Source organism: Coloeus monedula, assembly GCF_965178545.1.
Source record: "Coloeus monedula genome assembly, chromosome: 20".
In the NCBI taxonomy this organism is placed as follows: Eukaryota; Metazoa; Chordata; class Aves; order Passeriformes; family Corvidae; genus Coloeus; species Coloeus monedula.
The window spans coordinates 5,986,205-6,477,080 of NC_138800.1; the positions used below are offsets into that span (position 1 = coordinate 5,986,205).

The following is a 490,876-nucleotide window of genomic DNA, read 5'->3' on the forward strand; positions in this document are numbered from 1 at the left end:
GAAACTTTGAAGCACCTCCTCAACGACACCACAACTCCAGAAAGCACCGTGACCAGCGGGCAGGCCAGGTCTTCCACACAGTCCCCACAGGCCCTCGAGGACTCCGGTCCCATCAACATCTCTGTCACCATCACGCTGACCCTGGACCCTCTGAGACCTTTTGGGGGATACTCTCGCAATGTCACACACCTAAGCTCCACAATTTTTGGGCACCAGATTGGACTTTCAGGTAGGCAAGGATGGACCTTTTTAAAATTTAGGTTACAGTTGGCTTTTAGAGGTTTTTTTTCTAACCTTTCTCAGGGGGATTGGCTTCAAACTGAAACTAAGTAGGTTTAGATTAAATATTAGGAAGAAATTCTTTATTGTGAAGCTGTGACTGTCCCATCCCTGACAGTGTCCAAGGCCAGGTTGGACAGGGCTTGGAAAAACCTGGGATAGTGGAAGGTGTTCTTGCCCATGGCAGAGGGTGAAACAAGTCCCCTCCAACCCAAACCATTCTATGATTCTAAATAATTCTGTGATTTATATAACTGTATGATCAAATAAAAATTCACCATCTTCTTATGGGTGAGATGAATCTTATGCACAGAACACAGATGTGTTCCCAGATTTATTGTGAGTTTATTCCTGTATGGAGCCCTTCACTTGTTTGTTAGAGGAACTTTTCCCTGCATTCAGAATGGAAAAGAACCTGCAGGTGTGCCAAGATCAGGCTTGGCAGTTTGAAATGATTAACCTAATGACAATGGAAGGTCATTTTTAAGCCAGCAAAATTCCAAACGGTGACTCTCTTCAGTTTTGCCTTGATCCATCAGGTCCTCAACTGACATTTCAAATGTGACGTAGATGCAGTAGAGAGTATTATGTTGTCTAAAAAATTCTAGTTTATCTAAAATGCATAAGTGAATCAGCTTTAATATCACAAAGAGCACCAGATAAGATGATTATGGTTTCTGTGGTGTGCAGAGACTAATCTGCTCTCTGGCTGCCTGCCAGGAAGTTTTGACAGGAGTTCATAGAGAATTAATAGAAATTGATACTAGAACCTCACTTTTATTTTAGCTTTCAGCCAGAATTGCGTTTTGTAATAATGTTGGATGTCTTGAACCTGTGGAGAGCTGCAAATGTGCGTTGCTGTATTTTCTGTTGTTATTTTGTTACTGCTTTAAGAGCTACCAAATACAAGTTCCATTTGCAGCAGCCTGGATTTATTTTCAGCCTGAAATTCTCCACATGGAGTTATCATACATGACTTAGTGTGCAGTTCAGTATCTGCTCACACCTTTTTCTCTATACAAATATCTCCAGTTTGAAAAGGGAGCATCAGAAAAAACAAACGCAGAACAAAGTTCTTAGGAGGAGGAAGATTTTTCTAATAAATATCTCTGAACACACATGAATTCACTTATAAACAGTTTTTAATTTCTGAAAGCAGCCTGATGACACCAGTTCTAGGCTGGGAGAGATTAGAAAGAGCAGCAGCTGGGGGATTTTGTAGTTTGTTTTGGGTTTTACCTTTCTTTTTGCTTGCTTTGTTGCCTGTAAAGATCCTGGATGATTCAAAGGTGATACTTCCTGCCTTAGTCATTTGTGTGTTCTCCTTATCCCAGTGATCGTTGCTCAGATACTTTTGTGAACCAAAACCCAGCTTTCCTTTTCTGTTTCTCAAAGGCAGAGAATCCCACGAGGAAATAAACATCACCTTCACCCTGCCAGCTGCCTGGAACTCCGATGACTGTGTCCTGCACGGCCACTGCGAGCAGGTTGTGTTCACTACCTGCATGACTGTGACAGCAGCCAGCAATGTATTCCCAGTCACAGTGTAAGTGCATTGGGAACTCTGCTCCATGGGCTGCTTCCTGGCTCATTAATTCCTCTGAGTTGTTAGTTCCCTGTGAAAATTCCTGTCGATCGTGGAAATTGTGTCCTTGCACTCCTTCCCCCATGGTAAAACATTTGTCTCGAAACCTCTGCTGTCTTTGAGATCTTTCTGAGGATGTTTTAAACTCCTGCCTTTCAACTGTGATTTAAAATTCACCGGGAGCAAGAGAGTCCATGGAAATTTAAGGAATTTACCCCATAACTGAGTTTCAGAGATGAGATTTGACACTAAGGTTCTTACCCCCTTCCCTGCTGAGAGATCAGCACAAGGCAAATGCTGCTTTGCCTTCACCAGAATATCTTCCCTTTGTCTTGTCTGGATTCCCTGACACTGTTCCATCCAACCTGTGAAGCCTTAGGAAAAGCAGTGTTTTTCCAGTTAAGCTGTGGGATGTTGGCTCAGTGCAACAACATGCAGTTAAATTCTAATTTCAGTGTAGCAATCATGTGGCTTTTAATAGACCCTTTTGGTTAAACTTTGGGGTTTTGTTGTTGCTTTGGAAGACCCAAACTAAACCCATGTTTTGAGAAGAAGAGTTGTCCTGGTTGAACGTGGCAAATGCAATTCAGGGTACTGATGATTTCTGTTTTGTTGCAGTCAGCCACCACATTGTGTTCCTGAAACCTACAGCAATGCTACTCTGTGGTACAAGATCTTCACCACGGCGAGGGACTCGAACACGAAATACGCCCAGGATTACAACCCCTTCTGGTGTTACAAAGGAGCAATTGGGAAAGTCTACCATGCTTTAAATCCCAAACTAACTGTTATCGTTCCAGATGTAAGTGCTGGGCTGTTCCTCTGGTATTTTCAGTAAATGCTCTGCTTTCATTCAGTATGGTTCCTAAAATTGTCATTTTTGCTGCTGGTTTATTGTGTGGTGCAAGGGCTGAGAATGCTCCACCCCAGTGGGTTTGATGGTCTTCATCCATGTGCCTCACAGCTCTTAATAACCACCATTTATACTTTGAAATCATTTCTCAAAAGCCTCTGCCAGTATTTGGAAAAATATCTATAACAGATTTTTAAGACCAGAAACATTTTGTGCCACGATTAGGAATCACTTCCATTGCTGTGTAAAGGGGAGGAAGTTGATTCCTGAAGTAATTTCTGGGTTGAGCTGGTAATTATTGCTTTGATATCACGTCCCAAGTCAATAAATGGTTTTAATTTGCTTTTCTGTGTGCAGGATGATCGCTCCCTAATAAACCTGCATCTCATGCACACCAGTTACTTCCTCTTCGTGATGGTGATTACAATGTTCTGCTATGCAGTCATTAAAGGCAGACCAAGCAAGCTGAGGCAAAGCAACACAGAGTTCTGCTCTGAAAAGGTGAGTGTGTGGTAACAAAATATTGACTCTGATAAGAAAACAGAGCAAAGCTCCTTTTGGACACAGGACAGACTGGTTTTTCTTGTCTCTGGAGATGGGGATTGAATTGCCTTTCAAAGAGACATGGGTGCTTCATTATGGACATTGCAGGTGGGGGCTACAAAATCCACACAAGTGCTTTGGAGATCCTCCAAATGAGATTTCTCTTCTCCAGAAGTGAATTATTGCAGCTCAGGAAGTGCTGGGCTGGGACTCTTCTGCCATAATGCTGGCGCTACTTGAACTGTTTTGTGTGAAACAGTGAATAGGTGGCATCAAATAGTTTTATTTCTCTTTTATTACAACAGACTGAAAACTTTGAGTAAAACATGATACATAATTCTAAGGGTTGTTCATCAGAATTAAGTTAAAAACAAAGCTGTTGAAAGAGTTATTGGTTGTTAATCAGAATTAAGTTAATAACAAAGCTGTTCAAAGAGTCATTGTTAAATACTGCCTTGGGGACCTGTAGTTTGCCTGAAGGATTAAATATGAATATATTTAATTGAGAAGTAGGAAGCCAGTGTTGACACCTTTTGATCTTGATGATATTTTGTGGTGTAAGCTGGTTTGGGATGGTTTGTATAGGTGTTTTTTGTTTGGGGTTTTTTTTTTTGGTTTTGAGTGGTTTGGGACTTTTATTCTATTGATTTTTGCCAAGTACAAAAGACCTTCAGACTCGCTTTGATTTCCTTTCCAAGTCAGACTTTCCAAGCTGCTTTGAAAAGTCAAGGACAGCTCTGCCAGCTGCACAGAGATAAGTCATATCACTGTTACAGGATTAAGAATTTGCCTTTATTTAAATATTTTCTGTTTTTTTTTTTCCAGGTTGCTTTGTCAGAAGCATAAAAATCCCCCCTCTCCTTCTCCCAAGAACAACCAAAACCATTGCCTGCTGAACCCAGCCTGGGTCTTAACACTCTGTGAATCCATTACCTTGCAATGTTGGTTTATTCCAACCAAAGACATTTCAAAGTGCCTGTAATTGATTTGTACATATTTATAAAAGCAGAATATCCAGAGCAGGTCTGAGGAGATGCGCTCGTCCCGCGGCGCGGCCGGAACGCTCCGGCCCTTCCCTGGGGACACCCCCAGTGTTGGTGTAGATAACTCCAGTGAAAAGGCTCCACAGAGGCAGAGCCAGAGATTTTTGTCTCGCTGCACCTGGGCAGGTGAAGATGCCTTTGCAAGTGTCTCAAAGCAACCAAGAGATGTTTGGTTTTTTGCCCAATCTGTACAGTGTGTTTGAACCAAGTATGCACCTTTGATATAATCCTGCATTTCCAAAGCCACCAATCTACGACATAAATTCAATGTGTGTTTGTGTGGCCTCATACTTTATTCCATTTGCTCCTTGCTTGCAAGAAAAGATATCAACATTTTAGATTATTTTTTTTTCTTTTGGAAGAAAAAAAAAATACATATTCACATTTTAATAGTGCTGTATTTAGGACAAACTTGTGCTTTTATTCGTAGTAAAAAAATTAAGAAGTGAAGTCCCATTTTAAACTCTTACTTACTGAAAAGAACTGTTTGATTTTTTTTGTTTTGTTTTGGTTGGTTTTTTTGGTTTTTCATTTGGCTTGCTGAATGCCAGAGAACCAGTCAGCACAGAGACTTATCTGGAAGACTTTTCCACTTGGCCTCCCACCCCCAGCCCTCCAGCCAGGATTGTGTGTCTCTGCTGCAGAGCAGCTTTCTGTAAACTTTTTTTTCTTCTTTTTTCTTTCTAGAAAGTGAAAATTAATAAAAAGCTGTATTGTATTAACAGCCTGCTGGGGCTCTGCACAGCCTTGGGCAAGTGCAAATAGTGAAAGGAAAAGAAATCCCAGAGTTTGTTACAGAGCTTCACTCTGGGACTGTGCATGCAGCTCTGGGGGCAGCTGACAATGGCACTGCTGAGCTCTGTCCCACTAAATTGCCATTTAATGCTGTGCACTCAGGGGAAAATGGCCACAAGAGTGGGGCTGTTGTGAGGAAGGTCAAAGAAAACCACCCAGTGAAACCCTTTCTGTTCTCTGTGTCCATTCTTCAGTCAGAGATTTTATTCTGTGCATTTCTCCCTTCCCCATTCTGCCTTTTGCTGGTTTTTCTTCCTGGCTCCTTGTTGAGCAGCCTCCTTAATTTCAGGAGTCAGGCTCTTCCTGCAGACATTTCCACCACTGCTTTTAAAATCTCACTGGTTGCCTTAATTGACTTTTCATCTTTTCTCCCAGATTTCTCACCAGGTGGTGTGACAGCTCTGCATCCATCCATTCATTTATTCACACAGGCTTTTTTTTTTTTTTTCTTCTTCCTTTTTGCTCCAAACTCCACAGAAGAAGAAAGCCAAGTGAGAATCTCATAGTCTCAGTGATGCTGGCATACAATTCCCAGTTTATTCCCTCCAGACACCGCTCCTGGTCTGTGTGTGTTGGGACTTCAGTAAGTTCACAAGTCTTAAGAGTGTTTGAACAGTCACAGTTTCCTTCAGAACACGTTTCCTCCTAGAATTTCAGTTCCTTAAGTGGGATTAACTGACATGTTTTCCTCCAGGGAATGTTAAGGCAAAGCTTTAGAGGTGGCCTGGTTTGAAGTTTAGGGATAAAAAGAAGCTTCCAGTTTTCTCCTGATGCTGCTGTGGGCTGATGCTGCTTCCCCTGGGGTGAGGCAGGGAAGTGAAACAGGCCGAGAGCTTCTTCTGAGCTGGTCCTAAACCCCAGCCTGAGCTGGTCCTAAATCACACAAGCCCAGCCTTCTGTGTTAATCCTCACTCCAAGAGTTGCCTCTGAGGGTGGCTTGATCTGGGGACCACAGGCAGGAACAGGAGATGGATTGGGAGAGAGGTGGTGCAAATCCTGGAAATACGCAAAAACCACCCAACAACACCTGACTCCTTCAGCAAAGCAGAGCAAATCCTTTCTCCTTCAACAAATTCCAACTCCAAATATCCCAACTGGATCTTGGGCTGTTGGGGAAAACTTTTGGGAATGAAAGGAGTCTGCTTGAAAACTTCTCCCCCACTTTCTGCACCCCACCCCCCCCAGGAATATTAAAGATTGTGACCCACAAATGCAAAAGGGAAAACGTTGGAGAGTTGGATTTTTTGGCCTCAGTCCATCTTTGCCCCCCCTGGATTGCAGCAGGGAGGTGCAGGGTGTCCCAGCAGGCCAACATGCTGGAATACTGAGGAATATTGGATTGTTCCCAGGCAATGTACAAAGTTAAATGCAGCCAAACAGAAGAGTTAAAACTTAATGTTAAAGTTCAGATCATATTGATCTTTCCTTTTTTTGTTTTCTTTTTTCTTTTTAACTATGACTTGAATCAGTTTTGATTCTATTTGTACGTGTTTTCTTGTTCTTAGAAAGCTGCCATTTTCTTTTTTTTTTTTTTTTTTTTTTTGCATTTCCTTTGGCATTACATAGAAAATCTGAGCCTTGGTTTCAACCCTCTGCAGGTGATTGTAGGGTTCAAGATGGTTTTTTGGTTTTGTTTTGTTCTTACATTTCACTTGTCTTGTTGCATGATGGTTAATAGCTGATTTGGAAATGACATTTCTCTCCTAGATTAATTTTTGTGTTTGTAAGATGTGCATATTGCTTTGCAGAATAAAAACTATGAAGTTTATCCTTGTCTTTATTTTCACAGCCCGCTGGCTGCAGAGCTTCTTAAAACATCCAAACTTATGAGGAAATCTGGGAAAAATCTGCAGTAAAATGTAATTTGAACCTTTTTGTGTGCCCAGGCTGTAGTGAGCACTTTACGTAGATTTTTTCTTCCTTTGGTTTGGGGTGTAGGGAACGAGAAACGGAAAAATTGTGATCCAAACCCACCTCTCCTGTTGCCTTTCCTTGTTAACAGAACACTTCAAAGCATGCAAATGGTGCCTGTTCAAACCTGGTGAGAATGAGAGCATCCCTTAAAAGCAAATTTGTGGCATCATTTTATTGTTTTTACTGAGAATTAAGAGACGAAAGTGAGTTTAATTCAATTTTTTTTTTTACCCATCCCTTTGGTATGGCTCTGAAATGCCTGCCTGGAATGGGGAGTGAGGCTGCTGCTACTCCAGGTTGCAAAGAAATCGTTTATGGCCTGAATTCTGTCCCTCAGCCAGCAGAGAGGGAGAGAAAGGCAGCAGAACATATCCTTTTATTAAACCATCTCCCTTCCATAACCAGCAGCAGTTGTTTGACAAGGCTTTGTTCAAAGAGTTTCACACGAAATTCCTTGGAGAAAATCCTGGTTTCAGGGAGTTACACTTGAATAAACTGGGGAGAAAACCCTGAGCAAATCTATCTGTGATTGAATTTGGTTGGTTATTAATAAAAGGTGAACAATCCTGCCTGGACCCCTTCCCAAGCCTTTTCCGCAGGGAAGGTTGCTGTAATTTCATGCCACAGCCTTGAGTGAGGTTTTTCCAAAGCTTCCTCCTGGCTCTGGCTGTAAAAGCAGCTGAAAGTTGGTGTTTTAAGGGGGGTTTGTTAACAAACTGCAAATAAGGGCAAGGAAAAATGAAATAAAGGTTGCTCATCCGGCAAAAACCCACACGTGCCGTGTTGGAAATCAGATTCCAGCCAACCTCAGCAGCCTGCTGCAGATTGGGATGGGAGCTGCCATCTGCCAGCAAGGAAGGGAATTCCTTTCATCAGCTGCTTTGTGCCAAATATTTGGGTTTTACAGCAAAGCAGCGCTGAAAATCAGCACCAGCAGGGAAATTGCTGCAGCTTTTCTATGGGAAATAAAAGAGTTTCCATGAAATGTTGCTCTCCAAAGTTTCCTCTGAATGAGTGTGACAGCAGCTGCTGGAATTTGGGTTGTAAATTCTCCTTTTCCCTCCAGCACTCATCAAAACTTTGCCGGTGATGAATTGCCTGGCAGGGAGAAAATCAATCTGGAGGTGGAACCTCATGTTTCTGTTTAACTCCTGTGACTCGTTTGTCTGCTGACACCAAAATTTGGATTCCAGCACTGTCCTGGAAGATCCTCAGGAGCTGCACACACAAAGGATCCACTGTGGATCCTTTCTGGAAGATTTTCCAACTTTTTGGGCGCAGTCTGTGGCCTGACCTTGAGGTGTCTGTGACCCCTGGGCTGGAAACAGCTCAGCTCCCAAAACAAGGAGCCAGCTGGGAGCTGGCTGGGTTTGGATCTTCCTTCAGCACCATTCCTGAGTTATCCCTGTCCCTCAGAGCCCTGCAGAGGCTCTCTGCAGATCCAGCTCCTTTGCTGTGCCTTTTCCTGGGTTACTGGGACAGCTTGGTTTGTGTTTCTCCTTTCTGAAGAGCTTTTGCAGCTCTGCTGTCACCTTCAAACTGCATCCCGTGGGCCATCCCAGCTGCTCCAGGCTCTGTCCTGCCCTGCAAGGCTTCCTGGCAGAACCAATATTCCCTTCTGAAGGTGTTTCTTTACAGGATGTTAAAGAAACTGTTGGCATCTAAGCACGGATTTCCCTTGGCTGCCTCTTTTTTAGCTTCTTGCAACAGGATTTGTACACCTCGATGGGATAAATAATAAGATTCAATCTGTAGTGATAAAAAGGAAAGGCAGAGAGCAGCTTTTTTTAATGTTTGTGAATAAAAAATGTCACAATTCCATGGCATTTGTCCTTTGAAAGGATCCCTGCTGGCAATATTCCAGCAAGAAGGGGTTTTATAGTGAGGAGTGGGGCAAAATACTCCCTTTGGTCATGGAATAATCACACCACGGAGTTGTTTTGTCGGTGGGGAAAGGATGAGAGCCCAGGAGTAGCTCAGGTGGAGGTGAGGGACTGAAAAACAGGGGTATCCTTGGCCAAAATTGTCACCTAGAAGGCACAACTGGCAAAAAAAAAAAGGTGATTATGGGGGGCGAGGGCTCGCTGTGGCTCAGAGCAATGGATGTGCCCCTGAATTTGATCCTCACCCTCCTGAAAACATGGATTTGTTCCTTAAGGCTCAGGGAATGGGGAAAAACAGCTTAAAAATGCACATTTCCAAAAGGAAACCCTCCGTGAGATCCCAGGAAATGCAGATGACCTGAACGTGCCTGGATACGAGGAGACACCGAAAGAGGATCTGGGTCAGGGGAGAGAAGCCTGGAATTCCAGCAGGGAAAGGATTTGTAGCGCTGGGGCAAACTGAGGAAGGAGCTGTGCCCTGAGGGGGCTCGGGGCAGCTGGAGGGGGATCCCAAAGGATGGAGGGGGATGGAGGAGAAGCCCAGAGGGGCTTCAGAGGGTGTGGAGCGGGGAGGATGGAGGGGCTGGAGTGGGAATCCCTGAGTGGGGATCCTTGAGGACAATGGAGGAGCAGGAGAGGGGGATCCCTGAGGAGGACAGAAGGGCATGGAGCAGGAATCCCTGAGTGGGGATCCCTGAGGACAGAGGGGCTGGAACGAGGATCCCTGAGCGGGGATTCCTGCCGAGGGAGAGGCTCGAGGAGGATTTCTGAGCAGGGATCCTTGCGGACAGAGAGTCTGCGGGAGAATTCCTGTGGATAGAGGGTTTGGAGTGGGGAATCCCCGCAGATAGAGAGGCTGTAGGAAGATCCTGGAGCGGGGATCCCTGAGGATGGAGGGGCTGGAAAGGGAATCCCTGGGGGCAGAGGGTCTGGAGGGGGATCCCTGAGAGAGGATCTCTAAGGACTGAGGGTCTGGAGGGGAAATCCCGGGGCGGGGATTCCTGAGAATGGAGGGGCTTCCCTGGGGACGGAGGGGCTGGAGGGGGATCTCGGAGCAGGGATTCCTGAGGGGGGATCCCTGCGGACTGACAGGGGTCCCTAATCGGGTGTTCCTGTGCAGGTGCTCCTGTCCGGGGTGTCCCCGTGTCCCCTGTCCCTGTCCGGGATGTCCCCGCCGGGCACCGCTGGATGGCGGCACGAGCCCGTCCTTTGCCCCGAGCGGGTCCGGATTCGCTGTGGAAGGGATGAAAAATTCCTTGAACGGCAGCGGTTTCCATCCCGGTGTTCCCGAGGGGTCTCTCACTTCGGGTGATGTTCGGGTTTGGCAGCGCCCCGGTTCTGTGCACTGAGGGCAGGTGCGGGATGAAAGCGGGGATTTTTCAGCGAGCTTGGCTTTACCCACAGCTTCCTCTTGAGGTGCCCATGGGGCTGGGAGAGCCGGGAGGTCTCCCAGTGGGAGAGGCACTCCCAGCACACAGAGACCTGCGGGTTCAGGGTTCAGGAGCGTGGCCGTGCTGCTCCTCCCGCATTCCTGCTCCCCACCATGTCCCCACAGCCTCCGAGCACCAAAACACCTCCCTGACAAAATTCCTTGTCCTTTCATCCCCATCTGTATTCCCAATAAACAACAAACCCAGCTCAGCACTCCGCAGCAGGCACGAGGTGTCCCCTAAGCAGCATCCCAGGCCATGGATGAACTCTGAATTACAAACATCCCACATCAGCAGCTGCTTGGGGAAAGTCTGGCGAGTGAGTCTGTTTTTCCCAGGTCTTCCCTCCAGGCAGGGAAAGGGAAGAGCAGGAGATTTTTAAGGAATAAATTTGGTTTGTGGGTCCCCCCTCCATGGAAGCCCAGCCTGGTGAGAACAAGGCTGAGTGAGCAAAGGTCAGAGCAATCGGACAAACCTTTTCCTGCTATCGATTAGAGGAGGAATTCCAGAGGATTTGCTTCTCTCTGTTGTGACAACCGTAAAGCTCAGCCCCGCCCCGGGTCTGATGCTGGTTCTGTACCAAGCACAGGGTCTGCCTTAATTCAGAATTAATATCAACAGCGATATTTGGGGTAGAAAGGTGCTCTTTCCAGAAAAATGCCTCAGATCCACTTCACCATTTCCTGCCCAGGACCCAGCTCCTGAGCCTAACTTTGCCCTGAAGGCAATGGGAATTAGGCAGCCAATTGTTCTTTGGAAGATTTGAGCTTCCCCACGCCTCCTTTATTTAAAGCCACAATCCCCGAGTTTCCCTGCCATGATGGGTGCGGGAACTCCTCTCCTTCCACCCTTGGCTTTGAACGAAGCTGCTGCTGTCGGGCAGCGAGGCGAGCTCCTGGCTCCTGTAATGATTCATGGCACTCCATCGTGCATGGATAAAATGGTTTGTAGGAAACCTTCCTGGATCACGGGAGAGCTCCCGGCAGCGCCTGGCCCGGGAATGCCTCTCCCACAAGGATGCTCTGCCATCACCAGGGTGACACCACCCGCATTCTGTGTGCAGGACGGATGCAGACTGTCACAGAGAGGTTTTCCAGAGGAAAACCCCTCCCCTCAGGCATTTCCCGGGAGGGACTGGAGGCGTGTGGAGCAAACAAGAGGCTGTGGGGTGAGGAGAGCCCACACGCGGTGCCCGGCATCTCCTCACAGCCTGGCACAGGCTGGCAGGGACCCTGGTGACAGTGAGCTGAAAGGCGCTGTGCTGCAGCTGAGTGGCAGCAGGAAAGAGCCCCCGGCATCCAGGGATGGCAGCAGGAAGGAGCCCCCGGCATCCAGGGATGGCAGCAGGAAGGAGCCCCCGGCATCCAGGGATGGCAGCAGGAAGGAGCCCCCGGCATCCAGGGATGGCAGCAGGAAGGAGCCCCCGGCATCCAGGGATTGCCGGAGCTCAGCCCGCCGGGACTCGCCTGCTTTTGTTTGCCTGGGCTCACAATGGACCCCTTGGAATGGTTGCCCTGACAAAGCCGCGATCCTTTGGGAAGCACTTCCACGTGGCTGAGAACCGGGATCTGGGCAAATCAGTGGAAAAGGGGAGGGCTGGGAGTGCATAAATAACACAGCCTGGGGTGGAGGTGCTGCTGCTGCTGCAGCAACAGCCTCGAGTCGTTTGTGGCATTGCGGCTGCAGAAAGAGAGAAATTTGAGCTGAACTTTAGAGCTACCCCAAAAATGAAGCCCAGGCCACCATTCCTGGTGGGATGGGATGGAGAGGACGTGGCAGGAGCTCCCTGGTGCAGGGTGCTGGCACCGAGGGGCTGCTCCCCTTCCCTGCCATCTGCAGCAGGCACCTCCCCTGAGTCCCTCGAGTCCTGTTGGTGCTGTGCTGATCTGGGAATATTTCAATCATCAGATCAGAGCTCCCAGGCGAGGGGAGCATTGTCCTTTGGGGGCTGACTGGGATGGGGACAGGCTGGGTGAGGCTCTGCTGAGTGGGGTGAGCTGCTGCCTCTGAACAGGATCAGGGCTTGAGATCAAAATCTCACTGAAACCAGCATTTCTGGAGGGGTTGAATCTCTCTTTTTGTGGTTTATACCCTCCTTTGAGCAGGAGGTGTGTGATGCTCCCAGTGCTCTCCGTGCGAGTCCCACGGTGTGACCTCGGTGGGGTCAGAAGTTCGTGGCCCTCGAGGACAGCACATCTCTGCTATTTTTGGCCAGATTGTCCTGAGAGCAGCTTGCAGATGTTGATGTTGTTGGAAGCACAGGGTTTCCAGGAGCTGGCTGGGACAGCCCAGGAGAGGCAGCAGGGTCCTGCTGGAGAGATTTCTCTGCTAGGGGCTGTGTCCTCTGGGGCTTTAATAATGCTGCCTCCTCCTCCTCCTCCTCCTCCTCCTCCTCCTCCTCCTCCTCCTCCTTCTCCTTCTCCTTCTCCTTCTCCTTCTCCTTCTCCTTCTCCTTCTCCTTCTCCTTCTCCTTCTCCTTCTCCTTCTCCTTCTCCTTCTCCTTCTCCTTCTCCTTCTCCTCCTCCTCCTCCTCCTCCTCCTCCTCCCCCTCCCAGCCTCCTTTCCTGTGACACAGCCTTGCTGATAATTTTGCCATTGATTGCAAATCCAGATGTGACCTTGCTGCCAAGAGATTTTTGGGAATCATCCCTCCCTGCTGCTCTCTCTGCAGGGGGAGGCTGCTCTGGGCCTCATTCTGCTCATTTCCCCAAAATCAGCCACTTCCAGCCACGAGCCTGGGGGGTTTCAGCTGTTGCACAGAGCTGCCAGGAAAGCTGCAACCTTCGGCATTCCTGGAAATGGGAAATCTTCCCGTGTCCAGCCAGCTCCTCATCCAAACTTCTCCGTGCCATTAGGAGGCGTTGCTTTTCCTCCTGGCAAGGGGAAGGGTTGGGATTTGTTTGGTTGAACCTCCTGGGAGATGCCAAGAACGCGTTAGAGGCGTTTAATTTAATTTCTTGGGCTTCCAGAGGTGCTGGAAGCAGAGGGTGACTCATTAATCTGTCCCATGTGGGAATGCTGGAATCTGCATCGTGCCAGGGGGGAGGTCTGGAAGTGGCAGGGGGGCATTTTTGAGGCTGATGTAAAGCAATTTATTTGTTTTATTTGTAAAGAAAAAAAAAACTACTTGTAAAATCAAAAACAAAAACAAAAAAAGGTTTATTTGATTTATTTGTAAAGAGATGTAAAGGGAAGGCAAAGTGATTGATTTGCTTCCAAAGCTACAAGAGAGAAGAACCCTCTCAGCAGAGCCAGAAAAATCATTTAAACCAGAAGCTCCATGGATTTCATGGACATGGACACCAGTTCTACCAGCCAGAGAAGGGGCTGGAGGTGCCTGAGAGAGGAGATCTCCTGGTGCTTCCAGGAGTTCTCCCTCCTTTTTATGGCCAGGGCATTCCCACATGGCAGCACAGCTGTGGCTGTGACCTTCCAGTGCCAGGTGTGCAGCTGGGCTGACGTGTCCAAGGACAAATTCCCACCTGGTTTCCTGTGATCTGGGAATCCAGATGCCAAATCCCTGCAAATCATGGAATGTTTTGGGTTGGAAGAGGCCTTAAAGCTCCTCTCATCCCACTGCCTGCCACAGGCAGGGATATTTTCAACCAAACCAACCCATCCAACCTGGCCTCGGACACTTCCAGGGATGAGGAATCCACACATTCTCTGGGCAGAGTGAGAAATCACCCTCAGGGTGATCCAAAGGGACAATTCCCCCATGGATTTATTACTCCAGCACTTGGCTCTGGTGTAACCCCACAAACCTGGCTCTAAAACGTCTGAAAACGTGAACTCACCTTGGCAAAACTATTTTGGGCGCCACAACCAACTGAAATTACTTGGAGGAGCTTTGGCTCTTCCTTCCTGAGGGGCCCATAGGTTATCCCAGGTGAAAAGAAGGGAGAAATTGGGAATATTCTGGGCAATAAATGAACCAGTTGGGTCTTGGGAATCCTCACCCCCTTCTCAAAATAGCAACGCTCCCCCTGCTCTCTACATTTTAACACCCTCATCTTCTTACTGTGCAAAATAAGCTCTTAGCCCAAGAGGAGAGGGCTTTTATCTAGATTAAGGCTAAGACCAAGCAGGGGAGAGGCCTCTGAGTTGCTCAGGACTGTCACCATCTGCTGCTTGATGAGCTTTCTCTTCTCTTTGCTGACCCTTTTTGTGGCTTTGGGTTAATTTGTGCTGGGGAATAAAAAACCAGTCCCAGAGTGCCTGGCTGTGCCAGGGTGAGGTTCTGCTGGTAAAAGAGGCTGTGGGGCGTGGAAAAGCTGTGAAAGGATCATTGTGATGATGAGGGAGACCCCAAAACGCTGCTCTGAAAAAGGGTTTTGCAAAGCCAAAGACCTGAGCCGTGGCTGGATGCTTGCTGGGTTTTTAATGTCAATTTTGCTAAGTGCTGGTGGCTGTTGCTTTTAATGCCTCAAAATTGAAGTGCAGTGACTGCATTTTAAACAGTGGTGCCTCCAATTCCGGGATATTTTCGTGTCCTGAGTGTCCCTGAGGTGCTGAGCAACTCCATGAAAGGGAAAGGGGAAGTAGAGCCACACTTCTCAGCACTGGTTTTATGTTTCCCTCTGATTTTAGGTCTCAGTTCTGGGTTGTGGCTCACCTGCACTACTCATCTTTTCTTTCTGAATTTTGGATGCTCCAAATTCCATTTGGATGCTCTCCACCTACATCCTCTCCCTCCTAATCCCATTTTTCTTCTTCCTTAAACTGAATTTTTCCCTCCTATTTCCCTCCTCTGCGTTTGTGCTGTTATTTTCTTGTGCCTCTGCCTGTCATGACAAGAGAAAAACAACCCTGGCTGTGCTGAAAAAATTCAATAACTCAGTTGTGAGGAGCAGATTTTGGCTTTTATGGGATCACCTGCACTTGTGTTGTCCTGGTTTCCCTCCCATTCCTGCCTGTCTGCATCTCCTCACTTTTTATTCCACATCCTCCTTTTAGGAGCACATTTTCCATCTGGGCTGGATTATTTAGGAAGGTTTGGAGATGCCTCCCTCCCTCTCTTGCCAAGGAAGGATGATTTGATGCAAAAGGCTTCGCCTACCCCTTGTTTGGGGCAGGTTAATTAATTTTCTCCTAGGGAATGGGGCTCTTGGATGTGGAAAAGCCACAAAGCTGGAGCTGAACAAATTCCAGTGATGGAGAACTCGGCTCTGGGCTGGAAAAGGGAACAAAATCCTTGATTCCATCAACTTTCTGCCCAGAGGAAGAAGAGGAGAACTTGCCAGGAGGTTAAAGTGAGCTGACTGATGAATTTGGGAATTGGGGCTGCTCACCTGGGGATCTGCTGAGGAATTAGGGAACATCAGGATCTTCAAGCCTGATAAAATCCCTTTGATAAAACCACAAATCAGGCTCAGTTTTGGGCTGTGGTGGGAGGGGATGGGCAGCCCTGACCCTGCCAGTCCTTGGGATTGTGAGGCAAACTCCCTGGAAAATTCTCTGCCAGGGAAATGCTGAGTGAGCTGTCCCTGTGTTTGATTATTCCAGTGAAATTAATTTGAATTCATTAATTTGACACAGGTTTGGGGTTTTTTTCCTGCTGATTTTATCCCCTGGATGAGGCTTCCTGGAAAACTCTACCCCAGAACCAGCAGGTGCCTTGTTAGGTCTGCCTGGAGAGAGGGATCAGCCTGGGATACTCCTGAGGGAGAGGAAAAAGGCAGGGAAAAAATGGATTATTAAAGAAAAATGTTGATTCCAGCTGCCTCCATCCACTCATTTCATCCCAGAAAACTGATAAGGAATTTGGTGCTTCCAAAATCTGAAAATTTCCCTTGCAAACTTTGATTTATAATGATTATTTTGAAATGCCAACTTTTTTTTGTTGTTAACTCCATGTTGGAAAGAAATGGGATTTAAGCCTCTCCGTGGACAGGAGGTCTTGGATTTTGGTCGGTTTTACCCCATGCTTGAGAGACTTGAAGTGAAAACACAAAAGATTTTACTGATTTCTTCTCAGAATAAGGGTTTTTAAGCTTTATGAATGAAGTGCCTGGACTGGGTCAAAGCATCACTTTGGGATAGTCCAGATTTTACTGTAGCAGGGATTTTATTCCTGCTTGGAAAATCCTGCCATGCCACTCTTCCCTCTAAGATATTTTATTCTCTTAATGAATGAATTCATCTTTAACAAAATTAAAACGAGGAGGGTAAAAATTCTGTCCTTAAACCAAGACTGGGTTGTTAGGCTGGACATGGTGGAGCTAGTTTAAGCCTAAACCTTGTGCTTTTTGGAATGCCCTGAAAACATCCCCTGGATAAATCCAGTCCATGAACATCCCCAATCCAAACTCCACTGTCCAAAATCCAGCTGGAACAACAAGGATTTATCTGCTGCCCTCCCCCCTCCCACCTTTATTTCCCTTTCCCAGTGAGCAGCAGGTGACAGGGCGTAAAATTTATTATTTATTATGATTTATTTCTTATTTTACTCCTGGGGAGCTGCACCTTCCCCTCCAGCTGGGAGTTCAGCTTCCAGGTGCAGAGGATGAAGGAAAACCCAGGTTTTAAACTCCTTTTTTTCCCTCCCCAGCCTCGTCAGCAAACAAGGAAAAGGCTGAACAGGAGGGTTTAAGCAGCTTTGCACAAATAGGATTTGAAGCAGTTCCTGACGAATAATCCCAAAGTTCAGCTCCTCCTGCTCAGCCCCGGGGTGGGGAGAGGTGATTTGGGGATTTTGTTCCCCCTCTGACATTTTTTTGTCGTTTGGGCTGTGCCTCCTTGGAATGGGATCCGGGCTGGCACGGCTCTTCCTGGGATTTGCTGGCTCGGGAGCTGCCGAGGAGCTGCGATTTGATCCCCGGGGCTGGATTAGGAACAGGAACGGGACTGGGATGGAGGAGCCGCAGGGTTGGAGGTGCTGGAGCTGCTTTTGAAGGCGCCCATTCCAACCGGGAATGGCTGGAAAGGCGGGGAATGGAGCGGCGAGCTTGGCTCGTGTCCTTTTGTCCCCAAAAGCCACCTCGGGCTGAGCTGGCAACAGCACATCCATCCCCAGAGGGGCGGGAATCCCAAAGGGAAATTAGGGAGCACAAACCCGGAGTGTGCAATGCCAGGAAATGTGGAAAACGGGCTGGATAAACCAACCCCCCACCAGGAACAGATCCATCCTCTTCCCAAGGGAAAACACGCTGGGATGTGGGATGAGGAGCGATGGATGGGGCCAGCCCATGGAAGGGATCCTGGGAAAGGGATCTTGGGAAAGGGATCATGGAAAGGGATCCTGGAAAAAAGGTCCTGGAAAAGGGATCCTGGGAAAGGGATCTTGGGGAAGGGTCCTGGGAAAGAGATCCTGGGAAAGGGACCACGGAAAAGGGATCTTGGAGAAACGATTCTGGAAAGGGATCCTGGGAAAGAGGTCTTGGGAAGGGGATCTTGGGAAAGGGATCTTGGGGAAGGGTCCTGGAAAAGGGATCCTGGAAAAGGGATCTTGGAGAAGGGATCCTGGGAAAGAGGTCCTGGGAAAGGGATCTTGGGAAAGGGTCTTGGAAAAGGGATCCTGGGAAAGTGACCATGGCAAATGGATCCTGGCAAAGAGATCGTGGCAAAAGGACCCTGGAAAAGGGATCCTGGGAAAGGGGTCCTGGAAAAGAGATCCTGGGAAAGGGACCCTGGGAAAGCACTTCCCAAGAGCAGGGTTGGTCCTTCCCAGTGATCCTGAGCTGCAGGGTGCTCACATGCCATTATGGATCTGGTGCTGGATCCCAGCAGGGGATGCACAAAAATCCAGGAAAAATCCAAGAACGCGCTTCCCAAAGTTTTGATTCCCAAATCCACGCTGCACAAAGCCACAACTCCCCACACCAACGCTCCCTGCCCATTTTCCCTGCAATGCCGTTCCCTGCAGCCCAAAGGGCAGAAAATTCCCCAAGGAATTTCCGATCCTGCTGGAAGGGAAGCAAAGGGTGGCTTTTCCAGACGACTCCAGAAAATGCCTGACAGCTTTAACCTCGTGCTAAACAACTTTTGGCCAGCGTGTAAACAGAGTTTGGGTTTTATAAACACGGGATCCAGGCCTTGGAGCGGGAAAAAAGCCGGAGCCGTCGCGTGAGGGGAGGAGGAATCGCTTCCGGCAGCCTGAGGGATTTTTATTTTTCCTCAGGGCTCAGGGTTTGAGTTCGGCTGGGAATATTTTGCACAGGAAGTCTGGGTAGAGAGAGACGGGGAAAGCACCTGGATTTGGGAAAAGCTGAGGTTGGAGAAGTGTTTCTGGTGGATTTGGTACCGGAGGGTGGGGAGGCCACGCTGCTGAGGGATCTGCTGGGATGCACATTCTGGGATCCATCCTCCCATGGGGATCCTTTTCCAGGGTCCCTTTTCCAGGATCCCTTTGGCACGATCCCTTTCCTGGCATCCCTTTCCCAGGATCACAGGCAAACCCCTCCCCAGCCCATCCCTTTGGACTGAAGGAATCCTTTTGGAATCTAACAAATACTTTTCCACTCTTCTGATTGGATTAAACAATTAAACACTCGTCAGAGGGGGAAAAAAAACCCAAACAAACTACCACCACTCCAAATCCTAAATCAAGAAATCCCCCAATGTTCCCCTCAGGAATCCTCTGGGAAATCCGTAAAACTTTTGCTGGAATTTCAGTTTTTAAAGTTAAAAGCTTCATGAGGGAGCATTGGGGGGATCTGGAGCAGAGGAGAAGCAGGAGCTGCTGGTGGGATAAGGGGATGGTGGCACTTTTTGGGAATTAAAATGGTTTTATTTTAAAATCCCAGTTTCTGTTTGTGACAGCAAAATTGCTCGGAACGGGACTTGGAATGATAATTCTTTTCTTCTGAAAATGCTTGTGCTGGTAGAGTTATTTTAGTGCCATGAAAGGTGCAGCAAATTAATAATTAAGAAGGAAATTTTCCTTGCTGTGGTTTGGGGATTTTGGCAGCTCTGTCCCCTTGCTTGTGGTCACTTTTTCCCCCCATGGGCAGCAGTTTCTTTTCCTCCTCCCTGGCCCCTCTGTGACCCCAGGCCGTGCTGAAATCAGATGCCAGAGCTCAGGGCAGATTTCAGGACTCTGTTGCAGCAATATTTGCCTGGCTGCTCAGGTTGCCCCTTGCTTTGGGGGATAAAACCAGGGATATTTTTCTAATTCTTTTCCCTTTGTGCAGCTGAATTAATTCAAAGGTGAATACAGGAAGATTTCATCCACTGCCAGGAGGAAACCTTAATGCTTCTACCCGAGATTCTTTCAGTTCTCCTCTGAAACCCCTCTCATGTGATGTTTCTCATCATTTTATTGCCCCCTTCAACCTGGAGTTGGGTTCATCTGCAATTCCATCTCGCAGCATTTCAGCCCTGTCTCACTGCCAGAGCCCAATTGAATCAAGCTTAGAATGAGGATGGCTTTTTGTCCTTTTAAAATCGCATTTTCCAATCTGGCCTCCTTCCCCAGGGATTGTTTGCTGAGGCTCACTGCTCTCCCCTTGCTGCGTTTGGTGGGGTCTTACAGAAAAGCTGATTTTTTAAAATTTCTTTTTGAAGGAAGAGCCAAAAATCCCATTAACTCCAGTGATGCCTTAGGTTTTAACTTTTATATTTTTCAAACCCTGCACTGCCCGGTGTGTAACTCTGAAGTTCCTTGTGGCCTGTTCACTTCTGCTCTCTCATGCTGGGTAGACATAACAAAGCCTCTCCAGGCTTTGTCTTCAAGGACACCCAGACTCTCCTAGGCCCAAAAAGTATAAACCAAAAGCCTTCCAGACAGGGGCAAGCTGAGGGAAAATGACATCATTAACTGAAGCTTTAATTGGAGAATTAACCCTGCTATGCAAATGAACCAAACCTAGAAAAGTGTGAAGAACTTGTGACCCAGGGTCCATCTTGGGATCCGTCTTGGCAGTGGCCTCTGGCCCCCAGGGGTACCTTTGAAGGCCCTTTAAATAAACACCTCCCTTTATTCCCTTACTCCTGTCCAGTCTCTGTTTTTAGGTGGCCTCTCAAGGCATCACCAGGATTCCTTTAAATGCCATACTGAAAGCAATATTTCCCTTAGTCTTTTTCATACCAGCCTGAATCTGATGCTGGTATTTAGAATTAATTCTAATTATTCCATCCCTATCAAGGGAATATTGGGAAATCCTGTGCTGCCCTTCCAGGTTTGATAAGGAGCAGGGCTTGGGCCCAGCTCAGTGTCTGGTTTGAATGACTGAGCTGCCAGAAACATCCCTCAAAACCTGTCAGGTGAGGAAGAATCCCTGAATTCCAAGGGGGATTTGTGCTTGGGTGTCTCAGGTGCAGCGTGAGAGCTCCCAAATACAGAAGTGATGGTGGGGACCTCATAAAATTCCCCCTTAGGGAGGGCTCCAAGGGTAGCTTCTCTTTGGAATATCCCACCTTGGATCATCCAAAGTGGATTTTCCAGTTCAGGATGGGAGTCCTGGGCAAAACCTGGGATCAGGAAGGGGTTTTCTATCTCAGGAAAATGATGGAATTAATCTTTCTGGAGTACCTGGATAAAGGGGTGAGCTGCAGGACTTCCAAAACACAGGTGGGCTGGAAAGAGATTGGGATCTTCCAGCAAAACCAGTCAGTCCTTCCTGGAAGTGGGAATGGGTTTCATCTGAAAAATATATTTTTTACAGGTGTGCCAAGAGCTTTGGAGGATACCCCCAGCAGGGACTGAGAGCAAAGGTCTCTGTTTCCGGAGATTTGCTGTTGGAATTCCAGCAGGTTATTTGGGATGGTCCCTGGCTTCTGCATAACGCACTGAAGAGCTTTAATTTCTTTTTGATGGAGAAGTGAGGACATCCTTAAATCTCAGTTTTGTGGGAGAGGAGAAGCTGTTGTCTTTCATGACCTCATGATCTAAATTTATTTCCCTTCAAGGACTTTTCTAACTCAGTATCAGATACCATAAAGAGCACGAAAGGAGTGGGTAAAAAAGAAGAAACCCCCTCAGACAAACACCCATTAATTTGCAGTTTGCACCCATCTCCACCAAGGGGAAAATTTAGTTTAGCAGAATATTTCAGTGCTCAGAGCTGCTGAGTGAGCCCAGCCCTGCAGCTCTGTGGGACAGCCATAATTCCCAGCACACCAGGGCTGGGGTCAGATTTTCCAGCACTGGATGGACTTGTTTTGGATGTCCTGAGCATGGAAAATCGTGTGTGTGCAGGGAAGTTTGGGTCTGCAGCTGGAGGAGACCCTTGTGAGGGTGTAGAAGGAAATAATGGTCCAGGATGGAGATTCCTGAGGGATCTGCACGTCTTCCATCACCAGTGCTGAGCCTGGGGCTCACTCTCCTGCTGCCCTGGATGGTCCTGGTGCCTTTGGATCCCTCAGGGAGTGTAAATCCAGCTCCTCCAACCCAGTGTTTGCTTTGCACTGGGAACAAGAGCACTCCCCACACTCCTGCCTTCTTATTTTTTAATTTCTTTTTCCCCTGGCGTTGTCCTGTGTGCACTGAACAAGCTCAGGAGCAGTGGGTGAACTCCATGCCCTGCTGCCAGCAGTGTCAGGAGGACAAAGGTTGGGGTTTATTTATTTACTCAGGGCCGTGGTTGCCGTGCAGAGCCCCCTCCTCAGCCAGGGCTGAGCTCCCCCTGCTCTGGGGAAGAGATTTGTGGCTTTAGGAAGGTGTGGTCTTTCCACTGGGATCCCGAGGGGATGGGAATGGTGTATCCCACAATGGATGGGCCTGGAGAGGTTCCTGCAGCCTGTGCTGACCAAGCTGCCCATCCCACAGGGCTGGGCACGAACAGCCTGTTTGAAAGTGGTTAAAAATGCACAAACAGCCTTTTTTAAAGTGGTGGCAAGTCAGAGACGGGCTGGATTTGGTTCCTTACATGCCTCAGGACCTGAGGGCCCTTCTCCCTCCATCCTGGATGGGATGCTCTGGTTTTATGGCCATGTCACTCTGGAAGAGGCCTCAAATTCTGGAGGAGTGAGGGGAGCGGAGGATCTCAGCCCTGGCAGGGAGTTCCCTTTCTGCTCCTTTTCCATTCTTTAATATTTTTGTTGGAGGGGTAAGCTGACCTTGCTGGCTTCTTGCTGTACCACAGACTCACAGATGTGAGGAAAGAACAGGCTCTGGGATGAAAGTCGGGGACAGGCAGAGGATTTTAGGGCTGGGAGCACCTTCCCTGCCAGCTCCTGTGGGGCAGGAGGGTCGTGTGTATCAGCAGCACTAAGGGTGTGGTTGCTGCTCAGGATCCCAAGGGTTTTGGGGCACAGTGTCAGGCTCCAGGTCTGAAACGTTGCTCCATCCGTTGGATTTTTGGACACAGAGGGTCCCAGCAGCTCTTTCTTGCCATCCTGTGTCAGATCCCCGCTGCCAGCAGAGAGGAGTGGTCCTTCCAAAGGGAAGGGCTGATGTCTGCAGGGGGAAATGCTGCTGGAGGGGTGTCACCACCACTTCCCAGTGCCTCCTGTTGACATTGGCTGCCTCTCCCTGCCTCCTCCGGGAGATTTACTGCCAGGTGAGGCCTCTGGTGAGCACACTCATGGTTTCTGCAAACCCTTTGGCTGCCTGTTTCCTCATCTGACTTGATTTGATATGGCTGAGGCACTGAAATGGAGTTTTTAGCCCACGAGCTGTCTTTTTGGGGGAAGACACCCGGGTCTGGTGGTGTTTTGGCTCATGTACAGCACGGCAGAGCCAAACCCTGGTGAAGTCACTGGGGCTCTGTGCTGTTCTCGTGGTCTGTGGGTAAGAATGAGTTGAGTTTTAGGAACAATTGCAGGGGCCTCCAGCTCGTTGGTGATGGAGCAGAGCTGCCTTTTATCCATCAACATAACATGGAATTTGTGTGTTTGTGGATGTGCAGCTGCACGGGATGCAGAGGAGGCAAAAACATCTCCCTGGTTGCTTTGGGATTCTTTTTAAAACAGTTGCAAAGCCTTTCTGTGTTGAAAAACATCCTCTCATCACATCAGGAGAGGGTCTGAGGCCACTGCTGGGGCCTCATCATTGCAAAGCTGATCCCTCCCAGGTTCTTCTGGAGCAATCTGCGTCCTGCAGCAGGTGAGCGGAGCCTGGCTGGAGGAGTTGTTCCCCGTGACCTTTATCCAAGAGCTTTAATCCGTGCCCTGAGCCCTGCAAGATAAGGAGAGATGGAACATTGGCTGGGGAGCTGCTGGAAGGAGCAGCACGTGCAAGGGAGGGTTGGAAGCGCTGGATGTGGATGGGGACGGGGAGGGGGCTTTGGGCTCGGCACAGGTGGTGACTTCCAGCCGGGCACAGGGCTGGAGGTGAGGGAGGTGAGCAGGTGCACGAGCAGCCAGGCTCGGTGTGGCAGGATGGAGCGCCAGCATCACCCGCAGGGGACAGCGGGGGGACCCCCCCTGCTCAAAACACACCCCCGAGGGACGCGGGCACAGCCAAACGCCTGCAAATCCCCCGGGGCGATGAGGCTCCAGCGGGAATCCCTCCGTGCTCCTCCCCGGGAACCCCCGGCGGGGATGCCCCCGGCCGCCTCGGGGGAGCCGCCGCAGCCCGGCCCCGCTCCCTGCCCGGTCCCATCCCCGCTCCCCCCGCCCGGAGCATCCCCTGCGGGGCGTGCAGAGCCCCCAACCCGCGGGGAAGGAAGGACGAGCCCCGTCCGGCTGCGGCTTCCTCCGCAAGCCCTGCCTCGGTGCACGGTGCCCGCCCCCGGCCCTCCCCCGGCTCTCCCCGCTCTGAGCACCCCGAGCCGGCCGGGCCGAGCCGAGCAGCGCCGCGCCGCCTCCGGGGGAGCCCCCCGAGCGCAACAGTTGCCCCCAAGCCGTGGCCACCGCCCCCCGCACCCGGGGGAGCCCCCGGGGGACCCCTTCGGCACCGGGAGGAGGCTGCGCGGAAGAGCCGCCGCCGCTTCGCCGAGGCACCGCCGCTCGCAGCGCCCGGAGCTGCCCGGATCCGGCGGTTCTGCCTCTCCCGGCGATGGAGCGGAGCCGAGGGGCCGAGCCGCGGCTCCTCCCGGCCGGGCGCAGCCGCCCCATCCTCCGCCTGCGGGAGCGGAGCCGCCCCGCCGCCTGGCAGCGACCCCTCTGCTGAACCCCCCCGGCCCCATCCCGCACCCCCCCGGAGCTCCCGGGCATCCTCGGGACCTCCCGCGCATCCCAACCCTTTGTGCATCCCCCAGACCCCTTTGTGCGCTCCTAACCCCTCGTGCGTCCCCTCCACGCCCCTGTGCCCCCCTTGTGCCCCCCCAGCCTCGCCGCCCTCCCTTTGCATGCAGCCGCCGGGCTGCGGGAGCCGCTGGCCATGGGCACGAAGCAGACCAAGGGCTGCCAGCCGGGCAGCGCCGGGGAGAGCCCCCCGGGCCACCACCGCAAGAAGGCGGCCCCCAGGGAAAGGGGCGATTTCCTCGCTTCCCTCGTGGTGAAGTCCGGCGAGAAGTTCGGGAAGGGAGCTGGCGGCAGCTTGCCCCCGTACCACCGGCGGATCTGCATGATCCAGGACATGCTGCTGCTGGTCAAGCAGGGCAAGCAGGAGGAGGCCACCGAGCTGCTGAAGAACCTGCGGCAGGTGAGGATGGGCGGGTTCCTCCAGAGGGAGGGCGGCTGCGGTGAGGGGAAAAAGTGTGGGAGCGACCTATCCTGCTTTGTGGGAAGCCCAAGCAGGGGCCACGCTCCGCTTTTGCGGGTCTGACTCTCGTGGAGTCATTTTGGGGAAGTGGCAGAGGAGCTGCGGGGTGGTCACGGTGTCAGAGAGGGGGAAATACCCCCGGGGAGGTGCTGCGCGTTGTCTGCAGCGAGGAAACCCTGCCGGGTGCATTTTTCCCTCCTTGCCTTCCTCGCTGGCGCCGATAGCTCTGGGATTTCTAGCTTACTCGAGGTGGTTCCCACTCAACTTTCCAAAAGTTTGGTGTTTCGAGCAGCTCCGTAAAAGCGCCGAGGCAGTTTGGAGCTGGCAGCTTTTGAGAATCAGCTCTTTTCCTCCTGGCTCAGAAGCAGCCAGAGTTGGCAGCGTTGCTTTTTTATCTCGTTCTTTTTGACGCCAACAATCGCGTGGTGGAGTTTTGCTGGTGTTGACTGGGAGAAACGAGACGCTCTGGGGGCGTGGGGAATTAATTGTAGGGAGCCCGAGACCTTTTGCCTTGAGAAGTCTGTTTGAGCTGGGCATTAGCTGGGAAGCAACAGGACGGAAAGTTGCTGTGAGCAAACAGAAAAGGCAAATTAGCATTTAATCTTTTCTGCTGATAAAAACCACCCGAGTGCTGGGCGTTTTCAAGGCTCTGGGGTGCGCAGGGCTTTGGGGAACAGCGAGTTTCCCATGCAAACCCAAAGCAGATCCATCTTCCAGCTCGGTGTAACCAGTTCTGCCAGCTGGGGAAAAGTTGCTCAGGTCTCTGCTGGGCATCGGGAGCTGCTTTCTTGCCCTACAGTCTGGCCATGGAAAAGCACAGCTGATCCAGTCTGGTTTTCTTTTGGGATTTTGTGTTTGGGATTTGTTGTTAGCATTTTTTCCTCCCCCATCTTTTGGCCCAGGTAACTTTTTAGCGAGTGGATGCGTAGTTTGGGGCATGTCCCTGATCCATTCAGCCCACTTCCATTTATCCCTATGCCCAGCAGGTTTAGGATGATCTTTAGAGCAACCCAGCTGAGAAATCTGAACTGTTTCACATGATTTGTGGTGGGTTTTTTATGGAAAACTCTCACCACTTTCAACTTTGGGATAAAATACTTTTCCTGAGGTGAACGTGCTGCCTCTCTGGGAATTGGGGGCACAATTCCTTGGGACAAAGACCTCATTTGGGATCTGTGTGGCCGTGGGGGTAGAGTTGGGCAGCAGATCAGAGCCCAAATGTTGCACCCTCTCAGCCATGCCAAATCTTTACCGCTGCCGCAGCCCATTGGAGCTGGCAGAAGGACAGGTGCTAATTTTAGAGGGTGTTTATCTCAAACACCTCCCCAAAAAATAAACCTTGGGGCCTGGGAAATGCCACAAATCACTCTCAAGTTCTCCCTGGCTCCAGGCTGGTTTTTCTCAGGTCTGTCCTCACCCTCTGATAGTGCAGAGTGAGGGAGCTGGGCTGGGTCACTGTGGATGCCCTAATGACAAACCTGACCACGGGGGAGCCCTGGTTGCTGGAGAGGGGAAGAAAAAGCTAAAAATTCATCTTAAACTGCTGGGGGAAGCAAGGAACCTGTTAGAGTCAGGTACATCTCTGGCAGTGAGTGTCTCTGAAGAGCTTGCTCTGATAAAATAAATCTTAGAGTGTCAAAATAGAGAACGCTTTGTCCCAGATACTATAATAGACTCCAGGCAGGTTTTTAATGAGGTGGTTTTATTCCCTGCCTCCAGGGAGGGAATGTGGGATGCCCACTGAACAAATCCTGCCTGCTGGGTGGTTTTCCAGCAGCTGGATTTGGGGAGGGGATGTTTTAGAGGGGCATTGGTGGCTCCAAGGGGCCACTTGGGTTGTTCCCACTCTGGCAGGAGCTTTCCAGAGCTGAGTATCTCAGCCTGAAAGTGGGGGTTTGGGGGGAAGGATGAGCTTCCCCCTTTGGAAAGGGGTGGATGGATGAGCCTGGTGGGGCAGAGATTTTTTTTCCCTGAGCCATTTTTAGGGTGTCTGTGGCCCCTCCGTGTAGTTGCTACTGTAAAACCAAGGGTTTTCCAGCAAAACTGGGGTATTCCTGGCAAACCCAGTGACCTGGTGCCCAGCTCTCAGCTGAGATTTTTTTTAATCCCAAGCATTTAGGTCACTGGGAGCCTTTCCACTGACTTCAGCAGGCTTTGAGGCCAGCCCAGCGTGCTGCTGAGGAGTGGGGGACAGCATCCCTGCCTGTGGAGGGGCTCCATCATTTTTTTTGGAGCAGGATGAGCACATGGCAGAGGAGAAAATCTCTGTCTTTTCAGGTCTCCATGCCATGACCCTGCAAGACAAGGTTTGGGGGGCTTTTCCTGCCTGCTCCCACAAAAGCTGTGTGTGATAATCAGGACAAGGCTGCAATCCCGAATTTTAAACCCTAACCCAGCCCCTCCACTGACACCAATGTCCACTGTGGCCTTTAGGATTTCTCCAAATTTATCCATCCTTCTCCCTCCCCTGAGGTTGGAGCAATGCTGTTTTCCTTCTAGGCTCTTGTAAGGATTAATTTGTGTTCCTGGGAACGCCTGAGGGTTGCAAACACCTCTAAAATACTGAGATACAAAGTGATTTTTTTTTGTTTAAAACGATAAAAAGCATGAACAGCAGACAGACTTTGCTTCTCACAGAGGTCAGCAGTGGTCTCTGGTGTGGAGGCAATTTGATCCCACTGCCTGCCCTCAAAATAACACTCCTGTTATTCCTGCTGCCAGCAGCCATTCCAAAGGGTTTGTACTCCTCTGGCACAGCCAGGCTGATTTAACATCGAGCTCCTGGGACACAGATACTCATTTCTTTTTCCTTCTTTCTGCTCTGGAGTCCAAACCCCACACTGCAAAATCCAAATCCCAACAAGTGCCCGCTGCTCTCCTTGGCTGAGGTGTTTTCCCCTGAGCCATCCCCACGGTGCTGCAGAGGGAAGATGCTTTTGGCACTTAAATGCAGTGGAAAGACACTGAAAGAATTAAAATTTGATTGAGGCTGGAGTTCAGGCTTGCTGGTCACCTGGAGGGAGCCGCTGGCCTTCCATGGAAGTAATTCCTGCATGGAATAACTTGGAATTTATCTGTATGAAGTGACTTCCCAGGTTTCCTACCTGGCAGCATCTTCTCTGCTACAAAACGAATTCATTCAGCATGTCCAGCACTTGAGCCATGGGAATCCATTCCAGACCCTTCACTCGATCCAGGTGGGAGAATTCCAGCCCCACTATTCCCAGTACCACCAGCTGCAGAGCAGGATAGGTTTTTTAATGTTACAGAGCGTGGCACTTTTATTTTTACTCTTCTTTTCTTCCCCCTCCATACTCTTGAGTTTCAGTGCTTGAGGCAGCCAAGCAGTGTCAGTATATTAAATTCTGGGAGTGTCTCTCCTGCTGGGGAGAGGATTTGTAAAACAAAGCGTGTTTTCCTCCTCCCTGCTGCCAAACGGGATCGCTTTTCCCAAGTGAAACGGGGAAGCGCTTCCCAGCACATTACGTTGCGCTCCAGGAATTTGCCATTGGTTATGGCTCGACGTGGAGCTTTTGCTGCTGCTCTGGGGGCTGGTGGGAGAGGGGAGGAGGAGGAATCCAGCAAATCTGAGCATCCTCTGCACAGGGCAGGTGAGCAGCAGTTCCAGGGATTAAATGGGGAAAAGGAAGCGAAGTGTGGCAATAAATCCCTGGGTGCTGAGGCCAAATGAGAAGGTCCAAGGTGTGGCAGAGCTGCAGCACTTGGAACGTGGATTCTCTGCTGTGCCAGCCTGGGGTGGGCACTGCTGGGGTGTGGAGGACAGGGGAGAGGGGTCAGGGCCCCAAATGGGCAAAAACACCACCAAAAAATCCCATTTGCAGGAAAGGGCTGGGAGCAAATGAGCTCTGTGCCCACCAAGCCGTGCAGAGCCTGTGGCAGCGCCCTCCTGGCTGTGATCCAGCCCGTGATCCCTGTGGTTTATCCCACAAACATCCCACAAACTGCTGTGGGTGCAGGTGTCCCCCTGCCCCACCTGAGGCTGAGCCCTGGATTCTCCAGCCAGAAGCTGTGGGGAACAAGGCACAGCCTGAGCTGGGCCTGGGAACTGTGTGGCACAGGGATGTTTAATTAATTAATGATGGATATCTTCGTTTTAAGAGGGGACTTGGCCAGTGGGAATGGTAAAACACCAAAAAAAATTAAAAATACTGATGGAGAGAGCTCACTTGGGGCTCCTGTGACTCCTTTGAGACACAAGAGCTGCGTGGAAACATTAAAAAGACTCGTGGCTGGACTCTGCCACCACTGTGTGCTTGCTCCTGGCCCTGGAGCAGCATTCCCATGGAACCCATCCTGTGTTCCAGGAATGCTGGAGGAGCTCAGCACTGTTGTGTTTGCCCCACAAGTGAATTCCTGGTCCCTTCTCCTGCCTGCTCAGACCAGCTGATGTACCAGAGGTGATCCAGCCTGGGGTCTCTGGGCTCCTCCCAGCCAGCAGAAGACAGGGATGAGGAGTTTTGCAGGATTGGGATTGTTTTTCCTCAAGTGGGGCTGGGCAGAGGGAGGGAGCTGCCCTGGCTGCAGCGCCGGGCACCGCAGGGTGGAAGTTGGGTAACCCTGCTCTGAGAGGGGTGGCTTTGGGGTGAACACTCATTTCCTCTGCTTCAAGCTGCTGATGAAACCCCACCAGCGCTCCCCACAATTCTTTTTAACCCTTAGACTGCTGGAGGTATTAACAACAAACGCTCCTGGCAGTGGTGGGGTGTCTCCTGCTCCAAACAGGGTCTCTGCTGTTCCCTCCGTGCTCCCAAACCCTGCCCTGCTGCTCCCTTGCAGCATCTTTGCCTTCTTCCCATCCTGCTGTTCCCTTCCCATCCCCAGTGGGATGTGTCCTGTGCCTGCTTGTCCAGGCAGCCTTGGATGTCATGAACCCCCGGGAAGGTGGTGGCTGCTGCTGCTGCTCCTGGGGGAAATGTGTCTTGGTGGGGAGAGGGGGGATAATCATAAAGTGGGGGCTGGGTTAGGCTGGGTTAGGCTGGGCTGTGTGCTGTGGGCATCTGGAAGAGAGAATGAGCTCCTGCCTGTGCCCTCACTGCAGGCAGAAATCTCAGAGCTGGCAGAAGTTCATGGTTGTTGTTACACTCAGCCCTGCTCAGCACTTTCTCTCTTTATATAATTGCAGGAATGTGTCTTTTTCCCCCCCCAGGCTCTGCTGTTTTCACACCTGAAGTGAAATGCAGCAGCTTGGGGCTCCAGCCCTGCAGCCAGCCTGGCATGCACCTTTTTTAAATTTTATTTTTCCTCTTTTCCTTTTTATCTTGCTTCAGACTGTGAAAGCCCAGAGTGTGAGGATGTCTCCTCTCCCTGCCAGCGTGTGGGTGTGACGGCTGTGTGGGCAGAGCCCTCCCTGCACATCCCAGCCCTGGCATCTGGGCTGTGCTGCTGTGCAGGGGACTTGGGGGGCAGGAGTGGGGGATGATGCACCTGAAATTCAGAGTATTGGAGCTTTAGGGTTTGATGTGTTGGGGGATTTGTGGCTGTGGCCTGCTCTTAGCTAAGGGAGGTGGTTCTATATTAATATTCATTTCGTTCTCCTACAAGGGATGTGGAATTTCTTTAGTATTCAACATCTTCAGGTCCTGGCCAAAAGCCTAATATGATTTAATGCCTGATTCCATTTCTCTTTCTGCGTGTGTGTCTCAGCCTCCTTCTCTTTCAAATTTTGGAGGAAAGATCACTGCATGGTGAATTTAATCTTGCCTCTAAAAGGAAAAGCAAATTGTCTTTTCCATTCCTCTCCAAGCCGAAGGTTTTAGCTCCAATTATTCCCAGCTCTGACCTTGCTGCTTGGAGAGCAGGAACTGCTTGGAGCTTTCCAGAGTTCTCAGATCTTTTCAAGACTCTTTATCTTTCAGACTTCGTGTCTTTCAAAGTCAGAGGCACTTCCTTTGTGCGAGGAGGCTTTGAGCTTCGCCAGCTCTGGAGAGAGCCAAGGGGTGGGAGCTGCCTTCCTCCTCGTGCCTTTGGGTATCTCAGTGGATATCTCATTCCTTAGGGCCTCTTTATACCCCAATAATCTTCCCAGAGTTCTGGCTGTCCTGCTTTGCAGAGCAGGGCTCAGGTTTGATATTGCTGGGGGAATTTCTTTACGAGATATTTCTGTGTTTTCCAGTGGTTCCAAAATCCTTGCTGGCCCATGGAGGTTTTCCTCGAGGTCTGCTCCTCCCCAGCACTGGATCCTGCTGCTGGCTGCTGATCTCAGTCCCTTAATGTCCCCTCTGCCTGTGGGATTTGTTTCTGAGCAGCTTTCCAGGCCTTTCCCTGCTCCTGCTGGCGCTGCCCATTCCAGTGCAGAGTGCTCAGGGATTGCATTTGGAGGAGATTTCAGTGGGGCACTGGAATATTAATTCCAATTCTAACAGCACTTGTGTTGGAATGAAGGTTGGTTAATGAGAGGCCAGCCTGGAGCAGGAGCCTGGAGCAGGAGCCTGGAGTGTGTGGGTTTTTTTGGAGGATGGGGATTTGTGTCCTGGGTTTTTCAGCTCCTTGCTTTCTGTTTAGCCACAGAAAATGAGGAAATGGATGTGAGGGACAGGACCTGCAGCTCTGTGGGAGGCAAAGTTCTGTTTTCGAACTCCCAGCATGCAAAACACACCGAGGTGAGCGAGCTCTACCTCTCCCTTCCTCCCACTCCAAGGACGAGCTTGGAAAACACGATACTGAAACCTCCTTGAGTGGTTCCTGTGCCACCTTCTCTCTTAGTGCAGAGATTCCCTGGATTTTCATGATGGAAAGGCACAAGGCTTTGAGCCAATCTGTGCCTGGGAGCCCCAATCCCATGGCTGGGAAATTCCCAGAGCTGCCTCTTCCCCTGTCCCAGGAGATGCTTAAACTGAGCCCACTCTGGAGCTGGGAATATTTAATTCCCGCCTTGTTCTGCAGGGCTGTTCCTTCACCCCCACCCTCCCCAAGGCCGGGATCTTGGCACAGGAATGAAATCCCAGCAGGGGAAAGCGAAGGCTGCTGAGGAAGGAGAGCAGCCTGCAGTGGGAAATGGTTGTTTTGGCCAGGGATGTGCTGAGGGCTTTTCCTGGGACACCTCTGTCCCCGTTCCCACGGAGCACAGAGCTCCTTGTGGGGACTGCTTTGGGATTTGGGGCATCCCCACCTCCAGTGGGAATTAGAATACAGGAGGTGTGGGGCTTTGGACCTCGATAAAAGAGCCCCAGTTCCCTGCACGAGGGATGAATCAAAGCTGCTGCAGCCTCTAGCCCAGGTTTGGTTGGTGTTGAACAAACCCCAAGCCCTGGTTCAGCCTGAGCTCCCCAAAATCAGGGTAGTGGAGCCCAGATCTCTGCAGAAATAGGACTGGAACCTGCCCAAAGAGCCCCAAAGCCTTGGTTCATCCTGGAATCCTGCCATGTATTTCCATTCAGCCATCAATTTGGATACAGTTCTCTCTGTTCCAGCACTGGAAGAAGAAGGGATTTGGGGGAAATCTTGCTCCCAAATGTCTCTGTGGCCTTGCTGGGCTTGCAGAGAAGCAATTTGGGATGAGAGTGTGAATGACCTACACCCATGATTTACATCCAGCCAAAATCATCCAGGATTGGATTAAATCTCCATTTAAGCAGCCATTTTTTTGTGGGTAGGATTTTTTGGGGGGGTTTATTCTGTAAGAAAGAGGATGTTTTCCTGTTTGGTTGTAAAAAGCTGCTCCTGCTCAGTGTAATTGGATACTTCCTTTCCTGAGGAGGGAGCCTGGTGTATCTGGGGACATTTATTTAGGCAGCTGTGTGGCTGGGTGAGAAAATTTGTGTGTTTTTATTCTGGTGGGAAATGGTGAATTTGGGGTTTACAGGAATAATTGATCCTTTTGTATCTCTGGCTCGAGTTACACAGAAATGAAAGAAACTGAAAGAGCAGAATAGTGGTTTTGAATGGTCTTTGATCAGTTAATAAACTCAAAATATGCTGGATAAGACAGCAGACAAAGCAAATGTCTCAAAACACATTTGGCATTTAAAACTGGTTGATTCATTAAGTGGAGAATTAATCGTGCATCATGAATTACACTTCTGGTCACCATAATTACAGATCTTGCTCTCTCAGGTTGCAGTTTTACTTGCAGATTGGAAAATGTGCATTTCTCCTTTGTACTCCTGATTTTTTCATTGCTGGAATTCAGTGTTAAACTGGACTAAGTGAATTAGAATCATTCAGGTTGGAAAAGATCATGGAGTGCAACCTTTGAATTAACTGAAATGAAGATGTTTTCTTTGTCCATGTGAGAGAACCAGACCCTCCCAAAAGCTGTGTTTGCACTTCACTCTTTTCTGGTTGTGTTTTTAGCAGTGACTTCCCTAAAATCATTGGCAGCTGTGTCCTGCCTACCTGGGCTAACAGGAGCTCTTTAAAATGAAATAAATCATAAAATTTTAGTATTAAAGCCTGACCAGAGGTTGGCGTCACCCTAAATTGTTGGTTTGAAATCTGGGTGGTTTAAAGTGAGTGTATTTTAATGTTTAAAGCTATTTTATAGAGCAGCATGAATTGAATTTTAATGTCACTGAACTGAATCCTTGGGCAGCCCATTCCTTAATTCTTCCTCAGCAAGTTTGGGCATTTCCTGGTCACTCTGATGAGCCCAAACCCTTTACTTTTGGGTTGCTCTGGAGAGACCGAGCCAGCTGGGAGGATCCCACCTCACATCCCTCCAGTTTGGAGGCACATGCCAAGGTGGATCCTCAAAGGAGCATCCAAATCCCCTGGGGCCAGACAGGGAAGTCACTATGAAAACTTTCACAAAGATTTTATTTTCCAACCAAAATACCGAATACCAGATCTAAAAATCTGATGCTGCAAATCAAAACACACATGGCATAAAACATGGGAAAGGCTTCATTTCTTCCTTTAATCCCCAAAACTGACTTTCCTTTGTTGATATAAATCAGGGACAAGGTTCCCAGTTCCCTCTGATGTAGAGCACAGCACTGACTGAGTCTCAGGATGGGAAATGGGAGGCTTTTGAGCCACCCTGAAAAATTTGGGATAATTTCCCCAGGCTGATGGTCTCATCCATTCCCTTCCCCATTTTTCTGTGGGTGTTTTGAGAGGAAAACCTCATCCCAGCAGTTTCCTTCCTCGGGCCACCTGGCAGCCTCTCCTCCAGAGGTCAAAGTCGAGGTTTTATTGCGTGTGTGCCGTTCCCAAGCTGTCAGGCTGTTTAATGGGATTACAGAGTGCCTGCCCAGGGAGCAGGGATGGGATGGATACAGCTGGACTGCATGGGGTGCCTTTGGAGGGGAATTCAGAGCATTCAGCAGGACCCTGGTGGTTGCAGGTGTGGAGCTGTTCCTGCTGTCCCTGCTGAGTTTGAGATTCTGCTTATCATCCTCTCTTTGGGTTAGAGGTGGAACTCTTCACCAGGTACCCCAAAACCACAAAGTATCACCAGGCTGCGTGATGCAAACAGGCTGCCATGGCTTCAGGCCGACAGAGGGGAGATTTAAATGGGATATTGGGAAGGAATTCCTCCCTCTGAGGGTGGGGAGGCGCTGGCACAGGGTGCCCAGAGAAGCTGTGGCTGCCCCATCCCTGGAAGTGTCCAAGGCTAGGTTGGAGCACCCTGTTCTGTGGAAGGTGTCCCTGCCCACGGCAGGGGGTGGAATGAGATGAATTTTTAGGTCCCTTCCAAGCCAAGCCAGTCTTTGCAAGATTTGTGGATTTGGGAAGGGATAGAGGTGTCTCAGCTGGATGTGCACAACATCTGCTCTCCCACATCTCCTTTTCAGTATAAAAATCCAGTCCTTTCCATGGCATTCTTCTCTCTTGCCTCATTGCTGTAGAACAAAGGTGTCAGCAGCTCCAAGAGCTGCCAGGCCTCCAGGTTTTCCTGGATTTTAGGATGTCTGCATCCCTGTAAAGGCCCTGAGTGCCTTGTAAACAACACGGGCGCGGGTGTGCGGCATCCAGCACATCCTGGCCCTGCTCCCACGTGGGGACCAGCTGCTGGAACTGTACCACTTCCAGGCAGGAATTCCTGGCATTTCTTGGCAGGGGAGGAACGTCCCAAAGCTGCCTTTCCAATCCATGGCACTGGTCATCCAGTGGGAAGGCTGAACTGCAATACAGGAGCAGCTTCGGTGCTTTTCCTGAACTCCTGCTTGGTTTTCCCTCTGTTTTCCTTCCCACCCTGGTGCTGTCCAGAGGAGGAGGATGGAGAAGCTGGCACGGTGCAGGTGACAGGGTCAGCCTTGCACCTTGCAATGCGAGTTTTGGCTCTGAGAAACTCCTCCATCCTTTTTTAGATGTGGAGCATCTCAGGATGAAATTCTCAGGAATCTCTGCTTGGGGTGCTTTCATCTCTTGCCTGTCAGCTGTTGTTCTCCACCAACACAATGAAAATAAATCAGCCAAACTCCTCTCCTGAAAGAAAATAAATCAGCCAAACTCCTCTTCTGAAAGGTCTTTTTTAAAAAAAAGACCTCTTGTTGTTGCCACATCGTGTAAATCAAACTTTATTTTCCTCAAGGACTCGTGTTTGCTTGTGTGCCCTCCCTTTGGAGGAGGGCAAAAATACAGGAGTCTGGAATATTCCCAAAGGCAGGAATACAGTGCCATTCCCACAGGCTGAGATCATTCCATTGATTGCAGGAGGATGGGAATGACGCATGCGAAATCCTGGTGGGACCCAGCGCTGACCGAGCTCCATCTCTGGATGTTTCAGCTCTGACTGACCCATCCCAGAGCCAGCAGGATGCTGGTTATCCCACCAGAGAAATGCTGGAATCCCCATCCCTGGAGGGATTTAAGGGATGTGTGGATGTGGGGTTTAGAGGTGAGATCGTGGTTGGACTCAAGCTTTTCCACCCTAAATGATTCCAAGATTCTTTACTGGGAAAAGCTTCTGTACTGCTCGTTTTGCAGAGGGAATGGAGGAGCAGAAAGGCTGAGCATCCCCTTGGCAAAGGGCAAGAGAAGCAGGGAATTCCCAGGAACAGGAATGAAGTGCACAGAAGTGGCAAAACCATAAGCAGGGCTCCGAGCAGCTGCTCTTTATCTCTTCCTGAGCAGGCACATCAGGGAAGATAAAGTAAAAAGGGAAAAGATAACACAGATTGAGTCTGCCTGGCAGCCTGGCTCTCAGAGAGAGCTTTTCCCAACCTATTTACTTGTCAGAGGTGATTTTGGATGAGCCTGGGGGATCTTCAGAGAAAACCAAGGTTTTTTCTTCCTGTTTCGTGCCTTGCAAAAAGGGAATCTTCCTTCCTGGCATGAATTTTTGGCATTTCTTGGCTCGGGGTTGGTCCCGAGGCTGGATTGGTGTCACTGAGTGCTAAATGCCACCCCGTGGCTCACCCACATCTCTGATTCCCCACACACCAGTGGCTCCTCCACTTTAAAACCAGCTCAAAACCAGTCATGTTTTAATGATATTGAAATCAGCTGCTCGTGGCCATTTGAGGAATTCCAGCCCGGGGTTGTGGATGTCTCAGTGGGACTGGAGCAGGGAAGGGAAGGCTCAGCACAATGAGGTCATCCTGGCTTTTCTTCTTGCTCAGCTCATCATCCCGCATCAGCTTTCAGGGATTATTCAGCCCCGTGGTTGGATCTGAGCAATGAAATTAAGGAGTTTCTGGGTCCTGAAAGCTTCTGGGGTTCTCCTTCCTCTGCTGTTCACTTCAGGAGGAGCTGCTGGTGTAAAAAATATCAGTGGTGGCTATTTTGGAGTTGGAAAAGAAATATTCTGGGCTTGCAGTGCCGGAGCTGGGAGTAGGAGCTGCAGGCCACAAGGCTTTGTTCCGGCACCTGTGGGAATATCCTGTGGCCACAGCATTCCATAGGACCCAGATTGGTGCTCCCAGGAAGGCTCAGCCACCCACGGGGAAGCACGAGGGATTAGCAGGGTGCTCTGTTACCAGTGGCATTCCAGGCTTCTCTCTGGGGACACTTCCTGGGGTGGTGTCACATTGTGAGGAATTAAGGGAATAGCCCAGGGCATGGAGACATGGATGCTCTGCTGATATTCCCACTCTGGAGCTGCTCTCTGCCTTGTTCCTGGGTGTCTTTTGGTCCTCACCCCGACAGTGAGGGCTGGCTGGAAGCCACTGGTGGCAGGAAACTCCTACTCCAGGCTGGGAGCAGTGAGAAGGAAAAGCCTGCACTGAACTCTGCGCAGCAGCTGTGACTCAGCAGTGGGAGCAGCAGGTTTTCCATGGAGTCCTCTCCTGCAAAGTGAGCTCCAGGCGTGGTTTTCATCACCCAGAGTGGCAGCTCACGGCTCCCTCTCATCCCTCAGGCCACAGATCCATCACAGGCTGGATTTCCCTGGCACAGCTCCCCTGGGCCAAGGTGTGTTTTGTGTCTCATCCTCCCGAGATCCTCTGGCATCCCCGCTGGGAAATGGGATATCAGCAACAGCAATTTAATGGCCCTGGCTGTCAAACAAAGCAGAAATACTCGATTTTAGTTGGGGGGTGGGTGGTGGGTTGACACCTTTTATTGCTGAAAACTGGATGTGATCCTGCCTGTCCCAGCAGGAGGGATGCTCCTGCTTCTCCTTGCCTGGTGTGGGGGTCCTGTGGGTTTGGGGGTGCTGAAAGCACCCCTTCCCCTCGGAGAGGACCCAGACCCTACAAACAGGGCAGGAGGGACAGGGCACAGCAGCAAAGCTGTTTATTGCCTGTGTCTGTTCAGCACCCCCGGGGAAACCTGGGGTGGATTTCTCTTGTCAGCCAAGCACGGGGGCTCTCAGGCCATTTTTGGGTTAATCTGTCCCATCGCTGAGGCTCAGGACCAGCAGCCACCACCCTCTGGCCTTTCTGGAGCCTGGAGTGTGGTGAAATGAAGAGGAGGATCTTAATGGCACTTACTGGAAAGGTTGGCTGGCTCTGGGCTAGCTCTCGAGGGCACAGCTTGTGTTCCCCGGGATCTCATTCCCTGATTTTGTGCAAAATGCTTCTTCCAGTGCTCACTTGAGCTGCATCTCACTCTGGGGTGTCCCAGTCCTTCCCTGTGCTGCTGTGAAGGGAATTGGGTGGAGGAAAAAGAAGTTTTGCTTAACAAATTCTGTTTTAAGTGCTCTGCTAATCCAACCCCCTTGGCCCCGGTGGGATTTAAACATGTGCTTGTAGTTAATCAGGTATTTAAGTGGTTTTCTGACTTGGCAAGCCTGAGAGGAGATATCCCAGAGGAGAAGGAGGAGAGCAGAGTTGTGGCCTCCTGGCTGAAGGTGTTTGGAAATGGGGATGGTGAGGGCAGCAGTGTGAGTTTGGGGATGGGGGTTTAACCCGCTGTGACCCAGTTTCTCCTTTTGTTCAAGGGGGAGACATCAGAGATGACAAGAAAGGCAGTGGTTTGGTGAAACAGGGCAAGCTGGGATCAGTGTTTGTCAATAAATACATCCCAGCTGGCAGTGGAGGGCACAGGAGAGGTCCTGCCAGGGGCTGCTGAATTCCAGGACTGGCACCTCCTGGAGAGGAGGGCCCTGCCAGGCACCCAGGGTGAGACCAGAGGGGTTGAGAAAGGATTTTGAGGGAGATCACCTCCCCTCACTCTTTGAACAGCTACTTGGGGAACTCCCAGCTGTTTGTGGGGCTGCCCAGGAGAGGTTCCATGGAGTGTGAGGAAGATTTTCCCTTGGCTCATGGATTTCACCCCAGAGCCCCTGAGCAGGGTGGTTTTCCCACCTCAGTCTGATTTTCTTGCTGGGTATTTCTGCTGGGATTGCTCAGGAGGGGCTGCTCTGGGATTTGTCTCCACATAACCAGGCAGCATCACACAGCACTGGTGTTATTATGCAAAGTGTGGATTATTTAATCACACAAGTTTTTTTCTGCATTGATTTGCCATTGCTTTGAATCCCATTACAGGAATCTGCTTCATTAATGGACTTTGTCCATGCTCGAGATTAACTGGAGATGCTGGATTTGCAAATGAAAGAATTGAAATTCATGTTGTCCATGTTAATTACTTGAGTGATGCTGGCTTCCTTGGGGAAACCTTTATTTTTATTCCACTCCTGTTGCTTTGTCTTAATTCAGAAAACGAGTTTGGTGCTGTGGGATTGGGTTGGTTTTTCTCCTTTGCTGGAATTCCCTTTTAACCGTTGGGAAGGTACAAAGTGGTTTCATGGAATAGGCTGTTCCTGAGGATAAATTTTAATGCAAAAAAGGGTCAGGGAGCTTTTATTTCAATGTTTAGTTCAGCCCTACTTCCTCCTCTTTTGCTTTGAGCTAAAATCTCTCTGTAACTTGTTCCCTCTACGTTTTTACCTTGCAAAATCTCTTAATTCCTGCTGTCATACTCAGCCAGATTCCTGTGCTGAGTGAAGCAAGGCAGCTGTAAGGAGTAATTCCACTATTTTTGCTGGTGAAAAAACAGGGATATACCTGGATTTTGATATATCCAGGTATTGCTATTGATCCAAACCCATTTTTTCCCTCTGCTCCTGCAATGGTGTAAATGGCCCAAAGAAAGAAAAAAAGAAAAAAAAAAAGGCTTGGCATAATTTTGTGGGAGTCAGCTGCAATTTGTTCACTTAAATTATCTTTTTGTCATGCTCACATTATTCCACAGCAGCCAGCTTGGAGAGTTAATTGAATATTTGTGCCTCTCATAGATGCCTTCAATTACTTCCCTTGAATAACTCTGGCAGAGGGCTGTGATGAGGAATCACTGATGCTCATTTTCCGTATCAGAAATATCTGAGGTTTTATTCCAGCACCTATTAAAGGATCCCAAAGCATTCCTCCAGTCTCCCACCCTGAAATTCCATCCCTTTCAAGCAAAGTTTAGCATCCATTGAGTGTTAACAATGCATCTCTTCGTGGCTAATACAATAATAATCAGCTCAGGGCTTGGAAACGGAAGCAGGTTTTGGACAGCAGTTCTTGGGTTGCAGCCTCTCATTGTGTGTGCAGGAATGGATTGATTTCTTCTGGCTGCTGTGGGCGTGCCAGGAGGCTTCCAGGTGAGACAGGAACATCATTATTGATGCTGCAGGTTCTCTGGGAATTTCAGTGCCTTGGGATGGTGTGGGAATGTTTCCCAGGGCTGGGCAGAGCTGTGCCTCAAAACAGCCCCCCCCGATAAGTGTGGGCAATCCCCACCTCAGAATTTTTGGCTGCACCTATCAATCCCCTGAAATTATCAAGTTTCTTTCTCCATCGTTGGATTGCAACAGCTCTGCTGGCTCAGGAGGGCAAAGGGGGGCCATCAAAAGCAGCGTTTTTGAGTGGTTAAAAAAGCAAATGTGTTGTTTCACTTGGCTGTTCTGGGATTGCCTGCTCCTGGGAGCAGCAGATCAGGATGGGCTCAGAGAGGGCTTTTCACCCTTTGTACATCAGGAGACGCACGCTGGCCTCCTCCTGAAGTCTCTTGTGGTCACAGCTGCTGGGCCAGGACAACAAATCCTGATTCCCTCCTAAGCAGAGCCTGGCAGCTCATGCAGTGTTGTGTTAATTGTGAAGGGAGAGTGATTTGGAGAAGGTGGCTGGGTTAGAGCAGGGAGGAGTGAGAAGTGAGGACTCCCAGTCTCTCATTTGCTCTGTTAGACCAGAGCCAGGTGAGGCTGATCTTTCCTGCATCCTCCATCCCATCAGCCAGACCTCAGCTCTGGGAGGATCCCATGTCCTCTTGCTGTCCCAGGCAGAGGCTGCCTGACAGCAGCTGGGGACCATCTGGCCCAGCTCAGAGCATCTGTTCTGCTGCCATGCAGGGCTTTCCACAGCCAAATCCTGCTCCTTCCCCTGCCTCTTCCTTCTTCCCTTCCAGTTCCCTGAACTTCCAGAACCCGAATTACCCGTGAGACTCGTGCCCCTTTCCCACGGCTTAACGAGAGTGGCTGGCACACGGAGTCACCCGGGGGAGGACAGAGGGGTGGGAGGATGGACTGGCAGCACCAGCCTTGCTGCCTGTTTGATTCATTGCTGAGGCTGGGCCATCCGAGGGAGGGTTTTTGGACTCTTCCCAGCAGAAAAGGGGTGTCTGGCTCGTGGAATGCTGTAGGTGCAGGTGGGGATGAGGTGCAGATTGCACCAAGTGCTTGTGGGCTCAGTGTTGATCCAACAGCTCCCATCAGCTGGAGTGGGTGTGGGGAGCCTGGTCTGGGATTCCAAGCAGGGAATTGTGTGATTGGAATGCTGCTCTTGTACCAGGAGCCGTTCACTTGCTGCAAGCCCAGACACCGAGGCGGTCTCTCACAGGCAGTGGAAATTATGAGGGCGATTGATTCCTCCCCGTCTGACAGTGCCATCCTCTGCTTGGGAATCTCTTCCCCTTTCCTGCAAGGACCCCAGTTCTGCTTCTCTCTTTTGTTCCTGTAAATACTTATTTCAGAGATCTGTGTGTGTTTACTGCTTGTGAGCACAAGAGCTGCATGCGCAAATAAAAGTCTTTAGTGGCCATCGGGCATCTCCTGTCACCTTCCAAGGACAAGAATTGTCTGAGCCCTGGGTTACCTCCAAAAAAACCATGGGGGCCTGAAGCAAATCATAAAAATGTGACTGATATTGATGGGTGATCAGCTGCACAACAGATGGGGCTGGTTTTGGCTGGGAGAGCGGGCACAGAAACCACGCAGAGCTCTGCGCTTGCTGTGCTGGAAAACAAAGGTGAGAGCAGCATGAGTGGGATTCTCCTGCTCCAGTTGCCTCAACATTGAATGTCTAGGATCAGCTAATTGGAGGGGCTTTTCTTGGCAGGTAACTGAGAGAGACAACCTCATCCAGGGACTGAGTCAGCCCAGCTATCTTAGGGTAGGATGAATCACTATCATCATATGAATGACAGTAGACTGAGCTTAGGTGACAGCTCTGGCTCCTTCCCTGACAGGAGATAATAGGCAGCCTGTCCTCCAAGTCCATTTTCCAGCAGAGATCTAGAAGGCTTTTGCAAGTGAAAATAAGTTGGTTTTTTTTTTTTGCAGTTGGGAGCTGGCAGCACAGTGTGGTCGAGGCTGGGACTGATCCTGGGAATCAGCCCCGTGCTGGGGCAGGAGTTCTCTCTGCAGCCCTGAGAGCTACAGGTCACAGGGCAAAAGGGATGATAAATTTGAAGTTCTGCTCCTGAGCTGTGGTTTGGATACTCCAGGCAGCATCTGGGATGCTCTAGGAAGTTCTTTGGGCAGACACAGGAGGATGGAAATGGAGATTTGCTTCAATTGGTTATATTTTCTTTTAATGCTTCACTGCAGAGCTGTGAATGGGAGGCTGGAGTTAACGGGGTGGGTGTCGTGCAGGGGCGATGCATGAACCGTTTTCTTTGGGTTTTAGCCAGGGAATGTGGGGGGCTCTGGGTGGAACTGGCTCCTGGGAACTGAAGGGATGCAAGAGTGACCCCTCAGTTGTGCTTTGCTCAAACCCTCCTTAGACCTGTAGCTTTTTCTGCCTCTTCCCTTTGCAGGAGGAAAACTTGGTGGGATCACTCTCCTTGGGAGGGTTCTAAGGAGACTCTGGTGCCTCTGGGCAGAGCCTGCTGGCGGGCTGGGCTGTCACCCATCTGTCTGGGAGCAGCAGGAGGAAGTGACAAGTCCCACCAGGAGCCATCTGGTGCAGGCTCTGTGTGGCCAGCAGGATCCTGGCTTGGGGCTGGAGCCCCAGCTGGAGCCACAGCCCCTGGCTTGGATGGAAAACCAGGATGTGGGCAGCTCCTGTTGCTTGAGGAGGGATGAGTGGATCATATTTGGTGAGCTCAATGCAAAGAGTTGTGTTAAAGGCAGTGGTGGATAGGAATTGTTTGAGTTATTCACAGCAAATCCTGGAGTCACCTTACCCAAACAGCATTTCCAGGCTTTTCCTGGGATCCCACTGGCTCTGTAAACCAGGAAAGCTGAGGCTACATCCACTCTGTTGAAGAAGTTTTAACTGTGGTCTGGCCAAACTCCAGTTGGAGTCCCTGCCTTTGCCTGGCAGCGTGAAATAAAAGAGCATTTTTCTGCAATTCTCCTTGGTTGTTTATTATCTGCATGGCGGCGTCACATCTCTGCCCATTAATCCAGCTCTCCAAGTCCCTCCAATTCCAGCCTCCTGGAGGGAGTTCAAGCTGCCACCATTTATTATTTGAGTCAGTCTGCCAGGGAAGTGTGTGCTCCTTCCCTGAAGCATCGACTCCCTGCTCTCACTGCACACTTGCTCAGGGCTGGAATGAGCAATTTGTGGCTCCCAAACCAATCTTAACTCTGTGAAACAGAAAATACCCCACATATTTAAACTCTGGTTTTACTCCAGCCTGGTGGGTTGGACACCAGAAGCGGTTGCTGGTTTGTGTGGAGGCTCCCAGGGTGGTTTTGTGATGCTCCATCCAGATATGCTGGTCCCATCACAGCTGCCCAGTTGCAGCTGAGCTCCCAAATGCTGCCTGCCCTCCTCAAAGGTGCAAATTCGGGCATCTTTGTGTGGCTGAGGGCTGCTTTTTCCCAAAATGTGTTGGAACATCATTACCTTTGGGGTGCTTTGCTCTTCTCTCAACCAGAAATTGATTCCTGCCTCAAAAATCTTTTTGGGGAAGAGTAGAAGGAAGTGGTGAGACTTTTCCTCATAAAGGGTCGAGCAGAAGGATGTGTCCTCCATCCAGAAAAATGGGATTGAGTGGGGTTGAGTCACATCCCACCCCTCTCTCCGAGCTGACCTCCTCCCTCCCTACACTGATCTCACCTCATGGAATCATTTTTCCCACATAACTTGGAGCAGGTGATGGATGCAACACTGCGTTAATCCTTCCCTTGTTTACAACACCGACCTCCCTGCTTGGAAATTCAGGATGCTGCCCTGAATTTAGTGGAGATAAAGGAGTTGGAGAAGAGGTGCTGGCCAAAACAGCAGCTCTTGGGATATTTGGGAGCAGCTGTGATGAGGTGTTTTGCACAGGAACCTCATTTGGGCAGCAATAACTCCGTGTTGGTGAAAACAACAACAGCAGAGGCTGCTTTCTCAATGACTCCTCACATGGACCTGCTGCATTTTCCCCTAATTACAGCTCCATTTGCAGTGATAAATGGTTTAATAAGCAAAAATGGGCTTGGCTGGGGTTGGTTATGGCTCTGTGTGGCTTGGGGGATGTTGGTCTCATGGAAACACAACTTGGAGCTTCCAAAGCCTGGGAGCTGCAGTTTTTGACAGCAGAAAGGAATAAAAGTTGTTTTACCTGACATGAGGGAAATGTAAGCTGGGGGTGCAGCTTCCAGATGTTTTGCTTGGGTGGTGTTGGTCTGGATCTGTTGGAGAGTGGATGGTGAGCTCTGAATTTTGGGGGAAAAGGGCTGTTTTGGTGGTTGTGCTGCAAACAACAGGTTGGGGCACAGCATCCCTTCTGCAGAGTAGCAGGGCTGACCCTGCCTCTCACTTGGCTTGGGGTTTTCTTTTCAAGAATAGTTGGGTTTTCTTACACCTCTCATGGCTGTGGCTGGGGAATTTCTGTTGTTGGCTGCTGGAGGAAGACTTTACATTTTTGTGCTGGATTTTTTGATATAAAGTTCAAATTCAGGGTGGGGTAGGTGGTTGGATTTTTTTGTGGGTTTTTGTTTTTTGTTTTTTGGTTTTTTTTAATCTAATAGCTTTACACTGCTTGATTTACCGAAGACTCCTCCTGTGGGAGCTCAGCTGGTTGGTGGCAGGAAGCTCTCCCTGCAGTGGATAAGGATGGATGAATGGTTTGGCTTCCAGCTTCCTAAAGCTGGAAACAAGTGGGATAAACTGCAGAGAAGTTATGGGTGATTCCTGTTTGAAAATTCCCCTTTTTCCTGTCACCACCTGCAGAGACATTCCCATTTTCCTGTCACACGTGGACAAAACACCCCAGCAGAGTGCAGGGGTTTGGATCCACTCCTGAACACCCCTCTGATCTATCCTGAGACAGCCATGCCTGGCTCATAAATCCTATCACTTTAAACCCTTATTTATTTGCAATCTGCACTTGCTGTCCAGGTAAAACCCCCTGGGAAAAGGGAATGTGCTGAAAAAAAGTGACTGGAGCCAGATGCTGGGCGTTTTCTGCAAAGCCAGTGATTGGTGATTTGCTGCTGACAGCATGAACTGGTGTTAAGTTATTAAATTGCAGATGAGCTCATCACTTGGCCTCGAACAAGTTTCAGCCTTGAGAGGCTTTAAAATATTGCATGTGGTGGAAAAGAGACAATGCTGGTGTGGCAGAGAGGTTGGGGGAGCAGCTGAGAAAGGCATCTGTGCATAAAAAATGTGGGACCAGCAGGGAGGAAGGAAGGCGCCATGTGAAAAACGTAATGTTCTCCCAGGAGAGAGGAGGAGAAATTCTCTGATTTATGAGCTGGACGTTTTAATTTTAGCTGAGGAGAAGATGGTGAAGAGTTTTGAGATGCTTGCAGAGAAGGGGTGAGATGCTGAGCCTGGTTCAATCCTGAGAGGTCCCAGTGTGAGCGGGATTAGTTGTCCCAAATCCCCAGCCTGGCCCTTCGGTAGTGCCTGGTGTTTGCCATAATGACCATGCACCAAATCCAGCTTTTATCTGATGTTTGCTTAATCCTAAAGCTGAGCTTTACCAAACTGGGAAGGTGACATCCACGCTGCTGTTTGGAAGAGTAGGAGTTTCCTTCGGGCACTTCCCTGCCCAATTTCTATTTCTTACTTTCTTGCAAAGGAGCCCAAGCTCTCTCCACGCTGAGATTAATTCATTTTCTTTTTGAAGTACAGCTTGGCAGAGGCCATAAATCCATCTGGCCACTTGATTTTTCCAACTGGGCAACTCAGTGGCTGGGTTGGGTTTTGGGCCGCTTGGATTTGTCATTCTGAGGCTTTTTTGGTGCTCCCAAGGCAGAGCAGCCTCACAAATGTGTGGTTTTTAACTGCCTCGGCTCTTTTTTGACTAAAAAACCAGTTTGCAGTCAAAGAGTTGGGGTTAACTCAGGCAGTGCTGCGGGGCTGATCCTAAAAATACCAAGGAAACCAGTGGGATAAACACTTGTCACCTCGTTTGTGGCCTGAGCTGTAATTGCTGTAATGTGAGATCCCTCGGGCTGCTGTGTCAGAAGGCACAATGGAATTTTTTTAAGTGTAGATGTTTGTTTTCAGCCTGTCTGAAATCACAAAGCATCAACACCTACAAGCAATGCGCTTTCCCGTGGGTTTTTTGGGGCTGGAGCATCTCTGAGCTCAGCACAAGCTTTAATTTATTGCAATTGATTTAATTTATTTATTGGCTTGTGTTTGCCATGAGGAAAATCTTTGAGCCGGGTGCCACCAGCTCCATGGGAAGTAAAAAGAGTTCAAAAAGAAAGAAAAAGAGTATTTGGGTATTCTAGACACAAATTTGGATTTATTTGAGGTAAAAGGAATACACTGGATATAATCCTTCCCCTCTCTATTCATACAGTGATGAGTTTGCTGCCAAAATCCCTCAAATTATTATGTCTAAGAATTACAAAGCATAGAAAGCAGCTTTGGAGGGGACCTCGGGAGGTCTGGCCCATCCCTAGGGCAGGATCAGCTCCATCTGAACTGCTCCTGACACCACCTTGTCCAGTCCCCACTGGCAGAGCTTCCACCCCTTCCCAGTCAGTCTAATCCAGCAATTGGCTTTTCCCCCCACTCCAATCCATCCTCCTGCTGCAGTTTTAGGCTCGTTCTTCCCTCCCTGTGCCCCAGAGCACATCCATGCTGCACTTACTCTCCAGTTGCAGTTTTGTGTGGTGTTCCCGGGGGTCATCTTGGATTTTATCCTGTTGCAAGGGTGTTGTGAACTCAGTGGGTTGATGAGGGTGATCCTGCAGCCCTGAAGCCTCTTTGCTGGGCAACTGAAGGCCAGGAGTGCAGCTTCCCTCAAGGTGACCCAAGGTGTCCCTTCCTTCTCTCTATCACCAAAACTGAGGGAAAAACAAAAACTCTCCAACACCATTTTTAGTGGGAGCTGCTGGGGATCGTTTTTCCCCTTGGCTCCTCCACCAGTGAGAGCTGATTTTAAGATCTGCTGGCTTTTACATCCCAGCTAACCTTGCTCCTTTGTCCTGTTCCCTGCAGGATTTAGGGATGGAGTCGACCTCTCTGGATGATGTCCTCTATCGATACGCCAGCTTCCGAAACCTGGTGGATCCCATCACTCACGACCTGATCATCAGCCTGGCAAGATACATCCACTGCCCCAAACCAGTAGGTGCCACGGTCTCCTCACGCTCTGGGATTGAGCTGGCTTGGGAAACTGGGAATGTGGAGCTTCTCCTTGAGTGCCAGGCAAAAATCCTCCCAGCTTTTGGTGGGTTTGGACCAAGAGGATTTTGCAGCTGAACAAGTGATATTTGCTAATATTGGTACTCCTTTTGGTTTGTGTGTGGCATTTTTAAGCTCTTCCTGGCAAGGGATCATCCATGGGTGGATGCCTGGACCTGCAGGCATCACTCTCCTGTATTTGCTGCTCATATCAGGTCTTTAATTTCCTGTGAGAGTGTCTGAAGGGATGGAGTCATTCACTGCTGCTTCTTGTGGATGTTTTACTCAGTTATAGCCTCCACCAGTGTTTAAAAAAGAAGGAAATTGCTGTTTTTTGGAAGCATTGACAGATTTCTTTCATGTCACGAGGCAAAGCCCCAAAGGTGCTGCTCGGGCTGTGTGTCTTCCTGGGCTGTGGTGTGAGTCTGACTCTGAAGGGCTTCATAAAACTCTGTGCACTCAGTAAAATGTGGTGGGAAGGGTGGAGTTGCTGCAGCAGCGTGCAGGGGACACCAGGGACCCACATCTCATCTCCAGACACCAAGGATGGCTGTCCCATGTCCTACAGTGTGACATCAAGATGGAGACACACCCCTGTGCTGTGCAGGGATAGCCATAGATCCCATTCCCTGTGGAGAGTAAGATCTTTTCCTTTCTCCTCCCCCATGAGCTGGGAAAGTGGAGAAACCTCTCGTGCCGGGCGTGTTTCCAGGCGGAGAGGCCCCATTCCCCTGCTGAGGTTGCCCTTTGCCAGAGCACTGTGACTAAGCTGGTTTCTCCTTCTGAGGGTGAGCCATGGCCAAGGAGAGCTCTGTATTCCCTATAAAAACACCCCGAGGCCACTCCTGAGCGTGGAGCTGCTCCACTGCCAAGCTCTGTCTCTCCCTTGTCCCCCTGCAGGTTTCTTTTGCCACCAAAGGCTGTGGAGGAGGCAGAGCCAGGGTAAGCAGAGAGATGCAAAGTCCTTATTCTTCTGCTCAGCCCTGGCAGGCACATCTGGTGACAGTTCTGGGCTCCTCAGGACAAGAAGGGCTCCTGGAGTGGGGCCAGAGTGGGGGGGACACAGAGGGTGAAGGGCCTTGAGCATCTCTGACAAGGAAAGGCTGAGGGAGCTGGGGCTCTTCAGCCTGGAGAGGAGATGCTGAGAGGGGACCTCATCCCTGCCTGTCCCTGTCTGCAGGGACACAGCAATGGGACAAGAGGGATGGGCAGGAACTGATGCCCAGGAAGCTCCACCTGAAATTGAGGAAGAATTTCTTCCCTGGGCAGGTGAGAGCTGGAACAGAGACCAGGGAGGGTGTGGAGCTTCCTTTCCCTGGAGATACCCCAGAGCTGTCTGGACACAATCCTGAGCCATGTGCTGTGGGATGACCCTGCTGGAGCAGGAAATTTGGGCCTTCCAGCCTGACCATTCTGGGATTCTGTGGTGGCAAAACCCCAAATAAATCAGCCTGTGCAGCACTGAGGCTCTTACTCCGCATGAGATGATTTTTGGATGCCCTTGGTGCTCTCCCCATCCTTTGTACAGCTCAAAGCACCACACCAGGCATGGATGGATGGATGGATGGATGGATGGATGGATGGATGGATGGGTGTTGCCTTGGAGAGGGAAGCAGGATTGTGCAGGTGACAGAGAACAACTCCAGCAGCAGCAGCAGGGTTGTGCTGCAGCTCCTCATTGGTGGCTTTGCCTTGCTCAGGTTTGGGTGCCACCGGCTGTGCTTTAAACCCTTCTTTTTTTTGGCAGCTGAGTGAAAATTAATTTCATCCCAGTGTTTCGTGGTGGTTTCCTGAGATACTGATGTTCTCTAAGTCCCCAGAAACTTGCAGGTTTTAGTCACCAGTGTTATTTTCCAGTTTCCAGCCCTCTCTTCCCCCAGACCTATTTCACTTTGACAGAGCCTTGGCACGATGTGTGAGAACAGGAGAATGCTCAGGGCCAGGAGTGCTGCAGAAATGTTGGCTTTTGCTCTGCATCCTGTGGCACAAATATACATAAATACATAGGCTGAGGCAGCTGGGAGCTTGTCCTTATCCATCCAGAGGTGGATGGGCCTGACCTGGACCCTGGTCCCTGTTAACCTTCTCTTTTAAATATGTCCCTGCTCAGGGTTATTGAGTCTTCCCTCCTCCCTCCTGGAGAGGCTTTCCTGACTCTCTGTACATTGCTTTTTTCACTCAGCTTCTATTTATACCACCCTCAGCTTAAAGGTGACCCCTTGGTCTCTCCTCTGAGCTAAAATAAAAATTGAATCGTTTTTCCGAGCCCTGGATAAACACGGCCTGATCTGTATGGCCAGGAAAGAGTTGGCCTGGGCTCTCCAGTGTGGCTGGGGCATTCAGGGGATGCTTATTCCAGCCAGCAAATCCAAACCAGCAGCAAGGCAAGAACTGTAACTTGTGCTGGAGGGGGCTGGAGTGCTGTGAAGGAGGAATTTGGGATGTGGAAATCATTGGGGATGAGTTTTGTTTGGTGGTGTATGGCTGGATTGCGTCTCCCAGGCCCTGCTGAGATCCCAGCCTGGCCCAAGTGCTGGGGTGCAAAAGGAGCCAAGGAAAAGCTCTTTCCCAGATCATTGGAAATCAGGGGTTGGATTTGGTCCCATCCCTGCTTATGAATGTGTGTGATGCAGTTCAAGCAAACCTTGGTGCTTGAGTGCAACTCTTGTCAACCTTTGGCCTCCTGAGGCCTCGCGAGGGGCAGATTTGCTGTTCAGGAAACTCAGATTGTGCAGGAAGTTTTCCAGCAAGGAAAGGGGGTGATCAAAGACATCTGAACAGGTGTTTTCTCTCCCATGCCCAGTCTTTTATCCTCCTGCCTCTCTTCAGTGCCAGCCTCATGGAAAAGGTTCCTTAGAGAGCAGCTCAGCTCCAAAGCCACTTCCCAAAACCCAGTGCCAGGGTAAGGAATCAGTGGGTGCTGCTGGTGCCCTCAGCCCTCAGGATGACGTCTGCCTGTCCCCATGGCCAGGAAAAGGGGACAAAATACGTGGCAGAGCCACGTGGTGTGGGATGGAGCAGCCAGGGCACCCCAAATCTCCTGCAGCTTCTCCGGTTTCAAGCAGGAAGGAGCTGAAAACACAAACTGCGTAAGAAGCGAAGGGCCCCCGTGAAAAATTCACAGCTCTCTGTGCCAGAAGGGATATCTGGCCTTGAACTCTTGGAAAATTAAAGCAATTCCCTTTTTTCCACAGAGCAAAGCCACGTGTGTGGATGACTGATGGCTGTGATAGCGAGTGAGTCAGGCTTCCCTCCAGCGTGAGGACTCGTTGGATTTGGGATAAGCTCTGGGGGAATGGGGAGCCTTGGGCAAGGCTGGTTTGGGGCTTGTGACCTTGTGCTGTTTCACTGCATCCCCTAGGATGTACCTGGAAGCTCCTCCAAGCCCTGAAGGCTGCCCAGAGTGAGATTTTGGCTTTGCTGATCCCCATCCTGCTGCTTTCTGCCAAGGAAGGCTTTCCTGCCAGGGAAAGGCTGGCACAGCAGCTTAGCAAAGCCCCATCCCAAAATCCAGCTTGGCCTGGCCATTCTCCTCCTGGTGCCTGCACCTCTTGGGCAGCAGCTCCTCCAGGACATCAGGTGGAAGATGTGATCCTGTTTTAACACAGGAGGGTGGCTTTGGGTAAATAGCTCAGCTTGGAAGCTGTGTGCAACAGGGAACATCATCCTCACCTTCCCCACTGAAATTCAAGATACAGGGGGACAGGGAGAGTTTTTAAAAGCTCTTTTAAGCAGCTGGAGAGTGGAAGCAAAGTGGATTTTGCCCTGGGTGGATGGAAGATCTGTTTTCCTGTGTTATTTGAGCAATTTTTGTGTGGCCACATCCCTGGCTCTGATGTCTTTTCCTGCCTGAGCTCTAAATTGATCAAGTTTTCAGGATGGCTTTGATGCCATGAATTGTCACCCATGAAAACAAGAAAGCATGGAAAGGAAAAGTGGGTATTGTGACCTGGATTGAATAATCCATTTCTAACCCTCCTTCAGCCCTGTGGGATGAGGACTTAACTTACAAATGATACTGAGATTTTTATACCCTGCATTTTGAAAATGTGTTATTTCTGTCGGAGCTAAAATGAGCATTTTTCTTCTTATTTACTATCCCTCTGTGCTGTGCCATGTGGCTAAAACTGTATTAATAGCCTCAGTTTGTGCAGGATGAAGATAATCAGGGCACCACAACCACCAGCTCAGGGCCTTTATCCCCAAACCAAACCCATAATACAGCTCCTCTGCCACATGTGTTATTATTTGAGCTGGAATTCAAATTATCATTCCACATTCCTGACATCAAATTTGTTTTTCATCAATATGAGCTGAAATGATGGGTATGAAGTGGTGACAGTTTGAGGGACGCTCCAGCACAGGGTGATCTTGTCAACCCCAGTGAGATTTTTACCTCTCCCTTTTCCTCTGAGGTGTGCAAGGAAAATCTCACCCAGCTCTCAGATTCCAAAGTGCTCCGAGAACACTGAGTATTATTTGCTTTCTGCTTTAAGAAACATCATAAAAGGAGCTGATGTATGACCAAAACCCCTCTGAACCCCCAAATATATGATATAAAAGCAAAGGGGATGATGAGGATTCAACTTAATTCTGTATTAATGGCTCGCTCTGGTTTTGCTGGTCTTGCTCCAAGTGTGACAATCCCTCTTTGTGGGTATTAAGGACATCTGCAATATGTGGAGATGTCCTGGAGTAGGGAAAAAGGCTGGAAAGCTCAGACCCCACAGAGGGCAGTGAGTTCTTTGCAGATTTGATGTTGTGCTCTCTGCTCTGCAAAAAACAGTGATGTTCCTTCCCTGAAGCTTTTGTGTGAGAGCTGAAGCTGAGCTGAGTGCCTGGGAAATGGGGGGAAATTGCACTTTGCAGGGGTTTTAAGCATTAAATCTAAAAAGGAATAATGGCAAGGTCTGGATGGGCTGTGATGGTTCCATGACTGGGAACTCGCTGGTTTTTTGTGTAAAATGGGACCTGAGCCCTGCCTGATCCAAACCCTGTGGGATGCAAGGAGGCCCCTGGATCCTTTTCCCTCTCAGCCTGAGGAATGTGCTCCCAGCATCCCAATTTCCACATGAAATTGGAAATGTGACCAGTTAATCACACTCTGATTATAAAATCCTTTCGGTTGGAAAAGTCTGAAGCTCATCAAGTCCAACCCTTAACAAGCCCAGCATGGCCAAGGTGACTTTTATCAAACTTGTCATCATTTTGGGTTGCTTAAGCCCAAAATCTCACCGCCAGCTGGCAGAATTGCCAGGCCCCTTTTTTTTCTCAGCTCCCATAATACCAGGACGACCTTTCCCAACCATCTGCAAAGCCCTGGAAATGCCACAGGGTGGATTTTTATCGGCTTGGAGATGGATTTTTGCAGTGCCTCCCAAATGTCAGCTGCGAGGGATGTGCTCAGCTGCCCATCTTTCTTCCCCCAGAGCATCTTGGTGACAGCAGTTGTAGGTGATGGGCATCATCACATGGGTTGGATGATGAAATGATTAAAAAGAGGATTTAAAAAAAGTGGAAAAGATATTTCAGTTACCTGTGGGTGAGGCTGTAGTTCCCCAGTTTAACTTTGAGTCTTTCCTAAGGACCTTTTCACCTTTCCATCTCTGAGTGTCCCCAAGGGAAGTGACAGATGAAGAACCAGCCACCTCATTAAACAGTACCAACACATTTTATTGATGTTTTCTGCTGGTAATTGGCGCTTGAGTTCAGCTCATTTAGGTTTTAATCAGAACATCATTTCCCTCCGAGGAAGGGAGGGGATTGAGTCCCTGCCCCTGGCAGGAGGGTGATTTATTTACGTGGTGGGGAGCTGTCCTGGGGGATGGCTGGAGGGGAGAGCTGGCACTTGGAGGGGGTTTTGAGATCTATTTCTAGCCCAGCTCACAGCTGTGGGAACACCGAGCAGGAAAATGTTCTGCTGGCAGTGTGGATTGGCAGAAATAAGCAGCTTAATAAGGAAACTTTGAGGGGTTTCATGGTGTCCTCTCTGTTGCTAAACCTCTGCTGGTGAGTGAGGGATTGATTGTGGCCACATCTGAACTGGTTCAGGCAGCAAAGGCTGCTCACTATCTGCCCAGGGGGGTGAGAGAAGCTTTAATAAATATTATGACCCAATCTGAGCACTTTTGGGGCTACAGTCAACTCGTTTTTCAACCCTGACCACTGAAAGCTGGCAGTGCTCAGGGTACATTTTGATTCTGCTGCTCTCCTGCAGCATTTGGGGAAGGGATGGAGCTGGTGCCATGTTCCAGAGGCTCTGCCCCAAATCCTGCCTTTGCCCCATGCCATGGGCTTGAAGAAAAATCCAAAACCCCCCCAAATTTCAGCTTCTTTGCTGGGTCAGGCTTTGCAGGGGGGTTCCTGGTGCTGCAGGATGAGCTGAAAGCAGGGAGGATAAACCACTGGGACTTCCAGCAGCCCTTTCCTGGCTGCTCCCTGCAGCCCTGAGTGAGGAATGAAGAGCACTGTCAGCATTTCCCAGCCGGGAGAAGCAAAGCCTGGATTTGGGAAGGGCTGTGCACAACGCTGCACTCCAAACACCTCTGGAGCTTGGAAGCACTCCCATTTCTAGGGCTAATCCTGAAATTGGAAGAGTTCCTGGCATTTACCCTGTCTGCAGCATCCCAGCTGCCTTGCCAGGTTATTTCTTGGAGCAAGGAGAAGTTTGTCCCTTTGCTGCTGAGCTCCAAGCTTTCCTTGACTGCTCCCAGCACAGTCACCTTGCTGGGACAGCTCTGCAGCCCTTGGTTTGGCTGTGCCACAGGTCTGAGGTGCTTTCACCCAGATTTGGGGTGGCTCAGGACCCTGTGGGGTGCTGATGAAGCCAGAGGAGCCCCTCTGGTTCACCCCACGGGTGCCCTCCTTTCCCTGGGGATCACCAGGGGAGTGCTCCTTCCAGAGGAAGGAAGGATTTGAAGAAAAATAAGAAATAAATAAAAGCCAAGAGCTGAGTTTTTGTAAATAGGGAAGGTGCCAGGAGGTTTTCCAGCGATTGCTCTTCCTCGGTGGCAGGGACTGTGATTCCTGGCCAAAGCCCAGCAAGTGATTATCTCGAGTTTGGGGTATTTGGGGATTTGGGTAAGAGCTTTATCCCACCCTTCCCATCTTCAAAGAGTTTTGCAGTCATTGGGTAATTTGCTAAATCCTGCTGCTTTCTCTGTCACTTTCCTTTTTCTCTTGCCATCCGTCTTTCCAGGAAATCCCCAGCACTGCTCCTGGGTCTGCATCCCTAGTTTCCCATCTGCTTGGAGCACTTGGAAGTGACCCCACTCCCTCCAGCCTCATCTCATCCCGGAGCTGCTGCTGTGAGAGCTTGGATACACTCGACTGCTGCTTCCTTAGCTCTTTTTTCCTTAAAAAAATTAGGAAAATCCCCAGTTCTGCTGTGCCTCCGAGGGCCCCACGGTGGTTAACGAGCTGGAGATGAGCGTTGTGCCCTTTCCCTGGGATTCACATTTGCAGGGAACAACAGGGACTGGATGTGAGGGGGTCCTGCCACCCCTCCCCAGGCTCCCAGGGCTGAGAACACCCAGGGAATGATAAAAATATCCCAGGGATGCTCCAGCAGCGATGAGGGACTGGACTGGCCTGCGCTTCCCGTGGGATCCGATGTGCTGCGGCTGATCCAGGCTGGGAAAGTCTCTCCATGATGTCCCAAATGTGGGACATAAATAACCCAATAATCCACATCTGGTTTCACCCTGGGAGCAGAGGGGGGACAGAGGAGGGTGAGTGGTGCCTGCATTCAGCAGCAGAGGCAGGTGCTGGGCTCACACCTGCGCTTCCAAGGGGGATTTTCCTGGAGAAATGTCAGTTTTCCTCTGAAATTCATCCTCCCTGTGCCATCCATCGAGTGGCTTTGAGCACTCTGATTCCAGCAGCAGCACCTCAGGGGTTTTTCTCTTGGCTGTAATGATTAACCTGTTGTTTGCTGAGATGTTTCCAGAGCGATGAGGGGCCCTCCTGGATTTTTAGCTGCTCCCTTTGTTTTCTGGCAGCTCTATCAGCAGGATACTGATGGATTTGGCATTAAAATGCTGCTCCAGTGACCTTTCCAGTGGCATCTGAGTGGCCTTCCCATAATGGCTTTGTTTGTAGCACTCAGGTGGCTCCAATTTCTCAGGAGTGGGGATGCTCCAAGGCCTCCTCCCCACATCTCAGTCAGGATTTTGAGGCCTCACAGACAGCGCCAGGAAATGCAGCACACACCTCCCTGCCATTCCCCACACTGCTCCCATTCCTCCTTTTCCGTGGAAGCTGAGCTGGGTACCCTCCAACAGCTCTTAGGGAAGATTTTTTTTTTTTTTTTTTTTGCAATTTCCCTTTATCTTCCATGTTCCCCTCCGGGCTGTCCATCACCTCGGATTTTATTGCCTGCTCTAATTGCTTCTCTGAAGTCCAAATGCAATATTACTCCGGGATCCGTTGGAATAACTTCCTGAGCTGCTGCAATCCCGTTCATCTCCTATTTCTGCCTCTCTTGATAAGCCCTATTGTACATTGCTTTTCATTTTGGTGTGTCAACACCAAGGCTGAGGCTCTGCACTTTGGCCTTTCAGCAAAGCAGGTTGGGGAGTGCTGCCTGCAGCGGGAAAAATGTGCAAAAATTGGGTTTTATTACATTCCTTTGTTTCTACAGATTTTGCCTTTCAGTGTTCTGCCACTGCTGCAGCTCCATCAGCTCCTAATTTGGGCTAATTCAGGGTTTAATTGTCTTTGGTGCTTTGTGGTTGTCCTAAGTGAGCACTCAGTGCTGGTGGGATGCCCATGGGTTTGTGGGGTCAGAGCTGGACCGGTCTGGCTGGAATTTTTAAGAGTTGAAGAGCAACAAATCCTTTCCTGAGGGCAAAAGAATGACCCTGGCTGGTGCTCAGTCCATCTTGGGAAGGTGACCACCCACTCCCATCTCTGCAGCCAGGGTGAGCTGTGACAATCCCACAAATTTGAGGTTTCCAGCTTTGGCAGATTTGCCTGGAATCAGAGGATTTGGGGGTTTTTTTGAATCATGAAGTTAAAACATGCTCAGTGTTGGGTTCATTGGGTGAAAGCCAAGGACCAAGGAGTTAACGGGACCTTCTGGAGATGGGCCAGGCAGGTCCCCTCAACCAGGTCCTCCCTGGTTGTCCCTGCAGGCCCCTCCTGCCCACAAGTGAAGCCCACTCCCATTTTGCACCAGTTGCTGCCTTTCCCCCTCATTGAGTTTTATGCTGCTGTCAAGCAGGACTCCACAAAATGTTCATTTTCCCCTGGCATGGAGCCCCTGCCATCTGCTGCAGGCCACCTTCAGCTGCCAGCGTGTCAGGTTGCTCCAAAAAGGTGGTGAAGGGCCAGAAGTGCTGCTCAAGGTCTGTATTCTCACCCTGGTTTGCAGCTAATTACAGCCACAACCTTTAATTATTCTTAGGCAAAAGCATTTTCGGTCTGGGGGCACCGACCTGATCTCTGTCAGTGTGGGCACAGGGTTTGGAATCTGGAATTCCACGGGATGGTTTTGTAGCTGGCTTTGGGGTTTGCCAGCTGATGGGGTGAGTTTTCTGATCAGCACCTCCCAAATTCTCCTTCCTGTGCTAAAAGGTTGCTGCTGGATGGGAAATTTTGTGGGATTTCTAATAAGGTATTATCAAACTCTGATTTTTCCTTGGTAGAAGATTGGTTTGAAAAGCCTTAAAAAAAACACCCTTTTTCTTTAGCTTTTATTTATGTTACTTCAGACTTTTACCTCTTTTTCCTCTTCTACCTTCTTGAAGAAGGAATTTTTGGTGGTAAAACCTCTATCCAAGCAACACAGAAGGAAAAGAGTGAGGTTTCCACTATGAACAACATTCCCTATCCAAACATCTGGAGCTGTTTGCTGGCTTTGCATTGTTTCTGTGCAGCTTTTCTGTCTTTTATTTTTGTTTCTGTGCATCTTTTCACATTCTCTCAGCAGGATGTCCCACAAACCACTAGCAATTCCTAATATTTGGGGTAGTTTGATAGGAAAACCCCCCTGCATTCAGGGATGTAGGACCTGATTTGATGCTGGGCTCTGACTGTGTGGAAGCCCTGTGGATCCACAGAGATCATTGCAAAATACAACAAAAAAACCCCCTAATTCTTATTAAAAGGGTTTTCATTAACTTGGTTCCATTCCTCCTCTAATTTGAATTAAACCAGGCAGGATTTATTTTCAAAAGGATTTCTGCTCTGTGCTACGGGGTGGTCAAATTGATCAGCCTAAAGCCACGATGGCACTTGATTTGGGATTTATTTTTGGGATCTGTCGCTCCACTGTGCCAACATCTGCTTCCCTTTGGGCATCACCCCACCTCCTCTCTTCCCAGAGGAGCCTGAAAGGAGGGAAGGGGAATTGCAACACCCTCGTGGGGATATTTGAAGGACGCCTCCCTGGAGAGCTCTTCCAGGGGCATTTTTCATGCCTTGCCCAAGGAACTCAGCCATGCAGGAGGAGGGATTTGGGATTTGGGGTGCACCCCTGGATGTGGCTGCAGGTAGGAAGAGTCACCAATCCCTGCATTCACCTCCTGGCTGATGGGATGTTTTGACCTTTGGGGAATGGTGGATTGAAATCTTTTCCTACCTCCTGATCTCCCAGGATTTGCTGGAGAAAACTCCATTGGGGCTTCCAAAGGCAAATCTGGGACTGGCTGCAGCACAGATGTCTGCAAGCAACAATAGGCTGAGCTGAGCCCCACGCTGTGAAAGCAAAGGGGGGAGGGAGGAAGAAGAAGAAAGGGAAGGGAAAAAGCAAAGCAGAAAATCATTAGAGATGACTTCAGCCCCTCGTGGCAACATCAAAAGGGAAGAGTCGTAAATTCGGATCCCATTAAACACCGGGGGGAGCAGGAAAAGCCGTTTTGGGGCCACAGCTGCAGGTTTGGGGTGGGCAGAGCTCTGTCCTGGGTTTGTGGCGTACACTGGGGGTGGCTGACATGGCTTTGACTCCCTGATTCCCTGAGATCAGGGGATCCCAGGAGTGTTTGGAGTCTCCATTGCCACTTTAGGGATCTCACAGGGTGTGAATCCCTCTCACATGGGTTCATTTTCACGTTTCCTCTCCGTTTTGCTGTCATCCTTTCCAAAGCCCAAGGTCTGTCCCTACCCCAGCACGAGTCCCTGGGGATTTGCTCTCTTTGCTTCCCGCTAATTTGGGATAACTGATTGGATACACATTAAAGCCATTGAGGATTTTCTCTCCTGGGGCTTCCCAGGGCATGTCTCACTGGTTTATGCCTTTGTTTAACTGGATAATAATTCCATTTATCATTGTGAACATGGGGGTTTTTTGTCTTTCAGCTGTTTGAGGTTTTTTGCTTAATAATGCAAACTATTATCCCATTGTCTTAGCTGATCATTCGAGACAAAAAAAAACCCAAGGATGAGGATTTGGAAGGAAATCTCTCATTGTCTTTATTTTTCAGGTGTGAAATAGGTCCTGTTTTAAGGTTCATTGTCTGCTGAACTGTATGGAAAGCAAAAAATCTTGGCTGAGGGGTTTTTCTGTGCAGGGAATGGTGTTCCCGGGATGAGTGTGCTTTGTGCCTGGACAGAGCTTCTCGTGCCTCACAGCTGCAAATCCTGCGGCATGCAGAAAGGGATGTTGCAAGTTTGGAAAGTCTTCTAAAAGAACCACAAAAAGGGGGGGGGGGGGGGGGGAACCAACTCAATTTTTAATTTTCTCGGGTGTTAAGACTTGCAGGACAGCACTTTTTTTTTTTTTTAAAGATCGATTGTGAGTGACAGAAAAGTGGGAACTGTGTTACAACACCAAGAAAAATGCTGTTGCTTCCTCGCAGCCTCCAGACAATGGTTAATTGTTCTAATTTGGGTCGCTCCCCTGCTGGGCTGCGGCAGGAATTCTTCACACGGGCTCTTTAATCATTAACGTTGGCCTCTTTTCCACGGGGTTTGGCCCCGGTGCAGCCCCCCAGGGCTCTGCCCATCCCCAGGGGTTCTGCTGCTGGAGGAGAAGCGGGGGAGATGAATTTTTTAATGAACAAATTAATTTGCTGTAACATCTTTATCACCAGGTTTTGTGTCCTGCTCTGAGCTCTCTCCTTTTGGAGAAATCGAGTTGGGGGACCCAAATCTTGCCCATGTGGTGATGCGAGGAGGGCAGGCAGTGACTCCAGGGTTATTTATGCCCGGTGGAACCACGGCCCTGCTTATCCCGAGCTTGTTTTTCCATGGTGAAATCGCTCCGCTTCCAATTATCCCGACACAGAGAAACGAGGAAAACACCCAGGTGTCCTGGGGTGATGTTGTGAAGCCGCTTTATTCCTTAACCATCCGCTCAGTGCCCAAGGACGCCGTGCCTTTAACACGGACCCGGGCGGGAGTGGAACGGTTCAGCCCAAGGGCTCTGGGGGGATCGGGAGGGAATGCGCCGGGAGCACCCTGCTGCTTTTCTGGGTTTCCTTTGTGTCCCAGCTAGCTGGGAAAAGGTTCTGTTGGGTTGTTTTTTTGGTTTTTTTTTTTCTTGTTCTTTTTTCCCTTCTTTTTTTCCCCTTGCCTCACTGCCTCCCTTCCCTCCTCGCCAGTCCGGGGAGCCCGCGGGGTGGCCCCAGCTGGTCCGAGCCCGGGTGTCTGTTCCCACTCCGGGAATTTGTTGTATTTTGAGGGGTTTTTTTTAATCCTGTTCTACCCTGTTTTGTTGGTGTGTTAATAAACAGTTTGGTTTCTTTTTCCCACTTTCACTCCTCGTGACCCGTTTGTCTCATTGACGGAGGAAAAGGGGAGGAACGCTCATTCCAGAGTGTTTCCTCCTGAAGTTTTGTCTCAAAAACCGAGACACCAGGGATAGCTCATTTGGGGTTAAAGGTGTTGTGCGCATGCTGGGTGATGCCTCACCCACGGGATCGGGGCTCCCTGCAGCTGTGGCAGGACACAGATCCCGACTCCCAGCCTCTTCCTGCTCCCATTTCTCCCTGGGGTTTGACCAATTCCCATTCCTTCATCCAGAGCAGCAGGATCCTGGTGGTCCCCAGCATATGCCGGGGGCACCCCATCCTTTGTGGGACAGACAGGGCTTGGCTGGTGCCTCTTTCCTTGTTTTCCAGCTGAACAAATCCCGATGGAGCAGGGCTGGCTGTGGATTGCACAGTGCCACGAATCCCATTCCCAGCTGAAATCTGTTAAAGGATTAAATCCCGTCAATCTCCAGGCTCCTCCCAGCAGCCCTCTCCTTCTCCAGAGGGCTGGAGCAGAGCAGGAACGATGGGGAAGGAGGCCCTTTTCAGGGAAATCCTCTGCTCCCAGCTCTCCCTGCATCCCTCCTGTGCTCCACACCACGTCTGAAGGCCGGGAATTGTGCTGGGGCTCTGCCAGCTTGGAGAGGACATGATCCTGTGGAAGCCAAGGCATTGCCCAATACCTGCTCCCAAAAACTGCTCCCCTGAGCTGAGCCTTGCAGCAGCTGGGCTTTGCGTGCTCCCTGAGTCATCCTGGAATTGCTCTGCAGGGCACAACTTCTCAGAGCTTTCCAGCCAGCATGGATGGAAGGGGAAGAGGGAGCTGTGCAGCATTCCTGCTCCTTCCAGGAGCTGATTCAGGTGCTGCCCACAGCAGTTTCGCAGTGTGTGACCCAGGATTCTGTCCCAGATGCAAGATCACGGCACTGGGAGCAAATTCATGGATATTTCCAGCTGTGTGGCTGATGGATCTGTAGGAGCTCAGCATTTGTCAGCTGGTTGGGAGCACAGTGCTCAAGAAAAGGGCACATCCCAGCCTTTTTCCTGTCAGCAGCATCAGCTGGGAGAGCCAAGCTCTGTGTGTGGTCTGTCCCATCTCCCCAGCCCTGGGATGGATGCAGTTTTCCTCCCAGAGTCTGGGAACCAGATAACAAATGCACATTCACACTCCCTGCGTGATGTTGGAGGGGCCACATCTTTTGTGCTGCCTTTCCTGTGTGTTATTTCAGGAGCATGTGCTGCTGGAATTGGGCTCTGGTGGGGAGAAAATGCAATTCTTGTGCTTGGTGATTGTCCTTTTCATGGAAAGGGCACTCAGGGTTTCCCAAACTGCAGTGCTGTGGGATTCAGGCTCTGCAGGTTGAGGTTTCTCTGCCCTCTGACCGCAAAAAATCAGCTTTATATCGACCTTCCATGAGTGATGTGATGCAGACTGATGGAGATGTGGCAGGAAAAACCTTTTGGCCATCGGTTTGGATGTTGTGGGATGCGGTTCATCCCTGGAAGCAGCAGGGGAGGACAGCAGGATCTGCCCAGAGGGGTTTGTGGCTTCTTTCCCATCATTCCTGAGGATGCTGATGGTGCAGAGCAGAGGGGAGAGGGCTGGATGGGGAGCAGGGATGTTATCCCAAGCCAGAGGGAGCATTCCACAGGAACAGTGCTTGGCATCATCCCTCCTCCAGGCTAATCCACTCACCCCGGGGCTCTCCCCATTCCCCAGCGAGGATCAAACCTTGCCAACACGAGCTGGGCTGGTTTTTAAGCCGATTTTTAAGCTGATTTTCAAGCTGATTTTCAAGCTGATTCCCTTTCCGAACGAGCTCTTGGGCTCAGTCCCACCAGGGTGTGCGTCAGCTCCAATTATTGCCTGATAGACTTGGATGAGGAACAGGGAAAGCTTTTGTTTGGGCTGTGAGAGGAGTCCTTGGCATGGCACCAGAAAAGTCCCTCCTCTTGCACACGAGTTTTGGGGCTGCTCTGGGGAGGAATTGCAGAGGTTTGGGTAAAACCCTCAAAAATGGGGGTTCTTGAAGCACAGAGTTTGTGTCTCACCCATGGGAATGAGATGTGCAAAAGGAAGGAGCCCATCCTATGCCTTAGGAGGGCTCTGAAATGGGAATTTTATTTATCCCAGTGCTAAACTGGGGGTTTTATCTACAGAGTTGATGTGTGCAGGAATCACTTGCTCTAAATCATCTTTGAAACCCCCCAAAAATCAAAGTATCCCAGGACCTGCAGGGCTCGGGAGTTGAGCTGGTGTGGAAAAAGGGCTGAAAGAGTCAGGATGGGCATGGAAGGAGGAGCTGGATGTGGAGAGAGGATTAAAATATTCCTTGTCCTGCTCCTGCCTCTTTCCTCGGGGCCCTCAGCGTGCTCTGTCAGCAGGGCTGGGCTGGGTTCTGCTGAGCTGAACTCCTTTAGGCTGAATTACCCAGGAATTGGTTTGATGGGAGGTTCAGGCTTGAGCTTCCCTCAGCCATCTGGAGCTCTGGGAACTGCTTGAGGATAGAAACCTCATATTGGAGAAGCAAGATGACCATGGCACATCTGACCCAGCAAAAACTTCGGGTGTTTTTTTTTACTTTCTCAGCTTCTCCTCCACGTTCCTCTTATGAATCATTTCACTTCCCCAACAGTTTAGCTGGAATAACACTGGAGACAGCTTTAATTGTCTCTTCCAGGGTTATATTAGAGGCAATTTGCAGCACAAAATGCCGGCCCCGTGCCCTTCCCCCTCACGATTTTAGCACATTGTTTCCTTTTCAACACCGCTTTTTCCAGGGAGCCCTCAGAGCTGGAAACCCCCACTCATCACCGAGGGTGGATTCTGCTCTTTCAGGGACTGCTTAAAAATAAAAAAAAGCGGATGAAATGAAAGCTGCTGGCACCTGGCAGCTTGCTGTGGGTAAAAAAAAAAAATATAGGGAGGTGTTAAAATCCGTGGTGTTTTCTTCTCACCTTGGGGCTGGTGCTTCCACAGCCAGGAAGGTGTTGTTGGCAGTGCTGCCTTCCCAAAATGTTCTGAGGCTCTAATTAAGGAATTGCCTGAGTTTCCAGGCCTTCCAGTGGGAAATATGAAATAAAACCTTGTCTTTCTTAATTTTCTCAGTGTTAATTCTGCAGGCTGAGCCTTCCAGTGTTCATCCACCCCCAGGGCTGGGGCTGGTTTCTTGCCTCAGGGCCTCCAGTGGGAGAGGAGCTGTGGGAATGAAATTTGTGGGATTAAAACCCTGATTTTGAGTTCAGCATGATGGTGAATGAGGTGTTGAAAAGTAAGGGTTTAAATGTGTTTAAAAGTAAGGGTTTTATCTGTGGTATAAACCCAGATTTCCTGGGAATCAAAGGCTCAGGTGGGAAATGGCTCCTGGCTCACGCTGTTCCCAGGGTTTTCCATACCCAGGGTTTTCCATACCCCGTGTCCTGCTGGGATCCCTGGATCTGGGGTTTCTACCTGAAATCCACTGGCACTGCCTGCCTTCAGTGCAGATGGAGCTGGGCAAGCATCACCCTGCAAGTATCAGGGGAAAATCAGCTGGAAAATCAGCTTGTGATTAATGAGGTACCTGGATATGTCTGGGAATAAACCCCTCCAATTTATGTCAAGGCTTTGTTCTTAGAGTGCAGTTAAATCCCACAAATCCTGAGGTGATATTTCTGCTCCAGCCATCTGCAGAGATGTCCTGGTTCTGTGGTTGTTGTGGGTTTTTTTTTACCCTGCTGTAATTGTTTCCCTGTATACCCCCAAGTGATTTGTCAAAATCCCAGTTGCTCCCTGGTAATTCAATATTTATGATGTCTTTATAGGGGCGGTCCCGCTCCACTGACTCGGAGGTGAGGGGGGTAGAAAATTGCATAAATTGCATAAATGAGGCTGCAAAACCTGAGCTCTCAGGGAGGATGTGAAGGCAGCAGTAATTGGCTGTCCAGGCAGAGGAGATGCAGCATTCCTTCCTCAGCATTCCTGCCTGGATTTTCCCAAAAAATCCTTGTGGATGAACAGCCCAGGGTGACTGTTTATTGTAGGGTTTCATATTTAATTCCTGTGTCTTCCCTAATGATGCAGCAGTTTGATAAAACCAGGCAGGCAGCACAAATTGTCACATCTTGGATCTTTTTTTTTTGTCAGCATTGATCTTTCAGTCAGGTTCATCTCTGCCTGTGACCTTTCAGAGAGCAGGAGAGGCACAGCAGGATGGGTGGTTTGAATTATTGGATGTCGTATTATGTGTATGAAAATCCTGAAATGAAACATGATTGAACGGTCTGGATACTGATGATTATGTTTCATTTTATTTTGATTTTAAAATAATTAAATTAAACTTATACATTCTTAAAAAATAGATATATCATAATATATAAAATTAGAAATTAAATATAAAATATTTCTGGTTTAGGACCCAACCTCTCTACACCCAAATCCTTAGAAACTTGCAGAGTTCAAGTTTTCCAAGCCAGTATCCCTTGGGCTGGAAATTTGAGTCAAAATTGAGCAGAGAGTTTTTCTTCAAGCTTTTATTTTTTCTAACAATTAAATATTGTGAGATTTTCTCTTCCCAAGACTCCACCAGCTCACTATACCTCTGGGAAGCAGTTTTTGGTGGTAATGGGTGGGTATTTAATCAAATTTAATCAATCTCTGTCGAATTTTAGTGCTGGAAGCTGTTGTATGGTGTCAAATGATAAGGGAGGAATAAAAAAAATAAAAATTAAAAAAAAATTCATATACCTGCAGTATCTGAGCAATCAGAGGGGTTTTTTCCCCCCTTCTTAGACAGTTTTGAGGGTGCTCCTTTCAGGCTTCCCAGCTCCCAGCTGGAGCCACTCCATGGTTGGAGCATCTCCTGGGTGTGGTGGCAATGCTGCAGAGCCCTCACCCGGTGTTCATTCCATGTTTTTTCAGGAAGGGGACTCCCTGGGAGCCATGGAGAAGCTCTGCAGGCAGCTCACCTACCACCTGAGCCCCCACTCGCAGTGGAGACGCCAGGGCATCATGAAGAGGAAGCCGCAGTCCTGGTGAGTCCCCGCTCAGTCACTGTCCCCAAGCTGCCCTTGCCACCTCTCAGGGGCAACAAGGGCTGGGGGCAGTGGGAAGAGGGGTTTTCCATGATGGTTTTGGCAAATGTGGGAGCTGCCTGCTGCTCCTTGCACGACAGGAGGAACAAATCCAGTGGGATGAAGGGAAGTGCTCAAAGCTGGGAGGGAGCTGGGGTGTCACAACCTCTCAGCTTGGCATGACCTCCAAAATCCTCCTTCCTCTCCAATCTCACCAGCATTTTCCCCACTTCTGGTTCCTTCATGGCCCTCCAGAGGTGTTTTCCTCTATTCCCATCTTCTTTTCCCTGTTGCAGAGGAGAGCAGCACTTCAGTGCCCAGGGAGGAGGAATGGTCTGGAAAACCTTGAGCCATCCATCCTCCAAACATCCCTTGTCTCCCAAACTGCTCCAAGAGCTCCTAATTAGCTGGTAATTAATGTCCAGGCACGTGTCACCAGGCATACCGTGGCTTGCAGTTTGCACAGAAGGAATTTTGTTGTTAAAAATAGGGGGAAAAGAACCCCAAATCCCCTCCTCATCCAGCTCCTCAGCAAAGCATTCCCAGCTGGTGTCATCCTGGATCCACAGAGGTGAGAAACCTGTGGATGAGGCTGATGGGAATGGAAAGGACTGCTTGTTTTCCTGATATTAGGCATTATATATTTATTATTTTTGCTTAAGGAAGTGAGAAATAGAAAGGGAGCTGCAGTCTGGGAGAGTCAGGATTTGGATCCAGATGCTGGCTCGTGGTCCCAGGAGAGTTTTGGTTGTAATGGAGTTGTAGTGGGAATTAATCCATTGAAAAAAAACTGGAATAGAGAAGGAGAGGGGAGGAAGGTGGTCACAGGAGGGGAAAAGACACAAGGAAATAAAGGATTGCGTGGCCAAATAGGATTAGGAGCATATTTTCCAGGGCTCTGGCTCAGCATCCTTACAAAGTGCTGTCCTGAGAGACCAAAACATGGAGAAATGTATTTCATTATCAATGATAACCACATTTTGGGTGGTTTTTAAGGTGGATTATGGCCAAAATTTGCAGTTTCCAATAAAGCAGCAGAAACTGGGGGAGTGCTGGAGCTCCTGGGCTGTGTCCCAGGGCACACGGAGCTGGTAATGACCCAGCAGCTCATTACCCTCCAGGGGTTTCCTCTTAACTAGAACAGGAAATGCTCATCCCTTATCACCCCATCAGGGCATTGTTAAAGTCACGCTGCTGCTGCATCGGGGAGCTCTCTTCAGCCCCGAAAACCGCACGAAATCCTTGAAAATGGAAAGAATTCCGTGCCCTGCTTCCTGCCCCTCTGTCTTTAGTTACCAATCGCTGTCCTTAATCCCCGGCCTGGGATGAGCAGCGGTGTGAGCACAGCCTCGTGCCCGAGATTTGCAAGGCTTTATCTGCAGCCTTTCCTTGGAGCAGCCGGGAAATAGCTGAGGTTTTCCAAGGCTTTAAGAGCAGGGATGAGCTTTCGGGATGAGCTTTCGGGATGAGGTTTCAGGATGAGGTTTCGGCTGTCAACGAGCCCTGACCACATGGAAGTGACCTCAGGGCTGCCAACGTGGGACGCTGGCTGCTGGTTCTGCCCCAGCCAGGCTTTGGAGGGTGGGATTTTCCTGGATTTCTGGTTTGGATGCTCTTTTAGGAGGTGGCCGTGAGCTGAACCCTTTGCTGGAAGTTGAAGTCAGCCTTTTGCTAAGGTCTAAATGCCTCAATACAGGGATTTTATAGTTGGGGTTGGGGTTTTCAAGTGCCCTGTGCTGCTCCCAAGGGAATCATGAGCTCCCATTCCCATGTGTTGGCATTGCCCTGACTCGGCCCTGCTGCCAGATGTTGCAGGAACTCCCCAGTATTGGGGATCCACCCTTTTTTGTGTATCTCCTCCAGGGAAAATCGCTTCCCTTCATCCCACACCCACCATATCCATTGCAGGGGATAATGGGAAGCAGAGCAGCAGCAGGAGGAGAAGGAGGATGGGGACAGAGGACGGAGCTGATTTTTTGGCTGGACAGCCAAAGGGGGAGGCTGTGCTTCCCAATCCCATCTCCTCCCAGGAATCCCGTCCAGCCTGGGTGTGCTAAATCCAGGCAGACACTCCTAGGGCTCTGCTCTGCTGCCTGGCATCAGAGCCCCCAAACCTCTGCCAAATGACCTTATTTTTTTGGCACATTATAAATCTGTCTGGCTCTCCCTCACTGTCTCCGCGCCTCCCTCGGAATACATTAAACATCCAGGGATGAAAATCAGGGAAAGCCAGCAGCAGCAGGATGAAGCCAGCCTGCTAAAGTCATTTCCCTGCGCCTGGCTCTGCCTAGGGACACGATTCCAGGGTGGAATTAGCTCCTGGAATCTCTCCGCTCCTGGAATCTCCCTGCTCCTGTTGCCGTCAGCAGCACAAGAACGAAGCCGGGAATCAAAGCTCCCGGAATTGCTGAGAGCACGGGCTGGGAGGGAGGAGGTGTTTCCCTGGGGAAACGCCCTCCGTGGCGTTCCCATCCTGCGGGGATATTCCTTTCCCGGCTGCGGTAGGAATGAGCCAGGAATGCACCAGGGAGGATGGAGCAGCGGGCACCAGCTGAAGGAATATCAAATATTCACGTTGTAATTCCAAATTTACGTCAGATAAGCCCCTTTTTTTTTTTTTTTTTTTTTTTTTTTTTTCACACAATTCCTGGCCGTGCCCCCGCACGAAGCGGGGAAGGATTTAAGGTGAAGCAGCTCAGTTTAAATGGAATTAAATGGGGTCAATCTGGACTAAATTCGTGGATTTTTGAACTCTCTTGCTGCTGTGCAATAAGCAGAGAAACCCCCAAATGTCCACACCAGGGTGAGCCAACGTGGCACTTTCTAACCCCGTTTTTTGTTTCACAGCTCCCAGCCCTCGCTCATGCAAACCCCCCAGTGCTGGCATATGGGAAGATCCTTTTCCCACTTCTCATGGGTTTCCCAGGTGGTTTTCCTTAGCTCCAGCCCACTCTCTTTTCTTTGCCACTTGTTCTCTCTGCTGGTGACACCTGGGACTCAGCCTGAACTCCCTGTGGCTCTCTCAACACTCTCTGATGTGAAATCATTAGAAATCACCTCAAAAATAGCAGGAAAATTAATAATTTGGGACAGCTTTTGGAAATGTCAAGGCTCCATGAGGCTGTGGCAGATTTAACCCCTGGTTGGGGTTTAACCCCAGATTTAACCTGAGGGTTGGATGTTCTCCATGGCATTTGGCATCCAGGTACAAAGACCTGTTAGAACAGAAGTTGTTTGGATTTAGTGATGAATTTAGAGGCAGAACCGCCTCGTTTTGATGGCAGGAATGATCTTTTACCATCCCACTCCTGATTTCATCGGGGGCACAAAATATTGAAGGAATGCTGGGTGCTGGGTTTTCACGTTGGCAGTGCCTGCTTGCATTGCTTTACAAAGGAAAAAATCTTTATTTAAAAAAGAGTTTTCGTGGTGGGAGAAGCCCTTTGGAAAACAGAAAGGGAATGTTTGTGGCTAGGAATCCTCCTCTGCTGTGGCAGCTGGTGGGCGAGCAAGAGGAGAAGTCGGAGCTCCTGCAACAAATGGTTCCTTCAGAGCATCCAGCACGAATCCAGGCGGTGGGAGGAGGCTGGAGCAGGGTCTCCTGGTCATTAAAATCCCATTTCTGTGTGTGCTGGGAGCTGCTGCAGGAGAGCAGGGAATGTGGGAGCTGGAGCCTTTGGGATGAGTGTGTGGGTGATCCCTTCTCCCTGTGTCCATGGAATGTCATTGTCCCCACGTTCCATGGAGCAGAGGGGACAGAGGATGCTACAAATGCTGCAGAACTCAGGCTGGCTGCTGTGATTTGGGGTGCTGGTGCAGCTTTCCACCTTTTGCAATGGAAAACGGGCGATTCCCAAACTTCCCTGCTCTTTCCAGCGTGGCCTGAAACTCTGGGCATGGAGAAGAGCAAAGCTCTGGCTCCTGGTGGCTTTTCAGGTTGGGAAGCAGTGGGATGCTCAGCCCTGGCTTAGAGGTGGGTCCTGCATCCCACAGGAGGAGGTGGGTGAGGGTCAAGAGCTGCTTCTGGCCAGGATGGACCAGCTGATTTTGGCTGGGTCACATCACCACGGCTGAGGGCTGCAGCCTGTGTGGTCACTGAGCCCATAAATCCTCGTCCTCAGAAGATAAATTCCTGGCTTGGTGGCTCAATTCATTCCCAGGATGGACACTAAATTCCAGCCCCTGTCTGCCCGTGCCGGGGTGGAGCAGAGCTTTCCCCTCGGTGTTCCTGCAGCACAGAAAGATTTGTGCTTAACAGGTTATTCCTGTTAATTACCCTGACAGCACATGAGAGGCCACCTCTGAGCATGTCCTACCCTCCTTGTGGGATTGAGGGCTGGAAATTAGGATTTAATCTGTTTACTCTTGAAATTCAGCATTTAAATCCCAGCGATAACTGGGAATGGGGAGGGTTAACCACAGGCACTGAGTAATCCTCTCTAATAAATGACTTAATGCGATGGGAAGACCTGGAGTGACCCAGAAGGGAGCTAAGATTTTTGGGAGAGAGAGAATGGAAAACCTTTGGGAGACATCTTTGGCTTGGGCTGCTTCACACAGGGCTCAGCCAGTTTAATAAATTGGGAATATTTTCTCTGCTTTGGCAGAAATATTTGGAAATTTGTGGTGCTGAACAGCAGGAGGGGGCTGGTCCCAGCAGGGCTGTGGGGTTTGGCTGTTCCCCACACACCCCACACAGTAAATGAGGAGCTTTGATGGGGTTCAGGGCACACAAAGAGGAGGGAAAAAGGAACTTTTTGAGGTATCAACAAGGAGAAATAGTTGGACGTGGGTAATTTTATCCCAGGAATGCCCTTTTCATCACCTCTGTCCTCCTCACCTCGCCCTCCTCCATGGCCGTGGGGCACTTCCTCCATCTGCCAGTCCGGGACTCTCTGGACTTTTTATAGCTACTCAAGATGTGACTTTTCTCTTTCTCTTATGGCTGGGATGGGAACAGACCCTAATTTGCCCTGTCAGTTGTTCTCTTCCCAGTGCTCCTCCACATGATGCTGCTCCTTGGATTTATTCCCTTTGGCACGTGCCTGGCAGGGAGCACAGTGCCTGCTGTGTTTGTGCTCTCTGATGGTCTGTGGGACTCCCAAACTGCTCCTTTGCTTTGTGGAAAATCCATTTTCCAACATATCTGAACGGGAGCAATGTTTTGGGCTGGTCTTTTGCATGCACCAAGGTGCCTGGCTGGGATTTGGGATTTTTTGTGGAACCCCAGCAGATGGGTTTGAGTGGGGTGGGCAGGTTGCTTCCCAGAAAAAAGGGAAAATCCCAACCATCTGAAGCTGGGTTTCAGCTGCCTGGAGCCAGGCGTGCATCACCACACTCGCTCCTCCTTGCTGTGTAGAAATCCCAATGCATCTCTTCTCCAAAAATGCTGTTTAATGTGCAAACATCCCCTCTGGCAGCTCCAGGGGTTTGTGACCATTCAAAAACCACGGTGAAATGTTTCATCCTGGTGGGAATGGGGTGTGGTGCTGGAGGGGAGAGGAGGAACAGGCCAGCAATCAGCCAGGACAGGCTGAGTGGGAAGAAGGGAAGGATTTCATCCAGCTGGAGATGGATGCTCCTGAATGAGAGAGGAATCAAAAAAAAAAAAAAAAAAAAAAAAAAAAAAAAAAGAAATCTCTGTCATTTTAAAGTCAAGGTACAGCACTAAGAGGCTTTAGAGTTAAATAATTCTCTTTTCAGGCTCGTGGGGTATAAATCCAGGGTGTCAGGGTGCCCCTGGTTTGCACTTTATCCCTGGATTGGGGAGGGGGTGTCAGGCAGGGAGGGATGGACCTGGCAGTGCATGGGGATGTCCTGAGCTGCTCCCAGTGTGCTGATGTTACAGCAAAATAGAGGCTGGAAACAAACCCAAGGAATTCCTTTTCCACCCGGTTCTCCCTCCTGGGTGATGCTGAAGGGTCCAAAAGCAGGGAGAATTCAGGACAGGCCATGAAACAGCACAGTTCAGGCTCCAGAGGCTGGGAAGGAAAATGCTTCTTGTTGAATTTAAAGAGGCAGAGACCTTTGGCACGAGGAAAACAAGGCTAAGCTGTGAACAAATGAAATGCCTGGTGTGGAGGGAAAGGTGGAATGGTGCAAATCCAGGGGAGGAAAGATTTGTGAGGGCTGTGGTTGAGAAATAATCCTGCAACGTGTGGCTGGTGGCAATGAAAGGAGCTGCCACTATAGTGGGATCATTAAGGTTGGAAAAACCTTCTGACATCAAGTCCACCACTAAGCCTAGTGCACATCTCCACATCTTTTAAATGCCTCCAGATATCCTTTAAATCATTCCAGTGTCAGGAGAATTAATCCACCAACACCAGAGGTTTATGTCCAAAAAGGAGACAGAGGAGTGCTGTTACTTTATTCAAATAAAGGGAGAGGCCATGGGGTGTTTCCCCTGGGGTCTCTCAGATTTTTAGAGGGCGCAGCCTCCTTTTTATCCCAATTTCCCAGCTGCATTTCCCTCTCTTTCCCCATTGGCTGAGGTACTCCAGAGGTACAGGCTTCCCAGAACACCTAATACCTAAGGTTCCCTTCTCATGTATAACCCCCCCCCCTTTATTGTTAACTCTTATTGAATTTTATGATTTTCCCATTGTTTCTTTCATCTCTCAATATCCCATTTCATTTATCAGCAGACCTACAGTCCATTTGTAGAGACAAATCCCCTTCCATTCATCAATCAGTGGAACTCTTCTCATTGTTTCTTTTATCTCTCAGTGCTAATTTCATCAACCAGCAGGCCCAGAGCTTGTTTGTAAAGACAAGTCCCTCATTCCTTTCACCAGGGAGTTATTGTTGATGATATTCTGGCGAAATCTGATTTTTCCTGTGCCTGTTGGAGCAGGAACTCTGGGATCTGCCCCCTGTTTCCTGGAAAACCTGAGCAAACCACACCAAGCAGGGAGGGTGAGCAGGTGCTGAAATCTCTCCTTGCCACTGAGAGCTATTTGGCCACCGGACCAGCAGGTCTGGGGTGGAAATGAGTTCTTTTTCCAGCTGAGTTTGGCTGGAGAGGTTATCCCTGAGCATGGAGATGCTGCAGCTCCTGGCACACCTTGCCCAGCCAGGAGCTGGCATTAACCAAGACCTACTTCTGAAGCTGAACTGTAAATAATTCATGGGCACTGAAATGCCACCCGGGTAGTGGCACAGGGCTGTCACATCGAAGGGACTCAACGTGTAAAACGAGCCCTTCCCCTGCTTCTTGTCTGGGTTTGCCCCAGAACTGAAAACAATTGACCCAAACTGCAAAGCCCCATTTCCCCCTACACTGATGAACATTGACCCTGACAAAGGCTTGGATTGCTTTTGCTGTTCCTGACAGCCAGAAATGCTGGAAAATAAAGCAGGAAGGACCTGAGGGTGGGATGAGGTGATTTGGAGCAGCAGGACACCCCTCCCCACTGACTTTTCCTTCACACTTTTGCTGTAGCCTTAAAAGCTTCGGGTGGTCGCAGGCACTACCTGGGATTTAAAACCTCGTTTTCAGGCCACCCTTCTTCTCCTCTTTCCTCTCCCGTCCTGCAGCTGAACCAAGGGATAACGTGGTGGTTTTCCTCCCCTCAGAGGGAACATCCATCCTGCTGCCATTGCTCCCCTCCCACCTCCTTGCACTTGGGTGCTGGTGCTCCCTTAAACGTGTTTTTTGGTCTTGTGCCTGATCAGAAAAGGCCTTTGAGTGTGAAGAGTGTGGACTTTTAAATTTCTTTTTTTGCAATAATTACTCCTCTGCTTCTGGGCAGAGTGGAAATGAGATTTTCTATTGACACATGGCGGGGATTATTTAAATCCATCCCTGCTACTCGGGCTGCGGAGCGGGGAATCAACCCGTAGAAATTGTTATTAAACGAGGGAATCAGCTGCTAAAAGAATTCATCTCCCCACCTTGGAAGTCGTCCAGACACTCTGTGATGATTTGTCTTGTCTCAAACAGCCACTGACTCCTTTTTTTAGGTGGTGAGGGACAATTTGGTGCCTTGCCTGGGGCCTGGATGCTGCTCCATGGGGGAAAGGCATCGCTCCCCCAGCAGCGGTGCCCATTTAATCCCAGCCAGCCCAGCCTGGCTGTCACCCCGGGCTATATTTCCCAATTAAGACAATCAAGCTCGATGATGAAGCTTTGAACGGTGCTCTTTACATTTATTTTCTTTTCCAAGGCCTTTCAGGCAGGGAGGGCTGGTGAATGAAGGTGTTTAGTGAGCTCATCCATCACTTGGACTCGGGGGTGAATTCCCACCTCCCACTGCTGCTGCTGCTGCTCTCTTGGAATGGAAATAACGCTTTAAAATAACAAATTTTATTTTTGCTGCAAATGGGGACGGCGACAGCGGCGGGGGAGGGGGGGTTGTGGCATAACCAGGGATTTCTGTGTGTGCCCTCAGAGTCCCTATGGGTGACATGGACTGGGCTCATCCCCTTCCACTCCGACCCTTCATCCTCACACACCCCTTGGCTCCTGGGAGGTGGGCTGGAGAAAAAATACCCCTCTAGAGCATTTGAAGCACAGAAGGTTCTTTTGCATCTCAAAAGGGGCTCCAGGAAAAAGTGCAAAGCCCCTGCCCAGCTCCCAGTTTTTCCAGGCCTTGCCAGCCTGTGTTTTGACACATCCCAGTGCCTGACAAACGAGTCATTCAGCCCCAAGGCTGATGCCTTTTGTCCAGCAATATGTTCTTCCAGGTGTTTTACTCTCCCTTTGTCCAGGATTAAGGCCAGACTGGGGAGCTGGGGGAGTGGTTTTTTGGGATGAATCCACCCTCCTGTGCTGAAGGTCACTCCTCTAGGGAATGAGGATTATTCCTTGGCAGCTCCTGGCCTGGCAGAAATGCCCATCTGGAGCCACCTCTCCTGCATTCCCTTCTTTAATTAGCTGCTGGGTCACCCTGAGTGTTCAAATGGGGCTCCTTATCCCAAAGATGATGAGCTGGAGACTTGAGGGGGGGAAAAATGTGTGTGTTGACATAATACGGACAAATAACTCGGGAAGATTTGTTGTTGGGCTGATCTTTCTGAACAGCTGAAGAGCCAGCTCGGAGCACAGTGACACAAACCCTCATCGCTGATGGGTGCAGAGAGCAGAGAAAAAGGCAAAATATTTGCATTTGGAGGGCCTGTGTTGGAGCAGAGGAGCCAAACAGGGAAAATCCAGGGAAGGTTTTTGTGGTTTTCCTGCTTGTCCAGCAGAATTTGCCGTGCCGTGGGGACTGGGGGTGCTGGGCAGGGTTCGGCTGTGAGGAGCAGAGGATCACATTCCTGCTCTGTTATACCCACTTGGCAGCTCTGCTCTCAGCTCTGTTTTCATCTTTGGGGGGAGCTGGAGGCTGAAATCCCCCCCATTAGCAGGGAATAACCTGCCAAGAGCAATGGAGTGCTGGGGGGAGTTTGCTTTGGGCAGCTCAAGCTGTTCCTTGTTCCCTGTTTTTTTCCCTTTGTTTGCCTTTGCAAGAATGGCCGCAGCCTCTTTCTGCTGCCCCTGAGCTCAGGGAAGGGGCTCTCAGAATGAAATAACTGCCCCAAAAACTCTGCCCAGCAGGAAAAGGAACCCACAGGATGCCAAAAAATCAGGTTCAACCCCTGCTGCAGCGACAGAGGAGGAGAGGGGTGCTGAGAAATCCTCTCGTTGGGACAGAATACGAAAAAGCCACACAAAAATCCTTTTCTTTTGGAGACAGGAGCAGGGAAGTGGCAGTGGGTCAGGTTGGATCCTGTTATTCCTCACTGGAGGAGAGCTGAGGGTACAATGGTGGCTCTGTTCTGGGCTGAGGGAGACCCAATTTTGTGTTAATGTGAAGCAGATGCATCCCAGGGTTGGAATTCCCAACACCAGGGCCGGGAGGGTGTGAGGGAGCTGCCCCACACTGCTCAGGGCTCGTTATCCCAAGGCTGCCTGATCCCAAGGATCCCATCCCTCCCTCTGAGAGCACCGTGGGGCCCTGCAGGGAGGCAGGATGGCTGCAGGAGCAGGATTTTCCTGGCCAACATTACATCTGTGCATCGAAAACCAGGCGAAACAGGGCTTTTTTGGCTTGATAGATGTGGAAATTGTGATTAAAAACTGGCCAAACATCAGGTGAGAGACTCTTGGCTGCCTCACTGTGTCCATCTCCTCTTCCTTTGGCTGCTGCAGCCCAGACCTTCTGTCTGTGCAGGGCCTCCAGCACAAATCCTTGGATGTTCTTTGGGATGTTCTGTGCTCTGGGGGGGCTTCCTGACCCCCTGGATGTGGTTGGAGGCCACCAGCCCCACATGGGACATCACAAATCCATCCCATGGGTCCCTGTCCCACACAAAACCAGCTGTGCCCACACTCAGGCTGGAGCAGGAGCTGGAGTTTTCCCTCTGATCCATCCCTGAGCGTGGCAGGATCCATGCTGGGCTTCACTTTGGACACCAGAGCTGTTGGGATTTTGGTGGGAATTGCAGGATTTGGCTTGGAATAGGGACCTGCCAAGGATCAGAGGGGGAAAAGGGAAAAATTTGGGGCGATGGCAGCTCCTGGCTCTGGAAAAAAATCTCTTCCCAAGGAGTGAGAGGGACAAGCAGGACCCTGGGAGCCGGGCTGGCGGCTGCCTCTGTGCTCTGGCTCTCATCAGAGCAGGAGGGGACCTCAGCCTGCCTAAACTCTTCCAAATGTGATCTGTGCTCCAATAAAATAAACAGTTTAGGGAAAGCCGAACCTCAGGCACACATTTTGGCAGCTGATCACTCTCTAATTGCAGGAAGAGCAGTTGGGAGAGGGTTTTTTTGGTTTTTTTTTTTTCATTTCTTCGGGCTGCTTTCTGATGAGAAAACTGGGCTGGAGGATCAGGGTTGAAGCTTCTCTCCTAACACGTCCCCACCCCCAAAAATCCTGGGGTTTTCCCCTTTGTATTAATGGAATTCAAGTTATTTCAAGGAGCAGGAAACACAGACAGCCTCTGCTAAGTGTGAACCTCAAACCTTCAGCGAGGGCCTGGAGCTCTCCACAATTTTTCCCTGATTTTTTTGTTGTTTGACGACACCAGGGGCAGACTTGAGGGCTGGGAGAGGATTTTGGTGGGCAGAGGGGAATCAGAGGCGTTGTCTCTCAAGCCTGGCTGTTGTCTGGGTGTTTCCCCCATCCCAAAACTCCCCGGGCTCTGGAATGGGATGGAGATAATTAACACCAGCCCCATTCATCTGCAAATAGACAAAACTCATTTTTCTCTGCAATTTGCGGTGAGGGGACAGAGCAGGAGCAGCCACACTCTCCCCCTCACTTTTTGGGGTCACATTCACTCCCATTAACGAGGTCATTCCTTCCAAAAATCAAACAAAGCAGCAACAAAACCAAAGGGAGAGGCTGGAATGAAGGATTTTAGGGAAAACTCCATCCTGCTTTTCCAGAAAAAGGCTGGAGCCCTGGCCAGCACTGCTGTTCCCCATCCCATCCCTCTCCCTTTTCCTTTTCCTCCTCTTCTTTCGCTTTTTTAAACACATTGGCAGCCTGTTGTGTGTTTTTAAGAGCAAATTATTAGGAATTTCTTTTCCTGTGGCCTCTTCCCTTTGGACAGTGAGGGCTGCAAATGGATTTAAAGGTCCTTTTCCCAACCAGCCCAGCTTCCTCTCTCCCTAGTGGCAAGTTGCTCATCTAAATCCAATATGATTTGGGTATTTTTGTACCTATCCAGTCATAAAAATCCCTTTCCAAGAGTCTTTCCAGCTTTTTTTCCTTCCCTCCTGTGTTAGAATTTGAGGAAAATGCTGCTTGTTTTATGGCAAACTCATTTATTACAACACAAATCCTTTTTTTGGGCCAATTCTTTTCCAGGGAGTCATTTCCAGAAGAAATGAGCCCAGCACTGTTTGCCTTTAAATTCCTGATTGTTTTTCTCTGGGCATTTGTGCAAATTGCCTCTCCTGCAAATGCAGGTTCCTAACAGGGTGTCAGCTGCAGCTTCTTATTCCACTGGAGTAGAGTTTGTTGGAAAAATTCCAGCAGTTTCTATATAAAAACAGATGTTTGGGAGCAAATTGTATAGTAGGGAGGATGACATAAATACATTTTATTTTGGGGGTATGGGATAGGAAAAAGGAGTTCTCCAGCAGCAAGATATTTACTTTTCTTTTGCACTAAATGAAATAGAATTACAATTATAGCAGAGCATTTTGACGGCTCCCAGGTGCTTATTTTTAGCATTTTGTTTAGCAGGAAATTAAAAACAAGCTGGGGGGAGTGGGAAATGATGGTTCTGAAACAGAGCAAGAACCTTTCCCTTCCCTGCACATCCCAATCCAGGCTCCTGGAGCTGGATGTGCTGCATGCAAATGAGCTGCTTAATTGGCCCTGCTGGAGATATTGATCAAGGGGATAACAGAAATCCATTTAATCCATTTCCTCAGGAGCTCGTGGTGTTTAAAGGTTTAATTGGGTCCTTTTGCTGAATGCCACGGGGACACTGAGGGGCTGTGGCACAGCTGGGGATGGGGGGTGCAGGGGACAATGGGATGGGGATGGAGCAGTGGGATGGGGATGGGGATGGAGCAGTGGGATGGGGATGGGGATGGGGATGGGATGGAGCAGTGGGATGGGGATGGGGATGGAGCAGTGGGATGGGGATGGGTGGCATTTCTTTGGGGTCATCCAAGCAGCACAGATGGAAAACCCTCTCAGGTGAGTGAGTCCAGCCATGAACCCAGCACGGGGGTGACAGGGTGGCTTCAGGCAGCAAGGGCTGGGTGACACTGTGTGTTGGGGTGACACTGTGTGTTGGGGTGACACTGCTCTGTGGGGTGACACTCCATTTGGGTGAACTGCAGAATTCTGATTGCTCCTCACATTCACTTCCTCCCCAGCCAATTTAAAATTATTTAAAAAAAAATCTTACCATGACTTCGGATGTTCTCAACGACAGCAGTGCCCTGTCCACTTGGGACCTCCCACAAAGCCCTTGATCTCAGGGATATCCCATGGCTGGAGGTTAATTTGAGCTCCTTTTATCCCCTGGGAATTCAGTCTTTCAGCATCAGGAGGTGTTCTCAGATCCTGCATTAAGAGGGATGAAAAAAGAGCATTTCATTCTCATCTCCTCTGTTTTATTCATCCTCATTATATGGATATATTTCATATATGTATAAAATAATACAGGATATTCAATATACAGTATATTCTTATCTATCTCAGTCACAGTCCCTCTTTAAGCTAAATAATTGTAATTTTTTCTCTTGATTCCTCCTCTGAGGGTGGGGATTCTCAACCCTTTACTCACCACTGTTACTGAATTCACATTTGTTTGTATTCCTTCCTTTCCTAAATCTCTATTCCAGTGTTTGACTGCCATCATTTGGAGCAGGGATTTTGAAAAAGCTCTTTAACACTTACCCTTGCTACCACCATTATTTCAGAACAAATCTTTTATCTCAGGATTTTACCTTTTTTTGGGGTTTTTTTTTGGGTGACTCATTATGTCCAACAATGTTTCGTTGACATTTTCGTAAATAGTTTTCTCACCAGGTGTCTTCATAAATTTCTGGCTGTAATTCCTCACTCTCTGGGGCTGCCTCTTCATTGTCCCTGAGCTATTCCCTGCAAGGAATTGGGCTGAACATCCCAATTTCCCTTCAGTACACGACACATCAGTGCCTCCTGTCACGATTTGTGCAGTGCTTGAGAGCAGTGCCATGAACTGAAACCAGGAGGAAACCCCTTTCTTTTCATTCCCTTTGATCTAAACATCAATATTCCTGTTTATGACAACATTTTCTGATCTGATTCCACAGGAGAGAGCTTTTAGCTCAGCGTGAGCGTGGATAAATCAGCATCCTGCCAATGTGTGAGCAGGAGCTTAGTGAAGGGCTCTATTCCCAATCCTGGTGTTACATTGGGCAAAATCCCAGCTGGGGGGGAAAAAAATCAGTGTTTTCCCCTATGGAACAGCCTTATAAAATGTGAGGATGAAACCCAGTGGGTGTAACTGATCCCCCACTAAAGCCCAGAGGGATTTGTGTAATGGTTAAAATTTTCCTCCTGAGATTTGGGGCCGTTCTGTTGCCAACTTTTATGGCAGGGCTCGGAGTTTTTCCAGCTGTTTGTTAACATAAATCCCCCCCTTATTTCCACGGGCTGGCTCAGAATAGCCACAGGAATATTTGGATGAAATCCTCTTTGGGGTTTGTTTGCTTGGTTCCCCAGGGACAGGAGAGCAAAGCCTCCCCCAGAACAAGCCCAGGGCCACCCTGACCCAGAGATTCAGGAGATTTTTTGGCTCATCAGCAGGGTGAAAAGGCACTTTGTACAAGAGAATCAATCTGTTCCAGGGGGTACCAGCTAAATCCCTCTCAGGGGGGAAAGGATAGAACCCCAGTGAGAAATTCCCTTTTCCTGCCTGGCAGAAATCCTGTGCACGCTCCAAGGGAATAAAACTAATGTGGAGCAATACTGAAAGCAGCTCAAAATTAGAAAAACCCAGCTGTCCTGAAGTTGTCCCCATTCCCCCTTTATCTCCTTAACTTTGCTTATTTAAAGCCACAGCAGAAATCCCACAAGAAGTTACGGGAATAAATGGATGAAGTCAGGATCAACCCCTGGCTCCTTTTTAGCCGTGCTGTTAAATGGTTGTCACTCATTCACAGGGGTACTCTGGGCTTTATTTGACACTGAGATGCTGCTTTGGTGCTCAAAGGCTGCAAGACAGGAGTAATTTGGGGTTTTTTAGGTGGGTAAAGCTTGTTACTGAGGCATCACCTTGGTCCCAGACAGGGCTGCTTCCAAAAAATGCTGTGGCTGTACAAACGCAAGAGAAGCGGCTGCCAACACCAAATGACAGCTCTGGATTTGGGGTAGCTCTGGATTTAACTGGCACACGACTCACAGGCATGGATTTTTGGAGGAAAGCTCCCATTTTCCCCCCTTCTTTGGAATCTCTGGGCAGTCATTCCTCATGGGCAGCTTGGAATAAACACTCCCAGAGGAGACAGAGCAGCAGCTTGGCCCTGAGTCCTCCACAGCATCATATTCCTTGGGCAACTTAGGAGACACCTGAGGCCACCAAGCTGACACAGCAATCACAGGGCTCCTTCTACCTCCTCAGGTATCCAGGATAATTCATTAACAAAACACCCTCAGCACCCAGTCTGTTGTCAGGGCCTTGCTGGAGATAAATTGAGCTGTGAAACTCCAGCCTAGCTCGTGCTAATAAACCTCTGTAGGGCCATTGTGGGAATTAATCTGAGGGTTTCTTGTAGGGCTCATCTCCTCTGTGGTGAGACTGAAGAGACAATAGGTCTAACGCACTGACTGTGAGATCAAACCACCCTGGAGGTGTCTGTCCTTCATTTGCTACACTTGGGGTCTCAGTTTCCCTCCTGTGCAACTGAGAGGACAAAAAATGTGTCCTTCCCCTCAAAGAGCTTCCTAATGAGCAGTGTGAGCAATGTCCCACCAGCAATCCCTGTCTATCTAATCAGAGGCTTCCTCACCCTTCTTTTGCACCTTTAAAAGCAGCAGGATAGGCTCTGAAGAGCCAGGATAACCTCTTTATTCCAGGGGTTGCAAAAATGAACTCTGCACTCCTGAATGATGGCGTTTGAACGTGGGCTCTTGGTGAAACAGCCTTGAAATGTCCCTGTGACCCCCAGCAGCACAGACACCCTCTAGAGAAGAGCTGCTCAGTCCCAGTTGGAATCCTCCATGAAATCTCTCCATAATTCCTGTTCTTCCCCTCTCAGGAGCGCTGCCCCCAAACAGAGACATTAACCCCCCTGTCCTTGCCTCCTCCCACAGCCTGAAGGCCGTGCTGATGGGGAAGCCCCAGGACAACACCGTGGACTTGTCGGGGATCCCGCTGACCCTGAAGGACCTGGAGAGGGTCACGTCCTACCTGGAGCACAGCTCGGAGCACATCGACACGGTGGAGCTGTGCTTCACCGAGCTGACGGACGAGATGCTGCTGCAGCTGCTGCCCGCGCTCTGCGGCCTCCCCCGCCTCACCACCCTGGCCCTCAACGGCAACCGCCTCACCAAGGCCATCCTGAGGGACCTCACCGAGACCCTCAAGGACCCCAAGAAGTTCCCCAGCGTCACCTGGATCGACCTGGGCAACAACGTGGACATTTTCTCCCTGCCCCAGCCCTTCCTGGTCAGCCTGAAGAGGCGCTGCCCCAAGCAGGGCAATTTGCCGACCATCCTGGAGTTTGGGGAGGGCCAGGTCAGCGATTTGGAGGGGCAGGAGGGCCTGGGGGACAGCCAGGAGGAGCTGAGGGCTGGGCCAGGCCAGGCTGGCAGCACGGACTCGGAGCAGACGGACAGAACAGACGAGGTTGGGGAGCTCCCTGGCTCAGCCCAAGGTGCTGCCACACCACAGACATGATGTCCAGCGCTTGGGTGGGCACCTTGAGCAAGGATGACTTAAAACCTCAGTGTTGGGGGGGGTCTGTTCCCACTCCTGGATGCTCCAGGAGTCCCAACTGCTGCCTTCCCCCTGTGCCATGAATGTCAGTGATTTTCTTCTCGAAGAACACGTAAAAGTGATCTCGTGGAGTATTTGTATTTTCTAAAAGCTGGCCAGGTGTTTTGAAGCATTAGTGGTGTGCTGTGCTTTTGGCTCTCTCCGAAATGTGTCCCCAAGGGGCTGCAAAACCTTAGAAGGGCAGGAAAAGGGAGCGGGGAGGTGCCCAGGCTGTGCAGGGCAGGGCTCCCTTCCCTCAGTGCTGGATCTCAGCTGCTCTCCACGTGTGATGGACAGACAGCAAACCCCAAAGGGACCTGCCTGGGATAAACCTTCAATCCTTCCCACTCCTGATGAGAGGCGTGGCTGCTGAGACGGAACAAAAACCTGCTCACACACTAACCAGGCGTGTTCCTGTCAATGTTGTGAGCCCAGTGTGGAGGGAGAGCTTTGCTTTCTTGGGGCAGGGCTAAATCCCAGCCTGCAGCGTGCCTGGACACCACCCTCACCCTCCAGCCTTACCGAAAGCAGGCTGGCACCTGTGCCTGCCCAGGATTTATTCAGTAAAACCCAGTTTCCCACCAGCTGTAAAAACTCCTGAGGTTTTAATGGGAGCATCTGATCCATTCTGGGAGGGACACACAAATGCTGGAGTCAGGGCTCAGGAGCATTGCTGACAAAAAGACACCATGATACTGAAGGGTTATAAAAGGAAAAACAACCCTGGGGTTCATCCCTCTCTCACTGCCACCACGGGCTGGACTCAGCTAGCTGGGATTTAAAGCCTCAGAAAGCCTCTGGGTCACTTGGCTGTGGCTGTTGCCCCCTGGACCAGAAGTGCTTTGTTTCCACTCTTTTTCTAAGGCAGGGGTTTGGTTTTACTGTCTTTTCGATGGGAAATGGATCCCCCCAGAGCAGCAGCACTGGAATGTGCACTTTGGCTTTTTGGAACCAGAATTTCATTGGATCCCAAACCTGGGGGAGGGCAGGAAAGTGGGAGAAACTTCCTTTCCTTTGTGTTCCAAGGACCAGACCAGACTCACTTTGCAGGGAGTTCCAAGCCCTTCCCCTGACCAGCTCCCACCAGTGACTCCAGCCTGGCTTTTTTTTGGGTGCAAACAGACTTTTGGCTCTGTCCATTTTTCCAGAGGGGCTTTCAGGCTGCCAGTGGTTGTTTGTCCTCCATCTGCAAGAAGGTAACTTAGAAAAAACTCTGCTACTTTTAATCCATTTGGCAACACTCAGTATGATTTGCATGTATCCAAGCCTTTTTTCCTTATTGTTTTTTTTTTTTTTTTAATTCTAACTCTTTCCAGCAGGCATGAAAAAAAAACCAAAACTTTCCAGTGAATATGGAATATTTCTGTTTGAAATAAAGGAGCTATCCATAAACAAAATAAATGATAATGTTTAATAAAGGTCCAGCTTTGTATTTTTTCTCTGTCCTGGTTGAATGCCCAGGAAAAAACAGAGGACAAAGCAGTGCTAAAAGCTGCTGGGCTGGGTTCTTCAGGGGGCTGGAGAAATAAAGAGCTCAGTTTATGGGCTGGATTCTTCAGGGTGGACACAAGGTAGACACAGAAGCACCATAAAAGAATCTGTTAAATTTTAAATATTGCCAGTGTGTAAAATAATGTGGGAGAAAGGAATGCTGAGAGTGGGGTAGTGCTCCACGGGGTGTTTCTCTCCAACATCAGTGCACTGAAGGGAAAAAGGCTGTTTATCTGCAACAAAGGCTCTGTCCCAGCAACAAACCACGGCAGGGGACAGGACATGGGAGCCAAGGAGCTGGGGGGAACATGGGGGGATTTAATCAAGAACAGGATTTATCTTTGCAGAAAAAAAGAAACTGCAGCAATTTATTTCTTCTACCCAGGTACCTCAGCACTGGGCTCCCCTCCTCCTCAAGCACAGCTCAAGCCCCTCTGTCTGTTTCAATTATTTAAATCACAAGCTCCTTGCTGCAAGTTTTTTATTCCCTGCTAAGTGTTTGCACAGGACCCAGGGCCTGAGGAGCTGCCTGGACCCCCCCAGTTCACAAATTCACAAACCAGAGGCGCTTTGCATTTAAAGTGAGCTCTGCATCCTCCATTCCTGCTTTGCTCCATTCCCTCACGGACAAAAACCACCCAGGAGGCTGCTCCTGCCACATTTTCCCTCCAGCTCAGTTTCCACCTGCTGGGAAACACATCAGGCAACTGGGAGATCATTTCAATATCTCCAGAGGGAGATCCCCCAGCCTTTGCCCTGTGCAGGTGTTGCACCACTCGAGCCACCTCTGCTCCACTGGTACTGACGATATCCCTGTGCCCAGTGAGGATTTAGCCCTTCTGAGACAGAGAAAGAGCTAGAAAGGGCTTTTTATCAATATATGTGTGCATGCTGGAGGATGCACCAAATTACTTTCATGGCAAAAGGGAAAAAAAAAAGCAGAGCTGTAGTAGAGAGAGTTGGTTATAAAAGCTTTGGCTCATCAGTGCCTTCCTCAGAGTGTGGATTAGTTCAATTATCCACTTAGTGCACTTCAGGATAATGATGATCCTGTGGGCTCAGTAAAGAGTGGGGTTTGGTTGTTTTTTTTTTTTTTTTTTAAGAAAGCAGAGTGAGACACTTCCCTTCCCAGCTCATCAACATTAAAACAAGCTCAGGGCTCACTCCACATATAATCAACGTTCCCTGGGCTACACTGGGCTGCTGCTTCGGGTCCAAAGCTTTCAACTGGCCCTAGATGGAGGATTCAAGGACTGAAAATCGCTGCTGTTAGAATATTAAAGCAGAATGAGGTCATTTCTTGTCAAGGAGGGGAGGAAAGGGCCACCATAAAATAAATAAAGCATAAAATGCCTCAGCCTGGCTTGGTTGGTTCTCTCTCCACCAGCACCACAGCTCTGCCTGGGCACGACACAAACCAGTCCGGGGAGGAGATTTATGCCCTCAGCAACAAAAATGTAATTGGAAATCATTCTGTGCAGATTGAGGAGCCCACAGCGAGGGGAATGGAAACAGCAGGCAGGGAATGAGAGAAGGATGAGAGAGGAATGAGAGGAATGAGAGAGGGGTGAGAGAGGCATGAAAGGGCTGGTGCCACGCTCCAGAGAGCTCCTTCCAGCTGCGTTATCTGTGAGGAGTTTGCACAAAGCCTGTTTGTGTTTTGAAGGTGGTTATTCATTTAAAATGAGGGTTACATTCCCAGAGGATGGTTGGGAACAGGAAAGAGGGCTGGGAAGGGTCACCCCCAAGCACAGAGTGTGTGGGAGAGCAAAGGGAGCCACAAAAATGCTGCTGGGGATGTCCAGAAGCTCCAACATACTTGGACCAAAAGCATTGCTGCTGCTCAGGGGCAGAAGACAGAAAATGTCAACCCAGAATTGCCCAAACACCAACCTTTCCCAGAGAAAAAGCCAAAAAGTGACCTAAAGGATTAAGGGGACACCGTGGGAGGCAGCAGTGGCCAGGGGCTGCCCCAGGCAGTGCCACCATGCTGGGTTATCCCACTAAAACTGCCTTTGGAGGGGGCCAAAAACCTTTCAGGGCTCTCCTGTGGTTCATCACCCCTCGTTTCAGCAGGAGGAGGTTTGCGAGCTCATGCTCAGGAGCCCTCATGTCCTGGAAACACAAAGACTCCCCTGCTCCATTAGCTGGGATCTGCTATTGCCAAGGAAACGAATTGACCTTATTAGCAGAATTCACGTATCAAAGCTTAGGAGAAAGGGGTAAAAACAACTGACCCAGCCTCTGCAGTGAAATGTTCCTCGGTGAGCAACAGATGAAATCTCCTCCTGACCTCTCTGGTACAGGGATGTCATCCTGTGGTCCCACTTTTCCTGCCCTCCAGGGGCAGTGGAGTTTTTCTCTGCCCGGGGGATGATTTCCACCAGCAGGGTGTGCAGAGCAAGAGGAGAGGAGCTTTCCAGCTCTATGAAATGTCTTTAACTTGAAATTCTGAAGGGCAGATCCATCCCTCACAGTGCTCTGACTGCCTCCAGCTATGCTCCTCTTCCTAGGGCGGGCCCCAGCTCCAGGAACATTATCATTAATAAATGGATGGATTTAAGCTGGACGGGGCTTGGAACAACCTGGACTAGTGGGAGAATGTTGGAATGAAATGGGCTTGAAGGTCTCCTCCAACCCAAACCATTCTGGGATCTGTGTTTCCACAAAATGTTAGCACAGGGTTTGTTCACAAGGATGAACACAAGAGCTGTGCTCACTGGAAAGGCCAGGAGGAATCCTGCATCCCAAGCTGGCACTGCAGGAAAGGCATTTAGGAATTAGGTGTCATCTTTTTCTGTGACAGCTCAGTAAGCCCGTGGCTCAATCACCCCTGATGGATGGGGAAGTGGAGGTGCTTTGTTTTCAGTCCCTTCTGGCAATTCTGGGTGTGCATTTTTTATCTCCCCCATTGTAAATATGCACAGACACAGCTGGTTTTATCTTCAGCTCAGTTTATGGTTTTACATAAAACTGAAGACCTGATTTAATAGAGACAGGAAAGATGCAACCTGTTCACCACAGCCTTTAATTATGTGTGCAGTTTGCTGAGTTTTCTTGTCTCCTAATAAGTTATTGATCCTGTGGCTTCTGGGCCATCTTTCTTCTTTGCTGTTTTATTAACTCACTCTGAGGAGAAAATAAACCTGTGGGGCCTCTTTCAGGGAGGGGTGGTTTGCATCCAGCAGGTTGGGATGAGCAATTCCAGCCTTCAGTGAGCCTGGTGCACGTGGCAGCTCTCAGGGAGCTGTTATTGGAAGGACAAATAGATTTGAGGTTTACAAAAGAGGAGAGAAATATCAATATGTAACACACTGAAGGTTTGGCCTGGGTATTTATCACTGAATTTTCAAGGTGTGTGCTGTAAAACCACTTTATTCCTGGCTCTCCCTGGGCTACCTGTCAGCTCTGTCCTTCCCCAGGGAAAAGCAGGGTTCCTCTGGGTCTGGGCAAGGCTTTGGGGAGGTGCTTTGTGATCAGGATTTTGCAAGCAGCAGTCACAGCCATCCTAAACACAATCTATGTATTTAAAACCTCAAAGCATCTTTTTACAGGCCCAAATTCCTGGAATAGACATAGAGAGACTCGGGGATTTATGGAAAACTGTGGGATATTGGGCTACAACAGATGTGGAAAATCCAGCTGCAACACCACAGGAATGAGCTTCCCTTTGGCAGCTGCTCCTTGTCTTGTAACTCACTCCAGGTAAGACCTGCAATGCCAGCTTTTCTATAAATGAAAAATTAGGCAGTAAAGAATCAATCTCTGTGCATCATGCTCTGCTACCTGCTGCCCCAGGGCTCTGACTGCTGCTCCTACAGGATTCCACTCCTGGGGAATTCTGCATGTGGAGAAACAGGCAAAAAATCCCAGAGGTGGACAGGCTTCAAACATACAAAATAAAAGGCCTCTGGCTTGGGGCTGTGTGCCTTTCCCCATCGCTTTCCAAGAGGAGAATGTCACCATTCCTTCCTTTGTGTCGTTTTATCTTCACTGTGCCCGCCTGCTTGGGAAATTATGAATTCTAAGGCTCAGTATTTTCCCAAGCACTCTGGGGGAAGCTGAGCTTTCCTGCAGGCTCAGAGCTCCCCTCCACCACAGGCTCTGAAACAGCAGAGCTGGGGGCTGAAATGCAAATATTATCCTTTTTCTGTGCCAACCCCCAAAATGGGCTGACTTCACCAAGAGCCACCCAAGGCTGGGGCAGCCATCAGATCAGAGCTGTCCTCTCACCCTGGTATCACATCCATTCTTCAAACAATTTTGGTGTTGGTGATTCCTCAGCCCTGTTCTCCTCCCTGAAACCCTTCTTTTTCCCCAGCTTTAGCCCCTGACCTGTTACCAAGTGACACCACGTTGTTGCTGTCATCTCCAAAGACCTTTTTGAAGCATGAAAGCAGCACCTTTGAAATCCCTCACCCTTGATGCAGCTCCTGTTTTGCATTTCCAAACAGCCTGGCCTTGACACTGGAGCTTAATTTCACCTCCTGCAAGCACAGAGCATCATCTTCCAAAGCACAGCAGCAAACAGGCTGGTGGGGAGGTGCCTGGATGCAGATTAGATTAAATTAAATCAAATTCAATTCAAAGTGCAGGTACCTTGGTGCAGGGGCTTCCCATCACTGTGCATTTCAAAGCTCCCACCTCACTCCCTGCTTTGAAACAATTCCCATCATCTTGCCAGCAGGTATCCCCTGGATTTCACTCAGCACAAAGAGTTTGTTATTTACTGCCATGGTTGAAAGGAATAAAATACCTGATTTGAGACAATTCAGGAAAATTGCTTTCTCCAATGGCTGACCAAATCCTCTCCCTGCTCCCAGCACGGCTCCAAGCTCCAGTTTCTTATCTGTAATGAGGTGATGTGGAACACTGCAGGCTGCTCCAGGATTATCAGATGGAGGCACAGATGTAAAACATTTATAGTGGATATTTCAGCTGCTGCTGTTGTTGTGAGCTGCATTAAACAGCTCACAGATCACCACTGAGCACCAGCACTGCACTTGCTGTCTGATAAGGGCTCTGATAATCAAATTACCATTGGTACCACTATTATCTTGACTCAGGTGTTTATTAATAAAGTTTAAGCTGTCCAGGAAAATTTATTATTTTTTATTATGGCTGATAACCTCAGGCTTAGCTGAAGGTTTGTCTTTAATGTGCTGTTAAACCTCAAACCTATCCCTCTGTTCAGTGATAACAGCACCCAACAAACCCACAGCCAACACTAACAAATCATCAGGTGCAGTTTGCAGGTGCACAGAATACAAGAAAACCGAAGAAAATCAAAGCTAGAGTAACTACCCAACAGAATCTGGGAAAGCACAAGCAGGAAAGCAATTTAAAAATCTGGAAAATAAATCGAATTGATAAAGAAAACCAAGGAGAGTCCAGCAGAAAGCCATAGGCAGCTTCAGAAATATCAATCATTATTTGTTTGGAGCTCATGTTACAGCTGTGCTGTGCAATTATTTTACCACAATCCATTAGAAACAAACAACAAAAAAGACAACATTATGAAAATAAAAGTCTAAGTATTGACTTGCAAAAAGTAACACGAGTATAACAAACAAAAGTCTTTATTATTGGAGATTAAATTTTTAACATCTCTGACTAAAACAGCAGGGATTTTAAATCAGTCTCCACTAGGTGATTTTTCCATTTGCATTTTGTTCAGGTTTTAGTTCCCCACAGGTGCTGGGCTGGGGGGTGTTTATTGACTCAAAACCCACCTGGAGGAGGCACAGCCTGGCAGGTCCTGAGCTGCAAGGGAGGGAAAGGTAATGAAGGGCAAATCATCCTTCATGTGGCACTTTTATTTTTATTACATAAAAATAAGTTTTAACTCCTTTGGCTCCTCATCACATTCAGACCAGGAACACTTTAGGGCTGCAGAGTTTGTACAGCATCAAAAACGGAGCCTTTGCTGGTCCAACACTAAGAAACATTAATTAGCAGCTAATTAAAGAGTGACATTTTCACCGTGTGGGGGATTCTCTACATCGTAATGGAAGTTGCAAATCTTATTACACAGCAGGGAGGGAACCAACAGTAAAACCAAGTTTCCCCAAAGAAGCGTCCTCAAGGCTGCAAAAATCTCTTTATGATGAATACTCTGAGCTTGGTCACTGCCCCATCTTGTGGGCTCAAGTGTCAGGAGGTAAAGCAGGCCCAGATGTTACTCTTTGAATTAAGAGCACAGGAGCATAAAATGCTTAAATAAGTCCTCCTTGCATGCCCTAAATCAAATCCCACCTGTTCAATCCTTACTACATTAAGCAGTTTTAGGATCGGTTCATAAAGGCTGGGCTGAAACTGATTTCAAGCGTAAAATGAAGGCACTAAATTACATGAAGTGACAAAGAAGGAGAATGTTTGTCCTAGCAGACCATTAAATGACGCATTAACCTTGTCCTTCTTTACAGGAACACGTGAAATGTGCTCAGGCTCTGGCAGCACAAGGTCAATGGGGTGCCAGAAACATCCAGAGCCTGAGAAAGGCCAAAGACCCCCCTGGCTATTTTGAGATTTTGCTCTGAGCAGCTCAAGAGTTACGGCCTGGGGCCTCTGAGCAATTATGACAAAGCATTTGCCATTCTTTAGCTGGGAGAAAACCAACCTGTGACACTTTGCTTGCATGACACCAATGCAATCTCTGTTATTCCTTGCTGGAAAACAGCAGCTCCTTTGTGCCTCGCTTCTCTGAAATGAAGGAGAGTTGTAAAGTTCACTGCTCTTCCTCCTGCTCTGAGGGGAAAAGGAGGGAAGTGTCAATATTTAGGATTTACTGCATTCTGAAAAGCTCAGATTCACAGGATATCCCTTCCTCCCTTCTAATTAAGCAGATACAGCTCAAACTGAAGCAGCAGCCACAAGCCAAGACAGAGCTCCTCTTCACGTTTCCACTAATAACTAGGATGTATTAATTATAGTAATTTATGGCTCTGCATGAGTGATTATTCTAATGCTGATGTAGATATGATTGCTTTACAATACTAATCAAGAAATAAGGGTGATAACCAGCATTTATGTGAAATGTGAAGCTTGTGATTTACAGTGAGGGAGCAGCAAGGCAGCTCTGCCCCTGTCGATCCCTCTCCTCCTCCTCCTCCACAATTCCAGCTCCTCTCTCTCAGCTTCACGGCCATAGCAGATATTTTGGGGATAATCTCCATGTTTTCTCTCAAATCACTACATGGCACTGCCATTTCTCTTATTGCTCAAAGCTGGCACTCGGCCATTCTTTGCTTTGCTGCAAATTTTCTTTCTGCTTTAATCTTTTCATCTATTTTAGATTTATCCGTGGTTGTTGGCTGCTGCTGAGTGCCAAGGGATTCCTGCCAACTGTTCTTTATAAACCTTTCAAAAATCCAAAATAATTGTGTTTTGAAACCAGATTTTTGTCTGTTGTTTATTCCCCAACACTAAGTTTAAAGTGCTCCAAATGTAATCAAAACAGAACGGTTTTATTTCCCTCCCCTCTAGCACCATGAAATTATCTGTGCTCCCCTATAAGATTACAGTAAAACATTGAGGACACTTGTTTTGTTTGAAAGGCACCATTTTCTAACAGAAATAACACTTTTCCATTCATTAATCTTAACAAAAATCCAACCTGTTAAGAGGATCCCTGCCGAGGAACTTTGGTTTTGATTAGAACAGTCAACAAGTGATGCTAAAATGAAACTCATCAATGGTTAACTCCAACAGATACCACAAAATGTACCCTCACATAAACTGTTTTAAGTTTTCCCAAATCAACTTTGCTGTTTAATTCTAACACTAGAAAGCAAGAATTATAAAACAAATTGCAGCAAACCTTCCTGGAGCAAATTAAAACAGCTCATTAAACAATTTGCTGATTATTTCTGTTTGCTGAGGGCATGTGGCTGCTTTTACCTCCACGGTCTGCAGAGTCACATTTAGTAAAAGGTGGATTCCATGTGCTGAGAGTTTCAAAACCATTTTTATTCCCAGTGCCCGTTACAAGAAATGTCAACATTTTCTAATAACAAGCTCTTAAAACCAGACAAAAATAGTTTTATTTCATTAAACACTGGGAACAGAATGTAATGTTAAATTTTTAATTAAACAGTGGAGTAACCTGTTCTTCATACTGCTCAAATCCTTTCAGATAAAAAGCAACTAATTCATTTCAAACATGTTTTACCTACTCCATTGCCCAGGCTGAATGTTCTTATTAAACCCTGGATGTATGACAATAATGATTCCGGGAAAAAAAATCCAGATTAATTTACCTGCACATTTTAGCACCAGGACATCTCTGAAAAACACCAAGCCTGCTTTTCTGAACGTTAACTACCAGAGAAATTCCTGAAATTCTACATTTCACGCAATTTATACCTCAAATCTAAATCCGAGCACAGCCACCTTTTGGAGGGACAGGGACACTGCCCTGTGATGCCACATGAGCAGCACCAAGTGACAGCATCTTCTTTCAGTCAGGAAATAACGTTTAGGAGCACTGAAGTGTTATAACCTGCAGTTATACTGACATAATTAAGCTAATTGGGCTTTTTGGCCTCAAAATGCTGGTTTTTAACTCATTTAAGCATCTCTAAGTTGCCCAGATCCCCCCCAAACTCCTCGACTTTGACTCTGCAGCAGACTAAATTCAAGTTTGAGATCAAAATGACAAATCTCAAGCCTGGGAACAAGCTACAGATGCAGTTGCATTTGTTGCTGTGGCTGTCAGAATATTTAAGGGCTCATCTCTGCAGTAATTGCACTCTTAGTGTCTTGTTTAAACTGTAATTACCACACTAAACCCCACTGACATTATCTGCAGTGAACACACTGCAATCTGTGTACATCTTCTTCACCATTTTACAGCAAATTATAGGAGTGCCCAGTGTGTTTATTAAACTGTTGCAGGATGCAAAGTCATTCCTTAATGCAGTAAAGTGACACAACACAGTATTTAAAAAAAAATTGTTTTAATGTCCATGTAATAAAACACTCTAACTGTTACCATTTTGTAACAGGCAGAAAAATGTTGTGTCTACACAAAATCCTCAAGCTCTGGTGTTTCGTTGGATTCCTTCTGCCTCAGAGATGTTTCCAGCAGCGTCACCTGGAACACAGGAGCAGGGTAAGGTAACCAGCCTTAATCATCATTAATGGATTTGTTAATGAGTGAGATATCATCAGAAAACCTTTTGCTCACCACCAGTCAATCTGCCGGTAATTCCAGCAATTTTGGGTTAGTTTCATCACATGATATCACAGGGAAATTGATACATTTGTGGCAGAAGCAAGACCTTTATCTCTTTGTCCACAGTGCAGAAACAGCTCTCTTACACATTTACTGCCTGTATTTTAATCTAAGTGGGGTTTTTTCGGCCTAGAACTTCATTAATTATATATTTAGAGCAGAAACACTTTTGAGACTGCAGCCAAAAACCACCACGTTCAGCTAAGAGCACAATAAATATTAAAACTCACCCAGCACTCTCCTGCTCTGCTGCCTCAGTGCCTTCCACAGGACTTGTGAAGAGCTGTCACATCAATGGGTGGACATCAACAACCAGCACATGGTAGCACAGACCTGCAGCCTCTACCTAAATATATCAGAAAACAAGTAGCCAGCTTAAAATTCTAAGGAAAACAGATTAAGTGAAAGCACAGATCTCAAACTCCTTATATCCTATAAGGATATCCTCATTCTAAATTTACATTTCACCTGGTATAAAATTCTATACAGTGCACTGAAACCCATCACTAACCTTTCACATAAGGGCCACCTCCCCACCTGCTCCCAGTCCAGTTGTGTCACATCCATCTGGAAAGCCCAGGCTCTGCAGAGAAGTGGAACAGATGGACACAGAGGTTAGATGTTTTCATGGAGAGCAAGTTGCCTGGCGAGTTCTAGGGGATGAATTCCTAGGTTTAAGCTCATGTGTGTAGCTGCATTTCAGACCAGAACCAGGGTATCGTCAGTTCTCGCATCTGACGGCACTTCCTATTCAGGGTTATCATCATCAACAGCCATTAATTAACTCCTCTAAGTAATCACTTAAAACACTGTAGCTTGTATCTCAAACAGTTGTACAATCTCCCCTTTATGTATGAGGCATGAACTCTTAACTTTTGTGTACACAAAATCAGTTTTAGTGAGTTTTTATTCAACTTAAGACGTAACTTTTACAGGTTATTTTTGACTCATCAGTCCTGCATTACATCATCAGCATAAAGTAAAGGCCTGGAACCTTTATAACAACTTTGCACACCTTAGCACATAGAAAAAAAAAAACTTTAACTTACTCTTTACTTCAAGATGTCTTTCTGCTGTGGGAATAAAAGCAAGAGGAAGTGTTACTAGAATACTCTTCAGCAGTATAAAGTTGGCTTATACAGGGAAAAACATGAACAAAACCAGACCCGCATGACCCACTCTCTGCTTGTAATTCCACCCTGTTTATGGTGACATGAATCACTGAAATACTAGTATCATACAGCTTATACTAGTCCACCGTCTTCTCCAGATAATTTTTAACCAGAACATTTAGAACTATCTAAATTTAGAGTAGTGTAAGAAGCTTGTAAGACTGCATTTACCAACAGGGCAAATTTCAAATTGAAATCGCAAACACTCCAATGCTGTGGCTGTAATTTTTATTACACGGAAAGGGTCTGGCCCATCGAAAAATAAAAAAAAAAGAGAGACCTAGTTACTGAAAAAGCGCTATAAAAATCGATGGACGGCGCTGGATGCCGAGCACTCCACACAGCAGCGTTACCTGCACGGCCCTCATGGAGCCCCGCGCAGGGCTGTGCCCCAGCCGCGTGTGATCCCGCACCCACAGCAGCGATGCCCGGCGGTGCCTCACACACACAGCCCCGGCCCGGCCGAGCCCCTCCCGACTTACCGGAGAGGCGTCTCCGCAGCCCTGGCGGGGTCCCGGCGCTGCCGGCGGGGTCGCGGTGCCGCTGCCGCCTCCATGGCCGCCTGAGGGACAAGGGCCGTCAGCCGCCACACGCCGCGAGGCCGCGCCTCCCCCGCCCCCCCAATGGTACGGCCCAGCTCGCGCGGCCCAGGCAGGCCCGGCGGCCGCTACCATTGCCGAGCTGGGGGAGTGAGCCCTCGCTTCAGCCCCCTCAATGGTAGGGGTACCTCGAAGGACAAGCCAGGCCTGAGCCCTCCCGCTGCCCGCCCTGCAGGCCCCGATCCCAGCCCTGAGCCCGGCTCCGCCCACCCTCACCTGAACACCTCCAAGGGCACAAAACGAAAGGGCGCGCGGAGTTTCGGCGGCCGCTTATAAAGGCTCGGGCCGTACCACCCCGCAGCGGGGGTGGGTTGTGCCATTGCTCCACAGGCGGGGGTGCGCTGAGGCTTCCATTTCCTCCCGCGTGGGCCAGGACGGAGCGCGGCCAGCGGAGCCTCGGGGGTCCCTCAAACCCCGGCCCCAAAAGCCCGACCTGAAACCCCGGGTTTAGGCACCACCTCAAGGCAGGGACAGGCGACAGCCCGGGGCAGGGACCCTCGTGTCGCACCCGGCCGGGTACAGCCCCAGGGAGCACCGGCCCTGCCCTGGGTTCTGCGTTTTCCAGGAAAACTGGAGAGGTCGGAGTGATTTCAGGCCACTTTTATTTAGAACAGAACAGCTGGTTTTAAATAAAAGTTCCATTCTTTTCACACTGTGTCATCTTGAACTGAAAATAGGGGTGTTTTGGTTTCCTTTTCTCTGTTAAATGCACCAGCCGTTGTTTTCAAAAGAAACACAAAACCACCTCTGCTTTAAAATCTCCCCCTCAACACCACGTGTTTAGTCAGCCTAAAGAACTATTTATCAAAAATACACCTTTTCCAAACAGCAAAAACTTCCTACAAGAAGGACTAGTGTGGTCCTTCAACAAGTCACCTAAAATTCAGTTTTTCCTCCGAGGCACACATCCTCCAGCAAGAGCCAAAGCCAACATTCTCCTTGCAATTTTTAACATAAACACATTTCAGTGAAATACACGGGTCCTGTGTCTCCCTATCAAACATTAATTTCTGCATCAAATTCTTGTAGGTGATGGTATCTGGGAGGTCAGTAAAAAAATCAAGAACACACAAGCTAAGGACTAAACAGCTGAGCACAAAGAGATGGGGACTTGGAACAAAATTCTCTTCACAATCTCTCTCCATGAAATAGATGGGAGTTAAAATGCTGAGAAAAAAGCATTCACTTAAAATTCAGTGCTCATTTTTAACTACCAAATCCCAGCAGTTCTTGCTCAGGTAACTACAGAAGCCCAAAGCTGGAAAGAATTCCTGATACCAGCACTCTTCAAGGCTTCTCTGTGCATCATAAAAAAGCAAAACCAGACAAACACTCAATTACAAAACCCTCTCCCCAAAGGTCCCTTCAACAATAAACCTCTATTTTTCTTGCAGCTAAGCTACTGTGGGCTCACTATCACACATAATCCCCCCCAAATCCACAAAAACCACAGCCCTGACCAGTGTGGGGGCATTTTTAAGGTGTATTCATGACAACCTAGAAGGCAGAACCAGAGTTACGGGTGCCTTTTCCTGAAACACAGGATTGATTTCACACATCCATCAGCTCAGATCTTTTAGATCAGTTGAAGAGATCCTCTGTTCCCATTAGTTTATCCTTCACCAGGCTTAAATTAGGAATATTGACATGGAAACACCATGCAAGGGTCCCCAATAATCCAGGAGCTTTTGTGGATGAGGTGATTGATTCCCATCTACCAAATCCTTTCAGGAAAAGGAAAGGTCACAATGGATTCAAAGCAGTAACACAACACAAAGGTTTACTGGCAAAAAGACACTGGTTAAATAAATTTTATCAGGATCTGGAGAGATGGTTTGGTACGGGTATGATTCTCTGGGAAAGCTTGGGGAGGGGATATTAATGAAAGCACACGTTTAAAATGAGTTATTACAGTGATCAGACATTGCAGTCGTTTCTCTCAACAGTACTTTTATGAGACATTTATATATTCAATAATTAAATAGAAAATCAAGGATGAATGTCACAAAACAAGGAAATAGTAAGGCTTGAAGCCTGGTCAGCCCCCAGATTGCCCCTCCAGTCACTGTGCCTGTCATTTGACCTTTCATTTTACATGCTGCTATTCTCACACATCATAAAGCAGTAAGAAAAGTTAAGTGCAGATTCCTTGCTGAAACCTCAAACCTATTTCAACTTAGTACAAAAATGGGGGGGGGGGCAAAAAAAAAGGAAACATTTGCTTGTTAAAAAGCAGAAATGGAAAGAGAGGTTCATAAACATTTTGGACTGACAGAACCAAGGAACAGGGACAATGCAAACAAATTTCAGACTGTTAAAATGGTTTTGCTACCTGTTGTTTACCTGAACGTAATGTGCTGCATTATTCCTCACTCAGAATTACTGGCAACCAAAAGAAATGCCACAGGCAACATGAAAAAAAAATAGCAGTTGCACACTGATCAAACCCTTTTACTACCTAGGGAGGGGTGAAAATGTGCAGGTAAAAAAGCTGAATGTAACAAGTCACCCATGTCCACATCCACTACACAGGAAGAACATCCAAAATATTGACAGCAGACAGTGATCCTAAAGTTTTCCTTTTCTCTTTCACTTATATATAGATAGGTAACAACAGCACAGAGGAGAACACCACTAGAGCTTTCACCGTGGCCAACAGGAAGATTCTCACAAATATAAAAATGTTTTCCAGCTGTTGGATTGCTTCAGAACATAATCCAGGTGGAATGAAAGGAATATAATCTCTCCTCATGGAACAACAGCAAAAAAAACCCGCAAACCCTCAGGGATTTACAGAGTTCTCAAACATCCAACTTGGCAGTCTTGAACATCTCAATCCCTGCTACAGCAGAATGTGGCATCACCAAAATAAATGAGTGGATTCCTTGGATTCTGGTGGTGCCACTGGGGTAACTATATGGAAGTGAACTGTATTAAAATGTGTAACTTGGATTTACATTCAGTGTGTTGGAGGAAGGGAATGTGGTAATCAATCCCTTCATGCTTTATCCTTGCTGGCTGCCCACCCAGGAAGCTTTATTGTTATTACTTCAAGAGGAAAGGAAAAGTGCTGGTAAGAGCCAGAAGGGCAAGGCAATGATCTGGATCATGAAATGCCCTGTTCTTTGGATGAAGTGTGTAAAACATTTTGTTAAAAGCCTCCATGATGAAAATACTAAGAACAGAAAAGGTCTCCTTAAAAATACAGAGCATTTCTGCCTCATCTTTTAAGTTCAAAGCTCAGGGGTGAAAATGTTTTGCTACAATTCACTACAGGTTTGCTGTCATAAACATAGATGACAATGCCCTGCACAGCACAGGGCCAGCCACAGACTCCAGACAAATGTCATTGCTTTATGTTTCAAGTGGTTTATGCCTCTCTTTTTGTAGAAAAGGAACAGAGACACTTCTGGAACTTTCACTGCAGAGTCTTTGCCAGCGTCCAGCTTTTGGGCAAAGGGAATCCTGCCACGCTGCAGAGTCACCACCTCGAGCATCAGGCTGTGAAACCAGTCATGATTCAGAGTCTGAGCCAGAGCTGCTTTCCCGGCTGATCTCGATTTGTAGGGAGGGTAAATGATCCAAGCGACTCTTTTTTTGCCTGGACTGTTCTTTTTCCTTAATGAGAGCACCCCAAACCCTCTGCAGCTCTGAGTCATCTTCCTCTGGAGATGCCACAGAGTTTTCAGGTTTCTCTGAAGTCTTTTCCTGTGTCTTCGGAGCAGATCCCAATCTGGTCCATAAATTACCTAAGCAGATGAAAAACAAACATCTGTTTTTAATAAACCAGACAGGACTGAGAGGAAGTCAAGGAACCAGTTCTTAAATTCACTGCATCTCTTCAAACCCTTCATATTCCTCCCACCTTAATATTTGGCATGGAACTGATTATGCTTTGAAGAGCAGTTGAAATTAAGCTACAGGAGGCTCAGGGAAATCTGGTTCACTGTTCCCCCTTTCCAGAGGATGCCTAATTCACACCTGAAGTGCCCCAGCATTCCTGACAGTTGTTTTGGTGCCCACAGTTTTGAAGCAGTCCTTGATTTTCAACACACCTCCATAAAAATACTGCTCACAAAACCCCCCAGCTCCTCCCTACATGTATTTAGATTTCAAAGCTCTGAACAAACATTTGCTAATTTATCCTGAATTTCATTCAGCTTCACTCCCCTCATGGCTTTCTGCTGGAATTTCTCTTAGGCTCCAAAGCCAAAGGAATTGCAGAACATTTTCTGCACAGAACTAACCTGATTTCTTCTCTCTGGTGTCAGAGTAGAGGCCTTTTACATCTTGCTTGGGGATTCCCAGCCTGCTGTGCACATCTGAGATTGGTTCGCGACGAGGAGCACAGGTACTGCTTGGAGGTTTGATTTCTGGAGAGTGTGGCCTTTTTCCCAGTCTTTGCCTCACATCTGAGGATATTTTCAATGATTAAAATGACAAAAAAAAAAAAAGTTGCATTTACTCTACCTCTGCCAGCTCAGTTTATGCTCATCCACTATTAAAATTAGAGAGATTCTCTCTTTTTATCTTTTTAGTCTTTTCATTTAAGTCTTTCATACTCAGATTTCCTGGCAATTTCTGCAATACAATTTATCCAGATTTCATTTCATTTTTGGCAATAAATCTGACATTTAACTTTTTCAAGTTGTGTTCTTTCCAAAAGATAAAAACCTAAGTTATCCCATGGCTTGCTGCATTTCTGGTGTAGCAGCTCAGTGCGTAAATATCCAGCAGGAGGTAAAATTCCATGAAAATTGGTCTGCCTTAAACAATGCCTTTCAGATAACAGATACCTTGATTTAGAATTCTAACACTGCTTGGTATTTGGCAGAATAAAATAGAAAGAATCTTAAACATATTGATACTTAACCCTTGATGTGAATTTTGTATTCTGAAGTTTGCCTGGCTTAGCTGGATGGTCCCAATCTTACAGGGGGGGTCCAGAAAAAATGTGAAGGCAAAGGGAATTTTAGGACCATGTGGCAATTTGTCAGAGGTCCAAAATGTAAAATATACAAACATAATTGATATTTCATTGATACAAAAAGGTATTTTTCACTTATCAGTCAGGTAATATTACCTATGTCAGAAGCAGCTGAAATTATACACATTTAAGTCAAAGAAAAAAGTAATTTCAGCTCAGAAATAAACCCTGCCAATTGCAAAAACATCTATATTCATTTAATACATTCTTTTATGGAAGTGTAGTCAGTGTTTCACATTTGATTTTGTGCATGACCTTCCCTGTGTGCTGTTTTGGAGTTGCAGAGAATCTCTGCCTCAAGGAGGGAGCAAATCAAAAAGGACAAAGGGGGGGGGGGGGAAATAGGCACAGGCAAAGAAAATGGATAGAAATAAACATCACTAAAAAAGCTTTTGCTAAAATGTGCTTGATTTTTTTTCCCCAAAGCAATTCCCAACTCAATCTCTTCCTGTGGAAAAGCTGTGTGAATGCAGAGTTTATCTGCAGTGGAGCACAGATGTGAAAGAAATGTATTTTAGTGACAATTCTGCCCAACAATGAGTGATGAAATTACCTGATTTGACAGTGCTGTTTGGCTGCCGTGGCCCAGTGCTATTCTGACGTTTCTCTTCCAACAAAAGCCTCACATCTGCAACTTTCTCCAAGGATCCTTTGCTGCCAATCCTGTTTTTGATGTTGCTGGTGGCTATGCTATCTGCTCGCATGGAATTCCTAAAAGAAATAATAGATTTGATGTCTCCTAAATAAAATTAAATCTAGTACAGCTCTTAAGCCTTCTTGTATAGAAAATTACATGACAGAAAATAATAATAGCAGGATTTCTCTCCTGAGAAACAGAGGTAAAAATATTGCTTAGAAGCTGTTCAAGCCAGAATCTTAAATTTAATAATAATCCCATTAATACTTCAGTATCCATTTCAAGGCAAGTTTGCCTCCCTTAAGGCTGTGCCCTCTGGGTCAAAACTCAAAGCAGGTAAGTAGCCTCAAAACTGGTAACATTATAAGGAGTATAACCACCCTACTGAAGGCACACATGGTAAAGTTATTGTATTAATCTCCAATATATATAATTTTGGTTAGTAAGCCCATAATGAACATAAATTCCTTTTTGTCATCAACACTTAAGGGTTATTTTTCTTTCTGAGAAAAAGAGCAAAGGGCAAAGAGGAAACAGAAGGAGAAGCTGTTTCTCCCTGACCTAGCTATGAAATGCAAGAAGTTAATTGTGGTTGTTTGCATAAATTTCTGTTGATTCTACTTCGAGTTTCATTATTATTAATAAGCAAGGATAGAGAGATCTGCATAAAGGCTGTATTTAAAAAATGTTAATTCTATTAAAAGCCTGGTTTCTGTATTTATTGTTAGACTATCTACTACAAAATTATATTAAGAAGCGAAAAACAGTTTCAAGTTTGTCTTCAAGCTTTGACAGCTCTGTCACTAAAACCAGGAATGCCTTTTCACCGCTTCTTTTAAAGACTAAGAAACTTTTACCTAATATTTTTCAGCTGTGACTCCACCTCATCTGCATACATGGTCATCTTCATGCTTTTTTTGGGCGAGGGGGTGGATATCATTTTCAGTTCCAGGTCATAGTCCATCTCATCAGAGTCAGAGGTGCTGGCACTGGATCTCCTTGCGGCGCTGCGCTCCCGGGACTGCTTGAAAGCCTGCAGCTCATCCCGGTACTCCACCACCACTCGGTCATCTTCATCCATATCCTGATCTTCCTCCTCCTCCTCTTCCTCCTCAATGGGCTCTTCAGGAACATTTACCAAGCCTGCAGCAAAACAAACTCATTCTGATCAACCGAATTCTAGCTTGAAAACCAAGACACACACCCTCCCCCCCACCTCGCTGTAATTAATGATCTCAGTCTGTAGTTCTTTAAGTAGTTCTCTCTTCTTAGAGAGAATATTTTGCCAAATATTTTAAGTGGAATCAATAAGTGTCATAAAACTGGCACAGGACAAAGCATCCCTGGTGTTCACTACCTCAAGAGGCCTGGCCAAGCACAAAGCTGGACAGTCACTGAAGTACAACTGCCTCTTGTAGAAGGTGCAGTTCTTCCTTCCTGAGCTAAGCACAATTCCTAGGATGGATTTTACAGGGCTTCATGTGCCAGCTGCTGGCTCTGCAAAAATCCTTTCAAGTGCTGCAAGCAGCAATGCCAAAAAGGACACAGGTGTCATTATTATGAATTCATCACAGACACTGATTTAAATAGAAACAACTTCAATTTAGTCATCACCAGCACTCAGACATCTCTGCAGACAGCACTACATGACCAACATGGAAAATTTTCCATGAGATTTGAAACATCCAGGCTGTATTTTTAACAGACCAATCACACTTTACTTATGTCAGATTTTTACAGCCATTATTTTTCTACTTTAGGCAGTAGATGAAGATATTCGAGCCTAATTAATAGAATTTTCTAATCTCTGTTGTTCTACATCTAGGGATCGCTTTCCATAGACTGCAAGAATTGACTTAGCAAGTATGACAAATTGCCAAGAAGTCTGAAGAAGTCATTCAGCCCTTCTTTTGGCCTTTGATGCTACAGTCCCCATGCCCTAAATTTGTACAAGAAAAATGTCACATAAAATGCAGCAGCTATTTTGGGAAGCAAGGAGCAGCATGGAGTTTCTGCCTCAGGAACTTCCTGTAAACTTTCAGATTTATTGATTTCTTTAAGAAAACTTCCACACATCCCAGGGGATTGGTGAAGCACTGCTCAAACTCCTGCCCAGCCCTCCATGTCCCAGTGTCCCCACAGGGCTGTCCCAGTGCCACCAGTTACCTGAATGCCGATGTTTATAGGGAGGAGTCAGGCCAACATCGTCCCCAATCAGCGTCCTCTTCTTGATCACATCCCGATGGATTCGACGGGAATGGTACCTTCTTTTCCTGGAAGACCAGAGAGGGGATGACATTCCTGTCATGGGAATTCTGGTTCATTCATTAAGCCCTAAATCCTGGATTAAGGAAATGCAATTATCACCTACTTTAACAGCAGACATACATTTATGTCAGAGACCTGGTCTGAATGTTTTGAAACTTTATTTTCATGAGAAAATTCTCTCCTTGTAAATTCACACTCACACTGCAAAAACATTATTTACACTGAAGCATCTACACAAACCAAATAGAAAGAAAATCCACAAATTAGAACAGTTTCAGATTAGCTTGTCCAATTACCTGCAGTGTTCCAATTCCTCTGTCCAACACTCACCAAGAATTGCTAAGAATTCCTTTCATGCCTCCATAATTTGGATTGCCATATTTCATGTAATACTGGCTTCTCCTTGCAGCTCCCAGCTCCTTTTTGTCATCTGCAAAAAACAAAAATTATAGGAATTTTTCCCTCTCAGAATGTAACTTACATCACAGCATAAAAATAAATAACCAAAGACACAGAGAGTGAGACTGAGTATGCCTTAAAATAAGCATTAATTCACCCTCCTCCACAAAGGATTCAATTTTGCTGACACCTCTGGAATTTCTCCTACCACCACAGTTTTATTTGTGTCTAGAAACTGAATTCCAGGAGACTGGGTTTCTACAGATAAGCTTAACAGAGCATTACATCCCCCTGTCACTGCTGGAGGCTCCACTCACCTTCCTCATCACCTTTCTTCTCTTTATGAATGTGCCACTTCCTGCATGGTCCACAAATTATATGGTTTTTCATTTTACTCACAAATAAAATGAGTATTTAGCAACAATTTCTACTAATCCCTCGTTGGCATCTCAAGTTACATCCATATTTATAAAATGTGGAATTTACTTCTGGAAAAAGGCATCATAAAACCTATTCCATGGAATTGGGAGGAATGCCCTGAGCCCAAGATACGATTCTCAGGTACAGTAACTGTCATACAACTCCAAGGGGATTTAACTGACACACAAAACGTGGATTTATGGCAAAATCTTAACACCTAACAATTAGCAAAAAAATAACTCTTTTAAATAAGAAGTAGGCACTTTGAGTCATTAATTAATCAACAGATAAAACTACAACAAGCAATTAATTCAGTGTGCTTGTTAAGGTGGTCATTTACCTTTAGTAGCAAATCTCATGAATAGCTTGTTTCCTTTAGCCAGTTTATTGGCAGGGCGAAGGTCATTACGCAGGAGAGAATCCTCTTCTACTTGGGAGAGGGCATCCAACTTTGGGGGCAAAAAAGGTATTTTGGACTCAAAAATAAAACGACTGTTGAACAAAAATGGATTGCTTACAGAGAAGCAATCAAGTGGTTATTAAGAAAGTCACTTTTCAAATGATGTTCAAATGAGCTCTGGTTTTTTTTCTTGACAAGCCAAAGTTAATTTTTAATGTAAATTGTCCTGAAAATTTAAACTATTTCCTTCTCTTGCTCTATAACATTAACTCAGCTTATTAAATCCAGTAGTTGTCAAATGACTCTATATTACTGACTGAAATGCAGAAAATAAATAGCACACAACTTGGACACAGAAAAAAATTATTTTTTTTCCGTTTCATATCTAAATGATTTTATTAACAGGTTCTCATGCCCTCACACAATGATTAAAAACCTTTCTTTTTCATTTATAGCTGCTTTATAGAAACTAAAATTCAGACTCACATGATGTAGGAGTGTTCACTGAGCCATTCCTAAAGGAAATCCTAATCACACCTATTATACACTCAGCCAGTGAAGATTAAATTGCTCCCAGGACATCAATGTGTGTGCTGATTCCCACAGATCCATGGGCAGCCTAAATCCCATTGGTCTCTAAGCACTTTCCCTGCTGAAAGGTCATTGCTTTCCATTTTTGTTCTTTCACTGCCTCCTCTCAGCAGAAAAAAGAGAAGCCAGGCTCACTCTTAAAACTCCCCAAAATCTATTTTCACAAAGCACTTTACATTGGGATTATCACCACCAGCACACCCTCTCACTCCCCTAATTTATTTTGATAATTAAATCGTGAATTGCAAGTATCAACCTAAAATGCTGTGAAAACTTCACACCAGCCAGAGCAAAACTTCCATAGCAGAGTTTCCACTTTCCCTCTGTACTGACCTCCACATCACTGGGATTGTCATCCTCAACCTCGCCTTCTTCTGTCTCATCATCAGAGCTTTCCTCCTGTTTTTCTAAGGAAAATAATTGGGGAACAAAAAAAACCAAAAACAAGCTCCATTTTAGTGTGTCAGTCTCATTTGATTTATGATTACCTACATTGTCTGAGATCAGCCTGAAGGTGTTTTCCTTTCTCCTGTGCAGCCTAGGGAATAATCAAAGCAGTGAATGCCTATGGAAAAGTGGAGCACACAGAGCACAGTGAAATTCAGAGCCCTGTGCCTGCAGCAGCACGTGTGCATCATTAACTGAATTCTTTGAAAGCAAATGCAACTGCACTGCCTGTCAGAGATCAGCAAGGCCAAGACACTGAAGGCACATAAAAGCCTTCCCTTTTAAAGTGCCTACAAATATCCAATACTAACAGTGTAAAACAGGTTATTAATCAAAAGCTTAGAGAGAGAGAGCAGTAGAAAGGGAAAGAAACAACCTTAGTGACTTAATTTTACTGTGAAATAACTAATAAAGAAGTGAATGCTTCCAGAACTGCTAAAATTGTGAGCTGCTTTGATTTTTCAGCTTCTGATTTGATTTTTCAGAGTTCTTTTTAGCTCAGTGTAAGAAAATTCATGCTGATTTTTTTTCTGAAGTCCCCAGGAAATAAAATATTGTAAAAAAGTAATGACTGTGGACAGCTATAAAGTGTGATACGCCAATTTCATTTGCAAAGATCTCAAAGTATTTCATAGGCCTGAGATTAAAAAACCCTCTTTTATATTTCAGAGTTCCTTATCTTAGATCTCATCCAACAATAAATTTAAAAACTTAAAATAAAGAGTGGCAGCTGTTCAAAAGATCCTGAAAATATTCCTAAGTGAAAACAATACAGCACAATTAACCAAACTGAAACCAAAGAGAGAATTTAAGTAAACAAATTACGCAGGTTCAAACCTGAATAATTAAGTTCTATCAGGGAGAGTATTCATGCATTTTTCTCCCTCACAAATTGGAAGCTTCTCATAGCCAAGACCAATCTTTTGCATCCCTAAATGTCTAAATAGCCCTGAAATTCCTGTCTAAAAAAAGGAATGTAACCAAGCCAGATGACTCCAGGGTATCTGTATGCATCTCACACCTTAAGATGTAATTGAACAGTCTGTACTTTATCTACTATCCCACTTTTCCAGACGAACAGGAGTAATTCAGATGACAGTTCTTATTTTCAGATGTGGTGTAATGATAATATAAAATGCAATTCATAGCAAGCAGGATTAAATACATATATTTATGCTCCATTTAAGCAATGTCCCTAATCTACAAAAACTTCATAACAAGTCTTACTTGAAGCTTTATCAACATTTGGCAAAAACTAAAGTCATGTGGATGGTTGAGGAGCCACTGCTTTGTGGAGAAAAGCAACTTGAAAAGGGGGTGAATTAGAAGACTCCGTAAGTTTAACAAAGCCTTAAACACCAAATTTCCCAGAAAGGCTTTTGGAAGCACTGCAGATATCTAACAGAGAGATTAACAAGAATGCTACTTGCATTTAGGTCATAAATAGCATTTTTAGGGAAAATCTATGGAAAAGCTAATAAATGTAACATCTTTTTGTGTATCATGTGATAGAGCACCTGCAACCACAGCACTCACAGCAGCCTAAGAGCAAAACAGTCCTCAGGTAGCAAACTGCAGTTTTAAACTTCCACACATAAAAGGAAAATAAATTTACAATCAAGGCAGTCAGGTACCAGACTTATCACGACACTGAGATGTACTTTTGCTGCTCTGCTCTTTTATACCCAACCTTTTAATAACTTCTTTCTTAAAAGGATAACAGCCAAATTTAGAGCTGATACACACCCTGGTGAAGTGATGCACTGTCACGCTGGTGTGAGGGATGTACTTGAAGGATGGTGGTGCATCAGAAAGGGAATTAGCTGTGGCATTTCAAAAATAGGCCGTTTTCTCACACCTGCTTTTTGCCCACTTTGCCTGCCTTTGTAGGCACATCACACAGAGCTATTTCTGTGCACCGTGTCCCACTATAAATACCAGCTCTCAGTATCACCCTCATCTAACACGTTTAGTATCGACTGAATTACTGCTTTTGGTCTAGCTCCAACCCACCTTTTAAGAAGCAGCTTCTTCAAAAGGTTTCCAAGATGAAAGCCTTTTTTAAAGTGGCAGAATACATTTACCTGAAACTATATGATAGAAGCTCCTTCAGTAATTTAGGTTATGCAATACCCCAGCACAAGTTTAAAGTTTCATTGATTTAATGAGATGATGTCTGTATTTGTGTATCTCAATCTACCTTTCTTGGTTTTTTCAGCTGTCTTCTCTTCATTGTTTTCTCTGCTCTTTGCTTTCTCCTGATCAGGCAGGGAACTCATATTTATTAGAGCCCGTGTTGCTGTCACTTCATCAAGCCAGACCACATTACCTGTGACAGATAGAAACACACACAAAACCCAAATGTAGTTTGTGTCATTGAGCAGTCACATCTCCCCTGCCTTGCTGGAGGGAAATGAGTAGCAAAAATTCAGGAATGACAGAAAAGCCATTAGATCTCTTGCAGGGTAAGTTATATTCTTCAACACACCTGATAAGCTGGAGGACACGCCATTTTCAGCTTGTTAAAAAACACAAGAGCTGATCAGAACCCCAAAAATCACTAAAGTGCACAACTGTAGATTTTAGAGGCTTCCTAAGCACAGCAAAGCAGGGCATTGGATCGGGGTCAGTGTATCCATGTGTTCCCACACAAATGTGATTATGGGAGCAGCAGGGGGCAGGAATGAAGCCTGGATTTTTTTTCCCCCTTTGGCAACTTAACAGAACCTTGGACTTCACTGCAGAGTTCAGTTCATCTTTTCCAAAAAGTGGGAAAATACGGGGAAATAGGAGACTGCTCAAGCCCTCTGCACAGATTATAGAGTACACAGGTTAGCAGTATCATTCAGGATGTACCTCAATTATCAGCAGATGGTACTAAAATATAACTTATTAGGCCAATTAAAAGCGTTTCACAGATGTTGAAAGAGCTAAAACTGCTTAGAAACAAGATTTGAACAAAAGCTTTCTGCACTTAGTGCAAATACAGCAGCAAATGTGTCTGTTCTGCTGTTAAGCAGAGTGGATTCAGAGATCAAGAAAACTGTACAGTGACCCAAAGTAAGAGATTCTCTCTTAAATTACTCAAACAGACAAGAATGACAAGGTGAAGAACACCCAGATATTAACTTCAATGACTGGTTAATAAATTTACTTCTTTTTCCAGTCTACCATCTCAAAATTTTCAAAACCTTTATCATTTCATTGTTCATCAGTTTGAAGCACAGAACACTAAATTCACCCTTGCACTAAGTCACCTTAAGATGTCATTCAGTTGGGAACACTGAAGTTTTTGCCATGGTGCAAAGCTGTGCTGAAAAGAAAAAGCTTTTTCTTGCTATTTTCACCAAGTGTAGCTGACATGGTAACTCAGACACAGCATGAAAATTCACCATTAAAAAATATGTGTAATAACTATAACTGGGTATTATTACAACCCTGAAGCCTTAATTTCCACATTAATTTACTCGTGTAGCATATAAGAAAAAAGAAACAGACAATCTTAGAAATGAAGCCTCAGATACAGAGTTAAGCTGTGCATTTCCAAGCTCATGCATCAGCACAGGTCCATCCAGCAGCTCTGTACTGCAATTACCCACCCAGGGCTCATTGGGTTTCAAATTTTCTATCAGCTTGTGCCAGTACTTCAAGCTGTCACATACAGTGACTTCAAGGTTACCAGTATTTTGTAGAACACCATCTATCTTGTCTTGCATAATTTCTTCAGGGTCACTCCAGAGAATGAAGCTACTGATTCTCAGCTTTTAGCCATGCTTGTCAGTAAGTTTCCAGCAATTTGGAAAACCTGCACTGGCTCCTATTTCTTTTTCTATTATTTCAGGCACAAGGTTTGTAACCACGTGACAATCTCAGAGTATTCCAGTTCCACGATCCATCACCCAGCTGGAACAAAAAGCTCTTCTACAGCCTTCAGTATCAGTGAGGAAACTCTCAACCACCTTTGATCTTGCTGGCAATCTCACTCCCCAAAACAGCCCTTGCCATGTGCACCTACATTCCTTCTCCAATCTATGGAAATCACATCCCGCTGCCACCTCCTTCCGCCCACCCATTTCTCCTGGAGGATGCACTACACAAATATGGCAACAGGTCTCCTCCTCCTCCACCACATAAAACCATGCCAACCTGCCCAACTGCAGGGCTCAATCACCTTCTCTCAGATAAACTATGTCAAGGTGGAAGCAGCACATAATTTTAGACTTTTTTCTTTTTCCACTTAGAGGTACAGCTATGACCAGTATTTTAAAAATAGAATAAGAATTACAAACACTCTGTTTACTTACATGAGGTGTCATCTAGCCACTCGATATGAGCAGGAGGATACTCTTTGAAATAGGCAAAGATGTCCTGGGTACTCATCTCATCCACTCCACAAATGTAAATGGTGTCCAGTCTTACTTTGGGAATTGCTATAAAGAGGAAAAGACACAAAACTGGTACTTATTCCAAGCTATCAGATTAGTAACATATGGGTTTATAACCTTTAAATAAACTAAAGAGGAACTAATTGAAGTGAAGCATGACACAGACCATAACTTAATTTATTCTTCCACAATGCAAAACTTCAATAAATTGAAAATTAAAAGAGGATACAAGCACTGGTAGATACAGAGACTGCACAGCAACCAAACAGCTTGAAAAACACTCTTTTTCTCTTTGAACACTGCCAAAGTGCTATCATTAAGTACTAAAGAGCCAGAACAAAACAAGGTCCTGTACAAAGCACTTCTACTTCTATCACCTGATGGGGAGCTGTTACAAGCCACAGCTTAGCAGATCCAAGCTGCCAGTTGGAAAAAAAAGCCTTGAGAACTAACTGGGTGCCAAAAGCACCAATCTGTTGTGCACACATCTCCTGGCTTCTGTTCCAGCTTGCCATCAGTGCAGCTTCACTGTGTGTACAGCACAGAGTCTGATCTCCCTGTGCACAGGACACAGAGTCCCTCCACGTGTACCCACACAGTGCTCCAGGGCTTTCACAAAGCATTTAAGGATTCTTGAAGCAGCACTGATCCACAAGATGAATCCTGGGCATGTAGCACTAGTAAATAAGGCACACAGAAAGTGTTTTCTTTATCCTGGGGTTGGTAGAACAAGGAGCGAACTGGTAAGTGTCAAATAGGTTAAAAAGTAATGACGAACAAATGAAAAGGTGGAAAAACCCCAAAGTGATTCCTTTTGGCAGTAATCTGGAAAAACCTCTGGGAATGCAGAACATATTGCAAGATAAATCAAGTCAAGACACTGTGAGGAAGTAAACAAAGGGATCTTTTACCTTTCTTCATCATGTCCCGATCCAGGGCCACGTTCCTCTGGGCGAGATTCACCTCGGCCCGAAAATGAAAGCGTTTGGCTCTTTGTTCCTTCTTCTCAATTGCTTCCTGCAAAATGCAAAACAATCCACTCAAAACAGGAATCAGGAGCACCCTCAACAAGCTGCACTGAGGATACTTAAAATCTACCAGACAGCAGCAATTTATATTAATAATTTTATTAATTCTGAAGAGACCTGTAAGTTTCAGAATGTAGAAGTAGTTCACCAAAATATTTCTGTGCCACAGAACAGTTTTTGTGCAGGTCCAGGAATGGGAATCAGGATGCATGGAAAACAAGGTGTCTTGGACAACACAGATTCCATGATGGAATGGGAACACTATCTATTCCTTACTAACAATTAAAAAAAAAAACTCTTTTAAAAGAAGTATTTCTACCACAGGCAAAATTCATTTTTTAATATTATAGAGATTTTTCCCTATGTGTTTTTTAAATATATACAAAAGTGTGAATTTGTTTCTCTGAGCAGGAATTTAACACTGAAGAGCTGGCTCTAGAGAACTTTTTAGACTGGCAATTCAGGCTCCTCTTATACAGCTCATGAGCAACAGCCTGCCTGGAACTTGTGCAATTTTGGAAACTGACTGAGAAGCTCCTTGTTCTCCAGATTTTATTAGGAAGCATTATAGGTTTTTGGATCTTTGGAACACACACTGTGATTCATGCCAGCTGTCTGAACAGCAGGCTAAGCCTTTGTGCATGTTGGGGAAAAAAGAAATGAAATGGTTCCACCTCTCAGTGGTAAAAATGACAAAATGTTGAAGAGCCATAGCACAAAAATTACCTTGGAGGTTACATCTATTCCAGTAATGAAACTTCCAGCTTTGTTCTCATATCTCCTACTGGTGTCCTGAAACAAAGCAAAATGGGGATGAAATCTCAATGAGCACTGAAAGCAACACACTTGTTACACTGAAAAAAACACCTGATCATTTCTATAAGAAACAGATCCCCTTTTCCTTGATTCCTACATCCCCAGACTGACAGGCACACAAGCAATAACTTTCTCTGATGTCAGTGCAAGTAAAAGCACATGAACTGAACCAAACTTCCCTTACTGTAGGGATTCTTTCCTTTGACAGAATTTAGTTTCCGTGTCAGCTGCTGCCAAGCTTTTTACTCTCTCAGCAATACAGGGAAAGTCATCAGGTATTTTACCCAAGTAAGACTTCCACAATTCTGGGTTTGGGTATGATTTCCTTGTAAAACATGAGCAGATTTAACAGTGATACCTGACTGCTGGAATGTCAGTTTGCAGCTTTTAATCTCAAAAAGTGAGAACACCAAGCCAGATCCACAATGAAACAAGTAACTTTTTATTCCTTTCATTATTTCAACCCCAAATTCCAAATACCAAGGTGAAACACTACTGTTTTAATACTGATAGAGGGCAAAAATGGAGAATGATGGGGGGAAAAAATTACAAGTTTCCTGTCCATCAACCAGGACTGCTGAATTCAGAGAGGGACTAAACACCACAGCCCCTGGACCAATTCTGTGCCCTCTATTGTTTGCAACTGTAAAATGGCACCTCTTCATTCTGACACCCTCAGCTGGCAAAAGCTTGGAGCTGGAAGAACACCTCTTGCTTTCTTTAGGAGTAAACATGTTCTTTACACTTGGGCTGCAATAATTACTTTGGCTAAAGGACCATTTCTAGAAGTAGGTTAGTCTCAGTTTAGAAAGACGGAGGAACACACACAATCCAACCGCTTTTCTTAGTAACAGCATCAAAGTTCCTCTAATGCTGCCAAATGTTCCGAGTTACTAGAAAAAGAAAAGCAAAATAAACATGATTTTTAAAGTTGAAAACCCCCACTGTCTGAGGTTGACTCACGGAGCACAAGGAAGTACAGCACGGTGCTGTCTCTCAGGCCACATGTTGGGTAGAAGCACAAGCACTTTGGGAGACCAGCTAATTAAAGATTAGCTTCCAAAGCAATTTTCACCCAAGTTTTGAGAGCAAAAGATTACTTAGGATTTTAGAACTCTGACCCATTTTTAGTTGTTAAATCTAATCCTACTAAAACTTGTACAGAAACAATCAGCGAGAGTGAAAAAGGGCAGAAAAACATCGGGAAGAAAACCCTCAAACCCTGCTCATGAGAGCCCAGACTCCCAGTTCTGCTATCCCGCTGTCAGCCCCTGTTCCCTGCTCCCACAGGTATTCCCTGTACACTCTCCTACCCACAACCTCCTCTACACCCCAACACTGCACCCCAAATCCTGTTCTCCACCGCCTCCTTTATTCATTTCCTTCGCAAGCACATCCTGCCCGCTTCCTTAGGACTCGCCCCCGAGTCCCCTCTTGTCCCCGCTCCCACATCCCCGCTTTTTCCCAAGAATCCCCCCCCAAAGCCCTCACACAGCGCTCGGACACCTCCAACCGCCGGACCCAGCCCTCCTAGCCCACACCTCTCGGCCCTCACCGGGATGAGCTCCCGCAGCGAGCGCCTCACAGGGATGGTCTCCAGCTCGCCCTCTTCCACCTCCATGGGCTCGGGCTCGGTGCCGCGCGGCTCCGCCGTGGTCGCGGTCGCCTCCGCCTTCACCGAGATCCGCAGGCCCCGCACGGCCGCCATGGCTCCGCCAGGCCCGCCCAGCGCGGCCAGCGAGACGAGCGCGGCGCGGCACAGAGCGGTGGGGCGGCACCGAGCGCGGAGAGCGGCCAGGAGCGCCGGGCGGGCGGAGCGCAGTGGCCCCGAGCGCCGCCCGCAGCTGCGCCCAGCCCGGGGCAGCCCGAATGCAACGCACCCCCGAGACCGAGCGAACCCGCTGAGCCCGGCACACCCTGCATCAAACGCACCCCGAGCCCAGTGCACCCCCTGAGCCCAACGCATCTCGAGCGCGGTGAACCCCCGGAGCCCAGCGCAACGCGAATCCAACGCACCCCGAATATAATGCACCCCCAAGACCCAGCGCACCCTGAGCCCAGCATCCCCGAGACCCAGCGCACCCCAAATCGGACGTCCACCGAGCCCAGGACACCCCCAAGCCCAACACACCCGAGCCCGGTGCACCCCCGAACCTCCCCGAGCCTCTGCACACCCCTGCGCCCGCTGTTCACCGAGCCCAGCGCACCCCCGAGCCCGGCACATCCCGGGCCGGACGGAGCCGATTGAGGGCCCAGGGGCTCAGGGTGGAGAATGGCCCCAGGGACGGGGCCGAGCGCGGCTACAGCGGGCGGGAGGGCGGCCCCGCCGTGTCCCCGCGTACCCCCACCCGGGGAAAGGCACACGGTGAGCGGCAAACACAGAACCTAAGTCGCTAGAAAGAGTTTTTTTAAAAAAACTATCTGAACTCTAATGTTCCATTTCCCCCTCCCCTCCTTACGAGCGGAATGTTACACCTTTGATAAAATCAAATTAATTCTCAGCTCGAAGTTCTCTGCAGTGTTGTGTCCCATTGTTCTGTGGCTCAGTTATTCTCTTTGTTGCCCTGTCCCAAGATGTTCAGGCTGTTCCAGGAGAGCAGCCCTGGTTCCTCTTGGCCTAAATAAACCACATGGTTTTACCCATTCCCATGAGACAAGTTCTTCATTCCCCTAATTACACTAATCAGTTCCATTCCTGCACACAGAGCAGACCAGAGCCCTGTGTAGCTGAGGAGTTGCTTCTGTTTTGGCATCATTATTTCACACCACAACTGCCAGGCTACACAGCCATATCCCATTGTCATTGGGTGTTATCATCACACCATTAAGAATTCCTACTGTTTCTCCAGCTCAGGCTACTCCACGCCTTATTTCTGCACATTTTACAAATAAACCCCCTCAAGTCCATCCCCTGTGGTACGTCACTTTCCCTCTGAGTTGATGGTACTTCCCAGGAAAATTCAAATTTAGACTTTGTCACGAAGACATTTCTCAGCTGGCAGCATAAAGGCTCCTCCTCTTACACAAAATCCAGCGGGATCAAATGATCATTCTACCCATCACTCACCCCAAGATTATTTATTCTCAAGTGTTCACACAGAGCTCATTACACAATAGCTCACGTCACCTTGCTTCACCGAAAGTGCTGCATTTGGTGCTGACATCCCACAGCAGCACCTGGCAGGAACTTCAGACACGTGTGACACTTCCAAGCCAGGTGTGAACAGTTCTGGCAGAAGCCACGCACGAAGTGAAGAAAAGGAATAAACAGGACACAGGCACCTCCTGCGAGCAGCAGAGTCTGAACTAATTGCAAGAGGAAACATTTCTGTGGCAGAAATGCTATTTCTTCAGGTCACAGGGAAAAGAAAGCAAGAGACGGAACTTCTCCTCCTTTAGTTTTAATTTTCTAAGTAGGACACAGAGTATTGCCATGTGATCTAGACCAGACTGACAAAGCCAAACCCTTCAAGGAACCACTGGGACAGGGTTATGTGACACCAGGTCACCTTGCACTGCTGTCAGCAGAGAGCAGATGAACCTTTGGCTAACCCAGGTGTTTCCTTATTTTGTTTTAACATCCCTGAATGTCACCTTGTACAGAACATTGCTGTATTACAGCCCTCGATGCCTGGCACCTTTTCAAGACTCACTCATTGAACTCAGCAAGAAACTTTCTACTGATTAATAACTGTGGTTTTAGACTCGTTGCCAAAATTTTAGAGCTTCTTAAGAAAAAACAATCTCTGGCCAGCTGGTAGGGACAATAAAATCAGGAGAGGGAAACCAAACCTGGGTACCAGTGGGGCTTTTACTGCCAGGTGGGTGAATAGAATGTTTTCACAGTATTTTACTACTTTCAGAATCTTGTTATTAACAGTGAATTCTTCAGCATTACAAGCTGATTTAGTTTTGTTTTTCTGAGACTTTGTCCCAGAGCTTTGGTTTTCTTTCGCATTCCTCTCTGCAACCCCTCTGCCTGTGAAAGATCACCTGAACTCTCAAAATGTTAATTGTTTCCAAACCTGTAGGAAGCAGGTTTGGGCAGGACTCTGCCTTGTTGTAGCCTTTGTGCAGCAATGATGGGTCAAGGGTAATAAACTACTGAGGGGTTCAGTGTTTAAATAGGGGAGGAAAAAGAAATTTGGGAAAATCTACCAGTTATTATCAGAAACACTAAGTAAGGAAAGGCTTTTACAAGTAGTGAAGGTGAGAAGGTCACTGTAGAAGAGAAGCTGTGGATAACCCATCTCTGGAAGTGATCAAGGCCAGGCTGGGTGGAGCTCTCAGCAACCTGGTCTAGTGGAAGGTGTCCCTGTCCATGGCTGGGGGTTGGAACTGGATGATCTACTAGGTCCGTTCCAACCCAAACCATTCCATGATCCTATGAAATCATTCCAGCATAAAAACATCCCCAGGAGCGATTTAGGGCAGGAGCGTTATTCGTTTCCCGATTTTGACCACCAGAGGGAGCTCGTGCAACAGAATTCCCAACGTGAGCGAAAACCGAAACCAAAACCTGATGGAAAACACCAATTCCTGCAGTTTTGGGTTCGGCTGAAAACGGGAGATGGCGACTGGGAAGGGAGGGGAAAAAAGAACAGTCTGTGGGCTCTCAGTGAAATGGAGAATTTTTTGCAGTGGTCTGGCAGGAGTCAGAAAAATGGTGAATTTTGCCCTAATAAAGCCTTGGTTGATTTGTTTGTTTATTTGTGGTCTGTGAACACTGAACAGAACGGACACGTGTTCCTGTGGATATGATTTAACTCTCCTGCCGTCCTGGGCTCTCAGCAAGGATCTGCAGCTTTTCAAACCTGTGAAAAACCCATGGCAGTGTGTGTGCTATTCCTGCAGCTGGCCAGCAAACCCCACACATCACCACGGAAACTGGGACTGGCTTCCAAATGGATTATGGCTCACTCCTACCTCCAGTCCATCTGGAGAGAGAACGGGATCAGCAGAGGAAGGATGTTAATTTGTGAAGCCATTGGATGAGCTGAAATCAAGCACCTGGTGTTTTCTGATGGATTTGATGAACCACAGGCTCTCCACCTGTAAGACAGAACATTTTCTCACTGGGATATTGTGAAGGTTAATACAACCCTAGTTATCTGACACAATGCCAGAGTCCCATCCAGGAGACAGCTACAGGGCCCTACAAAAAAGCAGGATATTGGGAGGCAGGGAAGAGCACAGCACCCTCACAGTCAGGGACAGCTGTGCTCTAACACTGTTTATGCAAGTGCTGCCACAGGGAGACCACACAGTTGAAAAAGCACATTCCTTTCTGGAAGAAAGCTCACAGAACTGAGCAGAGCTGGAGCAGAATTCTATACACACTGACATATTACTCTGGGATTTAAGAGATCTTGGAGAACAATCTAAAAGTGGTAAATATTGCTTTGTTCTCACAAATATAATTCTTAATTTGTGCATGCCCCCACATGGTTCCTCTGTGGCACCAGTGAAACTTAAGCTGTTCCCTGTTGCAGACCTCTGCAGTAATGCAGTCAGTGAACTGCCCTGAATAAAATGAAACTTTTTCTTTTGCAGGGCTATTTTTAACCCAGAACAGCTCGTTGGCCCAATTCAGTGTGTAGTCCCATGAAAAGCAGCGTGCTTTCATTCCCACAGTGGGGTGGGAATATGTGGCTGGCAGGGAGGATGAGGACAGAAACAGCTGGCACAGCCCTGAAGGAAAACACACAGTGAGCTGCAGCCTTTAATGTGCAGAATCACAGAATATCCCGAGTGGAAGGGATTCACAAGGATCATCCATTCCAACTCCTGGCCCTGCACAGACACCCCAATAATCCCACCTCTGTGCATCCCTGGGAGGGTTGTCCAAACACTTCTGGAGCTCTGCAGCCTCAGGGCCGTGCCCATTCCCTGGGGAGCCTGGGCAGTGCCCCAGCACTCTCTGGGGGAAGAACCTTTTCCTAATATCCAACCTAAACCTCCCCTGGCACAGCTCCAGCTGCTCCCTCAGGTCCTGTCCCTGGTCACAGAGAGCAGAGGTTGGTGCTGCCCCTCAGGAGGATGTTGACGACCACAATGAGGTCTGACCGCAGTCTCTCTTCTACAGGCTGAACAAACCAAGTGACCTCAGTCCCTTCTTATAAGACTCTCTCCAGATCATTCACCATCTTTGTAGCCTCCTCAGACAAGGAATGGTGTGGCAGCAGGGCCAGGGAAGGGATTGTCCCCCTATGCTGGGCACTGGTTAGGAGCACTGTGTCCAGTTCTGGGTCCCTCAATTCAGGAAGGACATCGAGGGGCCGGAGCATGTCCAGAGAACAGAGCTGGGGAAGGGTCAGGAGCACCAGGAGCGCATGAGGGAGCTGAGGGGGGGCACTGAATCTGGAGAAAAGGAGGCTCAGGGGGAACCTTCTCACTCTCTACAACTGCTGGACAGGAGGTTGGAGCCAGGTGGGGGTCGGGCTCTGCTCCCAGAGAACAAGGGACAGGACAAGGGAAACGGCCTCAAGCTGTGCCAGGGGAGGTTTAGGCTGGACATCAGGAGAAATTTCTTCACAGTAAAGGTCATTAAACATTGGAACGGGCTGCCCAGGGATGTGGCAGAGACACCGTGCTTGGAGGTGTCCAAGAAACGACCGGACGCGAAATTCTGATCTGGTTAACGAGGCGATATTCGGTTACGGGTCGGACTCGATGATCTCAGCGGTGTTTTCCAGCCCGATCGATCCCGGGATTCGCTCGCCGTTTCCGCCGTTCCGAATTCCCAGAACGCGTTCCCGCCTCCCCCTCACAGCCCTCCCTCACACCACCCCCCCGCCCCGCCCGCGCGGGGAGATGACGTCACGCCTCCCGCGTGCGGTCACGTCCGGTAGGTGAGGTCAGGGCCGGGCCGCCATTTTGAGCGGCTCCGCGGGCGGCGGCGGCCGCGGGCGGGGGAGGAGCGCGGCCCCCATGGCCGGGCAGTTCGACTCCGAGGACCGGGCGAGCTGGTACTGGGGGCGGCTGAGCCGCGCCGAGGCCGTGTCGCTGCTGCAGGGGCAGCGCCACGGTACCTTCCTGGTGCGCGACTCGGGCACCATCCCCGGCGACTTCGTGCTGTCGGTGTCCGAGAGCTCCCGCGTCTCGCACTACATCGTCAACAGCCTGGGGCCGGCGGGAGCCCGGCGGGCCGGCGGCGAGGGCCCCGGGGCCCCGGGTGAGTGACCCCCAGGGCTGGCGGTGCCCGCAGCCCCGGGCAGGGCAGCCGGGGCGGCTCCGCTCGGCGCCCGGGCGGTGTTTGCAGGCGTGGAGCGCTTTGTGGTGGAATTAAGCCGTGTTTCGGAGCTGGGGCCGCTGCCCGCGCCGAGCTGTCTGTCCGCACCTGCCGTCCTGTGCCACATGAAATTCAACATCCTGGAGCTGGGCAGCCCGCAGCTCCAGCCTCGCACCTCTTTGTTTTCCTAAACCCCTTAGCGATAATTCAGAGATTTTTCGTGTCGTCTCAGCCGGGAGGTGGTTCTGTGGAAGTGTCATCCCCGAAGTCTGACTTCTGACAAGGCAGCTTTGCATTATCAGGGAGACTGAGTTCGAGTGGGGAGTTTGAGTAGTGGGAACTCTTCAGGATGTAAAGGCAATGGTTTCTTTAAATCAGTTGTTAAGTTCAGTTTCCTTCCCCTTGAAAGGAGAAGTTTGATATTATTTCTCATTGACTGAACGTGTAATATGACAACAACACGTTTAAGTGTAACACTTCAAGAGCAGAAGGTGCTGACTGTGCCAGAGAGAAAAGCACTGTGAGAAGCAGCAGTTTTGCTGTTCAGTCCAACTAAACCCCAGCAGTGCAGAACCCTTGGATGTGTCAGAAAGTACAATTCAAAGGCAGTGGTGTCCCTCCTGTGGGAATCAGTGGAGTTGGTGCTGGAACTGCTTAAGTTTGGATATTAATCCTTGCAAAATGATGTGGATGTGTGGTTGGCATCCCAGCAAGGAGCTACTAGATAATTTTAAAGTAAAATAGTAAGCCTGTGTAGTAAGAGATTTGATGAACTTATTTGGCAGAAAGTAAATTGTGTGAATTGCTACAGAGACACTCTGGTGTAGGTCTATGGGTGGAATAACACCAGGATTGGAAAGATGTAACAAGAGTTGTTTTATTTTTCAGTCTCTGCACAGAGTAGTTGACTAAGAAGGAGATAATCTGAGAGAAGCCAAAATTGCTTCCAGTAGGTTTGCACTGTAATACAGGGGAAGCATTTCAGATTGAAAAAACTGGGAAAGTCTTAACTCATCCTGTTTATCCCAGAAACCTCCTAGAGCTGCAAAGTGCACTCAAGTCACAAAGCTCCACAGGTAGAAGTTACAGGTGGCTGAATTCAGCTGGAACTGGAAGTCATTGCTGCTGTGGGGAGTCAGAATGTGGCAGGTGCCCTGTTGTTTCATGTGTGTGCAGACAGGTTTGGTGCAGTAACTGCTGACAAGGATGGCTGGTGTGTAGAGCAGAGTCAGTCACCAGGATAGTTTGTTGTGGAATCTAATCTAATAGGATTTTAAAGACAGTAAAAAACACTGGGTCATGAGTGTCTGTCACTTCTGGGCAGTTGCTTTGGGGAGCAACTTGTCTCTGCAAAAACATCACTTCAGTACAGCCATCCTGGTTTTTTTCTTGTGTTACATCCTTAAGCTCAGTAACATTTTGTGGCATTCTGGGGGCTGGCTTAGGTTAAAATCACGAAGTACCTTGTAATTCTCTTCTGTTTTAAATTATTATCGTGTTTTAAAAGAGTAGCTGTGTAAGCTGGTGGCACAGTAGGCTTAATATAGCTGAAAAAGTATAATTATGTTTTGGTTGGTCTCCTTTTTATTTGTCCTCTGGATGCTCTGGGGAGGGGTGATGCATCACTCCTGCACTACAGACACTCCCACGCTGATTTTAGTAATTTTAATTAAATCATGCCTCTGCTGATACTGCTGTCTTCATGTTCCAGCCAAAGAAGGTGCTGGGGAGGTGTATATTAAATTGCACTTCAAGTGTAATTAAGGTGCTCTTTCAGAAAAAAATAGGTGGGAGGTTGTTCTGCAGTGGAAGGGAGGTGAAAACATTGGTAGAAGATTGAAGATGATTTCGTGTTTGGGTAGGGAAGGTAATGCAGTAAAAAGAGTTAAGTGTTTGCAAATTGTCCTGCTTGTTTATTGTGGCCAAGTTAAAACTTTAGGAAAACCAAAATCACTATGTTTTAGTATGGTACAGTTTTTTTAGCAATTTATTATTGGCAAATGAACAGGTCTCGCTGGGAAATCTGAATATTCCAGGTGGGGTTCTTGGGTTGGGTTTTGTTGGTCTCAATGTTTGTGAAATTCCTGACTGGTCTAACACTGCTCTCAGCACCGTATGAATGAAATGAGGAGCTTTGGCTTCCCTAAAAATCAGAATGTCACAAAACCATGATACTTTATTTGATTTCTAAAGTAAACTTGCAGACTCTTTGTTAAATTGGTCTTTTGTCTGATGCTGCCCTCTCTAACTTCTTGCAGGTGATTTTTCAGCATAACAGAGAAAAAAGAATTGAACAGAACTTTTTATGTCTTCCTGGAATGTTTTAAGGAAGTTTAAAAAATAGGATAAATCACTGAATTATGGGAAAGAAAAACATTATGTTTTCAGTGTAAATGGATCAGAATTAGGGTATCATTTGTGATGAAGTATCACAGTTATGGCTAAAGAAATCCCAAACAAGACAAAGTGCTCCATGCATGGTGATGGACAGCAGAGGAAATAGTAAATAAATCATGTGTTTGCAATTTGACATGGGGGGTTGGGGTAAAAATGTGTGATATGCACTAAAAAATGCCTGAAATACCTAAAGATAGAAATGCTCTCTGTTGAGAGTGCAGCATTACAAAACCAGAAGCCTTATAGTGTTACTAAATTTGTCTGTCTGAAGTAGGGAAGTGTGACAGATAAAATGCAGAAATTGATGTTTTCACCATTGATGAGTTTTAGGAACATGATTCTGAATTTAATGCTTCTAAATCGCTTCCATTGTGACTGAACTTCCTGGAATCATGGAATCCTTACAGAATGATATCCACACTCAGCTCTGGATGAAGTGGCTTTAGGGATGTGTGAGCAGTGTGGTTTAACTCTGTTGTTTGGGGGTTTGGTTTGAGTTTTGTTGGGTTTTTTTCATTTTTATATTGAGATCAAAATATATTTAAATGCAAAATAACTGCAACTTTAGAAGGTGCCTGTATTAGACATCTGCTCTTCTTGTCCTCTGCAGAAATGACAGTCTGTAACGCCTGAGTGAATGTTTTCCTGATGTGCTCAGAGCTCTTCCAGTCAATGGAGTTTTATGTTTTTATAGGGCGTTTATGGGACTTACTTGTTCTTCTCAGCATGAGTAGGAAGGGCCTGAGAACAAGGAAAAAAGGTGTCCCTGTGGGGGTGGGGGAAGCACAGGGCTGGAATGTGATGCCTTCAGAGCCCAGCTCCCATATGCTCCAGGAGGAACTGGCTTACATCACTGGAATATCTTACTGTGCCCTGTGTGATAAGAACAGCTTTTCTGGCCCTAAACACACTCTAAATTGGGAAAGGGAACCACCCTTACAGACTAAAACTAGATGCAAAATTTAAAACCTGTATTCCTATGAAAGAAAAGCTTTCCAAAGCTTGGAAATAAAGAGAAAACTCCCAAATGACACTAACAGTTGGAGTGAAGAGAGAAATGCAAACCCCTTGAGATGTCTGAGGGAGTGAGAAGTTGCTCTGTGGTTTCACCACCTGCCCAGTCAGTAGAATATTGGGTGGTTTATAGCCCTAATTCCCCAGTATCTGTACAATATTTAAAACATACATAAGCAATCTTTCCCAGACTGACACAAAGCCAACGGAGTGTCAGGGGGTTGTGTCAGGAGGGAATGTTCATCATAAACAGAGAGCTGACATGAGCCAGGTTTGAAACTTTCTTCAATTCTGGGACCCTTTGGATTTTAACTCTTTCCTTACCTTTCTGAGAGCAGGGGTTTTGTGGCATCCTGAGATGGCTGGAGTCAGGTTAGTGGAGATGGAGTAAGGAAGAAGGATGATACTCAGCCCTTCATGCTTCTCATTCAAAGAGTAACCTGACTCAGCTGAGCAGTGCTGGTGGTGGAGGTACTCCCTGAGCAGCTCTTCTGCTTCAGCTGTGCCAGGCTGCAGAGGAGGGAAGATAATTTCCAGTACTCAAGTGTCCAACTTTCATAGGGAGTAACTAAAGTTCCTCCAGGAGCTGGACTCACCTTTACATTCTTGTTCTCTTCCTGGGAGCCCTCAGAAGATGTGCACGCTGTGCTGCTCAGACTTGTGCCTTCAAGAAAAATCCCAGGATCGTGAGGGAAAACTGCTCTTACTCTCAAAAAAACCCCACTTACCTTGTTGCTGTAACTTTTTGTTGTGTTAGATCTTGCCTGAATTATTCCATTGGTCTGAAGGTATGAGCAGTGTTGCACTTCAAACAAGAGGCTGAAGAATTCCACTGAGCTGGAAATCTGTTAGTCTTTGAATTTCATTATACCAGGGAATGACAAAACTTGGGAGCCTGTAGTGAGTGGAGTAATTTCCCCACTACATGTGAGCATCATTTAGCTCATTGTAGCTGAACAAGAGGAGCTGCAAAAGACTTAAACTGATGGAAAGTTTTCCACTTGCTTGGGAAGGTGGAGTTGTATTTTATTTCCAACCTGCATTTCACCAACTGTGACTTTGAACTATACTGTCCTTTTAATGCCTATTTTAGCTAAATTTTAGGAGTCTTCTAGTCTGCAGACAATGATGAGGTCGCTGCCTTTATATTAATTGGTGATTAATTTGGATTAGGCTTGTAGATTTTTTATTCTAGGTCTTCTCAGATTTCTGTAGCTGCCTTTCTTTTTCTAAAGAAAAGCATCAGGAGTGCATGTGGTTTTCTTGCAGTGTGGTCTTTGTGAGGGTAACATCTCTCCTTTCTAATGCTTTTCTCTCTGTCCCTTCAAGGAGTGTGTGGATCTTTCTGATCCCAGAATTTGGAGGGTCTGTGTCCTCTGGCTGTTGTTTAGCCGTGCAAAATGCGTTTTAGGATCTGATTATCCAGGATACAGTACAGTGATTTCTGTCACTCCTTCCCTGTACATAATGTTCCAGAGGGCTTTCTTCTTAAAGTCCAACTTGTATTCAGGTACACTTGACAGCTCTCTCAGGCTGTTGTGCATTAATTCAAGAAGGTGAACCTGTTCCAAAGGAAAAATAAAAGAATGCCTTGTTCATCCTGGTGAAGATTGACCAGGCTGACGAATGTTACTGATGAACTGTTCATTCCCTGTGACCTGTTAAATTTTTTCTGTGAATCCTTACATTGCTGAGACACAGCTCAGCCTTCTGGCTGAGTCAGCTTGTAGCAGGTTTTACTGAGGTAAATTGGCGTTTCAGCCTCTGTATTTCTGTCATGTGAAATAAGTTCCATGTCAGTGAACTTTCCTGAGACTGTCTTCTCCATATGGCTGCAAAGAGCTTTGCTGCCCTGCTCTTGAAGTTCCTGTGACTTTTTCTTTTGACTCAAGTTTCAAGCCTTGATCCTTAAAGGTTCACAACTAAAATAGTGGTAGATATTTGCTCGTGTTTCTGTCACCAGGTTGGTCTGAAACCTGGTGTCTTTCCCACTTGGTTTCCCACTTCCCGTGGTAGTGGAAGTGCGGCATTCCCAGATCCCATTATCCACCGAGTAGTGAACGTCAGCTGTTCTGATGTGGTGTAGGGATGCTGCCTGTCCAGGCAGAATTCATCTCCTGTGAGCCCACAGAGCTGACAGTGCCACTGGGGTGAAATTCCAGGGTTCTGGCCAAGCCTAGAGCTGGAAGTTACATCTTCGCAACAAAAGTTGAGGGGGTTTTGCATCTTCTGAGCACTAGACTTTGGAAGAATAAGATGGAATCTTAATTGTCTTCCTGTGCTGGGCTCGTCTTTCTTACTGATAATTACATTAACTTCCTTATCTCTTGGTGATGCCAGTTTGTGTTTTGTTTTTTGCAGTTTTTTGAAGGTATTTGGTTTGGGTTTTGGCTCACTGTGTTTGTATTCATTTCTTTTGAGAGCCTTTCAATGCTGTTAATGCATGCAAACGTGCATTTTCCAATGACTTAGTTCTGCTTCTTTGAATTTCCTTTAACCAGCCCCACTAATGCTCATGTTCCTTCAGGATACTTCAGAACTCATTTCTCGGGTGTTTGTCTGTTTTGATCTTATTGAATCTGCCCTTTTCTCTGTTAGAACCCCTTTTTGCTCTCCTGAAAGAACTTGTTGTAACATTAGCTTTCCATGCTGACAGTGCTACTTTGCAGGGAGTTTTGGATCAGTGACAGCTTGAAGGATTCTGCTAGCTTTGTACTCCAGAGCTAAGTCTTGGGACTGTTAGATATTCCCTGCAGAGAAAACAGACTTGCAAAGTAAGCATCTCTTTCTTGCTAAAAGAGTTACTCATTAAAGCATAAATCTTTTCATCTGCACTCCCTTCCCCCAGTCTTCCCCAGTTCTTCCCATAACTGATTGCAGGGGGCATGGTGGAAATAGAACATCATGTGTGTTTTTTTCCCCAGCTGAGCCTGAAGAACATAAAATGGAAAAAAAAAGCACAGCACACAGATTGGAAATGGGTATTCTGCACTTTGATGCTTGTAATGGCTTGAATGTGAACATCATCTGTATTCCAGTGTATTTGAGGTTTGGATTTATAGCTTGGGCTCCATCTGACAAACGTGGCAAAGAAGCGACAAGACTTGAGCATAAAAGGCTGAGTCATACCTGCTATGAAAATATACATTGTTGCTTTGCATTGCATAGAATGTAGATAATTTTCTTTAGTGGTACCTTTTATCAAAATGAAAAATAACTCCATTTGTTCTTTGACATCACTTGTTTGCTGCCATACAAAGCAGTTTTCTGTAGTGTCCATGCTTTTAACCCAAGATGTTACAACAGGTAAATAACCATTATTGCAGCGTTGTTCTTTGGAAATAGATCTGGACAGCAGAAGAGAATTTAAAAAAATAATTTCCTTGAAATGGTACCAAAATTTAATTTGCTTCCTATATTTAGAGTATAAAGCAGGAAAATGGTACAGGCTCCTGAGAAACCCTGATGTACTGAACATTTTCATCTGTCGAATCCATATAACATTGAAAGAAACAAAGATATTTTTATCCTAATTCGGGAAGTTTGGCAGTGCCAAAGAATTTCTCTTTTCCTTTCTTGACAAAATCTTTTTAGAAAAACCTGTATTTATTATCATGATAGTGCTGTCTTTGATAGAAAATACTCAGAAAAGCTGAATATGATGTAAAGATGATCAAATTTGGTGTTGAAATACTTCTCTGTAAATGTATTTGTCTTCTCAGATGCTTTGTTTACAGTTTTAATGCTCTCTTTGACATGTTGCCTTCTCTTTTCAGGGTCGAATCCCACCAGATTTCGAATAGGTGACCAAGAGTTTGATTCTTTGCCATCTTTACTGGAATTCTACAAAATACACTATTTGGACACTACAACCTTGATAGAGCCCGTTTCCCGCTCGAGGCAGAATAGCGGGGTTATCCTCAGGCAGGAGGAGGCAGAGTATGTGCGAGCTCTCTTTGACTTTAATGGCAATGATGAGGAAGACCTTCCCTTTAAGAAAGGAGACATACTGAGAATCCGGGATAAACCTGAAGAGCAGTGGTGGAACGCAGAAGACAGCGCAGGGAAGAGGGGAATGATTCCCGTTCCTTACGTCGAGAAGTATAGACCTTCCTCTGCTTCAGTCCCTACTCTGATTGGAGGTAACCAGGATAGTTCCCACCCACAACCACTGGGTGGGCCGGAGCCAGGGCCCTATGCCCAGCCCAGCATCAACACTCCGCTCCCTAACCTTCAGAATGGCCCTATTTATGCCCGGGTTGTCCAGAAGCGAGTCCCTAATGCCTACGACAAGACAGCCTTGGCTTTGGAGGTACATAATGGGCAAAACTTAGAAGGAAGAGATCTGTTCAAGGGATTTCCCTTTCAATCACGTGGTAGTTTTGGAGGAATGAGAAAGGGAAAAACTTTATAATACTGGTTTTACGTTGTGATTAATAAGTTATGGATAAAACGAGTGACTTGAGTCACTTGTACATTAGATTATTGTTGATTATTATTAGGTTACTGAACCAGTATCATGTCTGTTGTCAACCATCACTAACATAAGTGTTTCCCCATCCATGTTTTCTGTTCCTGAAGTGTTTATTTTGTGGGGGAGGGAGAGGGAACAGTTCATAAATTGTGTGTCTGAACATGTGTTTGCTGTTGTGTGCCTCACCACAACCTGTATAAGGTGTACTGGGTTGTTTGTTGGTTTGTGTTGGGGTTTTTTTTCTCTCCAGTCTGTCAGCAGTTTTAAAGCAATCAGTGGAAACATTGGTACACTTTGAAATTACCTGGACTGAGATGATGATGATGGTCACACATAGAATTTAATTGTAGCAACATCAACTCAAGCAGATTACTTTGGGCTTAGGTTTGGAGCAGGAGCATTTTATAATTTACACTACAATTTGTTAGGGAGGTCTGGTATAAAGCAGTGATTGATGGAGTAGGGTTTGTAGGAAGGCACTGAGCTTCCCTCAGGTTGATTCACTTCCTGACAGGATTAAGTACTTGTACAGGGCCTTTTTGATTTGTCTTTTTTCCTCTTAAAAAGGTGAGTGGAGTGCTCTATCCGCATCACATAATTCTCCCCCAAATTACATTTGAGGAAATCGAGACTAAGGTATTCCCTGTGGCAGACCTTTGCCTTAGGATATGTAAATTGAATCCTTTAATCTAGGCTTTCTTTGAGCTAGAGGCTCTGGAATTTCCTGATACCTAATTGACTTCCTGTTTATATAACATTTTAAGCACTTGGGAAAAAACAGTTTCTGTGCTGAGTCAGAGCATCTCCTTTCCACTCTGAAATACTTTGTGAAATTGTGCATAGCACAAAAGGCACTCCAGGACTTCAGTGATCTGGCAGCTGTAGGTGTGTGTCTGGTGCAGAACTGGGAAATGCAGATGCACAGCCTGGCAGATGTGAAATCTTTTCCCACGCAGGTAGTAAATATACTCTTGAGTTGCTACATGTTCTGTTATATATCTGAATATTTTTGGGTTGAGAAGCAGGAATAGAAATTTATGTAAACTTATCAGATTTTGGGGAAATGTGAGGATTTTTACCCTTCAAACTTTTATAAAGGCTAAAATGCTGTCTCTTTCCTTCTTCTCACTCTTTCCACCCAGTTAGCTCCTGGAGCTTGGGAATATTCCTGAATGCAGACTGTTGTAATTACCAGATGTTAGATTGGTTTTGAGCCTCTGGATATTTTGTGGCATATTTAGCAAGATCTTTTGGTTTTATTTCTGAATTTTGCATTCCCTTAAGCCTTAACTTTACACTTCATTTCATTAAAGAACCTCACATTGCTGCCCAGTGCAGGATTTGGGAGCATGGAGTGAAATAGGGAGAGTGAGGAAATGCTGCTAATCCGGGCCATAAGCAACTTAGAGTGAAAGGAAATGCCTTCCACACTGGAGAACAGCTTGTGAGTGCCAGGGCTGATCTTAGGTTAGTTCAATCCTCTTCACCAAAACTCACATGATCTGTCAAGAGTGCTATGCTGAGGGAGGAGCAGTTTTGTGGGTAACACCTCTCTTTTCTGAGCTACCTTACACCTCTGGTGTCTTTTACTAACTGATGGTAAAGGCTGAGTAGCTGAAGTGTTTGGGAGGGGCAGCTGAGAAGTGTCAGCTCAGCTCGGCTGTGTAACCACGTGAGATTTCTGGTGTCCAGAAATGGCCTTTGTGGGCCTCTTAAAACTGCTTAAATATTTATCAGTTGACATCTTGGCCCTCTTGGTTAGGGTGTTATATTCCTGTCTTGCTCTCCATTTAAGAAATGCAATAGCAGTGGTGGTTCTTTATTCTGTATGTAATATTGCACAAATGTAATTTTAAAAAGTGAGCCATTTATCACTGCTTCTAGTGGCCCTCAAAGCTTTGCAGCTTTTATCACTTCCGATCACAATGTTACTGAGTTGCTTTCAATGTCTGTACAGGAAAAAAAAGCAATATGCACTTCATTTTCTCCCAAGTTTTTCTCCATCCTGTCTATCAAAGTGCTGTTTCTTGTTGTCTCCTTTTTCCACGTTCCCTTTCACTTCATGGTGTTCTTTCTCTGTTTATTTAGAGATCTCTTTCTTAGATAACTTAGTAGAGAGCATTATGTAAATCTTATCAGCCCATTTTTGCCCAGACCTCTTTATAAATACAGAAAGTGGGATTCTTTCCAAATGAAAACTCTTATCCTTAAATCTGGCAATATTCATGGGAGGGGGTGGATCCCACTGTTTCTCTTAGAAAAATAGATTCTTAACATCAAACAGTTTTTGCCCAAACTGCAAACAGAGTATCTGTGCTGTTCTGTTATTTTAAGCCTGACATGCTTTTGAAGAGCTCAAGGAAGGAGGATCAGAGCAGGCGATGTTCTAATAAAGTCTGTGCTCTATTATGGAAAAAAAGATTCAGCAGGAGAAGTTAACATTTATTTTGCATGTAACTGGATCTATGCAAGGAGTTTTCAGTCTATTTTATGAGAAAATAGAGGAGAAAAAGGGAAGATCTGTGTGGTGAATGACTCTGAGATCGATCGATTTATTTTTTTTCTTTGTAACAGTAGCAGAGCTCTGCCACCTTGACCTCACCAAAGAGGAGTACTTGGAATAAAACCACAGCATACAGAAGTCTTCACTTGAACCTTCAGTTTTGCTTTGAAGCATATGGGGTATATTTAGTTTTAAAACTTCTGATGAAGACTGAGACAAACCTGGCTTTCTAGCAGGGTACAGTGTTGTTCCTGAGGTGCTGTGCTTGCTGGGATGATGCACTATGGACTAATGTTGCCATAAGTCAATGCTAAAAGTGAGGAGAATTCAGAGAAAACATCCACTCCTAGCCTAAAGGTTTTAAAACTTCAGCATTTGTAATAATAAGTAACTTTTGGAAAGGTTCTCTGTATTGTCTTCAGGAGAGTGGTTGAACTATAGATTAGTAGGCAGAGGTTTGAATCAGATCTAGAAAGATCTGCCAGTTATTCAGGATCAAGTGGAGCCATTTTATTAAGCCATCATTTGTAAAATGGTCCATGCTTGCTTAAAGTTAGTCCTGCTTTGGCAGGTGTAAAGATATAGATATATAAATACAAATATATATATAGATATATATATATATGAATGAAATGAGAAGGTTTATATATATAAATGAAATGGGAATGAAAAAATGTATCAGTGTGCCTGCTAAATGAAATTAGTGTACTGGTAAAAAGGAGTATTTAATCTCAGAGGTCTCTCCTCATTTAACAATTACTGAAATGCAGCTTTCAAGTGTAGCTCCTTCTAGTAAGGGGATTTCATAAATGAGTGTCCCTTGGCTGCAATGGCCCTGAAACCCAAAAACCAACTACAGGATGCTCTGGGAGTGAGGGAGTGTCACAAATATCCCATATTGTAACTCACTGTAATTGCTCTGTTAAACCCACCTTTTTCAGGTGAGTTTATTGTAAGGCATCCAAGATAAACCCTAATGAACACTAATTAGTGTGTGAGGAGCAGAGCAGAGGCCAACAGTCTAAGAAAAATCTCTTGCAGACAGCAAACTTCAGTGCAAGTCATGCTTTCCCTTCCCAGTGGGTTGGAGGTTAAACTGTTCTCTTGAAGACTGATATGTAGATTCTATCCAGGTTTGAAGCAGTTTAAATTTATCTGGGACATTGTTCTGGTAATGGCTGTGATTAGGAAATCAGATTTTCCACTTCCAGTATTGTCACATTGAATCTTATCCTTGTTAAATTATAGCTGATGTATTGTTTCGGTCAGCAGAGTATTTTTGTTGGTACAACCCCCCAGTGGTTATTAGCAGTAGCAAAATTATACAAACTGCATTATTAAATTCCTGAAGAGCTGAAGCTTGCATTCAGTACTGGAAGAAGGCTTCCTTTTTGCCTCTAGCAAATACATAAAGAGGATTTTCTTCAAAATATGATTCATTAAAATGTCTATACTAATGACTACAAAAGGAAAAAATAAAGCTACAACAAGAGTCCCAATGGGCCTCTCATTACCAGATAAGTAATCATGAGAGGTATGGGAAGCTTAATTAAATGTCCATGAAAGGGGTTGAATTTATGAACTGTTAAAAGCTGTTCTGGCAAAAGATTGGAAGTGATTAAAACCTGTAAAGTTATGGAGATTGGTAACATCTGAAATTGTTTTCCTTGTTCTTCCTTGGCTGCCTGGACAGTGCAAATAATGAGGTGGTGTTCTGGATGGATTTGGAACACAGTGATGAGCATCTGTGTAAACTTTACATTCAGTGAATTTCTGGATGAAATGCAGTGAGGTCTTTGGCCACACCTTCAGAGTTTATTTACAGTATTAGTGAAAGAAAATAGAGCATATCTGTCCCAAAAGCATCCTCCATCTGTGATGTGGGAAGAATTTAAAAACTGTTGTACGTTACTTGTAAATCAGATTATTGATAAAATTCTACAGAGGGGTAGAAATGGGTAGACAGCTTTTCAGTGGTGCATTCATTAACTCTCCAGTGTCTTTACAATGTAAATTGTGCTTCCTCAGGTCGTGTAAGTGCCACTTAATTAAAGTACCCTTCAATATGAAACAGAGTTGGGGACTGATCTGACCTAACTTGTGTCCTGATTTGAACTACCTGCACAGCCCTGGGGACGTGCCTGCTGTGCAGTTTGTGCCTTTGTCACAGGGAGATGATGCCTTTGGAATTGGTGCTGGGAATATTAGGGTGGAGATTAGAATTGGAGATGTATTCCTGGGCAAGAGGGAGAGGGCATCAGTTGTCTTTACTATTCCCATGAGTGCTGGACTTGGCAGTGCTGAGTTAATGGTTGGACTCGATTACCCTAAAGATCTTTTCCAACCCAAACAATTCTGTGATTCAATGGGATTTATTTCTGGAAGAAATCCATGCTGGGCAAGACTGAAATGCCATCTGGCTTTGCCTTTGGTAGTGGCTGGTTGTGGGTGCCCAAAGTAAGAACAGAGCAGCCTTATGGCACTTCTTACCCACCTGTTATAATCTGGAGAGAGAGAGAGAGAGATCCTTTACTTTCCAGACCTTGAAAAGTGGAATTTCAAAACTAAGGAGCAGTTGAGCTTGCAGATTAGTGTCCACTTGGTACAGGTACAAGCCTTCCTTGCTTTATGAGGCTCCTGATGGAGTCCCAGCAGTGTGCAGGCCTCTGTCAGCCCAACAAGGCACATTTATCAGGATAGCACTGATGGCAGGTCCCAAGAGCACTTGGAAAGATAGGTATTGGATTGCTGGCTCTTCAGTTCATGTAGTTGTCACCTGATCTAGGCACATTTCTTCATATACTTTCTTGGAGTGAATGCCATTGGGGACAGGCTGGTGTCTCAGAAACTGTCAGGACGAAAGCTGCTTTTTATAGATGTGTATCTGGTGCACTTGGGTGGCAGCACACCGAGGGAGGGGTGGCAGCTCATCCTGCCTGTGTTTCTGGATTGTAACGTGTGTATTTCTTATCCCACAGGTCGGTGAGCTGGTAAAGGTCACAAAGATTAACGTGAGTGGTCAGTGGGAAGGAGAATGTAACGGCAGACGTGGTCACTTTCCATTCACACACGTCCGTCTGCTGGATCAACAGAATCCTGACGAGGACTTCAGCTGAGTGTGGCTCAACAGTTGCTCTTACAGATGGGAACAATCTCAACTTGTTTTTATTGCAGATGCCATCAAGACTATGCTTGGACCGATGCTGAAAGCGGTATTGCTTGGATAAGCGTTCTGATAACCTGCAAACCCCTGGGACTCAACACCACCATTCCTTAAGCAAGGGTCATGTAATTCAGGGTACGACAGCAGATAACTCGTGTGTCAAGTGGCAGAACTAGGCCATGATTATAGGTTGTAATGCCTGCTTATGTCCACGTGCACGGCAGCCTGGACCTTGCCAGCAGCAGCAGCTGGAGGAAGCAGTGCTGTAGATGTTCAGATAACATTTATAGCTCTCTCCAGGCCCATTGCTTATGTTGCTTCTTCCTCAGGCAATGAACATCAACCGTAGACAATTCAATACCTAGATAGAAATTTCACAGATTTATCCTGGAGCTCTCTCCCATGTTTTTTTCCATCCTGGATTCTCTGTCCTAGAAAGGCTACACAGTGCTCTGCATGGTCAGTTAACTGTGCACAGCACAGACTGATGTAGGGCCCGTTGGGGACAGCCTTATGATTTACAGATCCTTACCATTTTCATGGTAAATGTCAGATCCAATCAACCTCAGAATTCTAGAAGCTTGTGGACACTAGATTGATTTCTTCAGTACTGTTGATGCTTCAAACATAGCAGCTGATTTTAATTTAAGATTTTTATTAACACACAGTATCTCTTTCTATCCACAAATACAAGGCTTATGGAAGTGTAAACCTCCATATCAGAGCTGAAAAATATGTGCATAGCACTTTAATACGTAGCTTTAAAGCAGTGTTTGATTCACTAAATATACTAAAATATTGACACTGCTTTCCAATAAAATTAAATTGTGTAGGGCTAGTTTAATTTTCCTAGAATTCTTCAATATTTGTACAATACTGTTACAGTACAAATCAGTGTCAAACACAGTGAACTGACAAACCAAATATTACTTTTATTTTAAAGACACTCTGGGGACTCTTCTGGTTTAATTCCCATCTGTAAAATATTTGATAGTGAATTCATGAGGATTTTATTTTTAATAAACTAATGGAAAATAATTGTGTGCTTCTGGATTGATTCTCAAAAGGCATAATAGAGTAAATATGGCTTCCTAGCTCATGATGAAAATCAGTGCATTGAGTAGGCAGTATTATGCACTGCCTTGATGGTTGTTTTTTAGTCTGTTCTTCTAATGATCTAATATAAATCAGAATGGATTTAGTAAGTTTTGTAAACTGAAATTAAACACTGAAGTAACTCTCCCTTGCCTGTACCCTGGGTTGTTTTCCAAGCACAGCACTCTGGTGACCAAACTAAATTTTGTAACTTGACTACAGTATAATCCATGCAGAAGGGTTTTTCTAAATAGTATCAAACTGAAACTGTTGGGTTTGGTTGCTTCAAACCTGTGTGACTCCAGTGGCTCATGGGTTGCCTGTGCTGCAAAGGCCTTTGCTGCAAGGCACCGACCCTAAAACAATACTGGTAACACTTTACCTCAGAACTCTGTAACATGCTGGAAATTATAATATTTCTGTTCTATTTAAGTACTAGTTGTTCTACTTCAAAACTAATCCATCAGCAAGTCTGAGTAATGTTCAGGTTATGGGCACTCATTAATTTCTGTGGACTAATGTTAATCACACCTGTCCATCACCAGTCTCATGAGCACTACTGAGGATTATTATCAGAAAACTGACAGCAGGGACAGTGGTGTAAGAATGGAAACAAGGAATTGCAGCTCCGTTCTACCTTGGATTGCTATTCTGGTTGGGGTGACGTGCCAGTGATTGCGGGAGCTCTTCTAGCTTAGTACAAAATTTACTTGGAGGGGAAAAAAAATTGAGAAACTAACTCTAGATTCTGTAACTCATCAGGTTCTTTAAGGCTAATTTGTATTTTTTCTCTGATCTTGATATTTACTGTAGCTGTTTGGGGGGGTTTTTGTTCAATAGCTGCACTCTAAATAAACAGACTTAATACTGAGTTTTTCAGTTGCCCATATATGCTTATATATTTCTTCAGATATTGCAAAAGAAACCTACTAAACAATATGTCTTTAGAGTAACACTGTTCTGAAGTATTTTTGCCAACTGCAGTTAATGAAAGCCCATATATTTGTACCTTTCCAATCAGGAATTAAGATACCAAAATAACATTTTTCTGGGAGTTTTATTATGCAAACCTTGCCTTTTTAATATGAAAGACATGAATTGAATTAACTAGCAAATACCCTGCGAACTTTGTAGATGTGGTTTTGTTAAGACTGTATAAATTGTGAATATTTGTACACTTTGAAAGAGCAAAATAAAGAAACTAGAGGAGTCTTAATAGCTGCTGTTACACTAGAATCCCAAGTTCTTGTCGAGCAGTTTTTTTAGCTGGCTGATACATTAATGCAACTGTTTTCCACTCTTCGGTTCTAAGCTGAAATGTGATTTTGTTTCATAGGTGATAGAAAGGAGTATCTTTGCATTTGGACAAAATAGACATTTCAACTTGTCAGGCTCTTAAAGGCAAATAGATAGAAACTATGTTCCTGAACATGTAGATGAAATCCTTTTGTGGCCTTTGTTTATCCTCTTCTCTTTGTTCCCTCCCTTCTCCCTGATGCGTGAAAAAAAATCATTGCTCAGAATGTTGGTCACAATCTTTTGTCTCTCCTTGGCTGTGGTTTTGATCTCTTGTGCATAGGCAGGTGTTAGAACTAGAATAATCATTTCTAGAAATACACCATGAAAGCAGAACGTTCAATTACACTGTGTTCTTCTGGTGCATTTACACGTTATATCACACTAAAAAAGTACAACTGGCTGCTATGGTTTTTTAATATCTATTTCATTTTGGTAAGCCCCAGCCTTTTTACTAATATATGACCTGGTTAAATCTTGTTAATCTGTTTGAATTGTATTTGTTAATAATGCAAATATTTCTAATCATCTTTGAGAGTAAAACACTTCCTTTTCGTTAATGGTTTTGGGCAAGGATTCTAACCAAACCTGTTTGAAGAAAAATATGAACATGTGCCATTGTATTATAACACTATCCACTTTCTTGACAGTTAAAGTCCTTTTTTATTTTTTTGTAGCATGTAATGTATATGTTCATAGTACGTGAAGTAAATAAAAGTATAGCCTAAACTTTGACTCAGAGTCATTCTCAATCAGTTCTTGGAGTACTTGGATTTAATAATTAAAAATAGAGGGGTTATGGCCATTTTTAATTTGCCATATTTGTATGAAAACAGTTAAACACAGTACTTAGAGAAGTAAGACAAACCAGGGTAACTAAGTTAACTTAGTCAACCAATAAAATATGGCTTATTTATATAAGGTGACTTTCTGTAATTAAATGAGTCAAGGGGTTGGGGAAAAAGTATATTCTCCTTTAAAAAAAAAACCAAAAAACAACAAACTTGTGAGGAATGTTAAGATGAGATTTTGTAGCTCTTTGTCTCAATTCTACCTGCACAAGTGTGTGAGGGAGTAGTCTTGGGATTCTTTGGATGGGGTGTGTATGTTTGGGAAGATAAAAAGCTGTTTCTATGTTCTTAGAAATATCAGTGAAAACAAAGTTACACACATGAATACCAGCAACAATCTCCTGCAGGAGGCTACAAATGTGTGGCGGTGTGAGGGCACTATTGCAGTGAAAGGCCAAGGTGTGCAGGTGCTGTCAAGGGCTGAAGGACAGAAAATCAGGACCAGAATCCCATGGGGAGCAATGTTTGTAAAATCAATCTGCATTAATCCTACTTTTGCCACTGTACTCCTTAAAAACTGCAAGGGGACAGCAGCCTCTAGGCCCCAAGGATAAGAATCTTGATTTGTCTTCACACAGTAAAGATTATTCTATCAGCTCTGGATGGCAAAAAAACTTAAATTTTCATAGGTAGAAGCCCCCAGCTTTGCTCCAGTGCTCACCCACTGCAGAGCTGCAATCCAAGAGTGCCTTTTAATGGGATTAGCTGAGATAATTTCAGAGCTCCCTGCAGCCAAAAGGAAGAGGCTGGGTCTGCCCTTCTTCAGGGCCCTGCCAGCCATCCCCTCATGCTTCACCTCGCCCTGGTGTTTGCAGAGCTCCCCTGAGCTGATGGAACACAGGACTCATGGAGAATCCTGGAGAATTCCTTTTCCATTCCTTCTCCTTCCAGCCATGGGGTTTGGCTGCAGCAGTGGTTGAATCAATTCATGTGAAAGTTAAGGGGGCAAGGGGCAAGCAAGGATTGCATCAGCAAATTGTGCTGTATTTCCCTGGATTAGGCTGTTTATTCTTCATGCTTTGCCAAATCTCTGACCAATTTCCAAATATCTGAATGCCATCTGTAATGAGTGCATTCAAAAGAATTTAAAGTATTTAGACAATATGCTATTATTCAGCAAGGGTACTGAGAATGCACCTCATTTCTGGCAATTGAATCTGCCTGAAGTGTCCTGATTTATTTATATTATTGAACTCTCTGCAAGCTGAGTGGCTGCTAAACATGAGGATCACAGAAGAATTCCTAAATTGATCCAAATCTAATTTATTGTGCACAGCTCCCTAAGTCTCTGCTGAAAAATAGACTTTTGTGGTCAATAAAGTGCAGAAGTGATTTGCAAGTCTTAAAAAATTACACAGAGATAGTATAGTAACTGTGCATTGCTGCTTTTGAGTGCCTAATTCGGTATCATGTATTTACCAACAATTCAGAAGGTTTGCAATGATTCCCAATTTCAGCAAAATCATCATTTTCTAATCATATTTCAAATAAACTGAAAAAAGCAATTTTTTTTGTGGACTTGACACCTAATATTCACCTTCATCAAGACATGCTGTTGTCTTTGTGTTTATGAAATCCTGATTAGATGATCGGGATCTGTGAAAAAGAGGGCCTAAATGTCCCATGAAAACAGACCACTGATTTTCTGAGCAGGCAAACAGTGATATAAAAATAATTCTGTCAAATTTTTAGATTTATTTGTAAGAAACCCGTAAGGTTATGTTAATTTTGCAGACCCTAAAACTCTTGTTCATCAACTGAAAAAAAAATAAGTCGGGCCAACAATAAACTATGGAAAAAATGTGCTTTAAATGGTGTTTAAGGTGTGTGCCCTCAGTCACCCCCATCAGGAGCCCATTTCACTGGGCACAATACAGTAAATGGGGATACCTGATGTCGTGTCCAGAGGTGCCAGGGCCAAATCTATCTCTGCTGACAAAACCTGCAAAGGTCTCTGCATTTCTCCCATCAGGAGGGCTGAGCGTCCTTATCCTGCACTTCCAAGGAGACACTGGGAAAAGAGACAAAGACTTCATTCACAGCCACCCTGAGCAAATCAGAGAATCGTGGAATGGTTTGGGTTGGAAGGGATCTTAAAGCTCATCTCATTCCAATTCCTCTGCCATGGGCAGGGACACCTTCCACTGGACCAGGCTGCTCCAAGCCCCTTCCAACCTGGCCTTGGACACTTCCAGGGATGGGGGATCTTTGGAGATCATGCCAGCCATGCATAATCCCTTTTAGTTTTCCAAACCCGTTCTGATTTCAGAAATCAAGGCATTATCTCAGTTAAGTGTATGCTCCTTTTGTTTTTCAGAAGTACTCTGTGAGGAACTCATGAAACATTCAATTTTAATTTCTAGTTTTTCTAGCCTCTTGAAACTGTGAAATTACCACGTGCTACCCACTGGAGGTGATACTTTGAGCAAACACCCTGGAGAGGCTGCAGAAACCGGTATCTGACCGTGTGCCTTTCGGTCACAGATCCACCCTTCTGTGTGGAGCACACCCGGTGATTTGTACCAAAATACAGAGAGAGGGTAATTCAAACAGTGCTGTCAGCGTTTGAAAGCATCACAAACACGGAGAGAACGAGCCGCACCAAGGGAAACACCACCGGCGGCCGGGCCCGCTGCCCCTTCCGCTCGCCCAGAGCCATGTCTCGGTCATGGCCCCGCCAGAACCGGGCGGGGGAGCGGCGGATCCATCCCCGCCATTGCCGGGCCGCCTCATCCCTCATCACGCTTTATTCCTCATCCCGCCTCACACCGCTTCATCCATCCTGCCTCTTCTCTCACACCGCCTCACCTCTCCTCAGCCCTCACACCGCCTCACCCCTCACACCGGCTCATTCCGCTTTATTCCTCATCCCGCCTCACCCCTCACGCCGCCTCACCCCGCCCCCCGCCCGTTGCCAGGGAGCCGCCGTTGCCATGGGAGGCGGCGGAGCGCATGCGCGCGCCGGCGGGAGTGCCCGGATGCAGCGGGAGGAGGCGCTGCCGCCATATTTGCCCTGAGAGCAGCGAGCTGGTAGCTGCCGAGCCCCCCGGACCCATCGGCTGCCATCCGCCCCGCGCAGTCCCCGCCGCCGCCCCGCCCGCAGGACATGGACGATCGGGAGGACCTCGTCTATCAGGCCAAGTTGGCTGAGCAGGCTGAGCGCTACGATGGTGAGCGCGGGCTCGGAAGGCCGTGCACGGCCAAGGGGAGAGGGAGGGAGGGAGGGAGCGGCCACAAAATGGCGGCTGGGCGGGGGAGGGGGGCAGGGGCGGAGGAGGGGGCGCACACAAAATGGCGACGGGGAGCGCCCTGAGGGGCCGCTGGAAGCGGGGATGGGGGACCCGGGCGAGGGGGTGTCTCGGGCCGGGGCGGGGCCCGGGGCGGGGGGCGGTGGCGGCAGGAGCCGGGAATAAAATGGCGGCCGCGAAGGGCGAGTCCTGGGGGGGGGCAGGGGAGCCGCCCCCGCCTCGGGGGGCCCCACAAAGAGACCCCGCTGCCCCTCACGGCGCCGCTGGGTCCGGCCGGCTCCGCGCTCCCCCGGCCGGGCGGCGCGGGGCGAGGGCGGCTCGCCGCAGACAACGCCCATGCCGAGCGCTCCGGAGGGGGGGCCCGGCCCTCGGCCCCTCGCCGGCCGTGCTCGTGGGGGGTCCCCGGGGATGGGGCTGCGCTTTTTTCTCTGCCTCTACCCCCGGCTGGAGATCCTGCTGCCTGTGGCAAACCCAGAGAGAGCGAGTTCTCGCCGTGCAGGGAGCGAGTACATGATTCACTGCCTAAAGAAAACGCGTATGCTTTCATTATGTGGTAGAAATTATTACATATCGTTTTACTTTCCCAGCGTCTTCTTTTCATCCTTTTTCCTCTTTTAAGTTTGTGCGCTGTCCCTGATCATTTAATATCCGTGATGATTTAATACCTGGGGGAAAAGTGGTAGAGGGGAGGAACTGGCAACCCTGGGTGGTGTCTCTTGCCCCAAAAATGTCTGTCTTGCAACTGTTCCTTTTAAACATGGTTCCCCTGCACATAATAGAAAGGGCCTTTAATTTTCTCGACTCTTCTGAGACTGTTACTTTGCCCTGAGAGCTGTGATTATTCATTTGAAGTGAAATAAATACATGTATGTAGAATGTGTGAATGCAGTTACCATTCATTTAGAGGTAAGAAGACACTCCAGATACTTTCTGTTCATAAATTGTCATAGACAACATGACCAAGTTCTCACCAAATGACATATTTTTACTGAGTTGTGCTTAAAAACCATCTGATGGCACCATTGCAGAACATCTGAAAAATGCACGTTTTGGGGAGGAAAATAGAAACTAAAACAAAAAGAAGGCCTACATAAGAATCCATTCAGTTAGATTTCTGATAGGAAAATGATTTGGAATTAAGAGTATCACTGAAGGAAAGCAGTCAGGCAGTTTCCACTGAAGGTTTTACAGAAAAAAACAGCCCCCAAAAAGCAGGTATTAGGATACAATAATTGACTTGGGCAGAGGGACATATTATTCCACAATAAGGGTGCAGCTCCTGCTGAGGAGGGAAGGCTTCTCCACCTGGTATGGATGAGTCAGTGCCACTGAAAGTGTTGGCTTTGGTTTGAGTGGAAACCCAACATTCTGGGGGAATCATCATCCTTGGGAGCTCTTGAGGCATGACTCTCTTTCTGGGGTTTTCTGAAATCAGCAGTAAATCACTTCATTAGAAGGTAATAGGACTCTACCCTGTGACACAGATCTGCAATGCAAACTTCCTGTCAACTAATAAAAATTGATTAGGAGGGATTATTGCCTTGGTGCAGCATTTCCCTGGGTGGACTTTTGGTTCTCCCAGTACCATGAATATTTGCTAAACAAGCTGCCCAGAGCAAAATGTAAAAGACTTGTCTTGCTTCTGAATGGGCGTGAGACTTGTTACAATTTAGGAGGGAGCACTGAACTGAAAGCTGTCTTTTTAAAATCAGTGCTGTGGGTTTTAGCCTTCCAGAGTTTTTAGGACTCAAGTTGGGTGAACATATTTAAGATGCACCCTGTAATTCTGCCAGCTGCTCTAAATTTGTCTTCACATTTCTTGTGTCCATGGCCTGGAAGAAAATGTACTGTAGATACTGTTTTTATCATTTAATTCTGTGTTCTTGTTCAGCTGAAACAATTAAAAATGATTGGCATAATTTGTTCTTGTTTATGTGAAATAATGCAGTTCTGCCAAGATCATAGCTGAGACTGCTGAATAATTCTGTGAACAAAGTGATTTGAGAAGCAATATGAGGAAAGTGTAAGCTACTCCTAATTTTGGTCCTCAGTTTGATCTTTGAGGTGCACAATTACGAGGCCACGGTTATTAATTAGCATTATATTAAACGGAGTGATGGTAAGTACTGGCTACAGATACATTGGAATATGAGTCCCTTGGGTAATTTGAATATGAGTTTGACAATTTTTTGTGTGTTTTAACATTAGGATAAGCGTAAAGTTCTATCTCATCTTTCTCCTGGAGACTGAAAGAATGGTGGGTTGCTATTTATGTATGGCTCATGGCATTTATAGCAGCACTTATGGTGGGCATCCAACTGTCGTTTCTTTGGTGTTACTTACCTGACCCACTTAGGGAATTTATGAAGTCTTGGGAGCTGTATTTGTGAACAGTTGGGAATCTAGTCCTGTGTCTGTACTGTCCTCAGGATGCTGGCCCAGATTAAGAGGACAACTTTCTAGGTACTTTTGCAGTGTAAGTAGCACTTAAACCCTGATCTCCTGAGATATTAAGAGATTTGGGTGTCTGACTATCTTCACAGATCTGCTTAGGCATGTTATGGCAAATCACAAAATGCCAGGAAGCTTACTGGTAGTACAGGAAGCTTTGTGAGAAATCTCACTTACTGCTATTCCTTATTGGTAGAATAATGTATAACTAAATGGATTCCTTTTTTTGGAAAACAATTGGAGTAAGTGATACTGTGGAGCTCCTTATATCAAGAGGATGTAGAGGATTCCTGTAGACTGCTGCTGAATATTGAAACCAATTCCTGTTTCTGGAGGCTGGGAACATCTTTGTTTTAGGTGAGAAAAATGCTATGGCTCAAGGTAGACTGTGAGCAGATACTTCGTACAGCTGCTTTGTACTACAAGTCTTCAAGTACATGACTTGGGTGAGGTGAAATAAGTGGGGTTTTCCCCCCTCAAAACCAGATGATAGGTCAGGGTACGGTTAAGGGAAAAACCCAAGCCACCCATGACAGGTCTCCTGCCTCCCAGCACAGCAAGCTAACAGCTGCCTCCCTTTGTCTTTAGAAATTGTCTATCAGGGAAATGGGTCTTTATCACAAAGGCAGGAACGTGTGCAGCAGTGGATTCAGTTCAAGATTTGAACCCTTTTTAGAAAAAACTGTCTCCTAGTAACAGGTCTTCAGCTTAGAGCGTAATGAAGAATCAATAAGTCACAAATTAGAATTCAAGTTGCATATTAATTTTGGTTTGCAGAGGATTAGTCTCTTTCAAGCAGATGTCAAACACACTTCAGTTTTTTGGGTTCCTTCCCCCATTAATGGTTACCACTTACCCTGTGTGTTAAAGGTCTTACTGGTGTATTGATGATGTGGGGTGTGACTGCTGTCTCTGAGCTAAAAGGCAGAAAAATCTCAGCATATCCCTAAGAATTGTAGGAATCTTAAAGTATGGGCGAGACAGTGCTAAAGGAATAAGCCTGTACATTTTTTAAGTGGGAGTTGTACATACTGGGACATAAATTGACTTGTGATTATGAGGAGTTGTGTGAGAGAGGGCCTTTGTCTGTAATGGCCTTCTTGAATTTCCTGAGGTACCAGCAGCAAACAAAGGAGACAAAATTCTACAATTGGCTGGTGTGGTCCTCTGCAAAGAGCCCAGAAGCTGAACTGGTGTCCAGCTCTTGTATTAGAGGATTGCTCAGTAGCAGATCTCAGTCAAAGGGAGAGATGTATGATGTGGCCCACACTTGAGATGTTTGCTTTCAAACTGAAACGTTTATTAGAAATAGTGGGGATATCCTCTTGATTTAGAAAAGTAAATGTCCACAGCTTGAAGAGATTACAGGGACAATTTAAAAAATGTGCTTCTTGCAAGAAGGGCTTGTGGTAGACCATACAATTGATAATGCAGAAAATCCCACTGTTGCTTGGACAACTTGGGCGTAACCTATTTCTCCAAGTAAAGGTGCAGGACTGTTTATTGCAGAGTCATGCAGTCAGGTTTTGGAAGGGTTTTGACTGCACCAGCTGTTACAAACCTTGCACACGGAATAGCATTATAACCCTCTGCTTTGTCCACAAAATCATCATCAAGCCACTGTGCAGGTTGGCTATTACTTCGGTTTTTTTTACTCCTCTGCCTGTTGGTTGTCTTAACCTAACAGGTGGATTCCCAGTTTTCTTAGGCTCATTTGTGTAAAACTTTTACATTGTGATAAGTATGGAATGCTTCTCATGTGTGCTTGGGTTGTGGTCTGACCCTTAGAGCCAGTTCAGTTCTCTAAATTAGAAGCAAGATTAATTTTTTCTTTCCCTCTTGAGTAGTTGTCTGAGCTGGTGACCTGAATGAGCCAGTTGAGAGATCAGAGGGGTGTTGAGCTGGCAGGAGGGAATTGATAGGCATGGGTTCAGCCATCTCTGGAGCCCTCCTTGCCAAACACAGGATTTCCTAAGAGAACAGAAAATCCTAATGCAGGCAGTATAATAGTGTGTCTAGAAGAGTTCCTAATGGATGGAAAGAGGAGCTGAACTTCCACTTGGTTGAATTTGGAGCTCATCATTGTAGTGAGTAGGATGGTGCCCACTGATGCCAGGTGGAGGTCTGTATCTTTGGGAAGTGCAGTTTGTGGACATTGATCCATTTATATTCATCTCTTACTGAAGAATACACTGGTCCCTATTTCTTCAGTTCTTCTTGTATTTGTTCCTAGCACTTTGCTGCTACTAAGTTAGTACTTAACTACTTGCTTCTGTTTTGTGGCTCACTCAGAAGTGCCAGCCTGCTTCCCAGCAGAGATACCTTGTGATTCCACTGGTGGGCTTTCTCTGTTCTTGAGAACTTGACTCTCATATTCATACCCTGTTTCCTGTCTTTCAGCCAAGTGTTTATCCATGTGAGGACTTTCCTGCCTATCCCGTGGCAGTTGAGTTCCTTAAAGAACCTTGGGTGAGGGACCTTGTCAAATGCCTTTGGGAAATCCAGGTAGACTATACCAATTACGTCTTCTTTGTCCATGTGCTTCACTTGTTCAAAGCATTCCAGTAGATTTGTGAGGCATAATGGAATGCCATGCTCTACAATGTAATGTTTATTCATATACCCGCTCATTCCAGGGTTTTTTTTAATGTAATTCCCATTAACTTGACCCCTAGTGAGTATTAGGTTCATGGTTTTGTAGGTCCCCCTGAGTGTGTGCTGGAACCCTTCTCAGCTGAACAGTGTAAACCACTTTGTGTTTGCTGCTGTTACTAAAGCCCTAACTGAGAGGTTACACACAAGACTGTAGGGTCATAGAAACTTAAGGTTCTTGGGACTCATTCCTGATAATCTTCTGTTCATTGCAAGAATGAACAGGTACAAGACTAGCACTTTTACTGAGTCTTTGAATACTGTTTATGGCGTGTGATCATCTGTGGTGGACACGAGGGAAGACTTGGTTTTTTTGCTGTGTCCTTCACCTCCTTACAGCTCACAGGATGCTCCTTTGCGGCTTTCAGCTCCTGAAATGCTGAAGTAGGTATTGGGCAGCAGCTTAGAAGCTTGAAGAGCTTGGTTTGTTTTATTGCCCTTAGATAAGGGCAATAGAAAAGACTAAACTTAAAACGCAGCTTCAGTTTTCTGATGTTCTTCTGCTACTAAATTGAGAGTTAAGATGGTGCTTCTGCTGCTCTTCATTACATAATATATAAGAATTGTACTTCGTGAGTTCTCTTAAGGTTTATTTTGAGTATGATGACCATTAATTACATCATCTCCATCCCACCTCTACTCAACAAGTTCTTTTTCTCTTCTTATTCTAAGAAGCTTTCTCACTTAAGTAGTTCCTCTTTTGGAAGGGAAGCACACCACTAAGAGATTTTCTAGCTCTTGTTTTTTCCTGTGGTAATGTTGAGCCAGTGTGTGTGGAGGCAAGGGGGAGTTAGTTCAGCAGTAAGGTTGAAGTAGATTCTGTGTATTGTTTAAAGTCACAAGGAGTGCCTTGGTTGGAAACAAAAAACCCCGACCCTGTAGCATCCTGGTTAGTGAGACTCAGGCACTGAATTAGAAGTTGCAAACTCTGTAGATTTGCCCTAACAAGTTTGCTTTAGTGCACCAGCCTTTGTTTAGGCCAAATGATTTCTGTTACAAGCACAGATTTTGATAGAACTGCCAGATGCTGGGTATTCCTTTGTTAGGGTCTGCTGTTTCTTGGTTTGTGTCCTGCACTGGGAAGGTTTTTAGTCTTCCCACTAAATTGGCTGTACATCACCCATTTCCATATTTCCTTACCTAGGGATATTGCAGTTCCCCTGGGTTTTCTGGATTTCTGGAGTTAAGGAAGCAACAAATACCTAGTTTCTCATTCATCTCTGGTCAAGAGGCAGTCATTATTTTGTGGCCTAGTATGAGTCCTTATCAGCTGTGCCCTTTGTTCTGTGGCTGGCCCCTAATGATGGTTATCAAACATGTCCTTCTCAACACTTGTAAACTTCCCCACTTTTAGCTTAGACTGAGGCTTATTGTTTGTATTTCATATTAAACCCCAATCCCAAGCCATGCACTTGCTGTTCCACAAACCCTTTGTAGGTGGCCACCGCTGTCCCAACCCTTTGTGCTTTCCAGGCTGCGATTCTGTGTCCCTCCTGGTGGCTGGAGGTGAGTCAGCAGGGTTTGCAATGGGGAGCCAGCATTTTAATCATAGTAGTAGAATATAGGAACCTAAAAAATGGCCTGGGCACCATTACAGTTTTTGCCTGTGTATTGTGGTATTTCTTAACCAACAGCAGGTGCTTGGGGAAAGATGCAAATCTAGGGCAAGCATGTCATTCTCCAGAATATTCCCCTCTCCTTCCACAATTCATGTTTTTGGGATTTCCTGCCCTGACAGTGGCATGATCTGACAGTAGCATAATAAGGTGACAGCCACAATCACCTGAGAGGCTGGAACTTAACCGCTTACATACAGCCTCTGTCTCTCTGAATCTGCATAACGCTGCTTTTTCCATAATGCAGTGTAAGCATCTCTGGATTTTGTATGCAATGAGTTGTCATTACTGCAATAATCCTTTTTAATGAAATGTCATCTCAGACTTGTATTTTGTCTTGAGTGGTCTCTGACTGAGCTTTCCACCTCCTTGTGGAAACTTCCAGATTGGTAAAATGGCACTTAGAATAAAAAAATATTTGTTTTGTTGGCAGATAGAGATGGCTTTATTTTTGTTTTCTGTTGGAGGAGATAACAGGTATGTTGTCCCCTTGCTTTTGTACTGCCTGTGTTCTTAAGATTTTTCATCAGGCTTAAATTTTCAGGGCTGGATTATGGGTTTACCATGGAAGACCAAGGTATGTGCATAATATTTTGTCTTCTTGAAATATCAGCCCAGATTTTTGTATTGTAAGTAAAAGTGGGCTCTTTACTAAACTAAAATCCTTTTTCTCCAACAGCTTTGTGTGTAGACTGATAAACGTTTTCTCTTTGGGTGAAACAGTTGCTTATGGGTGGGATTCTAATCTGTGGTTGTGTGGTTACCTAGTAACAAGATGAAGATTTCGAAGAGGAGACCTTTCAGTTCCTGTTGTCAGGGTGTTGGGAGGTTGTGTACCCAGTGTGAGGGGTGGTGAAGGTGGAGGGTTTTGTGCTTCAGAACAAATGGAGGAACCTCAGGTGCTCCCCCATCCCCCAGCATCCTGTTCCCAGTGGCTGTCACTTGTCAGGGAGTCTGTAACAACTCAATCATAAATGCTGGGGTGATAAGGGCTATTTACTGATAGTAGTAGTTCAGAGCAGGTGCCTGTTTTCCTTTGGCTCTGTTGTTTCCGTGGTTGTGGTGACTGCAGGAGGGTGGTTAATGACCTCCTTTGCCAACAGTTGAAGAGATGCAACAGGGCTCAAATACTGACAGAGGAGCTCCTTGTAGGGTGGGGTCTTGGGTTTGGCTTTGTACCAGCTGTTGCACAGCTTAAATTGGGTTTATCCTCCAGTGCACGGAGGTGTTCAGACCTCTGTTTCAAGGGCTTGTAGATGTTCAGACTGGTAATAGATAAAATCCTGTAGAAGCCAAGCAGTTAATTAAATTCATAATGATGTGTTTGAATGTACTATGAAAGCTAGATACGAACAGCAAGTCTTGTGTATAGTTTATTTTAAATTTTCCCTCTAGACAAATTTGCTTCTGGGGAAGAGATTGTGAAGGAAACCTGTAGAACAGTTGATAAAATGTGCCCTTTTTCCCCAGTTGTTGCAATTTCCTGACACAGGGCAGAAGATCTTGGAAGATGTTGCTGTACATGTTCCTCAACCTCCACACTTCAGGACTAATTATTCCATATATATCATTGTTATATGAGATAAGTGTGGATAGATTTTTGTTGTCATTAAGAAGCAGGTTTTCTATAAAAGCATTGTCATCCAGGAGTATGACTGAAGTGCACTGTAATTAATCCCAGTGGATAAAGTACAATAATAGAAACTGTTTTAAAAAAAGGCAGATCTTCTGTAACCTGTGTGTTTCTTGTCTGAAGGCAGTCAAATATTAGGCTTAAAAACAAGACCTGCGTTTTTTGCTGGAGCTTGACGAAGATACCCAGGTCATGGAGACTGCAAGTCTCAATTCCTGATGGTCATTTTTGTCCACAAGAACTGTCAGGCATCTTGAATGTGGCTCCACTGTTTCAAGAAACTTCCAAATACAAGGCGGCTTAATTTGCATAATTTAAAAAATGTACAGCTTTGAAGTAGATTTTTCGTATGAATGGGATGGTAGGGTCATGCTTCAGGAAATAAATCATAGTGCTTGCTTTATTTAAGTAGCAAATTGTAGCTATATCATATTGCTCGCAACTTAGCTGGCTTAAAATACCTAATTATGTTTATGTTAATACTAACTGTGAATGTGGAGTGTTTTAGGGCAGCTCTCAAATTCTTCAGTAAAACCACCATTTTGCAGTTGCAGGGTGGTGTTTTCAAAAAGTTTTATCAAATGCTTGGTGGATTTTCCATTACTTTCTGTGATTTGGGGGAAGCAAAATCTACTGATAAAAATAGAGCCACCATAAAATTTTGTCCTCCACATATGGAGACCTGTTGGAGACTGATAACATTGTTCCTGCCAGGGAGCCTACAGTCTCCATTGCTGAAGTAGCTTGTGCCTGTTTAGGTTGTGATTTTGACATCTGAGGGGGAAAAATTATAGTTAAGCTTCATTTGTATATTTAACACTATTTTTCTAATGTGGCCTGAACAATTGCAGTGTCGTTAGATAATTAAAGGGTTATAAACTCCCTTAAGTAGTTTAGTCTTGGTTCCACTGGAGCATAGGAAAGCTGTGTTTGGTAATAATTGTTTTAACCTCAGGTTTAGAAGTACTTTTCAACGGGCATAAAATAGAAATATACATTCATTCATATCTTGTTTGTTACTTTTCACTGTAAGAGGCTGCTTGGCATGGGTAGATATGGTTGCTCTGGGTACACTCAGGATGACTTTTTTGTTACCACTCCAAGCACCAAATTTTTCTTTTGGAGGTTCATCTTGCAGCTTTGACTCATTTTCCTAGTAACAGTACTCATACATCTCTACATGTATTCAAATCTGGATTTTATGTTTTTGTTAATTACCACATGACACTGTGTTCCAGTTGACAAATCAGTGGAGCATTCTGTAATTCCTCAGTTTTATCCTGACTGTGCCAAGAGCCAGATCACATTTGTTCAGCTTTTCTCACTGTTCTCTGCCTTCTCCAAAGCACTCTGAAGAACACACACTCCTGTAGGATTGTACTGATAACTCTTACCCACTGTGGAAGAATGTTCTTGCTGCTACATCCTTTTTGTCTGTCTGTTAAAAAAGGCAAACAAACAAAAAAAAAACCCACTCAAACCAAAGACCAGAAAAATAAAAACCAAAAGTGAAAACTACCTTTAAAGAATTTTTGGAACCCTTGTAAAATACCAGATGAACATCAGATACTTCCTTTGTGTATGTGCTGATTGATTTGTTTGGAACACTCCAGTGTAAAAGTGAGGAGTAACCGGATGAAAGGAGGAGGGAGCTTAATTTCCTAAGCTCTCATTAATGTACAGCTTGTATTGAATGATTTGAAAGATGCTTCATTTGTGAGAATAATTGCCTGACCTTTTCCTCCTAGAAATGGTTGAATCAATGAAGAAAGTGGCTGGAATGGATGTGGAGTTGACAGTGGAAGAAAGAAACCTGCTTTCTGTTGCATATAAAAACGTGATTGGAGCCAGGAGAGCTTCCTGGAGAATAATCAGCAGCATTGAACAGAAAGAAGAAAACAAAGGTGGAGAAGACAAATTAAAAATGATTCGGGAATATCGGCAAATGGTAAGCTGGAGTTGGTCTTACAGCAAAATGTCATTTAGTTCTGGTCCCCTTGCCATAAACTGCCCTGGTGTTTGAGATTGCCTGTGGTGTGCTGACCTGGAATAGGGTCCTTGGAAGGCTGGAGCTTGTTCCTTATCTGGAGAATAAATCTCCGTGGTGAAAGGGAGAGCTTGGGTGTTTCTGGGTAAACACTCAGAAGGGCAGCAGCCTCAGGAGAGGGAGGGATTTTCCCTCAGTCATCAACAGCTCTGCCAAGCATTTGGACTGTGCTTGCACTTTGTCTTCCCTGCTTACTCAGATGTGAGGCTGCACCTGCTCAGGAGGCCTCATTCTTTCCCCTCCAACCTGACTTAACCCAAGCAACTTCTTTTTTTAATTAACCCTGTCAAAGGAGATGTTTGGCTGTTAAGTTTCTCCTTCCTATAAAAATTGCTTTGGATCATACAGTGACACTTCCAGTGATTCCAGTTCTCTGTCCTAGAGAGTTCAAAACATTAACACTTGAAATGTCCCTGAGGGAGGCTCTTCAGTGCTCTTCTTGGCTCCTTGTCTTTGTCACTCAATGTTCTGGGATGTCGTGGTTGTCCCAGCTGTGAAACTTGGGTGTGTAGCAACCTCCAGGGCCTTGCTCTTTTCTCTCTCTGGAGAGAGAGGGAGAAATCGATCCACATAACTTCATGCTGACTTAGTCAGTGTGTGCAGCTTTACCTAAAATGGAGAACTTGCGGCAAGCTCTGGCTTTCATTGGTAAGGGCTAATGAAACCTTCAGCTCTTAGTGAGTAGTTGTTCCCCCTTCCTCCCTGCCCTAAATGATGGTTTAGCACGGAGCAGGCGTGCTCCCGTACTATTTAAATCCCACACATTTCTGCAGAGGCTTCATCTCCATTATTTGAGGACAAGTGCCTCCACATGGTTCACATCTTCATTTCCAGAGAAACAGTGGAGTCTGTTATATCACCTGGCACTGATTCATATACCAGCAATGGAAATGATGTTGGCTTGGAAATCTTCTCTCAGGAATGGCTCTGGACTACTTTCTGTTGACTCACAGGGTTTCTTTTGCTCCATGGAATTGTTAAAGTTGTGAGTTTCTAATTTTATGCTGGCATACTGATGGGATGAGGCGCTGCCAGTTACATACAGTCCCAAATAGCCTTTTCTTGATGAGTGTCTGCAATCTCCTAACAGAACATAGGAAACAAGACAACAGCTATCTAGTGATTGTTTAAACTTGTTTTACACTGTGTGCTTCCAGGTTCTTTTGCACAGGGTTTTGTGGATGGTTACCATCTTCTGCCAGAGATTCTTTAATGGTGAAAAGACTTTTTTCCTCATTTTGAAAGGACTCTAGAAATAACCATTATTCTGCATCCCTCTTTGTAAAGGACATGTGCCATTCTGGATGGACTGGGGTGCAAGAAGTCCATGTTTGTAGGTGCTTGAGGTTCTGAAGAGAGAGAGAGGCCACATGAAGTACAGTGTCATGCCAACAGTGTGTTCAGCTGTTAAATCCTGAGAGAGAACAGCTTTCACAGCTGCACTGGGAGGAGGAGTGCACTGAGCACTGTCGTTGGTTCTGTACTGGAGCAGGGGTGGCTGTGTCTGCCCAGCTCCAGAGGGAGTTTTCCCAAGAGGCTTCTGAGCATCATCTGTAGCTGAAGGCCAGTTCCTGTTAATAGTTGCTGGGAGACTTCATATGGGTTGGCATCTGCTCTTGAGTGTGTGAATGGGTTTGGCGGGATGGCCTGGGAGCAGGAAGGGCCTGAGGAATGCTGCAGGTTTGGGTGCTGCTGCTCACTGTCGCTGCTGAGCAGTAGCACTCCTGCCCTGTTGTGCTCAGTGCTTCCGTGAAGAAACAGCTTCCAGCAGAATTCTCATCATTATGATTCCCTTGTCAACAAATACTGACTTTGTAGCATTTTCCAGAGTAAGTTCAGTGTTGGGAAAACCTTTCCCAGACTTGAAAGGCTCTGAAGAAGGAAAACAAATTCCCACCCCCAACCCCAAACCATGTCTGGGAGCCAACAGGCCACGTTTAAATCACTGGGGAGTTGGAGAGAGCCAGCATCTCTAAAAGACACATCTCTCACCTACCACCAGAAGCAGCTGTGACCTTGCTCAGCTGCAGAGTGCTACTCCAGTAGAAAGGGAAAGTTTCTGTAGTAGTTTCTGTGAAAGTAATTATTTGTTGGGTTTGGTGTATGTCAAAATTTACTATAATTCAGCTCATGGCTCATGTTGGGAGTTTTTTTAAGCTAGTAGCCAGCATGACTTGGGGTAGAACTCAAGGGATGGTGGTGTTGGGAGGGCAGGGCCAGGCTGGCTTTGTCTGAAGTGTGCACTGGGCAATAGTGAGAGATGAAAGACACCAGGCTGTGAGTCTTCCCAAACCACTTCAGCTGAATGGAGCCAAACACATCCATAGCCATGAGGGAAAATGCCACTTACTTGCTTTCTTTGTAGACAGGCTGCTCTCCTGGCTCCTGTGGCCATTTGGATACACAAAAGCCCCTGAATTTCTCATCTGGCTGCATCTCTGATGAGAACACGCTGAGGCTTGTGCTCTTCATCCTTGAGAGGCTGAAGTGGCTGCACACAGTGCAGTTCCCTCCCTCGCAGTCAAACCAGATCCATTCCCACACCATAACACAGATACTGACCTTCCCCTTCCTGCTCTGGAGATGTGGCACATGGAATGTGTGTTTCCAGTGCCCTGACTTCTAACCTGTGCTGTATTTTGGGGCAGTTGCCAGTCTGTCCTGTATCGATACTCCTCTCTTAGAGCTCACTGAGCTACTCATTCTGGAACAGATCCTTTTTGTACAAAGCTTTTAGTTTTGTTGTGGGTATTTTGTTTGTTTGTTTGTTTGTTTTACCCTTAATTAATTTGATTTGTATTAAATCTTTTTAAACTAAGCTTGGCCAGGACATTTACCTTGCCCCGGACAGCAGCTGATCTCTAACTGTGACTGATCCTTTAAGCAAAGCTGGAAAAGGTCTGTCTGAGATGAAATAGAAGTGTGTACATGTATGGTTATTTAACTAAAGAGGATTAGAAACTGATTTAATTCTTTGCAGTTTTGCTGAAGATCTCTCTGCAAAAGAAGTCATTGAAAAAGAGGATCAAGAGGAAAGAAGTTTGCAGGAACTGACTGCTGGCCAAAGGTTTTATAGCTTTTGTAGCCCAAGAATATATGAAGTAGATTCTTCTCAAGTGACCATATTTCAGCACCTTTCTTAAGCATTTGTCACATAATTAAGTACAGCATCTGATTCTTCCTGTGAATGTCAGGGCATTCTGACATTTGTACATGAAATTTGCTGTAAATTAATTTCTCTAAAGGAACTTTTGCAAGTCTTTTACTTTGTGCAAATCAGTATGTGTTTATATGTGCCAGTTTATCATTTATTTTGGATCTGTAATTTTAACACCTTTTGGGTATAACTGCTGTGGTTGCAAACCCTGATAGTTTGGGAGCTGTGTGGTGATAAAAGGATTACATGGCAAGGAAAATGCTTAAAGAAAGAAGGAAAGCAAATGCTTGGGTGGGAGGGTAGGAAGGGATGATGGACTGAGTGGGGCTGCTCCTGTGATCCAAGACTTGCAGTTCCTGGTAGTTTCTTTAATGCCTTTGCTTGAAATCTCTCCTTTATATGAAATTAGCTTGAGCCAGAGTTCTCTTCAGCTGTAGCTGTGAAAGTTACTGTGAAATCATGAAGAAGCAGCAATGGATGGGTGACTGTGTGCACTTCACCAACCACTCCTACTGGAATGACCTGGGAGGCTCAGAGCCAGTCTGGTTTGGGCAGTGCTGATGTCAGAGGAGGGGTTTCATCTTTTCTGGGTGTGCTCAGTTTCTTTGCTTGTAGGAGTGAAACTCTCTGTGGTAAACCCTGACCTCATAGACCTTGCTTTATGTTTGGAACTGGAAAAAATTAAGGTTGATGTGACTGTTTTCAGTTCAGACTATTCAAATCCAGTATCTGTTTTTAAATAAGGTGTTACATATTGTATGTTTGGCCACAGATTTCACTGTCAGTGTTGATGATTTCTGCTTTTTTGCTGAGTTGCTGCGCTTTGTGTTTTTCACCTGCTTCTGGAGCTTGTTTTCATCTTGTACCTGACCTTCGTTTGTGTGGCACGTCTTGATTCTGTTCTGATACTCCATGAATTTTGTCTTAAGGCTCTTCTGTTAGAGCTTTGCCTCCAAGGATTCACTAGAAATTGGTCTGAAGGTGCCATTTAACTGGGGTATAATGGAGTTCAGCTGATTTGTGTTAATTACCTTCAGATTGTCCTGTTACTGTTGACACTTTCAAGGCAGCCTTCCAGGATCAGAAATGTGAGGAACTGAGTTGTGTAAGCCTGAAATTCTTGCAGAATTACATCCTGAGACAAACTTAATGCAATGGTCTAGCAAGATGTCTTCCAAGGAATTTACAATTCCACTGTTGAGTTCCACATTTCATCATCCATCAGTCCCTGCCTCTTGTGTGTGCCAGCTAAATGTGCAGAACTGTTTTGCTTAATGCACCTATGGAACATCTGAATTTTATTTATTTTTCTTCTGTCCTATCCCTCTTTGGAATTTCATGATGTTACCTGTTTGATATTTGGGTACTTTTGGAACAGCTTTTAGTCTTAAGTGCTCACCTCACCCCCTCTTCTAATTTTGGTGTGGTTTTTTTTTTTTTTTTTTCCTAGGTTGAGACTGAACTGAAGTTAATCTGTTGTGACATTCTGGATGTACTGGACAAACACCTCATTCCAGCAGCTAACACTGGCGAGTCCAAGGTTTTCTATTACAAAATGTAAGTACCTCCTTGAGAGGAAAGGCCTGAAATAGGGGCAGAAATTAAGTAGCTGTAATGAGAACTTAAAGTGAACTGTTGTGCAGCTCTTAGATGTAAGAAACAGCAATTTTAATTGAGCTGCTGATGTAGAAATCACATTCCTGCTTGGGTATTTTTTTTTTTTTTGCATGAGCTGAACACTACTTGTAAAGAGAAGAAAATAAGGTATGTCATGTAGTGATGGTTTAAAATTCCCTCAGCTCTTGGTGCAGTCTTGGTAGTAACTGAGCAGATATCTAAACACAGTTTAATTTAAGCTGTTCATTCAGTGGCTGGTGGGGAAATGAGGATTGCTGACTTCCTCCTGTTTCTGTTTTCAGGAAGGGGGACTACCATAGGTATCTGGCTGAGTTTGCCACAGGAAATGACAGGAAGGAGGCTGCAGAGAACAGCTTGGTGGCTTACAAAGCTGCTAGTGATATTGCAATGACAGAACTCCCACCAACACATCCCATCCGCTTAGGACTTGCGCTCAACTTCTCTGTATTCTACTATGAAATTCTTAATTCTCCTGATCGTGCCTGCAGGTAGGTGGTGGCTGGGAAGATGGGAAGATGGGAATGTTGTGTGAATATCAAACAAGCCAGAAGTGGTTGCTCCTTGGGTAATTGCTTTTCCTGCTTTCTTCCTGCTGTTGTTTGCTCTGGTTGACCTCGATTCACTGGGAAGATTTTCAGCATCACCATTTTCTTTGGAGTCCAGAGCCACGTGCTTGTGTGGGAGTAATGGTGTATGAGAAGCAGAACAGTGATAACCTTGAATTGATCAGCTAATGGCAGTTGAGCACTTGCCAGGTTAACTCCGTGCGTGCCCTTAAAGTGCCCAAGGTGTGAGGTGATTTATCTTCTCACATGCTGGGAAGGATGGTGGTACTGATTTCTGTGACCTGTGAGCATGTACAGAGTGGCAGTGATCGAGGCAAACACCATTTGTCTTCTGTCACTGCAGGTTATACTAAGTTTTTAGCAGACCTTAATCAGTTGTACTGCAAGATGTAGACATGTTTAATAAAACCAGTATTCTTGAGTAAAAAGTTTCTTAAAGCACACAAATGACTGGTGTTAACCTGTGCTTCTGGACTGTGTTCAGCAATATTTGTTAAATCTTTGTTCTGTCATTGCAGGTTGGCAAAAGCAGCTTTCGATGATGCTATTGCAGAACTGGATACACTGAGTGAAGAAAGCTATAAGGACTCTACACTTATCATGCAGTTGTTACGTGATAACCTGACACTATGGACTTCAGACATGCAGGGTGATGGTAAGTGAGTCCTGCTGGAAGAGCTGCATCCCTGACCCAGGAAACAGAGCGTGGAAATGGAGAGGGCTTGGATGGTTTACATCTGTCTCTCCTAATAATGACCCTCCTGCACTCTTATCCTACCTTAACACTGGATGAGGTGATAGGAGTGACACTGGAATCTTTTGAGCAGCTTCTCAGCTCTCACTTGAAGGAAGGAGGTGTGGAATTAGCACCATTCTCCTCACATGGCACCTGTGATTATTGTAAAAGCAGTGACCTTCTTTATTTAATCTTTTCTTTCTTTCTGCTTGTCATGCTCATCTCTGACTGTCACTCCAACCAGATGTGCACCTCCAGTGCAGGAGGAAGCACTGCAGATGCTTTAGTTCCCCTTTATTCCAGGTCACTCCATATTCTCATTGCCAGAGCAAATGCCAAATGTGTCCCCTGGCAGTACCAGAGGGTGGGACATGGATTGCTTCTGTTCACTAGCAAAGGATAGTACAAATTTTTGAAGTGGCTTTGGCACACTAAATGGATCTTTCCAACCCCTTAACTTTCACATACAATGCTTAGTATAAATCTACTCATTTTTGGGTTTCTCTCTTGGAGACAAGTGAAAAGAGCTGACTTTCTTTTTACTTTTAACTTGGAGGAGAAGAATTAAGTCCTATTAAGACTATTTTGGGTACCTACAAATGCCCAGAGCTTAGAAACACCACTGCTGAACTTCACATAAGTATGTCAGTGTCTTAAATTTTTGGTAAGCTGTTCCTTGTAGCCACACAGCATTCCTGGGGGTGCTTCTTTGGTGGAGTGTCCATTTGAAAGCAAATGCAGAATCTTCTACATTTTCCTGACTCCCTGTTTTTATGTAGGGTCATGGGTTCTGAAGTGTTGTTGCTCAAAAGCTTCTCATTCTGCTCTTTGGGCTGCTGAGAGAATTCTGTAAATGTGTGGGGTCTTGGCTCCTGGTTTACTCCACATCCCAGTGTTTAAGGCTCTTGCACCTCCCTTTTCAAGGATGTAAGATTATCTCATTGTGCAGGATGGATCTGTGGACTCTTTTAAACACTGCAGGTATTTGATGCCTTCCTTGCCCATGGGTAGGCATTGGAGAAAAGAAATGTGTTTCAAATTCCCACAATTAAGATACAACCTTTACTTTTTTAATTGGAGCCAAATAACCTGGTGCTCTGTGGAAGCCATTTCAGTGCAGTAACCAGGCTGGATCAGTGTGGGATAGTACCAATATCTTCCAGAGTATCTTCCAAATGCTCTTGATTTGGCCAGGGCTGGTGTGTCTTGTGGATCTTGGATATTGTAGAAGTTCCACAAGATCACTTACAGGCTCTTCAGATTTTGCAAAAAGAAACAGATTTGAATTTCTTGCTCCATGGCATGGAAAACAGACATTTTGGTTCTTCCTGAAGTGTTTCAGATTATCCTGGTTACTGATGCCAGAAATATAATGATTACAGAATTAAAAATACTGTAGGACTACTTAAAATCGTGGTGCAGTTCTTCAGATCCAGAAAAAAAAAGTGTTTATGTAGAATATTTAGACACAGGTGCAAAGTTAAGTTTCCTCATACTTTGCCAACACTCTGAGTGCATTTCCAGCTGATGCTTCCAGAGCTCCATATTCCCAAATGAGCAGAACCTTTGTTAATAAGTTAATAGTGGCACAGTTACCAGTTTCCAAGGAGTGACAGAGACTTGGAAAGGGCTTGTTCCTTTGTGTTAAGCTTTTCCCTGTTTCCATTTCAGCTGTGCAGGGTGTAGAGATGTAAAGCCAGGCATTCCCCAGCTGCTGCACTCCCATCCCAATCCCTGTAGCTTTCCCATGGCCTAGAGCAGTGTTGAGTTTATTTCCATACTTGTAATGTCATCTCCATATGATTCCTGTTCTCCCCTTCTTTCCTGCTGTATAGATTCCTAAAGGAAAGTCCAACTGTTCATTTCCTAAAAACTCTACTTTGTAAGTCTCTTGTCATGGCTCACTGGAGTTTTCAGTGTCAGTTTTCCTGTCACTAACAGTGCCTGCCTCTGTCACGCGCTGCTGACAAATGCTTGTGTCCCTGCTGCCACTCAGGGCTGAGCCCTGTGGCACCTGTCCCCCTGCCCAGGGATGATGTGCTTGACTAAGATCCAGAGTAACTCACATGTTTGGGAATTGAGCTGCAAACCTGGATGGATATAAGAATATTTGGGCATGAAAAGTACTTCACAGTGGCCTGGTAGAGGAGTATTTGCCTAAGTATGTTGGTTAGAGCATGCTCAGATCTTCTAATCTGGGTTAGGGCCTCTGCTTTCCTCTCTTAAATGATCTGATATGGAATTCTATCTATAAACTTCGTTGTTGAATGTCCTGTGTTCCTAGGCCCCCTCTTCCAAAATCTACCTCCTGTTGTACCTGGTGGTAATCCTGAATCTGGACACGCTCTGAGCAGACATTCTGGTTATCTGCTGGAAGTCATCAGTCTCATTTGATTGGGTTTTATTGCAATCAAGTTTTTAATTACTACTTTCTGTTTATTGCCCTTAAGAGAGTACCATCTTAAGTGGTTACAGATAATTGTAAGCACTTTTTCAGTCTCCCTTACCAATTAAGTGAATTGTGCATGTGTGATGGCACCAGCTGAGGTACCTGGAACTTTCCCAGTTGCAGCAGAACTTTGGCAAAGCCCTGCAGAAGGTGTTGCATGGGGCTCCCTGGGGCAGCTGGAATGTAACCAAACTACAGGAGTCTCATGGACAGACCCTGTTCCTCTGCATGGTACAGCCTGGCTGAACAGAGAAATTAATTTCCACAAGATGTTTTTCTCTAATAACCTCAAGCCCAGGGTTTCTTGTTGGGTTGGACTTGCAGTAGGGTGTTTTTCATACCTTTGGTAATTCCTGCCATCAGTGTTACTGTATAAAATTTCCTAAGTACTTTGCTGTTGTTGAGACTTGAGTGGGCTTGGGCAGATAAAAGTAGAGATGAGGGTTTGGGGAAGGTATTTCCTGATCCAAGGATGCTGATCCACAGCTCTTCCAATGGTTTCTGCCTTGGCTGCCCAGCCCTGGCTCAGCAGGACTGCTCACCTGCGTGGTGTCAGTTTTCAGGGCTGGGTTTGTTTGTCCTCATGTGTTCTGATGGCCTGGCTGCAGTTGTGTGTGAGGGTGCAGGAGATTCCAAGGCTTAATTTCCATGGGAATGCTTCACTCCGGAACTGGCAGTGTGGAGTGAGAGAGTGAGCGTGTATTGCATGAAACTATTAATCTCTAGGTGCCTGTTAAGCCTTTCTGCAGCTCTCAGTTTTAAATGGTAACATCTTCCTTCCTTCTTCCCACTTCCACAGGTGAAGAACAGAATAAAGAAGCGCTGCAGGATGTGGAAGATGAAAACCAGTGAGACACAAAGGCCAACAAGAGAACCCATCTCTGACCACCCTCCCCCTTCCCCACAAAAACCCTCAGTGTCACTCTGAGAACCACCAAATCTGACTTTTACATTGGGTCTCAGAATTTAGGTTCCTGCCCTGTTGGGTTTCTTTATTTTTATTTTTTTTACACAGTTTAAAAGTTCTTAAAGGCAAGAGTGAATTTCTGTGGATTTTACTGGTGCCAGCTTTTAGGTTCTTTAAGACACTAACAGGACTGCGTAAAGGCTCTTTCAGCATTACTGTATTGTCTCTGCCAGCTGTGGTGACGTTGCCATCAGACCTGGATGTGACACCTGAAGGCCGTGTAGGGAGAGATTGGTCCTGGCCAGGTAGTGCTCATGTGGTGGCATCTTTCTTTTTTTTATAACTGTTCAAACTGAATTTTATACCAATGTTTCAACTTAATTGGGTGTTTAGCTTGAAGTTGCGAGGTTGCATTTGGGACATTTATTGTAGTGGTTTTACTGTATAAAAACAAAAAGTTTCCAAACTGCTGAAATGTTGCTGAAAATCATGGTGCTGGTAACAGTTCAACAATCCGTGGCTGCTCATTCTTGCCTGTTCTTTACTTTCCCTCCAAGCAGGTTAGCATTGAAGGTGGCATTGATAAGCCTGCATGCGTGTTCAATATTTTTTCTTTTCTCCCTCCCCTCTCCCCATCTCCCTTCGCTCGCTCAACCTCTTTTGTTCAGTATGTGTAACTTGAAGCTAATTTGTACTACTGGATATCTGACTGGAGCCACAGATACAGAATCTGTATTGTTCTTACTGAAACACAGCATGGAATTAACATTAAACTTAAATAAAACAAACCTAAATTAAAAATGCCAAACATCACTATGACTTTCTTTTAGAGGAATAACTTTCCTTTGTTGCTTGTACTAGGAACAGTTGGAAGGGGAGAGAGCAGCAGGAACAGCCTTGTTCTTCAGACAGGAGATAAGGAGGATTTGGTCTGAAGCGTGAGTTGTGCTGCTGGGAGCAGCCCTTTTATCCAGTCTTTCCCTATATAAAACCCTGGGAAATGGTTGGTGAGTTCCTCTCACCTGCTCTTGCAGCATTTCTCATCCACTCCAGTTCCATGGATGGAGAGAAGGGACACAGGTTACGTGCTCGGTGGGGAATGACCTGCTCCTTGTAATGGACACAGAGATGGGGCTGGGGCTCAGCCTCACCTGAAACATGTAAGGAAACTGCACCAAAGACAAGGGGGGGGTGGGTTTTTTGTAAAAATTTATTCAGCGTAGTCTGGCAGAGGTTATACACCAACATCTGCAGCGTGCTCTGCACACACTGCAGCACATCTGGGGGGGATGGCCTGCAGTGTATATCCCACATTGCAGCCTGGAGCAGGGCTGAACAATGGCATCATGTCAGGAACCAGAGGAGATGGAGCTGAAGGTGCGAGAGAGGCAGCGTTGGGTGAGATTCATTCAGGGCTGGCTGTGGCTGCACCAGGAGGGAGGGGATGGATGTCTAAGGCAAGCAGAGCAGGATGCCTGGCTGTGGAGCTGTGCCATGGATGCAGCAGGAATTCCCCATGGAGCCCCGCACCCTGCAGCTGTTGGGTTAAAGGAAGGTGCTGAGGAGGAACCTGTGCTGCAGCCAGCAGCCAACCCCTGTGTCCCTGGAGCTGTGGGCAGCAGCAGTGCCCAGCCCTCCCTCGTAAGGCAGTACTGAGGCACTGATACAAATAGTGGGAATCAGACTTCCAGTTATTGCTGGGAACAAGAGGAAAAGCCATTTTTTCTGAAGGTGCTGCTCTGAGCCTGCGGAGCTGTGTGGGGAAGGGGCAGTGGTGACTTCCAGACAGGGTAAGGCAAGAGGGGAAGCTCATGTTCATCCCATGGCCAGCCCAGAGCAGTGGTAACCTCTGCAGTTTGTATTACATTGTGTTTGTGTGGATATGAAAAATTCCTAAGGTATAAAAATAGAGAGCAAGAAATGGGACAGCTGACTTCAAAAAAAGGTAAAAGTCTCTGGATCCTGATCAGTGAAGTAGTTACATGATGGGTTTTTCAGGTTATACCTTGTAACCATAAACTAAAAACAACAAAAATTCCAAATCTAAAACATAAAAGTTTCCACATCATCTCTCGTAGTGCATCTTATCCTTGGCTATAAAGTATTTACAGGTTTTACTCATTTACACAATATGGCTTTGCTATATTTGTAACACAAAGCATTAAAACATCTCGGAGCAAAATTCTTCATAAAACATTCTGAATAGAAAGTTTGGCATTTCATTGATTTGGCTGAGAAAGCAGCAGAGTTACTTGTTTTCTGATTGTGCTTTTTTTTGGTGATGACAAGCACAAATTTTGGTCATTTCCATCAGGGCTTAAACTCTCCGTCAAAGCCCAGCTGAAGGTCTCGAGCTGTGGTTGCAGGAGCTGTGCTGGACCCCACGTTCAGTCGGGTAAGGAAGAGAGGAGAAGGCCTTGGTTTGGGACTTTGAGAATAAGACAAGAGAGCAAGGATGTATTTTGTGGTTGTTCTGAAAGTGCAGGTCTTTGGTAATAACAGAGAGAGCAAAGCGAGGAAGGGGGGGGGTTTGCTGGGAACAATGTTCAGCCAATTCCGTGGAGGGAAATTTTTCATCATCGGGAATTCAACCGAGGAGCGACCTGCAGGAGAAGGACAGGTTTGAAAGTGTGTTCAAAATGCTGCAAAAGGTTTAATTCCTGAACATGCTGAGGCTGTTCTGAGGCTGGGCAGCCTGTGGTCCTAATGGGAGCTCTCAGCTCTGCTGGAAGGGGAATCAGTGCAGTCTGGATTTGTTCTGGATTTAGTTCTGAATAAGCTGGGATCAGACAGTGCATAAATCAGCTGTGGGGCTGATCGGACTGCCAGGATCACCATAAACAAGCTGAGAAGGGGAGAGCATTTTGTTTGGGTTTTTAAATGTATTTAAAACTTGATTTGCTGGGGAGTTAATGAATGTTGGGGGCAGGGGGAATAAAAAGTGAGTGCTAGGACAGTCCCTTGCTGAGTGTGAGTGAGCTTGGCAGCCCCTCAGGGCTGCAGGAGCCTTGTACCCAGCTCCAACTGTGGGAAAGGCTGGGATGGCAGGGCACTGCCATTGGCAGGAACATCCCATGGCACATGTCCCGTGTCAGAATGCTGGTTTGGATCCAGGGAAAGTGATCCCCAGCCCACACTCACCACTGTTAGATGCCCGTTCTTGGCTTTGGCTATGAGCAGTTCTGATCCCGAGATGAAGTCAATGATCCCTTCTTTGCCTTGTCCTACTGTGAACTTTATGCTGTGAAGAGCAAAAGGTGAGAACAGCTCTGGTGAGCGTGGGGGATTCTCCAGGAGCTGGGTGTTTGTAACAGAGCTGCAACAGATCTGCTCTGGAGCCTTGGTTGAGGTGGGTTGGGTACATTTGGATGAGGTATAGGAATGTTTAATGCTGAAGCAGTGCCACTCACCTGCCCTGGTTGATGTTGACGTTGTTGATTTTGTTGGCCAGAATGGCTGTTTTTGTCAGTGTCTCGATCACGTGGTCACTCTGCAGGACAACGTCTCCCTGGTAGGAGAGTCCATGCTTTAGGATCATGGCTTTGGTGTCACTGTACCAAAACTACCCTGCTGTAAGGGACAGGGAACAGCAACAGCACCAGAGCAAGCACTGCTGAGCCCCAGCTGAGAGCACAGGGAAATACCAGTGAAAGGCCCCTTAGAGGTGGCACAAAGTCACATCCCTGTCACCTTGTGTGCTCCCCTGTGCCTTTCACCCTTTCTCCAGTGGGGGCTGGAGGAGGGAGGGATGAGCCCCCAGTACCTTCTGCTTGTTGTCCTCGCAGTGCACGTGCAACACAAACAAGTTGTCGCTCAGGCTGCTGACGGAGATGCCTGGGGAAGAGAGGGGAGTGTCAGCAGGGGAGCACTCCACAGCCTCTCCCAGAAATGCAGCAACTGTTCCCACACAGCACAGCTGAGAGGCTGCGGGGGGGCTGAGGGGACAGGCTTCAGCCAAAGGCTGCAGTGACCACTGTAGCAGGCTCGGCAGTTTCCCCAAAGAATCCGGTCCCTGTCAGATATTCCGAGGGCCAAAAGCTGTAGCAGTGGCCCAGGCAGCTGCTGGGCAGGAATGGTGCAACTATCCCTGTGCCAGGGCCCTGCAATTGGGAACTCACTCGGAGGAGGGTTGAGGGAGATGGATTGAGTCATTTTTATGACATTTTATGGAACCTCATTTTAGAAAAACTCAGTTACAAGATACTAAAACGCCAGGATCAGCTCATCCCATTCTTGTCCAGGATAAAGACAAGTTAGGGTTTGTATGGGTGCATTAAGAAGTGCAGCTGAGGTGCAGGGTCAGGAGAATGCCCAGCCCCTTCCCTATGCCATTCCCACCTGTCAGGTTGGAGTAGTTGATGCGCTGCTTGATCCTGGACTCCTCCACGACGATGGCTGAGCTCTGGGTGAGCAGCAGCTGCCGTGCCCTCGCCTTGTAGCCCCTCCTGTCGTACTTCACCACGGGCACTGCATACTGAAACACGAGTTAGCTGGGCCACATCGTCCCTGGGGCACTGCCAGCCCCCAGCAGGCACCGACCAGGGCTTGGGAAACCGGGAATGCAGAAAATCTCTGTGCCAGAACTTCCTCGCTGCCCCAGAGCAGCTCTGGACACACTGTGGTGGCTGCACTGCTTGGGGCTTGGGAAACCCAGGTTTGGTGTCACTCTGGGGGTTTCCCCCTTCCTCTCCAGCTGTAAGCCATTCAGTTCTTAACTGATGTCATTAAACTGCCCAAATTTCCACTTTCTAATCCATCAGCTCTTCCCAGACTGTCTTCTAAAGTATTATAAGCTTAATACAATGTAAAATTCTTGCTGTACTTTCTCCAGAAATCTCATCTGCCCCTCTGCTGAATAACTCTGGAAGCTTGACAAAAGTATTGGGAAACATCTCTCACCTTAAGTGCTTCATTTTCCAATGCCTGAAGGACTTTAGTATTTATTTCTTCTCTACCTGTATTAAAACCAAAGAGGTGGGGGGTCAGAAAGGAATTTCCAGCAAGAGAAGAGTAGATTAATCCCCCCTTTCCTTCCTCCTGTTAAGCTTGGCAACCCCTACTCACCCAGTCGAGTGTTGATGAAGAGCCTGGGAACACTCTGAGGATAATTGTCTTTTTTACCCTTGAAAATCTCACTGGCAATTACTTTTTGTTCCAACTGCAAGGACAAAAGAAGTGTTCTTGTTTAGTATAAAATTTCTCCTCATTGAAAAGATACATGGTGTTAGATGTTCCCTTTGTGGTTTTATTAGCAGCCATAATTTAGTTCCTGTTTGGATGAAGAGTCACCCTAAACCTTCAGTCCCTCGGAGGTGGCAGAGTTCCAGCCCCTGCCACTCTAGCTTTGGGCTCCTTAGCTCCAAGAACAAACCAGGGACTGGGAGAGTGGGAAATCCCCACTGCTGTACTTGGGGCCAGGGCTGTGATACGGACAAGGCACCTGAGATGATTTACAGGGAAAAATGGGGATAAAAGAGGCTCCTTAGCAGTGAGTCTGCTTTACTGGGGGAAAGCAGCACTGAGCTGAGTTAATCCCATGTCCTTAATCACAGGCTCAGCCCCAGCCTTTCATTCCAGGTGTCCATGCACTGCAGAAGGTGAGAGATTGTGCAGTGAAAAACCTTCACAGCAGTTAGTCAACATCTCTTATTATGTCTCTTTACTGAGCTTTTTTTTATATATAAAAATTCCCTCCCTCTACCTTTCCATGAGATGACTCAAATCTCAGTATCATTTTTATTTCTTTTAGCTTCAAGAGCAGCTGAAACTGTTCCTGTAACGTCTCTGTTTGAAAAATGACTGGGTTTGTGTCTGCAGGATTCTTACTCTCTACTTTACATGGTACAGGCAGAATAATGCAGCTTCTTATATTTTTAGCTTCCATGGGCAGAGTAACGGGGCCTTTCAATAGAGAAATTATGTGGGGGCTTGGCTCCACAGACTTCTTAAATAGTACCTATTCAAATATGTATAGAATGGGGTCTCTTCTATGCACATTCCAGTCTTTTAGTGTTTTGTCTCTAACCTAAACCTAAATCAATGACCCTGTTCCCGTGGTGCCCCAGAATGCAGCAATTCACAACCCTCCAGCTCCCCACTGCTGCCCTGAGCCCCAGTGCAGGGCCCTGGCCCTCCCATCCAGCTGCTCCTCTCCTCCATTTCCTACAGGCTCTTGGGAATGTCAGGGAAACCCTGCAACGGTGCTCGTACCTGCTGCTTCCACTCAGGGCTGATCCTCTTGCAGTAGGTCCAGACCATGTTCTGCATGCAGAGGCTGCGCAGGAGCTGCGACGCCTGCGGGGAGCCCATGGGAAAGGGGATGGATCAGAACCCAAAAGGAACACATCCAGCCCAGAACCACTGACAAACCCAACAGAGCAGCTGCAACTGCAGAAAATGCACTGCTGGGTTAAAAAGCTGTTTCCTGACCAAGAATTAAATAATAAGTAGTTGATTTTTTGCCTTTCTATACGAGGGTTTGCCCTGTGACTTCTCCAGCTGCTTTAGAACGGGGAATAAACACCAGGATCCCTCCTCCGTGCACTGCTGCGCCCTTCGTGTCTTCCAGCTGTACCTTCAATCCAAACAATCCTTTGGATTTTCTGCAATATTTTGTTTTGAGCAGATAAACCAATTCAAGCAGATGCACAATAATAATAGCAGCAGAGGGAACTGAATTTGTTAAGAGAAGAATGGATGGGAATTTCAGAAATGGATGAGAAACCCAGGAGAAAATGGTGTTGCAACAGCACCACACCCCAAGAAGCTGCAATCCTCTAGCCCTGGATTCCCCTCCCACATCCCAGGTCTCATTCCCACCTCACAGAGCGATGGGGGAGGAGTTGGCCACGATTTGTCCAAGACATTTTTTGGTAAGTTCCTCTTGAGGTTCATCAGGAAGGAGAATCGGATGTAATCCAGGAAATACTCGTTCTCTGGGCACCGCGGGTGGTTCCGGTAAATGAAGCCTTTAATGAACCTGTGGGTGGGAAAAATATTGTTAGAAAATTGAAGAAGTCATCAAAATTAGTGGTATTTAAATGTTTTATTTCCTGGGCTTTATTTAACAGTTATAACTAATTTTAAAAAACTCTGTAGTGACAATAAAGTTTATTTTTAGCATCTTATTGTTAAGGAATGTGATGTTTGAGGGCTTGGGCTGTTCCTCACACACCTCCTGATGGTCTCCACTGCCCATTTCCTCTTGGCAGCTTTTCGGCGTCCCAGGGTTCCCCTCCACCAGGACTGGATGGTGATGGCTAAAAATAACACAAAAGATTCTGCATTAAGGGAGCTCCTTCATCCCCAAACTGACTCCACACAAAACTGGCACCAAAAATGCTCAGGAAAACCCCCCCTGGAAATAAACAGCTTTCAGTGGGCCATAAGGAATACGAGTTTTTAATGATATGATACATTGGGTAAATGTCAGTAAAAAGATGGGAATTGCTGTGGGAGCTGCTGGGGGAACATCTCTCTCTCTCTCTGTGTCTCTCATACCTGAGCGTTTCATGGTCAGGAATTTCTTCCGGCGGTAGAAACCTCTCCACGTCGCCTGCATTTTTGTGGCTGAAATTGCAAGAAAAGCAGCAATTTGCAACTGTGACCAAGCAGATTTTGGTAGAAAAAGACTCAGCATTTTAAACAGAAATCCACTGCAAGTGTGAGTGCCTCACCCAGACTCTGCTTCCTCACTTCCAGAGCATCTTCTGTCGCAAACAACGTCTTGGGAAAGCGGATAAAAATCTTTGTTCTAGAAATAGAAATGCAGAATTTCATTTAACATGCTGGAGAAAGTTACTTTTGGCATCCCCTTTGGGCTCTGTAATCTTTCCCTCCCCCATTATCTAGAGAAGCTTTATTTCAAAGGGACAACACGGACATGCAGTGATTCATAACCTCAAATTCAGACACAGAACTGACCGTCCCATTTTGTATTCTTCTGGTTTGTAGCCAAGATGCTTCACCAGCACAGCCACTCCATCATAGGGCCGCCCATCCCACGTGGGCCACGTTTCTGGACACAAGGATTTGTACCTGGAATTGGCAGGAGAAGAAATCTTAGGGAGAGAAGTGCAGTTCAAGGAGGGAGAGAGGCCATGGGAAGGGGAGAGGCCACAGCGAGGGAGAGAGCCCAAGCTTCCCAGCCCTCTGTGTGGTAGAGCTGCTGTTCAAAACAGCTGCCCACCCATCAATGGGATGAAGCCCAGGGAGAGGGAGCAGCAAAGGAAAGAATTCCAAAGCAGCTTTACCTCTGCAGGAACACCTCGTATTTTCTCCGATAGGCGAAGCCGGCTCTGCGCACCCGGAGGTTTTCCATCAGCCCCAGGTATTTCACCTGGTGTCGGATCAGGACTTCATCAAATCGATCTTGGCAGGGCATGGAAACGGAAAAACACAATCAGTGCACAGCTGCCCCTTTGCCTGGAGAAGGGGAATGTTCAGCTCTTGTTGTGCCTTACACAATTACCTTTAACCTCCAGTGAATCCTCCCAGCCCAAGTCCCACAAAACTTTGTGTCTCCTGCCTTCCCCCCCCAGCCCAGCCCTTTTTAATTATTTATATTTAGTTCCAAAATAAAGTTTTCCTTGGGATGTTTTATGCATAGAGGAACCAAAAATGAGCGAGAGTAAGGTCATTATAATGGATTTACATAGGCCAATAATTCCTTACTTTAACCACGACCCTCCTCCACCAGCAACCAGTGCTCCCATTCCCATTCCTGGCTGCTGGCACTGCCACCCCCTCCCTACAGAGGCTCAGGCAGACCCAAGATGAACCCAAAATCGTGCAGGGTTTCATTTCTGCTCCTTTCTGTGCCTCCCTGACTGGGATCCCGTGCTGTCTCTGACCCCAGGGCCATACCAGCCTGTTTGGCATCGTTGGGTTTCATGCAGCGAATGTAGGAGGGTTCTTTGGACATCAGGATTTCCATGAGTTTGGAGAGGCTGTTTTTGAACTGAGTTGCTGCCTAGGAGAAAAGGAAGAAAACCACACATGAAGGGATGACTTGGAACTGGTTACAAACCAGAAGAACATGAGGGATTTGCATTCAGATCATGTCAGAAGAGTTCATGGTTTAAAAAGAAGGAGCAGCCACAGCTCCCTCCAGCTCTTGAGTTCTCACCGTTTCAGGTCTCTTTTTGTCTGTCAGCTCTGTCCTATCAAAGCACTGGTTTATGATGGGATTCTCTGAGTTGCACATGGTCTGCAGAGAGAGATGTTTTCAGAGATGAAGTACAGAGAACTACCAAAGAAACCTGGGGACAAAACTGTTTATAATAACAAAATGAACACTGGGATCTCAATCACTCTTTTCAGAGTGCAGCCCTATGGACACACAGCCTCCAGGTGGAGTCCAGAAGAATCCTTTCCCTCAGCTGCCACCCCATTTGAAACCCAGCTCCTCATTCTGTTCTGGAAACCTCCTCTCTCCACACTCACCTCCTTCAGGTTCCGGAAGAGAAGGTCGTTGTTTTTATCTAGAAAACCTGGAAGAAAAACAAACCGCTCAGGCTGTTCCATGGGAACTTCAAGGCAGGGACTGAGATGTGAAATTAATCTGGTTGATCAGGTGATGTGAGGATGTATTTTAGGCCCAGAGTTTTGCTTTTTCTGCGTTACCTGCAACACTGTAGGTGACATCCCCGGCGTAGTGCGAGAGCCGGAACTCCTCCCGCCCCAGCGACTTGCGCGTCTTTTGGTCAGCGAGTTTGTGCCTGGGGAGGGAGCAAACACCTTCAGCTGAAACAAAATCCTGCAGGATTCACTTCAAAAAGCACCAGGACATTCAATCCTGGAGCAGGCCCATGCAAAGGTGGGCAGGGAATGTAAATTAGACTTGGTGATTTTCAAGTAAATAAAGTTATCAACCAGCACATCACAGAAGTGCCATTAAATGTATTTATGTTTATTGAAAAGGGGAATTTCAGTGTTCCTTGCAGAGTGGTTCTGTGTGCACATAAGATGTGGACATCCTACGCTGAGCATTCAGAATAAAAGCAGAACCTTCAGAATAAACAGACATTTGGAGCTCCAAAACTGAAGTAAATCATCTGCAAGGTGAGAGGTGAGTCAGTAACGAGAGTTTTGTTGCCCCTATTACATTCTGAAGCTCAGTCAGGCATTTAGTGTTGACAACCTATTTTATATTGTCTTAAATATCAATCAAATCTCTTTGTAAAAGAAAATGATCATCTCTTATGTGGGACCCAGCACAGTGAGGATGTTATTCCCACCCTGGGATCCACCACTGCCCTCGGCTGTGGGAACACTCACGTGAGAAAATGAGGGTGGTTCTTCACAGTCTCCTCCAGTTTCTCCAAGAATGTCGTGTCTGTGGCATCCCCAGGTCTCAGACACTCCTCATCCTACAAACACACAAATTCCAGGGATTCCTGACTGGGCTCTGCCTCTCTGAAACACTGCCCCAGACTGGCCCTTTGGCCTTTCCACAGGCAACCAACTTTTAACTCAATAAATAAAGAATTGTTGAGAGCTGAAAAGGAAAACATTTCCCTCCTTCCAGACTGCCTGGACTGGGAGCTGCTTTCCCCAGAGCCCATGGAGGTGATAAAAATGACTTTTAATGGTGTCACTGTTCAGTGATTTATTGCTCTTCCCACCTACTCAAACAGTTCCAACATAAACTGATTTTTTTCCATGTTCTCCCTCTTGTTTTCCATTACAGTGCCCCAAATTTTTCATTCAAAAAGATGTTTTCAACTCACCAAAATCGAAATGATGCCTTTGAATTTCTCTTCCACCAAATCACAGATTATTTTGTTATTGAAATACTGAACTGGTTCCCACTGTGAAGACAAGAAATCACACTTAAGTGAAAACAACTCTAGACTTGGAAAAAAACCAGGTAAATTTCAGAACATTTCAGAGAGCACCTGACTTGGACAATCTTTCTGTCAAAGCTTTTTCACTCATCACGTTTATTTTCCTAACATTGCCTTCATTAAAATCAGGGTAAAAGCTTGGGGACGCCATTACTCACTTCCAGCTGTCTCACACAGTTACCAGGGTTTCAAAAAGAAGGGAAAAAAGAAAGTTCTTTAATTTTTTATTTGGAAATCATAGCAGCAGCTCCTTTTGCAGCCTCTGGAAGGAGAGGGAAGGGAGGAGCTGGGCTCTTACCGCGATGCCCTCGGACTCGTACTCCTCTTGCTCTGATTTCAGTGTGAGTTCTATGAAGAGCTGCTGCAACTTTTCATTGCAATAATTAATACAAAACTGCTCAAAGCTGCAAAGAAAAATCAGGAAAACAATCATTAAGGCTGGGGCACGAGTAATTAAGCTACAAACAGTGGGAGCACAGGAATACAGTAAAGCAGGAGAAACAGATTTTTGTGAAGTGTTTTTTTGCTGACTGTAAGTTTATTATTTAGGGAAACTCAGAGAGTTCCAGTAGGAGGGAAAAATGAACATGAAGGATGGAACATGGAGGAACACAAAAACTTTGAATCAAGGCCCAATAACACTGCAAATTTGAGAGTCTTGGTTCAGTGCTACCTGCCAGAGAGGTTCCAGCCTCTGTCAGTCCCATCCCCTGATTTATCACTGCCATGGGAAGCTGCCACAACAGCCACCCCTGGGCTGGAGAGCTGGACAATGGCACAGCTCAAGCTAAGGCATGAATACACCCCAAAAACCAACAGTTTATTTAAAATACCAGCACCATTAATAGCTGTAAATACTAATTATTAGCTGGCTGTCCCAAGTGTTAGAAGCCCTGTAATTGTCCGTTTTTAACCTGAATTCCTGACTTTTAAATGCCACCTCTTTTACTAAGAAATGGAATAATGCCTTGTTTCCCACAGGAGAGAAAACACTGTAACAGAATAAAGTCATTCAAAATTTATTAAAACAAACCTGTTGTGCTGGAAAACCTCAAACCCATAGATGTCCAGCAATCCTAGAACTGTTGTACTTCTCCAGCCTGGAAACTTCTCTTCCTGCAACAGAGCAGAAAGCAAATGTAGGTATTTACTCACAGCTATGATCCACGCCTGGATCTCAATCATTTAATTCCAGCGCTTACTGCGCAGTTTGGAAAACAAATTAATTTAGAAATTACTAAAAGCATGGAACTTGCTTTGCAGCTGAAACATTTGGAAATTGCTTACCCATTTGGCTGGGTATCAACAAACAGAGGGTCACTTGCCTTGTAAGCCAGGGATTTGTTGACCTTGTTGACCAGCCAGGAGAAGGTGCGGCCATAGATGGCCTTGGCCAGGGCGTCCCTGGCGTAGGCAGCCTGCTCCAGGTTCAGGGGACTGACCAGCTGCAGGCAGGAGCAGAAAAAAGCCACTCAGCAGCCCCCCAAACCAAGGGATCCCCTTTTCCTGCTTCATCATTACTAAAGAGCCACTCCCACCCATCCTGCTCATGGCTGAACAGTCACCAGTGGGACCCACCCTCCTGGGAGAGGTGACAAAGGAACTGCTGGCAGAGCTGATTCATTTAATCCCATTTGCCTCCCAAATTCCCAGGGCCTGTTCTTACCTCCTCCCCTTTTGCTATGATCTTCTTGTGGATCAATGCATCCCGAAGAACAGAGCCATCCACTGCCAGGAGCTGCAAGAAGGATATTCAATTAATTTATGGAGCTGTACATTCCATTTTCCTCAAATCCCAGCCCAGTGAAACAACTCTTTATTTCCCACTCTCACTGCAAGACCTCTGCAGGACCAATCCCTGCCTTCCCTCCTTTCTGGCAGGGCTATGAGCTAACAAATGAATTGGCTGGAAGGAAGTGACCAAGCAAAGGCACAAAGGTGGTTCTTTCTTTAAAACTCTTTCTTTAAAACTCTTCTCCAACCTCACTGCCCAAAGGTGAAAAGCTCAAGGCAGTGGTGGGTCAAGTGGTAAATAGAGAAGTTGCCAATTAAAGGGGTTTGATGGTAATATTTGCATTTTATTTAGGTCAAATAAAATTCCTGAGAACCTCTAAATCACAGTCTAAAATTATATGATGCTATCAAGCTCAAAGTAAGGAATCCTCTACAATTCACCTTTCCTGTAATATCTCCCTCACTGGGGGATACTCACCCTGGCCAGGTATTTAATCTGATTCTCTGTAGTGACCTGAGCATTCCCCTGCTCATCAGCAGCAAACTGGACATTCCCCAGGTGCAGGACACTGGCCACAATGCTCAGCAAATCCTGGGGTGGAAGCAACAGGCAAAAATCAGGGCGATGGAATGAACACAGCGAGGTTTTCGTATTAATTCACATTTTAGGAGAACATTCGGTATCTTTTTCAGGATTTTTGTAGAGAATACATTCATGCTGAATTGATTCACTGCTTTCAATCAGAAATCCTAAATCAAAGCAGAAAAAATCCTTAAAAGGAGGAAAACCTGTGCTGCTAAAGATCCTCACCTCCACCTCACTGTCATTGAAGCTGATAACAGACAGGGCTCTCCTCATAATCTTCCACTCGTTTTTGTCATTTATGGAACTGACCCTTGCACAGTGACCCTAAAAAGACACAGTTTGATATAGATAAGTAAATAATCATCAAAGATAAATTATCCATGCTCAATGCATTGTGTATTTCTTTTTATAGCAGTCACCTCGGAGTTATTTCTGAAGTGATGGAAGGAACTTACAAAGTCAATTGAAAATATCCCAGTCCTATAATATAGTATTTTAAGAGTTACTAGTTAATGTTCACCTTTACTAAATAGTGATACTGCTGTGGGTTCTTCTCGAGGCCCAGCCTCCTCAGCAGGTCCTCCTCCCCTCCTTCCAGCAGCTGGTAGAAGATGTGGAAGTTTCTCTCACCGTGGTTCTGGTGCACAACTCGGGATTTCTCCAGGAGGTAGTTCAAGATGTGGCCCCCGACAGGAGCCCCCTAAACCAAAGCAGACATGTGGAAAGAGTTCATCAACACAGAGGAAAATATTTCTGCTTCTTGGTTGTCTGTTCAAAGACAAGATCTGAAGCAAAAGCCTACAAAATCACAAAAAATTATCTGTCACTGTGTGCCACGAGCTCTATTTCACCTCCAGCACGGTGGTGATTTGAGTGCTGAAATTCCTTCTAGGAATTCACCACAAAGGGAAAGCACCAAAACCGAGTGTGGAGGAATTAAAGGAGACTTAAAGGACTGGACGATGGCAAAACTGAGCTCCTCAGCTCCTGCCCTGTGTCCACCTTCCTGGTTGGTGTGGGGCAGTTGGGATCAGAGTGGACACGAACACTGTGCAAAGTTACACAGGACAGGGATTATCTTCAGGTCACAGCTGGTTTATGTGGATTTACTTTGGGAGTATCCATTGGCACAGTGCACTAGAAATGAAATACCCTAGAAATAAAAGGATTTGAGTTCAGTGTTCCCTTGTAGAGAGAAATAAGGGAGGAATGAAAGGACAGTGAGTGCCATAAAACCCTCTGGAAACAAACTTTGCTTATGCTGCCACCAAGGCTCTGCTTATGCTGCCACCAAGGAAATGCAAAGCACTCACTACACACACAGAGCAGCACAGAGGACTCCTGTAACAGGGACCAGTTCTTAATTATAAACCAGATTCCAAGTTACCCTGTAATCAAACTGCACATCCATGTACTTCCCAAACCGACTGGAGTTGTCATTTCGAAGGGTTTTTGCATTTCCAAAAGCCTGAAATGAAAATGATCAGAGAAAAGTAAGTGAGTACCAAGTCAGATTATTTATAAACACTTGGGTGAAGCTGCCATTTATTTATTTACAGCCTAGGATTTTCCTTCCTGGAAACCCAGAAGGAAACAGATTGCTCCCTGAATTCTAACGCTGATCTTTACACCCAGTACAGATGGAACATCCTCTGAAAACACTTCCATCCCCCCTGCAAGCTGATTTTAATGCCAGTCCACTGCTGACAACATATGTCATGTCTGACAGCCTTATCCAAGCTTCCTCCATCATCACGGCCGCTTGTCACAGCTCGCTGCCAGAGGGGCTGCCGGGCTCTCCCTGCTGCTGGGAGCTCACCTTTCCCGGGATACAGGACACAGGGATAGCTCAGGGCCCTGCAGACAGCCGCGGCTGGACACTAGAGGACACCACAGCACCAGAAAATGAACCCACAAACGCCTTTCTGAGCTGCCCACCAGGATGTGCCCGTTTGCAGTGACCCAGAGCTCTTCCCACGCCAAATCCCCTCTTTCCCTGCACCCCATCCATGCCACAACTGCTGCTGGTGGACTGGAAAGGGCCAAGCAAGCTGGGCAGGATTGCTTTGGCTGGGAATCAGAGCGGGATTCCCCAGTGCTGTGCCCACACAGCATTCCCTGGACACGCTGTCACCGCCCCGTGGGGTCCCGCTGTCAGGAAACGGGATCATTCCTGGTGACTCAGGGCCAGGACTGCACGGGAGGTACCTCCAGGACGGGGTTGGACTGCAGCAGCCGGTCCTTGACGGTCTCGACCTGCTGGCTGGCGGGGCAGGTGACAGCGTAGTACTGCAGGATCTTCTTGGTGGCCTCGGTTTTGCCGGCGCCGCTCTCGCCGGAGATGAGGATGCACTGATCCTTCCTCTCGGTGCGCAGCGAGCGGTAGGAATTGTCTGCGATGGCGTAGCTGGGAGGGGACAGCCGGGAGGGGACAGCCGGGATTAAGGGGATTGCCTGTGAAATCCCGGCTGACACATCCCCCAAAAGAGCCCCAGGCCATAGGCTGGGTGAGATCACACGGCTCCGCACGCTGGTGCCAACACAGGACAGCACTGACACCTCAACCATAGAGCCAAGGCTCTGCAGGGTGATGACACAAATTGTCAAGTTCTTTTAAACTGTTCTTTTGATTTTTTTTTCTGACAAGAAAAGGTAGAAGTTGACTAAACCGTGCAGATCAACTGCCTTTGCTAAATATAAATGATCTCTCAACACTGGTCCCATGGGACAAAAGTTTTACATTCAGGAAACACCTTGTTCTCCACTGGTATTTTTTTCTTGCTTATCTTCTAAGTGATGACACACTCAGAAGGTCACAACTGTATTTTGCTATCTGGGTGGCTCCAGAGCTTCTCTTGGATGGTGGGAAGAGCTGGATAAGCCCCCACAGACTCAAGGAGCATCCTGCAGGCTCCCTCTGCCACCCTCCACTGCCCCAAACACCAGTTCAGCTCCCCCTGCCTGCGCACACAGCCTGGCCCTGCCCCTCTGCTTCCTCCTTTGCTGCTTTTTCTTCCGTTTCTGTATTGCTGCCCATGACAGAGCAGACAGGATCTCACACCCAGAGTCTCACACACTCCTACAACACCAGAGAGCAGCAGGGGATGAGTGACAATGGTGACAACTGCTCAGAGGGAGAGGAAAAGGACAGCACACTCACATCAGACAACATTTTCAGCTCTGACACGTGGCGATCAAGCAGATATCCTGTCTTCATACACCTTACAACCTTTCAGTAGCTTGGCTTTTTTTAATTTGCATTTTCCTTTTTTTTAAACTCTCCTGCTGTGCTATTAATTAGAAATAATCACACCAAAATAACAGCTGTGGCCTTCTCAAGTCTATTAATACTTGGTGCTAAGGCAACACCAATGAGCTCCCTTGGCAACACAATTCCACACTCACCCCACAAAACACATCGTGCCCCTCTCTTCCCATCCAGATTCTGCCTCTGGAGTATTTTGGAAACAGCTGAATAAATGCAAATTTAATTCAGATTTGAAGCAGTGCCTCTGGCCCCTGTGCCTTTATTGGGCTGTTTACTGGAGCCCCACGAGCTCCAGTCACGCATGGCACAGACAGAATCACCTCAAGGAAAGATGTTTGTGGTTCCACTTGCAGGCCACAACCAGGACAGGATGTGACAGATCTCTGGGAATATGCTGTGTTCCAAGCCCATAGGGATAACTTTCCTCTTCTGAATGGGATGCACTTCCCAGAAAACTCAGCGCTCAGGCCTAGACTTGAACTATCTGACACTGGAATCTTGAAGTGTTTGGGCTTTCTAGAATCAGTTTAGAAGAGGAAAAAGAGCAAAAAACACACCTGAGTCACTGGAAAAGGAGAAGCCCTGAGTACTACACTGCAGATGGAGCATTTTGATGCTTCTCAGAGGATTTTTCAATGCATATATAATCAAATAATGCAATAAAATAATCAAATAATGGAATGGAACAGCAAAAACAGTTAACAAAAAACTCTGTTTTCCCAGTGAGAGCAGCAGCATCCAAGATCACAGTTCTCCAGGGTTCACTTATGAGCTGCACATTTTACAGCTTCTGATGGGACTTGTTAAAAGGAGAAAGAAAGCCTAAGAAATAATTAGCTACACTGTGATTTAAGTGGAATTAAAGCACATCTGCTCAGTGCTTTTGCTATCCATGAGCATTGTCATCATCCTGTACCTACTGCACACTTAAAAACAGAGCCACAATCCCAAGGATTTTCCAGAGAGTCCCAAAATTCACATCCAAGGGCACAGAAGCCCTTCCCTGACCACAGGCAAAGTGGCTCATGTAGAACCGAGCAGGTTTGAATGCAGGGTTCTTCAGGTTTAATTCTCCCCCATATGGGATTAACAGTAAAAATCACATTTTTGTCCTAACAAATCCAACTTCAAGGCTGAGACTTTCCCAAGTAATGGTGTTTCTCCCCCTCTCTGTGCTTGCAGCACATTCTGGTTTGTTTACTCTCCTGGGCTATGTGCCAGCAATAAGAAACAACCCAAATAGTTTGCTCAAAAATGATATCATTTACTCTTCCAAGATGTCTTTAAAAAAACCCAACAAAACACAACACAACATAAAAAACCCTCCAAGAGGTGCTCAGAATTTGGCCCTTAGTCCTGAAAAAAACCCATTTTGAAGCCACGTGGCCTCAGCTCTCAGTCATCTTTTTTCTTTCAGTCTGACAGAAAAATTCAAATGCTTTCAAAAATAACTTTAAACCTCAAACTTTTTTTTTTTTTTTTAAATGGGAAATTGGGAATGCTCACCAGGCCAGACCATGTAAATAAATACATTCCTTGTTCCAGCAGGCTGAGGGTATCTTAGCAACAAGGGAAATACCAGATAAATATTGGTCAGGCAGTAACAGCAGAGGTAGGAAAGAAACCCCCACACACCAGAAACTCTTTTCCCTACTTAGCCCCGTGCTGGGGAAACTCAGAGCCCGGACACAGAGACCCCAAATAACCCTGGAACAATGAACTCCTGTCCTGCCAGGGCTGGGTAAGCAACTCTGTTCCTGCAGCCAGGAAGGAACCAACTCCCTTTCCAAATACTGCTCTTGCAAAGGCAACTCATCCTCTTTGGAGAGAGGAACAGGAATAGAAAGAGCCCTACACCACACCCTCTGGAGGATCCTCTCTATCCCTTTCTATCCCTAGGATTTTCAGGGCTGCAGCTGGGACAGGGAAAAGTCCTGTTTGCCTGTTTTCACATGTCCCAGCTGTGTGGGGATGACACAACCTTGCACTGGCACCCACTCACAGGTGAGGAGAAACTTCATAGAAGCTGACGCCGCGGTAGCGCTCCATGTTCTGTTTGGTGTAGATTTCCAGTTCCTTGTAGGGGTTCACAGACACCAGCACAGAGCCAATGTAGGTCTGAAAAAGAGAACAAAAAGCAGGGAGGTTACAGGGGGTCTGGAGGCAGAGCTCAGGCATCTCTGGAGGCTGGACACCCGTTCTGGTGTGCTGGGGATGCTGCTGAGGGCTCCCAAACAGGCCAAGGGTGTGAGGAAGGGACCTCTTAGCTCTGGGAGAGAGACACTGCTGGAGTTGTGCCAGCCATGTTACCCTTGCTGGGTAAACAGCACCTGCAAATGGTTTTAGGGCTTCTAACAAGCCACAACACTGGGTTATTTCTGGTACACATTTAGGATTGAGTTCAGGTCTGGGGTTGGTGGAAGTGAGTGAATTCAAGAGAGGGAAGAATGTGGTGAGAGTTGGATTTTCAGTACTGTAAATGCCACCAGATCTCAACGGGAGCACTGCAGTGAGTCCCTACACCCATCAAATGACAGCATCCCAGACTAGTCCAGGCACAAGCACCCATGGCCTGTGGAATCTGACACCACCATCTCCAAACTCCACTGCAGAGCAAAGCTGGCTTTGTCCCGTGCAGCAAACACTGTCCAGGTCACTGACGGGCACCCTGGTGACTGTCCCTGTGCTACTCACATAGATCAGGTTCTCCTTGAAGCGTTTCCTCAGGTTCTCAATGAATGCAGCTTCGCTGGTGAAGTTTTCCAGCAGGACAAAGTCCTGCACCCCGACCCGGTCCCGGGCCGTCAGAGCGCTCTCCATGGTCAGCCGGATGCCGTTGGCTCCCAATCCCTGCAGCCAAAAGCACAGGGAAGTTGGGAGAGCTGAGGCTTTGCAGGCAGTTCCCCAAGTCCACAAGAACCACAATTACCCATGGATAACCATGGATATTAAAATAATCCCACTGCTGCTGCTGAAAACAGTGATTACCAACACTTCATCAGCTGGCTGCTCTAATTGCTTTGAGGGAAGACAAGTCAGCATTAGGGAAACATTACTGCTAAATTTCCAAAAACTTCAAATCAATCAATCAAACAAACCTTTGATAAAGAGAATAAAACTTGGATTTCCTTTCCCAGGCATCCTTTAGCAGGAGGGAGACTGAAATGTGTTCTCTCTCTGATTTCACAACGGGAAGCTGTTTCGAGGTAAGGAATCTTTTATGACTAATAATGATTCATCTCAGAAGCAAACAGCTTCACATTGCTGACCAATTCAAAAGCTTTAGCAAGGCACCCAATGGGAAAGTTCTGAGAAAATTGAGAAGAAATGAGAAATGGGCATTTCTGCATCCCACGCCACTGAATTTAGACTGTGACACCGATGTGGATCAAGAAACTCCTACCCCTGACCCTCTTTTAAAGGTTACATTTTCAACGTGGTGTAGCTGAGACACAACCATTTGTTGAAAGCACTCATCTGCTGACTCCTGACTTCACTATAAAGCAGGGAGGGGAAATGAGCACCCAGGGGTGACTCAGTTGCTGCTTGCTGGGGAAATCTCTACTCAAGGGACAGAGATGGAGAAGATGAGAGGCACCACAGAAACCAGACAGGAGATACAACGTGTGAAGCCATCTGCCTCACACCTGCCTGCATTTCCTTATCTTCTTGAACCCTCCTTACTTTGCAAACTGCTCACAGCAAGCACCCTTCTCCTAAATCATTTCCCTAAAGCACTAAGTGATATTTTGGGACGTTGCACAAACACCAGAGGTGTCTGTTCTAAGCAGGCTCATGCACTAAGAGCAATCCCAGACACCCATCACAAACTGGGAATGTCAAACCCTGCATCCAGACCCAAAACCCTGCACAATGATGTAAATGGTTTTTACTGACTCACAGAGTTCCTTCCTGCTCCTTCCCAAGATACAAAAGTGGTCAGAGCACAGGGACTGATGGTGTGCAAGGAAAAAAAATAAACCCTGCTTTGGTCAGGAAGAAAATTTACCTTTAGTTTTGTTAAACAGTAATAAGGGCAAGACTCACTGAAGTATCAGTCTGGGTCCAAACAGATGCAAATCCCCTCAGTCTGCAGTTATTTTGACTCACCAGTTTCTTGGTAAATGCTTTTTTGATTTGGTAAATGATTAGTAAATGCAGTTTTGCCTATTTCTGCAAGTTCTAATTGGCATCCTCCCTGTGAGCCTGGACAGAAGTGACTGCCTGAAACCTGCAGTTTTCAGATAGGAAAATCAATTCCTTCTGGAAATCTCAACTCCAGACCCACTCTAATGGCTCAAACACCACAAAGAAACATCATTTGATTTCCTGTTTTATTTTTTCCAATTAGTCTCATGGTCTGGAAGGCCTGAGTTCTAAGCTTGGAAAGACCCAGTCTGGGAGGAACTTTGCAGACACTGTCATTATAAAATGGCCCAAATTTTCCAAGCCAAGTCCTTCACAGCTTCAGCAAAATGCTCTGTTGTCTTCCACCCTCTTTGCCAAGGTGAGGAGAAAAGGGATAACCCTTGGAGAAGGAAGGTGGTGAGATAAGGAAAGGAAAATAGAGATAAATCACATGCAAACAAACTCTGCCTAGAAATTGGAATCCTTCTATCAGAGCAGTGCAGTCCTGGAGCAGGTTTTGGACAAGGTGATGAGAACTAAGGTAAAACCAAAAGAAAGGAACTACTTTTCAAGTGGGTAAGTTTACAGCTACAGTCCTAAAACACAGCTGCCTCAACAATGACTGAGGAGAAACTTCCAGCCTCGAACAGTTAATCCAAGTTTATATAATCCTGAAGACTTTCACAGAAAACGTCACTTAGCAGCTTCAGCAGCTCTTTCATCAGCCCCTCCCTGCAGGCCAGGACAAAGTGATCCCAGCTGTGCACATCCAGGAGAGGGAAGAGCCAATCCATCCCCCTTACAACAGAGAAAATTGCACTCAACCGCCTCCTCTGGGACAGGCATTTAAGGCCAAGAACTTTTGGTCTCCTCCAGTTTTTGTCTCCTCATTCAACTCCAACCTCTCACCGTGAGAACAAAATAACGACCTCAAGTTTGCAGTCAGCTTGAAACAAAACAAAAGCCAAACCAACGCACTGAAAGCAGCTTTTTGGCGATAATTAAATGTGACCGGGGGATGTGACGCAGTCAGAGCCTCCAGAATATAAACTTTACTCAGTCTTGCACCCTCCCAAGCCCAAGTTCAGTACAAATATAAGCCAGAGCTGAGCAATAGGCACTTCTCCATGCCAGCATTTGCTCATTTGCTTTATTGCATATGGCCAAGTCTACCACCAGCCTCAAATGTCAGCGTTAACTGTTTCACTGCCACTGACATCAACAGATGGACCATAAAAGGAGGTGAAAATAAGCCCTTTTTGCAAAAAGGAAACAGAAGAGTCATGCAGAAGGAAGGAAGTGGGGAGGGAAGACAGTACTTAAGAAAAAATAACCATAGTGATGACCATATGTTCCTACTGAATGATGAGTGTGGCAGTAAGGCACTGAATAAATGAAAGTAACGAAAATGTTGGTGATTTTCTGTTAGCAGGCAGACACCAGATCTGGTGGCTGTAAATTAATGCTAAAAAAACCAGTAGGGGTGGGGGGGGGGGAGTTAAATGTGGTATAGTGGTGCTAATTAACCATTAAAGCAGTTTGCCTATGGCCCAGGATCTGTGCAATAAACCAGACTGGAAATCTGACAGGGATTAAAATGAACTCAGATTCTTTCATTGTTTTAATCCAGGTTGTTTTCCCCACACTGGTCCCCCCACATGTAATGACAATGGCCAAGGATCCAGTGATGGGGAACCACAGCAGGCTCAGGGAGGAGCAAGGATTCAGCAGCAGGGCCAGCTCCACCTGCCTTTAAGTGCTTGGGAAACCACCACCTGTGAGAGGCAGGTCAGGTTTAGCCTAAAGCTCACCACCAAATCCCTCCTCCAGGCTTTGCTGCCTCCCTGACACTGGGTAACACCTCTAAACCAAAGCAGTGCAACTCAGTCAGCAAAACAAAGACCAGGAAAAAAGAATCTGGTGGTTTTCTCTGCAGGTTTTGAGCGAAATCCCCTCCCTGTGGGATCGGGAGAGTGTCAGGCCCAGGAAAGGAAGAAAGGGAACACAGGTGCCCACTGACAATGCATTATTTGGGTCAGCTGCACCATGTCCACCTTATAGGTCCCCTATAGGGATCAAAAGGAGGACCCAGCTGAGGACCCTGACCTCTGTAGGATGGAGACACCTAATGCCACACCCAGCACAGCCTGCAAACAGGGAATTGCAAAAATCTGAGCAATCTCCATGTGATCTCTGTGCCTGTGGGCTCAGGAGTGCCTGTGCCTCCTCTCGATCTCCCCTTTCATCCCGTGCTGAACCCACTGTTCTGAGGGTCACTCCCACTCCAGAGTGCACAAACTGACTTCTGCCACCACGTTTCCCAAAGCCACCCCACAGCACAGTTTCCAAGGACTCATTCCCACACTGTTTAACCCACTCTTTGCTTTTAATGTCATCTCCAGAGCCGTGAGCACAACAGTGGCTCAAGGCCAGAAAGGGAAAAGGCACTCCGGAATGGTGGGGACCAGTGCAATCACCACCGCAGCACTGCTTTCACATGGCTTTTTCTTCCCTGGGATTAAATTTTGGGAAAGACTTTCCACTGGTGTAAATTGGTTGCTGAATGCAGCCTGCAGAGCCAGGTTTACATTGGCTGGGGTTCCAGCTTTTCTTTGTGTTCATACAAGAGTCAACAAGACCAGAAAATACCTCCAAGCTCCTGGGAGTACAAAACCACTCAAGACTGCACCATGGAGTTTCCTAAACTGAACTGGGAAATCGCTGACATGGTATTGTGAAGGTGTAAACACATTTTTCCTTTAAACTCTGCTTAATGCCAAAGCATGATAAAGTTTTTCCTCTGCTTAGGACACGGAGAAATAATCCACCTCAGAAATGAAAAACAGGACCTTTTGCTCTGTGCGGCGAAATCCAAAGGATTTCAGTCAGCCAGGCTGAACACATTGGGGGAGTTTGTGCTGGAAGATGGGAGGGCAAGTCTGCCATGAGCACAGGGCTTTGGGGCTGATGTGAGCAGAGCAAGAAACTCCCCTGGCTTTGTCCACCAGCTGCTCCATGGCCATGGAATACCCAACATGGAGCAAGGACTCATTCCCAGGTGGGTACTGGAATGGTCGGTGCCAGCACAGCAAATCCAGACACACTGAGGGAACAGGCAGCACCAGCAACTCCCACTCCTTCCTGGAGCATCCATGAGAAAACACCTGGAGTTCTCAAAGTGAATGGTCTTGCACGGAGCAGGGAAAATCCAGAACTGATTTAGAAAGTCACAACATAAACAGAATTTCTGCTTCACCATCTAAGAAACGTGTATTTCAATATTTTCTCCTGGCAATGTATTTTTACAGATTGGGTCGTATCCACTCAGGAGACTCTCACTAGAACAACCCCAGGAAGTGGTTCCATCTGGGAAGAGGCAGGCACCTTTATCTTGGTATCAAGTGTAAGATGATTGATCTGCAGGCTCCAGGAATAGTTACAAAGCCGGGAACGGAAGAACAGGCCAGAACCAAATGTGAGTGGGAAGGGAAATTCAGATTAGATTCTGGAAGACAATGCAAGCCTGAACCAAGAAGGAACTTCTCGTGGGGAGGTGGCAGCTAAAAAACATTTGTCTCGTGGACATTCTTCACTGTCATGCCAAAGCTGCAGGAAGGAGAAAAAATTCCTTTGATTTCTAGTCCGCTCTACAGCCTGGGAAAGGGCTTGGACACAACGTGGGATAGACAGCAGAGCAGACAAAAATCAGCTCTTGTATCCAGAGCCTCAATTCCCAAGGTGCAGAATGGGAAAGCTCCTCTTGCCTTTTACATGGAGAAAAAAATAATGATGACAGAGGTGGACCAGAATCAGGGATTCTGCCAGCAAATCCCTGACAGACTGAAGTGCAGCCACTCAGGATCCTCCTCCCTCCTGCCACACTGAAAATCAGCTGCACATTTTGGACACAACTCTGTTGGTCAACAGCTGGGTTGGAAAGAAGGTTCCCCGAGAGGCAGCTCCGTGTTTTCCATAAAAATCCCCTGCATCCAACCATGTGGATTTGTCTGAAGCCACCTGAGCTGAGCTAATAATTGATAACACACATATTTGGCTTGTTTAGTTAAAAAAAAATAAATAACAAAAGGAAATGTTTTCTTTTGCTTTGAATTATGTAAGACCAATGAAGTGATTTCCCAAAAGACAACTTGGGAAAATCAGAGCTGTCAGGTGGATGGGGATCAAAACCAGGTAACAACTCTGGTGACCCAGACCAGCAGAGTTGGAAGGAAAAACTTGAACTTGCAGCTGCCTCTCAAGGACCATTTCTTAGAATTACTTTTTATTCTTGCTTCTTTTAGACCAATACATCACCAACAATGGAATGTCTGGAGTCAGGGAACTCAGAACTTGGTTCTCCCTCTGATACTTCCCATCCTAAACCATATGGAAGGATGGGACTCCAGAATACACTATTCAAAAAAATCCCATTAAAGAGATAGAAATGCTACATCCTTGACTAATTCTTGTAAAGTAATTATTTTGAAGTTTTCCATATTTTGAGTAGGGACAAATTGACATACAGGTAATAAGCAGATAATATTATTTGTTCAATGTTTATAATATAATTATACCTTCTAAATTTTACTTTGTGGGGGGATGAGTAAGGAAATAAGCAATTAGCACTGATTTGAAGGACAGGAAAAATGTTTACCCTTAAGAGGAGTAATGATATTTCAATCACCAGGCTAAATATAAAAGGGCAGTAAGAAAAATGAACTAGGCAAACCAGAAAGATCACCAGGGCTGGAAAAGTAAATACACAGAATTTCTATATTTAGGGAGCTGACATTTTTGCTCCTGAACAGATGGCACAAGCTGCTGCTGGTTAAAAGATGTTGCTGGTGGCAGTTTGCTCAGGAGACCTGTGCCCACAGGCCTGGGCCTCCCACAGCAGTTTCAGAGGACAAACAGATTGGAAAAAGGCATTAAAAAAAGGCAAAACCTCAGCTTGCTGCCCCTTCAAGTGAGTTTTGATGCTGATTTCCAGATCAGACTGAGCAGCTGAAGGGTGGCAGAAACTCAAACATTAAGAGCCAGGGCCTGCATGTGCCCCCCATGCCCCATTCCCTGCTGCACTGCCCTGGGAATGCCCAGCCCTGCTGGTGTCCCATTGCCAACCCCACTCCCAGCCCTTCCCCACTGCATTCCACACCCCCCACACAACCCTCTCAGGCCACGATGTCTCTCTGAGAGTCAAACTTTCCAAACAGAACTCCAGAGCATTCCCGGGGCATGCGAAGGGCACTTCCACACCCACAGTTCCCTCAGAGAACACCACCCCAGACACCACCTCTGCCTGTCACACTCTCATTACCACCTCTGACAACCTTTCTCCAGGCCCACAGCTGTGCAAAGGTGCTGGCCCTAGCACCCCACATGCCAGCAGAAACATCCTCTCGAACCCTGTCACCTCCACTTCCACAGGGATGGACTCAGCAGGTCATCCAAAGGCTCTGCCCTTCCCTTCATCACTCTCTCAGTGGTCAACACCAGAATATTTGTGAAAATATGCAAGGATGTCTGGACTGAGCAGGTATGGGACACACAGCCCCATGCTAACTCTTCTTCCACAGAGAATTGCTCAAATCTACAAACATGACGTTTTCAGTCCTTCTCTTCCTAAATTTGGTCACTTTACCAATTAAAGCCTTGAGCATTCTTATCCAGTCAAAATCCCACACACTTTTTTATAACACTCCCTCATTCTTGATCTCAGCATCTTCCAGAGTCAGTGAATTCCATGGCCCAATTATTCATTGTATGAAAATAATCTTTGCATCTCTTTGGCAACTTTTAGCTTAACTCAGTGTCCCTGCTCCTGTGCTACAACACAGAAGAAGGAGCTCTGTGTTCTCTGTTGTTAGTTTTTTTTATCCTCCTCTCCTACTCATCTGTTTTTCCAGGTAACAATCCCACTCCTCTCAATTTTTTGCCACAAACTCCTTCTCCCAAGTTTCGGGGTTGTCCTGCCGTGCAGGTCACAGGGCCAGGCGTTCTGGCTGCTGCTAAAACATGGACAACGTTTTCCTACACTAAAATAGAGCCTGGAGGAACTGAGGGGCAATGAATCCCTAAGAGGGTACTTCCTGCCATTCCCTAGGCTGGCAGGAATGGAGACACAAGCCCTGGGAAGGACAGCAGCAAAGCCCAGCTCCAGGAGGGTCCCTCCACATCCTTGTGCCCAAGTGAAAGCTCCACCCTTTCTTCCCTCCTAAAGCAGAGCACAGCTTTCCCCCCTCTCTTCCCACTTTCTCAACTCCCACCTTGGCTTCCTCCTCCAAACAGGTATTCCCTGGCTTTTTATCCAATTTCACCCCTTCTCACATAGCTTCCCAACGAAGGGATCTTTCTCAAAGCATTTCACTTTCCTGCTGAAACCCGGAAAATGTTTCTCCTCTCTTCTTCTGAGACCAGACACACATCTGAAAGCTGCAAAGCCACCAAAGGAGTTCAATAAACCTTACCCCGCCTCTGAACTTCATCTCTGCCTCCCGCCAGCTCCCGCAGCCCTTGCAGAGCCTTCGTTTACGCCGCTGCAAAAAGCGGCAATCTGAGGGCAAGTTCTCTCTTCTGTCAGTTGCCTTATTTTTTTATTTTTTTTTCATGGCATTTTCAGCGCAGTCAGAACTCCCTCCCTCCCACCAGCTCCTACTGGAGCATCTGGAGAGGGCGTTTTCCAAGGAGAAGGAGAACTCCCCTCCCAGCGAGGAGAGTCCGCCGTGCGCAGCCCAGGAGAGGCAGTCCCGGGGAAGTCAGCTGCGCTGCCTGCGGAGTTCCCGCTGCCCAATGACAGGGAAAAACGGAAAGAAAAGTAATCCCAGGCGCTGGAAAACCTGGGGCCGAGCCCAGCACACAAACCACAGCCAGCAGACAGGAAGAGATGAGCTTTGGAACAGCAAGTTATTGTCCTGGAGCAGCAACATGGACAGGGCTCCCCAAAGCCTCTCCCAGCTCACCCCAAACACAGCAAACACCCAGCCCCAATCCTGGGACTGACATTACACTTGGAATCACCTCCTCGGAAAATCAAAGGGCCACAAAGCGTCCAGGGTTGGATGCAGTTTGCTTTCACCAGGATTTAGAATCACAGAATGGTCTGGATTAGAAGGGACCTTAAAGTTCACCTATTTCCCATTCCATCAGACCAGGCTGCCCTGTCCAACCTGGCTCAGCAGTATTTTATTCCAGATTCCTTTGGAGACATCCAGCACCAAAACACCTGGAAGTTCTGAGGTCCTCATTACAAAATCACCTGCACTACCAAGTAAGAGCCTTCTACAGGACACAGTGAAGGCACTGCTGCCCTCAGTCCCCAGCCCTCACAAACAGAAGTTGCACACTTTGCTGTCTCTGAGCTCATCAGTGTTCTGGTAAAATTATTTCCGTTCACATAAAATTATTTATGACCAAGAGTGTGAAAACCTCCCCTCATCTCCCACCCACCTCCCCGAGATAAGAGCATTCTGACAAAAATACTGTACAGCCTTCACTAGCATTAGGGGGGAAGTGAAAGAACAAGAGACAATGGACACAAGCTGGAAGAAGGGAAATTCCAGTGGGTTATTGGGAAATTTTTTTCCCAGTGAGTGCTGTCAAATACTGGAACAGAGGGCCCAAGAAATTGTGAAACTCCATCCTTGGAGATATTTAAAACTCAACCAGACAATTCCTGAGCGACGTGATCTTAATTGGTCCTGCCTGGAAGTGAGGTTGGACCGGAGATCTCCACAAGTACTTTCCAATCTAAAATTATTCTATGATTTTATTAATTATTTTGTTCCTCAATGGACTAAGCTGTGCATCCATCCTCAAAGGAGTGCAAATAAAGATGTAAATCTGTTACAGAGGATGCCATCCCTCAGGTATCTCAGATAATTCCCAGTATGGGCTGTCAGGAAGGTTCTGTAACCATTGAACATGCAGAGCCATGGAATGATTCCCAAGCTCAGCTGCTGATGTTTCATGACTGGCACCTTCTGCACTCAGCTCTGCTTAAAGGGTTTTTTGTTTTGTTTTTTTCCTCCTTATCAAAACGCATCCACCACAAATTCTGTTACAGGAAGGGTAAAGTCAAGCTCTGAAGCAGAAAGATTTAGAGCAAAAAGCTGAAAAGCTTCAACCTACTCACAGAGGAGGCTATTTAAAAGCAAACACACGTAGCAGATGTTGTCAGTGGTTGGGTGCAGCACTCCCCTCTAATTAGCTCTGGCCCAAGGCAGCGATCCCAGAGATCCCGGCCGCGCTGGATGTCACTCGGCACGGGCAGAATGTGCCAAGGATTTGGGATGGAGCTTGACTGCTGAGAGCACTGCAGTGCCACAGCTCCTCTGCCCTCTCAGCCTCCATTTTGAACATTATTTGTGGTTCTTGCACAACTCTGCTTGGCAGGACTTTCATTCATTTCTTATCTCAGTTGGGTGAATTTTTAACGGCAGCGGCTTTAGGATGTGGCTCAGAGGAGGGTTTAGCTTTGGGCTGGCACTGAAGGAAATGGACACTACTCCAAGCCCCTCTCCTGTGCACAGGTAAGATCAAAGGTAATGTAAACTCCATTTCCCAAACTGAGCCACATTAGCCATTACTGAAACACAACAGTGAGCCCTGAGCCAGTTTTCCAAGCATAATTAAAGCTGTGGCCTGGCAGCTCTAATTCTTCAGGAGGAGAATGTCAGTGCTCCACCAGCACTCCTCAAATCAGTCTAATTGTAACCAAACAGATTCAGTAAAACTCCTATGACAATTTTAAGTACTAGCAGAGTTATCTTCACATAAGCAATCTCACCTTTCCCCTAGTTTACACCTCCTAACACTTCTCAGATCACATCTCATCACTGAAAATGCCACATAAGAAAAGAGTATACAACAGCCCAACACTTAGAAGTAAATTTTTTACACATTTCCCTTGGGTTTTTTTCCATGCAGGAGAACCCTTTTATTTATTTATTCACTGGAAAGACCTTTACTCAAACTGCTTTTTTTCTGCAGCCAAACTACTGCCCAACTTTTGCTGGCAAGGAAAACACTCCTACATGTGGGTTAGCCTAAATTAGGAGGGGGAAAAAAAAAAAGTTGGAAAGCAGAGATAATTTTACTTTGTAAGATCTTGATCCTGGATTATTATTAAGGTGATAAAACCAGACTCTTCCTTTCCAGCAGCAGAGCCCAGCCCTTGTCTGTGATTTCTGCTGAGGATGGCTGGCAAGATCTGGCTCACTACAACAGGCAACTACAGGCCGAGGGATGAATCAAGTTTTCCAGGCCTCACCAGTTAGAAGTGACTCATATAAACCCTGGATTAGAGCACTGGGATTGCTCTGCTCGTTGCAGATAAGCAGCTGATTCCCTGCATAAAATTTCACATTCAAAGCAAGGGGACTGGAAACCTTTCCTGTCAGCCCTGCTCCGACAGGCTGGCAGAGCTGAGCGTGACTTGCTAAGCTACACCCGCAAGCAGTGGCTCTGCTGAAAAAATAAAGAGTTTGGCCCCATGAAAACACCATCAGTGCTCCCCTCTGCTGTGCAGATTCTACTGCAAAATATAAATCTGGAGGTACAAGATGCTGCCTTGGGTTCATGCTATTCAAAAATCAACGTGGGTCACATCTGTGTTATTCCAAAAGGTGTCAAGTACATCTATCAGTGCGTGTCTTCCTTCTGGATTTTTATAATACTCCTTATTTCTGCCTTGCAAAAGAACTACAGAATAAGACACATTCCATAATTAGAAAGCACTTGGCAAAAATACCATGGGAAAGAAACCACCCTAAACAGGCCAGGAATTTGAGAGCCCTTCCTCTTGCAGGTCAGAGGAACATCTTAATCAAAAAATAGAAATGTCTTTAACCTGTCACGTGTCCTGCTGTACAGATTATCCTGATCTGAAACTGATTAAAATGCCTCACATTCCTAAAACACCCTATAGCAGAAACTGAGGATTCTGAGGGACATTTGTCCCACTGCTTAGGAAAAACACCCTGTGTCCAGAAGAGGATGAACATTCAACTGCAGGGTAACAATAAATCAACGCTCTGCCAAAGAGCCAAAGCTAAATATTGTAACAGGTTTGATAACAAGGCAGAACCTCCTCCCCTCATCATTCGTTCTGCTAAGAATTGTCTCTTTTCTACCGAGTTTTTGGATTAATTAATCTCCTCTTCCCCTTGCAAGAGTGCTCCAAACAAGTAGTCAGGAACAGAGGTTTGAACACAGGATATCGGCCCCTGGAGACACAACATTCCTGCACAGTCATGAAACTTCACACCTAGAAAGGTTAAACCAAAAGCTCATTATACTCACTCAAAAGGTGCCTCAAGATGATGAAAGTTCCTTCATTTTACTGCAAACTTCATGACATCACAAGTTGACTGAATTCCTCGATTCTGTGTGAAGGTGTTTGCACGGTTACAGACAAAACCGTAAAAATAGTGAGGTGTGGCCAAAAGGGTTCAAAAACCAGAAGACAAAGAATATTTAGATTATTATTTTGGATTCTAATTTATGCTTTGTAATTCCTAAAACTGTCAATACTGGTTTTGTCTGTTCCAAGAAAGCTTCGTCAGTGAGAACACCGAACTCCTTCTCTTCCCAAGCTCACTCTTTCACAAATAAATGGGGAAAAAAAAGGAATATTACAAAAAATGGAGATGCACACGTCTCCTTGGATTCCTACACTTTCTCTGCCAGTGCTGTTCCCTGTTTTGATGCCCCTGGTGATGGATTAAAAAGCACATATGACGGGCTTGTATTTAGTTATGGCTCCCGCACACACACAATAATTCTGGGTCTGTGACGTGAGCGAAAACAGAAACTGGGTTAATCTAACAAATTACGATAAATTTTCCTTGTTGTTGCTTTCTGCTGAGCCAGTGAAACAGAAATGGCTGGCTGGCTTTGACAGTGGCCGTCAGAACAAAGTCCCACTTTATAATTACCAGATGCCCTTAATGTGATGCCAGTTTGTCTCATCCCCGTGGCTGCTCCCGCTCACGGGCGCTGCGGCCCTGTCAGGGTTTCCCTGATTTTACAAACACACTCCGATCCCAACAGCAATTGTTGCACTGACTCCAACAACAAAGTTTAAACCCAACAGTTAATTCCCTGTGATTGCTCTGGCTCTGCTCTGACACAATCATTTTAAGAAGCTCCCTGTGGCAGAGACAGGGTTTGGAGGGAGCTGGTAATACAAACAGCCTGACTTAGTTCAGCTGATGTGCATTCCTCCCGACTGACTTTCCAAACAGTCACTCCCAGTGGCAGGACCTACATCTTCCTTTTAAGGGGAAAAAATGTTTTCACAGGAAAAATTAAGTGTTCAAAGCCTGTGCATATCTCCGTGCTTTCAGTCACCAGTCTCGCCTTTAAAAACACGTTCTTGTCGCACGCAGAACAAAAACTTCTCCTTCCTTAATTTAAAGTTGTTCCTCTTTTTTAGCACAGCCATTGGCTGCCTGCCCATCCCTGGCACTCTCAGGTGAAACATCCTAGCACACTACTTTTCACACAACCCAGCATGAAAGAGAGAGTTGGTTTTTCAAAGGAAGGACTGAATCTGAGTGAGGAAAACACGATGAAAAAGAACAGGGAATGCACAGGCTGCAGACAAAACCTTACAGCTCACACTGCTGACTGACAATTCCTATTCCTTCCCATTTCTTTTCCTGCATTTCTGAAAAGAGGCTCAGTGTTAGAAAGGGCTTAAGGCTGGAAAGCATATCACAACAAAAACTTCTTGTTCCATCCACATGAGATAAGGAAAGAGTGAGCACTGGTGCTTTGCCTGCAAGTTAGATGAAGGAAACAGGATTTCCCTCTGCTACTCCCTGAGCAAGATCCCAAGGAAATGTTTCTAATAATAGGAAATTACTATATAAGGCCAGATCAGCACTAAACTGTTTGCAGTCTGGAGGAGAAGGATGTACAGGAATACTGAGGAGGGACACACCAGGCTGCTCGCACATCAGGGGAAACGAGCACATCCCGGGCTCCCCTCCATACACAGGGACAGAATTTCACCTGTGACTCCTCTGCTGAGCAGGGTCCTCTCCTACAGCCCAAAATAGCAACTAAATGGACAAATCAGAGCTGCTCTGTCCTTCTATCATGCCCTTGCTTTTCACCATGGCAGGAAAAAGACAGAATAGATTTTTAAATCTGTAAAATAACACCTGCAAAGCAAAGCTGAGCACGTCTCTGATTGGGAAAGGGCAGGAAAAGACACAACCACATCCTAAAGCACGACACAGGCAGTGCTGATGCAGAGGGCAGGCTGAGAGCTCCCCTTCCTGCCCTTCAGATCCACGGAGCACAAGTTTGCTGCTGTGTTTTATGAACTGGACAGTTCTCTTTCTCATCTTGGTTTAAACAGTAAAGACATTGGGAACCATTTAAGTTCATTTTTGCAGGGTTCCCACAAAATTGCAGGAATTAATGTCTCCTAGGCCAAGAGTTTTGGCAGCTACAGGCAGCTGTGCACGTCCCAGCAGAGCTGTCAGAGGCACTGGTGTGGAGCTGTAGCTCCAACACACACTTTTCCCCATCCCTTCAGCAGACACCAAAACTGCAAGCTCAGTTAAAGGACAGATTTTCCTCCTTCTTATACAAATGAAAGGGAGTTCCTACAACAATGCTCACAAAGGCCTTGTTTGGGTAAAGTGATAAAACTGGAACGTTTCCCCGTGATTCCCAGTGAGGGGTATCTTTCCATCTCTGCTTTGTCTTTGGATAAGGCCAGTAGCTCCCAGCTCCCACTGCAGGGCAGCTTGCTGAGCAAACACAGTCTGACACAGCCACGGAAATGAGCACAATATAAATTGCTAAACAGATTTATCACCCAGAGTTTTGGGTTGGTTTGGTTTTTTTTTTTTCTCCCTGACAGCAAGAGATGTTTGTGACAAAATGTACAAATAATTCTGTATCTGTAGCCCTGCCACATCCTATGTGTCTTCCCCCAGCCCCTGCAGAATGACACAGCTTCCAGGGGAACATGAGGCCAAATCCCAGCCAACATTTTCCTGTCAGCTGGTGAGACCTCCTTGAGTTGCAAGGGTCAGTTTGCCACAGCAAGTTTAGGGTGAGAGCCTTAAAAAAAAAAAAACAAACAACCAACCCAGGCCACCCTTGTGAAAGAGTCATTGATGGTAAAGTTTGACAGTAGAGCTCTCTCTACATCACAGCATCAGGAGCTTCACAAGCCCATGAAAACACAGCTGAGATTCCCAATTATTCCCAAATCCCTGCACTGTTCCACAGGATTCCTCCAGTGTCACCAGGATCTCAGCAGCTGCTTGTACCTGGTCCTTGTCCCCACAACACCTGGCCAGAAAAGGGTGTGCACTCAAAGCTTTCCAGGACATGCAGCACTTCTGTGCCAAGAGGATGTCTCATGTTGGACTTTATCTTTAGGGACATCTTGATTACTGAGGATTTTTAGACTGACCTTTAATTTTTGTCCTGTCAAATACTTCATATCCTTGAGTGCACAGCAAGGGGGAAAATGAGTGCAGGCAACAGGCAGGTTTTTCAGAGCTGGGAAACACAAGTGGTTATGACTCAGAGAAAAACAGCTACAAGACAGCTCTTATTTTAAATGCTCTTGTGCCTCTTTTCTCGTGTAATACTTGCTCCGTAACAATTATAAAGCAATTCAGCAAGATGGCCTCTGCTGGTATGGCTTGTGGTCAGTGGTATCTGGAAGTTAAATTTGGAAAAAACATTTTTGGGAGTGAGTTCCCTGGGGATTTAAGCCAGTACAAAGTCTCAGCTGTAAGCCTGGACCCTAACACTGTTGTATTCCCTGTTTATTTTTCATACCAGCTCCAAGGATGCAGTCACTAAGTTGTTTGCTCAGTTTCAAAGTCAGGTACAGGAGAAATAAGATATTTGTCTTGGCTGTAAAAAGTTGAGAAGAATCACAGGTATAAGACTGAGAGTCTGAAAGCAGAGTTCAACCACCCCTATTATTGCTGTATTGACAGGATCCCAAGCCTTGCCTGTGCCCCCAGTGATTGCAAAATTCTTCTCTAAATACAGGAATTGTCCATTTAGAACTGCCAGCACTAAACCAGAATGTTTAAGTTGCTTTACTTTCTTTAATTGGTTAAATCTGAAACCTAAGGAAGGCTGAAACCTGAAAGACATCGTTCTTAACTGTGCCAACACACATAATTTTACAGAAATCCAGTTACCAAATCCTATATCAGACTGCTTTATAGGAAACAATTAAACTTGACTGACCTCTCCTGTCCTTTTCTCTTTTAATTGACATCTTTCATCGATGTAGCTTTGCATTAAAATAAACCACACCCAAAACCAGATCATTGGTACTGTGAAAAACAATTTAAAAAGGAAATACCTCCCTCCAAAACAGCCAAATGAAATTGTTTCTTTTAAGGCAGCACGGAGCTTTTCATAAAGCTTTTCATAAAGCCATCGTGGAATTCCTAATTTGTTTTCAAAGCCATGAACTTTTCTGTTACGTGGAGACTGGAGCATAGGTAATATCTAGATTTTATGAGTATATTCAAGCTTCCAAAGTCAGAAGAATAAAGGTCAAATATCTAAAACTTGCCTGAAAAGCACAGGAGAGAAGCTCACACATGGAACATACTTCCTTAAATTTGAATTTTTTTATAAACTAGTTTGTACACGAGTGATGCCCCAACACATAACTAACCCTACTCCTCTCTAGTGTTACTGTAACAGCAAAATCCCTTAGGATGGGCAGTTTATAGTAGGATAAAGATGTTTATATCAGTGTAATATCTGGGATATCAGTGTAATTTGTACTCAAAATATAGGGATATGTTGCTATGAGCAACGTTTTGTATTGGTACAATTGCATCTGCCATAGGTTTGTTCCATGTAATATCCACAGGTTTGTTCCATGTAATACCCATAGGTTCCTTAAGGGAAAAAAGCCAAGTCAGCAACCTGCAAGTGACGGGTGATACCTGGGAGCAACAAGTTCTTATTTTTCTTCTGGGTGTGACCCTCCTTTAAAGCAAATGTAGCAATTCTGCAGTAAACTCCAAGTCCCAAGTGGAGTTAAGTTTTGTGAGCACATTCAATGCTCTGGACATTCAGACAAGTGAAGCAGTTTCTCATTTGATGATTTGTAAGTGAAGAGTTTACAGGCACAATTTGTACTTCCACCACCACTTTTTTTTCTTTTTTTTTTTTTTTCTCTCCTCTGTTCCAAACTGACTTTGTTGGCCTAAGGCAGGCAGTTATTTTGGGGCAGTGAAAAGTTATAAATAAGTTCTAACAAAACTATTAGTGACACACATGATACTGAACTTCTTTCAAACCCTCCTTTGTAAGGGAACAAAGAGCACTTTACATTGATTGTGATGGGCACAAGCACCCTATGAAAAGTTTAAGGCAAGAGTTTCAACAACTAGATCATGAACCCAAAATAAGAATATTGGATGAGCTGTAGAAATTCCAGATTGTGCTCAAAGGAAGGGCCTGAGCAGCTTCCAAAGGCAGACGGAAGGAGAGGAGCCAGGCAGTGAGACTGGCCCTGGCAGCGTGTCAGGCTCAGGGCTGGCAGCTGAGCTGAGCACGTGGGCAGATGATATTGCAGCTGATGTCTGAGCTGCTTCCCTTTCCCCTGCCTGCTCTGCTCCTGCTGAAAAGGAGGGGAAAAGCCACCAGATGAAGGGTACTGGCTGAGGTCATCTCCTCCTGACTGCTCTGCCAGCGCCCCAAAGAGCCTGTGGTAAAAAGGCTTTAATGCTTTGGTGAATCTTTTTTATCCCAAAATAGATTTATCATCACTTAACATCCACAGGGAACTATGAGTTGCCATCATGATGGCAAAAGTGTTCCAGGCTGCCTGGAAAACACAGCCATAATTTCAGAAGGATATCCTATGTCCACATGCATCAGCTTGTACTCACACAATCCAGGATATTGTTTTCCAAGAGTTTAAAACTGACATTACTGTTGGATCAAAACCACCTTAAATTAAGATTTTTTTAATGTAAAAGAAGCAGCAAAAATGACATTGATGTTAAAAAATAAATAAATCATTGGCTTGCAACTTAGCCCCCTTTGGATTGTAAGGAATATCTCCAAGACAGTTTCAACTCCCTGCTCACTCAGAACTACACTGTCCTGCTCTCTGCATTTTCAATATTTTCTGCATTATCAGAGACATCAGTTTAATCAGAAACAAAGACAATAAAGAACAACCAAGGAGTCCATCCCTTTGTGGTTCTCAGGAATGCGTGTTCCACATCTGGATAAACATGGGTCTGTGCAGAGAATGGAAACATTCATTCCCCAGCTGTGGTTAGGTCCAAACCCTTTTTCTTTCTCTGTCTGATTTACTCCTAGTCCTGCACTGGGTGGTTGCAAAATTGCACAAACCCTGCTGAGGCTGACACAACAGGCCCAGGAATCTTCCTCATGACCCTTTACACCTACTTTATAAACACAAGCTTCTTCTGGGCTGTGAGCTCCAACTCAAGGGAGAGATCCTGAAGGAATTGACAGCTGTGACATTAACAGAAATGCCAACTGTCCCACAGCATCCATCAGAAGATGAGAATTGGCACTCCTAAGTGCAGGAGACAGGAAAGGGGAAGCACCATCCTGCTGGAAATGCATGGATTTGGAGATCTCATGGAAGTTGGGTGTCTTTACATCTTCTGCTCTGACGCCCTTTAAGGAAAGCCCACTGTCCATGGCAGCCAGGACCACAACAGGACCTGTCTGAAGGCCCATCCCACTTGGAAGGAAACACCTTTTTCCCTCTGATTTGACAGGTATAGGTCCTGTAGGTCCCCTTGGAGAGATGCTGCAGGACCATGAGGGGATCTTAGCTCTAACCTGACAGAAGAATCCAAGAGTCTCAAGAATAGGTATTTCACATAGGAAAGTCAACATTTGTTATCAAATCCCATCGTGTAAGAAATACTTACAAACCACAGGCAGCAGCTTTGGTTCATTAGCCTAAATTTTCTGTTTTAACAACTCTCATAATGCCAGGGCAGCAGCATCTGCTGTTACAGCAACAACAGGAGCCCAGCCTTCATCAGTCTCCAACAATGAGAGGAGGCTGCAAAAAGCTGAGAGCTGATACAACATGCAGGGCAAGCCCTAAATTAATCCTGCCTGGCCAAGGTCAGTGCTCTGCCCTCAGCTTCAGTGGTGTTGGAGTGCACCTGTGGCACAAAAAAAGGTTAAGCTCTTTTATATCACCTAAAGGAAAGCTTCAGTATTTGAGGGTTTGTTTCAAGAGCTGTTGTTTGCATGGCTGAAGTAGAAAAACAGAGACACAGGGAAGTTCATCACTGTAAATTATTGATCTGCTGCTTTCTAGACACTGAAACTGGTAATTAAACAAATGGTAAAAGATACTTCATCAATTATAGAGGTGCCACTTTAAATTACACTTGCTCCAGGATTAATAAAACACAGAGGTTAAATGCTTTGGGTACTTCATGCCTGCTTCTTGTTCAAAATCCTCACTGCAACAACTATTCTAATTCTCATATCCTGCTGCTCCAGAGCTGTGTGCTCTGGATCAAGCATCATAAAGGGAAATTAGAGCTTTTGTTTCACAAGTCTTATTTCACACAATGTCCAGAAAGTGGAATCACTTTTCTGCTCAACAGGATCAGTTGTAAAGCCCTGTGGTAACAGCCCTCCCTCAAAAATCAGACCAAAAAAAAGAGTTTTGTCTGCTACCAGCTACTTGTGCAATCTGTGAAGTGCTGGGCAGATGCTTGACACTGGCCTTATGGTTTTTAGAAGCTATAGACATCCAAAACCTAAAATAACACAGACAAGCTGCTTCTGAAGCAATATGATGATGACATCAAAGATGCCCTTTTAAGCAGAAATAATGTGACAACCAGGATGATGACTCAAATTTGGTTTATGATAAATTTTTATATGAGGGTGCACACCTTACTGCATCAAGCTTAAGGTTATCTCAATTTCACATGTTAAATATATGAATGTAAAAGTACACTTGCTCTAATACTGATTTTGGAACCACAAACAGCAATCAAAGAAGAGCTTGGCCATCTTGCAATTGCTGGCACAGGGTCTCTAGAACCATTACTGCATCTCTCAAATAGGTTCCACCCTGGGAAAGCATTTAGTGAAGGCTGAGTTCATCATCAATTGATTGATCTCAATCAATCATCAATTGAGATAGTCCAGGGCATGTGAATATTCCAGGTTCAAGGCTGCAAAGGCAGCAAAAGCAGCTGGCTTAAAGGCACATGCAAAACAACCCTAACAGGTGGACACAGCTGGCATCCCTCATGGAGCAGTGAGGCAACAACACTGGGAGGCAACAGCAGGGAAACAGCGGCTGCTGCTGGAGCCAGGACAATTCTGGAAGTCAAAGGACTTGTCATGGAGAAGTGGGGCAGGAGTGAAGGTGGGAGTTCAGAGAGGGAGGAGAGGCCAAGGTGAAGAACCATCAGAATATGCTGTGGAAGCTGGAGATGATGGAAAGCTGCCAGCTTTCAGCTGATGGAAATAGTCCAAGCGGGAGATGAAGGCTGGACTGTAGGATTTTTGTGGGGGAAAGAACACCAGTGCTTGGTAGGGGGACAAGAGAATCAAAGGCTGAGCTGACTCTTCCTACTGCTCCCCAGATAATGAGGCTGAAGCACAAGGCGAGCAAGCTCTGCTGTGGGCCCGGTGCCAAGTGCTTTGTGAAGTGTTCCTTGCCTGTTCTGAGGAGAGTTACACAAGGTAAGGCTTTATTCATAAGTGCCTGATGGATCCTGTGTGTGCAACAGCTCCTACCAGCAGAGCGGTGTTTGTGGGAAATGTTAGGGAGAGTGTCTAAGAGAGATAAAGCCTTTGAGCTGCAGACGAAGCTGCCAGCCCTCATTTCCAGCTTGTCAGAGCAAGTCCTTCTTGAAGTCAGCAGCCTGGAATGAAGAGAATCTGGCATTTGTGCATGGATGTATGGCTCAGCCAGCCAGGGCGGAGCGGCTGGCTTTAATCAGACTTTCCACAAGGGAGGGGAAAGTGGGAGTGGCAAAGCCCAGTGAGTGATGGGCGTTATCTGCTACACATCCACAAATTCCTCTCCTCCGACTTTGGATTTCGAGCCTGACCTCCCTTCCTGCTTCCACTAGCCCCTAGAGCAGGAGGGGAAGGGCCATAGAGGGCTGGAATCTGAGAGCCCTTCGCATTCTCGGGATTCCTGGTGTGTGTGAGAGGCAGCACACACTTGTCTGGTGAGCTGACAAATTCCACAACAGCTGATGGGTCCCAGGAGAAGCTGCACGCAGGTAGCTTCTGCACAAAATTCATTTATCCAAGTGCTAACCCACTCCAGCTCACCTGCTGGGTGACAGCTGGCTGTGAAGCCTCTTCACCCACAGCGCTAGTATGGCATCAAAAAGGAGCAAAGCTCCAAAACATTTTAATCCAGCTGCCCACTACAGCATAAAGAATTCCAGTGCAAACCACTTTTGTGGTTGTTTTCTACCCTCACAATGAGGCTACAGTCCACCACATCACATGGAGCTTCAATTCCGTCTAGAAATAGCCCCTTGAGGTCTCTGCTGGAGGATGGCATTCTGAAATTTTGTTTCCTTGTGTGCCACTGCTGGTGGTGACAGCAACAATTTGCAGGAACCTGCACGTATTCCCGGAGTGGGCACAGAGACAGATCTGACCTCTCACACAGAAGGTTTAGGCAGCAGAATTCATTCCTTCTCCCTTAGCCTTTCTGCCTGTGTCACTCATGTCATGCTCAGATACCACACCACAGTAACCTTGTCCTACTACACCCCACAAATGCCTTGTTAGAGTCCCACAGGGCTCAAAGGTCCTTTGGATCTTTACACCTAGTGCAAAGCAGGGCAAAAATGGGAATCCCTGCATCCTCACCTGGGTAAGGTGTCCCCCATCCTGACCCTCAGTGCACTGGCTCTCCCAACCTCCTTCCATGCAAAAAAAAATGCTCTGGGAAGGGGCAGACAGAGAGCAAAATATTCCAGATACCAGTGCTCAACTGGACCCCTCTGCTCCCTGCTTTAGATCCGAGCCACTCTAAGGATGCTTTGGTAAGAGGCAGAACAGAAACCAGATTCTCCTGGCTCTGTGTCCAAGTGTGTGCACCCTGGCAGGATTTATCAGTGCCTCTCTCTACCTGATCTGATACCACATTAAAGGGGATTAAAGTCCAGCAGTGCAGGACTCCATGGGCAAGTGTTCCTGCACTGCTTAGGAGCTGGAATTGTTAGAGCTTGGGAATGCTCATTAGGAGCAGTGGAGTGGAGATCGTCTGTTCTGTTTGTAAACCTTGATAAAGCCAACATTTAGAAAACAACTAATTACCATTTATGTTCCAAACAGCTGGCCTAGCTCCACATCCACATGCTGGGAGATTTTAGTGCCAATCAGCCCACACATCAGAGCACAAAAGTGCCCCAGTGTGACTGCAGAATCTTCCAGCAAACAAACTTCTCACTGGCACCGACTTCAAGGATCAAAACACAGCAGTGTATGAATAGAACAGCCACACAAGCCATCATTCCCACATCATTACCTTACAGACACTTGTCCTAGGTGAAAAGGGCACAGCAAGTGTCCTCTGAGGTGCCAGAGGGCAGTCCCAGGCTGCTGTCAGCTGGCCTGGACAGCTGATGTTGCTGCGACATATCCTCTGTCCCAGCTGTGCCTGTCCTGGCCCTCTCCCCCTCTGGACTGGGACTATGATCCATTCAGCTCTGTGACCAGGCAGTTCAGGGAACCAGACAAATAGAAAATGTTTTCTTCATCATTGCTCTCCCAACTGTGTTTCAAAGTGTTAACCAAAGGATCGAGTGGATGCAAGTACAAGGCAGGGAATGGAGAACTACAGTGAAATCAATTTAAATTGGTTTAGTAAAAGGTGGAACAAGATGATCTTTAAGGTCCCTTCCAAATTCTATGATTTTAAATACAACTTATGTCAGTATAAGCTTATCTTAGATACTGGGGGAATACATCCTAAAGAAAGGACCTGTCATGGAAGTGACATGCATGAAGCTCCAAGACTCTCTGGCTGCTTGTTCATCCCCTCCCCTCTGCACACACTCATGCCTTGAGCACTGAAATCCTGGAGAAGTGATGCATAGTCAGCATCACCCCCAGCAGCCCCAGGGACAAGCCCAGGAAAGCCACCAGGGGCTGCAGCCTGTCAGCTGCAGTGCTCCAGGAGCAGGGGAGCAGCACCATAAATCACCTAATCTGACACGTGGGGATCCATGCCCCAGCACTGCTCTGCTACTCCACAAAAACTGACACTTAGGAACCAGGGCTGATGCTGCTGGATTCTGACTGCAAGCACACCAGCTCACTTCACACACTCATCACGGAGCCATTTATCGACCCAAATGAACCTTCCCATCCCCTATCAATCCACAAATGTCAATCCAGCCCACACTAAACACTGATTGATTTTCTACTCTAATGAGCACTGTGTCACATTTGTGTTAACTACTCATCAGTTCAGATAAGTGGTTTGCAATTAAGATAATTTGAGACCAGTGAAAGTGTGGCCTGAAAAGCACTTTCAAGAGTTCAGCACAGAGAAATTCACTGCTCAGAACAGGCAGCCAGCTACCAAGCTGACAGCTACTTTTAGACCTTTACACCAGAATTTACCTTTCCAAAATAAAAAGTTCTGTCGCAAGCTAATTTTTCCTTGGAAGGCAGTAGCTTGCTTGTACAAAGATTTCTTTCCAGAATGTGTACACTCACCCTGCAGCACACTGATTTTCTTCCTCTCAGGTGACACCACAATCCTTTCACAGGTGCTCCCTATTCTGATGGCAGGCAAGCAGCATTCCAGCAAAACTGCACTCAGTGACAAACAGCCGACTAAACTGAAGCCTCCAGAAAAAAATAAACAGTTGCAGGAGCACAGCTTTTGAGTTCCATGGCTGTGAGCCTGGACATAGTTCACATTCTCATCCTACACGGAGCCACTTCGTGGAATTTTCCTCCCAATGCAAGGGTTTGGATACCAGCAGCTGCCCGTTGAACAAATTCAGGTTACAGTTGCAACTCCCCTGTCCCCACCTAGATCCGGAAACTTCAAAGACAACTTGGCAAACAGTCAGGTTTCAGTTTGAAGAGAGAGACATCAAACAGCCTCCTGCACAGTGCAAGGTTTTTTTTTTTTTTGCATAGAGAATGCCACATCTCTTGCAACATTTCCTCTTCACATGGAGCCCTCATGACCAGCCTGCCAGAGCAGCAGGGAAGTCCTCACTCCCTCCCAACACTCACTACCTGCCAGGCTGCCAGCACCAGCCATGCCCTGGTTTTGTCTCCAGGAAGAGCAGCTTTTTTTTTTTTCTCTCTCTTTCCTTTATGCTTCTTCCTTGTATCAAGACACAAATATCTCAAATCACATTAGTTTATGCTTGAGTCAAATAACATCTGAAAGCTTTACCCTAATATGTAAATGGCTCATAACCATCAGCCCATGTGTTCTTTAATTAAATCAGGCAAAGAGAAAAGACACTGTGCTTCTTCATTACATTGTTTTTCTTAAAAGTTCTAAGGGACTTTAACACACCTGGTTTGGAAATACCTCTTGAATGTACATAAATTATCCTAAATTCCTCCTAGCTGTCTCAAATCCCTGCAAAAGCAGTCATGAGAATGTTGTTTCTTCTGTGGCTTGAGGAGACACCTCTGTGGTGACCTTAAAGGACAGTATTTTAAGGTACTGAACTGACAGGCAGCACTATAGCTCACCTGCACCACTTTTACAATCAAGATTCAAACAATTTACAGAGATGCTTTCTGCTGGAAACCAAATTTTTAAGGGCTGAAACTAAGCACCAACTGAAGCAATACAAGAGCAAAGTCAATGGGCATTTGTCCCCAAGTTATTCCATAAAGCTCAGCTTTAATTTTCTTCAGCTGAATAGTCTGTGGGTCCACTTCTTCAGGAGGATGTGGAGGCCAAACAGAGAAAAATGAGATCCATCAAATCTCTGATATGGCCTTAATTTGGCCTCACAACCTTTTCTGCCTCCCCCGCATCTTTATCTCCATCAAACTTTTACAGCCTCCACTTTTTGGCCTCTGCTTTCCTTGCTGACCGCCCACACCATGTTGGCCTCCTACTCCTTTTCAGTTTCTGCTTTTCTTATTGGTCTCCCACCCTTTTTCAGCCTCCACTTTTCCTTTTGGCTTCCCACAGGTTTTCAACCCCTGGTTTTCTCTCACACTCCCACCCCTTCAGCCAGCACAGAATATTCAAACCCCCTGAACGTAATGAATTTGTAAATTCCCTTTCCAAACAACCATGTTTCACCTTGATATGTCCATCCATACTTTTTCTACACCCCAGCTGACCAGAAATAACCCATGTCCATCCTTGACATCTTGAAGTCAGAACAACTTTGGTTTATTCCCAAGGAAACATGGTGGCTCTCCCAGTAATTCCAATCCTGCTAGGATTATCACAACAATGTACAGTTGTGTTAATGGAAGTATAAAAGTAAAACATGAGAATTTCTGGGATGGTAAAAATTGAGTGCTCTCAGCTTTGCTGATAGCTCCATAAGCTGCTGTTCCCAGGTCCTATCCAGCAACTTTCTGGACAGAAGATCAGCAGAATTAAATATCATCTGTGTTCCCACAGAGTGCTATGGTCGGGCATACACAAAAACACACTCTGTACTTCTCTGCAGAACTTGCTTTTGATCCCCTCCCCCACTTATAAGAGCAAACAAATCCATGCACAAATAAAATGAGGATTTTGCAAGTCACATATTTTGTATTCGCCTTCATTTTCACACGAGACAAAGTTTTCCTTTCTATTTTCCAACAAAATCAATTCCAAAAAAGCTTGTGATTTTGGGAAAAGTCAAAAATAAACTTTTTGAACACACTATTTAAAATGAAGCACTTGGTTTACTTGAGAAATGTAATAGGTGCTCTGCTGGTTGTTACACTTGGCATTGTTTGTTCAGTACCCCAAAACCAACCCAGGACACAAACCCTGGCTGTTGTTAAAACCTTTACAGGTGCAGTGGGTGGGGAGGGAAGTTTCCTGTAACATCTCTGAGAAAACCCCATGCTAACACAGAACAGCAGATAATGAGTTAGGAAAAGGCAGAAAAGCTCACAACTGAACTCCAGTGCTCACTCAAATGAGGCAAAAGAAACATCTGTTTTGTTGTCTCAGTTCCAATTCTGTCAGAGAGAGAATTCCTGGCTTCCTGGTGCAAAGGTGTGGCTTTCCCTCCCAAGAAGCACAAGAGGCAATCTCAAACAGACTCCAAAAGTCCTAAGAGTGGAAGACAACCTGTTATTTAAAACAAGATGTGTGGACAGAGAACAAGGCTTCCTGGTCTCTAATTTGGAAGGTTCAATAAAACTCTAGAAAAGCCCAACACTAATTTGTGCAATAATCTTCCCTCTCTCCAAACCACACCAGCTTTTACTGCAGATCAAAACCTGAGCTGCAGAAGCACCATTTGTAATGCAGTGCTGCGTGGCATCGCAAATATGCAGCAGGTTTTGTTTTTTCCAAAATGTTGATTATAGTGTGCAGCCTTGTAAAGCACAGAACTGCATATTTTAGTTATTAAACTTCGCAAACAATTCTGGCTGTTGAAAGTCATTTCCCTGAGTAAACAATGACTCAGTGTGGGCTGTATAATGTACAAGTTATTAGTTACTGTTAGTGAGTTTAAAAAAACCCAGCTCTATACAAAGGCCTGCTTCAGAACGGAAAATAGTTTTCCTCCTACTTCTATAGTCCCAGTTATATTGTTTCAGTGGAATTTAATTTTCTAAAAAGCTAAACAGATCACTATCTCTTCATTATATAATTGGACATTGACTTAACTGGACCCTTCAGCCATGAACAATATGTGCAGAGTGAAAGCTGAGTTTACCCTTTTTTTTTTTTCCCCTCAGTTTGTCATTATAGTGCTGAAGTAAAGATGATTCTTTCCTGGACAGGATTATCCCACCCAGAGCAGGCAGCAGGTGGCAATGAAAACAGACATAAAGACAACCATAAAATATTGAGGATATGGTAATGAAGAAAAATGCAATTGCAAGCTCAATAAAATCCTCTGACAAACACTGCTCCCTAGTTGAATTACAGCTCCTTCTATAATCCTTCTCTTCATTAGCAAAATGGCCAAATACACCTGGTGATTGTCAGCTGGCAGAAGGCACCAGGATCACTCTGCCTAATGAAACTCAGCTGCTAAGGCACAAAGGTTTCCCTGCAGCCTTAGACCCACTCCAAAGGCTGTTTTCCAGCTTCCAGTGTGCACTGTCTCAGATCAGGAGCACATCTCTGTGTTACCTTTTGCAAGGGTGAAATCTCTGGTCAGACACCAGAACACTAAAAGGAAATACAGAGTGAAATCACAGAATATCCTGAGCTGGAGGGACCCACAAGGATCGTCCAGGCCAACTCCTGGCCCTGCACAGACACCCCAATAATCCCACCTCTGTGCATCCCTGGGAGGGTTGTCCAAACACTTCTGGAGCTCTGCAGCCTCAGGGCCGTGCCCATTCCCTGGGGAGCCTGGGCAGTGCCCCAGCACTCTCTGGGGGAAGAACCTTTTCCTAATATCCAACCTAAACCTCCCCTGGCACAGCTCCAGCTGCTCCCTCAGATCCTGTCTCTGGTCACAGAGCAGAAGCTGCAGCCCCCAATGAGGTCTGACCTCAGTCCCCTCTTCTCCAGGCTGAACAAACCAAGTGACCTCAGCTGCTCTTTACAGGACTTCCCCTCTAAACCTTTCATCATCTTTGTCGCAAACTCTGTGGTGAAATTTTACTAGAAAAGTGCCTTCAAAAGAAATTACCAAAATAAATTTGAAGGCACAGCTCTACCTTGTAGAGCCCAGCCTGCAGGCTGAGTGCTGTGACAGCTGTGTCACAGAGGACTTCCGAGTCATTCATGGACTCTCCATTTCCTGGCAAATATCTCAACACATTTTGACACGACATTCTTCACCACCAACAATGACACTGCCCATTCGGAGACAAAGCTTTCAGTGACTGCAGCCTGCTCTACCTCCCAGCCCTGGGACCTCGCTGCCCAGAAGGTAAACACTGCAGCACTCCAAAGGTACTGCCAAAATGTCAGATTCTACATCCATTTATTATCAGCTGCTGAACTGAATCACAGGAAGGGCCGTGGCCAGGCTGGACCAAGGTCACCACTCTGGTTAAGGGGCTGAGAGTGTCCCAGGGAAGCTGGACATTGGCACCTGACCAAGTGCTTTCCTAAAGAAAAAAGCTGCCAGGGAGAGCTATCCATGCATGCATGAATACCACAGGAGTTCTAAATACTAACCTTTACTGCCTTCCAGTACAAGAATTTAATATAGAACAGACCACACTGGAGATATATAGCAACAGAAAAGGTACTGGCCCTGCTGCTCCTTGTTGTATTTAAATGTTTAAATATTTAAATAAGGCAGGGCAGGGCTATAAGGAACACTTCCACCCCCACAGAACATGACTCAGTTGCAACAAATGACTTGAGATTTGTCCACTCCGAACCTTCTGCCATAACAAGCTTTGTTAGCCTTTCACATTTACTTGTGCTGCCTCCTTGTATCTTTATTAATGCTTTCTGGGAAGAGCTGGCCACCCACCCCACTAATACATCAACGAGAAATATGCAGAGGAGGGCACAAAATACACAGCAGGATATTTTCCAGTGGAGAGATCCCTGAATTCAGGCAGAGAGAGGCACATTGCAAGTGGCTCCCTCCGGGCAGAAAAAGAACTGTGTTACAATCTCAGAGGAAGACAAGGCATGCAAACCTCACCCACTAGAGGTGACAGCAGGTTGGATGTATGGTTTCTGTAGAAGCCAAGCATAGCAATCCGAGGCAAAGCCAACCACATCACTCAGGAGCTGGTTACACAGCAGTAAAGCAGCATTTAACACAGGAAAAGCCCTGACAGGAGACACACACACACGCCATAATTGCCATCACTTTATGCCAGCACAAAGTGCCCACCTGATCCCAGCCTTTCCTGCCTCTGTGCAGATGTTCCTGTGCTCACACAGAGAGCTGGGCTGGGAAGTGGCTCCACACAAATCACCCGTTTGTTTGGCCTGCTCGGTTCTGATTTGGATAAGTTCTCACAAGTTAACCACGTTTTACTGCCACTGATAGAGGTAACCCAAGGTACAATACAGATGGTTTTCCCCACGGTAACACTTTAGAAACACACAAATCAGCCTTTATAAACAGTTCTGTAGCCTGTGTGAAAGGACAAGTGATTGAGTTACACTCACATCGCTTACAAAGGGCTGTGGGATAGAGCAGCCCCGAGAAAATCCGCTCTCCTTTGAGTTCCCTCCCCCTCCTTTTCTGCAGCACCTGTAACACATCAGCTTTTCCCAAACACACATTTATCCTACAAAAGGCACTGCTGGTTACCTGTGAACAGTGCTCACTCAATTAGTCCTTTGAACTGGGAGGCAAAGTGCTGCAGCCCAGTGATCCTCAATGTTTTACATGCTGGAACCATTCACACCTGCCAGGTAAGAGCCAAGGGAAGGGGCAGTGGGAGCTGTACTTTATACACTCCCCTGGGACTGTGGCAGCTGCTGCAGTTTGTTTTTCCTGCATTTGGAGCAGACTGTTCCTTTGGACAGGGGGAGAGGAATTTGTCCAGTTCCTAGAAAGCATGTGGTTCCCAATGCAGTAATAAGCAACATGACACCACAAACAACAGAAAAATCCCAAATATCTGAACAAGACTAAGACTATCTTAGGTTTGCATAAATGCATCCATAGAGTTTGAGTTTATTCATAGAAAGAAACACTAATGTTATAAAGCATTCTTAGCCCCCAGTTTTTTACTGGACTTCCTTCAGTGGGCTTAGATCAAATAAGAAAATTAAAAATAAACAAAAAAAAAGTTTTCTACAAGCCTTGACTCATTTTGTCAGGATCTATGTAAGTTCTCTTACATCCTGAAGACGTACTGTAAATCACAAGTTTCTTTGCTATTAATTATGCAGAAGAGAACAGAAATTACACACTGTGGATCCTGACTCACATGGGATCTCCCACTCCTTACTGTGTTATGATTCACACCTTCTTTTGCTCTTTAAAAATAAATCTATCCTTTATATCATGATAAATTAGGACAGCATGTGTTTAGTGTAGCACTCCACTGGTCCCTGCCAGGCAGAACACAACATTCATATTTACACAGCCTCTCCCTAAAACACAGGATTATATCCACTATCAAAACTGAAACCCCTGAAATGTTATGACAGCAGTTGCCGTATCAGGGCCTACTGTGAAAATTAAGAACTCATCAGTTCCATAAGCCTTAGGCAGTTTCTAAAAGTTTTGAAAAGGTGCTGACAACTGGTAATTGTCTATTGCACCAAAAGGGGATGAAAGAAAAACGCCTTTCTTCCCAAGTACTCTAAGATGTGGTTCTGTTTTCATGGCTTGTCCCACCAACCAAGCAAATTTTCTCATTTGTCACTTTTACAAACTAAGCAGCTGCCATCTACAAGTAGTTCCGGAGGAGCCTTCTGCCCTGAGCAACTGTCAGAGAGAGATTAAATACCAGAATAATCTCTGTATTGTATCTCAGAATCACTTTTCCTCTGTAATCCTCCCAACGACAAGAATGCAGCTCAAGCCAGCTTACTTGGAAAATTCAAGTTACTAGAATGAGTTGCTCATTCAGGCAGAGTCAGATTCCTTCCATGAGTCACTGTCACTTAAAGCAATTAACTCCAGGTATATTAGTACTGGGAAAAACTGGCATTGAAAGCAGCACAAGAGATGAAGACCCCTGAGTCTCAGTGAGGATGTAGAGATGTGGACTAAACTGGAGAAGTTACAGAGTTTGACAATCTCCACCTGTGAGAGAGGGCTAATACACCGAGCTTTCTCCATGAAGTGCTTTGAGGCACCTGTGCAAGCTCTGGCAAAGAAGGAAGAATTCTTCCAATGTGAACGTCAGTGCTGTGCACAGCAGGGCGGATCACACCCAACAGCGCTCGGAGCTGTAACGCAAGTTCGGGATGTACAGGAAGCCCGTCTTGACAAGGGCACGCCAAGCCGCCCGGAGCCCCGGCCGTGCCACGGCCACGTCTGAGCCGGGAGCAGCCGCACGCCCGCCACACCCTGCCCGGCCCCGCCGCGGCTCCGCTCGGGCTCCCCGCGAGCAGCGCTCGCCCCGTGCCGGGCAGGGCGTGCGGGATGCGCGCAGGGAAGCGTTACCGGAGCGCAGTCACGGACCGGCCGGGAGCCAGGCAGGGAGCAACTGCTCCGGGCAGCCGGAGCCACGCCGTGCCGCCGCCAGGATGCCGGCTGCTCTAGCCCGCTCATTTGTTCCTTCCGTGGAAAACGCGTAGAGTTTCCGGGAAGGTCGGCGGCTGCGGGAGAACGGCCGAGCTGCGGCCGCCCGGGGCGCCGCCTCCGCTGCCCCCGCGCGCCCCGCAGCCATGTGCCCGAGCGCCGGTGCCGCCGGCCGGGCAGGAGGCGGCCGTACACAGCGGCCGCTCGCTCGCTCGCCCCCCCGGCCCCGCTCACCTGCGCTCGGCGCCCCGGGACGCGCGGCTCGGGGCCCTGCGGCGGCTCCGCGAGCGCCTCGGCGCTGACTGCCCGCGGGAGCCCGCGCCGCGCCGCTAGTGAGCATGTCCGAGCGCCGGGCATGCGGGCTGCGGGCCGCTGCCTCCGCCCTCACCTGCACCGGCCCCGCCGCCACCGGGACCCCGCCTCGCCCCCCCCGGCCCGGGCCGCGCTGGTTACACTGTCCGCGGCAACAGCATCCTGCTGAGCAGCTTCTGCACCGAGCTGTTGCTGCTGCCTCGAAGGGCAGACGCACCTGTCTGCTCCAGACGGACAAGATAAATCTCGAACGCTGATGGTAATTCTACCGGCCCCTCCTGGCTGACGCCTGGTTCTGGGAGTCATCAAAAGTGCATGTTCCTGGGAAGGACGCAGGGTGAAGTTCGCTCTGGAGTGACTCCACCAAGCTGAGGCAACCATCCACTGTGAGCAGCAAGTTGGTTCATCCCTCACAGGTGTGAAACACCCGAGGCAATCTCGTCAGGATCCACAGGAAATTCTGCACATTGAACTCCAACAGCCTGAACCACACGGAGCTGAAACAGTAAAGCTCTGCTCTTGCCACTCCTGCAGAAGTTTAAAGTATCTTAAAGTTTCTCTTAAAGCACAGGACATCAAAAACCACCTCTCTCTGGCCACTCATGCAGCACCAACAGTGCACCAACACGCATTGTTTTCGAAGTCGCAAGTTACCGTTTCACGGAATGTTAGTAAGTTTAAAAGATTTTAGAAAGTTTCTTTGATGTCTTCCCCAGTACCCTGGCACATGCTAAGGTTTAAAGGAACATTTTCCCCTGGGAACAACAATCCAGTCCTGCCAGTGTCCCCTACTGTCACTACAAATAAGTCAGTAACATTCCTGGACTGTTTACTGAAAACCAAAGAACACCAAAATTGTCACTGTCTCCTCTCCCAACAAGGCAGAGGGAGCTCTCAGTTTTTTCTGAAGAAAAATGACTCTACCTGACAATTGTGTAACCACACAGTAAATGTCTCAGCTAATTTTCAGATGGAGTTTCAGATTAGTCACTGGAAAGACAATGCTAGGAAACAGCAGCAACATGCACAGATGTGCACTTCAGTACAAGATGGCCCTACCAAAGCTGAAGATCTGTTAAACAGATTTTAAATAGCTATGACAAAGAGAGATAAATTCACAGTTGCATTTAGGTACTTCTAAACATTTTAAATTTTACGTAGTTCCTTTTCTTTAGACTCCTTTAATTAAAAATTATACAAATGCAGATAGAAAATATTCTGAAGCAAAACACACAGAACAGCCAAGAAAACTGAAATTATTCTTAGAAAAGTACCGCCTTTCTCAACTGTTTGTGTCAAACCAGAAACAATCAGCTCATGGATTTCCATTTGCTTACACACAAACCCTGAACACAAGTCAATAAAGTCCCAAGTAAACAGAATAGTCAGTTCCTTGAGATATTTATAAAAGTCTGTTAATATGTCCTTGTACCACTGAATTTTCCATCTGTGAACCTTCCTGTAACATTCAGGGCATGAACCCTGTGACAGCACAATCAACACAGAAGAGGAACAAAATAATTGTTCCAAAGCTCTTTCCCATCCTCTGCAGCCTGAAAGTGCTCCCAGAACTCTGACAGAATTCATACAACCAGGCCAAACATGAAACTTTGGTACACTGCAGTATTTCTACAGGAAATACATTTTAATGGTTTTCTAAACTCCCACTCACTTCATTGCTACTAATTCCATCCCAGAGAGAAAAAAAATGTTCACAACACAGCTACAGTCACTCCAATGACCAACCAGCCTTGCAAACCCTCTCGTTCTTGCCTTGGAGTTGCTCAGTTCAGATCTAAGTTGGTTATTGTGTAACCAACAGTACCAGAGGGGGACAGAGAACAATAAAAGCCATGCTTACAGTCTTGCGCTCTGCCTTGCGGCCGACCACGCGGATGATTTCTCCTGTAGGAATACGTTCAATCTGCAGTTCCATTTTTCCAAGGAAAGTCAGTAAATCCTTCTATTCTTTATGGGTAGTTCTGATTTCAGTGTGCAGCAGCAGCACACAACCTTGACTAAGTGCAGCCTTTGGTTCGGAGCCCTGTTGTGAGAGGAAAAGATGAACCTCTGTATTTATACCAAGTGTTAGGTGTGAGCTGAAACAATTAAGTTCAAGACTGGTTTTCACTCGTTACAATGTGCCACGACAGTTCCAAGAAGGCTAAATTTATGTTTGTGTTTATTGCCTCCAACTTTGTTGATGTTCCATTTCTGTCCCAAAGGGCTCAGAAAAGTCAGGTCGCTGCGGATGCTGTTTCAGAGGTGTTGGCACGAAACAATCCCATGGTGACTTCAAAAATCTACCAAGAGATTTTGTGCAGAAAAAATGCTTCATCTTTGCCTCCAAGAGCAAGCAATAGAAAATCCTGATTGCTCCCATGGTAACTACAGGAAGTTCTGCAAACTGCTGCAGAACGGAATCATTATTAATTGAGTCCTTGAGTAGCTAACTAATCATGGCAAAGGAAATTAATTGGCACGTTACTGCACAAAAATTCCTACAAATAGGAGAAAAATAATCTGGTGAACACTGGTTTAAGTGCAATTACAGAGCTTTACAATGATCATGCCATCCATTAATGGAGTGGCCAGACCTATCACCCGCCAAAAAAGGTATCAGATATCCTGCCTGTGACTGGGGGAAAAAAATCACTCTCAATTTCAGGCATTTTAAGACTTGCTGAGGAGATAATTCCTTCTATCTTCTTGGAAGAGCCAAATTTGAATTGTCAACTCTACTACAAACCAACTCCAGTTGATAATGCTTGCCAAGAAGGCATTAACAAGATTAATTAATAACATTAACAAGCACTGGCTACTGCAGAGCAGATACAGGTAACACGATTCTGTTCAGCAACTGCAAAGAAAGGGCCTGTCACTGTTCTGTTTCATATCTGGAATTATTCTTATGCTTCCTTAGCTGTTATACACAAGATTGTTCCAGTCCAACAATTGTTTCCTTGAGCACCTACTTCCCAATACAGAGCTCTACTAAAAAAGTAGATTTTATCACATTTAAAAAACCCTCACTGTCACTTCCTCAAACAAACCCACCCTATTCTCAGTAATATGGAGCAATACCCAGCCTGGTTTATCTCCCCTTTCTATGGAGAGAAATCACAAAGGTCAGAACACCAGAGCTGTGTAGGTGGAATGGCTCCTGTGATGCAGATAGCAGAATTATGTGTAAAAAAACTTCTGAAAATTGGCTACAAGTGAGTGGTAAGAGGGGAAAAAAAAACCCAAGAAAAGGTAAAGACAGTAAAAAGAAGCAGAAGAAAAAAAATTCAAAAGAAAGAAGAAAATGAAAAGGGGCACAGAGCACAGTGTGGTCTCTGATGAGCCTGAGCAGTAAAACAACACAATTACAGTGAAACTGGTATGTGACAAATGATGCTGACACACTCCCTTACCAGAGCTAATGTCTGTACCTGAGAACTGCCAGTTTCAAAGCATCATTAGCAGGTTAAAACATTTGCTATTCTGTTTTTCATCCTTTTGTGGTGCCTGTATTCATATTTTCTGAATTTTTCTCCTACCTCTGCATTTCCTCTCGCCAGTTTGCATTCCCAGATCTTACACTTCACTGTTTTGCTCCAGTGATTCTCCCACTCTGTGTTGAACAATTCCCACACAGATTTCCCTTGCTGCTTTCTAGGTTGCACTATGTTCTTTTTAATTGCAGAGACCCTGTAAGTGGAAGATGACAGTTCCACTGTAAGACAGGGAGGTGGGATGTACAAACACAGATGGATGATGTTCCTCAAGTTGAAGCATTTAGACAAGTTCAGGGCAGTTCCCGAGCAGATCATTTTCCAGAGTAACTGGGTATTAAATAGAAATTGCTTCATGTCAATCACTTTCAAACAGCAATCCCTACATCCAGGGGCAGAAAGGGCCACAGGAAGCTTCCTGTTAGCATCACAGAGTTCTCAAAAAAGTTATCATTTCCTCTCTCAAGGAAAACCTAATTCCAGCTTTGTTCAACTGGCCTTTCCACTGCAGTATATTAATTAAGACAAGTTCATCTGAGTGTCACTCAATGGCCAAGAGCAGAGAAGGAAGCAGTGGTAGTAGAAACAATGGTCTTTATCAGAACGTATTTTTAGGGTCTCACAAACATGCAAAGACATCTTAGAAATATTTCCTGTTTACACAGAGCTGTACTATCTGTGTGCAATGATACACTGCACATCCTGAGGTTAGCCAGCAATCAGAAATATTGTGGAAGTTAAATGAGGCTAGACTGGACAACATTCCTTAGGAGACTTAATTGCCATTTGAAAATAATTTCTCCAACAGCAAAGAGTTATGAAAAGTTACCTTTAGATGCAAATCAAGTGCAAATTTATATTAAAAAATACAAAATTTAAAATACGAAGCATAACGTGGCAGATCTTTCATAAAGACATAAAAGACACTTCAAACCACACTGAAAAATTCACTGTGAAAAAGTGAAATTAGAAGAACCTGTTCTCAAAAATTAAGAAAGAATTTTAAGTGGTCTGGGCATTTTTACAAGGAAAATGTCAAGACCTCCCCACTGGGGAAGAGGGACAGAAAATACAAAACCACAAGAGCATGTAATACTGGATTCATTGAAATAAGGGAAAAAATAAGATGAATCTGCTTTGTCCAAAGGAAAACCAGCATTTGTCCTTGCCCTTCTTTTGCAGCCCAAAGCCCTACCACATGTTCTTACTGATTTCCTTCTAAAATACTTTGTGTCTCTGAATTAAACATGACCAAAACAAGTTCCTTGGAGAAAGGTTACAAATTAATCCTCCCCACCCAAGCCAGTCTGTTCCTTCTCAAATTAACAGAGGCCATGCACAACACTTCACTGCCAGGATTTATTTTAGAGGTACATGAAAAGAAAACACATGAGTATAAAAACATTTCCAGTGATTATAACATCCAATTAAAGGTGTTTTAAGAAAGATAAATTTCATCAGAAATTGCATCATTACAGGTCATGGAATAGTTTGAAAAGCTACCATAGGTAACAGTAGTAAACAAAAGTGCCTCTGTGTGCATAATACTGAAGAAAGAAGTGCAGAGTTCTGTGCAGCATCCTCCTTACACACAAGCAGTTCCAATCCCAGCTGCTGTGGGCATTTTCTGGGAAGTCCTGTGGTTCAAAGAATCAGTTTACAAAATGCAGCTTCTGTGTCCAGTGACAGAGGGTTCTCAGCTCCCACAAACACAAAGGATCTCGAGTGTTTTGTCCCTGCAAAGAGGCTGCATGGCTCCCTCTGAGCTGCTCCTGCCCAGCAGATGCACCCTGCTTAGGAGAAACTGGATCTTGGTCCACAGTAAATCACCAGCTGTGGTCTGGAATTCAAAGCCCACTGTTTTTTGGGCTCTCCACAGAATCTCCTTGCATGGAGAATGGTCAGAATTACACGAGTGAAACCAGAAACAGGGCACAAGTCAGGAACTGCAGAAGTTACTGCAATGCAAAACAGGGATTTGTCTGATGCCCTAATTGCCAGAAGAAGTCACCTATCTGAAAGATTCAGTGCAAAACAAATTCTTGGGAGACTAGTATAAATGGGAAAACTGTTTCTAATATTGTTCCAAAGTGTAACAGGAATGTACAAACTGTAAACCTCAAGGCAGTGTTAATCCATGCAATGAACACAGTAACCTCTGAACCTGCCCTCACTACTCACAACTGGGAACAGTTCCCAACACCAAGCACCACGCTGAGATACAACTAAAACCTACAGAGGCCAAGTGTTCCTAAACCCCACTGCAACTACCTAACCAGAAAACCTATGTCAGAGCTTCAACAGGACACAAAGACACCTGGACCTCAATAGATTTTATACAGTGAATGATGGAAGCAAAACAAATATCTTATCAAGCTGTTAACTTTCTATCTCAAAACAACCCTGAAAAAAATAAGGCTTTGAGAAAAAGAGCAAAAAGGAATCCACTCAGTTCTGAAGGAGTATTCCAGCATGAACATCCCAACACACTTTGCTCTTCCACTTGAGCCAAATCTGCTCTTTTCCATCCCTAACCACCATGCCAGTGAGGAGTAACTAACTACTCACCACACATGGGAGGGAGCTGTGGATACAGAACATGGGAGACTCACAAGTGCTCTGTTCCAGCACTGCAGTCTGAGATTCTGTGGAATGTTGATGCTTCTTCCTATCCTTTCCAAAGATCTCTATTTCCTCATCAAGAAACAAGACCCTTTCTGAAGCTAACTACCTTTCAGGTTCCTAAAGGTACATGAAATTTCTTATTCCATCTCCACCCTCAAGTGCACAGGATACAGTAAGGTCTGAGCACCTCTAGAAATCAGAAAGTTTGCAGACTGATTACTATAAATTCAAGAGATTTACAATTTTCAAAGATCATGCCAAATGCTTCATCAACCATGGGCTGCTCACCTATGCTAAAGCATTTGTCAACTTCTGCAATTTCCTTCAGAAGTTACGGGATCCTGGCTAACTCCAAGCCAGGAACTGGTATAAAAATGGGTTTATTTTTCTTTTTTTAATGAGGGGGAGAAAGCAATAAGCAAATTGCTTAATTGTTTTGTAAAAGAAGAATTTTTAAAAAATCAGGAATAGTGCATTTTGATAAATGTATTTCAATTTGGAAAAATCAGAAATGGAAAATCCTACAAAGTGCTCTCAGTAAGGCATGAAGAGAAGGATCTACCAAAGCAGACTTTATACCCTCCGAAGATTTTGTTTTCATGTGGCCTGTTGTCACTGGTGTTTCCCAAAAGGTAATTAGCTTACATTTTGAAAGTCAAATAAAATTTTAAAACAAGCTAACTAGCTGTATCTAATAAATAATTTTTAAATAACTTCATTTAAACTCAAAATTTGGAAATCAATTATTAAGTGGTTACAGCATAGTAAATATTGCATCGTAAATAAAATATTCTCTACAAAAAAAAGGAACAAGCCAAAAAATCTATTAAACATTACAACTTCCTTAGATTAAATCATTGCATTAGAAATGTCTATCACCTTAAAACATACAGCATTCCTTAAGTGCTATTTTTACAGTTCTCATCCAGTGCAAGAGAGTTACTCTCCCCAGAATAAAAATATCCATTTCCACAATAAATTATCTTCTACGAGCTTACAAAGTTTCTGAACAATCCTACCTGTCTTACTCCATCTTCTAAGAGCAAAAGCTTACAATCGCTAAGACATAAAGAATCATCTGACTGCTGAACCAGGACCATTAAATGCCCTTTCTCTTTTCAGAATCACCCCCTGATTCTGGATTGTCAGGCTTCTGCAGCCAGCTGCTCTCTTCCTCTGGCAGATCCCCTTCTATTGGTGTTTTGCTAGGCTGAATCTAGGAGAGAGACAAATAACAAATTAACAATTCAAAAGCACCGTGTTGCTCTGTATTATTTATACCATTATATAAAGAATTTGATAAGAATTAAGATGATTAAAAAAATCTACTATAGTGATAGCAAAATATGAAATGTCATCCAAGAAGAGAGGCAGCAATCCTGCAGAGTCTCTGACAGATACTGAGCTCAGAGACAACACAAATACTCCACTTTGCCATGTTTCTCACCCATACAGAAAAAAATATATATTAATAAAATATAATAGTATAAAATAGGAATGAGATACCAGCCAGCCCAGGAACTTTCATTATTGTATTCCCTAAGGCACTGGAATTTTACAGTCTTCTAAAACCCCTTCATCCTCATCATCAACAATGCAGAATTCCAATTTAATGATTTCCCACCATATTAGCACAGCCATGACAGCGTGGAAAATTATGCCCAAACAAAATTATTCTGGAAAAAACAGTGCTTGTGTAGAAGCAGCAATGCTTGGTCAGTTCATCTTGTTTGGGCAGGTTAAGTCATCCTTGCAGAAATTAAACAAAGCCTGTTAATGAAATAACTTGAATCCAGCTGTCCCATCCTTCCCAAATTCAAGTGACAATTTCCAGGAAACACTTTTGTGCAAGTCACAAAATGGAGCACAAAAAGCTCAGCTACAATCTGCCAGAAATTTGGCAGCACTTGATTTGTCATCTTTAACAGAAACTGGGGACCTAACATGACAGAGCCTGAAGATCCAAAAGAGAACACAGAGAGAGAAACCTGTTTTATTTCACTGCTGTGTGATGCCATAACAGTTACTCAGAGTCTTTTGGCATATAAGCAAATTCTTTTTAGCTAGGACATATTCTTTTAAAAATTCCTTCTGCTGCCACCTTCCCAAGGATTAACACAGCTATGTTCAGATGCATACGAAAACAAAATAAATATTAAAAAAAAAAAAAAATTACATCAACATTAATCAGTGCTTCCAAATGTATTACCTGAAAAGGCTCACTGATGCCAACTATTGACTGCAAGTTATTGCTATAATAACAAAGCAAAAATTCTCCTCCCATCTTAGGTATTTCTGAAGCACTCATGTAAACCTGGCAAGAATAAGAACAGGCAATGAGCAATTTCCACAGCAAAAGAAGTTTACAAAAAAGCCATTCAGGACACTATCAAAATCAGTATCTGCTATTTATAAGCATGTTTTAAAACGTAAGCTCAAACAGATGAGGACAGAAATAACTCAGGAAACCGTCTGAAAATTAAATCAGGGAGGAGAAGGAATATCCTTCACCATGTCAGCAAGCTGGCTTGGTTCAGTGAGAAGGGAGAAGAGACCCAGAGTGCTTTTAAAGGAAGGGACAAAGCCACAGAGCAGCAGAGGGAGTGGAGCTGCCTCCTGGTGGGAAAAGCAGAGCAATTCACTACCTTGGTTTGGGCCTGTCCCAAGGAGCCACGGTTCCCAATTTCAACTTCTATTCGTTCAGATAAGTATCTTTGGATAGTTATCATTTGTATCAAAATAAGTTTTATTTGTTTGGTTTAAATCACTTTAGGTAGTCACTGCTAGAAAGCTTTGTAACTGACAGCAGCTTTTAAAGAGGGACCAAAACATTCAATAGGAAGAATTAGGAAGAGGGATTTTAAACATTGTTCCAAATTAGCTGCAACTGGGAAGAGAATACAGAACCTCTAAGGGGAAGGGGATATGGAACAGAACTCCAGTGGGAAACTACATTAGAAAGAAATACAACTGACTTACTTGTTTGCTGTCTTTGTTGGAAGAAATTTCATCATCTTCCACCCAAGCGTAAGTAACATAATCATTCACATGCCTGAAAGTCACCTGCAGGGAAAGATCCAAACCATCAGCTTCCTGATGGAAACGAAAACCATACACTACATGGGAAACTCAAAGTTGTGAGAGACGTTTACTTTTTCACTGAAATAATTAAAACACTCTTAGGATCAAAACATTTTGGGGGCTTGCACAAACCTTTTGTTTACTGAGAGGGTGGGAGTGCTCTGTTCTCTCACCTGTCTATAGACTTTTATTTTTGTTCTTTTTTTTGTTGCATAAACTCCTTTCCAGAGCTTCTGAAACATTTTACTTAAATAAACCACTAGATTATCTTAGCAGAGAATTTAAAGGGTGTGGAAGAACTCCCATGCTGTAGGGCTAAACTGTCAGCACACCGAAACTAACAGCAATCAAGGGACACAACCATTTCAGAGAGTTCTGCACTAGCAAGAATCACTGCTCCAAAACTCTCAACGACCTCCTGCAGTCACATTCACCATCTTTGCTGAAGATCCATGAGATAACTTTACCTGGAAGAGCCCAATCCAGTCCCAAGCGCTGCTGGGGAATTCAGGCACCGTGGAGTAGCGGATGAAAACATCGTGCTCTGCACTCCACTCACCCTCAGGACTCAGCGTGACCAAGGGATCTGAGACAAGAGGCTTCATCTACACAAAAGAACAGAGTTTAAACTCAGTCAAGCCTGTCATTCTTTCAGTTATTCTTTTCAAGTTATTCTCTGTCACAATTGCCACCTGTGGGACTCTTTAACTGACTGGAAATAACCTGAAAGCAATTTGCTGCCTTCACTATGATCAGAATGAAACAGAGATTATGGTTTAGGAAATCAGCTGCTGTAAGTAAAACAAACTTTTTCTGAACAACATAACTGGGACAGCACCTCAAGCTTGAAAGTTCCTGTAACAGGTTTGTGATCACTGATGCCATAGCTCATGTGACTGACATAGTTATTCAGAGTAACAGAAATCGGGTTTTCTTCTTCAGGGAATTCGTCTTCTTTTGATGCAACCTCACAGAGATTTTTCACTTTCCATAGAATTCTATCAGTCCATGCTGGCTTTCTTTTCTTCTCACTGCAAAAATGTAAGGTAAAAAGTGAAATGAGCAGAGAAACAAATTGCCAAAAGCTAAGAATGCTGTGCAAAATCTACTCAAAGACTGTGAGATACATATTAATAAAAGGAGGCAATCATATCCAAGCTTCATTTTACAGCTCTGTTTAATGTGTTTTACAACCAACATTTCCTTAATTTGAACTCCATTCACCCCAGATCAGTTTCACGGCTTTCTGAAAGAGGAGTAAAATGAAGGGGAGAAGGACGTTTCAGTGGGTTAGTTGGCTTCATACAGGAAATGATACTTTCTCCTAAAACCCTGTAAAAACATGCATGAACATTGAGTGAGTACAGCAACTGCCCCAGGCTCCAAATGTACAGATATTCTGAGAAACGAGGGCGTAAACATAAGGAATATGTAGGAAGAGTTTGAAGGATGTTTGAAATTATTCAAAATATTTGAGAGCAAGTTTCTTTTAACAACAAAAAACAGGACAAACTTGGGTAGCTTATGGTAATCACAGGTGCCAGAGCAATGCTTTATTTAGAAGTTCCTCTAAATTGTACCAGCCTGCATTTCAGGTTTGCAAGCTACTGCTGTCTCATAACAACAGGCTTTTAAAATTCCATAATCAAGGAAGTTGTGCCTGCAACTGTGCTATACATCAAACTGTTATCACAATGCAGAGTTTCCTTTTATACCACATCAATTACACCAGAAGACATGAGCCCTCTGTGGTTCTCTCTGTAGAGGAAGACTTAACAGCAACTCTCTGGATGGGGGGATCACTTCAAATTGAAATGGAGAAAAGATCATACCCTATGGAAGAGGAATTAGAATGGACTGGATTGGATTATAAAAGTTAAAAGCAGAATGTGTAAGGAAAACTGTCAGTTTAATAACTTTAAATATCAAAACCAAGGCCATTTAGTTCAATATTCAACAGAATTTTGTTTTACCCCTTCCCACCTTTAATAAGGTGGAAAGATTTGAAATGACTAAGGGCTCTTATCCCACTTACTCCAGTAATTACATAAACCGACAGAAATCTTTATGAGCTGCCAGATGTCTGCTCTGCTGTGCAGGAAAATACCAAAACAACAGCTTAAGGTAATACACTCACTGTTTTAGAGAAATGGGGTATTAGATGGGAAACAAACATTCACATTGAAGAAGTATCAAAAATAATATTCTGTGGGCTTCAGTAAAAGCAACTTTTGCAGGGTGCTTGCCTTGAGGTCTGCTGGTCACCCCCATCTGAGCAAAGTCTCTCTGGTAGCTTGAACAGCAGCAGGATGCACACAGAATGTATAAATACACTTTTTATTCTTTCAATCAGCCAATACAGACAACCAGCCTATGAATCCCAATATGCCCAGGTTTGGATTATTATAAGTCTTTTTTGTTAACTGGATTTACTGCTGGTCCCATTACATCTCTTTACATTCAATTAAGAAGCAAAAGGTCTTTGGATCCACATGAATGAACTTCCAATATTAAGTGCAACAGCAGAGTAGGTAACAGTGCAGCTTTCAGACAGGTTAAAAAAAATCCCTAAAGAAAATCAGCTGTCATCTGATTTTCAAATATTTCACAAAAATCAAAGCAAAAGCTCAGATGGAGCCTTGTTTTGATTCTGAAATATTAAAAAAACTACAAAATTCAGAAAGTTCTCTTCTTACTTAAACCAAAACAGGGACTTCTGTTCTCTGGAAGTAAAGAAAAAGATCAGTACAAAACCCTGTTTGGACAGGAACTTATCCTTCTGTGGAAACATAAGACTAATACTTAACAAACAGACTTTAATATCAGAGAAAAACTTTGGAAATATGAGATACTCCATTTTCAACTTAAAACAATCAACAGAGACAAATATACATTAATTTTCAAATACCAGCATACCAAATGAAATGCTTAAACAGAGAAGGGAAACAAAAACGGCTGACAATTATTCTTTTGCTCCTTTTTGACAACCAATGAGCACCTTTAGTAGGAAAGAACAAAACAGAAGCAGCTTAAACAAGTGCTCATTTATTCTGTGAATCTGGTCTTTCCAAAAAGGAAGCTGGGTTGTTTGATTACTTCCCTCATACAATCAGCAGACCCCAGCTTCTTCAGCAAAAAATATTCATTTACTCAGATTCAATCGATCCAAGCCTAACAGAACAGCTCAACAGCCCCAATTCACGAGCACAGTCAGGAAATTCAGGTTTGCTGATTACTGAAATGATATTTAAGCAAGCACCACATTCACTCTCATACTCCAAACTCATTTTATCTTTTACCTTGTGTCATAGACCTCCGAGTAAAGGTCAAACTTGTAGGTGGGCTTAAACTGCAGAGGACCCTCTTTGAATTCCTTAAGAAACACTTCCTTCTTTTTTGCCATATTTAACTGCAAATATAAAAAGTAACATTTATTTAAAGATTATGTTTAAAAATCTGGTCTTAAAGGATGATTGGGAAAGCATCTTCCAGGAGTTCAACATTGCAGTCAGTACAGCGTAATTGGAAAGGTGAATTCAGAAAGGCCTCTTTGTTATAGCAGAACTCTTGACATGATCCATCTGAAAGCTTTGGGGCAATTCCAGAATAAGGTTGTCTTAAAAATAATTCTTGGGAGAAGTCAGGGTAAGGAACAACTGACAAGACATGAAGTTCAAAGAAAGCTCCAGTCAAATGTGAGCACTGTAAATGAGTAAGAAACTACACCAAAGCAAAAAAAGTTGGCAATCAATTGGGGCTTATGACCACCTCACGTTCCACCTCATGACTGCTCTCAGTTTGTGTTCTGTAACAGAAATTAGAAGCTCAAGGTGTAATTTAACTACTGCGTTGTGTTTGTGTGCATTAAAAACAAACCCAAACCCCCAAAGAGACTGAGACAACCTACCTGGTCCTTTTCCCACAGCAGATTGAAGCGCTTGTTATTGATTGATTCTCTGACAAAGTGTATCCCATAATCTGCTATCCGGAAGTTTAGATCTCCAAACCAGAAGAGAATCCTTAAAAAAACCAACCAAACCAAAATGCATAAAACATGGCATATTTATAGGAAACCATTAAATGAGGGAAGAATTTGACAGAATATTAGCCATTACACTAATTAGGTGCTCTAATCACTTATATTGCTTAATGCAAACAGCTTAAACACAAACATTAAGTAGTTATAGATAGGCTTACACAGGGATAACCTGCTGCTAAGTAAAAAAAATTTAAAGTAATTGGAACAGTAAATTAAGTCCCTTGCTTTCTTGCTGCTTGCTCATTACTGCCTGAATATTAACTTCTCCTGAGTCTTACGTCTCTGAACATTTAAGAGCAACCTAGAGGATTTTTGGTATTAACAGGCTTTAGTTTCTAAAGCTTTCCTGCATGACATGTACAGTCTATATGCTAACAAATGTATTAAAAAATTAAAGACTGGAAGAAAACAGTCTTGTAAAACAGACATCTGTCTTTCAGGTTATCTTTTCCTCACAGGGTTCAGGGTCAAGGACGAAGGGACATTTAAAATAAAAATGATGGATGAAAACTCCAATCCCAAAACTCTTCAGTGCAAGAGTTCACCATATAATAGATAAAATCTACAGAGACAGAACTAAGTGAACAACTCACTCATGATCCATGGGACTTGGAATATCCTCTCCTTCAAACTGCATTTCTAGAATTTTTTCAAAGTCATCCAGTCGCTGCTCTGTGTTCTCCATGTGAGCTGGCAAGTGGCAGTTCATGAAACAGATCGTGTGACCAAAGAGGGACATGCGGATGCTGACTCCTCCTTTGTTCCCCTGGGATGGAAGAACAACATTCCCTGAAACTGCAGTCAACGCCTGCAAGTGTAATTATTAACACCACCTACAACTTTTTAAATCTTGCAATTTAGATTTAAATCAGTACAATTTCTTCCTACACAAGTTGTTGTGTATCAGCAAATAAACTGGCGAGATTATGGTCTGCGCTGCACACAAGGCTCAAACAAATGAGTTTGCTTGTCAGTTTATTAATTTTTAATTAAACCACATCTCCTATCTCTCAGCATGGATCCGTGCAGAGGCACACAGCACCGTAAGTAACCAGGGCAACCACATCTCGGGAATTCCTTACCCAGTATCCATAGAGGCCTGTCCGTGTGTAGTGGGTGTGGATGTCCCGGACGAAGGGAAGGTGGACGTGCTTCACAAAGATCAGAAGCAGCAACCCCTGCATGCGAACTGAGGAGAGCTGGAAGAGACAAAAAAGAAGGAATGGTCATTTCCAGGAGTTCCTTGGGTTTACTTGGGTTTCTTGGGGAGCTTTTAGGGGAAGAAGGCCAGAGCAGAAGTCATGCAATTCCCTTGCCAAACCTGGCCTCAATACTGTGACACAGTAAATGCAGACCCATTTCAGTGCTGTGAAAAACATATTCCTTATAAACAAATCTGACCAATCCCTTAGCTAATTAACACAGTTCTAACATTGTATTACAAATTTGAAGTTGACCTCAGAACATGCACCTGCCCAAACCTCTTTAAAGACTTTTCTTATGACTTACCAGCCTCTTGTTTCATTCTTTAAGAATCCTGTTCATGAAGGACCAAATCCTTCACTTTTCACCTAAAAGCTTTACAGCTCACACGTACAAGTCCTCCAACAGCAGCAAGTTTTTCAAACTGAAGCACCCTTCAGCAGATCATTAAATATTCTAAATGCCATTAAATGCCTCAAAAGCACAGCAGTCAATTCCAGGCATCTGCAAAAACAATGAGCTGCAAACAGCAGTAACTCCTGCCTGCAGTGCCTGTAAAAACTGATTTACCAAACACTTAGGGAGCATACAGACAGGGGGGTTTTGTGGTTTAGGGTTTTTTTGGTTTGTTGTGTGTGGAAATAGTCTAATAAAGATGTCCTTCATTGAACATTTATGGACTTTACAACGTTTCTGGCATGAGACACAAAATTCATTGTGTTTGTTTTAATGACAATGATTCCATTTAAAATACAGATATTGAAATACATTAATTGTAGTTCAATTTTATGCTGGATTAATTTAGAAAAAGACTACATTAGAATAACATGCAACGGCTGGAGAAGCACAAAAATTCAGCCCAAAATTTAAAACAGAATTCCTCTTTTCTTTGTCTTCCTATCTACACAGTTAAATGATTTCAGAATATATTTTAATGTTCTCATTGTCTTTGAACCCAGCAAAATACCAAACAGAATATTGAAACAATGGACTGCAATTACTCGATGATGCATGAATATTTTAGTAGTCAGCATTCTCCTTTCCATAATTACATTCATGAGGTACCCAGACCTTCCAGTCCCTCTATTATTTATTTGCTTTGTTTCATTCTGCTGTGGCCAGTCCCAAGACATTTCTCAAGATCCACAGGTCCTGAACACCACAAGGCACTGACCCTTCCTCTGCTGGAACCAGCACCAGTCCCACCAGTCCTCAGAGCGAAATCAAGCAAAGCCCTTGCACAGAGGGAACATGATCCTGTGGATGGTGAAAGAACTGACTGTGACCAATGTAACACTCTGAAAACAGACTCTGTTACTGAGGGGACAGAATGTCCCAAGGATGAACACCTATCCCTCCACACCCAACCTCGTCACAGGTCAGCCAAGGGGCAACTGCTCCTCTCCTCCTCAACCAAATTCCTGGCTAAGTCCTAGGATAACCTTTCCTTGCTGCCTGGTTTGATTTTGACCTGGCCTGACAGCTCCCCCTTATTATTAGAGCTAATCAAGTCCTGCTGAAAGCCATTAGGTGGCAGCATCCATTCATTAGTGTGGTTCAAACTGCCATAGTTATAAATTAGAATTCAAAATCAGCCAGGCATACCAGCAGGAATTCTTTTAAGTGTGTGTATACAGGGCCTGAATGTCAGCCCACGGCCAGATTTTGAATTTTTATCAGCAATGACTTAGGCCAGAATGAACAATGTGGGTTTTTTTCCTTTTTGTAATTCCCAATGGGTCCTTTGTTTTGTTTAATTACAATTAAAAGAACAGCACAACTACTGAGTCTGATTAGCACGCAGATAATGCAATCACCTCAGCAAAATCAGCCTGAAATAATGCTGGTTTAAAAACCACTACAAAAGGCTTTTTATTTCTCTTTATTAGAGAAATTCAGGATATCTTTCTACGTTTATTGTTTTCATTATTCAAATAGCCAGTACTTTAGCTGATCTTATGTCCCTGATATTACCCCAAAATCTTGTCATTAAAATTCCCAAATAATATTATAGGTCTTCAACCAAAAATTAAGTCCTCAGGTAAATATATACACCCACTAAAATCCTGTTTTACACATATGCAATTTATTTTCACCTGCAAACAAATTGGAAAAAAAAACAAGATAAAGGAGCCTTACCAATCTTAATGAAAATCACTGCCACTGCTTGGGATATTTATAGTGCAAGACTACATTAGAAGCATCACAATACAGTTCCCCAATACTGCACAGAGCAAAAACCTTTTCTACAAACAAGAGAGAGATAAAGACATTGTGGCCACAAGAAATATGCTGTTCAGTGAAAGTTCACATCACATGAAAAACAGGAAAACACAAGTGTGATGAAGAATCACTTCTAACATACGTGTACCTATGGAAGTGACAGACACCTGCAAAAAACACCATCAACTTATCTTTTATGGAGCATCTGAGGAAAAAAATGTAAGATATTTTCCTTCAGTTGCTGTGACACTTAAGAGAGATGTAAATAATTACCTTGATATACCCCAAGGGAGACAATACAGTCATGAAAAAAATGCTCCATGGATCATCAAATGCCAAGTCAGACAGAAAATTTGTGATTCTTGAGTTCACCTCCTGTAAGCTGAATACATCACAATTACTCACACTGCACCAGTTTGTTTTGGACAGAATTCATAGGAACTTTGCAGAACACAGACCCCAGAAATTTCCTGCTGTTCAGTCTTTCATTCAAGCAGTTTAACCCACACACAAATTTAACACATCTGACACTGAGGAAAATAAAATTAAAGGAGGTTATATACACCTTAAGACAGAGTTTCAGACAATGCCAAACTTAAGATGTGTTATAACAAATAACCTGAATGTAAGGACTTAAGAATTTCAACAAAGTTTGGAAAACAGAGTGGTAAATTGAGACTGACAAGCTTGCACTAACTCCCTTAAAACATCCAGAATTTTCCATAACTTCCATATCAAAATGATCGTGCCTTTACATGCTAACAAAGAAAACAGCAGCCAAAAGTTTTTGTGTGTTTAGAAAAAAGATGTTCTGCATTCTGACACAAAATAGCAGCAGATAACTGCTATAAATCATCTCTGTTCTAAGACAATACTCTGGTTAGACTAAGTTAACTCTTCACCCTCTGGTAACAATAGTGTTAAACCATCTCCCACATCAGACAGTGCTCCCAAAACAGACCATGTTGAGACCCAGCAGTTTTGCAATAAACTCACAAAGCAAGTTCTTTAATATACACTCACCCTATAATGTACATATCCGTGGTCGAGCCCAGTGAGTTCAGCTGAAGTAAACTCGTGACATCGGGAGGGGGAGAAGCTGTGCCCACATTCCAGGTAACTAAGTGTAGTCTAAAAACAAACAGAAAACCCCAAATTTTTTTTTGATAAAATTGAAATGTGGATATGCACTCTATCCTAAGAACGCTCTGATTTCCCCACAGAATATCTGTCATTTTTCATCCATCAGAAATCTATTTGTCAGCCCCGACACCACCACGAAAACAACCAACTGGAGGGAACAAAACCTGAATTCTTGCCACTTATCCTTCAGCTTTTTCCCCCAGCGGAGGAAAGCTTCATCTAGAGTGCGAGACACTTCTTCGTGGATCTCATCATCCGAGCTGATGTCCTCCACACACGCCATCAGCTGGGCCACCCTGTGCCGGAGCTGCACGCGGCCGCTGGAGCCGGTGCTGCTGATGCTGGCAGAGCGGCTGCGCAAGTTGGGCAGGCTCTCCAAATCGTTCAGGGAGAGCCCCTCGGAATGCTGACATGCATCCTCGCTGCTGAGGGATGCCATCTGCTCGAAGTTAAAGCTATGCCCTGAAGGACTAGCCCATGAAAATCAAGAGATTGATAAGGGTCTTCCAGATCCTGTGGAATTCAGCATTGCTTCCAACACAAAAGGACAAATGTAGGGGCAGCAATGCTGAAAAAAAACTGTGGCGTTCCCACCACACTCGCTGGGTTGTTACAAAAGCTGCAATCACGTCCTACCACACACAGTGAATTGTGTTTTTCATAATAGATTTAATGTGGTTAATTCTACAAGCTCAAGGTTTAAAAGAATTTATTGTTGATTTGAATCGATCATGTGCCTGTCTGTAGGCAAGGGCAAATGTAATCTCCAGCTCCCAAAAATACAAAGTTCTGATCAGAACCAAGCAAAGCCACTGTTCCTCTCAACATTCACATCATAGGACTCATCTGTTGCTTCTTTACAAAATGGTCATTTCAGTACCAGAGCTTCTAAAAGAGATTCACTTTACTGTCAGTCTTGTTACATGACAGACAGGCTTAAAAAATAATAATTATTAATTTTCCATCCATCTTAGGGTTCTACAATGACCTTATAAACACTGATAATCAGTGAATCCCACCAATACACCCATTGTTAAGGCTGTATTTTTATCCCACAATCAACTACCTGCTCAAGGTGACACACAATGTATGTGGAAAGCTGGAAAATGACCTTGCATATCACACTAAAATGATCCATAACTTCCCTCACTAATAGTATATCTCTGTAAGACTACGCTGAAGTCACCCAAAAGCTACTCCAAAACAAATTTCCAGGGGAAAAAAAAAAATGTAGGTAGGCTGCAGATCTAATTCTGCCACCAGAGATGTATCACTTGGGAACGCTGTCCAGTTACTAATTTCGTAAGACAATTACCTGATTAAACAAAACTGAAATAACGTTGAAGCCATCAGTCATTACTGACAGAAATTCAACTCCTCAAGGTGCTGATAAAAACACAGACCTCAGTGGTAGAAACAAATACTGTCCTAAATACAAGCAACCTACTGAAGTCATTATTTAGCATCAGCGATGCTAATCCTCAAATGATTCTATAGCAGAGAATTTCTCAGCGTCACAGTGCTCATAACACAGCCTTCGAAGGATTTTTGAGATATTTGAGCTATTGTCAGCTTGTTGGTTTGGTTTTTTAAGTCTTCCTGTCACAGGCTGTTACCCAAATCCCATCTAAGCAGGTTTCTGTAGGGAATAGAGCCCGGACAGGACACCAGCACTTCTCGCCACAGAGCGAAGACGCATTGTAAAAACACCGTAAAAGCAGAAGCTCAGTATTTACTCAAGCTGCTTCTTCCTAACAGAAAGTGACAAGTTCAGACACCCTGTACATTACAAAAGTGCAGATGCTCGTGCCCTCATTACACATTAACAGAGCTCCGGGAAGTGCCAAGGACCCAGAAAAGCCCCATAAGCCTCCCTGAACCACTCCAGTACCGACCTTCCAAACCAGAAAATCAGCTTTTCTCCTCTATTTCATATGACTACACAACGCTGCCAATTTGTGTAACTCCTCGTTAATACGCACAAACACAAGTTTCGCTAATTCTCGGCGATTTACGTAACCGCTTGGGGCCACTTTTCGGAGCTGCCCTCAGACCCGCGCCTCGCGCCCCTCCGCGCGCACCACTCACCTCAACTCCTTCGTGGGAATGCCCGCGGTCTCCATGCCCGGGATTCCCGCAGGGAAGCGCTGCCCAAAGGACCGGGAAGGGGCCGGCGGAGCTCCCCGAGCTCCCCTCACAGGACCCGGCCCGGCCGCGGCCTCCGCGCCGCCCTCAGCGCTCCGCGCCCATTGGCGCGCGTGACGGGGGCGGGCACGCGCCGCGCCAGGGCGCCCCCACGCGGGCGGGAGGACCCACAGCAGCCCCGGGATTGGCACCGAGACCTCAAATCCAAATCCCAAAACAAAGGAGACGGAAGCGGGAGGCTCTGTCTAGTATTTTATTAGATTTCATTTCCAATATGCCTGTATTGGAAGATTTAGGAGACAAAAAAGGCACAAACTCACATTTAAAGAAACGACGAGATAATCTAACCCATTCTACAAAGTGTGTGTTGCCAAAGGAAAGAGCACGAAGAACCCGTCGGGATGTGGCGGGAGGCCCAGCGGGATGAACCCAGAGGGGTGCGGGATGCGGGGGGCAAGCAGCCCTGTCAGCAAACCAGCCTGACCCAGGCTGGGGCAAGGGGGCTGCCCCCAGACCCCCAAACCCACCTGGTGTGGATGGGAGTGATGATCCCAGCACATCCAGCCCCTCCTGATCCCACCGGGAGCCGGCAGGTCCAGGGGTTCTTGCCAAAGCTGATGGAAGATACGGCACGGGAACGCTGCGTGATCTTTGCTATGCTCACTAGCAGGAACCAAGCATCGAGACTGAAGGGTCTTTACAGGATTTGTCTATCCAAAGGCTGAGGGATGCTTTCACTCAGGATCAAATTGGAAGGACAGAAGACAAAGGGCAGGGAGCAGGTGGGGGCAGTATTCAGGCTGAAGTTCCTGCAGTTCTCACCCGCCCCCCCCCGCCCAAGTTTTTCCACTAATCAGGAAAGCTTTGTGTAAAAGCTCTTACTCTGAAATCAGAGGATCAAAAAAGGATTGCAATGGTGGAATGTTACAATCTGCTTCCACGGCGATTAGTGTCATCAGATGGAAAGCCTCTTGGATAACACAAACTGAAAGAACAAGTGTGCTATGTGTATTCTCAGGTTGCCCTCAAATATAAGAATCCCTCAAAACGTAACCAACAAACATAAATGGAAAGTCAGTGCATAAATTCTCTGTTAAAAATACTTCAAACTGAAAGAACTCTAACTGGGGCCTACACTCCTAGAATACTTCTGGAACACCTATACAACATGTCATGAAACTTCCTGTTCCCAAATAGCCTCAAAGATTAAAATTTAGTTTCTTTACTTATTTTACAATAAACTTGTTTTACTTCTGCCCGGTGAGATTGCTAAAACCCCTCAAACCCCACCCCAACCCCACAGAACCGTCTGAGGTCACTGAGAAGAGCCTGCCAGAGTTACTGGTACAATTCAGAGCTTATTGCACTTAGACATGAGTAAGGCAAAATAACAGACTAAAAATAAAGGGATAAACTGCCCCCTCCCCAGAAACCAAATGCCTTCCTCTCCCTCCAGAGCATTCCCATCTTCCCTCACACTGAAAACAGCTCTGATCCCAGCACAGCCTTGTTCAGCATGGCATGGGATCATCTCAGGATCTCTCCTGCTTGCAGGAGTGGGAAGGGCTGGAGGAGTCAGTGTATTACAGAATGCTAAAAAGACTCCTCAAAAGTGGTGATACACCCACGACTGTTTGACATACAGGATTTCATGTTAGTGCTGCCAAATACAGAAGTGGAAAATAAAGTTATTACTACTAGGGGGGAAAAAAAGAATCAAACATTGGGCCTTAGGGATAAGCAAAGAAGTAGGATTTTTTTTTTCTCATACATATTGAAGAAAGCAGCATTTCCTTGATTCTGTTCTGCTTAGTTGATTGTCTAAAGCTGATATCAACATAAGGATAAGTACAGTAAGTATTTGAGTTCATTAAATAACAAGATCTCTTTATATTAACAATATCCTCTGTGATTTATAATAACCAACAGATATCCTAGAAAACTGCAGGTCTTTACAAGTTGCTTTTTTTACAGCACAAAAGGAGATATTTTAGTCATTCTTGCAATGGGAAGGATATTATTGCTGAGCAGAACCACCACCCCAGGCACCTGGATGTAACCAGATGCCAAGACCTCGCTTGTACACCAGCCTTTGCAACATCCCAATTTGTCCAGGGAAAATCACATTGTTATTATGAGTCAAAACCATTTCAGCTTTCTAAGTTATGGGAAGTCTTAATAAATAAAGAACCAGGAAGTTGCAACCTATGTCAAGAAAGATTTTGTAAGACTGACACACACAGCTGGAGGACAACAGAGCTACGTGGGCCAGAGAGACCTCTAAAATTGAAACTCAACAGGTAAGTGCTGAAGGCCCCAGCAGAGGGCCTGGTTGCAGCTTCTGGGCAGTCTTTAATTCATGTGTGTTAAGCCAGAACAAAATAATGCCCTGCAGAAGCCACAAATCACAACTCACCACAAACCAAGAACTCTCTGTCTGCTCCTCATTTTGTACTCAGACTACCTGCCATTAAATAGCTCCCTCTGGGAGCAAGGGTGAGAGCATCCCATTTCGTGGAAGAGTTTTGCACTTTTAAATATGGATAATTTCCCTCTCCAAACAGACATTCAAAAAACAGTGAAGGGCTGGGCAGAAAAAAAGGTGGCAGTTTATCCCACTTGGAAAAACAAAACAAAACAAAACAAAAGTTCTAAATCACCACATCACAAGACTATTTGAGCTAAAAATGTCACTTGGAAATCAAACAGGGCCACATGGAAATTGGTTTGAACACAATGAAAAAAAGAGGAGGGAGGAGTCGTAAATACAGCGATCTCTAAGTCACACGGCTCCGAGGAGGAAACTCCTCGGGATACACGTGTTAACATTGGAGTGCTTAGTACCAGACTGTCTATTTGCTCACAATATTAAGGGGCATCTAGAATTAGCTATGGGAGGTTTAAAATCGCCTGCCGGTTGGACAGAGAAAGGCTTGATCCAGAGATGGTCCGTCAGTCAAGGGTGTGGATTCCCTGGGCCTTCCTGACGACTGTCTTGCAAACTGAAACAAAGAGACAACAGGGAAACGTTTCAGGATGACTTTGGAAAAGCATCGTGCCAAGGCAAGTGTCAGCCAACCTTGAGAGAGCAAATGTGAGTCACGCTGTCGCCAGGCAGACAATGCATTGTTACACTGCAGCACTGAGCCAGAGGAAAGGGGGGAGAAGAAAATCAAGTGGTTGAAGCTGCATTCAAAAATTAAAATAATATCTACCAAAAGACAGCCCTTCAGACACTCCCTCACCTCGTGCTCCCCACTTACCACCAAGAAACCTGCAGATAACAGAGGGCAAACAGAGGTAAACAGTCAGTACTCCATGAGGATGTGGTTCTGCCCCACCCCATTCCTTCCAAGGATAACTAGGACGGCATTTTACTGCCCTAATAACCTGTTCTTCCCAACATAAATGGACGATCTCTTCTTTCTCTTTGCCTTCTTACTTCTCTAACACTACACCCCATTTTTGCCCAGTGTCTAAGAAAAATTTGGCAAAATCAGCCCCCAAACTGATGACATAATTTAACAGAATAGAAAGAAAACAAATCAAAAGCTTTAAAATTGTCATGGTTGCTTCTCCCACAATGCCCAAGTGTTACTCCAAGCCTTGGCCCACTAGTAAATATTGTTAACAAGCAATGGAAAAAATAAATTCCTTGTAAATACGCTTGGAATGTTCAATTTCCAACTGTATTCCAAGCATTTGCATGTCTAACTTACTTTTTTTGAGACTGACAAAAGTTTCTCAGCAAGTCATGGAAAGTAACACATGCATTACAGAAATAAGAATAGCACTAAAATCTACAGAATATTCTAACACATTTTTCTTACACTTTTCACTCAGACATTTCTTTAGAATAGTTCTGAAACGAGGCAGTAAACCTCGCTCATCAACCTGTCAGTGAAACTATAAAAACAATCAATACCACAGATTTGCCTGTCAAGCTATGAACAGGATCATTTCTCACACAAATGTTGGGGGTTTTAAACCAAACAGAGTAATACAGAGTTTTGTCAAATCTCTTGATACCTACAGTGCACAAGGAAGGAGTCATATTAGTCATCTGCAGCCGACATTCCTTTCACTGGATCTTTTTCTCTCATCTGAAAAAGGAAACAGTGTTCAAGTACTGATTCTCACATGCCTTATCTCAAAATTTATCAGTATGAAACACCTCCAGTATGTAAGACATTGATTATATCTCAGCATCTCAAATCAGCGATTGCAAAATGCACATGCAGGCACCATTTCTGGTTAAGCCGTGGGTTGGCAACAGATTTAGAACCCTTACCCAAAGGGCAAGAGTGAACATGAAACTAGAATGAAATATCCTGAGGCACGAAGGGAGAGGAGGGTGCAGGGCAGGACACAAACCATGGAACAAGGTTCTCATTATTACCAAACTTGTGTTTCTCAGAGTAAGAATCCTGTTACATACCCCTACTACCTGCTTACGGTACTTAGAGCTAAAAAACCTTTTACTCAACAGGTTTCCAGCAATTAATGAGAACAAAATCGACCATTCAGCTTTGAGTAAAAGCAAATAGAAGATACTGAGGCAGTAAATGAAATCATTGCCACTCAGCCCCTCATTACCTGTGGTTCAATACATTTACTGGCTCAGTAAAAAACAGAAGGAGAATTCCATAATGATTAGGAGATGCCAGCACGATGGACTCATGGCCAATCATTCAAAGCACACACAGCATGACCTAAATAGCAGGAGCACAATTCACACCATGCCCTGACAATGCAGCAACCTTTCCTCTCTACTGTGCTGGAGAGAAGCAGTTTTTCACACAACCCACACCTGCCCTGCTTTCCCACTGACCTCATCCAGCTGTCTCTTGGTCTCCTCCTCCATCCTACGGATGTCCTCCATAGTCAGATCAACCCACTTATCAAGCCAGCAAAAGAGCTGCCGGTGGAAGTTTGTGAAGAGACGCTTTTCTTGCTGCAAAAGGAGGAATAAAACACAAACCAGCTTAGTCACAGGGCAATTACCATGGAGCTCACAGGATTGTAAGAATTTTCAGAGATGTGTACACTGAAGAATCAGCTCCTTCGCCCACCTTTCCATCTAGCTGCCACAATTGGAAACTGGAGATAACTCATTTTTATTCTTTTATCAGAATATCTAATCTAGAGCCCTGAATCCCCAGAGAAATGTCTTTTTTTTCCCTCAAACTTAGACAGCAGTCTGCACACTGCACTGAAAGAATTAGTGAGTTTCCTCTGATTTGACAGTACTGTTCTGACTGAATAAAGTGCTCCAAGTTGGGTTTACTTAGAGCATGAAAGTTGGCCTAGAGGTGCAGAAAAAAGGAGAAACAGGTATTTTAAAAATTCTTAACTTGCTAAAAACTGGAAGTTAGGAAGTGTTTTTTGTTCCTTTTGCAATGACCTAAAAAAATGCCTAAACTTGTTTTTCACAGCTGAAAACCTTTCAGCAGAGGTGACTAATGTGCACAAGCTACTTCAGGTTTGGAGCAATTTATTTCCATTTTATAAGAGATAAGCTAGGCAAAATCATTCTATTAGGGTTATACAAAGTCTCTTGGAAAGACCTCATTAAGGAAGAACACTTCAGTTTTATCAATTATGGTTTCATATCTGATACCTGCTCTCATCAAAAGCAGCTTGAATACTTTGATGCAAACCTGTAGATACTCATAAAAAGAAAGGGATTGAAGACACTGCTTTATTCAGGACTTTTGTTAGAGGTATTTGAAATCCTGCAGCACCGTGGTCATTCCCCCTTGGAGCTGTCTTTAGATTGTAACACCAGAGAACTGCTTTTGCAGAAGTGGCTCTGTGGTTTATCAATATTAACCACTGAGAAGTCTCTGTGATCTGAAGGCACAGGAGTTTTATGAACACAGCACTGTCTGAGAAACCACACACAAACATTCCCAGGCGTAGCATTCTCCTGCAGCTCATGGGTTATAGACTCTGCCACAAAAAAGCTCTTTTCAAGATACCATTTCTGTTTAAAGTTAATAAAGTTTCCCACCATCTGCTTATTTTTTAACACAAGTTTTTCAGGCAGCAGACTGGGAGAGGAAAGCATGACTAGAGCTCCAGGACTTGCTAGAAAGATCCTCAGCTGATCAGGATCGAATAGCTGGAGCTACCTCCCCACAAAAAAATGTTTTGCCTTTAAGCAATGGAATTCCAGTATAAATGCATCACCCCATCACTCACAAATCAACTACGAAGTGACTGCCATTCTGATCTATTAAACAACACAAAACAGCCAATTTACCTTCACACATTAGAGTGAAAACGTTCCATAGCCAATTCACACAACAACCAGCCAGCCCTGCCCTTGGATTAGCAGCAAATTGAACCCAGCTTTAACTGACTGCAGAATTTCAGGCAGAGGCATTGACTGCTACAGCAGGTGGGTGATGAAACGTGTCCCATTTCCACATCTCTCCTCATCACAGAACGTACCTTCTGTATAAAGTTCTCCACTTTATTTTGCAGACCCCACCACTTGAACTTGACTGTTACCAGCTTGTAAGCACACATGTATGGACAATCTGACTGCTTCCCCAGGTCCTTCTGCAAAGACACAAAGATATTCACATTAAGCCCCTGGCTGAATGTCTCCAGGAAAGCAGCTCCTTCAGTCCTAACTATGAAGTCTTTCCACAATTCCCCACAATCCTCTTGCATCCTTATATCTTGCTTATTTTTTATGGATAAGTTTTGTCACACCTTTGCTCACCCTTTTTCCAGGGTATAGAAGAGCATGATGAAAATAGACCCTCGTTTCCTTCACAGGTGGCTTTCCCTCCATTTTGAGAACAGACTACTCCTTCCTCTCCTCTGTTGTCCCCTTTTTCTTCCATTAAAATTATGTCTTTCAGTATCTTCACTGTTATACAACAACTACTTCGCTTCCTTAAAAGTCTCTTGATAAAGTCCCTATGTAAAACATTTTGGAATTAGATTATATCATCTGAGTCATGATTATAAAGCCTTAAAGAAAACTCCATTAGGTTTCCTATTTCCTATTACAGGAGCCATAACCACTTTTCCCAAGCGAATCATATCAACTTCAGCTTCTGCCACGTGTGCCTGCTAGAAATCAGACCTCCACACCAGTAGCTCCCCAAATCCCACTCAGGGTCCCTTTTAAAGACTGGTATTAGATCTGCACTTGTAATGTCTTCAGATTCCAAGGATTTCAGTGAAAGGTTAAACACTGCTGGTCATTACTGAGCTATTTCATACTTAAATCCTCTTGGGTGAACCCTTGGGCTGAGCACCAGACAGCTCTGGAGAGTTCCTGGAACTCAAACTCTTTGTACCAAGCTCTCTCACTTATTTTAAAACCACAACAGATTCAGTGCTGAGTTCTGCATTTCCTTCTGCAGAAGGAAGATTCCAGGTGTTTTCCAGATGTACCTTTGGCTCCAAACCCCAGTATCTGTACTTCAGTCATTCAAGTTGCTACAGCTCCTGAACCCATCAATACAAACCTTCCAGTTGGGACCCAGAGGTCCACGTCCAGTCTTGACAGATTTAAATCTTGCTGGATCTTCTTCTGCCTTGTAATCCTATTGGACAGACACAAAGATTAAACACAAATTATTCTACTGTTATCCAGCTGATCTCTCACATGAAGGATTTATTTTCCTGGGCAAAGAATAACCTCTGCCTTCTCAAGAGCTACTGTTTTCAGACCTCAACATTAGGTCAGATACTTCAAGGAAATATTTCTCCCCCCTGTGCTGTGTCCTAGACCTATGAATAAGTGGTAACAAACTGATAGAACCTTTGTAAGGCTATCAGAAGGTCTGTAGGATATGTTTCCTGTAACCCCTTGCTCTTTGGGAGCTAAACACTGCTGTTACAGAAAGCAGCTATGCTCTGGAGCTGTGCTCTCTAGAATTTTTCACAGCACTGTATCACTGTGATGCTCACATGCTGCTCACTAGAAGCAAAGTACAGTCAGACTCACAGTACCACCATGAGAATGGTATCAAACACTGTTTGAAAGTCAGGAAACTCAAGCAACATTCTATTTTTGTGCAGCTGATTTTTCTTCCCAGTACAGTACAGAAACACTCCTTTCTTTCCCACCGTAACTGTAGTGATTCTTAAAACCAAGTGTTAGCTACACCATTTCCAGGTACACTTGTGAAGCCAGGGGTCGGTATCAAAAAGAGGGAAGTTTAAGAGAGATCCTGTATGGAAAGGGGAGTGCCATTTCCTGCTATTCAAGCACTTTAGCCAGCTGCAGTGCTGTAGAAATACAGTTACATGCCCAGGCAACACATTTTCCAGGCAGTGTTGACACAGTTTTTAAAAGAGCTTTTCCTCTGGCTTGCATGAGTAGTTTTAAGGAACGCCTTTCCTCCTCTTTCCATCCTCTCACTTGTCCTGCTACCTGTGACCATCCCTGAAAACACAGTTTATCCATGATCCCCTCTTTTAGCACAAGGCCTCCCCCCCCGAGGGAGCTGTTACCCACCTACCATACCTTGGGGAGTACTTGGCTCCGATCAGCAATGTCTATATAAATGGCTTCTACACTCTTCCATACCTCTGGCTCCAGTTTATGGACCTGCAGGGAAACAACAAGACTCAAGGAGCTGGTTCGGTGACAGAACACTCCCATTCTAAGAAAACATAAAGCTAGATGGAAATGCAGTGCTCCCCTTGGTAAGCACACAATGGGAGAGTTTCTAAAGAAGCAAAGGTGCTCACACAGAACAAGTGCTTGGGGGTCAATTTTATTCAGTTTATGTGAGAAGCCAACAAGAAGGGAGTCTCTGCCTTGGTAGTGAGACAAATATTTGAAATGCAGGACCACAGTGAATAGACAGTTCCCCACAGCACTTCTCTAATCCAGCACAGAAAGCAGCACTGTGACATTAAAGAGATGAGTAAAACACACGACACAAGTACTTACATTCTCTTGTGTTCCAAGATCTGATTTATGCCAGGTTTCAATTTTGATCAGGAAGTCATCCTTCATATACTCATTCTGTCATCAAAATAAAGCTCCTTGTTATTCTTACGATATAGAATTTGTCTTATTACACAGATAAGCATTAGGAGAGTCAACTCAAAGAACTGAATCATTCAAAGAATGAACTCTCCATTTTACTGGGGTCTGACTTAGGGAATTTCAGTATTATTTGTAATCAGATCATTGCTTTCAGCAAAATTGATTGATCATTAATTACTTAAGATTAAATAAACCACAAGCTGTTCACCAAAAAAAACCCCATAAGTTCTATTGTTTTAGTGAAGCATTTGGAGTTTATAAACAGCTTTTTCTTTAAAGGACAATATCTGCCACTCTATTTAGAGTTTAGAAGGGGTAACATAAGTTAGCTAGGCAGGAACTGTCTTTCCAAAGAGATTACTAATCTAGCACTGAGTACATATTTTGATGCAACTCTTCAAATTAATAACAATATCAAACTGATGTGCTGAGAGCTTTTGACACTGGGAAGGGAAGGGACAAGAAGCACAGTTCTGCCAAGTAAGCAAAACACTTTCCATTTCTCACTATTACTGTGAGCAGCAAAGGACTCCCAAAGGTAACCCTATCCTCCCTCAGGGGAGCAGAAACAAAAGCACAAGCCAGTGAAACAGTCAGCATGTAGAAAGGAAACATCAAATTCAGAAAAGAGACTCCTCAAAGGGACAGCACGGCATGAGCTAACTGGTTTTTATTCCGTTTACCCAGGCAATGGTTCTTTCCCATTGCTGCAGCACAGACAGGTCTCTGTCCATGGTCACAAAGGGTTTGTGGATACACCAGAGTTGGTAATGGGGGTTAATCCATGTGATCTTAAAATGATAAAGGCTGAAGTGCCTTTTGCTCACGTTAAAGAGCTGCTTCTACCCAGAACACTTCATTTCAGACATTATTCCATAGATCATCAGTAAAAGCAATACTTACTGTAATTACTGGTCCAAGAAATCAACACATGAAAAGAAAGAGACACAGTACTTTAGTGAAAAAAGACTGTACAGCAACCATTGTCCTCCTCCCACTCTCAGCCAAACAGGGACAGCTTCAGCTTCCCAGGGCACTGCTGGTACCTCTGAGGGAAAAGACATGGAAGCTGATAAAACCCAGCTAACTTCACCCCCTTCTCCTCTGGAAATTCTCAGACTAGGAGAAACCCAGAGGAGCAGCAATTAATTATGTACTGCCACTTGTACTCCCTGGCCTGCAGCCAGCTGGATGAGAAGATGGAATAAGTATGTTCAGCTGACAGCATTTTACCAATCCTTTCTCAGCTTGCAGATAAGAAGCCTCTCTGTAGTTCCAAAGGAAACCCATGCTGGATTTCAGGCCAGTGCAGACCTGCCTGGAGTAACCAGACCCTCTGCATCTCTGCTGCTTGTGGTAACTGAATTCCCCGGACAGTGAGGCTCAATTATTCAACACAGAAAAGCAATTAAAGATCCTGTAACAGTCAGCATCTGCTCTACCTGAGCAATTCTACTCAAGCAGAAGGAAGTCTGAAGCTGGAGTTGAACTTCTCTGGTCTGTTCTGAAGTTTAACATGAGGGCTTGATTAAGGAGCAATTTGGTTTTAAAGGTACTGTAACAATTTTTGAGTTTCCAACCCAGCGTCCTGGAGACAGTTACCATCCCAAATCACCTATCATGCACATCCAGCTGCCTTAATTACCCACTGCTGGGCATGGACTGTTCTGAACGCCATAGCATGTGAAAATTGCTTTTTACAGCAATTTTACAGAAAGCCAATTATTTAGACTGACACGTTGGGCTGGAAGGAGAGAACAAGAAGGCAGAGCTAAGGCTAACTTTTCAAAGGCTGAACTTCATCTCAAAGAACATTTCATTATTTCTGCAAGAAGGAAGTGGGGTTTTTTTCCTGCTAGTCCCAACAAAATACTGAATAAACCAGCAATAATTATAAACCAGGGCCTTCCCACTTTGCCATGCCTATGTGCTGTGACTATGCAGCTGCCTCCAAACAGGTTCCTTTGCCTCCATAACTTCTTCCCTGCAGGGAAGACTCCTCATTTGTAAAGTAAACAAATTAATCTCTTCAGAAATGTCCACTCAAACTTCAATGCTCAGCTGGCTACAAATTAAGACCTGCTTCTAGAGGCACTACAGCAGCAACTCCTACACGTTTCAACTGCAGTTATAACTTCTCAGTTTCTTGACATTTGGCCACAGGCCATGGTTACACTCAGAGTTGGGAACACACATCAAATTGCTTTTCTAAAAACATTTAAGCAACATTAATATTTAAGTCAGACTGCAGAGAAGAACACTGCTCCCCTTGGCACCAGCCCACAGGTAAAACCATTAGGCAATCCTCACTTCATTTTTACTGCAGAAGTTGTGAAACCATACAACAACCACCACCTCACTTATGGTTTATACCCTCAAAGGAGCTAAGCAAGGCTTCCATTCAAAGTACATAAAACCAACATATTACAGCACAAACAAGTGTGCAGAATTGCAGAAAGTTATAAGCTAGGCATTTAAATTCCCTCAATCTGCAGTACCGCTTTGATAATGGCCCATAATATGCATATTAATTGAGCTTTTCAGAAGAGATATAGGGAAATGTAAGAAGGATGATCTCATATAATTAAAAAAAACATACCACGAGGCACAATTAAGTGAAAGCACTGCTTTATTCCAGTTTAGAAGGCTCTGTGCAACAGCTGATGTGCAAGCAAGCAGTGCCCCAGGGAGAGCACAGCAACACCATCTCAGACAGGAGGGCACAGGCAGAAGCCCCAGCAACTCCTACATGCAGGTTTAGTTCCTACTGGGTCCCTGGCTCTTAAATTTCAGATTCTAGTGAGAGGGCTGAAAGCCTGGCTGCTCTAAGCCAGCACAGCATGTTCTGCTGCCCAAAGATTCACACCAGGGCATCCAAGGCTCCTCATATCCGACCAAAACACGCAAGTGCATCCAAAGGAAAAGGGTAACGCCCAAGGCAGCCCCACAGCACATCCATGGGTCTCACATCCATGGGTCTCACATCCATGGGGTCTCCCCTCCTGCCCAATCCTAGGAAGGGAAGGTTTCAGCAACTTTTCCAAGCTTTTCTTGCTTCATGTCAGGCTGGCAGATTCTCTAAACAGATTTATCAGCCTCCGCATCAAAAGTGCCTTCTGCTCCAACCCCCACAACAAAGCACTTTTTATCTCATATTATGTTGCTGTTTATTACAGTTCAGGGGTTTTTTGGCTTTGTTATCATTTCTAGCATATCAAAACCTGAAATTTCTTTGACTGTTTGAAAAGTCTTGTACTTGATTTTAGTATCCCATGTTTTCCACTTAAGTAGAATTTTAGCAGTGTGTAACTGAAGGATAAGCAGCTTAAGAATAACAAAACAAGTAACTCCATACCTTTGTTTCAGAACTTGGTGGAGAAGGAAAAGAGGAGGAGGATACAGCCAGGCATTTAAATCAGTTCAGTGGGCTTAACATGGAAATAAACTAGACATTTACTAACTAATTTAAGTAACATGCAGCAAGAAAACGGCATAAAAATTAGAAAGGTTGCAAACAACTTTGTTTCCACATCTTATGTGAGACATTACAAATTTATTCTAAAGTTGATGGCAGTATCTGAATTTTGTATTCGAAATACCCATTCCACTAGACTGCTGCATGTAATTTCACAGACTGAAGTAACACTATCCTCTCCCACTGCAAAGCTTTTCCTTCCCTTTAAAATGCTTCATTTAAAATTCACTTAAGTAAATTGTCAAAAAAAGGGGGGTTTTATATATTGAGTTTCAAGAACAGTTGGAATTTTTAATTGTCTAGTTCCCATAGCAACTGTACCACTACCAACTAGCAGAAAATGTGTCCTTCAGAGATACAAAAAGCATAAAATGATGCCAAAAGCACTACATGAGTTTGGAGGCAAAGTCAAATTTTCAGTTTATAGCAGTGAAGACCAGAGAAGCTGTAGTGGCTAAACACTGTGGCTGGTAACTTCAGTAAGTAAATACTAACCACTCCTGTAGAAAATGAGTTTGACATTATTTCACCACTTCACACAGCTTCCAGAGCCTCACCCCTGCCTTTACAGATGGATTCACTTCAACTGCAGCATTCTCTGTTCAACCCTCACTGACCTCAGATCCTGCAAGTGAGCAGATACCCAACACTTAACACTTGCTCCCTTCAAATGGACTAAGCAAGAGGCAGCTGAGATCTGCCCTGTTCCCCTCTTCCATCTTCCACTTCTTCCCACCCGGGCTATGCTGCACTTGAGCACATAAAATCACCCCTCATGTATTTATTTCATTAGTGTTACACAGCTGTTCCTTTAGGAGGACCAACATCTATTTCTCGGTCTGTTGTCTTCCTCTGTCACTCATTAGCAGCACATCAAACAGGGGCAGTTCTTTTAACTCCTGTATTTTGCTTTTCCTCACCACAAAAAGGGCTTAGAGAACAGAAATCCAAGATTTAAGAGCTGAAACAGCTTCTCCACTGGTTGCGCCTTTCCTTATCTCCTCCTACCTTTTCCCCCTGCCCCCAGAAACCAAAAGGCAGAATCCAGAGTCCTTCCTCAGGCACTCACCAGTTCTGCAGTAGGGATAGGCATTCCACGCTTTTTCATGTATATTCAGAGCTCCTTCAGGGGCCAGCATTCTCACAAATGCTGGCACTTTGCTGCAGAATTTGGAAGTAAGAAGAAAGGCATTGATAAGGACTACATGGAATGAGAACTGTGGCCCAGACTGAGACAGGCAGGATATCACCTGGAATGCAAACACTAGAGATTTGCACACTTCTGGAATTGGTAGGGTTCTCCCCAACCCCATTACAGTGTTTCCAGAGATGCCAAATCAGACATGTTAATATAAACCTTCTTTGCACAATGAAAGATAAAACAAATGAAAAAAAAATTAGGAGGTGGAAATCTAGGAGGTATTTTGCTCTTTAGCCAAATTCAAGTACGAAAATACTGGGTGGCAGGATCAGACTTGCTTTGAAAAGCTCAAAGCCACTTTTTTTTTTGGGACAACAGCCACGTTTACAGGGGTGGGTGGATGTCCCAGTGATTCTCACTGCCAGGTGCTTTTATACTCCTGCCTTACCTCTGCATCTTTCAGCCTTTACATAATCTGTGATTTACAGTTGCTTCAACCCTATTACATCTTCCTCTGGTTCCTCTTGCCCAACTCTGGGAATGAAAGGGTTCCCATACCTCTGTAAGTGGTAGATCTTGTGTGTGTACTGCCCACGCTCTCCATCTCTTTCGTAGGGTTCATTCACCAGGACTTCCACTCCTTCACCTCCACCAGTTTCATTTTTACTGGCTTCTGCCACGGAATACAGCTGCCCCACTTGATACTGGAGAGGTTAAAGACACATTATTACCATAGCTATAATTTAGCAGAAGTAATAACTTTGCAAAAAGAAGCCAAGGACAAATTTATTACCCAGGGAGAGGGCAGAGAAAAGAACATCCACTTGTATGGGCAGATAAGCAGCTCACTTAATTTCATTTGAGATAAAAAGCTTGAGTGGTAGTTAGGAGGAAAGCACTGCCAATAAGATAGTTACCTTTAACCCTTCAATCTCAAGATCCAAACCAACACAAAATCAGGAGAAAGCAGAAAAGATGAAAGGAGCATCAGAAAGAAAGAAAACACAGATGACCTCGGGCACACTGTAGCAAAATCCATTGGGTTTCACTCTTTTCGGCACACAGGTGTCCCCAAAAAGTGGAGAACAAGGCACTGCCAGTCCTGAATCAATAAGCACACAGTACTGCATCCAGAAGAGTCCCAAAGAAATTCACATCATGCTTTTTTACAAAATGCATGGTAAGAGGGAAGGGAGTGAAAAACTTCAGGAGAGAGACAGAAGATAAAGGTTACTTGCACCACCTGATTTAAGTGCTCCAAGAAACAAACTTGCTAAATGTGCACAGCTTAGGAGCGAGCCCCTGAGGGTCAAAGATGAGCATCCCCCACGTGCAGTTCAAACAACTGAGTATGAAGCCTTAAGTAAAGAGGGTGTTTTTATTCTGAAAACTTTATCTAATGAAATAACTGAGCCAGTATCCCAGATGACCAGTTGATCTATGTTGCCACTGCTCCCCCTATTATTTTTCCTATTACCTTTGGTTTGGGTTGTGTTGTTTTTCCTCTGTATCACACTTCCTCTTAGCCACAAGCTTAAACTACTAGCAGGGAGAGCACAGAATTTCAACATACAGTAAAATTCTTACCCTAAGATAATTTCCCAGTCTCTTACAGACACGCACTTGGCAGCATTATTTCCCAGAAATCACTTAAAGTACTTGATACTATACAATTTCTTTTGTAAGAGGCATTCGCAAATGTTTCCCAGGGCAGAGCAGAGGAAAAATCAAGAAAATGAACAAAAGAGCACATTCTCCTCTGCAGAAGATGTAAAGACTAATACACTCTTGCCTCTTGGAGCTGAAAAAGGGGATGCAGAGCTCAAAAGAAACATGATCAAATGAAGAAAATTCACACAGGTCTCTCTGAGGCAAAGTTAGATGAGCAAAGTTTGAGGATGACGAAGCTAAACCACTAAGTTAAAAGGAAGAGTTCTAACTTAACAGAGTTAAGTCTTCAGAACTCTTAAGTGAGCAAAACAGCAACTGTTGCCAAAGGCAACAGTACAGGGAGGCAATCTGAAAGGGTAATCCACAAAGTGTTTGGCACCAAAAGTGCAATGATTAAAAAAAATTTAAAAACAACCACCAAAACCCAAAAAAAATCCCTAACATAACTACAAAGCAATGCAACAAGGCCATCTTCCTTTTCCACAGCATAAGGCTCTGCATCAGAAACAGGAACAGCACTTCTGAAACCCAGCCTGGAAAAAGTAGAATACAGCTCAGAGCTGAGAACCCAGAAATACTTCACTGGGCTGGAACATCTTCTGCAATGAAGGAAGATTTCTACAGTCGTTAAATTTTGTTGTCAGAGCATCCAAAATAACAACAGTACCCAAAGCTCTCTGGTACTTTGTACCATCTGGTGCCAACAAAGGCTAAGGAAATATTTATTCCTACTGGAAGAGTAGATGGCAAGCCAGAGTAACAAGGCTAGATGTCCTGGCCTCAGTTAATGTGGCGAAGAACAAAAATCAGACCATTTTCCAGCTAAGAGCAGCAGCTCTGCTGGTTCTCTCCAGAAGGTCCTGGCCCAGGTTACATGAGCAGCCCTCACTTGGATGGGCAGTTCCTGCACTGTCACAGCAGGTTGAGTTTCAGTTTGGATTTTGGGCTGCAGTAGAAGTCTCTGACTTCTGACATTTCATACACCACACTGCTTTCCTTATGACTCCCTACATATGATCCACACAAAGCAGAACACTCACCTCCCTCCAGAAGAGCAAAACATGAGAGTTGTGAAACCTTAGAAGCAAAGTTGCTTTAGCAGAGTAAGAGTCACACAAATACTCATAGAACAGAGTTTATTATGAGTTTGGTAACTACAGGATTAGAGGGGAGGACTGAATGGCTTTGACTGCTTTGCAGCAAGTCCCAGGACAGATCTCCAGGAGCACAAACTAATTCCTCTTAGTAACAGCCTCTTATTCATTCCTTCTCCCTTTCAAATAAGTGGGTCAAAGTTCAGACACTAAGAAGATAAACCCTTTGGTTTAACATCTTCACCATTTAAACTTCCCTGTTACTTCTGAGCCTTTAATCGCATTGATAAGAGAGAAAGAGGCCCAAATAAAACTGTCCCAATGAGCAAATACCACATCATCTCCCTGCAAAGGTAAACAGAGAAACAGATTCTGGCTCTATGAATCTGGACTCCAGACAGACCTGAGAGACCAAAAAACCCTTCTTCTCTTCTGCAAGAAGTTATCCCTCTTGCTCTCTGTCAAAGACCTCTTACACAGCTGAGAGAATATCTTCATTGCACCAAATTTCCTCCAGCAGGCCTGATCTCAACATAACCATCTTCAAGAGCACTTGTTTTCCTGAAAGCCGCTTTGAACGCAATTAATAAGATTCCTCTGTGTTTGGCAAGCTCCTTCCTATGTGAAAGGAACAAAGAGGCAGCACAGAATGTGTACACAAAGCTCTAATCCATACCAGCATTTCAGTGGCAGCTGGCAGAGACACCCACACGAGTCCACGATCCCCAAGCTGGCACCGTGCGAGGCAACGCTGGTCAGAGAATGGGAGCAAAGCCCGGCACCCAACACACAACAAGGAGATTCCCTTTGCTCCCTGCAGTGGGACAATGGATAAACCAACACAGCAGTGCAGCTTGCAGCCTGCACTTGAGCAGGACCACATTTTGGCAGGATTTCCATGAAGAAGACAGACTGCTACAGTCTAACTCCCACATCCCAGCTTTCGAGTTTTAGTCATCACCAGGGCTTCTCTTGCACCGTTTGATTCCCATCTTGGCTAACTAAGCAGCACTGATCTCTGTGTTGATTAAGTCACAGCTCCCTAATGCCTTCCTGATCACTAGTTTTCTCTTGAATTCCATACTGTTGGGGTTAAGATCCATTTGCTAAGGGTGGAGACTGAATGTAGAATCCCTGGCATATCACAGAACCTCACAGAAGACTCCCTCAACCCTTTCACAACATCTCAAATTTACAATTAATTTCATTCCCTATCTTACACATTGGCATCAGACTTTTGCCAGCAATTTGCATGCAAAAGGTGTGAACTCTTAAGCCTTTTGAGCAAAAATCAACTACATAAAAGTGAAATCAGAATTCTTCCTGTTAGCCAGAGATGCTTCATGAGCAGCTACACAGTCAAGAGCAGTAACAAGTCTCCAGAGCCCTATTTAAGAGTTTTGTACACAAGGAAATCCTTGAAAGCAATGAAGGTTTAATAGCTGGTTTGTAGAACACACAGCAGTGCAGTGACCAAGCGATGCACAGATGTGTCAGCATCTTTCCACACAGGAAGGGGGATGAAGCAATAAACAAAGCAGTAGTCATCCTCTGAGTCAATACTGGAAAGAACCTTTCTTTTTAACCACACCCAGGTACATAGGCAAAGCTAAGTGAACTTTAGAACCCTTTCTGCTCAGGGAACTGGCTCCTGAAATCTCACCTATCACAGGAAAAACACCAGACCTTGGAAACCAACATCACTCATGGGACATGGTGACAGTGTGCAAGTTTGGGGAGAAATTCGATGTGGTCAGGTGGGGGGTCTCTCCACAAGCCAAGCACTGGACCTAGAGTAGAGCAATAGACATCCTAAAACATATAATCCCAGGGCACCCTCAGGCAAGGAGGTTGCTAGAGACTGACAGATTTATCTACAGCCCAAGGCCTCAGTTTTCCACACAGGCAGTTTACACACAAGGCTCTGAACAGCCAGGGAGTGACAAGAGCACAGCGAGGGACTCGCTTTAACTGGATGAAGGCTAATCCCAGTATCAGAGAACTCAGGAAAACCCCGTGTTGGGATCCATCCAGTCTAACCCCCTCAAAGAAACAATCTGTATACTGATGCTTTGACTTTCTGTTTACACAGATTGATACCAAGGAGCCATATCACTACAAGGCAGGGTTCCTGTTATTCAGGAAGGTCCTTTCTGTCCATTGAGCTTGAGTAACTTGCCATTTACCCACAGCTTTCTCTAACCTGCAAGTCTGCATCCTTTGCTTACTTGATAAAGCTTATCATGTTATTCCTTCCTTTGTCAAGCACTTGCTCTTGTAAGTGGCACTCAGGCACAATAAAAGATCCAAACTTCCTTACTCTTAACACTTCAGTCTGACTTCTGTTAAAACTGCTTTAAACAGATTCATGCAGAAAGCATAAAAGCTACAGGAACAGACAGAACTTCTGGCATTAACAGCTTTGTTCTTGCGCTAACACAGAACACAGATCCAAAACCACTCTCTGATCAGAGGTCTAGGCTTTCTGTCAGCATCTGATACCTGTCACAGCAGACAGAGCCACAGGAACAAGAAACTCAGCTTAGACACTGCTTTTGTTTTACTAGCCAGTTTCATGGCTGCAGGAATGCACTACATGAAGTTCTAAACTGTGTTCTGTCAAAAGAGTGAGAGTTATAAAAGGGATGTGCTTAAAAAAGTGCTGCCATGAGCCAACCCACCACTGTCTACGCCACAGTAGCTGCTATATTCAGAGGAAAGAAAAATGAACAAGAGTGCTGTTATCACAGCTCTCCCTAAGAGTTAAAACAAGGCCTTGATCACAGTTCATAAACCCAAGGCTTACAGCCAAGGATCACAAGGAAAAAAAACACATCCAGAAGAAGGAATCTGCTATGGAAGTGCTGTAGACTCAGTTATTTCAATTTCTACCTTGGTAGGATAAAGATTAAAAAACTCAAAACATTTCTGTGGTCAGATTCTTTGCAGGAGTGGTGTTCAGTGCAGGAGGGAGGAAAGAAAGGCAAGCTGCAACTCGCAGGAAACAGGAGGGAAACAGTCACAGAGTCTGCACAGCTATTCCATGGTTGGTTAGGTGATGAAAATCACCCTGTCCAATAGAAACTACATTTCTTCTCTCAATTCAAGCTTTCTCTAAACAAAAAGAAATGTTTCTGTATGTAAGAGCTAAACAGGACAGGTCTTAAAGAGTCCTTTTCCTATACCAGCCTCCTAAGTCACAAGAAATTCTTGATCTTCACCTAAGAATTTAAAACAAAAGAGTTCCAGCAAAACACAGTTTAAAGAGTGACTTAAATTTCTATTAAAGCTTCCCCTTCATGTTAAAAAAATAGAAAAGAACAATAGTACTAATCAAAAGGAAACTGTGCTTGAAAACAGCCTGACAAGTCAAAATTTATAATCAGCATATCTGAAAGTATTTTATAAGAGAGATGATTGGTACCCTCAGACTTAATACAATTATTTGGTCAAAATGGTGGTGAATGAGTAACAGCTCCCAGGGGTTCCTGAACACAGCCTGCATTTTCCAGTTTTTGTTCATAGAACCTGCTTTGATCACAGGTTTATTTACAGTCCTAAAGCAAGGAAGCAAGAAGCAAAGAACTTACCTCCTCCACAGACACGGGCAGGATAACGCGGCTGGAAGGGAACACAGAGACAGAAATTAGCAAATATCCCTGCAGCTGCAAAATTCCCACATTCTTCACAGCAATGCCTGCATAGCTCTCCTCTGCCCCCAGTATTCCAGCATCCACCCAGTACTCCTTAGGCCAAAGACTATTTATATAATAACCTCAAAAAGAACCAATACATGATAGAGCATAACTGCAACCCTCTCCTAAAACTCTGGAATTCAATAGATGCTCACTGGTGATACTTCACTGGCCTACAAACCTACACAGCAGCAACCCAGTGGCGTTCCCTCTCACTCCATCCTGTCAGCAATCCCATCTTATTCCTCATCAAGTTGCTGTGGGGGTTTCTGTGGGCCTCAGCAATTCTGCAGAGATCTGCAATAGCCACAAGGCACGATTCGCTCACATGTCCCAAACCAGCAGGAAACAGCAGAGGAAAAGCTTTCTCAGAGCTCACTGCAGAGGAAGATGCTGCCACTGCTTTATACGAGTCATTTTTTTTTATTGTGGTTTCCTGAATGCTTCTGAGAATCAACTGACTGGACAACACAGCAAAAACTGCCTGAAGTCACACAGATTTTTTGGGAAAAGAATCAGTTTAAAGTGGACAGAACTACATGCTTGTTAAGACCTTCTCCAAAATTGGATCTGCGTTTGACTTCTGCTTTCAGCAAGGATGATGTTGAACAAGGAAACAAAGCAAGACACAGACAGGAAATGGATACAGCTACCGTGGGCGGAAGAATTCCCAATTCTTTGGGAATTAGTCTCAAGGAAACTAGGACACAATCAGGAAAAAAAGTCCTCTGTATTAATAAACAGATTTTAAAAAAGCAATAGTGGTGAAAATAGAATTTTTTTTTTACACTTTACCAAAAGAACAAACTGCAATAGGGGCAAAAGATTACAGATTATGAAAGATTGCAATCAGCATGAAGTGTTGCTGTCACAAGTAAAGCACTGCAGAAAGAACTACTGAGAACTGCAAATGAAGTTCAGTGTCAATTAAAAAAAAAAGAATAATGCACTACAGGGACTCATTTTCACAAAACACATGGGGTTAATGAGCCCCAAGTTAGTTATTGCCAATATCTTGTGTCTTTATAGAAAGCAGCAGGAAACATCAGCTCAGTGGCAGTTCAGAAGTAAACCCAATATTAGAAACTGGAACAGCACATACAGACACACACACACAACAAGACAATTATATCACTATAATCTCCCATGTACCAACATCTTGAATATTGCACATAGTCCTGGTCAATTTATCTCAAAGAGGATACAGAAAAAGTGAAGGAAGTTAAAAAAGATGATTGGAGATGGGAAAAAGCTTTTTTGTGAGAAGAAAGCAGTTAAGACTTGGCCTTTCAGCTTGGAGAAAAACCAGCTAAAAGGTTCAGGTATGGAAGAGTTTTAGAGATCATGAATAGTGTAAAAAAGTGAATGGAGAAGGAACAGTGACTGTTTTACAACAAAACAATCATTAGGCAACAAATTTTAGACCAAATCACGTGTGCTTCTTTACACCATGTCTACTGAAGACATGGCATTCCTTGCCAAACATAGGAAGTAAAAGCAATTTTTAAATGGGATTTGATCAGTTAATGGAAATTCATGTGCCACTTACTGGCAGGATACACTGAACTACAATTGTTTTACTGACTTTTACATATTGTTTCCTGGAAATACCTGCTGAAAGGCAAGAGGGAAGAGGACCAACACCAGTATGGTGTAATGGAGGATAAAAAAAAAAGGAAATAGATTTTCACAGGTAGACTTTGCCATCAAACATGATGTTGGGTTAGTTACCTGGATAAAAGTGCAGTAAGAATGAAAGGAGGGACTGGATGATAAATAAAGGTGAAAGACCAAGAAACATGGAAGAAACAATTTATTTGGAATGGAGTTAGAACATTTTTCTTTAGAAAACCTGGTGTAAAACATTGATGTAAGCGAATGGAATTCCACTCAGGAAACTGGAAGACACTAAATCTGAATCATTGAGTTCAATGTTCATCAATGGAGAAACAGAAACACAAAGAAGATCAGTGGTTTACAGTTGGTTCAGCCCAGCAAACCAAGAAGGCGGGGGTGAAAAAACTTACAGGTAGTCAAGTGATAAAGGAGGAAGGAGGAAGACTACTCAAGAGGATCTTGAGGAAAAGCTTCACAGGAGCAGCAATGGGTCCAAAGATTCCTAACTTTAGGACAGAACTTGCTCAACTTATGAGAAACTGTATGATGAGGTTGGCCTGAAAATGGTGAGGAACATTTAAGATCCCTGTTAGATTAAAATCTGCCTCAAATGACAGCAAAGGGAAGTACAGCTGCAGACAGAGTCAGTGGCATTATCGTCACTTTACAGGAAAGGGAAGTGAGTCTCCACACTCTGATTCTCCTCAAGGTCTTCCAAGGCAGTTTAAATCAAAATAAGGACAACAAGCAAGACTCCAGTCAGCATTTAAAAACCCTGACACCAAAAAAATGCAAACAAATGAACGAAATCCAGGCAGCTTATCTGTAGCACGGATGGATAGAAAGGCAAGATAAGTCTGAAAGTCTGACAGGACATCAAATGAAAATGTTAAAGTCATCACTGCATAACCATCAGGACAAGCAGCTGTAGAGAAATGATGATACAGACTCGTCTGATAATAAAATGTGACATCAGGTTTTGGTTATATTGCTCTATTTCTGTACCAGCTCCTAAAATACTTACGGAGCACATAATAAAACCCACCTGATTTACTAGGGAGGGTGTGACAACGGGTCACAGAGATGGAAGAATAATCTGCTCAGATGACAAGAAGTTACAGATCATTTAGATTTTTAGCACCTACAGTAGGAAGGCAGCAATTACCTGCATGCAACCAGAACTAACATAAGTAACAGCAAAACAGTAATAGCAAAGCAAATAGCCAGCTCACACCAAAACAAGTGGTTTCAATATGCCTTAAACAACTGCTTCCTGGAACATGAGATTTCAGCAAAAACCATCTCAAATAGGATGTAAAATGGGCAATTTCATCATACAACATCAGCAATACTTAAATCTGAGCCAACAGAGTGACACAACTCAGAACGTGCAACTGTTAGAGGTGGCTGGGAATCTCAGAAAGTCAAAAATAAATGTTCATTTGGAAAGTCCAGTAGCAACCTTGACTGTCCTTAGAGCCACATATGTCTTACTAAGGACAAAACAAAGAGAAGAAAAGAAACAGTGTAATGGCAACACTAAAAAGGTTTAGAGAGCCTCCTGAAAATACAAATGGAAGCATGTAAAAGGAAACCAATGTAGTAATTCTGGTCTTTTAACCTTTACTCTTAACATTTACACTTCACAGATTGCTTCTGAAACAGGCTGTGTGAAAGACCAGTAGACATGCTGATATGGTGAGGTAAATAATGTTGAGTAAAACGACTTTTGGAAGTGATAGTCATGAAAATGAACTGCTCATACCGTCAGAAATCTGAAAATTCAAAGTACATATGTTCTCACCTTTACAGCACAGCTCACTGATAATGAGCTTTACTGTGGTACAGGGCAAGGGAATTGTGAGCAGAAGCGTGAAAAAGATACGATAACCCAGCCAAGGTGCTATAAGAGGGAAAGTAATAAATTCACAGGAAAATATCAACAAAACAGATGTTGTAGAAGGAGTTAGTTATCTTTTCATGCACCTGAAACTAAGGACTTAGCCCAGGTTTCTGCCTGCTATCCAGTTTAACACCACAGAAGGTAATGGTGTCTCTGTGTTACAAAGAGCAGCTCTGCTGCTGCTGCTCTTGAATTCTACACTCCTATTGTCTGGATAAAAATAGCAGGGTTTTAAGGATTGAGGGGAAAAAAAGTTGTCAAGCATAGAGACAACTACAAGGATAAGTACAACCAACCCTCAACACAGTTTTAATATTTAAATCCACACCATGGTCCATAATCTTGCAAAATAATTCCCGTAAGGAGGACACAGTCATGTAGGTAAATGTGTCTATGAGAAGACCTGAAAACCCACTTTATCACTGGGATCACAGGTATCTTTTATAAGGGGAGAAAGAAAAAACAAACAGAAAGCCTCTTCCATCAGCCGAAAGAAGTTTAAAATGATGGAATGCACTTAACTTCGGAATGCACTTGAGTTAACCTTAAGAACTCAGGAAATAACTATGTGCAGAGCATGCACAGCTTTGAAGACACCCAGCCAAAGTGCACCGGTCCAAGAGTATATCCACGTTAGCGAGCACAAAGCTGCTGAACCAAGGACTGTGACAAGCAACGTGACTAATAGTTACACACCCTCATGTCCAGCCAGTTTTCCACCCTTTCATCCCCATCACAGGGCAGGACTACCGCAGCAGCCTCACGGTCAGCAAAGAACTCCAAGGTGAGGCTTCCCCACACAAAAATATTTTGGAGCTACCTTGTCTGACATTCTTGGGAGTCCCTCCTTGCAGATTACGCAGCCAAAGGCGGAAGGGGATCAAACCCAGACTTGACACTTTGCTCCGTTACAAGGAGCAGGAGGCAAGACGCCCCTGCCTCCCCCAGACCTCCCACAGAAACCCCCGGGACCGGCTCGGCCCTCGGCACCCGGGCACCGCCAACACCCACCCCGCACAGCCGGTGCGGAGCCAGCCACCCGCGGCGGCCTTTGGGGCACCGGCCAGGCCCCGCGGAGCCGCAGAGGGGCCACACGGACCCGCTGCCCGCCGACAGCCGCGGCCCCCGCCCCGCCGTGACCTTCACTGCCGCCCCCACCGCCGCCGCGGCCCTCACGGCGCTCCCCGCTCCCTCCCTCCCTCTCCGCGGCCGCAGTGCGGGACAAGGCCGGGCCGCCCATCCGCGGCCGTCACCGCGCCAGGCCCCGGGCGCGGACGGAGGTGACCGGAGGGGCTCAGGGGGGCCGTGGTTGGGGGAGCTCCCCGCACTCACTATTCCTTGATGAGCACCATGGCGGCGCCGCCGCGCGCCTCCCGCCCGGGCCAGCGCCGTTGAAGGTGACAGGAGGCGCGTCCCGGGGCCGCTCCGCGGGATGGACCGGACCGAACCGAGCCGAGCCGCGCCGCGCCGCGCCGCACCGGGACGGGGGGGCCGGGCCGGCGGGGGGGCCGGGGCGGTTCGTCTCTGCGGCAACGGCTGCGTCACCTCCGCGCGCGGGGCGGGGCCCGCCCGCCTTTTCCCGCCCCGCGGCTCCCTCAGCCAGCGCGCGCCGCCCTCACGCTTTTTCCGCGGTCGGCGCTGACGTTTTAAACGAAAACGCCTGTTTTTTGGGCTGGTGGTTTTTTGGTTTTGTTTTTTTTTTTTTTTTTAGGTTCTCTCAAGAGGTGTAAGCCGCGCGGTGCTGTTTCAGCTTTAAGGCCGGGCTTCCCAGAGCAGTACCGCAGTCTTCCCAGCAGTGCTGCTGGCAGGGTCTCCTGGCCGGCCCTCAGGTTTTTTGGGATCAACTCATTTTCATCTACAGCTGCTTCTTTAGGTTCTCTCAAGAGGTGTAAACTGCATGGTGTTACTTGTTTCAGCTCAAGACTGGGGTTCCCAATAAGTCTCCCTCCCTGCAGTGCTGCCAGAGGTCTCCCTGTTGCCGCCAGCAACTTAATCTCCTTAAATCACGGAACGGTTTGGCTCGGGAGAGACCTCAAAGACCGTCTTGTTCCACCCCCCTGCCATGGGCAGGGACACCTTCCACTATCCCAGGTCGCTCCAAGCCCCATCCAACCTGGCCTGAGACACTTCCAGGGATTCAGGGGCAGACACAGCTGCTCTGGGCAACCTGTGCCAGGGCCTCACCACCCTCACAGAGAAGAATTTCTTCCCAACAGCTAACTAAATTTACCCTCTTTCAGTCTGAACCCACTACTCCTTGTCCTATGATTACAGTGCCTGACGAAGAGTCCCTTTCTGCCTGCCCTATAGCTCCTTCAGATACTGGTAGATGCTGTGAGGTTTCCACACAACCTTCTTTTCTCCAGGCTGAACAGCCCCAAATTTCTCAAAACTGTCCCAAACAGGGAGGTGTTCCAGTATTTTTGTCAACTTTGTGGCCCCTGTCTTTTTGGAGGGTGGGGAGGGGGAATGATAAATGGCCAGAGTATTAATACAAATAGCCAGGGGATAAGTCAGTGCTACAGTCAGACAGGGTGAGTGGCTTCAGGTCATGGGCTTCACCCTGTCACTAGGTCATGATTTATGGCATTTTCAATGATTGTCATTATTGGATTGGAAAAGTAAACCACCACAGATTTAGCCTCACCAAGCTAAGGCATGGATAACCAAGATGTGCAGCTTTGCTGGTAACACCTGCGCTCCCATCTAAGGCCACATTGTTTATTTTTCACTATTTTTTTGATAGCAGTTCACGCTGTATAGCTGAGCTTGATTTCGTTCTCAACCTGCCATCTACAGGGTTTCGGTTTTTTTCTCAGAGATTAAACTCAATTGGGGAAGAAAAGTTTAATTTGCATTATTTATTAGCTCCTAACCTAGAGAAGAGACAGTCAAGGAAATATTCAACCTGAGTCCTTCCCTTTGGCAGATGCCACCCTGTAAAGCATTCATGGCTCCATAATCTCATTAGGAAGCAACCAATGCTTTCATTATGTTCACCCTCAGAAGGAAAACTAATGATTAACTTATTATCATTTTATTTTGAAATAGTACTGCACATCACCTTACAAACACAGAGATGACACAGGCCTGCCCCAAGGAGTTTACAGTTCGACATCGGCAAACGCTACAAAAAATTCTGTGGACAGGAAAAGGTGGGAGAGGCAATGCTGGCAGGTTAAAGAGGGGGTTTTCTAAAAGGGGGGGTTGTCTCCAGAATAAAAAGCAGGTGACAAAGGGTCAGGCACAAGGAAGTGACAAAAGCAGTAGGATGACAACATGGAGCACAGGACACCTGGGAAAAACAGATTGCGCAGACAGGCTGGCAGCACATGGAGGAAAACAAGGACCTGTGGGCTTTATAATTAACATGTAAGACTGCAGCTACATAACACACCATTGTTTCAGCTATTCCAGAGAAGATAACATTGTGAATTATAATTTAGAAGTGACTTTTTTTTTTTTTTTTAATTAAAAAAAACCCCAAACCAGTCTGTTCCCATCAGGAATCCTACTGTAATACTATTTGCCATAATGAGCACTTTGCACTTCTAAACTGGGGTGTAGGGAATACCAAAAAGCTCTGCAGATGCAGAAAAAAACTCAAAGGGGGAAAAAAAGAGTAGCGAGTATGTGTAAAGATTTCATTCCTTTTACCCTACAGTATCTGCTTTAAATTTTGTAGCATATTTTCCAAATTCATCAGCCTGTCAAGAGGGAAATCTTCTACTTGAAAACATTTTAGTGATTTACAGGCTTAGTTAAAATCTCATTATCCTGCAATTTTCCTTTATAGACAGAGCATGAAGAGGATGGGCTTTGCTGTGGGAGTTGAACATTTCAGTTGCTGTAGCAGCATTGCAGTTGGTGTCTCAGCAAGATTTGCCCCTTTTTTTTTTCCAGACATCTGTGTCCAGTTTCATCTCAAGGATCCATATATAGCTTTACTCAGTGACTGCCATAGTTTAAGTGTCCTATTAAGCAGAACAGCACAGATTTTCTCTGCTACTTCTGATATAGTGTCATAACATTAGCGTTATAAAGGCTGTGTCAACGGGGCTTAGGTTCTGGCAGATTAGTGAAAGCAAAAAGCTGTCACCCTCCCTTCCCCACGCTGTGAATTTCTTTTTTTTTTTTTTTTTAATACAAATGCATATTAAATGCATGTGAGAGGCTGTAGAGCCTGGGAGCAGCATCTCCAGAAGGTGAAATCACTTTACACAGCAACCTTTGACTCTGAGGTACTCACAGATCCGGTTTCTGCTTCATTACATTCAGCTGGGGTTGCTTCCATGGAGGTCTTTCCCATGGCCACCCTCCTTGCACTTCCCATATGGATGAGGGTAAGGAAGGGCATAAAAATCCCCAAGTCCTACAAATCATTACGGAATTATGAAAGCAGTTAAACACATTGACCTGTATTTGAGTTATACAGATAAATGCATTATTGATGCAAACTGCTGTGACTCTCCAGTCTTTGGTAGCCCATTTATTTTTCCCACAAGGTGGCTCATGCACTCAGGGAGCGCACCAGGAATTGTCTTGGTCCTGCATCACTCGGCTGGGAAGCAGCAACGCTGTTTTCCACTCCAAATGTATATAACCCACAATTCCACTTCCCTAAGCATCAAAGGATGAGGCAAACTGCCCCTGAGCAACCACATGTGATGGGACCACCCCAGCTGTGTTTCTGCACTGTGCAAGACAATGTTCAGAAGAAGCTGAAGGCAGAATATTGCCCTCCAAGGACCCCACTGCTGCAGGAGGTGCAGCTCTAAAGCAGTTATGCCACAATCAGTAGTGTTTGCACATCGTGAATGCAGATGCAGGTTTTGAATAGATAAATCTTAGAGTGCTCTTGAAATTAGTTTGGTTCACAAGTGTCAGAATAAATTTCACCCCATTAGATCAGACCAGTGTTTCACTTTAGCCCAGCGTGTTTTCTCCAGCTTTGACCAATTCTTACAAGACAGAACATGCAGACAAGTATCTTTCCTTGGCATAACTTTCTCATTTACAGCAACTTAAAATCTCCCTGAGTTAGTGGATGCATTGTTTAACCAGCCTCTTTTAAAAAAAAGTTGATACTTTTGTTCCCCACTAAATTCTTCTGCAAAAAATCCCAGTTTGACTTTTCATGGCCTGAGAACATGATCTCATTTATCTGTTCAACCCTGAATAGCTAAAACTTCCCTGTGTACCCACCAGGGCATGAACTCTACTCCTCACACCTGACCAGCAGCTTCTGAACAGAAGCACACACATCCACCAGTTTATCAGATGAAACTGGATTTGAAGATAGCCCTAATAAAGGGCAGGAACTGGGAACTGAAGCAGGGAGGTAGATGGCAGAAACAAATGTGTGTCCTTTGAAGTATGTGGAGCTAAATTAAAAGGCAGCAGCATCTCCACTAAGACTTCATTAAAATATGCCACTCTCTTTTCCACTATTTTGCTGAGACATTTGTAACAGGCATTTAAGTGACATAAGAGTGGAAGGCAAACACATTCAACTCTGAAACTGAGGTGGAAGTAATGCTGGAAGTAAAGCACATGAAACAACCCTCCAACTATGCTTTAGGACACTGAGACTATGGATGGAGGCTCACTCACCTGATAACTGTCATTGTCATGTCACAAATATCTCTGAGCAAGAACAGGACTCTTCTCAAAACCATTTAGAAGTATTGTAATATAAAATGCAGAAATCTGCAGAAAGCCCTCTGGCAATCTAGGCGGGCTGTAGCACTGCTGGTGGGCCTCTGAACACGTACTTGAGACAAGACAGGGAACCAGGAAAATGAATCAAAACTCTGCCATCTGAATTATTGCTCAAAGAAAAGATGGAAAGGTCACTAAATCATCACCAAAAGACAAAAAGTTCCAGAAGAGTACAGTGTTGACAGCAGGCAGTAAAGCTGTCTTGAAACAAACACATTTAATAAAGGCAACACATTAGGGAAAAAAAAAAAAAAAAAAGTGTAAAATCCTCAAGTGGCGAGTCCTTCCGAAAGGAGTAACTTTAGACTAAAAGGTACCGCGGCGCGCAGCAGCATCGCCCCGCCTGCGGGAGCAGCGACTCGAGATGGCGCTGCCGGCCCGCGGAGCGGCCCCGGCCGCCTGCGCTGGCACCGCCACCAGCCAGGGACCCGCGGGGCTCACGGCCCTGCTGCCGAGGCTCTGGCGCTTTTCAGGAAAGGTGAAACCCTGCCCGGGCTGAGGTTCTGTCTCCTTCAAACCCCCAACGAAGGAGTTAACAACCAGCTTCCAGGTAATTTCTCACAGGAAGGTCTCAGCACGGTGTTTCTAATCGCCAGTGAGCAATGCTTGTACTTTTCCAACCAGATATAGCCAAGGTGAATGTCTGAGCCCCTGCCAGGCTGTGCAGTAAAACACCACTACTGGGTCTTCATAATTGTTTTATTTCTGCCCCAACCTTCCCGCAGCCACCAGCTCAGCCCAGTGCAGTCGGTGCCACACACCCACCGGGGATGCTCATCCTCACCCCTGCACAGTCCTGCTTCCAGCAGCTCCACTCAGTTCAGTGCTTAACACAGGGCTACAGAGCCTGAGCTACCGACTTCAACAAGAAGGTTAAGGGCAGAAAAGTCTGCTTTAGACAAGGAAAACCTCTATAAAAATAAGCAGGTTAAAAATTCCCTTTGTATTCCACTCCCTGGTGTGAACAGACCTGGAGCACCTTTACCCACATGTATTGCTCTGACAGTCAGCTTCACCATACAATCAGTCACCATGTGCTCTGTCCAGACAGAGCATCAACATTGTAGAAGGCTCCTAGAACAGCCAAACTGGCAGCATTTTGGTCAGTCACAGTAACCTGGTGCTCAGCAGTTAGGTGACCATTATCATAGCAAGGTAAATAAGCTTATGGCTAAAAATGACATCACCACATCACCCTGCCATATGTCCACAGGATCCAGTAACCAGACACAAAGGAGTGTTCTGCACTCTTGGTTCTTTTCACCAGCAGGTCAGCTCACAGCACATGAACACCAAGGTGTCTGAACCCCCAGAACTCAGCTTCAAGAAGCTTCTCCACTTCACTGAATACACATTGCTGCTCCCCTCCCAGGGCCATGTTGGAGGGAAGAGGCAAAAGGCAACAAGTCTCAAAGCACTTCATTGGTAAAGAAGATCCAGTTCTTATCTCAGAGGCTCCAGGACTGCAGATAGTTTAAAACATGTACAGGTGGTTTTGTGAACCGGGAAGAAGAGGAATTCCAGGCCTCCAAAGGCTTGGTCTAGGACCAGCAGTCCACTATAGGCTCTTCATCATTTCAGTGTGGAAGGCAGATCCATTGCTCACAGTCTGTGTCATTTGCAGTAATAAAAGGTTTGGGAGCTGTCAGTGCTAGCAGCCAACATTTAGCAATACACACTGAAGCTGTGCTCATACACATGGGAATAAAAACCTCTTTCCTGCCTCAGAAACAGGGATATGTCTGGAGACACAGTAAAACCACTGGGTCCAGCTACACATCAAGCAGAAAGACCATTATGAAGCCTTGGGGAGGGAGGAGAGTGCAGCTTGCATCTGAGACTGTGTCAGCCAAGGTTGGGGGAAGAGGGGGAGAAAACAGACTTCAGTGTGTTACATTTGCAAACTCAAATTATGGTCTGTCTTCCCTCTTCCCCCATCCCTCTATTCCTTCTCTCCCCAGTTTCCTATGCAAACTCTCTGCTGCTGGAGAGTGTGATCAGGGGATAATTTAAGACACAATATCTGTATGGCCTTTATAAAAAGGAAAAGTGTCCTGTGTTTTGGAGTAAGGAGTGGGAAGTCTCCTCCTGCCATATATCTGAGGCGTATCAGTCATGATGGCCAGCCCTCGCTCCAGTGATGAGCAAAGACCGGCAGAGCCAGGGGAGAAAAGTCCTGGCTTACACCACAGGTAGAACCCACGGATGTGGTAGGAACCTGTACAGGGGAGGTTGTACATGAAGCACCAGTTTAAACAAAGGCTTCCTCAGTGGGAGTGCCATTGATTTTGAAGAAAAGTTTGGCATCTTCCATCTTCTGCTTTTTTTCTCTCTCTAGCCTGCGCCTGTAGCAGACCAGGTAGATTGGGAGGCAGAAACCCAGGAGGCTCATGCCAAGCAAGCCAACATTGAGCTGCAGGAGAAAAGCAAACCACAATTAGGCTGGTTAGGAGGAGACAACAACCCAGTCACGCATGCAGCGGTGTCAGAGCCCAGCCCACGTCACCCAGCTGTGGGCAAACCAGGAGACGCCCTGCTCCATGTGGTGGCAACATCTTCCACCGTTTTTATATTTATGCTCCTGTGCCCAGAGCACCTTGTGTATACAAGCTAAAAGCTGCAAGAGTTTTTCACTCTGGATTATGGCTGCAGGAGTCTTGTTTCACAGAACAGGCAGGGCTGTTTGAGCTGCAGGTCTTTCACACCAAGTTTGCTGATTGAAGAGCAACAGGCGTGGGCATGTGTAGCCTAGAGACCAGAATTCTCCCCAAGACCACCCATGTCATGATTTTACTGAGCTGCTCGGACTCTCAGCAAGACACCACATTAGCCCTGCCCTCAACAGCCATTTGGCTTTTTGGACATTAGCATCAGCAATCCAAAATTTACTGGTAATTGGAGCTCATAGGTCTCAAGTGCCAGAGTATTTGTCCTGAATTTTGAGGTCTGCTCACACTCACCCATTTTAACCTGTCAGATTCTGACTCACCACAAACTGTTAGTGGAAACCATTTCCTTCCTCCCTTTCCATACACCATAAGGGTTACTGGCTTTCCTGCCCAGGGAGTCATTACTCACAAAGGGAAAGGTTTCCAGGACAGCACCAAGGTAACAGCAAACAGGGACATGTAAAATTAAAGCTGTTTTTAACCTTGGTTCATGCAGAGGAGTCCTTTTTTTCCCCCCAAGAAACAAGCCAAAAATCATCTTAACCACAAAGCTCCCACATTAAAACTGAGAAGAACTTGCCCAGAGGGGGTCTCCTTTCAAAGGTCCTGTCAGTGCCATGAAGAGAGGCTGCTGCAGAAGGGCAAAGAGGGCACTGATCAACGACTGCAGCCCTGTCAAGCTGCCAAACTGAGTCGAGGGGTATCTGTCAACAAAGAAAGCAACAGCATTATTATGTGTCACCTTGACTGTTCACATCACCCAGGTCAGATTACATTCCCAGTCCAATAACAGAGACCAACGTGAGAGCACAGTCCCAAGACATGCATAATGTGCAGAACTCCCTCCAGCACTGTGTGACTGCCCCTTTTTATAGGGTATTTACCTATACCCTGTGGTGTGCACTGAGCTCTTGAGAGCAGAGTGGCACTGGTGCCACGGCTGGAGCCTTCTTCTCCAGAATATTCTCATCCTGAGCTCTCAAACTTCAGTAATATCAGATCCAGCACTTGTTTTGTTTTGCAGCTCTACTGTGGGCAGGTGGAAGTGTTTATACAACTCCTGTTCCTATTGCACAGGGAGCACAGTGTTGATATTTACAAGTTAAAAGCAGGGCCTCTTTATCCAGATGACTTGTGGCTGAGCAATCATTTTCATCTGGTCATAACAATTTGCTCCCTTTGGAAGTCAGTGAAACCTGCACAACAGGTTAGTGTTTTCCTTTTTAGAGGACAAGTTTGATCCTATGTCAAACTAAACAACACTGTTGACTGGCAAGTGCTGGGTATCAGATAATATTAATGGAAAAATAAATTTCAGGAATCATCTAACATCTTTCTCTTTCCATGACTGAGCAGTGTTTTAAAAGGGTCAGGTTAAACTGAACTTGGAGAGAAAGAAGCAAATCAAAACCTTCAAATATTCAAAGCAGTTGCATTCAAAGCAAAAAAATACCTCAACTCCAGGAAGTTCCAGAGAGTTGCAATGGTCAAACAGGATTAGTTTACAAGTAAGGGGATATACACTGCAACATACATTTATTTACCTTGCCCAAGACAAAAATATTTTGCTTCTGGCTGCCAGAGAGCCAAAAGTTTATGCATTTCTGAAGCAGAGTCTTAGATGTGTTTTCTAGTCTGGATTCCCCAGACACTACAATCTAAACCTTTGACAGAAGGAGTCTGTGGAGTCTCCATCCATGGAGATACTCAAAACACAATCAGTTGCACTCCTGGACAACCTGCTCTAGCTGACCTTGGTTTCGAGAGGTCTCTTCCCACCTCAACAAATCTCTTGATTCCCTGAAAGAGAATAGCCCCTCTTTGTTCCTCTGTCCAACCTCTCAGGATTGAGGGACAGATGTGTTTTCAAAGCCAAAAACATTGCTTAATGAGGAAGAGAGTATTTCGATTCAGCTATTGATAATTTGCCAAGTTGGAAACAGGATGGATGATCTGTCCTGGGAAAGGGAGGAGGCATCACTAATGGTATCTTGAGCAATGTTTTACCAATGTCAACTTCAGAGGAGAGCAGCAGCAATGTTTTCAGTCACATTAATGTTTTACCTGGGCACATGCACATATCTGCTCATTACAAGACAAAAAAAGCCTTGAGTTTGAGTTTTTACTATATAACCTTAGTGTCAATAGTTTAGTCTCACATGAGGCCCACACATAGCTGTGCTTGTCTCTGTTGCTAAACAAGGAAAGCACCAGCTGGGATTTCAGTCCAGCTATTGTCATGTCTAGAGGTGACTGAGGAAACAAGTTGCATCATTTTCCCCCTCTGACCATGAAGACCTCATTCCTGATCTCCGTCTCCCCAGGAGAGCCTACCACCCCAAACCAGTTTATCTGGCCAGCCACATTTTATAGGTAACCAGACACTTACACAGCTGCATAGAGGCCTCCCACAGCTGAGTGGATGAATCCTCTCACAATTGTGTGCAAAATGAAGGACAGAATCTGAAAAGAGAAGCAGAAAAATGTCACATCCTAGACACCCACCCAGAGCGGTGCCAGATCCCAACACACCACCATTCCTAAAAGCTGTTCTTTCTAGGTAGGATTGGGAAAGCACAAGGGAAGAAATTTGTACTTGTCTCCAGGCACTGCTTTTCCTTACTTTGCACACACACAAGAGTTCTGTCATTGGTAAGTGGCACTGCTGCAAGGACATGTCCCCAGCAACCTGAAGCCAGGATCACCATGCTTTTCCACAGCCACCAATTTAGTTAATTTTCCACAAGTTATTGCGGACAACACGCAAGTATGAGCAAACTGCAGCTGTTTGCCTACATCATCAAGGCGTGTTTAAGTAGAGCATAAAATCACTAAACTCCTCTGCCAAAAACAGGTGGTGGCACAGAATAAATATTTTAACAGGTTTATAATCCCACAGATATCACTGGGCATAGCATTTGACGCAAGAATAACCTGCTGTACACATCACCATGTTATGCTTCTTGCAGCAAGTTTTTTCAACCTTCAGCAGCTTAAATCAAGCCCAGTTTTAAACATACAGGCACTGCTGAGAGGATTTTGGTGGGCAAGAACTTGTTGTCACACAGCCCAGCTGCAGAAACTTTGAAGTGCAAATAAATTCTGTATCAACTGGCATTTGAACTATAGCTGCTTGTTCATGTTCTCCCAAGGAATTGAAACTGCACAGTGTTATTTGTTTCAGTTCTAAAAGTGAGGCTTCCAAAGCAGGATGGAAGTTTCCCAGCAGTGCCAGTCCCAGCCCTTCTGCCACCACCAGCAGGTTCTCCTGGCACTGTCCTGTCATTCTGCCAGCACCCCCACCCATTTCACCTACTCACCTGCAACGGTAGATTAGGAATAAGACAGGTGATTCCAAATCCAACCAGCAGTAAGTTCGTGAATACAAAGGCATTGGTGGCGTTGGTGATTTTCTGGATCTGACGGTCACGCTTTTTCTTTTTCTTGTCACCTCTGAAAGGACAGCAAAACCTGTGTTACAAACACACTTCCAGCAGCTGCTGGAATTCACAGCAAGATTCTCCACACATCACATCAACTCTATCTACACCAGTTTGGATATAGGTCTGCCTATGGATGTGCTGGGATCTCCACCAGTGGAAGGTGAGGAGCATCTGGGTAATTATTTCACTGCTGTTACTCTTACTCTTGGGCTAGGAGGGAAGTCTGAGCCTCTCCTGCTACCACTTAAATTTGCTCTTCTTGACTGATCTTAGTGAACATGGAAGATAGTCTGCTCCTTTCCTCTGCAATTATCAAGTCTTCCTTCAGGCTTTCTTTTCTATACTGAAGAGCCAATATTCTTTCCAGTCTTTGATCCCACAACACATAAGGCAGAGCAGAGGGGGCCTGCTAGGTGGCTGCATGTCCCGTGTGGCACACGCTACGCACTGCTCAGCGTTGCTCTCCTCATTCTCTTCTGAGCCATCATCACACTCTTTCATTCTCCAGTCCATGATGCACCCAATCACAGGCGCTGTCAGCAGGCACAGCAGCTGCAGGACCCCAAAAATGGAAGTGTAGAGAGCCACTGCAGGAAAAAAAAAAAAAAAAAAAAGAGTTGTCAGTTCAAGTGACAGGAAAAAAGACAACAAAAAACGCTGTTCTTCCCTAATGATCACCTCATTAAAAGTCCAGAGCAAATATACTGATGGATGTAGGAGCTGGGACATCAAAGCCCCACTCCATCCTTCAGCCTTCCAGCCATCAGAGTGGACATAGTGGGCACACTTCCTTCAGCCATTCTGATCTTGCACTGGAATTCTCTGGGCAACAGCAGGCAGGGCTCCAAAAAATGGTGACACAGCACCTGCTTAGTGCCAGTGAGGTTTATTCTGGGCAGGACAAGTTTTTATAAGCTTCATGTGCAGCACAGCCAGGCCTACTTTAGTCATCTCCTCTCCTGCCTTGCTGGGAGCTGCAGCTACTGCTTCTCCAGCTGGGATGCTCCAGCGAGGACAATCAGGCTGGGAAGGTGAAGACTAACCCAGTTTGTGCTGAATGAGCAAGTTTGGAAGCAGGGGGAAGGGAGATTAACATCAAAAAACCACAGCATTTGTGAGCAATCGTTAAAAAGCTCAAAGTGATGAAAATTTCGTGTTAATGATGAGAGAAGCATCTCCATGGCTTGCTAAGGGAAAGCTGATGCCAGCAGACTCAGAAGAAATTGTCCCCTCCTGTTACTGAGCAGTTCCCCAACCCTGCAAGGCTTTTTTCCACTTCCTCTCAGCAGCCCATGTGAGGACTGAGGCACCACACAGAAGGTCTGGTGAGTCATGGTGTGCCACAGCTCTGAAATAAGGATGTAGTTCTGAAACTGCCCATCTCAGCACAGAGCACAAGTTACAGCCCTGTAAGCAAAGCAGCTCCAATTTTAATTTGTCCCTCCCGATGCGTTTTTAAGTCTAGCCAAAGCGGTACAGCCAGGATTTCCACCAAAATCCACTTGGTAACGGAGAGAACGTTTCCAACAAGCCTTCCTCTCCTATTACAGTTGTAGCAAACTCCAGCAGGGCTGCCCTGCTGTGCCCAAGCATGGCACCTGATGATCTTTTCCTGGCTCCAGCTGCTGGCAAAGGAGCTGAGAGGAACTTCCAGCTCCAACCTCCAAGCTCACATTTGTGCCCCCATTCCTCCCACAAAGGCATGCCCTGAAGTGATCCACATCGCCTCTCATTATAGCAACTGCTGCAGTCAAGAGAAACAGGTGGCATCACCCTCTCTTCATAAACACTGCAGCAGCTGATTTACTCTTGTCTGGTTATTTAATACAGGGTAAGAAGCAAGCCACGCTGTCATGTTTTGCCTCTTTATGTTACCCTGAACACTTAATCTTGGCCTCTAAACAGCAAGGGCAGAGGTCAGCTTGAATGAGGGAATGAAATTTATGGGGTCAGCAAGAAAAGAAGAGGGAAGACAGTAGCTGCTGCTACAAAACAGGGCCCCCTCAGCTTATCCATCCTCTTAAAAAACATTCTTTCCTGAGAAGAAAAAGCAAGAATACCTAGCAAAGGAAGCACGCACGGGCACGAGCCTTTACATTCACTGTCCTAGATGCTTTTCCCTCAAAACTACCCCGAGCAAGCACCTCACACAGCTGAGTTTTCCAGCCCAGATTCTCCCCAAGCTCTCCCAGTATCACCACATTTAAAAGCAAGGTGACAATTTATGAGAGATGCAGACAAATTTCAGGTTCTAGGCATTACAGATCTATTTTCCCCTGCTTTCCTACAACACCATTACACACTCATTTACAGAATGAACCCTTAAGCTTCTTCCTCATCTTTTGGGGGGTTTCAGCAGATAGGCAGCCACAGGCTGACTGCTCTCTCCACCTTTTGGTTTCATGGCAGGTCTAAGTCACCATAATGTGCACAGAAAGAACTTTCAAGGAGACTGCAATTAAAGACCTCACTACTTATCTGCGTGATTTTCCCCACACCCTTCTCTCCTGTTCTGCTCCCAGGAATATTTAACTTTCCTTTTACCACAACACTTGGGGGGTTTGACTCAACTCTCCTCTTCCCTCGCTCAGTGCTCCCGAGGGCAGCTGGAGGTGGAGGGAGCTCTCTGAGCAAATCCCACCCAAGTGAATAAATGCAAGAAGAACAAGGAATGCAGGGGAGCAGCATCCCATCCTCTCCTGATGCACACACAGATTACATTTCTAGAGAGCTGCACGTGCCTTGGAACTGCTCTTGCAGCACAGCCTGACACTGCCGAGACCAGACAATACCACTGTTTTGCTGATGCCATGGAAACACTAAGACAGAGACTGCACTGCAATGAGCCCAGGCTACATTCAGGGGGAGGAAGGGAAAAAATAGGAAGAAATCTTAAAGGTGGCACAGAAAACTTGCAATATACTCAAGGGGCACAATCTCTGTTTTAAGCAAGGAGCTTAAAAGTAGAATTGGCAGCTTATATAGTTAATAGTAGTTAATATAGAGTTAATATTAATTCTGAAATTCCAAGGAGCGGAGGAGAAGGAAAGAAATGAAAATTAAATGAGTATAGCAAGCCAGGGTAAAAATACATAATATTAATTTTTTAAAAAGCAGTGTCAGAGTTACAAGGTAAGCAGAAAAGGAAGCAGTGTTGGGAAAGGTAGGCAATGTGAAGTTTGTGCTGTTTTGCTGTTTAATGTCTAAGCTGGCTCCTGAGCCAGGAGATAAAGAGCTGAATGCTGCAGGCTGTCAGAGGCTCAAGAAACAAAGCAATTCAGGGAATGCCAGGGCACTTGGAGTTTCCTGCGTCTCCTTCCCTCCCCCAGAGCTCACTCCTGTTTTCAGAGGAGTGCCTCTTGATTTATCAGCTTCATGCAATCCAGATTTAACAAGTTCAAACTGGATCTTACTACAAAGGACAAAAACAAAACAAGAAAAGGCTAAGTCCGGTTTTGCAATCCTGAGTATTTTCAACAGTAAACTAATCTACTCTTTCCTGTTTGCTCCATGAACTTCACCAGAACTATAAATGCAGAGAGTCCAGCGCAGGGAGCACCCTTGAGCCTCCCCAGCACCCACCAAGCTGCACAAAAAACCAGCTCTGACTTCACTTCTCCCACCCCCGGGTGCTGGGCTGAGGCACCGAGTCCAACCATTACTCATGAGAGTCAGATGCTCTGCGTTCTCTGCTTGCTTTGGATAAGTTAAGCAAATACCCGATGAAATACGTTTTCCAGTTAAAATAAGAATTATCACAGTCCACCCTGAGAGGTGCTTGCAACAACCTGTGTGAGGAAATAGCATGGGGTAGCATGGTACACACCGGGCTAAAATTAGTTTGACATTCAAGCGCCTGCCTCGCAGCTCCTCTGTGCTAGGCTGGCTCCAGCTCTTCCCTGGACCCTCCCACCAGCTGTCAGTGCACTTGGTCACCATGGACTGACGTAACCTGATGAGTAATCAGGTGCTCAGCCTTCACTAACCAAGTCAGGCTCAGCTCCCAACCCCAGGAAAGCAGGTGAAGGTCTTCAGAGGTTCCCCTACCTTGACTTTCGTCTCCAGACAGAAACTCCAGGATGGTGTTCATGGCTCCCATGTAGAAGATGAGCCTCAGCTGAGTGACACACATGGTGATAAGGCTGAGCAACAGGATGGGACTGAAGACACTCCTCATGAAGGAGGGAGTAGCTGCAGAAGGAATAACAGAGTTCCTGAAGAAGGTAGTATACCTTAGTAAACATTTACAATTCCACCTCTGGCCTAGTAGGTCCTCTCCTGCCTAGAAGTGCCAGTGGCATCTCCAAGGGGTTCACCTGGTGCCTTACAAACTCCCATAATCAACAGCTGCAGATGCTTGGAGTTTGGCTACCAGTAACTGGGGCAAGGAAGCAGGAAGGAAGATTTGCCCAATTTGGTGGATTAGGACAAAAAGAAGCCTCAAACCATTGGCTTTCACCATCAAGGCCAGGTTGGATGGGGCTTTGAGCAACCTGTTCTGGTGGAAGGGGGTGGAATGAAATGATCTTTAAGGTCCCTTCCAAGTCAAACCATTCTGTGATGCCCCTGAGTAAAGAAGGCTTTGCCATGATGGCAACAGTCAACCTAAGAGCCAGCAGTGACCACCTGTCCAGTCCCCCTGAAAGCCACACCAGCTCCCATGTGCTGTCCCCGCCTCTGGCTACACTGCTTGTATTCAGGCAAGGATCCAAGGACAGGATTCCTTCTATGACTCAACTTGTATTCCAGTCCTGGTGGATGGCACGAGGCCCTGGCAACACCCGGAGCACGTATTGCTCCCTCACAAACAGGTCTGGTGCAGAGCAGGGAGGCCAACAGGCCTGTGCCAGCACAAGCACCCCTGGGGCACCCACAGAACCACACCTGCACTGTCAGGCTGGCACTTCACTTCCAGGTCCACTGTAGACAGACAGAGCTTGTTGTTCTCCTGCAAAGCTGCCGGCTCCTTGGGGCCCTTCATGGAGCTCCCCACACTGAGACGGCGCCCCACAGTCGTCACTTGCTTGTAGAACTGCTTCCCGGTGATTTTGTGGTCAAATCCCAGCCAGCTGAACTTTATTTTCACCCTGTTGGGTTGCAAAGAGCATGAGAGCTGCAACACAGGGTGAGGAATCAGAGGCAGTAACACTGCTGAGGAGTCAGGAAGGCTGTTTGTGGATGTAAGGAATTGGTTTCCATCAAATGGTTTCAATCCAGAGCTCACTGAGATGCCTTCCCTGGGCCAACTTGGCACAAATCAATATAAAAATCCTTATGACCAGGAATAGATCAGTTTTCCTTGCTAACTCCCTCAGTTTGGAAAGTCCCACTTTCCACAGGTATTCACCTGCTAGTGGCAGGCAGAAATCCTCAACCTAAGTGGTGGCAGCAATAAACAGCATGCAAGGGGTTCCCTGTCTACTCCTCCAAATTCTTTTTGCCAGCTCTTCCTAGGAATGGGATTAGCCTTGGAGGAGACTTACGAGTAGTCCATGTCTTCTGGTCCTGGGAAGGGCTCCAGGGGCCAGTTGAAGAAGCAGTTGAGGAAAACGAGTCCTGCACAGCTTGCCCAGACAAGCAGAATAAGGATGAAGGAGACCCCAAAGTCATATATAACCTGGAAATCACAAAGAAATATTGTTTTGGCTACAGGAGCAGAAAGACACTTCAATATTCTTGGAATTAGGTCCAAGAGGAACTGGGAAAGAACATCAGGATACACTTAAAATGGGTTAAACTCAAGTGGTAACAAAAACCAATCTTGTGACAAGGACTTTCTTGGAAAACCAGCAGGAACTTCCCTGCACACCTGAGACTGCAGTGAAACATCCCTGGATCAGAACTGGGTGATCCAGCCAGGCAGCCCAGGTAACCATCCCTTGTCCCTTCAGTCCTATTTGCCAGCAATAAATTATGTTCAAAGCCCTACTGTGGTTGTGGTGACAATCACACAGATAATCCATATATATATATATATATATATATATATATATATATATATATATGTGGATAAAAAAAATTATCTATATATACACTCCTTAGAGATTAACAAAGCAACCTTTTCTAAAAAAAAAAATCTTTAGTTTTTCACTTCTACTTGGCATTTCTAAAATTTTCTATCTGCTACATTCTTGAGGCAGTCACTTGGGAAGTCTTTAATACAGACAGGAACCGAATCTTGCAAATGCACATCTCCAAAAAAGTGCTTCAGCCAACAGTCCCTCTTTCTTGCCACATTATTGCTAAACGGGGCAAGATGCCAGCACAACACCACCAGTCACGAGCCTTGATCCCAGGGCCTCACCTTGATTCCTGGAAAAGTCACAGCAGAGGAAGCATAGGAGCCAATCATCAGAGCAATGAAGGTGGAACGAAGGTCACCAAACATGTTGGGCAGCTGGGGAGAGAGAAAAATCAGTTGAAGCAGGTTGCTGCCAAGGGAATGAGGCTTTCTCGAGAAGATATTGGCATTTAGGATTAATTCTCCTGGATACCGGAATGTGAAGCAGCCAGTTTTACTCAGGCATGACTTAGCTCTTCAAGATATTACTCTGCACGTTGCACTGGTGTCTCCAGAGACAGGGAATGCCTACAACCCAAGATTTATGTGCTTACTGACGCTGCTTCTTTCCAGACTGACAGCATATTTTGCATTGGTCACCTTTAGTACAGGAGCATTTGTTTTTATGAGTTCCTTACCCCAAACTTGTAGCCACCACCTTTCCTCTCCCACAAACATGTGCCCAAATTCTCTATTTATCACCCTCTTTTTAGTCAAGGGTCGTTAGACACAAGCTGCAGTCTTTAACACACCCTGCAACACCTTGAACCGCCAGCTTTGTTTATGCACCTTGGGTCAGCACCCAAATCTTTTGCAGCAGACCAGAAAGTTCCTGTTATAACAAGAAGGAACAGAGGCAAGCACAAACAGTGCTGCTGTTTGCATTTCCATTTCTAGCCATCTCCATGGCTCCTTCTGTGGCAGCAGACTTTCTCTGCTGATCATTTCTGCATCACTGGGATGGCTCAGATGCCTCAGCACACTATCCCAGAGCTAGGTGCAGGGAAGGAGTCACAAACACCAGATATCCCAGGATTTATTGCTCAGCACACAGCTACTGGGCCCTGCTGCAATCAACACCTGGCATTACTATTGCTGCCACCCACCCCACTTCACTGCCTGGGCTCCCATCAGGTGTGTTGGCTCTGCTGAGAGCAGACCAGGCTGGTTCTGCAAGGATCTGTTGGGAAAGCAAAGCTCTCAGCAGGGACAGCCAGCAGCAGTTCATGGCAGCCACTTCTGCCACCTGAACAGCAAAATCACTCCCAGGATGGCTCAGCAGCCCCTGCTTCCACTCAAGATCCAAAGGCACAGTGGGACAGGCAGAAATAACTGGGAGACCTTCCTGCTCTCCTGGGAAGGGAGGAACTCCCTGTTTTCCTAAACAATCAGAAATGAACAAGTTCCCATCACTCACTAATGCTGGCCTGGAAACTGGAAATTACAGGGAGAAGCTTTGAAGCTGTCAGGCTATGGAGAGCTCAGCTGATACCTCCTGAAGCTGGTCAATGGGCAGAGATTCTGCTGCAGGCTGGCAGATTTCCCTCCCATATCCTTTTTTTTGGGTCACTTACTCCCCAAATTCACTTGAGCATCACTGCCACGTCAGCCTCAGAGGGCCTCAAAGCAGGACACTGCAGATGCCTTCTAGGACTGAAAGCACAACCAGCCCTTCATCTGTGCAAAGAGGCTGCTGAACAAAACGATTCAGAGAATATCAGCCTGAGCAAGCAAATGCTGCCATCACACTCCCCTTGCAGGGCTGAAAAACAAATCCATCTTTCCCAGGAGTAGCATATAAGGCAAGCAAATCTGGCTTGTGTCACGGCGTGTTTACAAGGCAAGTATTCCTGTGCAGGAGCACTCCGGGACCCATCTGGCTGTTTATCATCCCTGTGCCTCACTGCAGAGCTTCCTATGCAGTGCAGGCTCCAGGTCCTCAGATAACCCCGGGCTGGGGAGCAGCAGGAATGATGTGCTGAGCCCGATGCTGCCCGTGAACCCCAGAGGAGGAGGAGGCAGACGAGGCTGCGCTGCTCTGCGGAGCATCCCCACACCCATCGCCGATCCCCGCATGCGGGAGAGCTGCCAGCAGGCTGCTCTCGGGAGCTGCAGACAGGAAATGGCAAAAGGATCCAAAGGTCTGTTACCAGGCGCTGAAAAATCTCCTCCTGGAAGCAGTGGCCTAAATTTACACACTCCCAGAAAGCAGCATCTGCGGAGTGGAATAGCTGAGGGTTGCAAAAAAGGCTAGTCACTGTCACCAGGTTGGGCATTTCCTTCATCCCAAACACCCCAAACCTCAAATAATGTCCAGAAATGACAACAAAACTGCTGCTCCTGCTGGGGAGCTCAGGGCAGGGCAAGAGCTGCACAAACACAGCTGCTTCTTGGCTCGGGCTGGTTTTCCCAAGAGATCCAGAGTCCACAAAAAGCCCTTTTCATACAGCAGGGAAGCAACTTCCAGGTGGATCCTCCTGCTCTGAGGGCTACTGGAGACACAGAACAGGCAGCCATGACCAGGAGAACCCAAGGCTGCTTCTGCCTTGACTGGGACTGAAGTCCTAGAAAGGCTAAAGACTTCCTAAAATCCAATTTGGCACCAAGCAAGCAGCTAGATTAAAAAATTGGACAGAAGAGATTTAATGTCTTATCCAGCCCAATCAAAGAAGAAACTGCAAACATTGAGAACTTGGAAGGAAGAGAAATGTGGGACAACCTGGAAGGGCAGAGGGGAGATGAAGGGGGAAAAGTCCCTTCAAGACAGAAAACCTCTCAGACTGTGCCAGCATTGACAGTGCCTGTGCAGGTCTCATCTAAAGACCAGCTACAAAAATAACATGCAATATTTACCAAGTCATTTTTCATGCTGTCTTTATAGTAGCAAGCATTGGAAAAAATGAACCACAGAGAGGAGAGAGAAAAAAAAAAAAACAACAAAAAACACAAGCCATGGAGCAACTGAGCTCTGTTTTTCTGCCACCAAAAAGGATCTAATCCTCATTCTGATCTCATCCCCGCAGGCCAGAAGTGACTCCTCCACTAACTTCTGCCCATTCTGGTATGACAGCTCCAATTCTGCAAGACCTATGACGACAGGAACTCTAAAGCTTCTTGTTTAAAGGTTGCTAATACTCAATGTACTATTAACTTTATGCCCTGTCACAAAGACACTCAGTCAATGTTGCCACACGTAACTGTTTATTACTGGAGTCCTTTATTGCAGGGCTGTAATCTTAAACTGATAAATCATTTCCTCTTGCAGATTTTTTTCCTCATCTGCCCTACAGCGAGTTTAAAATAATTTATATTGTTTTCGAGCTTTTCCTTGGAGACATTCCATATACAGAAAATACCACAGCATTGCTACCAAACCCTGTTTCCCTCCTCTTGCAAGGACTATTTGAAAATACAGTGGAAAAAAATCAAGGCATTGAGAACTAGACTACTGAAAAATGGTATTTTTGTTCAATTAAACTTTGTTTTCCCTATTGGGGGTGTATTTGGAAGTTACACAGACACTAAAAATATGCTCTCAAAGAAAGCCTCGAACTGCCCCCTCTGCATATGGAAACTCCTGTTCCCATTCTCCAACAAACAAAAGCTCACAGAGACCTAAGTTTTCCTAATATTTCCAAGAAAGAAGATTCCCTACACAGAGCTGTCCCCCCCCCCCCTCTGATTAAAGGGGGCTGTTTGTAGCAGAAAATCAGAGCAAAGCAGCTGTAATTCTTTGAAAGGAAAACAGGACAGAGAACAATCTATAAAAGGCTCTTTGTGGTAATTTATCACACATGTTTATTTCTTTGCATGAAACAGCTTCGGAGCAGAACCAGCGCCAGATTCCTGTGTTGCTGTCAGAGCCACCAACACAGATCTGTTTCCATTTCCAATCTTCACTTATATTGGCCAAGACCAAGCCACAGGGCAGAAATCTCCCCTCTGCATTTTAACAACAGGCACAGCCTGACCTTGTTCCCAGAACTGGGAACCATTTGCTGGCTGCCCCCTCCTCCCCAAGCCACAGACGAAGCACCCCGGAACAGCAGCTTGTTTTGGCTCCACAACTTGCCATGTGCTCTCATGATACCCTGGGGACTTGTTACTGAAAAAGGCTTCAAACTCAAGAGGCAAAGCTTTGTGGAGCACTGTCCCAGGCTCTAATCCTCAGAGATCCCCTTTATCCCTGTCTGAGGGTCCCTGCCACAAGATCACACCACGTCCCAGGAGGTGTCAACACCTGAAGCCCCACAAGCTGGGTTTCAGGGACACCCTGCCACAAAGCAGCAACCAAACCCTGCTTGGGGTGGCTGAGGACCACTGCACCAGTGGGTCTGACCCATTTCCTGGAGCGCCCCGGGTCACCTGCAGCTGGCAGAAGGGAGTCACCACGCTGTGACTGGTGCACACAGGTGTGTGCCCGGCGGCCAGCACCTGTGCCAGCCAGCCCGAGCTCCCCAGCACCCGGAGCCAAGCAGGGCTCAGTGCCTTGGTAATGAACGTCCTTACAAAGGTCTTTTGAGTGTCCCCTTTCAGCGTTCAGCCCATCTCTTCCTGGGCACAAGGCAGAGCACAGCATGTTCGTCACCCACAGCCTACAAGCCACAGGCTTGTCCCTACATTCCTCCCTCGCCTGCCTCCAGGGGCCACAGCTGGAAGGAATCCACGAGGTATCACCCTGTGACAGCAGAAGATGGCTCTTGACACACCAAGTGCAGCTTGCATGCAGAATGATAAAGCTGTAAGCTGCCAACCACCAAAATACAGCTGGTTCCAATAGTCAGTGGCACAGCTACACTTCAGAGCAGGTGAAGAAGTGCTTCCCTCCCACTTTAGGCTATTTTTAATCACATTCACACACTTCAGGTACTGAGATGCCTCTGTGCAGCTGCACAGGCAGCTACACCTGCCTCTGGATTTGAGAAGTCAGGCCTGAAGCCACCCCAGCTCTTTGCAGAGTACACCTGGAGGGGATGGACTCCACCTGAGGCATCTGTGTGACCTCAGAGCATCACTGCTTGCTCCAGACCTCCTCAAGGCTTGGATCTCTTTTTGGAAGATCTGACCTTTTTCCTGCTGCTGCTCTTCCTTGGCACTGCAGACCTAGCTCACTAATGAGGGCACTAATAAGTGGCTTTGCTTACTCCTGCTGCTAAAAGCCACATTACAGCACACCCAATCTATTCCTGCCCTATCCTGCCCTCACTCCTATCATCACCAGTGGCTCTAAAATAAACTGTGACCCCTTGACAACCACCCAGAGAGACAATAACCAATGCTGGCAGCAGCAGGATGGGAATCCTCTCCTCTCCCACAGCACTAGTGATGTGCTCCTCTCCTTGCTTTTATTTGAAGTGTGGCAGGATGACATTTGCTCCATAGTTCCTCAGGGTCACAGCCAAGGCTTCCAGTGAAGAACACCACATATGAAGGAGAGAGCAACATCTGCACAGAGTTTTGAAAGCTTTGAATATATGAAAGCAGCAGCAAAAGCACGGTACACAGAGTGCTCTGTAAAGCCAGCCTTTGCCAAATTTAGGTCTCGGGAGCTCAGCCAGTGTCTAAGCCTTGTCCAGTCAGCGTCTAAGCCCTGTTAAATTAGAGGTAACTTTAACAGGAAGTTTTGCTTCAACAGCAAGTTCAAGGTAGTGCAGTCCAAATCTGAAAGTGCTCAACTACAGCTCTGGGGGAAAAAAAAATTTAAAAAAAAAAAAAAAAAATCTGTGCTTCCCAGGCTTGTTTTCTGGGCGACTTTCCACCCAGCCCTGTTTGAGCCACACTGACAACAATCAGGGTAATGAGGCAGAAAATAAAGCAGTTATTTGGAGAATGATACTGCTTCTGCCTCCAGGCAGAAAGAACCCCCAAAACATAGAGATCCAGCTGACAGTTGTTGACCAAAGCTTTCCATACAATCCTGAACATATCCAAGTGGCCTGTGCACATCCAACAACACAGCATTTCTAAGGATGCCTGTAAGGGATTCTCAGCCTTCTGAAAAGCAAAAGCTTTTGTGATCAAGAAGAACCATTTTCCCGGGGCGAGATGCAAACTGTGCTTGCAGAAAGCTGGTCATACCCAGCTGCAAGGGTTTGTGCCCTGCTGATTCTTCCTGCACTATGTCAATGCTAAGTCCAGTGCAAACACACATCCAGCCTGTGCCAAGCAGCTGAGCACTGGATGTACAGGCACATGATGAGGCCTAGACAAAAACACTTCCTTTTTCCCCCTCCCCCCACCTTCACCTGAGATACAAAGGGCAGGTGGGAAAAAAAAAAAAAAAAGGATTGGGGAAAACAAGCTTTAGAATAACAACCAAGGACTCACTCCCAAGGGTGACTGACCCTTTGTACCAAACACAAGCACGTGCTATTCAAACCACAAGTAGAAGATCCACTTTGTTCTTTCCTGCCAGCCCAGCTCACAGCCACAGGGAGGGATAAAGCAGTCAGGTAGTAACTCCTCACTTACCGTGAGCGATGTGAAGGTCATGCACATCCCACCAAAGCCATTCAGAGCCAGGGCAATGAATATCAGCACGGACAGAGCTGCAACAATAAAAAACCTCCCCTTAGCTTCCACTGGGTGCAGAGGGGAAGGAGACAGAGCCCTGAGGGCTTTGGTCCTGACACGCAAAAACCTCAGCGGATCAACACCCTCAGGACATGTCTCGGCTGTTCCTGACCCAGCACCCATCTTCCCCCCAGCCACACAGACTGGGAGGGACAGGGCTCTCCTCCAAGGCAGAGCTCAGGACAAGATGGAAGGGTTCCTTTTCTCTAATGAACAGACTCGCTGATGCAGCTTGTCTGATGGCTCTCAAAAGGAAGATTTACTTGAACAAACTGAATCCAAAGTGTCATCTCACTATCTGCTCTTGAGGAGCAAGCTCCATCTATCTCTGGCAAAAAAGCCAATTACCCATTGTGTGCTGTTACCTATTTCCCAACCCTGAAAAAGCCATGAACTCCTTTGGAATTGCTCCTTTACAGGACCTGGCCCTGCCCAAACACAAAAACTAAGAGACCTGGGTATCTCAGATGTTTGGCCCTTGCTACACTCTCCACTTGGTGTTGTGAAACACCAGCCCTTCCCAGAGCCACTTAGCTCCCTCAGGCTGGCAGATTGCTTGGCTTGCGTCCCCAGCAAGACCCCAGTACAGCACTGGAGGGTGACAGTTTGAACTCTGCTTCCCCAAAAACCCCAAACCACAGCCCTGAAATGCTCCCAGCTCAGCAGAAAGGTGCCGACTTACAGTCTGGGTTACTGGCACCGTACGCGATCATCACGCAGGACACAGCAAAGCAGGCACTGAAAGGGAACCAGAGCCATGAGTTTCTCACAAACAGCCTCACCCACAGTCAATTACAGCTGCTTCCACCTCCTCAGTGCTTTGCAGGGCAATTTCTGTAAGAGGGAGGGAAGCTGGCAATTCAGAAAGAAAAATCCAGGGAAATACCCAAATATTACTGGCAAACAAGTATGACAGGCAAGCCTTGCACAAGGGCTGAGGCAGGAACCTTTCCTCCCAGCACTGACGCAGCTCTGTCTGGACCCAAATTCCCACTGGTTTTCCAGCACAGTTTTTCTGGCCCTCACCTCGGGGTGACCAAAGGCGGCAGCAGCAGCAGCCCTTGTCCTGAGCCCCAGCACTCAATTCCTCTCTGGTAGGGACTGACTCAGACTTGCCCTGTTTTTCCAACTCTGCCCACAGGCCAGTTTGGTTTCTGATCAAGTTCACTGCATTAAAATTGTGACAATTAAAACAGTGCTGGGGTCCACTGATTGCAAAGGTCACTAATCCCTATGTGCCATGACAGAAGCAGTTGACAATCTTCTGTTTGAGGCAGAAAGCAACACACCACATGGAAGAGAAGGGCCCTGGGAAAGGCAGCAGGACATGTTTATCCCTGAGTTAACTCCCCAGCCTACGAACAATGATGTAACATCTTGGGTTTGTGCCTCTCAGGACATAGCTCCCAGCCCAAGGAGAAAGCTACCCTCCCTGACTCACAAATGACTCCGCTCTTCCTCCAGGCTCCATCTGGACAGGGATCACAGAGCAGCACTGGAGAGCTGAAGTGTGGACATGGAGTTCCAGGCCCTTCCCTTATGGAGCAATTCACTGTGCTGGCTGAAATCACCCCAGAGCTGCTCTGCTGTCCTGTGCACAACTCCCAGCACATCCCAGCCCCATCCCTCAGACGCTTCCCAAGGCTGCAGGGACCCCACAACAGGCACAGCACCCAGACAGGGTGGGAATTGAGCCCTCAGCCCACCCCTGGAGCCCTGCACACCCACCTGCCCAGCAGCCGCAGCTTGCGAGGGCCGTACTTGTCCATGACAATTCCCAAGGGCAGTGTGATGGCACTGAGCAGGAAGGAGCCAATGGTGAAGGCCAAGTTCAGCATTTCATCCTGGGCATTGCAGGAAGGCCATTTGTGCTCTGAAGCTGTGCTGTTCTCGTCCTCAGAGCTGTTGGTGGTGGTCTCTACACAGGGTGAGAGAGGACAGTTAGGATGAGGCTTGAAATGCTGCAGGAAGGAGGAAAGGGAAAAGCCCTGCTGGGCATATGCCCTCCACAGTCCAGTTTTTATTCTAATCAGTGAGAAATGGAGAAGGAGAGCAGCAGAAGGATGAGGGAAACCTGATGAGCTCTGCTTTGAGCAAGGAAGGCACCCAGGGGACAGGCATCCCATGCAGCAGCAGGGTAAAAACCTAAGGATGGAGATTCATTAATTTATTGAAACAACTACACAGCAATGACCTGGCAATTACAGGAGACTAAAGCCAGCTGAACCTAAAGGGACTGATACAAAAATAAGGTCCTCCTAATCTACAGCTGTCATGTTCTCAGAGATCCTTTCCCTAACAAAGCTAACGACAGCTACAGCCAAATCAGTTATTTTGGTTCCAGACACCAGGCTGACAAGGCCTGGCACTGAGCAACAGCCTGCTCAAATGAAAAGCTTCCTACCCTCACTGCAGGCATCAGGATGAAGAATGGCTTTGCAGTAGCCACCCTGCTTTGACTGCCCTGGCTCTGAAAAATCCTTCCTGGATTTAACTACCCTGTTCCCAGGGGGCCTTGGCAGCTCACCTGCCTTCTCTGTTTTTTTAAAGGATTGATACATCTTTAACTCCTGCCCCGTAATTAGCATTTTCTGTTCTTTCAAAATGGGTTTAGGTCATACAGATCAATTATATCGCCAGCTTTCTGTTCTTGCCCTTACATGAGGAACTCTGCATGCAAACTCCCACGCTGAACAGAGCCCACGTTGTGTAACCGAGACAGAAACAGGACAGTTCAAAAAAAAAAAAAAAAAAGGAAAGAAGTTCCCTTTTACTGCCTCATGTCAACTCTTCTCCTGTTACATGCCTATCCCAAGGTTGCTTACAACTCCTCGAGTGAGTACGTGTGCATTCAGACTCCCATTAACTCACAGCTCCAGTGCACTCCACCTCTCCTTCTCCCAACACTTCCCTGGAACCTTTGTTGGTATGACAAAGCACTTGCTCCTTGCTGCTGCTGCAAGCCAGTGATATAAAACACTCTCCTTCATATTTAATAATTGATCTGACAAAGTTCAATATTAAAGGAGGAACAGAGAGGGAAGTCACTGACATAACCACCAGCATGAAGTGAGGCTGGAGATTCCCAGCGAGCCCTGGCTGGTTTAGTTAATTAGCAGGAATCCCCCATGTACTGGTGACTTCACATTCACTGCTTGGTGTGGCTGGTGGAGGAGATCCCCTTGGCTGCTCTCACACCCCCCTACATCTCTGGAGTTAACACAGCCCCATCTTGCACCTCCCTCCCTTTCTACGCAAGCCTCAGCCCCTCCAACTCTTAACTGGTTTCACCCTAGCTCTCCCAGCTGCTCTAAACCACCCTGCCAGCTTTGTGTCCACTGCAAACAAACCTCACTCCACCTTCCTGCCATTAGGTATCAGCAGGAACTCAGGCACTGATATCTGAGGCTTTGGAGCTGCTTGCAAACCTTCCTGGGGCCCCTCCCAGCACTCCCAGGACGGCAGGGGCATTTCTCCCCATTTCCATTGCTCCCACCAGCATCTTTGCTAAGATGGTTTCAAATTGCCCATGTTCCTTTCCACTGCCATGTGCTCCTGATCGATAACTTAATCTGCCCCTTCTCTCGCCCTGTTAGCCATGGATAGCCAGAGTAAGCAACAAATATCCCCAAAATGTCACATGTGCCACCAGCAGCACCTCCTCTGCAAGGAAGGCAGCACTGCAGCCCAAGGCACATCCTTAGAAATCAGTCCTGGACAGACTCTGGGAGGCTCTCTGCAGTTTTCACCCACAGCATCAAGGCTTTTGGGCTCTCCACAAAGATAAATTCATAGGAAACAGATGTGGGTGAGAGGTGAAACTCGGGAAAACAAGGAAGGGGGGGGGGAATTGACAAAGTAGTAGCAGTTTCCCTGTGTCAGCACTCTCCAGAGACAGCTCAGCTGCGGAGTGGAAGGAGGGTGGAGGGACACGAACAATGCAGTGACCTTATAACTTGTGGCTGCACGTGTCAAAGCCTCAGTAACCCTCCCCACAAAGAGATCTCAAAACAGAAATATTCAGCCTTTAAAGCTGGAGAATATGAATTCCTGTTCATGTTTTGATTTGTTCAGCTGCTGCACGTCCCCAAAGAGCTTGCACAGCACACACCTGCTGGCCCTCCCATAACCAGTGTACACAGTGGGCACCAACAGCAGCAGGTGATGAGGACACAGCTCAGAAAGCTGTGGAAACAGCAAAGAAATTTGCCCCCCTCTGAACATTTGCTGCAGCCTGAAAGGCTGGGAATGGGACACCAAACTTCACTCCCTGCCTGTTACAAATGACCTTTACAGCAGCTCAGCTCCGGCTCCAAAAAGGGGCCAGGCAACAGTGCTATGTGGAAATACAAATTGTGAAAATAGAAGCAGCTCCTGAGCAACAAGATCCATTGAGGCATAATGGAAATGATTCCAGCAGCCCTTGGCACCCTGACATGCCCCTGATCCTTTGAGCCACCTCCATAAATAGAACATTTTGGAGCAGCTGCAGGTGTGTGCAGCAGGCACAAGGTCCAACCAAGAGCCAGCTCATCCAGGAGCATGGATTTGGGTGCCAGCACAGGAGAGTGAATGGCAGCACAGGACAGGCAGCTAGGAGGGGTTTAATGGGCAGAGAACCTGCCTAACTACTCACCTACCTAATGCACCTGGTTACAGCAAACAGCAGCTTCCCCTCAATCACAGCTCAGATCCTGTTCCAGATCGGTGCACGCCACACTCCCGGGGAAAATATCCTACATGCCTGGCTCCATCTGGAATACTGCTGTGGGGAAGGGCTGGCTCTGTGCCTACAGTGATGCCCTCCCCAAATTCTCTTGCCAAGTCCACCTGCATACAGCACTCCAGGTGTGACACCCAGGCGAGGCAGCAGCACAGAGGCTGTGCTCACTCACTGCTGCCTCACTGATGAGCCAGGAGAAGCTACAAGTCTTTACCAGCAATTACAAGAACATCGCTGCCTATTTTTACAGCACTCCCCGCACAAGCAGCAGGATTTCTACTGCCCAATTAGTAGTTCAAGTTACTATTTAAAGAATGACAGCTTAGGTGAGGAGAAGGCTGCCTGGGTAATCATTTATGTCAAGATCATCGCTGGGATTTGTTCAGGCTGGAACATTTAAAGCCATCCTTTCTCCCAAATTAAGTGCTGCAGGTTCCATGCAAGGGTCAATCATTAACTGCTCTTCACTGACCTCTTCAAATCCCAGGCACACACACACCACATCAGCAGAGGAACGAGTCTGGCTTTTCCAGGAGTGACTGCCATCTCAGATGGCAGAGAGGAGCTTTCCTTTCATCTTGTTTCATGGATCAGACTGAGTCAAACAGGCAAGACACCCCCAGCCACCCTGACAGTAGCTCTGTAGAACACAGCCTGCACACCCCTCACCTTCCTCCTCATTTCTTTTATAGAAATAAAAAAGAAAAAAAAGGAGGGGAAAAAAAAGACAAATCAAGGGCAAAGAACTGGGAGTATTGGCGTTAAAAAAATAGCATACTGAACGACATGTGCAAACAACTGATTCTGCAGTCTGCCCACATAAGAACATGTTTTCTCTTTTCAGGATGGTGTCATACTTCTGGGAACTGGGAGGGGATGTTCTTGATTTGTACCACTGCAAAAGCAATTTGTTCGGGTTTCCCTGCCCCTCCACTTGCACTTCCAGGACCCCCTCTCTGGGCGCCTGAAAGCTTCATATGTGACCAAGGCACAGTCTCAGTTAAACTCCCCTTCTCATCCCAGCTGTGGTTTCGTTTTGCTGCAGTTCTCACCCAGGGCCAGCACCTTCCCACAACAGCTGCTGATCAGCACAGTGTGTTTCCTATACTAATCTTTTTCTGTCTACAGGCTCACGTGTGTAGCCTTTTCACAAACCGTTGCTGTCGTATCTCCCCAGATTGTAAGGGACCTTCAGACTGCAAGTTCCCCAACCCACACCTCAGATAAATAAGGGAAAAGAGCTGCAAGGTAGCACCTTCCCCCTATGACCACGTCAGGGCTCGTTAACTTGCTGTAAGTGAATTAGCTTATCATCCCTTTGGTATTCTGCAGTCCTGTCTCAGAAGAAAGCCCTCCGTGCCCCTTATCTCTGCTCTTTGTGAGCAGATTATCAAGTTCAGGACTTTTTTTTTTTAAACATGTTTCAGACCCAAGCGTTCAGCTTCCCAATCCCAGAAACATCATAGCAAGGCAAGGCCCTGGACTGATCAAATTCCCCACGAGCTGATAAGGCCCAGAACTGTGATAAAGACTGTGGAGTCAGCACTCACACCGAATAAAAGATGCTGCTTCAGTTGGTTAAAGGCCAAGTAGTAGTGTAGTAAAATTAAAATGGGAACAAAGTGCTACTACCAGGCTCCTTGTCAGCGAATTTCAAACATACCTCTCAGGAGGTGGCCCAACGGGTACAACCCCCCACTCCAGCCCTGTTGCACAACTGCTCTAAAAATATTTTGTTATTTCAGATTTTTTTCCCCAGGTGTCCATCTCCACCCTCACACCACTGAGTCCCTTGGACCCCATGTTTGTACAGTGGCTGAGTAAAATCCAATGCAAGGAGCCAAGGGCAAGCACGGAAAGCCAGGGATTCAACAGAGAGACAAGGAGTCCTTCATGAACTGCAGCACTTTCTGGGCAGCTGCTGGTACCTTCAGAGAAGAGCCTGCAGAAGGGACAAGGTCTAGTTCTGCCTTTCATTGGAAAGCATCACAAAGTGCAAGAGCTTTTGCTGACAAACCGAAAGCCCTGCCAAGAACCTTTGGCTCATTAGGAAAAGTCTATTTTTTTTTGCAATACTTACATGCCCACAGCAGCATTAGGAACAACAAGTGCCCAAAGGCTACTAGTCATGATTTGTTTGCACCAACTTTCCAGCCAAGCACCCACTTGGCCGCAGGATTCAACAGATTACACTGAAAAAGGCAAACCCTAATCCCAGCAAAGGGAAAACTCAGTTTGGGGCTGGTCACTGAGAGTCTCCACACACTTGGAGCCAGGAGTCTTCCCCACAAAACTCTTCCAGTGAGGACAAAAGCAGAAAAAGGAAAGTGAGTCAGCATAGATGAATGTCCCAAAGCTCATCACAAGCCATCACCGAGTTCAGTGATGGCCAGATATTTAAGGACAATAAGAACATTTGACTACACAAGTTTCTTCTCAGGGATTAAGCTTTCTTGCCTCAGGGCACAGGTTGGTCACTGGGAGGGAGCAGTTGCCCCCAGGGCAGCAATTTCACAGCAGTCCAAACATCTGCATCTTCCCTGTGATCTGTGGGCATGGGTACTCCCACGGGGAGAGCCAGAAAAGCCACAGATTAGCAAACAGGAGTGAGAAACCCAGATGGACTTTTGATTTGGGACAAACTGAAAGGAGTCAAGGCAAAGAGCAGGAGGTGGGCCCTAAGTGGAGCTCTTGTCAGCAGAGCACATCTCAGGAAGCAGACAGGGAAATGCCTGCTCACTGAGACAGTCAGCATTTGCTTATCAGCTCCCGTGTGCTTTATCTGGGTGGCAGAAAGTCTCCACCTGATAGGTTTAATGTGAACTCTTACACAGGCCTGTGACGAAGTCTCCATGATGTGAAGAGAACACAGCAGCCTTGAACAGAAGTCCTGCAAGGTCTCCAGGCACTGGAATGCTCCTGGAGACCCGAGTGACACGGACACGCTTGGGAGCACTGCCCTGAGAGCAGAGCACAGGATGGAGATCAAGCAGCCAAGCTACAGCTGATAAAAGACTCAAACACGTGCATGTTTGCCAGGTGCACCAACCCAGGCTCTGGTACACAAAGCAGGAGAGATAACAAGCAGCTGATGAATGAGCAAAACCCAAAGTATCATCACAGCTATTCACAGGCACCTTTGCCTGCACTTTGTTCCCCCAAGCTTGTTTTCCCTCACTCTTCTCAGCCCTTACTCACTGAGGGTACATGCACTGATTTCCAGCTCTTTTCACAAACTGCTTCCTCCATCAGCCCCAGATGGGCTGATCCAGTCCCAGTCTCCATCACACATCTCTGAACAGAGCCCAGACTGCCTCTCTTCACTTTGCCCTTCCTTTCTCTGAGCACACACAAACCCTCAGTCACCACAGCAGCTTTCCAAATCCACACCACACCTTTACCCTCGGGTTCTTCTTAACCCCACTGACCACCCAAACATGCTGTGGGATGCTTAATTCTCTCCATGCCCAGGCTGGGGACAGATGTCCACATCCAGGCTGTTTTCCCAGGATTACCCTTCCCACACCACAAAATTGTCTCTCCCCTTGCAGGCTGTGTCTGCAACAGGGACAGCCACTTCTGGCTGGGGCAGAGGGTAAATCTCAAGTCCTCACAGAAATACAGCCTGGTTTGAGCACATCCTGGGTGCTTGAAGAAGGAGAGGAACAATCAGGAGCATTCACTTCCACAAATTCTCCTCAACAGCAGCACTGGACTGCCCTGATATTATTGCCACCCATGCTCCTTGTTTTCTTACCACCAAGGACAAAGTTCCTCTCATAAACTCAGGAGAAGCCCCCCCCACAATTCATCATCCTCCAGAATCCATCCAGCCTTCCCCTGCAGAGGAAGAACCCATGGCCAAGTGGAAAAGGCCATCCAGAAAAGCTCTACCTCATCATCAAAGCTCCTTTTTCCAATCACTCTACGAAGCAACAGCACCTACAGGCACATTGCACCATCACAAGGATGCCACTGGTTTTGGAAAGGAGCACACATCCATTCCTTCTCTCCTGGGACCAATGTGGAGCTCAGCCCTCCTCCAACCAGCTCCACGCCACCCTAGAACAGAGAACCACACACGAGCCCAGAGCATCCTTACCTAGCCCGTAGCACAGGTAGGAATAAAACCCTTCTGCCTTCAGCATGATGAGCAGGGACCCCCAGCCCAGCAGGACGGCGGAGAAGAGCAGGTTCTCGATGATGGCTGTGAACGCCATCCACCAGCGCCGCCGGTGCGCCGTGGCCAGTGTGGGGGCCATGGCTGCCTGGGGGGTGGCCTCCTTCAGAGCCTCAAACCTGCAGGGAACAACATCCAGTGAGTCCACACACAGAGCACAGATTGCTCAGAAAGCACCAAAAAACCCCATGGTTTAAGGAATCTCCCTACTAGCACCCAAGCAAAGCTGCCTGCTGAATGCCAGGCACTTGGGTGCAGAACTGGTTTTTGCAGGTACCAGCTTGCCAAGCGACCTGGAGGGATGGGGGAGGCACAGGTGCCCTTGGAAGAGCCCCTCGGGGGCTTGGTCTGTGTGACACAGGGCTCTGCTCAAGGACTCTGTTCCACTTCCCGAGCAACAGGTATGAAAATGCAGCAAACAGCCACTGCCTGGAGCCCACTGCCCCAGCACAGGGCAGGCACCTCATTTGTAAGGCAGGGAGGGAATAAATGCCAGGGCAGGGGGCTCCAGCCAGCACCCCGATCTCCCCACTGCCATCAGGCAGGGGCTGGGACAGGGGACACAGCCCCACATCCCCAGAGGTGGCTTCAGAGACCCACCAGGTCTTCTCTGTTCCTGCTCCGGAAGGTGTGTGAGGGTTCTATAAATGCAGTTTATACCACCAATGGCTCATGAAGGAGCACTTTTTGCCGCCTGCCAGACCACCCAGCTGGGGGACACTGCAGCTCACTGGCATCTCCAGGCTGCCCCAGATGCTGGAGATGCATTAACTGTGTCCCAGTTCCTGGGGAGCGAGCAAATTTGGGAACACGCCTGGTTGTCCAAGGGGCAGCCCTGGGGAGCCTCGAGGTGAGGGGCCACCCCTGTGTCACCAGGCAGGTGGCCCTTTGAGACAAACTGAGGCTTTTCCCAGCCCAAGCACACCTCAGCCTGCACTGTGGGGAAACCAGCTAGCCACACATCCAGCCAGGACAGCTTCTCTTATTAGCGAGACCCCAGCACCGGCTGCTTTGGCAGGCTGGGGGTCTGACCCGGCTCCCTGCAGGGATGCCTGGAGCTCAGGGCCCCTTTCCAGCCACAGCAGTCGGTTCAGAGCCCCTTGCCCTGGAAGCCAGCCTACAGCCATGCCCCCCCACCCACAGCGCAGGCCCGCTGCCCCAGCACAGCCCACAACGCATTTCCTCCATCACCTCCTCCTCCTCATCCCGGCACCCGCAGCCCCCTCCCCAGCCCAGCGATCCTCTCTGCGACAAGAACTACAGCCCGCTATCAGCCGCCCCCCACGCACCCCCTCAGTGTCCCCCAGCACACCCCACATCACCCCCGCTGCATCCCACACCCTCGAACACCCCCGCAGCATCCCCCTCGCTCCTCGCCATCCAGCCCCCCACCCACACTCCGCCCCTCCATCCCCTCTCCCTCAGCCGCCTGCCACTCCCACGGGTGAATCCCCCGATGCCCCCCACGCAACCCCTGCCTCCGCATTGCCCCCTTCCATGCAAACCCCACCCGGCTCCGGCAGCCGCTGCGATCGCAGCCCGCCCGGTAGGGCCCGTTCCCGCCCGGTGTGCCCCGCAGCCCGCCCGGTAGGGCCCGCAGCCCACTCCCGCTCACCGCCGCCGCCGCGCCCGTTCCGCTTCACCACGGTCCCACCCGGGCTTTTTATCCGCCCTCGGAGGCAAAACAGGCGCGGCCGCTGATTGGCCGCCGCCTCAGCCAATGGCCGCGCGCGCCGCTGCCGCTGGGGCACGTGCCGGTTCGTCCCCCGCGGCCCCCCCCCCCCCCCCCCCCGCCGGACCCCCCTCACGGAACCCCCGGGAACCCCCCCGGGAACCCCCCCGGGATCTCCCCTCGGGATCTCCCCCCGGGATCCCCATGGGACCCCCCTGATGTCCCCCCCGATATCTTCCTCCTGGACCCCCGGTATCTCTCCCCCGTATCTCCCCCCGGTACCTCCCCACGGGATCCCCCAATATCCTCCCCCGGTATCTTCCCCCGAGATCCCTCGGATCCCACGGGACCCCCCGCTATCTCCCACCAATACCCCCCGACATCTTCTCCCGCTAACCACACCATTTCTCCCACCGGTAACCCCCGATATCTACTCCCCGGTATCCCCAGCTATCTCCCCCAAGTACCTCCCACCCCAGATATCCCCTGGTATTTTTATCACCCTCCAATACTCCCCGGTGTCACCTTCAGTACTCCTTCGATACCCTCCGGTATCTCTGTACGCCGCCCCTGCTACCCGCCTCGATTCCCGCCGCTACTCCTGCGGTACGCATCGATATCCCCCGGGACCCCTCCCCGGTACCCCCCTCCCGGTATCCAGGTACCTCCCAGTACCTTCCCCGATCCCCTCCTCCTCTCCCATCCCCCGGTACCCCCGCTCCGGGCTGCACCTGGGCTCTCCCGGGACAGCCGCACGCACCCGGACGCGACAACCAGGGCTGGGCACGGGGCCGAGCGGGACACACAAACACACACAAACACACACAAACACACACAAACACACACACAAATACACACACAAACACACACACACAGCCGCACACAAACACACACAAACACACTCACACACACACAGAGCCGCACACAAACACACACAAACACAAACACACAAACACACACACACAGAGCCGCACACAAACACACACAAACACACACACACACAGCCGCACACAAACACACACAAACACACACACACACACAGAGCCGCACACAAACACACACAAACACACAAACAACACACACACAGCCGCACACAGAGCCGCACACACGGACCCTCCTCGGGGACACCCGCTCGCGGCCCCGGCCACAGCGGCACCCGAGCGGTGGTCGGGCTCGCCGCCTTCCAGGGAAAAGGGATCGGCGGCGGGCGGTGATGCGGCTCCCCCGCCCGGCACGGCGCGGGGACAGCGGGGAATGCCCCGCGGGGTTCGCTGCCGCTCTCCGCCGCTCTCCCGCCGGCCCCGGGCGGAAGCCGAGGGAGCCGCACCGCGCTGGCCGCGGAACGGTGAGCTGCTGTGAGCACAGCCCCGCTGAGCACGGGAAGCCGTGTCGGGAACGGCACCCGCGGCATTGCTCAGCTGCTGTGGGTACAGGCACAGCGTCTGTCCTGCGAAGCCCACCTGTCCTGCTCCTGTGACCAAGGAGGGACCAGAGAAGCTGCTCCCCCCGGTTTAAAGGGCATTTTGGGAGCAGGCATCCAACACAGCCCGGGGCTGACCACCCTCACGGCACAGCCAGACAGGGGCAATGAGCCCTCGAGATGCCCCAGCCCACAACACAGCTCATTCAAAGAGTCACGGAATGATTTGCATTGGAAGGAACCTAAAAGATCATCTGATTCCAACCCCTGCCATGAGCAGGGACACCTTCCACCAGACCAGGTTGCTCCAAGCCCCATCCAGCCTGGCCTTGGACAGTTCCAGGGATGGGGCAGCCACAGCTTCTCTGGGTTACCTGTCCCAGGGTCTCATCGCAAAGAATTTCTTCCCAATATCCCATCTAACAATACCCTCTGTCATCCATTCCGCCTTGTCCTGTCACTCCATTCCTTGTCCCAAGTCCCTCTCCAGCTCTCTGGGATCCCCTTTAGGCACTGGAAGTGCTGTAAAGTCTTCCTGCACCCTTCTCCAGGCTGAACACCCCCAGCTCTCTCAGCCTTTATCTGTAGCAGAGCTGCTCCAGCCTCTGATCATCTTTGTGGCATCCTCTGGACTCGCTCCAACACATCCACGTCATGTTAGGGTGTTCACAGTACTCCAGCTGGGACCTCTGGGGAGCAGAGTAAAGGAGGAAAATCCCCTCACTAAACCTGTTGGTAACACTGCTGGGGATGCAGCCCAGTTTCATGAAATAAAAGTAGTATAATCGCAAGCCAGCTTCACATCTGACTTCACCAGAGCTCTGCCCTCTTTTTTTCTGTTAAATTTTTTTTTAGAGCATTCCTCTGAGGTATTTCTAGACCTGCCATAAATCTGTCCCTCATTTGCGACATCCTGGGTCAGAGGACGTGGCCATGTATCCCTAGAACCTTTTCAGGGGATATTTTCTCAGCCAGAGGAGATGAAAACCAGTATTTGTGGCACGTAAACACCCCAGAGGAAGCAGAGGGCCCAGACAAACGGACATGTCCCTACTGCTCCATCCCTGTGGCAGACGGGAAGAGGAAACTCCTCGGCCTTGGCTGTGGAAGAAGGGTCAAACGATTCAACAGCTGGAAAGTGGATTTAAGCCAATGCAAACAAACAAACAAAAAGCCCAAAGAAAACAAAGCAGCCTGGATACGTGCCAGGTGTTTAACAGAGGTAGAGGAAGGCTGAGACAGCACAAGACCTTTAACAGAGGTAGAGGAAGGCTGAGACCGCAGCACCCAGCTTCTGTGTCCAAGAAACAAGATCTGTCATAGGGAGAAGCATGAGGAGGGTTTGGAGGCTGTTTGGGGTAACAGAAACCCTTTGCCACAGGGGCTCAGTTTTCCTATCCTAGAGGGAGAAAAGCTGTCAGGCCATCCACGGCCAGCTATAAATACCCCAGAGAGTGAGTAGTGGCGGTGAATACACTGACACAGAGACACATTTTTAGAAAGTGGCCAGGAATGAGTTGAAGCTAGAAGGAAGGTGATAGCTCCTGCTCTGGCAGAGCCACTGGGGTAAATTATGTGGTGCTCTTCAAAGGCTTGGGCAGTTTGGGAAAGGAGATGACAAGGCTGACAAGATGACAAGGACCGATCACCATGGGACAGATGCCAGGAACAGCTCCGGCCTCTGCTCCTGTCCAAGCAGAGCACACAGACACCTCTCTGCTTACAGACAGCACCTGCACACGGATCCCTTCCCACTGCCTGCCTTTCAACCACTGCAGCAGCTTTGGAAAGTCAGAAATCTAGCATGGGAAGAGATTCCCCCCTCCCTCACCCACCAGCTCTGCCTTGCAGACCTCCCACATCCAGAACTAAACCCCTGGCACAGCCGACGGAAGCATCCCCATCAAGAAGACACCAGTGCAGCCACGCTGCAGGCGTGTGCATGGGCAGCCACACACTGGAAATCTGCAGCTCGTTTCCCTTTCACCGCCCAGACAGGGCCAAGATGCTTCATCTTCAAGCAGGGGAAACATCCTGGCTCTGCGGACACAGAAGGTTCTCCCAGCAGCAGCGTTTTCTCACTGGTTTGAGCAGCACGAAGACTATCAGGTTGTTGTCAGCTGTTTACATGAGTACCCAAAGTGAACTGGCTCACATGGTGTGCACTGCTCAGCACACAGGCTCAAAATATCCACCCCATTAGGGACAAAAACGGCTGCTTATAAATTAAACGTGGGACTGTCCCTGCCTCTGTCATAAAACGGTGCCAAAAGCAAGCCTGTGCAGAACAGGCTGCTGCACCAGTCCTGCCAGGATGAGCAGTTTTATTTGGATGCCAGAATATTTGGTGTTACAATCACAGCAGCAGATGATTCCACTGCAAGAAAGGGTGCTTCGTGCTGGCTGCAGAACTGGAAGTTTCAGCCACGTCAGACTGTGGGGATTTGGTGCCTTGTGCTGTGCAGAAGCACCCACAGAAAGCAAAAGGGAAAAAGCAAAACCCACTGTGTTTTCTGAAACACCCCAAAGCCTGAACCCCAGCCAAACAGTGCTGGACCAGAAGGATGCATGTAGAGCTCTGCACACAATGTGTGAGGTGCAGGCTGCAGAAGAGGGGCTCTTTCATTCACAGCCCACTCACATTGCCCCTGCACTCCAGTCTTGGGCTCTGCACAGGGCTCAGCTCAGTGAGTGAGAATTCAGAATTCAACAGAGCCAGAAAATTTTTTAAATCCCCCAAAATGGAAAGCCTAAGGCTGCTTACAGTTTCCACACTCTGGAGAATATTCCTGGTTGTGTCTTTGACTCAGAGGGTGGCTGGGAAACCCATCTCCTGAAGGGCATTTAATTTTCATTCCGAGGCTTTCACACCACACGAAATAACAGAAAAAATACACAAAAACCTTTTACTACTTAGATACATCTAAAACCAGATCACTCTGCAAATCCTCTTTGGCATCTCAACCGCCTTTACAGCAGGAATGAGGCGTGGGAGGTGGCAGGAACTTAGGGCACCCGTGGAAATCCCATTTTCTGGGTAACTTCCATCCTTATCAGCACGGCGCCAGGTGCACAGGTTGATGGTCACTGCCCAGCTGCCACGTTTGCACAACTGCAGCTTGGAACCGTGTGGAGTTTAAAATGCTGTCACTACACCCTGTGTCCTGCCACGAGCTTTTCCACATGGAAGCAAAGGCAGCCAGGGCCTGCCACAGAAGCCAGAGCCACACAGATAAACCCCCACAGACCCAGATACCCTTTGAGATAAGCAGCTAAAATTAATTTTCTCTGAAGCCGCTTGTGACAGCCCATCATCTCTCCTCAGCCCAGCTCCACGAAATAATCCCCTTCAGCGAGAAGCACCTTTACAGCAAGAGGCTCCGAGCTGTATCACTGGAATTGGGACAGGGAAAGGTGAAAACCGATGGGGTGGGACTGGATTTTATGCAGGCATTTCCCAGCTGAGCTCTCAGCAGCCCTACACTGGGTGTGCCCCTAGTGGTGACAGGGACTTGAGGGTGCCACCACAGCATCCAGAGCATCGCTGTCCCCTGTCCCCTGTCCCCTGGGGCTGTGCAGACACAAATGGGGCTGCTGGGGCAGCGGGGAGCAGAAAACAGCCCTCAAGCACCACAACCCCACACGCTGCCCCTGCTGTGGCTCCAGCGAGGGTCCAGAGCAGCCACACAGGACGGAGGACAGGGACGGGATCACCAGGAAGGCTCGATGCTTCTCCAGTTCACAGCGCGGAGTGGCTGTGGTTGCGCTCGGAGGAGCCCCGTGGCTCCCGCGGACCCAGCCCGGGCGGCGGTGGCTCAGGTGGCCGGAGGGGTGGCCGGCAGCTCTTTGCCGGGGCCGGAGGGCGAATCAGCACCGCTGCTGGCCACGTTCTCGTATTTCGGCTCTTCCTCCGCGGCAGCCTTTCCCTTCCTTTCGAGGCTGCCAACTAACTCAGGGCTTTTGCCCTTCTCTGTGGCACCTACGGCTTCGCTGGCCCCGTCCTGGGCACCCGTGTTTTTTGATGAGAGAGATGCAAGGAGGAGGGACAGTCTCTTTGCAGCGGGATGCTGGTGCTTGCCAGGGGCTGACTCGGCAGGAGCCCCCGGGACACTCTCCCTCTGCTTGGCGCTGTTCTCCGAGTCCCTGCGCTGTGCCAGAGCCCGGCGAGGAGGTTTCTGGATGGCCTCCATGCTCCTCCTCACCTTGGGCTCCTCCTTTGCAGCCCACTTGCCCTTCTGCAAGCTGCCCAGACGCTTCAGCACAGCCTGGACCGGTCCCTCGCCAGTCCCCTCCGCCTTGGGGTCCTGCCCGGCCGTTCCCACCATCATGTAGATCGTGGTGACGTTGGGCTCCTTCCCCTTGGCCTCCCAGCTGCCGGATTTCGCAGCTGCTTCCAGCGCCTCCACTCTCTGGGCCACGTGCCTGGTGCTGGACACTACCCTGCGGCGTCCCCCCGGGGTGGCCCGAGGCGATGGCCGGTGGCTTTCGTCCCCCTTGCTGAGGGGCTCGGGGTTCTCGTAGCAATCGCTGGCCGGGCGCTCGCTGGGGGGCTCGGCCGCCACATCCCCCGGTGGTGGGGTCAGCCTGGACGGGCCCCACGGGGCTTTGGGCTTCCGGCTGGGGCTGGGGGTCTCGGCCGCCCCGAATTTTGTCCCCTCGGCGAAGGACACAGAGGGTCGCTTGGCCTTGGCGATGCTGGAGGTGCGGGGGATGGCGAAGGGCTGCGAGACATCCTCGGAGTCAAAGGCAGACGGGTCCGGGAGCGCCTCGCCTGGGGGGGATGCTCCATCCTGCAACTCAGCCCCGCCCAGCAGCGGGATGCCTGTGGGACAAGGTGACACGTGTTACGGCTGCCAGAGCTGCCACCGTGCCCGGGGACATAACTGGGGACACTGGGACAGGAGCTGATGCAACAGCATTGTGCCTGGGATCGTTTCCCAGGGAGGAGGTTGTGAAATGGGGTTGTCCCACTGGGCACGTCCCATGGCACGAGGCCAGACACAGCCCTGCAGACAGGGAAACAAGGGTTTGGAAATAAACACTGTCTGTGCCAAGCACACCTCCCTGGGAAGGCCAGGATTGACCCCGGCGGCCCAGAGGTGATCAGAGAGGAGGAGGAGGAGCAGCCATGGGCTGGGCGTCACCTTCTCTGGGAGGGACGGAATACTCGGGTCCCTCGTTGTCAGTATCGAAGGAGGAGAAGGAGCTGTCTGAAACCCACGCAGACGATGGTGGCTCGATGAAGCTGGGGTTGAAGGGGATTTCTGTGTCGTGATGGGAAACTGGGGAGGAGAAGACACCCAGCTGAGCTTGGGCACCCTGGGGTACTTGGGGAAGAGGGGTTTCAGGCTCTCCCCCAATAGTGACACTGCAGAGAGGGCAGGGTGACCTTCTGGAAGTGCTGTTGGCAGCTCTGCTTTTCTTACCCGTGACTTTGGGAAGTTTCGAGCCACCCAGGTTAAAGCAGGGCATCAGGGCACTGAGGTTCGCCAGGACCCCCTGCACACGGTGCTTCATCCTGGCCAGCACATCATCGTCCGGCACAGCCGCCCTGCAGAGCAGAGATGGACATCAAGGGACACGGGAGGTGGGGTTTTGTGTCAAAGGCTGAAAAATATGAAAAAATACCTGTCTCTGGCATCTGCTGGGCCGGCTCCACAGCAGCAGCAGGCGACACAGAGCAGCAGCAGCAGGAGAGGGACGAGGATGGCGGCTGCAAGGGCTCTGTGGTCCTTCAGACCTGTGTGAGGAGATGGGTTGAGTCTGGCGTGTCCTGTGGCTGTGATGCCCGTAGAACAGCCCTGCACGGAGAGCACAGGAGCTGACAACTCCTGGCGGGGCCAGGAGGCACTAGGATGCATCCCAGGCTCCCAGCACCTTCCCCAGTGAGGATGCGACCATCCCTTGCCCAGTGCCAAGGAGTAAATGTGAGGTTGATCTTACTCAGCACACAGTCCCCCTGCACAGGGTCGCAGGTCCCCCAGGAGCACTGGCAGGGCGAGGAACAATTCACTCCAAAATACCCCTCAGGACAGGTGTCATTGCAGCTGGAAGAGAGAGGAAAGGAGGGAAATGCCCCAGAGAGAGTGAGGCTCCAGCCCTGCCCCACTCCCAGTGTTATCCCAGTGTTTTCCTGGCGTTACCTGTCTCCCCAGTAGCCTGCCTGGCAGATGCAAACTCCTGTCACAGGGTCACAGCTCCCTGAAACACACTCGGGGCAGAGGAACTGGCAGCCATCACCAAAGGTGCCCACGGGGCAGGAGCTGTTGCAGCTGCCAAAACAGAGCAAAGCATCAGTGACTGCACCCCGCAGCAGGGACACCCACAGGGACTGGTGGCCTCACCCTGGGCATACCTGGGTCCTGTCCAGCCGGGATCACAGCGCAGGCAGGACCCAGTCTGGGGGTCACAGGGCTCCCCGTGCTGGCAGCGGGGACACGCCTGGAGGCAGCCCTCCCCATGGAATCCAGGAGCACAGGGATCCTTGCAGAGGGTCCCATTCCAGCCGGGCTGGCAGGCCAGGCAGAAGCCATCCACGGGTGAGCAGGGCTGGCTGCGCTTGCAGCTCCCACAGCTGCGTGGGCAGAGAGGCATCGAGGTCACAAAAGCCACCCTTGTGCCTCTAAGAAGCAGGTTTCACCCCACAAAAAGCAGGTTTCACCCCACACAATCACTGAGCATCATTTTGGACCAAGGGGAAATACGCAGGGGTGCCTAATGCTCTGTGGTAGCAAGAGGAGAGGAGGGCAGCAGAATCACAGAATGTTCTGAGTTGGGAGGTGCTGCTTTATCACCATGGGGAGCGGGTCTAAGGACGACCAGATTTTAGGGTGACACTTTCTGCTGGCAATAGTGAAGTGTTTCTTTTGGGGCAACGCTGATGCTGCATCTGACCTGGGACGCCCAAACCTCCAGGACAGGTCTCCCTGCCCAACCAAAGGGACAGACACCAGCGCAGTGACTTCCCCCAAGATCTGACTGCAGCCCCGCTGGATCCCCCCTGCTCCCCCACCTCACCTGTGCACGCACTGAGATCCGTATTTCCCTGCCGGACAAGGGTCCCGGCAGCTCCTGCCCTGGTAGCCGGGCTCGCAGGTGCAGTGGCCGGTGAGGGGACTGCAGGAGCCGCGCCCGCAGTCGCAGCGCCGCTGGCACGCCGGTCCCCAGAAGCCAGCCAGGCACTCGCACTTGCCCGTCTCCTGCGCGCAGGGCGAGACGTTGCAGGAGCACTTGAAGCTGCACCTCCTGCCCCACCAGCCCGGCAGGCAGCGGCACAGCCCGCTCAGGGGGTCGCAGTGGGACGTGGAGGGGTTGCACTGGCATTGCTTCCTGCAGCTGGGTGCCCACCAGCCCGGCTCGCAGTGGCAGGCGCCGGTCAGGGGGTCGCAGCGGCCGTGGGGGCCGCACTGGCAGGAGAACTGGCAGAGCCCTCCCCAGTGGTTGGGGTCGCAGGTGCAGTGGCCGCTCACGGGGTCGCAGCGCCCGTTGGGGTGGCACGGGCAGCTCTGCTTGCAGTCGTGGCCCCAGTACTGCTCGGGGCAGCCTGCGGGGGGAAAGGACACAGCCAGGATGGGGGGAAGCCCGGCAGCCCCCCGAGCATCCAGCTGGCTTTAAAGGGGGATGGCAGAGGCTGAGCGCGGGGGGGACACTCACGGGAACTGCAGTCTGCTCCGAAGAAGCCGGGTTTGCAGCGGCAGAGCCCGGGTTTCAGGCACACCTCGCCCTCCCTGCAGGCGTCCTCCCCCTCGCACACGGCTGTCGGGACAGGAAAGGCACTCAGCACTCTCTGGCCTCCCCAGTCTGGCCACTCACCCACCTCCCGCAGGAGCAGCATTCCCAGAGAAACCACCATCCCGCTTCCCACTCCATCCCTCTGGCTCAGCCGCAGCACCATCAGCAGGTTCGGGGCTCCCCACGGGGCACGACCCCACTGGCACGGCTCGAACAGAGCTGCAGGGCTGCCCCCATCACTCAGAGGATCCGCCTGGATGAGCGTGGGGACCACGCTTCGGGATTCCTCCCCATCCATCACTCACCGACCGTGCACTGCCTCCCGTCCTGCTTCCAGCCGGGACAGCACGCCGGGCCGGCCGGGAACCTGCGGGAGAGACCGGGGGGTGTCAGCCAGGGCTGGGGGGCCAGGGTGGCTTCATGGCCTCGGCCAAGGAGAAACGATCTTCGCCCCAGTGCTGAGAAGGCGGCGCGGCCCCCAGGGCAACGCTCCGGAAGGAAACCAGCAAAATAGAAGGAAATTTAAGAGGCTGCAGCCCGAGTGGGCGGTGGGGCTGGCCTGCCCGGAGTGCTGGGAATGCCCCCACGGAGCCCTTGCCTGAGGTCCCATGCCCTGGGTGAGGCTCAAAGCTTCGCCAGCAGTGCAGAAATGAGGCACTGAGTGAAGGCAGCAAAAGGCGTCACCGCTGATGGGAGACAATGGGAGAGGCAACGTGGCAGCCAATTCAGAGGACATCAGCTCCCAAAGCACTTTGGGGTTTGCTACACCCACAGTGAGTTTTGCCAGGGGTCCCGTATTGCCCCGTTGCCCTGTGCTCAGGAATGAGAAATAAACCCTGCAGAAGGGGTCTGGTGCCCCAAACACCCAGACGTGCCCAACCATGCTCCCTGGCATCACCCCAGCCTCTGCACCCATCTCGTGCCAGGCTGCACATCTCTGTCCACGGAAGGAGAGATGGCCAACACCCTGTGGGGCTGCTGAGAGGCCCCAGGAGATGGAGGGGCACAAGGGGGGACCCCCATGGCACCTACCTGCAGACATTGCTGCCCTCAGGGTCGAGCTCCTGGGCAGAGCTCTGCACCCACAGCCACAGCTGGAGGCAGAAGATGGGCCGGGCGCTCCCCATTCCAGCAGGGCACCAGGGCCCCTGTCCTGGTGGCTCCCCAGCCCCACGCTGGTGTCCTTCTGTCCCGTCTGTCCCGTCCCTCCTGTGGTGCGGCCTCTTCCTCCCTCCAGCCTTGGGTTTCTTCCTGAGGAAACGTGGGAGGAGGCGCCCCGATCCAGACGTCAGGGGTGCGGCGGGGAGGGAGAGCAGGGAATGCTGCTGCACGGGCTATTTTTGGCCCTGGCTGCCACCCTATCACCAAAAAGGGGAATCCTGGGACTGGGCACAGCCACACAGGGGCTGGTACCTGCCTGAACATCTCACCCACTCCCCCCATGCCATCCACCATCGCCCCCAAAGCTGCTTTAGCCAACGTCCCCCCAACCCAAACAAGGCACCCAGTGCCACCCCCTGCCTCAGCCACGAGCTACCCCATGGCACTGCCAGCCCCCAGCAGGGGCCCAGAGGAGGATTCCCTTGTGCCCCATGGCAACACAGCCTGACCTATGTTGGCCTTTGAAGGGCTGCTGGCCACTGTCCCACCTTGACATCCCCAGGAGCTTTGTGTCAGCAGATGCACAGGAAACACCTTTTTCCTACCCGAGGCCGGCTCAGCCGGGGGGGCTCCGGGTTGGAAGCACAGTGCTCCCCTTGGCCATGCAGGAATTAACTCCTCCATGCCCAGCACTGTGGGGTCACCCCCCTGGAGCTGCCTCCCCACCAAAAGGGGCTCAGGGGTCACAGCCATCAGTGGCTACACTGGAGAATGGTGAGGGAAATCCCAGAGCATCACCCAGCCCTTCCCAAGCAGAGGCTGCAGCCAGAACCTCAGAGGAGAAGCAAGAGACTGATTTATTTCCAATTTAAAGCTAGAAAGTACCTGATCTGAGGGGACTGGCTCGCCCCCATGAACACAAGGATTGTTCCAGTCTGCCAGGTCCCAGTAGTGGCAGGAAGGGTCCCAGTACAAAACTGATTCACCTCACGCCTAAAAGGAGTGGCCCTGGTGGTGCTGGTCCTGATGGCTCCCAGCCACAGGAGCACAGGGACACCCAGTGCAGTGTGCTCAGCCCCTCCCAGCCGTGTGGTGACCCCAGGATACCTCAACTGGACCTTCACATTGCAGGGATTGGGGAGGTAGAGACAGAAAGGGGTGAGGTAAAACACCCCCACAGAGCAGGATGGGGGCAATGGAATCCTGGGCTGTGAGCAGAGGGGTTTGCAAAGAGCCACCAGTGGATGGGAAGATCCATGGATCCCTTCTGGGGTGTGGAGCAGAAGAGGGTGCAGACTCCCACCATGCTGAGCTGCAAGCAGGGAGCAGTGGGGAGGGGGCACAGCTGTGAGGGACCCCCTGTAGTTAAGCCATGGGCACAGTGAAAGGGTGGCTGGTGGGCAGAGATGCCCAGAGGTGCTGAGCTGTCCCATGCCAGGCTGGCACCCCACATCCAAGTGTCCCAGTGGGTTTGCAGGAATCTGCCCACACTGTGGCTTCGCCACCACCACGGCATGGGGAAGTGCCAGGGCTGCCATGCTGCTCTTGAAGCCACTGGAAGAAGAGGATCCAGGAAGCTCTGCTGCGAGGCCAGATCCTGCTCCCGCTCCCGTGGGGTCAGAGGGGTGCCAAGGCTCTGTCAGGGGAGCTGGACCCTGCCTTGCTCTCTCCCTCTGGCTCCAGCTGCGTGTCCAGCGAGTCGATGATTTCCCAGGTTCCGGAGCAGCTGGATGTGGACGGGTCTTTGCTGCTGCCTTGATACCACAGCCCAAAACTGCAGAGAGAGCAGATAAGGGCTGTGGGGGAGAAGAACCTCCCTGGGGAGAATGTGGAATCCCAACCTCCCTCTGTGTTTGGTGGTGGCAGCAGGGGACAGCCCGGCTGCGGACCCGGGGAGCGTGGGGCACCCAGGACAAGGCAGATCCCCCTAAAACAACAACCCCTGTTTTGGCAGCATCCCTGCCAGCCCTGCACCAGCCTGCTGACTCTGTTCCCATCACATCCAACTCAACAGGTGCCAGGTCCCAACCAAGCCCCAAACCTCTCTGCTGGCAGAGCCTCCCATCCCTGCCAGCACAGGAGCAAACTTACAAGCTCCTAATTTTGGATTCTGGAGGCTGAGTATCCACACAGTCTGTGCCATGACCTGGGAGCCAGGAGCCCTCCTCTTCATCGCTGCAGCACAAAGAAATGGGGGTAAACCTGCACTGAGCCACAGCAGCAAATGCTGGAGCCACTCTGGAGTTTGTCCAGGGCTCCCAGAGCCACCACCTCGCCTCCCTTTTGTCACATGCATGCAGGGACAAGTGGCATTTGGCCAGGCCATGCCTGACTGGTGACAGGGACACACAAGTTGCAGCACAAAGCCCAGCCCCTGTAGCACAGCTATGCCCGAGCAACACATCAACCACAGACATCAAACCTTTGATCTCTGGAGGGAGGAGGCAGCTCTGGGCTTGGGGGAGTTCCTTTCCAGGGCATAACACACATGGAAACACTGGAGCAGGCCAGCCAGCACCCACCCTGCACAGGAGGATCCCAGCACCCAGCCTGACTCACCTGCTCGCCGACTCCTCTGCCGTTCCCAGCATTTTGGCTCTGATTTTTTTCCTCTGTTTTTTGATATTTGACTTCATTGCGTCCAAGAAGAAGCTGGGAATTCTCTCCTCGTTCAGCAGCTCCCTGGCAAAAAGCAGCCAGCTGGTTAACCAAGAGCCTGGGGAAGATTCTGCCCTGACTGTGGTGGGAGCAGCCTCTGATGGGCCAGGGGTGGCTGCAGGGACAGGACTCACCTCTGGTAATAGGCCAGTTCCTCCTGCACCAAGAACAGGTTGGTCTTCAGCTCGTTCCGCTCTTGCAGGATCTGCTGCAGCTCTTCCTTGGAGAAGCAGCAGTGAGCAGGGCTCCTGTCCCCATCCTGGTGCTGCGGCTCCTCTGAGGGTGACAGGGCTCCCTCCTGGAGGGGATGGAAAGAGTCAGCAGGCAAGCAGAGACCTCAAAACCCGCACCCAAAGGCTGGGCGCACGTGCAGGCAGAAATGGAAAAGTCCCAGGAATGCCCCCATCTCAACCAGCAACCACTGCCCATCACCACATGGGGCAAACCCTCCTCATCCTGTGTGTCCCACCGGGTGTTAACTCCTATCACCTCATCTTGCTCCACCTGTTGCAGACACTGCACGGTTCAGTTTTCAGCTGTGGCGTTTCCTTGTGCAGCCCTGTCCGGCTGGCAGCCAGCAGGTCTGGGTGTGCCAAAAGCTCCACACGGGGCTGGAAATGTGGGGTCAGCACTGGTGATGTCCAGCAGCAACGAGGCCACAGCTCAGACTCACCACACCAGGCTCTGGGCGCCGGCTCTCCAGGGCTGTCCTGCTCCTCCTGCTCGTTTCCCTCTGGCTTTGCAGCATCGCAGCCTCCAGGTCTGACTTCTGCTCCAGAGCACTCTTGAGCTGGGCCTGCACCACGGCCACCTTGTGCCGCAGTTCCTCGTTCATGGCCATGAAGCGATGGAGCTGTTCCTGCAGCTGGAGGGCCCAGGGCAGCCAAAGGTGAGGCAGTGTCCCCATGCAGGGCCATCAGTGCCACCTGCCCCAGCAGGCTCAGCAGCTGTGACAGCCCCGGGGGGATATGACATGAAAGCAGGTCCCTGGGCACACCACAGCCCTGAGCTCCCACGCCCTCACCGCCTCTGTGTCCCGGCTCTTGCAGACGATCTCGTGGGCCTGGGCACGAAGTTCATCCCTCTGCCTGTCCACCACCTCCTTCAGCCGCAGCATCACCTCCCGCTCCTTCCGTGCCGTGCTGTCTGAGACCAGACAGGGGTGGACAGGAATGAGAGTCCAGGGACTCCTCCAACCCCACAACACTACAAAGTTCCTCAGTGCTTCTGCAAAGTCTGACTTGTTCCTGGTAATCTCACAGCAGGAACAGTGGAAAGAAGGGAACCGAGGGTTTTTGACCATTCCCGACGCATCCTTGTGCTGGCACAGCAGCCCACACCCTGTGCCTGCCTCCACCACCCTCCTGGGGGCTTTCAAGGTGCTAGGGGGGTTTGGGATCCCTGTGATTTGCAAAACAAGGTAACACCTGTGCTCCCTGGTAGGACAGGTCTCCAAGGTGAGGGAAAGGAGAGCAGCATTCCAGGCTCTCCAGAGAAACAGGTTCAGCCCTGCACCCAGCCTGCCACTCCACAGGGACACCCTGTGGCGTCGGGGGACGCCAAACTCACTGGGACACCCACCTTCCTGGGATTGGTTCTCTGCAAGCTGCCCCAGGAGCTGGCGGTTCTGCTCCTCCAGGCAGGCCAGGCGGCCGTGCAGGGCTCGCTCCCGGCGCTCGGCCTCCCACAGCCTCTGCTCTGGGTCCTGGGGGACGGGGACAGCTGGGTCAGAGCCACCCCGGGGGGCAGTGATAGCCAGGTCAGCCAGGGGTCAGCCAGGTCAGCGCTGTTCCAGTGGACGCTGACAGCCAGGTCAGAGGCTTCCCAGGGGATGTGGGACAGTGGAGTCAGAGCCAGCACCCCGGAAAGGGGGACAGCTGGGTTTGAGCCATCCCGTGGGGGACAACTGGGCCAGACAGGTCGGAGCCACCCCAAGGGATGGGGACGGGCAGATCAGATCAATACCAGAGGACAGGGACAGCGAGATCAGAGCCGTCCCAGGGGATGGGGACAGCCGGAACAGCCATCCCATGGGAGAAGGGAACAGCCACATCAGAGCCGTCCCAGGGGCTGCAGGACAGCGGGGTCAGAGCCATCCCCTGGGAAAAGGGAGCGGCTGGGTCAAAGCTGGGTCTCCTGCGGGGACACGCGTGGCTCGGCGCCACCGGCGCAGCTCCCTGACCCCCGCTCACCTCGGCCTCCTGCGGCCCGGCCGGCGCCTCCCCCTCAGCGCCCGGCGGGGCCACCAGCGCCTCCAGCAGCTCCAGCAGCCGCACCACGGGCGGCACCAGCCCGGCCACGGCGTCGGGCCCGAAGCGGGCGGAGAGGCGGCGCAGCTCGGCGCCCAGGGCCCCCGCCATGCGATAAATGTGCGGCGGGGCCAGGCGGCCCGGCGGCGTTCGCCACAGCGGCTCCGCCATCGCCCCGCGCCGCGCACGCTCCGCCCGGCCCGGCCCGCCCTGTCCGGGGCCGCCCCCGAGGCGGGACCTCACCGGCACCTCACGGGCAGCGCTCCCGTTGGTACAAAATTTATTGAGTAACGCGGAAAGTGGGGAAACAACAACGCGCGGGGTGAGGGGGGCGAGCGGGGTACAGTGGAGGGGGCACACGAACACGCTGTTGAATATCAACAGTACTAAGAGGGGCGGGATTAGGCGTAGAGATCCTCGCGGTCGGCGGAGTAAACCTCCCCCTCCTGCAGCAGCGCGAAGTTGAGGAAGTGAGAGGGGCGATGGACCTCGTGGTAAAACTCCTTGGGGTTGGCGAGCTGCAGCTCGTACTTCATGTTGGGGTCGTGGCGGACACCTGGAAGAGAGAGAGGGTCATCGCTACTGCCTCCTCCAGCCTTCAGGAGCCTAACAAAGCTCTCCACCCGCCTACGATCGTTTCCATGCCAGAAGAGAGAGTTCTAAACCCACAGAATCATCCCTCTTTGGGTTCCCTCCCCCCTGAAGACATTTACAGTCCTTTTGTGCTAGTTGAGGGTTCTGTCACTCTCATTTCCTGAACCCTTCTCCAGCTGCAAGTGGTGTTCATGATACCAGGACCTCCCTACTGGGAACAGCTTCTCTCTTGCATTTTCCATTATCTCTTCTGCTTGACAGGGATTAATTATTCAGTGGCGATAGACCATGCACTACAATCCAGACAGACATGGCATCTATTTTTCCTCTCTATCACTTAGCTCTCTTGCCACCAAAAAAATCATTGAACTGACATCCCAGTGCTGGTACTAAGGAAAGTTCAGGGCACAGTGCTGATATCCCTGCCAGCTGCTCTGAGGAAGCTTTGGAGTGGGTAAGGAACTATTCCCTCCTCCCCAGGCTCCCCACACTGCCTCCTTTTCCCCTCCCCTTCCCAGGCCAGCTCACCCATGAAGTTGTAGTTCCAGGAGCCCTGTGCAGGGACCATGAAGAAGCCAAGGAAGCGGTCGGACAGGAGCATCTGCACCCTCTCGTAGTGGGAGGGGAGGTAACCCTTGGGATTGTTTCCTTTGTCCGTGTTCTGCCGGCCCCACTCGTACCCGCTCGGGGTCAGTTTGTAGGCTGTCAACGTGCAGGAGCCAGGGGTGAAACTGAAAAGGAGAAGACATGAGGCAAGTCAGACTCACCTGGGGCAGAGCAGGGAAAGCAGGAATGAACCAGCAATCCCTTTCTGCCAATTTTATTTTGAGAGTTCCCCAGCACTGCAGCAACACACCCCTGAGAGGGGCACCAGAAGCCTCCCTGCCCCTCACCTGCAGGTGATGATGATGGTCTTCTCCCCATCCCAGGAGGGGTTGTCAGCCATGACCTTGGCATGGGTGGTGACATCCTGTGGTGAGAGCTGAGGGGACTCGTTTGGTTGGGTGTGAATCCATCCCAGAGGTTCCATTTCCTGACAAAAAGAGAGTGGTTTGGAGAAAAATCAAAACCACTTAAAATGAGACCATTTCAAGCCTGGCAAAAAGGATAGAGAGATCAAAGGCTTCCCCCTCACTTGATCTCAATTAGATTTGGCTTCAGGCTGAGCTCTTTCAGTCCTGCAACAAAGACCAAGAGAAGCTGCCCCACCACCTCAGGTCCTTGTTACTGACCTTCCACCCACCCTGGAAGCTGAACCTCAACTCACCTTGAGATACTCGTGCTGTGGCAGCTGCCCTGGGAGGTGCACGGTCTGGTGTGTCCCCCACTGGGGCACCATCACAATGCACCGGATCTCCTTCACCTGGGGGTTGTCTGGAGGGCTCACTCCATACAGGTAACCTGCAATCTAAAACACACATCTGCCTTAAAAAGCCAGAAGGAATCTCTGTGTAACTGTGAGAGTGGGAACTCCTTAATCGCTGAGGAGATCATCAGAGGGATTCATGCGGACAAACAACAGCAGGTTCCCAGCCCTTCACCAGGAGCTCCCCCCTGGTGTGTTTGAGTGGGGCCCAGCTGTAACAAACTCCCTGCACACTCACCTGGGCCCGCAGGTCTGAGATGCAGATGAACTTCTTCAACACATTTTTGGGAAGAATGTAGGTGTAACCTGTCTCCTTTATGTCATCTGATGAGACATAGATGTGGTTTGTCCGCAGGTGGAGATTGGCAGCAGAAATTGCTCTGCGAGGAGGAGACCATGATCAGCACAAATCCTCCCTGGGCATTCCAACCCTTTCCACCACCCCTGCCTGCCTTCCTACCTGACCCTCCACTCAGTCTTGGAGGAGAAAGTCTGGGTTTCATAGTTGCTGGTGGTGGAGGTGATGATTTCATCCCCGTGTTTGTTCACCGTGCGGGTCTGTGTGGCTGTCAGCTGTGACTGCTCCTTGGTTTGCTTCTCGATTTCTGCAATCTGCTGCCTCTGCTGAGATGGGGCAGAGATCTCCATGCCCAGGATGATGTCTCGGATCTCTGACTGGGTCAGGGATGCAACATTCACACTGGAAGAGAAAATCCACCCAGCCACCAAGTCAGGCATTTCAAAATACATTCTGGAGCTTTCTCACCAAGGCACAAGCTCAGAATGTTCACTCTGGGCATTATGATAAATAAACCCACAAGTTTTTAAACAAGAGAGGGGTCAAATCATGTGATGCTGAGATCAGGCAAGACTTGGTGCAGACATTTTTATCTGCCTTACCAGCAAGTTATTAATTAACCAGATTCCCTACAAAGCTGAGTTCACTGACACTTGGCCACAGCCCTTAGGGCAGGAAGGAAAGGCTGGCAGGATTATGGCAGCTGCACAGTGGCTTACTTGTTCTTCTTGCCATAGTCAGCAAGGATGAGATCCTTCAGCTGCACCTCCACCTTGATCCACTCCTCATCTGTCAGGGTTGGCCAGATGTGGTGAGGCTCAGTGATGGTTGTCTTGTCTGGCTTCAGGATAACTTTGGCTCGATCGTTATTCACGTGTAGCGCCCGGAGAATCAGGATCAGACGGGAGAATGCCTTGGAGATGAAAAAAAGATGGAGTTAGAAAGAAGAAAATTAAATATACAAGGCCCTAGTACAGCATTCCTCTGTTTGGGCACATGGGAACTGCCAGTGAAATCCATCTAAAGGAAAATCCAGGCAGATTCAGAGCCAAGTGCTCCCAAACAACAAATCAGAGATATCTGAGGCCTTGGTTCCTGCCTCATTTATCAGCAGCAAAGCAAAATGCAGGGGACATATCTGTGCTTACTGTGTAAGAAGAGATTGTTTTCAGCCAGTCATCATAGAGATTGAAGAGAACCATCTGGGGTTCAGTGGCCTTCAGGATGAGATCACCAAACTTCTCCACTTTCAGACAGGCCTGGAAGGGCAGCTGCAACTCCGAGCCTTTGATCACAATATTGGGGAAATCCAGCAAGTGCACCTGGAGTTTATCAAGAGGGATTAGCTCACAACTAGTGCAGAACATCACAGGACACAGAACTGTCCTGTTATCACCCACAGATTTTACACATCCTCGTGGAGCTGCATCCTTACCTCAAGTGGGTCCAGCATGCCCTTCCGTGTCACTATGATCTGCTTTGGCTGCTCCTCCACGGGAAGGGATCGGATCAAGGCAGCCACTTCTTCAGCAGTCTTCCACTTGGCCAGCTACAGAAAGACAGCAGGGTTAGAGAAATATACCCCTGCTCTCCAGCAGTGTCTCCATGTCTCTAGGAACCAGAGGGACGCAAACCAAATTCTAAAATTACGACTGGAATTTATGGTTTGCTGCAGATCAGTGACAAGGCCCAGCATTTCCTCCTTACTGATCACAGAGGGCAGTTCCCATCCCTGGAGCTCACTTACTCCTGAGTGGCTCAGAAGAAACAGCTGGCTACTCCACCTCCCTGGATTTGCCACCTGAGTTTTCTCGCTGCACTGGATGTACAGTGCAGAGTGATTTGTGTAACAGGAAGCACAGCACTGTTCCTCAAGCTCTGCTGGATGATGTGGAGCCTTTACACCTCAGAGCCTCAAAATCCTTTCAGCAGCAATGCCTGTGTTCTTCCACTTTTATGTCCCACGCTCCTGCCTGCCTGACCACTCGGGACTTTGGAGCTCTGAAGTCATTAAGGAGTAGGAAGATGAAGATCTGTGTGATGTTTTCTGCTAAGTGAGTGTCCCAAGCAGTCAGACCCACCCTGGCTCACACCCAAGGCACAGCCAGGCCCTCCCTACCTGTCCCAGACGCTTCTGTCCTGCCCACACAGATGTGTGGATGATCTTCAGGAAGAGCTGTCCAGTTCTGGGATTGAAGATGAAAATGGCTCCGTTGATGGGTTTTGTGGTCAAATTCCCTTCAAAAGTCTGAGGAAACAAGTGAGAGTCAGAAGTGCAGGGAGATAAATGGAGCCCAGCCACACTTTTACACAACAGCCAACTCTGTGTGCTTTGAGCAGGAGCTGTGTGGGAGATGTAAGAGCTGATCTGTGCACACTGCAAAAATCTGGGTCCGTGGTTGACTCCCAGTTTTCCATCATGCATGGAAACCTCCACCCCTTTCAGTCCTTCCCCTGAGACAGCCCTCTGGCCTCACCTTGTGGATGGTGACTCTGTACACGTTGGTGTCATCCACAAACCAGATGATCTGGTTGGAGAAGAGCTCCCCATAGTTCTGGGAGGACAGGTAGGGCTCTGTGGGCTCTGAGGAGTAAAGCTGCAGCCCTTTGCGGATTCGTTCCCTCAACACATACAGGGCAGGGTTTGCTTTCATGATTTTGGCCATGGCCTGCTGGATCAGAGGTTTGCTCCCAGGGAACCAGTTCCCATAAGCACTGAAGAAAGAAAACAGAAGACCAAGTTGTTACCATTAGATCTGAAGAGGCAACAGCCACACAAGTCTTTCCATGCAGCAGTCAGGCTCCTTTTGACCAGCTGAAAATACAACTTTGTACTGCAGTGTGACTTCTGTAATGTCCCTGGGAATTGGTCACCTGTGGTTTTTCTCTACACCTCCTCAGTGGGAAGCCACAGCCCACACATGCTACAGAAACCCAGAAAAGCTGTACCTTCTCTAACAAACACATTGGAGAATTGACTTCTGACTTTCCCCCGAGTTTCCAGTGAGAAATAGCTGCCCCCACTTGTAGGGGCCTTGAAACAAGGCCTGTCCTTCAGCTCCAAGAACAGTCTGACAGAAATATCCTAAGTAACAAATTATTAATGAACTGGGGGAACTGAACCACTACTATTGAGCAAAACTAGGCAACCTGAGATGCCTTATCCCACTCACTGCACATCTCCAGCTTCTGCCTTCTCCCCTCATCCTCCTGCCTGGAATACAACCCGGTCTGGAGATGTGCTGAGACAATACCCACAAGCCACCAGTTACAAACCTACAAATTAAAGCACAGAAGGTGCAGCTCTCACCTGTGCAGGTTGTAGGCCAGATCAATGGCGATGAGCACCCCAGTGGGAGAGGGGTAGATGCTCATGTTGTCTGTGGTGTAGTCCAGGAACTTGGCCCTGGCATAGCGCTCGATGTCGTGGGAATCGTAGTCGCCCCAGCGCAGCTGGATGTCTATCCAGTACTTCTGGGTGGTGGTGCTGTCCATCACATCCCTGAGGAGAAAGCAAGCCACAACAAGTTCATCCTGCACAAAACTCTCCTGCAGTAATTGTCACCAAGCATGGACACTGCAGCCAGCTCATATCCACATTCCACCCTGGAAAGGGACTCTACTGTTCTCATCACACAGCAGTGAAGGCAGAGGCTGTTCAAAGGTTTAAACAAAGCAGCAGTGAGTCCACTGCTGTGTAGTCACGAGGATCATCTCCCCAGGGACTGTCTGGTGAGGATTCAGTGAGAATTCACTTCAGATTCTGGCCCTGGGCCAGCTCAGCTTTGTGGGGTTTCCAGAAGAACCTTCAAGAGCTCAGGGAAAAGTTCACCCAGAGAACAGGAGCAAAGGCAGCGTTGGCGTTCTGCAGAAGGCAGTGCCGGGAGGTGCTGCAACCACCCACCCAAACAACCCTGTGCTTTGCTGGACACAACCTCCAGTGTCCCCAGATAAAACCAACCCTAGATGCTCAAGAGACACAGAGGCTCTGGATGACAGGCTCAGCAGCTCTGCTCTGCAGGAATATTGAGGAGAGGGCAAAGGGAAACTCACTTGGAATCTGCCAGCAATGATGGACGTGACACATTCCACTTGTAGGAAGCAAAGAGAAGGATATCTGCACACGAGGAATTCATCTTGTAGGACTTCCTGGGATGGATTGTCTCTTTCTGCACTGTCTCAATCTCCAGAGCATCCAGCTCTTGATCAAATACCTGGGGAAAAGGCAGTCAAAGATGAGCTGTGTTCAAGCAATCCAGATAAGGAATCTATCCTCAACACTGAGGCAGCCAGGAAAATCCCATTTCCTCCCTTTCTCTGCCAAATTGCTGGAGGGGGACTGATCCTGCTCCAAAAGGGCACAGAAACAAACCAAGCCAACACTGCTCACCTGACACAAATCCATGACAATGCTCTCGTGGATCTTCTGCCACAAGTGAGCTCGGAAAATCTGAATGAGGGAAATCTTCAGCGTGGGGATTTTGCCGTGCATGAAGATCCCTGTCAAATCCAGCTGCACCTGGAACCCAACATACACCTGCAAAGGAAAAGCAGCTGTGAGAACACACAACAGCACGACTGAGGAAGTTTAAAAAATGGAGCATCTCCTGTTAAGGAGGTTTAGTACCTCTGTAAGAGATGTTCTGAGAATTAATTGGATCAATTAACTGCTCTCATCTCAGTGGAAAAGTGGTGTCTGCTCCCAGAGGGACAAACGCCAAGTACTTACATTGGCTCTGTTAATGGTAGGAGACCACCAGAGAGTGAATCTTCTGTTTGGAATTTGGTTCAAACCCGATCTCTGGGCATTTGTCAGCTTCTTCCACTTCATGGACTCCTCAAAGCCACTGGCCTTCTCCCTAGAAAGGGCAGACCATCAACTGCATGAGATGTCCCTCACCTCTGCTGCCATGTGTCACTTGTAACAGAGACAGGAATCAGCCAGGAGCCAGGAGGGTTGCTTCATGCCAAGAAATTTCCGTGGATTTGCAAGAAGTTCAGCTGTAGCTCTCTCCCAGGTGCCCTCACAACTGAACTACACAACGTTCTCAAGTGAGCACTGAAAACTCAACAGCAGAAACTCAACAGAATCAGCACAGCCTGAGCCCAGGGCCCACATTAAAGTTCCTCTTACCAGAAGAGACCCTCCCACGTGGGGAAGTAGGTGCCCTTGAAGAGAGTGTGCTCCAAGATCCCTTCCACCCCGCCCAGAGCCTGGATCATGTCCGTGCGGTAATTGTTCAGGTTCCAGAGTTTGCCATCGTGGCGCTGGTGTGTCCACCAGAACGGGTTCTGCTTCAGCACCTGGAGACAACAGCGAGCAGATCATTCACCTGGCTGCACTAATTGTGGGAACCAACATCATGATGATGTCAGTGAACAGGTGAAAAGCCTCATGCCCTCAGTGCCGGGGCACACAGCTCATCTACAACACGAGTTCTGTCAGTACTACTGCACAATTCACACTGGGTGGAATCTCAGGTGATGTTTTTATCTTTTAGGGACTGGCCTTCTACAGAGCTATCACTAGAGGATTTAAATAGATTTTCCCAGTGTTATTAAAACTTATTGTTTTGGAATGTTTGTTTTGAGACCATTTTTTTTCTCTCTCCTTAATATGCAGTTGCACTAACTGTGATTTTCCCCAATACACTGCAATCTATCAAAATGCTTCAAAAGTGGAAGTACCAGTCAGTACCTGATACTGTTTGAAGTCAGTCCTGACTCTCCATCCTTTATCATAAGCCAGAGTATGCCGGTCCTTCTGGAAAAGGGTGTTAATACGAGGAATTCCTCTGTCCCATGAGTCCTCCAGATCCTCCAGCGTCAGACGCCTGAAGAAAAAAAATCCCCACACTTTGTTACCTCTCAATTTACAGCACTGCATTAATGAGTAGTTCAGCTGATGAGATCACAGAAATGACACAGAGCTCAGGGGACACTCTAAAATGCCAAACACCAGCAAAGTGTTTGCTGTCATCACTGTGAACCTGATGATACCAAACAGGCAAAAGAAAACGCCCTTGGAAGTGCACAGAACTGCAAATGGGTCTGGTATCAGCTTCTCCTGATGGCCATACCATTTTCCCTTAAGGGTGGCACTTTCTGCCTGCAGAGTCCTCACCTCCTCCAGAGGTAAGAGAGCAGCTTTGCAGGTACCACAGGGTCAGCAAGGTCTCCAAAACCCCCAGATAGCATAAAACTTCCCACTGCTGCCTGTCCTCCCACACATGGACACACACCTGTTCTGGGCTATAGCCTCCTGTCGCTTCAGGGCATACTCTGCCCACACCCTCTGAGAGTCAATGAATTCACTCTCCCATGGCTGGATGTAACGATACAGATTTGGGATGAGCTGGTCCTCCTCATGACTCATTCCCGAGCGGAAGTGAGTGATGCCAACATCTGTCTGCTTGGACCACCTGGAGCAAAGAGACACAAGAATGAGGTAGGAGGAATTGGGACTTCTCTGATCACTGCCATGAGTTACTGTAAAGGCAACACAGTTCTGTACCATGGCATGGTTTAGCACTCTTGGAATATTTTTAGGGGAAAGAGCAGCTAAGAGAACATGCAGCAATTAGAGCAGGAATTAGAGCAGGACAACTCACCTCAGGTCAGACTGAGGGATGAGAACGTGGCCCATGGAGAGCATGCCCAGCCCCCCAAGCTCCTTAGGGGTGTAGAACACCACAGGAGGAAAACGGCTGGGCATTTTGGAATTCAGGCCAATCTTGATCCGAGTCTGGATTTTATTCTCACACTTCACCAGCAAATCAAGCAGCTCCTGAGTATTTACGACAGCTTCCCGAAAATAAGTCATCAAGCCAATCAGAGCTGTATTCCATTTATTGACAATCTAGAAAGAAAAAGAAAGGATCAGCTCCCAGACACTCCCCAAGCATCTGCAGAAAGCTCTGTCAGAAATCTTCCTCCCCCCTTACCTTAGTGAAGGTTGTGGAGCCAGAGGCCATGAGGATCTGCCTCACTCTGTTGTGAAACCTCTGCATAGACTCGTCATCCACCCGCAGGAAGCACTGAGCCGTGCGCTCCTTGGTGACCTAGAGAGCACAGGCCCATCAGTTCCCTCCTGGGAGCCCCTCTCCAATACATGGGAATCCCATCCAGGGATTGCTCTCCCAGCCCACCTCGTTCTGCAGGTTCCAGACCCCGTCCTTGTGGGTGAACTCCTCGTAGCTGGTGCGGCACTTGGGCAGGATGCGGCACTCAAAGCCGCACATGTTGAACAGCAGGTTGGGGTTGTCCTTGCTGTACACGGACACAAAGCTGTTCTCCCACTGCACCGTGGTCACCGAGCGGGGCAAACGGTTCTTGATATCCCAGAACACAGCACGGCCACTGGAAAACAAGATGTGCACAGTGACACTTAATAATTTGCCCAAGTAGCAATTGGGTAAGTTCTCAGAGCTTCCCTAATTTCTCAGGATTTCAGCACAGACCGCTCACTTCTCACATCCTGAGCACCTATCAGTCTCCAACAGCTTTTTATCACAACTGATTTCCCCCTTTTTCCTTTTCTTCTTCTTTCCCAGCTGCAGCACTTACAGATTCACGTCGTGCTTCATGAGACGCATCCGAGCATCCCGGGGCCAGCACTTCTTGTTGTTGTAGCCCACAATGTTCTCGTTGTTGGGGTCTGGGTGCTCTGTCAGGTACCGCTGAATCAGGTCTCTTGCCTCGTCAGCTGTAAACCTGGAAATGCATAGAAAAGGATTTGGAATTACATGATTGACCTATCAACACCAGTCTAGCCAGAAAGATAAGGATTTAATTAGGAAAAGCTGTTTGTCAGCCTGTTTGAAGGTAACTATCCCATTTTTGTATCTTCACAATGAATGGGGGAATTTCATTAGCACAGAGCAACTCAGGGTTTGGGTTATCTTTCCATGAAAAGACAGAAAGGCTTATTTTACCAGGTTCTAATTTACCAAATTCCTAAACAATTGAGCTCTTGACATTGTTGTGTTTCTATTGACAAAGTGAAGCTGCAGAAAAGCAAACTGAGAAAGTAAGAGGAGACATGTGGACATCCAGTTATCCAGGGAAGTCTGTCAATTCAAATATTCCTGATCTTCAGTAGCAAAGGGAACAAAACCCAGGAGCAGGAGCACACTAATTCTCCCTTGCCTTTGTGTTCACCTGAGGAAAGCAGGGCCCCAGAAATCTCACCTGAAGAAGATGTGAATCCTGTCAATGTATCTGCAGAAGAGGCGAATGGGATGGGCCACCTCCGTGGCAATGTCCTGGAAGCTGAGGAAGTCATTTGGCATCTGGGGAGGCCCAGCCATTTCACTGGCCCGGTGCAGGCCCAGCACCAGCAGGTCCATCACAAGCCCATAGTACTGGACAATGAAGGAAGCAAACTGCAGCCCACGAATAATCCCGTAGGAGTTTGTGTGATTCATGTCCTGAGGAGATGAAGGAGAATTGTGAGAAAACACATCACAACACATCAGAAACCTTTCACCTGAGCAGCTGTTCTTTAGCAGGACCCAGAAGGGGTTTTTTGACTCCCCCATTACTTTTCCCTGGCAAGTCTTGTGTTCCTTCTTTGCCATGGGTCCAAAACCTCCTCCCCCATGAGTCCCTTTTACTACAAACCCCCTTTCCTGACAACAACCATCACCTTGTAGTTGATCACCACGTTGTTCTTGGCTGTCATGTAGTCAGCAATGTTGTGATCAACGATGAGACGCAGCAGCCTGTTGAGTAAGGTCAGGTCAATCTTCTCATACATCTTCTCAAACCGAGATTCCAGCATCACGTTGCACTCCCCTTCACTCGTTTCCCAAACATCCTGCAGGTTATTAATGCCTGAGGGAACAAACAATGTTCTGTTATCTGACACATCAGAGCACAGAAACAGCCCCTGGGTACAGAAACTCAACACAGGTCCTGTAATGCTTGATTTTTCAGGCTCTAGATCTTCCAGTCTATCCAGAAACAGGAGGAAAACTATGTAATCAACTGTAAATGCTGTGCAAGTTGTCCTCCTCCAGTATATAAGTATGTATTAACCTACAAAATACATCTCTGATTGCAATTATTGACTGCAAATTGCGAAGATAAAAATTCAGCTCCCAAGGGGACTCATAGGACACAAGTTCCCCCATAGGAAAAATCATTTCTGCACGGAATCCAAGAGCCCACTGACCTTGGCACCACTTGTACACCAGCAGTGGGGGTGGTTCAGTGTCAGCAGGTTTGATCCAAGGAGGGAAGAGTCTTCGCTTATCAGCCTCATACCACAAGTACTGATCCAGATAAGCATCTGTGATCTTTTCCAGGGGCTCAACATCATAAACAGGGACCAAGTGGCTGTAGAGATCCATGAACTCGATTCCCACCTTAAAAAAAAAAAAAAAAGGGGGAAAAACTGAGGCTGATAGTTAAGAGGGAACACCCAAGTTTTTGTGCCACTCAGCTTCTGAAAGCAGCATAACATGGCTGGACTTTCACCAGGCTTTCACTCACCTCCTTGAAGGCTCTTTGAGTCAACAGATGTCGTTTGATTCTGGACAGAGCTTCGTGGGGATTATCATAAGCCTGCTCAATCAAGCCCAGCTCCTCTCTCTGAGACTGATTCAGGCGTGACTTCACACTGAAAACAAGGGAGAACAGCTCAGCACCTGCACAGGAACAGCCTAATGGCCATTTAACTGCATTAAACTGATGAATGATGATGTTCAACCTGTAATTCTTCACAATCCACATCCCCAAACTTAGAAGCATGGCAGTGGTTTTGCCCAAGTGGCAGAGTCAGTAAGAACTCCCAGTTAAGTTGGCAGTACAAACAACAGGCTTTATCAGATCATCAGGATACATTTTACACCATACTCAGTCCCAGGAGTAACAGGTAACAAAACAGAAACCTTTCCCAGTGCCCCTGAAGATCAAGCTCATTTCCCACTGCTTACCTGTAAGCTTCCTTCAGCCTCTCCAGGGCTAAGATCAGCAACTTGGTGTCGTGCTTGTAGGACAGTGGGGGGAAGGGAATAGGGGAGAACCTCCTGCTCTCCAGCCAGTGCACTGTGGTTGTGTACACAGCAACGGCCTCTTCTGCTGTGATGTAAGGCCCATCCTGCAGAACCACACCACCAGAATTAATCAGTGAAAGCTTTCCTACAAAAACAGCATTAATTTGGGCAATTTCAGGGAGGACAAAAGTACCTTTAGGTAGTTATGCTGCCGTTCCTGCTCAGCTTTCAGGTAGAGTCTGGTCAGCCTGCCCAGGTTCTTCTTACAGACGGTTTTGTCGACAGTGGCTCCCCGGCGGATCCGCTCCCGGTTGTAGTGAGCTGTGTTTGTCCACCAGTCAGCTTTGGCCTTCACGTACCTCAGGATCATGTTCTCAATAGGAGTTGGCAGCCCTGGCACCTGGGGAGGGACAGGAACTTGAGGGAAGCAGGAGTGGCAACCTCCCTGCGAGCAGTTCCGCTTGGGAGATGTTAAAATTGAACCCAAAAGCCAAGTGAGAGATTTACCTTCCAGGGAATATTGGCCTTCCAGCACCGCCAAGCCTCGCTCAGGTGCTGCAGGATGGTTCTGGCTTTGTTCTGTTTGATCCCTTCTGGCATCATGTCCAGGATGTCGTGCATCACAGCTGCCCTGAGCTCCAGGTCGAAGTGAGACTCCACGCGCTGCTTCGTGACAGTCTTTGCGACACCCTTCGAGTGACGGCCTGGAAAAAGCAAAGTCCTTCAGGAATTCTGACACCACTGGGCAGTGATTCTCCTTCTTCCTAATTCAGGAGTGCATGGAGGTGCAGGATGTCTGGAGAAATTACACTGCCAAGACTCTGGAGTAGATGATTAAGTAGCTGTGGAGCAGGGAATCCCACTTCCACTCAGAATCTATTCTGGGGGCACAGAACTTGTAAGAGCTCTAAACTGGTCAATAGCTCCTAGGATTGGCATGGAGCATGGATAGAGACCACCAGTGTAAACAGAAAAGTGGCTGGCAAGCAAACAGTATTAATCTTTACCACACACTCCTCCCACATGCAGGATTTACAGGGTGCTGACCTTCAAACTGCCTGGCCAGCAGATTCCCCAGCCAGCGTTCCAGCAGCGGGGTGATGCCCCTCATGAAGAACAGCCACACTCTCCAGCCTGGAGCCCAGAAACCACAGCCAGGACCTTTGCCCACAGGCCCCTGGAAGAACAGAGACGTGGTAAGATCAGGTCATTTACTGACACTTCAGAATCCCTCCCTTGTTCCTCAGTTTACACAGGGTCAGTATCACATGGAAAGGTGGAACTTACTGTGTTAAACCTGTAGTAGATGAGATGTTTCAGGTCCTTGCACATTCGAATCTGCCTCATCAGTTTGTATTTGTACCGGTACATCCCTGTGAGCTGACCCACGTGGGCAAATATGTACTGCAGGCCATCTGCCAGCTGAGACATGGAACACAGTCAGGGGTAACAATCAACACCTCAGACATCACCTCCAGCAGCCAGGTTTATTGTACAGAGCATATCAGGCCACACAAAGCTCCTAATGCTGGCTCAGACAATGATCAATTCTTAGAAAGTAATATAAAAGCAGAATTTCAGACAATGCTGCAACATTTAGTCTTTGTGCATCCCACAGATGCTATTTTCCATATAAAATATGCCAATTCTCCTCTCAACTTCCTCTCACATTAAAAACAAACAAACCACAAAATGAAAAGAGCCTACCTGAAATGCATCCACATTTCCCAGTCTGTACTGGACGTGGCTGTCCACCACCAGCTTAGTCAGCCGCAGGACCTCTCGGCACAGATGGAAAGCGTTCCCAAAACGGGATTTTTTTCTTTCCTGAATAAGACAAAATATTCAGAATTTATGTAACAATGTCACAGAAGAATGAAACAACTCCAATTTGATGAGTCTGTACAGCAACTGAGCAGCTGAGGCACTGTGGCCTCTCTTTCTGCAGTGGCTACACAATGACCTTCAGGTAAACTCTGCTCTTGTGTACTACAGCACACGGACTGATACCTTAGTGGTGAGGGTCTTCACGGGCTTCAGGTTGAAGTTGTAATCCAAGTGAAGGTAATTCAGGTTCTTTCTGTGGATCAGCAAGTTCAGCATGTTGTAGCCCTGGCGACACACCTGCAGGCCAACTTCCACCCAGTCCAGCTTGGTTGACTGGAAAAACTTGGTAGCCTTGAAGGAGCGGAACAGGTACCTGGAGAGAGCAGAGACCACAATCAGCTCAACCCCCTACACAGATCAGCAGTTCCCCCACTGAACAGACCCCACTCACCTCTTCTTCTGGGCCTTGGGAGGTCTGTGTTTGAGGGCATTCAGGACATAGTATTTCAAGAGCTTCTGGTAGGAGACTCTCACCTTGACTGGCTGTCCTGCCGGGCAGTGCTCGCGGTACCTATGGATAAACCACACTCCAATGCCTCAGCTAACTCACATTCCTCAGAGGAAAGTCTCCAGAAACTCTCCTAAAATCTCTAGAAACCAGTCACCATGATGTCTTTATTTCATTTTCATTGTAACAAGGTGATAATGCCATGATCACTAGATCAGCCCTGAACCCAGGACAGAACTCACCAGTTCTTCACCAGTGGGATGTCAAGAGCTCTCCGGGTCCTGCCAGACCTCAAGTTGAAGGGTCGTGGGGCCCACAGCAAGGCAATGCCATTGGCTGTGTTATCAGTGTAGAGAGGGGTATCCTTCAGGAAAGGTTCCACAAACTCTGGCAACTCAAACTCTTCATCGTCATCAGGCAGCGGTTCCTGGCTCTGAAATACAGAAGCACCACACAAGGTGTTTCCTGGTTGCTTCAGCTCAGTTTTCTGAGTTAAGCAAGTAAAAAAGCCTTCTCTTTGCTCTCATGGAAGAAGTGTGGCTGTACTGAGCATGAGAGAAGCAAAAAGCACTCAACAAGGCTAACTGTGGCTACTAAAGCCCGAGTTAGGTGTTACAGAGGGAACTTCAGAGAGATACCAGCTCCATGAACACACCAAGGGCAACCAGAAAGATAAACAATCTGTCAGAAGACTCTAACACTGTTTATCAGACATTGAGCTTGATCCTACAGAAGCCAAAGGAAAGGACTTTGTGCAACTCCAGAAGTAGAAAAAGACTAAAATGACAACGGTGGGGTTTTTTGTCAAAGGGCTTGTGCCTTCTCCTGAAATATCTATGCTTGTGTGCTGCTATCAGAACCAAGGTACTAAAGCCCCCTACTCCCACACATAGGGTTTATCACAGTAAACCCAGTGACTCACCTTGACAGAATGTCTGTGTGAAATGGGGTTGATCAGAGGATCGAAGTAAAAAGCTGGGAGATCAGGATCTTCTGTTTTAATGAAAACAACATTTGGAGTATGGTACCTACAATAAAAAATTTGCATTAGAGCCTCTGACAGCCTTTCCCTCCTCTCCTGGCTCTGGAGGCCGCTGCACTTACCAGGTGAGGTGGACATGGTGTGGCAGGTTGTTGTACAGGTACGGGAAAGCAATTTTGTACTCTGTCCTGATTGGCTGCCTGATGATAATTTTGTTGATGTCATTAAATTCATTCCAGTCTTCATCCCTTAAATGAGACAAGAAATTGTTATGCAAGCATTCAGGGTGAGAGAGATGAACACTTGTGACTGAAAACATACCATAAGCCCTTTCCTAGATAACCACTGCTCTCTCTCCTAAACCCAACACTTACTGAAGATTGATGTCTCTGACAAGGGGCTCAAACTTGGGACCTCCAGGAATGGCCATGTTCAGTGCCTTGGAAGTGAAGAAGGCTTTGAGGTCGAACAGATAGAAGTAGTTGTCATCCACCAGGTCAGTGAGCAGCTGGTTGGCCAGGCGGTACAGGGTGGACATCATGGGGAGGGTGAACTGCCAGCGCTGGTACGTGGAGCCGTTGACATACCTGGGAAGGACAGAGCATGGACACTCCAGACACAGCCACAGCACAAGCAAAGGACCAGAAATAACCAAACGCCTTTTGCCACCCGTCATTTATCAAGGACAGGTAACACGTGGGTGCCTCTAGGCTGAAAGAAAGGCTGCAGCACTGTTAAGAGACCACTTCTGGACTCCTCCTGCCCAGAAAATGCTGACTGCTCCAGTTCCTCTCCTCCTCTGTGTCCAAAGTGACACAGAAGATCTGTGCACCTTTAGCAAATATCAGTTTCAAATTCCAACTAGACAATCCAGGCTGTCAGCTTTATAGCATGGTCAGAAACATCAGTTTTAACAGCTCTCCAGGACAGAGAGACCTTGCTGGATGCTGAATCATAGAATCCCAGAATGGTTTGGGTTGGAAGGAACCTTAAAGCTCATCTTGTTCCAACCCTTCCACCTTCCACTATCCCAGGTTGCTCAGAGCCCCATCCAACCAGGCCTTGAACTCCTCCAGGGATGGGCCAGCCACAGATCCTCTGAGCAATCTGCAGGCAAAGATGCAGCTTTACAACACTCAGGTTCTCCTTCCCACCCTTGAGGGAAGGTTTTTCTCTCCCCACCAACATCACACAAGGGTTACACACTGCTCGGTACAGGTAATCCATACATGGTTTGTTTTCTCCCCTTTCCCAGTAAATTGTGCTACCACAGCCACATACTTCCTGTTGTCCTTCAGAGGCTGGTGGTCATAGAACCAGTCCAGCACAGGGGCATCCTCCTCTGGATCCAGCTCCAGCTGAATGGCTTCCAGGGGCTCCACATCCAGGATGTTATCAGCATAATCCAGAGGGGGCTCTTCATCATCAAACGGGGGGAATCTCATCCTCTTGAAGTGACGCCTGTCCCTCTTCTCCCGCCTCATCATAATCCACATGGACCTGCAGGAAATCAGGGGAACATTAAACACGGATTTTATGGTGTATGCACAAGGCTTTGTCCCACCTGGATGAAGCAGAAGGCACCTACCCCCACTGGGCAATGTAGACAGGCTCGATGACCCAGGGGATCTCATTGACAAAGGAGATGGCGCCGGTGATGTGGTACAGGACAGGAACGTCTCGGATTTGCTCCCAGGGCATGGGCATGTTCTCCAGGAGCTTCAGCACAGCATGAGGCATGTACTTCAGAGCACTGCAACCACATATCAAGGGAAACCACGCTGGAATGGATCTCAAGAACAGCCATCCACCTGCCACAAGCCCAACTACCTCCCAGTTTTCCCTCCTGCAAGCTGCTCATCTGACCTGTTCAAAAGGCAAATCCGTGAACTCCCCACTCTACCTTTGTACTAGCAAAAGGTTTTCTACTGATTTAGCTTTCATAAATGTTACAAACAAAAACTGAAGTTTTAAGTGGGTTTTTGGAAATTTTTATGGGTAATGGTAAGTTAGTGCAACAGACCATGATGTGCATTAGACAGATCTCTGCACCTGAACAGCCAAGAAGCACTCAGGATGCTTTTCAATCTTACAAAAAACATATGCTGGCTATTTAATATTCTCTCCAACTTCTTTTAAACCAATGTGTTATGCAGGGTAATGTTTCTTCTCATAAATTCAAAGCAACAACTCCTTTTGCTGATCCACTTCAACAACTACCAAGGCAGCAGAGGCGGATCCGCAGACCTCCCCCTCTGTCACACACCGGGGATCCCTTACCCCAGGTAGACGCGCTTGTCGTGCCGGAACTTCCTATTGGTCATGTCGCCGTGGTCGCGGATGATTTTGCGGACATGCTCAGGGGGCATGTCCTCCTTCTGCGCGTCCACGAACCCGAATTTCCTCTTCTCCGCATAGCGCTTGGCCTGCAGCTGCTGCCACTTGCGGGCTGCGGGGACACAGAGGCGGCGGGTCAGGCCTTGTCCCCCGAGGAGGATCTGAGGTGTCCGGGGACGTACCCACCTTTCTCCTGCAGCTTCTCCTCGGACATGTAATCGGGCAGCGGCGCCAGCGGGTTGGGCACCGGGGCGCAGCCGCCGCGGTACGGGAACACGGCGGCCATGGCGACGCACCTGCGGAGAGGGTGCAGAGGGGCTTCAGGGCGAAGTACGGGACCACGACAAGGCCGCCGCCGATCGCTCCCTCGCCACTCCCGCCCGCCTCGGGCCCAGCCTGGGCCCGCCGCTCTCCGTTCGCCCTCACCGGCAGCCGCGGCCCCCGCGCTCCCCCACCACAATGGCGGCCCCGCACCGCCGCTACCGCGCCTCGGGGACCCGGATGTAGGCGGGACGCGCAGCACCGGCTGCCCAATCAGCTTTCAGGAAGTCTCACAGACAGCAGGTGTAGCCTATCAGAACGCGGAAGGGGCGGGGGCGGGACTGAGGGCGGAACAGGGGAAAAAGTTGCGTCTGGCGCACACTTCCGGTGTGGTGTCCCGCTTTCCCCCGGTCCCGCTCTCCGCGGCTTCCGATTGGCGGAGAGGGGCGGCGGGGACAGCGCGGCGCCGCCTCTGATTGGACAGAGCCTGGCGCAGCGCACTCGGCGCTGCTGTAGGGGGCGCCCCGCGGAGGGGCTGTGTGCGGCCGGGCTGCCCTCACGGAGGGCGGTAGGGGCGCGGGGTCCCGCAGGATTTCCCCTCAGACCAAAGCTGCCAGCAACTGGGACTCTGGCTGCCCTTGGAGTGCCAAACCTCCGAGCTGGCGTCAAGAAACTGGGTGGCTGAGTTTGGTTTCCCATGGGAAAGGGCCATCGCTCGCCTCCAGGTGCCCGTGGCCGGGAGTGGAGTGCCGCCTCCTAAAATTGCGAACGGCGCAGGAGTTCTCCCGGACCAAAGCTGCCAGCAACTGGGACTCTAGCTGCTCTTGGAGTGCCAAACGCCATCTCCGAGCTGGCGTCAAGAAACTGTGTGGCTGAGTTTGGTTTCCCATGGAAAAGGGCCAGCGCTCGCCTCCCGGCGGCTGTGGCCGGTCCAGGCGCCTGTGGCCGGGAGTGGGGCGCTGCCCTCAGGGGAGCGTCTTGGGCGCATCCCGGACACATCCCGCTGATGTCCCCTGTGGAGCAGCCTGGGGACATCCCCCACGGGGCCTGTACGTCCCCTCAGCGGGGCTGAGCCCATCTCAGCCAGCCCCCGTGCCCCAGGCAGGCAGGGGGATGCTGTGCCCCAGTGATGCCACCCCCCCGAGCACTGCCCCCACGGCCACGCTATGGCCCCTAATCCCCCAGCAAATAGCCACCCACCTCGTTGCCTCCTTCCTGCCTCTCTCCAGGAGCACAGGTCCGCCCCAGGCCTCAGTGCTTGCCCAGCATCTGTGAAAACGCGAGGTCCAGCTCACTGTAAGTGGGTTCCATATGTTGCCAAGGCCACTCAGCAGCCGGGCAGCCACTTGTCTTAGGGTTTTGCCGGGGTAGGGGCTCCCATGAGGAGAGGGGTTTGTTCTGGAGGGATATTGGCTTGTGGGATGAGGGTGAAAGGTGGGGTGAGTGGGTGGCAGACTGGGGTGTTGCTCCCCAGCAATTAATTCCCTGATGGAGATGCTCCTTCTAGCCCTGTGACCCCCTGTATGGTGGGAATAGAAGGGTGAGTCCTTCCCAAAACCCTTCAAGCCAAGGCTGTGGCACTTTTCCTTGGGATGGACAAGCACAGGGCATCCCTACATCTGACCTCAGTGACCTGCAAAGCTGCTGCTTATCCCACCTTAGCCCTGTGGGAAAATCACAGCGGATTAAGAGGTGCCCAAAACAGGCTCTCCAACCCCACGTGCCCGGGGTACAGGATATCCACGTGACAGCAGGAATGTGGGAACACAATCCAGGCCTTGAGAAAAAACATCTCTGGTGTGGGCAGAGGCTGGAGAGCAGAGGCAGCGTTTTTAGCAGATGCAGAGGTTGTGCTAAGGGATCAGCAGAGCAGCTCCTGGAAAACTGGGAGTATGTGGCTCAAACCAAAGAGAAAGCCCTGGGTGACAGTTCTGCTCCAGCTGGGAGCTGTGAGGGGCACACAGGCACCTCAACACTGCCTGAGGTGACAAACCCAAACCTGGAGTAGGTGTCCGCAGCACCTGGAAGCTTCCCTGCTCTCCACAAATAGAAACATAAGCAGCTTTGGCCACGCATTGTTTCCAGCCTCCAAACTGCCCACAGATCACTCATCTTTCCCTGCCCAGCAGGAATGTGTATCCCTCCTCAAAACACGTGCCACCCTCTCTGAGCAGTGCCTTGTTCCAGCCTGTCCCCAAGCTCTTCAAACCAAATGGGAGATTTTGCGTTAAAGCTTATTTGCCACACAAAGGAAACGTGACTGGTCCAGTGGATTTCTCCAGACTGGTGCACGTAACCCCAAGTGGGATGATCTTGTTATATACACAGTGCTGGGCTGCTGGGAAACAATCCAGTGTGTGAGAATCGGTGGGGAAAAGGAAATGTGGAGTAAAACACATGTAAAAACCTTCATCTTCCTCCACAGAAAGGAGAGGGGTGGGGAAAAAAGCCCAAAACAGTAAGAAAGGTAGAGTGTGCCAGTGTACAGTGTATTTTCACTCCATGGCAGGGAGACACAGGGTAAGGACTGTGCAAAGCAGTGACACACCCCCAGAGTGGGCTGGGATGCTGAGTCCTTTTGTCCCCTCTCAGTCCCTTCCCCTCAAGCCATTTCATTTGCAGCCATTTATTAAAAGCTCGTGTTAGTAAGAGCCTTTGCTGCCAGGTGAGAGGGTTACACTGGGCTCTGCAGCACAACTTGTCATTCCCAACAGATGCCTGAATCCTAAAAGCTGCCTGAAAACCCCACATCTGTGCGAAGTGACCATCACACAGCATCCTCCCTCCAGCCACTTGCGCTCTCCCACGCTCATTTATGGGCACTTAAAATTATCTGGGGACAAAACACCATGAAAAAGCTCCAGTCGTCAGGAGAGGTTGGGGCTGCCCCCGAGCTGGACCCCACAGTGGGCAGCAGCCACCCAGCCAGGTCTCAGCCTGAGACAGTCTCCTCAGAGAGGGCTCAGTGCAGAGCTTGGTTTTTACTGACCGTTGCCTTGGAGCCTGTCTTGCCTGGTGGTGTTCCCATGGGAGATGCCATGGAGGACACAGCGTCCTGTGGCTGATGGGACGCTGGGGGCTGCAGCACCAAAGGGGTTGGAAACACCCTGTGGTGTTGGGATGTCCGGAAGACCAGTGAGGAAACAGTGCTGCTCTGTCCCCTTCTCATCTCAGCGGTGCCTCAGGGAGCTGTGAGAGCTGTTGAGGCTTCTCTGAGCAGCTCCCAATTGTCCGACCACATCATCCAAAGGCGTTTGGGGAGCAGAGCCACAGTGCCTGGTCCACGAGCACCTCCTCTGCTGCGCAGGGCCCAGGATCTTGAGCCACAAGAAAAGCCTGGATGCTCTGTCAGTGCAGACCCCCCTGCAAGGTACTGAAATAGCCACGTTCACCCTCCACTTGCTCCATGGGCTTGGCACTGCTCCCCCTCGCAGGCGAGGGGGCTATTCCTCCTTCTCCCGCTGCACGTCCCGCCTGGATTTGAAGAAGTCGCTCCGCAGCAGGCGGTAGAAGAGGATGATGTTCATGGGTGTCATGATTGCCATGCCCACCGTGCCCACAGCGTAGGTGGCCGGGGGCACGTTCTGGCGATTGAGGAAGAGCCAGTGGGTCATCCAGGCCAGCGTGGCGATGCGGAACACCACGTAGGTGCCCAGGTTGACGACGCTGTTGAGGCGGTAGCAGGTGGTGTGCACCAGGTTGGCCATGAGCAGGATCTGCCGCAGGTGGAGGAAGATGGAGTTGATCTCCACCAACAAAGCCACAAGGGCAAAGCCGACGTACTGGTGGAGCAGCACTGCAATACCAAAGCAGACAATCACCTGGGAAGGAGAGACAAGAGGGGCTGAGCCCAGGGGCTGGTTGCTCCCAGCTGTTGCAAGCTGGAACTCTCCACGCTTGGGCACAGAATGGAGCAGAGGTGGAAAAGACCATCTGCAGTGCCAAACCACTGGTCATCCCTGCAGCATTGCAGCCTCTGGCACCTCCCCACCATTGCATGAAACCTGAGTGGGTTTTTTTGTTCCAGCAGGAATAGAAGGAAAACAACTCTCTAAGTCCCAGGTTGAGACAAAGCAGCCTGACCTAACCCTGCTGTTTGTGGCCTGGGGAATGCAGCCCGTTGTGGCCCAGCAGGTTTTTCCACACACAGTGAATGGACAGGAAGGGAGACTGTAGCCCAGGGCTACGGCTGCTGCTGGCTCAGGGCTTCTCCCCAGAACAGACATCCTGCAGGGATTAGGTGGCCTTGGTGCATCAGAGAGCCCCAAGGGATGCCCCCATCGTGGCCTGAAGCACCCTGGAGCTGCTGGGTGCTGCAGCAGAGGACAGGGCTGCTGGGGACAGGATTCCTGCCCTGCACCCTCCCTGCCAGGCAGGGGGACAGGCTCTGCCTGCCCATGCTTCAGCACACTCAGTCCTTTGGTTTATGCTATTAATGCTGTTCTCTGTATGGGCTCTGTAATGAGATTATCTGCTCCCTGCTCGTTAAGTCACTGTCTTGGCTTGAATTAGCTCTATTGTGGAGATGAACTTTCGGCTCACCAGCAGCAGCCAGCAGAGCCCCAGGGCTCACTGAGAGAGCAGGTCTGACCACTGCCTCCCCTGACTCATCCCAGGTGAGTGTCAGCACTGTCCCTGTCCCCCTCCCCAGGCCTTGCACACCCCTGAGCCTCCCCTGAACCCCACAGCATCTCTGCTGCTCAGCTCTAGGCTGTGCCACCCCCGTGTCCTGCAGCATCCACAGTCTCAGCATCACAGAATTGTTTTGGTTGGGTCGAACACTCTGGCACCTGGGCATCAGAGGTGATCAGAGAGAAACCCACAGTGGGCACAGCAAGACAAGCAGAAGGCACTGGAGCGGGAGTCCTGCACCACAGCTGCTCCAGCCACACCAGCCCCAAAGGAGAAGAAAGCACCCTAGGGAGCGGGAGGTGGATGGAGGGGGTGTGCAGCCCTTCCTCGAAGGTGCTTAAGAGGGCAAGAGCCATAGGAAGTGAGCTGCTCACCTGTGCCAGCGGGGACACCGGGGTCACTGCTGTCAGTGACACTGTTGTGGATCAGCCCAGCTCTCTGCCCCCCATACTTTATGTACACATGGTTTTTTCCTACCCCATTTTTGGGTGCCTTTCTGCAAATCCTCAAAGAGTACAGAGTCCTGCAGGATGAAAAGGAGCTCCCAGCCCTGCTGTCCGGGCTGCTCTCCCCAGGAAATAAAATCAGAGATATTTTGTGGCAGGAAGGAAACGCCCACACTAACAACAGCAGGAGCCCCACTCGTGTCCCCTATCCCCAGCCTCGCTGGTGGTACCTGTGCTGGTGCACTCACCACAGAGTGATGAAAGAGCAGCTCCCAGGACTGATGAAGCTTCTGATTGCATAACATGTCCACAAAGTCTTCAAGGAAATAACCTGGGGTCAGGGAGTCCATGAACAAAAAGGGGGTCAGGAAGGGCTGTGCCAGCGAATCCCCCCTGCCCCAGTGGGCTCTGCACCTGACTGGGCTGGGCAGCTCCCCCAGGGAAGTGATGGTCACATCCGTGTGGGTGGGAAGTCACACACAGAACAGGATCACACACAGCAAAAGAAGGAAATTGGTGTGTTTTGAGTCCCTCTCGCAATCACTCTGTACAACATACTCCCAGGAAGAGGCACCAACTAACTCCACCAACCCCATGTGGGCACGTTTGGGATGCCCCAAGGCCTGGCTCCCCCCGAGGACGGTGGAGGGCAGCCCGGTGCCCAGTACCTCCTGGCTGCGGGTGCCGTGGGACAGAAAGGAGCCACTGTCCTTTGCCAAGAATAGGGCGATTGTTTGAGGTGCCTGAGACATCGCGACATGGCTCGAGGGGCTGGTGTCAGGCACCGACGAGCGCGTGAAGACCCCCGGGGGGATAGAACAGGGCACGGCCCACTCGCCACACCTCACCTACAGACACGGCGACCAGGCTGTGCGCCCCGGGCGGGTGTGTGCCCACCAGATCCTTGGACAGCTCGGGGTGGAGGTAGAACCTGTGGGGAGAGAGGCTGTGAGTGTCAGGCAGTGCCTCTGCTTCCCCATTTCCATCCCAGTGTCCTCAGTACCCACCTGGTTCTGCCGACCCCCCCCCAGAGACCTCTTGTCGCCCTGCTCCACCCACAGCCACCCCTCTCCTCCTGTTTTCCCTGGAGACTCCCTATCCCCTGGTGCCTCCCTGTCCCTCGGACCTTCCTCCCTCTCCCAGTGCCCTCCAGTCTGCAAGTCCCCACGCTCCCCAAGGTCCCCAACACCCCCATTTCCTTTCGTGCCCCCTTGGCCGCAGGTTCCCGTCGGGGTCCCTGGACGCCCCATTCCCTCCCGGTGTCCCCCGGGAGCCCGGTGTCTCTCCGGGGCTCCGCGGTGCCGCTCACCCGGCCAGCGCCCCGCCGCCGCTGAGCACGCTGTGCGCCAGCGATGTCCAGATGTTGCGCCACTTCCAGCGGTTGCGCCGGGCCGAGGGCGGCGGCGGCACGAGCCGCTCCAGCCCCCGGTTCAGCAGGCGGAAAGCGGCGAAGGAACCGGCCACCACCAGCAGCCCCGGGCTGAAAGCCATGGGCATCCAGCGGCCCGCTGCCTTCCCCGGGCTCCCATGGGACCGGCCTCGCTGCCCGACGGGGTCCGCCTCGCCCAGCCCCGGAGCCCGCCCTGGGCAGCGGCACCGCCCCGGGCACCGCCCCGCCCTGCCCCGGCCGCGATGCGCATCGCCCGGGCGGGGGCACAGCGAGCATCGCCCCCGAGGGGAAGGGCCGGGGGCTGCCCCGCTGCTGGGGCTGGCAGTTCCCGCATCCCCCCGCGCAGGGATGCGGACACGCAGCGGCAGCGCTTCCCGTCGGGGCGTGGGACACGGAGAGCGGGAGGACGGGAATTGAGCCCCCGGGGATGTGTCCGCCTTCCCCGGCATCGCACGGCAGAAGCGGCGCCAGCCTGGAGCTGGCTGAGAGCGTGGCACGGAGCGGGGAACGCGTGTCCCGTCGCTCTGCGGGAGCTGGTGGCACTTCCCTCGGTCCCCGGAGGTTCCTCCCCCACTTTGGTGGCACCGAGTGGCCGAACGCCTCGCCCATGAGGTGCTGCGGCCGGTGCTCCTTCACCTCAAAGCATCCCCGGCAGGTGATGCCCGCCACCGTGATTGTTTCCTTGGGCAGAAGCTCTCCAAGCCACCGGTCACCCCGGGTCAGGACCCCCCCAGACCACACCACCGGGGCTGATGGGCACACAGAGCACGGAAAAACATCTGATTGCCTTGCCTAAAAATGCTCTGCTCTGTTATCCCCCATCCCCCTGTCCCATGTCTGATCCTGAGAGGAGCTCCCCTGATGTCTGGGATACCCCAGCTCTGCTGTCTGGAGGTTGTGGAAATTCACGATCCCGTAGCCACAATTTTAGTCCTACCCTACAACTATGCTGCTTTTCCAGCTTCCCGTAATTTGATCGCTCTCTTGTTGCTTTTTGATGTCTCCAGCAGAAGCTGCTGCACAGCCCTCGCTTCCCCTTCTGCCGCCGGGATGAGTCACCGTGTACACACCGATTAATGTCAAACTCTACCTCTCCTTTGAGGTATTAATTTTGGATGAAATCTTCTACTTCCTCTTCGCTGAAACAGAAGCGTGTGGAGCCTGAGCTCTTAGTTGCTGTCCTGGCTCTGGGGTGATGGACACAAAAATATCAAGTACACACGGATGGAAGGGGCGCCGAGTGATTAAATCGAATTGGGAGATGGGTGAGGTTCTTTTCCAACCTAAACGATTCTGTGTTTCTGTGATAGTCCCAATTGGTAGAAAAGCATCTGTTCATGCTGCACAAATCTGCTTAAAAGCCAGGCAAGACAATGTACTTTCATAACAGTTACGTGGCAGGGAGACACTGCCTGAAGTAGTAGGCAGCCCTGAGTACTCAGGAGATTTTAAATAATCTCGTGTATTAGGACTCGAAGGATCACACAGGCTAATCTGTTACTGAGAAGACCAAATGTAAAGACATTTTTGTTCAGCATAAGATGTGCTGAGGAAAGAGAGATGTGCCTTGGAGACATGCTGGGCTGCTCAGGGCACTGAGGAGAAAAAGCGTTTAACAATTAATTGAGTATAAAACTGCATAGAGCCGGTTTCCAAATGAGAAGTCATCCGTGGTGGTTTAGCCTCAAAAAATCTTGACTGCCCCTTTCCCTGGTGACACCTCTGCCCTTCACCTGCCTGCACGGAGAATCCCAGACCATGGAATGCCTGCAAGCCCAGCCCCGTTTCCCAGGGGCTCCTCTATTTGTGGTGTGTTTACCCTAAAGATGAACATTCAGCCAGGCTCGGGGACAGGAACAGTTAAAATATTTCTGGAGACTGGAGAGCTTTTACCTACCACTTCTTCATGGGAGGAATTTAAGCCGTGATTAATTTAGCCTCTGATTCAAGGACTTTGATCCCATTGCTAGAGCACTACCAACAGTTACATATAAACTACTTTTTTGTTCATTTTAGCCCAGATTTTACTTAACTTTACCAGGACTTCCATTGAGCTGTAGTTTCTTACAACCCCGATTCCAGCCTTTTCTCCTTGTCTTCCTTCCTCTGCAGCAATGGCATTAACCGGGGGCGGTTTTGGAACTGGAGACTTCCAAGCCCAGTTACAAACAAGTCCCTTGACAGCAGATCAGGCCAAATATTCAACCACACGCCACAGGCTCGGGAGCCAGGCTTGTCCCAAAAGAACCCGAACGCAAGAGCAGGGACGGGAGCTCCCGGGCGCAGCTGCCACAAGAGGTCCCTGCACGCCCGCTGGAGAACGGGGAGCCCGATCCGATGGGATTCCTCATTCCCACCTATTTGGAGATACTGCCTTTTTCACCCAAATTTCCAGAAGTTTTCCGGCTGTCCCCAAACGACCTCGTTTTCTGCGGGGAGGCAGCTCAGCCTGGTGCCGGGTGGCTGCCGGTGCCTGCTCCCAGCAGGGCTGGGGACTCCTTGCAGATACCGGCAAGGACGTGCCCAGGTCCATCTCATAATACCACGGGCACCACAGCTAATCCCATAGCGGGGGCTTTCCAGCAGCACTCGGGGTGTAAATCGAGGGTACGGAATTTTATTCAATAGCTGGACAGTCGTTTTTGTCTCCCTTTCCCAGGCTGGAGTTTCTCTGCAGCACATCTGAGAGATGAAGCCGTTTTCCACAAAAAAAAAAAGCTGACGGTTTAGTGGTAATCCACCATAAGAATTCTGCCAGTTGAACTCTGTCGCCCCTAGATGCTCCCCACTACTCATGGATGGGGGTTTGGGTGTGCTTTTTGCAGTTCCACCATCCCTTCTTTAATGAGGAGCCCACTCTGCTCCCAAATGCCACAGAGGACTCACCGGAGCCAACAAATGTGGGAGCCAGGCACAAGTTATGCTCCTGTTTTTGGAAAGCCTCCCTCCCTTAATCTGCCTGTCCGCATCCAGGGAGTCATAAAACCCATCTGCTCACCTAATGCCAGACCTGGCTCACACCTGAAGTAATCTGAGGAGTCCAAGAGCTCAAAACAAATCAAGCAGCTTGGCTTCCAAACTTTAATTAGCTGTTGTCTCCATCCCTCTCTAAACTGTGTCACCACTTTGTCTGCTTAGGCCATAAGAAGTTAGATATGTAGGAATGCTTTGTATATCCACATCTCCATTCAGGAAGTCTGGAACTCCACACTTATGAAAGGATCTACTGTGCAAAACGCAGGTTCTGCATGGCAAAGCATGCCCAGGCATTGCAGAGGCAGCTGTGGAGAGAGCTGAAATCAATTCAGACTTGAGCATCTACCCCTTCCAGCCAGGAACATTTTCCTGATGTGGAAGCTGGATATTCTCCAGGTAGAACTTGCTGTGGACATGGGAGAAAGGGATTTCAGTCTCTGTGAGTGTAGTGAGCAGCTCCAGGATTTAATGCAAGAAATGCCAAAATGTGCAGCACTTCACCGCTGACCTCAGGACCTGAACTCATCTGGCAGAGGAAATCATCTGCGCTTGCACCTCAGCCTGTCCATTCACCCTGGCCAGGTCTGCAAGCTCCCTGTCCTGAGGGAAGGCTTTCCCTCCCACCTCCCACTGTTTTCACCAGCCCTGCAGGTGTTCTGCTGCCCAGGCTGCTCATCCTTCCTGAGATCATTCCCGCAATACAATATCTCCTGGGAGCTTTACAGAATCAGGATGTTCTGGTGCCAGATGCCAGTTGCAGACTGGGCACAGCAGCTGCCTTCTGCAGCCTGGCATGTGGGGATGTTCCCAAACCACCCAGGTGGAGTCTGCTTTGCCCACATGATAAATGACCCCAGGGCAGGTTGGTCTGGATACTCTTCTTTTGGCCTTCCTCCTTTTTCCCAGGACTGGAAGGATATTTTTCTTTTCCTCAGGACTTGGCACAAGGGACTTGTTGGAGAAACCTGTGTTGACAGCAGTGTCCCTAAGGATGCTGCAGGCTCAGCTGTTTCTCAAGGGCTTGGGCTGGAGCAGCTGTCATGAACCGGTGGCACGAAGGATGTGCTCTCTCCTCACTCCAGCTGCACAGGTATGCCATGGGATTAGCAAAATTCCATTGAGAACACACTGACTGGCAAATCCCCTCTGAGCACAGCAGCACGGGCAGTTCCCTACAGTTCTCTGCTTCCAGCAGCTGCCATGCCCCAAATATTTCAACTTTCTGAACAGTTTATGTGCTGTTATTAGCGAGGTTTCAGGTTCCTTCTTTCCTTTTGCAATGTTCACCGTGGAGAAGTGGTGCCAGGTGTCTGCCAGGCGTGTGTCCCATCTCTCACCATCACCAGACACGAATGCTTAGGAAGAAAATATGAAACACCACATGTAATTATTCTTACCCTGTAAGCAAATCCATCCCACTAAATATTTCCTTTTCCTTGTCTTCTTCCCTTGTGGGATAAACATTTTTTTCTGTGTTTAATTCACCAATCTCAAGTTTAAGTAATTTTTGATGAATATGCATGTGCTTTATGATTACCTGATGATGCATTTATGACTACATGGGGTTTTTTTGCATTTCAGACAGGTTAAGAATGAGTCCTCCAAGGTGGAAGCACATCCCAGCTCCTACACCCAGTTCAGCATCACACCCTCTGAGCCCACTCAGTTCCTCCTATTTTACAAATACAAGCACAGGAGCTTCCCCGCTGCATCTCCTGCTGCTGTTGGCTCCGCAGCTTGGAACTGGTTAGGTTCCCTCCTGAATTCTCTTGTTATTAATATCACAAACCAAGCTGTTCTGAGAGCAGTGCCCCATTAATCACTTCAGCTCCGCTGCAGGTTTCACCTCGCTTCCTCTTCCTGCCACTGAGCTGCTTTCCTATGATTTGACTCTGTGGGTGCTGCTTGTTAAAATCAGCGGGTCTGGTAGGGCAGAGAAGGGCCCTGAGCTGGGTGAGCTGGGAAAAAGGTGGGAAAAAAGATGCATCCACACAGCCATGGCATGAAAAAATGTGCTACACCAGCTGATGGTGGTGGGAACTTGAAGGGAGGAAAGTTACACCCCTTAAATCCTTGCCTCTAAACCTGAGTTTTCTGGAGGGCCAGCAACACCAAGGAGACACAGCAGAAGTGAAGGTATCTAAAATAAAATCCAAGGTCAGCTCAGCAGCTCGTGTGACTCAGCACCAACGTGGGTGGCAGATCAGCTCACAGATATCTGATGCCCACCTGGGCTCTGTTTGTGGTTGAGGGCACCACTTCCTTTTCCTCTCTTCCTTCCTGTGTTTAATCCTGACTTGTGCTACAAGCAAAGTAATGAACCAGTGAATGAACTCTAAAACCCTCTGAGTAACCACCTCTGGTTTACCTAAAAAGGGCCAAAAGATGTTTACAGAGCATCTTCCTGAAAATCTGCCTCCAATCCCATCCCAGTCCCTCGAGGGCATATTGTGTGTTCCTGACACACACCAACATCCCTGCAGCCAACCCAACCTTCTCTCTGAAGGGCATCCAATGCCCTTTTCCGCTTTCTATCCTTTGTCAATCACCTTTTCTATATCCTTTCTATCATCCTTGCATCTGTCAGGCATTTTGTTTTGCCCTTTTCCTTTGCACTTTACAAAAGCCTTTCCTGGGTGCTCGGCTGCATCCAGCAGCATCCATTGGCATCCAGCAGCCAGATCTGCTGCTCAGCCCTGCAGTGCAAATGTCCCTGCACAGGATCAAGCTCCACCTGCCTCATCCCAAAGCTGCACGCCTCTGTACCTGCCCCTTTGCCTGTTCGCTGCAGATTTCCATCTGTGAGCAAAGGTTTTTCCAGCGATTTCTGCTGAGTCAGAGAACGCTCCGCGAGGGCTGCTGCTCCTCCACGTGGGAACGTGCTTCTGGGGAATAATTACAGAGAATTTAAATACGGACATTTGGCAGCCAAATTGCTTCACATTCAGGCTCCTGGCCAGGAGGGCAGAGCCCAGAAGCTGCTCATTGGTGCTGTGAGAAAATTCCTCATTCCTGTGCCCATCGTGGGTGTGCAGAGCCCGTGGGCTGGGATTATCCGGACACGGCAGTGTCCCGGTATCCTGCTCTGGAGGAAGGGGTGCTCACGGCTTACAGGGTTCCATGAATTGAACTGCTTCCCAAATAATCCTGCCTGCACTTATCCAGCATCCTGCACGTGCCTTCTTCTCCGGGTCATACCCACTAAAGGATTTTTATCCCCCCTGCTGCTGGATTTGGGAAGGTGCTGCTGGCAGGGAGCTGATCCCTGCGGATCTCCTGTTCTGCAAGGGAGATGATGGAAGCACGCTGTTAGTAACTTTTTCCCCCCTTAATTTTTGAGGCATATTTTAAGTTGTGAAACATATTGACTGTGAAATAGAGATAAGAACAAGAGGAGACACAAACAGTGTAGGTGTTACTCCCGGTTTTTTGCAACTCCCACTTCGTTGTAAAAATAGCACAGCAAGCAGCACCCTCCTGCTCCATGCCATCCTTCACGGGCCAAGGGATGATGGGATCGTGTGCCTGGACATCAGTGACTGAACCAGGAGCAGAGCTGGGATTTAAGGCACGTGCAGAGCTGCTGAACACTTCATGCTCCTTAAAATCAACAGAGAAAAATCCTACCCAAAGATCAAATTAAAGAATTTTAAACGTTGTTGAAATATGTAAAAAGTAGCAATAACATTCCAAAGTGCTGCAAAAATGCGTTGTGTTGAGCTGGAATGCTTTCCATCAGGAAAAGGGGCAGTGGGAAGGGACCGTGGGATATCACTGCATCCCCTCGAGTTTCTGGTCGCAGTGCCCACGACACACCCCATCTTTACACCACACCTGTGCCATAATTCCTATGTGCCCTCAATTCTTTTGCAACTCTAAACCCCAGCAAAATACCCTTAATTAGGCCCAGGCCAGTTGCAGAAATCAGATAAAACTCCCTGACAGGCAGCTGCTTCCAGGAGCCACGTCTCCTGATGGATGGGCATGTTGTGCAACTCGGGGAGAGCATCACCAGCCGTGGGCTGGCAGTGGGCAGAACATCTGTGGTGAGACACCAGGGTGTCACCTCAGAGGAGAAAGTCGCAGACAGAAGCAGTGGTGGCTCTCTGACCTGGGGGATGGGTGCCTGAACCCCCCTGGCAGGACCAGGTGAGTACCCACTGATGCTTCTTTTAAAGAACCTGGGATCAGGGCAGCAGTGCAGTGGGGATTTGCAGGAGCAAGTCACCACCCTGCGCTGAAACCTGCCTTGAATGACCTTCCTCTGCTCCATTTCTTGCTTTTTTCTCTCCAAAATAGAGAGGGAGATTCCTAATCAGCCTCTCAATGACTGCTAAGGCAGGGACAGTATTAAGGACCAAGAGGTTTGACTGTTTTCTAGCCCAGGAGGCATTTTGGGCAGGAATTAGTGCTTTCACAGCAATTACCATGAGTAACATCTCTGCACAAACATTGGAGAGGCTTTGGAGAGGCTGAAGCATCTCTTTAGACCCAATTTGAGGGAGACATGGGATATGGCAGCAGCACCTCCCCATAAATAATTGTATTTGTTTACAAGAGCCATTAATCACATCTGCTCTGCAGTTGAGTTTAATGGGATTCGGGGCTGAAAACAAGAAGTTGGTTAATTCAGAGGAGAAAAGGGCAGAGGAACGGGTGTTGGGTTCAGACACAAAATTCAAATGGGTGTTTTCCACCAGTTGAAGGTCATTTTGCTGCTGTATCAGAAATTTGGGACCCCTTGAGTGCCTGACATCGACCAGCTCCCAGCAGCCACCGGCATGGACGGTGATGACACCGTCACCGCCGAGGTCTGCAGGGAGGACGACGTTGGGGATGGACAGTGAGTACCTGGGGGCAGTGGTGGGGATTTAGATGGTTCTGTGCCCACCTCTGCACCTCTGCCCCAGGCTCCTGGAGGTGATGGTGGCTGGCTACCCAGTGCTGCTGGTGAGGAACAGGAAGGACTTCCGTGCTCTGGGCAGCAAATGTCCCCACTATGGTGCCCCGCTGAGCAAAGGTAACCCCAGCTCAGGGCAGGGGGAAAAGAACACATTGGGGAGGTTGGTTCTCACTGCCCAGCTGGGGGTGGGGGTTCTCTTGCAGGGGTTTTGAGAGGGGAGAGGCTGCGCTGCCCCTGGCATGGGGCCTGCTTTAACATCAGGACTGGAGACATCGAGGAATACCCTGCTCTGGACTGTATCTCCTGCTTTAAGGTGACTTCTTGTCCTCTCATCTGGGTGCCTCTCACATTCATTCTCTCTCACAAGCTCCATGTCCCTGACACCAACTGAAAGCCCCCTGCCCTGACCACAGCTCTGTCCCACAGAGCTTCAACACAAGGGATGATCCTTGGGATGGTTTCTTGGGATTGTGTAACTCCCAGCCCTAAAGCTCCTTTCAATGAAAGGTGATGCTGTAGATCCTGGTATCCCTCAGAGTCAGCACAAATGCTTTTGGAATGAAAAAGAGGATTTACAGCTCTTCCTGAGTGCTCTTGGGATGAGAAGAAAAGCTCATGAGCTCCTCAGCATCATGTGACATCCAAGATCAGAGTCAGAGACAGATGGCACACTGGACCAGGATCTCCCAGGAGAGCTCCTACCACAACCTCATGGATGCAGCACTTATAAAACCTCTCCTTTCCCTCCTTCAGGTAACAGTGGAAGATGGAAAGGTGTTTATTACAGCAAAAAAGAAGGTACTGGCCTTACCTGCTGTCACTGAGCACAGGCAGCACCTCAGGCTGTGTGTGACTTCGGCATTTTGCACTTTGTTGCAGGACCTTGAAAGCAGCCTGAGGGTGAAGGATGCAAGCAGGAGGTGCCTCCTCAACAAGAACACGATGCTGCTGCTGGGGGGAGGTCAGTGAAGGGATCTTCCCTCTCCACACACGCTGGGAGCTGCCACTCTCCTCTCCAGGGAGGACTGACCTGCTCCTCCTCCTCCACAGAGATGTGTCAGAGGGCTGAGATGAGCATCTCTTGTAGGTGTGGCTGCCCTGGTGTGTGCAGAGACTCTTCGCCAGGAGGGATTCACTGGCAGGATCATCATGGCCACCAAAGAGAAACATGTTCCCTATGACAAGTCCAAACTGAGCAAGGTTCGTGTGTGATGAGGGCAGGACTGTGCCCGGGCACCACGTGTGACATGGGCCACACTCGGGGCCAGGAGCACTGGAGTGAGCAAAGCAGGAGTGCTGAGGCATCCAAGAGGATCAGGGGTGTTATTTTCAGGGAAACATCTTCTTCCTCCTGGAAAGTCTTTGATCAGAGTCAACATAAGCTGATGTTTTTATCTCCTTTTATTGAGTTCTTCCCACTAAAGTTTGATGGTTTTTCTGAGGGTGGGGACAAGGTGTTGGGGCAGTGTGGGGAGCTGTGATTCACTAATGCAAAATTCACCTCTTTTGCAAACTGACTCCCCAGTGAACACTCCAGGACAATTGCTGCCTGTAAGAAGTGCTTCATTTCATGCTTTTGTTGTGTTTCCAGGAAATGAACTTGAAAGCCGAGGATGTTTACCTGAGGAAACCTGAATTCCTCCAGGCCCAGGGCATAGAGTTCTGGACAGAGAAAGAGGTACCAGTGCAGCTGAGCTCAGTCCTCAGTGGGTGATCCTGTTCCTGCCATGGGGAGGGTGTAACACTGATCTGTGTATCCATGGATGGACCTGTGGAAGTGGGAGAGAGGACCCCAGCATCCCTCATCTCACCTGAGTGTCCAGAAACAGGGCACACAGGCACAGGCAGGACAGAGAGTGGATCACAGGTACCTGTCTGCTCTGTGCCCCCTCTCTCCTGCAGGCAGTGTCAGTGGATTTCCAGAAGCAGAACGTTCACTTCATGGATGGGTCCTCTCAGAAGTACCACCAGCTGCTCATTGCAACAGGCAGCCAGTGAGTGCACAAGGTGTTTGCCACACACAGGATTTTAGGCAGGACAACACTGGGAGGTGGAGGTGGAGGTAGGAAATGAGATAAAAGGGCAGAGTGGAATGATGCAGCTGTGGGTTTGTGCTCCTTTCTTACTCTTTCTGTTTAATTTATATCATGAAATGCATCTGGATTCTCTCTCTTTCAGCTCTGGTTTCCTCAAAGTCCCAGGTGCAGACTTGCAGAACGTGTGCATGCTCCAAACCCCAGAAGAGTCCAGCAAGATCTTGGAGCTGGCAACTGGAAAGAATCTGGTGATTGTAGGAGCTTCATTCATAGGTACCAGGCTGGAGTGGGTGTCAAACCATCAGTGAGAGCCCTCAAACCCCCTTCTGTTTCGTGTGCACATTAACCAGAGGCCCTCAGGGAAGGGATGTTCCTTTTCTACCCGGCTGGGATCCTCCCTGGAGCCCTGTAGCTGCTGGGGGTGCTTGTTACACAGCACACACTCATTCTTTCCTCTGATAGCCAGAAACTTTGAGAGCTGTAAACAATTGCTGCACATGGACAGAGGGAAATGTGCCTTATGAAAAGGTCACTGTCCTCCAGAGGAGCTGGATTCCCCAGAAACACTGGGAAAGCAAGGGGCTAAGGCCCAGAAGCTATTCTGTACATAACCAGGAGCTATTTTGTACATAACCAGAAGCTATTCTTTGCATTTCCTGATATCCAGGTCTGTGTGCACAAGAACAAAGCATGGGGGGAGCTAAATACCTCAGCCCAGAAATGCACAGCAAAGCAGTTCAGCACTGGCAGCACATCAGATTTGTTCTCCTGGAAGAGGAGAAGGTTTCCAAGGGTGCAGGTTCATGCTTGCAGCAGGCTTACTTTGGGCATGCCTCTTCCTTGCAGGAATGGAGGTGGCTGCCTTCCTCTCAGACAAGGCTGGAACCATCTCAGTGGTGGAAAGAGAGGAGTTCCCTTTCCAGCACACCCTGGGTCCTCAGGTTGGAGGTGTCGCCATGAAGGTTAGGAAAACCTGGGGCTGATTTCTAGGATGGAGAACACATGGTATCCAAGCAGCCCAGGAATCCACATCAGCCCAGGAAACCTCGCCTCTGTGCTGAGTCATAACTCTGCGTGCCCAGCCTCTGTCCTCACCCACAGCTCACCCACGAGCTCTGCACACATGGCTGGTCCCAATCTTCCCCTCCCCACACATCACATTCTTCATCCCAAACCCACCTCATACACCAGTCCTGACCAGGACTGCAGAGAAAAGCCAGGCTCCCAGGCTGCCTGCACCAGCCAAGGACACAAATGGAACCTCCCTGCAGCCTGGAGCAGCAGCAGAGCTGCCTGCCTGGGTTTTGGCTGGGTACAGCTGTTTTTATAGCCTGGAATTTCCTAATGAATACTCAAACCAGTCCTTTTCAGATGCTGCAAAATAAAGGGGTGAAGTTCTGCATGAAAACAGAACTCTGTGAGCTGAAAGGAAGGGATGGAAAGGTCAGTCATGCCTTTGTGATCCCTGAACTGCTAATTTTAGGGGAAAAAAGGCCAAGTTGAGGTATAACCCAGTGCCTACATCAGGCTTTCCTCTCCCTTGTCTAGACCCTCCCTTCCTTTTCACTTAACACAGCACTGGGCTCAAAGGGCACCAGTAAGTGTTCCTATCCCAGGGACAACAGTGTGATTTTCTTTTACATCCCCAGAAACACACATTAGTTGGACAAGGTGATCCGAACCTGGGGAAGAAAAAAGGCAGCAAAGGGCAAAGCAGCAGGGAGGCTGTGGGAATTAGGACAGAGGTTTTAACCCTTCGTTCATGATCCTTCCTCCTTTCCTAGGTTGCAGAGGCTGTTCTTGCCAACGGAGAGAATCTCCCTGCAGATGTGGTAGTGGTGGGAATAGGTAAGAGACCCCAGCTGGGAGAGGGAGGCAGCTTTGGGAATGGGGAGAACATCCAGCATGCCCAGGGCATCTCAGTTCATTTCCAGGGCACCATTCCCTGAAGTCTCTTTCCCACTCTGTTATCATCCAGCCCTTCCTCTTGGCCCCAAGCACCTGGAAAAGTCAGCAGCCCATGAGCACACACTTGGCAGGAGGAAAGGAGCTGGTTATGCTCTTGCTGTGCCTTTGGCTCTTGCTGAGCTCCACAGGTCCCTGCTTTGTTCCCAGAGCGTGCTGTGTCCTGGGCCCTGGTTTTATTGCCCCTTTACTGGCTCAGCACCAGCTCAAGCATAGCTCACTGCTCCAAGTGCTCTGTTCCAAGCAGGAACCAGCACTGTGGGGCCAAATTTCCTCCCCATCCCTGCAGAGCTTTCATCCCTGCTCCTCTCCCCACAGGGTCGACCCCCAACTCCACATTTCTAAAGGGCACCTCCATTGCCAGAGATGACAAAGGTGCCATCCTGGTGGATCTGGTGAGTGCCAGCTGAGTATCCCAGGTCACAGAGCATCCCTTCTCTCTCATCACTGCACTAATTGCCCTGCGTCCCACCAGCACATGCAAACCAACATCCCGAATGTCTTCGCTGCTGGGGACGTGGTCACCTTCCCAGTAGCGCTGCTCGACGGGGACAGGTCCAGCATCCACCACCAACAAGTGGCCGAGGCCCACGGTGAGGGCACAGCCACGTCACTTCCCAGCTCCCTTGGAGATGGGAATGGGACAGAAGAGACAGCAGGAGACACAGGGAACAATTTTTAAGGACCTGCAAGAAAAATATTCCTTCTGTTGGCTCATCCCAGGTCACTGTGCTGCTTTAAACATGCTGAAGAGAGGGAAGGAGTTGCGCACTGTTCCTTACTTCTGGACCACGTTGCTTGGGAAAAGCATCCGCTACGCAGGTAGGAGGGGGTAGAGAGAGGGGAACAGAACTTCTTCCCTGCCCATCTGCTCACCCACCCAGCTGGGTCTGGGGCTTGTAAACACAGTGTGGTTGCAGAGTTCACCTGAAGCAGCTCAAGCTCTGGACTGGCTGCCATGGTGAGTTTGAGCCCTGGGCCTGGAGGTCACCCAGAGCTCTTGTTCTTTGCTGATGTCCAGTGGCTTAGAGGTCACAGAGGAAGAACTTCCCTCTCCAAACCCAGGAGAGGCTCAAAGGCAGTTCTGCTTGTCCAGGGCCTTCATGTCTGCTCCCCAGTCCTGTCCCAGCCCCTGTCCCCTCTGTCCCCACCCACACTGGCTTCGAGGTGCGATGGGTGGCAACTGCTGTGCCAGGGCTCCCTGAGCAGGTTCTCTCTCATAGGCTGTGGGAAGGGATACACGGACACTGTTGTGAAGGGCAGCCTGGAGCAACAGAAATTCCTGATCTTTTACATCAGGTGAGTGAATCCATGGCCAGTCCGTGCCCCGGGAACAGGGCCCAGTCCTCTCTCTTACAGCCTGCAGAGATCCCACGGAGGCTCCACATCCCATGGCTGTGCACTAAAGGCAGCTGCTGGGTGCTGAAACAGAGAAAACCAAAGCAGGGCAAGGAAGGAGAAGAGCATGAACCCAAATGATGACACCAGCTGGGCAGAGAGCCTGGGACACATCTCCTCTCCGTCTGCCCCATTGCTCCCAGGCTCAGTGCCCAGCTCCCAGCATTGCCAGGCAATCTGCCATGAGTCCCTGTGCATCCTGCAGCACCAGCCACCCTGCCCTGAGCCCTCTGAAATACAGCTGCTCCCTGGCCACTGTGCCACAGGGATGCTGCTATGCTGAGCTTTGTACTCTGAGAAGATCCACATTCTTCCTCTTTCCCTTCCAGGGATGGCCATGTGACTGCAGCTGCCAGCCTGAACTGCGACCCCATGGTGTCTCTGATTGCAGAAGTTTTGTACTTGGGGAAACAAATCTCCAAAGAAGAAGCGGAGTAAGTGACATCCTGACTGAGCTGGTGGGTGGCTCTGTGCTGTTCCCCATGTCAGCAGAGCCCACTGAGAGACACGAAACCAAGAGGAGTCACTGCAAATCCCCAAGCTACCTCTCATTTGCAGGGCCTGTGACATTGGCAACATCCCCTCGCTGGCACAAAGCTAAGCTGGGTGCGTGCCCCTCGTGAGGAGCTCACAACCAAGTGTTAACAGCTCCACATCCTCCCACCCTGGAGAAATAAAACCATCAGCAAAGCTGAACCCAGCCCCTGCATTTTGTGTTTGCAGACAGCCTTTGGCTGTCCACTCGTGCCAGGCAAAGCACAGCAGAGCTGGTGCTGTTCTGGGCTGGATGAGAGGAGGATGCCCATGACCTGAGGCTCAGCTGACGGTCTGAGCTGGCAGCAGCCATCACACATCCACAGATGCACCAGCCAGAGATCCACCAGCTCCTCCTGTTCCTTCCCGGTTGGCAGGGAGCTCTCATTTAGCACACCGGTCACACTGACCTTCTCCTTTGCAAAAACACATTTTCCCACCAAGGGGAGCTGTGACCGAGACAAGCTGCTCTCCCAGCAGGGAACGAGGTGGGCTGCGTGCAGGAACTTGCACAGAATACCCTGCCCCTAAGGACAGAGGGATGCCACCCGACCTCTGAACCAGCAGCACCTGCTGGCAGTGTCACTGCTGTCTTGAATATTGCATTAGCTGCCGCAGCAAGCAGCCAGCCTCTGGCAGAGAAATCCCAGATCCAGCCTTTCCTGTGTCTGCACTGGATGCTTGGAGGAGGTGGCCAGATGCTAAAGAGTTACTAGATTCTTGCAAGGCAACAGCGAGCAAGGCTGTGCTTTCTACAGGAAACTTTGCACTTACTCACCAGTCACATGGGGCTTTGCAGGAGGAAGGGTAAGTCCCAGGAACCAGGCAAGTTCCCACAGGGACACTCACAGCCAGCCCAAACCCCCTCTGGTTTCACATGAAGTGCGGGATAGCCAGAGCCTGAGCCCTCTGCTCAGCAGGTGAGATACTGGTTTTGTGTTAAACACCCAAACTTGTCCTCTGGCCTCTTCTCACACATGAATTTGACCTGAATTATGATGTTTTGGATTTCCTGATCCCACGGGCTTGGTGCTTCTGCTCAGGGCAACTCTCCCCTCTGAAAGAGCCACATCTGACCCAGGAAAGAGCTGGGTTTCAGCAGCACAGGTTGTTCCTTCGTGACAAATCTACATGTTCCCTGTGAGGCACATGGAGCACACAGCTCCCATACAGATCAATCTGTTCTGCATGGGAGGGGGAGCACGGCCTGGGAGCTGCTCCTCCCTGCCCTCAGGCACCCTGCCCATGACTTTCTGCCCCTCGATGATGCCCTCTGGGATGTGTTGGGCACTGAGCAGGTGCCAGCTGTTTTGTTTGGACTTGCAGCAGGGCAGCTGTGGTGGAAGAGATGGGCTCTGCCTCAAGCTGGAGGAACTCATCCAAGGGCATTCAGCAGTCCCACTCCTTCTGAGCGACAACCACCCCAAAGAAACTCAGCTTCTTGTAGCCATCAGCAAGCCCACACTAAGCACAGCAGCTTTATGTAAGAAGGAAAGACCCCAGGACAACAGACTTATTCTACTTCTCCCGCTTAATGGACACCAGGCCACTTTCTGTGCTTTGCTGGGTGCCAAAGTTTGAGAGCAGCCCTGCCTTGGGCAGCTGGAGCCTGGGCAGGCAGATTGAGATTGTGCAGACATTTCAGCACAGGGCTGTTCCTCCCTGCCCGCCCTCGGAGCTGGGATGAGCTGTGCTCTTCCTGGCAGGCCCTGAGCAGCAATGCTTGGACACTCCCCTGATTCCCATTCACCAAGACAGCCTGGGAGTTGGTGGTCCCAGCCCTCCTGTGGGAAAGCCTGGGGTGCAGAGGCTCCCTAGAGCCCTTGCTGGGCACGTGGAACTCCCCTCTCACTCAGTGCAAGGCAGGGACTTCTCCAGCCCTGGAGAGCAGCTTCCAAGTTCCTTCCAGGGCAGTCTTCTGCTTCTATTCACCAACAAGCCAGAGCATGGACTATGGAGGAGCCCATTAAAGTTCACCTCGGGGTCTTAGGGGGTTCCAAAATACCTGGAATCCGGGCACTGCAGCCAGGGCTGCCTGGCCTCCCAGGGACAGAAGTTCCGGGAACAGCTGTCCGGAGCCGTGCGTGACTCGGCCCTGAGTCACCCTGTCCCAGTAGCCCGGCCCCACCGCACCCAGCCCGACCTGCAGCAGGGCAGCGTGGGTGTGGAGCCAGCCCTCTCCCCAGGCTCCATCCCACTGCCTGGCATGTTGCAGGATTAATCCAGCTCCTGAGCTCAGCAGCAGGTCAGACCTGTGGGCTATGCACAGCCTTGGCTCACCTCTTTGGCTCGGGACGAACCCAAGGCATCTGAAGGATCAACCCTTCACCTGCAGGTCCCAGACTGGCATCAGTTGGGGGCACAGTTCTGGTGCTGTGCCCCCACCCAGGGTGTGCAGCCCCCACCATCTTCCCACCTGGTCCAGGCAACCCACAGGCAACAAACTTCCTAGAACTGAATAGTTGAGCAAAACAACGTTTAATGCCTCTTTTGGTCTCCTCTAGTCACTTCCCAGCTCAGTGCCACCCCACTGAGAGGGGGACAGAGTTTGACAGCCCTGCTGGCACAGCTGCCCGGCAATCCTCCAGCCAAGGCTCTGTCTGGAGGCTGCGAGGAGACTTTCTTCATCCTGGTCAGATTCATCCTCAGCTCTCCAATCCTCAGGACGCTGCAGAATGGCTCATCCGGGTTGCTCAGGGCATGGCTCTGGCTGGCATCCAAGGTCCAAGTGATGAGAAGAGAGTGGCTACATTCAACAGTTCTTCAACTGGCAGCTTTAGCTACTGGAGAAGGACATAAAGCTTGCCACTGAAGAACTGGTGCTGGTTAGCCAGGAGCAGGGTGGCACGGCAGCATCTGGGAAGGGAACGCACATTTCAGAGCCAGGATCGAACTGTGCCGAGCTGAGCTGTCACCCACAGCAGCCACAGCTGCTCCTTTCCCCCACCCCGACAACAATCCTGATCTATCGCTCTGTCCTCTCCCCAGGGCCAAAATCCCCCCAAAGCAGGGAATCCAGAGGCAGCTCCGACCTCAACTGTCCCCATCCCTCCCCGCTCCCAAAGCAGGTGGTGCGTGAGCTCCAGCACCTGCAGCCAGCCCTAAACCACGAGCGAGAGGCAAGGAAATCCAAGGCCATTTCTGCTGGAAAATAAGAGATAAGGCAACCTGCTCCAGCAGGGCCCAGTGGCCGCGGCAGGGAGGCCGCTGCAGGTAGGGGTTATGGCATTCCCAGGGCTCACCTCGGGCATCCATCAGCACTGGCAGGGTCCCACCTGGACAGGAGCCAGCCGCTTCCTGACAGGGAAGACACTTTGTCAGGCGGCTGCTGCCAAGCCACCGGTGGGGGAATTTCGGGCAGCTCAGCCCTTTTCTGAGTCGTTTTGTTGGAGGGCCAGGACACCAACCCCAGGGCTGGTGTGGGACTCCACTGCTTCCCTCTCGACGCGGGAAAAAACCCCTTTTTCACACCGCCCAGCGCTTTAGCTGCTGGGGATTGAGTTTTGGGAACCTCCCGGGAAACCGGGCACGGTGGGGGACAGATGGCAACGGGAAACATGGGAAACCCCCGGGCGGCCATCACGGCATCCTCCCACCAGCGTCACCCCAAAGGCACTGGGGACCCCGGCGGGCCCCAGGCCGGGGCGGGCAGCGGGGGAGGCCGGACCCCGGTGGGTGCTGCGGGGCTTTCGGTGCGGGGCCGGTGGCCGGGGCGCAGCGGCGGCGGCGGGGCCCGGCGGGGATGCCGAGCATTCCTGGCGTGCCGGGTACATCTGGTCCGGATTCCAGCGAGCTGGTCCCGGCCCTGCTCCACCCCCGCCGGCCCGTGAATCAGCACCCGCCGCTGAAGCCGCCGGCCCCGCCAGCACCGGGGGCCCCGCCAGCACCGGGGGCCGACGAGGGGGGGTCCCTGTCGGTAACAGGGTTCCCACCCACCCCATCTCAGCACCGACAGACCCCAGCGGCTCTGGTAAGGGCCCCGGTGGGAGCTCGCCCCGCTAATAAAAAACGCCGTGCCCCCAGCTGGTGCCCCCCTCCCGGTATAACCGGGTCACCCCCCCTCCCCCACTGTCTCTCCTCTCGGTAAAAGCAACTCCCCCCTCCCCCCTAACGGCGGCAGCTCTCCCCACACCGCTCCACGGCAAAGCCGCTCCTTCCACTCCCCCCCGGGACACCCCGCCGCCCTCCCGGCCCTCCGCTGCCCGGGATGCTCCGCTCCGTGCCCACGGCGGGGAGCGGCCGCGGGTCAAAGTCTGTCCAGTCCGGTCCCGGAGTGAAGGTCACCCCGGGGCGGCCACCGCCCGTCGCGGGGAGGCCCCGACCGCAGCCCCGCCCGCCCCACCGGGACTCTCCGGCGCCGGGGCCGCGAACGGGCCCCGGCCCCAACGCCCTTCCCCACCCCACCGACACCGGGGGCGAGGCCGCCCGGCCCAGGCGGCGCCGCGGAGCCCGGCGAGGGACGCGCCGCGCCGCATCCCCCATGGCTGCCCTGCCCCGGGGAAAGGTGACCTTCCCTAACGGGGCACAGTGAGGCCCCTCAATCTCCGGAGCACCGAGGGCGCCGCGCGGGGCTCGGCCACCCTTACCGCCCGTCCCAGCGCGGTACCGGCGCACCCACCTGCGCGGCTGGGCTGGGCTGGGCTGGACTCGGACCGGCACCGCCGCCCCGCCGGTGCCGCCGCGGTCGTGCCCGGTGCCGGTGGCAGTGCCACCGCCTCCCCCCGCCGCGCGCCGGCTCCGTCCCGGATCAGCTGGCGGAGTCATGACGCAGCCGCCCCCGGCCACGCCTCCCGGCCACGCCCCCGGACCAATCGCCGGCCGCCACTGCCGGCGCGCGCCGCGCCCGCCCCCGCGCCGCGATTGCCGCCCGCTCCCGCCAATGGCGGCCCGGCGCGACCCGCGGCTCAGCCAATGGGAAGGAGAGGCGAGCACTCTGCCCCGCCCACCCCGGCGGGGAGAGCTTAGCTCCCTCCCGGCCGGGCAGCGGTTGCCTTGGGAACGGGCGGGCCCGGCCCGCCTCGGGGTGTGCCGGGAGTTGTAGTGCGGCGCGGCGCTCCCGGCATGCCCCGCGTGCTGTGAGTTGGCATTTTCAAGCGGGTGAAGGGGCGGCGGGGGCAGGGCGATTCCGAAGGGGCTCGACCCTTCCGCGAGCCCCAGGCGGGGCGCGGCGCTGCCGCGGGCACGGCCCGGCCGCCCCCGCCCGCCCTCGGGCGGCGCCTCCCTGTGCCGGGGCTGGTGACACAGCTCCGATTCCGAGAAGTTGCTCTAAGTCCTCGACCAATCAGAAGTGAGCGCTCGCCACGCGCACCAATGGGCAGGCGCGGAGGGCGTGGCCGCGAGAACTCGGCTGACCCCGATGACTTGGCAGCGCCGCGCGATGACTGGACAACTTCTTTAAAGGGGCCGCACGCGCCGGAGGGGCAGAGCGCAGGGCAGCGGCGGCCCGGCGCGGCCCGACCAGCGGCGCTCACCCGCTGCCCCGCGGGCACTCCCGGCGCTGCCGCCGCCGCCCCGGGGGACGGGGGTCTGAGGCTGCGGGGCCCCTTTAAGGCCGTTTCCTGCCCTTCGTCCCAGTAACAGCTGATTGCAGCGAGCCAGGGCCGGGCCGCCAATCGGCGGCCGCCACGTCCCACCCACGTGACTCCCACGCGCCGCCGCGCCATGCGGCGCTGCCCGGCGGGAGCCCCCGGCGCCCTTAAAGGGGCCGCGCGCGGTCCCGTCGCCCCGTGGCTGTCCTGACCGTGTGTCCCGCGGGTACCACCGCACCCGCCGGCCCCGGAGGCTCGGCACCGCCCGGCTGGTGGCGGGAGGACCCGGCTCGGCTCACGGTTACCGTGGCCGAGCAGCTCCCATAGCGTGCGGTGCCTCGCGGGGCAGAGGGCGGCAGGGTCCCGGGGCGGCGGGGCTGGGCTAGTCCCGCTGCCCCGCGCCGGCTCCCCCGGGCACTCACCTGCCGCCGGTGGGGTCCGCCCGCGGCGGGCGGGGACCCCTTTAAGGCCGGCTGCTTCGTCAGCGCGGCTCGCCCGGCTCCAGCTGACAGCCCGGGGCGCCTCTGACGTCACGCTGACGTCACGCCCCGCCGCCGCCGCGTCACGCGCCGCCGCTGCCCATGCCCAGCACCGGCCCCGTGCCCGGGCCCTGCGCAGCCGCCCCGGCCCCCCCGCCCCGCGGCCGCTGGAGGGAGCCCGGGCCCGGCCCCGCGGGGCCCCGGCGGGGAGCGCGGCCCGGCCCCCCCCGCGCACATGGCGGCGCGGCGGCCGCATGTGACCGCCGTCACCTGACCAACATGGCCGGGGCCGCCCCCGCCGCTGCCCGCCGCGGCTGAGCCGCCGCTGCCAGGTAACGCGGGGCCGCCGGGGCGGTGAGGGACCCCTCGGGGGGGGGTGAGGGCTCCCCGGACCGGCCCGCGGGGCGCAGCCTGGTTCTGTCATCCCCCCGCCGGTTGTGAGGGCCCTCAGGGGCCGGGGCCGTCTGGCCGGCCGTGGCCGTGGCTCGGTTCCTGGGACGTGCTCCTTGCTGTGAGCATCCTCTGCGTCGCACCCGTGGCCCCTCTCCCTGACCCTGGGGCTGCAGAGGTCCCATTGTGTCCCCAGCGTGGGGGGTTATGCTGCAGAGATTCCATCGTGTACCCTCTCCAGCTGCAGAGGTGCCATTGTGTCCCCACCGGCAGCCCCGGGGCTGCAGATGTTCCCCTCCACCTCCCATCATATTCCTTTTCAGTTCTTAGGGCTGTGAATGTCCCGTTGTGTCCCTCTAGTCTGGGGCTGAAGAGGTGCCATCACGTTCCACTCCTTCGCTGTCGATGTGCCGTTGTGTGTCCCCACACCAGCCCTAGGCCTGCAGAGGTCCCATCATGTCCCTTCCCCCAACACTTGGATGTGCGAGTCCCCATCATGTCACCCTCCCTGAGCCTGGGTCTGTGGAAGCCCCACCACATCCCCCTGCCTGGCTGCAGAGCTCCCACCTTGTCCCTCACAGCCAGGGCTGGTCCCTTCTCACCCCCCACACGCTGACAGAGTGACCAAGCTCCTCAAAACAGCTTTTTTTTTTCACTTGGGTGCCAAGGGGGAAGTGAGACTGGGGAGGGCAGGGTATTTCTTCCCCTCTCTGCTTGCTCACAGCCTGTCTGGACCACCTTTCTCCCAGCAGAATCCAGCATGGAAGGCTTCCTGCAGAGCGTGGAGAAGGACCTAAACATTGACCGCCGGCAGCTGGCCCCCGAGAGGACCCACGTCACCGCCTTTGTCCCGGCAAAATGGCTGCAGAGCCTCAAGGAGCGCCGGGTGCTGCCGGCAGCCTGCCCACGGCCCGAGGGGCTGAGCGAGGTGGAGGTCAGGACGTTCCTGCAGCACTCGGTGCAGAAACTCCCGGCGGGCTGGACGCGGGTGGAGATCCACGGGCTGCGGAAGGCCCGGCTGAGGTACCCGCTGCGGGCACAGCCCCCTGACCAGCGCTGTGGCAGCAGTGTGGACACCCTGCACGGCTTCATGCAGAGCGTGGCCACCCAGAACTACCACAACCTGTGGGGCCGGGCTCACGGGCTGTACGCGCGGCCCTACCGGCGCCCGGGCGCGCCGCCCACGGTGCCGGCGCTGGACGCGCTGCGGGCTGCCCTGCACAGAGCCTACGGCTGCCCGGTCCTCCAGGTGGGCAGGAACGTGCCTGGCATGTCCCCTGCCAAGGAGAGCGTGGCCAAAGGTGCGCCCTTGTGCCCCAACATGCTGCAGGCTGAGGCGCTGCTGGAGTCGGCCGACGTGCTGTACATCATCTACCCCTATGTGCAGTACTGCCTGCACGACATCGTGACCTTCAGCCCGGCCAAGCTGACCAACAGCCATGCCAAAATCCTCTTCCTCCTCTTCCACGTGCTGCAGGCCATGAGGGCTTGTCACCAGGCGGGTCTGGCTTGTGGAGATTTCTCCCTTCGGGATGTGGCTGTGGATGAGAAGCTGTGCAGCCGTCTGCGTGTGAACTTCAGAGGGTACGAGGGAGCCGGGGAGGAGGAAGAGAGTCTGGAGGGTGGTCTGGAACGAGTGAGCGAGCAAAGCTGCGTGCAAAGGCAGGAGGTGACGTGCAGTGCCTGCCAGAAGGACCTCCGAGACCTGGTGTTGCAGTGGGTGCATGGGCAGGTCAGCAACTTCGACTACCTTATGCGTCTGAACAGCTTGGCTGGGAGGAGAATGGGAGACCCCAATTACCACCCGGTTCTTCCGTGGGTGGTGGACTTCACTACCAAAAACGGCAAGTTCAGAGACCTGAGGAAATCCAAGTTCCGCCTCAACAAGGGGGACAAGCAGCTGGACTTCACCTACGAGATGACCAAGCAGGCGTTTGTTGCGGGGGGATCGAGTGGGGAGCAGCTCCACGTCCCCCATCACATCTCCGACGTCCTTTCGGATATCACCTACTACGTGTACACGGCCCGCAGGACACCCAAGGCGGTGCTGTGCTGCCACGTGAGGTCCCAGTGGGAGCCCAACGAGTATCCAGCCAGCATGGAGCGCATGCAGAGTTGGACGCCGGACGAGTGCATCCCGGAGTTTTACACAGACCCCACCATCTTCCGATCCATCCACCCGGACATGCCCGACCTGGACGTGCCGTCGTGGTGCAGCTCCTACGAGGAGTTCATCGAGGTTCACCGCATGCTGCTGGAGAGCTGGGAGGTCTCCCAGGACCTGCACCACTGGATTGACCTCACGTTTGGCTACAAGCTGCTGGGGAAGGATGCAGTCAAGGAGAAGAACGTCTGCCTCCACTTGGTTGACAACCACACGCACCTGACGACCTACGGGGTCGTGCAGCTCTTTGACCAGCCCCATCCCAGGCGCATGGTGGGACCTGCCTACACTCCTGCTGAAGCTCCAGCCATTGTCCGGCCTCTGCTCCAGAACATCCGGGAGACTGTGGTTTTGGAGGACATCCAAGGCCAGGTGACGGATGCGATCAACGGGCTGGTCCTGGAGGCTACTCCCAGTGAAACCACCTGGTCTGGGGAGAAACCCGTTGCTGGTGAGGATGATTTGGAGCAAGGCACAGAAGCCCTGGATTCCATTTCTGCTCCTGGTAGAGCTGCTGACCAGCCCTGTGCCACTGTGCCTCCAGCACAGCCCTCCACCCTCCCTGCTTATGCCACCGACAGCAAATCCTCAGGGGTCCGACCGCTCCGTCGGAGCAAGACAGGTGCTGTGGATCAGCTTGACATGAAGATCACACTTCCTGAGGGCTTCAATCCGCTCCAGGCCCTAGAGGAACTGGAGAAACTGGACAATTTCTTGGTTAAAGGCTTAAGCAGCGAGATGCAGCTGATGGAGCAGCCGTGGGAAGAGCCACCCTTGGGTCTCTCAGACCTCTTCCAGAGGGACATGCAAGCTCTGGGTGTTCTGGTAGCTGAGATTATATTTGCACCGAGGCTGCGTCCTTCGAAGCCCGACGCATCCCTGTTGGAGCGGTTCCTGATGGTGCGGAATCTCTGCCGTTACCACCCCAAGGAGATCCCGGCCCCGCTGCAGCACGTGCTGCACGTCCTGCTGCAGCTCAGCGTGCCCGTGGAGAAGCTTCTGAAGAGCAAGCTGGGCAAGAGCACGGTGCAGTTGTTTGAATACAAACCCATCTCCCAGGGCCTCCCCCCACCCTGTCCCACGCAGCTCCTCAGCCCCTTCAGCTCCATCGTCCCCTTCCCCACGTACTTCCCAGCTCTGCACAAGTTCATTTTCACCTATCAGGCAAAGAAGATCGAGGATGAAGGGCAAGGCCGGGAGCTTGTTTTCCAGCTGTGGCAGCAGCTGGAGGGGATCCTTTCTGAAATCACTCCTGAGGGCTTGGAGATTCTTCTGCCTTTCATATTATCTCTGATGTCCGAGGAAAACACCGCTGTCTACGCAGCGTGGTACCTCTTTGAACCCATAGCTAAATCCCTCGGTCCCAAGAATGCCAATAAATACCTGCTCAAGCCCCTGATCGGAGCCTACGAGACGCCCTGCTCCCGCCACGGCAGGTTCTACCTGTACACAGACTGCTTTGTGGCCCAGCTGATCGTGCGCCTGGGGCTGCAGTCCTTCCTCCTGAACCTGCTGCCCCACATCCTGCAGATCCTCGTGGGCATCGAGAGCTCGCGGGAGGAGAGCAAATCCTTCCTTGGCACCGCTGAGGATGATGAGAGCGGAGGGGAGAGCCCGGTGTCGTGTGTGTTTGGGGAGGAGATCAAGATGGACGTGGAGCACAGCTCTGCTGCACTCGACCTCCTGGACTACACCTCTGGGGTCAGCTTCCACGACCAGGCCTACCTGCCCGAGGGCGAGGACTTCCAGAGTGGCCTCTACGTCGGGGAATCCCTGCAGCCCCAGGAGCAGGAATCGCTCAGCCTTGGCCGGCTGAGTGACAAGAGCAGCGCCAGCGAGGTGTCCCTGGGCGAGGACAGACCTGCTGATGGGGACTCCCAGAAGGACAAGAGCAGCTTGAAGTCAATGGACAGCAGCCAGGACCTGAAGCAGAGCGAGGAGTCGGAGGAGGAGGAAGAGGAGCATGAGGAAGAGGAGCACGAGGACGCGGCGGTTGATGCGGAGCTGACGGTGGTCGTGGATGCTGCTGGAGCCTCTGTGGATGTCACCCTGGCTGATGACAGCAGCGAGCCAGAGGATGGGGAGGGAGAGGAGCTGCCAGACCACTCTGATGACAAAGAGCAGACCATACTGCTGGGTAAGACCCTGCCAGCATCCAGGTTGTTGGGCAGAGCCTGGGGGAGAAGCGGGTCTAGATTTGGGAGTGTTTGTGACCCCAGCTTGGGGACAGGGATGAAACCAGGGTAAGAGGCCAGGTCTGCATGTGGATCTGAGAGTCAGGGCTGGGGCAGCAGAGGCTGGTAGCTAATCTGTGCCGTGCTGGGCGCTGTCCTTGTGACTGCTGTTGTTTTGCAGACACAGCCTGTAAGATGGTGAGGTGGCTCTCGGCCAAGCTGGGCCCGACCGTCACGTCCCGCTTCATCGCCAGGAACCTGCTCCGGCTGCTCACGTCCTGCTACGTTGGTAATGCCTCTTCCCTGGGTCCCAGGGTGGGCTGTGCCCCCAATCTGTCTGCTGGTGGCTTGGGTGTGGCTGCTGCTTCAGCTCATGATGTGTTCTCTGGGCAGGCCCGACCAGGCAGCAGTTTGTACCGAGCAGCGACGAGAACAGTCCCCTGAGCACAGGGAATATCTACCAGAAACGGCCCGTGCTGGGAGATCAGGTGTCCAAGCCAGTGCTGGCCTGCCTCGTGCACGTGGCATATTTGTATGGAGAGCCTGTCCTCACCTACCAGTACCTGCCCTACATCAGCTACCTGGTCAGTATTGCCTTTTTCTTCTCTGTGTTGGGGCAAGAGCTGTGTCCAGGTGTGAAGGGAGGGTGTAAAAAAAATAGTCCAGCCTCACCAGGAGCCTCCTGCATAAAAACTGAGCTTGGCTGGGCTCTGTCTGGGCCAGTGTGGGCTGAGCAGCTCTGGCTGTGTTGGCTGAGAAGGGCAGGAGAGGCACTTTTACCTCCTGCCACAAGCTCCAGACTGCTCCCAGCAAAGCACACAGCTGTGTTCATACCCCTCTTTCCCTGTCAGACCTTGTGAAACCAGAGAAAAAGCTTTTCTTCTGCTTTTCTGGGTGACTGTGCCCAAACAGAGCTGGCACAAGGGTGGGATTGTGATAACAGGCAGGAGGAGCAGCTTGGGCTGGAGTGAGTGTTCACAGAGGTCTGTGTGGGTAGATAGGGGTGAACTGGGGGGAGGCTAACGGGTTTTCAGCTATCTAAAAAGCACTGGCAAGGCTCACTAACTTTACAGCTTGAAATTCGTAGCTGAACAGCAAGGAGGAAATGTGTAATGCAGCTGGTTGAAAAACTTAATTTTTCATTGAAAAGAAAAAAGTTTTGAATGTTTTAAACAGGCTTATTTTTCATATTGCTCCCTCTTTAGTGGTTGTAAACACTTTGGTTATGGATTCTTGTTTAAATGGAAAACTTCAGTAGCTTTCTGATAATTTAAACATAGAGGGAAAGAGGCCACAGCTGTTCATTTAAAGAAAACAAAAAGGCATTGTCAGTTTTTCCAGTGTTGAAGGGGAGGTTTTTCAGGGGAAAAAATCCCATTTTTCAGCAAAATCATTCTCCACCCAGTTGCAATCATAGCTCCAGCTGTTCTGCTTTGCTTTCCTAAGATCATTGCTTGAGGGCACGGAGGGGATTAATACCCCTGTGAAACAGCATTTGGCAACCTGATATTGGAGCGATGGAACTTGCGGGTCACAAATAGGATAAAGTCAATCCTTCTTGCAGGATTTGGCAGGGTGGCTATTTTGTGAGAGGAAGAGCCTCTGTGATGAGCTGGAAGATGGCAGGTGTACAAGAAATATAGCAGGAAACTGGGAATTGTCTGTGGGTTTTGTTACTGGCTCTCTTTCTTGGGTGTTTGATTTGTCTAGGAGTTAGGAAACAGGACAATCTAGAAAGAAATATTTTAGTGTTGCTGCTGATGTTATTAACTCTTTGGCACTGCCATAACAGCAGCAGTACATTGTCAGCAGAAAAAGGATGTGCAGTTCTGCCTCATGAAATTACTAGCAGCTGGATTTCTAGAAGTCAGCAGCGGCTTTGCCCATAATTTGTGCTTGGATATTTCATGCAAGGACTGTTCCTCTGCACACTGTAGGATGAAGACAACGATTCTTGCTTTTAAGCTGTGTGTATGTAAGAGCTTTCCCCTCTTTCTGTGCTAGCAAATGATGCTCTGGGGTGTCCAGGATGGTTTGGACCAGTGTGGGGTTGTCGCTCTCCCTTCTGAGGTTCCCACCTGTGGGAATGTTGTGCAGGGAGATGCTCTGCAGAGGAAACCTGTGAGCTTGGGGGTGTCATTCCCCATTTTCCCCAGGCTCATCTCTCGTGCTGACAAGTGTCTGTCAGTTTTTGGGCTCATCCCTTGAGTGCCAGACACGTTTTGCTGTTGAGATTTGATGCTCGGGTTCCTCTTCCAGGACCAGCAGTGCTGTGCTGGGTTTGAGGCTGAGCTCAGGCGACCTTGGGGTCACCTTTGCTGTGTCCTGCTGGGGAGGTGGTGGCCCTGGCCCTGAAGGAGTCTCTTTCACAGGTTGCACCCGGCGGTGGCTCCGGCGGTGTCCGGCTGAACAGCCGGAAGGAGGCCGGGCTCCTGGCCGCTGTGACACTGACACAGAAGATCGTGGTGTGTCTCTCTGACACCACACTGATGGACATCCTCCCCAAGATCAGTCAGGAGGTGCTGCTCCCAGTGCTGGGCTTCCTCACTTCGCCAGCTGTTGGGTAAGCGCTGCAGGATCAGCACAAAATCAGGGATTTGGGAAGGGTTCTGTGGGGGCCCTAATGCTCCCAGGTTTGGGGGCAGGGGGGGGTGTTTCTGCCCTGATGTGTGTCTCCTTGCACTGGCACACTGCTGAAAGCATCCTGATAACACAGAAAAGGCAGGAAGCATGGGGCAGAGGATGGGAAAAAGGGATATGTGGAGGGCAGGCTGCTGATGGATGTCCTCTTCAGTTTCCCCAGCGGAGCCCAGGCCCGTGTTGCCCTGTGTGTGAAGACAATCAGCCTCATTGCCTTGATCTGCCTGCGGATTGGGCAGGAGATGGTGCAGCAGCACTTGAGTGACACAGTGAGAAACTTCTTCGGGGCATTCTCGCTGCTGCAGGAGCTGCAGGACCAGGTCAGTGATGTGGGAGGGGCCCTCCTGCACTCCCCCAGATGTGGGAATGTGGTGGGCATACCTGGCTGTGTTTGTGTAATGAATTGTGGGGTAAGAGCATCTCATCTTGGGGTTTATGTGATCTTGTTTCTCTTGTCCAGGGGTTGACAGCAGAGTCGCTGGGCAGCTGTGAAGTGCCAGTGATGGAGGTGCCCCTTTCGGATGGGAAGCTGCTGGCCCTGGATCCATCCGTGCTGGTGGAGTTACAGAAGGTGTTCAACCCCGAGATGGCCTACATCACCTACATCCCCTTCTCCTGCTTGCTCGGTACGCCTTGGCCACCAGCTGTGAGGGAGCTCTATGCTCTGGGCATGCATGCTGGGCCTGAACTCCAGAGAAATCACAGCTCACAGGGCTTCTGGGGGAAACTCACAGCTTCTACAGCATGGCTTGGGCTGATTCCTGGGCTGGGAGGCCACTTCAGCTTCAGCTGGGAGCAGATGTGGGATGCTGTGTCCACAGCCTTGTGCTGACCCTGTTCAGGGGTGTACAGAGGGGGGTGATGATGATGATGATGGGGACGTTGCTCCCCTTGCAGCCACGTTGTCTCTGTCTCCTCAGGTGACGTTATCCGGACGGTTGTGCCCAACCACTCGCTGGTTGAGAAGCTGGCCAGCCTCCACCTGGAGAACGTGAACCCCAGCAACCTGCAGGTTGTTGGCCTGGAACAAACACCGAGTGTGGTGGGCTCAGACCAAGACACTCGAGGGGCTGAGCCCTTTTCTAGCCCCCAGGAGGACACTCACTCTGGCACTTTTGGGAGCGTGCTGGTGGGGAACCGCATCCAGGTCCCTGTGGACACGCAGCGGGAGGGTCTCGGCTTGCTCCGCCTCAGTGCTGGCACTGATGGATTCGTTCCCAGCTCATCCAGCGAGGAGAACGCCCTGAAGCACGACCTCCCCCGCAGCACCCACATGCTGTGTGGGAACTGGCTGGCCTACTGGCAGTACGAGATCGGGGTGAGCCAGCACGACCCCCGCTTCCACTTCCACCAGATCAAGCTGCAGAGTTTCTCAGGGCATTCCGGGGCCATCAAGTGCGTGGCACCGCTGAGCAGTGAGGATTTCTTCCTGAGTGGCAGCAAGGACAAGACTGTGAGGCTTTGGCCCCTGTACAACTACGGGGATGGCACCAGCGAGGTGCCCCCGCGCTTCACCTACGCTGAGCACAAGAAATCTGTGTTCTACGTGAGCCAGCTGGAGGCACCGCAGCACGTGGTGAGCTGTGATGGCACCGTGCACATCTGGGACCAGTTCACGGGTAAGAAGGGAAAGGGTGAGGAACTGGAGTGAACTGGTCCAGCCCTTACAGGCAGGGGCTGTGCTGAGTTTGGATGGCTCTTGTTAAAAACCAGCACAGAACTGGAGATCTGCTGTGTGCCTTGTCCTGCCATGATGTCTGTTGTTCTTTCACAGGCAAACTTCTGCGGACTTTTGATGAGTTAGACAGCAAAGTCCCCATCACAGCTGTGACCACCATGCCACCTCCCTATCACAGCATCTCTGTGGCCAGTGCAGACTCTGTGCTGAGGTTCATCGACCACAGGAAGCCAGGACTACAGGTAGGGGTGTGGTGCTCTGTGAGCCCCCTTCCTCCTGCCCTGTGCTTAATGATGGGATCCCAGCTGGCCCAAAGCCCAAATCCCAGAGCCAGCTGTGATGGCTCCACAGAAACCAGCTTGTCCCTTAAATGCCTGATCCCCTGACCTTCATCCCCCAGCTGGACTGTCTCTCTTGCAGCACGAGTTCCGCCTGGCCAGCGGGGCGAGCGCGGGGCTCATCCGCTGCCTGGCCGTGAGTCCGAGCGGCCGCAGCGTCATGGCCGGCTTCTCCTCCGGCTTCATCGTGCTGCTGGACACCAGGACGGGGCTCATCATGAGGGGTTGGCCTGCCCATGAGGGAGACATCCTGCAGATCAAGGTGAGGGGCTCAGCTGGGATCCAGGTGGGGCCTCATCGATGCTCTGAGGCCACGTGGAGCATCCTTCCCGCAGGGCTTGTGTGCTCCATTCTTGCTTCATCCCTTCCTGTGTCCCTAAGAGGCTGCCCAAGCTCTCCTACCCCATGGTTAGTGCTGCTGCCAGCTGTTCTTGGTCCAACTCGTGCTGCCAGAGTTCAGCCCTCCTGGGTTTCAATCCTTGCCAGGCAGGTCTGCAGCAGGGCAGGGAGGAGCCACAGCTCCTGTGAAGGAGCAAATGTGTTGCTTTCTCCACGGGGCTCTCAGCTTCCCTGGGAGAATGTTGCTCTAATGAGTAACTCTTGTCCATATTTACCCACCCCAGGGAGCAGTGCTGGGTCTCCAGTGTCCTCGACCCAAACGTGGGTTAAACAAAGTTCAGCAGTGTGGGTTGTTTACCCTCTCACTAGCTCTGCTAATAAGCAGCTCCAGGTTTCTACCCTCAGCAATATTTTCAGCTGTGAGAGAGCCTCTCAATTCCTTCTCCTGAGAAGGAAAATAGTTTGGCAGGTGATTTAGTGGAGAGGGAGACTGCATGATAATCCCTTTACCCACTGCAGTAGTATCAGATGATGAATGAGCGTTGTTGTGTATCACGGTGTTGTTGAGAAGAGGCACAGCCCATCTCCTGGAGGAGATTGCCAGCTCCCAGAGTGTCCTTTAGCTTGCAGTGTCCACCCAAGGCCTTGCTAAACTGCTCAGTACCACCATCTGCTTGGAAATGGCTCGGACAGTCCTAAGGGATTGCATTGTGACCATTAGATCATTGCAGCCACCTGCTGCTCTCACATGCAGCACCAGATTGTGAGTTTTTACAGGAATTTTACAGGTTTTTACTGGTTCACTGGCCTTTCCTCTCCTGCTAGGCTGCAGAGGGCAACGTGCTGATCAGCTCCTCTTCGGATCATTCCCTGACTGTCTGGAAGGAGCTGGAGCAGAAACCTTTGCACCACTACAAATCTGCCTCCGAGCCCATCCACGCGTTCGACCTCTACGGTAACGAGGTGGTCACCGGCACTGTGGCCAACAAGATCGGGGTCTACTCCATGCTGGAGTCCTCAGCCCTGCCCACCAGCACGACCAAGCTGAGCTCAGAGAACTTTCGGGGTACATTGACCAGCCTGGCAGTGCTGCCCACAAAGTGCCATCTCCTGCTGGGCTCGGACAACGGCATCATCCGGCTCCTGGCGTAGTGACCCCTGGCCTGGCAGCCTGTGGCTGTCCCACAGTGCTGTGCTGGAGCTAGAAGCCAGCAGTGTGGCTTTTGGAGGAGGCAGAGTCAGATGTTTCTGAGCAGAGGATGCAGGGGGAGGTGTACTTGTTACGTCTCTAACCTCTTTCTGTATCTTGAAAAAGAAAAGAAGCCATAACTGAGAAACCTCCGCTGCTGCTGGGAGAGATATTGGGCGTTGTAGGTCACTGTCACCCCTGCAGAGAGGCCTGGAGCTTTCCTTACCACGTGTGCCTGATCCCCAGGGGCCTGTGAGCTGCCCTCCACAGAAACAGGGACCACAGGTACCCTCCCCCCTTCAGTTCAGGGGTAGGAGGTGCCCCTTGGCAAAACACAACAGTTTAGCTACTGCCACCTGCACTTCCCCTTCCCTTCCTCTCCTGAACCACTGATCAGCCTCACTGGGGTGGCAGAAGCTGGGCCTGGGAACTGCTGCCTTTGGAGCTGCATCTCCTCCTCCCATGGTCGGTGCTCAAAGCCCAGAGGAGGTGGTGCTCTGTGAACTTCAGGTTCTGCCAGCTGAGTTCGAGCCTGCATGGGAGGAGGAGGAGGAGAGATTCACCAGAGCCCTTTTGCTGCCGTGCTGGCTCCAGGGCAAGGACTGGAATGGAAGCCAGCCAAGGCACAAACCCCATCTGCTCTGCCAGTTCCTGTAGGAATGGGCTGCTGCAGAGGGGCAGATTGGGGTGGGAATGTGACTCTCTGGGGAGGCCAGAACTAGATGCTTCCATGAGGATTTTGGCTTCTGGAGCAGTGAGGTAGGGCTGTTGTTGGTTCCTGCCCCAGCATCCCACGATGAGGTAAGGGGTGAGGAATGCCATTTGTGCTATGCACTGGCAGTGATCCTCAGTAAATCCATCTAATCCTCTTCTTCTGAGCTGGTCAGGCTCCTGGGGAAGACAGGACAGCAAAAAGGTGCTCAGTTTTGTCCCCTCCTGCCCTTGTAGGGTGTGAGGCAGGAGGCATGAATCCATCATGGTCTCTCTTTGACCTTCCCTTTGGGACAGCACTGTCTGTTCCCACCCCAAAGCCACAGAGAGTGCTCTTTGCCCCACCAGTAGAAGCAGTTTCCTCACTTCTATTGCAGCCCTTTTCCATCCTTCAGCCTAGCCAGAGCCAGTACCAGGAGCGGGAAGCTCTTACCCTGGGCAGAGGAGGAGCCTGCTGTGGGTTGTCCTGGGAGGGGAGAGGGCTTCCATCCAGCTGCTACCTGCAGCTGGGGAGGTGAGTGGTTGGCCAGTGCTGCCCTTCCCTACCCAAGGGGAGCTCTCAGTCCCGTGTTGCCTACTAACCATTTGCAATAGATGTAAATATTTACTTCTAATAAACTCTTTGAGAGAGCTGCAGAACTGGGGGGGTGTGTGTGTGTGTGTGGAAGCTCTGTGCTGGTGGGGCTGGGTGTGCTCAGCCAGAGGGACACCTCCTCCTTCAGGCTCCTCTTGTGTTCTGGGGGAGCCCTGGATGTAGGATAGGATTCTGCTGCACAGGATTTGCTTTCCAAGGGCAATTAGCTCCCTGTGTTGCAGCAGCACATCCCAAATGTGGTTGCAGAGCTCAGACCTGTCACCCATTGTCTGGGGTGAGCTTGGGCACCAAGAGTTCTGCAAGGAATGGATGACTGGAAGATCCTTTTGGTGCTCCCTGCTGCTCCTCAGTGACTCCTCTCCCACTGAGGACATGGACAGAGGCAGGAAGGACCAGCAGCACTTCTGCTTATGGCACAAATCCACACAGGGCAGGACTGCTGGAGTTCTGCCCATCCCTGAGACTTTTGCTCCGTGCCCCAGTGGTGTGTGCATGCCCTGGACACTGGGACTAGCTACCCTGGGAGAGCTCTGGAGCGTGCTGTGCCCCAGGGGAGGGACCAGCTGCTCTTGGCTCAGCCCAGCCTCGCCATCAGACCCTGCTGTGTGCAGCCACGGGGCCCTGGGCACCTGCCCTCTGTTAAACCAGTGTCTCACATCTCCCTGGGATGCAGGGAGGGAAGAGCTGGGGGGTTCAGCAGAGAAAATTCCCAAACCAGAAAGCCCTGTGGCAATAAACACCGAGCCCTGCATTTTCACTGAAGGTTATGAATAAAAGAGAATATTCCCAGCATGGGGAGTGTGTGCAAAGTGGAGCCACTTGCAAGTTACTCCTGCTGGTGGGAGTTTTGCACCTGGTAAACTCAGTGTTAACATTGTCTTGAGGGTACAGCAGCTCAAAAGTACATCCCCATCTCCAAATGCACCACGAATTCACTCTTCTCCCCCAAACAAATGTTTAGCCGGATGCTGTAGGTCAATATTTGCCTGCCAAATTCTCAAACAGGGGGTGGTGCTGAAGGTCGCTGCCGGGAGGGGGGCTGGGCAAGAGCTGTGTGTGCCCCATGCAGAGCTGCTGGACAGGCTAAAGCAGGTGCCAGCTCCAACGTGGACATGAACAACCTCAGGTAAGGGGCAAATGAAAGGATTTGATATAAATGAGGGCTCCTCCAATGCCCCTTGCGGAGAGAGGGGTGAATTTGGCAGAGGGTTAAAGGATGGGCACCACCAGGGAGGAAAGGGGTATTTAGGGTTGTATGTGGCTGCAGGATTTGGGGTGAGGGAAAGGGGAGGAATGAGATGGCCTCAAGTTAGGCTTTTGCCAGTGGGATCTCAGCCCAGCAGTTCTGGGTGAAGTAAGGACTGCTTGGAGAGCAGAAGCAGCCCCAGGAATTAAGTGTGGAAGCCATTCAGGGGGCTGGGCTTTGGCATGGAGGTTTTATGAGAAGGAGAAGGTATTTAATTTCTGTCTGAAAGGGAAAAGTGGCTGGGTGAAGCGTTGGCCAGGGAATGGGTGGGGTTTTGTCCATGACCCTGGAAGCCCCACTGTCCCACACTGGAACTGGAGCACGCAGGTGGGAGAGGTGGGGTTTGCCAGCAAGGGGGGGAAGATGAGTGCTGGGAAGGGGAGGACTCCCCCTTCCAGGACATATTGCTGGGAAACTGCTGTGCTATTGCACTTCCTACCTGCAAATTCCTACCAGACAGCACTTGCTGAGCACCTGCAGGTCAGTAGCCCTTCTCCCAAGAGCCCGGGGCACCCCTGAGGATGCTGCGCCTGTATCTCAGTGGTTTCCATGGGAAAGGAGCGGAAAGGCTCTTGTCTCCTTCCAGAGGCACAGTGTGTGCAGCACTGATATGGGAAATACCATTTGCAATCCAGAGAAAGCAGGGCAGCAGGGTCAGACAGGCAGGATCCAAGCGGAGCCTGGCTGTGGCTGCAGCTCCACTGCGGGTCCCTGCTCCTCTCTGATTTCCCTGCCTTGGCACCGGACCCAGGAGCCCTGTGTTGTTTCTTTGCAGCATTGTTCATCTCCCTCTTGCTTTCCATGAGCTCCTGTGCCAACCTGTTTGGCCAGGTTGATAATTTTCTCTCTGTAGACCTGAATAGGCTGAGCTCACAGCTGGAAATAACTCCTCTCTCGGCTGGTCCTTCTCTTCCAGGAATATGGGGTTCCTCTGGGGGCTGCTCTGCCTGGCTGCTCTGCACAGCCTCCCACGGGTAAGTTGCTCCTGCAGCAAAGAGAGCAAGGGAAGTGTGGTGGCTCCCTGAGCCAGACCATGGGGCAAATACCACCCAGAAAAGGCCTGGAAGGCAGATAGGTGGAGGACACTGCTGGGGGGGGGGTTCACCAGCAAGGTTTCTAATCTTCTACCCAGCTGAAATAGTTGTGGATATTCTTATTATTCATATTTATGTATAAGCTTTTCTTTTGGAACTTGACCTCAACTGTATTTAGTGACCTTCAGGAGTTAAGAGGAGGTTTTTGAAAAGCAGGTTTTTCCCCACCCCCTTTTTAAATCTGGATCCCTGTCAGAACTGAGATTGCAAAACCCCACTGCTCACTCTCAAAAGGATCCATTGTTCTGTGCCAGACTGGCCTGACCCCTTTCTAAACAAATCCAGTGTTTGCAGTGTCTCCCAGCTCCTCCTCACTTCCACCTCCGCATGTCTGACCCTACTGCCCCTCGGTCTGCACCCCAAAATCCTGCCTATGCTGTCGCCTTGTGGGGACTGCTACAGCCAGGATTGCAGTGGGAGCAGGGAAGACAGACTCTGGAAATTCAGAGGGACCCGACTTTGTTTATTGATTTTTTTTTCCCCTACAGCTGGCACATGCTATTGACCAGCAGCGTCTCTTCCTAGACAAAGATGGGAAGCTGAGGGTAAGCACTGACTGGTTCCACACAAGGGAGATGAAGTTATGCTGTGGGATTTGCAGTTTTTCCTGATATAGAATGAGCCCAGGCAGTGCCAGTGCCATGAGAAAGTCCATCTTACTGCAGGCTTTACTCCCCGCTGCTGCCAATGCTGTGCTTGTTCAGGTTGGAAGCTCCACCCTAAATAACTGGGCAGAGTATGGAGTTAACACCAGTACTGGTGTGTGTACAGGGGCTGGCAGGTGGATGATTTAATTTCTGATTGATAAAGAAAGGTGAGGAAAACCACCAGCTGTGAGGATGACAGGGAGAAGGATCAGTAGCTGATCCAATCCATTGAGCCTGGGATGTTTCAGACCACGCAAATGTGAGGAGAGTAGTGGCAGTGCTAAAGGCTAAAGCTTAGAAGAGTGGAAAATGAGGAAATCTGGAGAGAAGAAGAATGGAATAGAACAGACAGGTCAAGAAAACACAGATGCCTGGAGGAGGAATTGAGCCAGACTGGATCAGGGCTGTGACAGCAGCAGAAGGGGCTGGGCAGTGTGAGGCAGGTGGGCACTGCTAAAATGTGTGAGGGGAGGAGGTGAAATCAAGGCTGAGGACGATGGATCTGTAAATGCTGAAGGGACAGGACATGTGCTGAGCATGAGTCTTGCCCTCAAGCTTTCCTGAGAGCTTTCCTGAGGAGGAACCATTGCCAGACACTCACTGGGTCCATTTTCACAGGGTACAAGACCTTCTCTTTCCTAAAGCCATTCCCTCAAGTCATTATCCTCAGGGTTAAAGGCAAACTGAAGCAAAACCACCACCAGAGTAGAGGAGTCCAGCTCTCTCCAGTTTTCTCAGCCTGTTTAGACGTGCAGGAAAAGCCCATGAGGGTGTCACTGTGCTGCTGCTTTCCCAGTGCTATCCTTGTTTCTCCCCAGGATGTGAAAAGTGCTGGAATGGTACAGTCGGATTCGCTGGGAGCCATCCCAACCCTGCCAAAGGGAAAGCTGGTAGAATTTACTTATGACAGCTTCCAGGAGAATGATGGAACCATGTCAGCATCCACCAGCACCCTGCCAGACACGAGGGATGACTGGAACTCAGAAGATGAAGCCGTAGCTGGGGCTGGGGGTTGTCGTGGAAAGAAATCACCTGAGGAAAAAGCCTCTTCTGAAGAGGAAGGAGAGGCTGGGGATACAGGCTGTGAGATGACTTGGAAGAAGAGCCAGAGGCTGGCAGATGGCTTGATGAGATTCAGCATTGATCTCCTGAGAGAGGTGCAGCTGGAGTCCAACAGAACCAACGTGATCCTGTCCCCCCTCAGCATCGCCCTGGCCTTGTCTCACCTGGCACTGGGTAATTCTTAGTGGCAAAACCACCATTTCCTGCCCTTCCCCGTATCTTCTCCCAGAGGCACAAGCAACCAGTGAGCAAGATGCAAATGAAATACAGTCTCTTCCACTTATCCTTGCTCCTGCAGCTTTAATTAGGCATGATTACAATTGAAGCTGCCCTCTGAGGCTCCGTCTCTCAGATTTCTCCAGCCTCTTTTGTGAGGCACAGCGTGTTTCTAACAAGAGGCAGCCAGAGTAACGTCCCTGTTTTCCACTCCATGAGCATGAGACCTAACAGGAATTTGATTTTTAGGAGCAGCAAATCAGACAGAGAAGCATTTGCTGGAGGTGATGCACCTGGAGTCTGTGCCCTGCCTCCACCACATGCTGGGCACCCTTCGCAGGAGGCTCACAGAGTCCACCCTCAGCCTCGGGGCACGGCTGTACCTGCAGAAAGGTGAGAGGTGGCACAGGGGGGGCTGGACTGGTGTAGGATAAACCTCCCAGTCACAGAGAGTGATGGAAGCACACTGGAGACATCCATTTCCCCTATTTCCTCCTCTTGGGGAGTGTCACGCCATGCTGAGCAAACCTTTCCCATCATTCTTCCCCTTTGCCAGGGTTTGAGGTGAAACAGAAGTTCCTGGAGGACTCAGAGAAATTCTATGGAGCAAAGCCCATGACCCTTTCTGGGATCAGTCAGGACGACCTCGTAGCCATAAACAATTGGGTAAAGGAGGCAACTCATGGGCAAATTCCCTCCTTCCTCCAGCAGCTCCCTGAAAACGCAGTGATGCTCTTGCTCAACGCTGTCTATTTCCACGGTGAGCTCCACAGGCCTTCCTTATTTCTTCAAGAGGAAATAGAACTCCAGTTTTCTGCAAGCCCTGTAGCTGAACAGCATCTCCTCTCCTCGCTTCCTGCTAGGCAATCTGCTTGTTCTTGTGCATCTGCTGCTCCTCTTGCTTAGATTTCTTTACAGTAATGATTCCCAACTGCTTCACATGTGCTAAAAATGTTACTTGACAGCAGAGCCAGAACGCAGCAGGTGGGACCTGCAGTGTCTTTGCCTCCTGATTCAGGATCCCAGGCAGTGGCACATCCCTGCTCATCTACTCAGTGATCTTAAAGGTCTTTTCTAACCTAAATGATGAACCAGGTCGTAGCAGCTCACTGCACACCCACCACAGAGCTCAGAGGCAGCTTCTGTGGATTTCTGTCTGACTGCAGCACAGTGGTCAGCCACATCTTCATTTTTTAACTCCCTGAGGGCTGTGCACAGACCAAACACTTCCAGTGCAAATCTACAAATGTTTTACCTTGGTCTTGGAGCAGTGTTTCCCCCTAGGCAGCACAGAGGCAACACTCCCCATTTTTCAAAGCACAAACATAGTTTCTTTTATCTCCATAGCCTTCAGTAGTCTCCCACACTGAGGCGTGAGGATTAATCCATGTTCCTTTTGTTATTCCATAGTTTCTCTCTGGCTGATAAGAGTTTCCTGCTGTTAGGGCTCTTCCAGCTTTGGTTCTGACTTCTCTTTGCTGTATTTTTACTTCCCTGGTCACTACTGGCCTTGTGAGAGAGCTCAAGATAGGAGGAGTGTCAGCTCAGCAGTTTCTGGTTTTCTACCCAAATATAACTTTGTTACTTTCAAAACTTTTATTTTTACAGGGTTTTGGAGGAATAAGTTTAATGCAAGCATCACTGGGCCAGATGTATTCCACCTTGACCATGAGTTCGTGGTCCCAGTTGAGATGATGAAAGCCCACCAGTACCCCCTGAGCTGGTTTACACTGGAGTCCCAGGATATTCAGGTAGGGATCTCTCAGGAGCACTGCAAATTTTCATTGGAATTTCCTCTTGCTGTGGTATTTTACTAACTGCAAGCATTCTCTCCAAAAAACCAAATGTTTTTTTTAACAGGCATAGCATAGAAAAATTTAATAATCATTCTTTGTCCTTGCTTCCAGCAAGAATATTGGATCTTCACTTCTAATCTCTAGGAAAAACCACAAAGAGATATTTCCACTGACTGGGAATTAATAGGATTTTAAAGCCCAGAGTTAAAGATCAATGAGGAAATATGGAAAGGAATTCCCTTCGACAATGTGCTGTTGGAGTTCTTCAGAACCCAGAGCGGGGCAAACTTGTGCATGTGGGCTTTCACTCTGCCACGTGCTCAATCTCTACCAGCCCGTGGCTAATACTAAAATCTAAAGCTGTAATTCCAACAAATTCTCCTCCAGAGATATCAGATCCCTCCTTCTCACCAGGCTGTTCTCACCAGAGAGCAAGAGTGGCCCTGTAGACCAATTAGAAAAAGACTAGATTAAAAGCATCACTTTCTGGACTTCCCTTCCTTTTCCCTAAATTCCTCTCTGGTTGGTTTTATTTCCAGGTGGCCAAGTTTCCCTTCAAGAGTAACGTGAGTTTTGTGGTCATCGTACCAAACCAGTACACCCGGAACAGCTCTCACGTGCTGGAGAACTTCCCTTACAGACAACTCTGCAGGCTTTTCCCCAGAGAGGTGCCCACCACAGTGAAGATCCCCAAAATAAAGTTGGACTACCAGCTGGAACTCAACCAGGTTCTCAGCCAAATGGGTAAGGCCTCTAGCAGGGTTTGCACAGAACAAGTAGAGCTGATCAATCTGTTCGCTGACACCAAAAGCTGCCACCCTTGTTGCTAAAGCTGTGCCTCACAGCTTGCTCCAGAACTCCAAACTCTCCCATGTCTTCTTCCTCTCCTCCTCCTTACTCCTTGCTTGCCTGGCACCAAATGTTTTGCTCCAACAGGATGATACTACAGAGCAGGCAGCGTTCACAGCTTCTCACAGTCTTTACACGTTCTTCCTATTGTAGCCAAGACCAACCTCCCCCTGTGCATCAGTCTTAGTATCTGAATTTGTCATTTAATACAGTGGCCAGGACAGAGAAAATGCAGATCACAAAACCTGCAGCTGAAATAAACCACCAGGTGCTGCCTTTCCAGATGAGAATAATTGAAGAGTTCACTTTGTTTTGTAAAGAATTGCTTGAAAAAATAATCTCTGTAAAAGTGTTTCCAGCCTAGCTAGAAAGAGTCTTCAGACTTGCTGCTGCTTTTTAAGGATGACTGCAAGTTCTTACACTGCTGTTCTTAAAGAGGTGGAGTTTTTGTTTCTCTTGCCCGTCAGTTCTCCAGTCCTCCATGGTGGACAGCACATGGAGCAACAAGTCAGGGAATTGCTTTCTTCAGACAGCTTTGAGAAAACTCAGAGCTTGTAGAACCAACTTGGTCTCATTTCTCTGCAGGCCTCCAGGAGCTGTTCACGAGCCCAAATCTCCAGAAGATCACAGAGGAGCCTCTCTTTGTGTCCAGTGTCCAGCACCAGGCCACCCTGGAGCTTAAAGAAGATGGGGTGGAAGCATCTGCTGCCACCAGTGTCATGCTGTCACGCTCAGTTTCTGCCTTCAGCCTCGACAGGCCCTTTGTCTTCATCATCTTTGAGGATGAAACAGGGATCCCACTTTTTATAGGCAGTGTCCAGAACCCCAGCCCTGACGCTGCCCCCCAGGCCCGAGAGCCACAGGACTCACGTGAAGCCACAGATGCCAACGAGCACCGCATGCCCAAATAAGAGAGGGGCAGAGCCTGAGTGTTCTGGGACTACTGCCTGACCCTCTGGACCAGCTGAGAGAGGCCTCCTGCCTCTCTGAGGCCACAGGAGGCAATTCCTTGCTGTTTTCCTTTACAGATCCCTAGAGACCAGTCCTGGGATAGCCCATTCCAGCCCTGACGAGCTTCTCCAGGCTGGGCCTCCCCTCTGTTGAACCTGAAAAGCTTGTTCTGCCTGGATTTCCCTTCCAGGGCTCTCAGTCATGGAAGGGAGACTTTCTTGTCCCCAGACTGTTATTAGAGTCTTTATTAAGATCTTATTAGAGTCCCCTGTAGCCTGGAATCATCTTTAGCATCTGGCAGCTTGGACAACAGCCAGGGATGTATTAATGTGGCTCTTCCTTCCGCAGTTCCTGGGAACATGTCTCCCTCAGTGTTCCTCTGAAAACCATCTGTGCCCACCTAGACAACGACCTCTAGAGCAACTGGACTAGAAACCAGTTGTCTTCTCTACGATGAGTCACAGCCACTTCCAGGCATGGGCTCTTCTCAAAGATTCCCTTTTCCCACTCCTTGGCTGCTTGGATCTGATGTAGGAGGCTCTGCAGTAGGAAACCCCTCCCTTTGGATCCTTCTCTCCAGGCCTTCCTCTAGAGGCTGGGTAATGCTAGATTTTTTCAAGGCATATTTTATAAAGTGTTTTTTAGTAATTTTTATGTTGGCAGAATAATAAAGAATAACGCAGAACGTATTTGCTGAAGGCGTTGCATTGAAGGACCCAACAGAGAAAGGAAAAAGGCACAGAAATTGAGTAATTGCAAAGGTTGGGAGGAAATGGGCATGACAGAAGGAAAGAGAGGAGGGGCTCTGGCAAAAGATCTGCTTTTTGCTACACCTCGTCACAAGGAACAACGGGGGCTGTGAGGTGAAATGGCAAATCTGTAAAGACTCTCCAAGGACCGAGTCCAACAAGTTTTGGGCATCTCCCCTGCCAAGTGTGCAGGGGATGGATGCTCTGTGGATCAGAGCTGGCTTTGTGAGATGGCAGAACTCCCTGAATTAGGGCATGAGCTCAGTGGCACAGGGTCAGGAAGGTGTTTTGCCTGTGAGCAGCAATGCAGGGACAAGCAAGGATGTACCAGCCCTTAATCCTTCTCTTGGGTAAAACCTGACAATAGCTGGGATCTGCTCAGAGGGTCAAAGGTGCTGATCTGGCATCTGTTATCTGTGATTTGTTCTTCACTGGGATACTCCTGGCTCCACAGCACAATGCTGTGGATGGCTGGGACAGCTTCCAGGGAAAGGAGGACAGATTTTGACACCTGCAGCTGGATGTCACTGCTTTTGTTTTGACAAAAGACAATGTCCTGTTACAGCTTCCCTTTGGTCTGAGATGGGCAGAGCCCATCACACCCCCTGAGATGGGTCCTTTTTCCAGTACAGCAGTGCCCTAAAAGCCCATGAGGCCCTGGCACAGGGTGCCCAGAGAAGCTGTGGCTGCCCCATCCCTGGAAGTGTCCAAGGCCAGGTTGGACAAGGCTTGGAGCAACGAGGGATAGTGGAAGGTGTCCCTGCCCATGGCAGGGGGGTGGAACAAGATGACCTTTAAGGTCCCTTCCAACCCAAATCATTTTCTGATTCTATCAAAGAATCTTGTGGTCCCTCCACCCAACCAAGCCATCCTACCGCTTAAAAACACGAGCCTAACTCGTAACAAAGCAACTCCTGTCCAGAGTAATTTCTGCTTCCAAACCCCCTCAGCTTCTGGGTAGAAAGGATGGTGCTCTGTTCCTGCAAAGCAGCAGTTACAGAGCCCAAGGGCCATCCTTCTGGCAGTGTTTTCCTTGCTTGGGAAGGCTGCCTTCCCTCAAAGGAAGGAGCAGAATGCTTCTGGGAGCCTCCGTCCCTGAATAGTCTGCACCATCTGCTGGCATAAAAGAAGGACTGACTCACTAACCATGAATTTCAGGGATGCAGGCGACTTTGGGGAATAAAAAGTCCTGGCTCCAACCTCCAATTATGCATTTCTTCCAGTCTAAAAGGGGAAGAATGGCCGAAGATAATGCCTACTCCTCTAACCAATGCAGTGACACAAACCCTTCAGCAAGAGGCTGTAATTACAGGGCTGTGCAATTTTAACAACTAAACCCACAAGAATTCAGCCTTTCTTACTAGAGGGCACAGCTCTAGCCCACAGGGGACATTTTAGCTTATTTATTTATACAGATTCATTCCTAGCATTCAGAAATGCCATTCCATGCCTTAGGTAAGTCTTCTTTGGCTACTGTAACCTCCCCAAATGCCACCCTGTTGCACTGCAACTTCTGCAAAATTCGAAGCTCAACTCTTCCTTTTCACGCCTCTGCCCTCCAGCTCCTGCTTTTATAAAGTTTTTTCCCTTGTTCTCAGTTTCCTGAACAGCTTGGTTCTTATTTCCTATTTTCTGTCTTGCTGCCATCACTCCTCCCCCAAGCTATTCTTGTCAAACTATTAATTTCATCTTATTTGACAGTACAGCAGCCCTCCATGACTGCTTCGCTCAACAAATTATCAGTTACACCAACCATAAGACTCTTTTTCACTCCACTGACTTTCCAGAAGAGGCAGTTTGTAAAATGCAAAGTAATATTAATGTTTCTGCTCAGGAATTTCCACTTTGCATTGCTAAAGCTTTCATTTTGACGGAGCTGTATTCTGAAAAGACATGACTAGCACAGGGTGTCTGCTCTATCCATCTGCACCACTGGCTCAGAATATCAAATAACTCCCAGTATCTTTAATATTAGATGTATTTTTTTCCTTACCTAGAGCAAATTCATATCACCACTACTTCCACAGCAGAGCTGAACCCTGTCAGAGAGCATATTGAACCCAAATCAGAACAACAGGAAAATGTTTGTACTGATTCAACAAAACTGATTTTGTTAGATGAGTTTAATGCACCATTTCAGGGATACCCCTCACCTACAAGAATAAAGCTGGCTTTGGTCTATAATAACATTCTATGAAACTACCACTCTGATTTAAATGGGTTTAAAACCAAACCTGTATTTAAACAGATGGGTTTCCATTTGAAGATAGAGACGAGACATAAAAACTCCTCTAGTGGTCCTTCCATAAAGGGCATTTTAACACCACAAACAAGGTATGGAAAAGAGATGAAAACCACCAGAAAACATCTCCACAGCCAACACCCCCATTCCTGAGCTGAGAATGGAAGAATAACAAGTACAATCTCTTCTCTGCACATGATTTCGCACAGAGCAAGCTGAGAAGCAGCTGAAAGCTGCTGTTGTTAGGAGGGCTCGCCTTTGAAGCACTGACTAATCACAGGGCACACCTGATCTGCTTTCCTGGCTTGCAAAACCAGCAGCTAATGCAGCTCTGAGCTCATCCTTTCCCCTTTGCTGAGGGACTGGACCAACTCAGTGCTCACACAGGAGGAGCTCCTCGTTACCTGCTGGCAGAGAGCCCAAAGAGATGTCCCAGACTGGGGGCTCTGACATCACTGCCTTTCCAGCACCTCCAAACAGAAAAACAGCTGGGTCAGGTTATCTGCATGCCCAGTTAGCCCAGTATCCTGGCTCTTCCAGTAACCAGTAACAAATGGCTGGAGGGGAAAAAAAAGAATGACATGGGACAAGGAAAACCCACTGTTCTCTGCCTGTATTGCCCAGCTGGCCATTGGTAGCCTTCAGGGGACCCTTCTTCCACTAATTTGGTTTGGTTTGGGTTTTTTACCCTCAAATATATTTATCTTTCATCTTCTGCATTATCTAGTTATAATGAGTTTTACAATTTAATACTTGGTAAAAAATACGCTCCCTTGATTTGAATGTGCACAGGTGGGTGCTCCCCTTGAGCCTTCTATGGAAAGTAATAATGGAACTTCTCTGTCCCTTTCCTTTCTCTATATAATTGATCATTCTGAAAGCTTCTACAAATTTCTCTTAATTCATCTTCTTTTTTAACAAGTCCTTGGCTTTTTAGCCTCTTTTCAGCCAAAACTTTAAGCCAGTTAATGATTTCTTGTTAACTAGTAACCATCACTGGATACAAGCAGTTCCCAGCATCTCAACTGCCTCAAACAACAGAAGCCTGTTTCCACTTTGTAAGTCTCTCCATTAAATCTTGGACATAAATCCATAAATCCATTAAACACTGCTGCATTAACCATACCTCTGAGACAGAAGGAATTCCCTGATGTGACCTATGGCAGAACTGCTGGGATAAAAGACTTGCTCCAACACAGCAGGGAGTGTTTGCATTTGCAACCTGTGCTTTACCCACCAGGCTGCCCTTAGCGCAGGGATTTGTTTTGGGGGGAAAAAAAAGGGTTGAAAAATTAGTGCAATTCAGGGCGAGGGTGGCAGCAGCAGAAAATGGGAGCAGAGCACTTTAAGAGAGCCCTGGGAAGCTGTAACTTGAAGCCTGCTGAAGGCTGGGCTGGGGGAAGCAGCAAAAAGCAGATGTGGCTGCACCAAACCCGCACTGTCCTCGACTCGCACCCGCTGGGAGCCCCTGACAGCAGCAGCCGAGAGGAGCCCCAGGTAAGGGACAGCTCAGAGACAGCTCACCTGTGCCACTGCCAGCGGCCAGGGGAGCACAGGGCAGAGGCTGAGGCTGGGCAGCTCTCAGAGGACCTGGGAAATGGGAAGAATGGTCCTTCTGCAGGTGGGATTCCCACCAAGAGACCTCCCCAAGGATCGGGAGCCACCAGTGCCAGCTTTGCCCTCCGAGGCTGAGCTGTGCTTGGGAACTGGGGTGGGTTTCCTGCCTTTCAAGCATCTGCCTTGCAGCTGGGAGCACGCTTTTTGTCTGTGATGGTAACAAGTTTGGTGAGAGTCAGATCCTCTGGAGCTGGTGGTTGCAGGATGCTCCAGGAGCTGGTGCTGTGGAACAAGCAGAGCGAGCAGTTCGAACTCATGGGTCTTGTTTCACAGCACCTCTAAAGTCAGAAGTGTTTATAAATTATGTGAGAGACTTCTACCATTGCAGGTGGAAAGTAAAATATTTCCTTTGCACCTGCAGGCCTTCACAAATCGACAACTCCCAGACACAAAGTTCCTTCTCAGCTCATTTCTCAAGGTTTTCTTCCTGTACCTTTTGACTGTAACATCACACGCTGCTGCTGCTCCTTCTCTTCTCCTGCAAGGCAGCCACAGATTTTAATATCATGCCTGAAACCATCCCACCTCTGATCCAACCAAATTCTTTTCTCTGCGTTTCTGGCCGTGTGCTAAGAGAAATACAAATAGAATCCAGATGTTCAGGCCAATTCAAACGCAAAAGGCTTTGTCTTTTTAGAATGGAAATTGCTTTTTGGCAAAGTCTGAGAAATATGAAGCTGGTGACAGTACTGGCAAAAACAATACAATCTGCAAAACCAATCTCCGCTCCCATGCTCCCAGGAGCTCAGTGTAGCTGGAAGCAGAGGTTGTGTTGAGATTATTTTCTTTTTCTGCAGAGAAAGGTTATGCTCCATGGAAAACCTTCATCTCTAAGCTAGACTGGGCCAAATCTCTTCCTCTCAGCATGCAAGAGTGCAGCTTGGTACAAGCATCCTCACAGAGCCCTCGTTAAGGCCTGTTTAACTTAGACTCATGCAGGGCTTCTGTCACCTCTCTTCCAGCATGGTGCCTGTTCCTTGTAAAAGTCTGGAATGATAGGAGCAATCCCAACATCATATCCACTGCCACACCACCAGATAGTAAATCCTCTTGATCCTTATCTTCTGCACCAGAAACCTCACCTACTCTGCAGCTGGGACAGCAGCAGGATGCAAGTGCACAGGGGAAAGCGGGTACCACTTCTGTGTTACACTGGCTGAACACAGATGAAAGCCTTAAACCTCTACTGTGATGCCTTTTTCTCCAAAGGAGAGCTGTCTCCAGAAGAAAAGGCAGGAAAGGGAATCAGCAAACTGCCTTTCACTCTGCCTGAACAGGGTCTGGAACTGGGGTTGCTGTCGCCACGTGTATTTCTAGCAGCAGGCGTGTTTCCTTTGAGCTGAAGTTAATCTGAAACACATGTTCTTCCTCTGATTTCTCTAGTTGTCTGGATGACAGGGGTTAGTTAAATACAACCCTCTTCCTTTAATTTCTGGGAATCTATCTAAACATTGCTTCAGACCAGCCTCAGTGGCGTCTGTTCTCGGGGGCGGGACACTGCAGTAGCTCTGGTTTACCCACAGCAAAGCCCTGGGTTACTCACTGCCCTCTGGACCAGACAGATCTGTCTGGAAGGGCCACTCATCCCAGTCCTGGAGTGATGAAAAGTGGATTCCACAGAAGGAATGGCTTTGGGGAGTTTGGTGCTTTTCTCCCCCTCCATTAAAAATGTTGAATAAGCCAAGCTCTGCCTTACACTTCTCTAGGTCTGGCCCTGCATTAGGTATTTATTCCCAGCCCCTTTTCTTACTGTCTTTTAAGAAAGTTCTTCTATCTTACTTCATCAAATTGCAAATAAGAAGCAAAGGATGGACACAGGTAGACACAAGGAACAGCAAACTACTGCCTGAGGCAGGTAACTTGTATAACACAGCAGTAACCAGTCAGTGTTGCTTTCTGCCCCATTCAACAGTATGGATTTGGTACCTTTTTTTATAAATGAAGTCTTGAATTTTTTCAAAGCCTAAGACTCAGAAGTAATGATTTGTGCTTTTCTGGACCTTGGCACTCGGTAACTGCCAGCATCAGTGTGGTTTGGGCCACACACATCTGCTTTTGTGCTCAGGCACGCCCACACCGTGTGCTTGCCCAATTTTAAAGTCACTGAGGCCAGTTTGGCTGAATTCTTCCAACTAGAGAAGGCTGAGATCAGGTGTGTGTTTCACAACTGGCAGGACAAGCAGCAGCATCTGTCACTGCAGCTCCTGTCACAACCAGGTAAGTGAATAGCTGTGGTAGAGATGTATTTACCTGGTTGCTCAAACTCTCCCTGTCACATTCTTACTTTGTAGGTCCAGGCATGCAGATTCCAGTGGTTCTCCTTTTCCTGGGCCTCTTAACTGTCCCAAGCAGAACCCAGAACTCAGCTACTGAGCAGGTGAGTAGGAGACAAGATGCAGAGAGCAAGGGGGAGAGGTGTGGAGCAGGTAATTTAATTTTAGAGATCCTTACCGAAGGATTAAGCACTACCCTCCTAAATTACTAGGATTTTATTTAGCAACATAATGAGACTAACTCCTGCATTACCTGGATAAAACCACAGTAGTTACATCAGGGGATGACCATGAGGCAGAATTTCAAACCCAGTGCTGTCTTTGGCCTTAAAGTAACTGTTCCTCCACTCTCTACAAGATGAAGCCAATATTTCTGTAGGTCATAGAAGAAATCTGCAGTGTTTATCACACCTGCAAGTCTAACCAAAACACTCCCTGTACCTGCCAGAACTCTGCCACAGCTGATGGAGCCAATGCTGGCGAGGAAGAGGAAGATCCATTCTACAAGAGCCCTGTGAACAAGCTGGCAGCTGCAGTCTCCAACTTTGGCTACGACCTGTATCGCCAGCAGTCCAGCCGGACAGCCACCGCCAACGTGCTGCTGTCTCCCTTCAGCCTGGCTACTGCACTTTCTGGTCTCTCACTTGGTGAGTTCTTTGCCCCATTTCCACACTCACCCTTTGGCTTGACAGCCCTTCCCTCATGTTTTCCTGGTCGTTGGCAGGGGCTGGAGAACGAACCGAAAATGTGATTTCTCGCGCCCTCTTCTACGATCTCCTCAACAAAGCTGAGGTCCACGACACCTACAAGGACCTCCTGAGCAGTGTGGCTGGGCCAGAGAAGAGCATGAAAAGTGCCTCCCGGATCCTCTTGGAGAAAAGTAAAAGTCCTTCTTCCCCTCCATGAAATTTTACCTAAATAACCGTCAGCAGTAGTTATTTTGGTGTGTATTTATACAAAACCACACTGAGTAACACAGCACCAACAGCTCTGGCTCTGACATCCAAGCCAGGATGCAGACAGGGCATGGAATGCTCTTGCTGCTCCAGAAAAAGCCTGGAAAGTTTGTGTGCACTTAAATAAAAGCCCAGACATGCACACAAAGACATTGGTGACAGAACAGTTAACTCACAGAAGACCTAAAAGAAACTTGCTGAGAATTTTGCCTTCACTCCAGGCTGTCTGGCAGGTGTTGCTGGCTTCCAGGAACCACAGATCACATTTTCTATTTGTGATAACACTCAGCCATATTCCTTTGTTTAATTCCTTGCAGAGCTATTTGAAATGTCTGCTTCTGGCATGCAATAAACATCTGCTGAGAATGCTAAGAGCTATCTCTTGGAACCTGCTGGTTCCAAGAATCCAATAGGTTGAGTAAACTGTACTCATAAAGCAGGCTGAGGAAAGAAGAAAGGCTGATGTAGGAATGGCTGTGTCCAAGCCTTGAGTTCTTATCTCCCTTTTTCAGTTTTCAGAAGAGAGTTATCCCATGCTCCAGCATGGGTGGCTGTAGGATTTGGATCAGTTTCTTTAATGTGCTTTCAGATATTCCTCTTCAAAGCACATTTCTGTAGACAAACAGCCACAGATATTTTATGAGAGACCTGCTGCTGGGCTTTGGATTGCAACGTGCTGCCTTGAGATTGTTTTGATAAGGGAGCTAAGCTGCAGGATCCATGTTTTTATTCCCCAGGACTCAGGGCAAGGCCTGGGTTTCACAGCCAGCTCGAGAAGTCCTACAAGATGCGACCGAGGGCACTGAGTGGCAACACCCAGTTAGACCTTCAAGAAATCAACAGCTGGGTCCGACAGCAGACTAAGGGAAGGATTATGAGGTTCATGAAGGACATGCCCACAGATGTCAGCATTCTCCTTGCTGGGGCTGCTTTCTTCAAGGGTAAGAATGTTGTGTGCTTGGATACAGAAAAAGTCCATTAAGCATGTGTTAGAGGAGATGTGAAGGAATGCTCTCACTTCCAATAAAGCAAACAGACTGTCAAAGAGACAGAGAGTGTGAGAAGAAAGTGTTTGAGAATGTTTAGTAAAGAAGTAAAAAAAAAAAAGCACACTACCTGAACAAAAATAGTCCTGAGGGAGGAATTATTACTCTTGGGAAGCTGAATCTTGACCTGTTTGCAGTAAGAACCAGAAAAGAAACTTTAAACTCACAAAACTCCATTCAGAGACAGGATATTACCATTTAGGGAAGGCACAGCTTAGAGTGTTCTGAGCCTTTTTACCACTGCAGAAGGACACAGTTTGATACTAGAGAGCTGTTCTTAAACATGCTGTAAGCCAGTGTCCTGGAGAATTATTGCTTGGAGACAAAGAGCAAAATAAAGGGTGGGGAGAGAAGCACTTTATATGCATCGACACAACTGTTACCCTTCAAAATAGTTTTGTAATCGCATAAGTAGACATCAACTTCCCAATAGCAACTCCACCCATACACTGGCTTGCTTATTTATTTGCCATTTAGCCAATTCTCAGATGAAAAGGAGGGGCCAAGGATGGCAGTAAATCAGTAGCTCCAATCAGTCTATTTCTATCCCTGTTATGCCTCAACTCTTAAAGCACAAGTGCTGTATATTAAAGCACAAGATTATTCAGCCACGGGCAGGAGCCTGGTTTCATATGCTATTATTCCAGAAAATCCTCCATCTTCTCTCTTGAAAAACAGGGACATGGAAAACCAAGTTTGACACCAAGAAGACTGCCCTGAAGGACTTCCACCTGGACGAGGACAGAACTGTGAAGGTGTCCATGATGTCAGACCCCAAAGCCATCCTGAGATATGGTTTTGACTCAGAACTCAACTGCAAGGTCAGAGAGCAAATATTGCCCAAGATCTCCTAAACCTACTGAGGAGCAGGTTCAGCTACACCTACCTGTTAACCCAATCCAGCCTTGCTCCTCCCATCAGCTACTTTTGCAATCCCTATTTTGAAAGGCAGTGTGTTGATTCTTAGGGTATCCTGCTCCTACACTGGCTATGTCACAAGCAACCCAAAATTTAAATTATGCCCAGGTCCTACCAGCCTGTATTGCTTGACTTAAAGTTGGGCAAGAAGGGCAGGGCACACCTCTCAAAACTTTTCCATCTCTACCTCTTTCAACCAAGCTTTCCCTGGAGCTCAAAGGTGTTTCAGTGAGAATTCCCCAAAGCAAAGCTGCAGGATTTAACAGGTGAGAGAGCACTTCCATAGCAGGAAGAGTGCAGGAAGGATGGATGAAAGCCTAGGGAAAAAGCCAGAAGTGTCAGGAAGCATCATGTCAGATAAAAGCAAACAGGGAAAAAGATCAAATGTTAACTGAAAAGGTTGAGATTCCAGCCTGAGAGTCAAGCCTCAGCCTGGTACAGGATGGGTAAAACTGTTTATTATTGATGTCACCCTCTCTAATCTCCCTCTTATTTCTGGCCTTGCAGATTGCCCAGCTGCCCCTGACAGAGGGGATCAGTGCCATGTTCTTCCTGCCCACAAAGGTGACCCAGAACATGACTCTGATTGAGGAAAGCCTCACCTCAGAGTTTGTGCACGATGTGGACAAGGAGCTGAAGACGGTCCACGCTGTGCTAAGCCTGCCCAAACTAAAGCTGAACTACGAAGAGGCACTTGGCAGCACACTAAAGGAGACAAGTATGTACATCACACCCCCTTTGCAGGCTGCCAGGGCTCAAAGCAGTGCTCAAGTTGCTTCCTGCTCTCAGAATAGGAAGCTGGTGGGTTGTTAGTTATGGTTGTGGAGATTTCACCAGCAACCAAATCACCTTCATCCAGGACTTCTCAGCTTTTTATCACATCCCTCCACCAAGCTCATACAATGCTGCTGAGATTGAGGGTGAAGCTCAGTACAAGCACATGGAAGCTGCTTTTCCCTGTTCCCCCAGGCTCCCTGCCCTCCTGGATCACAGCATTAGCAGTGCTGCTCCCCCTTCTGCAACCCATGCCTTCAGCTAATGCAACTTTCTCTCTTTTCTCCAGGGCTCCAATCACTTTTCACATCACCTGACTTCTCCAAGATTTCTGCCAAACCTCTGAGATTATCTCATGTGCAACACAAGGCAATGCTGGAGCTTAGTGAGGATGGGGAAAGATCCACACCAAACCTCGAGGCCAATGCTGCTCGTCTGACCTTCCCCATAGAATACCACGTGGACAAACCTTTCCTTCTTGTACTGAGGGATGATACCACTGGAACCCTCCTCTTCATTGGCAAGATCCTGGATCCCAGGGGTGTTTAGATCCCTGCACAATAACCTGCAATGGTAGGGCCCAAATGGAAAGGGTGATATTGGGAGGGATACTGGCTCCCTGCTCTGCTGCACAAAGACACAACTTGCAAATCTTACGCCTTCATGCTGCAATAAAAGAGCTTTTGCTATTAATCTCAGCGAGCCCAAGTATTCTCCCTTGAAAGGTTGTCTGCCTACATCCTGTGCCTTCACTCCCAATTTCCCCAGAGGAGGAATGCAGTTCTGTGTGCTGAAAGCAAGCATTTTCTGGTGTATGCTGCATTGTCCCCCATCCTGTTTTCCAGCCTTACACCAGTTGTTGAAACTGAATCCCTCATCACTGACAGACCTGTGCTGGAGCCCTCCAAGTTCTGCAGTGGCCTCTTTCATAGATTGTAAGTTTGCACTTCCCAGGCTGTTGCCTCACCCCTTTCAACCATTTCCATTTGACACTGGCAAGCAGGAAAGTGCCTCACAGTATCAAAAATAGAAGGCAGCGTGCTCTGGATGACTGTATGTTCATAATGCTCAGGGTACCACACAGGGGAGAGTCACATCTCACACAAAAGCAACTCAAACATTTGCTTCCAACCCACACACAGAACTTACACAACAGCCTCTGTTCCCACCATACCACACACAGACCTCTCACGTTAGAATTGGTCATTTTATTTACAACAGGCTCACTAAAGAGCATTTCAAAACTTCATTCAAGTTGCTGTTACACATGATTTTCCAGCTTGTACTACATGACTACCTTACCACATGACACTTAGCTTTGATGAAAGATCACATTGCAGCTTCCTTTGACAGGGAAATTAAGTCCTCTGAAGGATGTTTCTGGGAAGCTCTGACAGACAGGCCTTCATCTCTTGTAGCTCCTGGATCTGAGCACTCTGAGGACCGAAGTGCACTGACAAAATCCCCTCTGCTCTTTGAATCGTGCTCAGAGCTTCAGAAACTGCAAATCTGAAATAGGAAGATAATAAGAACAGAGCATGCAAAAAACTTAATTCAGATTCTTGACTTACACAACCCTTAAGCCCTCCCTAACAAAAACCTAAACCTGTTCATGGCTACAGATTCCACCCTCCCCTGCCTTCCAGCAGCAAGGAAAATTTTGTCTGCTTCAGCTGCAAAGGGAGGATGAAGGGGAGGGAAAGGTGAGGAGATACACAAAACCTGAAAACATTATCTTTGAGTATATCACTACTTCATCACTGCAGCTCCTGCTAAAATTAATTTGGTTAAAGGGAGTTGTTGTGAGAAGATTTTCAGAAGCAGTCAGGGGATTTCCTTGCCAATAAAGCAAGAGGATTTCATTCCCTCCTTTGAGAAGATGTCAGCAACGTTATACAACTGAGGTATAAACACCAAGGGTGATGAGTCGACAGAATAAAACAATTGGACAGGGAATAAATTGAGCCAGGGAGAAGAAAAAGACAGGCACAAAGCAGAGAAACAAATTCCAAAGAGAGTACCTGTGCCAGGCATCCTGTGTCCTGTGAAACACCCTCAAGGTGCCAAGGGCCACCTGCCTTGATATTGTGTCAGACACACAGGAGTGGTGCAGGGCAGGGACAGAGGATGAAACCAAACTCACCCATTGAAGAGGATTTGTGCCAGCTTGAAAAGTTCATGGCCTGTTTCTACACTTGATGGCCCATGGTGCATTTCCACAATCTCAATACTCTTCTTCAGGTGTCTGGCTGCTTCCTGCCACTTCCCTGATGGAAAACAAAACAAAACAATGAGAAATGAACAAATACTTCCTAGAGCTACCGCCACCCAAAGAATCTGACAGAATTATTCCAAATGTGATGCACTCTGTCCACAGAACCAGGACAGGGAATCTAAAAGAGCATGAGAGCACAGTATCATTCACTGGCTGCTGGGAACACAGGTTTGGTCTTTCTGAGAGCCCTGCTGACAAAACTAGGGAAAAAAATGAAAGGGCCAGTCCAAGAAAACACTAATCATGTTAAATTCAAAGTTCAGGAAACGTGGGATAGTGAGAGGACAATGCCATACCAAGAGTAGCATAGACCTGTGCCAGATGATCCTCCATCTCTCCCATCAGCAAATGCTCTGGAGACAAGAAGTTTCCAGCATCCATCTGACACTTCAGGAGCATTTTGATAGCCTGATCTATATAAAAAAAAAGGTTATAAAATTCACCCTGTCTCCAGTTTTCCATGGTCCATGAAATAAAATCAATCCAACTTCATCTTTGCGTGTTACACAGCTGACTGGGATTTGGTTAGGATTCAATGCTGACTTCATCTGCACCTCTCCTTATTCTACCCCAGAGCTGAGGTTGACCCAACTCCCTCCAGGAAAACAAGACCTGGAAATGTCCAACTCTAACGTTTCCCTGATTTCTTTTTTATTTAATTACTTTACTATGGAACAATATGTGGCTTAGATTAACACCCTGATCAGGGGGTATAAAACAATCTAAAGCTGAAGTCCCCAGGGACACCAGGCCACACGTCACAGGACCCCAACAGCGTGAGCAACAGTGCCATCTCATGGTTCCTGTCCCGACCGGGGCTCCTCAGCTCCTGACCTCAGGGCACAAAGCTGAGCCTTACCAGCCTTCCCGACTCTCAGCAGGCCTAAAGCTTCCTTGATTTGTTGCTGAAGGTCCTGCAAACGGCAAGACAGGTTCTCTCTGCTGGCTGAAGTTGCACAAGCTTCGTTTGAACAAAAAAATGTGTCCTCTTCTCCCTGAGGAAATCACCCCTGTGATCATTCCTGCTCATCTTCAGCTCAAAGCTTACTCTCCATCTGCATTAGCTGTGTTATAGAGATGCTAAATTGTTTCTCAGCTGTATTCATTAAACAAAGTGATTTTTTTGTTAATTTTTTGTAAACTTTTCAAAAATCAGCTTATTTGATTTTAGAAGAACCAGTGAGATACTGTCTTGATTCAACAAGGGCTTTTGGCTTTTGAGCAGGGATCAAACTGAGGTCTTCAACTCTTGGCTCTCCCAGACCTAAATCTTACACACCCCAGTAAGTTGCACAATCACAACTATGGAGAATTTACCTGCATTTGAGCCTGGCACTTAGGACAGCAGAATGAATTTCTGATGGGCACCAAGCTCTTGACACCAGACTCCAGCTCCTCAAGGCATGCCTGGCAGCGACACTCAAAGAAATACTGACTGAGAAGCTGTTGTCTCTCAGCAACCCTCATCCTACATCGGTGAGGCCCTACAAAGGATGGCAAGGGTAAAGATCTCTCAGCAGGTACAGTTCTAAATATCAGAATAAATGGATTTTTGTTACAATTGAGACTAGGTATATTTTGGAGAGGATGTAACTGAAGACTGAAAATCTAACAGTGGGCTCAAGAGATGAAATGCTGCGTTGATCAAGGCTGCTAAACGAAGACTCTGGCAACATTAGATGAGAATTGTATGAGAATTATGATATAAATAGCCATCAGCATGATGAGGAGAGGTCAATGATGTCTGTGCCTTGAGACAAACACAGAGTTAATGCTTACCATAGCAATGCAAAACCTCTTGGCCTCTTGGGATTGGCTGTGATGCCCTGACAGTGGCAGCTGTCCCACTGAATGACACGCTGGTGTTGGGGCAGCACGAGTGGTTCAGGAGGCTGAGGACAGGGAAGAAGGCTGTTGCCAGCCTCACAGGCTTTTTATTTACAACAGCCCCATCTCCAGGCCCTGAAGACAGAGGAAAACCAAGCAGGTTGAGATTGAATGCTCACAAACCCACACAATTTCTGCAGTGAGCATCGTGACCGAGCGCAGGCAGCAGCAGAAAGGTTCCTGGTATATTGCTACAATAAATAACAGCTAAACACACTCTGAATGTGCACCAAGGAACAGGCCAGCATGGGACAGGCCATTAAATTTTAAACAAGCCATTTCCATCTGCAGTGGGAGCTTTCTACAGCTGATAATTCCATCTCTTCACTTCACACAAGGAAGATGAGCAAGGACAGGACAGTCCTGGGCTCCTCAGTACAAGATAGAGGAGCTACTGGAGAGATCCAGTGAAGGCCACAGAGATGATGAGGGGTCTGGAGCATCTCTCCTATGAGGAGAGACTGAGGGAGATGACCCTGGTTAGTCTGGAGAAAACTGAGAGAGGCTCTCATAAATACATATACAAATGCAGGTGTCAGAGAATGTGCTGGACTCTTTTCTGTGGTGCCAGGATGAGTAGTAATGGCCATAAATTAAACCACAAGAAGTTCCACCTTAACATGAGGAAGAACTTCTTTCCATTGAGGGTGGCAGAGCACTGGAACAGGCTGCCCAGGGAGGTCTGGAGACATTCCAAACCCACCTGGATGTGTCCCTGTGTCACCTGCTCCAGGTGGCCATGCCTGGGCAGGGGATTTGGACTGAATGATCTCCAGGGGTCCCTTCCAACTCCAACCATTCCATGACAACACAGTAGGGCTTAAAAGTTTTTATCTTACCCAGCTCCTGCATTACAGTGATTGCTTGTGCATTACACTGCAGCTGCAACACGTGCCTCAGCATTGCTTCTGCTACAGTCTTCAGCTCTGGGGACAATTCATCAGAGGTTTTTTCACAGGTCTTTGGTTTGGACCACTGCTGACATGACTCCTGATTCAACACAGCAGCCTCCAGGCCAGCTGCTTGCAGCTGTTTGCATATAGCTACCACACTGAGTGTGCAGAGGAACTTGTGCTCAGCACTGTGCTGCTCAGTGTGGGGCAAAAGGTGGAACAGAGCTTGGTAAGAACTCTGGTACCGACCATTGCTGTCACAACCAGGGATACCTCTGGTACCAGCTCCGGCATCTGGTGCCTCTCTGAGAGGTTTGCATCTTGCCTCAGGGTTCTGAAGGTCCTTGTCCCCACTGTGGGAGCATCCCACCAGCCTGCTAACCTCTGCAAATCCTGCCAGCAGGACAGTCCTCAAGGCCACATGGCAGAAGACCCCCAGTGTGAGGAGCAGCGCTCCCAGGGAACACTCTGTCCTGTGGTACTGCTGCCACGCCACATCTGCACAGTCCTGGCTGCAGTACTTGGCATAACTGCAGCCCTGGCAAGGCACCGAGGCCAGGAGCTGCCTCAGACAGCGGTGGCAGTAAAGATCTGCGTTAGTGGCTCCAGTGTCCCAGGCTGCCTCACCAGCCTGCAGAGGAAGGCTCTCCCCAGGGCAGAGCACACTCACAAAGGCCTCCTCTTTTAACAGGCTCTGTCCTGGCACGATGTCCTGGGAGGCCACCAAGTGACGTCCTCTCTCTGCATCAAAACTCAAGCTCAAAGATGAAGATGCACCTGAAATATGGTTGTTCTCTTCCCAGATCTCTGACTTCCCTTGAATGCCACCACGTGCTTCTCGTGCAGGCTCTGGACACCTCTCTTTCTCACATAACTTAACCTTCAGCTGGCTTAACTTTTTTAGCCGTGTCAGGTGTGTAGTCATGACCCTATCTAGAGCAATTTTACTCTCCAGCACTCTGAGGATATCCTGTGCATCCTGTAACCTCCCCAGGCACAGCAGACACTCAGCTTTCCGCAGCAGGACCTTGGGCAGCAGCCTGTCTGGATAGCCATGGCTTTCAGCCCTGGCAATATCTTCCAAACAAACCTAGGAACAAAGACAAGCTCTTTTAAGTGGGCTTGAAACCCAGCTCGTGCTCTTTCATTCCACCTAAGACAAGTCTCATGTAAGCATTCTGTGTGTTAATCAGCAAATTCCATGTGCATAACCAAGCTGCTGCCCAAATAAAGCATCCTGACACAGAAGCAAAGTAGGAGCCCTTCAGAAAGTTGAGTTATGGATGCTTTAAGCACAGCTTGGGAAGCACAGCTGATCTGATGTCTCTTGTTCTAACAATCAAATACCTCAGGGGCACCCAGGACCTTGTGGGGTGGGTGCTGCCCACTTACCTCAAAGTGCCCCAGGTGGAGGAGAGCGGCGGAGCGGTTGGCAAAGCACACGGACACCTCGGGGCTCCCAGGGGGCTCGTGTGATGCTGCCTGCAGAGACCAGAGAACTGCTGCTGCCTCGGGGGACCCCTCACAGGACCCTCTCAGCAGGACCTGCAGGATCTCCCCTTTGGGGAACCCCTCATGGGAGCTGCTCCTTGCCCCTCACAGGAGCCCTTCAACCATGAGGGGCTGCAGGATCCCCTCTTGGGGATCCCCTCACAGGATCCCTTTGGCTGAGAGGTTTTGTAGGACCCCCTCATCCCACACCTACCTTAGAGTAGAGCCTCAGGGCAGCCTGGTAGTGGCCCTGTTTGAATTCCCGGTTTCCCTGCTCCCGGTACCAGCTCGCGGCCTCCGGCTCCTTGCCCGTGGGTGCCTGGTGGCACAACCGCACCAGGGCTGCCTCCTCCTCCTCCTTGGTCCTGTGGGATACGGGGTCAGCACCAAAGAATCAGTCTGGAATCATCTGGTCCCACCTCCCTGCTCAAACAGGATGATCCCAGAGCACGTGGCACAGGATTGTGTCTAGAGGGTTCTGGAATGTCTCCAGTGAGGGAGACACCACACTCTCCATCTGTGCCCGTGCGTGGTCACTGCACAGGGAAGAAGTTTTTCCTCATATTCACAGAGCCACAGGATCAATTAGGTTGGAAAAGACCTCTGAGATCATCGAGTCCAGCCTGTGAGCGACCCCCAGTTTGCCAACCAGATCCCGGCACTGAAAGCCATGTCCAACCTTTCCTTAAACACCTCCAGGGACCACGACTTCACCACCTCCCTGGGCAGCCCATCCCAGTGTTTAATCACCCTTTCTGCGAAGAAATTCTTACTAATGCCCAACCTAAACCTTCCCAAGAGAAGCTTAAGATTATGTCTTCTTGTCTTCCTACCAGCTGCCTGGGAGAAGAGGCCGACCTCCAGCCTCCTGTCAGGTAGAAAGGTGGAATTTTATCCAGGTGGAATTTCCTCGGCATCAGTTTCCGCCCGTTGCCTCGTGTCCTATTGCTCGGTTCCACCGAGCAGAGCCTGGTTCATCCCTTTATTTATACACATTAAGAGAGATGCTCCAGTCCCCCAATCCCCCTCGTTACCCTGCGCCGGACCCGCCCCGCCCACCGCTCACCGGAGCAGGTCGCAACCCAGCCGCACCGCGTCCTGAAGCGAAGCCGCCGCCAGCCGCTCCCGCAGCGCCGGGTCCAGCGCGGCCCAGAGCCGGGAGGTGCGGCCCTGCCACTCCGCCACCGGCAGCGCCATCACCTCCGCCACCGCGCCACCGGCAGCGCCACGACTGCCATGGCGGCGCCCAGCAGCATCCCCGCACGGAACACAGGGCTACTTCCGCCGTACGGCGCCGGACAGCCAATAGGAGCGCTGCGCTGCCGTGTGACGCACGGCGTGACGCAAGGCGAAGCCGGAAGGAGGCGGTGGCGGCAGCGGCGGCGGGAGGATTTGGCGGCAGCGGCGGACGCGGCACCATGAGCGTGCGGCTGAGCGAGGGGGCCATCGCGGTGAGCGGCTCGGGCTGGGCTGGGGTGGACCTGGTTCTGGTTAGGGTGGGAGGTGAAGGACGCACCTGGGTTCCGGGGCCGGCCCGGTCCCGAGGGGAGAACCAGGCCCGGAGCGGGGCCTGGTCCCGGGGGGTGGCTCTGGTCCAGCGGTGACAGCCATAACCGCGCTCTTCTACGGCGGATCCCCCTCAGCTCCTTGGGTACAACCCTTCATAGGTTGGGCCCGATTATCTTAGGGGTCCAACCTCGTTGATTGTGTGGTTCTGTCACTGTGGGTCGCGAGGCGTTCTCGAGCGAGGTGGTGGCACCTTTTGAGCGTCTCTTTCGTTTCTCCAGGCCATCATGCAGGGGGAGGACGTCTCCAAGCCCGTGCTGCAAGTGATCGTGAGTACTGTCCCTTCCCTCCTGTGCCAGCCCCTCGGTGACTGCATGTGGGCTCCTGAGTGCAGCCAAACTTCCACTGCAGAGCAAGGCTGCTCTACTTGGAGTTCTCTTAATTTTGTCTTATGTTGCTTGGGCTATGCTGTTGGTATTAGTGCTCAGAAAAGCCGAGTAGATGAATCGCTTGCTGTTGATGTTACTTTCTGTTCTTGAAGAGTTTCTGGACAAGCATGAACTGACGGTCTGGGGTTTTTTTTCCCCGCAGAATACACGGGCTATTGCTACAGGAACTGGGCCCCCACGTTACCGAGTGCTGATGAGTGATGGGGTGAACACCCTTTCCTGTGAGTATGATAAGCTGCTTGTGAGGTTTTTGTAGGTGTGGAGATGCTAAGGGTGATAAAGTTCCTGGTCTAGTGACTGGGTGCGAAGTGGTGAAATGAATATTGAAGGAGAATGTGGTGTACACTGTGCCACTGCATTTTGTAATTTGGGTGAAATCTTTGTCTTCTGGAACTTTGTGAAATGTAAGCAATTAACTTGCTGCGGGTTATAATGAAAATACAGAAACCTATACGTGTAACATTGATTTTAAAGTATTTTAGCTTAATCTTCCTCTCACTTCTTTGATACACAAACATTATAGCTATCACTGCACTCTGAAATGTGGGTAATAACTACAGCAAAGTTTATGGTCAGTTTTGGTGACTTCTTAGCAGTTGCACTGTTTTCTTTGTCTCCAACTGAGCAAGTTGTAGATCTGGTGCAATGCTTGACTAGCTGAAAAAGTTGTGGCCAGCCATGGCAACCCCTTTTTAAAGCTGGCACTGTGAATTTCTTCAGTATTTTCCTTTGCTCCTGCAGCATTCATGTTGGCAACACAGCTGAACTCCCTGGTGGAAGAGGAACGCTTGTCAGCCCGGTGTATTTGCCAGGTTAACAGATTCATTGTCAACAGCCTGAAAGATGGAAGGTATTTGTGTTAATCTTTAAGTACAGCCCTACAGAAAGGCAGCTGCACTACTGGAGGCTCTGTCCTTTGTTACTAAGCAGAGCCCAAGTGCTTTTGATTAGGATTATCTGAAAATACTCAGGCCTTAGGGTGCAAGAGTGAAAGTCCACAGCACCAGTAACAGAAGAAATACATTGCAGATTGTGACTGTAGTCATCTAGTGGGATCAGATGGGATAGATCTGATCTAGTGGGATCAGATGTGTCTGGTACAGTGGTTTATTAATATAAAGTTTCCAGTTGCAATACTCCAATTCCAGCTGGAATACTCCAAATACTTGTACAAAGCTTCCTTCAAATTACCTGCTGTTGAAAAGAAGCAATGAAGATATCTTGTTACTTAGGTGTTGTGGAATCTGTTCCTTTATTAAAATGTGAGGAAATAGGATAGGAGGAAAATTTGAGGGGATGGGGTACTGCAAAATGAGAAGGGATCCAGGTGAAACAGAAGAGCTATGTATATGTCTAGCAGGATATGAACTGAGGTTTGTATTCTTTTTATTCAGTGTTTTTTCTAGGAGAAGACTACTTTTGAGGCAGGGAATGTATTCTGTCTTATAAAATCTGGTATGGTTTTGCTCCTTTTAAAACACAATGGTTTCCCAAGCTATTTTTCGTGCCTATTCAGCCTGCCATCACCTGTCCTTGATGCAGTGTGATATTGTTTCAAGCTTACTTGTCCCTCAAGAGAGGGTTTTGTTGACACTGGAGAGCTTTTGTCATCCAGATCCTTCATCCAAAGCATCTGCCCTTAGTGCTTGGTTCTCTCATCTGCTGCCAAGGATATTCAGAGATGGACTTGGAGAGGGAGTGAAAGTCTTTATTTGCTGTCTGTCCTGTGTTGTAGGAGAGTGGTTATCCTGATGGATGTAAATGTCATGCAAACTGCTGATCAGGTTGGTGGGACTATTGGCAATCCCCAGCCATACAATGAAGGTGAGTATCTGTAAGTAAATACTTTCCTGTCAGCTCTGAGAGCCTTTCAGCTTCTCTCTTTCACTTAAAAGAAGCAGTCAGAAGACACATTCAGTTTTTTTATATCTGGAACAGCGATGGCCAGATCTTGAAAATCCTTTTTGTTTGTGTAATGCAAACTGGGGGTTGTTCATATTTTAATAAACTCTGCATTGTGGCTAAAGCTACAATTTCTCCATGGTGTTTGGAGCATCTATACCTTATAACCTTGACAGGTTTTTATTGTAGTGAGTGGTCTCTACCTCGAGTTCCAGTAAGTAAGCGGAAGCTATTTTATGTCTCCTCATAATGAGTAATCAAATAGATTATAATTTCTCCTGTCTGGAAAGAAAACAGGAGGAGGAAGATGGAATAATGATCTGTAAAAGTCTAAGATGGCGTGGAGGGGATGAATAAAGAATGATGAATATCTCTCTCTCTCTCTCTCTCTTTCCTATGTTCATTTGATGCTCTTCAGCTCTCCTGTTGTCAGGCAGTGGTTGTAAAACAAAGGCTGCACCACACCCCTAAACTGCATAGTTAAATTATGGAACTTGTGGAGGTAGGTGCCAAAAATTGGCACAGGTTCAAAAAGCAATTAGATGTGAAAGAGAAATCCATTAAAGGCTGTTAAACATAACAATACATCCTCTGCATGAATGTTAGGTGCAGGAAGCACTAAAACTTAGATTGTTCCAAGTGCATAGACGAGAGACTGGTATGAAAACAAGGCGAGCACAGAATTCCCTAAGCACCCATCCCTACCATGCCCAGCTGAAAAAGGATTGAGGCACTGGGTGAACCTTAATTTGACCTGCCATTAATCTATTTGAGTCTGTTATGTTGCATAAATTACTGTGTTCCTCACTTTTGTGTGCTGAGCTTGCAGTTCTCATGCAAATGTTTCTATAAATTAAAACATTTTTCCCTCCGAGAACATTCAAAAGTCTATTTTGCTCTTCCAATTCTGATCTTTTAAAAAAGGAGGGAGAATAATAAGCACTTAAAGAAAATATTTGAACAGCTCTGTCAGTGATGTATACACAGATAATGCCTGGAATTTAATAGCAAACAGCTCTTCCTGAAGATTTTTTTTTTTTATCCTGAGAGAAGTGAACTAATATATTTTTATTACTAAGGGACCACACATTAGTGGCAAGAGTTTTCTGTAGAATATTTTGGTCCAACAATGGTGGTAGGTACATTGCTCTTCTGGTTAAAAATCTGCTCTGTTGCAAAGGCAAAGACATCTTTCTTCATTAACTTTTTCCAAGGGAATTAAGAGGGGCGTTTGTTAAATGAGCCTAAAGAATCTTTTGTTCCTTTGATAGTTACTTAGCTAATTGCTGTTTAAAAAATGTGTTGACATCTCAGATTTTATGGTTTAATCCCACAGTTGCTGTAGAGACCAAGACTTTCAGAATAGCTACTGAGCAGACTGTTTTGTGCCTTTCTCCCATTTCCCTGCTTATGTGATACAAGAGCTTGTGAACTATAGTGTTTTTCAGTTATATTGTTGCTTAGAAACCACTGAGAACGTGGTATCTGACAGAACTGAGCTGAAAATATACCTTTAACTATAAATTCTGGTAAAATTACCATTACTTTGATCAAAGTTGTGTTCTTCATTTGGACTTACAAAAATACTCTGCGATGAAGGTTTCAAATCTAAACTCTTCTGGAGATGTTACAGGTCTGTGGTCATATGTGTGGGCTTGCACTAGATAAAAGATGCCAAATAGGATGTGATGTGTGTTTCATTTTAACACTGATCTTACTCTGATGATGTCATACCCTTTTATTTGATACTCAATAAGGCTTCTGATACAGAAGATGGTAGTAGTTTGGATTAAGTAAGCTTAACCCAGCCTTGCTGCTCTGCAGGCTGCAAGATTTGTCATGAAGGTCTTGATAAACTGGCAGAGGTGTGTATTTCAAGTTGCATATTCTCTAAATTCCTGTATATGTTAGGAAATTGTGTTTTTGAGGGACACACAGCTAATGCAGAATGAGCATCTTAAATGTACTTTGTGGTTTCCATTAAAAAAAAAACTTCTGGTATTTTAAAAATGCATCTTTTAGCCCTACTTTTGGTTTTCCTTGAAGTACAGGTTTCAGACTGCCAGACCTAGGATTAAGGAATATTCTTTCTCAGACTTTAATAGCACAGTGGGCCCCAGGGGGGTGAGAAGCTGGCTTTTGGCCACTTTACATGGGAGCAGTAGGTGGTTAATCTGCCTAACAAGGAAGCTGGAGACACAATCTTCTTATTACAAATCATAAAAACTTTTCAGGCAGCCTCTCATAATAGTATTGAAAATTAAGACTGAGCATTTCAGTTCTTGTTGAAGACTGGGTGGTTGTGTTATTACTGTCTTTAATCTCATTCAAATTACTCTGCTGCTGGACTTTCTTTCCCCTATGACAATGACTTGCTACTTATGTTTAACTTCTGTCATTAATCTTTCCATGGTGAAATGTTTATGTACTTACACATTCACTTGAACTCCTTATTCTTGCCCTTCCCACCATTGTGATTTAGGTGTGTGTTGTTTCAAAGTGCTTTTTTTTTTTTTTTCCCTTCCTCTCCCTTCCCTGCTGCTCAGTTCTGGGGCAGGTCTTGTGTCACGGCCCTGTGGCAGAACCTCTTGGTGACAAATTATTGGAAGCTGAGGGCTCCTGTTACACAGTTATTGCCTTTGAGTGGGCTGTGGGGCAGCTGCAGGCAAAGGTCTTGAGTTTGCCTAACCCACTACATACAGCAGAAATGTGAGCAGGTATTTCAGCTGGTTTTTTCACCTCCTGCTAATAAAAACTAACAGCAAAAACCAGGCAGCCTCCTCGGTTTTCTGAGCACTTTAAGTGATCTGTAGGCCACCAGCCACCAAAAATCACAGTTTAGGAGTCCCTAGGCTCTCCAAGCGAGAAAATTGGAGAGATATTTCTGCTACTTCTGTATTTGAACACATGCACAGATGTGTGAATTTATTCTTACTCTGTTGAGAAACACTCGGCTGTGGGTAGGCAGCCATTAAAATGTGAATTTGTGTTTCATAACGCGCACGTGTTCCAGTGTATGTGGTGGTCTTTGGTTTGGTTTTCAGTGGGTTTTTTTTTTTATTAAATCACAGAATTCCTACAGAAAAAACCATATTTGCAACAAAAGTAGCAAGGAAACCTCTTGCTGCTTCATACCCACATTCTGTTCTTCCTGAATATTCCACCCCTGACCAGACATATTTTTCTCTTTTTTCTTGTTGGGTTTTTTTCCACCTTCTCTTGCACAAAATGAGTTTGGGTGTGGAGTGCTGACCCTCTGAGCACCTGAGGCCACTGAGCAAGGGGGAGACCTGGCTCCTCCATCTAGTGGAACCTGCAGTAAATACACATTTTGCTGTTTGACGTCACGCTGTTGCCAGGGAGACTGTCACCAGTTCACCGATGTGACTCTACTGCGGCAAGTTAGAGGAGCAGATTGGGGTTTGTGCAAGGACCTGGCTTTTGGATTAAAAATAACCAGAGGGTTACTTCTGTAGGCTGTACCACATCAGGCAACACCATGCTGGGGTCTCCTTGTGTTGTTTCTGCTCCTTTCCCGTAGTTTGGTGCCGTCCCTCTGTCCTGGGATTCTCTGCTTTTGTTCCTCGTGGTGCTCTACAGGCTTGGTCTGACCTTCTTTTCCACTTTCTCTGACCATCTTCCTCCTCACATCCCAAATCAGGGGGTCTTTGCCTGCTCAGGCCTAGGTCTCCCTGCAAACCAAGACCTGAAAGATCAGTTGTGTCCAGAAGGACAAAAATGTTGGATATTTTCTCATCTAAAGGCAGATTATATTGTAAAGGAATTCAAATTTTTTGAATGGTAAATTAGTCTTTTAATGGACTTTTCCTTTAGATATGCCTGTCTGCTCTTTCCCTTGTAATTTGTCATTAATTTAAGACAAGTAAAAGTCCTGGAATCTAAAAAAATGGACAATCTATATATACTAAGGCATCACTTTGCTCCCTAAGCAATTTACTGCTGTGTCCCAAGAGGGGCCCTGGTGAATTCTGAAGTGATGACTCCATCACCCCCACATTAAACATCTTCATATTTTGAAAATAAAATACAGCAGGTGTTTTCTTTGTCTTGTGTTAACTTCAGGTTTGACTTTACCCAGTGGATTTTTGGCCCTTTCTGAGTTGTGAGACAGAATTCTCCACAGTTTTTTATCTTAGCTGTTAGGTAGGAGCAGAAACTACCTGTCAGAGCAATAGCAGCTGATAAACACTGAAAAGTTGTCAAGATTACTTCAGGTCTGTCCTTTTAAATCACCATCAGCCCTGAGTTCTTTCCAAGTAGAAAGCAGTTGCTTGAGGAAAGGGATCTGACTGGAATTCCTCCATGGTAATGTTGTTCAACAGATAGCTTGCTGCTCCTATGTCTTAAAACACCTGGATTTAGTTCTCTGTGGTTTTAATTATTTTTTTTTTGCATGCAGGTCTTATTTTCTAAATTTTTAATTACTGTGCTCCCTACTCTACTCTATGGTCTCTTTCCATTTAATTACCAGGACAAGGGCAGCAACGTTCTGCAGCTCCAGCAGGAAACCCAGCAGCCAGCAAACCACAGCAACAAAATGGCAATTTGTCTGGAGCAGGTAAGAGTCATCCTGGGCAGGAATTCTGATCTGTGCAGTGAGACACTACAGCTTCCATTTAAATAAATCCTTTTCATAATGGTGTTGCACAAGAAACTATCCATTGAGGGGTAGCCCATAGCTTGACAAGGTGAATTCTCTCAAGAGAACTCTATACTTAGATTTAAAAGGGTGAAAAAAAGATTGTCCCACTTCCCTTGTCTTCCCCAAGGGGAAAAAAAACCAAAAAAAACCAACTTTATTCAGTTAATGCTGCATTCTTGAAACAGTGCTCTGTGGACACCCAAATTGTGCTACAATTTGGAGCTGGTCAACAAGTGTGTGTGTTATCAGTGCTGAGATAGAGGCCAAACGTTTTAGGCAGAACACTGAAATTATTTGATAGTACATCTAGAAACGTGGTTTTTTGATCAAGATTTCAGTGAGATACTGAAAGATGCAATCAATTTAAATGGCAGCCTGTAGATTTTTTTTTTTGATTTTTTTTTTTAGCTAGAAAGTTGTCAATCCTAATTCTTGGTGTTGCTTTAACTTGTCTGTATTCTTTACCCCTGTGTTTAGGAAGGATTTTTAAATAGTAAAATTTTGACATTTGCTTAGAAACTTGCAGCAGAAAACAAGCTTTTCCTTCCTTCCTTGCTTAAAGCTGATCACAAGAGTTCTGTGCATATACATTGACAAGATTGAGTTGAGAATTAGCAGTATCACTTTGTCAAAAAAACTATGTGTGGGGTATTTTTCCTTAGTTGTTCCCCCCCAAGTGGTGTCTTAATCTAACATTTCCCATCCCTGGAAGTGTTCAAGGCCAGGTTGAAAGGGGCTCTGGGTAACATTGTTTGTGAAAGGTGTCCCTGTCCTTGGCAGGGGGTTGGAATGAGTCCTTTCCAACCCAAACCATCCCTTTGTTTTAGAGAATTTAATGCTAAACAGTTGTTTGCCACTTAATCTGTGTTCGAGTGCTTGACTCTGGACACATCTCCACTTCAGTGCAAGCGCTCTAAAGGTCTGAGAGTGTCTCTTCTGCTGCATTTTGCAGCCTAGAAAACACTTGTGACCAAGAGCAGAAATGATTCAACAAAATTCAAGCCCCTCTGTGGTGCCCACGTGGCACAGGGATCTCCAGTGTTCCCTGGAACTTTGCCCTCTCTGTGGCTCCCCATGGCAATGTGAGAAAGTTCTGTACCTTGAGTTGGTTTTAACCTGATTTTTGTGTGCAAGGCTGAAATGCTCTCTGCTCTGTTGTGGTTTTTGGAAGGTCCTGCTGCTCCCAAGTACCACGCTCCCTCCAACCAGTTTGGAAAAGCGAGTGCTCCCAGTGCCCTGAAGACACCTGGGGGGTCTCAGGCCAAAGTGGTGCCAATTGCCAGCTTGAATCCATACCAGTCCAAGTGAGTTCTTGTGGTTTGCCAGGCTGTATTCATGTCACAGGCATGAAGGAACAATAGCTTTGTTGTGCTTTTTTGTGTGTGAGCCTCTGTCAAATCATTCATTGAGTTCTTTGGACTTTATTGGTTACGTTCAAACAAACTAACCCAACAACAACCACAAAAGCACCCAGAGAAACAAGCAAAAAACCTTCCATAGAAACACTTGTTTTGGTTTTTTGGGGTTTTGTTGTTTTGGGATTTTGTTTTCTTTTTTTTTTTTTTTCTGTGGAGAAGGGTGTTCTTTTCTTTCTTTCTTTCTTTTTTTTTCTTTCTTTCTTTCTTTCTTTCTTTCTTTTTTTTATCTAAATTCCATCAACACTCTTAACAATCTGAGATTTCCCTTGCCATTGTCTTGGTGCAGCTGCCCTGCTGAGCTTGATAGGGTTTTAATATTTCAGTTGAAAATCGATTGACTTGTCTGGGGCTTTTTTTTTCCTAAAGCAACCTTCTTTTTGGTAACTTAATGACAAAACAGCTCAGTAAGCTATTCACTTCGGCTACTGAGCTGTTGAAAAGCATGAGGATGTAATTATTTAGTGAATGACATTTTTAAGTTATGCAAACTGATTTGATTACCCAAGTTAAATGCGAATCCTATAATTGAGCTCTTGAGTTCTGGCGTGGCTTTTCAGAGCAGGCAAACTGCTGTGTGAGAAATGTACCCTAGAAGAGTAAAAGATTCGAGGTCTGCTTCTGTGCAGAAGGATTGTTCACTATTATTATCATACTGGATGCTTTATGGCTGCTTTGTTGTCTTCTCTACAACTTTCTGCCTTTAATGGTTTAGGCCATTAAAACAGAAAGCAAAAGAGTTGCCGAGGTGCAGTGGGAAGATTCTGGCTCTTAAATAGTCACGTTCCAGTTCCAAAGGTTTGTCAAGTCAGTCTCTTCTTTAAAAAGATGAAAAGAGATGCAGAACAGTGATTTCTTGCATGATTTCAGGTGGACCATTTGTGCTCGGGTCACCCAAAAAGGCCAGATCCGCACGTGGAGCAACTCCCGTGGTGAAGGAAAGCTCTTTTCCATAGAGCTGGTTGATGAAAGTGTAAGTGTCATATGCTGAGACAAAGATAATGCATGCCAGATGCTGATGAACCTTTCATAAAGACAGAATAGAGGAAATAAAGTGCATTTTTCGGAAATGATTTTTTTTTTATTACAACTGAAACTTGTATCCCCGCATTCATTAAATTGCGCATCAACGTGCCAGTTTTTATCCAGAATGAAGTCTTAAATGTGCAGCATTGCTGATTATTTTTCATCAAAGTCTATAGTGTGTGACTGGATTTTTGCAGCTTCAAAATAGAGTTGTTTATGCAAGCTGACAACCTAATACTGAGGGTTGTGGTGGTTTCCTGTAGATTGAGAGTGACGTCTCCTCCTGGCTGAGCTACACCTTACAAAACAGGGAGTGAGAGCAGCATTAGCTCCAAGTTACAAGCTTTCAATTTTCATGAGGAAATTGGAGTACAAATTATTGTAATGCTGAGAAATTTCCTCTGTGGTTTGTTTGGGGAATGGTATCTGGTTAATCTAACTAAACTTGCAGTTTGTCAAACCTCTTATCAAATTACAGCCTTTTGTCGTGAAAACAAACAAGATTCTGCTAGATTATATTGAGTGTAAAATGCGAGGTTAATGATGTAAAATGTTGTCACCAGGCATTTGTTTTCTCTTCAGAGTGTCTGTATTCTTTCTTTTTTTTTTTTTTTGGTTTAAACAGTGTTTATATCTAGTGAGGGTATAATTGTTATTAATTCTTACTTATAGACATATGAGTGGGAGCCATCACAATATACTGTGTGCTAACTTGTGGAGCTGTGGGGTCTATTTGAATTTTATTTCATCAATGCCAGTTTTACTGGCGTTTTCAGAGGTGTCTCTATGATGGATGTAGTTCTTATGCTTTTTATTCTGAAGCTGTAGATGTACTAATGAGACTTGAATATGAGGTTTGATTGTCAGGTGTAGAATATGTCATTTTTAGCTCTTAACTACAGATGTGAAGAGAACGTTGTTTGTTTCTCACATGCCTGGAGCTACCCTGGCAGACCCCACTGTCTCTGCAGAACTGCTGCCACTTAACATTGCAAAGATTTTATTTTTTTTTTTTAATCTTTTTCCATGCCAAATTTCAGTTCTGACCAGCTCCCCTATTTTCCTGCAGGGTGAGATTAGAGCTACTGCATTCAATGATCAAGCAGACAAGTTCTTTCCACTCATTGAATTGAACAAGGTATGGTAGCTTTGTGCTTTCTTAGAGTGACAGGAGCTGGAAAAGAAGAGCTTGAGCCTAGCAAGGATTTTTAAAGGTGAACACAATCTATTTTCCCTGACTACTGATAATATCCCCTGTTTCATTGCTTTCTCCTGTAGGTATATTATTTTACCAAAGGCAATTTGAAGACTGCTAACAAGCAATATACAGCTGTTAAGAATGACTATGAGATTACGTTCACTAATGAGACTTCAGTTGTGCCCTGTGATGATGCCCAGCATCTTCCATCTGTTCAGTTTGATTTTGTATCCATCTCTGACTTGGAGAACACGCCCAAAGACTCAATTGTTGGTCAGTCTAAGTAAAAAAATGGCAGATTCTAAAGCTCTGAAGTTTTACTTTTGTGTCCTGAATACTGGGCAGGTAGTGAGCATAGGATGCTTCAAGTGTTGTGATCTCTTAATTGAAGTCATCCGGTGGTGGTTGCCATTAAAAATGCCTTAGGCAATTTTTCAAGATGTTTTTGCCCTGTTTTCTAACAATATATAACAATTATTCTTCAATCTTGTGCTTCAAACTAACCACAGTAGGTGATAGTTGTTTATTGTACTATGATACTGTTTTCCACAGGAAAAGGCTGAAAGAAAAATGCCCTTGCTCAGCACGTGTGCATTTCATACCTTCTGTGGTCTTGCTTTCTTTCACTATGTGATTATCTCTGTAGTGATTTTGGCATAATTCATTGCATCCAAGTCCAAGCTGCATGACTGTTTTGGCTTGCTTTGTGAAGTATTGGAGGTTTGTTTTTCTGTAATTCGTTGGGCAGAGTACTCCGGAAAAATCAGAGGCTTGGGTGGGGGCGAGGGTTCTCAGGTTTCAGAGGCACAGGATGCCTGTGATTCAGAGACATTCAGCTGGGAATTTTAAAGGTAGATGGGTAATAGCAAAAGTGGTGTATTTTTAGGGAGTGCAAAGGGGATTGCTTTGGCTCTTACCACCTGAACATGCAGACTTGTTAAAGTTGCAGCGTAGGATTTTGCAGGGATATGTGGAGGCACGAGCCGGTTGTTTCATTGTGTTACAATCACTTTGAAGCTCTTGCTTGTGCTTTAACAGCAAGCGTGTGTTGCATGATCAGGACTGAAGTCCTTTGACAGAATGTGATGGGAAAAGATACTACAATGCCTTGATCTCTCTAATGTGGTGAGGCTTGCATTTATGAATATCTTAATGACTGCGTCAACAAAATTAAAGCACTGAAGAGTTCTGTAGTGGAACATTCCTACCATAATACACTTAATTTCCATATCAGATTTCATTTCAATAGGGAGCTGGGATACAAGGTAAAAATCTGACAGTAGGTTTGAATTCTTCTCTTGTGATCTTGTATTCCCCAATTGTGACCCTTGAGTAACTCTAAATTGTAACTGTTTCTCAGATGTAATTGGAATTTGTAAGAGCTACGAAGATGTCACTAAAATTACAGTGAAGGCTAACAACAGGGAGGTTTCAAAGAGGAACGTGCATCTGATGGATACATCAGGGAAGCTGGTGACAGTTACGCTGTGGGGAAACGAGGTATGTGCTCTCTTACCTGTTCTTAAGCAAAGCTTCCCTGGTGTAGGGTGAGGAAAGTGCTGTTGTCACCCGAGATGGGCACAGCACTGACAGAGCCCTGGATGTTTAAGGATCAGGGGCCGAGAGAAGGTGAAAGACTGTCTGGTTGCGTTCAGGTGTGATGTTCTTAACCTTTCTCTGACAAACTGCTGACATGATCTGACTAATGTGTTCTGAACAACTGCAGACATTATGTCTCAAGCCGAAGTACTGAAGGTAACGGGCTTCTGGTTTAGGAAGGGGTATGAGCTGCAGTTTGATTATGGAAAAGCCTGGTGGCTATGGCTGTCTCAAATGAGAGGAATTTTATTTGTAGGGTGGGATACATGTTACCCTGCATGAATTGCTACCTAATGAGCAGGTTGAGAGGCTCTGTCTCAGACTGGGAGTTTAAAAGCATCAGAGCCTTGGAAGTGAAAGTTTGAACGGTTGCAGTAGACTGCTTCCTTATCTTTTTAACAGGCTACTTTGTTTTCCACTGTTGTTATAGATACTTAGGGATTTATGTGCCAGTCTATAAAATGGGAGTGATCCTGCCAGCTTGACGGTGATGCTTTATGGCTAAATGATCAAGTGCACTGATACTGTAGGTACCTAAACACCATTAACCATCTGCTGATACAAATGAAGTAAACTGAAGTTCAGTATCACAAAGCCTTAAGATTGAACTAGGTTATAATAGGAGGGACTACTGGTATAGAATTCCTGGCATAACTCTTCCAACAGAGATCAGGGTCTGCATTTTGCAAAGTTAAATCTGTTTGCTTGCCTGTAGAATAGAGGCATCAATAAGCCTTGGGGTGGAGTGATGTGTGGCTTGCAGCTGGAACAGTTAGGGTTAGAATCTGTATGTCCTTTCCAACAGTCATTGCCATGACTGCTGAGATGTTTTCTGTTCTTTTTGCATCTCATGGGTACAGTGAGTACCACTGCAACTCCAGCTCATTTGTTATCTTCAAGCACATGATCCTCCCCTTGCTTGCTGAGTGGTGTGGGGTCCATAAAATCTATACCTTTCAAACCCTCTCTCATGCCATGAGGTTCTTTGGTAGTGTCAGACTACTCAGGTGATGGCAGTTGAACAGCATTAGAGCAGCTTTATGAGATAAAAAACAGAAGATGGAGAGTTGAGTAAAAATGTTTGGTCAGCATAGCTGCACTTCTCTGTAAGTGGTAGTAAGATGGACTTGATTGGCTCAGTGCAGCTGAGTGAGTTGTTTCATCTCCTGAGGAGTCTGATATGAACAGTTAATTTTGTTTCCATTCCCATAACACATCTCCCTTCCTAAAATCCTGGTGTAAAACTGCTAACAGAGGGGACCAATCCTTTCTGGCAAACCAGTCGTGTGACTTAAGGATTCTCTGGTTCCCCAGGAAACGGGGTGCTAGGATTGCAAAGAAAATTGTCACCTACCTTTGCTTAAACTCCTAATGACACCGTTCAAAACCTTACCTTTTAGAAACAGCAGGGTAGTTCCACTTGGTCTGTTGTCATGACCTGTGAATTATCACCACAAGTTCAGTACCTTTCCTGTAATGTGCTGCTGCTCTCTGGTTTTTCACACATGCAGGCTGAACAGTTTGATGGTTCCAGACAACCTGTGATTGCCATCAAAGGAGCCCGTGTCTCTGACTTTGGTGGCAGAAGCCTGTCTGTCCTGTCCTCCAGCACAGTTGTCATCAACCCTGATAGCCCAGAGGCTTTTAAACTCCGAGGATGGTATGATTGTGTTTATGTTGCTTTGTTTCAGCCTCCTGCAGAGTATTTGTTTCTGTTTTGTTTCGTTGTACTTGAACAGTGTGTATAGCACTGAGGGAAGGTGGCAGAGGGTAGGGCTTCCAGGGCTGTAGAAACTTCTCTGGCTTGCAAGCCCTACAGCCTGGAAGGCTGTCTTTCTTAAGTTGTTCAATTCAAAAAACTTCTAACTCCATGACAGACCTTGAAAAATTGAAATCGGGGTAGTGCACGCTGACCCAAAGCCTTGGAAGGCAGCATGAAATCAGGCTTGACCAGCTCCACTTTCTGAGGCATGATCTGAGAGAACAGCATTTTTTTCCACAGGCTTTTCCATTGTGTGGAATCTGATATGCACTCAGTTAGTGTGGAGGGACTATTTGACATCTCTCAGTGTCTAGTTCTTGCCAGATATTTTTCAGATAGCAAAATAACTCTTTTATTGTCAGGAAAACAAAGTGATTTTATTGTTGCTTCTCCTGTAAGTAGCTGTTAAATTGTCTGCTGTTACTATGAGCGTGGTGAGATGTGGTGTGTGTGAAGAGGGTTAAGTGCCAACAGCATCAGACTTGTGAATCCTGAGTCTTCAAATTCCAGTTACATCACCCAAATGTGGATGAAATAAATGGCATCCTCCATTTGTCATTGAGCTGTGGCTCTCCCATACTTCAGAGGCTTGTTGGAGATAAAATTGATTGTGGGTCTGAGCTATTACTGTCACACTTTAATTAAGCTCAATTTTTGAGCCTTGTTGGTGTGTTTGTGAAATCACAAAGCCCATCGCAATGGGATGGCAGTGCAACCTTTTGCTGAAGAGCTGTGCTTTCTTATTTTAACAGAGGAAGCATAATCTTTTCAATGCTATTTGCTTTTTCTTTCGAAGCTGCTGCGAAGATAATGGTACCATGTAATTTAATTTTAATTATGGAAATATCTTGATGCCCTTAAATCTTGTTATCTGCCTGCCTTAAGAAGTGTGCAGTGCTTGGTTTGACCACTAGCTGGCAAACAAATTGCAGTTATATAGAACAAAGCTGTCCTCCTTTTGTGGGTTTATAAAATACTGTGCTAATTAAGTCAGACTATTAACTTATTCTGAAATGCTATTTTTGTTTGCAATATACACGTATTACTGTAATTGTTTCCTTTGCAATCATTGATAAAAAATCCCTCATGTATCGAGCACATGAAAATAAACGTAAGCTTTTGATAAGTCTGTATGGTCTGCTCTCCAAAAATAGAAGTGCATCTCTGTGGTTGCAGGTTTGACTCCGAGGGGCAGCTTCTGGAATGTGCCTCCATCTCTGATGTGAGGGGTGGGCCAGCAGCTGGAGCAAATACCAACTGGAAAACTTTGTTTGAAGCCAAATCTGAGAACTTGGGACAAGGAGATAAGGTAGAGCATGGCCACTCAGCACAAGCTTTGTGTATTGGGGAGAAAATAAAAAGCAAGGCTTTATGCAGGTATTCTGCTTATTGAAGTGTTGAGCAGTATGTGTTTACTGCCTTGGAATTTATGCTGTTAATTAATATTACCGTTCTTCAAATAATTCCAAGCTTGTTGTCGATGTTGCAACGTGATACTTTGTTTGCAAGAGAATTCTAAGCCATGTGTAAATGAAGGGGGGATGTTTTTACCCCAAAGATGTTCGTATAAGCAGCACAAAGTGTTCCAGGAGAAACAGGTGCATTAGGAGGAAGTGGTTTTCAAGGGTGCACACTTGGTCAATAGAAAAGCTGGTAATAAACCCCAGGTCTTTTGCTTTTTCATTCCAGAAACCTCTCTAGGCTTATACTGCTTTTTATTGTTAATTTTTTGTTGTTGTTGTTTCAAACTTAAAAACAAGCTGTTCGGCATATACAAGAGCTTTTATCCATGGAAAAAAACCCTTTAAAATCATAGAATGGTTTGGGTTGGAAGGGACCTTAAAGATCACCTCTTTCCAACCCCTTTATCATGGGCACCCTTTAGATCAGGTTGCTCAGGGTCCCATCCAGCCTGGCCTTGAACACTCTCACTTTACCTGTAATTCAGCTGTTTTCTGTGACAATTTTTGCCCATGCTTCTTAAGCAGCCTCTATTTTTTTCTGCTGAAAGACTTGACCGTGGTCTTAAACCATTATGATGATTATTTTAGTGTGGTGAGTGGGTATTTTGTTCTGTAGGCTATAGTTTAATCAAATGCTTATCTGTAACACTACACAATAGGCTTTCTGTTTTTTGTATTGGTTCCTGAAAGAAGCGTAGGAAAGTGCAGAATCTTAATCCTGTGAAAAAGTGCAGATTTGAACAGACACAATGGAGAATCAAATATGCTTTATCTAAAGGAGACCTAGCAATTGGAGTTTCCTGCAATGGAAACACAAAATAATCTTGCTGTAGGGGCTTTATTAACATAATGGAAGCCTGAAAATTACTGCAACAGAGGGGTTGATTTACAGTTTCCCAGTAATCCATAGCTGTTAAGCTTTCTAATCCTAAATATCCAAGTATGGGTGCCTTGCTTTTGTAGTTAATTCAGAATGGGGAAAACATTGAGTATTTTGAGGCTAATGTTGCACACTCACTCTCTCAGGCAGATTATTTTAGCTGTGTGGGCACAATTGTACATCTGCGCAAAGAGAACTGCATGTACCAGGCATGTCCCTCTCAGGATTGCAACAAGAAAGTGATAGACCAGCAAAATGGACTTTACCGCTGTGAGAAGTGTGACCGCGAATTCCCCAACTTCAAGTACCGCCTGCTGCTCCTGGTGAGTACCCGGATCGGATTTCAGGGCGGTTCCTGCCACGTTCCCAGCGCAATCCAAGCAAGAGAATCTTTTGAGGTGCTGTCTGTCTGTCTGTGCTGCCTGGGAGTTAGGAGGTGTTTAGCTGGTTTGTCTCCTCTACCTGAGTGAGGGGTGTTTCATTGAGCTGATTAGCAGTTTGTTTTCCTAGTGCTCCAATTAAAAGCTTTTCTCTTTGCCAAAAAGTTGCTGCGAGCTCAGTTGATTTTGGTTTCCAAGTGTACTATGCAGTGCAGAGTACAGATGGCCTCCGCCTCTTCAGTAGTGAAGATAAACTGAAGTAAAATGGCATTTCTGGAGAGCAGTAATTGCACTTTTACAGCTGCTACCTATATTTAGTACAGTTTTTTTGGTAGGTATTGTTCTGCTTCATGGTTTAATGGAGCTTGCTTCAGAAAGTTGTCTGGGGATTATTACTGTGATGCCCACTTACACCAAAGGCATTGAACCTTCTTCTGTTTTACATTATAAATTAGAGTTGTGTCTGCTTCTTAGAAATGCTCTGCCAGGTGGGCATGCAGAGAGAAGGGAACTATCCCTGCAGCCTCACTAAAACACAAACTGCTTCTGAATAATTTTTATCAGATAACTTCTAGGAACGCATGAACTGCTTTACATAGCAGAGTCATTCTTGTAGAATATGAAGGGGATGCTGAGGGTACACTCAAGGCCTTCAGAGCAGTGTCTCCCATTTCCTCATTCCTAATTGTCAAAGCAGCCAGGAAATGCATGTGAGGCTGGAAATGGATCTTTCAACTTGTCCTTGAATGTTTTGATAGTTTCCTTATAGCATAACATGCTATAAGGAAATTTACATGAATTTATGCTCAAGTATTCAGGTATTTACAAAGTAAATTCAGTTTGCAGACTTGCTGGTGTTCCCCCTTGGTGGTTGTTGTTGTGGGATACCTGTTCTTGCTCACAGCTCATCAGTGGCAGCAGGACACAGCTGAGCATCCATCAGTGTTGTCCTGCTATAATCTTGTTGGCCTTTCCCTGTGGTTCAATCTACTGCCAGTATTAACTTGTGTTAAGTTATGGACATTCTGTGGAACTTAAAAAAGGTAGGAAGTCACTGCTTCCCACCCTCAGTGATTGAAGGGACATAACAGGTCAGCCTATGAGAGTTACTGGAAATTTAAAACTCTCTATAGCTCTGAGATGTTTTCTTCTTTTGTGTTGTCTTCTGTTTTTCTGGAGGAAAAGGCAACTGGATGAAATAACCTTTTGGCTTTTGTTGTTGTATTCTAGGTGACCATTGCAGACTGTCTGGAATATCAGTGGGTGACTTGTTTTCAAGATTCAGCAGAATTCATTCTTGGGCAAAATGCAGCTTTCCTGGGAGAACTGAAGGAAAAGGTCAGTCAATTAGCCTACTGTATTTTTACATTTGTCTCAAAGCTGAACTATGTTTCACACATTTTGTGTTGGGCTGCCCTCAAATTTCTTGGGGTTTTTTTGATCCTTCTGGTAAGGAAATATTCTTGTAATGTTTTGAAGGCAGCTCTGGAAAAGATGTAAGGTTTGTGTGGAACACCAGTGCTGATCCCTCAGAGAAGCATGGTCTGATATTTGTGTGTGAATGTACAGCAAATGTGGCAAAGGCAGTGGGGTATGTTCATGTACTTGCTGTGGGAATTAACAACATTATTAAAACATTAAAAAATACCATATGAAAGAAAGGGATATTCTGTTTCATTTGTCAAGGGTTACAAATTTGCCCTTTCTCTGGGTGATAGGCCAGCTCAGCCCAGCCTGAGGTTGTCCTCCAGATGTTGGCCTTCAGTATCTTTTACAAGTTCACAAATCATTGCTTCTCCCTCACCCGAAGTTCTTGGCAGGGACTTGTTTACTCTCCTCGGGATTATTTTCCACAGGCCATCTGCCTGAAGAACAGAGATTTGCCTGGTTTCCCCCATAGTTTGCTCCCACAGTCAGTCTGTCTACCTCTGAGCTCTTCTGGCTGCTGAAAGCTGGAGATCAGCCTGTCCTCATCACCTGGACCTGGAGAGGCAGCTGATCACTCAAGTGTTGTGCCACAGCCTTTGGGGGACTGACAGCTTTAACACGTGTTGGCTCCAGTAGAAAAGACAGCCTGTTTTATCATTGTACCTAGATGGGAAGAATCTGAATAAAAACCCTGTTTTAGCAATGAATGCTGACAACATTATCCCTAACGTGTTCCAAAAATTTGTTTACAAAACCAAAAAGTTCCAGAACACTTTGTATGTATCTTTGTAAGTAGGCAGGAAGCTTTTTCAACTAATGTGTGTGAGCCCACTTTTGAAGGCTCTTTTTTTTCCCCCACCAAATAACATCAGAACTTTGTGGGTCTGATGAAAACCATGATTTGTAAAATGGGTCATTGGCAGAGATGCTGAAGTGATCTTTCTGTGGTAGATTAGAACAGTTTTTAAGGTTGTAAGTCATTGGACACTAACAGACAATATTATCTTCCCTTTGTCACTCTGTGCTTTTCTGCTGCATTTTTCTTTCTTCCAACCAAAACAATCTTTTCCTGATATTTTTTTTAAATTTGTGTGCCATATAAAAATTGTGTGGCTTTGTTTTGTTTTTAAATGATGATGTGGAATGCATGATAAGTTCCTGAATTGCATATGAGCCTTGCTGTGCTCCCAGGCTAAGGCTGGTTGATTCCAGGACTCCACAGATATCCCAGTTGTTGGTTAACCCATTGCTTGGCTGTGGGAGGGAAATGAAGCAGGAGGGATTGTTGAGGCTGTTGTCTTGAGACACTGTTGTAGACCACTGTTTGTGCAAAGCAGGGCTATTTTTCCTGTAATGTGGGATGATTTTTGGATATTTTCTGCACTCTGGATGTCAGAGGGTGAAGGGTACAAAGCTTGTGGTTCTGGGGTGCTGAGTTTTTGTGGCATTAGGAAGGCTGGACACCTCTGCTCTGTAGGAAGATGGTTTGCTGAGGGGATTCTAATTAGATGTGCTTGCACTTTTTGCATTTCCATTTTCAGACACTCTTAACTTGTCAATATTTTCTTACTTCAGCCGTGCTTAATCTCTGCTAGAGTTTAAACAAAATTTCTTAGTCGCTTTTAATGCTGAAGAGAACTGGGTGGGGAAGGAGAGACAGCAGATCCTATGTACCAGTACAAACATGTAATGTCTTTTGAAGAGCTGCCTAATGGAAATGGCTGAGGATAGAAAATGGAACATAATATGGAGTGAGCCCTTGAGCGGGAATGCTTTGTGTTCCAGGAGAAATTGGTTTTGATTTGACACTTTTATGAGCCTTTAAAAATGGTACTCGATGCATTTGCAGTAAGCTTTTCTTAGTGGTTTTTCTCTGATAGACCTGATGCAGTGTCTTGTGAAGTTGGTGGGAGTCTTTTCACTGCTCACAGTATGGATGGAGTCCATGTACAGCCCGTGATCACACTAAGCACAGATACATGGGCAAGGTTTTTCATCTGCTTCTTGTCTGTGCTTGTTAGATACCAGAGGAGGTGATGTGGGGTAGCAGTGACTGCTATGCTGAGGGCATTTTCAACTCACTAATGGTTACCACAGTTTGTGACAGAGCTGCAATGAGGAGCTAAATGCTTTATTAAGTGAGTTTTTTATCCTCTAATCCGTAAGATGGCCAAAGGAAGGGGTTTTAATATTCAGGAGGGATATGCCTGAATTCTGTAATCTGTGAACCTAGCTGCTCCTGTTCACCTCCATTTGTTGTGCTTTTCTAAACCCTAGGAGAATCACTGTGTAGTGTAAAATAGTGCTGCACACAGTGAAAAACAGCAGATGTAACACTTGGAATGTGAGTGGAACTGGGGTGGGTTCAATTCCAGATCAGATGCTCTGTCTGCTGCTGGAGTGACTGATCAAGTCAAGTGCATCTGGTAGATAAATGCATTAATAATTACTTGTCAGTATCATCAGGGGGCTGCAGGATTTTTTTGGAATGTCAGCAAAGGTTTTTACGGCTCATATTTTCACAAAAATAAACTTTTTTTTTTCACAGTCTCCACGACTTACTTGCTCCTTTTCTACTGTTTTGACAAATTGTCTGTTATAAATGATGATGATGATGTTTAGTGTTCATATGGTAATTAGAAGCAGCTTATGTTATAAATATGACAGAGTCTTGTCATGGTTATTAAAGCACGTTCAAAACATGGATCCACTTTTTTAATAGAACATTCTCTTAGATAGGCCTGTGTCAGGATGTGAAGGATACATGCAGCTTTGATGGATAAGCAGAAAACCAAAATGCCTAATAAGGCAATTAATAGGGAAATAGTTAACTCTGTCAGTGTTTGTGGTCACAGCACAACATCAGAATCAGCCAGTTTGGCAGCTCCTGTAGATTTGTAGTATTTTTTTCCCTTATACCTGGTTGCAGATTCAGTGCAATTGTATGTTCCTTTGTCTAGGCAGCTAGGAAGTTGTCACCTTTTTATCTTTAAAAAGTTTTGAGTTATGGGTTTGGCATCTAAAATGGGACGATGGAAGACTCAGCTCTGCCTGTGTGGGCCAGGTAGTCCCAGTGTTTTGCCAACCTCCCCAAAAGCTGAGCTGTTCTCAAAGTTCATGGCACTACTGGGAGCCTGGAGTGTCTGCAGCTGATCCCTGTCTTTGTCCTTCCCTCAGAACGAGCAGGCTTTTGAAGAAGTGTTCCAAAACGCAAACTTCAACACGTACGAGTTCAGGATCCGAGTGAAACTGGAGACTTACAATGTAAGTGTTGCCCAAAAGGCAAATAATGTAACTTGTGGCTTTTGTAGTTCGACTTGTCTCCATAGGAGGTGACTTCCTCCTCTTATGTTTGTGGGGATAGGTTTCCCTTGCTCACAGAGAACAGAAGATTCCAAAGATCACACAAAAGACTTCCAGTCTCGAGCACTGAAGGAGGGGATCCTTGCTGCTCCCTCTCAGGCTCATCAAGAGTGGCTAGTTTCACATGAAAACAACATATCAGCTCTGGGAGTCGTGTTGGCACTCCCAGCTAACCCAGATACCAGGAGCAGTAACTTACTGGGGCAGAAGGAGGTTAGAACCAAATGCCTGGAGTGCTTCATGTTCTTTTACATACTAAGATTTCTCTTCCGCAGGATGAATCCCGTATTAAGGCCACAGCAATGGACGTCAAACCCGTGAACTACAGAGAATACAGCAAGAGGTTGATTGCCAACATCAGGAGAAATGCTCAGCTGGGGTGAGGAGGCCAGTGCTGGCTGGCTGAGCCTAGAAGTTCCAGGAAAAACTCAATAGATAACGTTACATTGACTTTTTCTCCGCCCTGTGTGTGACAATTCCACATTAGTTACACCGTGCGTGGCAGCCCAGCTTAGTGGGCTGAGTGATTTGATGCATTTCTCTGGAGATGTGCCCTGCTAGGTAAGAGTGCACTCTGATGGCCACGATTTTGTAGCCTGTTGTGGTCTGTTAAACTCTGACAGCGCTGAAGAGGAATCTCTAGACAGTTTGCCAAGGTCTTTAGGCAAACCACTCAGAATGTCTGAAGTAACTTTGCTCTCTTCCTATATGTAAAGCGGAATTATATAACCATTTTGTCTCCTTTGCAAGGAAGTAGTGACAAACCTTGACACTTTGACTTGTTCAGCAGAGGGTAGGAGGAACAGTGTCATGCAGCTTTCAGATATGGACAAAGGAGAACAGGTCTATTAGTACAAGTTAGTTCCCTTCCATAGCATTCAAAGGCTTTCACTTTCCACAGGTGCCATGCAGTTGTTAATGCTTGGAATGGCAATATGGTAGAATTATTAATCAAAGACATATCTCTTATATCTGAAGAATATCCTTCCTTCAGGGTTTAATAGACTGAGTCAGATGGGTCTGATATTAATCAAAATTGTCTCTTCTGAGGAAGGCAGATAAGCATTGACTCTCCATCCCCCAGGGAAATCCAGGCAACTACAAAGCATTGCTTTAGTTTTCTCTTCAATTAATACTATGGATTCCTGAGTGATTTTTTTTTTTTTTTGGCTCACAGTTCCTGCCTATACATGTTTTGTATGTTTGTATGTTCAGTTTCTTTGGTTTTATTTGTAATGATGTTAATCAGAAAGAGGTCTTTAAATGGAGGGAGCTTTGTTTCAATAAACTGTTTAATTCCTGTGTAGTGAATATTGCTTTCTTTGAACACCAAAGACTTCTCATTACTGGAAAGCAATTAATTAGCTTTCATAATAAGCATTCACTTGGGGGAGATGTTACCTTATTACAAACTCTAAGGTTAGACTGAAGAATGGAGGCTTCTTTGCCTGATGTTAACAGCATGGAAATCCAGTGATATTTTCACCATTTCTGTGCCTGAGAATGCTGATGAGCTGGCACTTCTGGGATTTTTATTGACGTTTACACAGCAGTCTAAAACTAACCAGGCTTTGAGATTTGCTCAGACATAGAGCTAGTACAGAAAACAGTAATTATGCTACTGGGCTTTTCAGTCAGCAGAGCATGCTAGCTCTGTGTGCTCCTAATCACATTAATTATGTGTTCCCTGGCTGCAGCTCACAGCTTGGCATTTGCTGCACAGCTCCAAGCATCCAGGCGATGCTGCAGTGGGTCTCTGGTAGCAGAAGTGAGACTTATTTATTTATTTTGCTCTGTAGAGCACAGTTTCTTCGTGTATTCAGTTGGTGCCCTTTATTCCCTGTGACTTCCTGTTTGTCATCTCAAGTCTTGGTGTTTAAGTACTGTAAATGTCATTTCCGTTGATGGACATGAAGCACATTATTCTGGGCCCATTAATTGCAAACACAACCTCTTCTTTTTTGGATTCTGAGGATCATGACTGGGTTCTTCTGCTGATGTCTTGCATTTTTTTATTGAAGTATTTGTTCCCTCTGACCTTGCTTATAAAGCATTGACTAGAAAATTACAGTCTTCAGCACAGTTCTGGATTGACAAATGGTAGGTTAGTGGTGATAATCCATCTTTCCACTCTGCTAACCAGTCTTTTAGTACTGCTCTCTTCCTATCCCTCCTTCCCAATTTTAGGGAGCTGGGAACAAGTGGTAGTGCACAATATTCCCTGAGGCTCATTTCCAATTCCTGGGCCCATCCATATACACCGGGAAGTTTTTATGGGTGTTGTTTTTGGCAGGTGTTTGCTGGCATTGCAGCTCTGAGTGTTGCACACCTGCCTCTGCTGGGGCAGCTCCTTCTCCCAGAGGGAATTGCTGCACATCCGTATTGCTGGGTTTTCCATGCCATCAGCCAGAGCACTAGAGATGGAGGGTATCAATACCCAAGAGCATTAAGTTATCTTACAGGATCAGCTGAATGACCTTGACAACTGGAACAGAAAATCAACTTAAAACAGTTTGTGTGAAAAGCCATTTATTTGAGGACTAATAAAAAACAACCCTCTGCTCTAAAGTGGATGCTCATTAGTGACTGAAGAGTTGGAGGGTTTTAATCATGCTTTAATCAGCTAGTATATGATAAAAACATCAAGCTATGTGAGGCAAGGTATTTCTAGTGTAGCTATACAAGTGCCACAGCATTATATAAGCCTCTGCTGTGAGATCTCATCTCGAATGCTATGTACAGCTCTGGCCTGCAATGTGGAGAGGCAAAAAAGAAACTCAGCTGGGGCGAGTACAGAGGAGGACTACACTGCTGAGTAGGAGAATGAGGATCTTTTTTAGGAGGGGCCTAGAAGAGCTAATATAGCAAAATGAATCCTGAGAGGGGCATATGATTTCCCACTTATATAAAGGATATATGCCTCTATCTATCTTGCCTTCCTTCCCCTGATCGTAGTCTAGAACTGCTGAAGGTAAATAGTTAATAAATTGTTTGTCAATCCAAGGAAAGTGAGATGCATTTCCAGCTGAGGAGTGAGAGCAAGGAAGCTGGGGAGGTGTCTCCATTCTCCTCCCACCTCACTGCCAACTGGCCATAGCCATCCAAACCCTGGTAGATCCCTGCAGCCGCTGGCACGAGCCGTGGAAAACTTCACAAAGGCTCTGGGCTCTTCTGTCTGTGCTAATTAAGTGGACTCACAAGGCTAATTTGGATTATTGACAAACTAGCGTGTGCCTTCCTTCCCCTCATCATAAATCTCCCCTGCTACTGTCCAGGTTATTCTGGATGGCTTCAGCCATTACCTGGGCTGAATATGTATTTGCTCAGTTGAAAGGATTCTGGAATTGTTCGTAACTAGATCTCTGTGAGGTGAGGATTCCTGTGGCTGCTCATGTTTTGCTTTAAATTAAATGTACACAGCAGAGATGAAATTGGGAGGCTGCTGGTTTTGAAACAGGCAGGTGCAAAGGCAATTACACAAGAACATCAAGTTCTGCATGGCCGAGGGAAGATCTGGAGCGTGCTCTGCGGGGCCATGTTCAGGTAGTTTGCTGTTTGTCTTAATTCCCTCTGGTGGGATTGAACTGTGTTTTCACTGGGCGTGAATCTTAAATGAGCTGTTAGTGACCCCTTACGAGTCCCTGGAGGGGAGATTCTGTTTGAGCCAGCCCGAGTTTTTAAGATGCATCAGGTGGTTTGTTGTTTGTTTGGGGTTTTTTGTCCCCGAAGTCAAGCTTTGAGGAGTAATACATTCTCGGAGCTGTTGTAAGGAATAAATGGTGGTCTTAGATGGATCAGGAGTGACTGGTTTGCTTTGTGCTGTGTGTGCTCTGCCTGGCAGCTGGGATGAGTGTGTGTGTGTGGGCTCCTGTGTTCCAGCACGATGGGATTGTCCTTTTAGTGCAACGGGTGTGAGAGTGGAAGCTGATGAGTCTGATGTTTTGATTCCTAATTCTCGGTGATATTTACGTTTGCCGCCCAAGATGCGGTGTAACATCTTGGGGAGGGAATATTAACTTTCCTTCTGTGGCCTTTTTTTTGTCATCTTTCCTTTGGCCTTGTTTTCTAGCCCTTGAACAAGTGGCCGCTTTGGAGAAGAGTGGCCACCCCACAGGGCTTCCTCCCTCACGCCTCTGGCAGCTGTAGGGCTGCTGAAGAGACTCAGATGGGAAAGAAAGGGAAATTTCACATCACTTTGATATAAAAGGCTTAGGAAAAACGTGAAATGGAGTAGGCTGCCTACTTCCAAAGCCTGTGTTCATGGCAAGGAGTGGTCTGCAGCACATTACGCATTATAAATACTGGAGTAGTGCAGTAAATATCAGTAATCTTATTACAAGGAGTGGAAATTCTCTTTAATGTATTATCTGTGAGGATGCAAGAGGCCCACAGACCTTCTTACAGTTTTTAAAGTCTGTTTTTCATGTTTACATTTTTGCATTTCAATCATATGCATATTTAAAAAAAAAAAAGTAGTTCGGATCGCCAGATGGATTTTTCATGAGGCCTGTTATGCGTTTTTCTGTGTATTTTATTTGGATATTTAGGTGTCTGTGTTTGGGGGGTAGGGTGTTGTTTGTTTTTAGTTTTTTTCCTGTTTATATTGCATTGATTTGTTGTTAAATTCAGCCTCTGTGCCATGCCAAAAGCGTGCCTTTGGGAGTGTTCCTCGGCTGCTTGTTGTGCTTTTCTTTTTTCCTATCCCTGTAAGTTATTTAAAGTAAACTGGACACTTGCAAAGGCTTTTTTTTTTTTTTTTTAATTTGTCCCAAACATTTTGCCCTTTAAAGAGAGATTTTAAACAACAACAAAAAAATTTGAAAATCAACAAAACCAACCAAAAAAATCACCCTCCTGAGCTCCTCTTCTGTTGCCTGATGAGACTTTCTTTAAGGTCCCACATGAGGATGTTACCTCTCACAGGGATGTAATTCCCAGGGATAGCCCAGGTTAGGATAAAGGCACTTGGGAAGCTGCACTGCAGAGGATGCACCAGAAATGGGCTCTTTGCTCTGAGAGTTTATCCTCAGAAAGTTGGCAGAGCAGAGCTGGTTGCTGGTTTATCTGATGGAGAAATGAAAGATGTGAGCATTTGTCATGTCCACTCTGACATCACCGCTGAGCAATTAAGAGGAAGAAATCTAATTTTTTTTTGCCATCAGTTTAGCTCTCGGAATTCCCTCATGGCTTATTGTACAAAAGGCTGAAAAATAAGAGTAATAATCTGATTTTTGTCTGTTTCTAGTGTTTTATGTTTTCCATTAAAGCCTAGCTGCTATGCTGCACTGACTTTTTGAACTGCAGGATCAAAAAATACTCCTCCCTTTGTTTTTGGTGAAGACTGACTCTGAAAAGGATAAATATTATTGATTGAGGTATTTAATACACTAATGAAACCCACAATTATTGACTAGGTAATTAATATACTGTCTAAAAGTAAAGTTTGACAGCGCATATAGAAAAGCGATATTGACTTGGCTTCCCTGGCAAGGAGCCTCGCAGGTTTTTATTTATAGACACTGAAACACGTTCTTCAAGTAATGATTCAATCCCACTTTGTGCTTGCCACAAGCTAGAAGGCTGCCCTTCTTCTTGCTGACTGTAAGGCTTTCACATTAGCTGTGGGGAAGGAGAATTTTCAGCCTTCAGCTTTGCTGCCTCCTGCATTAGGTTTTGGGGCTGGGGTGGCCTTTGGGCACGGTGCTGTTTTTTGCAGACTTTTCCAAGGAGCTTTCTGCTTTTTGTAAGCAAGTTTGGGGGCTTTTTTTGGCTTGATTTTGGGTTTGTTAACCTTGGTGAGTGATGAAAGCATGAGGGAGCCAAGGGACAGCTTGGTGGAGCTGGGAGGGTTCTGTTGGATGGAGGGTTTTTGTTCTCAAAGCGTCTTGTGGGGCAAATGCTCTGGTTTAGGCTCAAGGTGATACAAGGTTTTGCTCTAAGCTTAAGAGGCCTTTCTTAAGCCTAGCAGCAAGATTAATCTTCCCCCTGAACTGACAGGGGCCTGCTGCCTGAGGTGTGTTCTTCCCTCATTCCAGGGTTTGGTGATGCTCACATATCTCCTTTAGCCTTGCTCCTCTTCCCCTTGCAGCCCAGCCTTGTGTTCTTTGCTGCTGCTCAAGTTGCCTGAGACTGCATTTAGATTGCCAGGAAGCTGAAGCTGCATTTATAAATGGCTTTAAGTCGTTCATGTGCCCCTGTGAAATGTTAGACTTCTTAGCACCAGGTGAAGTTATTTACATCCAACTCAGAAGCTGATAATGAAGGTTTTTTTAGATTTCAAGTGATTTAAAAAAAAACTTCCAAATCCCAAGTGTATCAGCTATGTGGTAATTGGAGCTTGTGCTGTCATTAAAAATGACAGCTTTCTCCAAAAACATTCTTAGTGCTTGTAAAATGCAGCTAACATAACCTATATTTAACTTGTATTAGCTAGAATTTCCTTTCTGTGCTTGCTTACTTTCAGAGCTTTGGTGTGAATACCAAGGTCCTGCTCTATTCCTCAACCACGAATTATTTTACCTGGCTGGGAGAATAGAAAGCTTTTAACCAGGGTTGGACAGAGGGTATCTCTGTGGTTTTTCCCCATAGAAGTTTTTTTTTGTCGTTTTTTATTTTCAGCCAGCAGGTAGAAGCCATTCTTTGGGCAGAAAGAAACCTTAAGCACTAATGTGTGTGGCAAGAAAACCCAGATTGCTGAAGGCTGGGACAAAGCTCCTGCTCCTTAACCTTCCTGAACAGCTCTTTTTTTTTTTTTCTTTCTCTTTTTTTCCCCTCTTCTTTTTGTCCCTCTTCGGTCAGTCAGAAACATTTGCATGTCGAATCGTTAAGGCTCTGTCCCATAATTGAGATGCTGGGTGGCAATCTGCTCCCCTCCTCCGCCTGGAAGTGTTCCACACAGAGCCCTCTAATTAAACAGAAAATGGTTTGTCATGTGTAACTGCCTCTTCTGAATGTAACAAACTCATTTCAAGAGATGCCAACACCATCTTTATAGCTGTTTTAATAATCTTCTCTTGAATCAGAGAGGGCTCTAACCTCGTATTTCACTTCACCAGCTGTTTATTTTGCTGTTTGGTTGTTGGTTTGTTTTTTTTTTTTTTTCCCTTGCACTGAGAATGTGTAGACTCTTTTTTTTTTTTTCCTTTTTTTTCCTGTGTGTGTGTGGAAATCCTCATTAGAGTAACTCAGTTGAAGTCTGTGAAATAGTCAGTTAGGGCTGAGGCTTTTAAGCTTTACTATTTACAGTGGGAGCACGTGCGGGCTTTCGGCTCCGAGCCCTGTCAATCACCTGCCTGTCACGCCGGGAGGGAGCCCAAAAAACTCTGCTGCCGGCCCCGTTTGCTGGGGAATGGAGGTGTTTAGGCAGTTTCCAGAGCTAACATCTATTTTGCAGACAGATGTGCATGCCACAGCCACCCTCCACACACGCCTGTAATAGAAACCATTAGCTCCCCGCTCCCCCAGCGCGGGGGAGAGCTGCAGTGTGTTCTTAATGCATGAAGTGTGGTCTGGGTAGGACACAAATAGTGTAGCAGATTACCAGGTGAAATTGGCTTTTACCTCTCCCCCATCCTTCTCAGACACTTTCCTGCCAAACTTCAGCTTTTAAGTCGGTGCTCAAAGAAATTCTCCCTGTGTAAAAGGCCTCTTGCTGCCTTTTAAATTGGCTAATGTTTGGCAGAAAATCCGAATAGCGGGTACAGTTATTTAGTGCCTTCATTACTTACTGCCTGGAGACTTTCTCTGATATTAGTGGCTCCTGTTTATTCAGAGTGTGCTCATGTCTGCCTCTCTTCTGACAGCCTTTTGGGTAAGGGAGGACCCATAGGAGCTCAGGGTGCCGTGGCACAGCTTTGGGTCCCGGGACAGCACTTTTTCCTTGGACAGCTCCCATCCCCTGTGCTGGAAACCCAGAGCCTCCCTTGTTGTAACAGCTTCCTGCATGGCAGCACTGGTTAGATGAGGAGCAGTGCTCTCCCAACAAGCCACGTTGTTAACATCCAGCTGGGATGTGAAAATCACTTCTAGGTTTATGTCTCTAAATATTGCGAGTATGATGCCACCATCTTCAAAAAGGGAAGGAACAGCAAGCCGACTCCTGTCAGTTTGTTAGAGCATATTTATAACTCAAATGCTAATTCCTGCTCTTGACTCATAATAGCTTCTGAATTCTGAATCTTTAAGTTCCGGATCTCATGTTTTGAGGTTAATCCATTCAGATAGATCGGGAAGCAGAATTTATAATTTGGAGAAGTAATGTCAGTCCTTCTTTGCTTCAGTCAGTCATTCCATGTTAGCTATAGGTCCCACCAGCAAGCCACTATTTGACCTTTCCTTATAGACTAGCCAAACCCAGCACGTTCATTTTGTCTGACTTGATCCTGCTGTTCCCTTCGTGCTCATACCTTGGCCCATAAGCTTAAGAGTCACAGGAGCTGGCTGTCAGCACACTTGCCTGGTTCTGATTTAACTCATTCAGCTTATTGTGAGCCTTAACCTATTTTCTGTGCTGTCTCCAAGTGTACAGCTTCTGCAAAGAGATTAATAATTCAAAAAATATATCTTAGTCTTCAAACCTCTCCCAGGCAGCAGTGCAGACTTAGGGGGTTTGAAGGAAGGAGTGGCATTAATATCCCACCTATCAGTGGACATGGCCTTTAGCATCAGCCCTTAAGCCAGCCTTTGCAGTCAGAGCCTGTGTCACCATGGCTCCTGGCTGATGCTAAAGCTCCAGGAGCTGCCTTCACCTTGTAGAAAGCTTTGCTTGACTTGCTCTCATTATACTCCGGCCTTGTATCGGATTTTGGGGAGAGCACGCTCATTGCCAAGTGAGCTTTAAGGAAAAGAGTAACTGTGGTTTGATTTAGAATTTTAATTACTCTTCTTGCAAACAGATGCAAAAAGACAAAGCAATTTGAAGGTGAAATTCTTTTTGAAATTAAAACTTAGTGTCCGATGGGGTGAGGTTTTTTTTCCCCTCAGTTAACAAAGCTGGTGAAAGATCACAGCGCTGTAATGGTCCTGTTAGTGTCATTTCCTCTGATTAATGGGATGTCATCTGGTGTTAATGACTGGTCCAGTCCTCAAGCAGCAACCTATTCCCGTGCTTTGCCTCCTCTTCCTTGAGCATTTTGAGGACATCTCAGAGCAGGAGATGAGCCACATCCCCTCTCCCAGCTCAGGCTTCTCGTTGAATTTACCAAACCTGAGGTGGTTGATTTAGCATTCCCCCTCAAGGGATGCTCCTGAAAATAAACTTTAGACTCTGCTTATACACCTTAGTTTATTGTGGTGGGTGCTAAGTGCTTACAGGGGGGGCATTCATCCCAATTGAAGCCTGCAGAACACGGTGTGCCAGCTGTGTGTGACTGCTCCCATAAATCCCCCTTCCAGGAGTTCCTGGCTGTGCACTTTATAAGTAGGCTTGTAGCAAACACCTTGCAATACATATTCATTATTTCAGCTTTGCTTAATGCATAAGGCTTGGGGATGGGAGGAGAAGAAAGTGGCTTCTTCTCACCAATTTATGTTCCCTGAGCTAATCCACCTCCCCTGCTTGGCACCGTTAACTTTTAGTTGCAATATTTTGTGCCTCGCAGAAGCGAGTTTTAATTGCGCCACACAAGTCCCTTTCTGCCAATAGTTCATTAGACTTCGTGAATGCTCCAGCTGAAGAATGGTCTCTCTGGATTAGCATCATCTTCCAACACACCCTTCCTGCTGGATCGCTGTCAGATGAATTGATAAAAGAGTATTTCTGGACGGAGCCAGAAAAGTACTGGGGGTGAGATACAACAACCTACAGGCTTCCAGACAGATGAGCCGAAACCAGGGAAAGCCATAATTCTGCATTCAGGACGTCACAGGCATGGCAGGAGCTTTGGAAGGTCTAGATTAAAAGGGAGCTATTTTTCTTCTGGAAATAGGAGGAAGGGATTTGGTGCCAGTCAGAAGCAAAGCCTACCCGAAGCAGGCAGGAAGCAAAATTCACTGCAACAGTTCCTCCCGGAGCTGAGAGCAGCCGCAGTGCCTGATCAATAGGCAGAATCCAGAGGTGCAGGCAGAAACATCTCTAATATGCCCACACTAATTAACTCCGAATTATCAGGTGTATGTGTGAAACCTTTAAATGATCATCCTAGGATTTAGCCAACACTTCTGTGCAGCAAAGTGTTGCCTGGGCTCTTCCTCTCCACAAAGCTGTTAGTGACCCTGGGTTGCATTTGTGGGGTAAGTAAGCTCCATGCTGCTGCTAAAGCTGAAGGTGATCCAGCAGAGCAGCCACTGGAATAACCCTTGGAAATAGGGTTTAGGCTATAAACCTTGTTTCAGCTATCTCATAAGAGCAGCTCATCCTGGGAGATAAGTCATCGTGTGCCTGTCTTTAAAAATGACTGGCTCAGCTATTGTCTGCATAAAATCACCTTTGTTTATAGTGCGTTTTTCTAATGGCTCGAGCAGCAGAGTAAAATTTAAATAAGTAATTATCGTGCAGGAGGCGCACGCTAAATGGAATGATTTCCCTGGCTGCTCTGCCCTTTTGGCTGCACTCTGAGCACAAGGCAACTCCCTTGGTATTTAGGTGGGTTCAACCCAGCAGGTTTTGGCAGCTCGTGCACCTTCGCTGCAGGAGCTCGTCTGCAGCTCAACATCTGCCTAAGCAAATCAGCCAAATTATTGGAAAACTTTAAAGTCTGGGGGATTTTTTGGTAGGTTTTTTTCTTTTTTTGGTTTGATTTTAGTTTTTGGGAGGGTTCTGGCGTTTTTTGGTTGGTTGTTGTTGGTTTGGTTTTGATTTTTGTTGGTTTTTTTATTTTTTTGAACCTGAGAAAGGCAAGAAGTGCAGAGGCTGGGCTTGGATTTTTATCCCAGTAACTCGATGTCCCTCCACAGACTGGCCCTTCAGAAAGCCACCAGCACTTCTTCCGGAGCCAGCAGGTGGAGCTTGAAGAATAGCATCAATATCCAACCCCATTTGTGCTAGAGCCCATTGAGTGGGAACTATCTGTGCTGAAATCCTGATTGAATAAAAATTGTTCATTATGCAAACTGTCTGGTTCAGTACACAGAGGCAGCCCCCAGGCACAGACCCCAAGTAGCTGCTTTCTCTTTCCCCAGATTAAAACATATGAACTGCTTTGATGTAATCTTATAACAAAGCCTAATGGACATTTTATATCCTCTGAAGTTGACTGTCATTTCTCATTGCTCTGCTTCCTCTGGCCTATTAATACTCCAACCCAGGGAGTGACTTGGGCTCTTTTTGCTGGCAAATACGGTACATTTCCCATCCATATTTAAGTTTTTTTATTTATGTTTAAATACTGTTAGATTACATTACAGTATGTTTAATCCCTTGTTTTTTCCATAGCTATTTATCATTTTAATGGAATGCTGCAGAATATTACATTGTGCAATGTGTTTAAATTGATAAATTGTATTAGAAAAATATTGGATAGGATTTTTAATGGTAAGTGGGGCTTTAGTAGATATATTTTCTCATTAGTAGACTAACTGCACACAGACTGCATGAGGCTGGAATGTTAAGGATTTTGGGATAAGCTATATTTATGACTTATTTGACTAATTAAGGCACAATTTTATCATAAAGTTTTTCCCAGACTTTGCTGAGCAGGATGAAGGAGGAAAACTTGCCCCAGTGCAGTTACTCTACAACATCAGTTGCCATAACAACTTCATGCAATACTATATTTTTACTTGAAATTCCTTTTAAGACTCAGTTGCTGTAATAATTTGTTTCAGCTGCTAAAAGGCATGTTTCTCTTTGTGGTGGTTTCAAGGCTCTCATTACAGTAACAAAAAAGTGGTTGTGTTAATATAGACTCTTTTCATTTCAACATATGCAAAAGTTCAATAGACTCCAAAAATAGAATTAAAGGGTGGAGGTGATGAATCTGCTATAAAATCTCTTCCAGTCTTTAGGAAAGAGGAATGGGTTTAGCTAGTGAAGGTGAACTTTATTAACAGCCTTATGGAGAGATGCTGCTGTTACTCCCTACCTGTAATTATTGCACCCAATGGGAGGCTAAAACTGCAACTTCATGTTGTGCATCCCTCTGCCTCACATCACACCCAAGCCCTGTAACTTCCATGAGAGATGGAGGATGTGCTTGCTGTCCAAAAGAGTTGGGGCATCAGCCAGTCACCTTTCCAGGGATGCTGTTGCTGTTTTGTGAAGCTGGTCCTGAAGTCTTCGTTCAGGACAACAGCACAACGGAGCATTGGCTCCTCCTAATCTATCTGCTCCCTTAATTCATTAAATAATCACCTCACATGAACATATATTGTCTGGGTTTTGGCCACAGGCATACTGGAAGTGTAAAAACAATTTTCAGGCAGCCTGGAGCGTAATCTGATTTCTGATTCCAATGTTAATTTAGTGGAAGGCAAGTAATGCATGATAAGAAAGTTGCTAACTTTTATTTTTAACCCTTTCCCCTAACTTTGATGATTGTTGCTTTCTTCCAGGAACACGCTGTGCTGGAGCAGCCCCTGCCCATTGAGCCAGCCTTGTGCTGTTATAAATCCCCCATCTGGCTTCTGGCATCTCACGGTGCAGGCAGCAATTCCTCGAACAAGTTCTTGTTCTAGTTCAGCATATGGACCCTGCTTCTGCTGGTGCCAGGCAAATAACAAAGTTTTTAGCTATTTGGTTAATTGAGACAGTCAAAATACAGTATTTTTTGGATCATCTCCAGGTTTCTCGGGTCCATGGAGCAAGAGGAAGAGATGTCCCAATGGCTTTCCCAGGTGTTCTTTCCTCCTAGGGAGGATGTGGAGGCAGGAGCTGAGCTGGTGTTTTGATTTCAGTGCTATTGAAGTCCCAGAGGATTGTGGCCTTTCTAACACAGCCCTTTTGGAGCAGGACTGAAGGTGATGAAACCACTTTTCTTCCAGGGCAGGACCAGTGTTTGCTTTCTGGAGCTGGGGGATGCAGAGAGCCTAAACCCACCTTTCTCCCCAGTTCCAGATTGTGGAGAGGATTTACCCTCACTGCAGGAAGGAGAAAACACCAAGCCCCTTAAAATCTGTGATGGTTCCTCCCCTCCACATCTTTGACAGGATTGTGACTCTGCTCTGCCATTTTACAGCTCTCCAGCTGGATCTTAGTCTTCCAATACATTTATGACTCTGCTTTTTCCTGCATTCTGGTCTTTTTGTTCCACCCTTTCCTAACCCTGCTTCTTTCTGCTGAATGGAAAGGGTTAAAATGGTTGTGTTTTGCATCCCTTCTCTCAGTCCAGTTCCTACCAGGACCCCTGGATTTTTAATAACAGTGGAGATGATGGTCATTTAATGCAGCCCCCTGCCTGCAGCAAAATCTTCATCAAGGATTTCCTGCCGCCTCCCTCAGGCAGCTCATCTCGTTGCTTAATTGTCTTTATGCTTTCTCACAGCTTCAGATTTTAACTGTATTCCCCTCAAACTGTAACTGTGGTTGAGTTGTGTGGCTCAGGAGAGTGACCTCTTTACAACTTGGTGTCTGTCAGCCCTGGCTGTGAAATTTGGGCTGGGCAAATTATTTTGGGTGAGTAGAGATGATAGAAAAGGGCATGTCTCACCATGAAAGATGAATCATTCCTTTGCCTTTTGTTCCTTGTTGTAGTAACATTATTCCTGAGGAATTTTTTGCTATTTATGTGATTGTCAGATGTGATTCCATCAGAATTACAAAGGAATTCAGCACGAATTAGTGGCCACTTAACGTTATAGAAAGCTGCAATGTAAATGTACTCCATGATCTCATCTACAACTCAGTCCTTAGCGGATGCTTCAAGGTAGATTTTTTTCCTAAAGTGGTCATAAATTGCAACCAGTCATTGGACTCCCTCCAGTCCTAGAGCAATTACTGGGCCAGTTCAGCTGAAGGGTTTGATCAGGTGTTTTACTAGCAGGATTTTATTTCACTAAATGAACATCTCCTAAAGAACTGGGAATGTAATATTTACACGTTAAAGTGCTGCTGTAATGGCACTGCATTTAACTTCACTAGGAGACCAGGAATCCTGTGGTAAAATGCCTGATAACTGCTGCATTTACCAGGGGGATGAATTTATAGCATTTGAATTCCTCCAGCAGAACAAAGGGCTGTATTATGAAAGGACCCTCTTCTCCCTAACAAAAGCTTTGAGCCAAGTCCCGTTTCCTGCATGGTGTTGCTTTGCCTCACTGCAGTTGTTGCCTTGCCTGACTGCCTGGGAATATTTTGGATAAGTAGAAAGAGAGGGGGTGTCATCCTTCTGGTATACCCTCCACAGGTTGTGTATCACTTAATCCCATTTGAAGGTTCTGGGAGAGATTCTCCACGGGAAGCGGCTGCTGCGTGCGAGCTCGGTACACGGAGAGGCGATGTAGGTGGGATTCAAATCCACCTACTTCAGCCTCGAGTACCCATCCTCCCTGCAGGCTGGAACGCCCATGGCACAGCCACAGAGGTTTCCAAAGGCTGTCCCTCATCCCTGGGCCATCCTGTCCCCTCTTGTGGCTGGGGATGAGCATGCAACACCATTGCCATCTTTACTCCTAGCTAGTGGAGCCACCTCTGTATAAATAACTTATGTTATGCAGCTTCCCTTCCCCTCTATTTTCATCCACTGGTATTAATAGTAGCTAATTATTGCTTTTACTATTAGGTCATGTGTTGTAAATACACTAAATGTGGATCGTGTCCCATGCGTGCTGGTTTGGGTGCTAATGCCTGGATCCTGCCTCTTAACATGCAGCCTAATTGCACTGCTCTGCCTGGCATGCTGTTTTTTGGGATAATTGCTCCCAAAGTCTCAGCATTTTAATGTAGTCGGTATTATGTGGTCTAGCTAAAAAATGTTCTAAACAAACACTGGGTCCTGTCCCAAAAGAAATCATAGCAGAGCTTCCTGGGAAAAACGGGGTTTTTCCTCCTCTCTTTCCTTTTCTCTTCCCTGCAGTTCACTGTGCTGGGACTGCTGGGGTGGCAAAATCCCCTCGGAGCAGAGCCCTGCTGTCACTGCTGCCTGCATCCATGGGTGGCAGTGAGATGAGTCGGTGACAACCTGGTCACTGGTGAAAAATCTTTTTAATTATTTAAGTGGTGGTAAACGCCTGCTCTTATTGGTATGGGCATAAGCTGCAGCTTCTCTAATTTTCCTCTTTAATCTCTCCTGGAAGAGCTGAGTGCCTGCTCTCCTTGGCGTTGTGTTTCCCTAAAGAAAGCTGCTTTGAAGAAGTCGGCTCCCTGCTCAGGATGCTGATGCGAATGAGTCCCTCAGCAAACAAGTTCCAGGCTTTTACACTAAAAGCACTTGAGGGTTATTTGTGAGTGTAATGTCAAGACAGCCTAATGGGAGACATGTGCCCCGCTCAGGTTTAAACCACGCAGCACTGTGAGCTTCCCAGGTGTGATGTTAATGCTGATTTTGCCTTTTTCTCCACTTTCCATTTGGGAGATGGAATAAAGCGGAGTCCCGCGTTGCCTCTCGCAAGGAGACTGTCTCCTCTGCTGACAGCTCCAGGAGAAACGTTCCTGCTGCTCTGTGGGACCTTTGGCTTCCCCCTCTCAGGCCAGGAATGCAGAGCCTGCTACTTTGCACAGGCAGTGCTTTGTGCATGGGTGTGTTCACTCCATCAGCAACTGATTCTGGTATAAGCAAATCCTACACCCTGAGCTGTGCTGCTGCAGAAGAGCTAATTTTCCTCCCTTTCCCACTCTTTGGGGCAGAGCAGAACATATGTGCTGTTACCTCTTAATTCTTCTGTGGAGCATTAGGACTAGTAAAAACCTTTCAGGGTTTCTGATGTGAGAAGCAGCTGCCGTTGCACGCTAAGAAAAAAAGACTGATTAAAATAAAAAGCCCCACGTAGTTCTCCCGGTAACAGGGACAGGGAAAGAGTTTGTGACCCCCTCCTGTGGCAGGTGACACTCTTCTTTGCTTGACTAATTGCACCAGAGCTGCATACCTGGGTGGTAACGAGGGACTGAGCGGCGGCTGTACCCTTTAAATAACAGAACATTGAAGTGTCATTGCTTTCATGTTTGTCTACTTGCTTCTAATTATTGAAGGCAGCTGACTTTAAAGCATAGGCCATTTCCTCCCCTTCCTGCAGCGGGGTCATAACAGCTTGTTTATACACTCCTAAGCTGGCTTGCTGCAACAGATTGTGACTTTAAATAGAAGGTTGCTAAGAGTGAGGTAAGGGTGCCGGGAGAAATGAGCTTTCTCAAAACAAGTCACTTGGTATTTCGGGGAGATGGGAGCAGCAGGCAAAAACGCATCCGTGGAGAGGTGCGGGATGGGCGGCGCTCGTTGGCGGTTGGTGTAACAACACAGATCTGTACATATGTAGGTATATATGCTCTTTTAGAAAGCACAGGGGAGTGTGATCGAGCCAGCCGTGTCCCGGGGAAACCTCGCCCAGGATTTTCCTGGACCAGCTCACGAGACTGTACCATTACTAGTTATTTATTCATCCTCGGCAAATGCCAGTAGCTCCTGTTTGGCGTTGGGCTGAATATCAAGAAAGTTGATTCATTGACTTGAAGAAAACAAAGCAAAGCCTACACTGGACAAATGCTAGAAAATATGTGTTGGTAAAGAGGTGGACTGAGTGATGAACATATTTTCTATCTCTCGTTTCTCTGACTCACAGCCCTAATTTAGCGCAGATTTTATCTTATCAAACAATTAATTACCCACATCCTTTAATTTCATATATATACAGTTTGAGATTGTTGTTTTTGTCTTCAAATGCCTCTTATCCTCTCCCCAGTAGACTGTTGCTGCTAAATAGATGGGATTATTTTCTTGGTGGCCACGCCAGATTTATTTATACTGCTAAGCCTGCATGAGGAGTTGGGGTGAAGACAACTATCAGGCTGTCAAATTTAGCTTTACCCCCTTGGATTTAGTCCCTGGCAGGTTTCTGCTAAAGTCTTGGAAAGTAAAATTCATTAGATGAACCTTAGCATGATTTTTCCATGGCTCTGATTTTAATCAAAGTGCGGATTTGAAATTGTTTTATCGTTAGAATCTGTTGACTGAACGTCAATGCAAAGCAATTCCCCCCCTGCCTGGTGTAGAGATGCATCCTGTGTGCTTAGGTAAATCCCAGACTGAGGGAGTGGAACAGCAGAAAGGGTAGAAATTAGCCTCTGAGGCTTGCAAATGCACTGCAGACTGATGTCTCTCTGCATTTCAAGGACTGAGGTTCAATTGCAAGGCTGTTCTTCGGCTTACCCATAATGGGCAAACGAATCAATTAAAATGGTCTGTTCTTAAGCCATTGCAGAAGGGAAGCTTGTTTCTAGTAACTGCCTTACAAGGTCTGAAGGATGCGGGTTTAACACAACAGCCTTTTATCTCCAGATCTGCAAAATCAAGGCGCTGTGCTACACCCAGGTACCTGGGAGCACAGGGAAGACAGATTCTGGGGAAGCTCTTTAGTAGGTTACTAAAGAATGGTTTTGCATAAGGCGGGCGGAGTTGGTTTTCTCTGAAGACCAATTTAAACAAGCCCCAGTGACTGCAGCGAGCCTGGAACTCCCAAACCTCAGGGCTGCGGCTCAGCATCCTAACAGGAGATACTGAAGGGCCAGAGGAGACGCCAGACCTTTTATACTTGGAGATGGAAGCCTGTGTGTTTAAGAGCTTGTTCTAAGAACCTGCATGCCCGTGTTTTCCGTAATACTCCCCGATGAGATCCGCCCTGGGTGTATACATTTGAATTTTAAGAGCTTTGCTTTCCAGGTCAACATGGTGCCTAACTCAGACCCAACTTGTAAATGAAAAATTAAAAACAAAAAAAAACCCAAACAAACCAGAGAGTAAGGCGATGTGTGTGCTGCTCTGGTCTGGGTGTGCTGACTGCAGCATCCTCCTCTGGGTACGTACAGTGTTCATCCGAGGCTGCAGGTAACCCCCTTGCCTGCCCAAAATCTGCTGCGTGACAGGCGGCAATTTTCTGTACTCGCAGGCAGGACGAGGTCAGAGCGTCCCGGCGCCGGGAGCGGCGTAAATCGGGAGCCCCCGGGCTGGGATTGGTGATGTAAGGAGCGGTGTAAGGCAGAGGTGAAGCCAGACCCTAATGACAGCTTCTGCCTGCTCGCAGAATTCTGCATAGAGATCAGCACTTCCAGCAACAAAAGAAAGTAGGTCAGAGCCAGGTCCCCCTCCCCGCCTGCGCGCTGGAAGCACATGTGTTGGATTACACGCCTGCAGACTGAGGCAGGAGCCAGTGGGTTGGGTGCTTTTCCTTCGGGAAGGTGCGTGTGAAAGCAGTGCGGTGCTTCACCGTCGCTCCCACCGTGAGGTTTTCCATGGAGCTGCTGCATTCCCGATGCCTGGGGAGCTCGGGGACCTATTTGTGTATTAAAGCTGCAGGTGGGGGGAGCTGCCCTCATTCCCCCTGGTTTGGGGAGGGGGTGAGGCCAGCAGCAGCACCTGGGTGTGCTCCTGGTCCCTGCCCATGCTCTGGTACCCTGATGCTGAGCCTCTCCTTGCCTTGCTGCAGCCATGAAACTCCAGTTCTACTTGAACGATTACCCGACACGTTAATTGGGACTCCCGCTATGATTAAAAAGAAATTTCAGATTAAGCCCGCCATGCTGTAGAGCTCAGGAAGAAAACATCTCTTTATAAACACAGCAGGAATGTGGGGACTCCATTATTACTATTTTCTTTTAACTTTGAAGAAGCTGGCTCTCTCTGCTGTTTAGACCACAAGGAGACGAGTGTGGCCATCGTTCCACTGTGGTCAGAGCTGAGCGGAAGGGATGCTTGCAGGGAGATAAAATTGCAGAATGTTTCTCCTTCTTTTTTTATTTGAACTTAATGTGATAACCATAATGGATTTATCTCTGTAGACTTCCGATCCTGTCTATGGGAGACTCAGGCTCTGCCGCTGCTGGGCAGAGCTCAGAGGAAGTTCTGTACAAACCAGGTGAGTGGGCAAGTGTGGTCCCGGCTCCAAGGAGCAGAATATGGTGTTTAGTGTGTTTAATTCATTACACAACCTTTTGTAGTGCTGTTTTTGGCTAGGTCTGAGAGTGTCTCCAGCTTGCCTTGTCCCTGGGGAACATCCCAGGTGAGCAGCATTTGGTTGTTGGTCCCATTGGACACCGCTGGCCAGGTGATGTGCTCTGAGATTGGTGACTCTTCAACTCTCAAATATTTGCTCTAATTATTTTCAGTTCTAAGGCTGTAATGTTGTTTCCAGTCAAAATCCACCCCTCCTCCTCCAAACACTGCCTTCTGATTGAGAACATCAGCTGAGGGTGTCTTCTCCTCCTCCTGTGAAGCTTTCTGTGTGCAGTGGCTGAGGCAGGAAATCCCGTTCAGATGAGTTCCCACTTGGCAGGGGCACGGGGAGCTTCCCCCTGCCCATCACACAGCAGGGAAACAACTCCAGCCCTTCCAGAGCACCAGGAGATAACTGTGTGAGTTCAATATCCAGAGCAGGAATCTCTGTGGGTCTGCAGCTTCCCAGCCCTGCCTGTGCTCCGTGCTGGACTCGCTGAACCAGTAGGTGAGGGCAGCAGTAGATTATCCCCCTCTCCCCCCTGGATTTTTTTTTCCCTTTAAACTTACCCTTTGGTGTTCCATCTAAAGCAGCATGAGGTGAGTAAACTCCACTGCTCAAAATAAGAGTGGATAAGCTCAGTTTACTTGCATTTATTCATGACTTCACCACTCCACTGGGGCCTGAAAATCAGAGCCAAAAGGAACTGCAGTGAAAATTGGCCTACATGCAATGGCTTTAAATAATCTGCCCTTTTGCTCTAGTTCTGGGTTGAGATGTGCTGGAAGCCTGAGGAGCTGGGATCTGCCTTGATGTAGGAGCTGCTTTTTGTTTTCTTTTGTTGGTTTCTCTGTGTACAGTGTTACTTGGGGGAAGTTACAAAGAGGGAGGAAAGGAAAAAAAATCTGCTTGAGAAATGCTGTATTTAGCGCACGACTCGGAATTACCAGAATCTGCACAATGAGTTAGCTTTTCTTTCCAAAGATGTAAAAAAGAGAGAAAATAGCAATAAAGTGAGCAGCCTATGTCCCAAATACCGACACCTGGGAACAGGGTATTGTATTGGGCTGAAAAACATCGTTCTGCTGGAAGAGGAAGGGCTCGTGCTAATAGTGAATTCTTGTTTGCCCTTACATTTGTGCAGACTGTTAAGGCAAATATGATTCCCAGCTGACGTGTGGTACATGCATGTGCCTGACACTTGCACCAGGCAGGGAAGAAGTCACGCAAGCCATCGGAGAGCCAAGAGCCCTGGGTGAGGCTCAGCTTCAGCATCTGAGCAGAAATAGAAATGGATCCATCTGCAAACCAGGTCATCGCTGCTCTTGTGCTTTTCCTCTTGGGCCCCCTCAAATCACATCCTGATTTCTTTCCCCCCCCTACCCCCAGCTCCCTGCAGCTGGGATTACTTTTCACATACTCTGCTCACATAATTGCCTCTAATAATTTCTCAGCTCTCAAGACAAATACGTCCACCTTTCCCCTCGCAGGGCTGCACACAGCCGGCACATGTGCCCTCCTTCCTGCTGCTCCTGCCTCTCCTGAGCCCTTCCCTCCTCTCTCACTGCTCTAATCTTGAGAATTCCCATCTTCCTTCCCGGAGAGCCACTCGGTTGATGGCTCGGTGTGCTGCACAGCTCCCGCACGCAGATGTCCTTGGCTGGTCCCAGCTCTGCTCCTCACCCACCGGTGGGAAGGGGATCCTACCACCACTCAGGGAGATGGAGCCTCACAGGAGGAGATGCTGTCAGGCAGGGCTGCTCCGTGCCTCTCTGCTCTCTGGATGCTGGTACCAAAGTTTCAGGGCAGTGCTGTGTCAGCAGCACGTGTGGAGGGGGATTTTGGAGGTTTCCCATCTTTGCTCCAGAGAAAACCCTTCCAGCCACCCAACGAAGCCGGTGGCCGGGGTCCTGCTGTGCCAGCTGGAGTGCCAGGGAGTCGAGGCAGGCTGTTAACATCCTGTGGTATATTTAGTTCAGGTTTAACAGGGGCTCCATATGTGTGTGTTCTCTTGTTTCCTTTTGCTTTCTACGTGCTAAATAGATGCAGGGAAGAGTGGAGAAACCTTCCCGTGACAGCGACAATGAGGTTTTGCTGCTTCGTGTTCTGCTCGCCTTTGCTGGGCTGCTTCCCCGAGCTGTGCCTTTGGAAAACATTGAGAGCTGGAGAGGAACAAGTGTCCCAGGGACTCCTTCTGTCAGGGATCCCTGAAAAAGTTGTAAGGGATGTGATTCTCCTGGGAACAGGGCAACAGCCAACGCCGTGCGCCAGTGGATTTTGCACATTTGGTCCTCCTAAGGATCCTTTGGTGCCAAAAGAGTCACTGTTTTTTCTCTTAAATTGTTATTTTTTACATTTTTATATTTCAGAGTGAGGTTAAGGCATGAGCTGAAAATCATACAGATAGTCTGTGATTCCCAGGAGGGGTTCCAGGAGGGCTTATTCTGAGGACATGAGGGCATGCAAGGCACTTCATGAGAACACGCAGAAACGCTTCCTCAGAGAAGATGTGTGAGGAGCCAACACCTTTGATTATGGGATATTTTAACTGTAGAAGGATTGACTGGGGGAATCATGATGAAAACCTTCTCCAAAGAGAACGATTTGTATGCACTATTGAGAAATCAGGCCTGAGAGAACTTTCACTAGGTCTGCAGGAAAAAAGAAATAACCAAGTCATGCTGGTAGGCTCAAAGTAAAGGTGTTAAATCTCATCTAAGAAATGGGGAAGGGGCAGCCAAGTCCTGAGCTGGGGGTACCGTGGTACCTGCCCAGATGGAGAGGGATCACCTGGTGTGGCTCAGATTGAAGCAAACAAAATCCATATCTAGGGATGGCAGCCCTTGCTGGGAGTGGGATCTGCTTCTCTGGGGAGTGTATGGATGTGGGGGAGAAATGGAAATCTCCCTGGAAATTCAGTAAATAGCCAAGAGTTTCATTATTCCACAACAGCCTCGGAAATCCTCAGCCTGTCATAGGAACAATTCTGTATTTTAATGGAAGTGCTTTGCTTTTGACCCTTCATAGCAGAGCAGCTTTTCAGTAGAAGGAGAGTTTTCACTGTTTCCATCAGATTTTGGGTTTCCTCCCACTCCATTTGTTTAAATCTCCTGTCCCCTATGCAGGTTGGGGCAGGTGGGGTGCTCGGTGTGGGTGCTGGAGCCTTGCAGAGTGTAGCAGGAGCTAGTTTTGGCAGGATGGAGGTGTCAGACACCGGAGATGTCCTGGTGGCCAGGACGTTATTGCTAATCACGATTTGGTACTTAGATTTTGACACTCTCTAAGTGTCAGCTGTAAGTACAAAATAACCCCCACCTCCTGAAGCTTCCTGGTACCAGCAATGCCTTTTGTCCCTCAGCAGGAGCAAGGGTTATCTTGCAAAACACTGATTCCTGCCTGGATCTCTAGAGAAGAGAACTCGACTCTTTTCATCCAAACCAGACCCGTAACTTTAAACCCTTTTAGCATCCCCCTTTCAGCTGGAAAACACAGGATTCAGAGCATCTGGCGGGTGCTGCAGCATGTTGGGAAAAGGAGACCACAAACAAACGGAGAGGAGAAGTGGAAAAGAGGAAGGAAATTTTGAGTGATGTTAGGAAGTGTTTTACAAAGCAAATGGCAAACAACGCCTGCCTGACCCTGTGCCTGTCTGCGGCACCGGGGCTGTGACAGCCAACTCCTGCGAGTGGGGAGTGCAGGAAGCTGTCCATAAATCAAAAGCACCAACACTATCAAATTTGTTTATTACTTGGGGTAGTGCTGCTGGGTTTGACTTGTGTAGCTATTTCGTTTTGTTTCTTCTAGCTGCGTTCCCCCCCTAAAAAAAAAAAATTGTTGGAGAATAACTATATCATTCCCTTTATCCTTAGATTCTTTCTTTCTTTCTTTTCTGAATTCTATTTTTTTTTTGCCCCCCAGAAGATAGCGAGCGAGCCGTGGTGGAGCTGGTGGTGTTAATGTTCTGCAGCAGGAGTGAAATAGCCTGGGGATGTGCAGCAAGAGCAGGGGCGTGTGCCCTAAATAGGAGGGTTAAACAGGGCTTATTCTGAGGGAAGCAGTAATTGCAGCTTGCGTGAAGCAGTGATATTCTTTTGTGCATTATTTACCCAGGAACATCTGCTAATACATATACATTCTCCGGTGCATGTAAACAACTTGTGCAGGAAGAGGATTAGGAGATTTATAAAAAAATTAGAAGCAAGTTAAAAGGGCAATTAGAAGAGCAGAAAGAGATATTGAGCAGTGAATTAGGGAGGATATTTTAACACACAATCAGAGCTCCCCGAGACGTATTCAGAGCAGAGAGAAGGTAAAAGAGAAAATTGGCCAATTACGAAATGATAGCGGGGAATTGGTGACATGAGAGAAGGTAATGGCTGATTTGTTAAACAGTTATTTTGATTCTGTTTTCACAAAGGAGGAAGGGGATGGAGGGGCAGCTCCGGAAAGGACTTTGGTTGTGCAGATGAGGGTGGGGATGAGCCTGCAGAGAGATAAAGATGCATCTGCAGAGTGGCTGGGTGTGCGGAGAATTTCACCCGTGTTCACAGGGTGGGGGGAAAAACTGGATTTTAGTGAGCAGCTCATTCCAGCAGGGAGCTGGGTAACGAGGGGCTTGTGTTATAATGCCTGCTTTTGTTCACCAAATCGGCCGCTTTTCAGTGGGGACCAGAGAGGTGGTCACTGAGATAACACATCCTTCTCCCTGCTGAAGGCTGTTTCTCTGGGAAAGGGGAGGACAGAACATGCATGGGGACTCTGGAGGGGTGCTGCTCCCGGGGCTGCTTTTATGTGGGCAGAGATGTTTTTGGCTCGTCAGCGTGACACCTTCCCCAAAAACACGCATTGCAAAGCGTGAGCACCTGTGTCCCGCTTTCAAGAGTTGCTTTTGCTTCCATCTGTAACCCACAAACTCCAACGCAGTCAGGAATACAACAGCATCCCTGGAATCACTGTTCCCACCAGCGCTGGTGTCAGTATCTCGTGTTTCTCCAAAGCAGGGGTGAGCTTGGGGGCTGCTGGATGTGGTAAGGGGGGGACAGGGGATGGTGCCAGGACCTCAAGGAGATAGTGATGAAAAGGGAAATAATCTTGCTAATGGGAAATGGGGTCTTGGGAAGCATTCCTGGGGGAGTGGTTGAGGCTAAGACAGGGAAAGAATACACGGGCAGAGGATTTAGGGAAGGATAAACTTGAAGGGCTGCAAAAAGTGTTACTTAGCTGCAAGAAATGTGGTGCTTTTGTTCCGCTCTGAAGGAGGATGTGTCACAAAGCAACTTTCTGAGACAAAGGAAACAGTTTGGAATTGGTGCAGGGGGGGCACAAGCGTGGTCTGGGGAGCGATGGGGAACACGGGAGAAACTGTGGTCTCGTGGTGTTGGTTTAGGCTGATAAACTAAAAATTTATTCTCAGTATCCAAGAGGTGTTTGGTTTTTCATCCTGCCTGGGAGGATAAAAGAGATGCAGTGTTGCGTGGTTTCTGATTTCAAAGCATGTACGAAAAGCTCCATATTAGCAATTATGGGATGAAACTGTGGAAAAGTGGTACAAAGGAGAGAAAATTGGCTCCGACTCAGGAAACGGGATTCTGCCGCCAGGAGTGAGTTTCCAGAGGCACAGTCTGGGGTCTCTTCTGGGTTCTCTGGTGTTTATTTTTTTTAATGGAAAGGATTTGCATGAACAGCCCAAAGTCAGAGCGTTAAAGCTCGCTGATGGAAGGAAGGGGAGAGCAGCCGTAGTGACAGGGACTTGTCCCATCTTCCAGAGCAGCACAGACTGGAGAACACTAAAGGAAAGGGAGACTGATGAGCAAATAAAGGCTCGGGTGATGCTTTTCCCAGGGGAGGTGTCTGGAGCTCACAGCTGAGCCATTGGCAGTGTCTGCCCAGGCAAAAGGGCCTGTAAGCCCCCACCCCGAAACAGGATCAGGGCACATCCAAAGGATGAGCTTGCGATAGGAGCATGGAAGGGTTTAGAATTTATAGAATGACGGAATCATTTAGGTTGGAAAAGACCTCTGAGATCATAGAGTCCAACTGTTAACACAGCCAAAGCCACCAGTAAACCATGTCCCCAAGTGCCACATCCACACGTCTGTTAAATCCCTCCAGGGATGGGGACTCTAAGCCAGGTGCCATTGGCCTTCTTGCCCACCTGGGCACACCTGGGCTCATGTTCAGCCACTGTTGACCAGCACCTCCAGGTTCTTTCCCACTGGGCACCTCTCCAGACACTGCCCCAAGCCTGTAGTGCTGCATGGGGTTGTTGTGACCCAAGTGCAGGACCTGCCACGTGGCCTTGTTGATCCTCACCCTGTTGGCCTCAGCCCATCATTCCAGCCCAGCACCACCTCAAAGTGGCCACGGTGCTTCCCACCACTTTGGGGTTCAGCACTTTACCCCTGTCAGACACCTTGGGGGTCTGGGAGCACTTCTAACGAGATCCCAAATTTCTCCAACTTCTCTCCAGCCTGAGCCAGACAATCTCTGGCAAGTCAGGGTTGTACCTATGTCCGCTCTGCTGGAGAGCTGCTGCTTCAGAGGAGAGGGGGGTTTCTGCCGGGCCTCAGAGCAACATTCAAAATGCATGAAGACATGCTGTAGGAAGGAGCTGGGGAAAAGACACACGAGCGTGAACCCGGGGCCGTGGTGAGCTGAACCACGCAGCTGTGAAGTTCGTTATCGAGGCGCAGTGTCAGAGCATGCCATAAAAATTTAGTTTATCCTCAAAGAGCTGTGGTCGTGGAAGAAGGATGGGAGAGGGGAGGGATGGCAGCTAAGGAGGAGGCAGGAGGAATATCAGGAATCTGTGTGTCCTGGTTTGGGTTGAGTTAGTTGATTTTCTTCCTGGGAGCTGTGGTTTGGGTTTGGGATGAGAATAATGTTGATAACACAGGGATTTTTAGTTGTTGCTCAGCAGTGTTTGCCCTGAGTCAAGGACTTTTCCTCTCCTCTGAGGATGCTGTGGGGCACAAGAAGCTGGGAAGGGCCAGCTGATCCCAGCTGGCCAAAGGGATAGCCTAGACCAAATGGAATCATGGCCAGTATATAAACTGAGGGCCACTGCTGAGGGACTGGCTGGGCATCAGCAGGTGGTGAGCAACTGTGTTGTGCATCACTTGCTTTGCATATTCTAATTCTATTGTTGTTATTATTATTATTATTTCTCCCATTTCTGTCCTATTAAACCAGCCTTATCTCAAGCCATGAATGTCACTTGTATTTTCCCCAATCCTCTCCCCCATTCCAGCACGGCCATGTGGTGTTCAGCTGCCTGCCAGGTTAAACCACAACCTTGTGTCAAGCGACATCTCCTATTTAGCAGTGTATCATGTCTCCCTTCTGGTTTTTAAACAGTTCCCTTTATCACTAGGAGTTAGAGCACTTGATTGACAAGGCTTGTAATACACCATGGAGTTGCCTTTATTTTTCCTACATGTTAAAGGAAAAGATACTAAAAATATAATTATGGTTTTGAGCCAGGTGTAGTCTGTTCTAATATAATTCATCTCAAAGACTATCCACCGTGCCTGCTGCACCCAAATCATTTATAAAACATTAGCATCTCCTGTGCTGACATTTCGCTCCTATATTACAGGAGTTACGTGCAGACTTAAAAAAAAATTAATAAAGTGCTTCTCTTCTTCATTCTCCCACTGAGAGCTTTGATTTCCAGAGTATGAAACGAAATAACCAACATAACAACATTCTCCACTTCTGAGGGACAGTGCCAGACTCATTCAGTTGCTATTGGTTATAGAGAGTAGGACATGAGGGAGCTATTTCAGATCACAGATTATTTGTTCTGGCTGCATTGGACATCCCTTTAGTGGAGCTTTAGAGCCCTGTAGACAGAAAAGTTTGGGTAGGAGCTGGAAGGCAGAGGGCTTGATGAAGTAACCTCTTCCTTTCTCCCCCCAGAACTACTCTTGCTATTCCCCAAGAAGGGCATTTAAAAGAGAAGCATCCGAGCCTCTGGCCTTCCTTGCTTGCAAGACAGACAGAGAAGGCCATGCCCCTCCAGCTTCCTGCTCCCACCATCCAGCTGCTCATAAACACAAGTGCATCAGGGAATTTTCTGCTTCTCTTTTCAGTGGGAGTTTCCCTTTTCATTTCCAGATACCTCCAAGGGATCTTCCACTGTGTAAATACCCTTTCCACTTCCCCAAAGTGGTCGGGAGAGCAGATTTCCCTAGCTGGCCCGTTCTTCCTGGAGCTAATTGTGTGTCTGATGGAAAACTCCAGCTGTTTCCTTTGGGATTTCCAGCCCCACACAGGAGTCACGGGCTTGAAATACCACCACTGAGAGAGATGGAAAGAACAGAAGCCTTTTCTTGTCCAAGATCACTTTTATTTCCCTTGTTTCCATTAACTTCAGTGTCTGTTTGGTCTCACATATCCACGCTGACAGGGAATTCACATCAACTGCAGAATTTGGGCAGCACCTCCCCAAGCCCGTGGGCTGCCGGCTCTGCCGTGCCCCCGACCACCAAACACATCCCTCCAGCACATGGTTGAACCCAGGAAGAGGGGAACAGGATGCCCTTCTCCCTCTCCTCCACCTCCCCACCACCCCCTTTGTACAGCTCTCTTGGACCACGGATTTCTCTCTCCTGCCATGGACCAGAAACCTCGGGCACCGCGCTTCTCGCCGGTCCTCTACAAGCTGTAGTTTCCCCCATCTCTGACTCTTCCAGAATCTGTTCCTTTTAAGAAACAAAACCTCTCCTGACTCTGTCAGGTCTGTCTGCAGCCTGGGAGCTGCTCCTTGCTGCCCCAGTGAAAACCTTAGTCCAGCTATAAAGGTCCTCACGCCACTGCCACGGCTGGGAAGCCCCTCTCTGCCTCCAGCCCCAAAAACAGCCCCTTTCCTCCCCGGGGCCTCGGAGTGCTCTCCGGAGACAGAGCTCTATGGCTCTATTTATTTGGGCTAATTAATCTCTCTCTCTCCCCCCAACCGGTCACAAATTAGGATGTAAGGGTGAATTTTGACTCTCTGGGTATGGACTTTGCTGCATCACCCCCCAACCCCTCCCAAAGTTTAGTGCTCTGAATTGCTGAGAACATTGGTCCGCTGTGGTTCCCCCGTGCGTACTGAGCCCGCCCGATGGCTTTCAGCATCTGTAGGCACTGCTGCCGGTTTGTTTTCTCAAGGAAAAAAAAAAAGAAAAAATCATATACTGGTCTGCTATAAATTCAATAATACAATCCTTAGTTCTGAAGATACAGTTTCCATATAGTTTATAAACATTGTAAGACATACATATGGATAATTGAGGGGAAGAGGGGGAGCCTGTGTATTTGTTGGGGTTTTTTTCTCAGATGTGTGGACATGGTTACAAAAAACACACCTCCTGCAGGTACCTCATTTCTTTATGTGTTGGGTTTGTTTGGGTTTGGTTTTTTGTTTGTTTTTTGTTTTGTTTTTGTTTAATTCCACCTCTAATCAGTTTTTCCTTTGGTTGTTGGCTACTCCAAGCCCAGCAGGCAAGCCCTGTTCTGCTGTAATGCCTGAGATATCCAGGGGTTTGAGATTGTCTTCTAAGAGATTCCCAGCCAACTTTGGCCTCTGGGTTTGGAGCCAAAAGGGCTAAAACGTGGGAGAACCAAATGTCCTTATTACCTCGGTATCAGTGTCCTTGCACTCACTTTCAGAGAGAAACAGTGTAGGCTTAATCGGTGATGGTTTTTACAGCAATTATGTTCCTTTCGGTAATTGGAGGGGTCGTTCGGAGCGCTCTCAAACGAACGGGATTTCACAAGAGCATGGATACAGTCCATTTGTCCGGTTGTTGTCACCGACTAATTGGTTACCGTCCCTGTTATCTGCTTTTTGTAAGGTTGGCTTTTATTTGTTGTTGTTGTTGTAGGTGCTCGGTTAGGCTTGTTTGTGACAAGGTGTGATAATGCCTTTTAATCCGCTCCCGCTGCGCTCGGCACAGTCCGGCCGGGCACGGACACAACCATCAGAAGCCGAGACAACGTTCTTCCCTTCGCCAGGCCAACGCTGAGCCACGTACAAAAAAAGAAGAAGAAAAGAAACTCTGGTCCTTTGTAGATTGGTGGCAGTACAGCTCCGCTCCGTCCGCGGCCGGGGGTGGGGCTCAGCGGATGACGGCCGCCAACACCACCATAAAAACCAGGAGCGATGCCCTGAGCCCCGGGCAGCCGGCGGCCTGCTGGACCCCGCTGGGGGCACGGATGGGCGTCCGCCGGGTGCACTTACCCTTGCGCTTGGGGGACAGCGTGGGCATGGCCCCAAAGCTGTATTTGTGCTGATAGTCAGGCACATAGTCTGGGACCTCCTGCCCGTTTTTGCGCGGCCCCAAGGACACCGGCTTGGAGGTTCGGTTACGGCTTTTGTGGCTGGTGCAGTTCTTGCCGGGTTTGCGGTAGCCCGGCCGGGAGCCGGGGGGGCCGGGCTGGTTGCTGTGCAAACTGTTCTCAGCCCCTCGCTCCTTCCCCTTCTCCTTGGAGGAGTGGTGAGGGTGGTGGGATTTGGAGGCTCCTCTGTCCGCTGTAGAGAAGGTGTGTGTTTTCATCTGATGGAGCGACTCGGACCCCGAACAGTTCCTAAAGTCTTCTGCTCTTAGCACCTTGAGGTCCTTGCCGTGCATCTGCTCAGGGAACTCGCAGATGACGCTGGAGCTGGAGCCTCTGAACCTGTGCAGCCATTCCCAGAGGGAACGGGCTTTGCAGTCGCAGCTCCATGGGTTCCCATTCAGCCTGAGAAACTCCAGGGCTCCCAGGTGGGCCAGGCAGTCCCCCTGCAGCTCCGAGAGGCTGTTATTGAACAGGAAAAGGGTGGTCAATCTTCGGAGGTCATGAAAAGCCCGCCTATGAATCCACTGCAGCTGATTTTGATGGATGAGCAGCCGATCCAAGTTTATTAGTCCCCTGAATGTGTTCTGATGGAGGCTCCAGAGCTTGTTTCCATGGAGAAAAAGATGGCTGAGGTTAACCAAGTCAACAAAAATATCGTCCTGAAGGAACTCGATGTGGTTGTCTTGCAGGTAAAGGTATTGCAGGTTGTGGAGGCCACCGAATATCCCGCTGGGGAGGGAGCTCAGCCCGCACTTGTACAGATACAAGGCGTGGAGTTTCACCAGCCCTTGGAAAGTGTCTGCAGCTAAAGCCCTTAAGTAGCGGTTGTCCCCCAGGTCCAGCTCTTCCAGGTTGACGAACCCGTCGAAGGTGTTGGGGTCGATGAAGGTGATGTTGTTGGAGTAGATCCAGAGGGTGACCATGGAGGGGCTGAAGTGGCCCCGCAGCAGCAAGGTGATCTGGTTGTTCTGGAGGAAGATCCTCTCGCTGTCCTCGGGGATGCCCTCGGGGATGGTGACGAAGTTGTGAGCCTGGCAGCTGACGGTCATCGGGGAGGGGTAGCACACGCAGTCGGTGGGGCAGCCCAGGGCACCGGGCACCTTCAGCCCCAGCAGCACCAGCAGCAGCTCCGCAAACCCCCCTGTGCGGAGAGAGGGGAGAGCGGCGTCAGCGGGAACCGGGCACCTCCCGCCCACCCATCGCTGCTGTGGAGACTATTCCGGGTGAAAAACGCCCCCAATTAGCTCAGCCCTCCTCTCTGCTCATGAATTACCCACGCGGCTGTGATGAGTAGGCTCATCACCCACGGCAGCTAAAACGTGATGTATGGAGTACTCCCAGCCTCCTCTCCCTGCCTGCAACAGGCAGCTGGTTGTGTTCCCAGCCCGGAACAGGCAGGAGAAACTTTCTCGGCGAGAATTCACGCTGGCAGTGCAGGCAGCGGAGCCCCTTGCCTGCAGGCAAGGAAACGCCGCGATGTGAGAGCAAACAGAGGAAATTCAAACCCTCGCAGGTGCCCACCCCCCTCCTGTAACGCATCTGTTAAATCGCTTGCACATATCGGAGAGGAAAAGCTGCACAGATTCAGCAATTCCCAGCGAACCACCTAAAATCACACGTGTGCAGTGCATCCCACTCCCCCAAAGGCACAGACCCATCCCCACCATCTCCTTTCACTACGGTTGTTAGACACCACCATCCACCCCGAAACCCAAGTGATTTGCAGGGAAATATGTTGTCAGCAGTTGGTGGAAAAGGCTGAGCCGAAAACTCCGTTTGGAAGTGGGATGCTCAGACATATTTTTAAATGGATGTCCTGTGGCAAAGCATATTGCATCCTCTGATGCTGCAGTGTGTGCCTGTGACTGGGGCTTTCTCGCAGCAGAGAAGCAGAGAGCGAGGCAGGAATCATCCCCTCCCTCTGCTCAGCTCTCAGAGCTCGGGTTTCGCCGCCCCGCTCCCGTCTCGCTCCCACTCCTCACACCAGGCTTGCTTTCAGGCTATTCCTTCTGCGCCGAGTGGCTTTTCAGACTCATTGCACCAGACTTGTCATTTCTCATTCAGATTTTCCTCCTAGATTTGGCTTTTTCCTCTTACACGCAAAATTTGCTCATGTCTAATGAATTCTGCCTCTGGACTTCATGGGGAAAAGGAGTAACAGAGGAGCAGCGCACAGCTGCCGGTGCCATCCTGCCCACGAGTCCTACTCAGCTTGTAATAATCTGAAAAACGAGAGTGGAAGTGGAGTTCATCTCTAATTACTCCACGTCGTTATCACCAGCTAGTCCAAGAGCATGGACCCCTTGGGCTTTTACAGTCCCTCTTTTCAGTGCCTACAGCCTAATACGAGTTGGAGGCACAGAAACCTCACTGTTTTCTTATTAATTGTGTTTGAAATGTAACTGCGTGGTTGCTGTTGCCTTTTGCCTGGTATGGAGATCTACTGCCGTTTAGTTAACAGCAGGTGACCCGTCCATCTGGACCCATCCTTTCAAGGCAAAGTTGCCACATATTTTAGATAAACTGGGTTATTCAGACTCTCCATAAATCACCAGTAAGAGGCAGTCATCGCTGACTGGGCGGTTAATAGGAAAAAAATAGCAGTGCTGCCCAAAGCATCGGATGGAGCCTTGGAATGGGAATGAGGGGGACGACTTCCAGGTGCTGCCCTTCAGAAACGAAGCACAGGCTACCAGGAGGGATGTCTCATCCCTGCGCCACTGCCAAAAAGGGCTGGTGAGTCGGGAACGCTTAATTCGCGACAACTCCTACGGCTGTGTAGGAAAAGGAATGTTCTCCAAGTCACCACCGTAGCATTTTGGCTTCGCTGTCGTGCCTTTGCACGATGAGCGAGGGGCTGCGCTAGTGGGAGCTTCGTGCTGAGCACCCAGCACTCCCTGCCAAAACGGGAGCCCTGGCTGCCACTCACAGCCTGGGAAACTGTGGTATCCTGAGGATATTGTGATTATCCTATGGTGGAAGAGACAAAGCAATGCGTGCAGATATATTCTGCTGGTTTTTTTAACTCGAGGATGTGCTTTGCCAAGGTGGGACGGCTCCACGTCCCCCATCTTACCTCTGTGACACCGGAGTACGGCACCTTCCGTAGGTCTGATGTTTATTAGTAAAACCCTGCCAGGCACAAGTGCTGTGACGATCTCCCACATGCAGAGTCTGTTATTGCAAATACCAAATCACAAGGGTCTGAATCAATAAACCATCTCCCAGCTACACGCAGCAGGTTGGAAGATTACATATTGCTTCCAAACAACAGTTTTATGCGCTCTTCCGTGACACGACAGTTGCCAGGCTAACGGGATTACTGACGGGAGGTGGAGCTGGGCAGGGATCTGGGAGCATACAGGATTTCACGTATAGGGATGTTGATGACAGGAGGCTGTTAGCAACGTGTGGTGATGGACCAAGGCAGCCCGGGCCTCCCTGGAGCATGGCCAAGGTAGAGGCTCCTGCCGAAAGGGAACGCAGTGTTTAACAGCGCGCTGCCTGCAGGGATAACTCCGGAGGTAAAGGTCAGAGGGAACTGAGTCCATCTCTGTAATTAACAGGCGCCTGTGAGTTAATGGCTGGAGCTCCTATGGAGAGAGAGATGTGGTTCCTGCAGCCAGGGATGGTGGCGAGGATAGGCTGCGGTTGTTACTGGTTCTCAGCTTCCTGAGGATAGGATGTTGGGAAGAAAATCCAGGGATGTCTTTCTCCCTATTACAACTTGGGAGTAAGGAGAATGGGGAAACAGAAGGATGGATACTTAGAAAAAAAAGGGTGAACAGGGGGGCAGAACTTGATAGAGTCTCTGGATAGAGAGTAGGTTTAGATTAGGTATAACGAAGGAATTCTTCCTTGTAAGGGTGGTGAGGCCCTGGCACAGTCTGCCCAGAAAAACTCTGGCTGCCCCATCCCTGGAAGTGTCCAAGGCCAGGTTGGATGGGGCTTGGAGCGACCTGGTGCTGGTGGAAGGTGCCTCTACCCATGGCAGGGGGGATGGAACTAGATAAAGTTCCTTCCAACCCAAACCATTCTGTGATTCTGTCAAGGTCTGGACTCCCCAGTGGACGCACACAAGGCCTGTGGTCTCATCAAGGAGGCCTTCCCTCCAAGCCTGTAAAACCTGCTGACTGCTTAGTGCTGTGAGAAGCTGCTCCTGGCATGCCCCGGGACTGGTCCCAGTTTAGATCTGGGAATGAGACCCCCAAAAAGCGAAGAGGCCATGGTCATGGAGCCATGAAGCTCCTGAGGCTGGGAACACCAGCACTGGGATATCCGGCAGCCAAATCCCACCGGGCCGAGACAACCAGGAGCACTTGGGTCTCACTGGGCTTCCCAGACTGGAAAACACCATGGGAGCTTCCCAAGAGGCCCCAGCCCAGCTCTCCTGAGAGTTTGACCCTGTCTAACTTGTTATTCCTGACTCAGCCCTTTCAACTTCATCTTGTAAAGGTTGTGAGGCAGACAGAGGGTCACCAGCCCGAGTGTCGGAGCTCACCGGGGAGGGAGAGCTTCAAAAGCAGCATGGAAAAATCCTCCAGAAACCTGCTGGTGAAGTGAGTAAACCCAAATCCCCGCTGACAGGGATAAAACCAGCAAAGGGGTGTTTATCTCCTGCCTTTCTCCCACTGACGTGCTGTATCACCCCGGCTTCTGCTCGCCGTGTCCTTCTGCTGCCTCCTGCTTCTGACTGAGGTTTCAGTGATTGCAATGAATTCGTCTGACTGTCCAAACCATTTCCCATGTAACATCCCTCTAATTGGGCATTAATTAGGCATCAGTTAATGAATGCTTGAAATAATTTATCTTCGGATGCGTCCAGTTTGCAGTCTTACTTTTAACAGCATTAGACTCATTATTAGATTAACATCGTTATAAATGTTCTCCATTACCTGCTTGTTTCCATTGTCTTAGCCTTATTACTGAGAGTGAAAATCACTCCTCCCGCATGCATTATTGATGAGTAAGGACTTTCTATATGTAGCATGCGATTAATTGTTATACAGTGTAATGCATTTAGTGTGAAGCCTCGATTTGTGCAAGAGCTGAAAGCAGCCAGAAGAATGCAGACACCCGGAGCCAGCGCGATCGGCCAGACACTGCACATCTCTCTCCAGCCCAGACCAGGTTCCTCCCAGGCCGGTGCCAGCACAGGAAGAAATTTGAAAAAAAAAAAACAACAACTCCTGGTTTGATACCCAGGATCAAAGACGGATGGTTTGAAGGGTTGGAGCACTTCTCTGCCACCGCGGCAGGGACTCTTGACTCTGCGGTGCCACTTGCTCCAGAGAGCCAGGTGTACCTGCCCTGGCAGTTTTCTTGCTTTTTAAGGTTTATGACACTTTACTGTACCTCTGAGCCAGGCAGGGACTCGGTTTCTGTAAAACATGATGCCACTTACTTTCATCAGGAGTCTCAGACTCAAGGCCCAGACATCATTTAGGACAGGGATAGGTTTGTTCCTGGGGCGGATGCACCTGCAGGACAACCCCAAAAGGCAGCCCTGCCACAAACCCCAGCACCCCCTGCCCATTCCCTCTTGGCAAGTTGCTTCTCTCAGATGGATGTTTTCACCTCTCCACCCGGACAAGCTTATATGGGTCAGAGCCTGTCTAATTCTGCAGCAGGAGAATCCGCTCTTGAGGATGGAGCAGGCTGCTTCTCTTCCAAATCTCTCCTAAACCTGCCATCTGCTTTGGGAGACCCATCTTAGCTCATGTCTACATGCAACTTGACTGCCTGCTTACTGTGTCCATTACCGGGGCTGCTCAAGCTGTTAGATTTATAAGCTCTTTAGAGCAAAGCCCTCGTCTTCTGGTTGCTGATTTATGTATCTTTACTGCCATAAAACACTATGTATAGCTACTACATAATATAAATAATAACACTTAACCAGAGTGCGCTACAAGTGGGGACAAAGCATCTGCTCACAGGCGGGATTATCAAAAAGGGAGAAGCTTCCTCATCTCTCACCCTCTTCTGAGGCCAAACTCACACCTGCTCTAACACCAGCACCTCACTGAGCTCTAGAGAGAGATTTTCCTGCCCTGATCTATCAAAGGATTTTTCAAAGTCCACCCCGAACAAGCTGGTGCACAAAGACATGACTACAACCCCTGGGGGAAAAGTACACTTTGAAACTTGGGAACGACCTCAGAATTGCATGTTCGCATAGAGAGAAACTGTTGTTTAGGGAGAAAAAGAAGCCTCAAATGCTCACAATTTCACCAGCCAAGTGAAGGACAACGAAAGGCAAGGACAGAGTAGCGAAAGCAACTGGGCACGAGCCAAGAGCCCAACTCTGGATCTGGGATGGTTCGACAAAGCAGTGTCAGACCTGTGCTTAGCAGCTGCAGGGTTCATTTCCTCTTATTCTCCTTTTTTTTTCCTTTTTCTTGCAACAGAGAGGATAAAATAAACAAGCCCATGCTGACTGTCACAAAGCCTAAATTCCCCAGCGAGCAGCAGCTCCCTTTCAGCCTCTCTGCAAAGCCCCTTAGGTGCTGCCCCGGGGTCCTGCAGCAGGAGCATCCTCGCTGGGATTGCTCCCAAGCATCAGCTGCAGCTCCCAGCACCAGGCCACAGCACGAGGCTTTGCTTGCTGCACGAGCTGCCTTTCAGCCAGAGAGTGGCAGCCACCCATCCACCTTCATCATTTTATTATTTTTTTTTTGCGACCGGTGTCATAAATAACTGACAGATCCCAGCTGTTGGGAGTTACGGTTTCTGATGGAGTGACAGCTGCTCCCAATCCCCCAGCCATCACCCCGGCAGTTCTGGAACATTTCAGCAACATAAAAATCATTGGAGATAATTTCGGTTTTGCATAATTTGGTTAGGCAAGCTGTGATTTAATGGCAATTATGACCTCCGAGGCAGAAGATGAGCTTGGAGGCTACTGGCTTCACACGACTTTAGCTCGGGGTGCAGCGTCAGGGATGTTCCAGGGAGATGGCACTACAAGGAAAAAAAACCTTCTCCAGCAGCTGGAAATTGCCTTCCTTGGCTGGCAAGTGGAAAGACTGTTCCCACAGGAAGAAGCATACAAGGAAATTTGGAAGGAATAGTGCTAAGGAAAGCTTTGGGAAGAGGCCGGTGCCAAAAGATGCATCGGGAGGTACCTTTTAGAGAAAAGCCAGGAAAAGGTTGCAGACTGGGCAGTGCTGTAGCCTTTGCAAACCCTTCTGTGTCACCAGTATCTCATGTGTTAACTGGTACAAACCTCTTGGTCACTCTGACAGCAAATCCTCCTCCTGTGACTGAGGTGGAAGAGCCAGAATAAGGAATGGGCCACAGCCTTTGCAGGCAGCTGCCTGCTCTGGGTACTGCCCTTTGCTCTCCCCTCTCACAGGGTTTCTCCTGCTCTGGGCTGTGTTGCCTCCTCTCCCTGGGTGCTCCTCATCCATCCCAGAGCCCCTTGGTTTGCACTTCTCCAGCAGTGACAGAAAGGAGCAAACCCTTGGGCAGCCAAGCTGTGCTGGGAGGTCAGCTGAGGATGGGGAACCGTGCTCAGGAGCTCTGGGGACATCATGGTGTTTCTGGCTGGGGGCAAAACGTGGCTTAACAGCAGGAACAACTTTTGTTTGGAGCTGAGAAGGTCCAATTTCCCCACTCCATCACGGCTGCCAACCAGCTTGGAGTTTGCTGTGAGCTCAAGCTCAGGGCAGAGACCTGGGGCCAGCAGCACCCCAAAATCAAGTCCTTTAGGGTGTTGCAAGTTCAATTTACATTTGCTGACCTGGTAACTGGAGCTATTCACCTTCCTCCACCAAAGTTACGCCCAAGGTCACCTGGAAGTTTCTGGATGGTGATCATTAACTCCTATTGCAGTTTGAAACCAGACCATAAATTTCATAGTGTAATAATGTAAAAATCAATAACTCTGTTTGAAACAATAGCTTTGTCTTCCATTTCAGCCGGCTCTGATATCTCCCCACGGACCATGTCCCTCTGAATCACACAAATAAAGAGAGAGGAGCGATGGGTGGCGGGGCTGCTGCTCCCCTGCCAGGTGCCCAGCCCCTCCATCGTTACAGATTCAATTAGTTCATTTATTCCTCTCCTGCAGTTAAACTCGAGGATGATTTAACAGGAAAAAATAAGGAGCCTTTTATGCCCAGTCTCTCTGGCATCCCGTCCAAGAGAGCGTCCCTGAGGCTTTCCATGTGAGAGCTGCCCAAGCCCCTGCTGTCTATTGCCATGGGCAGCAGGGCAAAACCTAAAATACTTCTGGAAAGATGCAGAACCGACTCACATGGGCAAAAGAAAAAAAAATGGAAGTCCGCTCTTTTCCAGTTCTGGCTTTCCGGGCGAGGGAGGTCTGGCTTCCTTTGCTTGCTTATTTTCCGTTGTTTGCTGTAGCACTGGCTCGAAATATACATCGAGAAGCAGGATTGTCTTTCACATGTTGGTGGATGTGTGATCCTCAAAAACAAATTAGCACCGATTCACTTCTATATAGAGTGCAGCCGTCAGGGAATCACTCCTGAATTCACAGCGAAGGAAAGTAATAATGCTTCCAGCGTGCTAATCCTCTCCAAGAGCAGCCCCTGAACTCTCTCCTGGTGCTGGAGGCACCACTGGAAATTACAATTGTACTGAAAAAATAATAAATAAATACAGAAATTGGCAGGGTTTGTGCTAGTCCAGAGGATTTGTACCCTAATGTGGAACTCCCTGTTTAATTAGCACTCTTCTCTGTCTGCATCTCCTCCTCCTGCTCTCAAGCTAGAGAAGAAGGGGGAAAAAAGGAGGTCAGTGGTGGAAGTGGCTGTGGGATTGAAACTCAGCTATAGAAACTTGTTTAATTTAAATGCTTCTTTCAGGACTAACACACGCAGGAGCAGAGGGAGTGTAGAGTGTGTTTTCCCAGTATAACCTGCTCTGCTTAACCCCAGTTCTAGGCACACCTTCCATGGCAGGGATGCCCTTGGAGGAAAACTGCAGTGGGATGCTGCTGGTCCTGTGGCTGCAGGCACAGGGAACAACCCCAGCACCTCAGTGCAGGTTTGGGAGGAGACTGTCTCGATCGGAGGCTGGGCTGCTGCTTGAAGCAGTTGGAGACAGATCATTGAGATGGGATGGGATGGGATGGGATGGGATGGGATGGGATGGGATGGCATAGAATGGAATGGAATAGGATATTTCTGTTGGAAGGGACCTACAATGGTCATCTGGTCCATCTGCCTGAAAGCTAAAGCTTGTTATTAAGGGCACTGCTCAAATGCCTCTGGAACACTTGGGCAGGCTTGGGACATCAGCCACCTCTCCAGGAAACCTGTCCCAGGGTTTGGCCACCCTCTCAGTGAAGAAATGCTTCCTAACATCCAGTCTAAACTTCCCTTGGTGCAACCACTCCCACACATCCTGTGCCTGGATATCAGGGAGAAGAGACCATCTTCTTTTCCTGAGTGTCCTTTGGCTGCTGCTGCAGGGTTTATTGTGCCCCTGTGTCTCACCCCACTGTGCATCTCAAAAGCCACCGGGACATTTTTGGAGTGCAGGAATGCCAAAGGGAAAGGCACATCTCTTTGCACATGGATTAATCAAGTCCTTGGGTCCTGCTGTGGCTGGAGGTGTTGATGGACACCAGGATGCTCCTGCTTCTCCAGGAGAGGATGGCATGGACCAGGGAACACCCTGAGCAGGATTCCAGGCATGGATAGGGGTTTCATTGGCTCCTGGCACTGCTGTCCTGACCCCCAGCAGGCACCAGGCATCCTCTGCTGGTCCGCAGCACAGGACAGGGCTCTGGCAGGACTTGCCAGCAGCCTGCAGTGAAGCCAGGATAGAATTTGGCAAAGGACAGGGAGATCTCAAGGTCCTTGAGAAGGGACTAATAATTCCAATTGCCCCCAAGGAAAGAGAAATACAGGAGGATGACTTGAGCTTAGTGGATTGTCTGAGGCGTCTCAGGGGATCATCAGATACTTCCACTCCCTTTTTGTCCTGAGGTGACAAGTTTTCCTTCCCATTCACAGAAATGCAAAGCAGTTCATTCACAGCAGTAATAAGAACATGTCCTTTGTAAAACAGCCGGTGAGTGAACCCTTCGAGGTGCTCTACAGCTAAACAATTGCAGATGAAATGACAAAACCCACCCCAGCTGAGCACCAGCCAGATCGGTATCAAACGCTGAACAAGCTCATGTGTAGCGAAAGCAGATTCACCAGCTCCTTTCCCTGCCAGCAGCTGGCCAGGAGCTATGGAGGGTTTCTTTAGGATCAGAAATACAGCCAAAACAGAGCAAATATGAGATGGAAGAGCAAAGTGACAGCTGCCCGGGCTCTCAGTGCACACTCGGCTGCCCCATCCAGCCCACGTCCACGGGAGATGGAAAAACTGGAGGCTGTGGGAAACTGGGGATGAGCTGGACGGATCTTTACCTGGCTGGAGCCCGGAGCAGAGAGCGACCCGACACAGGGAGTCAAAGAGGTTTTTATGCAATCATGGCTAATAGGGAGGGCATTAGTCCTATAAACTTGTAATCCTGCTGAGGTCCCGACCCCAGCAGTGTCCTGTGCCACCGAGATCCACCAGCGAATTCTGTACCGTGCCGCGTGGGCTCCCTTTCATCATCCCTTTTCAGCCTTTCTGCATTTCAGATTTACTGGATGTCCTTGTGTTTGGTGGAGAAGAGGGCAAATTGGAGCCTGTCATGTACCTTCTTCCTCATTCAGCAGCACATCATTCTGCCTGCAGCAGGGGGGAAGGAGACGGACGGGCAGGCATCAAAGCTGCCGGCTCTGTCACATTTTCTTCCCCCCAACCAAAAAAGAAGTGTTGGCGTCATTTGGAGCCCAACCCACAGCCTCAGGTCTCTCTCCCACACCCAAAAAGGGCAGCAGCACCTTTCCCCATGCCCTTGGTCTCCTCTCAGGGCGATGCCACGAGCCCTCCAAGTGAACATCCCTGCGGGTCACCAGCCGAGTGAACACCACAGATTCCAGCAAAACCCCATCCCCGCTGGAGACGCAAGCCAGCATGCTGGGTCATGAGCACAGCTGCCTTTTAGAGACCTCTCCTGTGCTTTGCACTGAACTTTTTACCAGCTCATGAAAAAGGCAGTGATAAAAGCAGAGCAGTGTGAATAGCTGAGCCGTGCCGCTCCTCTGCCCAGCATCTGAGGCCGTTCGGAGGCTTAATGAGCCGGTGGGAAATGCCATGTGCCCAGTTGGATGTTGGGCACTGTCACTCTCCCACTCAGCTCTTGGGATGTGTGGGGATGTGGGGAACCTGAGGACTGAGCAGCAATGCTTTGCCAAGCCCCTGAAATCTGTGTGTTTGGAGCAGTTGGGTGCTGGGAATGAATGCGCAAGCAATGAACGTGGTCAGGACACGGCACTCTGCTAATATCCTGCTTTGTCTAGCTCTGATGCCGGTATTCCATCCCAAAATATCCCCCTGAACATCCCTCCGGGAGTGGACTTTGTGGACATGCTGCACATCCCCCAGCACCACGCAAGTGCCTGCATTAAAAGCTTAATAAAAATAGCTTGATAACGGGATGTGTTCCCATCACCGGCAGCTCTTGAGCCCGCGGCCGATCCCTGCACCTCCAACACAGCAAGGCCAAGTCATTACGGGATGGGGGCTGCAAGGTCTTGACAGTCTAATTTCTATTAATTACAGCCCGTGTAGGATCCTGTTGCTGTGGAAAGGGGAGATGGGGAGATGGGAAATCGTTGCAGGGCTGGGAAGATGCTGAAGGTTGGTGGTGCTGACTGGTGGTTCTGACTGATCCAGGCTGGCCACAGCAAGGAGGGGTTTTATGGTGAGAAGCAACAGGTTGGGCTGGATGGAGTGACAGGGATGTTCTGCCCTCCTCCTCCTCATGTTTTGTTGCCCAAATGCACATTTTGCAAAGTTAAAATGAATCGCAAAGAGCGGAAATTGGGAGTTTTAAGGGAAAAGAAAAGAAAACAAAAATAAGATCTTGGCAGAAGGATAAAGGAAGGCAACTGGAATGCTCATTAAAACTGAGGGGCTCCGTTTCCCTGTCCAAGTGGCCACATCTCTGGAGGCTCCCAGATCCTTTGAAATGCCTTGTCAGACAAAGCCTTTCATCCTACCTGATTCTGGCTAAATTCATGGACCCAGAAATTTTCACTGGAAGCAGGAAAGAGGGAGCAACTCCATTCTGACTTTTCACTTCCCATCTGATCGCTGTTGATACAATTTATTCCTATGACAGCATCTGCTGCTTTCATGGGTTTTTTATTCTGAAGTACAACTCGTCTTTGTTAGTCCCATTTTTGGGCCTTTCATCATTTCAGTCACAACATAAAAGGCACTTAAACACTCCTGCTTGGAAACCAGGCTGGGAGAGGGTGGAAGCAGGGAGATGCCATTGTCTCCCCAATGCCAGTCCTCCTCTGGCATGGGATGGGTTGTCCCAGTGTGCCACAGCCCTGTCATGCTCCCACATGCCTCCTGCCAAGGATGGCAGTGATGGGCATGCCATGGCTCCATTTTGGAGGGATGCTGTGAAATCCAGATGTGCTTTGGAGGTGCAGAGTTCCATATCCCACATCTCTGTTGGGGCAGCATCTCTCTCAGCTACCACTGACCCAATGAGTGCTCTCAGGGGCTCTGTGCCCTCCTCATCAGCCAAAGCTCTCGTTAGACAACTAATTGCCATTTTCTCTGTGGCTCCAGCCCAGGCTGTGGTGCTCAGCTCTCTATGTGCCTGTGCTGGGGGGCTCTGCCACCCCTCACTGCAACCCACTGAGCTCACCAGGGACCCTCGTCCCCACCAGTGCCTGCAGATCCTGCTCTGCCCTGGCATCTGCCGAGCTGCTGGAGGCACCGGGGAGTTCAGAGCTACCCACAGAAAATTGGAGTCTAATAATAGCTCGGTGGTGTCACACCAGCAGAGAGCTGGAACAGCCACGTCTGGCAGGGAGAGGCCACCGCTGGCTGCCTGCGCCTGCCCGGGCTCCTGTCTGCTCAGCTGGAAGAGCAACGCCTTTCCCGGGATCCTCCTCCCTGGCTCCCAGCTCCGCTCCCCCTGCAGCCCCCGCTGCAGCTGACGGACCACTCTCCACACTTCAAGGATTCCCTGCCACAGCAGCGTGGCTCACACCACTCCCCAAAACCCTGCCCATGCACATGCCAGAGGCACGGGGCTCCATGCCTGTGACAGGATTTGGACCCTGTGGAAAACCACAGAACGGGCAGGACCCACCCCCCACACCCCTGGATGAGCATCTCTGGGATGTGGTGGCCTGTCCCCCTCCTGCTTTAATTCCCCTGCCGTGTTTTCCACTCCAGCAGGCATTGCTGGCACCTGAGCATCCTCCAGCAACATCCCTCATCCCACCTGGTATCTCTCAGCCTGGATCCCATCCCCTGTCCCCCAGCTCCCAGGAAAGTGAGCGCAGCTGGAAACTGTGCTGCTGCTTATTGGAATAACCTTTCAAGATTCATTTAGTGCCGCTTGCTTCCACCCCACCTTTCCATCGTCAGCACTTTGCTAATTGCAACTTTTAACTCGTTGTGCCCAGGCAGCCTGAGAGTAGCTGCTGCTGTAAGGAATGGGGTCCCTCTGCCCCCCATGTCTCCTTCCTCCTCAAAGAAAGAGTCAGCCGAGTGAAGGGTGAACACCACACCGACCACAGCCTGTATGGCCCCACTCCTGCTCCCAGCTCACCCCACAAACTTCCTGCTTTGGGAAAAGATCATCCCGGAAGACCACAAATCCCAGACAAAATCCCAACCGTCACCTGGGAGCATAAATCAGTGCATGGCTGGGCAGGGAAGAGGCGAAAGATCCCGACGGCTATCGGAGCACTGTCTGCCTGAGACTTATTAAATTATGGCTCTCGAGTTCAGCATCTGAGCCTGGCGCGCCGGGGACCAGGCGGGAGGGGGGTGGGTTACAGCCCCCTAATTCAATCACGGGGCAGAGGCGATGGTGCAGCTGGTGGGGAAGAGGAGCTGTGGCTGTCAACACAGAGAGAACGAGGCTGCCACAGCCTTCCTGCATGGCTCTGCCCACTGACCCCTCACAGCTGCATTGTCCGGTGTGCTGGGGATGGCTCCGTGTCACTGCTAAGGGCTGGGGTCTGGTCCCGTGCTGGTGTGGGGAGCGGGGCACCGGTGCCACCGCACAGGATTGCACTGATGCAAGGCCACCTGCACTGGAAGGTGGGATGTTCCCAGCTCTGCTGCCACACAGCTTGCTGTCCAAAGAGAAAACAGGCCAAGAAACTACATTTTCAGGAAACCGAGGTGTTTTTTACGCAAGTCCTAGAACAGGGCAGCAGGAAGATGAGATGCTGTTTCCCAGCTGACACCATGAACCAGCAAGTGTGACTAAAACTTGGGAATGCTTTGCACAGGGCTTCAGGCACTGCAGTGGTGCCCAGGGTATTGAAACCTCAGCAGCTGCCCAAGGAGACAAGGACAGAGGGACATAATTGGGTAGGAAAGAGACGAGAGAGCTGGGAAGGCGGATGCTTTCCCTGAAAGCATTTCCAAGGTCAACGCTTGAAAGTGGAGCAGAGCGAGGATTTGGCTCAGGCAAGGGAGCGGGACCATGCTGGGATGCTCAGTGGGAGGCAGACGAACACCCAGCTCCCACGCCGGCACCGAATTACCCAGCCGAGGGCTAAGTGAGGCACCCTGACAAGGTCACGGTCCCACCGGAGCGGCGCGGGCGGCGAGGGAGCTCCGGCTGTGCCGGCTCCTGCCTCCACGGCAGCAAATTCAATCGTGGCCAATAACAGAGTGGAACAAAATCCAGCAATGCAATAAAATCTCCCGGCGCCTTGTTCACCTGCAGCCGAGCAGCCGGGGCTCGCACAGGAGGTGGCACGGCCTCTGCGGGCAGCCTCGTGTCTGGGGAGCCCGGCGAGGGCAGCGAGGGTTTGAAATGGCCCTTGGTGAGCTTTCAGCGGGTTCATCCCGAGGCTCCCGGGCAGAGGGGGAGCGCCGGATTTCTGAGCAAGGGAGAGCTGCTGATTCCTTAAGAAGCAGGGAGGTGAAATCCAATTGTGCAGCATCCACGGCTGCCATTAACCTGTCTGTGTACTCCTGTGGCCGCCCATCCCTCTCCGCCTGACAGCCGGGGCTGCCTGGCACTCGCTGCCACGGGCTGCCCGGGGATTTGTGTCTGCCTGCTGCAGCGGCACACAACCCTGCCTCGGGCTTTTCTCCGGTGCTTCGAGCTGCTTCCAAAATGGAGCGCTGGCTAAACGTCCCCTGGTGAGCTGGGGAGCTGCAGAACCGATTCCCGGGGAAGGAGAAATGGTGGCAGCGTGCGATGGGTGATGCAGGAGGAGCTGCCGGGGCAAACCACAGCTCCGGACCACCCGAAGTGAGGCCAGGAAAGATAATGGCATCGGAGTTCCTTGAAGGAGGTGCTTAGGACATTCCTTGGGAATGCCCCTTGGGCATTCAGCTTGTAGTATCATCTCCATCAAGTGAGTGTTTAGATGCAGGGATCGTCGATGGCAGCTTTTGGAAGCGCAGATGGGCTTGTGCCAGGGTTGCACGTAGCTGGAGGAGGCAGCCAGGTGGGCATTAGAAGGGTCTGCACTGCCGAACATTCAGCTGGAGCCCCCCGGGATGTGCCGGCAGGGGGAAAAGGCAGGATCTGGGCTCTCTTTGCTCAGCCCCACACTCTTCCTGGCCCATGGAGAGGCTGAGATCCAGCTGGTGGAGAAGGGAAGGGAGAGGAGGGGTAGGGAGCAGGGAGGAGGTGCAGCCAGCCCCACCAACCACTTCGCCTCTCCGCATCCCAGTTCCATTTGCAGATTTATTAAATCGAGAGCCAATTCCGACATAATTTCTTTCAAGCAGCTCCACCTCGCAGGTGTGCGGAATTTATTTGAGATAAAGAAAACCATTACAGAGAGACAGCAATCTTCAAAGACCACCTCGGAGACCTGAGAGAAATAAAAACACTAGCCCGTGCAAATGTGCAATTAAGTTTCAGAATACTCCTGCTCCATGAAAAGCGCCGTCCCTGCAGAGAACAGGCCTTTAAGGCAATTTTCCCAAACCCTATTCAGCATTCACTCAAAAACGTCTTTTTAAAGCAACATGTGATTTTTTATTTTTTCCCTCCCTGCCTCACTCCTCCTCCTCCCTGTGCTTGCTCCATCATTTCCAGGTGGGACACAGACAGCTCTAGTGGGGATGTGGTTCCTCCCCATTGGAGGGGGATATGAGGTGCAGGAGGGTCCCATCCACACAGGGCACAGCTCTGTCACAACCTCCAGTCTTGTCACATCCACAAATCAGGAATTTTTAGAGCTAGACTTGTTATTCAAGGAGACCATGACACCGGCATGGCTCCGCCTGGGGACAATTTGCCAACTATTCCCAGCTGAAGTATCTTCATATCCCTTATTCATGGGTCATTCTCTGCTTGGTGATTAATTAAAAATGCATAATTAACCTGTGGAACGCACTGCCATGAAGTATTGGGGAGGCCAGGAGCTTAGCAGGATTCGGGGGAGGATTATATGTTTAAATGGATAATGAGAACATCTGGTGGTACATTAACAGGGATGAAGGAGAATTAGGGAGAAGAGCTTGGCTTGCCGCCGGCACAGAGTGCAAGAGGGCAACCACAGGGCCAGCTCAAGGAGGGCACTGCTGGTCCAGCCCCAAGCATGGCAGAGACACCAATGTGCCCCTGCACCCTTGGGAAGCATGATTTTGGGAAAGAGTGGGTGTCCCTGGGAATGAAGCAGTGACAGAGCTGTCACCACAGGCCTGGTTGCCTTTGGGTGGGTTGGAAGTGGCTGCCTGGGACAGCGGGATGGTCACAGTGCTGCCAGCTCCTTGCCCGAACACCCAGCCCAGCAGCCACCTCTTGTCCATGGAGATCCATGGCATGACCCTGACCCCTGGAGACACCCTGATAAATCAGCCAGAGTGTCCTTAAAACCCCAGGAGAGCATCCATCAGCCACAGCACTCCCTGCAGATGGCACCGCGCTTGCGTGCGCAATCGTCCATGCCGCTGGTGGCGAGCGCTGGAGTCATGGCACGCGACCAAGAATCCAAGGAAAGTGCAGGAGACATAAGACCAAGCCTCAGCCATGCAACAGGGAGTTCCTGGGGGTCTCCAGCTCCTGGACAACACGTGGCTCCTCGGACTGAGCCTGGCATGCACCTTCTCCCCGTGGCAGCATCCCTCATGTGCCCCAGGCTCCGCATGGGAACGCAGACACGTCCCACCATCCCCCTTGCACGGTGGGCACAGACCACGTGCTTTGCTTCACTTCTTTCCCCCAGCCTCGGAAGTTTCCTTAGAAAAGCCTGGCAGCCAAAGCCAGCGACTCCGAGAGCAAACTCCGGGCTGACGACAGGATTACTAAATCCCTGTCAGCAAACAGGGCTCAAGCAGCTGCTCTTTTGCATTGTAAATCTGCTGCTCCACTGTTGGTTGTGCAAGGTCTGGGAACCACAAACTCTTGGGGTGAAAAGCACTGAGGCCTCTCAGCAATGTCCCTAAGAACTGGGGTCATCCTCAGCTCTTCATCCCACTGCAGCACCAGGCTCCTGCTTTGCAGCAGCTTGGAGAAGGAGGGGATGCTCAGTCCTCCCAGCAGGACTCTGGATGCTCTCACTGTCCCTTCACCATTCTTGGTGGTGATGCCACCGACTCAGCAAGATTGGGTAACCAGAGGGATTTTGGGTGTCGTGGCCCCTCTGGACTCGCTGCTGGTCCCCTGGGACGAGGTGGCTGCAGCACATCGTGCTCAGCCTGCCGAGCACGGCCGGGGCCTGCTGGGCCAGGGTTAATCTTGTTGTCACACTTTCCCTCCTTCTTGCTGGCTCGGCGCGCTTTGACCCGCTGTGAAATTGTGGCCAACAGCACTGAATATTTTAAGAGCGGCAATGCAGTGATGGCCGCGCGGCGGAGCAGCAAGGCAGGCCGGGAGCTGGGCTGGGCCCTCACCTCCCCCCCGCCACCACCAACCCATTAGCACAGTTCAGGGAAACCTAAAAAATTCAAAAGACACTGAAATATGCAGCATTTTTGCTCTCCCTGGAAATGACGCGCTTCGCTTCCCAGATGCTCCCGAGTAGGAGGTTGTAAATAAGAGGCTTTATGGCACAGAGGGTGTTGCTGATGGGGCTGTGGGATGCTGCAGAGCCCAAATTGACACCCCAATCCTTGTCCTGCCCCTCGCTGGGGACAGGGCCGTGCTTGAGCTTGGAACATACCTGCACTGCCATCAATGCCCATCCTCACTAGCGCAGTGCAGCCATTAAAGGAGCTTCCCCTCTCCATCCTTGGCCTCTGCTGGCTGCTCCCTGCCCCTTTCCCCCTGGGATATCCCCTCGGTGCATCCCTCCTCCCCTCGGCCGGGTGGGATGCGGGTGCCGCAGGACCTGATGCAAACACCTGTCCTCAGCACTTCTGCTATCTGGGACACAGCAGAGCAGCAGCGCTGAGGAATTAAAAAAAAAAAAGGAAAAAAAAAAAGGAAAAAAAAAAGTCCTATTTGCATAAACCTCCCAAAAAGAGGAGCTGGAGCCTGAGTCTGGAGAGCTGGAATATCAGTCAGGGACCACCAGAGCTGGTAGGAAATGCAATAAGTATTTGGGAAGCATCACCTGGACGTGGGCACGTTCTGCCACCAGGTCCCTGCATATCCCCAAAGTGCTGCCCCGGGGCTTGACACCCCATCTAGGAGTGACATTGGGACACTTTTGTATTCAGGTCTTAAGAGGGCAGATTAATCGCCATGTGCTGGATCTGTCACGCGCAGGGATGTATATTCTTCTCGGAATTTACAAGTAGTTCTGTCTGAGAAATAAACAACTGGAGATAAAAATTACATTGTCACCGTGCAGGTGTGATCGATGGGCGAGACAAGCCCTCAGAGTGCCGGCGAGGTGCCACTGGCACAACCTGCCCAGGGAGTGCCAGCAGCTGGGAGAAGATGCCGAAGGGACTCCGGGAAGGGCAGTGGGATGGACTCCACCGACCCCAGCCTGTTGTGTCTCTGTCCCAAAAGCCAGGAAAAGTGGGGACAGCCACCAAGGCCATCCCCAAGTGAAGATGATGCCAAACCCTGGAGAAAACAATGCTGGTGATGGGTGACCACTGGGATGAGCTGTGGGAAGATGCCTGGAGCAAAGCAGTCAGCACCAGAGGGGGCTGCAGCCCCCAGGTCAGCTCCTTGTAAAACCCTCTTGGGCTCTCTCTTGCCCCTAAACCTCCTCTCCAGCGTGTTTCCAAGATCAGCAACGGGCAAAAGACAGAGCCAGGCTGGCAGCCACCGAATTCCCCAGGGATGTGAAAGAAGGATTGATGCAGTTGACACCAAGTCCCTTTCTAGTTTGGTTTCTCCTTCATCCTCCTCTGCTTCCTGTGGCTGCATTGCCTTGGCATGGCTTGTCATGGAGTGACAGAGCACATTGCCTGCTGGGGTCACTCCCTGGGGAGGGACAGGCATTGGCTCCCTCTCAGTTTAAATCTGAATTCACACTCAAAGCACTAAAATAGCTACGTGTGGATCCTTTTCCCAGCCTTCGGCATCCTGAGGAGTCATGACTCGGCTCAGCCTGCCGGGATGGAGATCCCAAAACCATCTGGGGATACCCAGCTGCCCCCGAGGCGGGTGCCTCGCTCCAGGCTGGCACCCAGCAGCTGGTCCAGCAACTGCCTTCAGTCTATTAATAAAGCTGGAGCAGCTGGTAGAGCATCCACCGCGCCAGTCCTCGGGATTTATCCACCGCTCTGCCTTATCAGCCATGCTTTTCACAAGCACTTAAATTCAGGAGGAAAAGGAAAAAGTGAAATCAGATAGAAATGCAGGTCTGTTTGCTGTTTTCTCCAATGAAATGGTTCTGGGTAAACAGCAGACGCCTTTGATGAAATCCCAGCAGGCTTAAACAATAAAGCTGGTTACAAACTCAATCTGGCGCAGATATCAGATCTGAAATTGTTTCAAAAAACATGTCAACATTTTCTAATGCTGCTGCAAAACTTCCTCGGCACCTTGCCACAAGCTGCATCTGTGACGCAGGTCCTGCGCCGCTGTCCCAGCTCGTGCTCCTGCTGCTGCACTTCCCAGGGGGAGCCCTGCCCTGGCACCACTGCAGCCCTCTGCCTGCCGGGAGACCCTGAGCTGCAGGAAGATGCTCGGCGGCATCACCTGGGAGGCAGGAGACGCACATTCCCTGCCCCGTGCTCGGGGCACACCGAGTTGTTCTCCAGCTGTAAATCCAGTTCCCATCCCCGGGCACAGCCAGGCTGAGGCTTCACAGAGCTGGAGGTCTGGCACCGCTGGACGAGGGGCATCAGGCAGGGTGGGCATCCCTCTTATCACATCTCAGGAATGGAATTTGGCCGTGGGTTCATCCCAGGCATCGCCAAGGACAATTGACTTTTCCATGGAAAAACAATTTGCAAAGCGTTGTGGTAGCAGAGGAGCACAGCTTGGTGCTCCTCCTGGGTTTTGCCTCCCCATGTGCCACCTCTGCATCCTGCTGGGACACCAGGGCACGATGAGGCTGCAGGGGGGTGCACAGGTCCAGCTGATGGAATGGCTGGCTGGGGACAAGGCTTGGTCCCTCTCCTCCACCGATGGCACAGGCTGGGGGGCACAACGGGGACTGTCCTGCGCAGGGCAGCTGGGTCAGGGTGGCAGGAAACCTGGCAGCTCCATTGGTGTTAGTGACAGGGACCATCCAAACTCGGAAAACATGTGGAGCTGGACTGCAATGAGGCAGGTCCTGCGCTGGCATTGCCAGGACCAGCCTGCCAGTTACCTGGCACTGGCACTTCCCAAACTCTGTCAGCACTTGGGGTCTCTGGAGCACACCAGGGGATGCAGGCGAGAGGGTGAGAGGCTGGGGAGGAGGAGGAGGCACACCTGGTCACACCACAAACATGGACACTGTCTTGGCTCTGGTTAAAAAGCCTGGGCCAGTTCCAAAGGTATTTGGGGTCCCCCAAAGGCTCCCACCTCCATCCATAAGGGATCTGCTCCACAAGTGTGGGGACAGACACACTCATCCCATGTCAGATACAGCCCTACACACACCCCATCCCACACCCCTGAGGAATCCCCCAGTCTGGAGCTGAAGCCTGACACAGCTCATGTCCCATGTGGCTGTGATGGAACAGCAGACCTTTCATCCCTCCCAGGACCTGGAAACGACAAAGGGGACACAGGAGAGGAAGAACGGGGCAAGAGGAAGAGGATGAGGGGGGCAGGCAGCCCTGGGGGGCGCGGGGGGCCACGCCTAAGCTCCGGTGCAGCACAGGGGATGTGGCAGAGCTGACCCCTCTGCGGAGGTTGCCGTTGCCATCGATCCCTGTTGCACTCAGGCTCATTAGGGCCGGGGAGCTGCTGCGAGCGGCTGCTGGAGGAGACAGACGGGGGGAGCGCTCGCTGTGGCTCCCTGGATCGTATTAAATATTTACTTTGTTTTGTTTTGTTTTTCCCAGCTATATTGATCAGAGATGGAGTGTGGGGAGGGGAGCAAGGGGGTGCTGTGGGATGCTGGGAGGGAAAAGCAGAGGCAACGGCTGAGCTTGGAAAACGAGGACAGACCCTGTCGGGGCGTTCCCGAGGGATTCACCTGCTCTCCGCAGGGGCACCCGGTGCTGTCACCCTACAGAGATGCTCCCCTCAGAGCCATTCACCCCCCTCAGGGTCGGGACGGGCATCACCAGCACACGGAGGGTGCAGTGAGGTGGCTCCCACTCCCCAACCCACACCAGCCCCGTCTCAAGGGATGCAGGACGGGGGGATGCCCAACGTGAAGGCACCTCATAGCTTGGGGTATCCCCCTGCCCCGGGCCGAGAGGTGCCCCCCGCATCCCGGCTGGGCCCCGGGAGCGGCCGCGCAGTCGGCACTGTTTCTATTTCGAGAGGAGCTCTACTGGAAAAGGAACAAAAGCCGAGGGAAGCTATAAATAGCCGCCTCCTTCACACCAGCGCCTCCTCCGCCCCAGCATCCCGCGGCCGGGGGGGTCCCGCAGCATGGCCAAACATTCAGCCCCACCGCCAAACCCCCTCCGCGTCTTCGAGCCAACATCTCCATCTGAAAACCAGAGGGAATAATAAGCCGGGGGATATCTGCCGCCGGAGCAGAACTGGCTCTGAGCAGCGGTTTGCCAAGTTCCCGGCGGCTCTGCCCAGCCTCAGCCGCGTTCCCCGGGGGATTTGCCGCTGCCCAGCCGGGCTCTGCACCCAAAAACACCCCGCGGGGACGGATTCCACCACCTGGGGATGCTCCTCTTGTCCCTGGCCCTATCTGCGGCTGGCAGGGAGCAGGAAGAGCCGAGTGGCTCGGGCAGACCTACTTTCAAGGCTTTAATCCTTTTCGCTTAAAGAATCTTTTTTTTTCTCTCCCCTCTCTTTCTTTTTTTCCCTTTCTTTTCCTTTCCGCGCGGCAAAGATGGGGCCTGATCAGAGGAGAGACGCAGGGAGCTGACAAGCTGCGGCGTACGGAGAGAAAGGAGAAAGAAATACATATTTATTACCCTCAATTATTAAAAAATAGATAGCAGCAGATCTTAGGCCCTGGCAGAGGCACTGCAGAGTCGTTTGTCTGAGGACTATTTTGTTTTTTAAATTCCATTGAAATTATAATATGCTGGGCTTGTTAGCACAAACACCCCGGCATATCCCTGCCGACGGGGGATCATCCCAACCCCTCTCCTGGCTCTGGTGTGCTTCCCGCAGGGTGGCTGTATCCAGCACCCGATGGGATGCCGAATTTGCAGGCAGCGGGGAGGGAGGAAGGGAGGGTGGCTGAAGGAGGCAGGAGCCGGCAGCGGATGCAGCCGGCAGCCTTTGTCCCCATCTGCCTTCACCCCGGGAGGATCAGAAGGATGTGCTTGCCCGGTGCAAGCACACCCCAAAAGCACATGGATACCCAGGTGGGTGGAGGTCTCACGGACAAGATCTCACCCAGGTCACCTCGAGCCAAAAAGCCCTGTGACAGTCTCCCTACCCAAGGATGAGTTTTGCGCCCCTCGGGTGGCACCGTGGGGGTCCCGCGGTCACGGGGATGGGGTTTCCCCAAGCAAACCCATGCAAACGCTGGTGCGAATGCAGCTGGAAAAAAATAGAAAGCGGTTCCCAAGTGCGGCACACGGGGCTGGCGGAGCCGCTGGCACCTCCCCTCCGCTTGCAGGGCTGCTCCGTAAGGAGCCCTGCCAGAGCAGCAGCAGCCAAATTCCCTCCCGCCGCTGCTCCCCAGTAAACAGCGGCTGCATCCTCCCCGTGTGATGGTGATGCCGGGACTTGGGGAGCACGTGGAGCACCTCTGACACCCTCCGGCTCCAGCACCGCGCTCTCCCCACAGACGGGATCTGTTTGGACGCCCTGGACCACGATGGACACACAGCCTGCTGTGCCATCTCCAGGGCCAAATCCCGCAGCCACCCCATCCCGCTGGCCGTGAGAGACGCAGCCCTGAGTGGAACCAGCTTTTGGCACCGTGAGCGGTCGCAGCTCTCCCAGCCCAGGCAGGAGCATCGCTAAAAGCTGCTCACCAAAGCTGGGCCGGCTCCAAGCTGCCGTGCCGGCTCCGAGCCGCTGTGCCAACACCACCGGGAAGCAAGCAGCCAGCGGGCACATATGCTGTTAAAAAGGAAAATGAGCTTTCTACACCAAATGGAGCATTTTCCGCTTAATAACCCCCAATCCTAATCTGCACAAAGAAGATTGCCCCCCGCATCTCCCCGTCCTGCATCTGCCGCTCGCCCTGCCCGCACTTAACACCCGGGCAGAGCCGCGGCTGCCCCACCAGCACGTGCCCTCGGCAGGAAAAGCAGGAGAAAGATCGACCATTGGGAAAACAGGCGATGCCCAGCACTGGGCTCATCTCCTTTGTCAGCACCGAGCCTCCACCATTTGCCATCAGTAAAAATAATATTCCTAAAAGTGTCCCCCCTCTGATTGCCGGGCGGCAGGCGCAGGGCTGTGGGTTTCCATGGTGATGCTGTTCCGCAGGGATGGTACAGGGGGATCGGTGGGATTGGTGCTTCCTCGATTTGGGAGATGGGACGCGGTGTTGACATCCGGAGCGAGGACAGCACCGGCCCTGCTGCTGGCAGAGGATCCCGAGGCTGAGCCACCTCCTTCCACCTTGGGCTTGAGCAGCATCACCCAAAATAGCAGGGAAAGAGCATCCTTGCTGGAGAGGACATGGATGCTCCTGCATCCCAGTGGTGCTCCTGAGGCCGTGCCCTGCACCCCTGCCCGTGCCACCACACGGACCCCTGGCTCCTCCTCAATGACTCCCACCAGGATCCCGCTTGCTCCCGGCCTCACGGCTCTCCCTGCAACCTCCCACTTGTTGCCTCTGCTCTTCAATCAGACTCCAGCCTCCTTCAGTGGGTTACAAACGAGGGCAACACCTCGCCCATCCCAACCTGCTGGGAACCCAAACAACAGCCACCACTGCTGGGGTGTGGGTGCCTGTGCTGCTGCTGCTGCTCCACCAAAGTGCTCTGCAAATATAATCTGCTCTTAATAACCCGAGTCTCTACTGATCGTGGCTAAACCCTGGAATTGCACTTTGCAAACAAAGCCCAAGTTTTTGGCTGTTTGGGGGAGACTGGAGCAGCTCCCTTGGGTGGGGACGGGCAGCAGTGTCACCCAGGGGTGCCCCAATGTGGGGCAGAGCAGGACAGGTGGCTGCCCCAGTGATGTGGGGCTGAGGCAGTCATGTCCTGGGTCACTCTTCTGCAAGGGGGGCTTTGTGTCCACACTCCCACAGGGGCACTGCCAGGAGCAGGGGACACCCCAATGGGAGACAGCCCTGGTCACACCTGGCCACCACCACCACGTCCCTCCAGGCTCCCACACTTCCCTGCCTGGCTTTTGCCTTCAAACAAGATTTTGGCTCTTGCTGTCAAAACCCATCAGTTTCCAGCAGCCCAAGTTCCTGCCCGGCCCCAAGGCAATGACATTCCACTCGTGGCCTCATCCTGCAAACCACGGAACCCCCTGCCCATGATGCCAGCCTGTGCCGCCGGCTCCAGCACTGCCAGGTGCTTCAGGGAAAGATGGGTGTGAAATCACTCTGGAAAATGCATATTTTTACGTCTCTCCAGCAGGTTCACTGATGTTTTTAGGGCAGTGCTTGGAGGCCACCTGGAGTGTCACCCACAGCCTCCGGCACCCAGATGGGACTGCGGGGCACCGGGTGCGGCATTTTAGGCAAAAGGTGGGAATAACATCCAGCCAAGCGTGGCCACGGCTCTGACCCTGCCGGGCTCCATCAGTGCAGGTCACTGAGCAGCGACGGCTCCTTCGCATCGCAGCTTCAACTCCAGGTCTAGGCAGGTCTCGTCTGCCGAGCCCTCCTCGCTCCCCCCAGCACCACCGCAGGGACAGCCTGGGCCGCATCCTGACCCCCTCCCCCTTGCTTCACCGGGCACAGAGAGCTTGTGGCTTCCTATCAGCTCTTTAGGAAATTAAACTTTTATAAGCAGAAAGGTTTCTGGGCTCTTGGCTCCCCGGCGCAAGAACCGCAGTCCAGCCTGCGCCTGCACCCTGCCCACTGACTGCTGCCCTAGCAGGGAGGGATGGAGGCTGGACGCCCCGTCGATGGGATGAGCGATGGAAGGGACAGGGATGTGGCTGCCCATGACCTTGGTGTCATCCTTGACCTGGAAATCTCCTTCTCCTGCATCACCAGTGTTGCACTCCTGCCTGCAGCTGCCTGCGGCCACCTCTGACAAGGCTGTGACACCCCCACCCGGGATGGAGCTGCACCCCACGCTGTCACCCACTGCCACGCCACCAATGACATCTCAGCGCACGGAATCCACCCTGAATCCCACCGGTGACTCCATGGACGAAGCTCACAGGGTGCAGGAGGCCCAAAATGCCCCCAGGAATCACAGCACTTCCCCGGCCATGCTGCCGCCATCCTGCTGCAAACGACTTTGCCCGTGCAGCACCGCGTGTGAAGCCGTCCCCTCGGAGCCGCCTCCCCTGGAGATGTCAACCACGCACAGCTCCTGCTGCCTCAAGTCCTGCCATGGCCCCAGCCTCAACCCTGGTCCCCGTCAGTGGGACGTGGAAGGCGGTGGCAGTGCCACCATCAGCCCGTGCTGCCACCCACCAGCACAGCCTTGCGTTGCCACCATCCTTGACAAAACCAGCCGCCCCCGAGCCCTGCAGAGGGGTTTGGCCCCAGCCCAGAGCCCCAGCAGCAGCTGTCCTCTTTTGCCCTTGCCTCACATGTTGGGTGTCCCCTTTGCACCCCCCTTGGGGTGAATGCAGGGGACGGGGACCCCCTACCCAGGGACACCTGGCCACGGTGAGGCAGGGAGGAAGAACCTGTCGGCAGGATGGAGGCCTCCTCTAACTGCCTGTTGAATTATTCAGGAACGGTATTAACTTATAAATGAGTGTGTTTGACTGATTTTGTGGTTGATGTACAGATAAATTCTAATGAAAGACAGCTACAAGATTTTAAATTATTAATTAGACTGCCACTTAACAAAGCCTATTTGGCACTCTATTTCCTTGCTTAACAAGACAAAAAACTTTAAGAATAGGTTTTGCTTTAGCCCACAGGCTCTTCAATTTGCATTTTGTTTTTCTAGCTCCACAAATGAAAGCTGTAGATCTTGACCTTAACAGGCTACCCCTGGTGGGATCCAACCCTGTCAGCAGCCTCGCTGCCTGCTTCCACCTCAGACTCCCAGTTTCCCAGCCTGGATGATGCTTTTCTTTGAGCCGGCAGCACCAGGGCTGGGAATCAAGGCTGAAAACCAGGACTGCTCCAAAGGCTTGGGGTTTATTCTCAAGTCATCCAGCCCGGTTGGGTTAATACGCCAAACAAAGCTGAGGCGGGAGCCAGAGAAAGGAGCATCCGAGTGCGAGGCCCCACAGCCGCAAGGTGACATTTCCCCCAGTGGGAAAAAGCATCCCTGGGGTGGCAGCGGGGGCTCTGCCCTGCCTGGGGGTCTGCACCTCAATGCCAGGGGCTACAAGCACAGCGTTGGCACCTTCTCCCGGTGCCCGAGCCTCGTCGGAGACGGGCATGTGCTGGTGGTGGCGAGGGCTGGGCCTGGGGCTATGCGGCCGCCCCCTCCCCGGCCATGGGACAGCAGCTGGGGGGTCCAGCGGGGGTACCCCAGCATGGCACCGCTGTCCCTAGCATCTCCCTGGGACTGGCCTCAGGTGCAGCGGGGCTGGGGGTCTTGCCTCCCCCACCGTCCCGGGCCCCCCGGGAGGGCCGGCTGCTCCCCTCGCTGTGATGTCACAAAGCTCTCCGATGATGTCCCAGGCGGTTGCCATGGAAATCGCGTGATGTCACAGCGGAGCGATTCTCCTCGGGGGGGCCGGAACGGGACGGCTCGCCCCAACTTCCCCGCCGAATCCCCCGCGCTTCCCGGTATGCCCCGTTTCCCGTTCCCTCGCCCTGAGGGACGAGCAGCGACCCCCCCCGCGCCCGTCGCATCCCCGCTGCCTCCGGGACCCGCCGTACCCTGGTGCCGGCGGGACCCGCCGCGTCCCCGGTCCTGCGGGACCCGGCGCCTGCCCTGCTTCCCTTCGCTCCTCCCGGTCTTCCGCCTCCCCGCCGCGCTGCGCTCCTGCCGGTGCCGCTCCCCGGGGGGTGCCCGAGCCTCGGTAGCGGTGCCGGTAACGCGGTGGCGGCGGGGGGCGCCCGGCGGCGCGGCCCCAACTTCGGCGGGGAGACAAACTTCGGGGCCGGCCCCGCTGCCCCCGGTGCCCGTGGCACTCGGTGCCCTCCCGGTGCGGCGCTCACCTTGGCGGAGCATCTTGGAGCCGGGGCGGGCGCGGTCTCCCGGCGGCGGTGGCGGCGGCGCTCAGAGCCTCGGGCGAGGCGGCGGCGAGCGGTAGCGGCGGCGGCGGCTGCTGCTGCTGCTGTACCGGGAACGAGGAGCCGGAGCCCGGGCGAGCGGCCCCCGCGGGGGCATGGCGGGCCGAGCCGCAGCGGCACCGGGGAGCGCCGGCCCCGGAGCACCGGGGAGCGCCGGCCGCGCCTCTGCCCGCCGCGCGTCCCGCCGCCGGCTTTTAGGGGGGAGCCGCCCCCTCGGGGCTGGGGCCGCCGCCGCCCCCCACCCCCTCGGGCAGAGCCTATAAAGGGGTGCCCGGTGCCGGTGCCGCGCTGCCTGCAGCGGCGGGCAGGGCTGGGCAGGGCGGGGCGGGGCAGCGACGGGGCGGGCAGGGCTGGGCCGGGCTGGGCTGGGCGAGCCCCCCCCGGGCCCCCCCTTCCACCGCCGCCGCCGCCTCTCCCGCCTCCCGTGGACAGTTCGTGAAAGTGCCGCTGCTCCCGTTCCCCGCGCCGCCGCCCTCCCTCCGCCCCACCGGGGGATACGGCCCAGCGCCGCCCCCCCGGGGCTCTGCGGTCCCCCCCGGGACCGGCTGTCACCCCCGGCCTGTCGTTGTCCCCTCTGCCGTCGTCGTCCACACGGTGCCCCGTTCTTGCACCGAGGCTCCGCCGCGCCGCCCCGCGCCTGCCGTGGTCACGGCTGTCCCCGCTGTCCCGCCTGCCCAGCACCGTCCCTGCCGCTCCCCGGGGACCCGCTGTCCCCTCTGCCCGCCGTGTCGCCGTGTCCTGCCGAGGTCCCGCCGTGCGATCCGGGTCTCTGCTGTCCCCGCCGCCCCGGCACGGTCCCAGTCGCTCCCTACGGTGCCCTCCACCCCTCCTCGTCCCCTCCGCCCCACCGCGTCCCTGCTGTCCCACCGGGGTCACGGATACCCCACCGGGGGCTCTGCGGTCCCCTCTGCCTCCCGCTCGCTGCTGTCCCCTTTGTCTCCCGATTCCTGCTGTCCCCGCACTCTCCGCCGCGATCCCGACACCCCACCGGGGCCCCGCTGCCCCCGGGCTGTCCCCGCTGTCCCCAGACAGTCCCTCCTGCCTCCAGAGGGTCCCTCGCGCCTCCTCCCCTGTGCACCACAGGGGGTCCCGTTATCCCACCGGGAACGCAGCTGTCCCCGCCGGGATCCCCGCTGCCTCCTCGATCTTCTATCGTCCCCTGGAGGTCCCCGCTGACCCCGGACTGTCCCTCCTGCCTCTCGAAGGTCCCTCTTGCTTCCTTCCCTCTGTCCCACCGGGGATCCCGTTATGCCAACGAGAATGCTGCTGTCCTCACTGCCCCAAGAGGGTCCCGTTATTCCACCCGGAGCACTGCTGTCCTTATTGCACCGTCGGGATCCCCGCTGTCTCCAGGGGGTCCCCATTATCCTCTGGTCCCTCTTGCCCCAGGCTTCGCAGGGACGTGGCTTCTGCCCCACGACAGGGGCGGGAGTGGGGGGGGGGGGGGGAACACGGACCCGTCACCATGACAACGTCCCCGGTGCCCCCGCCCCGTCCCTTTGTTAACGTTAAGACCGTTAACCCTGAAGCTGTCAGCACCGGGAGGGATGCGGCGGGACCACGTCCCCGACGTGAAGGGCGGACAGCCCCGCCATCGCAGCGCTTGTCACACCCCACTGCACACCCAGTGTCCCGTCGGGACCGTGGCGGGAGCGCTCGGTCCCCGCCGCTCCGCCCGTCCCGTCGGGGCCCGCAGGTGCGCGCCTCCGCTCGATCTCTCGGCCGGCGACTGCTTCGGCCTCGCGCGGGGATCGCTTAGTGCTGCCTTCCCGCCTCCACGTGCGCCACAGCCATGGCGGCCCCCGTGCGGGTCGAGAGCGCGGCCCCGGTGCCCGCCAAAGGTGGGCTGGGACCGGGTCAGCGCGGGGCTCCCGGTGCCGCTACCGGGCGCTGCTTTGGTTGCCTTGACGGGGGAGGCCGGGCCGGCGGCGGGAGGTGGCTCCGCCACCGGCCCGGCCACCCCCGCCGCCGGCCCGGCCCAGCTGGCCCTTTGTCGGTTGTCCCGTGGGCCGTGCGGGGAGGGTTTGGTGGCTCGTGAGTGCCGGTGTTGGGCTGGAAATAGTGAATAATCCCCCTGCTGTCACTCCCCCGCCGCACTCTGGCATCGCCGAGATGTAGGGGGGCGGCTGCTGTCGGGGGGCGGCTTCAGGATGAGGCTCCCGGGGATGGATCACCCGGCGCTGGGTGGCTTTTTCCTGGTGGGATAACGGGATCCCCTTGTTGGGGAAACAGGGGCGCATTAGGGTGTTGCCGGGGTGCTGGCGGATGAGCCGTGAGGGGCTGTGCGTGGTGTCCCCTCGGTGTGCGGACAGCCAGCTGCACTCACAGCGTTTCACACAGTTACAGCGGTGCTTTCTGGGCTAAAAAAAGCCTTGTTCCCCAAAAAAGCGCCAGCAATCTGCCCCCAGCGTGAAGGGCAGGACCCCACCCCTTTTCCCCGCTTGTCCCTAGGGGTTTGAGCACAGCGACCCTTCTCCCGCTGGACCCAAGGACTGACATGAGGACAGCAAGGATGCTGGTGGCCCGTGGGGTGCGGGCTGCTGTGCCCTCCTGATCCCTCCTTTGGGTGCCCCCGTTTGTCCCACAGCCCGAGGCCCCGCGCGGCACGTGGCACAGCAGATCCCCGAGGAGATCCTCGGGAACGCGGAGCTGCGGGAGGCGGCGGAGGCCCTGCCTCCCAACTACAACTTCGAGATCCCCAAGACCATCTGGCGCATCCGGCAGGCTCAGGCCAAGAAGGGTGAGCGCTGACCCGGGGAATGAGCGGTTTTGGGGTTGGTTTGTGCTGCTGAGCCCCTCCCCCGCAGTGGGACCCCCATGGGGCAGGGGTGGGGCCGAGCTGCTGCTGTGCCCCGGCGTGTTTAGGCTCTGTCTTGGCGAGCTCTCCTCCTCTCGAGGGGGGTTAATAGATCTGTATCTCTGGATTATAATCACATTGGACAGGACAGGTTGAGCTGTGCGGACCTGTCAGCCTGGAGATGTGTCTGGGATGCTGGCCAGGTCCCTGCTGTGCTCCTCTTGCCTCTCTCCTCTCTCCCTGCACTTTCCTGACACGCTGCCGGAGCCGGGAAGAGGGAGCCCCACAACACCGGGGCGGGGCTGGCAGGGAGCTAGGCCATGCTGCTCTCTGCTCTGAACCTTCCTCGGGGTCCTGGGGGCTCTGAACCTTCCTCAGAGGGTTGTGTAGCCCCAGAGGAGCGGGGAACGATTGTGAAGGCTTCAGGAGCGGTGCCAGGGCTTTCCCTGCACAGCCTGTGCATCCCACTGAGCAATATGTGATCAACTACAGCGAGCAGGACACGGAGCCTCCCCCTCCATCCCCGGGTGTCAGCGGCATCCCCACCCTCACTTCACGCGCAGGCAGGGGCTGCTCGTGGGGCCGTGTGGCGGAGCCAGATTTGAAATGCTTTGTATCCACCTGGGAACGTCTCTGCCTGCTGCCACCGAGCTGGCAGGGCCGGCAGGCGTCACGGGGGATGTTCTGGAAGCTGAGCTGCTCCCGGCTGCGATGCCGAAGGGCTGGAGGGTGTGGAGCTGCCCGGTGCATTCCAGCTGCGGTGTGGGAGTCAGGGCTGGACGTGTCCCATCAGGACATGGCGAGGCCGCCCAGCCGTGCTGCTCTGGCTTTCCTTGCTGTGTTTTGCTGCTTGGCACCTCCTAATTAAATGTAAATATGCGGCTGGGATTTAGGCTTCTGAGCTGGGAGCAGAGCCCATCAGCCAGCCAGCCGTGCTGGGATTTAAAAATCCGCGTGTGCAGAGACCAGCCAGGGGCTCGTTGCTGGGGGAACGCAGCCTCCCACCAGGCTGCAGCCTGCCCTGCCTGTGCCCTGCCTGCTGTGGGGTTTGGGTGGGGGGGTCTGGGGGGCACCCCTTGTCGTTGTGCTGTGATGGTGGAGAGCAAGCCAGCTGCCTCCTGCCAACCCCCTGTTTGCAGATCTGGGGTGGAGGGCAGCCCCAAATGGGCCAAAATGGTCTCAAATGGCCTGGGGGATGCTGGGACACAGAGCCCTCATCCCTGCCAGGTCAGGCAGGGGCTGGCAGAGCACGTGCAGCTTCCCTTGGGCCCTGCGGGTTGGAGCAGGGTGGGATCAGCCCGATTTGAGCCAAGCCTTTACACAGCTCCACACTGGCCAGCAGGCTGGGCCTGGCAGCATGGGGACTTTGTTGGAGGGGAATCTGGAGGGAATGTTTGGATAGATAGCATGGAAGCTGGAATATCTTAGTGGGATTGGGAGGCGAAACAACAGGATTAATGGGGCCTCCTCCATTCACCTCCTCCATCGTGGTCCCTGCTCCTCCCCACCACCCCGTGGGGGGCTCCTGGCTGGGCCCCAGGCACTGGGCAGTCTGCTGGCCTTTGGAGGAAGAGGGATTGTTCTGAGCTGTGAGGAGGGAGCAAATGAGGAAACATAATTTGTTGTTGAATAAATTCCTGCAAGGCACAATGCTGCGGCTGCTGCTGGCCACCCTCCTGAAATGGGGAGAGAAGCTGAGAGGGGAGTGTGGAGAAGAGCAGCGAGGATGATCAAAGGTTTGGGGCAGCTTCTGTATAAGGAGAGATTAAATAGATTTAGATCCTTTAGCTGGAAAAGAGGTGAACGAAGGGGGATATGATAGGGAGGTAGAATTGTGAATGATGTGGAGAGGCTGAACAGGGGATGATTGTTCACTCTTTCTTGTACCAGGAGAACCAGGGGCACGCATTTACATTATTAGAAGCAGGTTTAAAATAAACAGAAGAATACCTTTTCCTGTGCAGCACATAATTAAAATCTGGAAGTCATTACTGTGGGAAGCGGGAGAGACCAGCAGTGTCAGCAGGTTCAGAGAGGGATGAGGTGTGTGCACAGGGAGAGTGGATACAGCCCAAGGCAGGACGGTGTGCACCCCAGCTGCCAGAGCCACCCAGATTTTTGGCCAACGCCTGCCTGGTTTGGGGAGGGTGGTTTGTGGCTGCACCTTGAGCTGATCCTCACTTCAGGATGGTCCTTCCAGCCCCTCCTAACCCCGTGGGTGTTTCTCTTCCCAGTGGCCCTGCAGATGCCGGAAGGGCTCCTCATGTTCGCCTGCACCATCGCTGACATCATTGAGCGGTAGGACCACGGCTTTTCCCTGCTTCCCTGCTGGGCTCCAGGGCTGGGGAGGGGGTGAGGGCTATTGCTGGGAATAGAGTGGCCACTGGGCAGGATGAGGCCCAGGGCTATGGATGAGGGGATGCTGTGGCTGCCCTCGTGGGGCCACAGCCTGGCTGGGCACAGCTGGACAGCCCTGCAGCAGGTCACGGGGACCTGCTGCCAGCCCTGGGGACAGGGACCGGCACGGTGCCAGCCCAGCCCTCGCTGCTTGGCTTCTCCTTCCCTCTCTGCTGTGCTGGGAGCTGCTGACAGGCTCAGCGTGCCGGGGCCCCCGCGGGGGTGCTGGAGCTGGGGAGCAGCCGTGTTAACAACCGGCTGACGCCAGCCCGGTGCCCGCGTGCTCGCCACGGCAGCACAGCCAGGGGCGGGCTGGCAGCGGGGCCACCGCTGCGGCACGGACCCGTCCTCCTCCCCCATGGCCTCGTCCTGCCTGTGCAGCCACGCTGCCCAGCACGGAGATGCTCAGGGGCAGCCTTGCTGCGGCTGGGGAGGCTTGAGGCCATGGTGATAGCACGGAAAGGGTCACTCCTGCTGGGTGACCCCTTGACTGCAGCTCCTCTCTTGATTTTTTTGTGCCGCTTGAGAGGCGAGGCTGAGGCACCGGAGAGGAGCTGGGCTGTGCAGTGACAGTGGATGCAGGCACCTTGCAGAAATTGGCCGTGATCTCTTTCCTGCCGAGCGCGCCTGCCTTCCTCCCCACCCACCACAGCCCCCTCCGCAGCCCCTCTCCGTTTTAGCACAATGAATTAGTGCTAATAGCGCTTCGTGCCTCGTCTGCCATCGGGGTCGTGGCACTCATTAGCAGCTGCCTTCCCGGGGCTGGCAGCCTCGCCTCCCCACCCTGAGCCAAGCTGCCGCTGCCGTGCCGGGTGGGAAGGCAGCCGTGCCCGCGGGCTTTGTCCCCGCTTTGCCGTCGTCTCCCCCGCGGGGATCGCGGCAGCCCCACACCGGGTGGGAAGGTGGGCACAGGCAGGGGATGGGCACGGGGGGCAGGGGATGGGTGCGAATGGGGGCAGCTCTGCGTGGGTTTGTCCCTTTAAGTGGAGCTGCCTCCTCTCCGGCTTTGGCACCCAGCCGCTTTCATGTCTCCGACTTCAAAGGCAGTGGATTAAGGGGCTCTTTTATCTGAATGAAACCTTAAGCCCCACTTCCCGGTGGATGGTGGATTCCAGGGTGCTGAATGCCGGGGTGCGGGTGGATTCTGGGGTGCTGGAGTCCTTGCTGGACTCGCCCTCTTTGCTGGGGGTGCTCCACAGGGCTGGTGAGGGGTGCTGGTGGGAGGTGGGTGCTGCGTGGGTGGAGGTGCCCAGCCAAGGGAGGGGATGTGGGGGCACTGATGGGATGGTGTTTGGATGTGGGATGGCTTCAAGGCTGAGCAGGAGGGCCGTATCCTTCCCTCGCTGCCACCATGCATCACCCAGAGACACCCCACTGCCGGTCCCTTACTGAGAGCACTGGGTGCCATCCGTGATCCTGGCTGGGATGTGGCTGTGCTGGGTACCAGCACTGCCAGCCAGAGGATTGTGGCTGTGGGCAGGAGTGAGCCCAGCCCTGTGTCCACTCTCTCGGGGACACACTCAGGACCGGTTACACTGCCAGAGGTGAGGTGTGAATCGGCAGGTGGCCTCGTTAGTTCCTGCCTCTTCCTGCTATTAATATTCATCGCCAGCATTAATGTGGAATTGCAGCTCGGCCGCCCGCTCCTGCTGGCCCTCCTCACCCAGTGCTGGGGCCGGATGAGCCTCCGACGTGACAGGAATCGCTGCAGCCGCGTGCTCTGGCTGCCGTGGCCAGGCTGGGGGCAGGTGCTTGGGGTACCATCAGCTCCGGGCTGGTGTCCCCTTCTGGTGACAGAGAGGATGTGAGAGCTGAGCGTGACAGGAATACCTTTGTGCCCACGGGGGGCATTGCTCAGCAAGCAGCCCCTTTCCCCAGTCCGTCCCCACAGCCTCCTGCCCTGTCCTTGCTGGTGGGAGTTTGGGGAGTGAGTTCCCGCTACATTCTCTGCTGCTGGCTGCAGAGCCATGCCCGGGGCTGGTGCCCCTGGGGTGACAGTGCCCACCCCTGTGTGTTCTGGTTGAACTGGAGCCGTGTCAGCTGCCACTCAGACGGAATATTTATCCCTTCTGCTGGAGCTGCCTTTTAATAGAATATTTGTGCCGTGGCCTGGTGGTGCTGGGGAGAGCCGAGAGCGGGGATGTGGCTCACTCCCCCGCATCACAGGCGGCTCGGGGAGGACACGGTGCTCACTCTGCGTCTGTCTGTCCCCGTGCAGTGGGTTGGCGGTGTCACCACGTCCCTCACTGCCATGTGGGAGTGAGCAGGCCCCTGAGGAGCCCCGTGGGGTAAGGAGGGGAGGGGTCTGAGCTTCCCAGCTTCTGCACTGGCACTTGCCGAGCCCCGAGGGGCTGTGGGGGATGAAGATGTAGCTGAAGCATCAGAGGCGCCGTGGGGTTCTTAGCCTGCAGCCTTTGAAACCGAGAGCGCACTCGGAGCATTGACCGGTGTGAGGCCAGTTAATTACCGTTAATAGGTTTGTCATTGTCAAAGCTGTGCCGGGGCAAGCCGGCTGTGAGGAAGGGGGGGGGGGGGGGCAGGGCCGGGGTCTGCGCGCTGCCGGCGCCGCATCACGACGCTCCCGGCACCTTCCAAATTGGCTCCATTTGTCACGGCTGATGTAATTCGGCAGAGGGAAACTCGTGCTGGGGGGCGGCAGCGTGGAGAGCCACGTGGGGGGAGCTCGGACCACGGCTCGGTGAGGGGGCAGCCCCCCAGCCCACCCGCTGTCGTGCCGGGAAGGTGGCAGTCGTGTCCCCCTGCACCACCAGCTTGCAGCTGGGGGCTGTGCAGCCAGGAGTGGACCCCTGCTCCCCTCCCTGCCAGGGCTGGAGCAGACAGATCAGCTGGGCTCTCAGCTGGGCTTTCAATTCCATGTTAATAAAGTCGGCTGTCAGGCTTCGCAGCTGCTGATCCCTCTGTCTTCCTGTGCCACGATGGGGTGAGAGGCTCCTGCTAGTCAGTGGCGGGGATGGGTAGTGGCAGCGAGGCCCAGGGGTGTCCTGATGCCAACACAGGCTGCTCTGCCACAGCTTTAAACACCTCCCAACTCCCAATGAAGAAGATCCGTGCAAGGCAGTGCTGGAGGCACGCAGACCATCCAAGTCTCATCCTGGTGACTCAGGAGCATATGGGGACTTTTTGGAGTGACAGCGGGTCCTGGTTGAGCAATAAAGAGTTAAACATCTGTGTGCCCAGCCCAACAGCTGTGGCAGAGCTTGAAATGCCAGGACAAAACAGCCCCTGATGACCAGTGTGCCCAGCAGTTGCCGGCGCCATGGCTGGTGTGCCCAGCAGGTTCCCAGCGCCAGCAGGCACCGGGTCCCTTGGCTAGGCAAGTCTGCCATGTGGCACTGAGCAGTGTGGCACTGAATGCTGTGATGAAGCTGGCAGGATCACCAGGAGGTCCCAAAAGGCCAGCCTGGGACACTGGCACAGGTCAGGATCTGGCCTCAGCTGCACAGTGCTGTGGCTCTGCTGGCCAGCGCTGTCTTCCCTTCTCCCCTTGTCCTTTAAGCACAACCTGGAGGCGCTGGCAGCGGGTGCACGCTGTGCAAGGGAATTTAATCACTGTCATTAACCACACAACAGCATCATTAGGAGGAATGAAGTTCTCACTTCATTGGAGATGTTCAAAACCTTCTACCCGGGTGGTGGCTGCACCAGGGGGATAGGGCAGGGTGGAATGTGTGGGGTCTACAGGGCTGTCACCTCCCAGGGCTGGGATGTGCCAGCACAGGTGTGGTGCCCATCACCATGTGCCCCATGCCACTTCTTCATATCCCACAGAGCTCTGTGGCCTGGCCATTGTGAAGAGGGGACAGGCACCATCCAGGCACAGGGTCATGGTGGCTTTACAACCAACGAGCACCGGCCCTTGGTATGCCTTATTTTGGGATTTTTTGCTGCTACGGGACCAGCAAAACTGGGGTGCCCTGGGACATGCCCCTTGGGATGGTGGTGTTTGCCCTGGCACCTATAGTGAGGACAGAGTGGGAGGTCCCCTCAGGGGAGGGGACCCAGCTGGAAATGGTTGCCCCTGGGGGACTGTGGGGACAGCCACCTCTCCCCATCCTGCTCCACTTGCAGAAGCTCTGTGAGGCCCCGTCACTGCCCAGCTGCAGCTGGCCTCTTCCAGCACCAATTGCAATAAAATCGCAAACTCGTTATTTTAATTATGTGCAGCCTTCCTGTGCTAATGAAGCTGGGAGTCTGGTAATGGGGCTTGGTGATGGACTTCTCCACTAATTAAGTGCCCTGTCCTCAGCTGGAGCTGGGCTCAGCCCCCACGGGTGTCCTGGGACACGCTGGCGTTGGGCACAGGGCAGGCAGTGGGTGTGGGGTTTGTGGAGTGATCATGGGGTGGTTGTGGGGTATGTGCAGGGCCACATGCAGGTGAGGCAGGGGGCTGTGAAGCAAGGGGCAGTCTGCACCATGTCCCTGTTCCCAGCACAACATGCAGGCATCCCAGTGCTGGCTCCATCCTCCCATAGCCCCGTGGTGCCAGGACTGGCCACTCTCAGCCCAGTCCCCTCAGTCCCCTCCCCACCAAGGGCTGATGGACACACAGGGGCTGAGGACTCGTCCCTGCTGGGGGAGAGCAGCTCTGCCTCATGGCTTGAGGACCAGCACTGTATCATTCACACACTGCCAAGGGACCTTGCGCTCCTGCCAGCAGCAAATGCTCTCATTCATTTTTCGAGGGGCTGGGATAAATCAGGGCTGCTCCAGCCAAGTGCCTGTGCTCAGGTGACACAGACTGGCTACCCCATGCTTGGAGACATGCAGGCCCCGTGTGTGCATGTCTCTGACCCAGCATTTTTAGCCCCCAGACTTGTCCCTTGATTGCTGCTGCCTCTATCCTGCACTGGGGAGCCGGGCTGGGAGGGCCTGGGGGTCCCAGCTGGGAGCGTGGCCGGGACCTGGCCCGCCCTGGAGCACATCCTGCCAGTGCTGAGCATGGCGCTTTATAAATGGGATTTTGGGAGCCATCTGTTTAAAGGAGCAGATAATGAATTAGGGGGAGATGAGAAAAATGCTAAGGCCAGGCGGTTTTTCAGAATGAGCCGGGGTTTGCAGGACGTAAAAGATGAATAACCTCCCCACGTGTTCAATATTCATGAGCTCCCAGCTGTAATGAGTGTCTAGGCGCTGGGTGGGGACATCCCTGTCACCACTGCCAGCACGCTGCTGGGACCCATCTGCGGCTGTTACGACTTCCAGGGACACGAAACGCCGACAAGGACGCTCCCGTGGCTGCCCCTTGTCCACGTCCTGGTCCGGGCTGGTTGGTGAGCAGTTCCCCAGCCCGTGTCGGAGGCAGGTGGCTGCTAATTGACATTTCCTTCCTCTGTAGTTTGATGAAAGACTCTGGCGACACCGAACTGATTAAAACATCAAGGGGAGGCCCTGGCGCTTGCCTTTGATTTGTCTCGGGAGATGATTACGGCTCCGCTCGATTGTCCAGCCCAGCCGGAGCGGGTGATCGCGGCGTGTGCCGTCCTGGAGCCTCTTCTGCAGCACCACCAGGCTCCTGGCCTTGCCAGCACCATTCATTGGGTTCCCTCCTCACCAAGCATCATCCCGTGGCTTCTTTGCTCAGCTGTGACCCCGCTCCCTGCAGCCAGAGGAGGAATCTTGCCCGTGGCCAGGACAGGGCTCAGCCCCGTCTCTCCCTGCCCAGCTGCAGCCCTGCACACCGGACAGGGCCACGGGCACCTCTGCCCTCCTCCTTCCACCGTTGCTATTTCACTTTCTTGCTCTTCACCCCCAGGGACTTTCTCTGGGGTTTGGGCCAATTTGCATACATTTTAATCTATAAAAAATTAAGCGGCGCTGGCTGCCGCTCTGAGTCAGACCTCCCCATCCTGAATCTTAAGGAGCTGAATAATTTTCCACTTTTGCTGAGATGTGTGGAGTCTGATTCATGTTCATCTCATCACCTCTCATTAGAGGAGGGGGCTGGAGGCTCCAAAGGGTGCGAAGAGCCTTCTCGAACCTTCACTGGCAGCCCCCAGCCCCACGGCGTGGCCAGTGGAGGAGCCATCCTCCCACTCAGGCCACGCTGGCTGTGAGGAATCGCGGGATTTGGGTGCTGGCAGGATCCAGCCCATCTTCTGACGCTCCCCAGCTGCATCCCCAACCCCTGGAAAACCGTGTGGAGTGGGAGCTGCCCAGGCTGGATGCGGGAGGTGAGGATGGCTGTGCCCCCTCCTCGGGGGTGCTCCAGCAGAGCTACTCCGCTGTCCCCCTCCCCGGGCGCTGACGGATGGGCCGGAGCTGTTAATATTCAGCACGCTCCACCATTTCTCCACCTTCTGCCATCTGCCCAGCTCTGCCCACCATTTCTATTCTTGCCGCCGACGTAACGCTCCCTGCCTGGCGCTTGGGGGGAGCGCGGGACCCTGGCCCCCAGCCAGCGCTGGGTGCTGGAGGGGGTGACTCTGTGCCAGGGCCTCCTCCTTCCCTGGTCCCCTCACGCCAACCTTGTGCCAGCAGCTGGGGGGACCCCGCTGGCACCGAGCTCCAGCTGCTGGTGCGGCCTCCTCGAGTAAATAAGGAATTAGCATCTGGTTTAAGCAGCCCCTCCAGGCGCAGGGCTTTGTCATCGCGATACCTGCTCTCATCCTGCCGCAGCAGGTCCCTGGGAAGGCAGCCAAGCTAATAATCCCCCAAAATGGTGCAATAAAATACCCACAAAGGTGGCGCCTCTGAATCATGCCAGAGCCCTGGTTTTGCTGCTCAGTGCTGGTGTGTGCCCCTTCACCCACAGGCTGCCAGGTGCCAGGTGGGTTTGGACTGGAGCGCTGAGGTAGTGGGCAGCAGCAGTGGTAGTTTGGTGCTTTTCCTTTCCAAGTGCCATTTAAGCACCAGCTCTTCTGGGGGTCACCCAATTTGGCCAAACTGGCATCCAGGGGTGACACAGCCAGGCGCAGATTGGGTTCACTGGCTCACACAGTACCCAGGCATGGGGTGATGGTGGCTTGGCTGGCACCGCAAGGGATGCCAGGACAGCTGTTCTGCTCATCCTGGTGGCTGCTGTCCCCAGGGCTGGCTGGTGGAAGCGGTGGCACCACGCTGTGCTGGGTCTCCCTCTGCTGCTCTCCCCTCTGGAGCATTAGGAATCTGGCAGCGTGTTGTTTGATGAGTGGATAATCCGCTGAATTGCAAACAGCTTTACCCAATTGAAGAGGCGGATTACCGCTCTCCAGCTTAATCATGTTGACATCTCGGAGAGTAGCCAGGGCTTGTCCTCTTCGGCGCGAGGCTCGGTGGCAGCGCGGGGTCCCCTGGTAGTGACATGCCATGAGGTTGGGGGGCAGAACCTGGGCTGTGGTGACACAGCTGTGACCCTCAATGCTGCACCTTCCCACAGATTCACGGATGCACAGGCGGTGGTGATGGGCGACGTGACCTACGGCGCCTGCTGCGTGGACGACTACACGGCCCGGGCCCTGGGCGCTGACTTCCTGGTGCACTATGGACACAGCTGCCTGAGTAGGTGACACTCAGCCCCGGGGTGCTGCTGGGGTGGCCATGTGTGGCACTGTGGAGGCTGTGCCACTGCCACTGTGCCACACCGAGCAACTCCACACCCCTCTCGATGCCAGCTCGGAGACCTAGTGCCAAAGGCTAATCCCTTCCCAACGGGATTTCTGTTCTTCAGCTTCAGCTGCTGGCTTTGGATGGGGCCAGGCTGGCTGGGTGGCTGCTCACAGGCAGGATTTTGGGCGCAGCAGGGCGTGCTTATCCTGTTCGGCTGCAGCATCGGATCCAGCCCTGTGCCCAAGAGCAGAGCAGCAAGGCCATGGCTTGGCAGGACCCCGCTGGCCCAGGAGCTGCCAGCAGAGATGAGGCTGCTCTTGCCCCCCCACCTGGCCTCTGTGGAGTGATGAGGAAGGGAATGATGGCAGAGGAGAGCGAGGGCCTGGGGGTCCCGCTCGGCCCGGGGCAGGGAAAGGCGGCTTTGCGGGTACAGTGCAGGCTGGGCGGGGAAGGGAGGAGGAGGAGGCTGTGTGCTCCCCAGGCGGACAGTACTCTGGCTCCAGTTGCCATGGAAACTGCGCTGCTGTCCCAGATGCTGCTAACTTTGAAGTCCACCCAGGATGGAATCAGCCCAAAAATAACAATAAGACGCTCTGGGTTTTAAGGTGGATCTGCAGAATTGCCACAGTGAATGGCAGGCGTGTGCATCCCTACTGCCGCCACGCTCCCAGCACCTGGCAGCCCTCCTGGACATTTATGGGGCCCTATAAATGGGCTTGAAGAATTGCATCAGGCTCTGTATGAAATACTGACTCCCCAGTTGAGAACTCTGTCCTGAAAGCCACGTCGGTGTGAGCGTTTGTGGTGATAAATACGTGTGCTAGGTGCTTTGTTATGGAAGGAGGGTTATGGGCACCACTGGAACAGGGAGTATAAAACTCCTGGTTTGTAGGCTGCTGCTCATGAATGAACAGCGGGAAGGGGAGGAAGGGGCCATATCCATCAGGCTGCTCCAGGGAATGGGAGTCACATCAGCTAGAGCTGCTCCCTGCAGGGACAGGCTGGCACTGCCCAGCTGACTGTCACCAGCCCAGCTGCCATCTGCTGCCCATGGCCTTGTCGCCCTTGCCTGCTCTGAGTTGGGTGAGTCACAGGGCACACTGGGTTACCCACGGGCTGCTGTGAGGATGCTGGGCTGCTTTTGAGCTGCCCATGGTGGTCCTGTCACCATGGTGGCCAGTGGTGAGGCACACGGATGCTTCCTGCTCCTTCCTGGCCCCACGTGCCCCGCAGGAGGGAGTAATTTGCACTTAATTGTGATCAGGCAAAGAGCACCAAAATGGGAAGTGAATGCGGAGCTGCAGATCGATGTGGACTCTGTGTACTTTAATTATTCACTTAATCGTGGTGACAAAGGCTTCTTAGCACCAGGGGTAATTAGATTTGTGTTCATTGATTCCCCAGGCTGCCATTATCTGGAGAGAAATGAGCGGGTGCTCTCCGTGGCTCCTGTCTGCACCCCCTGCCCTGGGTGCCAGCACAGGCAGAGGGATGGCACAGCCCACTCTGCCTATACCAGGACAGTTTGGGGCATAGGGATGCTTTATCCCTCAGCTGCAGGCAGAAAAAGCCTGGGGCTCACTGGAGTGTACCCCACACTCAGACTCTGTCTCTTCCCGTCACCAGTTCCCATCGACTCCACGCAGGGGCTGAAGATGCTCTATGTGTTCGTGGACATAAAGATCGATGCATCCCATTTCCTTGAGACCATTCGCTTCAACTTCGCAGCAGGCACCTCCCTGGCCCTGGTCAGCACCATCCAGTTCGTTTCCACGCTGCAGGTGAGGTGGAGATCCCTGGCTTTTGTCTCCCCCTGAGTTTTCCCCTGGCTCAGCCCTGGGAGCGGCTGCCCCAGGGTGCTGGTGGAGCTGGTTCCCGTCTGACGAGTCGCTGCAATAATGTGCTGCTGCCATAATGTTGATCAAGTACTTTATAATAACTCTGATCAATGTTTCATGGCGGCACCCCCTCCCCAGCTCCCCCGGGAGCTGCTCTGGAAATGTCAGGGCAGGCGCTGGAGCACTTGGCATTTTGATGCAGTGCCGGCAGCGGCCAGGGAAGCTCCGGCGGGTCTGTCTGTCTGCCCCTGAACGGCCGGCTGGGCAGGATGGGAGGAGATGAATGAGCCTCTTGAGCCGTGTCTATCTAAACACGGGGCTATCCAAGCGTTAAGCCTTTTCCCTTGTCTTTTAATTGATACGTTGGTTGAGCCTCGCTGAGCATCCTGGCTGCACCAGGCTGTTCCCGGGGCCGCCCAGAGCGGGCTGGTTCCCCTCCACTGGGACACAACAGAGCTGGGGTGTTCCCAGGGGTCCTCAGCCACCCTCTGTGCCATGGTCTGTCCCTGCTGACCCCACATCTCCCACAGGCAGTGTCACAGGAGCTGCGCTCCCAGTACAAGGTGTGTGTGCCCCAGTGTAAGCCGCTGTCCCCAGGAGAGATCCTGGGCTGTACGTCACCCCGGCTTGCTCAGGACACAGATGCCATTGTGTAAGTACCCAGGGTCCTTCAGCACCCTCCTGCCTGGCCCAGGCTTGTCATCCTTCCTGCACCCTCTGCCTGGTTTTGTGCAATTTCAGGAGGTGGTGAGGGACAATCCACAGGCTGGGCTGGGCCCCCTTCAGCTCCTTGTGCTGCTTTAAGTGGCGTGTGCTTGTAGCACAGAGGAAATAATTGAGTCGTATATCAGAATAGATAATAGATGGAAGGGCGGGTGGATAATTGGAAAAGACAAATGGCCGGGGCCCAACATCACAGCAACATTAATTTTATTTAAGGACAGCAAATTAGAGGGAGCACTTCGCTTCCTATCACCTAATTATTTTAGGTAATGGAAATGCTTAATGTACTGTGAATACAGTGTGCCGCAGAATAAATAAATACAAAGACCCCACCCTTGGGGGGAGCCGGGGAGCCCAGGTGTGGGTTGGGCCCTGCTGAGCTTCTTGCCTGCACTGCCGGGAGCCAACAGCACTGCTGCCTTTCCAAGCATGGCCGTGCAGGGAGCCAGGCTCAGGATTGCTGGGTGTGGGGTTGGTGGGAGCTCTGGCTTCATCCTGAGCCACTTCCCATCTCTCCAAGGACATCAGGAGCAGGCAGGGGCAGCCACACTGGCACTGCATTGGTGAGAGTGGGTCCTTTCAGCTGGCAGAGGAGCAGTGGTGCAGTACCAACCCGTGCAGGTGCACTTGGCCTTACCTGCATCCTCCCTGCATTACTATTTTCTTCTTTGCACCGTCTCTGGGGCTAACTTTTGCAGACAAATTAGCTTTGATCTCCCAAAATGTCATTCTCCAATTAAGGGCAAAATCTAGTCAAGTTTTACGTCTGAATTCATTTTCCAAGCCCTCACTCCATTAGGGCAGCTGAATGAAAGGCTTTGAAATGTAATTGCTGACTGGAAATCCGATTAGAAATGGAAGCAGCAACGTCTAGAAGCAGCCATTGAGATGGAGCAGCTCCCAGCCACCCCGTGCCGGTGTGAGCACCCCTCCTTGCTCCGAGCATGGCTGCCTCTCCAGCCCTGCCATGCCATGGAGCCCTGGCTATGCCCGCTGCCCCTGGGTCCCAGCACAGGAGCTTGGATTCCTGGCATCTCCACTGTGCTGCAGCTTGGGAAACCAGTGGACACACGGATGGGGTGCTGCTGTTCCCCAGTGCCACAGCTCTCCCTCCCCTCTCGGCAGGTATTTGGGCGACGGCCGCTTCCACCTGGAGTCCATCATGATTGCCAACCCTGGGATACCTGCATACAGGTACAGGCACCCACTCCCATCCCATGGTGGGGAGCACCCCAGCTTCCCCAGCTGTCCCCAGGGCTGGGCAGGTAGCTGCCTGCAGCAGGCATGGGCAGGTGAGAGGCCACAGGGTGGGTGAGGAGGTGCTTCGGGGGAGATGAACACCAGCCATTTACTCCGTCTGAATATAAACATTTTGACAAGTACCTGTGAAAGCTCATGGAGGTGCAGCCATTAAAGCCCGGCTGCAGCAGGCAGAGGCCATAAAGCGCGATGATGAGGCCGCTGAAAGCAGATGAAATATCAGGAGTGAAAGGCTGGGCCCATTTGGAGGAATCTGAATTTCCTAGTAGGTCGTTTGTTACGAACGGGAGGCGCACGTCAGGTTTATGGCGCTGGTGAAGCTGCCGAAACCCGAGTGGGATTTGATTAAAATTCTCCTCATCAAACAAAGCAACAAATCAAAGAATTCTTCATAATTGATGAGCCAGGATGGGGGGGAGCTGAGTGTGAAGCCAAGCACGGAGCCGAGGCTGTGCTGGGTGTTGGGGTGCTGTGGTGGGACACTTGTCCCTCTCCCTGTCCTTGTCCCCTAACAAGCCGGCTGGGTCCTGCATCAGCCAGGAGGACAGATGCTGTGGGAGGCAATTAGTGCTAATGAGGGCATCATTTGGAGGGGGGGCAGGTGATGAGGGGTGCGTGTGAGCCTGGCTGTGCTTTGCAGGTACGATCCCTACAGCAAAGTGTTCTCCCAGGAGCACTACAGCCACGAGCGCATGCACCGCGCCCGGCAGGACGCCATCCGCACTGCCACCAGTGCCCGCTGCTGGGGCCTCATCCTGGGCACACTGGGGCGTCAGGGTTCCCCCAGCATCCTGCAGGTACCAGCCCCCTCCCCAGTGTCCCCACCAGGGCACCCGGTGCTGCTGTTGGGTGGGGGGAAGAATTGGTGAGCAATGGTACCATTGGTGTCCTCGCTGCCAGGGCAAGGGTGGATGTGGCACTGCTGGCAACCCATCGGTGGCCACTGGCCCCGATCTGTGTGGGCAATTAGCAGCAGATGAGGGAGGCTGGACAAGGGCTCATTAAACCCATTCCTGGGGAGAGCTGGCCAGTCTTGGAGAACCCCCCTGCTCTGCCAGACAGCTTGGCAATTAATTGGCTGGGTTTGTTTTAATTGGATGAACTTCCAATGAGGTTCAGTGCCTCTGCTCAGCTGCGGTGCTGGCGCTTTCTGCACCCCGGCTGGGTGAGGGGAGCAGGACAACAGAGTTCTGCCCTCTGAGCACGGTGGTCCTGCTCACACCCAGAACTTCTGGGGTAGCCACAGGTGAAATTTGAGGCAGTGCAGGGAGCAGTGGGCAGAGCAGGACAGCAAAGTCCCAGCAGCTGCTCTTCCGCAGCGGGCAGGACACCGGCATAGCCAGGGCCAGCTGGGCAGGGGGTGATTAGTGCCGGCTCCAGAGGACAAGGACATCTCTGGCCCCTCTCCTCCTCCTGAAAGCTCTGGCTGCAGCCAGCCCACGGCAGGCGGGTGTCCCAGGGCAGGCAGCCGCTAACGAGAACAGATTGTTGTCATTGAGCAGTAATTACTTCATTAGGCTGAGGCACGTGCTGGGGAGAGCTGGGCGCAAGCCGGAGCCATGGCCGCACTCCCTGACACTGCGCCTGGCCTACGACTGCCAAGGGGACAGGGCCGTGGGCAGAGCTGGGACCCACAGAGGGTCTGATGCCAGGAAGGGGCTGTGGGCAGGGCTTGGGGGGCTTGCTGGGGGATCCTAACCCTGCCAGGTGCCTTTTTCCCCCCACAGCACTTGGAGTTGCGTCTCCGCACCCTGGGCCGGCCCTACGTGCGGCTGCTGCTGTCTGAGATCTTCCCCAGCAAGTTAAAGCTCTTCCCAGAGGTGGATGTGTGAGTGCTGCTGGCCCCTCTCCAGCCCCAGGGTGCCCCATCCCTGTCCAGTTCCTGTTTGAAGCTGTTGCTGACACCTGTGTCCTGCTGTCACTGTGCACATGGCTGTGTCCATGGGGCAGGGAAGGGACATGGCTGTCCTTACCAGGGTGGTGCTGGCACAGTAAGGGGTGCAGCTGAGGGGCTTCACTGTGGCTTGTTCTTCCCAAAATGCTCATCACCGTTGTGACATTTCCCTTCCAGGTGGGTGCAGGTAGCCTGTCCCCGGCTCTCCATCGACTGGGGAGAAGCCTTCAGCAAGCCACTGCTGACACCCTATGAGGTGAGCACCCCTCTCCGTTTTGGGGGACCAGTTCTGGCTTGGGCTGATGCACCAGAGCAGGCTTGGGGATGTCCCTGTAGCCAGACAGCGTCCCCTCCTCTCTCCATCTGTGCTCCGTGTACAGTCCGGGCGTGCTGCTGGCGTATCCAATCTTCTGTGAAACCAGTGGGATTCCCAGTGCCTTGAGCTTTGCCCCAGCAGTGCCTTCCTCGGCACACCAAGCTGGATGCTGGGACCTCTCCTAGCACCACCAGCTCCTCCTCTGCAGGCCCCCCTCGGGATTCATGCCCTGTCCTCTCCGCAGGCTGCTGTGGCTCTCCAGGACGTCGAGTGGCAGCAGCCTTATCCCATGGACTTCTACGCCAGCCAGTCCCTGGGGCCTTGGACGGTGAACCACGGTGGCACACAGCCCCCGCGCCGCGGGCGGCCGGCACAGGTGGGCAGCGGGGGGGTCACCGGGTCCCCGCTCCGTCCCTCGGGCCGGTGAGAGCACCGGGACGGGCTGAGCGCCCGGTGCTGCTCGGTGCCCGGTACCGCTCGGTGCCCAATGCCGCCCGGTGCCGCTCGGTGCCCAGTGCCGCTTGGTACCGCTCGGCGTCTGGTGCCGCCCGGTGCCGCTCGGCGTCTGGTGCCGCTCGGTGCCGCTCGGTGCCTGGTGCCGTTCGGTGCCACTCGGTGCTCGGTGCCGCGTACCAAAAGCGCCACCCCGTGGTGTCGTTGCCATCGAACAGTAACGGGGACAGTGCCAGCCCGGCCCGGAGGAGGGACACGCGGGTCCCCCCAGCCCTTGGCGGCGTGAGCGCCTGCCGAGCCCCGCGGCTCCCCGGGAAAGCGGGGCTTCCCCCCGGAGTGGCCCACGCGGTGCTGTGGGCTGAGCACGGACTGGCTCATCGCAGCTCCGGCTGGGGCTGGGACATCCCTGACCCTCCCTCTCCCTGCAGGGGAAGCCGCCCGCGCCCCCCGCCCCGCCCGAGGGTGGCGAGCAGCCGAGCACCGGAGGCCCCGCAGCCTCCTGAGTGCAGCCGCAGCTGCCGCGCTCTGGGAGCCGGCGTGGGCAGAGGCGGGGGCATCGCCGATGTCTCCCGCCTGGGTAAGCACCACCGGGACCCCCCTCTACTGTCGCTGGAATGAATGGGGATGCACCCCGTAACGTGAACACACCGCTGCCCGCGGAGAGTTGCCCCTTTCAAGGCCAGGCCGTGCTGCGGCCCTGCCCGCGGCCGCCGCGATCGCGCCGGGGGTCGCGTCCCGCCCGTCGGTGCCGCCCCGTCCTCACGCCTCCGGCGACCTCCCACCGCCAGGGGGCGTGCGTCACCTCAGCGAAGGCGCGCCGCGCTCTCTCTCCTTTCCGGCCAATCAGCGCGCAGCGTTTCGGCGGGAAGGCGGAAGGCGGAAGTGGCGCTCTCGGGGGCGCGGCCATGGCGGAGGCGCGGCCGCTGCGGCTGCTGGCGCTGCACGGGTACCGGCAGAGCGCCCGCCGCCTCCGCCAGCGCACCGGCGCGCTCCGCAAGGCCCTGCGCGGCCGCGCCGAGCTGGTGGCCATCGACGCGCCGCACCCCTTGCCCGCCGGCGCCGAGGACGACCCCGACGGGGACGATCCCCCCCGCGGCTGGTGGTTCTCTGGGCCCGGCACGTTCGAGGCGGGGGAAGCGGCGGCAGCTCCGGCGGGGCTGGAGGAGTCTCTGTCGGCCGTGGCGGCGGCGCTGGCGGAGCACGGGCCCTTCGACGGGCTGCTGGGCTTCAGCCAGGGCGCGGCGCTGGCCGCTATGGTGTGCGCCCTGCGGGCCCGCGGCGACCCGCGCTTCCCGGTGGCCTTCGCCGTGCTGGTGGCCGGGTTCGCCAGCCGCGCCCCGGCACACGGACACTTCTACCGGGAGCCCATCGCCCTGCCCACGCTGCACATCGTGGGGGACACCGACGCCGTCATCGCAGCACCCCTCAGCAGGGAGCTGGCACAGTGCTTCGTGGAGCCGGTTGTCCTCACGCACCCCGGCGGGCACTTCATCCCCGCGGCTGCGGCGCAGAAGAAAGCCTACCTGGAATTCTTGGAACGGTTCTGCCCCGCGCAGCGCCAGGCTGAGCGCCCAGGGGCTGGGGAGGTTTGAGAATGGGCTCTGTAATAAAAAGGGCTCTGGTGAGCCAGGTGCAGCCACCCGTCCTGTGAAACATCACTGTTTCCATGCCTCCAGAGGGATCAGAGAACAGCTCGCTGCACACTCTGCTCTTCAGTGTACACCCAGGCCAGGCTAAATGGTTCTTTTTCCCCTTTCTTTTTCAGCTTTGTTGTATACATGAGTATATAATACAGATATATATATATATATAAAATATATATTATTATGTATATAGCATATATAGGTAACAGGCAACACGAGTGTGGGGGTGTGACATTGAGGAGGGGGTTGAGGACAGGAGGGTGATGCTGCTCTGTGTGCAAGGTGCTTTCAGAGACTCAAATACCTGCTCAAAAGCCACAGTAAGTGTCTGCAAAGCACAGAGCTCCTGCAGTTTTCCACCCCAAAGACTCCTGGTTTTTAATATCTGTTAAGCCAAGCTTCCAGCTGGTCTGGGCCTGGAAAAACACTCTCATCCTTGGCAGTGCCAGGGCTGGTGTTTGCTTCAGGCATGAAATGCCTGATGGCTCAGTGTGCATGTGTTGAATCTTCTCTCTATGAAGTGCCTTTGTGAGTGAGAAAAACTTGTCACTGTTTCTGGCTCTGTATTATCCAGAAGCACACGAAAATCTTTATTGCTGTTACAGGTGCAGGTGTCCTGCTCAGCTTCTGCCCAGTTCAGCGCTGGGCACCAGTCTCAGGAGAGGGTCGTGCTAGCAGAGCTTCTCTAACCATGGCTTGGGGGTGTAGAGTCGGTGAAAGGGAAATTGGGTGAAAAATATTAATTTTCCTCTTGCTTGAGCAGCGGGGCAGCGCAATGTCAGCTCTGCAAGGGCCGGAGCATGCTGTGCTGCTGAAGCCCTTCCTGTGTTCACTCAGCTGGGAATAGCCTTGGGAGCTGCCGTGGGTTAAACCAGCCCAGCAGAAGTGAGCGTTTCTCAAACCTGCCGTGTTTTTACCCTCTGGTTTGCTGCTGGTCACGCCAGCAGCACGATGGTGATGGTGGCAGGAGGATGTGGCTGTTTCCTTGCAGCGGCTTTGCCCTGTGGGGCTGGCAGGGCTCGGGCAGTGCTGGCAGGCTGTGCCACTTCACGTGGGCTGTCTCACACCCTCTGCGAAGGCGTGGGGTGTCTGCACCCCTCGGTGACCACATCGGGGACACCAGAAGCTGGTTTTTGGGCGAGTGCTGCAGCTTGGGGCTGCACGCCCGGCTGCAGCTGCAGCTGTGGCCGAACGCGGCGACCGGCTGTGACAACGCACCGGAGCCTTTGTCTGTGCTCTCCCCGCGCTGAGCGCCGGGGCCGCCGGGCAGGGACGGCAGCGGCCGCGCTCGCCAGCCCCCGGTAGCTGTTTGATTATCGCTGAGCTCCCGCTCCGCCGTGTTTCCCGGCGCGGGGGAGGCACCGCAGCCGTGGCCGCCCGCCCGCCCGCCCGCACTGCGGCCCCCGGCAGCTCCGGGGCACAGGGAGGCACCGGCAGCTCCCGGGAAGAGGGAAGGGGAAGAAGAAGCCCAGGGTGTGGCGAGTGAGCAGCACGGTCCCAGGTCTGCAGGCAGCTCCCTCGGGTGAGTCTCGGGGAGGGATGGGTGACCTGAGCTGTGGTGCTGCAGTAGCTGCCCCTTTCCCAGGGGCTGCATAAAGATGGCTCCTGCCGGGTAGCTGCTGTAGCGGTTTAAATAAATGAATAAAAACAGATGGACGCGACCTTTGTCCACAGGAGGTGCCTGTGTCAGCAGCGGAGGGAGGTCCTGCTTGGCCCCGGTGTGGTGGGAGGAGGGAAGCGGCTCCCGCGGCTGTCACGGCGTGTCCACACCGGACGGAGGGCTTTGCCTGGGGAATCCTGCGCTCTCCCTCCTTTTCCGCTGGCGACATGCCCTCGGGCTGGCCCCTGCCTCTCCGGCAGATCCAGGTCTGTTCTTGGGATGCAGCCACACTCCTTGGCTGCCCGCAGAGGTGAGCCTGGAGACAAAACTGGCTGATGTCGTCCCAGCTCTCACTCAGCTTGGTGCTGGGGAGTTTCCTTTTCCATCGCCCCGCGTGGCCCAGGGGAGTTGTTTTTTCCCCCAAAACAGCGTTGCCCAGTTGCTATTGCTGGGCAGGGGGACGATGGAGTGAGCCCGGGCTCCAGGTGGCAGCTGTGCCACTTGCCTGGGACAAGAGGGCCCTGGGGACAGCCACCAGTGTTACCAGCAGCACCGGGAGCCTGGGTGTTTTGGCAGGGGGGATGTCACCCCTGTCCCTAGATGTGCCTTTCCACACCCCAATGCAGCCATTGGAGCCACTCGTGGGACCTCAGGGACAGGTCCGTGGCCCTGCTTGCCAGGAGCCTGCCGTGGGCATGGAGTGCAGGGCCCGGCCAAGCAGAGCTTTGCTCCCCCTTCCCTGGGCGAGCAGAGCCCCCAGGCCTCTCCCAGCGTCCCAGGGAGGGCAGGAGGAGCCCAGCACGAGCGGAGGCACTGCCAGTGCTGCCTCTTCCCTGCAAACTCCCGACTTTTTGCCATTTCTCCCCAGCTCCCTGCACCTCTTCCCCCTATGCCACTGTCACCTCGAAGTCACTGCACTGCCCACCCTGCCAGCCACCCACTTGGGGCACACCAGGCACGGGTAGGGGTTCCCGTGGGCAGTGCTGGAAAAAGCGACGTCCCGCCGAGCCTGGCGTCGGGTGCTGCTCGTGCCAGGGTTTGAGCCTTACTCATCTCACGCTCTTCCTCCTCTGTCCCCACCAGCGGGACCTGGCACAGGCGTGGGGAGGGGGCGCTCCGGGAGGGTGACGTGTTCCCAGATGGTTTTACAGAGAGGCTTCCCCCAAACCTGCCAAGCTGCTGCCTGCGAGGTGGCAGTGGCACGGGCAGGGGAGAGCCGGGACCATCCCTGGGCCCCGCTGCTGGAGCAGGACCAAGCCGTTGGGAACAGCCCCCCCTTCCCTGCTTCACTCGCAGAAGCTTCCAGTTGTGGCTGAGTCACTCCTGCTGTAGCTCCTTCTCTCTCCTTGTTTTGGATGGAAGTTTTCCATGGAAACCCACGCTGGGCCGGGCTGCGGGCTGGGATAAACACGGCTGAATCACAAAAGGCCGTTTCGCCAAGAGCTGTCAGATGGCAACAACGGTGTGTGGGGCCAGTGGGCACCCACCCGGCCTTTGGGGGGGCAACAGCAGCACCTCTCCCTGCAGCCTCTGCCAGCTTTGCTGGCTCAGCCCCCCTCCAGCCCACCCTAAATTCCTACGGTGCCAGAATGCCACTTGGCAAAACCAGGAGTGGGTGACAGGCTTTGTCTAGAAGTTTTCTGGGGCCACGTGCTTTCCCAGGGATGCACAGGGAAATCCCGTCTGGGAGAGTCCCTTGGGACCTTCGCTGCAGGCAGTGTCCTCAGCCGCCGGGCTCTGTAGGGTCGTGGCTTGGAGGTCCCACAAAGACCCTTCCCACCCTCCTGGCCATGCGCAGGGACATGCTCCGAAGCTGCTGGGTGCGTTGCTGAGGTAAGGCAGTGTTTGTGCTGTGCTTGTGCCCCTCTGAGCACCGTTCCACCATGGAAGGGGCCGTGGCAGGGGCTGTGATCCTCCTTGGCACCACAGTCCTTCCCAGCACTGCCGCGATCTCCATGCTGAGGAGGAGCACGGGAGCCGGATGGCCTCTGTCCCCCGGCACTGACGGCTGGCCCCAGGCCTAGTGGCTTGGAAGCGCCGTTGGAAGACAAGTCCCAGTGTCAGGAATCCAGGATATTTTTAAGGACTCTGGAAGAAAAACTAATTCCAGGGTGTCAGCGGGAGAGACTTGGCCTTCAAAACAACAACAGTGCAGCTGGAGCATTCTGGGGCTGGAGTGTGGGGTCCAAGGGGCCACAGTGCTGCCCACGGGACATGTCCCCTCACCCAGGGGTACCCTGGAAGGGACACGGATGTCACCATGGCCTGGACCTCACTGCAGTGCTGTTGACTGAGCAGAAACTAGGAGGTGTTTCCCAGGGGATGGAGGGTGGGTTTTGGGGCAGTGGCAACTTTGCAGCATGGATGTGCTGGAGGTGTGAGGTGCTTGGCTGGTCACCAACGGCAGCAATGGGAAAAGTGGGAGTCAAAGGGAACAAGCAAGAGATGTGGCAGTGCACAGTGGGGACCTGCTACCTCCAATACTCCCCTGCCTGCGGCTCCCATGTCCCACTGTGGCCTATGGATGGGTGAGGGATCCTAATGGACTGGAGGTTCTTATTCAGGGACTCTCCCTGTCCTCTTGCCGCTGCCACCCTCACCCACGCCTGACCCTACATCCCCACGGGATTAGGTACCTCCCTCCCTTCCGGGATCCGTGTGGTCACTACAGCCCTTCCAGCCCCCTCTCTTCGTCTCCGGGGCTGTGGGTCCCCGGTGTTCCCCGCGAGAGGCCCTGCCCGGCCAGCACCGGTCGCCGCCGGCTGCCGAGGGCCCGGTGCCCGGTGCCGGGGCAGGCCGGGCCGCTCTGACTTCGCCGCTCAGGAATCTCCTGGCCGCGCCGGGCGGGTTGTGCAACCTGCGACCGCCCCCGGCCACCCCCGCCCCGGCCCCGCGGGCCGCGCTCAGTCCCCGCCGCGCCGGCCCCGCCACCAGCCCCGCTCCGTACCGGCGGCGGGGCGGGGGGGCACGGGGCAGGGGGACAGGACCCCAACCGCCGGGCGGACAGATGCGGCGGGACGAACCCGGCGGGGACGGCCTCCGAGGGGCTCCGGGTCCCCGCCGGGAGTGCAGGTGAGGGGCTGCGGGGCGGGGGGCAGGATGGGGGATCCGAGGAGGGGGTCCCCATCATTCCCGCTGCCCGAGGAGGAGCCACTCGGCGCCCGCCCCCCCGAACAGTAAGAGTTGATGTGCGGCGAACTGCATCCTGCATGTGAGCTCCTACTGCCCCGGGAGGCGGGCCGCCCCCGACGGGACCTCCGCCGCCCCGCCTCCGCCGCCTCGGGGACCCCCGGGGGTGGGCGAGTGGGGGGAGCCGGTGCTGCCCGCGGTGCGAGTCCGCCTGTCCCGGCGACCATGGCTGTAGACTGTTACCCCCCCAGCGGCACAGTAACAATCTAAAGCCACGGTCGCCCGGGCGGCGTCGGAGTTGGGGGGGGAAGGGGGGCGGGAGGGCGGGTTGGGAGGGGGCAGCCGGTGCCTTGGCGACGGCGAGGAGGCGTCCCCGCCACCGCAGCGAGCGCGCCCGACCCCCACCGGCGGCGCGGGGGGGGCTCCCGGTGCTCGGGAGGGGGGAGTGTTGATAGCATCGGCAGCATCGGTAGCGTCCGCCCACCCCCCTCCCCGCCCCCTGCCCTCCCACGCGCGTCCGCCCCGCCGGGGGTCCCCCCCTACCTGGGCTGCAGCGGGAAGGCGGGGGGGGGGCGTCCGCCGTGGGGGGGTCGGTGTCTGCGGGGGGGGAAAGAGAGAGCGGGGTCAGGCGGGCACCGGGACACCCCCCCATCCCCGCCCCTTCCCGCCTTCCCCCCCGCCCCCGTGGGGGCGCGCTCCCCGACGGCTCAGCACCACGGACAGCGCCCGCCCCCCCGGCGCTGCGGCGGGGCCGGTGCGAGTCCGGGGCCGGGCCGGGGCCGGTGCCGGCGGTGGGTCATGCTTCAGTAGCCATGACTGTAGACTGTTACTGTCCTGTCCCTACGCAGCAGTAAGCAGTCTAGAGCCAAGGTGCCGACGCTCTGACTCGGGCTCTCCTCGACGGGGTCTCCGCGCTCTTTAGATGCAGCGGGGTGAAGGCGATCGACCCCCCCCCGCCCCGGGCTGCGGAGCCGGCAGCACCCGGGCTGGGGATACAGGGGTGCGGGGAAACCCGAGGGAGGTGGCGGTGGAGAATGCCTGGCACGGCGGCACCGCGGGATGGGGCTGGGGGGGGGGGGGTCCCGTCGGGGGTGGCTGCGGGGAGGCTCGGAGAGGGGGGACAGCGGGCGCCGGTGTCACCGCAGCGCGGGACACACACGCACAACCCCACACACGGATGCGCTTCCGCACCAACCCCCCCACCCCCCCAACCCCTGCAAGGTGCGGGCGGCCGGTCCCCGCCGTGCGCCCCCCCGGGGCTGCCCCGCGCTCAGCGCCCGCCCCCGCGCACCGCCCCCGCCGGCGCCGCGCCCGGCCCCGCCGCCCCCGCCGCCCGGCCCGCACGTGGGGCTGCGCCAGGCGGCACCGCACCGCCCCCGCCCGCCGCAGAGCTCCCCCCCCGCCCCGGCCCCCGGTGCCCTCCGCTCCGCCTCACCCCCGCCCCGGGGCCGGCAGGTGCAGCGCCCGCTGCCGCTGGGCTCCGCTGCCCCCTCCCGCCCCCGCACCGGGCTCCGTCCCCGCTTACCTGGGGGCCAACCCAGCTGGTGCCTTACCTCCTGCGGGGCCCCGCGGCTGCCGGGCCGGGCACGGGCTTCCGCGGCTCCCGGCGGGGCCGGTGCCGGTGTCGGTGCTGCGCTGTCCGCAGCGCGCGGGGCTTTTATAGGATCGGGCTCGTAGTAACGGGGATCTCGGCTCATTCATAGAAAAGCATCAACCTACACAATGACGTGAGCGCTACGTCAGCGAGGAAATTTAGGGAACGGGAAGACGCTACTATTTATATCGGCGCGGGGGGAGGACAGCGGCCCGGAGCCGGGCAGGGGTCCGGGATGCAACAGGACCCCGGCCCCACCCCCCCGCCCCGGCCCCTCCGGAGCCTCCCCCTGTTCCCTGGCTGCTCGAGGAGCGCAGTGGAGCAGCACCCAGCAGCCCGCATCCCTTCTCCACCTGCTGCCGGTTCCAGGGGCCGTGCACCCACTGAGACATAAACTGAGGGTCCTGTCACCCTGGGGGTGCGGCGTGGGGCACCCCCTGCCCCAGACACGAGGTGTCCATCCAGGCACCCACAGGAACCCATCGCCCCTGACCACCCTGATAGGCCAGAACGTGGCCCCATCCTGGCCTCGTAGCATCACCATGGGGCTGGTGATTTGGGGCTATCTGAGCCCCCTGTCACGGGAAGGGGTTGCACAGGGTCCCCACACCTGGGCACCAGCCTGGGGGTGCCCCCTGCCCACTGGCATCCTTCATGCACAACAATGTCCTGAGCAGCACCTCTCACATGCCCCCTCCAAAGAACCCCTGTCCTTCCAGTGCCACCAGCACCCATGGGTGGCACTCCAGTGTGCTGCAG

General features: G+C 49.0%; 22 protein-coding genes and 2 long non-coding RNA genes across 35 annotated transcripts in view; 11 read left to right on the plus strand and 13 right to left on the minus strand.

The window, feature by feature from the left end:
- Positions 1-4,703, plus strand: part of TMEM248 (transmembrane protein 248) — a 13,906-nt gene extending 9,203 nt beyond the window's left edge. The window contains exons 3-7 of the mRNA XM_082294793.1: positions 1-229; positions 1,675-1,825; positions 2,483-2,666; positions 3,075-3,218; positions 4,086-4,703. The exon at positions 1-229 is cut by the window's left edge and continues 57 nt beyond it. Coding sequence (XP_082150919.1) covers positions 1-229; positions 1,675-1,825; positions 2,483-2,666; positions 3,075-3,218; positions 4,086-4,106 — 729 coding nt within the window. The 3' untranslated portion in view covers positions 4,107-4,703. The remainder of the gene's footprint in view (positions 230-1,674; positions 1,826-2,482; positions 2,667-3,074; positions 3,219-4,085) is intronic.
- Positions 4,704-23,990: 19,287 nt separating this feature from the next.
- On the plus strand, positions 23,991-82,543 carry LRRC75A (leucine rich repeat containing 75A). The gene is made up of 4 exons (XM_082294796.1): positions 23,991-24,792; positions 46,803-46,931; positions 64,581-64,693; positions 80,481-82,543. The coding sequence occupies exons 1-4, from the start codon at positions 24,529-24,531 to the stop codon at positions 81,064-81,066; spliced, it is 1,092 nt and encodes a 363-aa protein (XP_082150922.1). The 5' UTR covers positions 23,991-24,528; the 3' UTR covers positions 81,067-82,543.
- Positions 82,544-89,044: 6,501 nt separating this feature from the next.
- Positions 89,045-93,875, minus strand: LOC309580599. Of its 2 annotated transcripts, XR_014226996.1 has the most exons (7): positions 93,858-93,875; positions 93,525-93,604; positions 92,920-92,943; positions 92,382-92,453; positions 92,101-92,216; positions 91,628-91,729; positions 89,045-89,382 (listed from the first exon to the last, which is right to left on the minus strand). It is a non-coding gene; the product is annotated as an uncharacterized lncRNA (long non-coding RNA). The 2 variants fall into 2 exon arrangements; XR_014226997.1 differs by lacking the exon at positions 89,045-89,382 and having other exon boundaries at positions 91,576-91,729.
- Positions 93,876-95,581: 1,706 nt separating this feature from the next.
- NCBP3 (nuclear cap binding subunit 3) lies at positions 95,582-111,742 on the minus strand. The gene is made up of 13 exons (XM_082294531.1): positions 111,575-111,742; positions 109,930-109,995; positions 109,087-109,192; positions 108,095-108,220; positions 105,991-106,119; positions 103,677-103,750; positions 102,693-102,801; positions 101,864-101,963; positions 101,432-101,538; positions 100,123-100,408; positions 99,182-99,339; positions 97,889-98,053; positions 95,582-97,390 (listed from the first exon to the last, which is right to left on the minus strand). The coding sequence occupies exons 1-13, from the start codon at positions 111,725-111,727 to the stop codon at positions 97,155-97,157; spliced, it is 1,815 nt and encodes a 604-aa protein (XP_082150657.1). The 5' UTR covers positions 111,728-111,742; the 3' UTR covers positions 95,582-97,154.
- A 5,136-nt stretch (positions 111,743-116,878) lies between these two features.
- CRK (CRK proto-oncogene, adaptor protein) lies at positions 116,879-133,912 on the plus strand. 2 transcript variants are annotated; one of them, XM_082294759.1, is made up of 3 exons: positions 116,879-117,193; positions 124,438-124,973; positions 130,617-133,912. In XM_082294759.1, the coding sequence occupies exons 1-3, from the start codon at positions 116,950-116,952 to the stop codon at positions 130,752-130,754; spliced, it is 918 nt and encodes a 305-aa protein (XP_082150885.1). In that variant the 5' UTR covers positions 116,879-116,949; the 3' UTR covers positions 130,755-133,912. The 2 variants fall into 2 exon arrangements, with proteins under 2 accessions (XP_082150885.1, XP_082150886.1); XM_082294760.1 differs by having other exon boundaries at positions 124,438-124,803; positions 130,617-130,737.
- Positions 133,913-137,022: 3,110 nt separating this feature from the next.
- YWHAE (tyrosine 3-monooxygenase/tryptophan 5-monooxygenase activation protein epsilon) lies at positions 137,023-157,951 on the plus strand. Of its 2 annotated transcripts, XM_082294718.1 has the most exons (7): positions 137,023-137,213; positions 147,392-147,591; positions 152,298-152,404; positions 152,767-152,973; positions 153,570-153,706; positions 155,623-155,669; positions 157,036-157,951. In XM_082294718.1, the coding sequence occupies exons 1-6, from the start codon at positions 137,150-137,152 to the stop codon at positions 155,628-155,630; spliced, it is 723 nt and encodes a 240-aa protein (XP_082150844.1). In that variant the 5' UTR covers positions 137,023-137,149; the 3' UTR covers positions 155,631-155,669; positions 157,036-157,951. The 2 variants fall into 2 exon arrangements, with proteins under 2 accessions (XP_082150844.1, XP_082150843.1); XM_082294717.1 differs by lacking the exon at positions 155,623-155,669.
- A 414-nt stretch (positions 157,952-158,365) lies between these two features.
- Positions 158,366-207,352, minus strand: MYO1C (myosin IC). Of its 2 annotated transcripts, none has more exons than XM_082294761.1 (32): positions 207,247-207,352; positions 176,273-176,428; positions 175,581-175,696; positions 172,519-172,717; positions 171,698-171,778; positions 170,831-171,010; positions 170,536-170,634; positions 170,203-170,316; positions 169,657-169,728; positions 169,316-169,435; positions 169,024-169,106; positions 168,289-168,394; positions 167,874-167,954; positions 167,422-167,513; positions 166,768-166,862; positions 166,588-166,634; positions 166,271-166,351; positions 166,009-166,114; positions 165,396-165,513; positions 165,067-165,180; positions 164,820-164,896; positions 164,644-164,712; positions 164,318-164,402; positions 163,963-164,122; positions 163,354-163,437; positions 162,208-162,301; positions 162,043-162,098; positions 161,482-161,617; positions 160,907-160,977; positions 160,554-160,651; positions 160,285-160,384; positions 158,366-159,746 (listed from the first exon to the last, which is right to left on the minus strand). In XM_082294761.1, exons 2-32 carry the CDS (start codon positions 176,396-176,398, stop codon positions 159,720-159,722), a joined length of 3,087 nt encoding a protein of 1,028 aa, XP_082150887.1. In that variant the 5' UTR covers positions 176,399-176,428; positions 207,247-207,352; the 3' UTR covers positions 158,366-159,719. The 2 variants fall into 2 exon arrangements, with proteins under 2 accessions (XP_082150887.1, XP_082150888.1); XM_082294762.1 differs by lacking the exon at positions 207,247-207,352 and adding an exon at positions 184,174-184,232.
- Positions 207,353-212,180: 4,828 nt separating this feature from the next.
- Positions 212,181-227,355, minus strand: INPP5K (inositol polyphosphate-5-phosphatase K). The gene is made up of 12 exons (XM_082294948.1): positions 227,224-227,355; positions 225,016-225,123; positions 224,266-224,374; positions 221,649-221,765; positions 221,160-221,332; positions 220,435-220,546; positions 219,827-219,936; positions 217,366-217,558; positions 216,995-217,132; positions 216,426-216,509; positions 215,656-215,760; positions 212,181-214,662 (listed from the first exon to the last, which is right to left on the minus strand). Exons 1-12 carry the CDS (start codon positions 227,256-227,258, stop codon positions 214,546-214,548), a joined length of 1,401 nt encoding a protein of 466 aa, XP_082151074.1. The 5' UTR covers positions 227,259-227,355; the 3' UTR covers positions 212,181-214,545.
- A 170-nt stretch (positions 227,356-227,525) lies between these two features.
- On the minus strand, positions 227,526-252,434 carry PITPNA (phosphatidylinositol transfer protein alpha). The gene is made up of 11 exons (XM_082294860.1): positions 252,234-252,434; positions 247,277-247,307; positions 241,480-241,625; positions 240,812-240,941; positions 236,207-236,281; positions 235,775-235,858; positions 234,771-234,848; positions 233,737-233,847; positions 232,112-232,234; positions 231,314-231,383; positions 227,526-230,282 (listed from the first exon to the last, which is right to left on the minus strand). The coding sequence occupies exons 1-10, from the start codon at positions 252,251-252,253 to the stop codon at positions 231,336-231,338; spliced, it is 846 nt and encodes a 281-aa protein (XP_082150986.1). The 5' UTR covers positions 252,254-252,434; the 3' UTR covers positions 227,526-230,282; positions 231,314-231,335.
- A 1,547-nt stretch (positions 252,435-253,981) lies between these two features.
- On the minus strand, positions 253,982-287,932 carry SLC43A2 (solute carrier family 43 member 2). 7 transcript variants are annotated; one of them, XM_082294614.1, is made up of 16 exons: positions 287,014-287,077; positions 286,675-286,844; positions 285,887-285,943; positions 284,194-284,390; positions 277,097-277,286; positions 276,051-276,106; positions 275,267-275,343; positions 269,039-269,131; positions 268,218-268,351; positions 267,619-267,821; positions 266,782-266,925; positions 263,183-263,321; positions 262,612-262,744; positions 261,681-261,754; positions 259,872-259,995; positions 253,982-259,035 (listed from the first exon to the last, which is right to left on the minus strand). In XM_082294614.1, the coding sequence occupies exons 4-16, from the start codon at positions 284,351-284,353 to the stop codon at positions 258,874-258,876; spliced, it is 1,689 nt and encodes a 562-aa protein (XP_082150740.1). In that variant the 5' UTR covers positions 284,354-284,390; positions 285,887-285,943; positions 286,675-286,844; positions 287,014-287,077; the 3' UTR covers positions 253,982-258,873. The 7 variants fall into 7 exon arrangements, with proteins under 7 accessions (XP_082150740.1, XP_082150738.1, XP_082150736.1 ...); XM_082294612.1 differs by having other exon boundaries at positions 285,887-285,968; XM_082294610.1 differs by having other exon boundaries at positions 286,675-287,104.
- A 2,368-nt stretch (positions 287,933-290,300) lies between these two features.
- Positions 290,301-296,279, minus strand: SCARF1 (scavenger receptor class F member 1). Of its 2 annotated transcripts, XM_082294833.1 has the most exons (11): positions 296,127-296,279; positions 295,400-295,461; positions 295,017-295,118; positions 294,381-294,906; positions 293,719-293,937; positions 293,507-293,635; positions 293,307-293,410; positions 292,992-293,103; positions 292,790-292,914; positions 292,508-292,645; positions 290,301-292,185 (listed from the first exon to the last, which is right to left on the minus strand). In XM_082294833.1, the coding sequence occupies exons 1-11, from the start codon at positions 296,219-296,221 to the stop codon at positions 291,179-291,181; spliced, it is 2,619 nt and encodes an 872-aa protein (XP_082150959.1). In that variant the 5' UTR covers positions 296,222-296,279; the 3' UTR covers positions 290,301-291,178. The 2 variants fall into 2 exon arrangements, with proteins under 2 accessions (XP_082150959.1, XP_082150960.1); XM_082294834.1 differs by lacking the exon at positions 292,508-292,645.
- Positions 296,280-297,667: 1,388 nt separating this feature from the next.
- Positions 297,668-301,273, minus strand: RILP (Rab interacting lysosomal protein; the record flags this gene model as incomplete). The annotated part of the gene is made up of 8 exons (XM_082294640.1): positions 297,668-297,969; positions 298,287-298,370; positions 298,755-298,877; positions 298,988-299,151; positions 299,527-299,718; positions 299,878-299,999; positions 300,435-300,558; positions 301,046-301,273. The coding sequence occupies 8 exons, from the start codon at positions 301,271-301,273 to the stop codon at positions 297,813-297,815; spliced, it is 1,194 nt and encodes a 397-aa protein (XP_082150766.1). The 3' UTR covers positions 297,668-297,812.
- A 101-nt stretch (positions 301,274-301,374) lies between these two features.
- On the minus strand, positions 301,375-319,511 carry PRPF8 (pre-mRNA processing factor 8). Its single transcript, XM_082294715.1, has 43 exons — positions 319,439-319,511; positions 319,199-319,308; positions 318,956-319,124; positions 318,264-318,428; positions 317,957-318,175; positions 317,050-317,262; positions 316,798-316,923; positions 316,616-316,721; positions 315,936-316,126; positions 315,637-315,756; positions 315,369-315,558; positions 315,066-315,185; positions 314,646-314,780; positions 314,406-314,535; positions 313,866-314,062; positions 313,552-313,758; positions 313,299-313,462; positions 312,856-312,982; positions 312,536-312,728; positions 312,008-312,195; positions 311,551-311,789; positions 310,927-311,073; positions 310,509-310,719; positions 310,305-310,421; positions 309,972-310,219; positions 309,603-309,782; positions 309,059-309,194; positions 308,495-308,664; positions 308,090-308,219; positions 307,751-307,897; positions 307,414-307,574; positions 306,671-306,862; positions 305,838-306,075; positions 305,480-305,608; positions 304,796-304,909; positions 304,509-304,682; positions 304,080-304,273; positions 303,523-303,762; positions 303,301-303,442; positions 302,964-303,104; positions 302,590-302,729; positions 302,225-302,427; positions 301,375-301,658 (listed from the first exon to the last, which is right to left on the minus strand). The coding sequence occupies exons 2-43, from the start codon at positions 319,296-319,298 to the stop codon at positions 301,504-301,506; spliced, it is 7,008 nt and encodes a 2,335-aa protein (XP_082150841.1). The 5' UTR covers positions 319,299-319,308; positions 319,439-319,511; the 3' UTR covers positions 301,375-301,503.
- Positions 319,512-322,716: 3,205 nt separating this feature from the next.
- Positions 322,717-325,848, minus strand: TLCD2 (TLC domain containing 2; the record flags this gene model as incomplete). Its single annotated transcript, XM_082294920.1, has 4 exons — positions 322,717-323,094; positions 324,600-324,682; positions 325,200-325,282; positions 325,661-325,848. 4 exons carry the CDS (start codon positions 325,846-325,848, stop codon positions 322,717-322,719), a joined length of 732 nt encoding a protein of 243 aa, XP_082151046.1.
- Positions 325,849-333,498: 7,650 nt separating this feature from the next.
- On the plus strand, positions 333,499-339,457 carry LOC309580739 (apoptosis-inducing factor 3-like; the record flags this gene model as incomplete). Its single annotated transcript, XM_082294917.1, has 17 exons — positions 333,499-333,560; positions 333,628-333,737; positions 333,824-333,933; positions 334,374-334,418; positions 334,500-334,581; positions 334,708-334,820; positions 335,212-335,298; positions 335,523-335,614; positions 335,799-335,929; positions 336,503-336,618; positions 337,028-337,099; positions 337,441-337,504; positions 337,940-338,016; positions 338,097-338,214; positions 338,345-338,443; positions 338,845-338,920; positions 339,349-339,457. The coding sequence occupies 17 exons, from the start codon at positions 333,499-333,501 to the stop codon at positions 339,455-339,457; spliced, it is 1,563 nt and encodes a 520-aa protein (XP_082151043.1).
- A 2,555-nt stretch (positions 339,458-342,012) lies between these two features.
- Positions 342,013-344,299, minus strand: LOC309580743. The gene is made up of 3 exons (XR_014227002.1): positions 344,172-344,299; positions 342,796-342,850; positions 342,013-342,409 (listed from the first exon to the last, which is right to left on the minus strand). It is a non-coding gene; the product is annotated as an uncharacterized lncRNA (long non-coding RNA).
- Positions 344,300-345,707: 1,408 nt separating this feature from the next.
- WDR81 (WD repeat domain 81) lies at positions 345,708-358,222 on the plus strand. The gene is made up of 11 exons (XM_082294713.1): positions 345,708-345,892; positions 346,703-350,251; positions 350,470-350,577; positions 350,682-350,872; positions 352,661-352,851; positions 353,083-353,248; positions 353,389-353,554; positions 353,849-354,547; positions 354,703-354,848; positions 355,027-355,206; positions 356,109-358,222. Exons 2-11 carry the CDS (start codon positions 346,711-346,713, stop codon positions 356,433-356,435), a joined length of 5,715 nt encoding a protein of 1,904 aa, XP_082150839.1. The 5' UTR covers positions 345,708-345,892; positions 346,703-346,710; the 3' UTR covers positions 356,436-358,222.
- A 493-nt stretch (positions 358,223-358,715) lies between these two features.
- Positions 358,716-366,239, plus strand: SERPINF2 (serpin family F member 2). The gene is made up of 9 exons (XM_082294714.1): positions 358,716-358,904; positions 359,941-359,998; positions 360,607-360,663; positions 361,584-362,001; positions 362,293-362,436; positions 362,600-362,803; positions 363,652-363,794; positions 364,379-364,583; positions 365,274-366,239. The coding sequence occupies exons 1-9, from the start codon at positions 358,891-358,893 to the stop codon at positions 365,597-365,599; spliced, it is 1,569 nt and encodes a 522-aa protein (XP_082150840.1). The 5' UTR covers positions 358,716-358,890; the 3' UTR covers positions 365,600-366,239.
- A 6,307-nt stretch (positions 366,240-372,546) lies between these two features.
- SERPINF1 (serpin family F member 1) lies at positions 372,547-376,828 on the plus strand (the record flags this gene model as incomplete). The annotated part of the gene is made up of 7 exons (XM_082294867.1): positions 372,547-372,624; positions 372,969-373,167; positions 373,245-373,400; positions 374,214-374,417; positions 375,201-375,343; positions 375,948-376,158; positions 376,504-376,828. The coding sequence occupies 7 exons, from the start codon at positions 372,547-372,549 to the stop codon at positions 376,761-376,763; spliced, it is 1,251 nt and encodes a 416-aa protein (XP_082150993.1). The 3' UTR covers positions 376,764-376,828.
- A 654-nt stretch (positions 376,829-377,482) lies between these two features.
- SMYD4 (SET and MYND domain containing 4) lies at positions 377,483-384,008 on the minus strand. Its single transcript, XM_082294486.1, has 10 exons — positions 383,827-384,008; positions 382,975-383,125; positions 382,662-382,751; positions 381,216-382,359; positions 380,269-380,451; positions 379,807-379,973; positions 379,349-379,484; positions 378,786-378,902; positions 378,358-378,481; positions 377,483-377,723 (listed from the first exon to the last, which is right to left on the minus strand). The coding sequence occupies exons 1-10, from the start codon at positions 383,955-383,957 to the stop codon at positions 377,573-377,575; spliced, it is 2,394 nt and encodes a 797-aa protein (XP_082150612.1). The 5' UTR covers positions 383,958-384,008; the 3' UTR covers positions 377,483-377,572.
- Positions 384,009-384,108: 100 nt separating this feature from the next.
- RPA1 (replication protein A1) lies at positions 384,109-407,100 on the plus strand. The gene is made up of 17 exons (XM_082294406.1): positions 384,109-384,211; positions 384,548-384,595; positions 384,858-384,936; positions 385,457-385,565; positions 386,451-386,539; positions 391,110-391,196; positions 392,452-392,584; positions 393,566-393,668; positions 394,791-394,859; positions 395,000-395,192; positions 396,280-396,419; positions 398,030-398,178; positions 399,457-399,589; positions 400,770-400,946; positions 402,234-402,341; positions 405,609-405,695; positions 406,070-407,100. Exons 1-17 carry the CDS (start codon positions 384,179-384,181, stop codon positions 406,175-406,177), a joined length of 1,845 nt encoding a protein of 614 aa, XP_082150532.1. The 5' UTR covers positions 384,109-384,178; the 3' UTR covers positions 406,178-407,100.
- Positions 407,101-434,857: 27,757 nt separating this feature from the next.
- Positions 434,858-456,443, minus strand: RTN4RL1 (reticulon 4 receptor like 1; the record flags this gene model as incomplete). Its single annotated transcript, XM_082294890.1, has 3 exons — positions 434,858-436,345; positions 455,876-455,956; positions 456,393-456,443. 3 exons carry the CDS (start codon positions 456,441-456,443, stop codon positions 434,912-434,914), a joined length of 1,566 nt encoding a protein of 521 aa, XP_082151016.1. The 3' UTR covers positions 434,858-434,911.
- An 8,277-nt stretch (positions 456,444-464,720) lies between these two features.
- DPH1 (diphthamide biosynthesis 1) lies at positions 464,721-482,713 on the plus strand (the record flags this gene model as incomplete). Its single annotated transcript, XM_082294479.1, has 12 exons — positions 464,721-464,769; positions 465,516-465,668; positions 467,960-468,023; positions 475,498-475,619; positions 477,294-477,448; positions 478,036-478,157; positions 479,354-479,422; positions 480,129-480,285; positions 481,216-481,316; positions 481,560-481,638; positions 481,943-482,074; positions 482,580-482,713. 12 exons carry the CDS (start codon positions 464,721-464,723, stop codon positions 482,652-482,654), a joined length of 1,278 nt encoding a protein of 425 aa, XP_082150605.1. The 3' UTR covers positions 482,655-482,713.
- Positions 482,714-482,765: 52 nt separating this feature from the next.
- Positions 482,766-484,074, plus strand: OVCA2 (OVCA2 serine hydrolase domain containing; the record flags this gene model as incomplete). The annotated part of the gene is made up of 1 exon (XM_082294480.1): positions 482,766-484,074. One exon carries the CDS (start codon positions 482,766-482,768, stop codon positions 483,741-483,743), a length of 978 nt encoding a protein of 325 aa, XP_082150606.1. The 3' UTR covers positions 483,744-484,074.
- Between the last annotated feature and the right edge of the window lie 6,802 nt (positions 484,075-490,876).

Coding starts and splice junctions, on each gene's coding strand:
- LRRC75A (XM_082294796.1), top strand. CDS start 24,529: ATGGGCACGAAGCAGACCAAGGGCTGCCAGCCGGGCAGCGCCGGGGAG. Junction 24,793..46,802: donor TGCTGAAGAACCTGCGGCAG/GTGAGGATGGGC, acceptor TGTTCCCTGCAG/GATTTAGGGATGGAGTCGAC. Junction 46,932..64,580: donor ACATCCACTGCCCCAAACCA/GTAGGTGCCACG, acceptor ATGTTTTTTCAG/GAAGGGGACTCCCTGGGAGC.
- NCBP3 (XM_082294531.1), bottom strand. CDS start 111,727: ATGGCGGCCGTGCGGGGCCTGCGGATCTCGGTGAAGGCGGAGGCGACC. Junction 109,193..109,929: donor GAATAGATGTAACCTCCAAG/GTAATTTTTGTG, acceptor TGCATTTTGCAG/GAAGCAATTGAGAAGAAGGA. Junction 97,391..97,888: donor CACCAGAGAGAAGAAATCAG/GTTAGTTCTGTG, acceptor TCATCTGCTTAG/GTAATTTATGGACCAGATTG.
- CRK (XM_082294759.1), top strand. CDS start 116,950: ATGGCCGGGCAGTTCGACTCCGAGGACCGGGCGAGCTGGTACTGGGGG. Junction 117,194..124,437: donor CGAGGGCCCCGGGGCCCCGG/GTGAGTGACCCC, acceptor TTCTCTTTTCAG/GGTCGAATCCCACCAGATTT. Junction 124,974..130,616: donor AGACAGCCTTGGCTTTGGAG/GTACATAATGGG, acceptor CTTATCCCACAG/GTCGGTGAGCTGGTAAAGGT.
- YWHAE (XM_082294717.1), top strand. CDS start 137,150: ATGGACGATCGGGAGGACCTCGTCTATCAGGCCAAGTTGGCTGAGCAG. Junction 137,214..147,391: donor GCAGGCTGAGCGCTACGATG/GTGAGCGCGGGC, acceptor TTTTCCTCCTAG/AAATGGTTGAATCAATGAAG. Junction 152,974..153,569: donor TCTCCTGATCGTGCCTGCAG/GTAGGTGGTGGC, acceptor CTGTCATTGCAG/GTTGGCAAAAGCAGCTTTCG.
- MYO1C (XM_082294762.1), bottom strand. Junction 175,697..176,272: donor TCAAGGAGAACCTGATCTAT/GTGAGTAGCACA, acceptor TCTCTTTTTCAG/ACCTACATTGGCTCTGTGCT. Junction 172,718..175,580: donor TATGAAGTTTCTCCTCACCT/GTGAGTGGGTGC, acceptor GTCCCCTCCCAG/CTACGCCATCGCAGACAATT.
- INPP5K (XM_082294948.1), bottom strand. CDS start 227,258: ATGGAGACCGCGGGCATTCCCACGAAGGAGTTGAG. Junction 221,333..221,648: donor CAGGCCTCTATGGATACTGG/GTAAGGAATTCC, acceptor CTTCCATCCCAG/GGGAACAAAGGAGGAGTCAG. Junction 219,937..220,434: donor TGCTGTGGGAAAAGGACCAG/GTAGGTTGTCTC, acceptor TTATATTTGCAG/TTAAATATGGCAAAAAAGAA.
- PITPNA (XM_082294860.1), bottom strand. CDS start 252,253: ATGGTGCTCATCAAGGAATA. Junction 235,859..236,206: donor ATCTTGGAACACAAGAGAAT/GTAAGTACTTGT, acceptor GTTTCCCTGCAG/GTCCATAAACTGGAGCCAGA. Junction 231,384..232,111: donor CCAAGAGACAGCTGGATGAG/GTCAGTGGGAAA, acceptor TTCCTTTTTCAG/ATGAGAGAAAAAGATCCAGT.
- SLC43A2 (XM_082294608.1), bottom strand. Junction 268,352..269,038: donor TGACTTTTCCAGGAATCAAG/GTGAGGCCCTGG, acceptor TGTGATTTCCAG/GTTATATATGACTTTGGGGT. Junction 262,745..263,182: donor GAGGAGAGCAACGCTGAGCA/GTGCGTAGCGTG, acceptor CTGTCCTTTCAG/AGGTGACAAGAAAAAGAAAA.
- SCARF1 (XM_082294833.1), bottom strand. CDS start 296,221: ATGGGGAGCGCCCGGCCCATCTTCTGCCTCCAGCTGTGGCTGTGGGTG. Junction 295,462..296,126: donor GAGGGCAGCAATGTCTGCAG/GTAGGTGCCATG, acceptor TCTCTCCCGCAG/GTTCCCGGCCGGCCCGGCGT. Junction 292,186..292,507: donor TTCCGTCCCTCCCAGAGAAG/GTGACGCCCAGC, acceptor CTTGTCCCACAG/GCATCCCGCTGCTGGGCGGG.
- PRPF8 (XM_082294715.1), bottom strand. CDS start 319,298: ATGGCCGCCGTGTTCCCGTACCGCGGCGGCTGCGCCCCGGTGCCCAAC. Junction 316,924..317,049: donor GTCAGAGACATCAATCTTCA/GTAAGTGTTGGG, acceptor GTCTCATTTAAG/GGATGAAGACTGGAATGAAT. Junction 316,127..316,615: donor CACACAGACATTCTGTCAAG/GTGAGTCACTGG, acceptor TCTGTATTTCAG/AGCCAGGAACCGCTGCCTGA.
- WDR81 (XM_082294713.1), top strand. CDS start 346,711: ATGGAAGGCTTCCTGCAGAGCGTGGAGAAGGACCTAAACATTGACCGC. Junction 354,849..355,026: donor ACAGGAAGCCAGGACTACAG/GTAGGGGTGTGG, acceptor TCTCTCTTGCAG/CACGAGTTCCGCCTGGCCAG. Junction 355,207..356,108: donor GAGACATCCTGCAGATCAAG/GTGAGGGGCTCA, acceptor CTCTCCTGCTAG/GCTGCAGAGGGCAACGTGCT.
- SERPINF2 (XM_082294714.1), top strand. Junction 362,804..363,651: donor CAACGCTGTCTATTTCCACG/GTGAGCTCCACA, acceptor TTATTTTTACAG/GGTTTTGGAGGAATAAGTTT. Junction 363,795..364,378: donor TGGAGTCCCAGGATATTCAG/GTAGGGATCTCT, acceptor TTTTATTTCCAG/GTGGCCAAGTTTCCCTTCAA.
- SMYD4 (XM_082294486.1), bottom strand. CDS start 383,957: ATGGCGCTGCCGGTGGCGGAGTGGCAGGGCCGCACCTCCCGGCTCTGG. Junction 379,974..380,268: donor AGAGGTTTTGCATTGCTATG/GTAAGCATTAAC, acceptor CATCCTTTGTAG/GGCCTCACCGATGTAGGATG. Junction 377,724..378,357: donor GCACAAATCCTCTTCAATGG/GTGAGTTTGGTT, acceptor TTCCTATTTCAG/ATTTGCAGTTTCTGAAGCTC.
- RPA1 (XM_082294406.1), top strand. CDS start 384,179: ATGAGCGTGCGGCTGAGCGAGGGGGCCATCGCG. Junction 385,566..386,450: donor AACAGCCTGAAAGATGGAAG/GTATTTGTGTTA, acceptor CCTGTGTTGTAG/GAGAGTGGTTATCCTGATGG. Junction 386,540..391,109: donor TCCCCAGCCATACAATGAAG/GTGAGTATCTGT, acceptor TTTAATTACCAG/GACAAGGGCAGCAACGTTCT.